This window comes from Balaenoptera acutorostrata, chromosome 12 (genome assembly GCF_949987535.1).
Source record: "Balaenoptera acutorostrata chromosome 12, mBalAcu1.1, whole genome shotgun sequence".
NCBI lineage: Eukaryota > Metazoa > Chordata > Mammalia > Artiodactyla > Balaenopteridae > Balaenoptera > Balaenoptera acutorostrata.
Genome location: NC_080075.1, coordinates 34,534,418 through 35,111,133, shown reverse-complemented (window position 1 = coordinate 35,111,133; position 576,716 = coordinate 34,534,418). Strand labels below are relative to the sequence as shown.

Below are 576,716 nucleotides of genomic sequence, written 5' to 3'. Positions count from 1 at the left end.
TTAGGAATGCAGTGTCTCAGGCCTCACAACAAACCTCCTGAGTCAGAATGTTCATTTTAGCATGAACTCTAATAATTCAAAATCATAGGATATTCTGAGAATAACTGCTCCAGGGTCTGCTTTAAGGCCTCTGTTCTTCCCACTCTACACACTGAAATAGGTATGTCATGAATATGTCAAACCTTGCTCTGAAAAAACGGGAAAGACTGTTTTGTTGGAATTTGGCCCCAGAGCCAGCCTATGAACCACCCAAGAAAATCAGTTTTAGAATCTTTGTATGAGTTTTTGCCTGCTATTATAACAAATTACCAGAAACCCAGTGGCTTAAAGCAACCCAGATTCATTCTCTGATAATACTGGAGGTCAGAACCCCCAAACTGGTCCTAATGGGCTAAAGTCAAGGTGTGGGCAGGGCTAGTTCGCTCTGAGGGCTCTTAGGGAGGACTTCTCTCCTTACCTTTTCCAGCTTCTAGAGGTCATCTGCATTCCTTGGTCCATGGCCCGTTTCTCACCTCATTCCGACCTCTGCTTCCATATTCACATAATCTCCCCCTGCCTCCTTGTTAAAAGGCCCCTTATGATTACACTGGGCCCACCTGGGTAGTTCAGGATCGTGTTCCCATCTCAAGATTCTTCTGTTAATCACATCTGCGAAGTCCTTCTACACATTCTCAGATTCTGGGGATTAGGATGTAGACATCTTTGGGATGGCCATTATTCAGCCTTCCACATCCTTGTCAGATATTGTTTTAGGGAAAGTTAGCATTATTATCATTACTATTTAACAATGCTTGCCATGTCCTGGTATTTTACATACATGAAACCTAATCCTCACAAGAATAGCCCACAGTAGCTATGATCATCTGGTCTTTGTAGATGATAAGCCTGGGCTTCAGACATCACAGTGACACAGAGCAGAGATTGGCACCCAGACCCTCCTGAGTCCAGGCCTACTGAGCACCCCTTGACACCCGGCTAATTAACTCAGCATGAGCGACGTCGGACAGTCCAGGGTTGTCCAGTTGCCTGTTATGCCCACTGATCTAAAGCCCATGCTTATTTTGAGAAGGAAATTTTACATGTTATTCAAAGACCAAAGTGATGCTTTTGGTGAAAACCCTGAGAGGCTTCCTGTGCGCTATCAGCTGAGTGATCAAGGCCCGTTTCTAGAAATCACACACCTAGACAGGAAAGGTCCCATGGTTAAAATTGCAGGAGTCAGACAGAAATGCTGTCCCTTGGCAGGAGGTGGCTTGTGAGATGCCACTCTAATGAGCTTCCACGGTAAAGTGTGGTTCAAACTTTTGTGGGAGCAGAGGAATGAACCTGGGACAGAACAGAGGTGGCAGACGTGGAGACATTTCAGGGTTTTTTTTGTTTGTTTGTTTAAGTAAAAAATAGCTCTTACACTTGCTCTGGAAGCTGTGCTATGGGCAGAGATCAAATTCCTCTCAATATGTGGCCATAATCACCTTGCTGTTGGGATCATCTAAAAGGGCAAGTTCAAGGACCACAGTCTGCTTTCAGGATTTCCCCACCTCCCAGATTCAAACGTCCTTTAGCAGAGGTGGGCGAAATCTATGTGACTCTAAAATGTGTAGGTTACCCCTGCTCTACACCAGATGTTCTGGAATATTTGAAGGTGATCCTACTAGGCTCTTCTCTGAGCAATATTATCTTTCAAACCTGAAATAAGCTTTTATAGAAATCCAGCTGTGCTCTCAGACCGAATGCAGAAACATTTTAAGACATCCCCAGGCTCCAAGGTCTTATTGTGGGTTAAAGTCTTCATTCTTTTTTCCTGCCCACGTGTCTGGAACCACACATGAAACTCCTTGGTGACAACTTTCTTACCAACTCTCCAAAAGAGTGATGTTTCAAAATGTGTCCAAGCTTTAATTTGCGCTGGCTACTTAATTTCATAAACAAAGCTTTTTTTGAAATAACATATAAAGTGTGTCGACTCCTTTTATAGAACTGGCCAAAACTCAGACATTTTACCAAACTCCTCTTTTTACCATCAGAACTAACAGGCAGAAATGAATTCCTATATATAAAATAACCAACAAGGACCTACTGTAGAGCATAGGGAACTATACTCAAAATCTTATAATAACCTATAAGGGAAGAGAATGTAATATATATATATATATATATATGCATAACTGAATCACTTTGCTGTACACCTGAAACTAACACAACTTTGTTAATCAACTGTATTTCAATAAAAAATTTAAAAAATAAATAAAATTAAAATTGAAAAAAAAAGAAATTAATTCCTTGCTTTATTTTGAATTTTATACTTTAAGGATTATATTGTATGTTTTTGGACTATTAAGGTTTGCAACAACTCATGGACAAAATATAGATCTCTGACCTGACCCTTAAACAAGTTACCTCTCCAGTCCATGCCTCAGTTTTCTTATCTGTAAAATGGGATGAGTCATCCAAGTTTGTGATGAAAAACACAAGGAGAAAATGAGTTTGACTGAAAGTCAATGTGTTCTCTTTGTCGATGTGTGGAGTTAAAGTGAAGTTACCCGCTCGCATTAACTCTTCCCTTCCCCCAGCGGGGTCTGTCTGTTCTGTGTGTAATTACTCAACGGGAACCGTGGGTTTCATATCACTGATGAAATCAGCTGCCCTTGTCACTTCCTGTTCTGGCAGCGCCCTGCTGAGCATCTCGTGATCTCAGGAGACTAGAAGCTGGCTGACGGAGCAGTCCAAGATGGGATTAACAGTACAGTTCCCGGATTGTTGGATTAGATTTCCTCTCAGTGGCAAAGCTCCAGGTACACAGGAGACTACACGCTTACCTTTCTGCAACTTGAATCCCTTTCTCTTGTCTCCGTGTAGGGATTAGAACTCTACCCCTCCCCACAGCACCACTTCCTTCCTCCAACGTGTTCAAGCTGATAAAACTGGGTGTGTCATTGTTTGCCCACGTGCTGGGCTGCTGGGTGGGCAAGGAGGGCTCTTGAAACTACACTCCTGGTTTGTGGTCCAGAATTAGTCACCACCCTCAGCATCTCAGCCCTGCACTGTTATGTGGACAGACAGCCCCCTTCCTCACTCTTGTCCACACCCCTCCCCAACTGGCCCAAGTTGGCTTTGCAGTCTCATAGGCCGTTTAAACAAGGCAGGTCCCTCCTGTTCCCCAAGTTAGAGCCGACACTGCACATGTTGTTTTGTTAACTATCAGCTTACTTTCTTATTACATCACATGAAATGGAGCTTTACGGACTCTTTAGGTCACATAATTTCACCAGTGGAAATTAAATTCTTCTCTAACCTTTATTAAGAACTACATGGCAGACACTACCTTGAATGTTTTTGATGTATGATCTCATCTGATGGTCTCATCAGCTCTATGAGATAAGTATAATTACCTTCATTTTGCATACGGGAGAAGTAAAGCTAGGAGAGGTTCGTTGACATGGTCACAGTCACACAGATAGACAGCTGAGCAAGGAGGATTCAAACCCAGGAGCCTGGCTCTAGGGCCCCTGCTCCCCATAGAGCTTCTCACTCCAGCTCAGGCTCCTGACCCCCCGACCTTTCCACAGTCCTGATGGGCTTATGAGCCCTCAAGGACAGCTTCATGAAGCCCTGAGCCAAGGATTCCGGGCAAACAGGAGCCAGTTGCACTAGGTGTGGATGTCCTCGGGCAGGTGATGAAGAGGTGCGTCATTTCCCCACTCTCCAAGCTGGGGGGAGTGAACTTGGCCTGGGTTCAGCTGGATGCATGTGGGCCTGTGCTGCAGCAGAGGGACACCACCTCCTCTTTGCTCTCTCTCCTTACGGGGCAAGTGTGACAGTGGCTGCGTTTGGCTCTTGAGCTGGCCATTTCCGTGCTCACTTAGCCCCATGGCTACAGATGGTGAGAAGGGTGGAATAGCTGGCAGATTCCATGATGCTGGGCCCACTGGAAGGCAGTGGTCATAAATGGAGCTCTATAGTCAGAGATTTCCAGCACACGATAAAGGAGGTCATTTATCATCCAACAGTGTGTGCCCATCCATTTGGGAGAGGTGGGCAAAAGTGAAGCCCCCTATTTGGGAGCAGGGAGCCTGGGAAATTCATCAGCTAGTTGTGGCCAGACCCCTGGGATTGAGGCCTGCTCACTTAGCTGACCAGCAGTGCATTTCTTTGAGAGATTCCTAGTTGGCCCTCCTGGTCCTTGGTGGCTGTTCCCTCACTGTGCTGGGTGTGAGCAGGGATCCCACAGGCCTCTGGGTTCTGTGGGCTCACTCTAGTGGTTGCTGTACCCAAAGGCTCGTTGGGGTTTTTCATTCCAAGTGTTTTGTTCGTGTTTGTTTTTCCAGAAGTGGACCTCCCATAGAGCATAACCCCGCACTCGCACTCGTAGCCCAGAAAAGGAGACCCTCAGTAGCGGCTGCCCTTCCTGCCCGTGGTCCCAACCTCCACAAGGGATGGCGCCAGTGCTTCGTCTGGTAGAGAGTGCTGATAGCGGGTAAATGCTGCTCAACTAGGCATGCAGAAGGGCTCGACGGGGTCCTCCAGGGTGGAAGATATCTCCCCCACCCCAAGGGTGCTAGCGGGTCAGGGGAGAGCAGTAATCAGGGTGACCATGATGTCTGTGGGCCACTAAAATCCCTGAGAGGGTAGGTCACGAACCCTAAGGAGGGTTGGTGGTCTGGCAGCCATGCGAGGTGGAATCCTCACCTGGTGGAACTGAGCCATGAGGCTGCCGCCTTCCATCCTTTGGCTTCTCCTCATGATCGTGAAAGACTAGGGGAAGGATGGGACCAAAGATTCTTCCCCAGGATGGAGCAGTTACTGTATGAATATACTGTCGGGCCTCTGGGGAAAGAGAACTGGGCTTTCTAAGGCCCGAGCCACCAGAATCTCTTGACGGAATCTCTGTGCAGTGGAGTAAGGCCAGTGACAGGCAGTAAAGGGTGAATGCAGAACTTTTTTTGGAAGAACAGGTATAGAGAGTGGACTATCAAGAGGGCAGACACACCTGGCACAGTCTTTTTTAATTTAAATTTTTAAATACAAGTTTTAAAGGTTACTTTCCATTTACAGTTAATTACAAAATATTGGCTCTATTCCCCATGTTGTGCAATACAGCCTTGAGCCTGTCTTACACCCGATGGTTTGCACCTCCCGCTCCCCCTACCCTTTTCTGCCCCTCCCCCCTCTCCCTACACCCAGCCCAGTCTTGAACCGGACTCACAGTGAATAAGTTTATATACCCATGTGGGGAACGGAGGAGACCCCAGATGCAAAGTTGTACAGCCCTGCCGAGACCACCGGTAGCACCCGACTCAGCCTGCCATGTAAGATCCCAGGCAGGATGGGTGCAACCCACAGGGCTCCACCCAGGAAAGAAGGGACAAAAGGTAGAGGAAGCCCAGAAAGGGAAAGTGGGTCAAATCTGCCATGATAACCCATCACCTAAAGCAGGATGGTTATTAGATGAGAAACGGAGGGTTTTCTAATTCTTAAACCATGGGGGGAAATACGGAAAGCTTGAAAGGGGAAGCCAGGCTCGGCAGAGTCTCCAGAGAATCTGGGCATGTGTGCGTGAGTTCTGTCTCTCTCTGCACGTGGCTTGGTTGGCCTACACAGGGCAGTGGGCTTGTGTTCAAGGCCAGGAGGACAAATCTGGGTTTCAGAGAGCCGGCAGGCGGCCACCTAGGTGCCAGCACTGTGGTCGCTGGTTAATAGCAAAGAAGGCTCATTGGAGCCAAAGCAAGGGAAGAGGGGTTGTCAGCCCACTGAAGGGCATTGTGGTGGGCTTACCCTCTCTGGGCTCCTTGTGCAGTCTGTCCAAGCCTGTAGACCTACTGTGGGGCCAGCTGTGAAACAGGAAGCCAGTGGGCTACCCCCGAGCCTGGATGGGCCATTTTTCAAAAAATGATTGGAATGGACTACATTCATTGAGAAACTTCTCATGGCAGTTTGTAATAGTTGGACAGGGTAAGAAGGGGCAGATAAAAACCTAGAGCAGGTATGAAAAGGAGAATGACCAATCAGAACACCGTCAAGGTCAAGGAGGAGGAAGGGCAAGGAGGGCCGCCTTCTTGCCCTAGGGCTCCCTCTAGGGATCAATGAATCCCTACCTCGCACTGGGTTCCGAGGACAAGGGGAAATAAAGGCACTGAATCTTGGCACCTTGACCATTTCCACCCATCTTTGGGCTCTGGTGTGAGCTGAGTGCTTGAGAAATGCTGGCACGGAGGGACTCCCTGGGGGGCAATCACGAGGCCCAGGCTCCTCTGACATGGGGAGACCCCTGGCCCCCTGAGAGTGGATGAGTGAGGGGTGGGAGAAGCTAGCCCTCCATCCCTTGCTCACGTGGCCTGCTTGACCACGTTAGCCTCCAAGTTGCTCTGACCTCCTGTTCTGGGGGTTGGTGCCTTAGCTGCAATAATATATATTATATTAATATATATTATATTATGGTATATATCATAGATACTGTATAGTATAGTATATATAGATATATAATATATATCATTATATATACTATTATAATAGTATAATAATATATCATATATATACTATATACTATATATACTAATATACTATATTATAGTATACTATATATTATAGTATATATATAGCTTTATATACTATACTATATATAAAAATTATATATAGCATAGTGTATATATAATTTTTTTTTGGCTATGTGATAGTTGGAAAACCTAAAAGTTAATAGACTATCAAACCGTGACCAGCCATCAGAATCAACATTAGAGCCTTAGCAGAGGTGAGATCAGTAATGAGCAGGGCATGTCCACCTCATGGCTCAGGCCTGGAGGAACAAGGCTCTGAGCCAAGATGCCGGTACCACATCCCTTGAACCAAACAGATTGTTCAGAGGGTAGAGTCTCTTCCTCTGCCAGTTGGGATTTTTTTTTTTTTCCCGTTTTACTCATATAGCCAAGGGAAAGGGAGTAAAACACTGAACTTGTGCCTTTTAAATACAACTCTGTTAAAGATGTAGACTATTAAAATCCATATGAAAAAGGTCTTTCTCTTGATGTCTCTAAATGCCACACTTCAGGACACACATTCTGTGAAATCAGTCATATCCCTGAAGGTGCGGCCTTTAACCCTGCACAGTTGAGTAGTAACTAAAAGTACAGTTGCTGGTCGACTGCACTCCCAATATGGGGCCCACATTCCAGCGCCAAAAGGAGCCAGGCAAGGAATATAAGCACATGAAACTAGCTCACTCGTGTCCACAAAGAAATGTGTTTTCTCCCAAACGTCTTGACCTTCCCAGACTACCTTTATTCTCCTCACTTTTGAATGAGACATGAGTACAAAGTGTCATACTTTTCTTCTCAAATCTATTCTAAGGAAAACAACAGTCCAAGTGTGACTATAAATGGCACCTGGCCCTGCCTCTCTGGAGGAGAAGGGTCTTGGCACAGCTGACCTGTCTGAAGAGGGTCAGCCTCTGCCGAGATTCTGCTGACCGTGATCTTGTGGACATGCTGATGCATGTGGCTGAATCGCTGGCTGTTTCAGAAACTCAGATTCCTTTAGGAATCTCTTGATTTTAAAATCATGGCAATGAAAAAAAATACTCTGTTAAAAACAAACAAACAAAAAACAAACAAACAAACAAAAAATACTCTGCGTGAACAAGATGGGAGGGTGTCACAAAAGTGGGTGCTCTGCACAGGGGAACTTTAGGGCAGTAAAACCATTCTGTATAATACCATGATGATGGATACATGTCATCAAACATTTATTAAACCTGTAGAATGCACAACACAAAGAGTGAATCCTAATGCGAACTATGGACTTTAGTTAATAAAAATGTATCAATATTGGCTCATCAATTCTATCAAAAGTACCACCCTAATGCAAGATGCTAATGTAACAGAGAAGAACAAACCTGACTCCACACTGGATCTGTTCCTTTAGCTCTAATCCTTGCGCTCTGTTGCCTGTGCTTTGTCATGCTGGCTCTGCACCTTTGGTAAAAGAATGTTGCCTATACCCTGAAATAATACATGATAACCCATTCTCAAGGCTCTGACCTTTCATTGTGTAACTCTTTTCCATTTATGTAGAGATAAAAAGTTGCAGAACAGAAAATAAAAATTGTCTTGTTGGAGTTTTACAGGATCATGGTGACCAGACCTACACGGACACAGGCAAGGACAAAGGATTCCAACACCAAGACATCTGCAACAACCAGCCACACCCCCTCCACTTTCAGTATAAAAGAAGCCAGAACTCTAACTCAAGTAAGATGGTTCTTTGGGACATGAGTCCACCATCTTCTCGGTCTGCTGGCTTTCCAAATAAAATCACTATTCCTTGCCCCACCAGCTCGTCCCTCAATTTCTTGGCCTGTTGTGCAGTGAGCCGTATGAGCTTGCACTTAGTAACACTAGTAGACGGGGAAAGGAGGAACTGTGTGGGTGCTGGAGGGTGGGGTGGTGGTATGTGGGAACTCTCTACTTCTCATTCAATTTTTCTGTAAACTTAAAACTGCTTAAAGAAAAAAGTGTGTGTTTTTTTTTTTTTTTTAAATATAGGTGCTCTACCTGAATTGTCAGGATAAAGTCATTAAGATGCAGTCGTTCAAGGCTTTTTTTAGAATGGCGTCCTGCAGGTTTTCTGAACCAATTCACCTGGTTCAAATTCCAGGCTTCCTGGAAAGCTCATGAGATGAGGGGGGTTGTTATAGACTACCGCTGGGGAAAGTAGGGTGGGGGCTGGAATAGGGGTTCAAATCCTCAGGGAGCTGGAGTGGGAAGGATTGGGAAGGATGGGGGATGGTGCTGATATTTGCAGGTGGGCAGTGTAAGCAATCAAAATACACGAGCCCTGGGCAGGTCCCACAGCAAGGAGATGCTCTCACATGGACAAGGTGAGATCATAACCCACAGGGGTTGTCGGGCCTACCAAGGTGGGGGGTGGAAGGGTCCAGCTAAGGGGAGCAGTAGTTTTAGCACAGACATTATTTAGAATTACCCTGTGTGGTGATAATAATAAAGGAAAGCTGAGGGCTTTCAGCTTTGTTATATTTTTTCAATTCTCTATGGACAAAGACCTCTGTTGCCTGCTTAGGGCAGGTGCCTCCCATTGCTCCCCTTTCCTCTGCCACCCCACACTCACTACTGAGAGAGAAAGACATTAGATTCAGGGACCTACCACCAAGGGCAGCGCCTTAACCTTTCACTGAACAACTCTTCAGGGGCTGTGGGAGACAGGTGGGAGGGAGGCCAACCCTCAGACACCTCTCTAGAGCCCACGATTTTGCTGTTGTCAGACAGTGAAATTAAAGCCTCTTTTGTTTCAACTCCGACACCAAGATGCTCAAGATTTCTCTTTGTTTCTATCCACCCCCGTCCACCGCAATGTACAATTAATTCTATTAAGAACAACAACAACAAAACCACTGGGCCAGCACTAGCAACAAAGCTCCTCTCTGTCCTCATAGGAGAAGCTTTTACTGATCAACAGGGCACTGTCCTATCACACAAGGACCTGGGTTCAGAGAAACCTCCCTGACATCGTCTCATGGGCAGAGACTTCCTGACAAAGGTGGGCACCCACAGCGTGTCTCTCCTCGAGTCTGTTCTTCACTCAGAGACACAAACTGTGGAGAATCCAGAAAACTGAACTCCCCTTCTCTGCTGTACATTTCTTTGACGCTCCTCAGTGAGGGAGCTAGGGTATCATCCTTCCATCCCTTCCCAGGCACTGCTATAAATCCCTGCAGAAAATAACAGCTACACTGTCCATGATGATGCAGATGATGGCGGCAACCACAACTTGGAGCATGCGATGGAGAAAGAGAGGGAGAGATCCAGCGGCAAAGGACTCTCTCCAGCAGACCCGATCACTACCGGTAAGATGCGACTATGTTTTCATACCCAGCATCACTTAAAAATTTGCCAGGCAGTGGGTAGGGGAAAGTGGTACTTCAGAATAACATAGGAAAAATACTGCCAAAAGTTTGGAATGATATTCAGCACAATGTGTATCAGCTTCCCCTTAAAGAAGGTTTTAAAGGAACCAAAACAAAACAGTAGAGTTAAAGCCAAAACTGAAGGCTTACGTTTTAGCTGAATGTGATCTTATAGAAATGCACGTTCCCTGTGCTACATCTGTGGACGTTTCAAGAAGCAGGACTTATGCTTTGGAAAACCAAACCAGCCAATAAGCATATGGAAAGACACTCAACATCACTGGCCATCAGGGAAATGCAAATCAAAACCACAATGAGATACCAGTCCATACCCACTAGGATGGCTCAAATAGAAAAGAGAGATGATAACAAGTTTTGGGGATAGTGTGGGGAAAAAATGGACCCCTCCTGTATCGCTGGTGAGAATATAAAGTGGTGCAGCCACTTTGAAAAACATTCTGGTGGTTCCTCAAGAGTTTAAACATGAGTCACCATATGATCCAGAAATTCCACTGCTAGGTACAAACCCAAGAGAAACAAAAGCATATGTCTACACAAAACCTTGAACATGAATGTTCACAGCAGCGTTATTCATAATACCCAAAAAGTAGAAATAAGCCAAGTGTCCAACATCTGATGAATAGATAAACAAAATGTGCTACATACATACAATGGAATATGGTTTGGCCATAAAAAGAAATAAAGTTTTGTTATATGCTACAAAATGGATGAACTTCAAAACATTACGCTATGTGAAAGAAGCAAGTCAGAAAAGACCACATATCATATGATTCCATTTATATGAATTGTCCAGAATGGGCAAATATATAGAGATAGAAAGTAGATTAGTGGTTGCCTGGGGTTGCGTGGGGGAAGTGGGAAGGGGCTGCTAAAGGGTACGGGGTTTCTTTGGGGGATGACAATAGTGTTGTAAAATTGTGTTGACAGTTGCACAACTCTATGAATATAGTAAAAAAATCATTGAATTTTACCCTTTAGATGAGTGAATTGTGTGGTACATAAATTATACCCCAATAAAGCCATTAAAAAAACAAAACCCATGAGATGAAGGACAAACATGAGAAACTGTCTCGAAATGCAGAGGACAGTAACAGAGGCGACAAAATGAAAGACAAAGAGGCTACAAGTGAAGAACTAGCAGGCAGCTAACCGGCGTTTCTGAAGGAGATCCTAGAGCGAGTGGGATGAAAGTCACAAATAGAGGTATAAGATAACCCTCCGTTTGCAAGGTCACTCAGACACATAGATACCTAGACATATCTGACCCCTACAAATGGACAGTAAGCACATTAAAAAGTAACTTGAGTTTCACTATTAATTAAAAAGTTGTTTGAATAACTGGCAATGATTTAAAAAAAAAAATGCCAACTTTTAGCGAGGCCATGAAGGAACTGGACCCTTCATATATCACTGATGTGAACATAAACTGGTAGAACCTTCTGTAAGACAGTTTGGAAACACACGTCAAGTCTTAACATTTTCATATCCTTTTTCACAGTATTTCCACCTCTAAGAATTCACCTGGGGGTGAGGGAAAAAGTGGAAGAATGGATTTCCCCAGATATTTAACTATAAGATGATTATAAAACTTTGTGCATCTCTCAAATGCTCAGTGGTACACGGATTTGTTGAATAAATTTGGCTCTCATTATATAATTAAAAACTATGAGGCCATTAATAATGATGTTTTAGGAAAATGCTTAAGGTTAGATAACTATTCATTTTTTTGTCAAGGCATGATAGCAGTTTATAAAACAACATGCATGGTAATTTTTGAATTAAAACAATATATATACAGATATGCGATATCTAATGTACAGCATGGTGACTGTAGCTAATAATACGGTATTAGGAAAGTTGCTGAGAGTAGATCGTAAGTATTGTGACCACACACACACACACACAAATAGTAACGATGTTAACTATATGAGGTAATGGGTGTGTAAATAATCTTAATCTTGGTAATCACACATCTGCATTGTATACGGATATCAAATTATCATGTTGTACACTTTCAATATATACAATTATATTTGCCAATTATTTCTCAGTAAAGTTAAAAAAAACATATATACATACACTACATCCAGAGAGGAGGCCGAGAATGAGAAAATTTTTCATTACATCTTAAATGGTAACGGTGATTTTTATTTTCTTTGTACATATTTAAAACTTGCATAGACTTCTATCATGGTAAAAATAACAATACAAGGAATGTATACGAAGTCCTCCAATGACTGTCACCTCAGAGTGGAGTCCTAGCCCTCAGCCAGTGCCTGAGGCCCTGGCCCAGTGGCCCTGCCCCCTCGGCCCATCGGTCTGTCTCCCCCTCCTCCAGCCTTACCCCATAGCCGTACACCATTCCTAGTTCTTCCCTAAGTGGGTTTGGTGTTGTAGCAGCTCTCTGCTGTTTCATCAGCCTGGAACACCTTCCTCCTTCTCCCTCACCATGCTTCCTGCCTGCCTGCTCTCTCCTGGGTCACCTTTCCTGGGAAGCCTTCCCTGGCCACCCAAGCAGAGCTCACATTTCCTGTTCCACCCTACCCTGTGCGTACACTATATTCTTTGTCTCCAATGGCACTGCCGTTATGTTTACACTCCGCTCTCCTGAGTCATTTGAGGATTAGGCCAGGTTCTTAATCATCCTGTTTACTCAGCATCCATCCAGCACAGTCCTGGATAAATGTTTATGGAGTGAATGAGGGGACGAATGGACGTGAGCTCTGGGCTCCCACAGCTGCAGGACATCTGCACTGAGTATCCCGTAGCTCTCTAAATGCAACCTCCCCTGGACTGACAGAGCCCACCATCTTCTCCTTGAGGTACCTTGACTCTCCCTCCTCATTAGTAACCCTCACTCTTTAAGTCCACTCTCCATCTCTGTGATTGGAGCCTCCATCTCTGCAGGGACTGGGGCCAGGACCGTGGGCAACTTTTTTCTCCCATAGAAACTCCCCGGGGCCATCAATCCTACCACCTGGATGGCTTTTGCCTTGTTTTCCCTTCTTTCCCTGAACACTGCCATTGACGTCTCCCCCGCTCTCACTCTCACCTGGATTCCTGCCACAGCCTCCGCATCCTTACCCTAATAAAAACTCCCCAGAAGCTTCTGTTTCCTCCAGTGTAAAGTCAAAACTCTTCCCAGGGATCCACCACGATCCAGCCCTGGTCTCCCTCTCCAGCTTTGTCTATCCTCCATCCCTCCCCTTTCATCCTTTTCAGGAGCAACCTGATGAGTTCTTTCCTATCTCTGTGCCTACTGCATGCTGTTTGTTTCATATGGAAAACTTCTGTAACACTTTTGCTTCCCTAACTCATTCATGAAGCCTTAATATAAAAGACACTTCCTTCAGAAAGCCTTCCCTCACAACCCCAAGTCCCAGTTAGGTCCCTTTAAGATAAAGTCCCATACTCCCCAAACTGCCCCCAACATACCCTTCTCATATAGTATTTAATTGTTGACTTAACTATTCTCTCTCAACAGACTGTAAGTTGAATGGGGGCAGAAACAAAGTCAGTTTGTTCATGAACATTCTACCAATGTCCAGTAAAAAAAATTAAGTCCTTAATTAATGGTTAGCATTCAGTAAGCAAATAGATGAATGAACGTTTGCTTTTCCTTTTGCTATGGCAGATGCTGATTCAAACTTTGGAACCAGACGAGACATCTAGTTCTTCATTTTCTGAAGGTCAGGAATTGGGGAGCAGCGCTGCAGAGACGCTGCCCGTCACCCCTTCCCAAGCAGCTGACTGCTCCAGGGCAGGTTTTTCGGAGGGAAGGCAGCTGTGCTGGGTCTTTCCAGGGGTGCTTTTCTTCTGGCTGCCTTTCCAAGTATTCATGAACAACTTCCCCATCAGTCACGAGATTTTCCCAAGACTTACAGAAACCTACCCTGAAGAGTAAGGAAAGTTCTCTCCAAGTTTCTAAATGCTACCTTCAAGATATTTTCAGACTTCTTGAGTTTAAGGTCCCAGGATTGAACCTTTGCATGATGTCAAGTTCCCTGTGGAGATGTTGCTGGGCTGGGACCCAGGATGGCTATGCACCCCTGTCTCCACTCCAAGTCAGGATAAGAAAGAGAAGTGCTGTTTGGGTCAGGCAGGCATAATGCCGAGCGGGCGCTCCGAAGTGTCCAACTGACTGAGTCAAGTTCAGAGGAATCCAGCACCCCTGGGGTGCTTGGAGGGTAGCTGAGACGTGTTGGCGTGATGGATTGGAGTATTGATCAGCAAACCTTTACTCCTTTTTCCCCCCACCCCCGGGTTGTGTGTACTTCCTGTTTCACTGACTTTGGACTTGGTCACGTGATGTGTATTGGTCACTGGAATATGAGCAGATATGATAAGAGCAGAGGCTTTAAATATGCGTATGTGGTTCTTCCCTCTTACACTCCTTTCATTCACAATGAGAAGAATATGCCTCAGGTCACCCCTGCTCCTTCAGCCTGGTCCCCCGGATATAAGTTTTGGACAGTTTAGTTTGAGGTGGTTATTTGTTATATAAGCAGAGATGTGTATGATTTGGGGTTCAGGGGGCAATCTGGGCTGAAAATCTACATTGGAGGGATCAACAGATGCATGGCATTTAAAGCCTTGAGACAGATGAGCTCACCAAGGTGTGGGTCTAGATGGAAAAGTAGTCCAGTGAATGGATCCTGGTTTCCTTCAATGGTAAGAGGTCAGGGAGATGAGACGGAATCAGCAAGGAAATGGAGATGAAGCAGAACGGCAGGCAGACAACCACACCCGTGAGGAGCCCTGGGAGACAAGCGGAGAGAGGGCTTGGGGTTGGAGAAAGTAATCAAATGTGTCAAAGTGAGATGACATGTGGAATTGACCAGTGGGTTCAGTGACAGGGGTGTGGTCCACGTCCTTGATCAGAATATATTCAGTGGAGTCATGGGAGCAAAAACATCAACCGAAAAGATTCAGGAGAGAATAGTAGGACAAGTGTTTGCAAGTATAGACGATTCTTATGAAAACTTGGCTCAGAAATGAAGGAGAGAAATGGGGCTGTAGCCAAAGGGGGAAATGACATAGAGAGAGATTTTTTAAACTATAGTATAAAAAAGAATACGTGTGAATGCTGGTGGGAATGATCCAAGAGAGAGAAGAAACTGATGAAGCAGTAAAGATGGAGGAGTGATGACACAGTGATAAACACAGTTTATCCTTCGGAACTGGGAGAAGATTGAGTGTGGAAGTGAGGGCGCTACAGTGATGGGAGCTTGCAGAAGCTCTCCTCCAGTTGCATCAACTTTCTCAATGGAACAGGAAGCCAGGCCATCGACAGAGTGAGCACGTGCAGGCAAAGAAGAAAGTGTAGCAGAGTCATCCAGGAGGGCTGAAGAATGAACGGACCAAGGATGTGTAGCTCATATTCTGGCCAGTAGTGACTCTTGTGAGCACGCTTACCTGCTATCTTATTAGTCCCATTACCTTATAGCCTTATTAGTCTTTATTATCTACTATCTTTAATAAGCCTCATGATAGCCCTCTGAAGTAGGTCCTATTATTTGCCTCATTTATAGAAGAGAATATTGAAGCACAGAGGAGTCAAGAAACTTATCCAAAGTCACACAGCAAGAAAGTGGTTGGGCCAGGATTTGAACACAGGCAGTCTGGCTCTGGGACCAAATACTTAATCACTAGGTTAGTCTGGCCCAGCTGAACATATGAAAGCCTGTCACGGAACTGAACTAAATGGAATAAGGGTTGAATTGATGTTTGTGGTGTAACCACTATGCGTCCAGCTCTGTACTAGATGCCTTCACCACTCTGTGCAGTCATGGTTATTATCAACCCATTTTACTGCTAAGGATACTGAGGCCCAGAGAGATTCAGTTGCTTGTTAAAAGCTGCAGAGCTAGGAAGTGGAGGAACTGAGTTGTGAACCCATATCAGTCTGATTCTCAAACCCACACCCTGTACACAAGGTCAAAGAACCATTATAACACTTAAGTGGGTCTACCCAGCTAAAGCTCACTTATTAGCTAAATACATCAGAACCCTCCTGACATCAGGCTGAGATCTCTTGGAACCTTTGTCCTGAGTAGGTGGAGAACTAACTATGTGGGCCTTATAGCAGGAAGAAGGTGACTAAAAGAAGGTGACCTAAACGAAGGTGATTTTGGGGGAATGTTCTTTGTCTTTTTTTTTTTTAACAGCTTATTGGAGTATAATTGCTTTACAATGGTGTGTTAGCTTCTACTTTATAACAAAGTGCATCAGTTATACATATACATATATTCCCATATCTCTTCCCTCTTGCGCCTCCCTCCCTCCCACCCTCCCTATCCCACCCCTCTAGGTGGTCACAAACCACCAAGCTGATCTCCCTGTGCTATGGTCTTTGTCTTACTGACCGTCTTTGTAAGCCCACTCTGTTCGATGAGAAGGGAGCCTTAGAGGTAGATGGCCAGAGTCTTAGAATTTTCTTTTCTTTTTCTTTTAATCAAACCTCTAGGCTTATAACCCAAGAGCACTCACTCTACTTATATAAGCATTTCCAAAAACCATTTTCTCAAGAAGGAGATTATAATGTATCATCTACACTGAACAACCACCCACTTCCTCAAATGCAAGGAAGCAGACAGTTAAAAAAAAAAAAAAAAAGCCAAGAGGCAGCCGTTGTTTATCACGACCTCGCCTCAGTGAGGCCTGAGATTCTTTCGAACAGGAGCTTTGCTTCCCATGACGCAGAGTGAAGTGTCAACTGGGATATTTCTGGTAATACTGAAAGCAGGAAAAGCAGGGTGCACACTTTACGAGGTACCAGCCTCCCGAGGGACCGTGGGCAGGTTTGGGTGACATCCCCGGTGACAGATGGATGGACCTTTCATCTGAGAAAGGAGAAGACATGCTGGCAGATCAACCTCAAACCCAAGATTGCTTGTGAAGCAATCGTAAAGGGGAAAACACACACACACAAGCTTGTGAGGCAAGAAGATCAAAAAGCCAAGAAGGGCGTGAATTGAGGCAGACTCCCTGCTTCAGCAGCTACTCACCCAAACCAGAAGCAAAATGTCCCTGAAGTTGCCAAGAAACTGGGATTTCAACCTGCGAGGGGAGGCTGGGAAAATAGGTATGGTCAACGTCTTTTTGCTGCCTTTGTGGTTCTCATACTTGAGTTCCCACCATTTGCATGTTGGTCTGCAGGGAGCATAGTCTACTTAAAAATGAATCTGTCGGCAGAGTTGGGTTTGGGGTAAAATTTGCATTCAAACTGATATGTTGGCTCAGAGTTCCCAAGTGCTGGGGAGGGGTTCTTTTTTGTTTGGAGGTGGCGGGAATGGAGCTCCTTGGTGTGTGGGATCTGGGGTACTTGGGATGGACTAAGGCTACAGATCTCACAAAACATGGTGAGTTTTTCTCTGTTTATCATGGAAGGATAATTTCCCTTCTGTTTGGACACTCATCCGTATTTTGAGTGGATTTTGGTAGGAGTCTTTGGAAATAGTTGATCTGTAAAAGAATGCAAGGTGTTCTGTTTTGTGAGCCCACTGGGTCCCCAGACCTTCTCTGTGGACTCGGGGCTAAGGTGGTGTTACTTGTAGCAAAAAGTAAATAGTGTGGACAAGACAGGAATATAGAGACCTTTGAAGGTATAACAAAGACACGTTTAATTAAAGGGACAGAATACATTTTAGATTAATTACCTTAGGGGACTCTGGTATGTTTTCTGAGATATTCTGGCCTTTAATTCATACCTCTTCTCATTAATGATATTGGTGATACATTGATTTTTAAAAAAAATTTTTATTGAAATATAGTTGATTTACACTGTTGTGTTGGTTTCAGGTGTACAGCAAAGTGATTCAATTGTACATGTATATAAACATATATATTCTTTTTTCACATCATCTTCCATTATAGGTTATGACAAGATATTGAGTATAGTTCCCTGTGTTATACAGTAGGTCCTTGTTGGTTATCTATTTTATATATAGTAGTGTGCATATTTTAATCTGAAACTCCTAATTTATTTCTTCCCTACCCTTTCCTCTTTGGTAACCATAAGTTTGTATTCATGTCTGTGAGTCTATTTCTGTTTTGTAAATAAGTTCATTCGTATCATTTTTTTTAAGATACCACATATAAGCAATATCATATGATATTTATCTTTTTCTGTGGCTTACTTCACTTAGTACGATAATCTCTAGGTCCATTCATGTGATACATTGATTTTAATCTGTTCTATAATTGTTATCATGAGTTTCTTTATATGGGTTCCTTCTACTATTAAATTGACCCCAGTAATTTAGAATAGAGCAGTTGGGCTGGAAATGATTCCCTGTGTTTTGCCCTTATGCTTGTATAGTGAGATAACTTCCTTGATAATAGACATAGATAAGTATTAAGGTGTTTCTAATGGCTTGGAAAAGTTTTGCTTGGGACAGGTTTAAACTTGGGCTTCTAACAGTGGTTAATGAGCTACTAAAGCAAGGGGTCCACTGCAAAGTCACGTATCTGAGTGTTAATGATATAGGTCTGAGAAAGAATTTGAAAGCAAATTGAGAGTAATCAGAGAAGCCATTTATCTTGGTAACCAGGGAGGATTAGTGGTCCCTAACCAAGCTGGGAATCATTGCAGGTCGGTTCAGAGAATGAGAGATTTTATATAATCAGAGGTTTTTCTCCTAACTACTGTTGATATCAATGTACTTGGCTAATGCTCATTCTATTGTATGTCATAAAAAATTTGTTTTTAGAAGTAAAACTTGTATGGTTCTGTTCCTTTTGAAAGTGTCTTGCTTCTATTTACGTGGGGTCATTCTACCCTCTCACCATCCATGTTTGAACAAGTCTTATTCTCCTTCTGTTTAAAAATGGAAGCTTGAGACAATTAATGGTTAAATGATTAATTGATTAAATGGTTAAATGATTTTTTTCAGGGATAGAGGACGTTACCACATTAGAGTGCAGGCCTGCATAATCTCAGACCTGGGATAAGGTTGGGTAGATTTCATGATTTCTACCAACGTTTCTTAAAACATGGTCCCATAGTTAGCCTGTGTTAGAAGTCACCACAAGTGCTCACTAAAAATGCAGATTCCTGGGCATCACCCTGACTTGTAAAATCAGAATCTCTGAAGGGAGACCCAAGCATCTGCAATTTAGTAAGCTCCCAGCCCTCCATCTCACCTGATCAAGAAGTCCGGCTGTGGTCTAGGTTAGTAGACTTGGACAATTACCATTCATCTAGCATAGAGCGTGGTGCTGGGTCCTAGTGGGCACACAACAAATATTTGTTGGCTGAATGAATGATTGAGTACAAGCAGATGATATTATTTAGTATTTTTTAATGAAAAAAATCATACTTACATAATGAAATACGGAGGAGCCCTTGTCATTATCCATGCCATTTACAAGTTTGTCACCCCAAGAGATTGGACTGCAGCCAGAATACTTTTTGTGAGTGTCACGTCGATGAGAGTTCAGATCACAGGCTGAGCCCTCTGAGGGAAGAGAGTCATTGACTCAGCCATGGGACCTCTGGTCCCTTCTCCAGCACCCTGTGTCCAGGTGTGACTGTAGGAACTGACTTAAGAATAACCAAAGAAGCTCACGTCTATTAAAAAATGTGTGGAGCTGGGAGTCATGACAGGGAGTCATGACCTGTGGTTTTTCCAGCCTGGGCTAGTCAGGAGTAGGTCTGGGTTTCTCAGTCTGGACACCACAGATATTTTGGGCTGCTTAGTTCTCAGTGATGGAGGCTATCCTGTGCATTATAGGATATTAGCAGCATCCTCAGCCTCTATCCACTAGATGACAGTAGCACTCCCCTACCACCATCAGTTGTGACAACCAAAAATACCTCCAGAAGTTACTGGATGTCTGGGGAGAGACATCTCTCCTAGTTGAAAACCACTGGCATAGATCATCACCAAGAGGGTGTGGTTGTCAGGTCACTTGGGACTGGAATCCACGTATTACCTCATGATTCATTGTCAAGGTCAACTTTCAAGAGGCTCTTAGTAAGATATAACTTCAGGGAATGGGCAGTGCCCTAGGAGGACACCAGGTTCAGCACTTACTTAGGGAAATAGCAAGACACTGATCCATGATGTGGCCCAGGAAGGGGCTCCAACGTCTTTTTGGTGAGTGACACTTCTAGTTCCCTCTGAGTCTTGTGAGTGCTGAGCCAGGGCTGGAATGAAAGTGGAAGTCTCCGAGAGCGGGTGGAGGACTCTCCTCTGTACTTCCATCTCAGAGAGTGGGGAGGGCCCCAGTGGATGGGAGGCTGACCAGAGACCACACCATGGGTCTGGAAGCGGTGGGAGAACGTGACCCAAGCTACCCTGCGTCTGACCTATTGGTCCTAGGAGGGAACAGGGGTTGGAGGCAAGGGAAATGCAGAGCCAACAGACTTGACTTGAGGTGGAGCCAAGAGCACATACTTCTTCCTTCGATCCTTTGTCATCTTCAATTTTCGTCCAATAGTTAAAATCATGATAGCCTTCCATTGCTTTCATGTAGTGTTACTCATATCTTTTACTCTTTCATTTATTTGTCTTTCTCACTGAACTGTAAGCCCTAGAGGGTGGGTTCTAGGATGCAGTGTCATTTCTTGCACACTGTCCAAGGGTACGGCACACCCATAGGGTGGCATGTAGGTGCTCTATTGAGAGGGTATTGACCATCCAGGGAAGGCCCTTCCTGCCCGGCTGCTGGGGAGTGCTTAGTTGGAAGATCTCTGGGTGAATTTCAGGACCACCCATGTTGTATCCAGTTGCAGGCATGTCTTACTTTTTTCTCAGCTCCCCTAAGCCAAATGAGGGGACAATGGGCCCTAGAGAGCATATGACTCTGAGATACATTAAAAAAGTGACTATGGAGGGACAGTTGTTTTCAACTTTTTTTTCCCCTCTGAAATTCAATGTTGAAAAAAAATTATCCAGAAACAAAAATTCCTTATTCTAATCTCCCAGGTAGTAAAGTGAAAAACAACAGTAGTGGAGGGCTTTTTTCCACTTGATAAATCATTATTTGTCTAATATGGGATCTAGTTTTGCTCTTTAGAAAATCAGAGTAAAGGGAATAAAAATAATTGTTACTTAAGACCCTGTAACTAGACCAATTTCCAACGTAGGTTATTATTCTTGTTAAAAGCTGTCAGATTTGAAAGTATAGTTTTAGATAAACAGATGCATAGATAGATACAGAGATCCACAGAGACAGAGAGAATTGAATATATAAATAAGTCCTATGAATCAAAAAATGGTTTAAAAAATGAAGAAACAACATGAATAGGCATTTTACAGGATAGGAATAATACTGCCAATAAATATATGGAAATATGGTTAATCACAGTAATTAGGAAATGTAAATTAAAAGCACAATGACATACCTAATTTCACCCACCAAAATTGCTAAAATGAAAAATTCTGACAATACCAAGTGTTGTCAAGGACACGGAGCAATAGGAACTCTCAGACACTAAGAATAAAACAATTTTGGAAAACAATTTAGCATTGCTCAGTGAAACTGATGATGTATAGACTCTACGAAACAGTCATTTCCCTCTGGAGACTGTCCCCTGGAGAAGCTACTGTGTGTATGAACAAGAAGAGATGTACAGAAGTTCCACAGTAGTATTTCTTGAAATAACATGGGGCAGGAAACAACCCAAGTGCCCATCAATAGCAGAATAGAAAAATAAATTGTAGTATCTTTATAAAATGTAATGCTACCCAAGAGCAAAAACTAATTAATTGTGGTCATATATTTCAATGCGTCTGAATAGCAAAAACTTAATTTTAGGCAGAAAAGGGAAGTCACAGAAGATCAGAATGGGGATTCATTTACAGGAAGCTTAAAAACTGTGTATGTATATGGCAAAACTATAAAGAAAAATGAGGAATTGACTAATATAAGGTTCTGGATGGTTGTTACTTCTGTAGGGAAAAGAAAGGGAAATGCATTTGGGAAGCTCCAAATGTACCTAACTAACGTTATTGGTAGTTACATGAGAAGTTATTTTATTATTGTATATAAAATGAACAAAGAAACGAACGCGTAAATAAACACTCAAAAATCTGGAAGGAGATATACAATTTGTTAATACAGTTGACCCTTGAACAATGCGGTGGGGGGGGGTTAGGGGCGAAGGACCCTCCTTCCCCATTCCGTGCAGCCAGAAATCTGAGTACTACCATCTCTGCCTCAGAAACAAAGGAATTGATAAGTGACTCACTCAAGGGGGCAAGATGTTGAAATAACAAAAGGATCTCCAATCGAACACAAACTTTTCGCTGCACTTAAAGATCTGTAAAATGAAAACACAGGAACTATATTTATCAAAAAAATTCACCTATAGTGGACCTGCTCAGTTCAAACCTGTGTTGTTCAAGGGTCAACTGGAGTAGCTAATTATGGGTGAAGGATTTATGGGTGAGGTATACCCACACATGTATGTATTATTACTTTATAAGTATTTTCCAGAGTTTCTATAGTGAACAAGTATTAACTACATTATTGAGAATACTCAAAGCTAAAACAAATTCCAGCGCTTGGCCAGGTGTGTTGGCACAAGGTCTGGCGGCACGTGCTCTTTGGCAGTCGGCAGCCAGGTGCAAAGCCCTCCTGCAGCTGCAGAGGTTGCAACCAGCCAGGACCTACACATGGTCATCGGCAGGATGCTCATTATAGGGGTGTTGGAAAGATGCTGGGACTGGTTAAGAAGACTAAGTTGGTGATGATAGTCCCATCACACACAAGACAGCTTGAAAGAAAAAATGCCTCTCCTGAGGCAGCTCTGTGGTTGTTTAATCGGATAGAGGAGAAGGGAGTGAGTAAAGAGCTAATGTGAAGCCTCAGCGTTGGCACAGCATCTGAGACAAAAGGGCACCCGTGGAGACTCAGGGAAATACCACAGGGAGAGCCAGGGTGAGGCGCAGGCCAATGGGACAGATTCCAGCCTGGGGGTGGTATGTAAGTTTTGCGGAGTCCCTAGAGGGGAACTGAGATATGGAAGTCTCAAGGAGAGAAAATAATTTACATTTCTTGTCTTATGCTTTACTCATCACCATTTTTCTCCTTGAAAGCTTCTTTTTGTTCTTCCTTTGAATACGTTCTAAAAAATCAAAATCACTTTACACACACACACAAAATGACACCCATAGGTCTGGCAAGCAAATCTAAAGGCAGTCCTGCTCTCTGCTCCTGCAAGGCTTACAGGCTAGTGCGGCATAGACAGAGAAACAATTACAGGACATCAAGACCAGTCCTATGATAACAGCCATGGGAGGCACAGGAGGGCTCCTAGGAATCGGCATGCTGGTCCCGCCACCTCTCTCCCCAACACTGCCATTCATTTTTATCTATATATCTATAGATAAAAGATATCTATAGATATATCTTTAAGATATAGATATGTATGTTCTTCAGTGAGTCCCAGACTTGCCATCCTTCTCAGACTGATTTTCCTGTACATGGTCCCTGTTCCTTTGGAGAAGAAAAAACTCTATTATTTTCTGTAGCCCCTCCTTGTGAAGGGATTACACCTGCCTGCTTGTTCTTGCCACAGGTGCTTCCCCAAGCAGACGCACGCACACTCTAGACCCCAGCCATGTCCTTTTCAGTTCCCTGCCCTTTCTCATCCGCCTGGAGCCCTCTCTACTCAGGGCTCCCTTACTACCACCCGATTCCTGCCCGTGCTTTAGCCCACACTTTGTCTCCTTTGAGGGATTGGCGTGCTTCCTCGTTTCTGTTAAGACAGCTGTGAAACTCATTGTATTTCTCTTTTTGTCTTGACTGCCGGGAAGCTCAGAGCTAAATTAAGGCTCTGTCACGTTTTAGTCACAGTGTAGACATCTTGTCCCCTGGGAGACCTTGAGTCTGCCTATCACTGGAAGGAGAGTGTAATAATCCTTTCCCAGGCCATTTAACCAGAGAGACTCACAGATCTAGAAACTGTGGACTTCCTTTGCGGTGAGCTCAGTGAAGGCTCCTGAACTTGAGAGATTTGAGTCAAATCTACCAACTGATTGATTGGCTTTTATTTTTTTAACTAATTAATTATTTATTTTTAAACGTCTTTATTGGAGTATAATTGCTTTACAATGGTGTGTTAGTTTCTGCTTTATAACAAAGTGAATCAGCTATACATATACATATGTCCCCATATCCCCTCCCTCTTGCGTCTCCCTCCCATCCTCCCTATCCCACCCCTCTAGGTGGTCACAAAGCACCGAGCTGATCTCCCTGTGCTATGTGGCTGCTTCCCACTAGCTATCTATTTTACATTTGGTAGTGTATATATGTCCATGCCACTCTCTCACTTCGTCCCAGCTTACCCTTCCCCCTCCCTGTGTCCTCAAGTCCATTCTCTAGTAGGTCTGCGTCTTTATTCCCGTCTGCTTGGTTTTTAAACAAAGAAATTTCTCCTTAATCAGTAATGTGCAACCCCAGCGCTCTAGGCCCTCTCTGGAGAGAATTAACTCGAATTGCCTGTAAAAAGTGGCACCGACAGAAGCTTGTCTAAGGGATGAATTGCCCATTGGCTTTTCTTGATAGGAGTGTAGGAGCGCAGGAATGTGTGTGTGGTACAGAATAGAGTGCGTGAGCTTGGGACCCCTTTGCTGATTTGCAGTAAATCCCAGTAAAACATTCACTTAATTATTAAACAGAATTAATAATATGTATGTTGAGAGGAAGAAAACATTTCATGCACATAACACGTTAGGTGTTTAGCAAACACCTGTTTCCTTTCTTTATAGATAATCTGATTTCTAACCTCAGGTCAAACTAGAAGCTGTACTTGGGCTACATTACCTTGGCATCCTCACAGATGGGCTCACTAAGCTGCACTTTACTGTCACACCATCAGTTTTAATCATCACCGCAAGTAACGATTTCATGAAATCTGCTCCTGATTATTTTGTAAAACTGAGAACAAGAAATGAACAATGCAGGCGACTCCTATGTGTAACCCTAGGTGAGAAAATTCACTGAGAATTCAGTGCTCGTACTTTGTCTCCTTTGAGGGACTGGCATGCTTCCTCCTTTCTGTTAAGACAATTGTGAAACCTATTGTTTTTCTTTTTTTGCCTTGTCTGCCAGGAAACTCAGAGCTAAACTGAAGCTCAATCACAACTTTCACCCATTCAATTAGCAGACTTATATTTTCCTTTGTCTTTGGTATAAATTTATGTGTTCATTGCAAATGAGTTTTCTATTTGAAGATGAAAAACCCATGAAGTCTTTTAAGGAGAGAGTGTAAGTATATGCAATCTATCAGTATACAACTCCCCAGGTAGCCTGTGAATAAATTTCATACTTATTAGTGGCAACTGGGCATTATAATTTTTCTAAAAACAGTGTTCAAAGAACATGGGTGCTGAGAATCAATTCTTTTAGTTCATAAATGAAAACACAATTCTATGACCACTCATATTTTTTTGCTAGTTATATATAATGATGGTGGCTTCAGTACACCGAGGCCAATCATTTTCATTTCATTCATTCATTCATGTAACATGTATTTGCTCACCTCTACATGACAGGTCCTTTTCAAGGAACATTCTCAATATTGTGCCCTGTGACAGCTGCTTCACTGCCTCCTTATGCTACTCACCCACCTCCAAAATGTGTACACACAGATGTTCCAGATGGGGCTAGTGATACTCTACTGCTGGAACCCTGGCCTATGGCTTCTGAACCATCTGTAGGCTTCCTTGTTGGTCTGAGAGTTTCAAAGTGAAAGAGGAAGTGGTACAGTATGAAGTTTCTGATGCTGATATAAAATATTTTTTAATATTTAAAAATGATTTTTATAAAGTTGACCAAAAAAATTTCTAACAAAGTCTGAACTAGGTACAGTGACACGAGCCAACTGTGCATGGGATGGTAGTTAGAAAGTTACCTTAAAGTAAATTCTACCGTCACTAGTTGCTAGTCATGTGACCTTGGTTCTCACTTTCTTTATCTGTAAAATGGGCATAATCAGAGTGCTAACCCATGTGGCTATTGTGACGATTAAAGGAGACGATCTTGGTAAAACCCTTAGCATAATAGCAGACATCGGCATGTGCTTCGTAAATATCACTTGTCATCATCACTGTGGCCAAGCGCATGACTACAACGTGGGTATGCTATCAACTCCTTCTAGCCAAGTCTTTGGTGAAAGCCCCAGCCAGCGGTGCTAGTTTAGTTTGTCTTGGTCCAGTTTAGTTCTTCTCTTTTTTCTTTAGACAAATGGTCTTTTCAGCACCTGCTGATCCTCTTTGCTGCCCAGTGTCAGCCCCCTGGCTCACCACAGCACTGCTGCTCTGGGGTTGCCTGGCATGTCTTGTTTCTGACTCCTTTACCTCCAGTCTTTGACTCTGCAGCCCTTCCTTAAGGCATACAAATTTCATCCACTATGTTTACACAGCTACATCACTTTTCATCGTCTGTCCTTTTCCTTTCCTCTTGCTTTTCTTTTTTTTTGTTTTGTTTTTGCCATTTCTTTCCTAAGTTGGTAAAGTACCTGAGTTGTGACTTTCCTATAAGGATAAGGAGGAGATTCTGGTAAGTGTCCTGCAGGATGCTTGCTGTAGAGAGGTCCCTGTCTCCGTGCTGTTGTGATAGGGGCCGTTCCTCATACTCCTCTTACTCTGGGTAGGAAAAGAGTGACTCTGGGTTGTGCACCACCTGGGTGACCCTCCTCCATTGCTGAGGAGCCGCTTCCGCCAGAGCTGCAGACGTCTCCCACTCTCACAAGCATCTCTGGCCATCGAAGTGAGGTTGCATGCTGTTTGTTTGGGCCTCACTGGGGTCAATGGTTAATGTCTGTGATGTCTTACGTGTGAGTTACAGCAGCAGCAGATTAGTTTTTCCAGTTCTGTAAGAATCCCGCATGTGGCCAACTATTCATTTCCAGGCCATTATTTTTAGATACAATTGTGAAGAAACAGCAGGACCTTCCAAATGAGACCTCTGTCTTCCTTGACCTCAGTTCCACTGTTGCAACCCAAGGGTTCTTGTGAGTGCATTCTCCCCCTCCTTGTTCTTCTGCATTTTCCTCTGGGCACTTGGTCGTTCAGAACCCAGAAACCCATTTTGCTGGTGGGTGAGGAATCTCCCTGGGCACACAACCCAGGGTTATGATGATCACAGGTACAGAGTAAGTTGGCACCCCCTGTCCATTCTCAGCCAGGGCCCTTTGTGCTCTGTCCCGAGACCAGCTTGGGCACCAGCCTTCTCCATCTGAGCTGTTCTGAGTTCCCCTGCTCAGCTAGGGTGACCAGCTGTCCCAATTCGCCTGGGACTCAGGGGGTTCCTGAGATATGAGATACTCAGTATGAAAACCAGAAAAGTCACCCTGGTCCCACGCTCTGTGTCTGAGAAAACAATGCATTTTGAGAAAAGAATGCCATCATTGTAAAAGTGCTCTGTATTATCTATTGACCTGAATTTCCGGTGAGGTCGCACAGTTTAGAGTAAAAACAAAATTATGGGGAATCTTCTTTAAACCTTGAATTGTTGTTCTTTTTTTTTTTTTTTCAGTACTCATGGCTAAAAATCCTTCCAGATTCTTCCTTCAGCCTGCCTGAATCTGCCATGCTAGCTTCCTCTCTCTGTTTTTATGAAATTTTAAGATTCTTGCTCGTACTTTCTCGGGAAGGATTGGGAGCCATAGCTGTCAGTCATATAGCAGGGAACTTCTTTCCAGAATCACACAAAAATCCCTGCCTTGTGGAGTCTCTATCTGGCCCCTAGGTTTGCTCTTCTATTTTCTGGATTCATTTCAACTTTACCTGTCCCTCCCCATCACCATGGCCACCACCCTTCTCCTCTTGGAAGCCTTCCTGAATTGCCCAAGTAGGATTAAACCCTCCTTCTTCTGTGACATTGTACCACTTTGATCATTTGCTCATTGCCCTTCTATTTTGATTGACACATATTTATCAGACACCTACAACATGCTGGGCACAGTACTAGGCTCAGGATGTAAGGAGATAAAAAAATATTAAGATCTTGGCTTCCCTGGCGGCGCAGTGGTTGAGAATCTGTCTGCTAATGCAGGGGACACGGGTTCGAGCCCTGGTCTGGGAAGATCCCACATGCCGCGGAGCAACTAGGCCCGTGAGCCACAACTACTGAGCCTGCGCATCTGGAGCCTGTGCTCCGCAACAAGAGAGGCCGCGATAGTGAGAGGCCCGCGCACCGCGATGAAGAGTGGCCCCCGCTCACCGCAACTAGAGAAAGCCCTCGCACAGAAACGAAGACCCAACACACCCAAAAATAAATTAATTAATTAATTAATTAAAAAAAAAAAATTAAGATCTTGACTTCAAGTAGCTCAATCCCATTGGAGAGACCCTCAAGGTTAGGGTTAAGCAGGGCTCTCTGTAAAGAGGATCAGAAAGTCATAAATGACGTAACTGAGACTGTGACATTTAAAATGCTGACGCAGGGTTTGTTCTGTAACTAAAGTTTCCTTGCCCACTTGAGCCATAGCCCCTAAATATCTATAAGGGGCAAGTTTTCACTCGTTATTTAAAACATACCCACACCCACACACACCCCCAAAAGCTTCCAACCCCAGATGGCTATTCTGACTAGGTGCCAGTAGAGGGCGCCCACAGACAACATAACTACATTTCTACCCGTAAACGTGGTCCATTTCCCTTGTTTCTCTCCAGAAAGCCCTGGATTTAACCAATCTCTGGTCATCACAAAGTTATCCCCATATCTCATCCTCTGTGGGCTGAGATGCCCAGCATTATAAAGAAAGCGACGGATGATTTAATCACCTTTTGTGTCTTTACAGATACAAAGTAGGGTTCCAGATAAAAAGTGTTTCTTGAAAGAAACTGCTCATAGCCCTAAGTAAGCCATGTCTTCCCTCATAACTGTACCATCTCTGAAGTCTCACTTGCAGGCACCCACTCCAGCAATTCTCTGCCCTCAGTGAGTTCCCATTCCATTGGTTCTACCACTTTTTCACCATCAATCCTCCATTATGTCCTCTTGACCATAGATTGCTAATTCTGGCATCGCAGAGCTGTGGAACAAACACCCTTAACTCCTCTGCCGCTAACCCTGTTTAAACCCAACAAGCCACTTTCTTGGCACCTGTACATGGGCACCTGAACATTGCTGGGGAAAGTGAGACCACTGAGCTGCCTGGATTTACTTAAAATTTGTGAACAATCATGTTAGGTGGATGTTCAACAGACCCAGATAAGCCTGCTATGCCTAGCTAGTAAATTTCCTTTCCTTTCCCCCAAAACATTTTTTTCTCTCCTCAAGGCCTTAACACCTACTCCCACTGTCACACTCACTTTTATATTTCTTAGAGAAAAGTATGTGCAACTGAATGAGTACCACCTCATTTTCCTACCTACAAGTGCTTCTGTCTACCCATGTCTTCACCTCCAAGACTGCCCTTAGATTTGGGCACGGGGCCACCGTTTGGAGGCCTGGACCTTACAGGGTCCTGCTCTGGTCGGGCTCTAGCTGCCGAGGTGTCTGCCCATCTGTAGCCTGGGCCCTGCTAGCTGTCTAGACCACTTGGGAATGTGAAATTCCCTGCAAGGATAGCCAGAGCTGTTTCCAGGGCCGGGCCGCCTGTCTTCCTGGGTCCTCCTAGTGGCTGTTCTGCAGAAGGTTGATGGCAGGGAGGCCCAGAACAGAGCTTGGATGTCTGGGCTGGCATGTTGACATGCATGTGTGTGAGGTCTCTCACTCTGCGAAATGGAGCGAGCGGGCAGTGGGAAGAGAAGAGGTGTGGGCTGTAGGATGAGGGGGCCTCCATCTGTATATTCTTGCCATACATTCTCCAGTGTTGGTGGTCACTTGTCTCTTGTCATTCTATAGTCAGCCAAATCAAGGACTGGTGCAGGCCACACTGCCAAGAAGGTCATCGTCAAAGTCACTGATTGTCGGGAACTTGGCCAAGGGTGCATCGATTGCTGTCCTTGTCTCACTCCAGTGCCCTGCGGTGTTTGACACAGTTGGCCATTTCCTCCTAGAGATAATCTCTGGGCTGGCTTGATACCATACTCTGGGCCTTCCTTACCCCATTAATCACTCTTTCTGAGCTTTCTTTGATGGAGTCTCCGTCTCCACCAGATTCTTAACTTTGAAGTGTCTGAGGCAGAACTGGCTCCATCATTTGCAGGGCCTGGTGAGGAGTGAAAATGTGGAGCTCCTAGTTCCAAATTATGAAGAATTGCAAGATGGCAGCCGCAGAGCATTGAACCAGGTGCAAGGGACCTGGGGCTCAGCACAACCGCACAGGTGGCGTGTCTATGAGGCCAGCTCTGGCCCCAGGGCTCAGTTCCCTTGTCCTCTTCTCTCATCCATCCTCACTTGCTGGGTAGTCTCATCCCTTCCCATGGCTTTAAATTCCATCTATCCTTTTGTACGTTCACCCTGGTCTGTCTGCTGGGCTCCAGACTGCTCACCACCTCCCCTTGGATCCCTCTTGGGCTTCTCTCTCCCAGTACGTCCAACACAGAATCCAGAATTCCCTCTCTTCGCATTCCTCCCCACCCAGTTTAGCTGACCTCAATAAAAGACTCTACCTTTCACCTGGTTGCTCAAGCTTCCACCCACGGTCATCTTCCATTCATGTTTTTCTCTACCACCCTGCATCTAATCCACCAGAAAAAACATTCGGATTCCTTAGCGATTTGTGTTTCTCATCTGATTATTTTCAATTATCTCTGATACTGTAAACATCATCATTTCTTGCTGAGTCTTCTGTAATTTTTTGCTAACTAGTCTTCCTGCCTCCACTTTTGCCCTGTAGAACAGGGGTCCCCAACCACCCCGGGCTGCGGACTGGTACCGGTCCGCAGCCTGTTAGGACCGGGGCCGCACAGCAGGAGGTGAGCTGTGGGCCAGCGTGCGAAGCTTCGTCTGCCTCTCCCCATCACTTCCCATCGCTCGCATTACCGCCTGAACCATTCTTCCCCCCATGGAAAAATTGTCTTCCACAAAACTGGTCCCTGGTGCCAAAAAGGTTGGGGACCACTGCTGTACAATATACGCTCTGCACCATGGCCAGACTTGATAGCGTTTAAAAGCACAAATCAACTTGTGGAATGTCTTCTTTAAAACCATCAGTATGAGATTCGAACTAATTATCCCTGCCTGTGGGGTCTAACTCCAACCCCTTCCCCCAGCCCACCTGCCTCTCCTCTTCTCCTCTCACACTGCCCTTCAGCCATGCCCACCTCCTAGTTCCTTAAACACTTGGAGCTCAAGGCCACCTCGGGCCTGTCTGCCACTCTCTCTCTGATCTACCCTTACCCAGATCTTACCCTGGTCTTTCCTCCACGCCATTCAGCTTCGGCTCAAATATTTTCTCTTTAAAGAGGTCTTTCCTGACCGTAATACCTAGTATAGCATCCCCCTACTGCAGTCTCTCTTTGTCCCATCACCTTATTCTATTTTCTTCATAACACTTTTGTACCGGAAATGATATTCATTTGTTTTCATGTCTATGGTCTCCACCCCCACTAGACTATAAGCTCCTGGAAGGCCAGGCTTTGTCTGTTTCCCTCACTTTTAGGCCATTGCTGCCAAGAACAGTGCCTGGCATACAAATAGGTGATCTCGGAGATTTTCGTGGGATAGCTGGGGACTGCCCTGTGGCCTGCTAACTTTCCTTCACCCCAGTGAAATCTGTAAGTTAAAATAAGACCAACACATGTTTTTCTGCTGCCCTTACTGGTGTGGAGCAATGGTTTGATCCAGAGAGACAATTCTGAATTTCTTTTGGAGAAGGAAGTAGAACTTTTGGTTTCTGAAGCTAATTTGGAAGTGCATGCAGGTGACTGAGCATTCAGCTATTCTCAAGAGAGGTTGGGACCTAAGTCATGGGGCTTAGGCTGCTGAATAGGGTGCCAAGGGACACTTCTTGCTCCTATAATCAAAGTCTTTTTTAAAAAATTGAAGTATAGTTGACGTATAATGTTACATAAGTTCTGTGATGTACAATAGAGCGAGTCACAAATTTTAAAGGTTATACTCCATTTATAGTTATTATAAAATATTAGCTATATTCCCCATGTTGTACACTATATCCTTGTAGCTTATTTTATACATAGTAGTTTGTACCTCTTCATCCCCAAAGTCTTCTTGATGATGGAGATTGAAGTGAGGCCAATGAATTAATCCTTCCACTTCAGACTCAGGGACTGGGGAGACAGGTTCAGCAGCCCCAATCCCTCTACCTCCCCTCTTTAACTGGATACTGGTTAGCGCTGGGGTTAGGGTTAGGGTATCCAGGGAGCTCCTAAGAGGCGCAAAGCAGCTTTTCTCAGGAAATGGAAACATTAAAGTTGTACATCAGTGTTGTCGTGTGGTCAGTTAGTCTGGGGGGGGGGTAGCTAAGATGAAGAGCGAGGGAGAGCAATGGAGAGGAGAAAGGAGGAAAGACAGAGGGTGGGAGAGGGACCCAGCAAAGGCAGACGGAGGGAGAAGGAGGAGGGGAGGGTGCAGCAGGTGAGGTGAGTGGAAGACAGGTCTTGCTGTAGGGGACGATGCTCTTCAAAGCCCCGCAGGTTGGCTTTCACCAACCACAGCCAAACTGAACTTATCAGCTACATATTCAGAAAGTTATCATGCTCTCAGGCAATTAGGGATAACAAAACCGGCTACGATTGTAACCCTGGACTATTTCTCTGAAACTTCCTTCTACCTTTCCTTTCTTTGGAGAGACTGAAAAACTCAAACCAAGATTTCTCAGACTCCCTTGGAGCCAGGATTCTAGAAATAGATGATGTTCTGCCGGGTCGATTCACTGGTATGCAATCTGGACCGTAGAAGTGAAGGGCAGGCATCTCCCTGTGTCTCCCTGATTACGGCTGGCAAACAAGATGGGAAGCCGTGAGGCTCCTGGACATCGCAGCTCCAGCGCCCGCTCTGTGGGGTCTTGGGCATGGCGGGCAGTGGCGGCAGCCTCTGCGGAGGGACCTTACTTGTGAAATTTCCCCAGAGGTGATCTGTCTCTGAGGGAATCAGGTCTGTTTTGCCGCCTGAAATCTGCTCCTTCAGCTCCTCCAAATATTCGATAAACGCTTAAATCCTTAATAGGCAATTCCTACTTCCCAAACTGAACTTGGATGGATACATTTTCATACGTCACCACTGCAGTTTGCACACCACCCTTATCACCTTCTACTCCCAGAATGGCACGTTCCACTGACTCCTCCACCAAATGCATCTCCACAGTCGCTGGTGTCATTGACTCCCCAGCAGCCAATCAGTGCCTGAGCAAACCAGAGCCCTCAGGGCAATCCTGCCATTCAAATATTTACAAGGAGTTCACCGACAAACAGGAAAATCTCCTACAATAACCCTAGCTAGCACCTCTGTGAGTCCTTCAAAGAGACAAAGTCATCACCCAGTGGCCTTTCATTTCTAGGTGTCTCTCTCCACACACCCCCTGTATTGTCCACTCCTCACGGCTCTATCAAGTGGCCAAGATCTTCTCAGGGCTGGTGCTTGGGTGTGCGACCTGGGCAACCGCGCAGGGTCCCCGCGCTTGGTTAAAGGCTCTGCTGTCGCCATCTTGAAGTTCTTAATTATTTTTGAACAAGGAGCCCCACATTTTTACCTTGTACTGGGGGCCACAAATTATAGAGTCAGCCTTGATGTTTTTCTATCTTGTGTCCCAACAATGGGGTGATTGTTGAGCCGGACCTTGACCTCTTGACCAGGACCTCTTCCTTCCCCAAGTAGAGCACATCAGTCCTACTAATTCTCTTACCTGTATCTCAGATCCACCCTCTTGTTTTATCTCCAGATTACTGCGAGCTTCCTAACCATTGTCCAGCCTCCAGTTCTCACGGTCCTTAACTTTTTCTCCCTGAGCTCCCCAGTGCCTGCACGTGTTGATAGTTTCATCTATCAGAGCCATCACTCCAGGGCTCAAGAGAATCACATGAAGACGGCATCAGGTTCTTGAGCTGAACCTTCCCTACCCCTCCTCTAAATCACTGGTTCTCAAACTTGGCTGCTAAATTCCAACTAGTAGAGACACTGATGTAAGTGGCAAGGGGTGCCGTCTTGGTATCTGGCAAAGTTTGGGTTCTGCTGCTGTGAGTGTGGCCAACATACAGGGCTAGCTGACACTTATTTCCCAAGCTCTAAGCATGAATTGCTTGTGGGGTATCCTAGAAGGACTTATTTTTGGAATAACACTGTAGACTCCAAAATTTAAAGACAAATTCTCTTTCCATGTTTTTCATCTCGTCACAGTGTCTCATTCCAGCCCCAAAGGGATTGAGGGATGTTCATCCCCATTCAGAGCCCAGAGACAGGGTAGTGCTTGTAATGGTCACTCGGTGAAGTGGGGATGTCGGCCTAATCCTACCCTGTCGCCTCACTCCCAACTCAAGTCTCACTGCCGGTCTGCCAGCGACTCTGGCCAGAAAGCACAGGGGGAGGAGAAAAAACTCAGGTGTGTAAAACAGGAACCCAGTATTAAGGGTGAAAAGAGAAGGTGGGGATACACAGCATACATGAATATGTCTAAGGAGCCATACAGACATTTGGCACATTCTAGAGGACAGTAAAGGGCTTATTATCCTCCAATTGGCATAGATTTTCTCTTCCTTCTCTCTTGCCTACCCCTGATCTTTTCCCTTTCTGTTCCAAATGGCTTCAGAGTGGCTTGTGATCATATATGTATTACCCAACAAACATGTTTGTCAGGCCTGTATCCAGTGTCCTTCCCTCTGTGTCCTGGACTGGCTTCAGTAAACCCACAACCCTCCCAAAATTGTATGAAAAATTATATGCGTACATGCAGATTCTCAAAGGGGTCTATACACAGGCTAAAACCACAGCTTTACGTTTCCAAGCAACAAACCACGCCCCCCCAGTAAGGAACCCTGTGATAATTAGACACAATGTGGTGGGCACATGGGTCCATCCTCTGTCCTGTCCAAGGGTATTTTCTGGGTGTCGTGTGTAGAGAGAGTGGAGGGAGAGAAAGCTGAGTAGAGGGAAAATGCCACATGATTCTCTAGTCTACAGCCTTTCCTGGCCCAGTGTTCCTGGACTGGGACAATACAAGGGTGACAACTAACTGGGAAATTCTTAGAATTGCTTCTTGTTGCTGACCTGCTGGTCCTGGCATTCTGGACCGCATTCTGGTTCTTGATGTGTAAGCTAAAGCTGACTGTGGCCACCAGAGGGCAGCACACTCAGCCGTGGCTGGGTCAGGCCTGTTGGTCCACCTGGACCTCTGGAGCTGCCTTGGGCAACTGAGCAGGTTCAACGCCGCCCTGCCGTTTCATTAGCTTCAAAATAACGTGACCCTGTGCTGTAGATGACTGATTTTGGCCTTCACTGACTGTGTTGGGGCAGGGATTTACTGTAGTTTCCGTTATCTCATTCGGTCCATATAAACTTCAGGGGGCAAAATTACCCTTCATATCCTGACAGCTCTAAGGGGGTAAAACTTGGGACTGACATAAGTAAGCAAAATTAAAGTTCATGGAATCAGCTATGCAAACTGGGGAACATAAGTTACGGTTCTATTTGTTTTGTAGTAGCGTAAAAACCGCAAACTGTTCTTCAAGATAAAAAGGGAAAAAAAAGGAGATTATGAATTCCATTTCAAGGAGAGACCTGCCATTTCTGCTTCCAAGAGACCTGAGGCCCACGGTCATTTATTTATTTATTTTTTTAGAAGAGAAAGTTTTCTTTTTTTAGCGGCTAGAATTGGAATTCTTTTTAAGGAAGCTATTCTTTTTTTTTTTTAATTTTTATTTATTTATTTATTTATTTTTGGCTGTGTTGGGTCTTCGTTTCTGTGCGAGGGCTTTCTCTAGTTGTGGCAAGCGGGGGCCACTCTTCATCGTGGTGCGCAGGCCTCTCACTATCGCGGCCTCTCTAGTTGCGGAGCACAGGCTCCAGACGCCCAGGCTCGGTAATTGTGGCTCACGGGCCCAGTTACTCTGCGGCATGTGGAATCTTCCCAGACCAGGGCTCGAACCCGTGTCCCCTGCATTGGCAGGCAGATTCTCAACCACTGCGCCACCAGGGAAGCCCTTGGTCATTTATTTAATAGTAGGCTTCTAGAGGGTAGGTGGCCTTATCGTCCCTTTACAGATACATTTAATAGCCTCTTTGGGGCTGTTTTCCAAGCTCCCCCTCTTGGCTTCCAACCTGTCTCCATGGGTGGCCACAGACTTGGCCTTTGCAAGCCTGCCCTTGGACAGAGCTGACTCAAGCTGCAACTAGCTTGTTTTCTCTCAGCCTGAGGTTCACCGAGAACAGGCATTTAGAACTGAGCCCTGCAAATCGTAGGACACTAAGAGGAAGGACCTTGAACTCTAAGAGCTCAAAACTTGCAAAATCTACCTTGATTTCTAATCATCCTGAGCCATGATCTTTTCCCCAAAGTTACCTTAGTTTTTTGAAAGAATATTTTCTTTTTTAAAAAATTATACACACATGCACATACATCATTATGTATATACATGTACGTGTGTGTCCATACTTATATCAGGGTTTCTCAACCTCAACACTATTGCCATTTTGGGCCAGACAACAGTTTGCTGTGGCAGCTGCCCTGTGCACAGTAGGGTATTTACCAGCAACCTTGGACTTCTCCACCTCATGGCAGTAGCAGCCCTCCTAGTTGTGAAAACCAAAATATCTCTAGACATTGCCAAATATCCCTTGGGGGTAAAAATATCCCCAGTTAAGAACGATTGGTTGATCTAATTATTGGTCCATGTATGTATGTATGTATGCATGTATGTATGTGTCGATCTATCGATCTAAGTTTCTATTATCTATCTGTATTAAACCAGCTTGATTCAGAGTCTGTTTTTTTGCAGCCAAAAAAAGAAAAAAAAGTCTGGTAAGACAATGATAAAACATGCATTATGTAGACTGCTCTAATATGAACACAGCAAGTTAGCAGCAGAACCAGGCCTGGATAATTAAGTCTCCTGAACACTACCCAGTGGGCTTTCTACTACTTTCCACCAAAGAACTCCTTTTCAGGGTATTTAACGCCACCAACTTGCCTATCGTTGTGCTCTCCCTTGTACTAAAACCCGGAAACACTGGAATTCAGAGACCGTGTTGATGGGAGGAAACACTCCTGGCCAGGTTCCCTTGCTAGTCTGGGACACCAAAATGAGTCATCCGGATGAGGATCATGGTCAGACTTTCTTCGCAGGAGCGTGGGCTTGTTGCTGGGGACGGCATGCCGTGAGGTAGGCCAGCCTTTGAAGGGGTACCATCCTCCCTCCCTGGGATCCTACTCCCTTACCATCTGGGGAGATTTAACTTAATATTTTGGTCTTCCCTACATTCCCATGTTTTTTTGAGACCACTCACCTAATCCAAGTCACTGTGGGATGGTAGAAGTCACTTTCTTTTTTTCCATTCAGAACTTATAACAGACAACCCAATCCAAAAATGGGCAGAAGACCTAAATAGACATTTCTCCAAAGAAGATATACAGATTGCCAACAAGCACATGAAAGAATGCTCAACATCACTAATTAGAGAAATGAAAATCAAAACTACACTGAGTTATCACCTCACACCAGTCAGAATGGCCCATCATCAAAAAATCTGCAAACAATAAATGCTGGAGAGGGTGTGGAGAAAAGGGAACCCTCTTGCACTGTTGGTGGGAATGTAAATTGATACAGCCACTATGGAGAACAGTATGGAGGTTCCTCCAAAAACTAAAAATAGAGCTACCATCTGACCCAGAAATCCCACTACTAGGCATATATCCTGAGAAAACCATAATTCAAAAAGAGTCATGTACCACAATGTTCATCGCAGCTCTATTTACAATAGCCAGGACATGGAAGCAACCTAAGTGTCCATCGACAGATGAATGGATAAAGAAGATGTGGCACATATATACAATGGAATATTACTCAGCCATAAAAAGAAACGAAATTGAGTTATTTGTAGTGAGGTGGATGGACCTAGAGTCTGTCATACAGAGTGAAGTAAGTCAGAAAGAGAAAAACAAATACCATATGCTAACACATATATATGGAATCTAAAAAAAAAAAAAAAAGTCATGAAGAACCTAGGGGCAAGATGGGAATAAAGATGCAGACCTACTAGAGAATGGACTTGAGGATATGGGGAGGGGGAAGGGTAAGCTGGGACAAAGTGAGAGAGTGGCATGGACATATATACACTACCAAACATAAAATAGATAGCTAGTGGGAAGCAGCCGCATAGCACAGGGAGATCAGCTTGGTGCTTTGTGACCACCTAGAGGGGTGGGACAGGGAGGGTGGGAGGGAGGGAGACGCAAGAGGGAAGAGATATGGGGACATATGTATATGTATAACTGATTCACTTTGTTATGAAGCAGAAACTAACACACCATTGTAAAGCAATTATACTCCAGTAAAGATGTTTAAAAAAAAAATTGTAAAAAAAAAAGAGTCATGTACCACAATGTTCATCGCAGCTCTATTTACAATAGCCAGGACATGCAAGCAACCTAAGTGTCCATCAACAGATGAATGGATAAAGAAGATGTGGCACATATATACAATGGAATATTACTCAGCCATAAAAAGAAATGAAATTGAGTTATTTGTAGTGAGGTCGATGGACCTAGAGTCTGTCATACAGAGTGAAGTAAGTCAGAAAGAGAAAAACAAATACCATGTGCTAACACATATATATGGAATCTAAAAAAAAAAAAAATGGTTCTGAAGAACCTAGGGGCAGGACAGGAATAAAGACGCAGATGTAGAGAATGGACTTGAGGATACGGGGAGGGGGAAGGGTAAGCTGGGATGAAGTGAGAGAGTGGCATGGACTTATATATACACTACCAAATGTAGAATAGATGGCTGGTGGGAAGCAGCCGCATAGCACAGGGAGATCAGCTCGGTGCTTTGTGACCACCTAGAGGGGCAGGATAGGGAGGGTGGGAGGGAGACGCAAGAGGGAGGAGATATGGGAATGTATGTATATATATAGCTGATTCACTTTGTTGTAGGGCAGAGGCTAGCACCCCATTGTAAAGCAATTATACTCCAATAAGGATGTTAAAAAAAAAAAAGAAACTCAGCATTTGATATTCAAAAAAAAAAAAGAACTTCTATTAGCTACGGAAACTTTTGAAGGTCAGGAGGAAGTGAGAATGTCAGGTGGTTCTGTGTAACAAACATGTAACAAATGAGAGCAGATGAAAAAATTGTTTTGAAATTGACATCTAGTAAAATGTATTTACTTTGGTCTGCAGTTGTATGAGTTTTGGCAAATGCCTAGAGTTATGTGATAACCACCACAATCGAGATACAGACAGGTCCAGCACCGTCTCTTTTTAGCCAACCCCTTTTGGCCAACCCTGGGCAAACCCTCATCTGTTCTCCATCTCTATAATTTTACTTTGTCCTAAATGTCGTATAAATGGAATTGTATAGGACGTAGCCTGTCTGCAGTCTGATTTCTTTTAGACAGCAGAATGCATTTGAGATACATCCATGTTCCTGCTTGTATCAATAGTTTTGTCCTTCTTATTGCTGAGTATTATTCTATTGTATGGATGTAGCCATCCATCAGTTGAAAGACACTGGGTTTGCTTCTGATTTTTGGAAGTTAGAATCAGGTGCTATAAATATGTGCTTACAGGTTTTGGTGTGAATATAATGTCTCATTTATCTTGGGAAAATTTTGAGTAGTGAGACTGCTGGGTCATATTGTAAGTGAATGCTTAACTTTGTAAGAAACTGTCACATTATTTCCCAAAGTAGCTGTACCATTTTGTATTCCCACCAGCCATGTTTGAAAGTTCCGGTTGCTTCTCATCCTTACCAGTCCTCAGTACTGTTAGTTTGTCTTTAAATTTTATTTCAGTCACTCTAATATGATTGTAAAGGTACCTCACTGTGGTTTTACTTCATGGTTTCCTGATAGTTGATGATGTTTGGCATCTTTTCATTTAGTGAAGTATCTGTTCAATAGTTTGCACATTTAAAAACTTGGTTTGTTTGTTTACTTATAGTTGAGGGTTTTTTTAAAAGTATTTGTTTATTTATTTATTTATGGCTGCATTGGGTCTTCATTTCTGTGTGAGGGCTTTCTCTAGTTGTGGCAAGTGGGGGCCACTCTTCATCGCGGTGTGCGGGCTTCTCACTATCGCGGCCCTCTCACTATCGCGGCCTCTCTTGTTGCGGAGCACAGGCTCCAGACGCGCAGGCTCAGTAATTGTGGCTCACGGGCCTAGTTGCTCCGCGGCACGTGGGATCTTCCCAGGCCAGGGCTCGAACCTGTCCCCTGCATTGGCAGGCAGATTCTCAACCACTGCGCCACCAGGGAAACCCTATAGTTGCGTTTTAAGAATTCTTTATATATTCTGGGTACAATTCCTTTGTCAGATATGTGGTTTGCAAATATTTTTTCCCAATCTGTGGCTTGCTTTTCATTCTCTCAGTGCCTTTCAAAGAGCAAAGGTTTTAATTTTGACAAAAACCAATACCAGTTTTTTCTCTTACAGATAGTGCTTTTGGTGTCAAGAGTAGTTTTTGATAATCCCAACCCAGGACACTCCATGGATATCAAATATGTTTTGTAAATTTTATAGACTCTCTGAGTCTCTTATTCAGCTCCTGCCTGCAATGGTTTGCAAACATTTTCTTTCATATTTCCTCTCCAGCACTGCCCACGTGAACACACCCACACACTTAAGCGTTACAAACACAGATTTCCTGTGTCACTCTGAACCCTCAGCCCTCCCTTTCCAGGCCTCCTCCCAAAGATCACAGAAGTCACATTTTCCAAAGTATTTTTTATCATGCAGGGGAAAGTGCTGGAGATTGGAATGGTCAGTGCTATTTTTATGGCCAAACACTCCAGAATGTCATTGTGAAGCCTCTTTCTCAAAATTATACAAGTAGAAATGGCATTATGGAAACTCATCCCCCAGTATACATCCATCCCTCAGATAACAAAACTCACACTGTATATCAATGGGATTTAACGTTCAAGTGAATTAATTAGCTATGTTTGTCTATTTGTATTTTGAAATATCTTTCCATATATTCAAAGGAACAGATGTTTTCTGGGGCTATTTTTGAGTCTGAGTACAGCTTCCTCCCACTTCTCTTAGGTTGGATTTGAAGTCCTCACATTTCACAGTTGATACAATTAAGGAAATCCCAGAAAAGTGAAGGAGAGAGGGGAAGGGTGGAGTTAAGGAGTTGATGGAGAAAAAAATATGATCCATTCTTGAGCACATGAATAAATCCTTTCTTCCATGTTTTAAATTCCACATTAAGATGTTTACTACTTCTTTCCTGATTGTACCCCATGCAAGTTCATTATAAAACATGTCAGTTATTGTATCTCCATTTAGTGCATACACTGAGTTGAGTGAAATGATTCCCTTTCAACAAAACCTCATGAAAACATAAGTGATTTTTCACCTTGAAAAGGTATTTTATGCTATAAGATTCACCAGACCAGAGGGACTTGGAACTGGGGGCAAATCCTGCCTGTCATGGTATCAATCACCAAGTCACCCATGCGTGGTTCCCTGTCTTCCGCTTCCTGTTTGTCCATCTGGCCTTCCTGCTTCTTCAGGTTCTGCACCTACGACTTCAAGGCTTAGTTTGTCTTTCAGTGGCCATCGGCTAAAAGCAAACAAATGGATAAAGGAAAAAGAAAGAAGAATGATGTTCTTCTAGATCTTCTGTGGGCAACAAGTGATGTGGTACAGAGGCTGGGAGGACTGTCAAGGGGTGGCCAGCCACAGAGAGAAGGATCAGGGCAAAGGTCTGTGTCTGCCTGTTGAAGAAGCCCGCACTTCAGACAGATGCTTTCAGAAGAAATCCTAACATTTTTCTGAGGACCTTGGGCGATAATAGGGAAAACCCCTAGAGCATTTTTTTTCAGACAGCTGATAAAGTTTGACAGCTTTGAAGAGGAAACAGAACTGCAGGATGTCAGCGGCAGAGTCCTTCTGCGAAGCCTCACTCAAGTACCGTGAAGTATAGCCTGAAATGGATAGAAATGCTGGTAAATAATAATATTTTATGAAAAAGTAAAATCTCAGTGATTTCCCACATCAGTAGCTCTAAGCAAGACCTTGACACTGATTTTTTTTTTCTATTGGGTTAAGTTTCATGGATTTTAGAATGATTTCTTCTGTGAATCCTCAAAAAAATTTTAAAGGAATTGTAAAATGTCACAGCAATGGAAATGTTCACACATTCCACAGCTCTCAATTATATGACACAGTAGAAGTGTCAGAAATTTTCTGCTGTATCACTTTGTGTTTCTTTGAAACTCTCACTTTCATCAATTTTCCTTACACAGCTAAACACCAAACACTTGGCCTTGCTCCTAAGAACTTTTTCTTGAAGTTTTCTTGAAGAGTTTTTCAGTTTTCAGTAGTTGAATTTTCAGCAACATAGAGCATTCTTTCAGCTACCTCTCTTTGGTTTGAGATAGACATTCCTTACCACCTAAGAAAGTATTCTATTCTTTTATAATTCTTTATTTTTTATTTATTTATTTTTGGCTGCATTGGGTCTTCATTTCTGTGTGAGGGCTTTCTCCAGTTGCGGCAAGCGGGGGCCACTCTTCATCGCGGTGCGCGGGCCTCTCACTATCGCGGCCTCTCTTGTTGCGGAGCACAGGCTCCAGACGCGCAGGCTCAGTAGTTGTGGCTCACGGGCCTAGTTGCTCCGCGGCATGTGGGATCCTCCCAGACGAGGGCTCGAACCCGTGTCCCCTGCTTTGGCAGGCAGATTCTCAACCACTGCGCCACCAGGGAAGCCCCCAAAGTATTCTATTCTTGATAATTAATTTTGTAATATCAATCGATATTGAAATTTATCAAATGTAAATTCACAATGTTTTGAAAACATATGGCTTTTCAATTCTTTTACCTATTGCTGTAATAAACCATTGAATAGTTTTCCTAACATTGAAATATCCACATTCTTGGAGTATTCTAGACACTTGGGCTACCTGAGTGGCAAAACAGGCAAATCTCTCACTTTGTGAAGTTTATGATCTATTTTAAATGGCCTTTATAAAATGAGTGAGGAATTGGTCCTTGTACAGCAATTACCACAGTTCAGTTTTAGAAGACTTTCATCTTTCCAGAAAGTTCCCTCCTGCCCATTTGCAGTCAATCTCTACTTTTAATCCTCAGCTCCAGGCAACCTCCCATCTGCTTTCTGTCTCTATAATGTTGACTTTTCTGGGTATTTCTTCCACGGATTTGCAATATGCTGTCTTTTGCATTCAGTGTCTTTCACTTAGCATAACGTTCTTGAGGGTTACCATCTTGTAACTTGTATCAGTACATCATTCCTTTTTATTTTGGGGCAGTGTTGCATTGCACAGCTATGCACTTTGTGTTCATCCATCCAGCAGCTGATGGACTCTAGATCGTTTCCAGTTTGACCATTATGAATAATGCGGCTGGAAACACTTGCATACAAGAAATCTGTGGACGTGCGCTTTCACTTCTCGCGAGGAGATTCCTAGAAGTGGAATTGCTGGGCGGCATGGGAAGCATACCTGTAACTTTTTAAGAAGCATTCAGTTTAGGGAGTGAGTCTCTATTCATAGAGAATTTCTTTTTTTTCTCCTTGGCGAAGCCCCAGGTTAGTTGGAAAAGTCCTCCTTGCTCTCACTGGTTCAATGGCCCAGGTTAGGAGCCAGCAAGACAGGCCCTCCCACCCCTTGGTTTTCTGGCGGGACTTTCAGCCCCTGGGGTAAGCTGGAGATAGCAGAGCATGCCCAGCCAGGGCTTTGTGCTCTGGGGGCCTCCCTCCGTTCCCCCCTCGAGCGCTGCTGGCCCCCTCTAGGAGGTGGTGCAGATTCTTTGGGGGACCATCCCACTCTCGTGGACAATTTCTCCTCCACAGACACTGAACTGTGGGTGGGTCGGCTCTTCCAGTTTAGTCCTGCCTAGCCTCCAGCTCACAGAAATCCTCCTCCCCACAAATAGCTCGCAGACAGCATCCTTCCTTACTTTTACTTTCATTTCACATTTCCCGTTGTTATCACTGAAGTCATTCTTTGGTCATTTTGATGGAAATTTGGAAATGGGGCTGTTACACCATGGGGTCAAACCGTCCAGAATTTCAGGGGCTCCTTCCTTCCTGGGCTCCCCCAGAGCAGCCCCTTGTGCTCCCTCAGGCCTTTCTGCTGACTCTTCTCTTTCCCCAAGTCCTGCCCTTTCTCAGCCCCAAAGAACTTGTTCTGGTTCTATGGTTTCTGTGATGTCTGGCCTGACCCACCAAACTATACTGATCTCCCTCCCTCGCTGAGCACATTCTCTCTTATGTTCTTTCCTCAATAATGAATCTGCTCTGCTCCCCTTTTCTCTAATTCTATACTCTGAGCGCATTATGGTATTAGTAGAAACTGCTCACATACAAAGAGTAGAAGAATTTGGGGTCTAGAAGGACGTTAGCAAGCATCCTGTTCAACCTCATTTTATATATGCAGAAACTAAGATCTGCAAAAATTATTCTTGTAAATGACAATAATAATAAGCAAACCTATACCTACTATATATTTCATAAAGGACATTTATATATTGTATCCTGCTGGCAAGTAATCCCATCAGGCAGGGAAAGGTGATTTGCCCAAGAGAGCATAGCTAGCTTCTGAAATGCTCTATTTGAAAACTTTTGGAATTCACTTTAGTTTAGATTATGAAAATTCTTCCTAACATTGGGACTGATTCCTCTCAGTCAGTTCTTTCTTGACTCATGTTAAGTTTTAAATTTTTTAATTTGGGAGACAGCCTGCAGATCATTGAAGAAAAAGCTGACGTAGAGATTTTACAAATAACTTTGGTTTCCTTTATGAAAAAATAACAGCATGAGAAGACATAAAAATTACCCATAATCCCACCTATCAGGAAAATAACCTATAACCCTACACCAGTCTGGTGTGAATCTTGCATTATGTTTTTCTGTGCTACACCACACATGTATTTATGACTTTCTTACACTATAGTATGTGTGTGTGTGTGTGTGTGTGTGTGTGTGTATTTTTAACAAAACGGAGTCATCCTGTGTAAATTGGAGTAAGCAGTTTTTAACCTAACTACATAAATTCAATGTTTTCCATGTCATTATAACTCAAGAAAGCATCAACTTTAATGGTACATAGTATTTTACTTTATGAGCATACCATACTTCATTCAACTGATTCCATGTTGTTGGACATTTACTTGTTTACATTTTTCAAACAATAATGCTGCAGTGAATATCTTTGTAAATGAATTTAAGATACATTCATTATTATCTCCTTAACTCAATTAGTAGAAAGCTTCTTGGTCAAAAAGGCATGGATGTATTTGCAAATGTTGGTATGTAAAGCCTGGTTTAACGTTGGAGAGATGCATCCAGAAAGATGATGGGGTCCGTAATATTTGGGAGCTAAGGTATCACCCCAGAATAAATCGATCACGCAGACTGTTTAATTGTCAATCCTTGAGTAATAGTTACAGTGGCTTTTGTCTTTGTACCTCCTACCCTGTATTATTACTGGGACTTCTCAGGGGATCTTCTTTAGCCTAATATCGAAATTCGCACTCTAACCAGGACGTGTCAAACCATCTCTGTTTGATTAAAATCACCAAGATTATGTATTTTGCCAAATTCATTTTTCTTAATCAATTACATAAACATAGCACTAGAGACCTGTGATCTTGATATGGAACTGGATTCTTGCCTGAGTTGGCAAATTAAGTTAGACATGTTGCACATAAAAAACAGGATTACAGCGCAAAGTATTGGCTGAAAGATGTTTGACAGGTCAATCAAAAAAATTTAGAGTTGAAATTTTTTTTTTAAATTTAGAGTTGGAAAAGCATTCAAGATGGTTTATTTCCAGCCTTTTATTTTACAAATGAAGAAATGAAGACTCAGAAAGGGCCTGAGAGTTACACAGCTGGTTTGTGTCTGAGCTGGAACTTGAACCTGGGTCTCCTGATGCCGTCAGATACGCCTTCCACTGCTCTAGGCTGCCTGCCTGCCTGCTTGCTACAGGGCTGGAGGGGGAACTATCATCCAGTGTTGGCCATCTACCAGGCCCCAGTAGCCTATGAACTAGCACTTCCTCCAACTTTTGTCATTGTAAACGCTGATAATCAGTCACTCTATTCTTTCCATTGATCTTGAACTAGGCCTCCGATGGCCCAGACGTTACTTCCGGTCAGAAGGAATTGTCTAGCAAGACGATGTCTCTTTGCCTTCCTTGCAACAGCTGTTTTTTTAAGCTCCTTCCATGACCCTGGGGAATTATATATATATGTGTGTGTGTGTGTGTGTGTGTGTACATGTACACAGACAGACCATCATCACCATTAGCAGTTTGAGTAAAAGCTGACTTTACAGGAAATATTATCCATAACTGGAAGCTTCAGGAGTCCCTCGGTTCTTCCCCTTCATTAACTGATAAAGTGACAGTGCAGGGGCAACGGAGGGGCTGGATCTGTCCGGGGCGGGGGAATGTGTACGTGTGTGGTGGAACATCTGTGTAACATCACTTCACTGTGCTCGGAGGAATAAGTAACAGGTCTGGAAATGGAGGCCTGGGAAAACCAGCAAGTTGAAGTTCAGGGCAATAGCTGATGTGTGAAAAAAAATGAAGCCTAAAAGAATTTATTGTTTAAGGCCTAGTAGAATCTTGAAAAAGATTTTTTTATTATACATACATTTCAAACACCAACATAGAGAATAAGTATAATGAACTGCCATGTATGTCTATTACTGAAATTCAAAATTATGAAGAATTTGTCACATCTGCTTTATTCCTTTGTTTCTCTTTTTGTCTTTTCTTTGCTGAGATATTTTAAAGCCAATCCCAGACACTGTGTAATTTTATTCCCCATGCTTAAGTATGCATCTTTGAAAATATGGACATTTTATTTCCTAATCACACCTATGAAACTAATTAATAATTTATGGGTGTCCTCTGTCCTCCATCCATAATCTAATGGCCTCCATTTTTAATAGAATCTTTTATCAGATTGTAGAAAAATGATACAGATGAACTTCTTTGCAAAGCAGAAATAGAGACATAGACGTAGAGAACAAACATATGGATATCAAGGGGGGGAGGGGGGTGGGATGAATTGAGAGATTGGGATTGACATATATACACTATTATGTATAAAATAGATAACTAATGAGAACCTACTGTATAGTACAGGGAACTCTACTTGGTGTTCTGTGGTGACCTAAAGGGGAAGGAAATCCAAAAAAGAGTGGAGATATATACATATATATATACATATATATGTATAGCTGATTCACTTTACTGTACAGCAGAAAGTAACGCAGCATGGTAAAGCAACTATACTCCAATAAAAATTAATAAAAAAAGAATCTTTTTATCAGATTGTAGAGTAAGAGAAACCTATTATGACTTGTACACCAGGCCCATTCCACTGCAACAATTGTTTATTGTTCACACTCTTATTAGAACTGTACGGTTAAAAATCACTATTCCCGAGGACCAGAGAGGGCCCTTAGGAACAGACTGGAGTGACATCTGTAGGCTGGTTAATAGCTTGTAGCTTCGTCAAGGCCCAGTGCTTGATTATTGGGGCCAGCCCTTGGGCAATGGCCTGGTTGGGTCACTGCTGTGAGTTACTGGAGACACAGAATTTAGCTGGGCTTATAAAATATAAATACTTCAAGCATTCTAATGCACTACATATTTATGAATGCTAGTGACTAAGCAGAACCCCTTACCTGGAGCAAATGACTGGCTTTGACAGCGGAAGGGTCAATAGTTCTTCTAGCTTACTGTGTTAATGATGCAAAGTCCTTCCTTCCATCCATATCTGGGAAGCCAGTTAACTTGGATACAGTTAAGGGGTCACAGTGTGGACCCCGGGGTGCGTGTGCCACCCGATTGCCAAATCTCCACCACACCGTGTGCTGAGGAAGAGGCAGTCCCGAGCAGTGTTTAGTCGGAAGCACTCACAATTCTGCACGCTTCTTGTTTTTATGTTTGGCTTCCTGTTATGCAAAGATAGGCCGAGGGGGCTGGTGAAGTGTTGCAATGGATGGAGACACAGGCCCACAAGAGACAACTGCTCTCCACATTCCCGAGACACGCAAGCTCCGGAATGAACGCCAGAAGGACGGCCCTGGAAAGGCAGCCTAGGCGGGAGGATTCACAGTGTAGAACTTGCAAGGCTGAAGAAGAAACAGAAAGCCAGCTCTCTCTCTCTTCTTCATATGCTACAGAGACCGCATTTTTGCTTCTTCCTGCAAAAGACGTAGCTATGTGTGCTAAGTCCCTTTGCAAAGCAGAGTTTGCTTTTTTACATTGAAAGGCTCACTTGTCAAACAATAAATTTCTATGAGCTATAGAACGTGGGAAAATTAAACCTGCTCAATTCCTGGGTCTGGAGACAGGTATCCAGGGAACAACTTCAGGTATTTCTTTGAATTAGGTTGTGCAAATGTGTCTCAGGGCAAGCGACCTGGGAAGGTCCGTGTGACTGAATTCTGGGTGCACAGAGAAAGCCCCTTGGCTGTCCTCATTCTCACGTCTCATTACCTTTTGGGAGGTTGGGGGTGGAGTAAAGTTTTTTAAGCCCAAGTTAAAAAAGAAACAGAATTTAAAAAAAAATCCAGGAGAGTAATCACAGGATAAATTTATCCTGAAGTCTAAATGCCAGTTTTTGAGAGTGGAAAGATTTTTAAAGTTCCCCACCCCCCTGAATGGTGGGTGTTTCAAAGTAGAGGTCTGTTTGCCTTTGACAAGGAGAAGAGAAAAGGGGTAAAGAAAGTGGGCCTGGAGGTTCTGAAGTTAAAAGACTTAATTTTCTTCTAGGAGGGCTGTCTTCCCACAGTCTGATAACTAGACAGGCTGAGGGTCTGCATGTGTGGTGGGGGGGAATGGGGTGTGTGTGGGTGAATGTGTGGGTGTGGGTGTGAGTGTGTGTGGGTGAGTGTGTGAGTGTGTGTGAGTATGTGTGCGTGTGAGTGTGGGTGGGTGAGTGTGTGCATGTGGGTGTGTGAGTGTGTGGGTGTGGGTGTGAGTGTGTGTGGGTGAGTGTGTGTGCATGTGAGTGTGTGCGTGTGAATGTGTGCATGTGGGTGGGTGTGAGTGGGTGAGTGTGTGTGGGTTAGTGTGTGTGAGTGTGTGAGTGTGTGAGTATGTGAGTGTGTGGGTTTGAGTGTGTGTGGGTGAGTGTGTGCATGTGGGTGTGAGTGTGTGGGTGAGTTGTGTGTGTGAGTGGGTGTGGGTGTGGGTGAGTGGGTGTGTGTGGGTGTGAGTGTGAGTGTGTGCATGTGGGTGTGAGTGTGTGGGTGAGTTGTGTGTGTGTGAGGGTGTGGGTGTGGGTGAGTGGGTGTGAGTGTGTGGGTGTGAGTGAGTGGGTGTGAGTGTGTGGGTGTGTGTGGGTGTGTGAGTGTGTGTGGGTGAGTGTGTATGGGTGAGTGTGTGGGTGTGGGTGTGAGTGGGTGTGGGGTGTACACAATGGTGTATGGACCCCTACTGACCATCTCCAGGGAGGCAGCCATGCGGGAACCTGCTGTTTCCCACGACTTCCAGGGCTGCCTCTTCAGCGAGGCTGGGGGGCCCTCTGTGAGCTGCCCTGTGGGCCGAGTGCTGGGCCCCCCTCGGGTTGGTTCCGTGCTCCTCCCTCCCACACCTCAGCCCCAGTGGGCTTTGGTCAGGATCCTTAAGTCTCTTCAAAGGAGCTTGTGCAGAGAGCCGGTAAGACGTGGCAGGACCCATAATATGTCCATTTTCCTGTCGGGGTGTCAGCACAGCCTCAGGGCTGGGCTGGAGGCTTCAGTGTTACTTCCCCATCACTCTTTCATCAAGGCCTGCCGAGCCTTGCAGAGCTTACGTTGGAAGGAAAAGGTAGCACAAAGTGGTTTATGCGTAACATTGCGGCAAAATGGGTGGAGGCCGAGGCTGGTGTCTCCGTGTTGGGAATAGTGGCCCGTCCCCTTTTCATCTCACCCTTACTGTCTAACCCTGTGAATTATTACACACGATTCTCAGTCTAGGCACCTCTCTTTACCACTAGAGTATGTGCCTCTCTGTGGGCTGTGTGGCCTAGGTATGGATATTGGGCTTTGAAATTAGATTTCTAGCCGTGTACCTGGGCAAATCACTTCAGTTCTGTGAGCTCCAGTTCCTGGTCTGTAAAATAGAGCTTACCATGAAGCGGTAGGGCGAGCATTCAACCAGACCGACTTGATCTTGATCGATAGTGTGTTTGCATGGTGGCTAGCGCAGGTAAGACCTCACTAAATACGTCACTGTTGGTGGGGATCATTAGTACAATCAGGGATTCTATCTTCCCTGGCCGCTCTGCTTGCATGGGCACAAGTGAACACATCTAGAACTCCCACAAATGGGTAGATCAGTCAACGTTTGTTGCAAATGTAAAATGCCTCAAGGTGACTCACATTTCTCTCTAAAATGTTTATTTTATTCACTCAAGAAACATTTATTGAGACCCTTCAATTGGCCAAATGCTCTTCTAGAAGGTGTGGTTTGATTGGTGAAAAAAATTTATAGAAATCCCTGCCCCTGGGAACCTATTTTCTGATACCTGAGCCTCTGTCTTTTCACATTTCACGGTTTGTGATTGATTATGAATCACCTTTTTTTATACAAGGAGAACACGACAGAGCTCTGGCCCATCAAGAACTAGGGCTGGGATGGAGGCAGCTATTGGCAACAGGGTGCAGTAGAATGCATTTTTGTGTGCCAGGGTGCACAGCAAAGATTTGAAGCCTCACAATCTCGAGTTCACTAATTTAGAGAGCTTCCTCTATTTTTTAAACTCTGCACATTACCTAGCACCATGCCCTGCACATAAGAAATGCCCAAGAAATTTTTCTGATTGGTTAATATAAAGGATATGAATTTCTTTGTTAAAGAGAATTTTATGAATTTTCTATTTGAACTTTATTCAACATTCACACACACACACACACACACACACACACACACGTACACTTTCTTCCTCTCTTTATTCCTTCCAATTAACTTTTCTAAGCCAGACACAGTGAGGGTCCTCAGGATACTAAAATGAATAAGACGTGGGCTTTGCCCTCAAGAACCTCTCCATAGCTCTAGCACCTTATAACCAGCAGACATGCAATAAAAGCACAAAGATATTTATTCCTCACTACTCAGCCATAAAAAAACCACAATAATGCCATTTGCAGCAACACGGATACAAACTAGAGATTATCATACTAAGTGAAGTAAGTGAAAAAGAGAAAGACAAACACCATATGATATCACTTATATGTGGAATCTAAAATAAGGCACAAATGAACGTATCTGCAAAACAGAAACAGACTCACAGACATAGAGAACACACTTGTGGTTGCCATGTGCGAGGTGGGGGAAGGAGAGGGATGGGCTGGGAGTTTGGGGTTAGTACAATAGCTGCAAATTATTACATTTAGAACGGATATACAACGAGGTCCTACTGTATAGCACAGGGAACTATATTCAATATCTTGTAGTAAACCTTAATGGAAAAGAATTGAAAAAGAATGTATATACGTGTAACTGAGTCACTTTGCTGTACAGCAGTAATTAACACAACATTGTAAATCAACTCTACGCCAATAAATAAATAAATAAATAAATAAATAAAGATATTTATTCCTGAGCCCATGGGGACTTCTGCCCACCTACGCAGCCAAATATCATTTTCTGAGAGAGAACACTGAGATCAGAAACTCAAACACTTCTTTGTAAAGGACCTCTTGCTTCTGAATGGTGCTTTATGTCCTTAAGGGTCCTCCTGCAGAACGTGGATGTCTGTGTAAGTGCATGGTCAAGAGCCTTGGCAGAAAGGGTGAGCAGGGCTGAAACCCAGCTGGTGCTCCTATCATGAAGCTGTTACCCTGGAGATCGGCTGCATCCATCCATCCAGGGGAATCATCTGCTCCCCCAGGACAGCTCCTGGCCCAGGGGTGTGAGATGGACCAAAACTGGCCCTGGATCTTTGCTTGGCACAAGATGACAGCCTCTCTCCTTTCACTCCCCTTCCCGGAAGCAACCCCTGCTCCATTGCTAAACTCTTGGGGATAGTGGATTTTCTTGCTGCGCTTCTTTTCTCCCACACTGATGCCTAATGCAAGCTCTCTGTAAAGTCCCAAGGAAAACAGTAACCTTCTCTTGAGTTAATGCTAGTCTCGTCTGGGCTCAGCCTTTTCTTTGATTTCTGAACATCTATTATGTTACTTTCCAGATCAGAGATTCTCACATCCTGGCTTTCACTTGCACCTCTTTTTCCCCCAATAACCTCTTTCTGAACCCACAGGCCTCACCTGTCAAAAGTAGAATTCTGGGGAAGTCAAAATCTCTCAGCCCACCCTCATAGTTCATCACACCCAGAACAGGACTTTCCTGCCTATTCCAACCCACCACGCTCTCTGCTTCCTTCCCAGCTTCTACGAATGAGTCTCTCAGGTCTCTGAATGTTTGTGGGGCAGGGCTGTGTCTGGTTGATCTTAGATCCCAGACCCAGTCACTGCTCCCGGCACACGCCAAGCGCTCAGCCAATGTGCATTGGACGAATGGATGGAGAAGGCCCCCTCACCTGAGCCACCCAAACCCCAAACCTCCCACCCGCCTCCTGTTCAGCCAGCTATGGAGCTCTGGTGGTCTGCCCCATCACTGCCTCTCCTACACTCTCCATTTCCCCGGCCGCCATCCTAATTCAGGCCTCCGGATTCACACCTGGAATTTTGTACACTGTCCAGCTAGTCTTCCCTTTTTCCTTTCCTCCTTCTCTCTCCCTCCTTTCCTCTCTTCCCTTTCATCTCTTCTTCCTTTTCTCTCATTTAACATAATATCCAGTCCATCCTACGGTAATACTGCTAACAATAATAGCTTCCATTTAATGCCCATGTTTTAAGAGGCAGACATTGGCTGGGGCCCGTCCACTTATCTTTGTTAATCCTTATAGACTGGCCACTCCACAAGCTACGTATTATTATCACAGTTTCACAGAGAAGGTAACTGGCCCTCAGAGACAGAACATGATTCACCCGAGGCTGCATATGTAGAAGCCTGTGCTCTCTGCTACCTCACCCTGCCCTCTCTTTGTCAGCGCTCTGTTAGATGTGGGGGATACAGGGTGAACAAGGCTAAGCATGAAAGCGAAGCCCCTGTCCTCTTAGAGTTCAAGTGGAGAGGGAAGACAGAGTAAGAAAAAGGACCAGGAGGGATGATAAGTGATTTGAAGGACATGTGTCCCCAGTTAAGAGGGAATAGAGCCCAGGGTGTGACTCAGTCTGGCTGGGCTGAGAAGGCTTCTCATGGGAGGTGTGGCAGGAAGTAAGTCTTGAAGAACGAACAAGAACATTTCAAGAACTGGGGGTGGGTGAGAATGGGTGGGGAGAAGAGCCCAGCAGAGGGAATGGAATACCGTCATGGACGGAGTGCAGAATGGGTATGGAGGAAGAGCAGGAGATGCAACAGGAGAATCACAAAGGACTCTGAACCCCATGGTAGGGAGTTTAGTCTTCATCTTTTAGGATGAAGATGTTGGAGGGTCATTGAAGGCTTCTAGGTCAAAGAGTAACATGATCAGATTTGTGTTTCAGAAGGACCATGTCACAAACAATGTCATCAGTGGATGAGAGATGAGATTGGTAGGAGGGAGACAGGACAGGGAACTATTGTGATAATCCAGGGAGAGGATAAATGGACCAAAAAAAAAAAAACAGGTAGCTGTAGAGAGGAGGGATCAGAGAGAAAGAGAGCTATTGATTGTGAGGACTGTAGGAATGGGTCAGCCTTCTGGTTTGGCTGGTTGACTGGGAAGAAGTCAGTCACAGCAAACCATAGAAAAGCAGGCTTGGGTGTGTTTGTTACACAAACCCGGGGAAAGGTAGGAGGTAGGGGGAGAAAGACGGTAAGTTCAACTAGCATCAGGTACTAGCAGGAGGTACCTGCGGGCAGTCGGGTAGATGAGTCTACAGCTCAGGAGAGGGTGTCTGGGGGTAAGCTATGTATATTCTACTCCCTTTTCAACTTTATTTAAACAAGGTTCCCAGATTAATGCACTGCTCAGATCAACATATTGAGAAAATACCTTCAGTAGTTTTCCAGCTTTGATTGAACTATTCCCATCTCACGTGTTCGGAGCCTCTAAAATAGAATCTAAACTCATGCAGAGTTGAGAGCAGATGGAAGAAATATCTCAGAAGGAGACCCTAGAAAATTTTGTGATTGATTATATGTGGGGGAGGGTGGGGTCAGAAGATGAGAAGATAAAGAGAGGAAGTGATAATGCCTCCCAAGCTGACTTCTCTGTTTATACTTCCTCGTTTAATTTTTTCTCGCTCCAACTTGGGGCAAAAAGCAGCTACCTTCTACTGCAGAAACAGCACCCCTGAGACTGTGGAACTTCTTTTATGTCTCTTCTATCTATGTCTCTTCTTGCCCTCCCTCACCTGCAGACTAAAATGCAGCCTATGCGGTTCAATTACTTAACTTGCCTCTATTTTATCACGAACCTCCCTTGCTTAGGTACATGAGATGGCTCCCTGTTAGCTCTCAGATCAAGGTTGAACTTCTCACTCTGCCACCAGAAGCTACTTTTCTGGACCCTCCAGTTTGATTTCTCTCTTTGATGAAATGCTACCCACACCTTTATGGCCCATTTTGTCTCATGCTTGGTCATGATACTATTCAGATTCCCGGAAGTGCCAACCAATAGACCTTTCTGTGATGATGGAAATATTCTCTTCCTGTGTTGTCCATTACTGTAGCCATGAGCCACATGGGCTACTGAGCACTTGAAATGCGGCTGGTGTGACCGAGGCACTGAATTTAATTTATTTTAATTCATTTCAATGTACGTAGCCAGTCATGGCAAGTGGCTACTGTACTGGGCAGTGCAGTGCTGGGGGCTTGTTCTTTCTTTATGTACTAGAGTACATAAGGTGGATTTCCCACCTCCCTAGAGCGTTCTGCAAACTCTTAGCAACTGCCTTCCAACTACCTGCCTTTCGCTGGTCTGCCCTCGGGCCCCCGCTCCAGCCCACAGCCTGGCTCAAACCTCCTTCCCCAAGGGCTGGGATCGTGCGCTCTGTATGTGATTACTGGCTCACAAGCAAAGCTTATCACGGTTATTATTTTCATTATGAGAAACAGCTCTAGAAATAGTAACAGATCTCTTTGTTTACTTTATCCGGGAACAAGTCACACCCACAGACAAGAGAGACTGTTCAAAGGAACGAACCAGGAAAGTCGTCAAAAACAAGTCCAACTCAGGGCCCACCAGGCTTTCTTCTCTGATATTTGAATCACCTCATGATAGGGCTGGCCAATGAGCCATACTGAGGGCCGAGGTGGGAGATGGCTCTGATATGGGACAGAAGGAGCCCCTGCTTCGTTACTGTCTCATCAGAACCCCTGCTGTCATCTCCCCAGTGTTCAGGCCTGATTCGAGCAGTGGCAGTTTGTTCTGAGCCATCTGTACTCATGGCCCAGTGCCCACAGTCATATCACGTATGGTGGATGTATGGGTGAATGGGATCATTTCTGAAATATAACAGATGGTTAGCCAAGGCCTTGATCCCATGCATACGGACAAAGTGGTCACCTACTTGTCACAAGGACATCAAGACCCCTCGTGGCCAACTATGAGAACATAACATTCTCATATCTACTCTTCCTTTGCCAGCCCATTCTGCAATGCACAGATGCTTCTAGGGGGAGGTTTTGAGTGTTGCATGTTTGTTTTTGCTATTATTGTTTCTGCCACTACAGAGCATAAAAAGTTTCCCAGAGCTATCCCGGCAGCTGAATTCTTCTGTGCTGAGTTCATTCTCTTCAGTCTACGGTATCTTTTTGGCCCCTGCTCCCCCTATCCTGCTTCTTCAATTCTTGTTGGAGCTCTTCAGTTTCTCCTATTTTCTAGAGCAGTCCGAACAGTTTCTGTGGGTCTCTGGGGGGTAGCCTGAGTCTGCGGGGACCTGAGTCTCCACAGCCACCACGTGGCACCCACCTGCTTTCCTCCTCTCCTGCGCTGGCTGCCTTTGGTGGTATCACCCTAGAAGCCTAGAAGCCCTCCCTCCCAAGTCTGAGACTGCTTCAGCTGGATGAGCACAGAAGTCACACTGGGCTGGGCAGAGGCTACCGAGGTGAGGAAAAATCCCCGCGCGTCTGCCAGAATCCCTCACTCTTCAGAAATTCTGTGTGCCAACCATTCTTTCCATCTTTGCCCTCTTTCTAGTACGCATGTGAGTCTTTCCATGTTACAGTTTCTGACCTAGAGAGACACAGCGCTGTGCACAGTTCTTCCACTTCCCTCCTCCCCACTGTATTCCTGCCCAAACCCTCCCCTGCTTCCTTCAGATCATTTAAACAGCCTTAGAGCAAGTGATCAGCCCCAGAGTGGCTGTTCTTTGAGTTACAGATGGAAGGCCTTGAAGATTGCAATGAACTGAAGATTAAGATCAAAGGTAAAATTCTTAACTGGCGTGCCGGGACACACGGATATAAAGCAAACCCTTTGCTAGCACATTGCTAAATGTTCATCAACATGTCAAGCTACTTTTTTTTTATTTATATTTATTTATATTTATTTATTTATTTATGGCTGTGTTGGGTCTTCGTTTCTGTGCAAGGGCTTTCTCTAGTTGCGGCAAGTGGGGGCCACTCTTCATCGCGGTGCGCGGGCCTCTCACTATCGCGGCCTCTCTTGTTGCGGAGCACAGGCTCCAGACGCGCAGGCTCAGTAGTTGTGGCTCACGGGCCCAGTTGCTCCGCGGCATGTGGGATCTTCCCAGACCAGGGCTCGAACCCGTGTCCCCTGCATTGGCAGGCAGACTCTCAACCACTGCGCCACCAGGGAAGCCCCAATGTCAAGTTACTTTTTACTGCAAGGGGGTATCAGGGTATCTGCACTCTTATGATATCTGTCTAATAGGAGGCTGAATCAAGTGTGTCTCGTGCCCTGGTGTACAGCATAGGATGATCTCTCCAGTCCCCGGTGGGAGGCGAGGGGTGACTGCAAGTTGGCACCTTGGGAATGAGGGTATGTGACAGGAACGCAGACCACCTGTGGGGTCGAGGGAGCCCAGAAAGGGCAGAGTCCACTTCAGACAGCAATCCAGGATGAGCTATGTAAATAGGGTGATAATTCTGGGTCCAGTTAGAATCAGTGGAAGAAAGACTCTGTAATGCTGCAAAAAATTCTGGTATTTGAAAGCAAGTCATGAATATAAATAAAAGACAAAAACTACAGGCCTAGAGGGAGATAGAAAGAAAGGAATCAAAAGCAATGAGAGAAGCTGTTGATTCAATGCATTGAAAATGGGAATAAAGGAAGAGGGAAAGCTTGACAATGCAGCAATATTTTGAAACGAAGGGGGAGGTTTAGGAGGTTCTCAAAGATGATCTGCATCTTCGCAGTAGGAAATAAAGTCATCTGTTGATAAAAATAATGAGTGACATTTGCTCACCTTGGACCAGGGACTGTGCAAAGTGGTTTATATATATTAACCTGTTTAATCTCCACAACAATTCCATAGAATAGGGGCTATGATGATCCTAGTTTCACAAGCAAGGAAACTGAGACTCAGAGAAGTTGCATAATGTATTCAGGGTCAAAGAGCCAAGAAAGGAAAAACTGATCTTTACCAGGTGAGATGAGATTGGATGAGAGTGGAGTTGGCTTCGTTCAGCTTCTTCGTGAATGCTCTGGAGACTGACAAAAGCTGGATAAAGGGATTATAAAATGGAGACTTCCTCCAGCAAGGAGGAGAATGCAAACACTGGAGACTGGCAAGTGTGGAGCGCACGGCACAAGGTCGAGGAGACACGGAGCTCCAATGCGGTTTTAAGGGAACTGTTGAACCAGCTGTGAAAGAAGGAAGGGGAGAAACAGAGGAAGGACATGTTGACCCCCAGGGGACCACAGGCTGGCTGATGGATCGCTGTGGAGAGGAGGGATGGAGAGAGTTATCCTGGGTGGGAGTTACCATGGAGACAAGCTGCAGACACCTGGATCTAATCTGATGACAGGCAGAGCTCTGGTGTGAAAACAAAAGCAAACTACACGATGCACTGGGTTGGGGGGGGGGGGTCTGGATTCAAATTCTGCGTCTGTGTCCTGGTGGCAGATTCATGTCCTTTTCAAATGCTTGTGTGCTGTCAGCCACATGGGAGGGACAACCCAACTGAAAACGTCGTAGGAAGGCAGCTACAGGGAGGCCCTTGGTCCAGCAGAGAAGGCTGTGAACGCTCTCTGTGGGCGGGGGACAGAGAGCTCTTGACGACGCTGGGCAGGAAGATTCAGCATGTGCCAGCATCCTGCACACTGGCTGTGTGGTCAGGGGTCGGGGGGCTTTGCGGGGCCGCTGGGGCAGGGCAGGACTGGGCACTGAGGTTGGGGAACACAGTGGCTCCTTCTGAGGAAGAAGCCGGGCAGCTTCTGGCTGTCTCTGCAGCTGTGTGGGACTCGCCCTGAACCCTGAGAGCAAGAGGCATTATTTTCTCCCCTCTCTTGTCAGATATTGACTCCCACGCAGGAAAAAGGAAGCACCTTTTGTCAGATGCTGTGGCCACTTCCTCTTCAGAAGGCTCCAGCCAATCTCTGGCTTTGCAGAACGAGGGCGCCGACTCCAGCTGCCGGACCTTGAGGGTGTAGGGCCCCAGGGCCGGCGCTGATGGGAGCTGGCCCCTGGGCTGGCTCGCTGGGTTCCGGGGCATCCTCTCTGCTGCAGATCTGGACCCCTGAGCCCGGCCTCGCTGGGGCCCGGCGCTTCCCGGCCCCTCCCTGCTCACAGCCCCTGTCAGCCCGCCTGTGTGTCCCTCTCCACAGCTCGGTCAAGGAGCGTGATGACCGGAGAGAAGATGGCGACCTTTCACCCCGCATCCGCCCCCAACCCACTGGAAAGACCCATCAAGATGGGCTGGCTGAAGAAGCAGAGGTCCATCGTGAAAAACTGGCAGCAGAGGTACTTCGTGCTGAGGGCACAGCAGCTCTATTACTACAAGGACGAGGAGGACGTGAAGCCACAGGTACCAGTCTGGCTGTTTGCCCCCTTCCCAGGACTGTCCCCTCCTGGGTGCAGGGGGTGGATGGAGCCCCGGAGATCACTACAGACTCGCAGGGGGGCTTCTTACTAGGATGAGACCCCTGTCCATTTGAAAGGACTTCTCTCTCTCCTTCTCACCCTTTGTGAGATACATAAACTGAGTTGCAGAGATGACAGGGTGATCCTCCTCCACGGAGCCCCGGGATGAGCGCTGGGGCTCTTCCTAAATGCAGCGCTGAGTCAGGGTTGGCACCGTGGTCTCGATGGGGATGTGGAGCGCAAGGGCTCCGGGAGAGTGGATTTGGGTTCAGGAAAATTGATTTGGGGCTTTCATTTATTTGTCTGTTCAATCAATATTTATTGAGCATCTACTGTGCGCCAGACACTGTTCCAGGGAGTTGAAATAACTCAGTGACTAAAACAGATAAGCACCCCTGACGTGTGGAACTTAGAAGATGGGGAGGGGGGAAGCAGAAAGATAAACGTAATCAATAAGAAAATTATGTGGTTTGTTAGAAAATGACTAGTTCTATGAGGAAAAAATAGAATGGGGCTAGGAGGATCAAGCATTTGGGGGAGGTGGTACAATTTCAAGAAGGGTGGCCAGAATGACTTCATGAGAAAGGGGACATTTGAACAAAGATTAAGGAGGAGAGGCAATCCGCCAGGCAGATCTCTGGGTAAAGAGCACTCCAGGCAGAGGGGACAGCCAGTGCAAAGGCCCTGAGGTAGAGCATGTCTGATGTGTGTGGGAAATCACAAGGAGGTCAGCGTGGGAGCAGCAGAGTTAGGGAATGAAAGGGTCAGAGGAGATGAGGTCAGAGAGCGGAGCGTTGGGGGTTGGGACGTAAATTGTAAAGGACATTGTAGTCCCCTGTAAGGACTTGAGTCTTTACACTGAGGGCGATGGCAGGCCTGGCAAGCTTCCTGGCAGAAAGGGGTCATTCTTGGGTTATGTTGTAAAAAGATGGTTCTGGTTACCATGCTCAAAAATAGATCCAAGGCTGAAGGGAGGAGGTATAAGGGTAATTTAGGTGAGAGGTTATAATGTTTAGAATCTCAGTGGGCTGGAAGAAAATGATCAGATCCCTGATATACTTGAAAATACAGCAAACAGGACTTCCAGATGGAGTGGATGGGGCTAGAGAGGGCTTTGATTGTAAATCTTGGGCCTGGGTCTTTTCTTCCTGCCTCATTGATTCCTCGTGGCTATCGTGGTGAATGAGAGAAAAAAGGGGATGCTATTAACAGCTGAGGGACCCCAGGTGTAAACTGTATGTCTCACGGCAACCAGGAGGACTGGACACCCTTTCTAGAGCTCACGCCTGTGGAGGTGGAAGAGTGGGCAAGGAACTTATTAGGGAGGACAGACTCTAAAACTTTCTGCAGCTAGAAAAAAAGCCCCAAGAAGGGTGAGGATATTGAAGGTGGATGGCCGGGTAAGCAAAGAAGTGAGAAGGTCATTTTGGAAGAGGACAGTTCTCTCTAAGGGCAGGCTTGAGGCTCTGTGACCCATCGGCAGTGCCCAGTTAATCAGGCCCTCCACTCAGAGGGCTGTGAGTGTCTGTCCCTGCAGAGGCTGGAGAGGGGCCTGAGACCCCACCACTGCCTGGGTTCTTGCCCAATGTCCTGTGCGTGGTAACCAGACTTTCTTCACTTTACGAACAGACCCTATCAGAGGCAAGCAATCACAAGCTAAGATGGGGTTCCTGGTACATTAATAGCCGAGGCAGGAAGTCTTCCCGTCTGCGGAGAGTGAGGGAGATGGCAATAATGTGTTAGCCTTCCCAAAGCAGCAGAAAGGGAAGTTCAGTGAGGCTTACTTCCGTGAGGTGTAGCTGGGGAGCTTGTGTTCTTTTCCTGGCTCTACTACCATCTGGCCATGTAATTATTTAATTTTTCTGGACCCCTCTTTTTTTCTTTTGTAAGATGAGACAACCATACCTGGCCTGCATCTGTCACAGGATTAAATGATATGAAGCACATGTAAAAAATTGTTTTGTAAAAACATAAACGGATGTCAAAGAGTAAAATAAATTATTGGAGGTCCTGGCTTTTCTCCCTTACTTTTGGAGGAGGAAACTCTGAGTCCTCTCAGGATTAAATTAGTCTGGGATAATTAGGTAAAGCTTCTTCTAGAATGACAAGTATGGTTTATTTTTTAGAAAACCTATTAATGTATCAGACCAATAAGTCAAGATCAAGAAGTCAAATGAGAAAAACCACACAACCCCTAAATAGATGGCTGAAAAGAGCATTTGATAAAATCCAAAACTCATTTCAGATATAAAAAGGTTTTTTAAAAAACGGAATAAAATGATAATTTCTCAGAATATTTTATTTTATATGGATATGAATATTTTGATTACAAAAGCTATATGGGTATATAGCTGGAAATTTGGAGGATACAGAAAATCACAAAGTAGAAAATAAGAATTATCCCATCAGTAAGAAATAACCACCTAAATCCTCAGTTCTTCCAGTTTTGTCTATGCATATACATTTAGAAACTCATCTAAATGCAAAATTAGTATAATAGTATTCTTTAATTAAAAATTAACAATATGTCGTGAATATTGTCCCATATTATTAAATATTAGTCTACAATGTAATTCTTAGTGGTGGCAAAATAACTTATTTTATGGACACTCTATAAGTTGTTTAACCAATTTCCTCCTGGAAATTAGTTGAGAATTTGGGCTGATTTTTCTATGTTATTATAACAAACAAGAATTAAGTGGATATCCTTGTAGACTTTTCATATATCCATCATTATTTTATTAAGACAAAGAAAAGTCTATTCAAAATAAAATACTTTTATTATGCTATCATTTAACATTGTTTTGGGATTCATAGACATTGCAAATATCTAGACGTGAAATGAAAGATATGAACTAAATTCTTGGGAAAAATTAAAGGTCTATTTCCACACTATGTTTCACACCATTCATAATTCTGGATGGGTTAAAGACTTACGTGTGAAAACGTGTTCGTAAAAATCCTAGAAGAAAGTGTAATTATCTGCATGATCTTTGGGAAGTAGGTGTTTCTTAAGCATAGCAACAAAGACAGCACAAGGAAAAGACTGATTTAATTGCATAAATAGAAATGTCTGTACCTTAAAAACCAAAATAATAAGGTGAAAAGGCAAAAATAAACAGGAAAAATTGTAAACAACTATTCTTCCTATTTAAAATAGTCTCAAATCTTATAAGAAACAGCAATAGGAAAATGAGCAAATGACGTAAATGGGCAATTTCCCAAAGAAATGTAATAGCCAAAAAGCATAGGTAAAAAAGTCCACTCAGTTATAATTAAAGACATGCAATGGAAGTTAATGAGATACCATTGTCCCCTTATCAAAATGGCAAAGATTTTCTAGAAATTCCAGTGTTAGTAAAGACTAGGGAACAGGAATTCTCATGCACAACTGGTGGAAATGAAAATCTGTACAACCTTTCTGGAGGGTAATATGCCTCTCAGAAATGCAAATTCTTTGACCCTGCATTTCTAATGTAGGGGTTTATAATAGTGATGTGGAAACAATGCCCAGTGGTAGGGGCTAAGTTATGTGAGGCAACTTTTATATATCTATCTGATAGAATATAATTCAGCTGTTGATGCCCTAAATTAATACTTATTGAAATTGAAAGATGCCCATAATATAATTGCTTCGAAAAAAGCAGTTAACAGCAGAGGATGATTTATATGCTAATCCTATTCTTGAGGGGAAAAAAACAATGAATCTGTGATTTATGGGAAAAGGCTTGGAAAGAAATACACAGAGGTGTTAACTGAGTTATCTCTGAGTACCGGAGTTACACATAACTTTTACTTTTCTTCTTTCTCTATGACTAAAATATAAATTAGTTGTAAATTTAAAAAGAACACACATACACTACGATTCCTAAAAAACTCAAAAAACAAAAATCACTCCAGTAATCTTAGAGTTATCAGATGAAAAATGCCCTCATGTATACTGTTGATGTGTACGTTTGGTGTAGCCTTTCTAGAAAGCAATTTGGCCAGATTTCTAAAAGCCAAAAAATATCATATCCAGAATGACCCAGTCATTCTGATTTTAAGAAGCTATCCAAAAGAAATAATAAGATATATGCAGTGCTATTTGTAATGAGAAACATTAGACCAAATGTCCAACAAAGGAGAATGATTAAGTAAATTATGGGGCCCTCTATGATGCACCCTTGTATATGCTCTTCCAGGGGACCCTGGGGTTCAGGAGAAGGCAGTCTGTGCAGTTTTTCCTCTGAGTTCTCAGAAAGGTCTGTCTAGCTCTAACAGTATAATGCCCTGTAAGTCCATGACCTAGCTTCCTATAACTCATTCCAAAAGTTTCTTTGTCAAGGAAGTTGTTTAAAACAGAATCTCAGTGAATTGCCCTCAAGCCTCTGCTACAATGATGGTTTTAGACAATCCTGGCTTAGCTGTTCCATTGCCTCATCTGCTTTCTCTGAAGTTAGAGCAGAGAGTTGTCTATCAGGGGCGAGCTGGGAAATGTTTAACCAACAACCCTGTGGTAGGGGAGTTGTTTTGGACACAGCATTTGCCAATTTCTGTTGTATAGATACTCCCACTGTGTCTGATTCAAGCTACCAGCATCCCTGAACACAGAGTTGAGAAGGGATGTACAGTAGCGTAGCGTTAGATAGTGTTTCTACCACACAGATAGATTTGATGTAAATGACCGTATGAACAGAAATAATAGTAAAATAGAGCAAATACTTAGGTAAATAGAAAATTTTTTTTCTTTTCTTTTATATTTATATGAGATGATGGATGATCACCAAACTTATTGTGGTGATCATTTCATGACGCTTGTGGGTCAAATCGTCGTGCTCTGCACCTTGAACTTGGACAGTATGGTATGTCAATTGTGTCTCAGGGTAATTGCAAGGAAAAAAAAGAAAGAGAGAATTAGAAAGTGATGAATTCTGAGTAGTACTACCTTTATTTTTAATATAAAATATTTCATTGTAAGTTTATATAATTTAACTTTTAATAATGGCTGTGAGTTATGGCGCCAGAATAAAACACTATGTAGTTTTTTCAGACAGGAGGGAGTACTGCCTGGTAGGAAGATAAAGGAAGTGTCATTTCAGGGGTACCTGCCTCTCCTAAGTTCGTCTCTAAACGGTTATTTGATAGTTTCATCCAAAAATAGTGAAAATAAAATACAAAGTATGTAAATACCATTTATTTAACAGTTACTAGGTGCCAGGCTCTGTGTTAAGTGTCCTGAATATACTATCCAGCAGCACAATCTCAGGGTCATTTTTTTTCTGAGGCCACTGATATTATTTAAAGATGGCAAGGAGCATGTAGGTGGTGGTTATTTTTAAGTAATAAAATTAGAGAAGTGTAGGCAGAATTTTTTTTCTTTTCTCTTGTCCTCCTTCCCCCGGCTCCCCTCCTTCCCCTCCTTCTCCTCTTCCCCTTTCTCTCCCCCCACCCCTTCTGCTTTCGCTTCTACTCTTTTTCTCACTCAGTCTTAGACATTTGCATTTATAGACCCCCAAGAAACATTTATTCTTTCAGGATTCTGAGCTGACCTGGGAGTTCCTTAAGACTCTTCCTTTATAGCTTTTCTGCTGCCAATCCTTTTCATCCACGATTTGTTCTAGAAACAAGACATCACTGTTTACTCAGCTCAGAATCAGACACACTACCTATGACAGCTAGTGAAATGTAAATTATGAGTAAGGAACTCTAGGACAATTAACTGTGCCCCCTCGTGCCATTACTTAAACTTTGAAAGTGTTGGTTTCCTCATCTGTAAAGTGGGAGTGGCCATCCTGCCATGTTTCTGATTTGGGGGGCTGTTCTGAGGTCTAAGGAGACGTTGCATGTGACAGTGCACTGTCAATGGTAAAGCAATGAGTGTACACGTGGTGGAAGTGACTTGGTTTTCTGATGACATATTCATGTGTAAGGTCACAAATTCCACCCTCACTCCCCCCCTCCCCCCCAATGGATCCATGATCCTCCTCCCCTTGCCTGTTCAAGGGACATTAAGCTGATGGGTCCAGCACTTCCACTGTGATGGTGAAAAGCACAGGGTCTGAACACACTTCTGAGATGAATTACCATTCTGCCACTTACTAGCTCTGTGACATTGGACAAATCACAGAACCATTCTGATCCCGAGTTTCCTCACTTGTAAATCTGTGTAGCAATACCTTGCCTGGAGAATTGCTTAAAGGACTAAGTGCATAACACACATTCAAGGTGCTCAGCAGAGGGACAGACACCTGGAGCGTGCTGCTCAGAAGTTCTTGCTGCTACTAAGTGCTGCATCGCCTCAATGAACCTGTGGTTCAGTCCTCAGTGCCCCCTTTGGAAGCCCGGCAGGTGGTATGGTCCCCCCCAATCTCAGCATGGCCTCCACAAAGATCAGGTGTCTGGTTTGGCAAGGAATTTTGGCTCTTGGAAAGTAGGAAGAGGCAAGTGTCGGTGACGGCACCCTCTCAGCTCATTCTCCAGTCAGAACCGTGTCCGTCTAGCCTCTTTAGACACCTTGCTTGATCTCACATAGCTGCCACTTAATCTGACCAAGGTCTGAGTAGCAGAAGTGCCCCATTAGAAGCTGGGATGCCAGCTTTCCATGCTCCTCTCTGCTATCCCATCATTATCCTATCTGTCCTCCAACTTAATTTTAGTTCATAGCTGGTAATGTTTTTGCTTACCTTAAAGGCCTCGCTTTCAATCTTTCAGGGTTGCATGTATCTACCAGGGAGTACAATCAAGGAGATCGCCACAAACCCAGAAGAAGCGGGGAAGTTTGTCTTTGAAGTCATTCCAGGTAGGTGACGAAATGTGGGATAGACGTGCATCACGTTCCCATGTTACTTCTGACCCCAGAAGTCAAGGCTACATTCAGGGAGTCTGTCAACCAGCTAGCCAACCAACCTAGTAAGAATGCATAATAGTTCTGTATATAGTTAATGATCCCATACTAGTTCATTAACGACATGTGAACTTAGTGGGTGTGCATCCGGTTGAGCTCTGTAAGCATCTCACGAGCACCTGCTTGGAACCAGGTATCCACTAGGCACTGGGATACTGATTGGAAAGTACATCATCCCTGCTCGCTAAAAGGAGCTCAACTTTGAAGGCGAGTGGGACAGTAAAATGAACAGTTAAATTATAAATTGAACCATGTGAAATCGCCACGTTTGTAGGTCAAAAACGGTCGACAGTCAACAGTCTCATGTGGTTCATTATGACCTATTAAGAAATGACAACTCTGACTTACTGAGCACTTACTGCATGTCAGGCGCTGTAATTTACCTATTGCACAAATTAGCCGCACACTGGAGGGTGTCTCTTTCTAATCAAGAGTTACCTTCCTCGAATGCATCTGGGGAAAGGGGAAGTTTGTCTCAGTTTGTCTCAAGAGGAGTTTGCTTGTGTCTGTGGAAGTCTGTCACACTGAGGCTCTCCTCCCTGTCTCTTGCTCCTTCACCAGCCCTCCCACCCCCGACAACCAGCAGGAACTACAGAGCCGCTGGTCCAGCTATGCACCCAGATTGCTGCTGCCATGCTGACACAGCAGGGGAGACCAACGTCCCCTGAGTGCCCCTTGCCTTAAATTTCTTCTTACCTCTCACGCAAGGCAGCTGTGTGCATAAGAAACTTGATGGCAAAGTCAGTGTAGCAGAGAGGATAGACGTGCCCCATCTGGAGCCAGCGTGCCCGGGGCTACATCCTGGCCCTGACACTTACTATGTGTGTAACTGTGATCAATTATTTAATTTAATAATTTAATTTGATTATTTAATTTCTCTTTGCCTCTGTTTCTTTACCTGGGAAATGGGGACAATGATGATGATAGTGAAGATTAAGTAAAGAAATATATATGCCACGCTTGGTGCAGTGCCAAGTGTTTGAAGTTTTGACAATAACTAGAGGAAATTGTAATGTAGAAACCAATCCCAAAACTGGCTCTGACTGTTTATAGAAAACAAAGAAAAACAGGTGTTTTTTTTTTTAAAGTTCAGCTCTTCCCAAGTGGGCCCCTCATGTACACTCCCTTGCTTTTTATCTAAGGGTCTATCCATTTTTCTTCCTCCTCAGAGGAAGAGCCTACTTTTCCAGTCTCTCCTTTCTGGGATAACCCCACCCTTTTCCCATGAGGTTTCTTCTATCCCTAGGATCCCTTTCCCAGCACAATTCAAGGGATGTGACCATTCATGATGACACATGTCCCAAAACCTGATTTTTCAATCTGGGGTGACCCTGCTGAGAGCTCCAACTGCAAATTTACTGTGGACTTTGCAGTAACTTGAAGATTGCTGTTACTGTAGGATGAAGATTTGTTCTCTCATTGTCACTCACACTTACAGCTGTCTCCTGGGCTGCTGGGGGAATTCTTGGACAGATTCACACATGTGTGTACGTGCACATGCACACACTCAACTCATAAGGACAAATAATTCTAAAGCAATAGTAAGGCAGGGAACCATTTTCCTAAAGACACCGTCATTCTCAAGGTTCCACCTAACCTAAAATGAGACAACCCTTTATGTTATGATGTAGAGAATTTTCAATTCCTCTTTTTGTCATCCTCTTGTGCAAGACAATTCTCAGGGGCCAGAGCTGGCATAAGAAATGGCCTTCCTAATCGGAGCCCCCTCTCTGTGATCACCAGTTTTAGCTGCACAAAGGCCATAGAGAAGAATTTGGTTGTTGTTATGCTGTTTTTCTTTATTTGGAGCAGGCAAAAATTTGAGGCAAGCTTCTCCCTCCCTAACTACCTCAAGCAGAATAATTATCTGTTCTCTCACCCAAAGGGAGTCATCAGGGATGGGGGGTTTATTCCTTCTGCAGGATATGTAGCATTTAATTCTCATACTGCCTTCTGAAATGTTACACCAAAATTATTGAGCATCTGCTACGAGCCGGGCACTATTGTAGGAACTGGGGATCCAGCAACGAACAAAACAGCCTGTATGCAGCTTACAGTCAATGGGGGGAGACTGAAAACAAACCAAATAAATGAGAACATTGTATAGTTTTATTATGGGAGAAGTACTATGGGAAGAAAGCAAAGAAAGAGAAAGTACTGGATGAGGTGGGGATGGCAACTGTTGATTTGTCATTTGAAATAGAGCGGGAAGAATAGACATCATTGAGAAGGTGACCTTTGAGCCAAGATCGAAGAAAGTGAAGGCATGAGCCAAGTGCACATCTGGAGGAAGAGCATTCCAGGAAGGGGAACAGCCAGTGCACAGTCTCTGAGCCTATTTCTTGTGTTCAGGAAACATCAAGGAGGCCAAGGTGTTTACAGTGGAGTGCTGAGAGGGGAGAAGAGTAGGTGATTTGGTCAGGGGTGGGCACAGGTTTTACAGGCACTGGTAGGCAACTGTAAAAGGTTTAGTTTTTGTGCTAGAAGGATGGAAAGCCATTGGGAGGCTTTGAGCAGAGAAGTAACATGATCTGACTTTTGTTTTAAAACTCTTTTGAGTTGAGACTAAAAAGGAGCAAAGACGGAGCAGGAACACCAGTGAGGAGTTTATTGTAATTATCCAAGTCAGAGATAGTAACAATGAAGGGGGTGAGAAACGATCAATTTCTGGACACATTTTGAAGGTAGAGAGGACTTCATTTGCTGATGGATTGGATGTAGGAAAGAGAAGTCAAGGTTGACTCTAAGGTTTTCACGCAAACAACAGGAAGGATGGCTTTCCTGAGATTGTGCATGTGACCAGTTTTGGGTGGAAGATCAGGGCTTTAGCTTTGGATGTATTAAGTAATTAATTCAATTTTAATGATAAGGAAACCAATGTTCAGGATAATTTAGCTACTGCTGTGATAGAGGTGATGATAGGATGTTAAGGGATTTAGAAAAGGGAGTCCCCACTCCATCTGGAGTGGGAGAAGGAGGTTTGAAGGAAGGGTCCTTAGAGAAGATAACATTTGCACTAGGTTTTAAAGGATGGATAGGAGTTCCTTAGGCAGGGGAAGAAAAGAAGAGAGGTTCCTTTCTGACAGGGGTAGCAGCCCAGTAGGTGACACAGGCTGAACACACTGTTTAAGCCAGAGAAAATATGTGCCTGAGGGCAGAGATGCTGTCCATGGGCTCTGTATTAATGTCAGGCAGTTTCCCTCAAAGACAGCTCTCCCTCGCACCCCAATGTGCCCAAACATTCATTTTTTTGAAGGGTAACAAAGAATTTTCAAATTCCCTTTGGTTCTTGTCTCTTGAATCTATCTTAATATTACCCAGCCTCACCTTCCTTATCCTTTGGGATGACTTACTTCTCAATCCATCTTGTCATCAGCTCTTCTAATCAGAAGGATCAGTCCATGGAAGCCCTGGTCATTGAGGAACATCTTGAGAGCTGGATATTTCTCAGTGGTGTTGCCATGATGGAACTAAAGGAATCTGTCAGGAATGAGAGAAAACTGAGAAGACATGTTCTTGATAACGTAATAGACTGGAGTGTAGGCATGGTGGAGAAGGATACCAGATAAGTTTTGGCCAAGGTCAAATTTGAAGCACTATGGGCTGGTGGAAACTATTGGGAGAAAGACCCATGGCCTTGCCTTGAGTTTGGTGATAACTTACTGGGTACCAATGGGCAAGACCCTTTGCATCTCTGGGCTTCAGTTCCATTATTTGTAGAGCGGAAATGATACTAGAGCCCTACTCTATTACTAAAGGATGTTGTGTTTCCTATGGGATTCTTTAGTTCTGCCCTGAGGGCTTTTTACTGCCCATCTTACTTCTGGAAACACCCAGTTTCATAATGTTCCTCAGTGGCCAGCACTTCCATGGGCTGACACTTCTGGCCAGAAGAGCTGATGACACAGTGATAAGACGGATTCAGAATCAGGTTGTCCCAAAGTGTAAAAGAAAGTGAGGCTGGGTAATATTAAGATAGGTTGAAGAGACTGAAAACAAAGGGACTTTGAAAGTATTTTGTTGCTGTGTAAGAAAATACAGGTTTGGGCCCAACTGGGCAGCTAGAACGGGCTCTTTTTTTTAAGCTTTTTAAAAGTTGAAGTATAGTTGATGTACAATATTATATAAATTACAGGTGTACAATATACTGATTCACAGTTTTTTAAGGTTATACCCCATTTATAGTTATTATAAAATACTGGGTATATTCCCATGTTGTACAATATATCCCTGTAGCTTATTTTATACCCAATAGTTTGTCCTTCCTAATCCCCTACCCCTGTATTGCCCCTCCCCCATCCCTCTCCCCACTGGTAACCACTAGTTTGTTCTCTATATCTGTGAGTTTGCTTCTTTTTTTGTTATATTCACTAGTTTGTTGGATATTTTAGATATCACATATAAGCAATATCATACAGTATTTGTTTTTCTCTGACTTATTTCACTTAGCATGATGCCTTCCAAGTTCATCCATGTTGCTGCAAATGGCAAAATTTTGTTCTTTTTTGTGGCTAAGTAATATTCCATCGCATATATATATACCACATCTTCTTTATCCATTCTTCTGTTAATGGACACTTAGGTTGCTTCCATATCTTGGGAACTGCAAATAATGCTATGAACATCGGGGTGCATGTATCTTTTCAAATTAGTGTTTTTGTTTTTTTCAGATAAATACCCAGGAGTGGAATTGCTGGGTCATATGGTAGCAAAACAGGCTCTTTTTGAAGGAAATGCCCTGATATTTTGAGAAGAATGGGTTGATGTCCCCTAAAGCAATGCGAGATTTCATAGTATCCTGTAATTGAAAGGGATTGCTGTTCTTTTCTTGTACTTTGTAAGACCTATGTTTGATGTGCCCCTTCTCTCTCTCCTCTCCTTCTCTCTCCCTATTTTTCTCTCTTTGTCACTTTCTCTTATTCTTTCTCTTGGTCTCCTCTCCCCACTCTGCCCCCTTGTCATTTCTTCCACCCTTTTTTTTTTTTTTTTAAATTTTATTTATTTATTTATTTATTTTTGGCTGTGCTGGATCTTCGGTTCGTGCGAGGGCTTTCTCTAGTTGCGGCAAGTGGGGGCCACTCTTCATCGCGGTGCGGGGACCGCTCTTCATCGCGGTGCGCGGGCCTTTCACTATCGCGGCCCCTCCCGTTGCGGGGCACAGGCTCCAGACGCGCAGGCTCAGCAGCTGTGGCTCACGGGCCCAGCTGCTCCGTGGCATGTGGGATCTTCCCAGACCAGGGCTCGAACCCGTGTCTCCCGCATTAGCAGGCAGATTCTCAACCACTGCGCCACCAGGGAAGCCCTCTTCCACCCTCTTGTCCATTTGATAACACCAACCCAGGACAGACTACAGATGTCTGTCTGTAATCTTGGGTTTAAGGTGAAAATGATAAAGAAAGTCCTAACAAACTTCATTTGTCCATCAGCTATGTACCGAGAGCCTACCATTTGCAATGTCTTCACGCAGGCAGGAGGGCAGTAATCCTGAACAGGAGGCACTGATTCATAAGAAAGGCATACGGTGCTCATTGCCCCTCCCTCCTGAGTTGCTGTTCCCTCCTCCAACCCCACAGCTTAGCTCAGGGTAGCCTAGGAAGGTATCCATGTTGGGCGTGATGGACTTAGGTTTCAGAATCGTATGGGCTGAGCCTGTCTCCTCTTGTACTGACACCGCCCCTTGAACTTCCTCTTAATTTTTGATAGGAAATGGCTTCTGTCCTCCATGGGGACAGATCTCAGCCCAAATCATCTCAGCTACAAACCACTGAGTTCAATGATTTGTGTATAGGATTAGAGCTCCAGTTAAAACAATAAAGGTGCGTAGATACTCAGTTCTGCTGAGGAAAAGTAGATGCTTTTGTGCTGTTTGACTGCTTGTTTAATTGGACCAAAGAAGCAATTCAGGCTCAGCTTCCCCTCGCTGCCCCTTGCCCTGGCCCCTGATCAATGTATGACCTTCATTAGTGTTACTTCTTCCTCCAGCCTCATGTGACCAGAGTCGCACGGGACAGGACTCCTATGTCCTCATGGCCAGCTCCCAGGCGGAAATGGAGGAGTGGGTTAAATTCCTTAGGAGAGTTGCTGGCACACCCTCTGGAGGTAAGGACTCCTGCAGGCTTTCCTGGACAGGTGTCTGTGACATCTCAAGGATGGGAAGGAGGTAGATTCAGACAAGAGCTTTCCTTGAACAGTGTTCAAAGAAGACCACCAGAGGACAACTCCGAGGCCATGCTCATTGCCAAGGCTCTAACTTCCCTCCCTGGGCGATCTCAAAGCCAACTCCAGATTAGCTGGAAGGACTGCAAGCCCTTTGTACTCATCGGCAAATGTGTGTGATGCCCTGAAGCAGTCCTTTCTCCTCTCTGGACACATTGCTCTCATCTGTAAAACGAATGGGTTGGACCAGCTGACCCCGGTTCCTGGCAGCACTAACCTTCAGTGGTACCAAGAGCCTGCCCAGTTATGGGGGTTTGGGAACCCAAGAAGGTTGATGGCAAGATCTATGCTGAAAGCATAAGTTAGGCTGATCAGCACAGGAAACTAAAGCTGCTGTCCAGAATTGGGGTGGTCACAAGGTGGAGAGGTTCCGGAATTGTGTCTGCAGTCTTACAGGTACACAGTGAAATCAGGGTTGAACACTTTTCTGAGTTACAAGTGTTTGAGTTTATAAGCTCAAGTGCAAGGTTACAAGCTCAAGTGTTTGAGCTCTCTGAGAACACCCGGTGTTGTGTCCACACTACAGGAGGGCCCTGCCTGTGAATAACCAATGTGAAAAAAATCTGAAATTAACCAACAGGTGAATCCAGTATGTGTTTTTTCCTTTCATAAAAATATGAAAGAACTGATGACACAATCTCAAGTGACCATTTTCCTTCAACTTTTTTAGGAACACACTCATTTGTGTCAACTCCAGGATAACAGTATAATTTATGATTATTTATCAGTTATGCTGCCTGTTATTTTGGAAATTATTCGGGGGGGGCTGTTATAGCTCAAATATTAAATATTTATTTGATTGCTCAATAGTTTCTCTCAAAAGTTATGAACATCTTAACAATTTTGTGGACATTGGAAAAAATATAGGAAAATAATCACTCCTAAAACGACCAGAGGTGTTTTTGTATTTTCCTTCCAGCTGGTGTTCATATATACATACTTGTTTCTCAGGATGACAAACACAGGATTTATGCAGTTCAACACCTTTTATTTTCTAGCTTAATTTTCCCAAAGGGTTGTACAATCTTAATGGATAAATTTTATCCAAATGATGTTAAGCAAGAAAGAGGTATTTACTGGGCAGGTGCAAGCTACTCCAAGAAACCAAGGGCAGGAACTTCCAGGAAGACTGAAGGGACTGGGGCTGAGAACTGATCAACATGAGCTTATCCTGCCAGTTTCCCTGGGTCCACACAGCTTCCCATTCCGCTTTTCTCTGCCTGCCTGTTTTTCTCTAGTTAACAGCCCTCTAGCGCTCACGCCTGTCCCAAATACTGCTGTGCCAGCCCCAGCTTTCCCATATTTATCCCTGGAGTACCAGCAGAGGCTGAGCTCAGCCTCTACTGCCGCCCCATTGCAAACTCCTGGCTCAGCTGCGGTCAGGATCTGGGGCAGGGAGGAAGTCCTGTGGCCAGTGACCTGCCCAGGAGGGGCTGCGAGAAAAGAAGTGACTTGGATGGGACAGCCTAATTTGAGTGCCTGCCTCAGACAAATAGCTGCAACCTATTACAAAAAAAGAGGAGCGTAGTTTCATTAACCATTTCCCAATTCCTAAACGCAGTATTTTTTATGGTGCTAATCAGGTTGAGATGAGGGGTTTATTTATTAAAGCTCTGTTATGTGCTGCTCAGCTTGGATGGTCTGACCTGTGACCTTCCTTATTGCCCTGGATTGTGAGATGGCTGACATTTTCTGTTTTCCCTGGTCCAGTGCTTTAGGCTGTCTGCAGTGGCAAGGGTAGCACATGTCGTCTAAATTATGCACCTGTTCTGAGTCAAAATGCTGTGGAGGCACTGTGCATACCAGCATCTATGCCCCGTGTGGCGCTCTGCTCAGCCATGTCAGGGCGAACCGCTGCAACGGTCATAACCCACATGGGGATTTCTCCCTCACCCCACTCAGAGGCCACCACCATCAGAAGCAAGTCAAGCGTAAGTCCTGTAGGCAGAGGAAAGTCCAAGGGAGGAGAGATAAGAGTCCAGCACTATTTACGTATTCAAAGAACAAGGTCTGAATTTGACGTGGCATCTCAGATTGAACCAAAATCAGACATCTCAGGATGAGAAGGCATTTTAAGACAGCAGAGTCCAGTCTGAGGTCTTGGGACAAGTCAGACATTTGCTCTTCCTGTTTGTAAGTCAGGAAACTTCAGTCCTGAGGAAGTAAATGATTTGTCCAAGGGGCCCAGCTGTCGAGGGGCAGGCCTGGGGCTCCTGCCTCCGGGGAGGCCCTCTTTCGCCTTGTAAAGTGCCTCTGATCTGGGTCTACTAGACCGGCAGGGCATGCCCCCTCGCACGCTGGAAAGTCACTGAGGTATGTTGCTGCTGTCTTTTTTCAGCTCTTCATGAAACTTTCTATGACTTTTCCCACCCAGAACCTACCCACTTCTCACCACTTCTGTTACTTGCCATCCTGGTTGAGGCGCCAGACTGCCTTGTTCGAATTGCAGCAGTGGTCTCCAAACTCTCTCCACGCTTCCAGGCTCGCCTTCCTGTAGTCTGTTTTCAACAGAGAGAAGAGTGAGCTTATTAAACCTGTCATCTCAAGACCTTCTCTGCTCATTACTGTCCAATAGCTTCCTTTCTCTCTCAGAGGAAAAGTCAGAAGCCTTATAATGACTCCATGCACAATCTGCCCCCACCCCCATGACCTCTCTGACCTTGTTTTCTAGAACCTTCTCCAGTGCTCATTTCACTCCAGCTTCACCAGCCTCCTTGCTCTTCCCCAAACACCCTAGGTACATTCCTGCCTCACGGCCCTTGCACTTGCTGCTTCCTCTGTCTGGAACCCTCCTTCCCCAGGGTGCTGCACGGCTTGGTCCCTTGCTTTCCTCAGGTCTTTGCTCAAACTTCACTTCAGTGAGCCTTCCCCTGATCGTCCCGTTTAACATCGAACCCCTTCCCCACCAAGTCATTCTCATGACAATTCTGCAGAGCTGAGGCTTCCTCCTGCCCTGACTCCTTTTCTGGCTCCCCTGATGGGAGAGAGGGTCCACATAGTCCCCATGGCATACCTAACTTCTTCCCCTCGGCTCCTTCTGCCTCTGAGCTGACTCTGAACACGCCTCTTACCTTGTCCGGTTTGATTCTGGGACCAATTCCAGTGGGTGTGTGTTGGGGAGAGGGGGAGGGTTCCCAACGTGTCTAAGCAATTCTTGGACACCAGCTAGGTGTTCTACAATTTAACTCAATTTTGATACTATCTACCTGGAAATAGCTTCAGATTTCACAGGTTAATGGCTCAGTCCTACAAGACTGCCCTCATATGCCTATGGCAAGTCCAGATTGTACCCTGTGCGTCTGACCAACCAGCTACAGATTGGAAGTTCCACAACCCCCGTCTTGGGTTCAAATAATTTGCTAGAGTGGCTCACAGAACACAGGAAACCAGTTTACTTACTAGATTACTGGCTTATTATAGTAGAACAAAGTTCTGGAACAGCCAGATAGAAGAGATGCATAGAGAAGGTATGGGGAACGGGCACGGAACTTGCATGCCCTCTCCCAGCGCCATTCTACCTGCACCTCCTTGTGTTCACCAACCCGGAAGCTCTCTGAACACATCCTTTTGGGCTTTTCTGGAGGCTTTAGTACATAGGCATGATTGATTAAATCATTGGCCATTGGTGATTGAACTCAATCGCCAGCCCCTCGCCCCTCCCTGGTGGGTGGGGCTGAAAGTTCCAAACTAATAATCACATTGGTTGGTTGGTTGGTTCCCCTGGCAACCAGCCCCCATCCTTAGCTGGGATCCAAAAATTACCTCTTTAACATAACGAAAGACACTTTATCGCTCTCATCGCAGGAAATTTGAAGAGTTTTAGGAACTCTGTGCCAGGAAATGGAAGGAAGACGAAAAAATATTTCTTATTATACATCACAATATTGCACATTGGAGAGCAGCTCTTTGGTGCTCCTTGGTGTTCCAGCCTTTTCCTTCCTAGACAGCCAATTTATCTCTCTCTCTCTCACTCCCTTTTTTTTTTCTTTCTTTCTTCTTCTTTTTTTTTTTTTTTTCCTACCTTTTCTTAAGGGCCCAGCTGGAAAGGTTAGATTAATTTTTTCCCAGAAGTTCTGGATGCAATTCTAAGTTGTCCCGAATTACGAAGGAGAAAGGGAAGGGAGGTGATCACACCTCAAATTCAGGTGACTTGTTCCCAGGCTCCCAGCTGCCCACTTTCTCCAAACCACCTCCCCCTTTTAGTAAGAGGGCTCTGCCTTCCCTGGATCTCAGCATTGAAACCTGATCTCCATCCCATCCCCAGGAGGCTGGCAGCCATATTGCAAATTGTTACTCAGTCGGGACCTGCTTTGCCTCCTTCCTGCGGAGGATGGCCTTTGAAGTTTTCCTTGGGCCATCACCGGGTGCAGAAGCACTGCACTCAATTATGCGTAGCTCTGCTCCACCCAACCAGGTTGAAAGACCCTGGGGCAGGTCTCATGGTTTAAGCGTCTTTGTGTGTTTGCCAGCACTAGGCATGGTTCATGTAAATATGGAATTGTTCTATGCCTCAGGTTCCTTTCCTCCCTCTCATTTCTTTAGGTCTCTGCAGCCTTCAGAGCAAGATTTCACAACCCACAGCCCAGCGTAGCCTGTGGGAGTGTGGTCTCTGTGATTCACTGTTACCTCATGTGTCCTGCTTCTTTCTCTCTGGCTAAATGGGACATTACGAGGCATGATTTTTATTTATTTTCATTAATTCCCTCACCTCCCTTCCCCTGAGATCCTAACACCAGACGGATACTTATTTATTCATTTACTCAACAAATATTTCTTGAGCATGTGTCACGTGCCAGGCGCGGCCCCAGCACTGGGAGTACAACAGTGAGAGAGAGAAGAAGAGAGAAAAAAAGAAAAGACAAAGTCTCTACTTTCAAGGAGCTCACAGTCTAGCAGGAGACACAGAAAGGAAACAAAAACCCCAAGGAAAACCATAAAATTACAACTGCGAAAAGTACCATGAAGAAAAAAACTCACGGTGCTATGTAAGGGGAAAAAAAAATGTCTTTATTAAGAAGTTCAGGGAAGGCGTCCCTGAACTAGTGATGATTAAGCTTCTATCTGAAAAACCAGTAGAGGCCAGCTAGGCAGAGAAGGGGGAAGAGGAGCAGTGTCCCAGTTAGAGGAATAGCATGTGCAAAGGTCCTGTGGCAGAAAGGAGAATGGGCTCTGGAGTGAGAGGAAGGCGAGGACAGTGGAGATAGCTATGTTAAAGATGTGGGTCTTCATCCTTAAGTGGCTTGGATAAGGGTGGGGGTGGTGGAGATGGAGAGAAGTAAACAGGCTTGCTTGTTTCTGTGGTAGCATTGCCAGGACATAGGAGTGAATTTGACATGGAAGGAGACTGTGGTGTCACAGATGAGTCCTCCTTTCCTAGGAGCACATGGAAGGGTGAACTTGGCTGGCAGCATCACACTGCCCAGGACACTTCCTGGCAGTCCTTCCCTGCCCCTGCCTATCCTGCCCATGAGGCTGAGAGTCCATTTCAAGTCTCCTGGGCATGTCTAGTTGGCCTGCTGCACTCTTTGCTGAATCTTCTCAATGGGAGGGGGGAAATCATCTCATTTTACCCGGCAACCCACCTCCAAGATCCTTCTCTCTGAATGCTCCACTGAGCCACATGCAACTCAGTCATTTCCAGGGAAGGGTAGGCTGGCTTCATCAGCGCTAAGTGAAATCCTGTGTTCCTGCCAGAGGCTTTGATATATGGAGCGACGTTGGTAAGGGCTGTGTGTGGGATTTTTTTTTTTTTTAACCCACCTTCCTGGTATTCCTTGAATGGCAGTTGACAATTTGCTGCTAAGTAAAAGGAGGCACTTATTTTTATTGCGGGGGCCTTGACAGCTTTATGTTCACTCTTTAAAAGCCAAGAGTCATGTGTGTAAAGGTGAGTGGGGAGGAGAAGTAGTGTGGGAAGGAGGAAGGGAGGGCCGGGGCAGGTGCCGACACATCCCATGGTTTCAGTGCCGGAATCTGAACCTGAAGCAGTATTGACAAGCATGTGTTGATCTGGAAGCAAGAGGGGACGGTTCTTGCAGCTTGGGGAGGAGGGAAGGTCTGAGCCTGGCCCAGCAGAAAGTACGATTCCTCGGCCCCCGCCATGCCTCATATTCCCAGGATGCCGCAGTGGGAACTGGGCTGTGGCTTTCCTGCCCTGGCACTGCTCTTTTGCTGGAATTTCAGGAAGAAAACCCCCAAGCTCCAAAAGAAAGGTATTTCTTTCCTATTTTGGGATTCAATTCTTCCATGAAAAGACACTTCACCCAGCTCCCCTTCCCTCTCCTGTCTGAGAGGGGCATCCTCCTGGGGCTGAGCTTCTGCGGATGGGGCCAGTGGGGAGAGGGAGGAGAAGGGCAGGGCGGGCTCTCGGTGACCTGGGCTGGACTGGAGGTGGGGTGGGAGGGGCTCTTGTCCTGAATCCAAGAGTGTTGGAGCGATGATGAAGTAGGAGCTAGGTTAGAAAGGAGGTGACAGCTAATTTTTGCGTAACGGAACCAACACAGTGTTCCGGGGTTTTCCAGCAAATCAGGGGAGAGGGCTTAAGAAGTAAAGAATGGAGGATGGCTTGTGAGCAGAAACTGCGCAGCTTACCCCTCTCTCTCTTCCCTTGAGCCTTGCTGCCGTCTGAAATTTCACCTAGACAATTTTATTCCACTGAGTTTAAACGAGAAAGATTAAAGTACCGATTTTAGAATCACAGGGCAAATATGACCTTGGACAGATTCCTAATCTGAGTCTCAGTTTTCTCATCTGTAAAATGGAACAATTGTAGGGTTCTTATGAGGACTAAATGAGAGCACACATGAAAGCTTTTAGGGTAGTCTGTCATACATTAGCTTAATTAATTAAATGTATTAATAATTAGATTACATATTATAATTAATTAAGAGTTGTACCTGTTTAGATGGAAATGCGTCTGTTAATGGTGACGGGTCCAAAGTGATGAGGAGTTCCGGGTGGATGAGTGGCCGGCAGAGGTTAAAAAGAGCAGTAGGGCACTAGTTCCCTAAAGGACTGAGTGCAAGCTAGGAGGGCATGGCACAGAAAGGGGAGCTGGGTTTCACCTCTTGGAATCCTTGGGGTGGGAAATGGTCGTTGAGTACCTGTCTACTGTCTTCCTCCTTCACTGGTCCCTTCCCTAGTTTCCCTGGATTTTTTGGTTCATCTATTCCCTTATATTTAGGCTCTTTCATGTCCACCCAGGATCAAAGGGTAGCAATCAGGATCCAGAAGTCAGCGGTAGGTAGAACTCACGATTGGGTCTTTGGAGTTCCAGGGATGTTTTGGATTCTGAATTCATCATATGCGATGTGAGATGAAAAGTGACCAACCCTGACCTAGACAAACTGAACAAACAAGGATGCCCTTTCTCTCATGTTAGAAGGGACCTGTGGGTCCTGATGTCTCTAGAGCAGGTCGTGGTCATTTCTTGGTAAGAATAACTTGGCCTGATTTCTAGGCTGGAGATGGAAAGTTTGGAGTCTATATCATACGGGTGATATTTAAAGCCGTGAGATTATGCAGTAGATGCAGATGCAGAAGGAAAGGCCTGAGACACTGCAACCTTTAGAGGACAGGGAGGAAGGAGGAATCATCCAAGGAGGCAGGGAATGAGAGGCCAAAGAAATAAATGGAGAACCAAAAGTCATGTGAGGAATTGTCTCAAGAAGGAGGGGTGATTTGCTGGGTCACATGTTGCTGATGGAGCAGTTCAGATAAAGACTAAGAATTTGACCCTGGATTTTAAAAATGTAGAGGCCATTGATTTCTTTGACAAGCCCAAGTTTGAGGAAATGCTGAGCAGAGTACGTTTAGGAGAGAAGGGACGGGCAACAGGAGGAATGGAAGACAGCAGGTAACAGCATTTTGAGAACTAGTCTGTCATATGGCAGGCTCTGTGCCAGGAGGTAAAAATAGATGGTGAGCCAGGCGGGCTGTCTGCCTCCGAGGAGCCCACAGTCCAGTGGAAGAGAGATGCTTAACGAAATCATCATAAAGGGACACGAGAAGTGATGAAGTATGCACACGGTGCGCCATGAGCACAGCAGAGGGAGTAACCAATTCTCTCTTAGAAGAAGGTGTTTGAGTTCAGGCTGCAGGAAAATCAGGTTTCCAGGTGGGGAGGAGGGAGGGCTTTCACTCCAGAGTTTTTAAGAGAAAGACTATTTTTCCTTCTTTCTATCATAATCTCCAGCTACCAAAGAAGCTGGTCCACAGCAGATGCTCAGTCTATATTTGCCAAATGATTTCATGAGTTCCAGTGGAAGGAATTTGCAAGAAAAAGAATTGCAAAAGAAACCATTACAATAATGTGGACAGTACGAGCAAGGATAGAGAAGAGAAACAGTTTAAAGGGGACTTAAAAGGTCCTGATCTGTTAAGAAGGAAGGAGGGTTGTTGCAGATACTTCTAATGCTCACCCTTTTTCTAACTGGATTAGTTGAGGGCGGGTACCTGGCGTTAATGGCTTTGTACTGTCAAGGCCTAGGAAAGTGCCTGCTGCTTGACTGCTTGATTGACTGAAGGCTAGTGTCTGTGCGGAAGTGTGTAGGAGAAGCAGTGATATGGAAGAGTTGGGGACGGGATGAGAGTGAGATTGGAGAAGACAGTGGGAGAACTGCCATCAGATGTTGGGCTTATAGGCACAGAAGAGGGACAGAAAGAAATGAGGGAGATAGAGATGATATATAGAGAGAGATTGGACCAGGTATGCGGATTTATGTGTCAGTTTATAGGTGATATCCAAATGCATGGAGTTGTATGAACTTTCCCAAGGATAACATCTAGAGTGAGGAGAAGTCTGAGTTGAAATGCTAGGAAATGACACACTGAAGGGGCAAGTGGAGGAAGGGCAAGTACAGGAGCCTGCAGAGGAGGCTGCAGAGAGATGAGACTAGAATGAGGGTGGACGGTTTCACAGCCACATAAGGAGAAAGTCTTGAGGAAGGAAGGAGAATCAATACCATCAGAGTCTTCAGAGAAGACCAGTAGAGTGTGGAATGAACATAGGTCAGATTTGGCCATTAGGAGGGCACAAGAAATCTTAGTGAGCAGATTGGATGGGAAGATGCAGCTTGTGAAACCAGGTTGAGATGGATTGAGAGTTTACATGAATAACAAGGGAAACAGTAGAGGCTATAAGGGTGGATGACTCTTTCCAGAAGTAGACATGTTTTTCTATGAGCATATTGGTGAAGAGAAGAAAGGCAGGTATTAGTTGATTGCATGAGAGCAGGGGTGGGAGATGATTCTTTAATAAATTGGTAAAGATTTAGACTCACATGCTTTTTCAATCTAAGATATAAAAGAGGATTGAAGACCTAGAAGAGGTGGAAAAGGATGGAACCCACAGTTCAAGAAATATCATCTTAGAGGAAAGCATAGGGTAATTTTCTTCCCCTGAGAGAGGACAGGCAGATGGACAGAGGAGGAAGGATAGGAGAGGCAGAGAGTGGAGATCTGGGGGTTCTCTCATGATGTCCTTCATTTAGGGAGATAAAGGAAGGAGGAGACAAGGTCACCTGCTGAGGCAGAGGGGAGGGGATTGCGTGGTGAAGATTTGGACCAAAGGTCTTATGGAGATCGGTATGCTCGGTACCTCTGTGGCCTGAGAAAGGCATGGAGGGGGTGGTAGAGATGCTGGACGGAAAAGGAATGTTGGAAAATGAGTGTCCCGGGGAGAATGACATTGAAAGGCCTGACTGTGGGCATGGGAGGAAGAGAAGATGAACATAGGACATGGATGAGAGACTCGGTTGAGGAGAAAAGCTGGTGAACTGACTGTGCAGAGGGCTGGAAGAAGGAACTTGATTCCAGATCGTCTGCCTTGGGACCTCAGAGATAGAGCTCATGTTTGACAGCTCTGATGTCCCCATGAACACCGTTCCATTGTGTTTGCAGTATCTTTCTCCATGGGGATCCAGTGGGCTCCTTGAGCCCAAGTTTCAACTGCTCTGAAACACATCTGCTTCTCCCTTTGAGGTGCCCTCCCTGGACCCCTCAAAGGGAATTTTACAAATGCCTCCTCGTCTATGTTTTGAGTCAGATCATTTTAATCATTTCCTTCCAGTTTGGTGAAAATATCTATCTAGCTCCTTTCACAGACAAACAGAAACCTAATGCTGTATAGTTCCTCACATCTTCTAATTGTTTCTCATTATTTTGCATGGAGTCCTTTCATTTTCATAACTTGGTAGTAAGCTAATTGAAAGCGAGAACCACATCTTACTGTCCCTCCTTTTCTGTATAACCCATTCCACGTGACCTGCTGTTAACACGTGCAGGGCACTCAATAGATGTTAGTGTGAAGCTGAATTCATTTACTGATGGGGTCCCTACTATTGTTTAAACTATAGAAATGCCCAAATTGTCATGAATCACGGAAAGCACTTGCTTAAAGATGACATAATTGATTAAGTAATTCAGCAAAGCTGGTTGACTATCTACCTTGGGCCAGGCCCCATGCTAAACACGATAATGCCAAGAGACCCCCTCTCCATATTCCCGGCCTCAGGAAGCGTACAGTCTTGCAGAGGGCACAGTACTTACAAATGATAATAGCACAGTGGAAAAGGGATTGGGATATTACAGAAGGGATACAGGTGTACAGAGTGGCAATGGAGCCCCTTGGGCTGGGTCAGGGAAGGCTTGGCAGAGGTGATGATATTGAGTTGGGCCAAGGAACACATAGAATCTTAGTAGACAGGGAAGGGAGAGATGAACAGACTGCCTCAGCAAGGGCATGAAGACTGGAGGGCACTGTGGGCTTTGAGATCATCAGGTTGAGGTGCCAGATCAGGCAGAAAGGAAGGTAGGAGCCAGTACAAATGCCAACCTGGTTTTCAAATTTTAGCCACAGGAATATTTAAGCAAACAGTCTCACTGAAATGCTGTAAGTAAAACAGACAACAGCCCAGCAGGTCGGGTTGGAGTAGGGAGGACAGAGGCCCACCTGCTCAGCTCCTCTGAAATGCTCTCACCTCTCAGCCTCTGAGGGGCCTCTGAGGAACCCCTGGAGCTTTGAGGGGTAATTTGAAAATCGTTGCTGTGGCAATTGGGGAAGAAGTGGGTGACTATTAAAAACAAGGACAAACGTGCTCAGGTAGACCAGTTGTTTAAGTAGCAGGAGGGTTTTGAACAATTACAGGAGAGGAGACCACAGCAGGGGGAGGTGAGAGAGGAGTCCAGCCTGGCCTAGGGCAGTGGGAAGTGGGGAGGACACGGTGGATTCCAGAGAGATTGCTGCAGCTCTTTACATGTGGCATCCGCATTAATTAGAGATTGGATAAAGGGGACCAACCAGAGAGAATCATGGGGAAAACCAAAGGCCTTTGGGAACAGTGTCCTAGCGACTGGAGTGGTCAGTGTAACAGAGCCCTAATTATGCCAGAGAGAAAGCCAGGCAGGACAGAGCTGAAACCATGACTGTCTTCTGAATCTCCAGGACACAAAGGGCATGGGGCCCTGGGGTCCCATGGGGCCCAGCCAACCAGTGTCCTGATTTATAAACTAACCTTGTTACACTGCTGGGGTGGGGAAATTATAGAGCCAAGTGCTGGCAGGGCTCGGTGGAGCTGGTCCACACATGCTGGAGGGAGGGTAGGGAAGGGAGGGAGGGAGGGAAGGGAGGGACGGGAAGGAAGGAGGGAGGGAGGGAGGGAATTACACTGAAGGCAGTGTAATTTGGAAAAATATTTTTGGAAAGCAATTTGCATACTGTAGTCACTAAAATGTTCCAACCACTTGAACTAGTAATTCTACATGTGGGGATTGGCCCTAAGGAAATAGTCCAAAAGAAGGAAAAGCCTATGTTCATCCATCCAAATGTTAATTAATCAATAAGCAATTAATTAGGAATTATACATTGCACTATGTACATTCCAGGAACTCTGCTAGGGGGGTGGCCATGTTCTCTGTGGCAATGCTCATAATAGTAGAGCCCGGTAAACAACGTAAATTATTTAAAATGCCGCAGTGGTTTAATACAGTATGAGACATCCGTATGATAGACTATTATGCTTTAATGCTACATGACACAAGCAGAATTCAAAATGGCCTGCTTGCTTCTCTTGAGTTTACTGCCTGGGCTTGAATTCTGATGGTACTGTGTCCTGGCACCTGACCTTGGCAAGTTCATTAGCACCTCTAAGGCTCAGTGTCTTTCATAGGAAGGCGGGCACAATGATACCAACATCTCATGGGATTCCTATCAAGATTAAATGAGAAAAGGTGTACAAATTTCCTAGCACAAAACAAGCACTCATTAAAAGTGAGTTGTTATTTTAAATATGATAAATGTGGACAAACAGAAAAAGACTGACAGACTGCTTCAAGTGGACAGCTCCCAATATATAGCCCCAGGAAATATTCTGTGTGATTTGTCTTCTGTGTTTTGTTTAGTATCATTGCAGAAAATCAAGAAATAGACAGAGCACTTTGACCTATCCGTTCCTCCAAGGGAAGTCAGAGTGATGGGCGAGCTCTGCTTTTTTCTCTTCCCAGCTGTGTTTGGCCAGCGCTTGGATGAGACCGTGGCCTATGAGCAGAAATTCGGCCCCCACCTGGTGCCCATCCTGGTGGAGAAGTGTGCCGAGTTCATCCTGGAGCACGGCCTGAACGAAGAGGGCATCTTCCGACTGCCTGGGCAGGACAACCTGGTGAAGCAGCTGAGAGATGCTTTTGACGCGGGGGAGCGGCCCTCCTTTGACAGGTATGCCCTCCTTGCCTCGCCTCGCCCGTGCCTGCTTGTCTGAAAGGACCTCTCTCTACCAGTTGAGCTATGGGACTCTCACAGATGCTTCCAAAAGCCCTGGTTTGCAACAGAAAGAACCTTTTGTTTTGCTCATAACTCAGAATTTGGGAGCCTGGAACACAGTTAGAGGAGCATTCTGACCATTTAGGCGAGAGATGATGTGAACTAGAGCTAGGGCCTTGCAGGGCAGTCAAGAGGTGTTTAGGATATGGTGGGAGGGGAAGGGTGGACCAAGGGAGAAAGATGGGACTTAGCTCAAGGCACGCACTTCGGAGCGGATGAGGGGTGGAGAATTGCTGAGCTGGCTGTGCCGACTCTGGGTGGTGGATAAGGCACCATGTCCATATCCAAGGGCTCCATGGTCTTCCTCAGCTTTCCAGAAATGGCCAGAGCCAGGACTTCTTGTTAACTTGGGAGACCACAGTTCTGTGCAACTCTGAACTTGGTTCTGAGCCCTTTGGGAGGGAGTGCATACCAACATCTTGGCGTTCTCCCAATCTCCTCTGTGGAGGTTGCCCAGTCCTGTTCGGGGCATTTCAGGTGCAACGACATTTCTTCCACCATCCCCCTCCCGCCCCTGCTGCTGCAGCCACCCTGCCAAGGTTTCCTTCTCTGCCCTGCTCAGAAGGTACAACCGCCACCCGACATTGTATACTTTCTTTCTGTTGTGCAATATTTGCCCCAGTTGCCTGCACGCGCTTGTCCTGCTGGCAAGAAAGAGCCACTGTTCTTTCCAAATCGGCAGCCCATAAACCAAGATTCAGTGAGACGGGCCTGAACTCTTCCAGTTTCCAAAGGCTGAAATCCCCCCAAGAGCTTATTTGTGATAGAGGACTCGGGCTGATCCTGGGAAAATCGTGAACAGCTAAGTGTGGTGCTTTGTGGACCGTCTCACCCTCTCTCTCCCTCACCTCCCACTCCAATCACCAACGATGCCCACCCTCCCTCGGAAACATCGCCGAGACCCGTCTGTTTCTCTCCATTCTCACAGCCACTGTCTTAGTTTGGATCACCATATGTCTGTCTTTGCTGCCCTTGGCATGCAATAGGTTAACTTACCAAGGTGCTGTATTTTATCAGGAAAGCAGCAGGTGAAGATGTTACTGGAACTAGAGCAGGTTATGGCCATCAAATTTAGAGAGCTTTCAGCAGGACCATAAGTCACATTTCATTATCAGGCACCGATTCGATCAAGTTCACTACCTTTATATTCACTTTTCTTTTTATGTTTTTAACTAGCTTTATGTTGATCAAAACATACAGATGGCTTGTTGCTAAGGCAATGAGAACAGTCAGCCAGGAGGACTAGAGGTGATTGTGGGGATTGCCAAACACCTGCCCAAGGCTTGAGCTTCTGCATCTGTAAAGTCAGCCTGGGTGGTAGACTTGGAGTCTTTGATTCTATGAAGTATTTGGGGCTGGAGGGAGGAGAGTTACCACACCTTGTCATGATAGCTCCACCTCCTAGAACTGAGGAAAATAGTTTACACATCCAGAAAGAGGAAGGGTGACCTGTGGCTCTTCGGAATCCTCCCAGGGATGACTCTTGGGTCCATGTGACCCATGTGGGTACTCACCTAGATCCTCTACATAGGTCATGTATGCAGTTCCACCAGAGATTCCCCCAAACTGCCTCACTAGAATGAAGAAAAACAAAGGCGCTCTTACTTGGTAGAGTCTACTGGATGTATCTGGCACTCATTAAACATATAAACATTATGGGATGGCTATCCATCTACTGGGATGGATACTGCCAATACACAATACACTTCCTATACCTATATTTCTGTGAGTAAAGGACAGACATGCCACATTAGAAGGTCAGTGCTACAAGGGAAGGGTAGGCAGACCACCTGAGAGGCCCTGGCTAATCTCTGATGGGTCAGGCGTTGAACTCAGAAGTTCATATAACATCATATAAGGATGTTCCATTAGGTTGGAGGAAAAGCAGACTCAGGAAAAGTCATGCTGGAAACTTAGATTATAAGCATGACATCTGATCTAGCTCTGTTACAATAGGGGCACAAACATTAAACCAAAAATTTAAAGACATAACTGTAGACTTTCCATTGTGTTAAATGCCAAAAAATGAAAAATAGATGGTATTAATGCCATTTTTCATCTATTTTTCATTTCATTTCATTTTTTCATCATTTTTCACTTCAACAGGGGGCTTTTGACATGGTCTGCTGGATGTAGAATGCCCCCCCCAAAAATGACACTTAAGCTGAGACAATAAACAAGCCTGAGGACTTAGCCAGACCAAGCAGCATTATCTTCCCCTGGCAAAATGAATTGGGAAGCTTTCTGTGGGTTGCAATATTCTATGATGATTTAGATGGCTAATGTGTTTTTTGATGATAATTTTGAGGTATCAATCCTATATGTGTGGTTACAACCCCTTTCTCTTTTCTAATGTTGGCTATTAGTTTCTCCTGATTGAACTATCTATAGAGCTTGTCTATTTATTTATTTATTTTATTTATGGCTGTGTTGGGTCTTCGTTTCTGTGCGAGAGCTTTCTCTAGTTGTGGCAAGCGGGGGCCACTCTTCATCGCGGTCCGCGGGCCTCTCACTATCGCGGCCCCTCCCGTTGCGGAGCACAGGCTCCAGACGCACAGGCTCAGTAATTGTGGCTCACGGGCCTAGTTGCTCCGCGGCATGTGGGATCTTCCCAGACCAGGGCTCGAACCCGTGTCCCCTGCATTGGCAGGCGGATTCTCAACCACTGCGCCACCAGGGAAGCCCCGAGTTTGTCTTTTTTTATTGCTGTTTCTCTTCAAAAGTTTCTGGTTCTTGATGTATCATCTATACTGTTTTTCTCATTTCAAATTCTTTGTTTTCCATATTTGTTCTGTGGGTATGTTTTGAGTGTTGGGGGCTGTGCCAGTGACGGACAGTGCATTGGAGAATGGAGTCGTGGAGCCAGGAGGCCAGATAGGGGCTGGCAGAATCCTGGCAAAAGACCATGGCCTTCTGGAACAGGACAGGGAGTGAGGCCTAGAGGGATTCCTGGGACATTTGCAGAGTAGGATTAGAGGATGTGGGGTGAGGAAGAGACTTCAATCAAACCTGAGACCCTGGACCCTGATTAAGCCCACTGGGTGGATTGCGATGCAGAGGATTTGGGACAAAGGAGATTTTAGGACTTAGGAGAATGCTGCTCGGGCAAAGTGTCAGCTGGCTGTTGTCCTGCCATTTTCTGGGGAACTTCTCCTGCATTTTGACGAGAGGGCTCTGCCAAGGTATTTTTAGGCAGTGACTCAGCAGGGAAGGCTTCTCCAGAATCCCCACCTTAAGTGAATGGTCCCCACCCCCGATTTCCTGAGGGCAGCAGTGGAGCAGAGGCAGGGCTCTGTGCCAGCTCAAGTTCTTCTTTGGAGGTGGAGTTCACAGGCTGCAAAGTGGGGAACCTTTCCAGAAGACAGTTCCAAACACTGGCTGTCAAAAACCCAAAAGAAAACATTTACATGAAACGTCAAGATAGAGAACTCCGCAGTGAAGCCTTGATGTTCTGGTTTCTGAGGCCTCAAATGCCTGCCTTCTTCTCCTGCCCAAATCCATCCCTCCCGGCCCTCCTCCAGGATGTGATCCCACCCAGCCCAGCCGCTTCTATGTCCCCATTGCTGAAGCCCAAGAGACACTCAGATCAGCTGGACCTCTTGCCCCATCACAGCTTTTCACAATACTACTGGGAGTGTCTCTTACAGATACCAGTTTTTCTTTTTCTTTCTTTCTTTTTTTTTTTTTATTGAAGTATAGTTGATTTACAAAGTTTCAGGTGTATAGCAAAGTGATTCATTCATATAAATATGTGTTTGTGTATGTATATATATATACATATGTATATATGTATTCCTTTTCAGATTCTTTTCCATTGTAGGCTATTACAAGATATTGACTATCGTTCCTTGTGCTATACAGTAGGTCTTTGTTGCTTAGCTATTTTATATATAGTATTGTGTATCTGTTAATCCCAAATTCCAATTTATCCCTCCACCCCCCCTTTCCCCTTTGGTAACCATGTTTGTTTTCTATGTCTGTGAGTCTAGTTCTGTTTTGTTAATAAGTTCATTTTTATCAATTTTTTTAAGATTCCACATATAAGTGATATTGTATGATATTTGTCTTTCTCTGTCTGACTTACTTCACTTAGTATGATAATCTCTAGGTCTATCCATGTTGCTGCAAATGGCATTATTTCACTCTTTTTTATGGCTGAGTAATATTCCACTGTGTATACATACCACATCTTCTTTATCCATTCATCTGTCAATGGACATTTAGGTTGTTTCCATGTCTTCGCTATTGTAAATAGTGCTGCTATGAACATTGGGGTGCATGACCACTTTTTCTTGATTTGAAACAAATATATTTCACTAATGAGTTTCAAGTATATGGTATACTCAGACTCATTTTCTCTCATAGAGCTGCGGAATAAACACAATAGCTCCATATACCAGGGATCAGCAGACTTTTCTTAAAGGGCCACATATGAAATATTTAGGCTTTGCAGGCCAGACAGTCTCTGCTGCAGCTACTCAACTCTGTTCTTATACCAGAATTCAGCCAAAGACAATACAAAAATGAATGAGCATGGCTATGTTCCTATAACACTTTATTTATGGATGCTGAAATTCAAATTTCACATGATTTTCACATGCCATGAAATATTCTCCTTTTGAGTTTTTTCCCCAACCATTTGAAAATGTTAGATCCATTCTTAGCTCACAGGCTGTACAAATAAAGGTGATGGGCCAGGTTTGGTTCCTGGGCCATGGTTCATCCAGTCTTGTCTCCATCCTCCAGGCTGAAAGATATGCTGCCTACCCCATGCTCTAATTCCTCATCAGTCTTCCTATCTTGTCTGAAGAGTTTCCTAGGGTTCCCCAATTCTGCGTTGGGTGTCCCTTTTCTACATTTCCATGCAGTCTCAAGTCCTGGACTTCCTTGTCATCTCACTAACCACACAGTATTGTAATGACTTGGTAACATTTGAGTCTTCATAGCTCTGTCACTCCATGAGGACAGGGATCCTGTGGGTCCCTCAGGTTCACTGCTGAAACCCCAGTGCCTGACATAGTGTCTTGCATCTAGTAAGTTCTCTCAACACATTGGTTGAATAAATGATTGTGTGAATATATGAATGAATCCCAGACCTATTTTAAGCTCTCTGATAAAGAGATCAATGGGTCATAGCTATAAGGTGTTACCACATGAAAAACTAGAGACTAAGTAGAGAATGCTCAATTGTACTAAGTGACTTGGAGAAAGAAGAAAGCAATGAAGACTAGAATAGTTTAACAGGCTTATTGGAAGAGTAGACCTTAAACTTATCTTTGAGGCAGTTAGGTAGAAGAGATAAAGGAAAAGGTGTTGGGGGTTATTATTCCAGAAGGGGGAGTTGCAAAAATATTTTGGTCAGATACATCTTTATCAGACTCTGCTTCTCTGCAAAATTTCTTTGTGGAAGCTGGGATCTTATTCAGTGGATCACCAAGGGGGAGGTGAGGAGAGTTCTGGAGGTTTGTTTTCAAAAAACATTGTTTGTTTTTTTCCAGAGATACAGATGTGCACACGGTAGCCTCCCTGTTGAAGCTCTACCTCCGAGACCTCCCAGAGCCAGTGGTTCCCTGGAGCCAGTATGAGGGGTTCCTGCTCTGTGGGCAGCTCATGAATGCAGATGAGGCAAAGGTTTGTATCTCAATAGAGTTAGTTGTCCTGCTTCAGAAGAAGGTGAAGGTTACTGAACACTATTCTGGTAGGCAAGCAACAGCGGGTCATGGGTGAACCCCATAACTTTTGGTGAGATACTTTGTCAAACTGGAACTCTCAGCAACAAAAGTCCAATGAAGCCAATCATGGTGACAGCCTTTATGGGATGTTGCACTCCAACAAAGTACTGGACTATCATTAAATACCCCCAAGTCACTCTAAAATTAGTAAGAGAGTGAGGATGCTTCTGAGAAGGGTTTCAAGCAATATGGCCTTGCTAAGACCCGCTGGGACAAAAAGACAGACTGACCCACCTGGAGGGCAGGTGAGAGGTCCAAATGTTCTAGATCTGCGATGACCATGCGTGTCATGCATGGGTATACAAGAAACACATGTGCCAGAGAGAGGAAGGACAAGAGCTTTTCTTGGTTCCTTTCAGCTGCAGCTGCCTGTAGGGTCTGCAGTCCCCATCTGCAGCATCATGCAGCTCTTCACCAGCAGGAATTTTGATCCTTGTGTAAATTGTTTCCTTAAAGCCCTTATAGTCAACATGTTAAACAAACTAACCAGCCAGCAAAAGAAAACCTGACTGACAACAAACTAGCCAACCAGCAAAAGAAAACCTGACTGACAACAATAAAACTATTATGGTTTTTAACCGAGATTTGCAAAACTAAATGGCCCATGAATGCATTTGTTACACAGCTAATAAAGGGGTCTAACTGCCCACTTTGGGGAGGTTAGTGTTTAGCACTACTATGTTAAAAGTTCTCCCTGGTGGCGCAGTGGTTGAGAATCTGCCTGCCAATGCAGGGGACACGGGTTCGAGCCGTGGTCTGGGAAGATCCCACATGCCGCGGAGCGACTAGGCCCGTGAGCCACAACTACTGAGCCTGCGCATCTGGAGCCTGTGCTCCACAACAAGAGAGGCTGCAATAATGAGAGGCCTGCACACCGCGATGAAGAGTGGCCCCCACTTGCCGCAACTAGAGAAAGCCCTCGCACAGAAGTGAAGACCCAACACAGCCATAAATAAATAAATAAATAAAAAAAATTAAAAAAAAAAAGTTCTCTCTGGCAAAGTGGTGCACAGAAAAACTTGCAATGAATTTTTTTGTTGTTGTTTTTTTTTTGTTTTGTTTTTTTTTTTGGCTGTGTTGGGTCCTCGCCTCTGTGCGAGGGCTTTTCTCTAGTTGCGGCAAGTGGGGGCCACTCCTCATCATGGCGCGCGGGCCCCTCACCGTCGCGGCCCCTCTCGTTACGGAGCACAGGCTCCAGACGCGCAGGCTCAGCAATTGTGGCCCACGGGCCCACCTGCTCCGCGGCACATGGGATCCTCCCGGACCAGGGCTCGAACCCGTGTCCCCCGCACTGGCAGGCAGACTCCCAACCACTGCACCACCAGGGAAGCCCCACTTGCAATGAATTTAACTTTGATTTTGCCATTTAGCAAATGATGCATCTTCTGTGAGACTCAGTTTATTTACTTAGCCCAAGAGAACTTTGTACAATGATGGAACTGTTACATAACTGCACGGTCCAATGTAGTAACCACTAGCTATATGTGGCCACTAGGCACTTGAAATGTGGCTAGCACAACTGAGGAACCAAGTTTCTAATTTTATGTTATTTTATTTTATTTTATTAATAGTCACATGTGTCAAGTTGCTGTTGTATTAGACAGCACAAACTTAGACACATTTCATAATAACAGGATCTTTTTGAGGACCATGGGATATGTGTCACAAGTGAGTGACATTTTAAAATTATTGATTCAAGGGGATGTTTAGTCTCTGCTCTACTTCTGAATTTATTATATAGTATGCTCCCAGAAAAAGTATATATATATATATAATACACACACACATATGTGTGTGTGTATGTATGTGTGTATATATATATATATATATACATATATATATATTATATATATATATATATATATATATATATGTATATATATATATATATATAAAATCATTGAAGAGCTAGTGCCCTAGCCCTGGAAGAAAGTACAGCTGTGAGAACTTCCATCCTGATTGAGAGGGAGGAGCCTCACAATTTAAGTAGATCCTGGTACAAGAAAAAAGGTGGTTTTATATTTTAGCATTAGGAAAGAAAGAGCACGATAAGGATGCAACTAACGCACTATAGCCTTTGTAGCTATTTTCCAACACAAAAATTAGGTTGCATGATCTGATTTTAGGATACTTTGTGTATGGTTTATGAATTTTGGGGGGGTTAAAAGAGGATACGGAAAGTCTTAATTTATACAGGCATATCAGCTCACCTTTGCAAAAGTAATACAATTTTATGGAATAAGGTTTAAAAGTTGGCTAAAAAGATGAATGTTTCAGGTGACATCTTGCCCCACAGCTTCAGGGAAAGGAAAGGAGGTCCATGGATGCAGTTCTGACAATCAGACTCCCACCCCTGAACTTCCTTGATTCTCCGAACTTGCTTCTCCCAACTTTTCTCGATCTCAACATATTGGAGAGTTTCTAATCCTGGTAACACAGATCTGGACAGGGTGAAGGATCACAGCCTCTCTCATGGGTGAACACGTGGCAGAGGCAGTCGCTGGGAGGCGTGAGTCTAAAGCAACCTTTGCAAAGAATTTACTTGACTAAACTGAAGAGGAGGGAATCAGTATGAAGCAGGCATTCTAGATCCAGCGGGGCTGCACCAAGTCACTGCATGCAGGCCGACAGGCTATAGGGTGCATTTTCTCCTGGAGGAGCTGCTCAGGTTTGAGGAGAGCCTGTGTGTCTCATGTGCACTGGTGCCCTTTTACAATCATGATGTTGTAGACGGTGACTGCAGACTCTATAGGCACTGTGAGAGAAAAGAACAAAGAAAATTCTCTGTCCTTCCTCTTCCTGGCACTTGCATTCCTTGTATGACTGTCTCTAACATTCAGTGTCATCATGAAGCTATAACCTTCGGGCCTCTCACCTCCCTTCCAGCTTGGTGAGCCTGTCCCTGGGTTCTAGCAGCTCCCAGCAAAACCATATCGCGTGAAACCTCAGTTCTCAGAAACATCCTCCTTCTCACAATACTTTTAGAGTGACTTGGGGGCCATTTGGTTCTGGTCGAATTCTTTATTGGAGAGTTACAGCTCAAGCATTTATGAAGCAAACAATTATTTTGAGTATGGTTATCAAATAGTTCTTGCCTTAGAGGAGCTCCGAGTCGGGGAGGAGGGCATAATTGCAGATGAATAAAAAAAAATACAAAGTACCAAAACCAGTGAACCTCTCCAGGCTATTCTTGCAACTTCCTGTGGATTTATAGTCATTTCAAAATTAGAAGTTTTATAAAAATAAAAATAAACAAATAGGACCTAATGAAACTTCAAAGCTTTTGCACAGCAAAGGAAACCATAAACGATGAAAAAACAACCCTCAGAATGGGAGAAAATATTTGCAAATGAAGCAACTGACAGAGGATTAATCTCCAAAATATACAAGCAGCTCATGCAGCTCAATATCAAAAAAACAAACAGCCCAATCCAAAAATGGGCAGAAGACCTAAATAGACATTTCTCCAAAGAAGATATACAGATTGCCAACAAACACATGCAAAGATGCTCAACATCACTAATCATTAGAGAAATGTAAATCAAAACTACAATGAGGTATCACTTCACACTGGTCAGAATGGCCATCATCAAAAAATCTACAAACAATAAATGCTGGAGAGGGTGTGGAGAAAAAGGAACCCTCTTGCACTGTTGGTGGGAATGTAAATTGATACAGCCACTATGGAGAACAGTATGGAGGTTCCTCCAAAAACTAAAAATAGAGCTACCAAACGACCCAGCAATCCCACTACTGGGCATATACCCTGAGAAAACCATAATTCAAAAAGGGTCATGTACCACAATGTTCATTGCAGCTCTATTTACAATAGCCAGGACATGGAAGCAACCTAAGTGTCCATTGACAGATGAATGGATAAAGAAGATGTGTCACATATATACAATGGAATATTACTCAGCCATAAAAAGAAATGAAATTGAGTTATTTGTAGTGAGGTAGATGGACCTAGAGACTGTCATACAGAGTGAAGTAAGTCAGAAAGAGAAAAACAAATACCGTATGCTAACACATATATATGGAATCTAAAAAAAAAAAAAAAAAAATTGGCTCTGAAGAACCTAGGGGCAGGACAGGAATAAAGACTCAGACATAGAGAATGGACTTGAGGACACAGGGAGGGGGAAGGGTAAGCTGCGACAAAGTGAGAGAGTGGCATGGACATATATACACTACCAAATGTAAAATAGATAGCTAGTGGGAAGCAGCCACATAGCACAGGGAGTTCAGCTCGGTGCTTGGCATAGGGAGGGTGGGAGGGAGACGCAAGAGGGAGGAGATATGGGGATATATGTATATGTATAGCTGATTCACTTTGTTGTAGGGCAGAGACTAGCACACCATTGTAAAGCAATTATACTCCGATAAAGATGTTAAAACACACACACACACACACACACACACACACAACTACGGGAACAGGAGTGACTGCCAAAGTGTTGCTTCTGCAGAGGTGCACCAATTATGCTCCAGGGTCCCATTGCTGGCAAGTGAGCAGGCTCTTTTACTGGCATTAAAAATCTCTTCCCAGGCTCAGCAGGAGTTGATGAAGCAGCTCTCCATCCTTCCTCGAGACAACTATAGCCTCCTGAGTTACATCTGCAGGTAAGAGGCACCTGGTATCAGTTCCATAATTTTCAGCCACACCAGAAAGAATCCCCCAGTTAGAGGAGGAAAGAGTATCTCTGTGAACTCAAGAGATTCTGTTCCAGACCTCTGGAAGGTCAACTCTATTCACATAGCACTGAGGTAGTTTCCTGTGTCCCCAAGACAATTGAAAGGATCCCGGAAAATCTAATCAGCATAAAAAGGAAACATGCTTCCTCCTTCAAGCCTGCCCCGGTGCTGCCCACAGTCCTGGGACAGGCATTAGAACTCAGAATTCTTATAATGTTTCTAGAATCATCTCCCATCTTCCTGTCTCTGGACCATAACTTAGCACCCCAGAGACATTCATTCCAGGCCACCTTTCTTAATTCCCTTTCTGAGGACGGACCTGCTATGTGCTGTCTCTGTGGCGACACATAGCATGTGGATTGACCCAGATCTGGCTGAGTTGGGAGCCTGGATCTCCATGTCAGACATAGCTGAAATTTATCTTTATTTTTTAAAATTTATTTATTTTATTTATTTATTTTTGGCTGCGTTAGGTCTTTGTTGCTGCACGCGGGTTTCTCTAGTTGCGGCACGCGGGCTTCTCATTCCTGTGGCTTCTCTTGTTGTGGAGCACAGGCTCTAGGCACACAGGCTTCAGTAGCTGTGGCTCGCGGGCTCTAGGCGCACAGGCTTCAGTAGTTGTGGTACATGGGCTTAGTTGCTCCGCGGCATGTGGTATCTTCCCGGACCAGGGCTCGAACCCGTGTGCCCTGCATTGGTAGGCAGATTCTTAACCACTGTGTCACCAGGGAAGCCCTAGTTTTATTTTTTTTTTTAATAATTTTTTGTAGTTTCCAGATGATAAAAGAGTTACACATGCTTGATTTGGAAACTAGAAGAATATAAAATACTGTAAATAGATGAACATTTCCCCAAATCCCCTCACCCAGAAAAAGTCACTATTAATATTTGAGTGTGTTTCCTTCTGAATGTTTTTGTCTCTGTGATAGATCATCACATGCATCAATATAAATATAGGGAAACAATTTTTATACCAAATTAGAAATATATTTTTTAATAATATATATATATATACTTGTATCCTGCTCCTTTTGGCTAAATGTTGTATTGTGAGCATTTTCCTATGTCACAAAGTAGGATTATACATGACTCCATAATATTCCATAATGTTTCCTCATTTGGACACCCCCCCCCCCCCCCGCCGCCACCACTTATTTGATAATTTCTCTGTATTTGGAATTTTATGTTGCTTCAGCTGATTCACTTAAAAATGGGTTTTAGAGACAGTATTTAGAAGTGTTTTTTTCTGATCTTTTCAGGTTTTTAAAATAGTGAATCTGAGAGCTTCATTCCTCAAAGATGTGGGATTACAGCAAAAATTCAGTGTTAGTTTTTGAGCACTTGCTGAGAATTTGAGATGCTTGGTGGTGTAACCTGAGGATGAGACCAAGGAGGCACCATGAATTCCCATTTCTGAAATCTTCCCACGATGAAGTTCTCTTCTCCGGATACTCAGCTGGGATAGGTGCTGAGAGCCTGGGAGAGAAGCCTGTAAAGTCAGGACCAGGGATAGTCAAACACCCATTTTAGTCCTTCTTGTCTCCTCTTAGCTCCCTGAACTGGACCCTGTCTCCTGCCAATGTGACTCCTCACCCACCCCTGGCCCCAGTGCCACCATCAGCAGCTGGGTTGCTTGTGTCTCTTCTTCCTTGATCTTGAATCTTTCAGGGGGAAGCTAAATTCTTGTAGTCAGAGCAGACTGGTCCCATTCCTGAGACCAGAAGGAAAGAGTTGAGACCCACCTCTGGGATCCTGTGGGTACCTGGAAGTGCTTCCTTGTGGCAACTTCCTATTTCCTACTCTGGGATTTCCTGGTCGCCCACAGGTTTCTCCATGAAATCCAGCTGAACTGTGGAGTTAACAAGATGAGTGTGGACAATCTGGCTACTGTGATTGGTGTGAATCTCATCAGGTCGAAGGTCGAAGACCCTGCTGTGATCATGAGAGGTACGCTGGTCCTGTGGTGAAGGTAGGGGCAGAGGAAGTAAAGACAGTGGCATCGCTACCAAATTGCTCTGCAATTTGCCAAGCATTTTCCGTTGATCATCTTGTCTGAATTGTAAAATAACCCTGTGAAAGGCAGGCAGGAATTATGTTCATTTTCCAGGTCACAGCAGAGCAGAGAGGTTAAAGATTTACCAATCATCACACAGTATGATAGGCTAGCACGAAAACAGTTAGTTAGTGTTTCTTAGTCACTTAGTACTTTTAAACATCCTTAGCCAGAGAGAGCAAACAAGTGTGATTTTATAAGGCAACTCCCAAAGAGGCTACTGTAAAGCTGCGCTGAAAAGACTTCTGAGGTAGTGTCTTGGTTCAGTGAACAAGAGTCCTGACACAGAGTACTGATGTCTGCCATGGTTTGGGGGAGGCAGTATGCCTGGTACGCATTCTCTATGTGTGCAATAAGAAATCAGATGTCATATTGAGGATCACATCAAGAGAGAAAGATGTCTTCATTTTCTTTCCTGTCGTATTGCCTATAAACTGATCAAAGACTGATCCAGAGGACTGTAGGCCAAAAATAACCCTCTTTCGCCCCACTGCCATATCCTTCTTCTATCCCATCCCATTCACCACAATCTCCTACCCCAAGCAATTAAGAAGGGTCCTGTGAGGAGAAAATGAGGTCCTTTGGGGCCATGTGGTTTTAGAGTCAAGTTCAGAGATATCTCATGGGTGGAGAACCTTGAGGACCACCTGCCCTCTGCCCCATGGTCCAGCACTACAAATCTCTTTCTTCTTTCTTTCAGGGACTCCTCAAATCCAAAGAGTGATGACCATGATGATCAGAGACCACGAAGTCCTCTTTCCCAAGTCCAAGGATGCACCCTTGTCACCCCCTGCCCCCAAAAATGACCCCAAGAAACCTCCAGTGGCGCGAAGCTCTGTGGGCTGGGATGCCACTGAGGACCCTCCAATTTCTAGGACAGACAGCGTCAGTAACATGGTAAGGTGCAGAGGGCCTTCCTCCTTCCATTCGACTCTTCCTTCAGTCCAGGTCATTCCATGTAAGAGCTGCTCTGGAGCGGCGATTTAGGGAGCCCTGGGTGATGCTGTGGCAGTGGGCACAGCTGATATAGACCCATTTGAATGAATCTTGAAAGCCTGGCCTCTTTCAAAATCTAGTTTCTGTTGGTATCCTGGAGGTGGGATTAGTGACGTGTGCCCATCCCCCAGTGACTAAGCAATGGGAGTCCTCACTAAAGCCCACTCTAAACCCTTTCAAACTCAGTCCAGGGAAGTTCGATGGGGAAATTACATACCACAGCGTTAATGTTCTAGTGAGAGTTGTTGAAAATTCCGGGTGAAAGTCCAGAGAGAACGGTTTCCTGCTAAGCCATGAAACGTGATTCCTTTCTCAGAGTATGTATGTGTTTGTGTAATATTTCTCATTCCCTGATAAGCTGTCTCAGCAATGTCAACCCCCTCATTTGTACTGAAGGGTTGGGGCTCACGTTCACAATGTCAAAAAACTCTGCAGACTCTGAAATTTAGACTCTTTAGGCCAATAATTTGCAAAGCTCAAATATTTTAACGTATTTATAGAGGCAAATATTTTTTAAAAGAATGTGTGAACTTTATATAGCAGCATAATTCTTTACGGGTGGTCAAGGAATGAATGTACAATTTCCAGTTCGCCAGGTAATGTCAGTTGCCTACTGTTAATCCCGAGGATGATTAAGAATGTATTGGAAAAAAGATGGTGGTAATTGTGATTTTTCTTGGGTGATGCCTGTCTGGACACAGTGCATTTACTAATACTCTAAAATCAAATTAATATTTAGAAATGTTTATTTCATATAATGAAATCATCCTAGACATCTTTGAGAGTAGCCATTGTTGTGCTCATTTGACAGGTTTCTGTATTTATTGTAACAGTATGGGCAGCAATGGACAGGCAGTGTGCTGGGAACCTTAAACAGATCACATCTGGAGTCCTCACCGTTACTCTGTAGGGCAGAATTTATCATCCACATTTTATAGCTGAGGCACTGAGTCTCAGGGAGGTTGACCAGCTGTCCCAAGATGACAGCAGTAGAATGGTCGAGAGTGGGACTTAGATCTAGTTTGCACCTCAGGGCCCAGGTCCTTCTGACTCCAGGTGGGGTTGCCAAGGCAGGTGATGAGCTAGAAGCGTCAGACAGACAGGTTGAGCCCTGATTTTCTCATTTTAGGGCTCAATCTTTTCCTTTTTAATTTAATCTAAAAATACATATGCATGACTCAAGAAAGTCAAAACAAAAGAAAGAGATATGTTTAGAACTCCTGCTCCCTCTGCTGTCTGCACCCACCTTATTCTTCCATGCCTTTATCAGTTTCTTTTTTATCCTTCCAGTGTTCCTTTTTGCAAATATAAGCAGATAGGAGTGTAAATTGTTATTTACCTCCCTTTTTACACAAAGCGTAACATGCTCACTCTCTCCCTCTCCACACACACACATGCTACTGTGTATCTTGAATTTTTCTGTTTAACAGATACCCTGGAGACCTTTTCATGTCAATACATAGGCAGTACCTCATACAACCTCAAGTTTCTGGCAGATGTGTGGTGTTACATTCTGTGCATGTACCGTGATCTACTCAGCCAACCTCCATAGATGAACAGGTTTCTTTTACTCCTTTGTACTACAAACAAGGATGCAATGAATAACCTTGGCCATGCTTCATTTTGTGCTCAGGCAAATATATTTCTGGGATAAATTCCTAGAAGTATGATTGCTGAGTCAGAGGGTAAATAGATTTGTAGTATGTAATTTTGATTAAAATTGTTAAACTGTGGTTGTGCCATTTTGCACTTCCACCAGCAATGCATGAAATAACCTATTTCCCTATAGTTTCGCCAGCAGAGTGTGTTGTCAGATTTTGGAGGATTGCCCATCTGTTAGATGAGAACTAATATTTCAGTAATTTAAATTTCAATTTGAGTTTTTCCTGTTACAAGAGTGTTCAAACATTTTTTTTTACGTGTAAGGGCCAGTTGCATTTTTCCTCCATGAACTCTTTGATCTTGCTCTTTGCCCATATTTATATTAGTCTTTTTCTTCTCAATTTTTGTGAACTTTATGCATTATGGAGAGTAGCCTGTTGTCTGTGATATACATTGCAAATATTTTTGTCAGTTTGTCATTCTTTGATTTAGCATGTGGTGGTTTCTTTGTTTTATTTTTAATTTTGGGGGTCATGGAAACACATGTGGATTGAGTTTATCAAATTATTCTTATATGGCTTCTGGATTTGGGTCATAGTTAGAAAAGCCCCCCCCCATTCTAAAGTTATAACAGAATCCTAGTTTAGGGTCCCTTACTACAAACAAACAATTGATTTTAGTCAGCAGTTTACCTCTAGAGCATGAGTTCCTTCAAGTATAATATCCTTTTGGAAAAATGCCACACAGATAATCAACTAATGTGACAAATTAAGAGATGGTCTTCTAATTGAGTTTCATAGGTGTGTGGCCAGGAGATACTTTCTTTCAAGTCTCTAATCCTTATCTTGGGAACGTGACACGTGTGGGAAAAACCCATGTAACATCCGTGACCACTTTTTTCTAGGCCAGCGACTCAGATGCAACCAGCCCCACTGGACAACAGCCAAGTGATGGGTGTCTAGAAGACAAAGCATCCAGGGAAAAGCCAGGAGATTGGAAGCTGCAGTCACGAAAAAGGACTCAGACGCTCCCTAACCGGAAATGCTTCTTGACATCAGCTTTGCAAGGTGCCAACAGCTGCAAAGTAGAGATCTTTAAAAATGAGTTCTGGTCATCTCCTTTGGAGGGGAAGGCAGGGGACGGGCACAAGAGAACGATGTCTCAAGGTGTGCCACAGTTTTTCGACTCCCAGCGGACTTCCACCTATGATAATGTCCCCACCCAGCCGGGGTCCCCTGGGGATGAAGCCGGTACACTATCATCCCAGGCCTGTGACTCCAAGAGAGATGCTCTTGCCAGCCTAAACTCTGAAACCGGGCCTGGGAAAAAGAACTCCGGAGAAGAGGAACTTGAATCTTTGCAGAGGATGGTCCAGGAGCTGCAAAAGGAAATAGAAATACAGAAGCAAATGTATGAGGAACAGATTGAAAAGTAAGTCACGTCCAGAGGGCCCTGGGCAGCCACTCGCCTTCCATCTTAAAAGCAATAGGGATTGTTCTCCTCTGCCAAAGAAGTGACATTATAAAACTTCAGTTACAGAAGATGCTATCTACAGCAGTTGGGCCTAATGAGGAACAGGGCAAAGGCATTGAGGAGATGACTAAATTAGTGAACACTCTAAGCTTTACCTTACATTCATGAAAAGTTAAATATGTAGCTTAAGTAGTTTAATCAACTGTTTCCAAACAGTGGTTGTTTAAGCATCAACATGTCTTAACGAATTAAGAGAAATTTTTAAACTTTTTATATTAATGTTATTCATCAACTCTGCAAACATTTATTGAGCATCTACTATGTGCCAGGCACCATCTCAGCTGTTAGAGAATAGCACTGAGCAAAACACACAAAAGCCCTTTTGCTTATAGAGCTTTCCTTCTAGTGGAGACAGACAGAGAATACAAAAAGGTAATTAAAACATATGCTATGTCAGATGGTGGAAAATGTTAGGGAGAGAAATAAAGCAGGGCAGGAGGTTGGGGAGCTCAGGAAGGGGGTTCCAGTGTTACATAGGGTGGTTGGGGAAGGCCTCACTGAGAAGGTGACACTCGAGCAAAGGCCTGAAGGAGGGGAGGGAACGAGGGAGGTCCATGTGGGAGGGGTTGGGGTGGGTGTGGGAGAGAGCAGGCCAGGCAGAGAGAACCAAAGTGCAGAGGCTATGGGAAGGGAGGGGTCTGGCGTGTTCATGCAGAGGAAGAGCAGTGGTTGGTGGCAGCAGGGGAGTGACTGATGGGAGAGGGCAGAGAATGCATAGGGCCTGGTCAGCCACCTGAAAGCCTAAGTGAGGCAGAGCTTCTGGGCACCCCTGACCTGACTGAGGCTTCAGTGGGTCAGGATCACTAACTCCCCACGATCTCAGACTGCAGGGGGTGAACGGAAGCGAGGCCGGTGACATGGCCATTGCCACCATTTCACACAAATCTCTAAGATGCTCGGACATGATTTGCTCACTTGAGTAGATAAACTACTTTCTTGAAATCTTTTTCACACCACTGATTTTTCCTGAGAAGAAACCTCAATCCAGATTTGCCTAAAGTCACACTAATCAAAAGTTAGTGAAATGTGAACCTAGCAGGGTTTTCGAACGACGGGTACTTTTCAGTCCATAGAGACTCAGGTACATGAAAGGAAGACTTTGGTGAGCCTGAACCTTTGTTCCCTGGAGAGGGCTGCCCATCTAGAACAACACATAACTTCTTGTCTAAGAAACTGAAATCAGCTGTTTGTAGACTCTGAGACTTGGGTGACATCTTGGCAGTGACCAAGGCAACCCCAGAGCAGACACTGAGCCCCAGTTTCTAGCACAGGGGTCATTGACAGGGTGGGGAAAAACTGGCTGCCATTGAGGTGGCCGCTCCTCCTGAAGGGAACAAAGTCTTCTGAATCCGCTGTCCCATTCCATCCTCGGGAGAGGAAGGAGAATTAACAGTCTACAGTGCCTGCTCTAAGCTTCATGCTTCAGACACGCCTTCTCATATAATCCCCTCAGTTATCCCGTGAAATAGGTAATACCCCTATTTTACAGAAGAAATGGGAGTTTAGGAAGTACAAAAAGGTTGCACAGCTAGTCATTGGTGGGGTTGGGATTTGAACTCGGGTCAGCCAACCTCCCAAACCCACTCAGATTCTACCTCTCCACTGGAGTCAGTGGTCAAGATCTAGCATGGTGTCTCTTTTGAGGTTTCCCCTCAAAACAAGAAGGATATGGAGGACTCAGAGAAGAAAACTAAATTTGTAATGGGTGGAATTCCAGAGGAATGAGACTAATTTGGCTTTAAGAAGAAACAGGCAGGGGTAAGCAAGGCTCTGAAGAGAGGCCGTTGCCTGCAAAATGGACCAAGGCCCTTGAAGATAGAAGCCAGAGATGGGCTCAAACAGGAGCTCAAGTCTCCGTATAAAAATGAGCAGGCCATTGGGTAGCAGGGAAGCAGCATCTCACAGAATGAAATTTTGAAGCCACTTTCCAATCATATTCTCCTCATAGGCCTGAAATTCCCTCCTTTGGCTCAAAAATGTCATATGTACTCTCATTCCCAAGGGTTAATTCAGCACAGCCTGGAGGGAGAGAGATGGGCACCTGAGACTAGACTAGGATTTTGGCCAGTAACGGTGAAAATGCTGCAAGTTCAGTAATCCAACAGATCCTTCACTTGGAGTGGGATTCAGAAGCAAGGGTGGGACTGGCACGACAGTTGCTCCCAAGGGGCAGCTCCCCCAAATTCTCCAAATCTTGGTCCCCAGGAGCCTTCATAAGAGAAGGCTCTGGTCCGTGCTCTGCAATGAAGCAGGATGAGAAAGCATGCGTGTGTACACAGGCGCCGGGAATCTGGAATCCGGATGGGTTTCAGCAGTCAGTCAACTTTTCCACTGAACAGGACAGATGCAAGGCGCTGTGGGGCTGTAAATATTAGAGGTGGTCTCTTCATTCAAAGACTTTATTGTGTGGTGGGAGATACAAAACACAAAACGACGTGAAAAACAACACAAGAGATGTCATGAGATGGATGACAAATGACAAAAAAGGGGACAGGCTCTGGGAATTCAGGTTTACTGGGAAGTCCTCCTGTCGGGGATGGGACATAACTAGGAGGTACAGGTTGGAGATGGGTCTTGGGATGTGGAAGGTAAAGTGGACAGAGGGGGTTGAGGGAAAGGCTGAAGGGAAGGTCTAGAGGTCACACCGCGTCCTTTCATTCTTTTCTTTCCTTCCTCGTAGCCTTGAGATGGAAAATTATGATGTGTGGGCTAAGGTGGTGAGGCTCAGTGAAGAACTGGAGAAAGAGAAGAAGAAGTCTGCAGCCTTGGAAATCAGCCTCCGCAACGTGGAGCGCTCCCGGGAGGACGTGGAGAGGAGGAACAAGGCCTTGGAAGAGGATGTCAAGGAATTTGTCAAATCGATGAAGGAGCCCAAGACCAATGCTTGAGAGTCCCAGGAGCACCACAGGGACAGCCTGCAGAGACCCAGCAATGCTCCCTTTCTCGCTGCTAGCTGATGACCAGGAAGCAACATTCCTCCCTAAGAAGGAGAGGACATTTTTGGGGGGAAAACATCACATTTCCCAGTAAATAAATCAGTGGAGTTTGCTGGAGGATAAGGGTGAGCTGGGACTTGTGTGGACATGTCTGAGCCCCGGGGCTGTATTCAAAGGGATTGCATTACTCCACCGTGGTCTCAGGCCGAGTGAAGCGGCACCTCCCGTGGCTGAATGGCTGTGTCCAATGGAGACTCTGATGCAGGTCACATCCCAGGACCCAGGCAACAGGCTGACCCCAACAGAGGCTGGACTGAGAAGTTGGTTCTTTGTTTCCTGTGTGGAACATTTCACCTAGTCAGACGGCCTCCGGGTGTCTCTGAGACACAGGGGCCAAAAATGATATTCAGCTTTTGATTTCTCAGCCGTGGTGGGCTGTGTTTTGAGGGGCTGCACCTACTGAAGCCAGGACCCCATTCTGCCACCGCCCCCCCTGTGATGCAGACTCTCCAGGGCTGCCAACTTGACATTAGTATTAGGCAAAGACAAAACAAGCAGTAAACTGGATTTATGAAAGCAAAAGCGATTAGAAAATTAGATTCAAATAAAAAAAAAAAAAGCAGGGCTATTGGTAATCCATACAACACCATGATGAGAGTAAAAGTCTCCCCTGCCTGGGGACAGATGCACCCCTCTCTGGGCACATGGCTTGATGAGCAGATCATGGGCCGCATTCCAATCCCACTTGCCTTTCAGAGGCCACGATTGCATAGGGCAGGCGCACTATGATGCAGCTTCCTTAGATGCTACTTGGGTGTTTAGATAGTAACAGTCGTGATAATAATATTTCTCCTGTTTCCCCAAAATGCAAGTGATTTTACTCTTTAAAGGGACTTGTGGCACTAGAGAAGAGCTGGGAGAGGGGCTTTCCCAGCTGACAGCTGACTTTTCCTTCTACATTAAGCCGCCCTGGCCAAGGCCCCTGGTGAGGCCCCAGGCCTTGATAGGTAGGATGGTGGAGTCTTTAGTGATTTTTGTCATTGTTCTAGTTAGGTGGTCTCCAAGCTCTTTTGACCATGTACCCCATCAATAGAAAATATTTGAACATACATTCCTCAATATAGGTATATTTATTTATTTATAAATTATACACACGTACTACTGTATTGCTATATCATAAAACATACACAGGACAAAAATTGAATAATGATGAGATAAAAACAAATATAAGTAGATATTCTCAAATGTGCTTTTAGCTCTGGAAACTCCTGGCCCAATTTCCCAGCAGGTATTACCTGTACTAATGTTACATAGTTCATCCCATTACTCCCATAATTTTCTTGAACTCTTGAAGCCACGTGGCTGAATTAGTGGTTTGGAATCTCCGGTTACCACAGTGAGAGTTTAGCCTTCCACAGCATCTGTGTCTCCTCCTTTATTCCTTTCTCACCCTTCATTTTCTCCCTTTTTCTCCTCCTCTCAGTGTTTTCTTCACTCTGGTTATTCCCCACTGCCTGTGGCCATGACATATTACTCACAGAGTGAAAGGGATGGACAGGGGGTCGGTGTTTCTCAGTCCTGCTACCCAGGCCCTGCTCTGCCCACCTCCAGCCCCCCAAGGACCAGACTGACAGAGGACAAGGATGGCACCTAGAGCTCCTCGTAGAGACTTGCTTACAGCAGATTGGGGGCGGGGAGACTGATTTGGAACATTATGAAGTAAAGCAATAAAATATTTGATTTCCTGGAGTTGATTTGTTTTTCAGTTACAGAGTAGCAAACATAGAAACACTTCCTGAACACCTAATGTCCACTGATGAGTGTCTATAGGTCTGCCAGACGTGTACCATGTTCTCCCATGGGTTCCTGGCACGGACCCTTTGAATGCTAATATAGACTTGAGTATGGAAGTAGCCGGCTTCACAGTTCCAAAGGGAACATTTGTTTCAAGGAGCAAAGAGGAAGCCCTGAAGCCTGTTTGCTTGTGGGTCCGCGTTATAGGACCTTGCCGGGTCTCAGGCTGGGTGGAAGGCCCATGTTTGAATCCCAAGCCCCTCCTGGTCAGGTGATAACTCTCATTCCACACTTTCTGCCAGAACTGCAAGATCACAGAGCGGCAGGTCCAGCATCAGAAGCCAGAACGTCAAGTCTTCTTCACAATCGAGAGGGGATCTGGCTTGCCTAAGCTGCTCCTGTGCCACCCTCCATATGAGGAGAACACAAGAAAGAGTCCCTCCAGGACCCCAGGCCCTCGTGAATCCAAGGAAGGGCCAGGGAAGAAGATCTGGGGTCTGAGGCCACACTGTCCTCAGTGCCCCAAAAGACCACCTATGCTATGCATGGCAACGTAGCTCCAGGCCTCACCTGGACCTGGGAGCCAGTTCCTGGAAGGCAGAACCACACTGACCTATGTCACAGGTGCTGTCTTGGACCCAGGAGCTCCCACTGTTACTTTCAAAGCCCTGCCATGGGCAGGATCTACTGAATCTGCCTTTTTCCAACCACCCACTCCTTCGCCTTCCCCTCTCTTCTACCGGCACAGGTGCTGAGAACTCCAAAAGGTCTGCAATATGCACGTTAAAACCCCTTACCCTCTTCCCACCAACATTTTGCATGTCCTCACAGCCTCGAGCATGGCACGTTAGGGCATTTTCTCCTAAGCGTGAGGCACATCTGATGGTTTTCCATACGTGTGTGCACTGGATAGGACACTTTGTATTAGGGGATTGGCTGGGATGAGTCCTGTCTACATCCGCTTGGACCACTCTAACGAAATCCCACAGACTCGGTGGTATCTATTTGTCACAGCTCTGGAGGCTGGAGTCTGAGATCAAGGTAGGTGAGGATCCTTTTCTGGGTGGCAGGCTTCTGGCTGTATCCACACATGGCAGAAGGGGGTAAGGGGCTCTGTGGGGCTATTCTGTAAGATATTAATCCCATTCGTGAGGGCTCTACCCTTATGACTTACCTCCCAAAGGTCACATCTCCTAATACCATCACCTTTTGGGGTTAGGATTTCTACATGTGAATTTTTCTGGGGGGTAGGGCGACAAACAGACCAGAGCAATTCTTTTCCAGTGGATCTTGGTCAGTCTGAGGCCTGGAGAGATGGAATGTGACGTCACTAGTACAGAGTCTGCTGCCGAGGATGCAAACGATAAAGGTTTTGTGGTTGTTGTTTTGACCAATTCTTTAAGTCCTGCTCAGAGGCCCATCCTCTCAGGAAGCATGGAGGAGTGGACTCCAAAGCAGCCCAAGGCTCTCGAGAAGGGGCGGAAAAGATGCAGCAGGGCACAGTAGCTGACGGCTGGGCTCCCAGCTTAAGACAGGAAGATGTGTGTGCACTGACGTCATGTAAACTTCCACATTCCACCCCTTCCTCTGCAGATACCATCAGGCTGTGTGCTGGCCCGGGAGCAGAGAGATCACTTAGAGGCTACTCCTGCCATGCATGTGGGCTGCCTTCACAAGAATGGCATGAAATCTTTCATCCTGCAGGAGAAGCCTGGGTGAAGGGAGGCCCCAAGGATGGAGATTCAGCTGTTGCTCTGGAGATTCAGCTGTTACTCAAGGCTGGCCTTTGGTCAGCAACAGAGAGCTGCCAAGTGACTTCAGACAAGGAGTGGGCAGAGAATACCAACAAGGATGTGCAATGCCAGCTTCTCTTTCCTCTGATGCCTGGAAACTATCTTAGGATCACAGAAGAACAGCCCTGGAAGGCACCCTTGAACTTGTCTAGTCTAACCTGTTCATTTAATGGATAATGAAACCGAGACTCAGAGACAAGTGAATTGCCAGTGTTTATGCAGCGATGAGGAAGAGGATTAAAGAAAGGCCTCCTCTGATCCACTGTTCAGGGATTCTTATGATTCTTGGCTTCTGTCCAAGAGTTCTCTCCCCCAGTTTCACAACCATGCTGTGAAACTCATTGAACATCAGTCGTTAAGTGCTTCCAGAATATAGAGCTGGGCTCAGCTCTCGGTCACAACCAAGACCCACCTCATATGATGCCAGTTTCCACTTCCTCTGCATTACCAGTGCTGTCCTGAGACAGTGGTTCTCAGACTTGGCCTCACAATAGAACCTCCTTAAGGATCTGATGCTCAGATCCCACCCCATATCAACTGAATCAGAATCTTAGGGGTGGGGCCTGGGAATTTTCTTTTCTTAAAAAAAACTTTCCAGTTAATTCTAATATGCAGACAGGATTGTTAAACATGGTTCTAAAACTGCTAAGTTTGGCTCAAGTCATGACTAATGATAATATTAAATCTACCTGCTCCTCCTTCTCATCTCCAATCAACACAACTGTTGACTGGAGGATACTCTCTGTCCTCCCTTCTTGTTAGTTTATCATGTGTTCACTCATTTAGGATAAGAGATGCCTACAAGATAGAAAATGGATTTAGGATATGAACCCATTTTTTAGATGGGGAAGACTGAGCCTGAAGATGTTACCAAAGAATTTCAGTATAACAGTAGTTTAGTCATTGAAGAAGTCCCAGGAGTTTGAGACTTCCTTAATACCTGGGGATACACTCAACTTATACTTTAAGGGTTGACATAGGCAAAGGAGATAAGCACTTCAGGGCTTGATTTAATGAGTTCTGAGAACAACTCTGATTAAAACCATCTCCCTTTCAGACTCATAGTAGATCGAGAAATCTCTACCAGGAGCCTTTGGGATATTAACCACAAATGTGACATTCCTGGGAGACATCCATGAAACTTGCATTAATCATTAGTACCATCTTTATACCACGTAGTTATCTGATTCCTAGCAGAGAGCTGTGTAATTAGAATGGGAGCCTGGTGGGGTAAGTTGTGTTGTGGGTGGAGAGGCGGATGAAGTGTGAGATGTCACCACGGAATAGTGCAGTGGGGGACGCTGGTCACCTGAGAGCACAGGGCATACAATCTGAGATGGGTGAAGAGGTAGGGACTTAAAAGGGGACAGGGGGACTCAGGTAGCAGGATGGAGAGCTCATTTGCCCTCAAGCAAAGCTGACAACTGGTCGAAGTTGGCACTTTGACCACCTTTTCTGCTCCCTTCTCCCCTTTACTGATTGGTGTCCTCCCAGCCTGCAAAGCTGTTCAGATACCATCCTGGATCCTTGATCAGTCTCATCATCAACATCATAACAGGAACTACCATTAATAAGGAACAAATACCAATTATTCTCTGTGCCAAGGATTTTGTACACGTCATCTCCTTTAAATCTGTTTTTTTTTTTTAAAGAGATTGGAGTTTATTTATTTATTTATTTATTTATTTATTTTTGGCTGTGTTGGGTCTTCGTTTCTGTGCGAGGGCTTTCTCTAGTTGCGGCAAGTGGGGGCCACTCTTCATCGTGGTGTGCGGGCCTCTCACTGTCGTGGTCTCTCTTGTTGCGGAGCACAGGCTCCAGATGCGCAGGCTCAGTAGTTGTGGCTCACGGGCCTAGTTGCTCTGGGGCATGTGGGATCTTCCCAGACCAGGGCTCGAACCTGTGTACCCTGTATTGGCAGGCAGATTCTCAACCACTGCACCACCAGGGAAGCCCTCCTTTAAATCTTAAATCGACTCTTGGACTAAATGCTACTCTACCAATTTTACAGATGACAAAATTGAGGTTTCAATGTAGCAGAGCTGGGAACTGACACAAGTCTGTCCAATTTGCCCAATGCTATGGCTTTCATGTAGAGGAGTACAACATAGAAAATGATCTCTTAAGTAATGATACATTAAAATAAAATTTCCAAGAATGTTCCAAATTTTTTAAGGAGAGAAGACAGGTGTGGGTCCAGGCAAAAAAATCACGAATTTTGCCTTTTCTGACTCAGCATCAATGTGGAGAAATATCTGTAGGCAGATGCCTCCCCACAACTCCGGATCTCACCCCACCTGCTTGCCCTGAGGATGGATGGAGGCCACACATCACCTGGTCTTTGCCTGGAATCAGTTCAGGGTCCCATGTCATCGACTCCACACTTAAAAGATCTCTTGGGAATAACTCTGGGACTGGGGTCTCCTGAGAGCCTCTGGTTCTACTGTGCTAAGGAGTCAGTCTCTCTACTCTGAACTTTCTCACTTATTCTCAACCTTCTTTTCCCTTTAGAAAACACTTTTCTCTTCCCACGAGCCTAGAAGGGCCCTCAGTGGGCATGCTGGATGCTTTTGAAGGATGTACTACCAATGAGATCGTTGGGAGAGAGAAAAACCTCCCTCTGTTCCACGTGGAGGCGGATGTGGTGGCAGGGGTGGGGACACAGGGTCACGTGTTCCCCATCCTTTCCTCATCTTAAGATGTGTCATAAGTTAAATATATGCTCTGCCCTGTGGAACCTTAGCCTAAAACAGACCATTCTGGCTGGAAGCTTGCAGTTTCTGAGCACAGGACACCAGACAGTCTTCAGTCTGTTTCACATAGTGTGTTTCCTAAATACTTCTGGTAGATCAGCGACAGAGGAAATGTTGCCCTATGAACTGCTCTAAAAATAAGGCCCATCTAATGATGCGTTTACCCATACTTGCCCTCTGCTTCTTGTTTTTTATGATTACTGCCTTTTGGCTAGGATGCAAAGCCCTTATTTCCCTTAGAAGCTGTCCTGGGGCTGCCACCAAACACGTTCCTCGGGAACCTGAACTTGATCACCAGGAAGCAGGTGGTCTGGATCAGATATAGTGTTTATTTTAGGACTGGATATTACCTTCAACGAAAAAACAACCCCAGTCAGAAAAAGCCAATACCGTGTTCTGCAACTGAGCTTAGTCACCTGTGGAAATGCTGGTCCTTAAACAAAACTAATACCCTCAGAATCCAGCTATCGCCTTCAAGATTCTCATGCAGGATTTCATGGTATTGGACCCAATTGTGTGCACATCGGTTGTTTGGCTTGCTCTTCGTAATACTTACTTAGTCATTGACAGGCATTATTGTGTGCCTTCCTTGCTCTTCTGAGAGTAGTGGAATCCATGCCCCAAAGAATTTGAGAATTACTGAAAAAATAAAATACATGAAAATCATATGGCATCTGGCATCTTCCACTCCTGATGGTTGATCTCTACACAATGATAATCTGGGTAGCTGTGTTGCCAATGACGTCTTTACTCAGTACAAGTAAATTGCACCTACGATACAGCAAAATATTACAATACTGATTCTTCCTCCTACAGTTTAGTGTTTTAGAAGAGCTACATTTGTATGGACATTTTTAAAAACATAACATACTTATTGAGTGCTTCTAGTCCCTAAGCATGGTAGACTCTGATTTACCTGCAATATTTCTGTTACATCTCACAGTAAACTATGAGGGAGGTGCTGGTATCATCTCCATTTTACAGATGAGGAAACAGGCTTCAAGAGGTTAAGTAATTTGCTTAGGCTCATAGTATCCTGCTAACTAATTTCAAGTGTGCAAATGTTGTTTTTTCATTTGCACCCCTGAAATTAATATGTCTAATGTGTGCTTTTCCAACACCACAAGCAGTTAATTCTGACACTCTCTACGGGGAGATGGCATCAGAACCCACAGGTTAAGGGCTCAGTCCTGCAAGACTGCTCCCCCACTCAACCCTTCAGGTACCAATTGTCACCTGTGCCTCTAACTGACCTGCTACAGATCAGAGGTTCCCACCATCCCCTCCTCAGTTGTGATTAATTTGCTAGAGTGGCTCACAAAATTCAGAGAAGCATTTTACTCACTAGATCATAGGTTTATTATAAAAGAATAGAACTTAGGAACAGCCAGATGGAAGAGATGCACAGGGCAAGGTACATGGGAAGGGGCGCAAAGCTTCCTTGATCTCCTGCACCTCCATGTGTTCATCAACCCGGAAGCTCTCCGAACCTCAACTTTTTCAGTTTTATGAAGGCCTCATTCCATAATCACAATTGGTTAAATCATTGGCCATTGGTGATTGAACTCATCTCCAGCCCCTCTCCCCTCCCCGGCTAAATGACGAGACCAAGGGTACGGACCACTGAATTGGCCCTAGTGATTGTTACCTATCTTCTTTACCTGGCGTTCCTATTTAAATTGTTATTTTAATTTTTCATCAAATGTGTAGTTCAATTCATATAATTTAAATGCATGTGTCAATTAAAAGTAATAATTATTATAATGGTAATAATCACCAACTTTTATCGGGTGCTGAATGCTGCCGGCCAGACTGTTCTAAGTGCTTCTTTTGTATTAACTGAGTTAATCCTAACAAAACCCCCAGAACTAGATAGCGCTATCCCCTTTTTATAGCAAAGGAACTTGCTTCTGCTTTTGCTCCTGCCTTTTACTGTGACTCTGCAAACTGTCTCGCATCCAGAGGAAAACATTTTTCTGACAGCTTCTGGGGTTGGAGATGGATTTGGGGACACATGAGGGCAATGCTAACGCTTCAAACAATCTCCAGTAATTGGGTGAATTGTTCATCTGACAAACTGACTTTTGGCAAATTAGTCTGCTTCACATGCTAATAGACAAGCTTGGCCAACTGGAAACAGAGATTTACTGGAAACCGCAGTAAAGCATAAGTGAAGTTCGCACCTGGTAGGAAAAGAGTTAGACAGAGGGTACAAGGAAAGGCAGGGGCCGCTTCCTGGACCACTGAACTGAAGATCAGGGCCGGGACAAGGTGGGATGAGGCAGTGGTTAGAGACCTTGCAGAGAGGATCAACAGGGGCAGAGAAAGCTTGCCATTTGGAACTCCAGGGGGGTGAGTGCCTCCTGTCTCCGGGTTGCCTGTGCAGTTGTACAGCTGAGGGGGGCAAATGCAGCTCCTTCGCTCTGTCGGCAGCCTGCACTCTGCCCTCCAAGCCTCCGTCCTGACTGCTAACCCCAAGGAAGGGGACCCTTTGCTCCACACAGAAGCACGTGCAGCTTGCTAAGCCCAGCACCTGCAGGGCTGCACCAGCCCACGATGGGCACGGTCTTCATCCGACACCAAGGTGCCACACAGGCTGCTGATGACTCTCCAACAGAGGTCTTGGTGGAGGAGAAATGGAAGCCTAGCTGTTGAGAATGAGGAAGTTCAGGCCTGCCAGGCTTGTTATAAGTAACTTGGTTAAAAACTCAGAGACAGAGGGGAAAAGAAGTTCCTTAGATCTCAAGAGATCTGCAAGGGGTCCATCTTAAGATAGCTCTTTATTAGTAATTGAAGGTACTATTATTACTTATAGCAGATGAACAGCACTCTTGTGGATTAAAAAAAAATCAGTATTAAAAAGATTTAGGAATGAAATAGAGTTGCCATATGATCCAACAAACCCACTCCTGGGCATATATCCAGACAAAACTATAATTTGAAAAGATACATGCACCCTAATATTCAGAGCAGCACTATTTATGATAGCCAAGACATGGGAACAACCTAAATGTCCATTGACAGATGAATGGATAAAGATGTGGTACATATATACAATGGAATACTACTCAGCCATAAAAAAGAGTGAAATAACGCCATTGACAGAAACATGGCTGGACCTAGAGATTATCATACTAAGTGAAGTAAGTCAGAAAGAGAAAGACAAATACCATGTGATATCACTTATATGTGGAATCTAAAATATGGTACAAATGAACCTATGTACGAAACAGAAACAGACTCACAGACAGAGAACAAACATGTGGTTGCCAAGGCGGGGGTGTAGAGGAGGAAAGGATTGGGAGTTTGGGATTAGCCGATGCAAACTATTATATATAGGATGGATAAACAACAAGGTCCTACTATATAGTACAGGGAACTCTATTCAATATCCTGTGATAAACCATAATGGAAAAGAATATGAAAAAGAATATATATGTACACAACATTGTAAATCAACTGCACTTTAATAAAATTAGAAAACAAAAAGTTTTAGGAATGGAGAGAACCAGTAGGCTGAGAATTTAGCAGCAGAGGCCCAGACTTCCATTCTAAAATAACTTCCTTTCTCTAGGGGGATGGGTGGTACTGGTTAAGTGTAAACAGGGTTATTACCTTGGGAGAATTGTATCTAGTTTGTAATTATTTAGTCTACTTCGAGGTGTCCACTCTGCCTCTTAAAGCTTTGCCTGCCAGCAGGACAAGCTCAACTGCCTGCCCTCGGTGTAGGGGGCACTTAGAGCATGGCCAGGCCAGCGCTACCATGTAGGACCTGCACCGCATCCCCTGCTTCACGCGTGTACACACCCGTGGTCCCCGTGCTACCCTGGGACCCGCCGTGTCAGCTGAACATGGTCCTCGGCCCAGCTCGGCTGTCTTCCTCTGGGGCCCAGGACCAATGCCACAACAAGGCTGCCACAGGAACGTGCAGTCCGCCGCTTTAAGGTGCCTCCTCCGTCCCTATCGTCATGCCATTCATTTGAGTAGCGGTGCAAGTGTCCCTCAGAGTGACCTGTGAGACATCACTTCCCTCACCCATAAACTGGGCCAGTGGGGCGATCTGTCTTACCCACCACACATGATGACCGAGTAGGATGGTGCCTGAGAAAGGACGATACAAATGTGAGCCACTGGTCTGAGGATTAGGGTTCTGCACTTCAAGATCCCCGGAACAGGAATTCTCCTGAAAGCAGGCTTTGCACCCCGTTTCCCTGTCAGCGCTCTGGCTCCCGAGCAGGAGCAGGGCACAGATTCTTCCCAGACCCTCTGACTGCCTGGGTTGAGGATGAGGGTCCTTGCCCAGACGGAGGGCACCTAGGCCTCCTGATGCAGCCCGAGAAAATGGGCTGTTCGCGCACATAAAGTCACTATGGGGAGTTTCACGTCCCTGACCCACGGGCAGGAATGTGCTTACACAGCTCCTGGAGACCCCAGGGATCTGGCTCCTCCCTTTTGCCTTCCAGGAACCGTGTTCGCATCAGAGCGCTTGGTGTGGAGGAAACGTCTGAAAGAGATACAGAAAGCAAAGCTTGTGCCTTCAGCCGAAGCCTGCTGCGCTAGGACAGAGGGGTGAAGAGACTCTGATGCACGTGGAAGCTTCCTGTTCACTCCTGCACACCACTAAGAAAGCAGTCTTTCTATTAAAAAAAAAAAACCCATTTCTTCCTCAGATTTTTTTTTTAAAGTATTTATCACATTGTTTCTTTTTTTTTTTTTAACATCTTTATTGGAGTATAATTGCTTTACAATGGTGTGTTAGTTTCTGCTTTATAACAAAGTGAATCAGTTATACATAAACATATGTTCCCATCTCTCTTCCCTCTTGCATCTCCCTCCCTATCCCACCCTCCTTCTCCCACCCCTCGAGGTGGTCACAAAGCACCGAGCTGATCTATGCGGCTGCTTCCCACTAGCTATCTATTTTATGTTCTTTTTTAAAGTATTTTTATTGGGGTATAGTTGATTTACAATGTTGTGTTCTCCCGCAAATGTTCTTTAATAGCCTTTTAAAAGGCATTGTTTCAAAACAGCTCAAGGTGGTGAACAATGAATCACATTACCATTTGTGTAAAGACTCCTGAATTTGAATCCCAGTTTAGTCAATTTAATAATATTATTTTGAATTCTGCATCACCATTAAAAATCATCAGAAAAACTCCCACCCTTGCTGTATTAGTTTTCTAGGGCTGCCATAAACAACAGGAATTTATTTTCTAATAGTTCTCGAGGCTAGAAGTCCAAGATCAATGTGTGGGCAGGGTTGGTTTCTTCTGAGGCCTCTCCCCTTGGCTTTCAATGACCGCTTTCTGCCTGTGTCTTCACGTGGTCTTTCCTCTGTGTGCATCTGTCCTAATCTCCTCTTCTCTTAAGGACATCGGTCATATTGGTCTAGAGCCTACCCTAATGGCCTCATTTTACCTTAATTACCTCCTTAATTACAAAAGTACAAAATCTCTCCAAATATAGTTGCATTCTGAGCTACTGGGGGCTAAGACTTCAGTATATAAATTTTGAAGGGGGACACAATTCAGCCCTAACACTTGGTCACATTTTTAGCATCGTCACTTACATCTCCAATGAAGAGGCATTCCCCACTTTTCAGAATTTCCTCTGCACATCAGTAAAAACTTTAATATCTTCACAACTAGAAACCAGGGGCTATTGTTTCATGTAGTTTTAAATTTTCTATCACAGGAGATGAATAAGATCAGAACTCTAAAATTTGGCTGACCCATGGATGCCATGAGAAGGGCATTGGGTGGGGGGGTCAGGAAACCTGGCTTTTACTTGTAATATAAGCATTTCTATTAGATTATTTATTAAATTAATAATAATATTAGGAAGGCGTGATGAGGCACTATTTAACTTGACCCAGGAACCCCAAATGCCCCAACCTGCACTCACCCAGCCATTACTGTGGTGGGTTTGTAGGGATACGCCAGACAATTGCGTGCTCCTTCTCACTATAAAGGTTTTGCCCCAAACTACAGTTTAATCCCTCAGTGATGTGGGCTGGACCTCGTGGCGGCACAGGGGCCCTTTGTACCCGGGCTAGAGGTGGGTTTGCAGCCTGTTCTCCAGGAGGACTTAGCGGTTTCCTCTGCCCCCAGATGCTGGGCCCCTGAATCTCCCCATCCTGACACTGGAAAAAGGCAGACCTAGAGAGAAGCTTCATCAAGAAAAGGAGGGGAGGAGAGTACTCTTCTTAATCCCTGTGGACAGCTTTTCTAAGCTCTCATTCCAGACACCCCAGGAGCCCTACCCATCTCCCAGCTGGCAGAAGGCAGGGATAACCTAATTGTTTGTGTGTGTATGTGTGTGTGTGTGTGTGTGTGTGTGTGTGTAAAATTCACATCTCTTGATTCTGAACAGTCCTCAGGAAAAAAAGTAGTAGGGGTCGGCGGAGGTGGTGGTAGGAATGAGATGACCTTACACTTGCCTCCTAGTAGCTGAGGTAGGTCTGTAGAAAACTGCTAGAATTTGGAGAAATGTCCCCATGAAGGTGAAGATGGCGTTTCTGAATGCCTCTCGGAGACCATAGGCCTAGCTGTTAAACCCACTGTGAATGAGGGAAGAAACCAATGGAAAGTTGAGAAGCCCTCAATGAAAAGTTGAGAAGCGTTGGTGGCCCACTCCTGCCACTAGTGGGAGCTCTAGGTTCATGCCGCCATCAACCCGGGGATAGGCTAGGATATGGGGTGAGGATATTTTGGTGGGGCCTTGGACTAGGGGATGAGAGGCTGAGGTCAAAACTCTCCCCTGCAGTGCTATCTTTTGAGAGTCTCATTATTCCACACAGTTAGTTTGGCAAGAGAGGCCACCTCTTCAGTTCCTTACCCATTGTGAGATCTAGAGACAAGGGTGAGGGCCCAGGAAACAAACACCCAGGAGGCCAGAGAGCCTGCGTCCAGGTTGTAAGCTTCAGTTTGGCTGGGAATTGGACAAAAGGCACTCATCTTAAAAACCCCAGACATTCACCCTGGAGCACTCTCTAAGATTTATAGCAAAAGCTTTGCTTTAGTGAAATAAAGTGGTCCCCTCTGAACATGGTGCCTGAGAACCAGGGGTAACAAGAAGATGCTGAGGTGGGCGTGGGCATCCTCATCCCCACCTGGATGCATCTCATTAAGACTAACATTATTGGGGGCTTCCCTGGTGGCGCAGTGGTTGAGAATCTGCCTGCTCAATGCAGGGGACACGGGTTCGAGCCCTGGTCTGGGAAGATCCCACATGCCGTGGAGCAGCTGGGCCCGTGAGCCACAATTACTGAGCCTGCGCGTCTGGAGCCTGTGCTCCGCAACGGGGGAGGCCGCGATAGTGAGAGGCCCGCGCACCGCGATGAAGAGTGGCCCCCGCTTGCCACAACTAGAGAAAGCCCTCGCACAGAAACGAAGACCCAACACAGCCAAAAATAAATAAATAAATAAATTAAAAAAAAAAAAAAAAAAGACTAACATTATTGTTTTTAATTCTGCAATTTGGGACATACCAGGTTTCTCCTCCTTCCAAGTCATTGTTTTAGGAAAGATGGTGCTGAGCACAATAGTAGCTTTGTGGCTGCCAAAGGAAACACCTGCTGAGAACCAAATGGGGATAGATTCTTCCCCCAGGCCTTAGAACAAGGTCCTGCTGGCAACACACTGGTTTTCCTTCGCTGTACTTATCACTGTTTGTAGTAGTACATTTCGGGTAAGATTATTTGATGAATGTTGATCTCATCTACTAACCTGTAGGCTCATGGGGCACAGACTGTGTCCATCTGGTTCATGCATGAGCCTCAGTGATCAGCAGATTTCCTGGTCCACAGCCTCTGCTCTTTTAAGACCTAGAATGGAATACCCAAGGGTGCTTCCAATAATTCCAAAAGGAGGTGTTTTAAAAGAGAATACACTTTGGCTCAAAGCTCTGAAGAACCACTACTTGTACAGAAGTATTTAGTCCTTGTCACCGGAGACACTGTCCCATCATAAAAGTCTTTTGTGTGGTTTCCACCTAAACATTTTGGTTTTTGTGTGTATCGTATTAATGATACTGGTTGGCATGAAATAAAAGTTTCCACAACAAAAAGTACAGGTAATTAGTTTTTGGAAAGATATGCAGTAAAGCAGCCCTGGATTGAATTTTAGGTTTTTTAACTATCATGTGCCAGACATTATTTATTCTAACTAATATTTTTGGAGCACCCAGTGAATGCCAGCCTCCGTGAAAGAGACAAGAAAACAGGATCCTTGCCATCACACAAGGGTCCTTCTAGAGCAGGAGGGAGAGAGATGCAAGAAAGCAAACAAAAGAACTGCAGATTGTGATTAATGCTATTAAAGAAATAAATAGGGTGCTCTGCTCGAGAAGAAACAGATTTTCAGAGATAGCCCTAAGAAGGACATTCCGGCAAAGGAAATGGCAGAGACACTGTTCCTGGCAGATATGTGCTTAAATTATTAAGAACACAGTCCTCGTGAGTAAACTTTTCCAGTCAACAGGAGACGTGTCGTAATAGGAGCATGTACATGTTGCTGTTGGGACACACAAAAAGAGAACACCCTACACCAGATTTTGGGGAGCTCCGTGGAGAAGATGCCACTTGAGCAGTAGACTTATAGCGAGCGGGTCGAGGGACATTCAGAGGAGGGGAGGGAAGGGTTCCAGGCAAAGAAGACAGCACATGCAAAGCAGAGCCATCACTTAATTCAGAAACCAGACTTGGCTGGGTGCTTTTACGTCCCAGAAGAGGCTAGAAAAGAGTGGATTGAAATCAAAGGTGGCAGGATTTTATATTAATTGTTCAAAGTTCACATCTCTGAAGAGAGTCATCAACAGTTGTTTGTCCTTAGTTCCAGCTCAGACTTTTAAAATTTTCTGCTGAGCACACTGGTGCAAAATCTGAAATGTAAGAACTTGATTTTTCTCTTCTGCTAATTTTCCTGGTGCCAGCCGTTTCTCATCTCTTTCTTTCTTTGATTCCATTGTCATCTCTATTCATTATGTTTTTATCACATGGCAGCTGGAGTAGTTATACAGTCAGAATAAGAATTTTGGAAATGAATTATTGCCTTTAAAATGTTCAGTCCATCAGTTGCACAGAGCTGTTGGGTTTTTATTATTTTATAGTAACCTGTGACTCCAAGCCCATGGGGGCCACTCTCTGCATTACTTCTTTTGTCCCTATATATTGATAGTCTTGAAGACAGTGCAAAGAGCTCAGAGCATTTTTTAAATTAATTTTTATTGGAGTGTAGTTGATTTGCAATGTTGTGTTAGTTTCTGCTGTACAGCAAAGTGAATCAGTTATACACATACATATATCCACTCTTTTTTAGATTCTATTCCCATATAGGTCATTACAGAGTATTAAGTAGAGTTCCCTGTGCTGTACAGCAGGTTCTTATGAGTTATCTATTGTATATATAGTAGTGTGTATAGGTCAATCGCAATATCCCAATTTATCCCTCCCCCGCTTTCTCCCTTGGTAACCATAAGTTTGTTTTTTACATCTGTGACTATTTCTGTTCTGTAAATAGGTTCATTTGTACCATTTTTTTAGATTCCACATGTAAGCAATATCATATGATATTTGTCTTTCTCTGACTTACTTCACTCAGTACATATATACAATGGAATATTACTCAGCCGTTAAAAAGAATGAGATAATGCCATTTGCAGTGATGTGCATGGACCTAGAGATTCTCACACTGAGTGAAGTCAGAGCATGTTTTATTAAAAAGAAATTCTTGGTTTTTTTACTTCTATCTTTCGAACTCCCCACGCCACCCCCAGCAGTAACTTCTCTTATCCAATCTTTTATGTTCCACCCTCATCAGAGTTGCAAAATCACTTTCTCTACTGGAGATGTGTTATTGATCTGTGTGTTTAACCTTAACTGCCCCCCGATTTCTCTCCTTGCCATCTCCTTAGTCAGTCTATCAGTCTAGCTCCTCTCGCTTCGTCCTCTCCTGATGCCTTTTCTTTATCTGGCTCTCTCTTTCTTTGCCCATCATCCAACTCTGCATCACAGAAGTCTCATAACCTGGCAGACACAGACACAGCCCAGAGAGCAGGCGCTGGAGTCCAGCTGTGTGGTGTGTGCAATGCCAGCCTCCCTCCCCACTTGACAGCCTCAGCTAAAGTCACTGACCATTCCCAAGTCTCAGTTTCTTCTTCTAATACTGGTTATAACCTCATTCAGTTAAGAGTGTTTGGCTGTAAATAAGAGGACACCCAACTAAGAGTGACCCAGGCAATGGAGACATGTAATAGTCTCTCCTCGTGAGAACTCTGGAGGCAAGTGGTACAGGTATGGGAGGGCACCTCCACAATGTCTTAGGAGCTCAGGCTCTCCCACGCTTCCCCCTCCCTTGTCATCCTCAGCCTTTTGGCTTATCTCATGCTGGTCACCTCCTGTTTCCAAAATGGCCACTTCAGCTCTGGGCTGCTTGATCACAACTGAAGTCAAGGAGCAGAAGACAAATGCCCTTCTCCCTCTGAGGCATTGTCCTTTGATCTGGAAAAAGAAGCCTCCCCAGAAGACTTGCCTTAACTTCCCATTGCTCAGAATGGAGTCACGTGGCCACTTATAGCTATAAAGGCAGCTGGGGAGATGCACATCTGGCCAAATGTGGCAGGACACTTGGTTTATTCAGATCAGTGTTGAGCCATGTCATGGTGTGAGCTAAATTGGGGTTCTCTTAGCAAAGAGGCAGGAATAAGCAAGGGATCAGTTGTTGTTTTTTTTTTTTAACATCTTTATTGGAGTATAATTGCTTTACAATGGTGTGTTAGTTTCTGCTTTATAACAAAGTGAATCAGCTATACATATACATATCTCCTCCCTCTTGCGTCTCCCTCCCACCCTCCTTATCCCACCCCTCTAGGTGGTCACAAAGCACCAAGCTGATCTCCCTGTGCTATGCGGCTGCTTCCCACTAGCTATCTATTTTACATTTGGTAGTGTATATATGTCCATGCCACTCTCTCACTTCGTCCCAGCTTACCCTTGCCCCTCCCTGTGCCCTCAAGTCCATTCTCTATGTCTGCGTCTTTATTACTGCCCTGCCCCTAGGTTCTTCAGAACCTTCTTTTTTTTTTTTAAGATTCCATATATATGTGTTAGTATACGGTATTTGTTTTTCTCGTTCTGACTTACTTCATTCTGTATGACAGACTCTAGGTCCATAAGGGGTCAGTTTTTACCTGCTACTTCATGATGCTGTCATGAGGATTAAATAAGGTGTCACTCTTGGAATGCTGCCTGACACTTAGTAAGAGCTTAGAAAATGTTAGCTATTATTTCTTATTTTGATCCCAATCATTTTTGGTCCTGTCTCATCACCCCCTGGCTGTAGCATCCCAGTGTCTTGTGAGTAGTCAGTTCATGCTCACTTTTAACTGTGTGTACCTGTGCGCTATGCGACACAGATGAAGAAATGAATGTTTACAGGCAGAGCTGCAGCGAGAGATGTGACCTACAGGAGGCACAAGGGGCTCAGAGCATGAAAAGAGAGTTAAGGTTTTGGAATATCTAACCAAGTGAAAGATGGAGATGGCTGGGGACACTTGGCAAGATTGTTGGCCAGTCTTGTGGTCAGAGACTCTGAGACTACAGAGAGGCTGCACCCATCTCCTGGCTGCGTGGTTTCCCCAGAGCAGCCCGAGAGCAGGAGTGGAGAAGGCAGAAAGTAATATGAATCCAGGCTTGGGGCTTTGCCTTGTGGATGAGCTGACCAGACAAGGAGACAAAGTGACTTGAGAATACAAGCCTGAGAGTGGGTAGACTGATGGACAGTAGATCCATGACACAGACATGGGAATGAAACTCAGAGAGGCTGAAAAATTAAGATGAAATGCATGGGGGACGTGTGTGTCAAGGGATCTGGGATCTTTTTAAGTCCAAGAACAGGTACAGTCAGTGATGATGAGGAAGCTAGTGGGGAGAGTGGGTACCTGGCTGAGTGTCTAGAGGGGGCAGCTCAAGCAGTGTCCCTTACAAAATGAGGACTGAATAAATCCATTCCTGCCTGCTTGTGCCACACACCAAAGGTTGACCTCATTTGGCATATGTGTTTCTATAAGATTGTTTACAAGTTTCCACTTTTCTATCAAGATTGATAAATTCCCATGTATTTCTATTACATTTTCACTAATGTGTTCCATATCCCAATGTACCACCAGCAGAGCAAAGACTGACAGCGCTGGCACCATTGCCTTCTCTTGGGTGATACTCGGGGATGAATCTCTAACTGGGACCTTGACCTGTGTCTCCAAAGGAGGACCCCACAGTCACTGCCCTACATTTGTCATGCTGACCCGAAAGCCTCAGGCACAGAAGTCACTTACCGAGAGAGAGGATGCATCAGGTAGGGGTCTCTACCCTAGGATCTTGGGTAGAGAGGCAGGTAGTCAGCCATGAACATAACAGCACCTGGTGGTGATTAGCAGACCAAGACCACCTTCCAGTTTCTCAGTATGGGTCTCCAGCCCTGGCCTTTTCACCAACTCCACGTTTATATTTCTCACTGCTGGACACATCCACGGGCAAGGGTGGGCATCTCACACTCAATGTTTTCAAACTGGAACTCTTGGTTTTCCCCTTCCTACCTCCTCCTCTCCTTCATCATTCTTAGTTAAGAGTGTCACCATTCAATATATATACAATGGAATACTACTCAGCCATAAAAAGAATGAAATAGTGCCATTTGCAGTAACATGGATAGACTAGAGATTATCATATGAAGTGAAGTAAATCAGAAAGAGAAAGACAAATACCATATGATATCACTTAGATGTGGAATCTAAAATATGATACAAATGAACTTATTTACAAAACAGAAACAGACTCACAGACATAGAAAACAAACTTATGGTTACCGAAGGGGAAGGAGGGTAGGGGAGGGATAAAATTGGGAGTTTCAGATTAGCAGATACAAACTATTCTATATAAAATAGATAAATAGTAAGGTATAGCACAGGGAACTATATTCAATATCCTGTAATAAACCATAATGGAAAAGAATATAAATATATGTATATATTGAGTTATATATATATATATATATATATATATATATATATATATATATAACTGAATCACTTTGCTGTACACCAGAAACTAAAACAACATTGTAAATCAACTATACTTCATTTTAAAAACATATAAAATTTTTAAAAAGTATCACATTCAACCTGTCATCCAAACTACAAAACACTGAATCATCTGGGTTCTCCACGCCCTGCACTCTCTTCCCATCACATCCAAGCTCAGTAATTCTATTTTTGAAAATATCCCTTAAATCCATCCTCTCCCCACCTCAAGCATTTATACTGCCTCAGACCAGGCCTTTTTATCAACTTCCCTGCTGGACCCTCTACCTCCAATATCTCTCAACTAGGAAATAGGGCTACCCTGGGAACAAGTGACCCTGGTGTAAAGGGATGGACAAATAGCCTAAGTCACAGTAAGTGGCCACTGAGTCTGAATAGTCAGTGACCTGCAACTGCTTCAGCTCCTGGAACTAGGGCAGCAGGAGACACTCTCTAGTATCGGGTATGAGGTGAGCTGCTGATATTCTGGCAGGCAAAGCACCACAGTTTCTGATTAGAGCAGGATAAGCCAGGCAATCACTACTATGATTAGCTCAAGAAATTCAATTCTGTTTTGATTAAACACTAGGACTACCACGTTCCAGGTCCTGGTCAAGGCATTAGGGCTATCAGGCAATGAGTGAGATCAACATGAGCCTTTTCTCATGAAGGAAACTTACAGCCTAGGTGGGAAGACATTCATTAATCAAGTGCGTTGAATGTTACAAAGGAGAAGGGCAGGGTCCAGTGGAGCATAAAACTGAAGAATTTAACCCAGTCTAGGGGTTGAGGGAAGCCTTCATTGGGAAAGTGATTAGAAAAGATAAGAAGAGATTATGCAGGTAGGTAGAAAAGGGAGAAATTGTGTCCCAGAGAAATGGACAAAGGAGGCAATTGCCTTATTCATCCAAATTCAAAATACATTGGACTTTGACAAGGTATAGAAAGGTTCTCACATGAGGCACATGGCCACAATATAGCTGCTTCTTTAGGACATCTAGTTTTAACACCACTATAGTTTTCTCAAATATTTCACTGACATATCTCTAAGCCACTGTAAGCTAAAATTTGTTATGAAATATCATGTCTTATTTTCAACATTCATTTATTCATTCGTTCAACAAATAGATTGATTATGCACTATAGCAGGCACTGTTCTGGGAGCTGGGGAACAGGTGATACATGTGATATGAACAGAGGTCCATGTGATATGGCATTTGTTTTTGAGTGTTGGCCTTAGTATAAAACTGAAGCTCTAGGAAAATACCCTAAGTTGTATCCCTTCCCTTTTGTGTACCTTGTACACATAGTCACACATACATCTCCAGGGGAGCACATGGACCTCAATTTTGAGAACCCTGGAGAGTAGTAGAAAGGACTGTTGTTTGGGAGTTTTTGACTCAGTCCTGCTATGAAAGCGACTTTTGATCCCAGAAGTTCATTGAGCCTCTCTGGCTTCCACTTCCATGTCAAAAAAAAGAGTTCAACTAGATGAAATCTGAAACCATTTCCAGCTCTGCAAACATATAAATTTATATACTATGGAGTTGGAAGAGCCCCTAAACTTATCTTGCCTGTCAGGTACTTCAATTGGTCATTAGTAGAATCTTGAGGAAAGAGAGGACAAGTGTCTCGGGCACTTAAGAACAGAAATGAGAAACGCAGAGCAAGAAGCTCCACTAGAGTGTTTATCCAGAGACACACAAGCATACAGAAGCTTTGCCACGAGGTCACCTTCCCCTTATATCTGCAATGCTGGGGGAATATACACATCTGTCCGAATTCTTCCCCCAGAGCTCCCTGAGTCAGCCAGAAGCCAAGTCACAGAAAGGTCCACAATAAACCTAAGACGTAGGTGCCTTTGCTTTCCTATCTCCCCTCGACCCTCATTTCTCTGGGGACATGAAAGTGAAAATTCTCTGCAGCCTAGGGGAAGGTTCTGCGAAGAGCAGAATGCACAAATGCAAATCACTCCCTTTTTCTTATTCTGGAGGAGAAGGAAGAAGATACAGCCTTCGTGTGAACAGCGGAATTTAGAAGAGGCAGCACTCCTCCAAAAGTCACCTCCTAACCTTTTCAAATGTTTACTGTGGAAAAGTCCTGGCAAGGGTGGTCTCTTTTTTTTCAATCTGGAATTTTCTTCTCAGTGGTCATTGCAAAGCTGAAAATCTTGGAAATTCCATTTTGGCTTGTTGCTGTGGGACTTTCATTGCCAATAGACACAGTTTCAGATGAGCCTCACTTAAAAATGTGTATTTCAACTCCCCACCCCCAAATTCTAGTGTGCCAGCTCCACTGGGCTTTGCCTTCGCTCAGAGTGGACCTCAGGTGGGCTCACTGAGAGCTATGTGCTGAAGCCATCCAGGGTTATAAGGTGGTGCTTCCCCCTATGACAACCTACCACCCATGTGCACACTTGAAAGTATGATAAAATCAGCTTTATGCTCAGCCTTATGGGAAAAGAATGGAAAAATGGAACAGGAAAAGATGAACAAACTTCAAAGGTGGCCCAAGGTTTCCAGTGGAGGGGACCGGGGGCTTCCTGCCTTTACTGAGTCACACAATTAGTTGACATTTATTGCTTCCTTACCCATTGGCACGCACTGTTCCAAATACTTTGTATGCATTAGCACATTTGATCCTCACACTATGTCTATAAGGTGAGGTGCTTTCATTCTTCTCACTTAGCAAATGAAAGAACGCAGGCACAGAGAGGTTGAGTAACAGGCAGGCTGGCTCCAGCACCAAGGCTTTTCGCCACTATGCCGTATTGGCTCTTGGGGAGCAGAAAGGAGGCAGGCCTGGCTGAGGGATGATTGCATGGCCATCTATAGGTCCGCAAAGCTTGGTAATCTAGGGAGAACTGAGCTCTTCCTTTCCATACCTCTGGCCAAAGCACTATCCACTATTAAGGACTTCAAGAATCCTTAGTTTGTAAAAGTGTGGCCAGGAGACTGTGAATTTTTCTCCTATTTCTATTTTCTCCTTCCTGCTGACCCTTCTCTTGCTCTTCTAATTTTGTTACCTTCCATGTCGCTAGACCAGAGTGGCCGCAAACATTTGTTCAAAGCAGGTATATTTACATATGTCCACAACACCTAAATAAATGTGTACACACACACACACACACACACACACACAACAAAATAGAAATTTAAAATACGTTAAATTATTTTAGATTATTTTCCCACTTGTTTAATAGAATTAGATTCAGAACTGAAAGAAAACTTACAGTTCATTTAGTCCAATAGGTCTCAGCTGGAGGCAATATCACCCTCCATAGGGTTCTTTTGAGGGTCTGGGTGTGTTACAATGATTGAAGTTGGGGTGCGGTGTTACTTGTATTTAGTCGGGGAGCCAGGGATTTTTTTTCTTTTTTTCATTGAAGTATAGTTGATTTACAATGTTGTGTTAGTTTCTGGTGTACATCAAAGTGATTCATGTATATATATATATATATATATATATATATATATATATATATATACATACACACACACACACAAATGTATATTCTTTTTCATATTCTTTTCCATTATGGTTCCCTGTGGCCAGGGATATTAAATGTCCTGTAGCATGAGGGACAGTCCTTCACAACAACACATTTTTCTGCCTTGAATGCCAGTGGCGTCCCACTGATAAACACTGATTTGAGTTCCAAACTTCCATTTTAACAGTTGAGACACTGAGCCATAAAAAGGTGAAGAAACTTTCTTCAGGTCACTTAGCTAGTTAGTAGCACAGCCTGAGGTAGAATCTGGATCTATATATTTTTAGGAAAGGGCTCTTTTTGCTACACAAGAGGGTCTGCAGAGGTCAAAGCTATTTTCATAATAATACTAAGACATGGTTTGCTTTTAATCACTCTCATTCATGGAGTTTTCCAGAGGCCACATGATATGTGTTGATATTGTACATGAAATGTGTCAACATTTAGAAGATCTGTGAACAAATATTTTCCAAATAACAAATGCATGATATTATAGAATCACTCTTGGCTCAAAGATCCATTAAAAGTGCAAGAAGACCAATGGATTTTAATGTAACTAAATACAAAGAGTTCATTGATATGATTTAAGATTTTACCTGCACTTAACATTTAAGAAACTATCATTGATTGAGTTTTAGTGTAGTATCAAAGAAGAATACCCACAGTTATCTGAACAAGCTATTAAAATGTCTCCCTTTTCAACAGCAAATTTGTAAGAGGTCACATTTCGGTCATCTACTTCAACCAAAATAACATACTGCAACAAATCGAATGGTAGGAGAATGCAGTTGTATTCTATTAAGCCAGACACTGAAAAATTTTTGCAAAATTGTAAAGCAATGCCAATTTTCTTATGACATTAATTTTGCTTTGGAAAACATATTTATTATTCACAAAAATATGGTCTTTATATTAACGTACAATGAGTTTGTTAATATTAAGCAGAATTGATAAATACATTTTTTAACTTAGTCTAAATATCTAATACAGTAAATATCAATAGCTATAACCTACATAAACACAAGCTCTTTGGGGTCTTCAATAATTTTTAAGGAAGTGAAGGAGCCCTAAGAAGAAAACATTTGAGAACTGCTGCCCGACATTATATCCATTTGACTCAATGTGATTCTCATTGCTAAGACCAGGACTCTTGTTTTAAAAATTATTTCTCAGATGATTCTAATGCACAAACTAGCTTGAGAACCATTAAGAACCACTGACACAGAACATCTCTTTACTGAAGAAAGTCTCATTCTAATGTTGAGCTGTAGAAACAGTGCCAGGATCAAGGGCAGGCTTCAACAGGCCCACTGGGGACAGGCCATTCGCTCTGCATCTACAGGTAGCAGAGGTAAACTTCCCAGAACTGGGAAGGGAGGTGATGCCAAGGAACCCCCTGACCCAACTCCTGGTCCAGCTGATCAAGAGAAGCAGCTGGGAGTCAAACAGAGAATGAGCCTCAAGAGGAACAGTTCCAGTTCCGGACATGATTGCTGGGTTCAGTGAGAAAAGTCGTGGTCCCACTCAGGAGGATTATGATTCTCCCAGTGTCCCAACTAACTTCAAGGCCAGAGAGGGCAAAGAAGTAGCTTATGGGCCAAATTAGGCTCACAGGTGTATTATCTGTACTTCCCAGAATGTAGACACTTTCTGGAATCAGATGGAAAAATTCAAAAAAAATAAAATTTCAGATTTCTAATTTATCTTAAAATTGGAAAATCTGGTACACCCAGACCTAAACTACTGCAGCAACAATTGTCTGGAACCCCACAGCTGCTGCTGCCAACAGTTGGAGGCTGAGCCCTCCAGTGGTCCTCAGTCTCCAGGCCTCCTCACCTGTGTATGTTACTTGCCTGGCCTCTGGGGTTGCCATCCCTGTTCTAGACAGCGCAAAGAGAATGGTGGGATCCCTCGATGGCTTAAGAAGAAGACAGGAAGTAGGGCTGTACCGGTACACAAGACAGCCATACAGCTCAGAGTGACATAACAAAATCTGAAATCTGGCAGTGGAACTCCAAGTTGGTCTGATTTACCTGGGCACAAGGGTTAGAGGCAAATAGTTTGACCCTTCTACTATTGATTTTAAGTTATTGTGCTAGTAACAGCACTAGTAGTAGATCTAAAGGGCTCATATTAGCTGTAGGTAGTTGATTAACTGCATCTTATTGGTGACTATCAGAGCTCGGAGTAACCAGTATTCTCCATTCAGCATCTTTTGACATCACTGTGTGATGATGAAGAGAGCAGTTATAATAAAGCCCTTAATATCCTCCTTGTGGAAATCTCTTGCTGTGTTGCTTAATTTTCATATTTAGTCTTTGTTTGTCAAGCCAGTTAAGAAAAGCTACTTCCTCAAGTGTCGGCTCTGGATCCAAAAACATTTACCAAAGATAAGCAGTTGTCATGGCAAAAAACAACAAACCCAAAGGTGATGGATCATGGGACTTGGTTACTGTACTTGCCATGTGAATCCACACTGCCTTCAACCTTTACTTAACTCCACATGTAGCTTTTCAACACATGTCCTGGGTTGTCTCAAAAGCACTTTGCTTCTCACTTTGCAACTCCTCAAGCCAGTGGCATCCAACCACATTACGTAAATCCTTACTTACTAAATAATATTGCTTGGCAGTATTTGTCAGAATCTGGCTTTTGAGCAACCACATTCATGAAAGTTTAGAAAATGCAGATTATAGTCTAGAAGCATCTGGAATGTTTTATTTGTTTGTTTGTTGCTCATTAAAACAAATCAGTATTGAGGCAAATCTTAAGAGGTAACTTTACTAAAAACATCTTGGTCACCTGAGGTTATGATATATCTAGGTCTTGTGATTAAGTCTTCCACTGACTGATTAGATGACTTTAGTTAAGTTACTTAATTTTTCTGCAACTCCTTTGTCCAAAGATCAAGAATTCCAAATAGAGCTTTAAAATCAAATAAACCAAAAGAACTGAAAGAGGCCTCTAACTTTAGCTTAAAAACATTACTTAGCTATCTTGAGTCACCAAGTTAAAAAGCCTATCATGATTTGACTTAATTTAAGAAAAAATTTTTCTGATTAAGGAAGGATTTGCCATGCCTACAGATATCCTTCAAAACTTGATTTTAGTGACTATTAATTCATTTTGAATGTATCTTCATTTACTTAAACGAGCTCTTATTGTTGGAATTGAGGGGAGGGGGACGAATGCTTGTCCTTCACCTCGTGTGTAGTCAGAGTTGCTTCAAATTGCACCCCTCTGAGATCCTGACAGATGTTTCCTATGTTTGCAGGGAGGCACCTGGATGACTCAAGTCTGAGCCCCATCCAGGAAATCTGAGCTCAAGAGTTAAGCTGGTGACCTGCTCTGGTGGAGGCGTGCAGAACAGTTACTGCCAAGTAGGGGGGTACTTGCTGTCTCAGGATTAGGCAGGGCCAAGAATGCATGGGTTTCCTGTGACCCCAGTGTGGGAAGAGCACAGAAAAAAGAGAATCACCTTTGAGATTTCTTAGATATTATCTATGGGGATTTTAAAAGATGGCTGAAGTTTCATCAACACACATCACTTTGGAAGATGGAGTCAAATCATGAGCTTGCTGGTCACAAATAGAATATGGCAGAAGTGACGCTGCCTGTCTTTCAAGGCTAGACATGCACCCTGGAAACCTTCTGCCACCGTAGAAGAACTCTGGTTACCCTGAGGTAGCCACGTGGAGAGACAGCATGGAGAGACAGAGAAAGAGACCCAAGGTGCCCCAGGCCAGATGCCACACACGTGAGCGAGGAAGCCTTGGAGATGACAAAGCCCCAGCCACCATCTGACCGCCTGAGATGCGAAGGAAGCCTCTCCCCCTGGAGCCTAATCAGCCCCCAGATTCATGAGCAAAATATATGATTGTTATTGTTCAAAGCATTGTTTGGGTACGGTTCCTTATACAGTGGTACATAATAGGAACACCATCCGATAAGATCGCCTAAAGACATGATGGGACATTAGCACAAAAGAGCCTGGGTGGACCCCTGGTTCCATGGGTTTGGAGGAGTCAGCAACCAGCCCTCAAGTCACAGGAACTGCAGAGTCAAAGGCAATTGCAAAATAGGAGGTTTTAAAAGAACTTGCAGGAGAAAACAAAGCTTTAAACTTTTTCTAGGTCCAGCGTGAAATTGGCTTATGTTAGTCCTAGCCAGGAAAAACTTTCCTATTCTCTTCACTTCTTCTCCTTCCTTTGACTGTTTCATTATGCTGGGCCAAATATTACTTTGCCAGCAAAACATTTTAATAATTTTGAGACAGGGAAACCACCTCTAAGCATGACACGCAGAACCAAGAAGCCACAAAGGAAAAGACTGACAGGTCCGACTAAGTAAAAATGTAAGACTTTGAACTGCAAAATACAATATTTTTGAAAAGTTGAAAGATAAGCAACAAACTGGAAAACCACTGGTAGCATAAAACAAAGGATTAATTGCACATAATATATAGATTCCAACAAATCAGCTAGAAGAATATGAACAATGAGTAAATGACAGGACAAGTCTATTGATGGAATAAAGAGGATTAATCAAGAAATATTTAAAAATATATTCAAACTCACCCATCATTAAAGAAATAAAATTAAATTTATTTAATTAAATTTATCATAATTAGCATCTGTATGAGTTTCCTAGGGATACCATAACAAAGTACCACAAACTGAGTGACTTGAAAGACAGAAATGGATAGCCTCACAGTTCCAGAAGCTAAAAGTTTAAGATCATGGTATCTGCAAAGTTGGTTCCTTCTGAGGATTGTGATGGAGAATTCATTCCATGCCTCTACCCTAGCTTCTGGTGGTTTTCTGACAATTTTTGGCATTCCTTGTCTTGGAGCTGCATCTTTAAGAGGTGTTCTCCCTGTGTGCCTGTCTGTGTCTGTGTCCAAATTTGCCCTTTCTATAAGGACACCAGTCATATTGGGTTAGGGACCACGCTAGTGACCTCATTTTAACCTGGCTACCTCTTTGAAGACCCTATTTTAAAATAAGGTCACACTCTGAGGCACTAGGGGTTAGAGCTTCAACATATATTTTGAGGGGGGACACATCTCAACCATCCCAACATCCATTAAGAAAAAAGCAATAGTATTGAATATTGGAAACTACAGAAACAGACCTCTTGCATACAGCTCATGGGGTATGATGTGGTATAACATTTTGGAGAGTACCTTAGTAGTATCTCTCAGAATGATATAGTCTAAATGTGCACATCCTTTTGCTCCAGCAATTTCACTTTTGTGAATATAACAAAATCCAAAATAGGCAAAATCAACATGAAAAATGGAAACTCTGAAGGTAAGATTTCCAGGGAAATGAGGAGGAGGGTGTGTTAGGGATTTGCTACTGTTTTTAGTATTAGGTATCACAGTCAAGTGGATTTCAACCTCAATCTCAAAGCTGTCCTTCAACAATGAACACTGCTAGGCTTGATTTGTGATCTTCTGAGGAATCCTTTAGGGAATCGATGGAAGAAGTACTTCATTTCCTCCAGCTCTCTCCCCTCAAGGAAATTTCTGAGCAATAACCAACAAAGACTGCCAAATTTAGCAAATAAAAACACAGGACACCCAATTAAATTTGGAGTAAGATAAACAACGAATACATTTTGAATATATCCATGTCCTATGCAATATTTGAGACATACTCAACAAATTTTTCATTGTGTATCTTAGACTCAAATTTAACTGGACATCCTATATTTTATCTAGCAACCCAATACCTGACCCCATACTGTACAAAGCAAGAGTGCCTGGCCCTTGGGAGTTAGGATGCGATAATGTGATTTTACTGTGCTGTGCTTTTGTAGAAGTTTTTTTTAAAAAGCAACAACAAAATCCCCAAAACGAAAAACAAAACCAAAAAACCTTAAAGAACAGAACATGTGACAGTGGCAGCAAAAGAGGTAACAGGAGCTGGTCTCATGTAAATACTATGTTAATTAAAACAGACGGATCTGGAGCATAAACAAAATAGCTGCAGGGGGCTGGTTTTTGTTCTCGCTGGGTTTCTTAATATAGTAACTCAGTTCCCATCCTGTTAGCACTCTTCCCTTATCAAACATTGAACTGGGGTATAAGGAAGTTTAAATTACCAGTGATTGGAGAGTCATTTTCTAAACACTTGAAACAGATGGTTTACTGCCTGAAAAGCATGCTTCTTTTCGGGGAATGGAGTGTTGAGCTTGGCTATTTCAGGAAAATGTTCGGCTGCAGCTCACGTACTGACATCACGTTTGCCACGCGGATGAACACTTTCCCCTCTGATCTGTTCCTTCTGTCGAGTTTACCCACTGGCGAAGGTCTTATTTTGAATGCTGCTTGCTTGTTTCTTGCAGATTACATTGGGCAAAAGCCTACTTACTCCTCCCATATGACGTCTCACAGTTTCAGAGAAACACCAATAACCATGATTTTTTTAAATGACTGTCATTTGAGAGTGTACAGTTGATAGAGTTCTGCTAGCTGAGCAGTAGTGAACTTAACAAAAAGAGAACGTCCTTTTGCCCTTTTTGGGGGGATCTAGGATCCAGTCCAGGATCATGTGTTGCCTATGGTTGTCATGTCTCTTTAGCCTTTTTTAATCTCTAACAGTTCCTCAGTTTTTCTTTGCCTTCCAGCGAGGATTTTAGAGAGTACAGTCTGGTTATTTTCTAGAATGTTCTCCAAACGGATTCCTCTGATATTTCCTCATAAATGGTCAGGTTACATCATACATTTTAGGCAAAAATACTAATGAGGGGTTAGAACTGGATTTTTCTAGCACCACTTCCATGCTGTGGGAGAAACCTGGCCTTGTGTCCTGTGAGTGAAAATTTTCTGCTGAATCCCGATTTGACGACAGCTCTTCACACTTCCCACCAAAGAATCTTAATTTGAACTGAGTGGCCCAAAGTTTGTATAAGAGTCTCAGAATCACATGTAAGAGTAAAAATGGGTTGGGGTGTCTGCGTGTTTCCAGGCTTTCTCCTTGGGATGATATGAGCTCCTTTGAATCTGTGTGAACGCTCTGAGGAAGGTTAAGAGAGGGCAGGAGCTGGTTCTTGTAAACTGACAGTTTGGGAGAGTGAGTTGGAGATAATCGCATAATCCATTTATAACCACCCAAGTTAACAAGCTCTCACCTTCTCCAAACAGGCCCCTTATTTACAAATAGTCACTTCTGCACAAAAGCGGGCTCTCATCATGTGACTGAAGCCACATGCAGTCCGTCTCATGGCATTATTTTCCCGTAACACCACAAAGATCAATTCACCTTAGGAGCACTGATAGAACCCGTAAATATTATTAAATGCATAATCTAAGATTTGAAAATGATTTTTTATCTTACTTTGTAGACAAACTAGCCCCCAAATTGCTTGCAGGCCTGTCTGCCCAACGCGATGCCAGACTCTATCAGTAGATGAGAAACTTCTAGAACCATGATGGCTGGTTCTGCGCTGCCATGCTCAAGTCAGACCACAGGTGGAGAACAGTCCAAGCTCCACACTGGGAGAGGCACTCAGAAATGGAACTATTTACAGAAGAGAATGAATGTGTTGCTAAAGAATTCAAAATCAAGTCATAAGAATGGCTTTTCGAAGGTTTTTTCAGTCCAGCCCTGGCCTAGGCCCCATCTCGGGTTCTCAGCCCCCTTTCCTCCAGGACTGGAACTGTTGTCCTGCCTTTATCACTCCTCCTGATACTGGGAACAAGGGTCGTGCTCCCTGCTGACGCACTTGCCAGATATAGCCCACCGGCCAGCACATTGGAGGATCCCCTCCAAAAGAGGTGCAGGTTGATTGTCTGAGGGAAGGATTTGGGGCCCACCTGGGAATGTCTCCCTGTCCTTCAAATCCCACATTCTGCCATAGATTCAACTTCCTTCCAGGACAGACAGCAGCGTCTGTTTGTCCCCCAGGCCTATTACCCCCTCAGGGCCCAAGTCTAGCCTAGGTGCAGGCCTTCCTTCTGTTTCCAGCTGGCCGAGGGAGCCCGCTGTTTCTGGCCATGTGTTCAAACACACACTATTACAGGAAAAGGGGGACAGTGGATGCAGAAGGACAGGAGAGCTGTCTGCAAGCCAGAGGGACTGTCATGAAGATGGATTAGATGTTCACAAGGGTTGGGAACAGGGAAGTTTTGAGGGACACCAGAAGGGTCTTCAGTTCCATATAAGGAAGAACTCTAGTGACTTTCTGCTTACCTTTGTCTCTCCTGCAGTAACTCGTGGGCATAATGAACTAACCTATTTGATGAAATGAGTACAAAGCAATCCCTCTAAAAATGTACTAGCTGCCCTTAAGAAGGTAGTGTGCTCCCTTCTCATCACTAATATTTGCGGAAAAGATGAAAAGTGCTTTGGTGGCTGCCAGAGGGAGTGGCCCTCAGATAACTTCAAAATTCCCTTCTAAGCTTGAGAGTCTGTAAAGTTTCGGTAATCAAGTTTCAGTGAACTTTAGCCTAGATATGTTTCCCAAAGTAATTTCTGTTTCATCTGTCTCATTCCAAACTCAAGAAATATTTCACAATTATTGACAAAGAGGAGCCAATTTCATTGTCTATGTATGTCTCTGGCATTGTTGGGTTTCACAGAAAGTTGTGTAAAATGGGAGAAGCATATCCTCACTCTCTGGTGAGACCACTTAGAAGCCAAAACTAACTCATCGATTCTTCAGGCCGTGCTCTATGAACATAGCAGGAAGCTCTACTCCATCTGGATAGACTGTGAAAACGAAACGTTAAAAAAAAGAAAAGAAAAGAAAAGAAAAGAAAAAAAAAGGGAGGCAGGGCATGCAGAAAAGATTTCATCTCAAGGAAAAATAAGCTGCACATAATTATTGTCAAAATAATTTTTCCATTTTATTTAACAAGATGATTCTGAATGTACACAGGTGGCTTATGAACACAGTGTAAAATATTTATTGCCATCTTCACTGTAGTCTAATAATTACTATGTAAATTTGGACAGGGTTTTACACGAAAACATGAACATGCTTCAGCTGGTTCGGTGTGACCGTGGGATTCGTGGATTTCCCATGTTTGTGGAGGCTCGTTAGGTGGGCACGAACACGTCGACATCCCCACGGCAATCAGGCCAGACACTCACAAAACAAGTGCTCATATGTGATAGGAACATGCGGATCATGACAAACGGGCATTCCTTGACAGGGTTGTTCAGATACATTTCCACACCCAGAAACACCCCTTTATGCTGCTCTGATACAACGTTATCTACTTTCCTTCCATCTAATGTGTGAAATCAAATGTCCTTGTTGGAGACAAGAAAATGCACAGAGTCACAGAAGCATTGCTTTTTTACCAGATCCGAAAAGGGCTAAGTACAACCCACGGTGACTCTGTGAAAAGATCCCAGGCCTTTGGATAGGACAGCATCCCCTCAATGTTCCAGACAAATTGCAAATGGCTTTGCTAAAACACTGCTGGGCTGTATGGTCTCTTGAACAGTCCAGTAAGAAGCCGTATGTAAAATTCCTTTCTATGAAAATATCTTTTACTTAGAGAATATAGATTCCAAAGAATACCAAAACATTTACTAACATTAATTTCTGGGAAAAGTATTTGCCATTCATTTCCAAAAAAATTATAGGCAGGGAAAGAATTTAGGTACCTTGAGACTGATTCTTTTGGGAAATCACTAAATTAACCTTTTATTTTACATTTATAGAGTAATGCTTCCAATTACAAATGGATTTGTCCAATTGGGTCTCTGAATTGGTGGGTCATTGAAGGTGATGGATACAGTCAGAGGGGAAGCACCAGTTTAGGGGCATGAAAAGCCCCCATTAAATACCGTCTCCATTCACTGAGCAGCAAACATAGTCCCTCACAGCCTGACATTTGCCTCTCACAGTAAAATGACAGTCAGCTTATTAGAATGATATTTATTGGTTAAATATTTTCTGGAACACCTACACTTCAGTTAAAACTGTCCTATTTAGAAATCAGTGAATATGCTAAGGGGCTCACAGCATGCCTACAAGATACAAATATACACAGTTACGGCAAGCTTCTGGCAAGGCTCCTCGAAGTAACAGGAAATGTTGATGCAAAAAGACAGAGGTGAGAATACAGGCCATACACTGTAGAGGAGCCATACTCAGGGGAAGGTACTATTTGAAAAGCACAGAAGACTCTTTTATCCAAGAGGGAATCACAAACATAAAAATAAAATATTTGGTATTCTACACTATATTACAAAAAATAAATATATCCATCAATAAATAGTAGGAAGCCTAGAAACTTTTACATGAATATTTTGGTTGTTGGCTGCCAAAGTCCCCCTGCTACCTTTCTCAAGAGTCATTTAGGTTTATCAACTTCAGCGATGATAATTCTGCCATAAAAGTGTAAAAAAAGACAGGTGTGGCATAGAGCAAAGGTCTGTGACCAGAGAAGACAGTAGTGAGTTCTACTTTCCTAAGGATCTGACACCTTCTTGGCTTCGTATTCGTGCAGTGAGGTAAAGGAATTGCGAGCATGCTTCAGGAGGCCTGAGGGGAGCTGGCAGGACCCCTCTCTTTATGGTCGGTGTGTTTTAATTTTTTGATGACAAGAAAGCAAAAAAAGAAAAAAAAAAAAGCAACTAGCAACATTTGAATAACCAATAGGTGGCTTTCTGCACTCTTTCCATAGGGTAGAAGAAAATCTTAGAAACGCGTGTTTACCTCTGGACTGTGGTAAAAGGAGAAACATCTGGCATATGCAGCCTGATTGCCAACAGCCTAGATTTTCACATGTCTTTAATGGAAGAGTGACTGTAAGGGCTCACAACAAAGCTTCCCTAGGAACCTGGGAGAGCCAGCAGAGGGCATGAGGAAAGCAGTCTGGCATGTCACATCTTTAGGGTTCTAATATCAGCGTGCTAATAACAGGAGGATACCAGAGTTGGCAGACGTGGCTCCCGAGAGCTTACTGTTACGTTTTTGGGTATTTTGCAAGCCAGTTGACATCACATTGGTAGCTTGAAGTAGGCCATGGAGGGGGTATTTGCGCCACTGAAACCCACAAATCAGAGCTATTCCCTCCCCACAACCCGCACCTCGCCGCTGCTGGGTATAAAGCATTCACCAGCATACCACTGTCTTATGTATTTTACATATAAAAGAAAATTCTGCTTGATTTTTATCTAGTTAGAACAATCCCATTCAACCAAGGTTTTACCGTTATGTCTATTACAGTGTCCTTTAGAAAGGATAAGAAGTACCGTAGAGTATATGAGTATACAGTACGTACCATGGATCCATGGATGTAAAGAATGCACCCCATCCCACGGAGGGTATTAAGCTTGGCTATATAAAGCCAGTTAGACACACACACGCAAGCACACCGTTTTCTATGGAGGGTATTCCATAAATGAATGATTCTGAGTTGCATGGCTATCTCAAATTGTCAATCACTGTATACCCACTGATGGCCAGAATACCACTCTTGCAGGGGCAATGGATTCTCCAGGATTCACCCTCTGGATACCAGTGGACAACAGATGTGCAGAGCTGAGGGCCAAATTGGGCAAAATGTCCTTCAAAATAGCTTCCCTGGCCTCTATTTTCTAGGGCAAGATGAGATTATAACCCCAGAGGTTTGTGAAAGCAAGCCTGATGGTTTTCCAGGGTAAAAAAAAAAAGAAGTGCAAGCCTTTTTAAAGAAGCATTCAGGGGGGTGAGGGGGGGACAATGTACTGGAAACCACATTCCCGATTCTAGGTTGGACCATCCACGTGGTCTGCCTGGAGGTGTCAGAACAGTCTGAGAACTGCTCTGCTGTGGTTCTCCCTGCACAACGCCTGTGGCCCTGCACGGGGGGCACTGGGACCAAGTCTCAGTGTCCTTCCAACTGGCCAACTAATGGGCAGATGCCCCAGACCATTGTCATCAGGAATATTTCCCAGTCCCTTAGTCCTGGCCAGTTCCCAAACAGAAAGACTGCAGACTGGGAAGGTTGGGAAGGCTACAGGGTTTCCATCATGGGGCAAACCTGATTTCCAAATTCCAGCTTAGCTTTCGAGTCATTTGGTTGTGTGTCTATTTCTTAATTCATTTATTTAAATGTATTCATTTCGACTCTGGTTCTCTTTTTCTTACACTTAAGTATTCTTCATGAACAAAACATTTTATATATTAGCAACTCAACTAAATAAAATATCAGGGGGAAATCTAGAAATTAGAGCACTAAATCCTTTTATCCCAAGAGCAAACGCTTTCAGGTGTCCTCTTCCGGCTCAAAGCAGGGGCAATGAAGGCCAAGGATGATAGGGGACGCATGAATGGGAGAAGGACACAAAGTGTTCAGGCAAAAAAGAGGGAGGGAAGGGAAAAGGCAGAAAACAGCAAGAGCAGAGGTTCAGAGGCAAAGGAGAAATATGAAGAATTGAAGAAAAATAGTAAGAGGAGTCCAACAAACAGATCCCTTCTGATTTTTCCTCCTCTTGGTCTTTGTTAATTTTATTTTGTCCAAGATATTTAACTCTCCAATTAGAACTGCTTATAATTTTACAAACACGTCCTAGGACAACATCTCTATCCTTTGCCCCTCCTCCCCTAAGAGCCCCTCCCACCTCTTGTACCCTCTGCAGCCATAAAGGCCAACACACATGGCCTTGCCTTCCTGTTGCCTTAGGAACAGATGAAGTCCCCTCTGCTTTCCTTTCTTGACCAGGCACTGCCCTCTAGAGCACACTGGTCCCCCGTGGGCTCATTCTTTGCTGTTGTCCCTTAAGGCCACTGCCCCTTGAAGCCACTTGGTTTGTGTATCAAATAACCCCTCCCCTCAAACATGCAGCCTTCTTTACCAGGCCCTGCTGCTCTGAGTAATAGCAGAAACTCAACTGACAAAAGCTACCCCTACATTTCCAGTAGTATTTCGGAAATGTAATACTTCCTAGGATGGTTAAATTCCTGGTGCAAATTATCCCGATGGAAATACTACTTAGAGAAGAGGTGACCAAGAACATCCCACTGCCTTTTAACATATACACATTTGATTGGGTTATGCACATGTGTGAGTAGAATCTGCCTCTATAGAACCAAAAGGATTTTATAAGTTTATCTATGTACACATATACATACACAAATATCTACCTCCCTCGACACTGTTTTTCTGCTTAGGGGTGTTGCTTTCGAATAGGCCTAAAGGGCAAGTAGTGTGGGCTTGCCACTTACTATTAGAGATGGCCTTGCCAGGAAATGGCAAGTCCAAAGAAACATAGATTGGAAGGGACTAGACTGTGGAGTAAATTATGCATTTCCTACAACAAACCGACCTGTCAAATTCCCTAAGGCAGCAAGCTTCTATGATCTGTACACCCTTATTAAATAATCTCATTAAATAGGAACACAAAATATACACATTTACAGTTATTAAATAAGCCACAGGACTCCTCTTCTATCTACAGCCACACTCAGAGACGGCCATGCCCTCATATTTAAACTTGTAGGTGACGACACCTTTGTCTAAATAGAGAATGGAGATGGGCTCCAGCTTGGTGGGCACACAGCAGGCTTTGGAAGCCTTCTGGGAATTCTTGAGGTGGACCAAGGCCTGGATAATCGCATGCTTCGTGGGGGTGAGATGCTCTGCCAGGGGGTAATTGCAAACACCACGGCATTCGTAGGCTTCGTATCCAGGCGGGGCGATGATCCAAGAGTCCCAGCCAATCTCCTTGAAGTCGATGTAGAGCGGGGTCCTCTTGCAGTAGTTTCCTTTTGCATTCCTTCTGATGCGGGCAGTGGAGTCATAGATGATGTTTGACCTCATCTGCAGCAAAGCCTCTTCCCCAGGTCCGCTGGAATAACCTTCCAATCCCAGGTTGTCCATCTCCGGAAGTTGCTCGTGGGCAATCATTTCATTCAGTTCCTCCTTCCGCTCCTTCTCACTGCTTTGGTCATCAGAAAACACGACAAGCAAAGGGACATGCTTATTCCGGGCACTGGTGTCTATTTCCAGTTGTCCCCTGCCAGCATCCTCCATTTCATGTTTGCTCTCAATGTGAACCTCCAGCTGGTGGGTGGATGAGCCTGACTTTTGCCAATGCCTGATGGCATCGGTGACATCAAAAGTCTCCCACTCACTGTTGGTTCCATAGATCTCCCCTGACACCAAAACCAGCATGCTTCTTTCACCCTCACCGTCCCCTTTGCTCTCTAGTACTTCGAAAATGGTAATTTTCCGGTCCACTCCTTCATATATCATGCGATCTCTTTGCACCAGGGTGTACAACCTGAGTTCAGCCATGATGACCTCTTCATGGTGAGGGATGGACACATTGAAGAGGAGAGGGTATTTTCGGAGCCCATTAAAACTGGCTGGTTGGGAAAACAGATCTGAAAAAAAAAAAAAAAGAAATCAGATTTGCAGTATGTTACAGAGAAAAACAGAGGCTTATTTATTCAATAAGGGTGCCTGTCCATTCAGGAGGCTTGATACAGAGAGAATGAGGGAAAATCAATGAAAACAAACACAGTGTTAGCATTCTCTAAGAGAGAATACTGAAAGGTCAAGGGTAGAACGCTAGACTGAGTTAAGCTGCCAAGACTAAAATGGAAAATGGCCGCCTCGTGAATGAGAGAAAACGCACCCAGCCTTGTTTGCGTAGCTTATCGGTCACAGAATTATAGACCTGGGAGGGACCTTGGAGATTGTCCAGGCAAACCCCCAATTTTTCTAACCAGTGAGGAGCTATCAAATGAGACACGTGTGGTGGTTGTTTTTTTCTTGAAGCTTTTCAGTGACAAGGATGTCATGGCTTTTCCTATTTGTACTTGTAATGGATGGAGACCCTCACATAGTCGGGGTCTTCCTGAAAAACATCCATGTAGACCAGGGGTTGGTAAACCTAGCCCACAGGCCAAATCAGGCCTGCCACCTGTTTTTGGAAATAAAGGGTTACTGGAAAACAGCTTCACCCATTCATTTCTGCATTGTGTTTGTGGCTATTGTTGCACTACAATGGCAGAATTAAATAGTCTCGACCAAGATCATACGGCCCACAAAACCTAAAATATTTACTATCTCTCTGGCCCTTTACAGGAAAAGTTTGCTGATCCCTGCTTTAGACAACAAAGTCTGACAAGGTCAACAAGATAGGCATAACACTAAGGGGGTCACAGCAGTTGAATTTGGGGTTTATGGTCCTCCGTAAGGTAGAATGAGGGGAAGCGAACCTTGGGGATAGATTGGTTGCCTTAATTTTGTACTCTTAGCACCTGTCATGGAAGTGCAGCACATAGGAATCACTCAGAATGTTTATGAAACAAAATTGTAAAGGTCCTGTAGTCTTAGAAGAACACCTCCAAATATTATTATGTTGACTCCCTATCTGAGAATTTTATAGGTGTCCAAATCTCCTCTACACATGTCCCAGGTAATCCCTGTCCACAAGGAATCCCTGAAGACATCTATCATAAATCAAAAAGTTCCATGACACCAAAGATGCTGAAGACCACCAATTGAGGGGGTCGCTATCATCTTTGGCAGCCTTTTCCCAATTGTATATCCAATTCATGATTTCAGTGAGGTCCTTGTGCCAGATTGTACTTTTAAATATTTTTCTTTAACTTGATATTATTGTTTTTATACTAACTTCCTCTTTTAGACTTGTCCTAAGCAACAGTATTCATGAAATGAGGGGTTCGATATGATAGTTATGTGGATTTTTTTCAATCCACTTTAATAAAAACATATACTGATTTCACATGATTCACAGCTTCCTCTGGGTACCACCTAAAATCATCTCATACACTGCCAGTGAGAATTACAGGTCAGTGGAATGAATTTAAACTCTCTAGCACGGCTCGCAAAGCTAGCTATAATTAGGTCTTAACCTCTTGATCCAGTCATAGCTCCCATTCATCCCCTACAGCATGGAACATTGCAATTTATCAATTAATATTTGTAGAAATGTTAAACAAATTCTATTTAAAGTAGACTGAGATCTTCAGTACTTGCCAAAACACTCCTTTGCTTTACTGTATACTGCACCTTTGGATAGGTTCTTCTGACCCTTGGAAAGCTCTACCCCCTCATCCCCATCTATCTAGCTGTGACCCCTCCCTATGGGGCCCTCCCTTCTTCACCTCCCTATCTGGGAGCCCACTCCTCTCTGGGTAACTTGAGTATTTACCCTCTATACCTCTCCTTTGACCTTGCCATTTACATCCTTGATTTTCAGTTGTCTTTATGAATGGATTTTTCCCAACTAGATTGTCATCCTACTGACACATACCACAGCTTAACCCCCCTTCTATGCCTCCAGTCTACCATGATGCTTTAAACAGAGGTAACACTTTAAAAATATTGATGAGTTCATGATTCTGGGCATCAGACCGAATTGATTTATGGGCATGACATATGTCCTTCATACATCAAGTAATATGGTAGTTGTCCCCCGCCCGTTATAGTAATGGAGAAAACTTGATTCCCCTTGGACTGGAAACATGAGAAGACCAAAAGTAGGGGAATAGACTGGTTGCTCCATCCATTAGAAAAATGCACAATAAAAGCTCACTGTAGTGGGAGGAAGGGTTTACCAAGGAGCACAAGGACATTTTTGGTGGTATGAATGTGTTCACTATCTTGATGGTGGTGATGGTTCCAATGGATGTTTACATATGTCAAACCCTGTCAAAGTATACACTTTAAATATGTGAAGTTTATTGTTTATGTCCATTATACTTCAATAAAGCTGATATAAAAATAAGTTCACTGTGCACGTGCAAATACAGTAATAATGGAGGTGTTACCTTTCAGGCAAGGGAGCTAGTGTTTGCTGAGCAAATTTCACATGCCAGGTGCTTTGCAAATTGTTTCATTTAGTTCTTACAATAACCCTATAATGTTGGTATTGGTATTCTGTTCATTTGATTCTGGAAGAAATCAAGCCTCAGTGCAGAGAACTGACCTCCCCAAGATGACAAGGAGAGGTCAAAGCAGTGGTAGGAAATAAAGTCATGCTTTTTCCACCTTGAAGCAGCACTTGTTTTCCCCTGTTAGTTAGATTTGGAGGAGGTTTTGTTTTGTTTTGTTTTGTTGGTCTTCGTCTCCTAGGGAGTTGCACTGAGCAAATGGTAGAGAATCAAAGAAAGACAATAACAGCCGACAGGGCGAGCCCAGTGCAGGATTCATGACCTTGGGCTGTGCATTTTCACCAGTGGATTGGCAGAGGTGGGGGCAGCTGGGTTGTCCACTGAGAGGTTTGCTCCTGCCCTCACTGATCTTCAGTAATAAGAAGCTCTGAAAACTCCATTTCCTCACCTGGACCATCCAAATCCTCCACAGAAGTGAGAACTGAAAAACTCCTATTTTCCCCAGGGATGCGAATATTTTCCCACCCACACCCTGAGCCAGCCACCCAGGGATCCGCACTCAGAAACATTAGGAAGGCTTCCCAGGGAAGGAGGATGTTTATTTTCAATTCAGACTGACCACAGAAAGAATCTGTAATTTCAGCTTGTCATTTCCATTATGTTACTAAATGTTACTAAGTCACATTTCCAATATGTTACTAAATATTTGAAATTTTGGCAGTCACCTAAATTTTAAAGGCAAATAGTATCTCCAGGACTGAGCAATACCTATTCAACATTTCCCTCAATGCCTGGAATTTAAGGAATTCATTAGTAACAACTGACATTTGTTTAATACTTCATAGTAATGTAGTACTTTCTTACTTGTAACCTCTTTGAAATTGCTCAATTGTGTTACGTAGGTATATTGTCCCCAGTTTACAGATGAGGAAATTCAGATTCAGAGAAATTAAGCTAATTATCCACATCTACTAAGTCAACCCTGTCTGAAAAATCCAAATCTTGAGCTAAATCTTGTCACTGCCTTTTTGCTTTCAAGAATATTTGGCCAACATCTAGCCAAACCCTCTTTTGTACCTGATTAATGACTATAAAAGCATAATTGGTAAATATGAAAGAATTAGTTATTTTGGACCCACAACTTTTACCACAGATATTAGAAAAAATTTTTCTTGATTACTTGTACCATATTAAATAAAGGATTAACTTGCTAAGTCATTAGATTTAGTACTGAATAAAGATCTGGGGGCAGAAAACACACTTTTCCCGCTGATATTTAAAGCTGGTACATTGCTCTTCATAAAGACACAGAATAAGCTGTATCATTAATTGGGCCATGCGCACTTCCTGGAAACTATAAACAGTGCTTCAAGGATATACACGTCACAACAAACAAAACAAAACTTTAGGAAGAATCTCTAAAATATGTTTCCGTCCTGTTTGAACATTTCTTAAATAAGGTCACAAAACTGAAACTCACCCAAAGTTTGAGTGAAACACAAATCACAACTTTCTGTATTTTACCTATTGTCATCATTTTCATTCTATGTAGAAGTTGACAAATTTTGTAGTCAATTAAAGGCTAAACGGAACTGAGCCCTATCTGGAAAATGACAGACAAAGGTATAGTGGTAGACCAACATTAGTATTTTTTATTACCTGCTGTCCAAATTGAAAATTTGCAAAGACCCAATTATAATGTCAAAATGGTAGACACTTTATGGCATTGGATTAAAAGATATTCTTTAATACCTTTTAATAATATTTGGAAAATGACCATAAAAACGGTATAGACCAAAATGTGCCTTGTTTTGGGGTATCTGTGTACACACACCCCTATATAGATGTTTTCACCTTTATCATTTCCACGCATTGTAAATTTACTCACCGCTTCTAAAAACTCGAATCCAAATTTGATCAGTAAAATCTCCACTTACCTTCATTCTTGAAACTCCTAATGATGTTGGCAGATGGTATGGAGGTCCTATCTGTTGCAAATTTGTTGTAGAGTTCCAACATGTACTCTGGTGGGTCAACCTTGGCTGCATCCTGCATCGGGATGTCCGACAGGTTCAATGTCTTGAGAAACTCTTTCTTCATGCTCTGTAGCAGTGTGTTAAAGTCGACACCATCTTGCTCTGAGAAGACATCATCAAAGAGGGGCATATCTTCTTCCAGAGGCGACTGCTCCAGGCTCATGATGGGGCTGCCAGAAACCGAGTGAGCCACCAGGCAGGAGAGAGCACACAGCTGCAGGGCCAGGGAACCCATGACTCTGCTCCGGCCCCCAGGCCAACCCAGGAAGGTTTAGCGCTCCTGAGCTCTAAGTGGCAGTTTTATCTTGCGGAGCGTAAATGTCTCGTGTCACTGGAGACAAGTTTGGAAACTTCCCCTCTCTCCCTCCCCCTACCACTCTTCCTCTCCCCCCCCCAAAATCAGGTTGCAGTAATTGGATAACAAAATCCCCCATAGGGGCCTAGCCTTTCTTATCTCCCTAGTGTAAACTTGTGCACCAGATTTTGTTTCTATCTTGCAATCCTTTTTTCTTTTAATGAGCATTTTGTAAACATTTCCACATTCTGACACTGGCTGAGAGATAGGACAATTTTCTCCTTGCAAAGGCTCTGCTTCTCCTCCTTTCAATTCACTTCCTTTTGGCAGGAACGCGTAATTTCTGCTTTTACGTGGTTCAGTTTCACACATGCATATAATAGACATTGAGTCAACACAATACATGTCAATGGTGATATGTATTAATGCGAGTGATGGGGCTTTCATCCTCACATAAACATTTCTGAAGAAAGACCAAATCTCCAACATTTCCAAGTTAAGCTAACAGATATAAATGAACTTATATAAATCTTTACAAGCTGACATTATTAGAAACAGGAAGGTATAAATTTCATGGGCAATAGCCTTTTTGGTACAGATTCGATCTGGCTAAAATGGCTTTTGAAAAATAGGGCAAGTGCTTCATTATCACAGCAACTAAAATTTATTAGGTGCTTTCCTACGAACAGGCATTGTACTAAGTGCTTTGCATATATCACCGAATGTGCTTCCTATAATAACCCTATTATTATCCCCATGGCATATATGGGTCAGTAAGATTCAATAAGTTGCCAGAGGTCACAAAGCTACAAAGTGATAGAGCCAGGATTTGAATCCAGGCAGTCTGACTCTTATGAAACAAGAAAACAATCAGACCTTTTAACCAGGGTTCCCCTAGTCTGGGGCACAGGCGGTTTAGCCAGATTAACTAAGCTCCAGCCCAGCCCGTCTCCAGGGAGTCCATGATCAGTCCAAGGCAGACGACAGTTTGCAGCTGGATGTGGAGCTGAGGACCTTCACCTGTGTGATGAGTTATTAAAACGACCCCAATCTCTGCCAAATCCATCTTTATGGTTAAATCAAATTGACCATCAAACGGTTCCAGTAAAAGCTTGGCAAACAAAGGTGAAAAATGCCAAATGCCTTGATCTGAAAAACAATGGTGGAAGTGATTGTGTGTCTGGTGTAGGGAAAGACAAATCAAGGTCATCTCACTTTTCAACCCTAATTAGTGGCCGTAGCAGCATGCTGTGGTCAGGGTGGTTCTGTGAACAACTCCAGGGGGTACTTTTCCCGCTGAGGCATTGGGACTGGGGTCTCTCCGACCTGTTCAGTGCACGCCCTGGCGCTGAGTTCAGAGGGCTGCGTCTATATATTTGGTGCACTGGAATATTCTCTTAGTTTCCGAGTTAAATTTTCCTACGTTTAACCTAATAGGATAACTACAATAGCTCCCCTTTCCATTTTTCCTCTAGGCTCCCTAAGGTTTATAGTCATCTTCTGATTCTTCCCCTCCTAAAATGCCAATTTTTACAGCAATTTTTTTGAACTACCAGAGAAAGAGCTGTATTTTAGGGGGGAAAAAAAATACCCTCCACAAAATCGTTAATTTGTTTAATAGATGTGGATTTGATTCAATGCTCTATTTCAGTGAAAGCTTCTACTCCCACATTAAACAGACAATCGTAGACTGAAAATAGATTACACCCTGAACAGGTCCACAAGGGAGTGAGTCTAAGGGCCATAACCCATCCTACAGGCTTTACCGGAGGTTCCCAACAGCATACCAGCAGGGTCCTTGTATCACGCCCTGCATCGAAGCAAGCACCCGTTTATCTTCATACACACACACAGATGTCAACGCACACTCCAAAACTCTGAATGGCAGGCATGTGCGTGTAACTGCCACAAGACAGCCGAGTAAGTGGTAGTACTTATAACCCGGGCGTGCTGGTTTCAGAGGTCGGAGGAGACACGGGCATCCCACCTTGCAGAGTTCTGGTTCTGTACATTCTCAGGGCTAGGATGTGCAACTGCGATTTCCCTGGCTTCCCTGTGCTCGGTGTTAGAGTAATGATGGGGTTAAATATTTGGACTAGTTTCCCCAACACAAATGTCTACCTTTCTGGTTGATTTAAAGATAGAATAGGAAAGTGTCTATAACCACATCTCAATGCCTCTGACTTCTTGAAATGAAACGCAAGGTCCTTATGTTCCTCACCTGTGCTGGACGAACAAGGTAGGAGATTGGACTTTAGCCATGAAGGAAGGGAACACAACTTCTTCCCTCTTCTAGGTCACAGGCAACTTACATTTTAGCTGCAGAATCTCTTTATTCCTAGGATTTTCTCTAGCTTTTCCTGATGACTCTCCTATGACTCTAAAAAGTCCAAGTATCTCCACATTCCTTCTTCATTTGATTTTTGTAGACATAATCTATTCTATTACTTTGCAGGTATGATAATAAAAATGTTTAGCAAGCTATATAACAGGTCCCAGCCAATTAAAGAGATACTAGCAGGATCCCAGGGGCCCCAAGCTTCACCTCTAAAGCTCTGGATCCTGGGGAGATTGGGCTGGAATGCTGGGGGAAGAGCTTGAGCAGCAGCTATTTACCAACCCGTATGGGATTATTCTGATATTTTAGCACGACATAGTACTGCTCTACTATATATAACAGGTGAATCTAAGTTCTGCCAAAAATTCCCCAGCCAGAGCTCCATAAGCTACACGCAGTTAGAATTTGCAAGCTCAACATGAGGATGATAGCTTGCTCTGATCATTTCCTTGCTTGCTACGAAATCTGCTGTCTGGCTGCCCTCTTTCTCCAGCCCTGATCTTGCCCACTGTTCCCAGACCTAGGAAACCATCCAGGGGTGCCTTTGTCCCTGGGATGGGTCTTTTCTCCTCTGATATGGTCTGCCCAGCGCCTTCTTCTAATATTAGACGTTGTCTTGACAGTGGCATTTCTCATTAACTCCTTAGGCCAGAGTCCACATTCTCAGTAGGAGAAGTGTTCCCTTGCTTCTGCTGACCCCTCAGCATCTAGGTTACAGCTTACCCAAGGCTTACCAGTGTGCCAAGTACTTCTCATGCCCTGACACACAGGGGCCAACTCCTCAACTCAACTTCTCCGAGGTAGGTGATTTCAGTAGACCCTTAGCTCCTTCCTTTAATAACCTTCCACGTGATCCCTTCATTCTCCAGTAAGGCCTAGAGTGTGAATCATCATCAATAATTGTTAACAATTTTAAAAAATTTAGGCCTTTGTAATAGTCCTTCATTCAACAATTTCTTGTGTGTACCTACTATGTGCCAGGTATGGTTCTAAAACAAAACCTGAAGAAAACAGACCCCTGACCTTGGGGAGTTTACTTTTCAGTTGGAGGGGGAGAGACAATAAGCAAATACACAAATAAAGCGAAGTGCCTGTTGGGTAGTGATCAGTACGGTGGGAAAAGCAAACCGAATCAAGGGGATAGGAAGTGCCAAGGGAGAAGGGGGTGGCTGTGTCTGTCAAGGCCTCGCTGGTGAAGGTGAAGGAGTCAGTCATGCAGGCCCATGAGGGCCACAGAGTAAGGGCCCTGCAGGCAGAGGGAACAGCCCATGCAAAGACTCTGAAGAAACAGCATACTTGGGAGGCTTAAGTATCAATGGGAAGGTCAAGGTGGTTATCGGAAGTCAAGCAAGGGGGAGCGCTACAGTACATGAGGCCCAAGAGGAAGTGGGCTGGACCAGCTGGAAGGTCATGGATCTTTTTTGTTCAATAGTCGTACTATACAAATACACAGTTTGCCTCTTGTTTTTATTTTTCACTGAACATTTCATCTTGAGGGTTTTTCACGTTGTCACATAGTCCATTTACAACCATTAATTATAATAACTGCCCATCTCCATTGGGTAGAATTCCCATAACCTTATAAGAGGATTTTTAAAGTAGTAAAGGAAAACTTACAATTCTATTGAAATGTAAAGACATTGGATATTTAGATTTCGAATACAACTGCCAACATATTCTAAGATTGAGAGCAGTTGTTCAGGGGCTTCCCTGGTGGCGCAGTGGTTGAGAATCTGTCTGCCAATGCAGGGGACACGGGTTCGAGCCCTGGTCTGGGAAGATCCCACATGCCGCGGAGCAACTGGGCTCGTGAGCCACAATTGCTGAGCCTGCGTGTCTGGAGCCTATGCTCCGCAACAAGAGAGGCCGCGATAATGAGAGGCCCGCGCACCACGATGAAGAGTGGCCCCCACTTGCCACAACTAGAGAAAGCCCTCACACAGAAACGAAGACCCAACACAGCCAAAAATAAATAAATAAATCCAAAAGTTTAAAAAAAAAAGAAAAGAGAGCAGTTGTTCAGATATTTGCTTACTTGGAATGCAGGTCCAAGAAAAATGCAGAGTGCTTAAACAACCTTTTTTCTCCATAGAATACCGCCAATCTCAGAAATACTTGGAGCCTGTCTGTGCCACATCGCCTCTTGCCTGGATTGTGGTAACAGGCTACCAGCTGCTTCTGCCCTCAACACCTAACAGTCTGTTCTCAACATGACAGCCAGATTCTGATATGATATCGGATCATCACTCCTTTCCTCACTCAGAGAAAAAGACGAAGTCATACAAAAGCCCTCATGACCCTCCATTGCCTCTTTGACATCATTGCCACTTGCTAACTCTACTCCAGCCCCTTGCGATTCCTTAAACACCCCAGGCATGCTCCCATCTTAGGGCCTTTGCCTTAGCTGTTCCCTCCACCTGAAACAACCTTTCCCCAATAATCCGCGTGGTCACTCTCCCATTCAAGACTTTGCTCAGAAGTAAACTCCTCCATGAAGTCCCACCCTGCCCACCTTGTTCAAAACGGCAGCTCATCAAACAATCCTGAACTTACGACCCTGCTCTAGTGGTTGCTTCTCACCTCCCAACATAAGATGCAATCTATTAATATAGTATGCTCACTGTTTTCAGTCTGTCTCTCTCTGCCATCCACTCCTCACTCCTAGCTAGAGTATGTATTCCAGAATGGCAGGAATCCTAGTTACATTCCATGATGTATCATAAGTGCCTAGAGCTTTACTTTCCCCACAGCAGTTAATACATAGTCACTCAAGAAAAAGAAGTAGCAAACATTCAAATATTTTCTTCCTGAGACTTCTTACAGTAATATCATAAAAACATAAATGCCATTTACAATAAATAACCATCATTAAAATATGCATGCATTTTCTTGAGACACACTCTATATGTATATATATAGATAGTTAGATAGATTGGTTTATTACTATTGTATACCATTCAATTAAATATTTGCGAAGAATTAGTTTATCATCCTTCTAAAATTTTATTATGCAATGTACCATACACATAGTGTTTATATAAAATATACCAAAATTTGAAGACAGTAATAAAACAGACACACCTGTGCACCCACCACCCAGTTTAAAAAGTACAAAAGACCGGGACCTTTAAAACCTCCATGTAACCCTTTCCAATTCACCTCTTTCTCCCCAACAGAGTAACTACCAGACTACATTTTTTTATTAATCAACCTGTTATACTTTTGTGATTTTACTACATATGAACAAATCCCTAAAAATATAGAGCTTAGTTTTGCCTATTTTAACTTACATATAAATTGAATCATGCTATATGTTTTCCTGTATGACTTGCTTTTTTGCACTTTTTAGCTGTAGTCCATTGATTTTCACTACTGCAGAGTTCCAAGTTTTACAAATATATAAAGATTTATTATACTGTTGATAGACACTTGGATTAGTTCTTGTTTTCCACATTATGTACAGTGCCACTATGAATAATCTTAATTGACAAATTGTTTTCCCAAAGGTTTCCCCAATTCTGTTCATCCCAGCAGGAGTACTTGTTCTACCACTTGTGTTGGTTGACTTTGGCTTGATGGCTCTCTCTTCTGTTGCTGTCCCCATTCATTCTCAGGATCTACAATAGAGCAAGAGATGGTCTCCTGGACAAAAGACATAGTTGAGGTGGGAAAGCAAGCACTGTTTTAAAATATTGTGTTGGTTCCCATAACTCGATAATAAACAATTCAACCCATGTAAAAGCATGGTACTCAGGAGCAGAAAAGCTTATTGAAGGACAAGAAAGGAGACATATAAATGTAGCACTAATCTAAGTTCATGAATAGGAAGACAATATAACAAAGATGTCAATAATCCCCAATCAATATATAGATTCAATAAAATCTCAATCACAATCCTAACAAGACATTTAATTGACTTGAAAAGATGATCCTAAAACTTGAATGCAGGAGTGAAGGGTTAAGAATAGCTAAGATACCCTTGGAGAATTAGATGGGAGACTTTTCTTACCAAATACCAAGACCTATTAAAAATCAGTAATAATCAAGACAGTGTTGTGTCGTTGCAGGAATAGATCAATAAAGCAGAAAAGAACCTGGGGAAAGCCTCATGCAAATATGAAAAATTGGTATATAATAGCTGGCTGGCATTGCAGATACAATAGGAAAAAGATGATTTGATAAATTGTGCCAGGATCGTTTATTGAAAATATTGACTCTCTACCTCGCTCTTTATGCAAAAATCAAATCCAGATAAAGTAAGAGCTTAATATGAAAGAATAATTTTGAACCTTTGTCTTGGTAATATAGAGGCTCTTGGGGAAACAAAAGTCTGGGAGGAGGGGTCCTTTCATCCCAAGAACTAGTGCCTCATATGCTATCTCCAACCGTAGAAGATAACAAGGAGATAAATGATTATCCTATCCCCTTTTGCTCAAAGAGAGAGAGAGAGAGACAGCCCACGGTTTTTGAAAAGTATATAAATTGATATTATCTATCAAATTCCAAAGTAGCTAAATAGTATTATTATTATTAGCTTTAGAAGAAAGCTTCACCAAGAGTTCCTTGGAACAGAGAATTACCCAATTACATTTTAAATTGAGTTTGTTACACTTATGCTCCTTTCAGAAACACAATTATTCATGGATTGAGACAAGCTTTATGTGTTACAGAAGACTACATTATCTGTATCTTAATTCATATTTCACAGTTCTTTAAAGCTAACAAAATCTCTTTTGGCATGTACTTCTTAAGGAGGCAATGCTAAAAAGGAAAATGCCCACTGACCTAGGATGTCCTGGGAGTGGCATAGACTGTCCATCATCATGCTCTTAGGATCACTCGAGGTGTCTGACAGCTGCGCTAAGCAACCGTACAGAGTGCAAAGACAAAGCAGCAAAGCCAGCCAGGGCGCTCTGCCACCACCCTGAGATAAGTCAAGCCCTTTAACACCAGAGGCTGCTAAGGTTTTATTCCACACTCTCAGCAAGATAAGCTGCCATTCACGCCTCACAAGACACTCAGATCTGGAAAGCAGCTCAGAGGAAAAACTAAGATACTCAAATAAGTGCAATTATTTCAATGAAGAGAATTAGTAGATTTCAAGTTTTTTTGACTCCCGCTCCATGAGGAGCCAAGAAGCATGTGCCTTCTGGGCTCTGCAAACATGTTAATGTGGACGGGGGCGTGGAATAACCTCAGAGCCCTGCGTGCCTCTCGGTATCAGCCGTTTTGCACTTATATCTGAGCCTCACTCCAAAAGGAAGCATTTGTTTCCCCATTTTACAGATGAAACTGAGGTTTTGAAAGGCTAAACGAATCACCCCGTGTTCATGCATTGGGGAAACTTGGATTCAAAATCACCCTCTTGCCACTACTCCCTCCGATTTGTCTAAACAGCTATCAGTCCATATACTTAGACTCTGAGAAGGTGGAGAAGGCATGAGAGGGCATACATCTTTTTACTTATGCTTTGCTTTATTTTTTTTATCACAAATACTGCATTTTTTATAGGTTTGCAGCAACCCTGCATGGAGCAAGTCTATCAGCACCATCTTTCCAGCGACATTTGGTCACTTCATGTCTCTGTGTCACATTTTGGTAATGCTCACAATATTTCGAACTTTTTCAGTTATTATATTTGTTATGGTGATGTTACTATTGCAAAAAGATTGTGACTCACTGAAGGCTCAGGTGATAGCATTTTTTTAGAAATAAAGTATTTTTAAATTAATGTATGTACATTGTTGTTTTAGACGTAATGCTGTTGCACACTTAATAGACTACAATATAAACATAACTTTTATATGCCTTGGGAGACCCCCCCCCCCAAAAAAAATGTGTGTGACTCGCTTTATTGTGATATTTGCTTTATTGCAGTGGTCTGGAACCAAACCTGCAGTGTCTCCAAGGTATGCCTGTATAAAACCTTGACTGTATGATTAGACACATAATTCAAGCCCAGAGTGGTGGGATATTCCGTACTAGTGGATTAGTCTGTACTCTGACTGTTCTGTGGTTTCCCTAAAAGCTGCATGAATCCTGCAATATTTTTAGATTTCCTAGGAGGGCTCCAATTTCAAATGTTCTGTCCAGGCAAAACATGGGTCTCCTTTCTTTTTTTTTCATTAAGAAAGTATGGTCACCTTATCTAAGAATTCAGTGTACATACATTTTGAAGGGGCAACACACATTTGCTCTTTGAGTGATCACGACCAAGACCTTCCCTAGGGAGCTGCAAGGTCAAGGCAAACCACTCATGATATTATTGAACTTGGAAAGTGACTATTACAAGATGACAAATACCTGGAGAAGGGACGAGGAATGTGGTTTTATCAGAAAGATTCATCTCAGCCAAATCAATCTACGAATGTCAGTGTCACAGTCTGAGACCGTATAACCACCTAGAATGTTACAGGATAACCCTTTGCTCCCCAGTGACAGGATCCACTGAGGCAAGTCCTATGACTGAGAATTGTTGACTCTCCAAGTTGGAAGGAGCACAAGAGGTGGCCTCAGACACTCTGCAGGAAGAGAGAAGGAAGGAGAAAAATAGCTGAGACCTGCCTTATCAGCAGGCAGACACTTTTCAGACTACTTTCACTTGACAAGTTCAGAAGGTTGCATGCCAGAATGGCTTCTTGGAGAAGGTCTTCCATATCAGAGCGATAGCCTAAGTGTCTTGTGACAGAACTGTTGCTGAGCATCATACATTTCTTTGTGAAATTAGAGTCTGCATGTGACCCATCTTCATTAAATGCCATGCATAGAACAAAGAGAAAAAGAAAACTGAAGCCATGAATAATCGTTAGGTAATGTTGGAAGAGCAGATCCATTTACAGAGTCAAACTTCCGCTTCCTAAACAGAAAGGGATGGTCACTTTTGCCTTAAAAGGCTTAGTTACCTCCCTAAGAAAGTCTCTTTTTCTTTTTTCCCTTCCATGGAAAAAGGTCAGGTTACAGAGTCAAGTTCCAATCTAATCATATGATGTCATAAGACAGAAATTTAGTTTAAGCAGTCCTTACAAAGTGATATGAATATATGACTGGAAGATGACAAAGGGAATTTTAGGTAAACACCTTCAATTAAGCTTGTTCTGTTGTAGAAGTCCAGGGGACCAAAACCATTTATATGGTCTTTCACATACCTTCCAAAATTATTATTAGTGAATTATCTGTCAAGGTGTTGTTTAGGACTCATTGATTAATTATCTCTGGGGATTTTGTGCAGTTAGGATTGAAAACAGCACCTAAAAGAAATTCTAGTGAAGGATAAGAGCAGAATTCTTTAAATAGCCAATCAAACAGCTAAATGGAGTTTGGGTAGCTGAAGAATAGAAACAGGTAGGACTTGGTTTAAGGAGATTGCTATAGTCACCTGATTCTACCACTCTCACCACATAACAATCATTGGCTTAGCTAAGGTGAAACACCCAAGTGAGCCCTGTAATAAAGCCAAATGACCAAATTTGTGATAAAAAGAATTCCAAAATATGCATCCCCCAGCTGTTATTCCAGGCAGAAGAATGGCCATTCCCTGTTACGTGGTTGACATACTTGTGAGTTGTATCAGCTTTCCTGAGATAAGGTTAGAATGCCTGTCTTCTCGGACAAGTTGAAGGCAGAGGCTGTATTCCATTCATTTATCCCCAGAACCTAGTATGAAGCTGGGCACATAGTACATGCTCAATAAATCAATAAACAAAGAAACACACTTTTGACATGAGGCCATCACATATTTATCTGCCTTGGGTTTTCTATAGTGCTGTAAAGAGAACTGAGCTTAAAGATATTCAAGGGAATCTACATTTAAATTAAGGATACTAATCTTCCTAAGTGTCCCAATCTTCCTCAAAACTGCTGCTGCATTGAATCCCTAAAGGCACTTACATCTCCTGCCTCTTGCCATCCACTTTCTATCCCATGCCACACCGGCCTACTCTCCCTCCTTGGTGTCTCCTTTGAAAATATTGAGATTCTTTTTTGATTATTTTTCTACGGATTAAGTTTTTTGGGAATACTGGCCAGGGCTTGACTCATGGGAATCCTTCATCCACGTGGCTGAGAGACAAGAAGAGTCTGGGCATCCTCCAAGCAGGAGAGCACACCCTTTCCAAGCCACCACTCTCTTTGGTAGGTTTTCAGGATCAAAGTGTCTGGACCCCTTCTTTTTCTTACTGTGTATCTATAGGGTTGCTTTTCTTCTCAAATGGATTGAAGTGTGGTCCCCAGGAAAAAAGACAAGGAGATTGCAGCTGCCCTTGGGCTCTAAGCTTAGAACCTATGTATAGCCAGAAAGGAGGTGTTCCTCTGTCTGGTCCAGTTCAGCTCATCTGGAGATTACATTAGGTTCGGGGCAAAATCCTCATAGAGATACAATGTTTTTGCCTAGAGCATCCCCCTGCTACATGAATGTTGGTCCCTTGAACTTGTGATATCAGGCAGCTCTCTAAGGAGTCAGGAATCTTGAGCCCCGGCCAGAGCCAACTTATCATGGCTCATAATAATTCATCATTCACCACCACCTCTAGAACAAATGTTTATCAAGCACCTACACTGTGTAATGCACAGTGGCACGAGGCTGGCAGCGCTCACAGACATAACAGTGACAATAAAAGGCTGCCATTTATTCAGGTCCTACTCTGTGCCAGGCACTGTGTCCCATGCTTTATGGTCATTATCTTATCTAAGTCTCCCCCAGACTCTATGACCTAGAGTCATAAAGAAATCGTCTCCATTTTACAGAAGAGGAGGCTGGTCGGAGAACCAGGAAGAGGGAGATCCAAGATTGACACCAGCTCTGTTCAGTTCCAAAGTCTAGTCATTCACTTCAACACTACTCTCCATCCCCAAGAGGGGCTGATCTGATGGACTGAGGGGGGTAGCAAAGAGAGCACAGCTGGGAGGAAGAGGATAAGCCATAGAAAGGGTCACATCTTTGCCTACAATGAAGGAAGAGAGGAAAAGATGGGCAGGGACACAGCCATCTGCCACACTGGAGGTGGTAGGAGAAGCTGAGGAACTTCATACTTAATATCCTCAATTTCCCCTGGGAAGTGAGAGGCAAAATCATCTGGTGAGTAAAATGAGTGCAAGGATGGGGCAGGGGTAGTTAAGATGATGACGATGACAGCAGCAAACATGGAGTTCACTATGTGATGACAATGCACTAATTTATTTACATGAGTGATCATTTTTAATTCTCGCAATTCCATGAGATAGGCACTATTTTGGATTCCAGGAAGCCAAGGCTTATAAAGTGAAACAGTAAGCCTATTGGGGGACATGGACTAAGTAATAGAACTGGAATTTTAATCCAGGAAGTCTGATTCCAGAGCCCAGACCACTGAGGGGAAAGTGAGAAGAACGCTCGGGATGCGTAAAAAGACGACTCCTCACACACTTTTCATTTAAAAGATAAACATTGGAAAATTAGTGATCTGATAGGTGGTTTGCGGGGAGAATTTTAGCTTAGCAAGTTAGAACAGAAAATGGAGCAGCAAGGTCAACATGCCAAGGAAGCATTCAGAGTTGCTAAAACTGGAGTTCAGGAGAGAAATTAGATGTAGAGTTTTTATAGTAATAACATATCATATATGTATGATATGTTACAGTCTCCAGAATTTTGACTGAGTGATACATTTCAACACACATATATATATATAGATCCCAACGTTCATGAATGTCAGTAAAACGTATCATTTCTGTCCATAAAATTCAGTTAAATATAACATAAATTTGAGGCAACCCCTATAGAATCTCAACCAGTCTATACAAGTAGGACTAGAGCCATTTCCATTTTTACTAAAGTCAACTCTACTTTGAATTTCAGTAATATGGAAGTAATACTGTAAACTTCAGGAGTAAAGTAACTTGGTCCGCAGAACCACAGGGATGATGGCAAATATTGTAGGCTGCCCTGAAACAGTACATAAGCTGAGTGTACAGGTGAAGGAAATAGATGAATGGTCTGTAGCACCAGAAGCAGTCACGTCTACAGCAAGACAAGGTCCTCCATGGAAACAGCCAGTGGGTTCAGCAGTGAGAAGAGGAGGAGGACAGTTGTGAAGGAGGCTGCCAAAGACCAGAGGGAGAGGGTCTTGGGGAAATAGGGGCTTTCCAGGGAGAAGATAAAGATTGGCTCCTGCTTTATTTCCTTTGCTACTTGCTATTCTTTACTTGGTACAGAGCCAACAAGAAGTTAATTTCTCCATGGAAAGAAGTTCTTTCACTGCTGAATTGTTGCTGATGCAGAGGCCAGGTTCCAGTGTCACTCACTCAAGTGTTTTATTAAATGAACAAATGTCTCCAGTAAGTTGGTAAAATTCTTTAAGAGGATCTTCAACATTTTTTTTTTACCAGTATCACCAAAGTTTCTCAGACACTTTCCATCCCTTCCTCCCCATGACCCTCTGTTGACTATTCCCCGTCACTCTCGGTCAAGCCCACAAACTCTTGCTCTGCACACACGTGGCACACTTGTTTTCATTCTCTGTGGCAGGAAACTTCTGCAGGGCCTTCATCCACGGGGCTCTCACCAAGCAGTCAACCTTTTGGCGTTCCCCTTTATAGCATCTTTAAGCTGCATTACCCCAGTAGCATAGTGGTATTCCCACTTCAGCTATGAATTGAATCTGTAGGTAAATTTCTATTCTTTCTATTCCTAGGAATAATTCTTTAAATTTTGAATATTTTATTTTCACCTTTGTGATTTGAAAATATAATTTAAAATGTATTGCCCAGAATCAAACGTAGTCTCGCCTAGGATTTCCTGCTGTTCAGAGTGTGACCCAGTGGTCAGAAAAACTTGATCTTTGCCCTGATTAGGCAATTTCCTTAAGCCCTCGTAAGGCTTAGCTCTAATAACCATTATGAATGTAGAGATCTGTTCATCTCCAGGCTTTGAAACCAGTTATTCTCCTTTTCAGATAAAATCTTGCTTTAAAATTTGCTATCTTCTCTGTCTTTTATCATGCCCTAAGCGGTGGTTCAAACCCTTTTGAAAACTACTTAGAAATTTTTTTTTAAATGATTAGATGAATACATAGTTAACTCATTTAATGGGAAGTTTTCATTCCTTGGATGACCCATTTCTTTTATGCGGACCAATACAGCCATTAGAATACTCCATACAAGAGAAAGTCAAACCCTGAACTCCAACGAAGTTTCCATTAGCTGTGTCTGCAAAAAGAAAATAAAGTTCATGGAAAACTGAGGTCTGCAAACCCAGGAGAAATAGGAGGAATCCTCCAGCTTGTCCTCTTATGGCCACGTGGGTGTGAATGAAGTAACCACAGTCAACAGAGGTAAAGGAAAGGGGAAAGGTCTGGGAAACCCACAGCCTTTGTAACAGAAGTTTCGGAATAATTTATTTACTGCCTCTTCTCTCCCTCCTTCCCACCCTCCCTTTCCTCCTTCTTTCTATCTTCCCTCCCTCCCTTCCTAAATATATGCTTTGAATGTTAATTTCAAACATTTGATGGTTTAAAGGTTAACCTTAGTTTGAAGGTTAACTTTTGTAATATATACATTTAAGGAAAGAAAACTTGACTAGTACAATACTCTCAATCCACTTCCATGTCATCAGATCCTCACCATAATCCTGTGGCAAAAGCAGGGCATACAACATCATCCTTTTTTTTATTAGTAGGGAAGCCAAAATGCCAAAAAGTGAAATGACTCTTCCTGGGTCCTTGTCAAAGACCTCTTACAGTCATCTTGAAAGTCAGGACTGAGGTCTAACAGTTAAACTAGGTCTAAGCTAAAGTGAACTGGGAAATAGGCAGGGTTTTTTTTTTAAAGAGTAAGAAATATGCTGGACAGCATCAGAACAATGAATTTAGTAGGTTGCTTAATGGTTTTAATAATTTCAGGCTCTTAATACAGATTTAAATATTCTACAGAATGTTTGCTGACAGTATTTTAAAAATTGGAATCAGTAATTCAGGCAAAACGAGGCACAACCATATCTAATCTCTCTCATATATAGGACAAGACATTTTCTCTATGTTAATCTAAAAATATTTCTAATGTCCCAAATATGTCCAAATATAAAGTAATCCCTCCCATTTTTCCCAATGAAAGATTAAGAAAAGAGATAGATTGGGGAGAGGAGGGGTACGTCTTGAATATATACCTTTTAAAGATGTAGAAGAAATAGTCAAATCTTATATTATTTCATTTAATAATATTGATATGTATATTTAGAATAGTGTTACATAAAATATGAATTTAAAATTGTTTCCATTTTCACATTTTTCAAAAGATTGCATTTAAATGCTTTACGTGAATCTTCAACATCAGTGTCATCACTTAGGCCATTTTTGAGTCATTTATCACATATTCTAGACCTCATCGTTTTCACTTTTAAGACGTCAGCAACATCAGCCTTTCACTAGAAACCTGATCCCAAACACAAACGTGCCTTTGGATAACGTTAGCTGTCAGTTTTTCAATTGTCCTGAGGTATGTATTCATAACCTATCCAAGGTAACCATGCGATTTATTGCTTTTTAAGCTGATCTTCAAATGGCTTTTATCCCCCTTGCAACACTGGGTGGTTGCAATTGGGAAGCATACATCCAGAAATAATTATGAAATACGGGTTAAATTTCTTTGCTTCTTTTTTATTTTATCAGTTCAGACAGACCTCAATAAATATCCAACTAAGGTTATTAGGTTGATGTTTTCTTCAAGCAGTACTTCATTGGTCGAGAGAAAGGAATTGAGACAGTAATTGTAGCATGAGACTTTGTAAGCCCTCAAATACAAGGTGGGCTCTTCTCTGAGGGAGATCTTTGGGGGAAATCTTGGTCTTTCACTTGGGTCTCTACAACAGCTGGTCTGCAGGGCTTGGTGCCGTGATTCTGGGAGAGAGTTTTTCCAATTGTCTCTTAACCATCCATTCTCTGACCTCCTTGGGGAATAGGGTTGCCTATATGCAACACTGGGAGGGCCAGGGAACTCTAGGTCAAGATGGGTCTCTATCAGTAGGATGCATTATCAACCTGCAAGTATGTTTGAGACATCTCTATACAAGGCCAGAAACAAGGTCTTGCGTCAATACATAAACATGGTTCTCTTCCTAGCTGCTTTTCTGGCAGAGTGAGAAGATTCCAGAGTAACCGTTTGAAATGTTACACATTCATTCGTCATCAGAATTTCAGTAGCTTTTTCAGCACAGTTGACATTTCGACCTCTGAATGGGGGCCATCTCAGAATGGACCATGTATGGGGAAAAACGTGGAAATGACAGCCATTCCAGAGAAGGCGGAAATGAGAAGCTCCAATTGGAAACTAATTTTAGTTATCCTGCATGCGCTCACCCCCGTCACGCTCCTCTGTATCTCTCTTCTCATTGAAGATTTTGCTCATGCGGCAGGCAGTGCCTGATAGCATTTATGGGCATCTTTGTGATGCTCTTCCCAGAATGCTTTGGAAGAACTTAGGATTGCCCTTTGGTACCAATGACTTATGAGAACGACTTGTATCATTCTATTGCCCCCAAACATTGATAGATGTCAGGACTCTAAAATAGCTGCAGAAGCAGTTGCCAGCACATACTTTGCAAACAAAAATTATAGAGTGGTGGATACCAATGACAGAACTTTGGGAAAGAGTATTCATCATAAGATGAAGTCAAGTGGTTCACACATTGGTGTTTTATCAGTTGGTGATTGTTGTTAGTAAACTCAGAGGTGTCTTACCAGGCAGATCGCCTCTGCCCAAAGACTGCCTGAATCACAGATGCAACAGAATTCTGAGTGGAATGTATTAGTCAGGACAGGACCCATTCAGAGTTCATACATCTCCTCTGATGTTTTGTATTGCTATTCAATTTTCATGAGTATGTATCTTATCCTTAACTAGTTTATGGTTGGATACTGGGTCTATTTGGAGTCCATAGGAAGAGAAAAACTCAATATGGAAATTAAATTTTTGTCCAACTGTTTGAAGATTCTTGGTAGTGGTCAGAGATTACTGACTGAAGGGGAATTGAGTGGAGCCTTCATTTTCCCAGAACCTCTGAAAACAAAATCAGGCAGAGATAGGGCTCAAGGGGAGATGTTACAGCATGAGGGGACATTATTCTGTATGCTTTAGAATATAAAAGAAAGATATGAAAATAATTTCATGCTTTGGCATTTTTATTAGCATTAATCATTCCCTTCTCTGACCTCTAATTTTATTAAACACCCACTGTATTCTAGACACTTGGATACCAACTTGTCCATAGCCATTTCTTTCTCTACAATTCCCTTAATGTTTTCTATAATACAATATTTAAGAACATAGTCTTTTGTGTTACACAAACTTTTCTGTGTGTCATACAGACCACTTATTGACCATATGAACTTGAGTTGATTACTGAATCTTTCTGAGATTCTGTTTTCTTGTCTATGAAATACTATATATAAAGTAAATAAGCTACAAGGATATACTATACAGCACAGGGAATATAGTTAATATTTTATAATAACTTTAAATGGAGTATAATCTATAAAAATATTGAATCACTTGTACACCTGAAACTAATACAATATTGTAAATCAACTATATTTCAATAAAAAAATAAAATTTAAATTTAAAAAAAGGAGATCAAAATACTACTTACCTCATAAGGTTGTTGTGAGACTCAATGAGATAAAGCCTATAAATTAAAGTCTACTACTGGTAAATGGTAAGCATTCATTATCATTATTTAGTGCAAGTTTTTCTTATTTTATTAGATTGAGCCATTTGCAATTGCCATTTTTGTATGTCAAAATGGTAGAATATTGGTGGCTTCATGTGATTCAACTTCGTGTATGTTGTGCTTCTGAATGGGCTTTATGTTGGTTGCTATCAGAGTTAAGGAGACTGATCTCCTTAATAGTGTACATAGGAAAGGATTATGGTGTCCAAAGGCTGGAGGTCCAGGCTTACAAATTTTAAGTTTATTTCAGTCAGATTACACTTCTTTGTATAACTGAGCATTTAACTCAGGGCTGTCTACATAGCAGATGATTAATAAATATTAGAGTAATTTATATACACAAAATAGCTGAACTTTAGGAAATAGGAAACTACTTTTTAAAAATCACCCTATATTCCTTAGTTATAACATTCCATTTCTGATACCTAAAACCAAGTTGACACATCATTTCAAAAACTCGAGTAGCAAATATGTATGACTTGAGTTGACCTGATTGAGTTTGTAAACTAGATCTATCATATAGAAACTATTTCACTTCAAACCAGTGATTCTTGATGAAAAACAAGGCTGTGCAAATCATAGCATGAAAATGGATGTTGTTAAGGGTGAAGGTTTCAGTCATATTTCTGTCTCTCTCCAAAAAATGAGAAGAGATCCCAGATAAGGAATAAAAGGAGCTAAAAATTGCAGAGCTCTTTCTCTCTCTTTCTCTCTCTCTCTCCAGCCCGGGATGAGAGCACCATGAGAAGTCAAAGGAAGCTTGGGATCTTCACACCTCAACCCATGCCCTAACCCATCCAATGCTGCCAGATCTAAAAACCATAGTTACAGATGCAACTTTGATCCCTAGTTTGGGTCCAGAGAAAACAGCTTTGTGATGGTTGTTTAGATGCATGATCATTTGAGGTATCTCAGGTGAGTTCTACTGAAAAGCCAACTTAAGACATATAAATGTAAATTTAAAATATAAATCCAGAGGATGTTTTAAAATCTACAGAGACAAAAAGTAGATTAGTGGTTGCAAGGGTATGGGTGCTGGGGTGGGTGGGACTCAAGGGTATTAGCTAAGGGATGCAAGGTTTCTTTTTGTGGTGTTGAAAAATTTCTAAAATTGACTGTGGTCATGTAGTTGCACAACTCTGTGAATGTACTAAAAGTCATTAAATTACACACTTTAATTGGGTGAGTTATATGGTATGTGAATTATACCTTGTTTAAGATCTTTAAAAGAACAAATGGGAAAAAAAAGAAAAAAGGAAGAAAAAATTTATTTCACAAATCTTTAATCCTACCATGAAGATATATAAACCCTGTAAGCATTTTGGTGTGTAAGTCTTTCAGTCTTTTTTCCATGCTATGAGAGCTTTGTAGTAACCTACCTTTTTAAACTTAATGATATAACTTGAATATCTTTTTGTTTCAATGTGCATTTATAAAATCTTTATTACATGGCTACATAATACTCCATTTATTTGCACAGACCTACATGTCCTTACCCAGTCTTTTATTATTAAATATTTAGATTGTTTCTTTCTTTCTTTTCTTTTCTTTTTTTTTTTTTTCTTTTTACTATTTAAATACTTCTTTGTACCTAAAAAAAGAAAATGAACAGGGAGAATCTTTGATAAAAGACTAGATGATCTATAAACTTGTCAGTGGTACAAGCAGAAAAATTGACTTTTTCCTTCCATTAAAATGCAGGCTTACATTGTATAAACACGTCTCTATAATACATAAACACCTACTGTGTGCTGGCATTGTGCTTTGTGCATCTAAAAATGACAACAACTATCTGTCCTTAAATCAGGACTGAATTACCACTTCATAGGCAATATTCCTAATTCCTTTTAGATAATAATTCAAGGTAATGGTATATCATACACCAGATAGTAGGTTGTTCTCTAAGACGTGTTTTGCTTTCAACAAGCTAAACCATAGAATCCAATAATGTTAGTGCCTGAAGATCATCTATTGAAGCCCTGCAACATTATATAGTAGATGTGAAATCTTAGGCCTAAAGATGTTAGATGACTTTTCCCAGGTGATTTAGTCTCTAATAGAACTGAGATTTGAACCCAATTCTCTGTGAGTCCAGAGTATTTCTGCCATTTCACATTGGCACCCACAGCCAATCCCCTCTCTACAATACCTTCCCTGCAATGCCCAGCTCTAAAAACCCTTTCCCCCATCGACTTGTGGTGTGAGAGAAGGAGCTTGATCTGAAACAAAATTCTCTTTTTCCACTGCTAATTATACTTAAGAATTGAGAGGATGCTATCTGCTAATGCAATTAACACTAAGATGTGAGTGGCAATAGGTTACTCCTCCAGGTAACATATGTGTTTTAAAAGAAGAGAAGTCACCAGTATCAATACGGCTGTCTTCCAGACTAAGGTGATAGACAATTTCCTTGTCTCCAAAAGGATAGTGTTCTTCATGAAGTTCATGAATAAGCACAAGGCACTGCAAACTTTAAGCTTATTTAAAACTCAGTTTTAGTGGGGGCCAGGCTGAAAGATTAAAAGGAAACAGACATGAAACGTTAAAAAGATAGATTTTATATTTCTTTAAAAAATTATGCCCAGGGAAGCAAGACCTAATTCTCTCTAAATTCTTCCCCATGACCTCATCCCCCACTTGCTGCCCACATGAGGATCACCCCCTTTCCATTATGGGAATCATCTGCCCTGACACGTCCTGGACGCTGCTTCTCCTTCCAGCCTTTCAGCACCAAATATTGGACACACATTCTTTAGAGGCTGCTGCTGCTGCTGCTGCCTCATGCGACCAGAAGCCACACGCCACAGTCTACCAAGAGTGATGGAACGGGTTATCACAGATCAAATTCCTGCGGCAGTCACTTCCTCTCCTTATCGGGGAATCGGGGCTTTTTATGAGGGACGGGGTGGATGTTAGCCCGTGCAGAGCACCAGCAGTCCTAACAAGCCTGACTTCTTGCAGTGCAGTCTGGGAGGGAGTTCTCAGCTGTGCTAAGAGAGGATGCTTTTAAAGAGGGAGACCAGACTGGCCAGCCTGGGGCCATCCGTCATGCACTCACTCACCCACAAAGGCCAACTGAACGCCTATAGTTGCCAGACCTGGCTGGGCACAGGGGAGATGATGAGTGAGGCTTGTCCTTGCCCTGGAGGAGGGTGCGTGGACAGTATGATAAATGTGCAGAGTGCCGTGGGGACCCTGCCCTGTCTGACTGTAAGAGGACTTAGGGATTATCAGGCTTTACTCACAAGAAGACCGACACTCAGCAGGCTCGGCACCTATCGCGTGGCCCTCCTTGAATGGGTTGTACTGCCCATTTTAGAACTCAGAGCTGGCTCCCTGCTCAGCACACTCCGTGCCCTGTCCACAGTCCCCTCCCCTGAGAATCTATAGGATAAATCATAAAGAGAGACGTTCATAGGGTCTTTATTCACACCTTGCTTCTGTCATTTCTGGGTTAGATCATCACGACTTGTTGAGGCTGTCTTTAAACACAGATTACCTACTCAGGAACACTTCTTGGCGTAAAACTTTCGGAATATCATTCCCAGATTTGTTCCCTTCAACTCTAAACCAGCTCAAATACTCACCATTAAGAACATTCACATAATACAGTGTTATAGTAGAAAAGCTCTCCTCTCCTTTATTTTGCCAAAAAAAGAATAAATAAATAAACAAATGTGTTGTTTCTAATCTTTTTCTTTCTCTTCCTAAACAATTTCTTCCCAAACTCATTAGGTGGGACCCAGCAAAGTAGGTGTCCATGCTGGAAGGATGGAGGGTGGGAATCATGGTGACTCAGAGCAGGGAGTCAAGGTCTGAGTGGGGTGCTTCCCACACAGGAAAGGGGTGCTGGTGGCTCTGGAGGAATCGGTCACTGCAGGATGATTGATCAAATAAGTAAATATATTAATGGTAACAGGAGTCAAATCCCTCACTGTCAAAGAAGGGAGTTACAAATATGGAAAGTGGGAAACTAAAATGAACCCCGTGGTGTTAAATTTAAATCAAGGTATTGGTGTTAACTATGATTGTCAATGAATATAGATCTAAATGATATATGATTGATAAACTGAAAAATTATCAATCTCTATAGATATAAAATGCAATACATATACATCTATTTCTAAACATGTATGACTATTTTAAAATATGTGTGTACGTACATATCCTCCCTCACTCTGACCACTGAGAAGGTAAGGGCAGAGAGACTGCGATACGAGTATCTCTGTGAGCACATCTTGAGCCCAGATCCTGGCTTCTGAACGTTACTCTCCAGTTAAAGGAACCAGAGCTCCTTTTAGAAATGGCTGATTCCAGGACTGGAGCAGGGAAATTACAAGATGAGCCTGGAACATCTGTTGTCCTCAAAAGACAGTAAGGAAGAACACAAGGAATGATAGGGGCACTCAAAAGGAAACAGAGGCCAGTGGAAAACCTTCCCTCTGGCCAAATGGAGGACAGTTTGAGCATCCAATAAATAATCATAGTCATGGATTACAGCCCATTGAATAAAATCGGAAACCTGCCATTTACAGATACAAATAAATAAATGAATCGATTGAATATTCAGTGAGAGATGGGATAGTTACATGGTTCCAGAGTATCTCTCAATAAAAACCTCATGAAGTATAAAGGGAAAAGGAGTGACTGACTACATGAAAAAGCTTGGCAGAAGCCACCTTAATCAAGGGATCAAAGTAAGCATCATCAGTAATCAGAACAAAACAAAGCCAAGCAACCCCCGTTGGGATGCGGTGAGAAGAATACAGCATCACTTCAGTGGTACACCTGCCACTGGTGTATAACCTGAATTTAACTATAAGGAAACATCAAATAAAAGTAAATTGAGGGACGCACTACAAAATAACTGGTCTGTAACCTTCAAATGTGTCAAGGTCATTAAAGTGAAGGAAAGACTGAGGAACTGTTCCAAACTGCAGGGAACTAAAGAGGCATAACAACTAAACGCAACTCGTGATTCTGAACTGAATCTTTTTTCTATACAGGACCTTAATAGGACAGTTGGCAAAACTTGATTGGGAGCTTAAAAATTAGTTGGTAACAATGTACCAATGTTCATTTCCTGATGTGTTGGTTGTATTGTGGTTACACAGGTAGAAGAATGCCCTGGTTTGCAGGAAATGCAAATAATTCATAGGTAATGGGCATCAGGGTGGCAATTTACACTCACATGGGTCAGGAAAATAAGGTTCTTTTCCCTCTACTTGCAACTTCTGTATAATTTTTTAATTGTGTCAAAATAAAAATAAATTGTAAATAAATAATGTGGAACTAGTGCTCACCTGTTGATGAAATGTAGAAAGTATTCTGCTCCACCCATTCTTCCTTATTTATACTGGCATGTGAACCCCTGGTTCCCACCCAATGAGACCATTAAAATGGGATATTAATTTGTTACTTTGAACAAGAAAAGCCCCTAAGCAGTGAGCATTGCAGCATTTCCTTTTTAGCAAAGGCATGAGAGGTGACATTCAGTTGATCAGCACACTGTTTAATTATTAAAATTAAATATCCCAATGCACGCTAACTAGCTCTGGTGCTCAGTTTTTGTCTCAATGCTGCAAATAAATTGGAATAGACCCCTTGGTCTGGGAACATGGGAACAGTGTGAAGCTGTAGCTGGCCCCCTGCCAATCTTTCTCTCTGTGGCAACTGACGTTGAAAATCTGCTGTGTGTGCATGCATGTGTGTGTGTATGTGCGCATATGCACACGAAGCATAGTGGTAAAAGAGGCCCAGAAACAGCAGGCATTTGATACTCCTCCCAGCTCCAACATTCTAACATTCTCAAATCCCTTTTGGAGGGATCCCTCCTGCACTATTGGTGGGAATGTAAATTGGGACAGCCTCTATGGAGAACAGTATGGAGGTTCCTTCAAAAACTAAAAATAGAATTACCATAAGATCCTGCAATCTCATTCCTGGACATATATCCAGAGAAAATCATAATTCAAAAAGATACATGCACCCCTATGTTCATAGCAGCACTATTTACAATAGCCAAGACGTGGAAATAACCTAAATGACGAATGGATAAAGAGGATGTGGTACATATATGCAGTGGAATATTACTCAGCCATAAAAAAGAATGAAATAATGCCATTTGCAGCAACATGGATGGACCTAGAGATTATCATACTAAGTGAAGTAAGTCAGACAAAGATAAATATTATATGATATCACTTCTATGTGGAATCTAAAAATTAGTACAAATGAACTTATTTATAAAACAGAAACAGACCCATAGACATAAAAAAAAAAAAAAAACTTATGGTTACCAAAGGGGAAAGCGGGGAAGGGATAAATTAGGAGTTTGGGATTAGCAGATACAAACACTGAGGTCCTACTGCATAGCACAGGGAACTATAATCAATATCTTGTAATAAACCATAATTGAAAAGAATATGAAAAAGAATGTGTATATATGTGTGTAACTGAGTCACTTTGCTATACACCAGAAACTAACACAACATTGTAACTCAACTATACTTCAACAACAAAACATAGTGGAACCATCGAATCTCTTTTTGGATGTGTAGGCTCTGAATTCCCTCCTGCAAGATACAGAATAGCCCTCAGACTGAATTTCTGAGTTTTACAATACTAACTTTTATAATACAACTGAACAGAATAGGTAATAGAGTCAATTATGGAATCAGATTTGGGGCAAGTTACAAAAATTATCTGAGCCTCAGTTCCATCATCTTTAAATTAATAGTAATAAGACTCACCTCGTATACCTGATGTGCGAATTAAATAAGATGATACATGGCGAGAGACCAGGATGGGGCTGGGCCCACAGGAAACCTTCAATGAACTGTCACTATTATGACTATTTAGTTTGAAAGGAGGCACAGAGACAGCAGCTGTGTGGCCTTCAACAAGTCCCACAACCTCTCTAGTTCTCATTTTTCAACATGAAACACATACTTAATGCTCCATTGAAAGCCATTGTCCCCTTCTGATGGAGCAGGCTAACCCACTAGCTTTAGGAGCCTGGGGTTGAGAATGCCATGGAGGTTCTATTTCTACCATCACTCCTGCTGCCCCCCAGTCTTACTTGGTTAGTTCTTCAGAGGGAAGCAAGGGTCAGAGCTGAGTGATGCAGAAGACAAGTGGATTTTTCCAAGGGAATGGACCTGGGTAAAGAGGTGTGGACCAGAGGTGCAGTCCAGGACCCCTTCAACCGTATACTGAGTCCCTGTTTGGGGTTATAGAAGCAAGTTTGCTGAGAAATGGCACGGGGAGTTGGATAAATGATGACTTCTGAGTTTTAATGAATCACAAGCAACAGCCCTCTGACCCTACCTGGGCAGCTTCTTCTCTCCTGCAGTCAGAGCGGTAACAGCTTCCTTACACCATCTTCGGCTTGCTGGGCTGTGCCCTCTCGTCTTTCTGGATGGTCGAAGATCCCCCAGGAACAGCTCTGGGGATGTCACTGATGTTATATGATAAGAGGCAGGAATGGAGTTGGGCCACATAGGTGCTGTGTATTGGAGTCTTAAGGAGCAGATATATAACACCATTATTTCCAGGTTCAGATATGGGAGTTAGACGCACTCACTAGGAGCAGATATATGGAGATCAAAATATCATCTTTATTACCAGTAAGAGGTGGGTTGGTTTTGATGTTTGCCCACAGACAGCTGCAGGCCGACACACAGGGCCTGTCCCTAGGGGTTTACCACACAGCTGCATGCAGAAGATGCCAAGTCTGCAGACAGACATATCCTGAAGGGAGCCTGGAAGGAGGGGGGGGCTACCTTTGCCAGCTCCCTCTCCCCCATCACCACTCAGATAAGGTACCTCTCCTCCCCTAGGAAGGAGGGAGGAGGAATAGGGCAAAGCTGGAAGCGTTTCTACTCTATTGTTTCCCTCCTGAAGAATGGAAGAAATGCCCTCCCCTCCATGGAAACATGAGGGTAGGGGGTTACTGCTCCCTAAACAACCCCCGAAGCTCAAAACTCCGACAACAAAGGTGTATTTCTTGCTAATCTTTTTCACTCTGGGACTCAGGAAGACAGAGGAGCCTCTACTTGGAATATCACTGTTGCTTGCTGCAGGAGGAAAGGGAATATGGTGTCACAGATGTTGGCTCCTAAAACTTCTGCCTGGAAGTGACAACTCCCACTTCCCTTCACATTCATTGATGAAAACAAGTCACATGGGCAAGTCTGATGTCCATAGGGCAGGGAGATAAAATGCTTTCCTCCCTCTCAGGGAGGGGCATACCATATTTGAAACAATAATACAGTCTCCTTTACCTCCTTCCAGTGAGAATAGGGGAGATCTGGCTGGGTGACCACAGTGAGATGAAACAAACAATTCTGCTCTGGTAAGGAAGGTGGAAATTTTCTATGGTGACAGGTAAATAGCTGTTGACCTACCAGGAAAGTATATCTGATATTTTATGAACTGCTGTACTTGGCAATTAGTCTGTAGGTCATGGGTGGTAGAGAGGTAATCGTGAAGGGCCTTGAACAGCACTTTCCAAAACCAGAACACTAACCAGGGAAAAAGGTTAGATATCAGGTAACTTGGGGATCCTGGGTGTGGAAGAAAGAGGCAGAGGAATAGCCCACTAACAAGATGGCATTATAGTTGGAGCTTGAGCAAGGAGGTAAGGCAGGCCTTCTCTTTATAAGGACAGGGACTTCCCTGGCGGTCCAGTGGTTAAGACTCCACGCTTCCACCGCAAGGTGCATGGGTTCGATCCCTGGTCGGGGAACTAAGATCCCACATGCCTTGCTGTGTGGCCAAAAAAAAAAAAAAAGGTTTTGAGGACGGGTACAGAAGAGTATTGAGTGTTGGGTGGCTAAGTTGGAAATGAGATACGATGTGAAGGAATCTCAGGGGCTTAGAGAGGGTCAAGGCTGGCAGCTGTTGTCCGGGGGGCTTGGTGTGGTCCTTGATCCTTGAGTAGGAACACGGGTGTAAGCGTACGGGCCACAGCCACCAAAAATCTCTATTGGCCACACACAGGGGTTTGAATGGGCAGCAGTGGCTGCACAGGGAGGTGACTTGACCCAAGAGAAACACTTGGATCAAGTGTTTCTTGGTCCTCCCCAACCTGCCCTAATAGTTCAAACTTCCTTGTCCTTCTCCAGGGGTCAGACCACTCCCCAATTCACTCAACAAATTATGCAGCGTCCCCTGTTGCCAGGCCACAGGGTCAACTGGAGCCCAAAAGAGAGGGGAAAGTGTCTTTTTCCAATTCTCCTTATTTTATTGCACTTACATAGGGATCTACCACCATCCACTTGGGGTGTAGGGTGGGATTAAGGAAGAATGGAGTGAAAATGTTTTGGCTTTTATGACTTCAAATAAAGTGTTTTTTTATTTTAAGGTTGTGGAATGCTTGCTTTAAAAATGTTTGCTGTCTAGTGAAATTTTTTTTAAAATCTAACACAATTTCTGATTCTGTTCACCGGATTGGCTAAGGTTTCCATCTTTTTCCTGCCCCTGTCCCGTGCTGGGCCCTTCGAGCTGATGTTTTCCTTTTAGAGGCACAGTTCCTGTAGAGCTGCTTTTTTAGATGGTGGGAATAAACACCTCCCCTCTCCATGCCCGTACTTGCAATAATGAATCCAGATTCTGTGAATTTAGAGGAAAAGAATTCACAAAACACAAAGAGGAGCTATAAGGCTTGCATGTGTGTGGTGGGTGAAGGAATCCTATCCTTCTCCCAGACCAGAGCACAGCTCGTGTGTGTGTGTGTGTGTGTGTGTGTGTGTGTGTGTGTGTGTGAACATCTGAACTACACTTGCACAGAACCCTTCTCTCAGGCCCCCCCTGCAGGCCTCCCTGAGTCACAGCCCCGCCTTTCCAAAGAGTTGCCCCAATTTGCATTATAAGGCAAAACTGAGGTTTCTGACTTCTCTTCTTAAAGCTGTAGGAAGTAGAAGCAGCAGGTGCTGAGAGGCGTGGCCCGGGGTCACATTTACACCGTGACTCAGGGAGTCTTCTTGGAAAACAGGTCCCAGAAGGTGCTCTTTTTCAGCAGCCTCTCGGTGATAAGCGGTGAGGGATTGCCCCGTGCTGCCCGGCGCTGCCTGATGCTTCTCCCAACATGACTGCCTGCTCTGCCCATTGCCTGGGGCCCACGGACTACATGCCCTTGGCCTTGGAGGCACCTCAAGAGGCTCCTTGTGGGCGACAGTAGAACCGAGAGAGGTGCCACGGGCGGGGCCGCAGCAGATGCGGGGAATGCTGTGAGGCAGGCAGAGCCCAGCGGGTCGGGGCAGGTGTGCAGGTCGGGAAGTTCCAGGAAGGGAGTAAGAGTCACAGCGGGAGGCACCCTGGCCTGGGTGTAGAATCAGGCGGCAGAGAGTCTGGGGCCGAAAAGAGTTGGCGCTCCAGGGAGGCAGATGTCCAGGGTCAGGGAGACCTGCGAGGCTGGGTTAGGACCAGGCCCTCAGGACCCTGGAGCTGGAAGAACTGGGGAGCTGAGCTCAGAGCCAAGTCAGCCGCTCAGGTACAAGACCACTATTGGGTCTGGATATAAAATAAAGCCCCAGTCCTGAGGCATAGGACAAGGGCTCAGTCACCAGATCCCTGAGTCACCAGAAGCAACTGGCTCAAGGCTGTCGGAATTAGCATGGCCTAGAGCACAAGGGATTCCAAAGTCTGGGCCATGGTTGAGTGTGACTGTGGTCCTGCTGACCCATGAGGCATGAACTGATCTCCAGGAAAACCACAAGGTCCCTGCCTGCCTATCTTTGAATAACCCCTCACCTGCTTCCTGTTGCATCTTCCCTCCCCGAGCCCTACCAGGTAATCAGATAGCGACAACCACCTGACCATGTCGCAGCTTCCCACGCCCTTGGCACCTTGTCCGTTGACCCACCCAAATGTTCTCGGAAGGTCCCGCCTGCTTTGGAAGCCCCACCAACTTCCCATTCAACCCCAGTCATCCCATCCTTGAAACAGTAACCTTCTTTGTCCCAGTTTCCCCATCTCTGACTGACAAAAGGTATTACCTTGGTGAAGGGGATGAGTTGGAGGGGAAACCTGGAGTCATGGGTACCATCAGAAGTGAGATGAAGATGATGATGTTGGGAGGAGAGAAAAGGCAGATGTGAGATATGTCACAAAGGAAAGATTCAGAGCTTTAGGGACCACCTAAATTAGGGAAAGGAGAGGGGGACACACAGAAGTGACACTAAGATTTTGAACGTAGGGATGACGGTCCTGCACACATTTTCCTGCTGTTGCTTTGAATTTTAGCTTTCACTAATTTTGTTTTCCTTTTGTCTAGTGTGGAGAAGTCTGAAATCTGCAAGAGGATGAAGTGGAAAGAGCACTGGGCTTGGCACGGAGGGTGTGGGCACTGCATCCTCCCAGACTGGCTGGATGTCTTCATGTTTCATTCTTTCATCTATAAAATGGGGAAAGATCACCTTCATCACCTATTCCAAGGGAAATAATGTAAATGAAATATTTGTAAACTATGCAAAATAAGTGTAAGGTGTTACATGCAGATAATTGCCAGCTCACTCTGCCACAAGCGTTCTCCTCTCTCAAGGGCTTCCTGGCTTCCCGGGTCTCTCATGAGGGGCCCGAGTTTCACCTTCTTTGCTCCTACCGCCACCCTGTGGCTGCTTTGCGAATTGCATGCTACAGTTCGGGATGCTAAGCAAGAAGGAAAAAAATGACAAGTTTACAAATAGAAAAGTATTTGTTAAGTCTTTCCAAGTTAGTTAATAAATTCAACGCATTGCCAATCAAAAGCTCCTAATAAGTTGATTCTAAATTCCTATGGAAGACTAAATGGGCAAGAATAGTCAAGACAAATTTGAAAAATAAGAGTAAAGAGGGGGAGAAAAATATGTTAGAAAGCTATAGTTATACAAACTGGGATATTGTCACAAGAGTAAGCAGATGGATCAGTGTAGCACAATGGAAAATCCAGAAGGATCTCTGCATATATGGGAATTTAGCACACAATAAATATACTATTTTAAATAAAAGGGGGAAGAATTCAATAAATGGGATTAGGACAACTGACAGCCCATTAAGACCTAAGTGACACTGTCATAAAACTTAATCCTAAACGAATTGTAGATCTAAACTCACAAAACGCAATTATATAGTATTAAAGGAAAGTATCTGGGGAGTAACAAAGACTTCAAAATATTTTAAAACCCACAAAACAAAACCATAGCCTAAGTGATTGATAAAATTGATTACATCAACATTCTAAAAATTCTGTTCATCAAAAGAGTGTAAACAAAGTTAAATAAGTGAAAGTATGAGAGAAGAATTTTGCAACAAATGAATATTATATAAAGAAAATCCTACAAATGAATTTTTAAATGACTCAAAACAGGAGCAAAGTATAAAAATTAGCAAATCAAAAGAAAAGCAAATGGTCAATAAGCTTATGAAAATATTCACTTAATAATCCAAGAAATGCAAAGTAAAACAATTATCATGTCATTTTCACCAATTCGACTGCAAAAATTGAAAACATTTAACTGTCAGAGAGAGTCTGGGAAAAGGACACTCATTTTCTGTTAGTGAATAGTGTAATTATTCAATAAACTATGCTATATCTATATTGTGCACAAATGGAAAAGGATGAGGGAGATCTTAGTGCATGACATCGTACAATCTCTGGATGTGTTGAATGAAAAATCACATTGAAATGAAATACATACAGTACAATACTATTAATGTGAACCATTAGAAACACTACAGATTTTCTATGGATGCCTGTGGGCATGTGTGTATGTGCGTGTAGGTATGCACAGGCAAAAGGTCCCATCAGATGTTCACCAAACAAAATATGGTAGTCACCTTTGGAGAGGAGATGGGAATTGAGGTGTTGGTCAAAAGGGACGCTAGCCTTAACTTTCATGTTTTAAAAGGATGCATTATTTGTGTAATTAAAGACTTATTTAAAGAAGAAACTGACTAACGTGATAGATGGTATTTTCCAAAGATGGCCACAATGATATGTCCAATCCCTCCTGCTCTTGGCAATGTGAACTTGCCAATCCCCACCTCCATCAACTTTCAAATATCAGAGCTGGCATCCAAAGCCAGATAATCTAGATGACATCCAAGCTAAGCCTATGACCACTCTCCAACACTGCTCTGACTAATTAACCCTTACAACAATCCTATAAGGTAATACTGCTAACATCCCCATTTTACAGAAGAGGAAGCTGAGGCTCATCCAGGAATTACAAATAGCAAGGAACTAGTTAAAAAAAGAAAGAAGAAAGAAAATCTTATGGAAAAATATTCAGTCATCTATAATCAAGGAGATAAAACTAAAACAAAAACAAGATTCGATGTCATACTTAAACCATTAAAACTTTTTAAAAAGAATAATGTTTATTGCCATAAAATTTGTATATGCATACATTATGGGTGAAAGTGCAAATAAACACAATACTTTGAAAAGCGTTTGGGCAGTGTGTATCATGAATCATAATGTGTTTCAAACACATAATGTGTTTCAATTTCAATCTACTTCTGGGAGTTTATCTTATAGAAATAATACAAAAGAATAAAAATGTTTTCACACCAAGACATTCATTGCAACATTATGCATATAATTAGAAAAAAAACCCTTTTGGATTTTGTATTTGTATATCCTCTGCTTCCCCCTGCTTTTTAAATGTCTTTAAATGATTAATTGAAATATATCATTATAAAAAAAGTAGAACACCACATTTATTTATGGAAATTATATTAATAAATTCCCATGGGAAAATACCAGAAGAAATTATGCGAGAATAATCATAACTTTGTGAGAGTGTTGGGGTGAACTTTATTTTCAAGATGCTCAGTAATGTTCTCATCCTGTTTAAAGATTTATTTTATTTACTTATTTTTTATTTTTTTGCAGTAGGACCTTGTTGTTTATCCATTCTATACGTAAAAGGTTACATCTGCTAACCCCAGACTCCCACTCCATCCCTCTCCCAACCCTCTCCCCACTGGCAACCACCAGTCTGTCCTCTATGTCCGTGTAGGACAAAACTGTTATGATGCTTGTCTGTCTGCCAATCTCTTTTCCTAAATCATAGTTTTTGCCTTAAAGAGGCTGGGCCAGGAAATCCCACCCTACAATCTGGCACAGGATGGGTTTCTTCCTGCCACTGGGTATGATGCCGGCAGGCAGTAAAGCATCAGGCCATCCAGAAGCTCGTGGGCCCCGCCCCTGTGCCCACGGAGGGGAGTCAGGCCTGGAATGTCCACGGTCCACAGTCCCAACCCTGCATGCCTGGCATTCTTCATCATCCAGGCCTGTCTGCTGGCAGCCGAGGTCCTTGACAGTTGCTTCATCTGCAGTGGGGTTTAAAGCCAATGTCTGCAACTGCATTATTCTGTTATCTAGATTGAGGATTAACACCTCTATTGATTTGATGGGGAAAATGGCTCCGAAATCCCCCTTGACAAGCTCTCTCTTTATCAAGAAACCACTCCGATCTCACCCACTTAGCAATTCACAGCAAGTGCCTATATGAACTGAAATTAGGCAGCTCCCAATCTGCCCGCTCTGTCCAACCCCAAGAGACAAGGTAGCAATAACTCAAGCCTGGCGCCTCACCCTCACCCCAAGGGCCTGGAATGAATCTGGAATGAAGCTCATAAAACCCAGACCGGCTTTCAGAACCCTTATTACCAGGAGGTAACACGCCTCCACATTCACTCATACTGGCCTCCAATCCGTTCTCCGCAGAGAGCTAGAAGAGTTTTTTTTTTAATTTTTATTTATTCATTTATTTATTTTTGGCTGCGTTGGGTCTTCGTTTCTGTGCGAGGGCTTTCTCTAGTTGCGGCAAGTGGGGGCCACTCTTCATTGCAGTGCGCGGGCCTCTCACTGTCGCGGCGTCTCTTGTTGCAGAGCACAGGCTCCAGACGCGCAGGCTCAGTAGTTGTGGCTCACGGGCCCAGTTGCTCCGCGGCATGTGGGATCTTCCCAGACCAGGGCTCGAACCCGTGTCCCCTGCATTGGCAGACAGATTCTCAACCACTGCGCCACCAGGGAAGCCCTAGAAGAGGTTTTTTAAAGACCCTCTGGTGGCTCCCATCACACAGATAATAGAAAACCACCCAGGCCCAGCCTCCATGGCCACCCAGCCTGCACCCACTACCTTTCCCGCCGAGCACTGGCGCTTTTCCCAGCCTCTGCTGGGGACACGCTCTTCTCCCTCCTCCAGAGTGACCCACGCATCCTGGTTGGCCTGGCACTTTGCTCTGGCACTCAAGAAACCTCTCAGTCCCCAGCAAACCCAAACCGTGCATCAGGCTGCTTCCCCACCCAACCCCACACGTCTAGCTGGCCACACCCAGGCTTCTGGAAGGTCTTAGCCCAAAAGTCACTTCTCAGAAAGGCCTGACCCTTCCCCAACTACTCCCCCGGCATCTGCATTGGGTCCTCATTGCTATTCTCTCTCGTGACACTCTTTTTGGTTGAGGGCACTTATGGAAATTATTTACTGCTTCATTCACCATCATTGATTGAGGACCTAGGTGCTATTGTTTTATGGGCTGGGGATACAGCAGTAAACAAAGCAGACAGGAGTCCCTAACTTCAGAGAGTTTACATCCTACAGGAAGAAACGGTATGATTTTTAGAGGCAAACTACATAGAGTGATCAGTGTGACAGAGAAAAAGAAAGCAAGAGGGGAAAGAGAATGTCAGGGGTGGCGTCCTCAGTCTTAGACAGGGCTCCCAGGGAGGTTACATCTTGATCACAAAAGATGAGGAAGTGTCTTTATTCCCATCCTGCCAGACCTACTAGAGAATGGACTTGAGGACACGGGGAGGGGGAAGGGTAAGCTGAGACGAAGTGAGAGAGTGGCATGGACATATATACACTACCAAACGTAGAATAGATAGCTAGTGGGAAGCAGCTGCATAGCACAGGGAGATCAGCTCGGTGCTTTGTGACCACCTAGAGGAGTGGGATAGGGAGGGTGGGAGGGAGGGAGATGCAAGAGGGAAGAGATACGGGGACATATGTATAACTGATTCACTTTGTTATACAGCAGAAACTAACACACCATTGTAAAGCAATTATACTCCAATAAAGACGATTAAAAAAAAAAAAAGATGAGGAAGCAAAACTCAGATTCCTGGGAGTAAATGTTCCAGACAGATGGAACAAAACATGCAAAGGCCCTGAGCAAAGAACAACGAAGAAGCCAGAGTAGCCGGAGCTGACAGGTGAGAGGAACAAGAGTTGCAAGTGAAGGCAGAGAGGTAACAGAGGTCTGACCCTGTGGGACCCAGTAGGTCCCTGTAACTCATGTGGCTTTTATACTGCATGAGATAGGAAGCTACAGCTGGGTTTGGTCTGCCTTGGGATTTAACCGGGGTGCTCCGACAAACGCTTGTTAGGAGGCTTTCAAAAGATTCCGGGGTGTGGATTAAATGAGGGTAGTAGTAGCAGAGTTGATGAGAAGTTATTTAATTCTGTACATATTTTGAAGGTACAGCTGAAAAGATTTTCTTCTCAGTTGGATATGGGTGGGAAGGAAAGAAGAGTCAAGATGACTCCAACAGCAGTGACCTTGGTGGAGAGAAGGATGGTGGTTCTGCTCACTGAGATGGAGACTGTGGGCAGCAGGTTGGCGGGGGTGGAGATCAGTTCTCAACGTGCTGACTTTCAGATGATTAGACATCCAGCAGAGGATTAGATGCATGAGTCTGGGGGTCGAGAGAGAGTTGGGCTGGACATACACCCTGGGGAATGTTTAGAGTCGAGACTGTATTTAAAGCCATAACACAGTGGGTGAAATCACTAAGTGAGCTAAGTGTAGACAGAAAAGAGGAAAGGTCCAAGGACTAAGGTCTAGGACCATCCACATTTCGAGGCTGGGGAAGTGAAAGGGAGAAGGCTGGTCAGAACGATGGAAACAAACAGGCAAACGTGTGTGTCCCGGAGGCTCACTGAGGCCCACAACGGTGTCAAATGCTGCTCTTTTGTCAAATAAGAGGAGGTCTGAGAAACGACCTTTGCATTTAGTGTTGTAACGGTCATTAGATTTGTTAGGGGCAGTTTCAGTAGTGTCTTTGGACTAAGCCTGATCTCCAGAACATCAGTGACAGCCATCCACTGGATGGATCTGTTGGGACCCAGGGCATCCATGCCAATGCCTTTATAGGTATGGCCAGCATCCGAGACAACAATGTTTTGAATGAATGGGATGGAATCTTGGACTTCGAGAACGTAAGATGTGGAACACGTTCATTACAAATGCCAAAGAAAGCCTTGCCTGCTCCAACATTTTGCCTTATGCTTTTCCAGAGAGAAGAGGACCCTGTCTACGTAGACCTTCTCTAGGTTTAGGATCTTGAGGGAATACATCTCTTTAGATAAGGGACCAGCTTTCTTGCATTTGCAGTGACTTCTTTTTGAGCCAGTGACCACAGTAGGAACTTCTGTGATCTCTAGGGATCCCACATCCCCTTGTGTTCCTCTCTTGTGTTGACTTCACAGGGCTCCTGAAGGCCTCTGAAATAAGAGAGCCATTTCAAGAACCCAGATTTCTTATAACTGGTATGTGCTATGGAGCTCTTTTGTCTTGATCTCAGATTTTAATAAGTTTATTTCAAAAGCAGGAGAATAATTTATTTTCACTTTTAGAAATATTGCTTCCACTTGCCCAGATGGTTGGGTATGGTGAGGTATGACCTGGCAGAAAGAGGCAGGATGGGGAAGGGACGCCTCCCTGATAGAAAAGATCTATAACCAGAGATATGGCTCAGCCTTTGTGCACCTCAGTTTCCTCATCTGCAAAGCAGAATCAACAGCTGCCTTTCCTACCTGAAAGGGCTCTGAGAGGATAAAATGAAAGAGAAGCCCACACTCCTTACTCTCTGGGTGGGTTTCTGCTGTCCAGCCTCTGCTGTTTGGAAGCTCCCCTCCTACTTCCACACTGGACATCTCAGGACAGACCCCGCAAACACAGGCTTTCTCTCTGCTCCTGCCTGGACCTCCCATGCTCTCCTTCCCAAACACCATCTCCCTCACTCTTCACCTGACCTGCTCCTGATTTCCTTGAGGACACGGCTCCCAAGTACTCCTCAAAGGGATGCAGTCCAGGGATTTCCAACTCTGTTTTAAGCCATAGAGACTTTTCTTCCAGCGAAAGATTTCACAAAATGCCACTCTATGGAATGGAAGTCAGAACTGCTCTGGTTGGAGGAGGGAGATGGGCTCAGTCAGACTCAGCTGGAGAACCTCGGCTTTACTGCAAAACTCAGAGAGGCTGAAGGTCAGGTCCACGGCCACGTCAGGAGTGGTCAGTGGCAGACCCAGAGCCAGGATCTGAGTCTAGAGGTCCAGACCGAGGCGCCTCCTCACCCTGTACACCCGGAGAGCAATCTATCTCACACACTGGCTTCACAAGCAGGCAGTATCTTGTCTCATCCTTTCATGGCATCCCCGCGGGAGAGGGTCTACTTCTCCTGCTTTACAGATGGGGAAGCTGAGGGTCATGGAGGCGGCTGAGGACCTTGAACAGGATCTTAAATTCAGCTTTGTTTCTGGGGCTGACGCCCTACCCCTCCAGTCTGTGAAGGGTATGCAGAGTGCCCCGGGGGATACCTTCTCGTGGTGCCTGCAGCAGTGACAGTGCCTCGGGCCCTCGGGGGCAGCAGGGCCCCGTGTGCGTGGCCAGTCCTGCCGCTGGCGCTTTGCTCTGGCGCCCAGGGCCGCGCTACGCCGGGATGCTCCAAGCCACAGTCTGAAGGACCAGCTACGTGCAGCACTGATGGCAAGTAGGAGGCCACTATACTGTGACTGAATGAATGACAGGGTTCTGTTGTGTTGCTTTAAGGCCCTTCTGGAGGCTAAGCTGTTTAGCAAGATGGCCTGTGTCCTAGCCAAGATGGATGAAGCTGTCCAACTTTGGACCATATTAGTAAGGCCCTGGACCACCAGGTAAGTGAAACCAGCTCACTGTGGTCCCCTCCTAGTTTGGTGTTTTCCAACCCTACATCCTGACCTCCTAGGATGGTGCTGTATACACAGGGGAATTCAGTTCATACTTGTACTTAATGCGCATGAAATTCTATCGCCGTGCAAAGGACTCCAAGTCCAGTCTGTGGCCCATTTAAATTACATCATATGAATGAAAATGGACCAATGAAAACTCCATACGATGACATAATTTTAGTTTATTCCAAAAGGGTATGAGCTACATGTTAGTGAATATAAGTAGTTGAATATAAATATTAGAGTGAACTAATAGAGTATTTTTATCCTCATGCCTTCTCTCCTCCCCTGCACACCCTTTACACACATACACACACATATTATCTTTAGTTTAAAATGAACCCAGACTGCTGAAACTCTCTCCCTCTCAGCCTCTTAAATGACAAGGGCTGTCAAATAAGTTAAAAAGCAGCAGGAGGTCCTTGGCAAATCATTGAAATCTGGCATCATTTGCTTAAATAACCCGCCCAGGACATTTGGGCAAAATGAATGTCCATTTCAGGTGGGTTGCTGAGTCTTGGGGGGAAAAAATGCACTTTGGGTCACATAAAAATAAAACAATTCGTCAATTTTTTAAAAGAGAGGTAGAAAGTGTTCCCCTCATCTGATGTATAACAAGCAAAAGCATGATATAAATGAAACACATAATTTTAGAGATGAGAAAAGCACTGGAGGCTGGGAGAGTTGAGAATTTAAGGGTGAAAGGAGTACAGACTTTCAAGGACACACAGGCTCACACACAGATTTTTTTTGGAGTAATGTCATCACCTTGTGGTCAGACAGGGTATTGTTGCTATAGACAAAACTCAAGGGCAAGTTCATGGCTATTTTTGTGCACTGGAATAGGTTTCTCGCTCTTCTTCCTTGCTGCACCACCTCTATCTGCTGTCTCACCGTTTTGAAAGGCCACCTCTTCCAAGTTTTACAGCAATATCCAACCACTCAAGGCCTGACCTACGCTGTTTTACCCAGCCGGGTCAAGAACTTAGCCCAGTGTGGAGTGCCCATCAAGGATGTGTGCCGACAGGTCCCCACTTACTTTGCCCAAGAGCAAAAAGAAGGTGTGTTAATAACTTAACTAGAAACTCAAGACCATGGTTGAGGCAAAGGGTGCCGTATGATTTTTAGGTGCTTAGCAAACTCTAATGACAGTTTTCAGGTCAATACCATTTCTTTGCTGCTGGGTATAAAAACTAATGAGCCCTGAAATGTATTTCCCCCTGGTGGCAGCGAAGATTTCCTGACTCCAGGGATCACTGAGAACAGGCAGCAGAGTTAACTTGGCTTTACCAGAAGGTTGAGGACAGTCATTTCACCATCGGGATTGGACAGCTGGTGATACTCTCACCTGACCCAAAGTTTCATCCTCCCCTCCCCTCCCCCTGCCCAAGCAGCACTGTGCCTGGCATCCTACATAGGAGGCCCACTGCTTTGGGGTTCTCAGTCCTCCTTTTTCTCTGGCTGTCCAGATGCTGGAAGGCAGGACCCTGATAGTTATGGACCACATGCTGGGAAAGGAACGGCTCAGGGGCTGGCATCCCTGCTGGGGATATGGTGGGAGATCAGTGGTGACAGGCTTGGAAATCTACCAGGTAAGACTGCAAAATCTGTCTGCTGCTCCAGAGAGAGTCAATAACCACTTCCCATTAAGCTGTTGCCTGTCACTTACATCTTAGCGTAAACTAACCCAAGGTACAAGGCTTCTTCATAACAGGAACTTCCAGCAGGAAAACACAGAGAACTTGAGGGGCTGGGGGGTTAACGAGGATGATTAAAGAGCGATAAAAGAAATAGGAAAAGGCATATGGAGGCAGTTAGTGCAGCACTGATGAGATCTTCCATTTTGTTCCCAAGTCTCTGGCTAGTAAAGTTGCGCTGAACATCACATCTGATTTAGGTGCAACTCACAATATATCCACTCTACTTAGGGGTCTTAGAGCGATTAAGTGGTCTTTTAAATAAAATGCTTCTCTTTCTTCTTAAAGGTACTGCACTGGCTACTGACCCCAATTCCTGTTTCGAAGTCCAAATTCTGTCCTTCCTGAGACTCTCCATGTGTGGGGAGTTCCCTGGGCTCTGAACCTCCAGGTCGGCCACGCGGATAACGGACCTGCCTGGATGGGGCCGCTGACCTGAACCCAGAGCTCAGGGACCCAGCCCACCTCTGCCGATGGGAAGCTGCTCATTTCAGACCCCCACCTTCTACGTTTTGACCCAAGATCCGGCTCTGTAATCTAAAAACTGGGTACACTTTCTCCCTCTGGGTTAGAACAATAAAGTTTCTTGCCTCCCTGGTCTAGCAGATGAGCCTTCCCTGCCTGCACTGTCCTCTCTCGAGTTACTGGGTTCCCACCCGTGTGCTGTCCACGCCATCACACACCAACATGGTGCAATGGAGGACGTGTCTCTCCTAGAATGTCTCATTTCCAAGGGCCTCTCTTTAGGGTGGCCCTTGAAGAACCCCTTCAGAATTTGGGCCGTAAGTAAATAAATAACAAAAAGACACTAGCCACAGCACAGACTTAAGCTTTCAGGTCTGAGGTCACATCTCTGTCGCCTGCAAATTGATGCTGAGATTCTATGGAGGCCTATTCACTCTGGCCCAGCCTGCACCATGAAAATCCCTGAGAGAGAGCCAAGCGTATGAACAAGGCCTCCCAGACCTCTCTTTGGAACTGGTCTAAACCCCTTCATGGGAACCCCCAGGCATTTCCCTCTGTTACAAATGAATAAGGGACCTGGCCTCTTTGCACTGGTCCTTTAACTGTCCATCCTTATAGCTGGGAAGGACAGAAAGTCAGCCTCGCCCACAGCACACAGAACATCCTTGGCCCCCTCACCTTAGACGCCAGGATAAACAAGGAAAGAGTACTGGAAATACAGATACAGATGTCCACCAAGGGTCATGCTGGAGTTTGGAGTAAATAGGACAGGACGGGGGTGGGGCGGGCTCAACAGCGCATGCGGGTGGCGTGGAAGGCCTCGGGGTGATCTCAGCACCGATTCGCCAAAGACAGAGCTGAGCGCAAGCTTTGCAGAGTCATGATGTGGTGTGGTTACCTACAGTCATGAATGGAAAAGTGACTGCATGGGAGAGGCCCAAGATAAACCTCTAACTGGGCTTAAATAAGGTATGGTTGGGCCGGCCAGGGGCTCTGAAACTATGGATTTGGTCACATGCAGCTTATCGAGGATAAGGCAGATGGAGATACCTGCACAGAGCATTCAGGGTAGAAGTATTAGTTGTGACAGGTCAAGGCTTGGTCAACCAAAGGCCCGGAGAGGACCACAAAGCAGGGTCCGGCCCCCAGGGCTTGGCCCAGTGAGTCCCGGAGTTAAGTCCCCATGGCTATCAGTCCATCCTTGACCGGTATCCGCCGTATCCCTGACATCTATCCTCCGGCAACTTCAGGACCAGTCCCTGTCTGGTCCCATGTGCCTGAGTCCCTGTTACAGTTGCCTGGACCCCTGCTCCCGAGTCCTCTGTGATGGCGTGTGAGCTGCTGTCTACTGACAGCTCTGATGCCCATCGAGCCTTCCCCTCCGGACTTCTGAGCTTCAGCTGCTCCTGAATTTCCCATCATCTCCGGGCTCCACCCGATCATTATAACATACCTGTTACTTCCAGGAGACTTTAGACACACCCCAACCCCAGGCACCCACCATGCTTATCTCCATCTGTTACCATCCCTACAGACACTCTGCCAGCTAGACTGCTTTCCTCCAGGAAAATCTTGGTTCAAGGACTGCTGCCCTCCTATGCATCATCACCCTTGGCTGTCGTTGACTCCGCTGTAATAGCTCTGTACCAGCTCTGAGAAACAATAAGTACAGCCTTCTAGACCTTACAGGGCTTGTCAAGGTAGATTTTGGTCCTTCAGGTTACAAGCTCAATCTTTATCTTATAAAGAATCTTCCGTGCATGCAGCAGGATTTAGATCCTTTAGGAGTTGGGATTGGAAGGAACACAATTCAAAAATGTTGAATTTACAAGACTGGGTGACTTGTAAACAACAAACATTTATTTCTTACAGTTTTGGAGGCTGGGAAGTCCAAGATCAAGGCACCAGCAAATTTGGTGTCTGGTGAGGGCCCACTTCCTTGTTCATAGACAGCTGTCTTCTCACGGTGTCCTAATAAGGTGGGAGGGACAAGGGAGCACTCTAGGGCCTCTTTTCTAAGGGACTAAGCCCATTACATTGGGGATTAGGTTTCAACATATGAATTTTAAGGAGACATAAACATTCTAGTCTACAGCACCACCCTACTGATGGCCATTGTTAACGTTTATCCTTAAGAGTTCACCTAATCCATCACTCAATGAAATTTACCATATTTGAATCTCAAACCAGTGCCCATCATCCTGACCCAAACATATTCCATGTGTATCAAGACCACGTGTCTTCTGTTTAAAATACAATCACACTGATATTCATAACAGACTGTTTCCTCCATCTGTGATTGAAGAACTCAAGCTTCTTGCTAAGTCCTTTGCAATAATCTTGGAGTGTCCCTGGAAGGGCCTAGGAAGTAGCTAAGAATTAGCTCACTCATCTTCTAAGAGGGGAAATCTTCTACTCTCTTTTCTTTCTTTTTTTTTTTTCTTTTTTCCTGTCTTGGCACAGCTGCTGTTATTGACCTCTGCCGACATCTCCAACGCTGCCTCTTAGGACTGGGCCGAGGGGACTGGGAACCCACAGCCTGCTGTGCTCACAGCTGAGCCATCTCTACCACCTGCCGCTCCTCCAATGACCATGCGCCCTGGGCAGATGCCTCCGTCTCAGCCTCAGGAGCCAGAGGAACTTGGGCCTCTGGACTCATCTCAAAATAGGGAACTGTGTCTCACCTGTCGCTTTGGTGTCGGTCGTTCACACTGCTGCAACGTTATGCCCTGTTTCCTTAGAGAAAGTGTAGTGAAAAACAGGCGTTTCTCTTCTGTGGCTTCTGTGGTTTCTACTCACAGTCTCCACCCACCACCCTGGGGCCTGGAACATGAGCCCGTTGGACACTGGACTGGGGCCAAATCTGAGCGCAAGACATCACAACGTGCTCGGCATTGCTCCTCCTGTCTAGGACTCGTTGGGTACGACCGTATGCCAGCTCCCTCTTCCCTGAGCTTTCAATCTCCCTTGGCTTTGTCCTTATCTTCCTGCAAACATGCGCTGGAAGGATCATCAGAGGTCCTTGGTCATGTCTGCAGCCCAGCTGGGAACTGCACAAAACCCTCCCTCCAAGAAATCCCTGAGATTCTTGCAAAAATTCCACCCTTGCCCAGGAGGCCCTTCTCAGAAAGGAGGCCCAAGACAGAGGTCAAATTCCCTGCCTCCCAGTTCAGAGAACGATGCTCCAATGACATGGTTCCTTGCAGGGGGACTCTTGCTCCCTTCACTAGCCCCACCCCTTCCATCCTAGATGGAGGCACCCCGAACTGTCCTCATCATGCCTGCCTCTCCGCAGCCTCGGGGAAGAGCCGACAGGCCCCGAGCCCCAGGGCTGCGCGTGTGGGTGGGCTGGCTCACCAGCCAAGGGTAGTGGCTGCCTGGTGCTCATTCTCTGGCTCCCTGCCCACTCCATGCTCTCAGCTTCCCCAGGGGTCAGGAGTGGGGCCCATTATCCTGCCAAGAATGTGCTGCTTCTCCTCTTCCTGCTGCTGCCTGGGGTAGAGAGACGGTCCCCGCAACTCAAGCTGTATCTGGGCAGTTATTCCTACGGAGCATCTTCATTGGCCTTGTCAGTTTTGGTGATGCTTTTCATCCAGGCAGTGTCCCCAGCGCTCCTCCTGGAGCTGACCTGCTGCTGATGGTGGACCCTCGTCCCTTCATAGCACTCGGCCCCTGGCCTGGCTCCAGGCAGCTGGGGCTGGAGCACGAGCCTTTCAACGCAGCTCTGGGTTTCCTACAGCAACGGCCAACTTGAGGTGTTTCCTAAGACTGCCACAGACTGGGTGGGCCTTCTTTGTATTCAGTTGTGTTTTACATTTTAAAAATATATAAATGTTTTTAGTGAGGTATAACATACAGTAAAGCGCACAGATTTTAAGTACAATGAATTTTTACATATATACACCCATATAGCCATCACCTAGATGGAGATGTAGAACATTCCCTACACCCTAGAGGGTTCCTTCATGCTACTCCCAGACATAGCTTTCCCCAACCCTCACCCCAAGGGAGTAGAAAGGGACATTGATGGAATCTGAGGAGCTCTTTGCAAAAATCAAGTACACCCTGGCAGGACCCATAGAGTGAAGGCCAGTTTCAGACTGTAAGGGGCTGGCGACTACCCCAGGATTCTCCCTATTATAGCAATCAGTCAGGGCAAACGGGAGAATAGCGAGGCTCCCAAAGGTAATTAACAAGAGGACAGGATGCTTGCCCATTGACCAGGCACCATGTACCTGAGGCCATGCTCTGATGGGTGAGACAAAGGTAACTTTTCAGAGGAAGGTTGAGAGGTGGGCTGCATCATTAGAGGTAGTGAGGTGTGTCACTTCACTAGGTCACATGCTACAGCATGAGCAGGAGGGACCCATGCCAGGGAACCCTTCACTAGTGGTTAAAAGGAAACAGGCTTACCACCTTACAGTGGGGTAGACCCCTAGACCCCCAAACACCAAGAAACCCTTGATTCAGTTCCTGTATGTGTCCTGAGCCCTTCACATCAGAGTTTCTGCAACCTCACACATGGTTCCTGAGGGAGCAACAGGGCATGGTGTCTGGACTAATAAAAGGAATAGCAGGCCAAGCAGAGATAGACAGTGGGCTCCAAGTACCATTTATTTCTCAGCCATTCTGTGAGTAGCACACAGCACTGCCTTTTTACAGCACAAGTGCAGCAATGTGGTGAGCCCAGAATTTCCAAAGGAGTTGTAGGGGTAAGAGAAGTAGAGGCAGTAGTGTTGGGGTGGACCCAGATCCTGGGATATGTGTGCCAGTTGGACTAACTCCACCTCTTTCAGGTGTATTTGTAAGGAATGCTTTTTTAGCTGCAAATAAAGAAAATACAGTCACAGTGACTTAAGCAGATAGGGATAGATCTGTATCATGTGAGTCCAGGGAAAGAAAATCCCAGCTGGTGCTGCACTAGAATGATGTAATCAGGCATTCTAGCTCTTTCTTTCTTTCCTGAACTTTCCTCTCCAGGATTGCTACCTGGTGGTCCCCAAATGGCAGACGCACCTCCTGGCATCGGCATCATGTCCACATTGAGAGGAGGACAATAGGAAAGGACAAAGGGCAGAGTTGCATGCTACCTGAGTCTGTCCCTCTTCTTCCTGGAAGCCCCATTTAGCAGACTTCCGCTTAGATCTCACTGACCAGAAGTGAAGGTTTATGACACCCATAGACCAATCATAGGCTAAGGAAACGGACATTACCTTCTTTTCTTAAGGGAAATAAGATTTAGCCCAGGCTTTCTTAACCTAAACGCTATTGGCGTTTGGGGTCAGAAAATTCTTTGCTGTGGTGATGGCCTGTGCATTGCAGAATGTTTAGCAGCATCCTTGACCTCTCTCTACCCACTACATTCCAGTAGCACCCCCTCCAGCTATGACAATGTCTCCAAACATTGTGAAATGTCTCCAGAGGAGAAAAGAAAAGACCATACTCCAATTGAAAAACCACTGATTTAGACCAAGCATTACTGAAGACTTGGAACTAAAGTAAGGAATATATCCCTAAAAATAAGGATATTTTTAACAGCTACTTAAACAAACCGAGGTTCTGCTGGAAGGAAACAGGTGGATAGGGAATGGAAATTAAGTAGTCAGTGGATTTTTTTGCTATAGAAAATTACGAAATTCTGATCAACAATAGATGAGGAGGAGGAGTGGTCAAGATGGTAGAGTAGGAAGACCCTGTGCTCACCTCCTCCCACCGGCATCCCCCAAATTAAAACTATTTACAGAGCAACTATTGATGAGAATGACCTGACCACTAGTAGAAAAGATCTTCTACTAAAGATGTAAAGAAGGGACCACAACAAGATGGGTAGGAAGGACAGATGAGGTAGAGTCAAGACCCACACCCCAGGTAGGTGACCCACAAACAGGAGGATAATCACAATTGCAGAACAAGTGGTCCAAACCCCACATCGGGCTCCCCAGCCCAGAGGTCCTGCACTGGGAAGATGAGACCCCAGAATACCCAGCTTTGAAGGCCAATGGGGCTTGCATTTGGGAAAGCCTGAGGGCTGTAGGAAACAGACTCCTTTCTTAAAGGGTGCACACAAAATATCACACACTCCAAAACCCAGTAATTTGAAAGAAGCCTAGGTCAGATGCACTTGCTGACCTTGGAGAAATTCTTGGAGAGGCAGGAGGCAACTGGGACTCACCCTGTGGACATAGGTGCTGCCAATAGCCATTTCTGGGAGCTTGTTCTCCCACAGGGACACTGGAGCTGGCAAACACCAGTTTCAAGTCCTCCTTCTAGCCTGTTAATGCTGGGATCAGGCCTCACTCACTAGCAGTCCAAGACTCCACAGTCCATGCAACCAGCCATGTGGAGACAGAGCCCCATCAACCAGAGGTCTAGCACAAGCCAAAGGCACCCCCACTAGCAGGCCAGCAATAGCCCTGGAGCCCCCAGGCAACCACTGTCAGTCATGCTAGGGCCCAACTTCATCCACCAATAGCTGTCAACCTCTGCACTAGGCAGGGCCTGGCATCCAACCAGTATGAGGGCAGGACCCACCTACCAGTGTGCCCACGGTAGTCAACCCCATCACAAGAGAGGGGCCCACACAGCCCATATAGAGGACACCTCTAGAGCATATAGCTCTGGTCACCAGAAGGGAATGCACTGCGGGCCCCATAGGATGTCTCCTACATATCACTTCACCAATATAGGGAAACATAACCAACCAACCTAATACATGGAAGTAAAAATAGAGAATCAAACAAGATGAGGTGACAAAGGAATATGTTCCAAATGAAGAAATGAGATAAAACCCCAGCCAAAGAACTAAGCAAAGTGGAGATAAGCAGTTCTACCTGATAAAGAGTATGAGGTAATGATCATAAAGATGCTCAATGAATAAACAACCTAACCTACCATCTAAAGGAATTAGAAGAAGAAGAACAAACAAAACCCAAAGTCAGCAGAAGGAAGGAAATAATAATGATCAGAAAGGAAATAAAATAGAGACCAAAAAAAACCAATAGAAAACATCAATGAAAACAAGTGCCGGTTTTTAAAATAAGATTTAAAAAAAATGATAAACCTTTAGCCAGGCTCATCAATGAAAAAAGAGAGAGGACCCAGATAAACAAAATAAAAAATGAAAAAGGAGAAACAACAAGCAATATCAAAAAATCGTAAGAGAATACTATGAACAATTATATACCAACAAATTGGACAACCTAGAAGAAATGGACAAATTTCTAGAAACATACCACCTTCCAAGACTGAATCAGGAAGAAATAGCCAATCTGAACAGACAAATCACCAGTAGTGAAATTGAATTTGTAATTTAAAAAACTCCCAGGAAACAAAAGTCCAGGGATGGACAGCTTCACAGAACAGCCTCTTGTTCTACAAAACATAAAAAGAAGAACTAATACCTAGCCTTTTTAAACTATTACAAAAATTTGAAGAGGATGGAACATTCCTAAATTCATTCTACAAGGCTACCATTTGCATTTTGATGTATTTCCTCCCAGGGTCTACATATTTTTTAATTGAAATATAATTGACCTACAACACTGTTAGTTCCAGGTGCACAAAATAGTGGTTTGATATTTCTATACATTACAAAATGATCACCATGATAAGTCTAGCTACCATCTGTCACCATACAAAGATATTACATTATAATTGACTATATTCCCCATACTATACTCTTATTTTGTAACTGAGGTTTGTACCTCTTAATCTTCCTCAATTATTTCACTCATCCCCCTTACCCCTCTCCCCTCTGGCAGCCTTTTTGTTCTCTGTATATATGAGTCTGTTCTGTTTTGTTATGTTTGTTCATTGGTTCTGTTTTTTGATTCCACATATAAGTGAAATTATATATATTTGCCTTTCTCTGTATGAACTATTTCACTTAAGATAATACTCTCTAGGTCCATCCATGTTGTTGCAAATAGCAAGATTCATTCTTTTTCTAAGACTGAGTAATATCCCACTTGTGTGTCATTTACTGTGAGGAACAAAACTTCATAGGAAATAAGAACCCCATCTACAAGCCTCACCAAGATTTCTGCAAAAACACCTTTGGCACACTCATATTCTGGATCATGCCTGCTCTCTTGGGCCAGCTTTATTAGAGAGATAGGCTCCTCTAGCATCCTTGATGCTTTGTTGTGGTTAGAAAATTTGATATCCAAATCAAAAAATATAGAGTGGATAAATGAATAAAGAACAAGATCCAACTATGCTGTCTAAAAGAGACTCACTTTAGATTTAAGGACACACATAGGCTGAAAGTGAAGGTATGGGAAAAGATATTCAATGTAAATGAGAACCAAAAGAGAGCAGGAGTAGCTATACTTATATCAGACAAAATAGACTTTAAGTCAAAAACTGTCACAAGAGACAAAAAAGGTTGTGATATAATGACAAAAAGCTCAATTTACCAAGAAGATATAACAATTATATATATATGTGCACTCAATGTCAGAGCACCTAAACATAAAAAGCAAATATGAATTGATCTAAAGGGAGAAGTAGACAGCAATATAATAATACTAGGGGGCTGCAATACCCCACTTATAATAATGGGTAGATCATTCAGACAGAATATCAATAAGGAAACAGCAGGCTTGAACTACACTATAGACCAAATGAACCTAACAGACATATACAGAACATTCCATCCACCAGCTGCAGAGTACACATTCTCCTCAAGTGCACAGGGAACAGGATTCTATTCTATTCTATTCTCCAGGATAGATCATATGTTAGTCCACAAAACAAGTCTTAACAAATTTAAGAAGACTGAAATCATTCCAGGTATCTTTTCCAACCAAATGGAATAAAACTAGAAAGCAATAACAAAAGGAAAATACAAAAACTCACAAGTACATGGAAATTAAACCACACACTCTTAACCATTGGGTCAAAGAGAAGTCAAAAGAGAAATTAGAAAATACCTTGAGGCAAACAAAAATGAAAACAGAATTAGTATCTTCCCTCCCCAACCCTTAAGAAAGGGCTTCTTTCTGGAGAAGGTTTAATGGAGCCCCAGCTTCCTTTTAGCTTACACTTGGACTCACTCCTCTTAGGCATGTGCCTGGCCTATTCCACCTGCTTCTCCTAGTAGGTATTCAGCATGACACCAGAACTGAGCAGGGTCAACTGATTTAAGGAAAGCAGAGTTAGGAAAAAGCAGAACTCAAAGTTCTGCTTTGAGTTCTGCTTTTAAAATGGTAATAACATTATAAAAACTAATAAGGATAACACAGTTCTAAGCAGTAAATTCCAAAGGAAGTTGCCAATCACAACCCTTCTCCTACCCCACTCCCACCAGCCCCAGTCAGAGGAGTAAGAACGTGTACCCACATGATTCAATGAGGCTCCTTTCCAGAGATTTTTTAATTAAAGCTAATTTGAAATTAGAACTAAGAGTTCCTTTCCTTTCTGATGATGACACAAGGAAGATGGGGACCTTGGGGTTCAGAGTGATGTTGGTTTTACCACCATGGAGAAAGCCAGTGTCAGATCCTGAGGCAGACATGTAGAGAGAAAGAGAGTTTAGACTGGAAAAAGATAGTCTGGCCACCTTCAAGCATCTAGTTCTAACTACCCAACCAAGACCAGAATATCCCTATCCTTCTACAGTGAGATGAGGCAATAAATTGCAGCCACCCCCGCCAGAATTTAGCTCAGTTATTTTAACTTCCTTTACTATTGTAGTTTTGCCAGGATACCTAGCCCAGTACTAATGGTTATTAAGGAGTAGATGTATAGTGTTAGGAATAGGAGCAGTTGATGAAGACAGAAATTCTTGTTAAAGTAGTTCCTCTTTGCTCTGAACTTGCACTCGCTGACTACTCCATATGATAACCAACCATACGATCTGGGAATTTGCCCACATTATGCAATTTATTTGAAATATTAAAAATTGTTTTCCTTCTGTATATTGACTTGGCATTCCCAGTTAGGGCCTCACTCCCGTAAAGATTTTCAGTAACGTGCATCTTTCTCTGGGTGACGTGTGTTCCTCTCTCTCTCTCTCTCCTCACTCTGGGATGAAATATATCATGATAGTGTTGATTAAGTTTGAGTCTACTGCTTTGATGAGCTAAAAGGTATGTGAATGGCTCTCAGAGCTGGGTGCTTTGTCAGAGAGCACAGTTTTCTTCACCTGAGCAGTCAAGTTGTCTGATAAGGGTATAAATCCATCCCCCTCACTAGGTGAAGGTCAATGCCACCTGAGCCCCTGCTCTACCTAGTCTGCCCAGTGTGTTGGTTGGACAGATGTGCAGCTAGTCTAAGTGTCAAATGCAAAACTGAAGACTTGTACACAGCTGACCAGCCTGTATGTGACTCACCTATATTACCTGGGAATCTTCACACCATGCACTTTACTTGAAATCCTGGCAATTTCTTTCTTTCTATATATTGACATAAACATTGTTTGGCTTCCCTTTGCTGCTTACAAGAAAAGAAAACACCCAGATATCTATAAATATAGTATTTATGTTTTACTACTGGATCTCACAATTAGTTGGGACGTTGACAAAGAATTTAATTTGGCCGTTGAGTGGAAACGTGTATTTCTATGAAAAGTTGAAACCAGTGGGCTGATGCCTTAAATGTGAAGGTCTGAACAGATAGAAATTCCCAAGATGCCCAGGAGCCCAGCCTTTGCACAGTCTCCAGCACCAGTATCATCTGAAAAGGGGAAAGATTTTTAAAGAAAGAGAATTAAGAAATTACTAGAATTCAGCAAACCAATGCCCTTTTGTAAATGTCTTGACTAGGGGGTGTACATGTAATTTCATGTTATCCAAGATTTTAGCTATACTTGTATTGCAAAGAATAATAATATATTAGCTTAAATATACTGACAATTCCTGGAAGTGCTCTCTGGCTCAACTCGATTAATGCTATGACATTCTGCGTTAATGGCATGCCTGCATGCCTTTACTTATAAGTACTAATGACCTTATGAAAAGTAAAAATATCTTAATTTTTTCTGGGCAATAGGAAGGTAATAAATGCTAATTCTTTTCTTCTTTACCGTCCACTACTCTGGGGAATTTCTCTTGTTACCTTTGCCATCTGTGATCCAGCTTTTCTTTCACTCTGTCACTCTGCCATATTTAGCAATTTTGTGTAAAAATACCAGTAATGACTGCAGTGACATATGTTACCTGCATGAATCAGAGTTTTTATTCCCTGTCAGCCCACTGTGCCTGCTCTTTCTTGGACCAATTTTATCTCAGATCCTGAGACTATTTTTAAACTTTTTTGAGAAATAATTGACAAGTATAGCTGTATATATTTAAAGTGTACAACGTGATAATTTGCTATACATATACACTGTAAAAGCTCAAGATAGCACATCCATCACCTTGTGTAGTTAACATATGTAACTCTTTTGTGTGTGTGTGTGTGGTAAGAATGCTTAATATCTACTCTCAGCAACTTTCAATTATGCAATACCATATTATTAACTAGAGTTACCATGCTGTACTTTAGAGAATCCAATAGTTTTTCCTTTGTCCCCAGGAATCTTTTTTATTCCATCCTCTGTCTTAAGTCACTAACTTCTCCATCAGACTATGTGTTCTTTGGAGGCAGAGTTTTTTCATTTCTGTGTCTCCCTAACATTTAGCACTATTTCCACACATGGTAGATATTTAATTCCCAAAGTAAACCAAACTGAGTCATGTTTCATGTTTATTTGTATTTCACACAGCACCTGGCAGAGTGGCTGACATATTGGAGCTGTCAGAAAATATCTGGTGAAGGAATGATTTATTGGTACTCACGTGTCTTTTCAGCCACTTCCCCTTTGTACAAGGGGATATGTTCGCAGAGCTGCCTGATGGGTGATCCAAACAGGAACCAATTCACATCTGTGATCAGAGACTGCAGTGGGTTATACTTGACCCAGATGTATTTGTCGGAGAACATGTTGTTCAAAGCCTAGATCAGTAGGACAGAATGGAATAGGATGAAATAAATTGACATAATCTGGTGTACCTTATTCTAAATTGTGACTTTTTCTCTTTTGAATTATTAAACAGGAGATGGTCAGGAATCTCAAGATATCATCTCTTTTTGACCACTTGGTCTGTAGAGAAACCTCATTATTACCAATGTTATTTTGCAGCTGGTGACAATGAAACTCACAGAGGGTGAATCCTGTGGCCGATGAAAAGACACAAAAGGAGAAATAAACCTCAGATTCCTAGCCTCACACAGTGTTTGTTTATTCTCACTATACTGTATTTCTTTGCACCATTGTGTCATTGGATATCATCACTCATTTATTCTGCCAATCACTATTTCTTAAAGCCTTGCTCTGAGAAAAGAATGTTCAGTCCTTTCTACAAAGACGCTGGAATTTATTGTAAGTTTTTGTATTGGGGGCTGTATGGTGGAACTCAAGCTAAGAGATTTATTCCTGCTCTAAAATCAATAAATGTGAAGATGCTTTAAAGTGGAGGGTACCATATCCACAATAAGGTATGATATTATGATCTTCTCTCTTACCCTCTTCATTTCTCTATGGGCACCAGTATTCCCTGGCTCAAGAACAGGGAATACTTAGGATTACCCTAGACTTACCTGCCTCTCAAAGATGTACCGTTTGAGTTGGTCCAGAGCAGGGATGGCCTTATGGTTCATCTTCAGGATGTAGCAGGCTCTTCGGGAGAGCACCCTGGAGGCGATGTAGCCCTGAAGCAGCAAGAGCACAGTTACTGCCCCTCCCAGTTCCCTGGGTCCTGAGCTTGGTGAGGATGGGCCTTGCAGAAAGCCTTGAGCATACGTAGTGATATTTTCAAGCTGCAGTCAATTCTATCCATTTGACTTCTTTTACATAGTCGTTTTACTTTTTCACTTGTCATTTCTATCTCTGAATTTGTGTAAACCCATGATGTGTGCCCCACTTTTCATGTTTTGGGTCTACAGTTTGGGGTTTGAAAGCTTGAGAAGAAGCCGCTCTCTGTCTCTTTCTATTGATTTTGTTCTGCTTTTTTCTCAAGCAGAGGAATACCGTATTTTTGGAGCAAATACGGTATTCTTTAGAACTGTGCTTTCCAATATGTTAGTTACCAGCCACATGTGGCCATTTAAATTTAAATTCTAATTAAATAAAATTTAAAATGTACTTCCTCCGTCACACATTTCAAGCGCTCAGTAGCCACAAGTGGCTAGTAACCTCCCTGATGGAAAATGCAGATATAGAGCATTTCTACCATTGCAGAAAGTTCTACTGGACAAGGATGCTTTAGAAGCTCTCCTCAACATACCCACACCCCCCTCACCCACCACACATACATTTTCAATGATTCTCCCCTCCCCTCCTTTACCATCTTCTCTCTATCTTTTCTCCACCTCAGACCCAAGCTGGCTGGATAAGGATGGGTTGGAGGAAGTTGGGATTGGAAGAACAATGGAGGGTGAGGTCCTTGGAGCCAAAAGGAACCTTCTGGAATCTTCTTACAGAGTGGAATTTTCTGTACATAGTTCCAAATAATTATACAGCCTATAAGAGTGCAAATATTATAAATCTTTCTAGTTCCTATTTTTCAGTTCTCACAAATTGCCAGTCCCTAAAATCCAAAAATTGACTGAGGCCGAACCTGATGATAGTGGAAAATGTTTTAACCAAATTCTCACCTATTCTCATGCTATTTTTTTTTAAAGATACTTTTGTGATTTCCCTGACATCTGCTTAAAAAGAATTTCAGCACAACTTCCTTGTAAACCATATCTTTCAAAGACTCTATGCTTTCAAATGTGTCATGGAACTCCCAATACCAGTGGGGCAGAGGCAGTGAGGAGGTTTCTATAAGAAAAGGAGAAGAAAGTCATGTTCAAATGTCCAGTGCAACGGACTGCAGGCTACTTATATCCACAGTGCATAGCTCTCTCCATAGGTGAAAGCAGGTTCAACACCCAGTTGGAACAAATGGAAAACAAACAAATGAATAAATGAATCAAGGACAGAATAAGTTTCCTGAGATTTATTGTTAATACCAGTAACTGAAACTTGGGAATAGTTTAATGTTTTTAGTTAACATATTTTCATTCTTCCAGAAGCAGTATGATTTACTGCATATACATAGTCAAATGTGTAGAGTTGTTCTGGATTTCTGCTACTTTGTGACTGCTTGCTTCATTATTGTTCTTTGTCTGCATATTTTTTTGTATTAGAAGCCCTACTTCATTCATTCAGGCACTTGACAAATATTTTTGAGAGCCTGTGTGCCATGCCTGGCCTTGGGTTTTCGGCACTCTTGCAGGCACTTTCTGAGCCTGTAGTTAGCCAATATGATTGTGCTTTCTACCTGAAGAGGTCAAGCAAATTTGTATGCTTCCTGTCTCATCACATTTTTTAATTAGAAATGGTTTTGTTTGGTTGGTTTTTAATCAATTGCTTGATTATTTAAAGGGAAAAGCAGAAGTAAGGAAATTGTGAAAGAATTGCAAGGATAGATACTGGAATTCAAATGCACAATAAATGGCTGCCCCTCCACCCTTGAGAAGTCCATCCTTGAAGAATATAAAATATTGCTGCTTACATGTTTATAGTCAAAAATCGTGGTAGAAGAGCATGATCCTGCATGGATGTTAATCATGGCGGTATTTTTTTCATTGTCAAATGTCATTGTCTCCTGAATAGGGCCACCATTGTCAGTTGGGCTGATGATGTTATAAACCTAGATTGACAAAAGACATAATGGTTTTTTCGTAAACTATGTGCATTTGAAAGGCAACCCTCCCTGCAAAGTAAAGCCTTCTATTGCTTCAAACAAGAGACTGAACCTTGAAACATCTCCACTGGCATCCCAGACCAAAAGCCCATGCTAAAATTAGAAGACGAAGGTCTTCCTCATAGTTCACTGTATTATATATGGGCAAAGCAATGGCATTACATGAAAAATGAGATTAACCACATTTTAAAGCAATGGGGTATGTTTTTTAAGGTATTGTGATTGGAAAGAAATAATCAACCTCATTGTTTCTGTTATTCATTATTTCTGGAATTTCATCCCACATAGGACATGTGGACTCTCTACTGTCCTTCAGATTATCTCATATCTTCTTTTTCCTCTCCCAATACCTCTAAGATATAAAGTCTATAGTGAATCAACTCACCTCATATCCATGAGATTGTGTCCCAAAGATAGCCAGTGTCACCAGAAATACCACCTGAAAAACCGACCAGTCACATCTATTCACAATAGGGCTGTCACTTAGGGTGGGAACATGAGGTGACATTGGACAAGGTAAGCACAAATATCACAGAAAACATATACTTAAGACACTGGTGGGAGGTCATGGATGGTCAACAGTCCACTTCCAAAATGTGAAACACACATTCATTCATTTGACAGGCATTTGTTGGGTTCATGCTATTTTTCAGACACAGGTTCTACCTTTGTTACCAAATTCCCAACCCTTCCTAACAACACAACCTTCTAGAAAGCGTAGTTCTTATGCCAGAAAAAAAAAAAAAAAAAAAAAAACTTGGGGGAGGTAAGCAGTGAGGAAGGGCTCATTTTACTAAGGGGAGGACCCTAGTGGTATTCACACTGGCTTTAGTATACAGGAGTCAAGTTTTGTTTTTTGGTTAAAAAAATTACTTAATTCCTTGAGATTGAGAGAGTAAGACAGATTTAAGTGGATTCATGGGTGATAGAGACACAATAGATTCCTAAAGGGAAACTATGAAAATCCGGTGCTTGGAGGCATGATTAACTTTTGAGACTGACATCAAGGAAAACCTCCACATTCTTCTTAGTGATACCATAAGACAAGTGTTAGGCCAGCAGACCGTGAGACTGACATGGAGGCACTGCTGACATTTTGCTGCAGTTATATGAGAGACTCATCCAACATGCTGATCCCGGTTTTGTGTTCTCTCTTCTGGACATCACAGTGCACTGCACTGTCATTGAAATTGCTGATGAAGGGGAAGGCAGATATTTTTAGGACCTGTCAGTGGGATTTTCCTAGTTCCTTTTCCATCTCACCAATAACATTTTTCTCCTGGTGACCGTGGGTAGAATGTCTAACATGGACCTATATGCAGCTGTCCAACCTGCCTACTTGCATAGGGACAACCTGGACTCCTGGACAACCTGGACAACCTCTGACACTCCTATGTATTCTGTTTAATGGATCTAATACAGAGGTCTGAATAGGTGGGTGAAGGGCCAGCCACCTTAGTGGTATGATTAGAGAGAGCTCAGGAAGTGTCCCCTGCCCCCAAGTAACCACTCACCCAACACCATGATTAATATACCACAGTTCCAGGTTTGTGTTTTAGGGTTAGGTATCCTCTTAGAAAATCAAGATACCTTGGGAGAGGCAACTCTTTAAGCTGACAGTCTTTAACACCTTATGGGAGGTATTATTTTGCTTTCTCCTTCAATAGCTCAATGAGAATAAGGGATAGAGACTGGGGGAAGGAGTTCCATTCTGGATCAGAGCATAGTCAACTAACCATCCATGGAGTACTGCCATGTGGAGCTATGGGAGAATGGGATCAGGGCTGGGATCAGCTGGAGTGGTCATGGCAGGATTACTTTGCCATGATTGCTCTGGTAAGTGGGGCCTAAGATGGGGAAATTTCAAGGCTAAATCCCACATTTACTGACCTGGGGAAATCACATTCCTCTGTGCCTCTGTCTCCTCACCTGTGGAATGGGGCAATACTACTCAGCTCATAGAATTGTTTAAGTGAATGGATGAAATGATTCATGCAAATGTTTAGCATAGGGCCTAGTATGCACTTAGGAAATGACAGCTGCCATTATTATTATTATGGATATTATTATTTTTAAATCACTACTTCTCCTTTAGATAGTAAATACAGTTGTCCTAAAATGCCTACATTCCCTCTAAAGTTCATAATAAGGAATTATTACTAAAATATTACAAATTAAACTTCCCTAGATATTTCCAATTTTTTTCTTTGTAATTTTTTAGTAAACATCTCAAGAAACAACAATGGACAAATAAATATGGACAAATTAATATTCAACATTATTCCTGCCAAAGACAGCATTAATTCAATCACAGAAGTTTAGAAGCATGCAGTGTTTGTCTAAGACCACTGAAAGCCAGGGCATATTGGATATGAACATTCTCTGCAAGCAGCCACCATAAGGGTATAAAGAAATGTAAACAAATACTCACAAGGATTTTCATTTTGCCTGAAAGGCAGAAGCTGCTGGAGCAAGTGAGGCTGCCCATGCAACTTCTACCCTTTATATTGGCTTTAAGGTGTGGAAATCTCTTTCCAGAACGATCACTTTGGAAAAAGCCATGTCCATATCATTGACACACCCCAGCAAACTCCTTTATCGGGATTGAGACCCAACCACATAACCTGATATCAGCAAAGTTCATTATTCACTAGTAAAAATTTGCCACCTGGTTACTCTGTAAATATTCCCTCTTATCTGCTCTATGTTGCATTTGAGATTTCAATGTCCACCCTTTAAAAATATTACAAGACGCTTGTTCTACACAAACATTTTCTCTTCATTTATATCTAATATTCCTAAATCTCCCCTGAAGGTAAAGTCCACCCTTAAGACCTAAGCTGGGCCCTCACTCAATGCCTTTTCATCCCTGCCTTGTTTGTTGAATTCTTCCACCCAAGGGATGGATATGGGACTAGAGGCAAGGACAGTGACTGGGGTCCTGATTTGAGGCTTTATGACTTTATTTCTCCTCCCATTTACAGTTGGTGCCAATTTCCAGAAATCCATGAGGAGCAAGGCTCAGAGATCTCTCTACCCAATTACCGTCATTAACTGAATTTATCATTAAACCTTGCCCAAAACTCCATCAAAACTGTGACATATAATTCTCGTTACCTTGAGATGCACTGAGAAATCCTCAGATTAAAAAATAGAGAGAATACAGTTTAATTCGAGTAATTTTTATAATGCCACATCAGAAATGGCTAGCTAGCATTAAGGTGGAATCATGAACTCAGAGGTGGGGAAATACAAAAACAAATAGTACCTGTAAATGGCAGAATTGTTCAATATTGAAAATTACTACAGTAAGCAAAGCAATAGCATAAATGATGCTCTTGTTCTACAGCTGGAATGACGTCCAGCAGCTTTTTAAAAATAGGGCTTTTAGGGCTTCCCTGGTGGCGCAGTGGTTGAGAGTCTGCCTGCCAATGCAGGGAACACGGGTTCGAGCCCTGGTCTAGGAAGATCCCACATACCGCGGAGCAACTAGGCCCGTGAGCCACAACTACTGAGCCTGCGCGTCTGGAGCCTGTGCTCCGCAACAAGAGAGGCCGCGATAGTGAGAGGCCCGAGCACTGCGATGAAGAATGGCCCCCACTTGTCGCAACTGGAGAAAGCCCTCACACAGAAACGAAGACCCAACACAGTCATAAATAAATAAATAAATAAATAAAATATTTTTTAAAATAGGGCTTTTAGAAACTTATGGTGACCAAAGGGGAAACGTGGCGGGGAGGGATAAATTAGGAATTTGGGATTAACACATACACAGCTACTGTGTATAATATAGATAAACAACAAGGACCTACTGTATAGCTCAGGGAATGCTGCTCAATATTCTGTAATAACCTGTATGGGAAAAGAATCCGAGAAAGAATGAATATATGTATATGTATAACTGAATCACTTTGCTGTATGCCTGAAACTAACACCACATTGTAAATCAAGTATAGTCTAATATAAAATAAAAATTAAATTAAAAAAACAAACAAAAGGCAAGTTGGAAAATATTCATATGAATCCAATTTTCATGGCAAAAAATTTTGCTCTGTGGATAAGCATATATCAAAAGGGAAATATGTATTGCTTGGGAGAATGTAAAATTGATAAAAGAAAGCAATTTGCAATATTTATAAGCTCTAAAAATGACCATTACCTGAGGAAATATTTCTACCATTAGAATCAATCATAAAAAATTAATCAGAGGTGCAGTAAGTGACTTAGTGTATATGGCATTTATTTTTAAAAGATGTATATCAATTAACTGGAAACAAGTTCCCAGTGATATGCTTATGTTTACATTATGGCACATAAACATATTACTATGTTCCATTATGTATGTGATGCTTTAAAGCTCATTGTATGACATAGGAAATGCTTAAAATATGGTATGTTAAACAGTAGTACAAAGAACTTGTAACAGAATATAGAAAGAGTAACATGTAACACGTTTACCTATAACACCAATGCTGTAAAAATATTGAATATGTATTTATGTCTCTGTTTAATATATATGTGTATATATGTTTGGTTCAGGGTTTTTAATATAAAAGTAGTCAATGGGGGCTTCCCTGGTGGCACAGTGGTTAAGAATCCACCTGCCAATGCAGAGGACACGGGTTCGAGCCCTGGTCCAGGAAGATCTCACATGCCGCAGAGCAACTAAGCCCGTGTGCCACAACAACTGAGCCCGCATGCCACAACTACTGAGCCCGTGTGCCACAACTACTGAAGCCCACGTGCCTAGAGCCCTTGCTCCGCAACAAAGAGAAGCCACCTCAATGAGAAGCCCGTTCCCTGCAACGAAGAGTAGGCCCTGCTCACCGCAACTGAAGAAAGCCCGGGCACAGCAATGAAGACCCAACACAGCCAAAAGTAAATAAAAAATTAATTAATTAATCAATTTAAAAAAATAGGGCTTTTAAAAAGCAGACATTTGGGCAATTTTGGGGTTACCTACTTCATTGGAATTCCCCTACCCTGGCTATTCAGCTGGGGTGATTGTAAAACGTGCTGTCTTATTAAATCTTTCTAAGATAGCAACAGCAAGAAGGATTACAGTTTTGTAGTACATCTGCAAATTTTCTCCCATATCTGGCTCCAAAGTCCCCCCAGAATCACACTTATAGATATTAGGACAGACAGAGGTGTTACACTCTACCTTCTACTTTGTCTCCTGTCCCCAGGAGTTCTGAGTCTATAGATCTAATAATGACAATAGTTAGCCTTTATGGAGCACTTAATATGTTCTAGCACTGTCTAAGCACTTTGCATATATTAATTCATTTGATCCTCATAACAACCCTATGTGTTACTTTCTAACCATGTTTCATTTTACAGGTAGGAAAACTAAGGTCCAGAGAAATTAAGTAACTTTTCAATGGTACACAACTTTTAAGGGCAGGAGTCAGGATTTGACCGCAATCTGACATCAGAGTCCACACTGGGAACTACAAGTACCATCTGTCCTCTCTTATTAGTTGCTAAGTGTAACTTCTTGCCTTGCTGAGACGGAGGCATTAGCAAGGAGCCTTCTGGTCCCAGAAAGCTTCTTGACCAAAAGATAGACTTGAAAATAGGCCTACCCACAACTCAAGGGTGAAACTTTTAAACTAGATGAATAAAACACTGTGCTTGTAAAAGTTGTTATAAATGAAATTCAAGAGTAAGCTGCCCAGCTCCCCACTGAGGGTGTGAAATCGCTGACATGGAAGGGCCTCCTGCTGGCCTTACCCACACCTTGGACACTCTGATTCAGTGAGTCTGAGAAGGGGGCACAGCCATGTGGACTTTTAAACTTTCATGGGTGATTCTAACTGAAAGAGCTGTTTCAAGTCCTGTCCAAACCCCTCTTGAGGAAACTAAGACTCAAACACGTTAAGAAACTTGGCCAAGGTCATTTTAGATACAGTTAGTGGCAAAGATAAGACTTTTTCTTGCTATTCTATTGTTCATACTAAATAGTAAATCCACTCCCAAATACTGATTTTGTTAGTTGCCTTTCTTTACGTAAGTTTGAACCCATTTTAACTATTACCATTTTTTTTTAATTTGTTTATTATTTATTTATGGCTGTGTTGGGTCTTTGTTTCTGTGCGAGGGCTTTCTCTAGTTGCGGCAAGCGGGGGCCACTCTTCATCGCGGTGCGCGGGCCTCTCACTATCGCGGCCTCTCTTGCTGCGGAGCACAGGCTCCAGACGCGCAGGCTTAGTAGTTGTGGCTCAAGGGCCCAGTTGCTCCGCGGCATGTGGGATCTTCCCAGACCAGGGCTCGAACCCGTGTCCCCTGCATTAGCAGGCAGATTCTCAACCACTGAGCCAACAGGGAAGCCCTAACTATTACCTTTTTATTATGAGACCTACATCCCCTATTTTTGCAATCTTTCTTTCTCTCTCTTTCTTATCTCTCTCTCTCTCTCACACACACACACGCGTGCACACATGTGCACACAATTTACTTCTGCAACTAGTTTTTTAATTCGTCAGGCATTTCCATTTAGATATACTATAATATATGAGACTCAATACATCTAAAATAAAAGTTGTTATATTCTTTCCCCCAAGACAGTCTTTTTTTCTGGACATTGTTATTTCTGCTAACAATTTCCTCCAGGAGTTTAGGCTCACCTTGAAGTCATCCTTCCTTCTTCTGCCATTTTCCTTTGTAATGCTTCACCCATTTGTGTCTTTCTTTCCAATCCATGAGCTCAAACTCCATTTCTCGTCCTCACCACCACACACTGTCCTTGTCACAATGACTTTAATTAGTCAGAATGGTTACACTAGCTGCTGTAATAAGCAACAGCTAAATCTCAGTGATTTGACAACATAAACTTTTATTTTTCATTCTCATAAAGTCCAATACAGATGACTTCATGGTGGGTGGCTCTCCTCCAAGTGATGACTTTTGTGGCTTCCATCTTCTTCTTTATGTAGCTTCTCCATTTTCAATATGTAGTTTCGTGGTTATCCTGGCATCAACAAGCTGGCAGTTGAGAGTTTAGACCAAAAGCATGAAGAAAAAACATCTGCTCTTAGCTTCTTCAGAATGCAAATGACCACATCCATGCATTATCCATTGGTGAGAACCAATCATATGACCCTATCTAGACGTGAGGGAAATGAAACTTAGCTCTGTGCCAAAAAGAGGAAGCCAGGCTTTGGGCATAAAAAAGACCAAAATTGTCTTCGTGTTTCCAGGCTTTTCATTGCTCCATCCTCAAAACCAATTAATTCAAGACCTAAAAGCACCATTTTGCCTAAATTGCTCTTGTGTTCAAAGAATTTTTAAAATTCTCCATCAACTGTAGGATGAAATTGAAGACTCTTAGCTTGGCATTTAACTCACTATTATAGTCTTCTCCCAAACTAACTTCCCCAAGTGGTATGAGTGGGAACTATTCTAAGTGAAGGAGAAAAGATGTGTTTATAGAAGTAGAGAGATGTTCACGTACTCAATTGCCACAAAAGACACTCAAACCATTCAACTATACTTTCCTGTCCTTTCCCTCCATATCTTAGATTCCCTGCCTTTCACCATGTTATTTTCCTTTCATATTACCTTTATCCATTTTGTCTTTCTTCCTTTCTCCTTCTTTCATTTAGTTCTCTTCTTCCTTCTACTCTTAATGACAGCCTACCTTGTGAAAATCACCATAAACATATTCTGAAATGGATAGAAGAGTAAACCAGACCCAATGAGTATCTGTTCTCAGTTTGCTATTATAAACATAAATAACTATTAAAATATAGTAGATGTTATACACAATACTCTATATAAAATAGATAACCAATAAGGACTTACTGTATAGTACAGGGAACTATACTGAATATTTTGTAATAACCTATATGGGAAAAGAATCTGAAAAAGAATATATATATGTGTGTGTATATTATATATACACATATGAAACACTTTGTTGTACACCTGAAACTAACACAACATTGTAAATCAACTATACTTCAATTAAAAATAATAATTAAAAAAATATAGTAGATGTTAAGTATCAGAAGGGAGGCACAAGTAATTTGCAGTGACATGGATGGACCTAGAGATTGTCATACTGAGTGAAGTAAGTCAGACAGAAAAAGACAAATATCATATGATATCACTTATATGTGGAATCTAAAAAAAGGGTACAAATGAACCTATTTACAAAACAGAAATTGAGTCACAGATGTAGAAAACAAACTTATGGTTACTAAGGGGTGAAGGAGGGGAGGGTTAAATTGGGAGATTGGGATTGACATATAAACACTACTACATATAAAATAGATAAGTAATAAGAACCTACTGTATAGCACAGGGAACACTATTCAATACTCTGTAATGACCTATATAGGAATAGAATCTAAAAATGAGTGGATATATGTATATGTATAACTGACTCACTTTGCTGTACACTTGAAACTAACACAACATTGTAAATCAACTATACTCCAATTTAAAAATTTAATTAAATAAGAAACAAAAAAAATAAAAGAGAGGCACAAGTAGAATGATGTAATAATTCAAAATACAAATTGCTTTGGCCATCTCTATCAACAACAAGCAAAAACACATTTATATTCTCCATTGTTTCTACATTATATAATCACCTAAAGTCATTCCTTTAATGACCCTAAATTCACATACTGAGGCCATAACACATCCCTGCCCCTGCTCCCCCACTCGCTTCCACTTTGATATGGTGCAGTCAGCCTATGAATTCATTTCTATGTCATTTTTTGCCATACCCAAGAAAGCGCTCAAAACTGATGTTAGAAAGGAAAAAAAATTCCAAATCTAAATGTCCCTGCGATGAGGATATAGCTATTTGGGCAAGATAATACAGATCCTATGTAAGAAAGATTAATTCCAAAGTAATTTTTTAAATACATACAAACAATGTACATGATGTAAAAGGAAGAAAAAAGTAGAAGAAAATACAATAAACTTTGATCCGATTTTGACAATGCAAAAGAAAAAGGTTTTCTAAGCCTAAAATATTAGAATAAATCACAAGAGAAAAGATACATAAACCTAGCTGTATAAAATGTAAAAGGTAATTAATTGGTTCTTTTAAAGCAAAATTGTACACTTGAAACTAATATGTTATATGTCAATTATATCTCAATAAAATTTTTAAAAAGGAATTTATTCATCCTAATAAAGGTCAAGTATAAAAAAATTTCACCTAACATCATACTTGAAAAGTCATGAAAGAAAATTAATATATTGTACTTCAATAAAGTTTAAAATTTCTGCTCTTCCAAAGATACTATTAAGAATATGAAAAGGAAAGCTGCAGACTGAGAGAAAATATTGCAAAATACATATCTGATAAAGAATCTATCTATACTATATATAGAACTTTCAAATTTAATAATAAAACATACATTTCAATTTTTTAAATGGGCAAAAAATATGGCAAGATGGTTCACCAAAGAAAATATACAGATGGCAAATACATACAAAAAAACAATGCTCAGCATCATTGGTAATTAGGGAAATGCAAATTAAAACCATTATACTTCTATTAGAATGGCAAAACCACCACCACCACAACAACAAGAAAACAAAATTAAAAAGTCCAAGTGTTGTCAAAGATGTGGGATAAATGGAATAATCATACATTGTTGGCAGGTGTGCAAGATGCTACAACCACTTTGGAAAACAATTTGGCAATTTCTCGTAAAATTAAATATAGTCATCGTATAACCCAGAAATCCCACTCCTGGGTATTTACCCAAGAGAAGTGAAAATATATGTATACATTAGAACCTGAACATAAGTATTTATAGTAGCTTTATTTGTAATCACCAAAAACAAGAAATAACCCAATTGCCTTTCAGCTGGTGACTGGAGAGGTAAAATGTGGTACATTTATATAATGAAATACTACTTAGCAAAAAAAAAAAAGGACCAACCACTGACACACAACTCAGATGAATCTCAAATGCATTATACTGAGTGAAAGCAGCCAGAATCAAAAGACTACCTACTGTATGATTCAATTTATATGGCATTTTGGAAAGATAGATCTAAAAGGACAGAAAACAGATGAGAGTTTTGCAGGGGCTGGGAATGAGGGGTAAGGTCACCTATAAAGGGCACAAGGAACATTTTGGGGGGTAATGGCAATGTTCTACATCGATTGTGCTGGTGGTTTCATGACTGCATGCATTTGTCAAAACTCACAGAAATAAGGAAAAACATTCTATATATTTATAAATTATATTTCAATAAATCTGATTAGGAAAATAATATTCATTAAGTGTAAAAAATAAGCAACATTTAAAACAAATCGAAAACTGAGGGAAATATTTTCCACATATATGAGGGACAAATTATAATATTCTCAACTTATGAAAAGTTTTACAAATCCACAGGGAATAAAGGGAATAAAATGAATACATGTAACATGTCTTTAATGGACAAAGATATGATTAGAGGGAACAACATAATAGGAGATGGTTATGAGGTAACCATATCTGACACATCTTGCCTGGATGTGAATTGTCTAGGTTTTCCAGTTACTCACTGTGTATTCTTTGGCAAATTATTTAAACTCTCTGTGCCTTAATATCTTCATCTGTAAAGAAAGGGTAATAAAATGGCTCCTCACAGGGTTACTGTGAAGATTAAATGAGGGTACACATAGAAAGCACTTAGAAGAGTAGCTGATACAGTAGGTGCTCAATAAATGTTATCTAATATTATGGTCACTATTTATTATTTATAAGGCACATTCAATCTTGTTAGTTATTAAGAAATTGCAAACCAATTATTTAATAAGAAACCATTTATTTCTTTTAGTGAGCATAAGGTGAAAAAAGGTCCATCTTCTGCACAAAACCTCCATAACTACTCCAGCTTAAAGAGCTCACACTCCTCTGAATGTTTTGTCTCTACTGCTCATTTGGAGAAGCTGCAAAGCATAAAAGAAACGGCACAGGCTCCTGGATTACATGAAAACATTATTCCATTTTTTAACTACCATGTGACCATGGGCAAGTTGAAAAGCCTCTCAGTAAGAAAATGGCCATCAGAGAGGAAGTGACCTCTCACCAAATTATGGATCTGTTGGACTTCCCAGCCACTAGAACTATGAGAAATAAATATGTATTGTTTATAAACCACTAAGTCTGTGTCATTTTGTTATAGCATCCTGAATGCCTAAGACAATCAGAGAAGGAATAAATGAAGGTAAAATAAAATCTTTTTTTTCTTATTCTTAATTGATTTAATAGATAACTATTCAAATATAATGATAAACTATTGATTTTTGGGTGGTAATGATGTGTCAGTGTAGGTTCATCAACTGTTAACAAATGTACATTCTGGTGTTGATTTGATGAGGGAGGCTATGCATGTGAGGGCAAGGAATGTAGGATATCTGTACCTTCCACTCAATTTTGATGCTAACTTAAAACTTCTCTTAAAAAAAAACTGTCAAAAAAACAAGGCAAAAAAGAAGGAAAGAAAAAATAAACAAATGTAACAAATACAAAATAGTTAAACACGTTAAATATTAATCCAACTATATCAATAGTTACTTTAAGTATGAATGATCTAAATATACCAAATAAAAAAGAGATTGTCAGAGTGGATCAGAAAAACAAGACCCAACTATAGGTTATATTCAAGAAACTCACTTTAAATACACAGACACAGATTATATATAAAAGTGGGTTAAAGTAAAGGGGTAAAGAAAGTTAACTATCTAACACTCATTTTTAAAAGTTAGAGTACCTATATTAATTTTAGATAAAGCAGACTTCAGAACAAAAAAAAAATTATGAGGGATAAAGAGGGGCATAACATCATGATAAAGCAGTCAGTTATTTGGGAATATATAACAATACTTAACACCCATGCACCTAACAGGAGCATCAAAATACATGAGGTTAAAAACATACAACTACAATTAGAAATAGAGAAACATTATTCTAGCTGGAAACTTTGAGTAATTGGTAGATCAAACTGGCATAAAATCAGTAAGCATCCTGGTGCTGAACTGAACAACAGCATCAGTCGACTTGATCTAATTGGCACATAGAATACTTCTTTCAGCAACAGCAAAATACACATTCTTCTCAAGGTCATATGGAACATTCAACAAGGTAGACCACATTCTGGGCCATAAAACACGCCTTGACAGTTTAAAAGAATAGGTATCATACAAAGTATGTTCTCAGACCACAATGAAATTAAGTTAGAAATCAATAGCAGAAAGACAACTGGAAAATCCCAATGCACTTGAAGACAAAATAACACTTCTGCATAATGCATGGATCAAAGAAGTCTCAAAAGAAATTAAAAGGAAATAACCTAAAAAGTAACAGTGATTATTTCTGCAGGGTAAAATATGTGTCAATATTTTCTTTAATAATTTCCATGTTTTCTACAATCTCCTATAATTTACTTTTATGATCAGGAAAAAAGGTTTTTATTATTTCTTAAATGAAATATTGAAAAGGTAGAATTTATAGGCTCTGCTGACCGATTGTGGAGGAGGAAGGGGGTGAGAAATCAGAGTTGAGGATAGCTGAGGATATCTTGATTGACTGGCTGTTAGAAATGCCACTAAACTAAACAGAAGTTATAGAAAAACAGTGTGACTGGGGACTCATGAAAATAGTTTGGTTTGGAGTCTATGTGATTTTGAAACATGATTATCAAATACATCTAATACAGGGGTACCCAACCCCCAGGCCACGAACCGGTACCAGTCTGCGGCCTATTAGGAACCAGGACACAGAGCAGGAGGTGAGCGGCGGGTGAGCGAGTGAAGTTTCATCTGTATTTACAGCCACTCCCCATTGCTTGCATTACCACCTGAGCTCCGCCTCCTGTCAGATCAGCGGCAGCATTAGATTCCCATAGGGGCATGAACCCTAATGTGAACTGCGCATGCAAAGGATCTAGGTTGCGCACTCCTTATGAGAATCTAATGCCTGATGATCTGAGGTGGAGCTGAGTCAGTGATGGTTGTGCTGGGGAGCGGCTGCAAATACAGATTATCATTAGCAGTGAGGTTTGACTGCACAGAGACCATAATAAATCAATTGCTTGCAGACTCATATCAAAACCCTATCAGTGGGGCTTCCCTGGTGGCGCAGTGGTTGAGAGTCTGCCTGCTAATGCAGGGGGCACGGGTTCGAGCCCTGGTCTGGGAAGATCCCACATGCCGCGGAGCGGCTGGGCCCGTGAGCCACAGTTGCTGAGCCTGCGCGTCTGGAGCCTGTGCCCCGCAACGGGAGGGGCCGCGATGGAGAAAGGCCCGCGCACCGCGATGAAGAGCGGTCCCCGCACCGCGATGAAGAGTGGCCCCCGCTTGCCGCAACTGGAGAAAGCCCTCGCACGAACCGAAGACCCAATACAGACAAAAATAAATAAATTAAAAAAAAAAAAAAAAAAAAACCCTATCAGTGAGTGGCAGCTGAAAACAAGCTCGGGGCTCCCACTGATTCTGCATTATGGTGAATTGTATAATTATTTCATTATATATTACAATGTAATAATAATAGAAATAAAGTGCACAATAAATGTAATGTGCTTGAATCAACCCAAAACCATCCTCCCCCACCCCACCCCCTGGTCCGTGGAAAAATTGTCTTCCGCGAAACCAGTCCCTGGTGCCAAAATGGTTGAGGACCGCTAATCTAATATATACAGTTGTAAACTAAAGTCTGAAGCTTGGTAAGGTTTGATCTGTTTTTCCATCATGTAGGGGTGGCTCAAGTGTTCAGAATAGAGGAGGTCTTCCAGCAAGAATGAGACAGGTAATGAGAGAAGAGGATCAAGCATAGAATCCAACAGCAACCCTGAAGGGACAGATGGAAGAAGAGAGGCAAGCAATTGTTCAGGTGGTAGAAGGAGCAGTTGAAGTAGAAATGGGTGAAAGGGGTGTCACAGAAATTAAGCGAGGAGAGAATTTCAAGAAAAGAAGAGACTATCATCGTCAAAAAGTAAAGAGAAGTCAAATCATGAGTACTGAAAAGATACCAGCATATCAGAGATTTCAGGGTTAGGCTCCTTGCCTGGTTCACTTTGAATCCAAGCACTACCAGTTACCCTTCAGACCTGAAGCCAAATTTCAACGGGTTGAGCTAGGACTGGGAGGTGAGGATGTGGACTTGGGAAAATGACATGATCCTTTTAAGAGATGTAAAGGGAAGGGAAGTTATAAGGTCTCTGTTTATGAGGAAGGTAGAGTTAAGGGAAGGTTTTCATGTTTATTTTTGGCTTGTTTTTTTAGTACTGGGGAGATTTGCCCATACAAACCAAAAAAGAAGTAGCAAACCAACAGGAAGATATTAAAGGTTGAGAAAAAGGACAGCTATCTGATAGAAGATGGTGGGCATAGAGGAGGTGGAGATATTGTTCTTGGAAACTGTTAAGGGCACATTTCTCCAAAATGAGAGAGAATGAAGAATGGGTGAAGATAGTGATCAGTAGATGAAGGAATGCCAGTTCAAGAAGAGTGACACCAGGCCTTCCCTGGTGGTGCAGTGGTTAAGAATCTGCCTACCAATGCAGGGGGCATGGGTTCGAGCCCTGGTCTGGGAAGATCCCACCCAGCACAGCCAAGAATAAATAAATAAATAAATTTATAAAAGTAAAAAAATGAAGCTTGATTTTTGTTGATTTTTACCGTTTATGTTCCTGGTACAGTAGGCAGGGTAGGAGTGATGTCGAGGACTTGAATAAGTTGGCAAACATTTTGAACATTTGCTGAAAGGGAGAGAGAAGAAGCTTGCTAGAGATAAGGAAAGCTGAATTCCACTGAGACTATTACAGGCCCAAGGAGAATTATTTTTTAGTTTAAATTCTTTTCTTTTTTTTACCTCCCATCCAAGAAGAGAGAGGAAATTGTTTGGCTTTTTCTAGATTTGAGGAAAGTGACCAAAATTAGGAGAATCGTTTTTGTACGTGAATTTAAGTTGAAATCATCCTTGATTGAGCCCTAATCATATGGCAAGAACCATGCTAGACACAAGGAATATGAGTTCTGTCGCAGCAGACTAATAGCCTAATAGATATCCAAGACCCAAGACGTCCATCCCACATCATCTACACACACATTCAATCTATTTTAGGGTGAAACATGAAATTCTACACAATAAATAGTATCTACATTTCTAAAATATGCATACCTGTTTAAATAACTCCCTGAATATGTGCCTTCGTGAAGAGATCAAATCAAATTTAAAGGTATGTCAAAAAAAATGAGTGATTGCTTTTTTAGAGAAACACCCATGGTCACCAACTAAAATATTATTTTACTGGGAGGAGCTCAAGGATATTGGAACATATCGGTGTGGGAAAGAGTAAAGAGCGTTCACACATGTAGGGAAGTGTGAGATTGACATACCTGAGCTCAGAGGCCAGGGAGGAAGAGAAGTGTTCTGTGGCTATTGGTGAAGATTAAATCCCTAGAATAGCTTGAGCTTAGTGTGTAGCAAGTTGTCGGTTCTTGATAAGTGGAATAATTCTGACTCAACTTTTCTTTATCTAATTGTGATTAAATGGGATATTTCATAACCATAAAGGTGAATCTGAGAGTACTAAGAACATTATAAGGTGGTCCTCACAGCCACTGAACGCCCCCTTACAGTTCATACCGCCTGGCCCCGCTGCTCCCCTAGGCTGACGTTTCATCCCTAGGTGTCTATACAGCCTGTCCCACAGGTCTCAACCAAAGGTCCATTTTCTGCATGAAACCTCCATAACTACTCCAGTTGAAAGAGCTCACACTCCTCTGAATGTTTTGTCTCTACTGCTCATTTGGAGAAGCTTCAAGTCATGAAAGAAAGAGTGCAGGCTCCTGGATTACATGAAAACATTATTCCATTCTTAACTGTCACGTGACCTTGGACAAGTTGGAAAGCCTCCCAGAACCTTCCTCTTACCTTACTTTGATATATCCATGTTATGTGCATGTCTTGTCTCCTATCAGAGACAGCTACTTAATCTGTGAAGTGCAAAATGAAAATATGGGACCCTTTGTTCAAAAAACAGAAAAAAACTTTTTCCTTTCTTCCATAGTTTCTCTCTTTCTCTCAACCTACGATGGTGTTTTTGATTTGCTATTTAATATCACACTCCCTTGGTCATGGGGATACTTGCAAGATAATTGTAAATCCTCAAAGGCACACAGAGCCCCCCTCCTGTGACTCAGCATGCAGGTGTATGTGTCTGACCTTGATCCTTCCTGCATCTGCACCAAGACCCCCACAGTGGAGGTAGAGGAGTGGGTTGTGGAGAGCACACCCAAGGAGGTGGGGAGAAGCAGGAGGTGGGACCACACATGAGCCACAACTCCAAGCCCCCAGGGCATGCTGCATTGTCCCATTGGACTTTACTTACAAAACACAAATTCAGAAATATAACTAATAAGAATTTCAAGTTGGCAACTTTAAAGTCTTAAGTATGGGGCTGTCTTCTGAGTATGAGTCCTGGGTAACTATGTCGGTCACATGTCCAAAGAGCCAGCCCTGCCCTCAGACAGATTTCAGGATCTTGGAGTATTAGTCCTTGTTGTTTTATATCTTTGAATCTTCTGTAGCACTTGTGCTTACTACATTAGCTGGAACGTGGTTAATTTCTGTTAACTGATTACTTTTCAATATGAGAAAATGAATAAAGAATTGTAGGCCTGAACAGCAAATGAAAATATTTCCCTGGCCTGGATGAGGGGAGTTGGTTCCTTATTTAAACACAGCGGGACCTCTGAAGAAAAAATACATTCCAGAATAAGTCCGAATGGATATGTTTTATTAGGCATTTCCAGGAATTGGAGACTGCAGATGTGGGTAGGAAGAGTATATAATTGAATAAACATGGAACTCAAAATTCCCTGAAGTACCTCTGAGGATCCAACATTTTCCTCTGAGGATGTGTTCTTCCAGACGTGAACAGATTACACACCTGTGTATATTTTCTATCTAGGATGCAGAAAAGCAAACCAGTTCAGATCAGTCACTCTGCAGAAAGCTCAATGATTCACAAAACCATGTTTCATTGTTCAGTCTTAGGGCAAGTCCTTTACTTTGGTCTCTTCTGCCAGGGAAGCCATGGGGATAGTTCAATGTGGGGACTATGGGGTCCTCACAAGACCTGGGCTCCAGGTGTGGCCTTCACAGCTGTAGCACTTTGGTCCTCACTGCTTAGAATCTGATTTTCATCTTCCAGTGTTCAGTTCAGTCCTTTCCAGGCCTGATTGCTATGGCTGAAGGACCACAGCATCAGCATGAGCTTTCACACCACTTTCTCTAAATTGCTTCAATATGAACAATGAACAAGGAATGTGTTATTAGTTCTGAATTAGCTCTAAGATAATTATACAGTAACATGTTACTCTCACTTTGTGATTTCTATTCCTCATGTGGGCATATTTTCTCCAATTCCTTTTCAGAATGAAAGTACTTCACCAGGTTCGATTATTCTTCATAGTGATGAAAAATGAAGTTCTTAGTCAACATTCTCTTTATCTCTATTTTCATGTATTTTATAGAAATGATGTCATCACTCAGCAGACATTCTTTTAGCAAGATGTTTCCAAACTCTGTTTACAACACTCTAACACTCAAGGTTAACAACCGATCAGAGGTATAATATATCTCTGGTTGCCTCTGAGGGGATCCAGAAGGTTTGGCAGATGCAATTGGACAGACATACAAGCAGCAACAGAAAGGCAGGGTTATATATATTTTGGAAGGCAATGGTCCTGAAGGAAATAACAAAAAGAGAAGGCTTTGTGATGCCATAAGAAAGAGCTTCTTCCACGTTGCTGTAATTTGAAAAGAATTTCTCTCTTATACAGAAAAACAACTATGTAATAAGCATGGATTTTCTGGAATTAGAAGCTTTCTAGCAATAATTATTAAACTGTTATTCTATGTGTTCTTATTGCTATTTTTTCAGATGTGTCATTCCTGGCCACAAATACATATGGAAGATATGATAGGAGTTCCCCACTGCCACAAGCTCTGAGAGCTGTAGCCACAGGGACAGTAACTAGAGTCTTAGCTGCAGACTAGTAAACTGAGACCATGGGACAGGGCAGAAGTTCTCCTCCCCGACTCCCCACCACCAGGTGACAAAGTGTGTTCAGATCTCACAGTGAACCACCTGACTTGGGACCATCACAAACTGGTGCTCAGCAAGACAGCAGAGGCAGAGAGACTGAGACAGAATCTCTGCATGAAGGGGTTTCCATACTCCAGCAAAGAAATTATAGAGTGAAATGAAGCAACTGACAAAGGATTAATCTCCAAAATTTACAAGCAGCTCGTGCAGCTCAGTATCAAAAAACAAACAACCCAATCCAAAAAGGGGCAGAAGACCTAAATGACATTTCTCCAAAGAAGACATACAGATTGCCAACAAACACATGAAAGAATGCTCAACACCACTAATCATTAGAGAAATGCAAATCAAAACTACAATGAGGTATCACCTCATACCAGTCAGAATGGCCATCATCAAAAAATCTACAAACAATAAATGCTGGAGAGGGTGTGGAGAAAAAGGAACCCTCTTGCACTGCTGGTGGGAATGTAAATTGATACAGCCACTATGGAGAACAGTATGGAGGTTCCTTAAAAAACTAAAAATAGAACTACCATACAACTCAGCAATCCCACTACGGGGCATATACTCTGAGAAAACCATAATTCAAAAGGAGTCATGTACCACAATGTTCATTGCAGCACTATTTACAATAGCCAGGACATGGAAGCAGCCTAAGTGTCCATTGACAGATGAATGGATAAAGAAGATATGCCACATATATACAATGGAATATTACTCAGCCATAAAAAGAAATGAAATTGAGTTATTTGTAGTGAGGTGGATGGACCTAGAGTCTGTCATACAGAGTGAAGTAAGTCAGAAAGAGAAAAACAAATGCCATATGCTAACATATATATATGGAATCTAAAAAACAACAAAAAAAATGGTTCTGAAGAACCTAGGGGCAGGACAGGAATAAAGATGCAGACGTAGAGAATGGACTTGAGGACACGGGGTGGGGGAAGGGTAAGCTGGGACAAAGTGAGAGAGTGGCATTGACATATATACACTACCAAATGTAAAATAGATAGCTAGTGGGAAGCAGCCGCATAGCACAGGGAGATCAGCTCGGTGCTTTGTGACCACCTAGAGGGGTGGGATAGGGAGGGTGGGAAGGAGACATAAGAGGGAGGAGATATGGGGATATATGTATACGTATAGCTGATTCACTTTGTTATACAGCAGAAACTAACACAACATTGTAAAGCAATTATATGCCAATAAAGATGTTAAAAAAATATTTAATTGACCCCCCCAAAAAGAGAAAAAGACACATGCACCCCAATGTTCATTGCAGCACTGTTTACAATAGCCAGGTCATGGAAGCAATCTAAATGCCCATCGACAGATAAATGCATAAAGAAGATGTGGTACATGTATACAATGGAGTATTACTCAGCCATAAAAAGGAATGAAATTGGGTCATTTTTAGAGATGTGGATGGATCTAGAGACTGTCATACAGAGTGAAGTAAGTCAGAAAGAGAAAAACAAATATTGTATGTTAATACATATATGTGGAATCTTAGAAAAATGTTACAGATGAACAGGTTTGCAAGGCAGAAGTTGAGACACAGATGTAGAGAACAAACGTATGGACATCAAGGCAGTAAAGTGGTGGCGGGGTGGGGTGGAGGTGGGATGAACTGGGAGATTGGGGTTGACATATATACCCTAATATGTATAAAACAGGTAACTAATAGGAACCTGCTGTATAAAAGTTAAATAAATAAAATAAAATTTAAAAAAAAATTTTTTTAAGAAATTATAGCATGAAGTCACGTGAGTTAAAGGCCAGCCAAGGACTAAATATCAGAAAATGGGGCGAGAATTAAAGGGAAGACCAAATTCCTAAGGGCTTCCTAGATGCTGACTGTGAGGGCAGCCCATCAACACATCTACACCAGGGAAGGAATCTTGAATGGGGATGTTTAATGATGGAAAAGTGCCCTGTAAGTAAACATTCCCTTCCACTCAGAGAAAAAGAAGGGAAATAGAAGTCTGATTTATGTGGGACAGCTCTAAAAGGCCCTCCAGATCTGTGGTCTGAGTGTATCGTACTCAGATTGCATCCTGTTTGATCCACACAAAGAGAGCTCTCACCCATACAGGGTGTGGGGTGAGGTGAGGTCCTGGGTGTGTGCACTGTGAGATAAAATAGGGCCTGGTTCTTGGCATGGCCTGGCTTCGAAATCTGTGGGCAGAGCAGGCTTTATTTACTCAGGGGCTGATTTGCCCCACACTAACCCTGGGCACTGGGACCACCACCTCCTGGGACTGACTCCCTTGGTGCATCACCATAGCCAATGTAGGGCAGCACCTCTCCAGCTGGCTCAAAAATTAGAAGTGAATAAATATTTTGCATTTTTTACCTTCTGGCTTGAGCATCTACTTTATGCAATTCTAGTTTTAAAATGGGCCTATGGAGCATCATATATGCGCCAGTATATTCTAGGTTCTATGGAGGTGACAAAAACACAGCGACATGTCCTGTCTTTCTCTCAAGGGAGGACAGGAAATGTATAAAACATAGCTATCAGGGTGGGAGAGAGCAAGAGACTTGCTTATGCTTCCTTAAGACTTTTGACCTTGGATGAGACTAGGGTTGAGGTCAAGGTTGACACCGCCATACAAACATATACACATTTTCATACATACCATACAAAGTACAGAGGAAGAGGTTCTTCTGATTTTTGAAGCCATTGAAATAGCAATATTGTATAAAGGAGGAATTTTTTTCAAATCCAAGATTTATCCTCAGAGGCAGCACAGTTGTTTTCTCCCTAAGGAAGTTGCCCCCCAGGAATGTTAATAGGTGTTAGGAAAAATAAATCAATAAAAGAAAAAAGAAAAATCAGGTTCCATGGTCAGTTAAGTTTGGAAGAATCTGGATGAAACAACATGATATAGATTTCTTCTCAACAGATTCCTGGGCACATTTGATATGTGAATGTGAGTTGTCTATCTCTAAGAGGGAGATTATTGAACCCTGAACTCTATCTATCTATCTATCTATCTATCTATCTATCTATCTATCTATCTATTTACTTGTCATGGAGCATCTTCCAGACCAGCATTCCATAGGCCCACTGGAAAATATGTCAACCTCAACTCCTTGGTAAGATATGACACACAAAGAGTATCCTAGGCACTGCACCATGGACCAAAGTGACTACCCATGGCTGCGTGTAAAGGCACCACACTGTCCACTCTGACTTTGAAGTGATGTGACAATTCCTAAAGCAGATGAAAGCCTCTTCACAAAGCCCAGAGATAAACCCACACACATATGGTCACCTTATCTTCAATAAAGGAGAAAAGACAGCCTCTTCAATAAGTGGTGCTGGGAAAACTGAACAGCTACATGTAAAAGAATGAAATTAGAACACCCCCTAACACCATATACAAAAATAAACTCAAAATGGATTAAAGACCTAAATGTAAGGCCAGAGGAAAACATAGGCAGAACATTCTATGACATAAATCACAGCAAGATCCTTTTTGACCCACCTCCTAGAGAAATGGAAATAAAAACAAAAATAAACAAATGGGACTTAAAGAAACTTAAAAGCTTTTGCACAGCAAAGGAAACCATAAACAAGACGAAAAGACAACCCTCAGAGCAGGAGAAAATATTTGCAAACGAAGCAACTGACAAAGGATTAATCTCCAAAATATACAAGCAGCTCATGCAGCTCAATATCAAAAAAACAAACAACCCAATCCAAAAAGGGGCAGAAGACCTAAATAGCCATTTCTCCAAAGAAGACAAACAGATTGCCAACAAACACATGAAAGGATGCTCAACATCACTAATCATTAGAGAAATGCAAATCAAAACTACGATGAGGTATCACCTCACACCAGTCAGAATGGCCATCATCAAAAAATCTACAAACAACAAATGCTGGAGAGGGTGTGGAGAAAAGGGAACCCTCTTGCACTGCTGGTGGGAATGTAAATTGATAATAGCCACTATGGAGAACAGTATGGAGGTTCCTTAAAAAACTAAAAATAGAATTACCATATGACCCAGCAGTCCCACTACTGGGCATATACCCTGCGAAAACCATAATTCAAAAAGAGTCATGTACCACAATGTTCATTGCAGCTCTATTTACAATAGCCAGGACATGGAAGCCACCTAAGTGTCCATCGACAGATGAATGGATAAAGAAGATGTGGCACATATATACAATGGAATATTACTCAGCCATAAAAAGAAACAAAATTGAGTTATTTGTAGTGAGGTGGATGGACCTAGAGTCTGTCATACAGAGTGAAGTAAGTCAGAAAGAGAAAAACAAAAACCGTATGCTAACACATATATATGGAATCTAAAAAAAACGGTTCTGAAGAACCTAGGGGCAGGACAGGAATAAAGATGCAGATGTAGAGAGTGGACTTGAGGACACGGGGAGGGGGAAGGGTAAGCTGGGACAAAGTGAGAGAGTGGCATGGACATATATACACTACCAAATGTAAAATAGATAGCTAGTGGGAAGCAGCCGCATAGCACAGGGAGATCAGCTCGGTGCTTTGTGACCACTTAGAAGGGTGGGATAAGGAAGGGAGGTTGGGAGGGAGGCTCAAGAGGGAGGGGATATGGGGATATATGTATATGTATAGCTGATTCACTTTGTTATACAGCAGAAACTAACACAACACTGTAAAGCAATTATACTCCAATAAAGATGTTAAAAAAAAAAAAAAAAGGAAACCTCTTCACAGATGGCTGCCCTCCATCCCAGGCTTAGTGATCTTTTGCAGCTAAAGAGTAAGTTTGGAAGAGATTAGTGGACACATTAAAAACATAAACAAAATCTTACCACAGCTACACTAATCCACTCATACCAACATTCTGAAAGAGATGTGGTAGTTAATCAAGCTTTACAACCATGTCACTCAGTCCTGTGATTCCACTCCATGCATATACGGACAATCATGGTCTCAGGAAGGTTTCCAAAGGGGAAATTTATAGATCAGTGATTCATGAGATATAGTTTTTCTCTTCAGCAGTTTGATTTACTAGCTTCCATTTGTAAGAGAGAGCAGGAAAAAAAAATTGAAACTTTAATTCACCTCCAAGATTGTTTTGAGCATTTACTTGTTTGCCCAAGTGACAAGATCTACTCTCTGTTTCCAATGAAAACATTTTTAAAAATTATTTTAACATCATTTCTGAAAATTAAATTATCTAGAAACAAATAAGAGGACAGGGATTCCTTTTATAGCTCCAGGAAAAAAAAGAAAAATGTTTCCTCCTTGGATATGGAGAAGACATGATGGAAGCAGTGGTATGTGAGTTGGGCCTTGCAAAATAAATAGCAATTACCAATTAGAGAAAGGCAAGGGGTTGGCACTCCAGGGTGAAGGAACAACATGTGCGAAGGCATAGAGGCATGAACCATCCTGAATATTCCCACCAGAGTGGAACTGTGTTGTAGCTGGAATATAGGTTTATAGAGCGACAGATACAACTGGGGAGACTTTGGAAACCTTATTTTAAAGGACCCTCTGTGCCATTCCAGTGAGCTTGAAGTTTATCTTGTAGGCTGCCAGTGAAAGTTGCTAAGCATGGTAGAGTCAGTTTATTTATATATGTATTTTTAACAGACAACCTTAGGGAAAATGTGGGGGAAATGCACTGGAATATGAGAGACTGATGACCAGAATGATCAATTACACAACTGCTGTAAAAGTCCAGGTGAATGAAGTTGTGGGCAAAGCCAGAGTTGAGAGTCAATTCTGACTGAGACGAAATGACAAGGTTTAGTAACTAACTGGATGGTTAGAAAAAAGACCAAAGAGAGCCCCAGATTTTCTGACTAGATGTATGGGCCTATCATCCAAAGAGCTCAGGATTGCAGAGAAGGGTATAGGTTCTGTGGGAGTAGCTAACAGAACATGTTTAGCCTAAGCAAAAGCAACACAGTGGCTTGGTTAAAGGTACGAACAGGAAACCATTCCACATTCTTACAGGAGCTGCTATCTGCAAGGCCCAGTTTCTTGCCTTGTTTGATTTTAGGGATGATTCTTTTCCTGAATCTGAGTAATATCAATATATAAAATACCCACACCCACAGCTTCAGTTGGACCAGAAGTTATCATAAATCATACTGAGTTTGTTTTGATATCTTCAACTTCAACAAACGGTGAGTCAGATCAACTCCATGTCAAAATACCTTGCTAACCAGACGGATATTCCAAAAGGCTTCCTGGTACACCAGAACGTAGCACAGATATGGAAAATGGAGAAAGATAAGTCTTGGACCCTACCTGTTCACACCTAGCTTGAGTAAAGCTGGTCAAGTACAAATATGAGGAGACTTTTTTTCTGAGTCCCTGCCTGCCTTCTCCCCGACTTCATTGCTTTGGTGAAGTCAAGATGAAGTTCACAGTGAGTAGATTTTTCCTTTTGAATTTATTCCCTTATAACTGGAGACTGTTAATATTCTGAGCTAAGGGGGTCTGCTTCTTATGACAACATCACTGTAATGCAAAATTTTGTAAAAATAATAATAATAACAATCTCCTTTCTTTTCATGGAATCATGGCATTTATAAGCATCTCTATAGAGAAGGATAGTTATACTGGGATTGGTCAGCTGCCTGAGCATCTTATACTATGCTATCTTTAAAAAAATTACTTTCCAGATCTCCTGATTCAGGTCTGGGCACAGAGCAAGCAGTCTCTAACCCTAGAAAATGTCTGACGTTTCATACCTTCTTGAATTCCCTTTTTGACCAAAACTTCTGAGTATGTTCAGGCAAGATAAAAAGCTTATTATCAAAACAAATTGGTGAGAGACTTACTGTCACATTCTCCCCTGTGAAACGGATCTCTAAGTAAGGAAGTTTTACCTTGGACCCTGTCTGTAGCCATTTAGTTATGAAAACACTTGAAGCATGAAGCTAGTGCGATATCTCACTTGTGGTTGCATGTAAAAGGCTGAAGAGTGTAGCAAATGGACCACAAAATTCTGCCAAAGTAACTGGTGGTGCTGTGTGTCTCATAACAGGATGCAAAAGGGCTAGAGTCAGGTGAATATTTTCATGTTTTGACATACTAAACATCAAAATATATTACAGCAGACTCTGTTTCATAATGGAGTTGCAAGTGTGAAATAATTTTCTAGAAATAAGCTCTATTTTTATGTTTTGGCTTTTTGGCCACGAGACATGTGGGATCTTAGCTCCCCAACCAGGGATCAAACCCTCACCCCCTGCATTGGAAGGCGAAGTCTTAACCACTGGACCACCAGGGAAGTCCCTAGAAATAAGTTCTACTAATAGGAAGGTTAAAAAAAAAAAACAAAAGAGCTCCAGACACAGGTCAGATCTGGTTTCTCTTCTGGTTCTGCCTTGAACAAAAGGTACACATTTGGCCAAGTCACTCAACTTCTGAAGTTCAGTTTCCTCATCTGTGAAAGGATTATGTTGTACTAATTGATCTCTAAAGTTTCTTCCACCTCTGAATTTTTTTAACCTCCTTCTTAAATTATCAGGGGAAACATCAAACCAATTTTTTAAATTACCTTGAATTACTAGTGCAGTTCTCAAACCATTTTGTTCCAGGCAAAGGAAATGAAGATAGGCACCCAGAATCATGCACCCTGCATAAAGCTCTGTGTTCTGAGAACAAGCGTTGTGTACTCAATGACACATGACTGCATCAGGTGTCCTGGGACAGTGATTGACTTCCCTTCTGCTAAGCACAGTTCACAGCCAGACACCCCATCCTTGGCTTCTCATCATTCATATCCAACCTGCTTACTAATCCATTACTTTAAAACAATTTTTAAATAAAAAGACTACTGCTATTAGGGGGTCTAGGAAGAGAAGAAACATTCAGGTCAATAAATAGGAAAATTAAATTAAATCATTTCCAGATGTGGTTCTCAGAACTTAAAACCATTTTCATACCATATATGCTATTCATTTTCAACTTTATTTTTCAATATACTGACACTTCATCAGTATTTCATAAGACCTATGTTAAAAATTCTAAAACAATCAACATAATTACTTATAATTCACCTACAATTCAACATTATCATTAAAACTTTCTATGGTTAAAAAAATAGAAGACCAAAGAAGAAGAAAAGACAGACCACTCAACAGAGTGGTAAAGTTAGTAAGTATTTTTATAAGCTTAGATAAAGAAAAAAGACGAGGCCATCGTTTTGCCATTTAACAGTAGACCAATGTTATTTGTGATTTCAGATTGTCTTTGCTGGACTTGTTGGCATCTTTCTGACTCCTGCCCTTGCTAACTATGTAAGTCTCATTTTTCAAAGTGTGTTACCAAAATGCATTTGCAAAGAAATGTGGTATTAAATCAATGTCCATTTCTTGTAAATTTCAGAATATCAATGTCAATGACAACAACAGTGGTGGAAGTGGGCAGCAGTCAGTGAGTGTCAACAATGAACATAACGTGGCCAATGTTGACAATAACAACGGATGGGACTCGTGGAATTCCGTCTGGGACTATGCATCTGTAGGTAGCCCACATGCAATTTCTGTTCTTTGCAAAATGGCATTTCTTTTTTAACGACAACAAAAATTGCCTGCTAACCATAAAAAATTTAAAATGATGTAAATTCTAACTGCACATAAGCACAGAGTTATAAGTAAAAATGCCTATTTTGCTCACCCAGTTTCACCCCCTAGATATAATTGCTGTTAATAAGTTTCTCACAGTAAGTTAAAATTCATGCCAGTGTGAATAGTAATTAGGATCCACTATGCTGTGAGGCTATAAGACAAATATGACATCTTTTGCCTTACCTGAAGAAACCCTCAATAAAGACAAAAAGACCTTCATAATATTACTGTTGCCAAAGCACAATCTATCTCACTCTATTGTCCATTTCCTTCTAAAAAGACAGAAATTGACATTTCATCTGTAACTCAAAAAAACCAAAGGAAATGTAAATGACAATATTAATTAGTAAGAGAGTAAAAACAAAAAAACAAAAAACAAAACAAAAAAACAGTTGTTTCTAGTTAGAACACCCAGCTCTGCAATTACCAGCTCTATATTTAACAAACTTTGTACTTTAGAAAAGCCAGCTCCTTATAGTTTCAGTTTTATCATCTGGTCAAATAGAAAACAAATTCCTGTCTTACCTGCCTCCTTGAAATGTTGTGAAGATCAAAGGAGATTAAAATATGATAGTATTTAACATTTTATTTCAGCAGAACAGACACATGTTGAGGGACTCTTCCCAGGCTAGAACCTGAAGCAAGTTCAACACTCAGTCTCTCCCTCAAAGAGTTTGTGGTCTCTCCTTACAAATGTTAGCAATAAATATGACTGCAAAACAGGTTCAGATCCAGCACTTTTATCCCAGTTCATCGTGATCTCAGAGTTCCATTTCCCTCTGCTGGTGAAACTAATTTCTGATGAGAAAAGAACCTTGGAGAACATAACTCCTTACCATCTACCATCTTCTTTAATAGGGCTTTGCTGTAACCAGGCTCTTTAACAAGAAGTCATGCATTGTGCACAAAATGAACAAGGCAGTCATGCCCTCTCTTCAAGCCCTTGATACATTGGTCAAGGAAAAGAAGGTAAAAATAAAAGTCTTTTTATTTTTACTTGGGGAAGTCTTATGATTTCCAATAAATAATGAGAAGGTCACAGTTGTTCCCTCTTGACCACAGTATGCTGTTCCGTGGAGCAAAAAAGGGAAAGAGGAATTGGTAATTGCCTGAGGAGAGAGAGCTGCCACCACACTCAAATGCTGTGGCTCACACCTGCCTCCACAGAAGCCAATCAAAACACCTCACCTTTACTGTTAGGGGAGCAAAGCTCTGCTCACACCAGTGGGAGCCCTCAGTACTTCAAGGACTTTTTTCTGCAAGAGTTGGTTAGGGTTATTTGATGTAGCAAATAAAAATAGAGGATACCCAGTTAAGTTTGAATTTCAAATAAACAATGGATAATTTTTAGCATAAATATGTCCTATGCAATATTTGGGACATACTTATACTTACAAATGATCTGTTATTTATCTGAAATTAAAATTTAACTGGGTGTCCTGTATTTTATCTGGCAACCCTAATTAGGGTAGGTGGGGAGAGGGGATCTATCATTCTTTAAAATGTCAGCCTGAGTTTATATCCCTATAACTGATAAGTGGGTAACTTTCACTGACAGTGCAGAGAAACTGCATTCTCAGAAACTGATTATCATATAAATCAATCCAAAAAATATAAGATGATCAAATGAGGTTCAACCTTCAGAATAAATTTACCCTCAGACTTCTGTTTATATGAAAAGCTGGGGTTTCAAACCAGCTAAATCCCTTGGGACACTACAAAATTCTGAGATATACAGGGCTGGAATTGGTCCTTCTTCATTCTGATTATGGAAAAGTTATAGCCAAGCAATAGCCCTTTGTTGACCTTGAACCCAACCCCCAACCCAACAAACCACTGGGCTTAGCACTCCTTCTCTCTCCTCCTTTCCACCTGTCTTGTGCACACTCAGCTTCAGGGTAAAGGACTAGGGGAACCACCTTCCAAGAGCCTGATATACACAGTCAACCCTGACAAAGTCGACAACCTGGACCAGTTTGGAAAATCCATCGTTGCCATGTGTAAGGGGATTCCAACATACATGGCTGAAGAGATTCAAGGTGAGTAGCCTCTCTACTGTGCACTCCAAGTTAATGCTGGTGGGATTGTCTGACTATTTTCCGGGGATGTCCACAGAGGACACCAATTACTCGGGAGATGGTAATCAAGGTTAACACTTCTGTAGCGCTTGCTTTGTGCCACGCGCTATTCTACGTGCTTTAAGTGTGTTAACTCATTTGCTCCTGACCGCAATCTTATGTGATAGGTTTTATTGTTATTCTCACTTTCTGATGAGGAAACAGACACAGAGAGAGGTCACAAACCCCTTGCCTGGGTCGATCCTAAGCATTTTGGCTCTGGATTCTGTGCTTTTAACCACCCTGAAATATTTCCTTTCAAGGGTGAATCTAGAGTAAACTCAAGACGTATTCAAAGAAATGCATGAATCACTAAATGAAAGGAGAACGCCAATAGACTCTATTGGCTTTTTATAGGTCAAACAATCACTAATTCTGGGCCTGCAAAGAATAATTTACATAAAAACAAAGAGTTCACATGGGAACCTAACATAACAGCAACTTTCCTGATCTCTGAATTGATTGATTTAATCTTGATAGCTAGCTAGCTAAATCTTGAAATTACTGCACAGCTAGTTTGAAAACTGTGTGACATTCCTTGCCTCTATCCCCTAAAAAAACAGGTCCTTGAAAAGGCATTGATATTGTTTTCTTCTTTTCTTTTTATCAGAGGCAAGCCTGATTTTATACACAGGAAAATGCTTCAGTATTGATGTACTCTGGATTCTGAACATTTCCTTCTGTGGAGCAAGAGTGGAGAACTAAAAAAAAAAAAAAGTTGCTGTGGGTTTAGCCATCAGAATATTCTATACAGAAAAATATGGGTTCTAATGGTTTTTAATCATGTCATTCTGAAATGTTTTCTCCTAGTCCTGTCTGGTTTCTTTAAGTGTCAATAAACCTATTTAGCACTGAGTTCAATTTATACTAAAATTCTTTATGATTTCTATTTGGAATGCACAGGATCAAAAACTGCAATGGAGTGGCAGCAAGTTTTCGAAGTGCATTAGACCCAGCCATTAGCCTATACTCAGGATGTGTCCCTTATAAAGAACCCCTTTAGCTGCTTCAGATACTACTAACCACAGCTCTGGGAATAGTTCCAAGACCATCCAACTACCATGAAGACAGCTCTATAATTGATGTGCACAGTAACGTTTTAAATCAGCGAGGGCAGAAATCCACCCAAAGTAGCTTGGCCAGAAAAGAGGAGGAGGTGCATACAAGGATATTGGAATATCTAAAATACTCTTAGGGCAAGAAAAGCAGTTGGTATCAAAAAGACTGAAAACAGGAACTATATTGGTACCAAGACTCAAGTCTCCTTCTCTCTCCCTGAAGCCACATATTAGCTCTTCTCTGCTCGTCTTAAATTCAGCTTCCCTCTTCTTTCCGTCTTGATGATGTTTTCTGTACTCATGGCAGAAGATGGCCAAACCAAAATGTGAGCCTCATCTCCCATGTTTATGTGTCTTTCCAGCTCACGAGGTCAAGTCGAATACTTTTGAATCCAAATTCCAATTTTTCTTCACCCTGTGGGTTCAAGAGCCCACAACCTCTACTCTTTGATGGCCAGGGGAGTGAAGTCACATGGTACATGTACAGCATTGGGGTCTCCACTGAAGGAGAATGATCTCAGAGAAAACAGATGTGCCTCATGTTGTGTATTCCAATATGAAACTACAGTTCATTTTTAAAAATTACTCCCATATATATTTTTTAAAATCCTGGATAGCATAAAAGAATAGATATCTAATCCATTCCCATGTCTTCATATAAGATATCCCTAAATAACACTAACAAACAAAACTAAAGGCATTGAGTGCCACCATTTGGAAAAATGCCAATATTTACTAGTCCTTATTGGGAAAAATTATCATTTTCTTTATCCTGAGGCAATTCCACTGCTGTTCATAAGAAGTGTACTACCAGCACAGTAGAACTTCCCAAATATCCTGAAGCCATGAGATGTGGAAACCTGTCAAAAACCCATCAAAGATCAAGATCTTAGATATTGCCCTCTTATGAGTGAGAAAGAAAGAAAACCATGGCTCACCAACTGGATACAATGTCATGTAGCTGACTTCTGGGAATCAGTGAATCCCATGTTTCTTAGAAGAATTCTCTCATCACTATTTCAGGATAAGAAATTAAATTCACAAAAGACCCCGAATAGTCAAAGCAATCTTGAGAAAGAAGAACTGAGCTGGAGGAATCAGGCGCCCAGACTTCAGACTATACTACAAAGTTACAGTAATCAAGACAGTATGGTACTGGCACAAAAACTGAAATATAGATCAATGGAACAGGATAAAAAGCTCAGAGATAAACCCATGCACATATGGTGACCTTATTTTTGATAAAAGAGGCAAGAATATATGATGGAGAAAAGACAGCCTCTTCAGTAAGTGGTGCTGGGAAAACTGGACAGCTACATGTAAAAGAATGAAATTAGAACACTCCCTAACACCATACACAAAAATAAACTCAAAATGGATTAAAGACCTAAATGTAAGGTGAGACACTATCAAACTCTTAGAGGAAAACATAGGCAGAACATTCTATGACATAAATCACAGCAAGATCCTTTTTGGCCCACCTCCTAGAGAAGTGGAAATAAAAACAAAAATAAACAAATGGGACCTAATGAAACTTAAAAGCTTTTGCACAGCAAAGGAAACCATAACCAAGACAAAAAGACAACCCTCAGAATGGGAGAAAATATTTACAAATGAAGCAACTGACAAAGGATTAATCTCCAAAATATACAAGCAGCTCATGCAGCTCAATATAAAAAAAAAAAAACAACCCAATCCAAAAAGGGGCAGAAGACCTAAATAGACATTTCTCCAAAGAATATATACAGATTGACAACAAACACATGAAAGGATGCTCCACATCACTAATCATTAGAGAAATGCAAATCAAAACTACAATGAGGTATCACCTCACACCAGTCAGAATGGCCATCATCAAAAAATTCAAACAATAAATGCTGGAGAGAGCGTGGAGAAAAGGGAACCCTCTTGCACTGTTGGTGGGAATGTAAATTGATACAGCCACTATGGAGAACAGTATGGAGGTTCCTTAAAAAACTAAAAATAGAACTACCATACGACCCAGCAGTCCCACTACTGGGCATATACCCTGAGAAAACCATAACTCAAAAAGAGTCATGTACCACAATGTTCATTGCAGCTCTATTTACAATAGCCAGGACATGGAAGCAACCTAAGTGTCCATCGACAGATGAATGGATAAAGAAGATGTGGCACATATATACAATGGAATATTACTCAGCCATAAAAAGAAATGAAATTGAGTTATTTGTAGTGAGGTGGATGGACCTAGATTCTGTCATACAGAGTGAAGTAAGTGAGAAAAAGAAAAACAAATGCTGTATGCTAACACATATATATGGAATCTAAAAAAAAAAAAAAAAAGGTTCTGAAGAACCTAGGGGCAGGACAAGAATAAAGTTGCAGAAGAAGAGAATGGACTTGAGGACGTGGGGAGGGGGAAGGGTAAGCTGGGACGCAGTGAGAGAGTGGCATGGACATATATACACTACCAAATGTAAAATAGATAGCCAGTGGGAAGCAACCACATAGCACAGGGAGATGAGCTCGGTGCTTTGTGACCACCTAGACGGGTGAGATAGGGAGGGTGGGAGGGAGATGCAAGAGGGAGGAGATATGGGGATGTATGTATATGTATAGCTGATTCACTTTGTTATAAAGCAGAAACTAACACACCATTGTAAAGCAATTACATTCCAATAAAGATGTTAAAAATAGATAAAAATTTTGAAAAATTAAAAAATAAAAGAAATTAAATTCACTAGGAAGATATAAAAATTCTAGATTATATACACCTATCAAAATATATGAAAGAAAAACTGTAAGAATTTCAGGAGAATTTAACAATCTCACTATAGTATTAAAGATTTTAGCACATATTTCTCAATAACTTACAGATGAAACAGTTAAGGAGAAAAAAATCAATGCAATTAACAAGCTTATTTTGATGAAGATATACAGAACACTACAGAATACATATTCTTCTTAAGCATGTATGGGACAGGTACAAATATTGATCACATGCTGAGGCATAAATCAGATCTCAAAAACATTCAAATGATTTGTATCAAAAAGAACACATTTTTCTGACCTCTATTTAATTAAAATAGTATAATTATTCCCCTCCGAATAAAACAAGATGGTCTCATTTGTTCTGAAATTAGGCAGCATACTTCTAAATAACACATGAGCCAAAGAAAAATTCATGATGAATAGTAGAATGTATTTAGAACAGTGCAATAATGAAAGTGCTGCGTATCAAAACCTTGTGAGCAGCAGCTATAACAACTTGTTTTAAATGTTCATTTTACAAAAGAAGAAAAGCTAAAAATTGAGTCAAGCATTCAACTTTAAAAATAAGGGAAAAGCATACAATATCAAAATAAGTAGAAGGAAAGAAATAATATGGATAGTATCAGAAGTAAATACCATAGAAAACAAGTATACACTAGTAAAGCTCAACAAAGCCAAAAACTGGTCCTTTGGAAAGGCATAAAATTGACAAACTTTAGGTAAAACTGGCCAGAAATAAGAGAAATTACAAGCAATACTAGTAATAAAAATGATACTAAGCTAGGGGACTTCCCTGGTGGTGCAGTGGTTAAGAATCTGCCTGCCAATGCAGGGGACATGAGTTTGAGCCCTGCTGTGGGAAGATCCCACATGCCGCAGAGCAACTAAGCCCATGAGCCACAACTACTGAAGCCCACGTGCCTAGAGTCCATGCTCTGCAACAAGAGAAGCCACTGCAATGAGAAGCCCACACACCACAACGAAGAGTAGCCCCCGCTCGCTGCAACGAGAGAAAGCCCGTGCACAGCAACAAAGACCCAACGTAGCCAGAAAAAAAAAAAAAAAAAGATACTAAGCTACAAATGCCACAAATATTAAGATGTCAGTAAAATGATATTGTGAACAACTTTATATAGATAAATTTGAAAGCTTGGGTAAGTTGAGTATCTAAAAACCTAACCTACCAAAGCTCACTCAAGAAGAAATATAAAACCTGAATAATTATAACCAGTAAAGGAATTAGTTAAAATGTTGAAAAACTTCACACAAGAAAATTCCAGGTCAAGTTGGTTTCTATGTTGAGGTTTTACAAACATTGAAAATATAGGTTATTCTAATCTTATAAAACTATTCAAATGTATGGGGGCAGGGGGAGAAGTTCTCTCCAATTCATTTCATGAGAATACTATTTGCTTGATTCCAAAACCTGGCAGATATGAGAAAGGAAAAGTACAGGGCAATCTCTGTCATAAAAACAGATGCAAAACATCTCAACAAAATGATAGCAGACCTACTGAGCAAAGTGTAGAAAAGATAATACAGCGTGACTATGTGGGATTTTTCCCAGCAATGCCAGTTGGTTTGATATTAGGAAATCAATAATGTAGTTTGCCACATTAAAAGATCAAAAGACAACAAACTTATGATGTATCTCAATAGTAGCAAAATTACCTAATAGAGTTGAATATTCATTCACAATAAACAAGCAATTCTTAGGAAATTTGGAATTAAAAGAAATTTCATTAAATAGACTAAGACCACCTAAAACTTCATTAAACAGACTATAAGCATCATGTAAAACAGTGAAAGCATTTCCATTAAAACAAGAAACAAAACAAGATGCCTCCCATCACAACTTCTAGAAATGTTGTGCTGAAAGTAAGTAAAGTAAGAAAAAGAAATATTAAATATAAAGATTAGAAGGAAAGAAAAGAAGAAAAAACTATCATTATGCCCAGATGCCATGGTTTTCTGTGTAAAAAATACAAATTTATAGATAAGTTATGGGAGTCAGAGCATTTAGAAAAGTTTCTGAATGTAAAAATAACCATCAAATATGAATTGCATTTCAATATGTCAGCAGCAAACATACAGAAACTTTATTTTTTAAAAATAACATGCATAATAGCAGCAAGAGATATGACATACCTAGGAAAAATTGTTTAATTTATTTAAGAATATTTCTTAAGTATCTGCTACATGCATAGCACTATTGCACACACTTGAAATTCATCAGCAAATAAAAATGAAAAGATCCTTGCTTCATACAGCTAAAATATGAGCTACAGGAGGCAAAAATAAATGACAAATACATTTAGCAAACAGACAAATACGTAAATAAATAGGATATTTGGTAGGATAGTATTGTGTACTATTAATTAATAGGATATAAAATGAGAAATGCTAAGGGAAAACTGCAGAGCAGGGTAAGAGGCATCAAGAATGCCAGGAGAGAAGAAGCAGTTTGTAATTTTTAATAAGGATTTAGGATAGGCATTGTTGAGAAGATGACGTGAACAAAGACTGAAGGAGATAGTCAGCCATGCCAATATTTCTGGGAGGAAAGCATTATGGGCAAAGGAAAATTGCCAGTGCTAAGGCCTAAGGCAGAAGAGTGCCTGGCATATTAAAAGTACGGCAAGGACGCCAGTGTGGCTGAAGCAGAACAAGCAAAATGGGAAATAGAAGGAGATGAAGGCAAAGAGGTAATGGGGAACCAGATCATGAAGAGCCTTGCAGGCCAGTGTCAGAATTTTATAAAATAGAGAGACGTGGGGCTTCCCTGGTGGCGCAGTGGTTGAGAATCTGCCTGCCAATGCAGGGGACACGGGTTCGAGCCCTGGTCTGGGAGGATCCCACATGCTGCGGAGAGGCTGGGCGCGTGAGCCACAATTGCTGAGCCTGCGCGTCTGGAGCCTGTGCTCCGCAGCAAGAGAGGCCGCGATGGTGAGAGGCCCGCGCACCACGGTGAAGAGTGGCCCCCGCTTGCCACAACTACAGGAAGCCCTCGCACAGAAACGAAGACCCAACACAGTTAAAAATAAATAAATAAATAAATAAATTTAAAAAAAAATAGAGAGACGTTGCAGGAGTTTGAGGCAAGATAGGATACAATCTTACTAAGTAATAAATTAAACAAAAGATCTGCTAGACTTCTATGGAAACTTTATTGAGACACATTAAGGTAGACTGAATAAATGCAGATAAACCATGGTCATAAATTAGGAATTCAGTATTATAAGAATGTCAGCTCTCCCTCAATCTATAGATTCAGTGCAATTCAAAACAAATTCCCAATAGGTCATGTGTATGCATGTGTGTGTGATACATGACAAGCTTAATTTAGCATGTAATGTACATCGAAGATCAAAGGGCCAGTTGTGAGACAATTCTCCAAGGGTCCTTGATGTTTCTATACATTTTGTAAGTAGAGGCACGGACAGCCCTTTTTTCTCAACTATTTTTGCAAGGATGTTTGTATAGCAAACAGCCTGGGAAGGTAAAGATAGTGTCTCTCTTTAGAGCAAAAAGCAGGCATGCTCACTGCCTACCATAAAAGATCCTAGTTCCCTAAGCTCAGAGTCCTCTCTGTAATGCAACCCACTGTGTGTGCAAGCATCTATCTAGGTCCATATGCATCACCCCTATGGGACTTGTGGGCAAGGGGCACTGACACATACATCTCATGCTCATACCACTTGCTGTTCCATGACTAATAAAGTCCCCTGCCTCTTACTCAGGAGTTTCATGTCTAATATCATCATCCATGAAACCATGGTGGGCTAACTTTTTAGATTTCAAGTAGAGTAAAATCTTAAACGCTTCTTGAAAGGGCCAGGAAAACCAAGTAATTGATGAAGAACAACAAAATGAAAGAGCTTGATCTATCAAAATTATTATAAAGACATAGTAATCAAGACAATGTGATATAAGTACTGGGATATGCAAATACATCAATGCAACAAAATAGAAAGCCCACAAATCCACAGATCTACAGACAACTGAAATAACATGTAGGTTGCATTCCAGGTTTGTGGGGAAAAGGTGAGGTTTTTAAATAAGTGGTGTTAAAACAATTAGATAGCCATATGGCATAAAAAGAAATAGGAAAATGAAACCAGGACCCTACTTCACACTATATTAAAAAAATAAATTTCAAGTATATTAAAAAGCCTGAATATGAAAGGCAAAATAAAAAGCCTTAGAAGACTTTAGAATATAGAATAACTTCATGACTACTGAGTGAGGAAAGTATTTGCTACACTCTGAAGAAAAAAAGCCCTAGCCATAAAGTAAAATACGGAAATTTTCTCTACATTAAAAATAAGTGTCTGCTTATCCAAAGACACCAAAAATAGAGTGAGAAGGCAAGCCACAAATTAACAGAGATATTTGCAACACATAAACTGGATAAAGGATTAGTATAAAATTATATAAAGAACTCCTACGTATCAAAAAGAAAAAGATAAATAACTAATAGAAAGATGGACATGAATAGGTTTCTAATAGAAGAGGAATTAGAATGGCAAATCTAGATACAGATATCTTAACTTCCTTCATAAGAAGGAAAATGCAAACTTAACCATAATGAGAGACATTTCATGCCCATCTATTGGCAAGTGGAAAAGTCTAATATGAGGGGTTGCAGGGGACATAGAGTAAGAAGAACATAGCCAGGGCAAGAATGAACTGATACAACTGCTGTGGAAAACAATTCAGCCTTGTCTAACAAGCTGACGAAGTAACTATCCTATGACCCAACAATTCCACTCTTAGGTATATATCCTAGAGAAATTCTTGCTCATGGGAACCCAGAAACAGGCACAAGAATGTTCATAGTCGCAGCATTTGGAACACCAAAAAAAACTAGGAACAATCCAAATGTTTGCCAATAATAGAAGAGATAAATAAATCTGGATATGTTTATTTAGCAGCATACTAAACATCACAAAAATAAAAATTAATCACAGCCAAACACAACAACATGAATGGCTCCAAAAAATAATGGTGAGTCCAAAAAGCAAGTTGCAGAGGAAACTATATCATATTTATATAAAGTTCAGAAGCAGGCAAAACTAAACAACACATATTTTAGAAATACATGCAAATGTGGTAAAACCATGAGTAAAAGCAAAGGAATGATAACACAAAACTTGGTATAACTGTACAGCCCTGAGAGGGAGAGAGGGCTCCTGGAGGGGCAAATGGATGACTTCCAAGGTATTGATAACACTCTCGCTCTCTTTCCAACTAGATTGAGGGGTGGAGAGTCCATGGGTGTGTGTTGTATCATTATTCTTTACACTTTACATGTATTTAAAAACAGTCTTTTGCCCTTGCTCAATGCTTAATTACAGTTCTTTAAAGTTAAAAGCACAATAAGTGAGATAATGTTACTAAGACAGTAAGAGGGTAGAGCTATGTGGATGGAAAGAAACTGCTCTTTCATTCCAACATAAGGCAGAGACCTCTCATTTCTTGCTCAGCTCTGAGGCTGGTGATTCCAAACATTCAGCCTTTGACCCAAGTCCCCAGAAGAGTGGTGTAAGTGAAAATGACTGCATTCAGCACCAGAATGCCAAGAGGTCTGCAGAGAGAAGCCGCAGTTCCTGGGCTGTGCCAGTGCCAAGCCCTGCTCTCCACAAGACTCTAAATCACTGCTTGGAAGCCGGCTGTGCAGCTTCCCATGGGCAGTTTTATTTGGCCTTGTGGATAACCTGAGTAACTCACAACCAACCATGGCTCGCCCTAGCACCTCGGTCCATCGGAGTCAGGAGGAAGTACAGACAGCACAAAGAGCTGGCTTGCAGGGTCACCCAAAGTTCTAGTGACTTCATAACCCCAAGAGGCACCAGAGAGGAACAGACAATATCCTGTTACAAGCCTGACTCTTAGAGGGAAACTTTAACAAGAAATATTTTAGATAAGCTCTTGCCCATTCTTACATCTTTTTGGTGTCCTCCCAGTTGCTCTTCTGACATAACTCTAACTCTAAACCAAATCTTCAGTGGTTGAATCCTTCCAGAACATCCACTAATAAATTTTAAACTGAAGTCAATTTTTCCAAGGTATTTTCATATTGATAGATACCTATATCTCTTAACTGAGTTTTACACTTCCCAAACATTCAAAAGTTAGAAATAAGCAATCAAGAATATTGGGAAGTACAACTAAATTCAAGTGAAAGAGAAAGTATTCCAAACTTTACATTTAAATCACTCCTCATCAGATATTCTGATTAGGCTGGATCTGTCTTAACCACGCTCTTTCCTAGTATTATCTTGATCCGCAGGATTCAAATCAGAAAACAAAAGTCATAGCTCAGTTCCCTTAACTAAGATCATCATCAATAGCACATCCCATTTGCAACTCTGTATTTATGCTATTTTTTTAATTGATTGAATATTTATTTATTTATTTACTTGTTTAACACATCTCATTAAGCACCTCCTATGTAACAGAGTTTTCCAGGCACTGGAGAAAAAGCAAGCAAAAAAGCAATGAAATCACCTCTGTTCATGAAGTTTACATTCCAGTGGTGGAAAAAAAAAAAAAACAATAAAATAATAAATAAATAAATACACAATATGAATAATGATGGTAACTGTTAAGGAAGGAACAAAATAACATGAGGGAAGAAGGAGAACCACCAGTGGAAGGCTGAGGTTGGGAAGGGGTTGCTACTTTATATTAGACAGGCAAGTGTGTAATAAAGAATATGGCTGGCATCTCTCCCAGATTCCTGGGAGGTAGTCTCTAAATCCTTGTAATTTCCCAGGTGAGAGAAATGTCTTTGTTATTCACAGTGGCCCCTTACACCACACCTGGTAGTTTATGCTAATGAGATGACTCTAGGTGGGAGCCCATCATGCCAGAAAGCCCAACCATGTTATTAGAAGGTTGGGGCTTTGAGCTGCACATCAGCCTGACCTCAGGGGAGGGAAGAAGGCTGGAGATTGGGTCACATGGCCAATGATTCCATCAATAGTGCTTACCTAATGAAGCCCCAATAAAAACTAGGACACCAAAGTTTGGGTGAGCTTCCCTGGTTGGCAGCACTCCATATCAGTTTGTCAGGAGGGTGACGACCCTGACTCTACAGAGAGAGGACAAAGGAAGCTTCATGATTGGGACCCTCCCAGACTTTGTCCTATGCATCTCTCTGTGACTGGTCCTGATTTGTATACCATTACTATAATAAAACTGAGTTCTGAGTCATTTTAGTGAATTATTGAACCTGAGAGGGTAGTGAGAACCCCTGAATTTGTAGCCAGCTGGTCAGAGGTGAGGGTGACCTGGACACTCGGGACCTTGTAGCTGGTTTCTGAAGTGAAGGCAGTTTTGCGGAGATAATAATGTTTACAAATTTGATCATGTTGCTTCCTTTACTACAATATCTATTTTTTCTCTCTCTTTTTCTTTCTTCCTTCCTTCCTTCCTTCTTTCCTTCCTTCCTTCCTTTCTCTCTCCCCCCCCCCACTCCCTCCCTTCCTTTCTTCCTTCCTTCTTTTGCCTAATTGTATTGATTACAACATTTAGAGTAATGTAAAACATAAAGGTGATAGCAAACATACTCAATTTATACCTCCGTTTTATTCACCATTAAACAGCATGCCAACAATCAGTGTGTCAAAGATATAGTGGAGTATTTATTTTTGTCTAATTTATCTAGTATTTGTTGGATTGCCTTAACTTAGAAAAAGAGAAAGAAATTAATAATCTTTAAACTGTTCATATTTAGAAACTATTATTTTAAATGAAGTAGGAATATAAAACCTTGGTCAGATAAGAAAATGCTTCTATGATTTCAGCATTATTATAAGGTCTGTTTTACAATATAAAATAAAACATTGAACTTAATCAGAAATGGGCTTCAGCATCTAATGAATTGTTCTTACCTAATTGGAGTGTCCTGATTTATAGCTAAGATGCAAATAATGGCTCCCTGGTCATATCTGAAAGTAAGACACTCAAAACCCATCTGCCAAGATCAGCAAAATTCCAGTCTGTCTCCACAGGGCTTTTGCCCTGCTGCATCTCCACAATCCCAGGAGCGTACTAACATCTAAAGAACCCTCCTGGTTACTCTTGCTTCTGCATGGAACTGGAACCCAGACATGTCTCAGTGAGCCTGGAAGACTCCTCAGTAGCTACCAGAACTTGCTGAGTTACAGCTGTCACTGCCCCAAACAGGAGGTCTGGTTCTAATGCTAAAACCTAGATGCTTGAAAGAGGTTCCCGTCCTAAAAGTTGTAATTGTCTGACATAGGGCTAAGGCTGAACCTCCTGCTTTAAAAAGGGCTCCTGGTACAGACTCCTGCCAAAGTTGCAATGGTTCATCCAGGTGACTTTTGTAACCAAGTGTGTATCATCTTAACAGTGGACTCTGCTCCAAACCGAAGAAGAAGTTCTAGAATTTGCCTATCAATTCTCTTTTACAATATATCAATTTATTTAATATCATTTATTCATTCTTACTCTCCTTAAGTTTATTTTGTTATTCTTGAGTTTATTGAGTTCATTACTTAATTTATCTTTATCATTCTTTTCATTGTTAAATAATACATTTACTAATTTCTTAATTTCTTCCTGTGTATAACTGAGTCGACTTCATTCTTTCATTTTTTACATGTATTATTGACATTACTATTATTTAGTTAAATAGCCAATAATTTCATATTTTCATTTCTTCCATGACAAAAATATTGTAGGACAGTATTTTGAATTTCTCAGTGTTTTGATGTTATTTGTTCTTTTATTATTAATTTATAATTTTATTCCATTTTGGTTAATAAATGTGGCCTGTGAAATTTCTACTAACTGGAATTTATAGAGTTTTTTTTAAGCCTAGGTTATGATCAATTTTTTAAAAACATCTCAGGGATATTTTTTAAAAATGTGTGTCAGCTCCAAGATTTAAAGCAGAGGTGGTCCAGTGGGTAAGACTTCGTGCTCCCAATGCAGGGGTCCCGGGTTCGATCCCTGGTCAGGGAACTAGATCCCGCATGCATACTGCAACTAAGGGTCTGCATGCCATAACTAAGAAGTCCGCATGCCACAACGAAGATCCCACGTGCCAAAATAAATAAATAAATAATGAATAAATAAATAATTTTTTAAAAAAATAAATAAAGTTACAGAGGTAGAACTTAATTCCTTCCCCTTGACTGTGCATTGATTCAGTGACTTACTTCTAATAAATAAAGTGTGGAACGGGAAAAGTAGTAAGTTTACAGTGGAGAAACTTGACAGACACAACTTTGTGATCAGGGTGAACATCACCAATACTAAGTCATGTTGATATCATGTACCCTCTGATATGATGTGCCTTTCATTTCTCTGGTAATCCTTCCCCAAAATCTGTAACCCCAGTATAATCATGAGAAAACATCAGATAAACCCACACTAATGAGCATTTTACAAAACATCTGACAGTACTCTTCAAAAATGTCAAGGTCCTTGTATTAGTTTCTCAGAACCGCTATAACAAATTGTCACACCCCTAGTACCTTAAAATAGCAGATATTTATTCTCTCATAATTTTGAGGCCAAAAGTCTGAAATTAAAGTGTCAGCAGAGTTGTGCTCCTTCCAAAAGCTGTGGGAAGAATCTTTCTTTGCTTCTTCCAGCTTCTGGTGGCTCCTGGTGTTCCTTGTCTTGTGGCAGCCTAGCTCCAATCTCTTCCCCATCTTCATATGGCTTTCTTCCTTACATGTCTCAAATCTTTCTCTCCTTTCTCTTATCAGGACACCAATCATTGGATTTAGGGTCCACCCTAAATCCAGGATGATCTTATCCCGAGATTATTAACTTAAATCTGCAAAGACCTTATTTCCAACTTAGGTCACATTCACAGGTACCAGGGGTTAGGGCTTGGACAGATCTTTCTGGAAGACCCAATCCAACCTACTACCAGGAGACTGAGAAACTGTTACAGATGGAGGAGACTAAGGAGATGACTAGATGCCATGTGGTGTCCTGGATTGGATCCTGGAGTGAAAAAGGGAACATTAATGAAAAACACTGGTAAAGTCCAAATAAAATCTGTAGGTTAGTTAATAATACTGTGACAATGTTAGTTTCTTAACATTGTCTTAACATTAATTTCACAGCTTTAATCATTGTGCCATGGTTATGTAAGATACGCATTCTTACTAGAGGAAGCTAGGTGAAGGGTGTATAGGAACTCTCTGTACTATCATTACAACTCCTTTTTAAATCTAAAATTATTTCAAAATTAAAAAGTTTTTTAAGTGACCATATCGTACTATTTTATTAAAAGATAAAGACTCAGAGTTTGTTTAAAAATCCAGATTAGACAAGACAAAACTATTGATAAAACAAAGAATGCTGATATGTGAGAAATAAAGAAATTGGCAAGGATGTGTAGGTACCTTTAAAATAAATAATAAAATAGGGTGGTGATATTATTACCCAAAAGTACAATTTATGGCAAAATCAGTAAATAAAATAATAGTAAGACATTTGTGATGATAAAACATGTAATCTGCATGGAAGACCTAATAGTCATGAACTTTATATACCAAATTACATAATCCAAAGTATATAAAACCAAAAAAAGGAAAAAAAAAACCTGTTGGAATTGCTAAAAGAAAGTAGCAAAGCTACAAAAGGGGGAGAAAGACCTTACCATACCCATCAGTTTTTTTTTGTTTTTTTTTGTTTTTTTTGTTTTTTTAATTTATTTATTTATGGCTGTGTTGAGTCTTCGTTTCTGTGCGAGGGCTTTCTCTAGTTGTGGCAAGCGGGGGCCACTCTTCATCGCAGTGCGTGGGCCTCTCACTATCGCGGCCTCTCTTGTTGCGGACCACAGGCTCCAGACGCGCAGGCTCAGTAATTATGGCTCACGGGCCCAGTTGCTCCGCGGCATGTGGCATCTTCCCAGACCAGGGCTCGAACCCGTGTCCCTTGCATTGGCAGGCAGACTCTCAACCACTGCCCCACCAGGGAAGCCCCACCCATCAGTTTTTGACAGACCAAATACACAAAAATAGAATATGAAAAAGTTCAATATTTAGATGTTTGCACCTACATGTAGAATCATGACATGAAAACTCATGTTAAGTATCTGCTATCAACGGTTTAAATATCATAAACTGCGTTGCGCTGGTGAAATTGTTTTGTTAAAAAGGCAAACAATTCCTGATAGAGTTCTAAACAAAGAAAGTATTGTCTTCCCTCAATTTGCATGCATTCCTGAAAATTTTGGCGCCAACTAAAAATAAGTACAAAGTAAATATCATTATACGTAAAGCAAGTTAGTATCTAAACTTAGAAAACTGTAAAGAATCACAGAGGACACGTGACAAGACCTCATGGCACATGCTGTAAAGTCAGCTGAACAAGATTAGCAGAGCAACCCTCCAAATGACTTCAGTGTGGGCCCCATACACACAATTAATTTTGACAGCTAATATTCTCCTACAGTTTTCTTCAAATCTTTTACTTTGCTTGTTATGTGTTACCTGTGAAGAGTAAGGAGAGAGCCCCAAAACAGAGGCTTAGAATTTTTTAGATGTCCCAGCTGGGCACAAGGTTTTAGTGCAGAGTTAGCTGGGTCTTCTACTTAATAGGATTCTCTAGTTAGGGGACCACTGAGGCAATTGACACCCATTTTCTTATCATGCTTTACTTGGTTGGAACGAGTGTAGAAGCCCATCACACTCTGTATGCCCTTTACTCTTGAAATCCCTGAAGCTGCTGGCAGTCAGGTTTTGCCCATGGAAACTGCCCTCCACTCCACCCTCTGCCATTCCGAATGTGGCAGTATTTGCATCTCCAACCAGAGGTGGCCTCAGTACTGGGAATGTCCACAGTGTCAGATGCTTTCTTTCCCGGGCTTTGGTGGTGCTGCTGAAGTTAGCCTGGGCACTGGTCCCTTCCCTGCCTGGAATGGCAGTTCTCATTTCAAATCTGTTGTTGAATTGTCTTTCCCAGGCCATCTGAGTGAAATGGAAACTAGGGTTTTGGCAGCAGTCAGTTGCTCTGGGTCCGAGTCATTTGTACATTGGAGATTTGAGTGCATCTAAGGGCCCCTCAACCCCCCTTCACTTCCAGCCCTTCGTGGGGGCTTTGCCCTTTGTCCCATTAATGAGCTGTCCCCACAATGTTTTCTTTCCCTTTCTTGAATCATGAGCTGCTTGACACTTCCCTCAGTCTGGTCCTTTATCACAGTGTAGGTAACAAAAACTTGTCAGTTTCTGGCCTTTCAATGACATCCTTCCATCTTTTCTACTGCTAAAACAAATTTTTACTCTATTTTGTGTTATTAGTTCAGTTCAAAAGGAATATGGAAGAGACGGGAGTTAATATATAGACTTTAAATGCCACCTTGGACCAGGGGCTGGAGAGGAAGCTGAGTTAATATCAGACCCAACCAGGACCTTGTCAAGGGGCTTTGAGGGTCTAGCAAGTGGCCGAAGGGACTAGTACCTGTGACAGGGCTGTGGTGACTGGAGCTGAGGGATAGGAGAGACAATTGTTAAGCTGCTGATGTCTCTGTAGGTCTTGCCTGGCTTCAGGGGACAGTGGCCATACTAGCATTGACCTGGACAGACTGCAGCCAGATAATGAGAGAGGCAGCCCTCACATGTATTTTTTTACAAATGCAAAAATAAGAAAATTGAAAATCATCTTTCCGGGTTGATATGTATTAACAATATGCATTAACAACTTTTATTCCAGAAATATGTGGATTTGCTCATCTATCACCTATTTGATGAAGGTGTGTGTTTCTCCATCCAGCCTCTTATTTGGCCCCTTGGTGTGAGGTAGTTAGGGCAGGCAGCGTGATGCCCATGTGGAAACTGAGCCTTAGCAAGGTGAAGGATTCAATCAGAACCACATAGCTAGTAAATGCTGGAGGACCAGGACTGGGTCTCCAGTTTGGATCTGAGTCCAGTTTTTTCTCTTGCACATTTATTCACATAATATCATTCACTGAAAAAGCAAGCATGGGATATGGAAGAGAGAGCTTTAATCTGCGTAAATATCAAAAGTTCAGTCTTAGATGAATGCCAAGTCCTCTGTTTGTTCTCATTGTGAAGAGTATCAAATGGTAGAGCTTTAGGGTACAGAGTCCCGGTTCCCTTCATACAAACACGCGCGCGCACACACACACACACACACACACACACACACACACGCGTGGTACAGAGTTCATCTCTCTAAGACCAACATCCTCCCAGGGCCTTTTGAGCCCCTTAGGAAACCACACAAGGCAGTCAAATCAACTATGCTGTTTTTCATGCTTGAGCTCTGTAGATGGGCCCTCCCTCCACGGTTGTTCATCTCTTCAGTGGAAATTGTTCAGTAAACAGTGAAACTAGGCACAGCAACGCCCCACTCCCAACTCACACACACCCCAAGATCAAAATTCTCAGCAATCTCTAAGAACTTGCTGGGGAAGCAATACAGGGAGGAGCCTTCCCACTTAGATCCTTAGAAACCAGCCTCCTCCAACTCCCTACCTCATGCCCATCAAGGCAGTGCAGGAACTTGGTCACACTTGTCTTAACCCATCTCCTATAATAACAGTGTAGCAAATGGTGTGGGGTGCTGGGTTGAGCAGAGCTCAATTCAAAAACTGGTCCTTAAGTAAGTTAATTAACTTCTCAGGGACCCAAGAAAAAAAAACATGGGGTTAATAATGCCTACTGTAATAGTCAACTATTGCAAACAACCACAGAATGTCAGTAGGATTCAATAATAAGCGTTTCTTTTTCACCCATCTGTGTTCAGCTAGCTAAGGTGTCCTAGGTTGGGCTTGGCTGAACATCTCTGCTTCAAGTTATTAATCCAGCTAGCTCTGATCTGTTCCACGTGTCTCATTCTGGACACCTGGTGAAAGAGGCAGCACCACCCTGGGAGAAACGTTTCTCATGGTAAGGGCAGAAGTGCCACAGGGCATGGCCAACCAACCATATAAGCACATTGCAAACCCCTGTTTGCATCACAGCTCCTGTCATCCCGTGGACCAAAGTAAGTCATGTGGCCAAGCTAAAAATCAAGAAGGTACAGGAAAGGAATCTCCTTTTATACTTCCCATGTGAGAGGCTTTAAAAAGTGACATGGCAAAGAGCATGGACCAAGGGAACAGTGAAGAATTGGAGCTGAGAAAATCAATCTGCCACCTCCTTCATAGGATTGTTGAAAAGATTAAATGTAATAATGCATGCAGAGGTGTTGGTGGAGAGTGTTGATGCATTTAATAACTATTTGTTTCACTTTATCACATATATTCCAGGCCCACCACTGTCATGCCGTAGCTGAAATCTACCCAGGCTGTGATAGATTCCTGAAATATGGCCTCCATCAGCTCCTTACCTCACTGTATAAGCATGCTTTCCCTGGCCACTGTATAAGCATGCTTTCCCTGGCATCAAAAAGTACAGTCTAATTCTCTTCCTTCAGATCTAAGTTGGCCTTAGTGACTTCCCTTGACCAACAGAGAGAGGCAGAAGTGACACTGTTAGACTGCCGAGGATCAGACATAAGAGGGTCCCTTGGAATGCTCATTCTTAGACCACTCCTTTTGGGAACTGAGTCACTAAGTTATAAGAAGGCCAAGTCACATGAGGAGGACACACATGTATGTTTCGGTTAAAAACTCCACCTGAGCTCCCAGATGACAGCCAGCACCAACCACCAGCCATGTGAGCAGACCATCTTGGATTGACCCTTTGGATGACTGCAGCCCCTAACTGATATCTTGCTGCAACCATATGAGAGACCCCACATGAGAGGTGCCCAGCTGAGCCCCAGTCGACCCACAGAACCATGAGTAATAACAATAAGTTATCGTTTTAAGTCATTACATTTTGGGGTGATTTATTTTGTAGCAGTAGACCACCAGAATGCAAACCAGTGCTTCCATCTCCACCGGCCACTGAAACCAGGCAGGACCCTGGTGGACAGAGAATCTGCCACTCTACAAACTCCCCTCTCACCCTCGGACTCATCACATCTCATGGTGTTGGTCCTGCTTCCCCTTCCCAGTACTGTCAAAGCCCTTTGACAAAGGTTTTAGCATCTTCTCAGCTCCCTCTCCAGCCAGGTGAGGAGGGAGTCCACAGTGTGGCAGCAACTTGAGGAGAAGTGGACCCACTGAGTTAAGATCTCCTGGGGCTGAGAGGGGATGGCTCTCCGAGTTCCAAAGGCACATACATGTCCCCACCTCTCCTCCTTTAGGAAGAGTCAGGCTCAGATGGACTGTATTGACCCTTAGTCTTTCCACTAGTAGACAATCTTTGTCTTTGACCCCGAACATACTTAATGACACCTTCAAGAGGCTCGCTGAGAATCTGATTTCCCAGAATCCTGCACTGACCTCTCCTATTTCACAAGGTCCAAGGAACGCAGGCCAATAGGCAGGCTTAACGTAGCTGGACAGAGTGTCTGACAGCACTGACAAGACCCTGGTGGCATGACAAGACCCTTCAGAGCATGGCAGGTGTCCATAGGAATCCATAAACATTTTTGGATGCAATCGCAACACTTCAGTTTAAGTGGTTCTTCCTTGTTTGCTTGCTTTGCCCATCTGCTCTGCAGAAGTAATTTTACAGTAAAGAAAGCAGCAACCCTGCATTTGAATTCTAGCATCCTCGGCCCTTATGTAATTCAGAGGAAGAAGCCTTATCATCCACTCACCAAAACATGATACAGTCGTTTCAGTGACCTAATACATTTAGAAAGATTGCAAACTGATGAACAAAAAGGCATGCCCTGGCAGTAGAACAAAGAAATGTCAAAGTTAAGTACTTTGTTATGCCAAACACTATGTTATGAATGGAATCCAGAAAACGTAGTTCCCAAGCACTCTAGCAGTGGAAGACAGTTGCACAAAAAGGGTTATCGTGTTTACACTTAATCTTTCAAAACTTCTTCAACTCCTCATCTTCCCACTTACACACTTGTCAACATCCTTCCCACTGTCTCGAAGGGTCACATGGTGGGAAGCCCAAAGGCAAATAAGTACAGGCCGGTATCTCAGCTCCACTGAGTACAGGTACACAGATGATTAAAGAAAATTATTTGACCTCCTCGAGCCTCAGGTTTTCATTCATGAAATGAGGATTATGATATCGAAATCACAGTTGTTGTATTCAATGAAATGCAGCATCCGTGACCCCCTAGTATTATTCCCGCTGTATAGTATGTTCCTTTCCTTGGCCAGTGCTGACCTTTCCCTCTATGCTCTGAATCCCTGCTTCCAGCCTCCTCACACCAGCACCATCCCCTCTCTCCTTCCTTCCTTCTGCTCCTCCCCCCACCCTGCCCCCATCTTTGATCTTTCGCATTGTTGGTCTCTATAGTTCCTCGGTCCCTTCCCCATCACGGATACCGACTTAAACATCTCCCAACTTAAAAAAAAATCACATACATAAGCAAACACAAATACCTCTTCCAACCTTGTCCATTTCTTTCCTATTTCCAACTCCCTCATCCCAAATATTGCCTTCTTTACAGCTCCTGTTTTACACAAGCTGTATCTATTGTTCTCCTTCAATGTATTCTGTTTATTTCTAACACTATTTTATTTGTAAAAGTTACTTCTGAGTCCTTACCCACACGAATATCTTTAATAGTTGCCATCATAACCTCCATATATTCTACATTTTTCATGTCATAATGCACCATGAACATGTTGCATTACATGTACATGTTTGCATTACATCATATTTTACAGTCTTCCTGTGCTTTACTTTTAATGGCCATATAATGTACCATTTTATGAATGACCCAAAATTTTAAAAATCATTCTCCTAATGTTAGGCATTATTTCATATTTTAACTATAACTGTGTGTATGTTTGTATGTGTGTGTATATAGAAACCATATATGTACATAGTTATACAGTATCATGTATACATATGATATGTGTGTATCATGTATATGATTTTTCGTGTTGCCTTCAAAGTTTATAAATTACTCTGTGCTCTGCTTACTTTTCAACTTTTTCTATTTTTTTAACTTTATTTTATAAATATCCCCATGTATTTTTATCTAGTCCATGTGATTGTCACTTTTAAAGACAACATGGCATTCCATTGTGCTAATAACCCAATAGAATGAAACAAACTTAGCAGAATCTTTAGCCACTATGGAGAACAGTATGGAGATTACTTTAAAAATTAAAAGTAGAACTACCATACGACCCAGCAATCCCACTACTGGGCATATACCCTGAGAAAACCATAATTCAAAAAGAGTCATGTACCACAATGTTCATTGCAGCTCTATTTACAATAGCCAGGACATGGAAGCCACCTAAGTGTCCATCGACAGGTGAATGGATAAAGAAGATGTGGCACATATATACAATGGAATATTACTCAGCCATAAAAAGAAACGAAATTGAGTTATTTGTAGTGAGGTGGATGGACCTAGAGTCTGTCATACAGAGTGAAGTAAGTCAGAAAGACAAAAACAAATACCGTATGCTAACACATATATATGGAATCTAAAAAACAACAAAAAAAATGGTCATGAAGAACCTAGGGGCAAGACAGGAATAAAGACGCAGACCTACTAGAGAATGGACTTGAGGATACGGGGAGGGGGAAGGGTAAGATGGGACAAAGTGAGAGAGTGGCATGGACATATATACACTACCAAATGTAAAATAGATAGCTAGTGGGAAGCAGCTGCATAGCACAGGGAGATCAGCTTGGTGCTTTGTGACCACCTAGAGGGGTGGGATAGGGAGGGTAGGAGGGAGGGAGATGCAAGAGGGAAGAGATATGGGGATATATGTATATGTATAACTGATTCACTTTGTTATAAAGCAGAAAATAACACACCATTGTAAAGCAGTTATACTCCAATAAAGATGTTTAAAAAAAAAGAATACATGTACAATAAGCTTGTTTATTAGGATTTGAACCACAATAAATTTTCAGACTTATGTTTAAAAAAAAAATCTTTAGCAAAATCTGAAGCCTCCCATATTTTTAAATTTAAATTTTTACTCAAAATAATAAAGTCACATAGTTTAAAAGTCAAATTGTCTTAAAGTCTTATAATAAAATGTTCCCATTTCCTGCCCCACCATTCTCCACAGCTCTCAGTCCCCATTCCCTTTCAACCATTTTAGGTAATTTTTCTGACATTTGCACATGGCCATATTTCTAAATGATATACACAGGCTGATATATTTTAATTCATTAACCTCAGACATTATCCACTGACTTTCTATTTTATAGGGGAGATTTAGCTCTCCTGTGTCAATCACATCATAGTAGCTATCAATTTCTCTTTTCTTCATCAGCAGTATTCTTTTAGGAGACAGTCATTCTCCTTCTATCTGGACTGGCTGCCCTCTAGGCCATCTGCATACCTGTCATTGTTACCAAACCTAACTTGTGTCCACTCACCCACATGCCTTAAAGCCAATCTACTGACACTTGGTTGTGGTGAAGGAAACTGCAGCATTTATTGCAGGACACCAAGCAAGGAGTATGGGCAGCTAATGCTCAAAAGGCCCAAATGCCCCATTGAATTTCTGGGCAAGGTTTCAAAAGACAGGGTGAGGAAAAGTATTGTGGGGTGCATGATCAGTTCATGGACATTCTTCCGATTGGTTGGTGGTGTGGTAATTGGGAATCAACATCATCAACCTTCTAGTTCCAACCAGTCTGGGGTCTATGTGCTTGTGATCAGCATGCACATAACTTCTTCCACCTGGTGGGGGTTTCAGTATCTGCAAAGCAGTGCAAAGGATATGGCTTAGAATATTATCTATAGCACTTGAAGAGGAACTAAAAGCCCTTGAATTTGTTTAATGGCTAAACTATTATTATTTTGTATTGCTTGACTTTGTTTCTACATTTTCCTTTGTTTCTACATTTTCTCACTTCTCTGATTAAATTTAGTCTTTGGAACTCAGCAAAGGCCTAGGAGGCTAAAGTTTTTCTAAAAACAAGAGGCAGGTGGAGGACATGGTGGGGGGGTGGTCTGTCCTGGGAAGGCCCCATAGGGTCCTGCTCGGTTATATCCTCTGGGACATCCCATTGCTGTCATCCTAAGAATTCTCTTTGCCTTCATGCTGAGCTGATGCCTTAGTTAGGGCTTTCCAGAGAAACTGAATCTATACAATGTATAGAAGGAGAGGCCAAGGGAGAGAGATTTATTTTAGGGAATTGGCTTATGCAATAGAGGTGCTTGACAAATCTGAAATCTGTAGAGCAGGCCAACAGGCTGGAGACCTAGAAAAGAGTTGATGTTGCAGTATTGAGTCTCAAGATATTCTGGAGGAAGCATGCCTTCTTCTGAGGACCTCAATCTTTTCTTTTAATACTTTCAACTGATTAAATGAGGCTTACCCACGTTATGAAAGTTCATCTGCTTTGCTCAAAGTCTACTGATCTAAATGTTAATCATATCTTTAAAAATACCTTCACAGAAACATCTATACTGGTGTTTGACCAAAAAACTAACCACCATAGTCTAGCCAAGGTGACACATAAAATTAACCATCACAGTTGGTGTCCCTTTTGCTTTGGTATTATGTCTTTCTTTTTTGGCTTACTCCTTCATTTTGGTGGAACTCCTCCAGTACCATCTTGAGAAATATGCATGACAGATAAATTTCTTGAGATCATGAATGTCTGAATATGTCCCTTCTATCCTGACATTTCATTGACAGTTTGGCTGTGTACAGAATTCTGGGTTTTCCTTCAGAAGTTCAGAGGCTCCATTATCTACTGGATTCAAATTTTGCTGTTGAGGAGTCCAAGGCCATTCTGATAACTGTTAATCTATATGTGACCTGGTTTTTCTTTCTAGAGTCCTATGAAACTCCTCTCTGTTCCAAATTTTCTGATGTTTAATAATGAGTTTGGGGTAGGTCTATTTTTAGCCCTTGTTTTGGAGACTCAGAGGGTCCTTTCAAACTAGAAACATATGTCCTTCATTCTAGGAAATGTTCTTTGTGATGATTTCTTCCGTTTATTTTCTCTGCTCTCACATTCTGTAATTCTGTTATTCAGATGGTAGACCTCCTGTACTTGTCCACTATTTAGCATATGTTTTCTACTCATCTTTTTCTGCTTATGGTCTTTTTTACTCCACTTCCTGAAAAAAAAAAAGTCTTCATACTTATTTTCCATTTATTCTGTTGAGCTTTTTCATTTTTACTTTTGTGTTTTAATTTCTGAGTTCTTTTTTTTCTCTCTGAATGTTCCTTTTTTTCTAGCACCATTTTTATTAAGCTCTTTTCATAAAGGTCAACAAAGAACTAGTTACTTAATCTAATGAAGAGTATTTAGTTCTTGTCTCCTTACCCTCTCATCATACTCATGACTATTCCCTCCTAGAAATGTCTTTTCATTTTGGTTCCTCTTTCTTTGTCAAACTCTGTAAAAATCATGATGACCCATTCTTAACCCTCATCATTACTACTCTCTTCACTTAGCCCAGAGTGGTATGTAAGCACACTCATAGCTTCAGCTTCTAAACTCGTGACTTCAAAAGCTCTTCATCCCAGTTATCATTCCTGAATGTAAAATTTGCATAAATTTCTCTTCTGCATTCTAATTTTCCAGTTAAATATGAAGCAGTATCAATTAAGAGTAAAGAAGGGTATATTGGAAATTTTGAAGAAAATATATAAACAGACATCTGAGAGAGGAATAAAGTAATCCAACTAAAAATACATGGTAGGATCACCCATACATATCTGAACTACAGCAGTAATAAAGACTAGAAAGTGTACTTCATGTTGTTTTAATTTTATGTCAGGAGAACATGATTAATGGGGAACTACCCATATGTGGAAAAAGCATTCCAAAAATGTTACTATATATGCATAGAGTTTGCTGGATTTGAATGTTTTTCTTTCCTATTTTTGTCTTTCCCACAGTCCCTGAATTGACTGCATGATTAAGAAGTATGTTTTAAGCTGATCCCATTACTTACTAAGTTTGTGATAAACTCCCTCCACATTCCAGTTTTATGGTTTCTGTTTTTTGACACAAGATTCTAAAAGCCTTCTTGTCTATCACCTGAGGGTTTCCCTCTACCTTTGAGCAAATCTGATTTCTAGAGGACAGTGTTCTGGGCCTGGGTCTTTATTTCTTCCCTGTTGGCTGTTAGAGTTACAGTTCCATTGGGTTTTTTCTTCATTTCAACCTAAGATGAAAATTTCCCTATGCTGTTGGGGTCCTTAGTCTTCTTTATGTGTTTATTGATTGACTCCACTATTTTTTTGATTAAATTCACACTTTAATGCCTAAATTTATAGCTATGATTAAGATTTCATGGAAAGTCAGTCCTCAACCTTCAAGGAGAAATATGCTGGAGAGGAAAACAAAACCTGGTAGTACCATCCACGCCTTGAGCTCTACCTATTCTCAGAGAAGTCTGCTCTAGTTTCAGGAATCAATGCCTATTCCAGGGGACATAGAGGCCTTCTCACTATTAGTGACATATGATTTCCCCACTGTTACTTTGGCTACAGTAAGAGCAAATGCTTTTTGAATTTCCAGAATAAGCCTGCTTCTTAGACATCCATCTTGGACACATATTCACTTGAGCTTGAAAACCTATGCCAGAAAGCTGCTCCAGCTCTGACTTCTGCCCAAGCAGTTCCCTAAGGAGTCAATGATTGGAGGCAAACTCATCAGGTAAATGCATACCTCATTATTAGCTACAGCTCTGCTCCCAAGCCCTTCTGTGCTCTAGTGATCCATGACAAGGATCCTGGCAATTCCATTCTCTCAGACTGGAGACAGCTTAAGTAGTCCAGATCTTGGTCTCTTCGCCATGGGCTTCTTCATCATCACTTTTGGGTCTTCTTAGGGAAGTGGTATCTCATTACTAGTAGAAAGAGACATTTGTCATGTCTTAACTCATTCACATCCTAGAACAAGTCATCCCAAAGGGTTGTGGTCCAATAATGTATCACTGAGTATTCCATTATGTCAGGCCTACTTCTCCTTGGAATTGTCATGGTGGAGTGGAAAAGACAAGTTGAGTTTCCTCTAGAAGGTAGGTTAACCACACTGTTGGACCTATTTACGCATTTGTGTCTCCAAACTAAATTCTGCAAGGTCCATGTTGTATTCATCCTTCTATCATCAGTGCAAGCACAGGGCCTGCCTTATAGCAGATATCCAAAAACTATTTTTGAAGGAATGAGTGAGTTACTAAGAAGAAATAATAAAGGTTGTTTTCTATGGATTATTAGATCTTAAAAAAAACAGTATCAGAAAGAAACATCACTGACTATAACCATTTACTCAGACGTTTCTTTAGAGTTTAACTCTCTAGCATTCTTGGCTAGCAGAAACAGCATTGGTGTCAATAGATTATTCATAGCCCCAAAGCATGTTTTCCATTTGTTTTCTGTATGCTCCCTAGGAAACCATCAACTCCCAGTAGATCTTGGATGCGCTAGAATCTTTATCTTTGCATTTTTCAAAATTGATAATGTGAATGCCCATGGAACAGAAACAGCTTTGTTTCACTGGTGGTAGAAAAATCAAACACTCTGAAAGTGGTTCTTCTAAATTTATTCTTCCCATCTCTAGAAGAAATTCACATGCAATTTCCCAGAATCTCCCAATAACAAGAAAAGTCAAAATCTACTATCTGCTTCTTGAGGGCCACATATGACATTATCTCACTGAAACCACACAACACCCCAAGGCGATAAGTAATATTAACCCTATTTTGCAGATGGGAAGCTGTACTATGGGTAGGTCATTTAACTAGCGCAGTCACCCTGTTAGTAATGGCAGAGTTGTGCTTTGCCCCAGATAGTCTGTGGTGCAATTACACTATTAATTAGTGTGTGTCCTGCCTAGTGCTCAGTTTAATGGCATTACCATTAATTCTACCTATTTCAATAGATCTCATTAAAGAAGAAACAGGTATAGGGCATAGACGGAAAAGAAATTGGTCACTGTAAGGCTGTATTAAACTATGTGTGTCCCTGAAACCCCTACATCCATTTCTGATATTTTACAGATATATGTATCTTGTAAAAGTGCCGTTGGTTATTCCAGAGTGGTTAATGTCTTTGCCCCCACCTTCACAGTTCCCCTTCCACACAGCTTCACCCACACACATGTGCACATGAACTTTGAGAACAATTGCTCTTTTTGGCTTGGGACTTGGATAGTGGTCATTAGCAAAAAGTGTTGAAGGAGTTATGGGCTTGACAGGTCTAAGTAGATTTCTTGTGGCATCTTCAGGTGTAAACTGGTCCGGGGTCTCTGAGTAAGACCTTGGTCTTAAATATCCTTAAATATGTCAAGGCTGAGCAGAACTGGGTAGAAAAAGGCTGAATTGGTCTTGTATTTACCTTTGTGATGACCTTGAGTTGTCTGATAAATCTTACATTAGGCATTTGTAAACTTTGGTCTTGTTAGTACCCTAGACTCCTGTACTGGTCCATTTCATTCCTCTCTTGGGTTCTGGGTTGGATTGGCCTGGTCTCTGCTCTAGATGAAATAAATGTTTTGTTTGCAAGACTCTGAGTCTTGTGAGGATCTGGGATGGATTCTTCTTTTTATTTTTACAGTATGTTGGTATGAATTATGGATTATTCTCTTGGCTGAGTCCTTGTAGGAATGTGCCCTCATAAGGCTTGCTATATTTGGCTTTGAGATTTGGCTAGACTCTGGCTGGATTAGGCTAAAGGGGATTGGTGATCAAACTTCAGGCTGGGCTTGGGTCTGGTTTAGGATAAACTGGGATGGTCTGTGGGCTTAGCTGAGCTGGGTTGTGAACTATATTACTCAGGATCTATCTCTGGGCTGACACTGACAGAAGTATGAAATTGGTCCATTTTTTTGCACGGCTCTGGATTGATCAGAGCTGGGTTAGGACTGTGTTGAATAAGTTCTATCTCTGCATTTGGGTGGCTGTAAATAGGGCTTTGGGATGGGTTTGGGACTGCCATAAATTGAATCAAGGGATACATTGAAGTGAACTGATTTTCAATCTAGACTGTGATGGGCTTTGGGTAAGGTTATCAGTGGGATGCTGGGTTTAACAAGGCTTTGACTGTTTCTGAGCTGAGGTTGTTGATGACTTGTCTTATGGAATGCCATCAAGGTATTTCGTTATAGACTATGGTTCTGCCACTGGACTTGAAGTTATTACTGGTGCCTTTTCTTTTCTCACAACCAAAAGCCATCATTCAGCTGATTTAGATTCTTTAGAAATGTTGTTACCCTGAACAGTAAATTGCTTCTGGGAATGCTCTCTTGACTTTTTGCAGATGGTGGTCCTATGGAGGACAAGCATGAAGGAAATCTCATAACAGTTAAAAGAGACTAATTTTTACTGAAGGATGTTTTGCCTTTGAAGGCTATGGGGTGTCAACAAAGCCCAAGGACCAGTGGGACCCCCAAGACCTCGGCAAACATTGAACCTATTTGATTGACACAAAATTTTGGTGGAGAGTGTCAGATCTGTCTATATTGTGGACAAATTTTGCTAAAGAAAAAATTTGCCAAATTTTCTTGAGTAGTCTCTGTTATCTGGAACATCTTCCAAAACCTTTGCCAAGAAACTAGACAAATGGTCCTTTGGTGCCCAATGGGATTCTTAGAAGATTAGATGGTAATGTGATCAGGACAGCAAACTTTGTTTTTGAGAGCTTGACAAAAGGGGCTCAGTCAAATGTGTTGGAGAGTGGGAGACAAATAAGGGAGAGTGAGTCACTGGAGGCTGGTAGACAGGAAGGTCATATTTAACAATTTCTGTCTCAAAGAACGAAGACTGGCAAATTCAGTAGAACAGTGATTAGAGTTCAGGGCTAAAGCCTTAAGATGGTCAGTGTAGTAAGGCAAACTCTCCAATCTTTTGGAAGGCAGCGAACTTAAAATTCTTGGTATTCTTAAATATCTTAGGATCCTTCTTTGTGTCATAAAACATGCGAACATTCACAGGTTAACCCCCTATCCCTCTCTCTTCTTGAAATAGAAGTTTCCCCTTCCTAGCAACCCGGTGCAGTCTAATGTCCCATGCACTACTCCACTGGCATGCTCCTTGGTGACAAGGTGACACGTGTCAAGTCAGTGGGGTTTTCTCAGGGCTTATGCTCTCGACTTCCACAGAATGTGGCACTGTTGATGCTTCTTCATTCAAGAAGCTCTTCTCTGCTTGACTTCCAGATTATCACTCAGACACATCCACGTGCATGGTTAATTTGCCCTTGTGTTTCTTCAACCCCAGAAATGTCTATCCATAGCCCAGGCATCATTTATACTGTTCTTCCACTGACTTGAGTTTGAGAGGCAGAGGAATTCCTTCCAAACCCCATATGGCTTTCTCTATGGAACTTGGGAAGGCCAGTCAATCTACTCCAGAAAACAGGAGTCCTTGGAAGAGATTAGAATCCCGGACAACCTCAGTCCAATCAGAGCCTTGAGCATTCCCTTGAGATGATGATAACATTTGCATAAAGGAATATTGATACTTGAACATCTCTGAACTGTGAAATTAATCTGGGACATGCTAACAGGAGCCCATTGGATACTCTTCCCAAGTTCTCCTCCAACCTCAAGTGACTGATCCACCTCTCCATTTCCCTACATGCACTAATTATAAGTCTGTTACATCCTCACAACCAAAGGAAAATATTGCCAATTTGAAGAACCTGAACATGTCTCCTCTTGTGGACCTGCTGAGCCACCATAGTGGTATCATACTAGGCACTTCATTTACCCTGTTATAGACTCTGGACACCTTTGTTCTACTTCAACATTCTCTGAGAATAATCATATCTCCATAGCTCAATATCAAGTTCACTTCATGGGCATATTTGGAGGACATCTCTCCATAGTGAGTGAGGCTGGCACAAAACCCTCTAATTGGAAGGTGCACCTGGAATGGATTTCTCTGGGCTAGAGAGAGAGAGAGAAGAGTAGAGTCACTTATAAGATCTAGAAATGGTCAACATGTATTAACATACCTGTATCTAGACTATTGAAAGAAAGGCAGAGTCAACTTGGGCATTCAAACATCTGAATCCCTCTAACTACCTTTCTGTCTTCTAAAGCATCATCTTTGTCCCAGAGGAGAAGCTTCCACTCTCTCCCCTTTTCCATAACTTTGTTTCATACTGAATTTCCTTCCTCCCTGAGAATTCCCTCACCTATCTTTAATAATGGTGTCTCTAACTTTGAAGAGTTCTATCAGGACTCTTCTGATCCCCTGCCAGACTAACTTTCTAAACTATAAACATCTAAATACATTACCCTGTCAACCAAACTCTAAAGGACCAAAGAGGTCCCTAGAGCATGAGGATGAGAGAAGACATTCCTAATCTTCCCCCAAATCCCTTTCCAGTTCAAGCCCTTTCCTATTCTTTGCCAATCCTGTCACCCACAAATGTTCTCTCCATTATGTTTTTCTTTTTCTTTCCGTTTTTATTTTTTAAGATTTTTTTGATGTGGACCATTTTTAAAGTCTTTATTGATTTTGTTACAATATTGCCTCTGTTTTATGTTTTGTTTTTTTGGCCACGAGGCATATGGGACCTTAGCTCCCTGACCAGGGATCAAACCCGCACCCCCAGCACTGCAAGGCGAAGTCCCAACCACTGGACAGCCAAGGAAGTCCCTTCGTTATGTTTTTCTAACTTGTATTCCTTTCCTCTCCTAATCAGTTTCCCCTGGTTTTTCTGCTTTCATCTACCCACTTAATTTCTATAGATTTTCCTCACCTTCATTCTCATTATTGAGCTGCAATAAGACCACGATGGGTTTTCAATCCTTTGGGGAGGGAAAAGGTATGAGAAAAGAAGACTTGGACAAGTTAGAGTATTTTAATCTCCCCCAAATTATTTTTTTCTGAGAGTAGTTATTAGTAGGTATTTTTTAAAAAGAACAGTTTCCTGGTCAAGTAAGCCTGGGAAATACAGTTAGACATTTTTCTCGCCTAAAGACAGCCTGAAAATTTTACCATGGTAATGGGCATTTATTAGTTGTCTATTATTGCATAACAAGCTGCCCTCAAAATTAGAGGCTTAAAACACAAATACACATTCAGTCTCTCATAATTTCTGTGGGACAGGAATCTGGGACTGGCTTGGCTGAGTGGTTCTGGCTTGGAGTTTCTCATATGGTTGCAGTCAAGATGTTGACCAGGACTGCTGTCATCTGAAGGCTTGACTGGGGCTGGAGGATCCACCTCCAAGAAGGGCCACTCACATCGCGGGCAGATTGATGCTGGCTGTCAGCAGGGGATCTCAGTTTCTTACTATATGGAGTCCTCCATAGGGCTCCTTGAGCAACCTCATGACATGGCATTGGGCTCCCCAGAGAAAGTGGTCCAAGAGAGCAAGGAGGAAACTACAATATCTTTCTTTTATTTATTGAAATATAGTTGATTTAGAATGTTGTCATTGTTTTAGGTTTAGAGCAAAGTGATTCATATCTATCTATCTATTATTTCTCAGATTCTTTCCCATTGTAGCTTATTACAAGATATTGAATATAGTTCCCTGTGCTATAATAGGACCTTGTTGTTTACCTGTTTTGTATATAGTAGTGTGTATATGTTAATCACAAACTCCTAATTTATCCCCCCCCCAAAACACACTTTCCCCTTTGGTACCCATAATTTTGTTTTCTATGTCTGTGAGTCTGTTTCTGTTTTGTAAATAAGTTAACTTGTATTTTTTTAGATTCCACATATGATATTTGTCTTTCTCTGACTTACCTCACTTAGTATGATAATCTCTAAGTCTATCCATGTTGCTGCAAATGACATTATTTCATTCTTTTTTATGGCTCAGTGATATTCCATTGTACTCATCTTCTTTATCCATTCATCTGTCAATGGACTTTGAGGTTGCTTCCATGTCTTGGCTATTGTAAATAGTGCTGTTATGAACATTGGGGTCATACGGCTCAATATCAGAAAAACAAACAACCCAATCAAAAAATAGGCAGAAGACCTAAGTAGACATTTCTCCAAAGAAGACGTACAGCTGGCCAACAGGCACATGAAAAAAATGCTCAACATCGCTAACTATTAAAGAAATGCAAATCAAAACTACCATGAGGTATCACCTCACACTGGTCAGAATGGCCATGATTTAAAAAGCTTACAAATAATAAATGCTGGAGAGGGTGTGGAGAAAAGGGAACCCTCCTACACTGTTGGTGGGAATGTAAATTGGTGTAGCCACTATGGAGAACAGTATGGAAGTTCCTTAAAAAACTAAAAATAAAGTTACCATATGATCCAGCAATCCCACTCCTGAGCATACATCTGGAGAAAATTCTAATTCAAAAAGATAAATGCCAATATCTTTTATGACCTAGTCTCAGAAGTCACACACCATCATTTCTGCAGTATCTTATTAATTACATACAGATCAGTGTCATTCAGTGTGGGAGGGGAGGTGTGAATACCGGGAGATGAGGAATATTAGGGATCATTTGGGAGGCAAGCTAGTGCAATGCATTATGAATCTCCAAAATTTAGAGACTCTCAAGCAGAGGGGAGGATGAGTGTCTGGAGAAATAATCCTGAAAAATGGAGTAAGAGTGTGTATTGAGGATTCCCAGAATGGAAGACGTATGAAGCTAAAACTGAGTTCTGGCTGGGAACGGGGGCTCAGAGCCCACTCTAAAGAGGATCCCTCACTGCAGAAATGCTCGCACAGGGCTTCCCTGCCAGTCCCAAACTTCTTGGAAGGTTCACCCTCTTGTAAGCTGTTTACTTCCTCTGTCCTAAATCAAAGATTGGGTGAAAAAAGTCAAAGTTCACAGGCTGAAAAGAACTTATCACAGAATCTCTAAAATCTGGAGATGAAGACAATCTAGCATACTCAGCTGTTCCAGGCAGGAACAGCTTTCTGTGTGGGACTGTTTTTGCTTTCAGCCACATGACCCCATCCCAACAGTCTCTTTTATGATCTGCGCTAAGTGTATAGTAAGGTCACTTGGATGATTCAGATCACAAAGGCCCGTTCTTCTCTGCTCATTTGCCCAGTGTCTTGTTTGCAAAGGTCAGAGCCTGGGGTCGGAGCCATAGTGCTTGGAGTAAGTTCTCATCAAACGTTTACAGTGACTTTATTAGCGGACGTAGGATAGGAAAGGAAAAGGCAAGGATAAAAAGGCTAGCGAGTGAGAAAGAAGTAGAAATGGGCAAGAGGTAATGCAGAATGAAAGGGAAGATGCGTGAGAAAAAGGAAGGAATAAGAAAACGTGCACACCCACGCTCCCTTGAACGCGGAAGAGTGCTTTGCCGTCCTTGGCCACAAGGTGGCACCCTTTGAACTTTCTTCCCGCATCAAAATAAGAAAGGGGGGTGGGTAGAGAGGAGGGAGAAAAGGCAAAGCACTCCCCCAATCAAGAACAATTTGAAAACCCACCCCATAATATTTAAAATCTGGGACAAAGAACCAGCAGCACGGAACTGCTTCAATTGCAAAACCTCAGCGCTGCCTCCGGAGCGGCCTGCCGGCCCGAGTCAAAAACAGCCCCTTTAAAAAAGCGGACTACAGCGTTGGGATTCTTGAAACCTGAAACCTAGAAACAGAATCTTAGCGGAAACCAGAAGGAAAACCTTGAACTCCTCCAGACAATTGCTTCCGGGGAGTTTCGGGAGAGCGAGGGGGAATAAAAGGCCCGAGAGGAGAGCCCCTCGGATGGCGCGCCCTTGAGGGTCCTGGCGAGTTCGAGGAGCGTGGGAAGGAGAGGACCCTACCCTCTCCCTGGGCTGCAGGTCATGGCCACCGTGGAGCAGAAAGCCCTGGGCATTGGCTTCAAGTGTCTCTCTTTGGCCACTTTTGTGCTCATCTGCGCCGGGCAAGGGGGACGCAGGGAGGAAGGGGGTCCAGCCTGCTACGGGGGATTTGACCTGTACTTCATTTTGGACAAGTAAGTGCCCTGAGTTTTCCACCCTAGTTTAAGCTGGTGATGCTTTCTCCCCGGGCTAGGCTCCTTGGCAGTGTGGCTTTGGGACAGGCACGCATCTCCGGGGACCAAGAGGGGCCGTGGGAGGCGGCGGTGGCCCCAGCGCTGCGCCTTTGTGGACGGGGCGCGCCTCCCCCTCCCTCGCAGCTGCCCGAGCCGGCGGGGCAGGCGTCGCTGCTTGTTCTCGGGACAAATTCTTCTCTGCCTTGCTTTCCCTTGACCGAGGCGCGTGAGTCTGAGGATGGGAGTGTAAGGATGCTGTTGACCTACTACGTTTCCGTGAACCCTTTCCATTTGCTTTAGGAACCTTGGTGAGAAAAGCTTGCTTACGAGAGGCAGAACTTTCAGGCACGTGTAAAGTTAAGAGGCGTGGGCTTTTAAAAGTCAATCGTCTCTTGTTTAAAAACTCTGTCCTACGTATTGCTTTACCTTTGTTCCTAATGATAGAATGTAGGCTGACTGGGAAGTTAGTGAAAATATAAGGCGTATTTCTCCACCTCGGCACCACCGAGTTTGAGGCTGGGGAATTCTTTGTCGTGGGGACGTCCTGTGCCTTGTAGGGTGTTGAGCCTCTACCCACTAGATGCCGGTACTACCCCCCTCCAGAATCTCTCCTGCACCCCTGCCCCCCAACCCGCGCTGCCTCCACCGTCTCTCCACGGTGACAAGCAAAAATGTCTCTAGACGTTGCCAAAAGTCCCCTGCGGGTATATTCCTCCTCCCTCTCGGCTTGAGAAACCCTGATGTAGGCGAATTCAAGTTCTTGGTGATTTGACTGGTGGGCTACCAGGGAGGTGCAGGAGCCCTGGTTTCCGTGCGAAAACGGATGAGGCTTCAGGACCGTTCAAGGGAGAGCTGAACTCTGACCAATCCCCCTTAGATTTGCCAAGCCACAGTCATTCAAGGAAGTTTCATGCTATCTACTAAAAAGCAGCTTTAACAATAAAAAAGCCCCTCAGAGGAGATCCGTGCTAACGCTGGTGTGCTCCCCACTGCCAGGACGGGCGCTTGCTGTTACAGTGGTGGGGAGATTAATTTCACAGACTGGAAAGTATTTGCGAGTTGGAAAAAGAGTCCTGCAAAATAAGCTGGCCAGCTAGACACCAAATGTGCTTTGCAGTTGCCCCTGGAGTTTGATTTTTTCCGTAAAGGCTGTTTTGAACTCCAGATTCTTTGGATGAAAAGGGAGATCTCTTTCTTGGAGATTTATGAGAAGGTGGATACCGAAAATATACTTCAATGCTAAGAAATGGAATGTCTTTTGTTACTTCTAGCGGCTGGGAGCACCAGCTCACAGATTCAGAGACTGTGTCTGAAAACAGTCAGTGATGCCTATCATTGTTCTTTAAAAAAAAAAAAAAGAAAAAAAAAAAAAAAGCCAGTTCAGAAGAACATACAGGCAGATTTGAAAAAATGGACAGAATCATCATGTCTCTGAATGGAATAACTCCACACTGCAGAGATATCAACTCTTTCCAAATTAATTTATAATATGAATTAAACTTTAAAATCCAAATTCTGAAAAAAATTATTTTGGTGGTGAGAAGAATTTAGCAAAATGATTCTAGGTTTATCTTAGAGGAAAAAAAAAACAGGTAATAAGAGCTAAAACATTTTGGGAAAAGAATAATGAAGAAATACTTATACCTCCAAATATTAAAGTGTATTGTGAGGCAAATTAATTAAAAAACAGGATGGTAAAGGCCAAAGAATAGGTCTACATAATAGAAAATCTAGAAATAGATCCAAGGACATGTTCTTCCATTCAGTGCAAGTTCAAATCAGTGGAGAATGAATTCATTATTTTTAAAAATGGTTCTTCAACAAATGGTTGGTAACATGGGAGAAGAAAAAGGTTAGATTTATACTTTACCCCACACACAAAAATAAATTCCAAGAGGTTTGAAAATGTAAATGTTAAACATTTCATTTTAAAATTGCAGTGTTGAAAGTATTAGAAGAAAATGTAGATGAGTATTACTGTAATCTTAGATTTAGAGCTTTAAAAACAGAGTAGAAATAATAAAGAAAACTACAAAAAGATTTAAATATATTAAAATCTTACATGTCTATAAATGAAAAATGCCATAAATAAAAGATAACAAGTTACAAAAACTTTTGCAACATAAATTCACCTCTGTAGAGTAACCTTAATATATAATAAGCAGTTTTAAAAAGATCATCCCAATAGAAAACAGGCTTACTATATAAATAATTCACAAAAAACATATGAAAGTCAATAAACAAAAAGTTCAACTTCCCTAGTAATCAAATAAATGGAAAAATCAAACAAGATGTAATTTTTATTAAGTTGGCAGAGATTTTTAAAGAATTATAATATTCAGTATAGTCCAGCTTGTGGGAGGGAGGGCCATTGTCTTATCTTACTAATGAAAATATAAATTTGTTTGGTCTTTCTAGACTTGTGCTGTCCAGTAGAACTTTCTGTGATGATGGAATGTTCTCTATCTGTGCTTTCCAATATGGTAGCCACTAGTCCTATGTGGCTGTTGACACCTGAATTGTTCCTAGTGGGACTGAAGAAATGAACTTTCTATTTTATTTAAGTTTAATTAATTTAAATTTAAATAGCCACATGTGGCTACTGTATTGGATAGCACAGACAAGAAGATAATTTAGCAACATGTATCAAAGGAAAAATCCCAGGTAGTCAGAAAGAAGTGCCTATATGTATGTTCATGGCAGTGCTGTTATGATAATAAAGCTGAAAATTACGTAAATGTCTAACAACAGAGGATTTAATAAGACATGATACATGCATGATATTGAGTACGCATGTTATGCATGCTTGTAAGATATTTGTAGGAGAAATACTTAATGCCCATAATATCCTCTTAGGTGAAAATACAGTTACCAAACATTATACACTGTGATTCTACCTTTCTAAAAATATAAACACACACATGTATATGTCTCTATTTACCCAATATGTAATAGTATTTGTCTGTAGAAAGTAGGATTTTTAAATTCTTTTTTTACACTTTTCTGAATCTTCACATTTTTCTGCAATGAACATATATTACTTTTATATTCAACCAAAATAAGTTATCCTGAGTTTTTAAAAACTCACTTCAAGTGTGAGGAGGTTCTCTAACCAGCCTGCCGAGCTCCAAGCCCCTCACGATTATAGAGGATACTGCCTCTTTCATGTTAAATCCTGGAGTACATTTCTAAATGCACCATGGGATCCTTGGCAGTATGTTGGGGACCCAACAATGTTCCAGGAAAAAAATGGTGGGGAGACCTTTACAAGTACCTACCTTTACATGGAGGTGGACTTCTCTGACTTCCTTTGGTTGTCCTATCGCTTGAAGAGAGGGATATTTTTGTGCTGAATGAGAAACTTGCTAGAGCTTGGTATGATAAGCATGTGCACCTCCAGCTTGCGATCTCGGTTCAGGCTAATTTATGGGATTGTGGAGCCCAGAGCTGGAGGATGGACCAAAAGGTAGTGACAGCAAACAGTCCCCTGGCTGGTCCCTAAAGACATGGTCTTCCGTCCTAGAAAGAACCTCCCCAAACAGTGCTGTCCAGCACCCAACTGCCGCAGCAGCGTGCAAAGGGAAAGAATTCTGATGCATTTTTTCCTTGGGCTTCTAAGATCCTTTGGCTGTCAACACACTGTCTACAGGCTGAAACCAACGGCTCACAAGGCACTGAATTCACCATTCTTCTCCCAACCCCTCAACTCCCTTTTTTCCCAGCGAATGGTTCTCTTCTTTTCTGTGACATTAAATCTCAGCTTATTTCAGCTTTAAGCAGGATGCATCTCTGGCCTGGAAGAAACCCAGATTATACATTTAATGGAACGTCATGTTTTCTCAACCAGAAGCAAAGACTTCATAATGATAACCTAGACTACCACAGTAACACAATAGGGCATTATTAGTGGCTTTGGCGACAGGGCTGGCGGACTGGGCTTCACAAGGCTTTATATGATGGAATTTCATGTTCATTCGAGCATGCTTTTCTGGTTACAGTCAGGAAAAGTAGACTGCTGGGAATTCAATCAGGGATTTGAAAAGTCAGATTTAGAAGGGCTCTGTCCAGAGGAAAACAGTCAAGGAGCAGCTGGCCTTCTTAAGTCTTGCAGGGGGTCCTCTAAGATTAATGCACCCGGTTGACCAACCCCCAGACATGAATGTACCTTTCCCCTCTTGCAAGGCTCTTCTGTTATTACACTAGATATTTATGTATCACACATTGGTCTATTTTATGGAGAGCTATTAGTCACCTAAATGGAAAAAGTGGATTCTCCATCGTGAGTCTGGGGAAGTGCTGGCTGTATTCATGTGTGCCCTACAGACTTCAAAAATAGAATGGTGGGATGGGGCAGGAGTGGAGGAGATGGTGGGCTGGAGGATGGCAGGAAGCCCTGAATAGTTGATTTCTAAGACTTCCCAAAGCCACAGCCTGTCACCCAGTAAATCCTTACATCTGCAGAGGCCCTCTACAGGCTCACCGTGTGTTCCTTCCCCATTAGACCCCCCCAGCTCCTTCCTCCATGACTTCCTTTTTGTTCAACACCAATTTTCTCTTTCTCTTTTCCCCATACAAGGGGACCCTGTCTTGCCATTCACCCAGATCCACCCCAGCATCCACAGTTGGATGGTCCCACGTGGTGATGATCTGTAGGACCATTCCTATGTGTTATACTCCAGGGACATGGTCATTAAACAGATTTTTATAACGTTAGACTGGGAACCTCACCTCCTTCTGGGTTCCCAACTATTAACTTTCAAAAGAAATCTTTAGAGTCGAAACTAAAGTCTCCCAGCACTTACGCCATCTCACAAATGCCCCAAAGACAACCTTGCTCGGTCGCTAGGGCAAGTGCTACTGTCTCTAATTTACAGATGAGAAAACTGTTCAATCTTTGTCAACCCACCGGATTAAGTGACCTGCGGAAGGACCTAGGATTAGATAATGACAGAGCTGGGACGATGTCTGCTCCTGACTCTCAGCCCAGCTCTTTCCACTCATCACTGCCCTGGGCAAATGGGTCATAATGAGAAGCACATGGCAATACGCCTGGGTAGATTCCAGGAATTAAAAACCCCTGCATCAGAGTTTCAGGAAATGATGGTATATAAGGCAGTTAAGGTTACTTAATTGAGGAGCTACTGCTCTGCTGTTAAATCAGCTGTAGTTGATTGAAAGTATCAGGGAGTCCAACCCTATGCAGCCCACAGAGATGCTTCAGAGGTCTGGGGCTTAACTGATGGATAGGACTCTAAGGACATCTGATTATAATGCACTCAAAGATCCAAGGAATTAATAATTTGTTCAAATTGAGTCTGATGGAAAAGGGAAATTCATCTCTGTAGATGTGTTAAAACACAAAGACGTAGCTTTTTTCAGAAATGCTTTGGAAGAAGTCTTCCAGTAACAAAAATGCAAACTTGACTCTCAGTAAGGAAAACAGAGTCCATTAGAAGGTACCTTGAAAATGCTACAATAATAATTCTAAGAGGCATCAGGGAAAAAAAGTTTTTCAGGAGCCAGGAATGTCTTTTTTTTATTTTTGTATTGAGATGAATTCTGTGGCTGGTTTTCAGTGTTCCTCCGATTAAGTTCCAGATTTGGAGAGAACTTATCAGGTCAGGTAATAGTTAGTAGAACTACCTGCAAATTGGAAGGTTTGGCTTATGGTTCAAAATAAAAATAAATAAGGCAAAGCTCTTTATTTTGTTTTGTGTTTCTGTCTGAGTCAGCCAAGTAATTGCTTCTAGTTTCCTTAGCTGTGGAGACCTGATAAAACTCAGTGTCAAGCTGAGAATAGAATCCTGGAGTGCTGGAGGAAGGCACCTGTCCTAAAATAACCTGCAACTATCTTCAATGCTGAAGGACTCCCAGTGGTCCAGGAACAAACTCTGCCATCCCTTAGTGAGACTTGGCTGTCACATAAATGCAAATAGGATTTGCTTTATGCTAATTTAGAACGTGTGTCTAATTTTGTTGTGTGGCCAAGAGCCTAGATTTCACCTCTCCCAGTGATTATTGGGCAACAAAAGACAAAGTGGGTACTTGGATATTTCCTAACATGTTTCCCAGACATGCCAGGTTTGGACTGAAAATAGTAATTAGATTTCTTCCATTTGGAAGAGCTGAGTCTTTCATTCATTTGGCGTAAATATGTTCTCAATTCCAGTCACAAGTGTGTGCTCCATTAAAAGCATAGATGAGAATGCCTTTTGAAAACAATGTCCTATTCTGGACGCTGTAAGGAATGGAAGAGAAGCAGGAAGCAGTCCCAGACTATTTGCTTTTTATGTAGAAGGACATTAGAAGGACTCCAGGCAGTCAAAGCTAAAGGCTCCAGTGAGGATTTGGGACAGGGGGGCAGGTAAAGTCAATTTTAGATCAATAAGGAGAAGAAATAATAAGGTTTTCTGAGCCCTTGCCATGCACTGTGTAAGCACTTTGCCTGTATGATCCCATTTAATTATCTCCTTCGCAACCACGTAAGGCCAGCACAGTCATGATCACTGTTGGACACATGAGGAAACAGGTTTAACAAGGTTAGCCAATGTCAGTGTAAGTGGTGAACTCAGCTTCAAACCCAGGCCTCTCTGACTCATGATCTATGCACAAAGATGAAAAGAATCTAAACATGCAAGAGAACATTGAATCAATCAGGGTAGGTTAGGTTATGCCGTGGTAACAAACAATCCCCCAACTGTCAGTGACACAAAACAACAAAGGTATAAACCTTTGTAATCTCCGCCTCTGCTCCACGTCTGGTGAGGGTCAACAGGGGCTCTGCTCAGGGTAGTTATCTGAGGGCTACGCTGGTGGAGATTTCTTAACACCAGCTTCCACCATCACGGCTGCAAAGGAAGGAAATGCTGGAGAGTCTCCAGCTGGAGCACTGCCAATAAATTAATAGCTTGTTCAGATTGGACCTAATGGAAAAGGGAAATTCAACTCTGTAGATGTGTGAAATGACATACATCCTTCCACTCACAACCCATCAGTCAGAACTGGTCACGTGGCTTCACACTATAAAGAGTGAAAAAACATCATCCTGGGACTTCCCTGGTGGCACAGTGGTAAAGAATCCGCCTGCCAATGCAGGGGACACCGGTTCAATCCCTGGTCCAGGAATATCCCACATGCCGCAGAGCAACTAAATCCATGTGCCACAACTAAAGAGCCTGCGCTCTAGAGCCCACGAGCCACAACTACTGAAGTCTGCCTGCCTAGAGCCCGTGCTCCACAACAAGAGAAGCCAGCGCGATGAGAAGCCCGTGCACCGCACGGAAGAGTAGCCCCTGCTCACCGCAACTAGAGAAAGCCCGCACGCAGCGAAGAGCCGACACAGCCAAAAATAAATAAATTAATTAAAAAAAAAAAAAGTCATCCTCCTGTGTATCTAAAAGGAGAGGAAAGCCAGATATGGGTGGACATTAAAAGCCTCTGCTACAAACCTTTAATTACACACTGCTTTTGCCTGAGTAAGCAAGAAAGGAGTAGTCCCTGGGAGAGGATAAAGAGGTAAGACATCCGGTACAGAGTCAGTGTTGAGCCGCGTTTTAGATGGATTCATCAACCTGGAATTACGATCAGACATGACAGCTCAAATCCACCCATGAGGCAGCGATGACCCCTTGCTTTTTTCCTCCCTTTCCCATTGCTCCCATTTTTTAGATGAAACATTCAGTGCCGTGGGCAGGGGATTAAATTAGATTAAATGGAAAGCAGAAATGAAGATGAGACGTGCTTCCTTGATAGCTAAGTATTACACAAATATATCTGAAAGCTAAGAATCCCTTTGTCCATAGTGTGTGGACTGTGAGGGAATTTGAAAGACTGTGAGGGGAGAGCAGCCCCCGGAGCACAGCGGCAGCCAGGCCGAGAGGATGCTTTTCATTGCAGAGGCTAATTCAGACCTTGAATCAAGAGTATCTGGGTTCCAGCCAAATGTGTTTCTCAGTAGGGGTGTCAATTGCCATTTTCAGTGGGACAGTTTTTCACCGTGAGGGACTGTAGGATGCTTAGCATTTCTGATCCTTCCTTTGTAAATGCTACTAGTCTTCCTAGTTGTTGTGATACCCAAGAAATAAATGCCTCTACATTTATCTCTAAATGCCTTCCTGTGAGATGGTACCACCCTGGTTGAGAACCCCTGACTGAAAGAAAGCAGAGTAGATCAAGGCATGCCAGTGAAGCCAATTCCAAGCATGGTAGGACTACATCTGAGCAGGAAGAGCATTTGTCTGGAGGAAGAATGAGGGAGTCTTCAGTTATAAGAGGACCAGTGAGAATTGCTGACCTTGGAAATGAATGTGCTAAACCAGTGGTTCTCAACCAGGGGCCAGATCAGAACCTCAGGGGCCTGGGGCAGGCGTGTATATTTTGGAAAAGCTTCCCAGGTGATTGTGATGTGCGTCTTGTCCCTCCCACAATAAATCATGAAAGTGAACAGGAAGACAAGAAAAGCTGTCCCATAATGCTGGCCTTGTTCCTCTATCATGAGGATGTAGCTGAGGCAGTAGATGCCTGAGAACTGGATGCCAAGCAGAGTTCTTATTTTAGATGGCTGTAGGGGAAGCCCAACATGATATGGAGAAGGAAGAGCCAAGGTCACAGATAGGCCATGCTTTGCCCTCCATTGTTGGCAGGTCCTGCCGTGTGTGCAAACACATGGAGGCCATGGTGTTTGCTAGGACAGTCCTTTGTTCCCTTTCTTTCAAGACTCCTGGCATGAAATGTGACCCAGTGCCCCATGGGAATGAACTGAGCTCAAGCACAGGGGTTAAGAGAGCTGACTTTGGAATCAGGCATCTCTGGCTTCAGATACCAGCTCAACCTTTCACCAAGCTGTACAACCTTAAGCAAATTATTTAGCCTTTCTGAACCTCAGTCTTCTCATTAATAAAACAGGCATTAAAATTTCTGCCTTGCAGAAGTGTCCTACAGATTAAATAATATTAGATTAAAACCTTTAATGAAGCATTTGGTATTTGAGTGCCCAAGATGATGATGATGATGGTGGTTGTGGTGGTGACAGTAGTGGTGGTGGTGATGGTAGTGGTGATGGTGATGGTGGTGATGGTGGTGATATTGATGGTGGTGGTGATGGTGGTATTGATGGTGGCGGTGATGGTGGCGGTGATGACTATGATGGTAGTGCTGATGGTGATGGTGGTGGTATTGATGGTGTGATGGTAATGGTGATGGTGGTGGTGATGGTGGTGATGATGACTATGATGGTAGTGCTGATGGTGATGGTGGTGGTATTGATGGTGTGGTGGTGGTGGTGGTGGTAATGGTGGTAATTACCCCTAGGGAAAAAGGATGTGGTCCTCTAACAAAAGACACCTCCTTAGATTATAAGCAGGACTGCCTGGCTAGGGTAAGGAATACATCAATTCAATTCAGTATTTATCAAACTTTGCTAAATTTATCTTATTACAAAATGCCTATGACATGTCCCTGGCTCTCAAGGATTTCACAGTCAAGTAGAAGAAGCAAAGGGCTAGGAAAACAGACTTGGTGAAATAATGAATTTTGGTTGAGATAAGAGAGGCTTAGGAGACTCCCTAGGGAAGGTAATTTTGGATCCAGACCTTGAATGTTGAGCAGGATTTTGACAGGTGACAAAGTAAAAAAAAAAAAAAATGATGACAAAGGGGCAATACAAGAAAGCAAAGTGACACATACTCTTTGTGATATAAACATGACAGAGAGAGTGACAGGAAAAGAATCTGGAAAGAGTGGGTTTTTTCATATCAGCAGTAGGTTATGGGATTATGTCAGAGAATTGGGGAAAAAAGAACAAAAGAAATTGAGTACCTTTGTAGGGTGGAGCATCAGGACTTGATGAGCCGTTAGCTGTGAGTGAATGGGAGAGGAAAGAGTTGTGAGGGGAAGGAGTAGGTTTCAGAAGGAAAAAGAGTTTGGTGTGGACGAATAGAGTCTGAACATGTGCGACATTTGGGTGAAGGTGTTGAGTAGGCAGTTGGATTTATACCCTGGGAACTGAAAATAAAGACTTGAGTGTTGTTAGCCCAAGGGTGGTAGGTGAAAATATGGAGGGATAATAAATAATATGGAGATAATATCAAGATAACATCAGGATTTAAAAATGTCAAGAAGAGGTGGAGTTTAATGAAGAAAATGGCCAGGGTCCAATCTAGAGGAATTGCCAACAGGAATGTCTGGGCCAAAGAAGAAACTCCACTAACCAGAGCTGAGAGAAGTTACCCGAACAGTCGGAGGAGAAACAGGAAAGAACTCTTACCACTGAGGCAAGGAGAGAGAGAATTTCAGTGGAGGGTTGACCAACTAGATGTTTTTCCCCTAAAATCCATCTCTATTCCTAGTCTTGGTGAACAACATCACCATAAATCCAACCACTTAAGTCAAAGATCTGAGAGTCTTTCTCATACTCTAAGGCCTGACAATATCTGCTCCCACATCTCTGCCATTACCTTAGTTCAAGCCATTTCCCACCCAGTTCTCTGAAATGTTCTCTACATTGGTCTCTTTACCTTCTTTTTTTTTTTTTTACCTTTCCCCCTACCCTATACTCTTGACACTGGTACCAAATTGATCTTTTAGAACACAGATTTAATCTTGACATCATCTCCCCCAACCCTTCAACCTCTAAACACTTCCAAAATTCTTTCAGTATAAAATGTAAACTCCTTAGCGAGGTATCCAAGAGGCTTATTGCTCCGGCCACTATGTGTTTCCCTTAGCTTCATCTCCTACCACACCCCAGACCCTTGCAATGTCCAGCAAAACTGTGCTGTGCAGTTCCCTGAACTAACCCATGCTCTTTCTTGCCTTTAGCTGTAATGCCCTTTATCACCATTTCCATCTTTATATAGGTGATGCCCTCTTATCCTTTGAGATGATGACTGGCACTTGGTCCCCTCCCCTCACTAGTTGTGGGCTCCCTGTGGTACAGAAAATTAAGAACAGTCATCTCTTTAAATCTCATCTTTATTCAAAATCCGTTCCTTGTTCAGGATCCCTCAACCCCATAACAACTCATAGCACATGATAAGCAGCAGAGAGGTCCATTATCAAAAGATGGAGAAGAAAACCCTTAGTGTGTGTCCTCTGAAGTCTCATTCAGGGGCCTTATCTTCTTTTCCTCAAACCCTGCTGCTCAACCATATACAGCTCATTCCTGTAGGAACCACCTAGAACAGGGCCTTCCCAATACCTTTTGGCAAAAGATTATGTTCAGAATTATAGTCATCATTCCTTACATAAAAGATAATGCAAATACCAGGTTTATGGAAATTATATAACAAAGAAGAGAAAAATGAATTATCCTAACTGTAACTATACACCAGTCACAATAATAAGCAATATAAGGTAAAAGGAAATACAAGATACCATTGGACAGCCATAATCTAACCGTAAATAAATGGATGGCCAGTACATTCCTGAACTGTGCTTGTCCCAATATAATTATTTTTTTTAAGATTTATTTTTTATTTATTTATTTTATTTTTGGCTACATCGGGTCTTAGTTGCAGCACACGGGATCTTTGTTGAGGCATGCGAGATCTTTCGTTGTGGCGCGTAGGCTTCTCTATAGTTGTGGCGTGCGGGTTTTCTCTTCTCTAGTTGTGGCGCGCAGGCTCCAGGGCGCATGGTCTCCGTAGTTTGCGGCATGTGGACTCTCTAGTTATGGCCCACGAGCTCTGTAGTTGTGGTGCACAGGCTTAGTTGCTCCATGGCATGTGGGATCTTAGTTCCCTGACCAGGGATCGAACCCAGTCCCCTGCATTAGAAGGCGTATTCTTTACCACTGGACCACAAGGGAAGTCTCCCAATGTAATTATTAGTGGCTTCCTAGTTTACTCTTGAAAGTGTTTCAGTTTGGATTTTAAATTATGTGGTCATCCTGATTATTGACCGTCATAAAAGACACTTTCAAAGGAACAAGAGGAGAGGGTTGAAGGCCAAATGGGTGACTCCCCTTGTACACCTTATCCCATTAAATTGGGCAACCAGTTAGGGACTCCTGATTCCATTCAGGTACCCCGATTTTAAGCTGTCCCTGGCATCCCCACTCCCAAATTCCCATAACAACTTGTGGAACTTCTCCAGTACTTGTCCCTAACTAAACATTTAACGCTATGAATTGGAATTGTGTCTTTCCTGACCCATCCACGGGGAGGCAGTGTTGCTCATGTGTTAAGAGCACAGGTTTCAACACCAGGAAAGAGACGTAGGAGAGTAGTGTTTGGACTAAGAGCGTAGACTCTAGGGTTAGAATTTGAATTCCAACCCTACCACTTAACTAGCTGTGTGTCCTTAAGCAAGTCACTTAATCTCTTTGTGAACTCAGTTTCCTCACCTGTGACAAGGGAGCTAATAGTATTATCACATAGGGTTGTTGTGCTCAGAGCTGAGTCCTATGCACACATAAGAAGTGTTCATTAAGTGCTAGCTATGATTATTAAATGGCAATGAATGTCAAGTGCTCAGCACAATGCCTGCTGCTTAGTAAGTACTCAATACATGTCGTGGTGTAATTACTAATCTTTATAGGTCCTAAAGGACCTACCAGGCATTAAAAACCATTTTGCTGAATCAATACATATTCTCTGTTGTATTTATGCATACTACAAATACACCCAGCAAGAAAGAACTGAGAAAGGTCCTATGCTTTAGCAGAAATAAAGGCACTGGTGACTTTTGGAAGTGCTGTTTCAGGGCACCATAAATGCAGAAATCAAGATTTAATGAGCTGCAGGGCTTACTCTGAGATGAGAAAGGAAAGAAAGTTTGTCGATGACTTCTGAGAAAGAAGCTGGACATGGACAGTTAGCTTCTCACTGCCTCTACCACCATCATCTAAAACTGCCCCATCCCCCAAAAGAGAAAGTCTTAAGGAGGCATCTGGGGGAAGCCTGCATCAGGTCCAACCACTGAGGACAGCAACGCTGACATGAAATACACTTGTAAGAAATTCCAGTAGAAACAAAGCAGATGGGTTGAGTTTGAAGGAGGTCAGCCGGGGTCTACTTTCAACTCTGTTGCCAAGTTAAAAAAACATGTGGAAGAAGATTATGGAGGAACCCCAAGAACAATCCCAAATCTGGAAGTGAGTTTGAAGTAAAGAGTGCGACATAAGGGGGATGAGAGGCATCTCCGTAGAGCCCTGCTGCCCTTGTACATCGGCATCACGCAGAGGCAGCTGCGCTGGACAGTCAAAGGGGAAACCAAGCCACTAAAGAGAGAGTGCGTGAACACCAGGCATCTTCGTGACAGTGATTCTGTCCAGTATTGCTGAATCCTCCCTGTAGATCTGGGCTTCCAGGGAAATGGCAGAGTTCTGTCTTTGATTATGTGGATGCAGCAGGGATCAGGAATGAGCACAGTGTGAACTTGGAGTAGACACCAGGCCAAAAAACCCGACATATGGCAAGCTGGAATTGGTGTAACCGTGTCCAAAACAAACCCACAAACCTTGCAAGGATTAGGTTCCTTCGTGAGAAGTGATGAGTTATTCCATTCCCTGCTCTCCCTTAATTGATGGAACAATAACATAAGCTTACTTTAGCCATTAAGACCAACTCCCTTCCCCCAGATTAAGTTCTTAGAGAAGTTTATAAGTGCGAAGACAATGCCATATATACATATATATATATATATATATGTAGTATTGGGGAAGCAAATAGGAGACCCAGTTACACCTTCCCATATTGAAAGATGAAAATAGGGCCTACAAGATTTTACCAACTGAAAATAAGTGGTGAAAACAAAATTCCTGAGGTGGAAGAACATGTTTATGGAAAGAATTTTCAACAGCAAAAGAGGTCAGTTTTAGTACCATATGTGTTATGATTTCAGTGAAGTTAAATAATAAATTTGTGAAACAGGTGATAAAATATGAAAAGAGAAGAAAAGGGATCTAGAACAGTTAAAGAAATATAAAGTAATATGGAAAAATGTAAAGTTATAAAGTCAACTCAGAAGCAGTAAAGGGCAGAACTGACAATGAAGAAAATAAAGGATGAAGGCATGTTTGAGAAATCCTCATACTTTGAATAGGAAATGAGTTATACAGAAGTGATGAGAGAGAAGATGATACATAATGAATGACAAAAATAGATATCCAATATATCAGATAATTTGGGTTGCTAAAAAATAGTCCAGAAGAAACATTCAAAGCTTTGGTAGCAGAGAACTTTCCTGATTAAAAAACAAAAACCTGAAAATGCAGATTGAATAGGCTTATCAAGTAATAATCAAAATTAATTAAAAGAGATGAATACTTAAACATTTCCTGGTGAAAATTTTTAATTTCAAACACAAAAGAATTTTATGAATGGGAGAAGATACAGGTTACCTACAAAGGTTCTGCAACATTAAATGGTGGAGAACTTTGATGGATAAAGTTATGATCTAAAATGTTACACCTGTCAAGATGTCACTTACATGTGAAGAAAATAGAAAGATGTTTTCAAATACATATGGATTCTTCTAAAAAAGGGAGTAGGGATAATTTTCTCCAAGAAATTACCCAAAGAGTGAATCAAGGCTTTAAAAAAACTTTAAAATATAATAGTGATTATATAAAAGAAGTTGCAATGACCATCAAAGCCATTTAAACAAATATATGTCTCATTAGTATTTTCAGTAAATTTTGAGATATTACATCAACAAATAAGAGCAGTCTGTCATGAGAAAGGAACAGCTGAAAATAAGAAACTTTTGGAGAGAATATATGCTGTTTCTGAGTATTCAAGTTCATTGGAAACAATGACCACCACATTGAATATTGCAAAAGTAAATTCAGCTCATCAGAAGACAGTTTAAGAAACTTTTTCCAGAACTCAAGCAGAAAGAATACAGAGATTAAAATTATGAGACAAGAGATAAGTAATACAAAGGCTAGGAGCATATATACATATATGTATATAGGCTTGGAACATATATATAAATATAAATTCTAGGAAAAGAGAACATAAGAGATGCAATAATAAAAGTCCATTTTCCTGAGCTGAAGAAAGAGTGAAATCTTCAGATCTAGAGGACTTACCAAATGCTCAGCCTCATTAATATGTTTAAAGGATCCAAATGTACACAATCTTAAATAAAAATTTAAAATATAAGAGTACACAGAAATGTCTACATTCTTCCAAAAAGGAAAATAAGAGGCATCTCATCTCCCACAAAATAAAAAACCAAAACTCAGGGTGGCATTAGACTTTTTTTTTTTAGTCTACAACATTAAATGCTCAAAAAACCTCAATAAAGTCTTGAGTGAAATGTGATATTTAAATTCCATTACTAGGTTTCCTAAGACATATAAAAATTCAAAATATATACCACCCACATACCCTTATTGAAAAATATCACTTGAAAATATTGACATCAAAATGGACAATGTATTGGAAATAAAGGATATGAAAAAGACAGGGTGTACCAGAAACAGAAGTTATGGTCCCAGAAAAGTTAATAAATCACAGTACTGTTATCAATGAGGTTATACAGCAAAATATAAAACTTAAAGAATGGATTCTCAAAAGAGAAAGTGAAAGTAAATTTTTTATGCAGGATAGAAAAAAATTTCTCATATTACATTCACATATATCTCCCCAAAACTGTCGTTTACTTTTATCGAACTCCCAAACTCCTCCTCTTCATCCCAAGCCTACCTACTGTGTAGTAGGAGGGCTGGAAATACTTAAATTTTGAACCAAAGTGATAATAAAAGCCCAGTGTGGTGATTTTTAAAAATTCCTTTAGGTGAAATGTTCAGTGTTTGCGATTTTGCCCCTCCTCCCAACCTCCTCAGTAGAATCTAGACACTCAAGAGGGACTGATTTGCCCTTGGGGGTAGGTCCTTTGGTTTTGGACCAAGTTGGTTTCATGGCAAGTCCTATCACATCTTCAAGGAAAAGAAAATTTCAATAAAGTTTAACTCTCCAGGAAATAGAAAAGATGAAGTTTCCCAATTTATTTTAGGAAGCTAGCATATATCTGATATCAATATCTACCAAAGATAACACATATAAAACTCCTGACCGGGGCTTCCCTGGTGGTGCAGTGGTTGAGAGTCTGCCTGCCGGTGCAGGGGACGCGGGTTCGAGCCCTGGTCTGGGAAGATCCCACATGCCGCGGAGCAACTGGGCCCGTGAGCCACAACTGCTGAGCCTGCGCGTCTGGAGCCTGTTCTCCGCAACAGGAGAGGCCGCGATAGTGAGAGGCCCGCGCACCGCGATGAGGAGTGGCCCCCACTTGCCGCGACTGGAGAAAGCCCTCGCACAGAGACTAGGACCCAACACAGCTATAAATAAATAAATAAATAAATAAATTAAACAAACCCAAAGTTTAAAAAAAAACAAAAAACAAAAAAAACTCCTGACCAAATTTGAATGAAAACTTTAAATCTGAAATCAAATATCATTAAAACATAACTAAAAGTACAGTAAAAGAGTAAAAACTTATTCTAGGAATGCAAGAGTGCTTTTATATTTAGGAAATGTATTAAAATAACACATTTATTTTGAATGCTGAAGATGAAAACCAAATTATTTTCTCAGTAGAATCTGAAAAGACATCTCTCTGAATACTTGTGTTCAAAGGATATAGAGGATATGAAAAATAATTAATGGGATTGAATTAATAAATATATTTTGAACCCTATGTCCCACAGAGAATAAACTTTCATTTCAAATACCCATGAAATATTTATTAGGTAGCAAAGAATGCCTCCATATATATCCCAAGGCATAACTTTTCCAGTCCACATTCTCAGCAATAAATAACAGGAAATGAATAGTGAAAGTACACTAAAGCTTCAGCTGCCAGGAAAAGAAATATAGATTTTTATATTATCTTGTCATGAGGAAGACTGAAAGAAAGTGACTGTCTAGGACAGAGGTTAGCAAACTATGGCCTGCAGCCTGTTTTTCTAAATAAAATTGTGTTGTCATTTAGTTCATGTTCTGCCAATGGCTGCTTCTGTGCTACAACAGCAGAGTTGAGTGGTGGCCACAGAGACCATATGGCCCACAGAGCCTAAAATATTTACCATCTGGCCCTGTACAGAAAAAGTATGCTGACCCCTGGTCTAAGAAAACATTTGCACCCCAATAGAAAATGGGCAAAGGATACCGATGCCAGGGTCAGCTTCGTGGGCATGGGACCTGTGTGGTCACCCAGGGACACGCACTTAGAAAGGTCCTGCCCTTAGTTTAATGCTCTGCTGTTGCCATCTTGAAATTCTTAATAATTTTTGAACAAGAGGCCCTGTGTTTTCATTTTGGATCCTACACATTATGTGGCTGGTCCTAACTGATCCACCATGTTTTAAAACAAAGAAAGACAAATAAATTGTAAATATGAAAAACATCTGTGGCCTATTATTAAATACATTCAAATAAAAGCTATAATGAAAACTCATCTTCATTTATAAAACTTACAGATATTTGAGAAAGAGCTAATCCTGAGTGTGGGTGAGAAAACGAGCACTTCATACCTTGCTCCCGGGAGTTTAATAATCATGACAGCAGGGAGTGAGTTACAGTGGCCACCGTCTCAGGGTAGAAAAAAACTTACGCTCACTATACTCGAGTATAGAGAAAATAACCTGAAGCTGCTTTGCTTATCTTCAAAAGACCCTCCTGCTGGGTGCAGGTGTAGTGAGGAGAGGAGGCACCTTTCTTCCAAACGGGAAATCCTAGCCCAGTGCAAGAATTTAAACACTCAGTAAATGTAAATCTTTTCAGTCTTGCCCTGCCCCCACCTCTCTCACTCCTATGGCTCTGTGTTTGAGGGGGGCTTATCGTGTCCTTGTGGCCTGCACGTGAAGAGGGGCTCTGAGTCTTCTGGCAGCTGCAGTACCATCCCTTGTCTTGTCATGGTCACCTGGTGTTCATCCACTGATTGCACTGGTGGCCCTCCTTTATCACATCTTAGTGTGCGTTTCAATTATGGGAAATACCTCTTGGACAGCTAACCAGTTTTCTGTTCTCGTAACAACAGCAACAGTTTTGTGTTGAATTTGCACCAAATGTACCAATACTTGATATGAGAAAATGTCTTTAGGCTTTTCCTGGTGCGTGTGCGCGCACGCGCATGCGCGTTAGAGAAGGCAAATTGGTGGAGGTGAAAGGAGTACGTGTTTTGCTCTGATATCTTTTTGATCATTCACAAGAAAAATACAGTTTACATCTTAACACAGTGTATGTGCATTACTTACACATAGTTGACTAAACGTTTCACGTAGCATGACTTTCTGCTACGGTATGCAATATATCTGATGTTTCTATTCTATTTCATTTTTATTAACTGTTGGCAACATCCCACCAAACTGATTTCCCAAATCACTAATAGGTTGCATTCCACAGCTTGAAAGTCATTGTTGTTGTAGCCATCAGTGAGATGGACTAAAGGGGAAATTCCTCACACATCAGTACGGCGGGGCTAGGGTCTCCAGACGCAGACAGGAGCAGAGTGGCTAGGTAGCCCATCTACTCAAAGTACAGTGCTCAGTGGCTTGGTTTGGGTCTGCACTGGTATCTGATGAAATTGGAGTGGAGGCAAGGGTCGAGGTCAAGCTTTCTGAGCAGGAGGGAGGCTTGGCCATGACCCCAGTCAATCATAGGAGGACAAGGGCTGAAGGTCTGGGCTGGGTTTTGGGGTCCAGCCAGTTAGGGTGTAGGGGAGTCTAGGAGGCAGGAGAGGAGGGCCAAGGAAGAAGTGGGGGAGTGGGATGGAGGTGAGATGGGGGGATACAGATGAACATGGGGCCAGAACTAATTGCTGGTCCTGCTTAGTTGCGCCTGAGGCTGCCATACCTTCCCAGGATTAGCTGGGGACCTGGGTGGGGTCACTGAGGAGATGAATGACTTCAGCCGGGTGGGGCTAAGGAAAAGCAGGACCTGACAGTTTTATCGTTTCCACCCTTACCGCGATTCTGCTCTTCCAGAATTAAAAGATTCCTGGGTGATGGCTCCAACTGCGAGCTCTTTTTTCCCCTTTTGTTTTACCCTAACCCATGTGCAAAGGGTGAGGGGGGACAATTTTAACTCAATTTGGCCCACTTGCTTCTTTCTGACTGGTTGTATCTGTGGTTAATGGAAAGAGCATGTGTTTTCTAAGGAGCTTAACCACAGGGAGGTTTGGAAACTCACATAAACACAAAAGAATGTGTTTCAGAAACAACTCAAAATGAGACTCAGTGTTCTTATTTTGCTCTTACTCTTTGCATATCAAACCCTTGGAAATAACTGAGCAATAATCTGAGGGCCATGCGAGGTTTCACGCAAAACCCCTCACTGGGAACACACAGTGAATGCACTGTCACAAAATGTATTGACTTCTTATCATGTTCCAGACACTGGAGAGGGCGTAGAAAAACAAAAATAGCTAAGGAGCTCTGGAGCTGCCCCCAGCAGTTACCTTCTCATGGGACTGGTGGCTTTGCCTCCTGATGGTCTGGGGAGCCCTTCTCAAAGCCAAGTCAGGAGGTGGTGTGTAGTGGACCCGAGTGTATTGAGTGAATCTTTAAGCACAGAACTCTGTAGGGCTGTAATGAAGCAGAATTCCTGGGAGGCTACTTGAATACCAAATTTTGCTGAGATTTATACTTGTGGAACCAAGGCATGAAATCCCAAGAAGAGCCTGAATCCTCCACACCATCTTGATACCCAGTTGGCCCATGGAAATCTTCAGGGGCTAGAATTGCATTTGAGTTAGGATTTAATTGAGTCAAATAGCTGGGACATTTCACATCCACTGACTTCTAAAACATGTATATTTCAACTCTTTGACAATAGTTAGTCAGCAATTGTGTGTTAAAAGCAATTTAAAAAAATAAAAATAAGACAAAACAATCCACAGCAGAGTTCAATGGAATCTTTCCCAGTAATACTTATATTTGGGCTAGGAAGGAGTTTTTATTTCCACCCTGGGGCTTCGGTAACAATGGCTGGGTGAGCCATTACTAAAGAGAACATTGGGGCTTCATAGCTGGGATTTTAAGATCAGTAATTCTTAAACAGGTTGGCATGATAAATGAGATATTTTACACATTATAAGGTGGAGATCAGCTGCCACTTCCCCAACCAACACCCTACTTCTCCTGGCTATGACCAGGAGTCCACTTAGGTCCTCAGGGTTGAAAAGAAGCCAAGGTCTGAACATGGACACACCATCCTGGGTTGATTATTCTGGGAGTAGCTACTAGATCAGATTCCAAACCAGAAAATCAGTTTACAAGGCAAAGTGTGGGTAAGACACGCACGTTTTAACAGAAAGTCCAAACAAAATTAAAGACCCAGCATATCTATCCCCATGAGAGAAGGGCAGGAGTCTGGTTCAAGTCTTAGTGGGTAGTTTCCAGATCCCCCATGGATGAAGTAGTTAAGAGTTCAGAGTTAGGAGTCCATCTGTGGTCAATGGGTGGCAGTGAGGCAGGGGAGAGGACTATGGTACCAGTCAGGCAAGCCCCTTGCTCCTGGGGACGTCCAACATGCTCACCTCCGTGCTAAAACCAGAAGCAGCTGCCACGGGACTCTTTCCTTCTCTAAGAGGTGATTTGATCTTGGGGTAGGACAGAACGTGCATGTGTGGGTTAAGAAGCTCAGTCATGAAGGCTAGAAGGATTCCAAGGTGCAGCTCTACATAACCCCATATTCCTCTGCCACTTTCGTAGCTGAGGCCCCTTGGGGTCCCATGGTAACCCAAGAGAAGACAAAACCAGTTTTGTTCCCAGAATCTTAGAAGGTTATGTTTACCCTCAGTGCTTGAGGGAATAGGCTATGTACATCTCAAGTGTGTCACAAAGAGTGTATATTTTGGTCCAGGCTTATATAATTGTGTCAAGAATGGTCATGTGTAAATATGAAACAACAAACCTCAACAGTAACAGGACAATTATTAGTAGAGCTGGGATGGGAGAAGCAAACCTGTCAATATCTCCTTCCCTCTCATTTTATCTTAAGGGCCTCATTTTATTTTCTTCCTGAGAAAATAGAGCACCCGTCAATTGGCAAGAAAGTGTTCCAGATAGCTTTAGACTTTTTTTCTTAACACTTCAGGATATTTCTTGGATCTTTCCCTATATCTAGCATCAAGAAATCAGATGAATACCAATATTGTCTGAATTTTACATGTCAGTCAGACAGAAGAATAGTGAAAATGAAATGCTTTAAGCCAAAAGAAAATGTAAATGAACATTGGGTGACCCTTTTTAATAAGTAAAGGAACGCCAATGATTTGTGGCCAATCCTTGAAAACAAAGAAAGAAACTCAAAAAGGATTTACTCGAAACCCCTGCTCCTTTAGCAGACAGCCAAAAACAGACCCCCCAATTCTCGTTCAAGTCCCTGTTTCACCTCTACTTTGCCTCCCCTCCCAGTTTAATTCCCTCACTACAGGACTTCTCTACCGATGAGAAAACCAAACATGGAATAGAGGAGCTGCGGAGATTCCTCTCTAATCAGAGGTGTCTTACCCTACCCCTCAGGAACCAAAATTTCAGATAGTACTTGTTTGGGTGATATGGACCAAAACACAGCGTTGTATTTCAGAAGTGGGCACAGACAATCAGTGTTCAAGGAAATCTCTTGATTCCAGTGGAAAGGAGTTGTAGAATTCTAACTGGACCAGCAGTCACATAGTGCCTCTTCTGAAGCACATATACAGCATTGGGCCAGATCTACCAGAGCCCTCACTAGGATCCACAGGACCAGAGCATCTACCCCATAGCTGAAGAAGAGGAGCCAGGACCAGTCTTTGAGATTTGAAATATACAATGGAAGCTTGTCCAGGAGGATGGCTGGGATTCTAATAAAAGGCTTTCCAAAGCTTTAAAAGCGCAGGGCTGGGATATGCTGTTCTGGTGAGCTTTGGGGAGACCCCCAGCTCGCATTAAGCTCAGACATCTACTGTTGATGATTAGGTAGGCCCATTCATCAAGGAGCTGTGCTCTCGAATCCTTGATCCACTTGGGAAGGCTCCTCAGGTTCACATAGGATCACAGGAATTGGCTGGAGCCGTCTGAGTCTCAGGCCCACAGTGTTCATCCAAATGAGACCGGAAGAGGTGCTGTCCAGCTGGCAAAAGATCAGGAGGCTTCAATGAGCAATAGAGACTTCTCCCCACGCTCTTCTTCCTTCCATCCAACAAACAGGTAGATGCTGGAGAGGCAAATATCCTTAAGACCCTCACAAGGGGAGCTGGAAAAAAAAGTGATTGCAACCCGGTATCAGAGGATGGTGACTGAGAGATGTACACGGTGCCCTGAGAGCCTGGGGCAGGAGCAATAAGCCCCATCTGTGTTGGTCAAAGGCAACAGGCAGAGACCAAGTTGCATCTTACAGAATGAGTAGGAGTTTGCCAGTGTGGACATTGCGTGTCCCAAGCAGATGGAATGCATAAAGGCTGAGAAACTGGAATAGAAAAGTTTATTGGAAAAGGTTTGTTTTTGATAAAAGAGCCCCTGCCCCCTTCTCTCCCTGATCCCTTTCCCCATCTCCCCAACTCCTCACCCCTCTACCCTGTGGGCTTTATGCTGCTGCCCCCTGAAACTGCTTGCTCTTCCCCAAACAATTGTTTAAAAAAGCATTTCTATATTTATCAGAAGAGTTGAATGTTTTTTCAAATGCTGACTTACCATCCTTCAGGGGATTGCCTGTTCTGATCCTTTGTCTATTTTTCTATTGTTTGCCTTGTTAATATTTACTTGTACCAACTATTTATATATCTTAGACAGTAATCTTTTGCCTTTTTTATTTGTTGCAGACATCTTCTCTCACTCCCTTTCTTTTTTTTTTTTTTAATTTTTGTTTTATTTGGCTGTGTTGGGTCTTAGTTGCGGCATGCAGGATCTTTCACTGTGGCTGCACGGGCTTCTCTCTAGTGGCAGTGCACTAGAGAAGCTCAGTTGCCCCGTGGCATGCGGGATGTTAGTTCCCCCATGAGGGATCAAACCCGCATCCCCTGTACTGGAAGGTGGATTCTTAACCACTGGGCCACCAGGGAAGTCCCTCTCATTCTCTTCTTATCTTTGTTTATGGTATCTTTTGTCATCCAGAATTTTAGACCCTTCAGATAGTTAAAATTATTCTTTTCTTAAAAAACAATTCCTACTTTTTGTATCTGGTTGAAGAAACCCTTCACTAACATGATGACGTAAAAATCTCCTTCTATAATTCACGCAATGGATTGAAAGTTGTGTTTTTCCCATTAGGTTTTAATACATCCAGGGTGCCATTTGGTATGAGATAGTGATCTGATTGGTTGTTTCCAACTATGTCACAGCATCACTTATGGAAGGGTTCATTCTCCCTCCCCAGTTTGAATCACTGCTTTCACTGTATAGAGAGACCTCACATACATCGAAGTGTGGGCTCTCCATTTTACTCCATTCCTTCTACTGTTCTATATCATGCCCATAGGGCCACTATATGTGATAGGGCAAACTTTCCAACTTTGTTTTTTTTCATTATTGCCTTGATTACTTTTAGAACTGTAATCTTCATTTCATTTTTGGAGTCAGTTTTTGAGTTTAACAAAACTTCCTTTCAGAATTTTTCCTAGAATTGAAGTTATAGATTAACTTGAGGAACATGAGATATCCTTATGATACGGAATCTTTCAGTGCATGACCGTAACATATTGTATCACTTCTGCTCAGATCAGCCAGACATATCATTTCTGGATATGGGGCAGAAGAAAATAAATTTTCCTCATAGAGATGGAATACACTCAACCAGAATGAGAATTCCTAAAGATATTGTACCATGAAAAGGAAGGCCTAAAATCTACTTTGCCCAAATTCATCTTAAATATCTATAAAATAGTCTGAAACAAAGATAAAATAATAATAACTCTCTAGAAGTTAAAATAAAGATAAATGAGTGCATGAAAACTAAAAGTAATCTGAAAACAGTGGAAAATGTTTGCAGTACAAAATGTCAGAGTCAAAGGAGCAAACTCTAACCTCAAGAATTATTAGAATGACAGGCAGAAATGCAAGGCTCAGCTGAAACAGATCCTTAAGTGAAAGGAAAGAACATCAAACCTACAGAAGAGTGGGTTAGAATAGAAAAACTTACTATGAAGTCAATGCAACAGATTGAAGTACGAGCACTTTGAAAAATACTTAAAGCTGAACTGAAGCAGTAGTAAGTCGTATCAGTGAAACAGAAGTCAACCTCGGGAAATAAAGAAGCCCCCTTCCAAATCTAAAATGCTATGATCCCATCTGTCTTAGAGAAAGTTTCTCTCTTTTTTCAGTAAAGTTTCCCCCTTTTTATTAAAGAAAGGCTGTATCATTTTTCTTCTTTTATTTATTAGTATGACTATTTATATTAGATATCCTTAAATGTTGAACTATCAATACATTCCTGAAATAAATACCAATTAATTAATTAGTATTCTTTTGGATTCCTGCTGGATTCATTTTGCTAATATTTTATTTACAGATTTTTGAATCTGTATTTACCAATGAATTTGGACTCTTCATTTCTGAGGAGGGGGATTTGTTTATCTTTGTCTATTTGGGCATCTAGTTTGTGCTAATTTCATTTAAATGAATTGGAATCATTTTTCTTCTCTCATCAGAGCAATACTTTAAAGAGCACAAAAATAACTGTTTCTTAAAGATTTGAAACTAACCTGTGAATCTGGTTGGGCCCAGGGTTTTTTGTTTTGTTTTGTTTTGTTTTTAGTGTGTGAGTGTGTGGAATGGGGTGGGAAGGAGTAGGAGGTGGAGTGAAGGGAGTTCTTTACCAAAATTTCTCAGAATTCTAACATTAAGTCTAAGCATCCTTTTAAATAATTTACAAAGTTATGGAAATTTCAGATAATGAGCCCAGTTAGAGGATAGGTCAAAAGTTAAATGATAGACTATATGACACAAGGTAAAGACAAATGAACACCTGATTAAGTCACATCTGTTTTATTTTCCTAGATCAGGAAGTGTGCTGCACCACTGGAATGAAATCTATTACTTCGTGGAACAGTTGGCTCATAAATTCATCAGGTGAGAAACATAATGAGTAGTTCTCTGTCATGAGTAAAACCAGCCTGTTTGCTATTCTACTAATTACTAACCACTTTGGGGATGCTTTTTGACAAAGGTAGACTCTCAGATCTTATAACAGAGACTTGACTTTGTTTTCATCTTTGCCACATGTTAGAATAAATTTTGGCTTCGTGTTTTCAAGAGGACCCTGATTTGTTTATAAGACCAACATTTAAATTTTCCCCCTCTCTTGTCAAATAATATCCTTCTAGAAGGATCGTTAGCATTTTCTTTCACAGTGCATCACGCTGGGGCAATTGGCTCATTCTGGCTGGACCCGTGTGTAGAGGCTGTAGGGTGTAAGGTAACCAACTCATCCCAGTTTGCCCAGGACTTTCTTGGTTTTAGCACTGAAAGTTTCACATCTTGGGAACTCTCCTCAGTCCTGGGCAAACTGCCATGGTTGGCCAGCCTAGCTATATGCCTTATCAGGTAGAATCCTCTGAGCATTCTTGACACCACTTTCCAAGGAAGGACAATGCAGTTTTGAACATTGTCACTATACACATTGCAGGGGCCTTGGAGGTCCTACTTTCCAGTAAGTATAGACACCCACTAGTAAAAGAAAGGAGGTCATTTCACCCTCCTTGCGTGCAACCTCCAAAGGACAACACAACTGTGATAGCATTAACGGATCTGCTTGAAGCCAGTTGTCAAGGTCTTTGGTGAAATTGTTCTGATCATTGTAAATTTGAAAGCAGCTCCAACCCTGCTTGATGACCTCTGTAGAGTCTTCCAGCTGATGTGAGTAACCATATACTTCCTCTTTGAATATGTTATTATTATTTTTTTTAATCTCAGAGACCAGGGTAATGACAAATGTGTTCCCTGCAAATTCACTTACTGGTCTCAACATGTACCCACTTGCTTGATTGGAGGGAGAGGGTTAAGAGGTGTCCTCTCTGTTACGCCAAAAATTGGAAACTACAGCAGGAAGCATCTACACCCAGATGAAGGGAGAAAACAGAGGCTGGGAGGAGACAGGCAGGAAAAGTAGAGGAAAAGAAGAGAAGCAAATACATGGATGGTATTAAAAGCAAAGTTAAGAGAATTGTACAAGCTTAGAATTGAAAGGAACAACTTCCCAAGCTATCTTCCGAGGCATTCACTAACCCCCAACTTGAATAGCTCTGGTGAGAAACTGCTGCCTTTTGAGGCAAACAACCCAATAGTTGGATAATTCCAGTTTCCATAAGAGTCTTTTTTGTCATTGACCCATAATGTCCTTTCCTACACTCTCATCCATCTGGAGTGATATAAAACAAATCTGCCTCCAGACACTTGAGAGTATCTGCTATGTCTCTCTTTCCTCTAATGGTTTTCTGGTCCCTCTAAAGCAGAGGAGTCTCCTGGAAAAGGCTTTGAAGTTAGGCAGATGTGGATTTGCATCCAAGCTCCATTGGGCAACCATAGCAATTTACTTACCTTGGTTGAACCCTAGTTTGCATGTGAAAATTATACGAGAAAACATGTGCAAAGCAACTAGCCCAACACCTGGCTAAGTGTGCAAAGCAACTAGCCCAGCACCTGGCTAAGAGTGAGCAGGTGACACTTCTCTTCCCCAATTCCCTCAGAAACTCCAGACACTTTGCTATTTTAGATTCAAAGATGTTAGAGGTAGGAGTTGGGGGAACTAAGAGAGCACTTAATCCAGTCCTCTTCGTTTTATAGACAAAGAAACTGAGGACCAGAGTATTTGACATGGCTTAATCTAGACCACGAGGCACTTTCCTTTAATTGTCTCCTCTGGCCCTCTTTGGCTATGGACCCTCCTCAAAGTGTGGCACCAAGACACTACTGCCACGCAAACTCCAAGAGGAGGGTCTGTCTTTTGTTGCCTGCTTCAGCCCCAGGGCCTATAGTAGTGCCTGACACACGATACCTGCTCAATCAGTAATATAACTTTTCACCATTTTCTTGAAGCCCCCAACCTGAACCTCACACCCATCACTCTCAGCAAAGAACTTCACCTCCTATTTCACCAAGAGCCCAGAGAACAGCAAGCAAGGGATTACCTCCTATTCCAATCCTCCTCTTAAAAGATGGATGCATGTCCTTCCCATCGTCTCTGAGATTCAAGTATCCCTCCTATTAAAAGCCTGTCCTTCCATTTTAGTCCATTTTATCCCATTGTCTCCAATATCCCCCAGGTCTTTGTTTCTCTCTTGTATTTTTCTCTACCTTTCCTCTGGCTCCATTTCCACTATCAATAGACATAACCTCATCTGAAAAAAAACAATGAATTTCCTGATCATGTCTTCCTATAGATGCTACCTTAAGTCTTTACCAGTTTCTCACTCAAATATCTTTAAAGACTCACCATCTCCATATCCTTACTTCTCATTCATTCCTTAACCCACTCCCATCTGGCCTTCATCCCCACCCTCGACCTGCTTGCTCTCACCAAATTCCCTAAGTGATGCCCTAGAGGACAAATCCATTGACAGCCATGCAGTCCTTGTTCTGCTGGATAGAGGAGCTTCGTTGGATTCAGATTTATCTCTCCTTAAAATTCTCTCCTCTGCTGGCTTCTGGCTCTCCTTTCATCCCCTGCCCAGAGCCAGGCCTTTAAATGTTGGTGTTGGTTCTGGTTTGGCTCCCTTCCCTTCTCCCTGCTGATACTCTGAACAATTTTACTCACATCAGTATGCTGAGAACTCCCAAATTATGTCTCCAGCCCAGATTCATATACCAATTACCCCTTGGAGAGCTACATTTCCTGCATTTCAAATTCATTCTTTCCAGAGCTTAACTCTATATAAGGGAGGCAGTATAACATAGTGGTTAAGAGCCCAAGTTCTAGAATCAGAATGCTTGGTTTTAAGCCCTAGGTCTACCACTCTCCCACTGTGTGACTTTGGGAAAATTATTTTATCTTTCAGGGTCTCAATTTCCTTTCGTGGAAAATAGGAATAATAATAGTAATGATCTCATAAAGTTGTTACAAGTTTAATGAAATAATACAGGCAAATCACTTACAGTAGTGCTTGGCACATAGTAAGTCCTTGATAAGGTTGGCCATTATTATATTATCATGATAATTATGATTTTTATTATCATTTCTGATGTGGTGTCCTCCTGGCCCAGCACTAGTGAGGTAGTAAAAGGCAGCATGGTGTCATGGACAGAGAACCCAGGTCTTTTTCAAAAGGCCAATTTCAACTCACCAGGTGTTGCTTGGGCTCCTACCAAGTATTACACACCATGCTAAAGGGTTTCCGAAGATGCATCAGACATACGGTAATGGATGTAGACTTTATCTTGGATGCATTAGGAGCCATTGGAGGTTTGATAGCAGATGAGTGACAAGATCTGATTTATATTTTAGAAAAAGTATCCTGGAAGCAGTGTAAGGAATGAATTGGAGCAAGGAATGATGATAGGCAAGGTCACCAGCTAGGAAACAATGACTGTTGTCAGGAAAAGGGGGAAGGTTTGGGGAGACATTTTAGGAAGTGGGAAATATAAGATTTGGGGCCAGGTCAGGTATGGGAGGTTACTGCATCATGAAGAAATAGGTTGATGCTATGAAAGGTGAACCATCTGGCTACTTAGAGAGAGCCCCAAAGGATGGCATTCCAGTGGTGAATCCACTGTAGTCTGACAGTCTATCTTGCAGACCAAAAAAGACGTTTGTCCTCAGCTGAGAGTTGATCTATCTCTCAGAGTGTGGATTTCACATTGGCAAAGCTTCCAAGTACCGCCATATAAAAACCATGCCGATGTATTCATTAATCATGAGAAGTTTAACTACCAAATAGAATAGGTAGTCTTGTGGCCCATCAGCACATGCTTTCCTTATAGGGTAACCTCCTTGGGAAGCCAAATAGAAATTAAAGGTTGATGGTGATTCTACTTTCAGAGTAAAATGAACTGTATAATCTTAATGGCTAATGGCATCAAGCTGCCATTGCCTGAGACACCCTGTTCAGTAGAGGATACACCAGACTACAGTGGACAACACTGAGAGAGATTAGGAGTCCACTACAGTGGACTACACTATCAAATGTTGTCCGTTGGGATCCTGATTTGTATAAACAGCATGCAAACAAGACTTCTAGGGGCACACTTCAGACAGAGCAGAGGAAAGTGTTGAATCTTAGCTTTCTTACTTGTGACCCACACTCACTGAGTGGTGGTCAAATCAGAAGCAGCCTCCAGGAGGACAAAGTGGGTCTTCTCTTTGGTCCACAGCTTCAAGTCAGCTGCTGGCTGACTACTTGCAACACCAGCTGTGAAGGTGCCCTTTGGGTTGAAGGTTGGCAGCTCTGGCAACCGTAATATAAAGAGAAGAAGAGGGGGGAAGCCTGGAAGGGAATGGCATTCCATAGTCTCTCTTTCTGCCCTAATAGAATTGCTTTTCCTTTCCAGTCCACAGCTAAGAATGTCCTTTATTGTCTTCTCTACTCAAGGAACAACCCTGATGAAGCTAACAGAAGACAGGTAAGGGTGCTCCCCATCCCTATCATTACAAAACCCATCTTTTCATGAGTAGTTCTGATATTTGTGCCCCACTGCCAGCTTTGACCTGGCAGTGATTTTAATTGAATAGTTCTCTCTTTTGACTTATGCCTTGAACTTTGCGCATTGACCCATCTGTTAATTTACTCTGCGATGACTTTGATAGAATTTCCTTATGTCAGTGAAATTTTATAAATGACTAAATCACATTAAGGTAAATCTTACCTTTCATTGGTGACTCAGTCCACTAACTTGGAGCAAAATGTTAGCAAACCAAATTCTTGAGGGAATATATTTTCTTTTATTTAAATTAGATTTTACTTTGTGGATTAAGTGTTCAGAGATATAATAAGTGTGCTATGAGAGAAGTAAGAACTTGAACTATTATCATCCATAATGACTAAGGCAGCGAATAGAAAGGGAGGGTTTATGGCACTACAAAATTTAAAAAAATTTGAATCAGGTATGGGAAAATGTTGTTGACAGAAAAGGATTAGTTAGACCTAGCTTAACAAAAACATCAATTGGGGTTTTACCACTTGCAGATGAAAATTAACAGTAACAGAGACACGTCATTTATTCACAGCTAGGATGGTACATTGGAGATGACACTTTTCCTGAGTTAATGATGCTTTGTCCACTTTTTAAAAAGTGGTATGGTCCACATGAGAGAGGCCCCAGGGTGGGGCACACGTGGGACTATTGGCTGACTTATGTGGACATGTTGGGGAAAGGAAGGGAAGAATGGCAAGTACAGGGAGGGCAGGAAGACTTTATTCTGTGCGATTCTTCTAGAAATGAGAATAGGACTAACAGGATGGAGTAAGGTTTTCTGGAACTGGCACTCACACAGCACGTCTGAGCTAGTCCCCATTTTTCTCCATGTCTTTGTTCCCCATCTGTAACAAAAAGAGCACTCTGAACCGTATGGAAGTTTTCAAATCCTGTTACTCCTTCAGCAGTATCTATTATATGCACGCATGCCATTTGAGATGCACTGAAACCCCATTTTAAAAACAAGGGTTTCTTATTCCTTATTAACAGAAGGAGAAACTGAGGCCTTGTCATGTTTCTAAGGATACCAAGCAGAATCCACTCGAGATGCAGGCTGCACATTCTTTCCACTCCACCTGCTGTTAAACAGAGACTCATGAAGCCCAAGAAGCCTGTGTGACTTCCCTTCAGTATTGGCCAAGGAATTTTTTTTAAGATTCTCTATACACACATTTATTTGCTACTGAAAATTGAAACAGAACATCAAAAATTTTTTTTTACAATTCAACACGCTGTTCTAACAATGGTCTGGCCAAGACACCCAACGTTTTCTTTACATTCCTTCCACACAAGTTAATTTGTTTCAAATTCTTGATATTGGGTTTCTTCTTACAGTGGACTTCAGGCTCATAAAACAGGCAATACCTGAGACCTATTAGCGCTTCTTTGTGTCAAATCAAAGTGGAACTAAAGTATATTCAAGTCATTCAAATGCAAGCTACATAGATTGCTTGTAAGTTACCTGTATTAAGGTAGAAAAGAGATGCAAGAAAAAAGACATCACAGAACTTATAACACAGGTTATCAAAATATTGGTACACAATCTTTTCCAAGCTGCTTCATAATGATCCTAAAATTACGAGCAAGAAAAATTTGTACAAGAATAAGGTTTATGGCCCATCCGACTGTGTGTCATAATTTCTGTAATATTTATTGTCGTAATTTTCTCATAATTATCCTCATAAGGATCTCTATGAAACAGGCAATAACGACAGCTATATCTAAATCTTTTCACTATTGATTGAGTCTCAACGTCCTTCTACCATGGTTCAATTTGAGAGTCAGACAGAGGAAGTCTGACTATTTTTAATATATTGAATCATCCTTTCCATCCTTTCTCTCCGAGCAGTTAACAATGTCCTCACCCCTCTCCTATAGGGTCAAGGATTTTAAGAAGCTCTGAGACAATGTCTCTAGCCTATGGACTACATGCAAGACTCCTAATCTCTCTCAGTCTTTATATATGATAATATCTCAGTCATAATTTGCAGAGATGTCTTTTCTTCGGAGAAAACTCCTCTCTCACCCATTTTTCACATCCTCCTACAACCCAAGGCTGCCTAGTGCTGCTTCTTGCTGATTCCACTCGCTCTGCGCCTAAGAGTTTGGCAAGAGACCAAGTTCACACATCCCCTGTGGATATTTTGTGTGCTACTGCTCGCAGCCTCTGGGAAGTTGGAGAGGTGGAGGGAAGTCACAGATTTATAAACACTAGTAGAACGTCGAGTCTTTCAGACCCATTTTGGTTATGCTAGTTCAAATTAGTCATCTGAATCCTACTTTGAATCTAGTTTTTTGTACCTTAACTTCACTGCTCCTAGTATCCCATGCCAAGGAGAAGACTGGGATTGGAATCTCTACTTTGCTGGAAGCAGCATTTAATAATTAAGGGATGAATATGCATCAAATAACAGCCAGAAATACCTTGCTAAAGGCTGAATGGTTTGGGATTAGCAGATGCAAACTATGATATATAGAATGGATAAACAACAAGGTCCTACTGTATAGCACAGGGAACTATGTTCAATATCCTGTGATAAACCATAATGGAAAAGAATGTGTATATGTGTGTGTGTGTGTGTGTGTGTGTGTGTGTGTGTAAGGCTGAATGAGTTTCATTTGGTGACTGCTTGGCCTAATCTGTGGGTCAGCTGGCAAAGCATGACCATGGTTCACTGACCCATCCCCAACCTTGTCAGCCTGTGGAAAGACGCAGGCAAGCCAGCTCTCTCTAAAATAGTTTCTCATGAGATTGGTGTAAAGAATTAGACTTTCAGAACTTCCAACCTGCTACTGTTTCTGAAATATATGACTTTCAGTGGTTTAGTTGGTCACAGGAATTTTTATATTTTTTTCTATGTCTCATTTGATCTTCCTAATATCCCTATAAGACAGTAAAAGATACAATATTTTACCTATGTAGTAACTGAGGACACTTACAGAATTTTTAAAATCTTGTTCAAAAACAAGACATGAATTAGCAGAGACTCTCATTTCAACAAGAGCAAAAGATTTGGGGTATATCAAAAGTACATTTGCATTCAGTTCTCTGGATCAGATCCACACAGGGGAAACCATGGGAAGGTTGAAGAAACAGAATGGAAAATAATTATGTTGTGTTGAGATGTAGTAGAGGAATTACAATTAGACTAATGATACCTCTGCCATTTGTGTCTTTTATCTGCTAAGCACTTTACATAGCATTTATTTATTCCGATATAACCATTATTACTTCAATTTCTAATGTGGTCTTTGTGGTCATTTGATTTATTGTTTCATATGTAAAGTGTCATTTTTCACTAACTGCTGTCAAGATTTTTTTCTCTATCTTTAGTTCTCAGCAGTTTGATTATGATGTGTCTGGCACACTTTTTGGTTTTTTTTTCTGCTTGTTTTTTGAGTTTATCCTCTTTTGGCTTTCCTCAGCTTCTTGAATCTAGAAATTTATGTCTTTCACCAAATTGTGTGGATCTGTGGCCGTTACTTTTCAAATAATTTTTTCTGCCCTGATCATTTTCCCCTCTCCTTCTGAGACCCCAGTGACACACATGTTAGACCTTTTGATGTTATTCCACATGCCCCTGAAGTTCTGTTCAATTTTTTTTTTTTGCAATTTTCTTTCTGTTCTTTATACCAGATCGTTTCTATTGTTCTGTCTTCATGTTAACTGACTCTTTTCCTCTGTCATCTCCATTCTGCTGTTTAGCTCATCTACTGAATTTCTTATTACAGATATTGTGTTTTTCAGTCCTAAAATATCTACTTGGTTCTTTTTAAATTTTTTATTTCTCTTCTGAGAACTTCTATCTTTCCATTTAATTCAAGTGTGTTACCTTTACCTCATGGATTATAGTTATTATAACTCCTATTATATAATAACTTCAGTTATTATAACTGATAATTCCAATAGCTCAGGATTGGCATCTTAATTGTCTGCTCTCCTGAGAATGGTTCACATTTTCTAGGTGGTTTGTATGTCAAGCAATTTTAGATTATATTCTAAAAGTTTTTAATATCATGTTGTTGAGACTCTGAGTCGTATTCAAATCCTATAGAGAATATTGATTTGTTTGTTTGTTTTTTAAGTATAGATACAAACTTCAGTGCCAATATGAGTAAAGTTAGCAATATTTTCTTCATTCATTCTTTTTTTTTTTTTTAATTTATTTTATTTATTTTTTTATGGCTGTGTTGGGTCTTCGTTTCTGTGCGAGGGCTTTCTCTAGTTGCGGCAAGTGGGGGCCACTCTTCATCGCGGTGTGCGGGCCTCTCATTACCACGGCCTCTCTTGTTGCAGAGCACAGGCTCCAGACCCGCAGGCTCAGTAACTGTGGCTCACGGGCCTAGTTGCTCCACGGCATGTGGGATCTTCCCAGACCAGGGCTCGAACCCATATCCCCTGCATTGGCAGGCAGATTCTCAACCACTGCACCACCAGGGAAGCCCCTGTTTGTTTGTTTGCTTTAGTAGGCAATCAACCTGACTAGGTTCAGATCACAGGTTCTATCTTGTCTTCTGTGGTTTTGATTTTGGTTCAGTTTTCAAAGTCTTTGCTAAGCTGCTTTGGGTGTCTCCTGCACGTATGCAGTTCAGAGATGAGCCTGGGAGTTATACAGCTTCATACACAGAAGTAGGGGGATCCCCTTCACGAGCTCTCTCCTCTCCAGGATTCCCCACACACTGATTTTCTCAATGAGGCCCCTGCCCTCCAAGTCTTCTAGCAAGAAAAATGGGGTTTCTCTTGGAGTCTTGGTCACCACATTGCTGCGTGCAGTTCTGTACTGAGGCCACCCCTGGGGCAAAGCCAGGAGTCATAAGAGAGAAATAGAAATGGGATTTCCTCCACATTCTTTGAACCACAGGGGCCGCTTTTCCCAAGGGCCAGAAATATGGTGGCTTTCTTAGCTTTTAGGCGACATCCCAGGCTACTGCCATGTGACTGAGGCCCACCCTCAGATTAAAGCCGTGAGGGAAATGAAGAAAAAAAATTTGGAATTCATCCTTGTATGGGTTATTTCTCCAGGTTTTAACTCTCCAATCCACCTGCATTTTTTGCTTTTCAGAGTTTTATTGTGTTTGCTTTTTTCATTTTGTCCAGACTTTTTATTATAATCCACAGAAGAGATAGCCTATAGCAAGCCTGCTATTACTTCAGTTCTACAGATAAGGACACTGAGATTCAGAGAGCTTAGATAACTTGCTAAGATCAAAGAATGAAAATGGCAGAACTGGTATTCTGATTCTGGATTCTGGATTCAGTCCAACTCATGGGCTTTGCATCATATCATGTTGCTCTTTCAAGATTTCTTAGCTTCAACAATTTGCAAAACGATTGACAAATTGTAACAAGTATTTTAGGTTTCCTCATTAGCATAATAAAGGATTAATGTTAATTTAAGTACTAATAGAATAAATTATTTTAGTGTTAACTACTGCACATGATTCCCTAAAAACTTCTTGGATAGTCTTTTTCCTGATCTTAATCGAAATACTTCCAATGTTTCATCATCTGGAAATGAGATCATGTCAAGGAAGTCCAACTCTTCCTTCAAAAGAAAACAGGAATAGATATTCAGTTTAATTAAATGCATTTCTGGTATCTATTGAAGTCATATTTTTCCTTTGACCTACTAATACAGAGAAATGCATTACAAAAGATATTTTAATATTGGGCCATATGCATATCTGGTTACACTTGGTTGTGATATATTATTATTTTGATATAGAACTGAATTCTGTTTTCTGTATTTTATTCAGAAATTTAACATCAGTATTCATAATTGTGATTGAGCTGCTATTGTCCTTTTTTGACTACCTTTACTTACAGTATTTTTTATAATTTTTTTCTTACATTTAGTTTATTACTTCTAGAATTAATCCGATGTAAGGTATGAAGCCAAGATCCATCTTTTTTCTCCAAATGTTTAGGCAGTTTTTCCAACACCATTTACTGGATAATCCTTTACTACCAATTTGAAAAGTTAAACTTTTTCATATACTTGTGTCCTTTGCTGGGTTTTCTATTCTGATGCACTGCATTTCTGTCTGTTCTTATGCTACTACCACATTATTTTAATTAGTTTTAACATCTGGAAGACAAGTCCTTCCTCACTTCTAATCCTGTGTGAAAATCTCCTGGTCTTTAGTGGGTATTTTTCCCTACCACATGCATTTTAAATAATTCTTTTAATGTTCCAAAATATTCCTGGGGTTTTCACTTGAATTGTATGAAAATTACAGAATAACCTTAACAAAATGGCATTACATTGTTACTATATTGATTCTCTTATTTAAGGATATATCACTTCCCTTTTACATCCCCCAATGAGGTTTTGATATTTTCTTCAGCTCAGTCTCATACAGTGTTCACTAAGTTTATTCCTAGACATTTTAAAGTTGTGCTTCCATTGTGAATGAATTTTTTTTCTGTTGTATTTTCTAAACTGTTGTTCACTATAAAGCAATTAACCTATAATTTGGGATCCATGGGCTTTTATTGAACTCCATAAAATTATTTTTAAAAATTTGCAAACCAGGGAGATTGTAATTTGCAACAGAACAGGCCTATGTCCCCCGAACAGTTAAGACATACTGGCTTGGAGGAAATTATTGCTTTGTAGATTTATTTCTTATCCCATCATTTTAATGAAACATTATATTAATTCTAATATTTTTCTAGTTAATTTTGGAGTGGTTTTCTAGTAAGATGGTTATATTATTTATAATCAATGATAACTTCTGTCCTCTTTTCTAATATTTATATCTTTTATACCTTCTCAGGTATCTTGGGTTGCTTGTTTTTTTGATATTGAGTTGTATGAGCTGTTGGTATATTTTGCATATTAACCCCTTGTCAGTAGCATCGTTTGCAAATATTTTCTTCCATTCCTTAGTTTTTCTTTTCAGTTTGTTGATGGTTTCCTTTGGTGTGCAAAAACTTTTAAGTTTGATTAGGTCCCATTTGTTTATTTTTGGTTTTATTTAATCTACCTTGGGAGACTGATCATAGAAAACATTGGTACGATTTATGTCTGAGAATGTTTTGCCTATGTTCTCTTCTAGGAGTTTAATGGTGTTATGTTAATTAGGTCTTTAAACCATTTTGAGTTTATTTTTGTATATGGTGTGTCTTCTTGGGTATCTTATTACATTGGCTAAAATTTTCAAACTTTAATGGACTTGTGTTTCACAATTATGTACTTTATTGGATATTGACTTCATAGAATTTTTTATCTACTATATTAAGGAATGATTCTTCAACTGCAAGTTTATTAAAACATTTTTATCTGAAATGTTAGTTTCATTAAATGCCCTTTTGTCATAAAAAGATAATTATATCTTTCTTTTATTTCCTTTGCCCTGCCTATGTGAAAATTTCAAATCAAAAAATTTCCTGATGTGAAACTAACCTTAAATTCCTGAAATAAATTTTATTCATCATGGTTTGCTCTTTTATTATATTTCTGGATTTGATTTCATATAAACCTAAATATATCACTTATTAATATTTAATATTAAGAATATTCAAGAGTTTCACTTTATACTATCTTTGTCAGGCTTGCAATAAGGATTGCACAAATTTAGAAAAATGAATTGGCAATCTTTTCATGTGCTATGGAATATCTAAAGTAATATAGAAAGTGTAAGTTTGTTCAAGGTTTAATACATATCAGAGGAAAGCCAACTAAGCCTAAACCATTATTAAAGAAGTTATTTGACAATTATCTCAAAATCTTGTATGACTATTGTTATAATCGTATTTTCTACCTTGAGAAGTGGTAGAAATTACCAGTGTGTTGATATTTTAATTTTATAACATACCTTTTTAATTTTCAAAATCTCTTCTGTGTCTGTGGTTATATCCCTTTTCCAACATTCATGTAAAGTATTTTTGTCTCTTATTGCCCCATTCAAATTACTCAATGGGTTCTCTCTTAGATTTATTCATCAGTTTTCTTTCGTATAATTGTTTTGTTTTATGATATATTACTTTATTCTTTTACTATTATTATTCCTTCCTTTGGCTTATCTTTTATTTCATCTCTTTTTATGAATTGAAATTCATTATATTTTATTATTTCTCATTTAATAAAGAAGCTATTATGAATATAAATTATACTCTAAATTTCATCCTTATTGAATCTCATATGCTCCAATATGTACTGTTCTCATTATTGTTAATTTCTAAATAGTTTATATTTATAATTTATAAATTTATAATTTATTATATTTATAGTTTTAGATTTGATATTAAATTATTTATAAAATATTTCACAATTTCCACATGATTTTTGTCTTTTTATATTTTTCTCAATGTCTAGAGTCATTGCATTTTTTCAGAAAATATGGTTTATATAATTTCTACTTTTTAAATTTATTAATTTTTGTTGGTGGCCTAATATAGGAATAAATTTTACTTATCATTCATGGATGTTAGAAAATATGTATACATTGATGAATAAAAAGTTTTATATAAGAATATTTTGATTAAATTTATTAAATATTTTATATGTTATATTTTTGTTTACTTGATCTGTGAAGACAGAGATATTTTCAAACTTTCCACTACAACTGTTTGGATTTTCAGTACATTGCCTTATCATTTATACTGTATTATTTAGCTCACATGTGTTTTTATTATGGAATATATTTCTAATCAATGTAAAGTAAACTTTATCATCTTTAATGCTTTTTAAGTCCTTTGTCCAAAAATATTATAAACTTAAAATTTTTTTGTATTTTCTTACTATATCTTTGCCCACCCATTTAGCTTTTACCCTTGCTTGATATTTTAATATTCCACCATTGATTTGAAAAGTATAATTTGAAAGAGTATAATTTAATTCTTATTCTAGTAACAGTTCCCAATGGATGCTTGTCTTTATAATGGCAAGAATTAAATAATATCTATTTTTCTCCTTGCTCAATTTATTAAGAAATATTTGCACTATGTTTCATAATTGTATACACATACACACACATATACATATTTCCTTTCCAGTATTTGAAGTTTTTTTTTAATTTAGTTTTAAAATTTCTCAGTTAGCTGAGTCTTTTTTCAGGTAAAATTTTTCTGAGGGGTATGTGAATATTAAGCTTTCTAAGTCCCAACTTATTTGAGAATTGTTGTTATTCACCTTCAGGTAAATATTTTAATTGAACTTTAATTATAAAGTTCTTATATCCTGACTATCTTTTCCCCTAAATTTACTAGAGACAGTGATAAAATGTCAACTTGCATGTATTCTGTTCTATATCGCATATAGAAAAAGGAGCGATTCCAATTTAGTACATTTCTCCTTTATTTTCCCGTCTTGAATGCTTGTAAAAAAAGTTTTTCTTCGTCTTTGGAATTAAAAAAAAAAGTCAAGAGAGTATATTTGGCGCAAGGCCATCCGTTAATTTTGTATAATACTTTGTGTAGGACTTGAGCCATTCCATCTGACAAGTTAATAAACTTCTTTGGCTTAGGATTTTTTTTTTCTATTATTTCTTTTATTATTACTTTTCTTCTGTCTGTTCATTGGGTTCTTGAATCTACCCAAAATCTCTTTTATACTCTATTATAAGTACAATTTTTAAGTGTCTACCATTTTTCTTTGAGTTCTTGGAGAATGTTTCATTCTGGTTCAGTCATTCACCAATTTAAGTTGTTTTGTTTTTGTCTTTGCAGCATTCACCTTACTGTTCACTGTTTCCATTGCATTTTTTTTTAATTGTGGTAAAATATACATACCATAAAGCTTAACACTTTTACCATTTTTAAGCATACAATGTGGTGGCAGTAAGTTGTGCAACCATCACCACTATCCATCTCCAGGACTTTTCCATCATCCCAAACTGAAACTCTCCCCTGTCCCTGGCAACCTCTATTCTACCATCTATCTCTATCAATTTGCCTGTTCTAGGTACTTCATATAAGTGGAATCATATAATTTTTGTCCCTTTGTCTGGCTTATTTCACTTAACATGTCTTCAAGGTCCATCCATGTTGTAGCATGTATCAGAATTTCATTCATTTTTAAGGCCAGAATAATATTCCATTGTATGTATATACCGCATTTTGCTTATCCATTTATCTGTCAATGTATGGTTGAGTTGTTTCCATCTTTTGGCTGTTGTGAATAATGCTGCCATGAACATTAGCGTGTAACTATCTGTTCAAGTCCCTGGTTTCAATTCTTTGGGGCATACACTAGAAGTGGAACTGATGGATTATATAGTAATTCTGTGTTTAATTTTTTGAGGAACCATCATACAGTTTTCCACAGTGGCTGCACCATTTTACAGTCCTACCAACAATGCATAGGGATTCCAATTTCTCCACATCCTTATTGATACTTATGATTTTCTGTTTTTTTTTTAAATTGAGGTAACATTGGTTTATAACATTATATAAGTTTCATGTGTACAACATATATTTCTACTTCTGTGTACACTACAGCATGCTCACCACTAAAAATTTAGTTTCTATTTATTACCATAGTTGACCCTCTACCCATTTCACACTGCCCCCCAACACCTTCCCCTCTGATAACTACTCTGTTCTTTGTATCTACGTGTTTGTTTTTGTTTGGTTTGGTGTATTCACTTATTTTGGTTTTCTGTTTGGCTTTCAGATTCCACATATGAGTGAAATCATACAGTATTTGTCTTTCCTCATCTGACTTATGTCACTTAACGTAATACCCTCAAGGTCCATCCATGTTGTTGCAAATGGCAGGATTTCATCTGTTTATGGCTGAGTAGTATTCCATTGTGTGTGTGTGTCCATTCACCCATTGACAGGCACTTAGGTTGTTTCCATTTATTGGCTATTATAAATAATGCTATGATGAATATAGGGGTGCATATGTCTTTTCTAATTAGTGTTTTCATATTCTTCAGATAAATACCCAGAAGTCAAATAGCTGGATCATATGGTAGTTCTATTCTTAATTTTTTGAGGAAACTTCATACTGTTTTTCATTAGTGGCTGCACCGATTTACAGTCCCATCAACAGTGTATGAGGGTTCCCTTTTCTCTGCCTCCTTTCCAACACTTTTTATCTCTCACCTTTTTGATAATAGCCATTCTAACAGGCATGAGGTAATATTTCATTATGGTTTTCATTTGCAGTTCCCTGACAATTAGTGATGTTGAACATCTCTTTATGTGCCTGTTAGCTATCTGTATGTCTTCTTTGGAAAAATGTCTCTTCAGGTCCTCTGCCCATTTTGAAATTGGGTTGTTTGTTTTTTTTGTTGTTGAGTTGTATGAGTTCTTTATATATTTTGGATAATAACCCCTTATCAGATATGAAGCTTTTTAGTTTGATGTCGTCCCATTTGTCGATTTTTGTTTCTGTTTCCTTTGCCTGCAGATACATGCTCAGAAAGATGTTGCTAAGACCAATGGCAAAGAGCATACTGCCTGTGTTTTCTTCTAGGAGTTTTATGGTTTCAGGTCTTACATTCAAGTTTTTAATCCATTTAATCTGTTGGGTTTTTTTTTTCCTTTATAACAGCCATCCCAATGGGTATGATATAGTATCTCACTATAGTTTTAATTTGTATTTCCCTAATGATTAGTGATGTTGAGCATCTTTTCATGTGCTTATTGGCACATTTGTATATCTTCTTTGGAGAAATGTCTATTCAAGACCTTTGTCCATTTTTTAGTTGGGTTTTTTTAATTGTTATTAAGTTCTAAGAATTCTTTACATATTCTGGATATTAATCCCTTATTAAATATATGATTTACAAATATTTTCTCCCATTCTGTGGGTTACCTTTTCACTCTGTTGATAGTGTCTTTTAATGCACAAAATTGTTGAATTTTGATGAATCCAATTTATCTATTTTTTTTCTTCTGTTGCCTTGCACTTTTGGCTTTATATTTCAAGAAATCATTGTCAAATCCAATGTCATAAAACTTTTCCCCTTTGTTTTTTCTAAGAGTTTTATAGTTTTAGCTCTGACATTTAGGTCCTTGATCCATCTTGAATTAATTTTTGTTTATGGTTTGAAATAAGGGTCTAATTTCATTATATTGAAAATGGATATCCAATTTTCCCAGCACCATTTGTTGAAAACACTGTTTTTGTCCCCATTAAATGGTTGGCACCCTTGTTGAAAATCACTTGACCATATATGCAAAGTTTTATTTCTGGGCCCTCTATTCTATTCCTTTGGTCTATACATCTGTCCTTATGCTACTACCTTACTGTTTTGATTACTGTGGCTTTGTAGCAAGTTTTGAAATCAGAAAGTGTGAATCTCCCAACTTTTGTTCTTTTTCAAGATTGTTTTGGCTATTTAGATTCCCTTGAGATTCCATATGAATTTTAGAATAAGTTTTTCTGTTTCTGTCATTGGAATTTTGACAGAGATTGCATTGAATCTGTAGATCATTTTGGGAAGTACTGTCATCTTAACAATATTAAGTCTTCTGATCCATGAACATAGGCTGTCTTTCCATTTATTTATGCTTTCATTAATTTCTTTCATCAATGTTTTATAGTTTTTAGTGCCATTGCATTTTTTAACTGATAAATAATATCTTTCAACCCAATGAATATTTTTCTGATCCTGAATTTTTCCTTGTGTTTGTGGGAGGCATACCCTGTTATTGTGTTAGAGATGATATATCTTTATCATGAATATGAATTAGAATTGTTTTATGTGTTCTCCTGTTTCTTATATGAGTTTGCTTCAAAGGGGAAATTTTCTCAACTTTCTTAAATTGGTCCTTTCTTTCCATCTTATGAGAATTTTCCTTAATAGAGTGACTCAAAAGAGGAACAACTAGGTTTTTCAGGACTGGGATTTGGGATGAGTTCTGTCAGAGGTCATGTAAATTTTTGTTGAAAAGGTGAAGATCACAGGAAAAGAAGATGGGAAAAATTATATGTAGTGTAATTTTTTCTTGAAAAAGGTAGAGACCTAGTAGTGTATCCAAGGTAAGGAGGAAGCTTATGCCAAAAGAAAATGGTGAGTTGTAGATGTTAGATCACTGTGTTAAGAACCTATCCTGCCACCACCCACAGGCTTTTCTCCTCAGGTCACAGAATTCCAGGCTGGTAGGTCCTTCTCTCATCCTGATCTCAGCAGCTCTACATCTTGCAGGAACTCTTCCAAGTGTCTGGCATATGTATGGCACCCTTACCAATTTTCTGGCAATGAAAACCATTTGCCCCTGTCATACTTGTTTAGCTGTTTCTACAGCATTTTTGAAAGAAAAGGGGAGGTTAAAAAGTGTAGACCCAGATCACTACTTTTAACTGGAAGTTTCACCTTTTTTCTAAACTTTGCAAGATGAAAAAAACAAAGAATAACAAAACAACTATGGGTCAAAGAATTAATATGTCTTATCCAACCCACTGGCCTCACTTCACTGCTAAGAAAATCATTCTCAGAGAGATTGAATTATTTGCCTAAATTCATATAAGTAATCAATGAGAGTAGAATTTTTTTTAACTCACAAAATTAAAATTTTTAAATCCAGTGATTTTTTTTCTACTACATTACACAGCTTACTCAATTCACTGTATTTGTATGCATGCTGCTGTCTTTTGTTTCTTACCTGTGGAATAATTAAATGGTAGCAACCACTATATATATGTGCAAATGCATAAATACATACGCATTTGTGTATATATATATATATAATGTATACTCTTTTATTAATAGTTTATTATGTACCAATAACCTAGAATACTTTTCTCAACTATAAGAAGAGAAAATGATAATACCTACCTTGTAAGGTTGTTATGGGAATTATATTATTTATTATGTTTTATGTAGATGGGGATACTGAGTCAGAGAAGGCTCAAAGCCTCCTTGCCATAAAAGTGAAGGAACCTGGATTTGAGCCTGGGAACCATGGCCCCAATGTCCACACTCCTAATCACTGTGCTATAGGGTTTCCCACAATTTTACTACTATATACACTTTTAAATTAAAAACAAACCTAAGCATACACAACTCACCACCCCAAACCCTCTAACTTCTTCCAGAAAGCAATTCCCTGAAAGCACGTGCCCTCTGTACATTTTATCTTTGTGGCCTTTTAATGACGTCAGCTTGGAAATACTCCTCGCAAAAAGGTACAGAGGTAGGATCAGTATTTTGCAGATGGGGTTAAGAGGTTAAGCATCTTGCTTACTGGTTTTAAGGAGTTGAAGTAAAAGCCAAGAATGCTTGACTCAAACTGCTGAGTGGAAACCAAGAGACCACACTTCTCTATCCCTCTCAGTCAGCCTTTGGTTTGGTTTGAAGAGTGTGGTTTTGCCATCAGTATCACAGGGGAAAATGACATATTTTGAACACATCACTTGATTCCTGGAGAAGAATGAATACAGGCTGTCATTACCAAGAGACATAGTTCTAAAAGCTTTTTCTAAATTTAAAAATAACAAGAGAGAAAAAGAGTCTTCAGATACTTTGTGCTTGAAAGCCTCTGGATTCATCCCATTTTAAAGTACTATTCATTCAGGTACAAGAAGATTTGATGGCAAAATTAGGAGAAACGGAGGGGAGCATTTATTTATTCTCTTGTCCTGTTGATGGAGAGAGAATATCATGGGGTCTGAGTCCATGAGAAAGGTCCTTACCTCTCTGTGTCTCTGTTTCTTCATCTGTAAAATAAATAATAATGATCAGCCCTACCTCGTAGAACTGTTGGAAGGATTAGCAATGCCAGGCACATAGTAAATGGTGTTGTTACGCTTGTGGTTGTTAGGGTCTTAACAAAGAGCTGAGGAATCACCCTCACTCCTCCTGGACACACCCCACTCAAATCATCACAGCATAGCCAAGAATAATTCAAAGAGTGAGTCCCCAGCTCTCCGTGCCTCACACCCTTCTCTGAAGTTTTTAACCGTTGGCCAGTCTATCCCTGTATAGAGGAGCATGGGTAGAAAACACTGCTGTAGCATGAAGTCAGGTAAAAAGTTATTGTTTCCTTTGCCTAATGGTTCTAGCAAGACTTCCTCCAGACAGGAGCACACAGGCAATGTCTCTAGAGGAAGTTTGTCTAAGGGCTTCTCATACTGCATTTCAATGATGGTAAAAAGAACCCACCTTGAAGCAATTCAGCGGGTCTGGGAACAGACTGAGATGTGTGAGAGTAGAGTGGTCCAGTGTTTCTCACACTCTCCCTCTGGAGGACCCCTGTTAGTAGAAGAAAGTACCCTGGGGCATAGCCCTGGGGTCCTAGGGTAGAGTTTGAAGTGGCTCATCAAAAGCAAGAAATTTCTTCAACATCCTTTCATCTTAAAAATGATGATCTTATTTACAAAGCAGAAATAGAGACACAGACATAGAGAACAAAGGTAAGGATACCAAGGGGGAAAAAGGGGGGTGGGATGAATTGGGAGATTGGGATTGACATATATACACTATTGGTACTATGTATAAAATAGATAACTAATGAGAACCTACTGTATAGCACAGGGAACTCTACTCAGTGCTCTGTAGTGACCTAAATGGGAAGGAAATCCAAAAAAGAGGGGATATATGTATACGTATAGCTGATTCACTTTGCTGTACAGTAGAAACTAACACTGTAAAGCAATTATACTCCAATAAAATTTTTTTTAAAAAAATTACTGAGTAATACAAAAAAAATGCATGTGCATTTGTATTCTATTCTATAATACACCAATGCTTGATTTTATATGAAAATCATGTGGAGTCCTTTCTCAAATTTTGGAGTACAATTTATGCCCCAGGGAAAAAACATTATATATATACATATACACACACACATCTTCTGTGTCTTTGTGTCCAGTACATTGTCCTATACCAAGTTTGGATGCCACAGATGTAGTAGAGACAACACAGACTTTGTACCTGGACCAGCCTGGGTTCTAATCTGGGCTCCACCAGCATGTGCATGTTCTTCACTTCTATGAATCTGTTTTTTCAAATGTATAATGAAGATGATAAACATCATATGGTGTTGTTGAGAAGCTTCAAGAACTAATACGTGGAAAGAGCCTAGCAGAAACCCTGGCACAGCATAGATACTCAGGAAATGTTACTTCCCTTCCTCACCTACTATGCTTCATGTGGCACATACATATATAAAGGATAAAATCTGACAGAGCAGCATCCAGAAACATTCTTGTCTGGATGAAGCCAGCAAGGCAAACTTCAGAAATAGTGGAGTCAAATGATGGTAGGGTTCTCATATTCAAAGCTAGATAGCCACAACCAACAAATTTTCTGTGGCCTAACCAAAAAAAACACCACTATTGGTCAATATCAGGCCTGTCCATCACCTCCTAGCCTCTTGGCCTCCAGCGTGGGGACTTGAGCCTTAGATTTAGTGCTGCCTTTGATAAGCTCGAAATGGCTCCTCATGGACTGCAGTTCAGCCTTTGCTACTCACTCTCAACTATTTTTGAAATTATTAAATATTCTAAGTATAACAAAAGCATACCAAAAAAAGGATAGTAAACACTCATTATCCACCACCAAGCTTATGAAATAAAATGTTACAGGTATTGACCCCCCCTCCCTTTCTCTTTCCTTACCAGAGGTATTACTGTCCTGAATGTGGGATTTATCATTTTAATGACTGTTGTATATTTTTACATACCCATGAATAATATATTGTTTCATATTCAACTTTATAATAAATTATCATATTGCATGTATTTTTCTTGAACTTACTTTTTACACTTAACATGATTTTTTGAAACTTTCTCTATGTAGATACATGTAGCTACACTTGGTTCATTGTAACTAATGTATACTTTCTGTTGCATTGCATTTTATTGTGATAATGTACCACCATGTACTAATCTATTCTCTTATTAATGGACAGTTAGTTTCTAACTTTTTGCTGTTACAAACAAAGTTGCAATGAACATTCTTGTACCTGTCTCCGAGACAGGTGGGAAGCAAGATTTCTCTTCTATAGCGATATATAACTAGGGATTGAATTGCTAGGTCTTTGGTATGTGAATATGTAACTTAACCAGGCATGATTTAATTGTTCTCCAAAGGGGCTGCACCAATTTACAACCCAATTAGCGATTTATAAGAGTTTTCATTTACCCAAATCCTACCAACATCTTGTATGATACCCCAACTTTCCTCAAATAGGTGCACACACATTTGACTTGTGGGTTGGATTATCTGGTGTGGACCTAGTGTACTCCTACCTACCCCCACCGCCAGCCCAATATTGCTCCAAAGTGTGATAAGGAAGTCCTATCTTTGGAGAGAAATGTAGCCTTTTCCAGCCTGCCCAAAATAGCAGACTCTTGTCTATCATCTACCCTAGGGCTGTCTGCTTCAGCTTCCATCTGAGAAGGTGACCCTGGACTCATTCTCTGTTGCACAGGATTGGTAGAGTGCCACTCTATCCTATGCCCTTCCAAACACTCCTTGTGGTCAGCAGTACTAAGCTCAAGTATATCAACCTGACCATTTTAGATGCCACCAGCACCAGGTGAGACCTAGTCCCTAGTGAACTAAGAGGAGCATGGACCTAAAAGTTCTCATGGGATAAAGATATATATTTGCACAACCCTGACTATGGAGCCTACTTTCTTTCCACCGTTCCCATCTCCTACAAAGTATGACTCAACTTGGGGAAAGTGTTAGTGATGGGAAAGGTCTTACAGGGATTTGTTTCAAAAGAAGTGGTACCATAGGAAACTGCATGGTGAAAACCACTGCACAAATGAGTAACCAACCAAAATAGAGTTGTGTACAGAGGAGTTTGTTTGGACAAATTCATCACATTGCCCTGTGATTAATCCATTGTTCCTGTCCTTTATGCCAGCTTAGGACAGCTTGGGAATTTGGAAATTCCTTGATGGGCTCCTCTTCGTGAACTTTGGTTACTGGTCTGCACTTGACCCTGTGTCACATTGTGGACTACTGCTGTCTGCCAAATGTGGCTTCTCCAGTTCCCAGCAGATTCCCAGGTTCTGTTTCTGTTTCAACCATTGGTCCCCACATAAAATCAGATGCAGGACTCTGAGCTGGAAGGAAGCTGGTAGATCTTATAGTTCCACACCTTCACTTTACATTTGAGAAATCAAAGGTTTACATGTGTCGGACGTGGCAGAACTATGATTCAATCCCAAGTCTATCTTCCTCCAAAATCCACACTCTTGTGAATGGCACTGAAGCCATGGGAAGAATGAGATTGCCTTGTAAGACAGTGTAGGTGTAAGAATAAGGGGATCTGGGTTCTGGGGCACTCCAATCTTTAGAGTTCTAGAAGAGAAGGAAAAGCCTACACAGAAATATGAGAAAGAACAACTGATGAGGGAGATGGAGAGAGGATGCTGTGATAGGAGTCAAGAGAAGAAAGCATTTTAAATTGAGAGGGAGATTAACTGTGTCTGAAGCTGTAAGAGGGTGAGTAAGAGGAAACCAGAGAAGTAACCATTGGATTGGGAATGTGGAGATCATTGGGGACCTTCACAAAGCCCGTTTCAGCAGAACTGTTGAGACAAAAGTCACTGCAAAATAGGTTAAAAAGTGAGGGCTTTCAATTTTCAATTGAGGAATAATGACATTTTTAGCCCTTTTGCTTGCAAAAAGCACCCAAAATCAGGAGAAGGTAAAACAAAACCACAAATTTGAGGAAATTAAGAAATATTAAACCATAAGAACACCATAGATGAGGACAGAAAGAATACAGGGAGTGGCAAGTGATGTAAGCAGTCAGATGTAATCCTGAAGAAGAGATACTGAAGAGGAACTAGCCTTGTAGCCTTGCAGAATCTTGGAAAGCTCAAAACCTGGAACTGTCAGATATTGCAGAAGGCAAGGAAGGGTTACAGGGTGACGACTGGACAATGTTTAAAAGTTTATCTAAGGATCTTTTCAACCTTCAGAACTACTCACCTCCACTACAATTTGAAAATTACCCCTTTTCCAGCTCCACCAGAAAAGAGAAGTATATTCTCTGGCAAAATTAAACAAGAATGGTTTCCTGGACGGACACCAGGCATGGGAGATTATGGAGATGTGCATAACAAATGTTGCTACTTCCAACCCTCCCCCTTGTCAATTCCAGAACTAACACAAAGGAAAGAGTTTGAAAACTAATTCTCTGTAGAAATAAGTATTTCAGAGGGGGAAAAATGCTCATACATTGATATTTGAGGGTCCTCAATGAAAAAATCCTGTTGACAAAAACTGATCATCCACCAACTGGCATACCCCACCATGCACACAGAGCTTCCAACAAGTCTTAGTCTCACTCATCCGCTATGAACAGATGTATAGTCAAAGATCACTTCACATTTGAAATCTTTACCAGGAAAAATTAGGAAGTGAGTACTCTTTCAAGAAGTTGTGTTTTGAAGAGAAATGCATTGAATTGGTCAATAGCTAGAGGGAGATGTAGGGTCACAAAAGATTTATTTTATTAAGATGAAAGATACTAGAGTATATTTATATGCTGATAATCATCTCCAGTATTTTTCTTCCTGACTTGAAACAAATGTGTAGTCACAAATATTTAGAAAAAAGCCTTTGCAGTATGTCTGCTTCTAGTTAGGATGTAGAGGCATATGAAAAACCTTCATTTCCATGGTCAACCAGAAAAGTCCAGACAAAATAAAATTCATATGTTCTTCTGGGGCTAGCAGACACACAGGAAGCACTGATGAACTGAATTAGAGAGAAACAAGCCCTATAGAGCTGAGCAGAGATCTACAGAAACTTCCATACTTGGAGGTGGATACCTGATCTGGCTAGAGAAATTGGAAATGTAGGCCAGCCATGGACAGAGACTTTTCAGGCATGAGGAAAAGTCAACTGAGCCTTAGACAACAATGTGTGCCAGAGGGATGGATTATCTGAAAGATCCCCAATGAAAAAAGAAATTTCTTAGCCTAATAATTCTCCCCTCTCACCCACACCTCTGCATTTTTCCAAGAAAGTAGCAGTGGAGGACTTGCTGAAAAGCAGAGAGAAATCACTTAATCCCACGGATACTTGTGGTACTTGGATTCTGGAGTCCTAAGGTCAAGCGAAATTATCTGAAGCTGTGTCTAACTCCCTCCCACCTCAAATACAGGAAAGATCACAAAGGCAGGGCAGGGCAGAAGGCTGGGACTTCAGCCAATAACACTCTAGGGAATACACTGTAATTAAAGCTGTGCTCCAACCCAAAATCAACCTAACTCAAGGGAGCATCTAAATATTCAGCCTCCCACCCCAGCTTACAAAGATAAAAGGCTTACACTCTGCAATGAGTCAACAAAACAAATCAATATGATACCTAAGTTTCCATTGCTTTTTAAAAAATATACAATGTGTAAAATACAAACTAAAAGATTGTGAGACATGGGAAGAAGTAGGAAAATGTAATCCATAATCAAGAAAAAAACACAGTAATGGAAGCAAACCACAAATGACTCAATTATTGGAATTAGTAGACAGGGATTTTTAAACAACTATTATAAACATATAAAGAATTTACAGGAAAAGGTGAATATAATGGAGGAAAACATGGGCTATCCAGAAAAAAAAAAAGAAAACTGAGTGAAAACTGTGGACTGAAAATTTTTTCTGCAGACAATGGATTAATGAACTTAAAAACACATTAATAGAAATTATTTAAACTGAAAGAGAGAAAGGGAAAAGATGGGGGTGGTGTTGAACCAGATCCTATTATTTGTGGGGTAATATCAAGTGATCTAATATATGTATAATTAGAATACCAAACATGATGTTCCACACACGGATTCAAGAAGCTGAAAGAACCCCAAACAGGACAAATACCAAAAAAATAATAATAATAACCTAAGTACATCACAGCTGAATTCTTGAAAACCAGAATAAAGAAGGAATCTTAAAAGCACTCCAAGGGGGAGGGAAAAGACATATTACAGAGAAACAACAATGAAAATCACTTACTTTTCACCGGGAAAAAAAACACATGCAATCTGGAAGACAAAGGATCAATCTCTTTAAAGAGATAAAAGGGAAGAAAAGTCGATTTAGAACTCTGTATCCAATGAAAATATCCTTAAAATTGAAGGTGAAATTAAGACATTTCTAGAAAGAAAAAAAAAAACTAAGAGAGTCATCACCAGCAAATCTGCACTACAAAATAAATAAATAAATGCTAAAAGAATTTTTAAGCACAGAAAAAATGATACCAGGTGTAAACTAAAGCTACCTAAAAAGGGAGAGTACCAGAAATGGTAACTATTTTCTTAATTTCATAAAAAGACAATTATTTAAGACAGAAACAATTAACACTGTATTTTGGGGTGAATTACATATACAGAAGTAGAATATATGACAACGATAGCACAAAGGATGAGAGGGAATTACATGGAAGTATAATATTAAAGGGTTTTTCCATTATATGAGAAGTAGCATAATATTAACTTTTGATAGCCTGTCATAAAATAAGGATAAATATCCATACAGCAACTGCTAAAATGAAATGAAAGGGAGGATATTACTATAGACCCTACAGATATTAAAAGAGAATAAAGGAATATTAAGAACAAAGTAATAGAAATAAATTCAACAATTATAATGGAAATTAATAAATACCTGCGCATGTTACTGTATATAAATTATACCTCACTTTAAAAAAATATAGCAAAGAATCTTTGGTTCAACATGCATCCTGATGTCATTAATCCTATTGGCCTATTCTTTGGTAAAAATTGCAAAGAGGACATATTTCTATACATTATAAACAAATGATCAGAGTTGGTTGTGGGACTTCAAGACTCTAAAGTAACAGCAAAAATGTCTTTAATTAATCTTTGCTATTCTGTTCTGTTTACTTCGTGTTTCTTTGTAGTCAACCCTGGAGCCCTGAGACATCTGGAAATATTGTGAGTGTAGCATTAGTGGTTAATAGTGATGTGTGTTGACTGTATAGTTGAGGCTCCGAAGCCAAAAACTCCAGGACATTTGAGAAAAGTCGATTCCACAGAAGCTGTTGTACTAGGAGGCAAGTGGACAATGCAGGGCTGATGCTGGGTTTTGGGGGGTAGTGGAGGTTGTTTTTATAGACTGAAAATGTGGTAGATATTGCCTAACCCCAAGGAGGATTTTGCAGTAGAAGCATCACTGGGATACTTGGGGTAAAAAGTTGCTGAAGTGCTTCTTGACATGCTTATGTGCATTTATCCTTTAATGTTTTCATCAGCAAATATTAAAATGTCACAATACAACTGGAATCCCAGAAAGTAATCTTCAATAAGTTTACAAAAATTCCCAGGGCAAGAGAAAGCCCTACAGACACTGTAACTGATTCTCCCCACTCCCTACCCACACAAACCAGCGTAGTGCTGGTTGCATGTTGTGTGCTCAATAAACAGTTGTGGAAATGAATGAATGGATGGATGGATGCATCCAAACTGGAGTCATTCATTCAACAACACATCACTCTATGTCCATCATTAAGTGTCACAGGGGTTGCAAAAGGAGCACAAGACATATGGCCTGAAAACCCTTAACTTCTAAGTAGGAACACTGGCAGAAATACGAAACCACCAAGGAAAAGAGGCGACTCTTTAAGAGCAGCCTGTTTTCATAGGACTCCCAGACTCTCTCATTTCCCAGGAAGATAATATTTCATTTGGTAGTAACCAAGTCTTCAGAGAGGAGAGCTTCATATCGCCCCCTTTAAAAGATCTTTCTCCCAATTTTCTTTCATTTCTAAGAGAGCATCAAAAAAATAGACTCTTTATTAATAGTCCTATTGTCCCAGAATTAAAATGGACCCACAATTTCCATGAAACCATCTGTGTTGTTTGCTTAGATGTAGGAACGTAGAGAAGGGGCATGGAGTAGGGAGGTGGGGCCGTAAGTCCTCTGACCTTTTACCAAGGAGGGTGGTATAAGGGTAGTGTGACCACTGCCTGGGACTAGTGAGCTCATCATATCTTGCCAGACACAGAGTATCAAGGATAAGGACAGTTTCCAAAACAGCCTTTGCTTGTTCTGGTACCAAAAAATAGAAAGCTCAAGAAAATACTTGTAAAGGAAAGGAAATAGGCTTAGAGAAAACACCCCAGTTCCCAGACTTTTTTTGGCAGGGAAAAAATACAGAGAAGCCAGGGAACCTTTTCCACAGCCCCACTGTGCCTTTTTTTAGTCCTCTTTTTAAAGTTTTAGTCTTAACACAATATTCCAATTTTAGTGTTACCAAAATGTCCTAAACCTCACTAGTCAATGACCTAGTCAAAGATAAGGGACTTCCCTGGTGGTCCAGTGGTTAAGAATCCACCTTCCAATGCAGGGGATGTGGGTTCAATCCCTGGTCGAGGAACTAAGATCCCACATTCCGCAGGGCAACTAAGCCCGTGCGCCCTAGAGCCCACGGGCCACAATGAAGATCCCGCGTGCCGCAACTAAGACCCAAGGTAGGCAAATAACTAAATAAATAGATTTTTTAAATGACCAAAGATAAGACCACATTTACTTTTTTTGTTCACATTTACTTTTGATGCCCAATCTCCACCCCCCTAATTGTCAGAAATTAGCCCCCCAACCCCATAATGCCCCTCAGCTGTACCGAAGGGTTTCAGGGTGCCACCTCTGTGTGCTCAGGAATAAACCTCAGTTTTCCTGTCCCAGCCTCACTCTCATATCCCAGCCTCACCCTCATGCCACCTTGTTTGCTGTTATCCTCATGAAACTGCCAACCTGCAGGGCAAAGTTGCCCTCTGCCAGGTGACTGCTAATGCCACCCTCCCCCTCCCTTTGGTGGCCTCAGGTGGGGACTCCGCTGTCATCTTTAACCCTCCTTCTAATGCATAGATGTTTGCTCTTTCTCATTACCAAACGATAGAGTTGAAATTAAACTATGGCTTTCAATGGAATTTATTAAAATTGGGGGGAGGGGGCTTCCCTGGTGGCGCAGTGGTTGGGAGTCTGCCTGCTGATGCAGGGGACACGGGTTCGAGCCCTGGTCTGGGAAGATCCCACATGCCGCGGAGCAGCTGGGCCCGTGAGCCACAATTGCTGAGCCTGCGCGTCTGGAGCCTGTGCCCCGCGACGGGAGGGGCCGCGGTGGGGAAGGGCCCGCGCACCGCGATGAAGAGCGGTCCCCGCACCGCGATGAAGAGTGGCCCCCGCTTGCCGCAACTGGAGAAAGCCCTCGCACGAACCGAAGACCCAACACAGCCAAAAATAAATAAATAAATAAATAAATAAATAAATAAGAAAATCCTTTAAAAAAAAAAAAAAAATTGGGGGGAGGGCGTATGTAAAGAGGTACAACACAGAGAATGGTCTATAACCACATGGGCCCGGACCTGCCCTACAGTCGATCACTACCAGGTCAGCTCCTGCCTGGCCACCGTCCACATGGCCAATGAAGCTTATTTCCTCCTCCCACCTCTTCAGCAAATATTTGTTGAATGTCTGTAATGTTCCAGGTACTATAGCAGACACAGAAGATATAGTGGAGATCAAAACAGACATGGCCCAGCCCTGATGGAGTTTAAAGTCTAGAACTGAAACAAATGAACAAACTAAACTAAGGTGAACAGATAATCACATAATCAAATGTTATTACTTATAAAATGTCCTAAGTGCTATAAAGCAACAATTGTGGGATGCCATGTGAAGTCTAATTGAGGGAGCTAATTTGAATTGGGGAAGTCAAATGAGGCTACTTTGAGCAATTGATATTTGGGTTGGGATTGAAGGCTGGGTAAGAATTAGCCCAGTGAAGAGCTGGGCAAAGACCTTCCCCAGCCCCCGGGCAGCAGTGACTGCAGGTGTGAAGGATCTGCTGGAGAAAGGAGCTTAGGAAGACCAGTGGGACTCAGGTGAAGGGAGTGGGAGCAGATCAGTGCAAGATGAGGCTGTCAGGGAGGCAGAGGATCCATCCCATGAAGGCCCTTGAAGGTCATGGTGAGGATTTGAGGTTTTATCCCAAGTGTAATCAATGGCTGGGAAGGGTTTTGAGCAGGGGAGTGAATGCCATGTTTTGATCCATATTTTAAGAACACTCTGGCAACCATGTGGAGATTGAATGCAGGATGGGTGAGAAGGCAGTCAAAAGACAGCCAGTGACTTTCCCAATGGTCTAAGTAAGAAACGACGGTCGCTCAGACCATGAGGTTGGCAGAAGAGATGAAGAAGTGTCAGTTTCAAGGTATGTTTAGAGCACGACCGATGGAATCTAATGTTAGATTACGTAAGGGAGCAGGAGAGAGGAGAGTCAAGGTAGAGGTGGGGGGGTCAAAGAAGGCTTCTGGTTTCTGATTTGGGCAGCTGGGCACATGGTCTGATATCTGGGCACTGATAAGACAAGCAGACAATAATCAGTACATTTCCTAAAGTCTGAGTTATTTGGCCTTAAATATTCCACCTAAAAAGCATCAGCAGCCTGGGCCAGGGACAGGCTCAGGCTAAACCCTTTTCAGTTTGTCTTTTAAAACCTCCAGCCTGGCAATCAAGTCTCACCCATGACCACCCCCATTACATCAGTTTTAACAAAAGGTTAATTCTGCATTGGACTTCCTCTTTAAGCAATTACCAGAATAGGCCAGTAATAAATTTTATCCATTCATTCATTCATTTATTCAAGAGAGAAACAGTTTAATATAATGACTGAGAGTAGGGCATCTGGGTTGAAATCCCGCCTCTGCCACTTAGTAGTGGAGGGGCTTTGGGCAACTTCCTTAGCCTCTCTCTCTGTGACTCAACTGAGTCACAGAGTCCTCATCTGTGAAATAGAGATAATATTAGTATCTACCTCAAAGAGCTATCATAAGGCATAAGTAAATTAATTACATGTGTTTTTCAAACAGAGCTTGACACAGTGTAAGTACTCAGGTGGTGTGAAAAATTGCCATTGCTCTCCATTAATTCAAGTTTTACTGAAAACTGCCCACTGTCTTATGCTGCTTGGCAAAGGAGAAAGCCGGGCAGATTTTTTTTGAATCAGGTAGATTTGACCTCAAACCTCTGCCCTCCTACTTAACTAACCTCTCTGAACCCAAGTTTTCTTATCTATAATATGAGGGCAATAATACCCACCTTGAGTGGTTATTGTGAGGATGAAATCAGAAATCTTTGTGCAGGGCCTTGTATATAGTGGATGCTCAGTGAACACGAGGTTCTTTCCCTGCTCAAAAGAAGTTTCCCCACTTTATTTTTTTTTTAATTTTGTAATAGATCTTTATTGGAGTATAATTGCTTCACAATACTGCATTAGTTTCTGTTGTACAACGAAGTGAACCAGCCATATGCGTACATATATCCACATATCCCCTCCCTCTTGAGCCTCCCTTCCACCCTCCCTATCCCACCTCTCTAGGTCACTGCAAAGCACCGAGCTGATCTCCCTGTGCTATGCGGCTGCTTCCCACTAGCTAACTGTTTTACACTCGGTAGTGTATATGTGTCGATGCTACTCTCACTTCGCCCCAGCTTCCCCCTCCCACCCCGCTGTGTCTGGTCTTTGTTGCGGCATGCAGGATCTTCGTTGAGGCATGTGGAATTCTCTCTAGTTGTGTGGCGTGCGGGTTTTCTCTCTCTAGTTGTGGCACGTGGGCTCCAGAGTGTGTGGCCTCTGTAGTTTGCAGCACGTGGACTCTCTAGTTGAGGTGCGTGAGCTCAGTAGTTGTGGCGCAATGGATTAGTTGCCTTGCGGCATGTGGGATCTTAGTTCCCCGACCAGGGATCGAACCTGCGTCCCCTGCATTGGAAGGCAGATTCTTTTACCGCTGGACCACCAGGGAAGTCCCTGGGGTGTTGCACCTTTTATTGACTTTCTATTGCCAGGCAAGTTCACAACTCTGTAGGCCTAGAAGATAACATGTAGAAAATTGGTAGTAGTCCCCACTTAATTTAAATTGTGCATCTCCACCCTCTGCCCCTAAAGAAACCCCAGAGTGAGGAGGGTAATTTCAAACCCTTTATGGGCTTATTCAGGAATGAAGTTCATATTCTTTTTCAGAAACTACACTTTCTTGCCCTTTTCAGCACAGTATGAAGCTATTTAATTGACGGGAACATGAACGTGGACATCTTACATCTCTGAGGGAATGGTCCACAAAGATTCTAATTGGTCCCCAAACCTTCACGTTTCCCACTGCTATCGGACCCTTTCCCAATACCATAACCCACTTCCTCTTCCTGCCCCACTACCACCTTGAGCAATCAAAGTAAGAAAACATGGGCACCAGCCCACAGAAAACACTCTTGGTCGTCCTAGAAAGCATAGATTGCCTGGGTCTTTATTTTCAAAGCTGACTACATGGTTTTCTCTGGCACAACTCTTCTGGTGGCAGCTTGCTCCAGACGCCTGCCCCTCCTGCCTGCGGTCCTTGTGGTGGCCTTGCCCTGGGTTCTTAGTACCCCCCTTTTTCTGGCTCACATGAGCCCTTTGCATCTTGATATAAAGTTGCCTAAGAAGACAAGTCTTAAGACTCGTTTCCAACGTAGAATGAAAACTTGGTCCTGTTCAGGGAATGGAAATTTTTCACCTGCACATGGAGATTCCTGAAGTGTCCTTTCCCTCAATCCTTGAAATCTCACTTATTCTACACTGTGGCCGACCCTAAATGGATAATTTACTAGAAAGACTTTCCTGCTGATAGGGTTTTGGGGGACTGTTTGGGCAATATAGACTATCCACGAAGATAAGAAGACTAAAGCATGTGACTATCAACAGCCAAATAAAAAATGCTCTAATAAGACTAACCGGGTGTCTTTGGATTTCAGGGAACAGATCCGTCAAGGCCTAGAAGAACTCCAGAAGGTTCTGCCAGGAGGAGACACTTACATGCATGAAGGATTTGAAAGGGTAATTTTAAAAGAGTTTTAAACTCCAAAAAAAGATTGTGATGTGGAAACATCAACACGGGGATGGCTGATGAGACGAGACAGACATATTAAAGGAACTGAGTAACACCCCATGGCAAGAGTGAAAACAATTTTCCCATAAGTGTGTACACGATAACTCCATCCAAAAGAGCCGAATAAATGAAATTCCTTCTTCCTTCCCTGACACTGATGAAGGGTCTCTTAGCTAATGCTTGGCCGGCACTCATGAATCATGCCACACACAAGTCCTCTCTATTCCCAAGGTAATCTTTTCTATATATTTCTTCAGAGGTTGAGACAGAATTGCAATGACTTCAGTCTTAAGCAAAACAAGTCCCAGTCTATGAGAGGAAAGATATTGATCCAGGGTAACTTCAGATGAACATGATCCATTGATATTTGAGTGAAAACTGGGTGAATTACATAAAGAATCAAGACTGACCCAAGACTGTGGATCCAACACCAGATCCACTGCCCACTATGGCATTTGTAGTAGCAAACAGTGGCTATATGTCTAATGGCTCTTTCATATGTTTTTCAGGCCAGTGAGCAGATTTATTATGAAAACAGTCAAGGTAAGACTATATTCCTAATTACCATTATGAATTATTTAACTTTTTTTCTGTGTTTCCTTCTGAAAAAGTGCCTCAGTAATTTCATGTTTGAAATGACACAGGATATTGCCTCTAATCCTTAAACACACACTCCGTCACAGAGGAGGAATGCATAGAAAGATGGCACGAATGAGGTCAAATTCTACTGTCCTGATGATTCCAAAAAAAAAAAAAAAGTTATGTAAAAGTAATTAAGATCTCATTATGGACTACAGTCTGTAATGCTCATGAACAGTTTTGCATGTTGAATTCATTAAGTTAATAAATACTTGGAAGGGTTAGTGAAGTCTTGGATTTTTATGTCAAATTTAATTTTCTTGTCCTTCTCTGAGCTCCAAGCCTCTTCATTGCTGTGACTGGATACGATTTTAGATTAAGATACCAGTTTGGCTTAAACTTCCCTTCATTTAAGTGGAAAAAAAGGAATAAAATGTACTTAATAGCATGCTTAGCACAGAGAAATAATATTTATTATTATTATAATTTTAGTTATTATTACTATTACTACCCTGTCTTTCATGGGTAGCATTTCTTTATCTGAAGCAAATCTCTTAAAAGAGGTTCAGCATTAGAGCGGGGATTTTCCTCCCAGGCCTGTAGAGGTGTCCACATCCTCTTTCACTCTAAACTGCAACAAATAGGTCAGACCCAATATCAACAGCAACACTTGTTATTATAAAGCCACCGTCATCGATGTTACTGGAAGTTTCAAAATCGCTGAAAGAATTCTAATAGGTTTTGCCAACTGCAAAACCAATACTTTCAGTAATACTTCCAGTCAGCTTATAAATCATGATGACTGCTACTCTTTGCCAAACTCTTCAAGGGATGTTGCATATGTGGTCAAGGACAGCATGTGAGAAGGACCCCCGAAAGGCCCAGGTGGTCGAGTTTGCCCTCGGGCCTTGGCGAGAGTCATGTGGACTGTTGCTAGGAAATAGTCATGTTTGATTCACTGTAGCTACTCCCAGCTATCAGTCCAGCGACCATTTCACCAGGTTTGGCCTTTTTTTTTTTAAGAAAGACTTGGAAACCCAGAAACAAAACATATTCCCCCTTAGAGTCTGTCCCACATTCTTCTTCGTGCCAGAGCTACTTCCGGTCCCCAAAGGAAAGTTGTTGATTCTCACAATACTGACCTTGGGTGGTGGAGCTGCGAAGAGACAGACGCCCAGGGCTGAGAGGGGGTTTCCCTTGGTGCAGCGGGATGAACTGAGTGGGTCTGTGTTGTTTGAGCAGGATACAGGACAGCCAGCGTCATCATCGCTCTGACCGATGGGGAACTGCATGAGGACCTCTTCTTCTATTCAGAGAGGGAGGTAAGCGAAGGCCCGGCCTCTGTCTGACATGGAAACGGCGCTTCTTCCTTCTGAAATGGGTTGCAGTCTTTCCACTTGGGCAAAATGTTAAGTGTTCTTTGTAAAGTCCCTGGATAAAATAGTGTCCCATACGTGAAAGATAATAACAATAACTCATTTTTAAAGTGAATCTTCATGTCTCACACCTGGTAGGTATTTTTCCCTTTTCCACAGATTTGCATATTACTCTGTGTTTTAAGGGACGAGATATATCTGCCATGCCTTTCTCGAAAGCAGTGTTGAAATACCATATGTAACTTTTCAACAAATCCATTGGTACTATTTTTCCTTCATTTCTACTAAAACCAGGAGGGAAAAGAATTACTTGAAATATGTGAAAGCCAATTTTGTCAAAATGTAGTAATCACTGAAATTCTTCCTCTAAGAACCAAAGCTGAACATTAATTGGGGAAAAGTAAATTGTAATCTCTCCTTCAGTATTTCTTTTTTCCTTTTCTTTATGCCCTTACAAAGCACTCCTTAAAGCAAGTGAAGGAATCCTCTCTAAATGAAGCTTTCAGTTTATAAAGAGATTCAGAAAAAGAGGTTTATCTAAGAGTTGAAAAGTGATATTTATATTTAGGAAATTCTTTCCTTTCAAATTTCACATTTGAGCTATATGTATATGTGGCCCCAGGAAACCAGTTCACCATAGGAATGTACTGAAGCCTCATTAGTGACAAAGGCTCATTCAGGCCAAGTTAGAAAGAAACACAATAAGGAAAGAGACAGGCAGTGATGGAGGGAGATGCCAGCCTCTGGAGGAGGAATCAATCAGAGAATTACACTTATCTCAAGGTCTTGACTACTATTTAATTTAAGTTCAGCTCTGCAAGCAAGAAATTGATATGCATTCATTCATTCATTCATTCATTCAGTGCTAACTGAGAGCTTGGCCTGTACGGGCACTTCGCTAGACACTAGAAACACACTGGTGAGTAAGACACAGTTGCTGCCTTTATGGGCTTTACTGTGTAATACTGTTCAGCTTTTTGAAGCCTCTGTTGGGAAAGGGCATGAGGAAATTAAGTAGATAAACGCATTACTGACCCCCTACCCTAACTTGTACAAAATTTACAAGGGGGAAACCCACAAGTAAATATGACAGAGGCTCCCTGAGCATCCAGGAAATAATATATTTCTATACTCTACAGTTGAAACTGACTGTATAATGGGAATGCAAAATGGCTTATTTGGATGCTAAATAACCGTCAACTAAAGTAAAAACCCTAATAAGGAAATAACTGAATATAAAATAAATGATAGGTGTCAGGTTTAAAGTAGAGGTTAGTAGAAAAGAATTTTAGGTATGGCGCACACAAACTTGGAAAAATATTTGCAGTGCCAATGCCAATAGGACGAAGGTGTCTGAAAAAGAAAGATAAAGCTCAAGATATATAAAGAAAATGAGCTTTTCCTTTTTTGATAATTCTATATAAAGCCCAACTAGAGGAGAAAAGCCATAGAAGTCGTTGCAGAGAAGGCTGGGGCTAGACTGTACCTAAAAGTTTATTTTATCCTGAAAGCAGCAAGAAATATTTCTAACATGAAGGAAAAAAGATGTACGTTTCTGTCCCTGCTAAAATTCAGTGTTAGTCACAAGTGGGTTTGAGTACTAAGAGAGGGGGAAAAGGGACGCGATTCAAATCAATATGCATATATTGAGCACCTGCTATATGTTTACTATCAATGATTTATTAAGTTTCTACTGTATATACCAAGGATTTCCAATTTTTATTTTCTCTTCTGAAACAAAGAACCTGGAAGAGCCTGTAATAAATCAGATATTAAAATCAAGCCAAAATCTGGATATTATTCATTAGGTTGCCCTCTCAATACTTACTTGTAGATAAAGTCGTGGGTTCACCCACTCAAATATGGACCTTAAATCCCATACCATTGACCCAGTGTCTTCTTTGGGAATAAAAAAGGCCATATTCACGAAGGTGCTGACATTGATGAGTATCTGCATTGTTCTACGCCTCATGTGAGGAGCTCTGCATTTATTTTCTCATTTAATCTCCAAAGTACTTTACAGAGAAAAGCCAAGTGTCAAACCCAGGTATGCTGGATTCCAAAGATCACATCCTTTCCGATAGAGCACGCTGCCATTACAAAGGAAGAACATATGTCAATAAAAATCCATCAGAGGAATAGAAAAGATAATCATTTCCCCAAAATATTTAATATGACTTATCTTAGCCTACAATATCCTTTTCCTCCCCTCGTCATTCGAAGCTTCTCATCAAGACTCTACTTCTGTGGATCTTCCTCAACACTTCCCATTAGACTAATCACTCCCCTCACATCCACCATGTTGCATTAGAATGTGATGTTCACTGGAGAATTGGCTCTTTGGGGACAGGGATTGCCCTCTCCCTTGTGGTACCTGGCATATAGTAGGTGCTCAATAAATACCTGATCACTGCAGTTAAGCTGGGTGATCCAAAAGGAGTACATTTGCCACTGCTTCTCTCTCTAAATGTCTTTTCTTTCATTGGCCCAGGCTAACAGATCCCGAGATCTCGGTGCAATCGTTTACTGTGTGGGTGTGAAGGATTTCAATGAAACACAGGTATGAGCATGGATTTCCTCAGGTTTGGGAGCCTACTCAGCTTGTGAATGATAGAAAACATGCCGTCACTGCAAAGGGTGCATCAGCAGCATAAATACCCATTAGATGGATGATTTTTCCAGAAATGCTAAGCAGGGAGGGAATTATTGGATGGGTGAGGGATGTGAACCTATTTGCTAATGTGCTTGAGGGTCTTCAATGCAGACCATCCAGGCAGCATCTTTTTTGGCTGACTTTCTTAGTACATGTTAAATTGCCAGGAGGTCAAAATAGATCGAAATTAACTTGGAAAACTTGGATTTTTTTGTAATTTAATTTGATAAATCTGATTTTCTTATTTAAATGGCAAACATCCCTTTTTTCCTCATTAAAGGTGCAATGCATTTCAATACCCGCCAAAATGGAAATAATTGGCCAGTGGGCAAAAAATGTATGTCCAAGTGTTCACAATAAGCAAATTGTAAAAATGTGTTAGCAACCTAAATAGCTGTTCTTCAATGTACTTCATAGTTTCTTTTTGTTCTAATAACATTGACAAAGTTCAGGATATGTTGTTAAATGAATAAAATAGGGTTACAAAACAGTATGGGAATAGTATGTCTACTTTTTAAAATAAAATGTGTATATTTGTATAGGAAAAGTCTGAAAAACTATATCAAATTAACAGTAATAGAAAGATGATGGATGGATGGATGGACAGACAGATGAATTATTAATAACTTTTTTCTTTTTATTTTAACACTCCTGGTTTTTTGAAATTTCCCAATGATTGTGTATTACTTTTACAATCAGTAAAAATCCTGGTGCTGACTGACTGTGGCAATCACAGCACTAGACAGAGTTTGGGAGTAGAAAATCTCCGCAGATCAGTTTCTCCTTTCTCCAGTCCTCTGCTCCCAAAAGCAGGAGCAACCAAACCAATTGCAAGGCTCCTTTCCTCAATGAGCAGTTTAGGTGAAAGATAAGGGTCCCCATTCATTGGGCTCTCCCAACACCAAAGCTTGAATTTATTTTTAAAGTTGCTTTGAAAGGAAACTTGAGTCTGTTTGATTCGAATATAGTTGCCAACAGAAATGTGGTTGAATGGGAGAAAAATAAGCCAATGGCCTGCCCCCAAATCCATAAATACATCAACCCAGGCCAAATGTTCATCTAGCTGGGCAATCTTTCCGCTGGTCCCAAGGAGACAAGTATTAAAACAAATGTAAAAGCTGGAACCGACCCTCCGGACCCGCTCCAGAGAGTCCCCTGGTAATCTCATTATGACTGAGGGCTTCTCAGTGAGGTCCCTGAGCCCAGGCAAGCCCTCAAGTTCATATGGGTTTTAAAAGGAGACGGAGGCCCCTGGACCCAGTGGCTTTCCTCAGTTCTCCACGTCCAAGCCTGACACATCTCCGTGTGTGTTTGTGTTTGCTGTGTCCTCAGCTGGCCCGGATCGCCGACAGTAAGGATCATGTGTTTCCAGTAAATGATGGCTTCCAGGCCCTGCAAGGCGTCATCCACTCAGTGAGTAGAGCGCTTCCTCTGAGAATGGATACCCGGGCGCTTTCTGCCCCCTGACCTGCTGTAGATACCCCAATTCCATCTCAACTAAGGCTGGTGTTCTTCTACATTTCTTTGTATATCTTTATATCTGTCGTGTTCCACGTCTCCATCCTGCCATTCACACGTGTTTCTTTTCTCATTCTCCTGTGCCAATTCTTTACCCTACAATGGAAAATTAAAAATGGAAAGGAAACTTGCTCTGGCAGCGAGCCAAACTTCAGGCAGTTCTCATACTGGAAGGACTGCAGCCGATGCTGTGCACTTGACCGACCTCAGCTTTCCCAACCGTGACTGCTTTCTGAACATTGCAGGCTCAGCCTGTATCACTTGGCCATCAGAGGCACTTTCGACCAGTGGTTTTCTATCTTGGCTGCCCATTGATGATTATCTGAACAGGATTTTTAAGATCTTCCCAGGTGATTTTAATGGAACCACTGCTTTAGATCTATAATCCCCAAATATGAAGGTTTCTTTTTTTTATATTAAATTTTTATTCATTTAATGAATGGAACTTACCTGGAGTCACAACATAGATGCTTTTTTTTTTCTTTTTTTCTTTTTTTTGTGGCTCATTTGTTTTTTGGGTTTTTGGTGTTTTTCTTTTAATAGTTGATTTGCAATGTTGTGTTAGTTTCAGGTGTACAGCAAAGTGATTCAGTTACACACATACATGCACACACACACACACACATATATTCTTTTTCAGATTCTCAGATTCTTTTCCCTTGTAGGTTATTTTAAGGTATTGAGTATAGTTCCCTGTGCTATACAGTAGGTCCTTGTTGGTTATCTATTTTATATATAGTAGTATGTATATGTTAATCCCAAACTCCTAATTTATACCTCCCCCTGCTTTCCCCTTTGGTAATCAGAAGTTTGTTTTCTATGTCTGTGGGTCTATTTCTGTTTTGTAAATAAGTTCATTTATATCATTTTTTTAGATTCCACATTTAAGCGGTATCATATGATATTTGTCTTTGTCTGGCTTACGTCGCTTAGTATGATCATCTCTAGGTCCATCCATGTTGCTGCAGATGGCATGTTTTCATTCTTTTTCATGGCTGAGTGATATTTCACCCTCATTGTAAAATATGAGGGTTTCAATGTTCCCCAGAGTTTGCACCGGCACCAGCCCTCTTTTTCATCCCATCCTGGTTTTTTATCATCCCTTTCCTATCAGTGAACAGGACCTGGATTCCTGGGCCTCTCTTTTCTACCATCCATCCCCAGGCTAGGCCCTTGGTCCAGCTGGAATATTGGAGGATGCTAGTCTTTGAAGCCTCAGCCAGAAGGCCTGTGTGTGTGCTGCTCCTGTAATAAAGTCCAGGGTTGCTGAAGCCTCCATCTTTAGATTTGGGGACCAGGCAGACAGACAGTGGTTTCTCCAGTTGGAGCTTCAGACTTGGGGTCCAGGATGCAGATTCAGAGCTCAGAGGACCACTGTCCTCTTAAGATGTCAATGGGGTCTTGATCCAGGGTTACCCATCAGGAGCTTGGGATCTGCCCAACTCCCACAGACTAACCTAGGAAACCCCCAACCTGGATGCGCCTCAGACTCCCTCTCTCTCCCTCCAAGGTTTGCTTAGAACCCCAGCAGAGTGGAAAGCAGAGTGAGAAGTAGGAACTTTGGAGCTGGGCAGCCCAGAGTTGAAAGGCTGCCCCAACAGCTTACCATTTATAGATCCTTAGATGAGGTATTTCGCTTAGTTCCATATTTGTATAAGGGATTAGTGATAAGACACATGCCGTAGGCTTGTTTGAGGATTACAAGAGATAACACTAGTGAAAATACCTACTATTTTTCCAGGCACATAATCAGTACTCAGGACATATGAATTATTTCCTCTTCCATGTCCCTTCACCATCATATGAGAAACCTTAGTGTCAACTTCCTCCTCACCCTCTAGATTTTCTTGAATATGCATAAAAGTCACCTGGGGAATCTTGTTTGCAGTACCCATTCCCAGGCCCTATCCCCAGGAGCTTCTATCACAGTCAGTATGTGATGGAGCCTATGAAACTGCATCTTTTAAATCTGCACGTTTTAATCAGTGCCCCAGGTGTTGTACTTTCACAATCTTGATATATGTGACCTTACATTTTCAGAACTGTGAAAAATAATTCCACCCCAAGTTGGGAGTTCCTATCCTAAATATGTCCATATGACAGTCGTCTTCTTTAAGATGTGTTTGCGAGGAACAGAAACACACTTAAACCACCTTAACCAGAAAGTGAAAATTATTGAAAGGATAGAGAAGTTATCAGTGCCAATTATGGATCCCCAGGTAAGGGACGCCTACTGTAAATAACTTCTGGGGTCAGTGTGGCATACTTGACAGTATAAGTGACAAGAGGTGTAATAACCAGGTAAAACAACACCCAAATAGTGATTTAGATAGACAGTTAACAGCAGGATTTGGGCCTGATCATGAATCCTGTGGCAGCTCAGAGATCTACTGTTCTGGACTGGAGCCTTCATGAGAAACTGGGGTAGACCTGAATTCCTAAAAGACCAAGGATGGGTGGTGGGTAGCACCAGAGAAGAGATGGCATGACCTCAGCCCAAAGACCGGAAAAGAGCAAGCATATTTTTAAGACAATAATAATGCGTATCTGTCTGGTGGGAGAGTTTGGATAAAGGAGTCAGGAGTAATGGGAAATAAGCCGAGACATTGGGTTAGAAGCCGATTGATGAGAGCCTTGAAGGGATTTTGACTCCAACTTAGTGTAATCACTGAAACATTTTGAACGTCTAACAAGTAATATTTAAGAAGAGAATCTGATGGCAGTGTCCCTATATATAGAAAGGAGACTGGGGAGGCCCAGAGGCAGGAACCCAGGCATGAGGCTACTGCAGAAGTCCTTTCTTCAGATGGCTGGGTTTAAACAGGGACAACTCTTACCTGTTCAAAGGTTCTTATGAGCCATGTGCCACATCATTCAACAGTTGGTTCCTACCCAAATAATTTGAGTGTTTTTATCTGCATAAATTGCTGTTGTCCTTGAGTATTTCAACCTTAGCAACTCACCCAAGCTCAACATGAGCCCAGATGTTTGTAAAACTCTCCCTAACCCTCAATGGAAATCACCCCAAAGATGTTTAAGAAATTTTAGTGAAACAGTCTTCCAAAAGGGGGAAAAAATAATTTGAGACTCCAAACTTTCAGCCGAATGATAACATTCTTGTGAGCTTTTATCTGGGAGTTATGCTAGTGGTTTCCGTCCTTCCAATACTTGAAACCCATGTTTATCGCAGTTGTTAATTCATTTGCCTGGACAGAAAAACAGGGACAAGCACAGCACAACTCGTCTTTCTCGACTCAGACAGAAATAATTATGGCCTGAAAGTTGGTTAACTAATTTTAAGAAGTGGGTTCATTTTTCCTTCTGGATACTGAAAAGAAAGCTCTTGTTTCCTCCCCCCTCCCCCCCCCCCACCCCCCGCCATCTAAAGCATCTATTCCAGCTTTTTCCCATGGACGTTGTTTTGTGGCTGGTTATTTTCTCATAATAAAGTAGGACTGGGTTTAATTATCCAAAATAGGAGTGCAGAGCAGCTTTCAAAAGCTCAAATAGTTCATGAAGTTTTAGACCCATGGTGACCTTTTTTTATTGAGGTGTAGTTGATCTGCAATATTAGTTTCAGCTGTACAGCATAATGATTCAATATTTTTATAGATTATACTCCATTTAAGGTTATAAATTATTTGCTATATTTCCTGTGCTGTACAATATATCCTTGTAGCTTATTTATTTTATACATGGTAGTTGTACCTCTTAATAGTGACCTTATTTTTAAATCCCCAATCAAGATGCAGGGGCTAATATTTATTCATTCCTCTAATACTCATTGAAAACCTTTTATGGTAGCCTCTGGCCATTTGGTTATAAGTAAGCAGGTAGACACCCTATCCTCGTGGAGCTTATAGTCTGGTGGGAGGGACACATAAAAACAAGTCAATAAATAAATATGTATAATTATGTGATACCATGTGACATGGTATATAAGAAGTAACATATGACTGAGATTAAGAGTAAAGTGGTTGGTAAAGAACTCAGGCTCCTGTGCAGAGATAAGCTGAAGGTGAAACAGAGTTGTTCATCGAAAGAGCATGGATAGAACATTCTTGTCAGAGCCAGAACCCTAAGATGGTATATAACAGAATGAAAGAAGAGTAGGGCTTGGATGGAAAATGACAGAAGATGAAGGAAGCAGCAAGCAATGGCTAAATCATGCGGAGCCTTGAAAACTATGCTATTTTACTGTAAGGTCAGTGGGCAACCATAGCCAGATACAAAGTCTGACAATGGAACAATCATGCTTGCAATCAAGACTCTCAGGGAATCTAGAGATCATGGTGCTTTATCCAGCTCCCCTTTGGATAATGAATAAATAAACACTCAGGACAAGTAGTCATGAGGCCTGTGAAGAAGAAGAAAAATTACTATGATTTACTGAGCATCTTCTTTCTACCAGCTCCTCTGTTAAGCACTTCCACAACCACTCTCTGAAGAGAGACTTATTATCCCCATTTTACAGGTGAGGAAACTGAGGTGCAAGCAGTTAGATAAACTGCCCCAAGTCTGCCCACTCATAATGGTGGAGGAGGGAAGTCTGGGTCCAGAGAGCCTGCTGTTTCCACAATACTGGGCTGTGAATGTCTGGGGAAGTGGAAAATCACCACTGGATTATCAGAAGCTGATTATTCAAGGCATGGATACATCAAGTCTCCGGATTCTCTGCTTCCTCAATCTGATTCCTGTGTTTTGGTCTTTTTACTGTTCCTCAATCCTCTCTACTTTAAGGAGGAAGTACTTATGTTTCAGATTTGCATAACATGTTATTTTTCAAAGTGCCCTCACTTGTTTTCCATTTTAATCTCCCATCAGTGGGACATAGGAAAAAGGCAGAAAGAAATCAATGCCTGTAGATAACTTATTTGGGGGGCCAAACATTGTTCCTTTTTCCCATTTAATATTATCCTGTTTAAAAATCACAACAGCCCTAGGAGGGAAATATTCCCGTTTTACAGATGAAGAAACCGAGGCTCAGATACCCTGCACAAGAGCACACAGTTCTAATGGGGAGATCAGGGTTGGAACCCAGTTCCATGACTCCAGAGCCCAGGCTTTCTCCCACCTCTATTTCCTTAGGAAGGTAAAAATAAGAAAAGTCATCATTTAGTGAATCCTTAGGTGCTAGACCCTGTGAAAATCACTTTACATAGTCATCTCATCAAATTCTCACCACCACCATTTAATGTAGATATTATTACTCCTTCTAGAGAAGCAGATACTCTAAGGACAGAGAGATTAGCTAACTTGTCCAAGACTACACAGCAGTGGGCAGTGATCCAGAATAGACTCAGCTCTGTCTCTAAGGTCCATGACAAGGTGACCATAGTGCTCTAGTGAATGATGTGGGTAGGCCAGGAAGCAGCTCCATTTCAGAGAAGGGGACCCTGAAGACCAAAAACGTGAAATGACTTGACACAGTGCACACAGTTATAGCAAAGGCAAGACCAGAACCCAGGTGGGTTCTCTGATCTGAGTGCACCATGGGTGGGCAGGAGAGCTCTTTGCCATTTACTATTAGGTGGAGAGTGCCTCTGAAAAATCTCAATTTCTGCTCAATGGATGAAATTCCATCATCATCATGAGAAGCTGGCAACTTGACACAGGCTGAAAGGAACGTCTTCCCTTCCACACTTGCTCAGGACTCTACCTCGGAGGACAGAATTCCTTCTTGTTTTTGCAGAATTCGGTTGATAGAATAAGACAAAATTTGGATGGTTGGAAGATTGGAGCCCTTTAAGCCAGTAAAACTGTAAAGGAAGAAACTATTCCTTTGCCTTTTCTTATTGTGGCTTCCTCGGGGAATTTCCACTGACCACAACTGGTGAATGTAGCGCCAGCCCTCAAGTGAAAATATGAAGCAAAGGTCCAGCGAGGCTCCTGGGTCTTTGTTTGCCTTTTCAAAAGTGCTGCAGGCAGTGAAATGGGAACCAACATGAAAGCTGGGTTTGGATAACACTGAAATGGGTCTGCAGCTTTGAATCCCAACACTTGGCCTGGTTACCATGATGCCAACTCCTCCTTCCAGCTGTCCCCACTTCTTGTGCAATCAAGGGCGGTACCTGGAACCAGGCACAGTGTCTCTGAGAAGGAGAACCCAGCCGCTGGCACCAAGCCATCTCCATCTAGGAGCATTTCCCTAGAATAAATATTTAAGCCTGAGTAAGGCTTCCTATTAATGCGAGGGTGAGTCAGCGCCTAGAGCTTTCTACATGTTTGATCAACAATAAACAAGTATTGGGCAAATGTGACTATATTTGCAAGGATTTCTTGCAAGTTTTGGCACAAACATCCTGTTATCAAGGAAGCTTTAAGATTACCGAAACTGAGGAATGAATCTGTTCCGTGGTGTATATATATTTATTTTATTTATGAAAACCATGTCCTGTGCTGGTTTCTCCCTTCCACTCGTGGGAAGGTGAAAGAAATGGAGACCCTGATCCAGCCCCGGTGAAGCTTTGACAAAAGGCAAAGCCCATCTTCCTTGCTTCCCTCCCGTCTACTCTTCCAAGACCCCCACGAGGAGCTCCTAAGGGTTTTCCTCAAATCAAAATCTGCATCACATGCCTGTAGTCCTGGAAAGTACCTGACTTTACTGAACCAACTCTCTTTCCAGGGCTAGCAGAGGGGAAGGCCCGTTTCAGCAACAGCCCTTCTCTTAATCAGCCTTACTTGTGGTTGGAAGAAACCACCCTTATTTGTGATCGGAAGAAACCACACTCTCCTCCTTTGCCCCATCTGAATGCTGTCTCGAGTTCTGTCTCAACTTCAAGGCTATGCTCCTGTCCTCTCTTCTCTGAAGAGCCTGCCCTGGTCTCTCCTATACCTTGAACTCTCCCTGCCTTGAACTCCAGTGGCGCTAATTGTTGGCATCACTTGCTTGGCACGTGCCTTTCCTCCTGGTCAGATGCTGAATTGTGCAGTCACAGAGACCGCCCTCTTTGTCGTATTCCCCGTGGTGTCCAGTGCATTTATATGCCGGGCTGTGCATATGTGTTCATTGTAAAGCAGGGCAGAGGACTGCAGAGTGTTCGTGACCTGCACTGCACCACAAGTGGGCAGTTTTGCGGCTCTGTTTCTTGTAAAAGCCCATTAGTCCTTCCCCCACCCTCTTTTCCAGGACCGTATCTATAAAAGATGGCATTTTGTGCCCCATTCACATTAGCAGGCCTGGAAGCATAAATAGAATCAATTGTAGTTTCTGTAGTGAGCAGAAAATCTTTTTAAAAAATCATTTGCCTCAGCAGTCTTTAATTAGACTCAGACTTTGCAGACATTCAGGCCAGGCATTTCAACTAAGCTACTTTTTCTATTTGGCTTATGAAAGAGTCCAAATGTAGTTTTAAAAATCCCATTGCTTGAATAGGCTACAAAGATTGCAGAGGAGCATGTTCAGTTAATCCTCAGGTCACCCCACACCCCTCCAGCTCCTTCTCCTATATCTAGGAATCTGTTGAGAATCATTGTAAAAGCAATAGCAGAATTTAGAACAAAACCCAATGAAACGCTGCAGGGTTTAGCTCCCAAGGAGGGCCACTGACTTTGCCAGTATTCAGCAGATCAGCAAGCTCTTCTTACTAAATAAACCACGTCTTGGAATTCACAGTTATCTGAGCTTTCCTTCTGAAAACAGGAGAGGAAAGTGGTTTCACGGAATAAAAATGAATTTCCTCGGTTTCAGAACCTTGTTTGTCCTGTGCTTCTTCACACCAGACTCTCGTTGAGTGTGAAACTAACTGAGAGAAGAGTAGCATTTATTTAAGTGAGCTGGGTGCCCCCCTCCAGACAAAAATTCTTGCATGTTTTGAGGATGAGCTTTATTATCTAAAATTCAGTAACCTCTTAAGAATGTCTTTCTTGCATGTTGGAATATTTATTTGGTATAATGTATGACTGTAACATAAAATCAGATATGAATCCCAGAAAGATGTGTGTGTGATAGTAAATTTTTATTTTAAATTCAGATTCTGTAGAACTGGATATGAATCTAGGGTAATGTCCATAGTTAATAATAGATATGTCTATTGATTTTAAGTGCGGAGTGCATTTTACTTAGGAAAGGTGACTATCTTTTTTTTTTTCAAAATTTTATTAGAGATCAAATAGTTTCAAAATTCATGGGGGCAACATTGGCAGTCCTGAAGGCATGAATGAGCCAGTTTTGTGTCCCAAGCTCCCTGGCCTTTTCTAAAAGCAAGCCTCCAGGCTTACCCAATGTGCATTCTGCCATCAGCTATATTAGTGTAGCTGGGACCCAGCGCCCCACCGCCCAAACATATACCTTTACATTTTTCCCAAATAAAGGAGTCAAGGCCTTTTACGCAGCAGGCCCATCTAGACCTTAGACATGGGAACATGATACACCTACAACATTATTGTTTAAAAACATAAGCCATTTAAAAAGATGGAGGTGTTGAAGTAGGCCTCCTGGGAAGGCAGTCCCCAAAGACTTAATAAGAAGAGGGAGATGTTACAAGAGGCTGAACATAGCCTTGTATTCAAAAGACGATAAAAGATTAATTTAAAAGATTTAAAATTTAATTTAATTTAAAAGACCGGAAAAGATTAATGTAATAAAAGATTATATATACAGGGAAAAAAAATGACTGATACATAATATGCTAAAATGTCAGTTAATGAAGCCATGCAGGACGTGTGCCATTTATTTACTCAGTAAGTATTTATTTAGTGCCTACTATGTGCTAGATTAGGCCTTGCAGATACAGTGGTGGGTAAAAACAAATCTCCTTGCCTTTGTAGAGGTTACAGTCTGAGGAAGATAGACAATGACCAAACAGTCAAAAAGATAAATATATAATTATAAACCACAGTAAGTCCTCTGAAAGATGGCAATCTATACTAAAATGTGAATTAATACAGAAATATTTCATTGGTAGACTTAGGTCACAAAATCCATACTGGATTTGGAGGGTGACTGGGAGGGTGAGGTTAAGGAAAACTCCTAGGTTTTCGTCTTAGAGAACTAGAGAGATGTAATTGGGCAATAGATAGTTAACTACCTGTGGGCCAGCCTACTTCAAGCTCCAGAAATCTTTGAAGCAGAATGTACCCTTCACAACAAGTAAGACACTAAGAAACATGCTGTCTAGATATATGGAAGGAAAAGGTCCCTATACCATGAATGGATAAAGGAAACTGGTCTTGTATTAACACACAAAAAATCTTCCAGCAGGAAATGGCCAAGGAAATAAAGATTGATACTTTATTAGGGAAGGAGGCAGAGCAGTTAGGGGGGAAAAAATTAGGTATGCTTATGGTAAGGGAGGGATTCATAACAACTCTATGCAAATATTCACAATCTTTAAGGATTCTTGAGAAATCTCTGCATGAACTCTGAACTTTATGAAAAAGGACTTTAGATTTTTAGAATCAAAAAATACATATATAAAGTTTTATATACAACCTGGACTGGTTCACAATGGATTTCACTTTTTTTTAAAATAAATTTATTGATTGATTGATTTTTGGCTGCGTCAGGTCTTCGTTGCTGCACGCGGGCTTTCTCTAGTTGTGGCGAGCTGGGGCTACTCTTTGTTGTGGTGCGCAGGCTTCTCATTCCGGTGGCTTCTCTTGTTGTGGAGCACGGGCTGTAGGTGCGCTGGCTTCAGTAGTTGTGGCACACAGGCTCAGTAGCTGTGGCTCGCAGGCTCTAGAGCGCAGACTCAGTAGTTGCAGTGCACGGGCTTAGTTGCTCCGTGGCATGTGGGATCTTCCTGGACCAGGGTTTGAACCGGCGTCCCCTGCACTGGCAGGCGGATTCTTATCCACTGTGCCACCAAGGAAGTCCGATTTCACTTTAAGTCTATTAAACAGCCCTTATTACATGGCAAAGTTCTTTTACATCTGCTGCCTCTTTTACTCCCCCAACACTCTCATGAGGTGTGCAGGAGTGTCACTACCAGTAACAACCCATGTACTTATAGAGTTCTTTGCAGATTTCAAACATGCTTACCCATATATCTTCTTTTTGAAATCTGCCCAGAAGGTAGCAGGAAAATATTATTAGCCATCTTTCAGGCATTTTCAGCAAATAGGATTTAGCAAGAGGCCAGTGGTGGGTGATGGGATAGAAGCAGATATGAGCTAACTATCTTTGCCCGAGAGTAATAGCAGTAGTAGCAGTAATAACAGTGGTTAACAGTCACAGCTGCCATTGTTTGAGAACCGAATATGTGTCAGACATCCTACTAAGTGCTTTACTACTAAGGTTGTTCTGAGCACATTTCTTGGTGCCTTGTTTTCATGAAGGGCACTTGTTGGCTGATGGCCCAAGGTTGTTAAATACTATTTATTGACCAATCACATCTGTCTAGTTCTGTCTATAAAACAAAAACCTTGTCAGTTTTCCTTAATCTCACTCTTTTCCTCACTCTCTAATCCAATACGAATTTTACCACCTAAGTTCTATTGATTTTACAAACTAAATATCTCTGCATTCATGTCTATTACTCATTTTACCACCAGACAGCCCTTTGAGGTGTTTTTCTTGTTCTCATTTTACAGAAAAAGAAACTGAGATTCAGAAGTTTAATAACTTATCCAAATCCTCATGGCCAGTAAGTGGTAGGGCTCGTATTTGGACATAAATCTATTTAAAGCCCAAATCTATTTTTTCTGTCTCTAGAGCCCAGGTTCTTAAGATTAAAACTACCATTATTTGAGGACTTCCAGACCCTGTGCTATAGACTCTGCCTATATTATCTCATTTAATCTTCCCAACTGAACAACCTCATGCAGTCGGTGCTGTTCTTATCCCACTATTACAGATGAGGAAACAGAGACTCAGAGAGGTTATGGAACTTGCCCACAGTTCCTCACAGTGCTCATGAGTGAGTTGACTCAAGCAATTCGACTCCAATTTAGTTTAATACTAAACTATTAGTATGTTAAACTGTTTCCCAAAATTGGGGTTCAGACTAGTTAAAGGACTTGTCAAGGACCACAGGTCAGGTAAGTACAGGACCAGGGGCAAGACCAGGACCCAACTCCTCACATTGGATCATGCTTGAGGCATGTGGTAGTCTTAGCCAGTCTCCATCAGAGGTCAGTTAGACTGTCACCTCTGACGTCGCCCCAACCCCGTGTGAATTCTTTCCACTCGGTCTAGTGATTTCCCTTCATCCATCTCCCAGTGCTGTGTCTCTACCTCCTCCATGGCTACCACTGCCCAGGTCGGGGAGGGATCCTCTGCCTCCCCACCCCCACGCAGCCTTCAGTCCCTAGGCTGATCTGCTGTCTGCTGAAGTTCGGACAGACTGATTACTGTACAGTCTGGGCTGCTAATAACCAAAGGAACCCCCCAAATCCACCCCATGCCATTGTGACTTCCTACCATTTGAAACCAGACATTTCTAACTCATAGAAGCCACAGTCCCAGACAAGTCCTGCCCATCCCCCTCACTGATAAATTTTACTCCATTGGCTGCAATGCATCCCTTCCAGATGTTTTAAGTTAAGATTGGGAAAGCTGTGTTTTTACTGGATTAAATCACAGCCCTTGGCTGAAATTTTTTGGCCCTTTATACACTCCCTAGATTTATCAGCTAATTGCAGACACTTTGAGAGAATAATACAGCATGTGTTTATTATGACAAAACCTGTAAGTGTGTTTTTGTGGTCAAAGATTCACGGGTGTTTCCTTTACTCACCCCTGGTTAAGTGTTAGGGTTGGTTCAAAACTGTTGCTTCACGGGCTTCCCTGGTGGTGCAGTGGTTAAGAATCCGCCTGCCAGTGCAGGGGACATGGGTTCAAGCCCTGGCCCGGGAGGACCCCACATGCCGCGGAGCAACTGGGCCCGTGTGCCACAACTACTGAAGCCCGCGCGCCTAGAGCCCGTGCTCCGCAACAAGAGAAGCCACCGCAATGAGAAGCCCGTGCACCGCAACAAACAGTAGCCCCCGCTCACCGCAACTAGAGAAAACCCGTGCGCAGCAACGAAGACCCAATGCAGCCAAAAATAAATCAATCAATAAAATAAATTAAAAAAATAAAAAGAGTGGTGACCTCCCAAAAAAACAACACTGCAAGGGCTGAGTCACTTTAAAAAAAAAAAAAAAAAAAACGTTGCTTCAAAGTCAGGAACTTAACATGGGTGAAGATTTCATTTATGTGTTTTGATGGAGTTTGGGGAATGGGGACAGGATAGATGCGATAGCTCAATTTTCATTCTTGGACTGTTGAAATCTTTAGTTGTAGATGATAAAATGATTTATAAAAGGAGACAGAGGAATTTTATTTAAAACATAAGAAAAGCTTTGTGCTGTTCTAATGTCGCTATTTAATAAAGTTCTCCATATGGGTTAATTCTGGGTCTCCCAATGTGGCCTATTGAGAGATTTATGCCTGAAGACGTGTTGAAGGGCGTGCCTGCCTCTCTGAGTTATGGCAACCGGTAGCTAAGGTGGCCCTTCAGCCAGGAAGAGGCCAATGGCAGCAAACTGGGGGGAGAGGGGAGGGGACTGTCATCACAGCTCAGATAAGGCAGTTGTTATCTGGGGTATGAGTCACTGGCAAGGATCTGGATGAGGATCTTGGCAAGCCCCAGTCCTAGGATGTTGCTGCATCTAAAAGACCGGATTGACCACTGGAAAGGCAGGATGGAAAAGCCAGAAGTGAAACTTGGATGCCCAGGATACATCCTTGGGGTCCCTGATCCAAGTCAGAATGTCAGTGAAGGGCTCAGAGGTGATACCAGGTCCTTGGGGACCAGGAAGAACTGAGGCTGCACCTATGTTTGAGGTGGACGGAGACTGGGTAAGCCAGAGGGAGAAGAAATAAGGCAAACGCTGACAAAAAGGAACAAATTGCTTTGACTGTGGAATGAGGTAGAAGCTGAAAACAAAAAGAGGATTCAAAATATGAAAATGCCTTTAAACTGTAAAAGAGTCAGAAAGAATGTCAGGAAAAAAATGTCAGCTGGAAATCTGGATTTTAGAATTGTCAAGAAAAAGAAATACAGTTGGCCCTCTGTATCCATGGGTTCCACATCTGCAGATTCAACCAACTGGGGATCAAAAATATTGGGGAAAAAATCCAGAAAGTTACAAAAAGCAGAGCTTGAATTTGCTGCGTGCTGGCAAATATTTACATTAGCATTTCCATTGTATTATGTATTATAAGCAATCTGGAGATCATTTAAAGTATATGGAAGAATGTGTGTAGGTTATATGCAAATACTCCGCCATTTTATATAAGGGACTTGAGCATCCTCTGATTTTGCTATCCACGGGGGTCCTGGACCAATCCTCCTGCAGATAGGTAGAACTGTGCTGCTTCTTATTACTCTCAGGTATAGAGAATTACCTAAAACACATGGTTGCGAGGGAGTCTGAATGCATTTGAATGAATACATTTGAATGTTTTGTCATCTGTACATCAGAGAACAATTTTCTCAAGCATGTTGTTCACTTCCTTTCACAATGCTTCTCTATGAGGACGCCCAGATTTCTCTCTGGAATGGGTAAATATTATCTCTTCTGAGAAACTGGTTTGTTTTCATTCTTCAGATTGAGAATTTCATAAATATTGTCTGCCCTTCTCATTTGCTACTAGAAAGCTTAGAACTAAATTCACGAGCCACTCCTAGCAAGGAAATAAGCTCTTAATAATACATAATAAAAAAATGTATTTTTTCTATGCTATTCTCACTCCTTACTTCATCTTCCCCTTATTTTCCCTTTAATCCATTTCCTCCCCTTTTGAATTTACTGTATCTTTTACTTGATTCTATCTTGTGGTGTATGTATCACTTAAGCTGGAACAAAGCAGCATATATAAATAAATACATCCATGCAAGTAAATGGGTGTTTCCCAATGCTAAAAGATGCTTTTTTCTTTTATGGACTTTACGTTTTACTTCACTCTTAATTCCTTTAACAAATGCCCCTTTCATAAATAGAGAGATAGTTTCCTTCAGCCCTCTGAACCATCTCAATTTCCAAATTAAGTAAAGCCCAAATAAAGATACTGCCTTTGCTTGGTAAATTAACTCAGTGTCCTATACTTGTTTAAAATGCTTGGTCGAAATTTTAGAATCATTATGCAATAAGAGACGGCATTCATAAATGGTGGAGAAAAGCTTGAACCCTACCAGTCAGGTACCCTGCTTTTGCCAGAAGAAGCCTTCATTATTAATTCCCTGTGCGGTCGTGGGGTCCTCCAGACTCTCCACTCAACCCTACAAGACTCACTTGGGGGGAAGACTACATTTCCATGTAAGTAAGGTCCTCCTAAAGAGCGAGGCACAGCAAGCAGCCTTCAAAGCCCTCCCTCTCCTGCAACATTTCCACTTCTCTAACTAAAAGGGAACTCTGAGTAATCTGAACATGCATCTCCTCTAGAGGGCTGGCCATCTCCATCCTACTTCTCCAGCTTTATCTATTATCACTCGTTTTTCTACTGTTCAAGCTCCTTTGTTCCAGCTAAAGAGGTCTATGTATTTCTAGTTTCTCATCTTTGCAAATGCCACTCCCTGCTTGGACCTTAACCTTCCCCTAACTTACTCCTCCCCACTTGACTGAGTCCTACCCTCAGCACCCACCTCTTCCAGGAAGCCCTTCCCCATGTAGCAGCCCTCAGTGATTTCCCCCATGAACTCTGTAGCTCCTACCGTCTGCCCCTTCACCCTGGCACCTACCACATAGGCTGGGCCATTGTTATTTTTCTTTTCAAGTGTAGGTCCCATTTCCTCAACTAGATGTTAAACCTCTCTATAACTAGGACTGGTGTATCATAGACTCAATAAATATCTGCCCAAAGAATAAATGAATGAATAATTCCTATGGATTTTGGGATACCCGGAAGCATCTAGCACAGTTCTGGCTCATTAAATGCTTAACATTAATGATACTAGTAAAAATGTTATCCTCCACTTACCCACCCACTACAACATAATGTCCTTGAGCCTTCCTATCTTGGTAGCTAAAAGCAAACCCCACTTTTCTGTTTTAACAAAATAAGCTGTGCTTTGACTTTTTGATTTCCTCTCCTCCTAGATTTTGAAGAAGTCCTGCATCGAAATTCTAGCAGCTGAACCATCCACCATATGTGCAGGAGGTAAATTGAAATTAAATGCTAATCGCTGTCACACAAATAATGAGATTTTGAATTCAAGTCACGTGTTTACTTCATCAGTAGAGAAGAAGGGAGGTGGGGCAGGAAAGGGCAGGGGGGAAAAGAGGAGTAGAAACTGCTAAATAAATTTTCTTCTAGGGGAAAAAAGGGATTAAGGAATCAACGTGCCAGTTGTTTGAAAGTTTGGAAAAGCCTATCTAAATTCTCGCCTTTCATGGGAACTAATTTGGGAGTATTACAGAAATACTGGATTCCCACACATCACCATCAATACCCCTCTCTGGATAAAAGTGGAATCTAAGCCTACATCCTCATGGCAGCCATCACAGTGATCATAGGTCACCTCTGAACTGTTGATATTTTTAATTATTTAATCAGCGCTGAACCTCTCTCTGTAATTAATATGTTGATCGTAATTAACTGCTTAATCTACAATTCCTCACAAAATGTTGATAGGCCACTCCAATTATCCCAGTAAAAGGCCATTATAATTTCATCATTAATACAGCAAGCCTCTACTTATACAAAGAGTCAGCCTTCTCTGAGTCACAGTATTTCCTCTAACTGATCAAAATCATGTTCTTACTGTTGTTTTGTATTATAATGGACTGCCTAAAATGTCAACCATTCTGGCTCTCTTTGTATAATTCCTGACAGGTTTCCCATCACTCTTATTTAAAAAGTACTGTTAGGCACCTACTGAATGCCAGGCACTGTGGTAAGTGCTGGAGATACAAAAAGAATAAACTTTCTCTCCATGAGTTCCTGTGCTCCAGGACCTGGAGTATTTCACCGTTGAGAGTTCACTGTTAACATCGCCTTTCTAGTCTCCTAAAATACCAAGTGCCAATTATTAATTTATCATAGAAAACATATCATGCAACCCCATAAGTAGTGAGGAAGAACTTTCAAGCTTTTTCAAACACTGTACAGTTTTATTCTTTATGGCATATTTTATTGGTATAAATGAGGTAATTCCTTGAGGATTCCATTCCAGTTTCTTGGCTATATTTTAGAATAGTTGAAACACTTTTCAAGGAGTTAGATGTAGTGAATAGTATGTGCCAACAACAAAACACTAAGTATATATGTAAACATTTAAAGTTGTTAGCAGTACTTGGAGACTGACTATTCAGAGACGTGTAAATTTCCTGAAGAAAAGCAATCAGCAAAGATTATCAATTGACCTTTAAATACACTGCTACCTGGTAACACAGATGGCAGGAACAAATGTGGTTGCCACAAAGACAGGTCCAGGAGAACATTCTTAAGAAAAGGAATTGAAAAATCTTACCTTTGCAAATTTACAAAAGCATATGACCACATGAACCCAGTGCCAGGAGGCTTAACTAGGGTTCATTAGCGTCAAGGTAAATCTGTCTCCACAATTTTTATAATTCCTTTACTTTAAAACAATTAGAAAACAGGGGAGTTCCTTAATTGTGCAATTATCTCATTCATAAAAAAAAAAACCCAGACTTGCAGTTTAGCAATCCTACTGGATGTTTTGCAACCTTGTATTGAATCAGAACATCTAAAGACAACGAATACAACTTCTGTTAATTCACTAGCATAATCAGTTCCCCTCTTGTAGGGTTCTTGGGAACAGAGAAGGAATCTTATTTCTCTCCACTTCCCATTGCCTAACAGAGTACGTGGTACTTAATAGGTGGTCAATAAATGTTGACCGAATGTCTTGATTCATACATTCCTTAAACAAACAATGCACCGATTTTTGCTCATTTGACCCTTATTAACTACTTTCACCTAATCTCAAGAAGTTATCAGACCTTTGAACTATTTTAAATGAAGCAGAATTAGAAATAGCCAAAGACAGAACAAGGCCCCAAAAACCCACCAAATCTCAATCACTCGGATTGAGTATCTTCTTAAATAATTCTTGAATAATCTTGAATCAAAGATTAGTAAACCAAAATCTCCTTTACTTACCACTGAGGTGTTCAAGACAATAAAAAGACCACATATATAAACGTAATGAATACGGCACAGAAATACCAGGGTCCACAAGATCTGATCCTAGCAAATTCATAGTTTTCAGTATGTCTCTTATTAAATAGAAAAGAAAAATAATTAAAAGATATTTTTAAAGCTAAGGAAAATACAAGAAAAAAGATTAAAAAGCGTTAATAAATTTAAACAAATTAAAACAATTCCACTGATTAATTATCCCAGGAGCTGTTTCTTTGGTAGAACCAATAAAATAGACAAATCTCTGGTAAATCCAATCCAAGGAATCTTTCTTTAAATATTTTTTAAATCTCTGGCTTATGTGCAATATCCCATATTTTATGGACAAACAATAATTTCCTGTATCGGAGTAAACTATCCAATTCTATTTATTTTATTTCTTTTTCTTAATTGACATGTAGTTGATTTACAATGTTGTGTTAATTTCTGCTATACAGAAAAATGATTCAGTTATAACTACATATATACATTCTTTTTTATATTCTTTTCCATTATGATTTATCACACAATATTGAATATAGTTTCCTGTGCTATACAGTAGGACCTTGTTCTATATCCATTCTATATATACTAGTCTGCATCTGCTAACCCCAAACTCCCTCTCCATCCCTTCCATTTCCTTTATTTCCTATAAAAACATTAATACAAGACACAGTGATGGGACCTAGCCTAGGTTTTGAAAAAGCAAGCTCCCACCTCTCTTGAATTAGAATCATTAGGATTAAAACATGTTGATTAGAGAATAAGTTTACTAAGAAGAAAATAAAACTTTCACAAGATATCCTTACACCAAAAGTTCTTCCAAGGATTCCCTTAAAGGTCTGTCACCGATCATTCTCTGGAGTGAGCATGGCTTTCATGAAGCATTGGAGGCCATTTCATTGTCCAGGGCTGTGAACTCCCGTCAAGTAGACCTAAGCATACCCCCTCTGTGATTTTCATTAGGCCACTGCAAGGAGCTGGGGCCAGCGATTTATGTGAAAGTGCTTTAAAAAGCATAAACTGTTACAACAAAGCAAGGTGACATTATTATCAGCAGTATCATTTTAATAAGGATTGAAGGTCAATATGAGAATCATGATGTTGATAATATCACACCTAGACGAGAAAAACATGCCTGTATGTTTACTGAAAGAAAATTGGGGAAAGAAAATTGAAAGAAAGAAAATTGGGGAAACCTTGAAAGAAAGAAAGAAAATTGGGGAAACCTTGGTAGACTTCAGAGTATCTGCAAAATGATTCATTAAACTCAATACGTACTGGAGGAGAAAGTGAACAAGGAAATATTGTTCATACTTGTAACGTATAATGTTGAGACTAAGCCCTAGACAGATCTGTGAAGAAGGTAGAACTTGCTTTCATCAAAAACCTTTCCTCTCTGCTTCCTCCCCTCACTCTCTGAATTACTTCCCTTCCCTGGCCCCCATCGCAGCCCCTGCTGTGGAGCCCCACCCTGGCCTGTCCACTCAAGACACGCTATACTGACAATTGCATTCTCCCAAGACAGGGATCTCAGCTGGCTCTCACCAACAACTCAGCAACAGCCATGGTTCTGACAGCAAACTGAGCTCTGAGAGAGGCAGTGAGATAATGCACTGGGTGGACGGTAAAACTGAGATCCAACACAGATCTTTCTGTGTTGGGCTGCAAATGATAGGGTGAAATTTAATGGGACAAATATAAAATGCTGAACTTGCAAATCGTCAGTTTCACGTCCAAGCAGGTTTAGAGAAACCTGACTTAGTAACAGTTCATGCAAAGAAAAAGAAAAAGCAAGGAGAAGCATAGTTATCTTGAGAGCCAACAAGAATGCCTCTGACAAAAAAAAAAAAGCTGATGCAATCTTAGAGTGCATCAATAGCCATCCAGTGTCCAAGGCAAGAGAGCTAATACCATGCTCCACTATTCCAAGTTCAGACCATGGTTCCAAGTCCCATATTTTAAAAATGGCATTGACAAAGGCATGTTCCTAGTAGAAGTGGTGATGGAACTAGAAACCATATTAATAATTCATTCAGGATGTGAGGGCAGCCCAGCTGCAACATCTGTCACCCCATTGATAGCCAGGGTTGATTCAGATGATCTGGCTGGCTAGGCAGGTGTCCCCTTCCTCCCTCCCATGTATATCCCTCCTGAAGCTGCATGCTCAGTGGAAGAGGATGACCTTCCCCAGTAGGGTCCATTCTTCAGTCAAGGATGTTCAAGTAGCTGTGCTCCCCTGCTACAACCTCCGAACGAGCTCTCAAGGTCCATTTACAGGAGAACACAGGATAGTCAAGCTTCCAAGACTCCAGTCACTGATTCTTTCCTCCCTTGCTTCCTTCTTTCCTTCCTTCTTTCCTTCCTTCTTTCCTTCCTTCTTTCCTTCCTTCCTTCCTTCCTTCCTTCCTTCCTTCCTTCCTTCTTCCCTCCCTTCCTTCTTTCTTTCCATCACTTCTTAGTGTCTACTATGTACCAAGCAATATGAAAAGATTTGAGTATCAAAATGCATGCTTGGTCCCAACCCCCCATGAAGCTCACAGTCTGCCCTAGGAGATAGTCATATGTTCAGACAAATTACGAAACCACGCATGAAGCACTATAGCAGAGATCTGCTCAAAGAGATGCTAATGAGGTGCTTGTGGGATGAGGAAGGACTAGAGTGACCACAGAGATTTAGACAAAGAATTGAGACACTCACAAGGATATCTGGAGAATTCCCATGCAGAAAGGAATTATTAGGCTTACCATAAATAGCTTCAGGAGACCACCATGGAGAGATTGGGGAGGAATTCAAGGAGGCAGGTTTTGGCTTAACACATGCAACTTTTACAACTAAAGTTTTCCAACAATGGAGTAGATGCTCTCAACTTTCCACCCCCAGAATTATGTGAGCAACTGCAGAATGGCCATCTGTAACCACATGCTATACAGAGAAACCCTTTTTGGGTCTCCTTTATAACTTTAAGTTTCTAAAGACTTAATTCAACTTCAACTAAGATATTAATGGCTGATTATTTGTTTAATGGCTAAAGAAAAAAGTATACTTGGAACTATTTTGCATTTTAACAGGAAATCTTAATGCGAAGAGGAGGTAAGCATCTGCCCTATCAAAAAGAATTTCAATCAATGTCATGAGTAAAACTATTTGGAGAGAGAGCCATCCCAAAACTCCTCCACTGCCAGAGGTTATAAGCTGGCAGCCAACAAGCCCTGTCTGGTCTGCACATATGTTCTTCTTGATTCACACTGCAATTAAAAAAAAAAAAAAACTTAAATTTATTGCTAACATTTAAAAGTCTGATTTCACCTAAAAATTCAGATTTTCGCCTTGTATTGAAAAATCAGATCTAGCAACATTGGGCCTGTATTTATTGCAAGATAATGATTGTTACAGACTGAATAACTTCCCTTTAAAAGAAGCATGTACTCTTTCCAGTTCACCATACTCTCTACCACTCCGCATTATCCCAATACCCAGGTCAAGCATGTGATTGCCATTTAGCATGGTGCTTATGTCACTGTATTTACCGTTCCTGTTCTAAAACATGTAGGAAGTCACCTGCTGTGTGGAGAGCCTTTATAGCACCTTTGACATTACCTGCATTTAAATAATTCTGCTTCCCTTCTAATATAGACTCTTTTTTAAAGTTCCTAATTAAATGTTTTTGCAGATTAGCTTCTGTGTAATTAGGAGAACTGATCCATTGTTAGATTGGCCCTGCCTCATTCAGCTCCTCTTTAGGAAATGCATCGTTTTGTCTAAGCACAGTTTTCCTCTGGTCCCACAATGTTGGCCTCAGACTTGAATAGCTCACAGTGTTTTATGTAAGCAAATACTCCCGGAAGGAACTAATTGGAATTAAGTGTGCAACCTGCCAACTGCTCTACATTTAAAGTTCTTTTCCTCCAGAAATGGAAGGAGATTATCATTATCATTAGCACCTTACACTGCCATTTCAGAAGCAATTCCTACTCTGTTGTTTCCCATTGTTCATAATAAAACTGGGTAAGTGGGCACAAAGGAAGGTACTAATTGGAATTAAGTGTGCAACCTGCCAACTGCTCTACATTTAAAGTTCTTTTCCTCCAGAAATGGAAGGAGATTATCATTATCATTAGCACCTTACATTGCCATTTCAGAAGCAATTCCTACTCTGTTGTTTCCCATTGTTCATAATAAAACTGGGTAAGTGGGCACAAAGGAAGGTACTTTTAGGTGGCATGTTTACCATTTGGAAATTAGATGCTTAAACCAGACACATTTAAGCAACATCAAAAAGTGGTTTCATTTCTTTCACTTTTCACTGTTTTTCAAAGAGCTCATGTTGGCCCATAAGCACCTCTTCTGAATCAATTGTTTAATCCTCTCCTTGGTCTTCATTTTCATTTAAAGATATTTCTATTTGAAGGAGGGACTTTCATACATTGTTGGTGGAAATGCAAAATGGTACAATAACTTTGGAAAACAGTTCTGACAGTCTGTCAAAACATTAAATATACACTAACCACATGACCTAGCTGTTCTACTCCTAGGTGTTTACCCAAGGGAAAAAAAAAATCTATGTCCTGACACAGACTTGTACATAAATGTTTATAACTGCTCTATTTTTAAGAGCCAAAAACTGTGAACAACTCAAATGTTCATCAACACATGAATGGATAAAACTGTGGTTTTCATACAATGAATAATAGTCAGCAATAAAAAGAAATAGACTATGTATAAACCTCAAAATAATTATGGATGAATCTTAAAATAATTATGCTCAGTAAAAAAAGCCAGACCAAAAAAAAAGTACTTACTATATGATTCCATTTGCATAAAATTCTAGAGAATGCAAACTAATCTACAACAACAGAGAGCAGATCAGTGGTTGCATGGTGTGGGGCAGGGCAGGAGGAAGAGATTACCAAGGGACACCTGGAAACTTCTGAGGGTGGTGGATGTGTTCACCATCTTGATTGTGGTATCGCCCCATGATTGTATACCTATGTCAAAACTTATCAAATTATACACTTTACATACAACTTACTGTATGTCAGTTATACCTCACTAAAATTCTTATAAGTAAATAGCTATAAAATAAAAACCTTAGAGTAATTTAGGCATCAGAAAGCACTTAATACACATCCAGCTCTATATTATATTTTAGATGTTACATGTTACAATAGCATTTAATAGGAGAGCAAATTGAAGCTAACTCTCAAGATGGAAATATCACTAACAATAATTTTGCACAGAAGTCTTAGGTGACCAGAGCAAATAGTGAATATACAGATGTCTCATTTTCACATACAGTGGTTGATAGGTGATCTTTATTGAGGTCATCGCAAAACTATGTGTTCACATTTCCAAAAAAAAAATAAACAGCAAAAAAAGGGAACAGAATAAGTTTATCAAACTATTCATTGACCTTAATTTTTTTCTTTTTTAAAATTGAGCTATAATTCACATATCCTAAAATTCACCCTTTCAAAGAGTACAATTCAGTAATGTCTAATATACTCACAAAGTTGTACAACCATAGCCACTGTGTAATTCCAGAATATGTTGATTATCGTGGAAAGAAACCCTGTACCCATTAAACAGTCACTCCCCATTCCTTCCTCTCCCCAGCCCTGGCCAGTCAATTTTCTGTCTCTCTGGATTTGCTAATCTGCACTATTCACATGGAAATGAAATGGAATAAAATCATACAATAGATGGACTTTCATGTCTGGTTTCTTTCGTTTGGCATAATGTTTTCAAGATTCATCCATGTCATAGCATGTGCCAGAACTTGTTACTTCTTATGGGTAAATAATATTCCATTGTATGAATACCATATTCATCATCTGGTGGATACTTGGGTTGTTTCCACTTTTTTGGCTATTGTGAATGATGCTATTGTGAAATATATGTACAAGTTTTTGTGTAGACATAACGTTTTCGATTCTCTTGAGTATAGGATGAGTTTTCTGGGTCATGTGGTAATTCTGTGTTTAACTTTCTGAGGAACTGCCAAACTACTTTACAAAACAGCTGCACCAATTTACATTCCCACCAGCGATGTACGAGGCTTCTCATTTCTTCATCAACACTTGTTATTATCCACCTCTTTTATTACAGTCGTTCTAGTGAGTGTGGAGTAGTTTTGATTTGCATTTTCCTAATAACCAATGACACTGAGCATCTTTTCATTCAATGACCTGATTAAGCCTCAGAAAACAAACAGGATTAGATCTGACTGGTACCCGAATAACTGACCACCTCTCCTCCCCTTTCTCCCTTTCTATACCTAGATGTCATTTATTTTGTTCATTAAACGAGCTTATACTGAGGCTGACTCAGCCCTGGGTGAGGCACAGCCAAAGATTCTAAAGAAATAGATATGATGGCCTCTCCCATCAGGAAGCTTAAATTATAATTGAGGATAGAGTGACCAAAGAATCGTAATAAACATATACCTTAAAGATGACTTAAACAATATGTATCTTAAAAGATTAGGTAAAAGATCATTTCCAAGTAGAAATTCCTCCCTAATGCCCTCCGGTCCCTAGGCACTCCTTGTAGGAGCTGTAAACCAACATGCACGCTGCCTAAAAACACTTAGATGTGCATATGGTGAGAGACAGGTTCAGGGCTTTGTGAACAAACTGAATTAAATCAATATGTCCTGGTTCTCGCTTGCTGACAGATTCACTTGACAGGGTTTTGTTACATACCTTCTACGTGTGAGGGGCTGACATTCCAGTCGGGCTGCTGGGGCAGATACTCAGGGTCTTCTGGAGGCCACATGTACATCCTCACCTAGAAACTGGTGGGAGCTCGCCTCTGCTCTGGTGTGCCTCCCAGGGCATCCTTTCCTCCACCTGCTCCCCGCGCCTCGGGGGTTAGATTGTTTGGTCTCCACCATGGCTGCTCCTGGGTTTCTGCTGTCTTCCTCCCTAACACCCTGAGGGCTGGCCAGGCAACCATGAGGGCATCCTCTTTCACTGAGGACTCAGCAGCAGAACTGGTTATGCTAGGACACAGTGTTAGAGAAGAAAGCTGGCACATGGCCTGCGTTTCCAGAACCTTCTCTCCTTCCACTGATCTTTGAGGAAACAAGAGAAGTAGGCAGAGCAGTGAGGCGGAAAACATTTGCAATCAGCAAAAGCATCCAATGGCAGACTTCTGGATGTCTAGCGTTCAGACTAAAAACAGAAATGGGTATCTATAGGCTAAATTGAGTAAACAAGATACAATAAGATTCTTCCACGATGGTTGACACGTAATAGAATGCTTGTTGAACCAATTGTGTCATCAGTCACATGCCAGGCAGGCATCTAAAGAAAACTATTTAGTCCATCCTTCTAAACTTAGCAATCGTACATATGCATCAACTTGCATATCTAAATCCTTAATACTCATAGGACTATGGTCCTGAAAAACCATAGTTAAGTTTTGAACCTTAATATAGTTCAAAACTACGGCAGTGAATGCTGGGTACAAGTCCCAGTTTTGCTGCTTACCAGTTACAGATTACATGATCTTGGGCAAGTCATTTACAACGTCAAAAATCTCAGTTTCCTTACAGGGAAGGTCGTTGATACCTCTAAACAGCATTCTGTTCTAACTTGTTTCTCTTTGTGGCGCACTTAGTGCCTCCGGCTTCTTTTACTTCGGTTTTGGTTTCCTGCTTCCTAGCTGGGCCAGCTCCATTTTTCTGCAAAATGGGCAAACCTGTCTAAAGTAAAAATAAAATAAGCTTTTAAAAAAATCACAATGTCAATCTCTAAATGAGTCATATGTCACAAGACATCTTAGCATAATGGTAAGGAGCATGGTGTCTGAGTCCTAAGGCGTTTGATATTTGACAGGCCTGGATTCCAGTTCTGATTCTGACAGCTACCAGCCATGTGATCTTGGACAAGTTACTTAACCTCACTACGCTTGGTTTTCTCATTTGTGCCTCCCTGTGGTGAGGTTTAAGTGACATCAGACATATACAACGCTTAGCACAGGGCCTGGCACACAAAGAGGGAGCAAATGATATCAGTTATTATTCTCTTGGCAAACATGATCTCTAAATTAGTTTCCCCAGAATGCAGGTGACATAGATTCATGATGTTTATTAAAGTGTGGAAGAGTCCCATATGCTAGTCCTTTAATTCCATTCATCCTCCGGTGAAAATCTCCATCTGGATAGCAATTGACACTTCCAGATCCACTTTCACAAATACTGCGTTTTAACCTCTAACTTTTAGTCTTTTTCTTTTTTATACACCACACAGCATTATCCCAAACCCCAATCTTTACACTCAAAAAGATGACAAAAATCAAAGAAAATAGAGTATTGGCTATTAGTTACCATCAAACTTAAGCAAATATTCCTAAACATTTAATGAATTAATTAGCTGGTTTTTTCCCTTAGTAAGACTAGTATAGAGGATCATTATTTTTGCTTTATAAATATTTTATTAACGTGTTAATTCAACATGAATTATGCCAACATGAAATTAGCATGCAGGGCTAGAGACCCGCAGAGATATATTATCTCTTCTACTTTGAGAGAAGAGAGTACTAAGTGCGCTAAGGGCCAATGTCAGTTCAAACGGGAAATGCTTGCTGACCGGCCACCCCTAAGCAAGACTGCGATCCCCTGCTGAGTACAATTATTCCTACATAACACTAGGTGCTCCTACTGTGTGCCCTGCAGAGACAGGAGAGCTGAAGCTGCATCAAACAATTCCTAAACGTAAAGGAATGTTTTCTAGTTGTGGAAGAAAAGACAAAAGAACACCATCAGACAATACATAATCACATGCTACACTATTCAGGACAGACTGTGAATGCCCGCAGGTAGTGGTTTTCAAAAACGCTAGGCACCTGGATTTCTAAATAAATCCTTTCCTCTGCATCCAATATGTAAAAGAGACACAAGAGGATTGAAGAAGTGGAGAGTCCCTCCCCCGTGGCCTTCTGGTGGCAGAGATCACAGGTTTTAAAACTGCCAGGACTTGAGAGATGGGTAAGGTTTGCAGGACACAGGTGGGGGGGAAGGCATTCCAGCTAGGAGGAAGAGTAAAGGCAAAGGCAAGGTGGAAATTCAAAGTAAGAAGTTCTGTGCCATCCTGATGAACAACTAGTGAGAAGGTAGTGAATAGGTGGTAAAAGGCTCCCACACGGATGCTTCTGTTTCCCAGCTTGAACTGATTATTTAATATTTTAAGCCTGGTGAAATAGCAGACTCCCTAAACCAGGGCAGATGGGAAACTTAAGGTTAACGGTGTGCAGTCAATGAAGGTGTCGTGTCATTATTCTTTGTTTCAGAATCATTTCAAGTAGTTGTCAGAGGTAACGGCTTCCGTCACGCCCGCAACGTGGACAGGGTCCTCTGCAGCTTCAAGATCAACGAGTCAGTGACGCTCAGTAAGTTCTCGTGGAGTTTGGGGGTTTCTACCACCTGCTTTGGGGAAGGGACACCCCAGCCCCATCTTCTAGCAAGGCTACACACGGGAAACTACAGAGAAGGGTCTTCCCTGCTAGAAAGGCCACCAGCAAGGGCATAGCTAGCCGCTGCGGCGCCCCTGCTTCCATCAGGAGAGGCACTTGTTTTGCAGTCCACCAGCATTTGTACCAAGTTCAAAACTGTCAGCTGTCAGTGCAGGCCCTGGCTGCTTAGGGCTTACAAAGCTTGATGTTCCTTAACAAGGTATTCAGGACTCTCAAGCACAAGAGGGAAAAAGAAATGGTCTAAATTTATTAATTCTGAGTAAACTAAAAGCCAAACTGTTCGACTTGCATGTGTAGATTCTGGAAGTTTGTTCAATCTGGATGATTCTTGCTTTGGAGTCGCCAAAAAACTCTCGTCAGGGTGAATACCTGACCTGAAATACAGGCATATGGAAGTAAAACTAAGCGCATTTCATGGGAAAAAAATGAATTGTCATAACATTGGCACTTTCACAAGACATTTGTAGCAGGCAAGTTCTTAATTTAAAGACGTGTGTGATTCAGATTGCTGTCCAGGAAAGATGGGGGAGACAGATTATGGAAAGACACATGGCCAGGAGCCCTGGTTATTATTTACATCTGGCATTCATCACACAGATAATTATTGGTTCAGTATCTGCAGCGATAAACAGTAATAACATACTGTATTTTCTGTAGTGCTATGACATTTTAAATGCCACACATCTTTTTGCCACAACTGCCATGGGAGGTAGAAAGAGCAAAGAGGAAGGAAAGGATACTCAAGCTTATTGACTAACCATTCACGCTAGTTTGGTCCTCCTGATGGCGTTACGGAGTAGGTACTATACTGTTTTTCAAAAGGAAGAATTGAAGGGTATGCCTTTTCCCCTCTATAGCATCTTGAAACCCACTTCAATATTTAAACAGAGGTATGCAATGGCATCTTTACAAACATCTGGAATTCCTGAATTTGGAATAATTCCAAAGATTTGAAACAGTCAGTTATTTTTTCTTGATACTTGGAAATGCCCTCACGTATCCAAAAAGTACATGCTATTTGAAAACATCTTGAAGTATCCCCAAGAAGTCACAGTGTGAAAGTTGGACGTGCACCCTCTAGAGTCCTTCCTTTTTTCCCCTTTAATTTGTGATGTCATTCAAGTCCGCCTTCCCTCTCTCCTTAACCAGAATCTTAAATCTAAGCTCAGAAATTCCTGAGGGTTAAACTCAGAAGACATCAACACCTTCCAAAGAAGGCTTCCCAGACGAGCAAGCCTTTGGACCCAACCCCTCTCTGAACATGAATGGACATGGGGTGTAGCATTGCCATTGCTTGAAAGGTTACGCAGAGATGCTATATTAAGATAACAAAAAAATGCAAATTTACTATGGATTCGTAGAATGACATATTGAATGCATATTTTCCAGCTTCTCCATGAAATTGTATTTCTTGGGAAACTAGCTTCTCTTCCTTTCCTAATACAAACTTGCAAACACCCGCACAGGCTCTCCACCTGATTCATAATCAAAAAGGAATAAAGACCTTTGGTGTAGGGATTTAGCTTAAACCACAAACCTAATTGCACCTCCAACACAAGTGCTGACAGTTTGGAGAAAAGAAAGGCAGTGACTCAACCACATTATATGCTGCAAGTAACACTCCTGAACTCAAACAGTTATTAAAAATATTCTAGCTAAGGGGAAAATATTGGAATTTGAAAAAATATTGTCATTCATTTATTAATTCATCTGTTCTTTTACATTCAGTAAATAATATGAACAAGAAACTGTGGAGGACAGAAAAGATAAATAAATTTTAAAATGCAACATATTCAATTCTACATTTTTCTACCAACCTTATGAATGTAAGTATCTCATTGAGTTGTCCCCATAAAATAAAATAAATTTAGATTCTTTCACTTTTCCCATTCTCCTTTCCCACTTCTACATCCAAGTTTTAAATTATCTGTTTTAATTTTTATAGTATATATTTCCTCTTTCAAGATTTTTTCCTAAATACTGCATTACATTTTATAACAAAAAAAGAGAATAGAAGTGCCCTTATCAACCATAAAAAGACTAATTGCAGGCTGGATAATGAAGCTATGGCTGTTATGATATAAGCCTTGGAGTCTTCAACAAATAAAGTATTATTTGTAGCAGATTATATAAAGAAAAATTTAAATAAAAAAATAACAAATTGAAAAGACTATGAACACCCTTTAACATTATTGCACTAAGACACAAATAAAACACCAATATATTAATACCAAAATGTTGAAGTTGTTTAAATATATTCTTAGATGATAAATATAACCGGAAAATAAAAAGCATAGGCTAATACCTATGTCTCTCCTGCTTTCCTTGCCTTTGCTTAAAAAGAAAGTAAACAAATCAACCACTTTTAGGAATCTAAAACAATTTCTGGACTTGTTTCTTGTCAATATAATAGATCCAAAATTCTGCATAAAATATGATTTTAAAAATTGTGACATGTGGCCTTGCTCAAGGGAATGAGGAGGAAACCCCCAGGCACAGGAGACAAAAAGGGAATGCAAAATCTAAGCAGGAAGCAAAGCTCTGGGGACTCTGGGCCTGAGGGGTCTTCAGGCTGTGATCTTGCTACTGATGTAGATACAGGGCACCAGCAAGACAAGCAGGCAAAAGCAGAGCCCCCTGTAGAAATCAGGCTCCAACGGCCGTACCAGACATTGAATGCGGACAGGGAAAGCTGCTCGTGATTCAAGGAAGCAGGCAGGGGAATAAAGGTAAGATGTTTTACCAGCTGCATAATACAGAAGCACCAAGTCAGGAAACTAACTCCAAAATATGTCCGTGGCCATCCAGATCCCTGTGGCCCTGGCAGAGACAGTATACATCCAGTCCAACCTACACCACTCCTGAAGCCATAGCCCCATCTGAAGATGGGCTCGCAGCACCATATGATAAATCATATGATAATAGATGAAAGAAAATGGAGAACAAGCAAGAAGACTAAAGAGCAATTTGAAAGAGGATGTAAAATAAACACATTTAAAGTGTCTAAAAACAAGAAAACAAGTCAAATAAACAGTCTACACCTTACGCCTAAAGGGACTAGAAAAATAAGAACAAACAAAACCCAAAGTTACTAGACGGAAAAATAAATAAAGATCAGAGTGTAAATAAAACAGAATTAAAAAACAGTAGAAAAGATCAATGAAACTAAGAGCTGGTTCTTTGAAAAGATTGACAAAATTGATAACCCTTTAGCCAAACTCATCAAGAAAGAAAGAGAGAGGATCCAAATAAATAAAATCAGAAATGAAAGAGAAGTTACAACCAACACCAGAGAAATACAAAGGATCATAAGAGATTACCATTGGGTTGACCAAAAAGTGTCTTTGGTTTTCTAAGAAAAAATAAAAGACACATTTTTCATTTTCATCAAGAATTTTATTGAACAACTTTATTCACCATTTTGTTCCACTACCTTCTGCCATTTTTCAGGCAACTTCATAACTCCATCTTCCCAAAACTTTTTATCATTTTTTTAAATTTTAAATTAATTTAATTTTTTCTGTGAGATATCTTTTTTTTTAAATATCTTTATTGAAGTATAATTGCTTCACAATGGTGTGTTAGTTTCTGCTTTATAACAAAGTGAATCAGCTACACATATACACACGTTCCCATATCTTTTTAAGCAAAGAACTGGTCCAGTTGCCTTTTACAGTCTTCCAGGGAATTGAAATTTTTTCCATTAAGAGAATTTTTTAAAGACCGAAATAAATGGAAATCCAAAGGTACAATGTCTGGTGAATACGGCAGATGAATCAGAACTTTCCAGCCAACCTGTAACAGTTTTTGCCTGGTCATCAAAGAAATATGCAGTCTTACGTTATCCTGATGGAAGATTGTGTGTTTTCTTTTGACTAATTCTGGACACTTTTCATTGAGTGCCGCTTTCAGTTGGTCTAATTGAGAGCAGTACTTGCTGGAATTAATTGTTTGGTTTTCTGGAAGGAGCTCATAATAGAGGACTCCTTTCCAATGCCACCATATACACAACATCACCTTTTTTAGATGAATACCAGCCTTTGGTGTGGTTGGTGGTGGCTTATTTCACTTGCCCCATGATCTCTTCCATTCCACATTGTTGTACAGTATCCACTTTTCATCACCCATCACAATTTGTTTTAAAAATGGAACGTTTTCATTACGTTTCAATAGAGAATCGCATGTGGAAATATGGTTAAGAAGGTTCTTTTCCACTTAACTTACATGGAACACAAACATCAAAGTGATTAACATAAATAACCAAGCTGATGCAAATGATTTTCAACACTTGATTTGGATATTTTGAGTATGTCGGCTATCTCCCGCATAATATAACGTTGATTGTTCTCAATTATTGTTTCAATTTGATCGCTATCAACTTCAACTGGTCTACCCGACTGTGGAGCATCGTCCAGTGAGAAATCCCCAGCATGAGACTTCGCAAACCACTTTTGACACGTTCGATCAGTCACAGCACCTTCTCCATATACTGCACAAATCTTTTTGTGTGTTTCAGTTGTGTTTTTACCTTTCTTGAAATAATAAAGCATAATATGCCAAAAATGTTGCTTTTTTTCTTCCATCTTCAATATTCGAATGGCTACACAAAAATTCACTGATTCTGATCGTCTTTTTCTAAATGCACGCTGATATGACTGCTGTCACATACAATCTAACAAAACTGTTTCGAATGAAGTTAAAGACAACTAAGTGCTACTAGAGACATCTTACAGAAATAATCAAACAAACCTTTTGACCCACCCAATACAAACAATTATATGACAATAAAATGGACAACCTAGAAGAAATGGATAAATTCCTAGAAATGTGCAATCTCCCAAGACTGAATCAGGAAGAAATAGAAAATATGAACAGGCTAATAATGACCAGTAATGAAATTCAATCGTTACTTTAAAAAACTTTCAACAAATGAAAGTCTAGGACCAGACAATTTCACAGGGAAATTCTACCAAACTTCAAAGAAGAGTTAACATCCATCCTTCTCAAACTGTTCAAAAAAAAAAAAAAAAAATGAAGAGGAATTCTCCTGAACTCATTCTACAAAGCCAACATCACTCTAATAACAAAACCAGACAAAGATACCACAAAAAATAATTACAGGTCAATATCACTGATCAACATAAATGCAAAAATCCTCAACAAAAGATTAGCAAACTGAATTGAACAATACGTTAAAAGGATCATACACCATGATCAAGTACAATTTATCCCAGGAACACAAGGATGGTTCTGTATCCACAAATCAATCAACATAATACACCACATTAACAAACTGAAGAATAAAAACCATATGATCATTTCAATAGATTCAGAAAAAGCTTTTGACAAAATCCAACATCCTTTTATGGTAAAAACTCTCCAGAAAATGGGCATAGAGAGAACATACCTCAACATAATAAAGGCCATGTATGACAAGCCCATAGGCAACATCATAATCAATGGTGAAAAGCTGAAAGCATTTCCTGTAAGATCAGGAACAAGGCAAGGATCCCACTCTTGCCACTTTTATTCAACATGGAATTGGAAGTCCTAGCCACAACACTCAGAAAATAAAAAGAAATAAAAGGAATCCAAATTGGAAAGGAAGAAGTAAAACTGTCACTGTTTGCACATGATATGGATCTATACATAGAAAATTCTAGAGATACTGCCAAAAACCATTTGAACTGAAATGAGTTCAGTAAGCTGGTAGAATACAAAAGTAATATACAGAAATATGTTGCATTTCTAAATACTAATTATGAACTATCAGAAAGAGAAATAAAGAAAACAATCACATTTACAATTGTATCAAAAAGAATAAAATACCTAGGAATAAATCTGATCAAAGAGAAAAAAGATTTGTATTCTGAAAACTATAAGAGATTGATGAAATAAATTCAAGATGACAAAATAAATGGAAAGATATTTGGTGCTCATGGATTGGAAGAATCAATATTGTTAAAATGACTATACTAACCAAGGCAATCTACAGATTCAGTGCAATCCCCATCAAAACGCCAATGGCATTTATCACAGAACTAGAACAAATAACTCTAAAATTTGTATGGAAACCCAAAAGACCCCAAATAACCAAAGCAATCTTGAGAAAGAAGAACAAAGCTAGAGTTGTCACACTCCTTGATTTCAAGCTAAACTACAAAGTTACTGTAATCAAAGCACTATGGTACTGGTATGAAAACAAACACATAGATCAATGGAACAGAATAGAGAGCCTAGAAATAAACCCATGCTTATATGGTCAATTAATCTACAACAAAGCAAGCAAGAATATACAATGAGAAAAGACAGCCTCTTCAATAAGTGGTATTTGGAAAACTGTACTTCTGTGTGCAATAGAATCAACGTGGACTACTTTCTTATACTATATGCAAAAGTAAACTCAAAAATGGATTAAAGACTTTAAGGTCTGAAACCATAAAACTAGAAGGAAACATAGGCAGTACTCACTTTGACATCTGTCTTAGCAATATTTTTTTGGTTCTGTCTCATCACACAAGGGAAACAAAAGCAAAAATAAACAAATACACCAACCTAAAAGCTCTTACACAGCAAAGGAAACTATCAGCAAAAGGAAAGGCCACCTATTGAATGGGAGAAGACATTTGTAAACTATATATCTGATAAGGGATTAATATTCAAAATATACAAAGAACTCATACAACTCAACATCAAAAACAATAAAGAGCCCAATTAAAAAACGGGCAGAGAATCTAAATAGACATATTTCCAAAGAAGACATACAAATGGCCAACAGGCACATGAAAAGATGCTGAACATCACTTATCATCAGAGAAATGCAAATCGAAACCACAAGGAGTTACTACCTCACACCTGTCAGAATGGCTATCATCAAAAGATAAAGTGCTGGCAAGGATGTGGAGAAAAGGGAACCCTTGGGCTTCCCTGGTGGCGCAGTGGTTGAGAGTCTGCCTGCCAATGCAGGGGACACGGGTTCGAGCCCTGGTCTGGGAAGATCCCACATGCCGCAGAGCGACTAGGCCCGTGAGCCACAATTACTGAGCCTGCGCGTCTGGAGCCTGTGCTCCACAACAAGAGAGGCCGCGATGGTGAGAGGCCCGCGCACCGCGATGAAGAGTGGCCCCCGCTCTCCGCAACTAGAGAAAGCCCTCGCACAGAAACGAAGACCCAACACAGCCATAAATAAATTAAAAAAAAAAAAAAAAAAAAAGGGAACCCTTGTGCAATGTTGGTGGGAATGTAAATTGGTGCAGCCACTGTGGAAGACAGTATGGACATTCCTCAAAAACTTAAAAATAGAACTGCTATATGATCTAGCAATTTCACTTCTGAATATTTACCTGAAGAAAACAAAAACATTAATTTGAAAAGATATATGCACGCCAATGTTCATTGTGGCATTATTTATAATAGCCAAGATGTAGAAGCAACAAACAACCAAAACAAAATGAAAACTGATTTCTAGATGCAGAGAAAAGAATGGGTGGTTGCCAGAGAGGAGGGAGGTTGGGGGGGGGGTTGAAATAAGTGAAGGGAGTTAAGAAATACAAACCTCCAGTTATAAAATAAATAAGCCACAGGGATTTAATATACAACAGAAGGAGTATGATTAATAATATTGTAATGACTTTGTGTGGGGACAAACGGATACTAGATTTATCACGGTGCTCATTTCATAGTGTATGAAAATGTCAAATTACTGTGTAGTACACCTGAAACATAATATTGTACATCAACTAATTTCAATTTAAAAATGAAATAAAGTGTGTGAAGAAATCAAACAGACCAAAGGGGAAGAACATTCAACAAAGGCACATTTGCAGAGAACCTAGTGTAAATTTTAGAGCTGAAGAAGTTTATTCACTGAAATACAACTTAATGGATAGACTAAGCAGTGTGATTAGACACAGATGAAGATGAAATGCATGAACTGGAAGAGAGATATGAGAAAATCGTACCCCTCAACTAAAGCACCAGACCCAGATTTTTTTCATCTAAGTTTTACCAGACTTTAAGGGACAGATGACTCATATCTGATACATACTCTTCCAGAGAAAAGAAATAGAGAAAAAGGGTTTTAGTTCATTTTATGAAAATTATATAATCTTGATTTTTAAAAAAACTGGACAAGACACTAGTAGTAGAAAATATTTGAAATCAATTTCTTTGATGACAAACATAAATAAAATATTGGTAAACAAAATCCAGCAATGTATTTAAAAAGGACCAGGATAAGTAAGATAATTTTAAAGAATGAGGGGGAATTTGCCTCTCACATAGCAAAATTTTTTGATGCCAAGAAGACATTAAAGTTCATTACCCATTCCAAATTTTTAAAATATATACTTTTAGAAAACTAGGAGTAAGTTAAGACTTCTTTAACGTAATAAAAAAATACATATAGATATTTAAATTCAAAACTCAACATCATTTTATGGTAAATCACTAAATAGAGATATTAACTTTACAGTTAGGAAGAAAAAAGCAGGACAACTCGTTTCACCATTATTATTTAACATTAATCTGGAAGTTCTAGAAGCACTGTCCAATAGAACTTTCTGTGATAATGAAAATGTTCTAAAATGTAGCCAATATGGTAGCCACAAGCCACATGTGGCTTACTGGGGACTTGAAGAGTGACTAGTGCAGTTGAGGAACTGAATTTTTAAATTCATTTAATTTTAATTAACTTGAATGTCAATAGCCACCTATGGATAGTGAATACTGTATTAGACAATGCTATAGGTATTACAATAATGCAAGAAACCTAATGAGAGATATAAGTACAGGAAACGGGAGCCAAACATTATTACTTTAAAATGATGGTTGTGTCGTCCTGCAAAACTAAAGGAGAATCAACAGACTACTACACTAATAAGAAGGTTATTAAACTGGATGATTTCAAAATAAATACCTCCCTTATAATAATCAATAGCTTTGCCAGAATCTAGCAAAGACCAAACATCACAGGAAAAATACAGCAGCAACATATAAAATCTGGTAAGAACTAATTTAACCAAATTTGTAGAGACATATAGGAAGAAAATTACACAACTCTGTGAGGGAAATGAAGAAAATGTAAGTCAGTACAGAGGCAGTGTAGACTCATGGCATAGAACGTACACTGGAACCACCCATGAAAAGAACCCTGTTTCTGTCTTAAAGCTTTGTGACCATGGCAAGATACAGTATTTAACATCTCCAAGCCTCAATTTCTCTATCTGTAAAATGAGTATGGCAATAATAGCACCTCTGTGGTGGACTGTTATGATGTTTCAGTGTGAGAATTAGGGCTCAGCACAGGGCCAAGCATGCAGTAAGCAGTCGATCAATGTTGGCTGCTAATATTAATTTATTATTATCATTATCACTGTTATTCAATGGAGCGGCAATTGAGGATTGCGAAGATACCAGTTGTCTTCAAATTAATATTTACTTTTACTACCATCCCAATGAAAAGTCCAATGGGACTTTTGAAGTTAACAAAATAATTCTAAAGTGTATATATGGAAGAATAAACATTTAAGAATAGCCAAGAAAAATGTGGAAACTTGCCCTAGCCGATTTTAAGATGTATAAAAAAGCTGCAGTAATTTAAACAGTGTATGACTGGTACCACAAAAGGCAAACCAAACATTAGAACAGGAAAAACGAGGTCCATAAAGAGAGCCAAGCACTTCTGTGAATTTAGTATAAAATAAAATGACCTTTCTTATCGGTGGGAAAAGAGTGGATTATTCAAAAATGGTATTGAGACAACTGGCTAACCTCTTGGAAAAATGATTCAGTTCAATTTTTATCTCACACCTTACATCTAAGCAAATTCCAGATGAAAAGCTTAAACGTGAACGTGAAACTATAGAAGTTTTAGAAGGAAACAAAAATAAATATTTACATAATTTTCCAGTGGGGAAAGACTTTTTAAGCATAACTCTGAAAGGAGATACCATGAAGGAAAATTTGAATGGTTTGAGTACATATTTTTTAATTCTTTAAACCTCCCCCCCCTCCAAAAAATCTAAAGGGAAACAGAAAACATGCTAAATTATTTGTAAGACATAGAACAAACAAAGGGTCAATAACTTTAATACGTAGACAGCTCTTAAAATCAGTAGGAAAGGTGAGCACATCGATGGGTAAAAGATATGAAAAGGAAATTTACAAGAAAAATAATGGCAAATAAGCATGTGGAAAATGCTCACTGTAATCAAGGAAACACAAATTAAAATAATCTATCAAACTGGCAAAGATTAACAAAAAATACAATTCCCAGTATTGGCAAAGATACAGAGTAAGAAGTGTTTTCATTCGTCATTGGTGAGAGAGACCATTGACTCGTTGGGGGTTTTTTTTGTTTTTTTTGTTTTTTGTTTTTCTTTTTGGCTGCGTGGTTCCCCAACCAGGGATTGAACCCAAACCGCCCCACCCCTCCACCAGCAGTGAAAGCCTGAAATCCTAACCACTAGACCACCAGGGAACTCCCCAGGAAGGCCATTCTTAAAATGAATCAACTGCTTTTATACATTTTTTGACCCAGAATTTCAATTTCAACTTCATCAAAAGGAAATGATTGAGAATGTTAACAAAGACTCAGCTACAAGATGTTCATCATAATATTGCTTATAATGGCAAAAAGAAAAAAGGAGACAGAGAGGAGGGAGGGAGGAGTGAGGAAGGAATGAATTTGGGATGGAAGCAAGAAAGGAAGGGAGGGAGGGAGAGGAAGGAAAGAAAGTAAACAAATGGAAACATTTAAATGGTAACAAATGTTTCATGATAGTTAATTTGTTATATAAATTATACTTTACCCTTAAATAATTAATACTGGGGCAAAGATGAATAATTTCTTATGTGGGAAAGATGTTAACGATACTGCTTCATATGTTAAAAATAAGTTACAAAACAGTGCCTTGATGCTATTCCTGTTTTAGACACATACATTTATATGCAGAAAGAGAGAGAAACGTGAAAGACACACAACCAAATGTTAACAGTAGTTACCTCTGAATGAGACCACTCTTAGTTTTTACTTTCTTCTTTCTGTTCATCTAAGTTTTCTAAGTTCTCTATGATCATATGTCCCTTCCGTCGTAAGAAAAAAAAACAAACAAACCACGACCATTATTTAAATTTTAACTTTAAAATTCTTGTTAATTATTTAGGCCAAGCACACATCTTAAGTTTAGCATTTGGTTGGTTCTCCAGTCACCAGGCTGAACTCACTCCTGGCCAAGAAAATATCTTGGAAATCTTCACACAAACTTTATTTATTCTGGATGCACTTTTTCCTACTCCAGTATTCGGTGTATCGTGCCAAGAAAAGATCCACTTTCAATTGGAAATCCACTTGTAGAGAGATTAGAATGCTAAAAAGGAGACGCTGGGGTAGGAGCTGACAAATGATCCATTTTAACGAACAGTAAATAAAAAATGAATGTTTTTACTAATACAATAATGAAAAACATGCTAGACTATGCTGGTGTTGCGTGGAGAATTATGATGTATGACTATAAACAAAGGAAACTGATTTTTAACAAACTTACTAAAATTCCATTGAAAGGCCATGTGACAAATCAGTTTCCTGGTTTTATAGGCACATTTCTTTTTTGATGCAAAATTTTGTTTCTCAGCTTGATCTTCAGTCTTACTCACAAGGCATGGCTCTGGTTTACTTTTGGTTCACTCTCAAAGCATGAAATGTTGCCCCCTTTGAAGATATTTTTTCAAACTGAACATTAGTCATGAAAGCAGCTCTAACAGTTCCAAAGAGGGGCTCACTTCCCAAGGGGATGAGAGACAATGCTCACTCGAATGTAGGATTTCCATTGTGTTTGTTTTTAAAAATCTGTCCAGTTATTCAGAAACTATACTTTATCTTAGAAAACATCTGGTCCTCGGGGGCTGTGGGCCCCTTAAGGAGATCATTGAAGTGCACCTATGGTGGCAGATGGGGAGGAGGGCAGAGGGAAGGAGAACACAAACTTCCCAAACAAAAACCTATTGTTTCCTTTCTCACTGGTTAGAGTGTTGCATTTATGGGTCAAAAAGGTACTTAGTACCATTTGGATGCATTCGTAGGGGTTTGATGTCATATGAAGATGATAGAATGTCACTTTGTGCAACTCAGAATGAAGAGATCTAAAGGAGCATCTCGTCTCATGATTCTTAATCAGAATCCCCCAGGAGCTTCATCCAAGTGATAGCAACCACTGATTGCTGAGCACCTACCCCGTTCTGTTCCTGAACTAGTTCATTTCATCCTCACAGCAGTCCAGTGAGGGAGGAGTTATTTGTATCCCCATTTTGCTGACAAGGGAACTGAAACTCAGAGATGAAGTGCCCAAGGTCACCCAGATGGCCAGAGGTAGAAGCAGTTTGGACCCCAGACAGTCTACTCCAGAGGCTTTTGCCCGCTTCTCTACATTGCTTCCTAAACACAGATCCCCACGGGTCCCCGGGTCCCCTGATCCCGAAGGCTCACATCACTCTGATGTGTGCCTGCTTTGGAGGCCCTGATTTTCACTGCTCCCCCTCATAGTATAGACAGGAAACCTCAGCTCAGAGAGATTTAGCTATTTGCCCAAGGCCACAGAGCATGTTAGAGAGTCAAGACTTAAACTCTGGTTCAAGAAAAAAAGCCCTGGACCAGGGAACAAAGAGCCCAGGCTTTAGAAAGTCAGTATATGCAGCTGACTGTGTGATCACAGGGAAGCCACCTCTTCTGGTTCCCCAAATGGTCCTTCTTTCTTAAACTTCACAGGCTTTTCATGTATCTGCCCATGTTTCCCTTTTGCCCCTGCTTTCAGAGGGAGTTTGGGTTTCACCCAGTTGCTTCTGAAGTAGCTCCTGCCAAGACTGTGTTAGTTCATGTTTCTATCTTTCAGATCCAGACAAAAATATAGATAAGTGGAAATTTACTGCAGTTTTGCTTGGTCAGATAAAAACCCCAGTAATCTGGGATGGGGTGGGGATAAAAGAGAAGTTGCCACCAAAAGTAACTAACTGGTAAAGATTTTCATTCAGGGGCAAAAGAGCTTCTTCCAAGGGCAAGTTGACACAGTCCAAAGTTAACTGCAGCAGTGCCTGGTAGACAGTCAAACTTGACTTTGCCCCTGTTCTACCAAGTGTGCAATTGCTTCCAAATGAAAATTGTAAACTGCCGGTGGACTCTGGCACACAGTGGTCTTCTCTGAAGCATTGTTGGAGGAGAGATTTGCTTCTGAACTTCCCTGAAACTGCTGTTTTCCCAGCCGTGTTGTCCTGATAGAGGAAGTTGGCACCCCCTCTATTCTGCACCAGATGACTAGACTTTTGTGATCATGCCTTTCCTCATGCCGTACTGCTCCTTTGTCACTTCAGTAGGATGGTGGAAGAAAAAATGGTTAACACAGAGATGGGCCAGACTCATGGGAACCCCAGGCAGGCTAATAACCTATGCCCCCTTCAAACTGGCATTCTTTAAATATTTGCTCAACATTCATTTAGAGGAAAAGTTGGGTGTTGCTGAGGGAAAGGAAGGGAGTGCTACTGATATATTTCTTCTCCATGCAATTTAGCTCTGTCTCCTAATCTACATACCACAGCAACTTAGTGGCGTCCACTGTTACTCAAGTGTGTGCCTGGGGTCTCCTTCCCACCGCTTCTCTAAGTTTCTGTATAGGTTTGAGTTCTTTAAGAACAGTCAGCATTTGCCATAGTTCATGGCCATGATCCTGTGGAAGGCTTTAGCCATTTTAATAGACTTGCCGCTCAATCCCAATTCCAAAGGTAAACCCTTCCAAACCCAATTGTGCACAGCTGAAAGACTTCGTATGTCAGGAGACACATACCTTGTGCACGAATCCTGAATTGTCTTCAACCAAGTGAAAACAAAGCTTTAAAAAATATATTTCTTCTCAGCAAATTACAGCTGTCTCAAGGGCACCACTTTTCTGACCTCAAGCTCACAAATTTTGTAGAAGTTGATGCTTTGCTTAGAAGATAATTTGTAAGTTTTATAAATGTCAACAGTCAAGAATTTTTTGGTCTAGATTTATTGAGAGGAGGAAATATTTTGCAAGAGCCCCGAGCCCCATTATCTTCATTCGGTTTTCTTGCAATACCTAAATCTATTAACTATTAACTTTGGATAGAGAAGATGCCAAATACCACAACATTATGCGTAGTATGATTCCAATCATGTGAAAACTAATATGCATAGAAAACATTCTGAAATAGCATTAACAATGTTTATCACTGGAAGTTAGGATTACCAAGGATTTTCATTCTTTTTATTCTTTTTTTCAATTTTATTTATTTTTGGCTGCGTTGGGTCTTTGTTGCTGTGTGCGGGCTTTCTCTAGTTGCGGCGAGCGGGGGCTACTCTTTGTTGCGGTGCTCAGGCTTCTCACTGCAGTAGCTTCTCTTGTTGCAGAGCACGGGCTCTAGGCTCATGGGCTTCAGTAGTTGTGGCATGTGGGCTCAGTAGTTGTGGTGCACGGGCTTAGTTGCTCCGCAGCATGTGGGATCTTCCTGGACCAGGGCTCGAACCCGTGTCCCCTGCATTGGCAGGCGGATTCTTAACTACTGCGCCACCAAGGATATACGTCTCTGTATTTCTCAGACTTCTCACACTCACTGTGTATTACTTTTATAATTACTGAAAACAGCAGTAAATATGAGCAGAAAGCAGTTTATATCCTGAGAAGTCAAACTAGCTGTGCTGAAGACCAGTTCTAAAAGCTGGTGGGTCCAGAGCCACAGAGGTCAAGACTTGTGCGGGACTGGGGAATGTGTAAGCCCCCAAAAGACAATCCAGAGACCAGCAGGGCTGCTGGCTCCCATCCCTGCTCTCCTCTGGGAGTGCACTCATGGTCCCTCACCTTTTACTTCTGGGGCCATGATGTAATCTTGATCCTCATGTACACAATGTTCAAGTTAACCGACTTATCTTTTTCTAAGACTCACTCAGCTTTTTGTCCTATACTGGTATTTGTAGGTGAGGTGCTCTGACTCTGCAGCCTTCCTACCCACGTCAGCTCAGAGCCTCAACAGTAATCTAAGTCCCACTTCTGGAGTGCCCCCATTTCCATTGTAAAGCTCCACCCAGCAGAGTGGCTCAGGGGCCACCTACCACTAGGCAAACCTGGACCCATCAAAGCCTGCATGGAAGAATTTGCTAAGAAGCACTCTCTTCCTTACTCCAGCCAGGTGTCTTCCAGTGGCCCTCAAGTTGTTACTTCCTCTCCCTCCTCTGCTCATAATCTTTTAACACCTCTGAACTTTTCTGGACATTCTACCAGAATTCTTGGGGGTGGGCTGTGAACCACCCAGTACTATCTACAGAACTCTCTACAGTGGGCCAAAGAAAGGTATAAAGCCATGGTAGACATTATACCAGGATTTCTAACCTTGGCGCTATCGACATTTTGGACCAGACCATTTTTTGTTGAAGGGGAGACAGATGCCTTGTGCGTTGTAGGATACTTACCATCATCCCTGATCTCTACTCACTAGATGCCGATAGCCCTCCTCCCCCAGTTTGACAACCAAAACTGTCTCAAACATTGCCTTTTATCCCCTGAAGGACAAAACTGCCCCCATTTGAGGATCACTGCATGACATACACGCCCAGAGATCCTATTAGGATAGATGACTCTCTTCTTGTCACACCTACACCATGTAGCCCTGACACAACCCAGTAGACAAGTTCTGCAAGACCTACTCAGTTTATACACACCTTCACATCTCGTGTTTTACAGGTGCCTCAGGCAATGAGCCCAGAAGTACCCCCACTTTAGCAGTAATAGTTGACGTTTGTCAAGCGCTTATTAAGTGTTGAGCATTTAATCATATCATCCCATTAAATGAGCTGAGTATGAAGTGAGTATTATTCCATCTTATAGGTGAGAACTCCGGGTTATGGAGAGGGTTACATAGCTAGTAGGTAGCAAGCTGTGATGGGACTCCAGGGCCCAGGCTCTTAATGTACTCATGGTTTCTACTCTAATCTGCCCCAGAGAACATGAAGGGAAACTAAAAGGCTATCCTGGACACCTACACACACAGGAGCTGGGGAAATAATCATGTATAGCCCAGGGAACTTATCTGGAGCCTGTTGACCAAGCTCATCACCTGATCTCATAGCAACTAGCCAGTGAGGGCTTCCAAGGAAACCTTGCAACAACTCCAGGCTAGCGAATGGGTAGATATGTGTGGGTCGTGTCTGAGGAAAACGACGGTGGCCAACTTGGTTCCGCCATATTAAAGGCACCCCTCTGGCTTCAGCTGGGCCTGAGAGGACATTACGGCAGACGTGTACGTTCTGAGGATTTTTCCCAACTTGGCCTCACCCACCTGTGCTTCACTACCGGCTCTTCCCATTCTGTGCTGACTCTCGTTTCTCATTGCTCTGACCTCAGAACCACTGTTCAGCCTTTCCAAGTAGAAGCCACCCTCTCCACTTTCAAAATCTCTGCTTTGTCCCCTTACGTAGAGTTTAAGGTCTTCTAGCAAAAGAATCCATAGGCTTGTGATCTCAGCCATCTATGAAAACCTTCCAGCCTAGGGGAAGGTTTGTACACATAGTACATGCCTAATAAATGGTATGTACACATAGTACATGCCTAATAAATGTTAGCTTCTTTCTATTCTAAGCCATGGGATCCCACTTAGCTTTGCAGTACGACCCCCATGTTTGTGAATTTTCATTGCAGGAGTCCCAGTAGAGCAATCGACCACCTCCTTTCTGGCTAGGACCCCAGAAAGCTCAAGCCAAGTTGAATTTCATCAACTTGGGGTCCTGCTGAGTACCATTTTATTTCAGGTTTCTGCACAGTATTTTAAAAGTTGAACTTTTTAAAAAGCTGGTTACTGTTCAAGTCGGTGAAAAGGTAGAAACATTCAGTCTAACTCTAGCTTGTCTGTTCTGTCTTAATTCAGAGACACATTCCCCAACCAGCTGATAATTTGGTGCTGAACAGTTATACTTGGCTCAGGGATGCCACAAAAATCTCCTTAGACCCAGGGGAGATGGGGAGGAAGAGCAGGGTGAGCTCATTCAGTCCCTAACCTCCACTATTTTGTCACAGTAGGAATGTAAACTCTTCTTTGGAGCTTACATCAGCTTTGGGAGGGTTTCAACAAGCTCCCTTAGATAAGACTAAGGGTTATTTTTCTTGTCCTTTTGGCCAGAAATAAATATTTATATCAAGAAAGGATTGCCAAGACTTGGACAGGATTTCAGTTATTTAATCAGCCCTGTGAAAGGATCCACTGTGATTGGTGTTTGAATTAGCTAATAAATTTTAATCCTGGTTTTATCCCAAATCCATTAGACAGTTATGAACTGCAGGGAAGAATTCTGGAAATTTCTTCACCAGTCTGAAAAGAATTACATTGATCCAAGATCAAAACCTGGGAATGTACACATTTGAATGTATGGTTCTGGAACATGGGTTCATTACAGTAGGTCAGGGTCTCTCAGAAGACAGCAGAACCTTATCACAGAGCTTCTCAACCCTGGTTGCCTCTCGTGGAAGACAAACCTCCTACTGCTATCCAACCTCAACCGTGGAGAATCTTGATCATTTGCCTCCGAAGCTGCCAGACTCAGTTCCTGGTATACTTCAGGCTACATCATAAAACTAGCTGTGAGATTATGACAATATAAAATGGCTAACTAGTTTAAATTATATCTGTTAAAAAAAAAAAAACTAGCTGGGTTGACCATGGGCAAGTCATTTCAACAAAACCTGGGTTCGATTTCCAGCTCTTTTATTAGTGTGCAACACTAACTCAATTAACCAACTTCTCTGAGCCTCAGTTTCCCAAATTGTAAATCAATAATAATAATAATAATGTCAGATGAGACCATGGGTATATAGTGTTACACAAAATCAGTATAGAATAAATATAGATACATATAGATGTATGTGTAGATATAGATGTATGTGTGTGTACGTGTAGATATAATATGCCTGTGTGTATGTACATATGTACACACACACACACACATTCACTAAAACATTTCATTTTCCCAGGAATTCCTAATGAGGTCACACTCCTTCTTGGATGGGACTCAAACCCAGCCAAAACTCAGACTGGGATTTGAACTCACAATCCCTGACTTAGGAGGGGACTTGAACCCACTGTCTTTTAATTGAAACTGCTCACCTGGTGTCAGGACTTACTGAAGCTGAGGTTCTTTTGTCTCGACACAGAAAGAATTCAGTGTGACGCAAAGTGGCAGGCAAAGAGTGAGTTTATTAGCACTGGGGGCTTGTGAGAGACACAGGTGGGCAGGCAAGGGAGTGCAGCCCTGAGAACAAAGAGGGCTACATTTTTATAATCAAAGAAAAAATGGGGAGGGGAGAAGACCACCTTCTTCCTTATTTACATCATTAGTACCTCCTTACTCTATATGGTTTAACCAGAACTGTTATGGAGCTATTTAAATCATATGTATATTAGCAAAAGGGTGGTGACATATACTAAAATATGGTAATTCATCTCAGGTTTCCGTATAATGTCCCCTTTCACCTAGTTTCTTTCCCCTTTCAGCCTTTCTTGGCCACATGCAAAAATGCTACTCTTCAAAGACCATTAATTGCCTGACTTCGTGTAACAGGATTCAGACTCCATATCTATTGTCTTGTGTTTTAACTTTCAGGGTTTGTGGCTTGAGTGTGGCTGGCACTTGAATGTGCCTGGTCTTCCTTCAAGATAGTGTAGATTGTTGCTAGGTTACTGGATTCTTTTCTTGAGTGGTCAGTAGCTTACAACAGTCTCCCAGACTCCCTTAAAATTCCCTTTCTATCTTCAATCCCCTAGTGGGATTTCTAACTAGCTATTTAATTATTCTGTTCTATCCCTATCACTAATGCCTAAAAAGATGTTTGACAGAACAGTATATTCAAGCAATTAGACATTTTGAAATTTTTAATTTTCAGTTCCTCTGATTTTAAACCACACATTCATTGTCTATTTCAAAGGCTTGGATACCCGTGTAATAACGCGGAGTAACGTTTACTAAATGTTTATTGAGTGCCGAGTAACATACTTCCATGCACTTTTTCTCACTCCCCACACAACTCCGCACAATGATGTCATCATGTTTACAGCCGAGGAACTTGTCCCCAGTCACACACTAGTAGGAGGACCTGGGATATGAACCTGCATCTGGTTGACTGTGGAGTCTACCGGGCCCTGTGCCCCTTGTACTCATCCTCAGGGATGCTCAGATCCCAAGCCTGGGTGTCTGGTGTTTCGGTGTAAGGACACTCATTGATCCCCAGATCCTGATTTAAATCAAGCTCTGTTCGATTATCAGACTCTTGTAAGACAGATGCTTTGGATTCACCTATGTCGTAGGTATACACTGAATTCGGAACTACCTTTGGCAAAAGGCAAGGAAATTTAGATTTATAGATCATCTAAAAATTCCCTGAAGGTCTAGTTTCGAACTCCCGCCCCTCCCTAATTTCCTCGCAGCTCCCGGCGTCCGTTTTCCTCGCCCACCCAGTGCTAACGAGCAGTGTGATGGCCACCGGTGGACAGAGGACTAAGACCCTCCGGAGGACGATGGCGCCATAAATGTCACCACACCACTGGCTTTGGCAGAGGTGGCCATGAGGTTGGCATGGCCCCCGAGCCAAATGTGGCCCGGCCAAGGAGGAAGGCTTTGGGCCCTGCTTCCCAAGTGGACGTTCCAGGAAAGAGACAGATGGTCAAAGTTATGGAAACCAAATGGCCCTCCTTTGTTTAGAGAGAAAGAGGGGAAAAAAAGTCACTCATTTTTGTGGTAAAGTGGAACCAGGCTCCAAACCAAACAATCCCTCTCAGACCCGAAAAATGCCAGCTCCCCAGAGCAGGCCCACAGCCCGGGAGGCTGATGAACTGATGGGAGGCGGTGTCGGGCTGGTGCTACGGCCTCGGCCGCGTCTCCTCCGTCCTCCCAGCTACGGTCTCGTCTGCTTTGCTCCAGAAATAGCTGGTCTCCCGGGCAGGAAAGGAAAACGAAAGCAGGGGGGAAGTGAGAAGCGGTCCACCTGACCTAGGCTGACCAGAGCCAACCTTGGGCTCTCCCTCCCTTTCCTGTTGCGATGTTGGGAGGAGAGGATCTGCTCAGAGAGAGCCCGGGAGGGAGGCTGGGCCCCGGTGTGTGGCCGCGGTGCGCCCCCTTCAGCTCCCCCCGCAGAATGCAGTCAGGAGTCACGAGGCCTCCTGTGGCCGCGCCGTGGCCGGCCTGTGACTCTGTGGGCAGGCTCTGTGGGCAGGGATCTGCACTCCCAAGTATTACTAGAGCATTTGCAGCACCAAGAGAAAGTAAATATAGGTTGTCATCAGCCACGCCTGTCCCGAGTTTGGTTTATCCTCTAATACGAGCCTTTCCTGGAACAGGGAGGCGCTGGGTGAGAATACTGGGGAATCCAATTCTAGTCCTGGCTTTGCCTCCGACTCGCTGTGCAATCAGGGGTTACTGTGGCCCCTCTGAGCCTCCATTTTGCATCTGGAAAATGAGCCCAGGGAGCCCTGCCTTGCCTTGGTTCGTAAGGTTGTAGTGAGAGGAGATCAAGCGTGCCTCTCATCAAGAGGTGGCGGCCAGACTGCCCGGGTGCTGATTCCAAGCTCCCCTGTGTAACGCTGGGCAAGTGTCTCCACCTATGTCTGTTAAATGAAGGGAATAACATCCTTCCCTGATAGCACTGCTAGAAGGTTACACTAGATCACGTGATGTGTTTGATGTACTTAGCACCGACACACATGCCCCAGCTAGTCTCACTGTCGTTATTGCCATCATAGATGGGAAAACATCTTGAAGATAATAATGCTCGGTTCAGGCGCTGTGTGATCCGCTACTGTCCTCATAAGCTTCATAACTGTACTCAACATACCCTCACTGTTCTGGCAACTTTCCATAACCTGCCAGTGCTTGTTCTAAATATGAGGGGAACCTCCAGTAGCTTCCTGTTACATTTAGGAAAAGTCCCAAAAGCCCCACCATGACCTACAAGACCTTGGTCATCTGGTCCTGCTGCCTTTTCTAGCCTCATTTTGAGCCACTGTCTCACTGAAATTCAACAGCCTTGTCAACCTTCTGTTAGCTCCTGGAAGACCTGGGCTCCTTCCTGCTCCAGGATCTGTGCAGCTCCAGCGCTCTCCCACCGCATCTCCTCTCCACCCAGCCTCAGATCTCAGCTCACAGAGCCTTTCCTCAGGGAAATGTTTCCTGACTTCCCAGATGAGAGTAAGGCCCCTGCTTTTCCTTCTTTGTGCTCATCACAATTTATTTAAATAGTCATTTGTGTAATAACAGCATTTTTTTCTGCTTTGTTGTGCTTTCCTCATGAATTCTCTTCCTCAAGAACTCCTATTCACCCGTCAAAACCCAACGTTCATGTTATTTCCTATGCGAAGCCCTCTCTCATTTTCTCTGTTCACCTCACTCAAACAGGGTTACTCATTCTTATTAGAATTCTAAATGAAGTTTTGATGTAGTAGGTGGCATTTGCCTGGAGGGCCTAAGAGTGCCTGCATTTTGTTCTGCTAATTACCCCTTCTCCTTAGGCTACACACCCAAGGAATAACAGGAAATAAGTGCCACTTATTATTAGCTAAGTTCAATGTCTGATGTCCCCAGGGCACAAGGCTTACCCACATTCCCTAAATCCAATAGATAACTAAAACAGTGACCATTAAAAAAAAAAAAAGTGCAGTGCTTCGTTTGTCGTGTTCACTTCCAGGCCTGGCACAATGCCTGGCACATGGTAGACATTCAAGAGAATATGTTTTTTAATAAAAATGAATATGTTTAAATAAGCAACAAGGATATGTTGTACAGCACAGGGAAATATAGCCACTATTTTGTAATAACTTTAAATGGAGTATAATCTATAAAAATATTGAATCACTATGTTACACACCTGAAATTAATATAATATGGTAAATCCACTCTCCTTCAATTAAAAAAAAAGTCTTGTACTAAAGACTAAGATTTAAAAAATGCAATATTTTTACTTCTTCAAAACAAACTGAATGTGTTTAATAACTATCTCCCCTGCAATGTCATGAAGAGCAGACACTGTGTTTCTCTTCTCAAAGCCTGTGTCTCTAGCTCATAGTAGGCCTTGAATAAATATTTGTTGAGTGAATGAGTGAAGGACCTGAAATAACCTCCCTAACTTTTCCACCACTTGAAGTTCTCCCTAGACATCAGGGGAGACTGTAATTGGCCATCCTCTTCATCCTCCTTCCATGGAGACCCAGTGCTTAGAACTCAGATGTGTCCTCCAACTCCCATCCCATGTGGCTCTGGTCCTTAAATCCAGGCATGGAGGGTACGAGGCTTCCTAATCTCCACTCAAGCAAGTGTTTAGTGCCAGCCACATTCAAATGTCATTAGAGACATCAGTTTCATATCAAGTGCCAACAACAGTATGGCATCCTTCCATTACATATGGAAAGGCTTCCTTTCTGTCTTCTAGGTATTTGTATTCACAGCTTGATTAAAGGAGCCCATATTATTTATCTTCATATCACCTACAGGTCCTACCACAATCTTTTGAACAGAGCATGCACCCAGTAAATGTTGAGTCATGAAGGAATGACTACCATATGCTGAGTATAGTAACTTCTCAGCCCTGCTTCTGGCCCCAGAATCTGGGACACAGTGAAGTTTTTAAGGAGTTCAAGATTAAAACTGCTTAAGCTTTTCCCCGGACATCCATTAGGATAAGAAAAAGAACTCCCCCACCTCCAGATTCCCCCCATTCTAATCCATCTTTCACAGCTACATTTGCTAAAACTTCCAAAATCGTCACTTCAAGTTTTTCTCCAAAAACCTCCAAAGTTCTTTTCATAGCCAATAATAGGCCTAGGTCCAAATCCCTCAGTCTTAACTCGAAGAACTTGGAGCACACATTTTCCTATACTGATCTTTTCAAATCCTCCTTACGTCCTACCCTGGGGCATCCCTTTTGTTTGCTCTGTCTTTGCTGATGCCATTCCTCCCACCAGGAATGCTTCTTCCCCATCTCTCCACTGAAGCGCAGCTCATGTTTTGTATTCCCTGTGACCTCATCGTGTCACCCACCTAAAGGAAGTTACTCTGTCTTCTGAAGCCGAACCATATTTTGGCTTAGCTACTTGTTGTATCTGTCAGCAAACTTTTTTTTAATTGAGATATAATTGACGTATAACATTATATTAGTCTCAGGTGTACAACATAATGATTCAATATTTGTATAGATGGCGAAATGATCACCACAATAAATCTAGTTAACATCCATCAACACACATAGTTATAATTTTTTTCATATGATAAGAACTTTTAAGATTTACTCTTAGAAACTTCCAAATCATGCTGTACATTACATCCTCATGACTTATTTATTTTATACCTGGAAGTTTGTACCTTTTGACCATCTCACCCATTTCACGCACCCCACCCCCGGCCCCTGCCTCTGGCAGCTACCAATCTGTTCTCTGTATCTATGAGTTGTGTTTTTTTTTTCTTTTTTAGAGTCCACATATAAGTGAGATTATATGGTATTTGTCTTTCACTGTCTGACTTATTTTACTTAGCATAATACCATCAAGGTCTATCCAAGTTGTCACAAATGGCAAGATTTCCACTTTTTATGGCTAAATAGTATTCCATTCTACATATATATGCCCTATTTTCTTTACCCATTCATCTGTAGATGGACACTAAGGTTGCTTCCCTGTCTTGGCGATTGTAAACAATGCTGAGTCAGCAAACTTTTCCCATGAATATGGCTTCTCTCTCAAACTAGACTTAGACCTGAAGCTCCCCGAGTATCAGTCGAATACCTTCTCATTTCCCCTCAGGGATGCCTGGTCTATGGTAAGAACTCACCCTCTATTTGCTCACTGCTTGACTCCACTGGACATACAGGATCAGAGACTAGTGGTATTCAGGCAGAAGACCTTGAGTTCACTCTAGCAGATTTTACAGCTCAAGATGAGTTTATATTTCAAAACATTACTGCTTTTCTAGTGTCTCCCAGGACTTGGTTGATGGTCTGTAGGAAGCACTGAATATGAAATTATAAACTTGCCTCACTCCTCTTAATCCAGTGACTTCCTTTTTACAGATGAGAAGCCCTTCACTGTGGAAGATACTTATTTGCTGTGTCCAGCGCCTATCTTAAAGGAAGTTGGCATGTAAGTTTCCACCAGCAGCTAAACCCCACAGCCAGGGAGGAGAAAGGAGGTAGAGGGGACAAAAGGAGGAGAAAGAGTCTCTCTTCATTGTCATCATGGAGCCTTTCTCTAGACTCATCCACATAATGATAATGTCACCGATGCTTTGCAGTGAGCCAGACACCAGGGTAAACGTTTCACAAAGGGTCCCTCCCTTTATCCTCCCAAGAGCCCCATGAACCAGACACACACCATCCCAGTTTTACAGATGTGAAATCTGTAGCTGAGAGAATTTAAGTAGCTTGCCTGAAGGTCAGACAGCAGTAAGTGGAAGAGTATGGGTTCAAAACCAGGTCTGTCTGGCTTAATCACAGCTACATTTCTAGAAAGCTCTCATGCTTCCCAAAGCACTCTCATATCATAACCTCACCCTGTCATCGTAATTGCCCTTCTAGATGATGATATCCTTTCTTAGAGATAAAGAAACTCAGAAAGGAAGCTCAAAAAGGATAAGTGGGTCCACGACCGGTTCAAGACCCCACGTTCAGACCCCTCTGAGGCCACGTTCAGTGTTCCTTCCTCAGCGTCTCTCCAGAGCACCATGTATTCGGCCAGGCGGCCCGAGGTTCCCTGAACTAATTTATGGAGAAAATCTTGCGATGGGGCAGTTATAGTAAATGCTGGTGAGATGAGATCAAAATATTCAAGAGGAGGGAGAGAATTAACACCCTGAGCAAGAAAAGAAATATGCGGGGAAACAGAGAGGCAATGTTTGTTAAAGAACACAAACTAGCCTCTCTGTAAACACATCTATAATAGGCTGAAGATAGAATGGAGGTTTTAAGGAAAAATGCTAAACTTGCTCATCTGAATTCTGCTTTCAATCATTTGTTCAAATTACAAAGCTTCCAACCCTGGTTGCCTAACGTCAGCCTGTGATACCACGGATTCCACAAACTAGCCCCATGTCCATGCTGCAGAATGCAAGCTTGTGCTTCAGTGAGCATCTTATAGATGGGAGGAAATAGAAGGCAAATTCGTTCATTTACTGCTGTACCTCTGTGAGTTGGCTGGGTAGCAACAAAACCACGGCCATCAGAATCTGATCACTGAGAGTCCAGATAACAATCAAGTTTCTAGCTTGACCAGTTTATCCCCCACTGATTTGAACCATTTTTTAAGACTACTTCTTCGTACTGTAATGTGACAAGTAAATTAAATGGGAGCAGGCTCTGCCCATTCAATGCAATTCTCCACAATGTAAGAAGGGCTGGATACGCTGCTTTGATACACCAGCCAGGTGTATCCCGACATCTCTCTAGAATGTTAGAGGTGGATGGGCCCTGGAGACCATCCTCCACATTTTACAAATGAGACAGCTCAGGCCCCCAGAGGAAGAGACTACAGTCCCAAGGGTAGTTCAGAGCAGAGTCCTCGAGGGACCTGTGTGTCCGGCTCTCGGCCCCTTGCTCCTTGCCCACATGCTGAGTATCCTTGGTTCTCGTGTCATTGCAGGAAAGCCGCACTTCAGGTCAGCATGAACGACGGCCTCTCCTTCATCTCCAGTTCTGTCATCATCACCACCACACACTGTGTAAGTCATCACCTTTCCCTTTATTGAGAACTTCATTGGCATTACCATCTCCCTGGCAAGTTTTTTTTTTACCAGTTCTGCCTTCTGTTCACTGAGCTTTGACTCTGGCACTGCTAGGCCAGCCGTGGGCTGCCTCGGGGGCTGTACACGTATCAGGAGTGTATCAGGAATGCCTGTGCTTCCCCGGGTTCCCCATTTCTGTTACTGAGGGTGAGACCTGGACACACTTTCACAACCAGATGGCAAGGTGGGACCAGGGTCTGTGCAGTATTGAGCGGGGATGCCTGGATGGACTGGGTCTGGGAGAAAATTCATAGAAAAAAATTGGACGGTATATATAGGAAACACATCTTAGGGAGTTTTTCCTCCAAAAGGAAGCAGGAAAATGGGGCAATAACTGAAGGGAGAAGTGGAGTATAAAGAGAGGCTTTTATTTAGAATGGAAGAAATTGCAGCTTGTTGATATGATTGTGGAAATAATCCAGGAGAAAATGGAAAATTCATGAAATAGGAAAGAAACAGGGAGGGGCCCTATGACATAGAGGTTGTGAGGCAGAGTGTGGACTGTATCCTCTTCCAGCTCCTCAGAGGCCCCGTCTCTGGATCCTTCGTGGCACGTAGCATTCATCTCTGACTACACATAAGATCACCTGGAGAGCTTTTAAAAAATATGGTTGCCCTGACCTCATGCCAGACCAGTTGAAACAAAGTCTCTGGAGTGGGCCCCAGCTTTGGTGAATTCATGGCCCCCTTGGGAGGGTCTTTTGTGCAGCTATGGCTGGGAACCCTTCAGCCCGTGTAGTGGCTCCCACAGTCAGTGATTTGGAGCCCAGCCCATCAGAGGGCAGTCGGGGCTTGGTTAGCTCATATACAGATCTCAACCCCTAATATGAACATTTCTGAAAGAATCTTTCTCTGAATATTCAGTTTCTATAACCAAATGCACTTTTCCCATGAGCTCACTCTAGAGACAAATGTGTTTTGGCCTGATGGTCAGCTTAGGCAGATCCCTTGGTCACTTCCTGGCTGGCCTTTGGAGGGCATGTCGTTAGAACCCCTCAGTGACTGGGGTTTGTGTCCTTAACACCATCCAGGTGGATGAGAGAGAACAGGCAGGCCCTGGAGCCAGACAAGGGAAAAATGAGTTGTCTCACAAAGGAGCAGGAGGCCAGGCCTCACAATGGACAGCACACCTTCCCAGCTCCCCTGCCTTCCCCTACACACACACACACACACACACACACACACACACTTTCCATCCTATGTTAGGAACCAACCAGTTTTCTTGAAAGCAGGGTAAGCCAGTGCAATGGGTACAGACAATGGAAAAGTTTTACTGGACCAACGTAAGAGACTAGGGTTGTCACAGAGACATGTCACCACTGAGAAATGTCTGTGTCTCAGGCATGCCTCAGTGGAATGTCAAATCTGGAGACCAAATATGAAAACTGGATTCAAGACCAGTGAAATTTCTCCAAGCATGCCCTGCCTGATTCTTTTCGAAATTGACCCTTTTGGAAACTGCCAACCTGCAGGAAATGATTAAAATACCCCAAATCTAATAACTCCATTCCAGATTCCTCCCTGCTTTTGAATGATCCAACAGTTTGGGCCTGTATTTCTCATTATATCTGACCAGACCAGAGAAACAGCTATGCCCCGAGGCCGCGAGGGCAGGGAGGTGGGAAGGGGAAATATCTTGGGGCCAAGACTGTGGTGTGACCGAAGCAGGACTACAAATTTAAGTTCTGGACCTCTAAGCCAAGAAGAAAGGGTGTCCTCACTAATGTACCCCAAAAGGAAAAGAACTCCTGGTAAAGTCCCTCTTGTGTCTTCCCAGCTCACTCCAACCTGCACTTACGTCTCCCATCTCCTTCATCTGAGTGCAAGTCACTAAGTGTTCTGTTCGACTGACCCTTGACTGGCACCACCTCATAACGTCTTCTGCGTTATTGCCCTGTCGCTTGAGAATGCTGCGTGTCTACGACAAAATTATAAGCACCCTAAGATTTGAGATCCAGGTCCATTCACTCATTTATTCAACAAGTATTCACTGATTACACACAATGTGCCGGATAGGCACTGCCCTGGGTGCTCGGGATACATCAGGACACAACAGACAAAAATCTCTTATCTCGCAGGGATGCGGGGAGAGAAGGCAGACAGTGAACAATGGACGTAACAAATGAATCGCACACTATGTTAAGAAATAATATAGGCTGTAGGAAAAATAGAGCAGAGTAAGAGGTACTGCTTGAGTGAGTGAGTTCAAATTTTAAATAGAGATACATTGAGAAGGTGGCATTTGAATAGAGACTTTGAAGTTAACTGTGAGTCACCTGGGGAAAGAACACGCCAAACGCTGAGCCCCAGTGCTCAGAGCACACAAACCAGGGTCGCCTGGTGTGTACAAGGAAGAAAGTGGTCGGTCACTGGAAGAGAGCGAGTGAGGCAAGCAGTAGGCGGTGAGGTTATGGGGATGGAGAGTGGAGGGTCTTGTGAGAACTTCAGCTTTTGCAGAGGCACAACGCAATCTGACTTACACTTGAAAGATCACTCGGCTGCTGGAACAGCCCATGGAAAGACAAGGATGGAAGGACCATGACTAGTTGGGAGGGTTATGGCAATATTTCAGGCAAAAGTGATGATGGTGGCTTGACTCAGAAGGGAGCAGTGGCAATGAGAGAAGAGGTCAGAGTCAGATGTGTCTTAAAGGCAAAGCTAACCTATTTCCCAAGTATTAGACATAGGGCTTGAGAGGAGAGGAATCAAGAATGGCCCCAAGGTGCAGCCACTATGGAAAATAGTATGGAGATGCTGTAAAGAACTAAAAATAGAGTCGCCATATGATCCAGCAATCCCACTCCTGGGTATATACCTGGAGAAAACCATACTTCGAAAAGATATATGCAACCCAATGTTCATAGCAGAACTATTTACAATAGTCAAGACATGGAAGCAACCTAAACCTAAATGTCCATCGAGAGATGAATGGATAAAGAAGATGTGAGATATATATATATATATATATATATATATATATATATATACACAATGCAATATTACTCATCTGTAAAAAGAACGAAGTAATACCATTTGCAGCAACATGGACAGACCTAGAGATTATCATACTAAGTGAAGGAAGTCAGAAAGAAAAAGACAAATACCATATGATATCACTTATATGTGGAATCTAAAATATGGTACAAATGAATTTACTTACAAAACAGAAACAGACTCACAGACATAGAAAACAAATTTATGGTTACCAAAGGGGAAAGGGGGTGGGAGGGGTAAATTAGGAGTTTGGGATTAGCAGGTACAAACTACTGTATATAAAATAGATAAATAACAAGGTCCTACTGTATAGCATAGGGAACTAAATTCAATATCCTATAATAAATCATAATGGAAAAGCATATGAAAAAGAAGATATATATATATATATATATATATATATATATATATATATATATGATACTGAATCACTGTGCTGTACACCAGAAACTAATACAACATTGTAAATCAACTATACTTTAATAAAAAATTTAAAAAAAATAATGACCCCAAGGGCTTTGGCCTAAGTAATTGAAAGGATGGAGTTGCCCTCAGTTGACAGGAAGAAGACTGAAAGGGGAGAAGATTTGAGGCAGAGGGGGAATTGGAAGATCAGTTTTGCTGTCGACCAGTTATGCGAACTTGACCGAGTTATTTAGCTCCTAGGTGCCTCAATTTCCTAATCTGTAAAGTTAGAAAAATAATAATTTACATCTCTTAACAGTATTGTGAGTATTAAATGAAATGATTATGTAAAGTGCTTGGCGGAAGGCCTGGCCAGTAGTAAGTGCTCAATAAATGTTAATTGGTATTATAGTGGAAGCTTAGTCAAAATTACTGACCTAATTGGAGATTCTTCCCAGAGAGTCGGCTCCCGCCTTCAGAGTCCCTTATAACAAAAGGACTTTTCTGACACAAGATATATTCCTATGAGTACGTGTTTGTCACTCGACCAAGCCCAGGTGATTGAAAGGGGGCAGACAAGCCAAAATCATCCAGAGAAGAGGACCTATATTCAAATATTCAATCCCAGTCCCCAACAGGTCCTACACAGAAGCTCAAATTAAAAAGACTAAAGCCACCACTGGGCAAAATAGAGATGCAGGTGGGGTGTGTGGTAATCCAGAATATGAAGTAAGGTCTTGGACTTGCCTTTGTTTCTTGGGCAGCTGGTTTGGAGGACAAGGTTTTTAGATCAAAAACTATCCCCTGGGCCTGAGTAAAGGGTTAGACTTGTCAGTACCAGTCTCAGCCTGCCCAGTCCATCACCTGGAACCAAAAATAATTTTAAAATATGTAGTTAAGCCTCTTTTTTTCTTGCTTTATTTGGTGCCCATTTGGACAACCATGTCACAAGTTTTCAAGACCTGCAATGAATAACTGTTGCCTCTGCCAGGAGCAGAAATTCCATGAAGTTTTACAGGAAAGAGATTTTTCCATCCAAGAGCTAAAAGATTCCTATACTAATGGTAAACTTTGTTGAGCTCCATGACTATAGAAAATGGTCAAACATCCAAAGCCCTCTCTTCCCGGCATATTAAACACATCCCACCTCTAGAGTCTTCACTGGCCTCCTTTTTCTTCTCCAACTCTGGCAGTAGGTTGAGAAAGTCACTAATATGGTGCTGCTCTAAGGGAAATAGAAAAAAGAAGTTTGTCCTTTTGAGAACAAAGCAAGTAAATGTAGGACCTTAAGGAACTTTTCATGAAAGGTTGTCTTCTTCTGGATAAGTACCTTAAAATTCTATAATTTCCCACCCAAGGTGTACAAAAATCAGAGAATCATTCAACAAGTATTTCTCAAACCCCTCCTGTGTCTCCAGTGTTCCATTTACATTTTACAAGTCGCCGTCCCTAAGGAGCTTAAAATCCAGCTTGGGAAATAAGTCCAACAAGCACATGAAAGAGTATGTAGCAAAGACCAAGATTGCGGAAGCCAGGTGTATAAATGCTATAGGATTTCAGAGAGGAGAAGGGGTGAATCCAGGAAGAGTCACAAGGGCTTCGTGGAGGCGATAAAACCCAACTGGTGATTTGAAAAAATGATAACAGGTAAGAAGTGGGAAGGGGCCCTCCCCTAAAGAGAAACCAACCTGAGCAAGGTCTAGATATGGCTATGACCCTAGTTTGTTCATGGTCCTTCCCAGGAACCATGATTGTTTTCTTACTTTCCTCTCATTTTGTATCAATTTCTGGTGCCTTCTAATTGAGGGCCATTTCTCAGGTTGGCAACTACTCTCCTAGGATGTACACTCCACACCCTTGATCACCTGGTGTGTAGCAGTGAGGCCCAGCTGATGCTCCTCCCTATTAACTGTGATATGATTCGATTTGTGTTGGTTTCCAGGCTGGAGAATCACAATCTTTAAAGAAAGAAAAGAGACCTGAAGTTAGACGTTGAATCTAAAATCAACACTAACTCAGTGGAGAGTCTCTCTTTCCTCCTGATTTATATGCATACCAGCCTGACTACAAACAGTAACAAGGTTGAGAAAATTTGAGAGGACCCATGGCAAGTCCTATTCAGAGAAATTCTTTTTGAATGAAAATAAAAATGCAACAAACTCAGTCCTAAGGCATCAAAACAAGAACAACTGCTCTGTGATTGCAGTATAATGGAAGAAGTAAGAATATAGGATGTTGAGTCAAAAATCCTAATTTCAAATCCTAGCCCTTCCACTTTCTTGAATGATCTCGGGCAAGTTAACCTGAGCCTGTCTCAGAGTCTGTCCTGCACGGCTGTTGTAAAGATTAAAAAGGGCCTTGAGGTACATGGTAGCCTGTCAAAGAATGACAACTGTGTATTAGTTTACTGACGTTCTCTTTCCTTGCCAAGTAAAAATCTAATGGACTGTCTCACTAAAAGGTTTGCTGTTCATTATAAACAGGCTATTTTTCCCTGATTAAGAAGTATGCTTCCTTCTGAGTCCATGATAAGCCTGTATTTTATAAATAGGCTGGGAAAAACTTTGAAGAGTTGCCTGCATGATAGTGAGGGAAAACAACACCAGTAAATTAGATGTGGTGATAAGTCAAACTGGGTTAGGCTGCAGTTTCTTCACTATTTTTTTTGTATAGTTGATTTATAATATTGTGTTAGTTCAAGCGTACAGCAAAGTGATGCACTTTTAGATATATATATTCTTTTTCAGATTCTTTTCCATTATAGGTTATTACAAGATATTGAATATAGTTCCCTGTGCTCTACAGTAAGTCCTTGTTGCTATACAGTAAATCCTTGTCTATTTTATAAACAGAGGTATCTGTTAATCCTCACAATTTTTGAAAAAAAAAAAAAACTTTTCTCAGTAAATGGATCTAGGAGTAACATAAGGAGAATATTTAGACTATTTAGAAGAATGAATCAAAACAAGTACTTACTAAAGTTAATGCATTATTACCACATAGAAAATTTCTATTATTATTTAAAATATTCTATCACGGCCAGCATGTTTGGACTTATTTTGTCAAAGGAGGTACCTTTTCATGCAGATGAGATCTGCAACCTCAGAAAGGATTTTTCTGACAGACTGGATCCTCCAGTGTCCCCTGAAATAGCCATGACTCACTGGGGTTTTGGAGTATGGTTTGACTTCTGTGAGGATTAACATGGTACCAACTTGTTTCCAATGGCGTTTTAAGCCACTTTATCCTTCAGATTTCATGAATTGAGACTGTTCTTTTCCCAAACTAGTGGCATTTTTCTGTTGAGAAAGAGAGAGAAAACACCTGTGTGTGTGTGTATGTGTGTGTATGTGTGTGTATGTGTGTGTGCATGTGTGTATGTGTGTGTATGTGTGTATGTGTGTGTGTGTATGTGTATGTGTGTGTGTATGTGTGGGGGGGGGAGAGAGGGAGAGAGGGCGCTATCTCCACAATGCACAGGACGCCCCCCTCCACCCCCGCCACTACAAAGAACTATCCAATATGTCAATAGTGCCAAGGCTGAGAAACCCTACAGAATCAGAATTTCATAGGGAAGAGCCCACAATTCTGCATTTTAGTAAACTTGCCAGGTAAATCTTAAACACACAAGACTCTTATCATTATACTTACCTGGCATTAATTGTCCTCCAAAGTCTAAAACATAAAGTCATTAAAACCTATTTAAGAAAAATCATTCACTCTCTAATCCCATTCATTTAAGAATCCCAAGATTTTAAAGTCAGAACCCTCTCTTTTATGTTTCTTCTTTTGGACCCTATCTTCTGGTATAAAAATAGGAATTTGCCTGAAAGAATGATTTTAGCCAAAAATGACCAGTCTGGGGACCACTTTGTGTTGCCAAAGACTGCAAAACTTTCTCTCCAAATGCCCCTCTCCCATATTCCAGGTTGTCTCTGGGTTTCCTCCTCTCAAACTAAGGCCTGCCGGACCAGACTTGCTCCTCTTTGTTTCAGGAAGACAGAGCCCAGCTAACATCAGTATTGTCTGTAACACGTCATGCCTCCCAGTGTCTCGCGAGAAAGTGGGCCTCCAGCTGCCACACAGAGATAGGTTATACATTTGGAAACAACTGGAGACTTAGAGAAAAGAAAGCACAGATGTTGGAAAGAGCCATTGTCTCACAGAAAACAAATTTATGGTTACCAAAGGGGAAAGAGAGGTGGGGGAGGGACAAATTAGGAGGTTGGGATTAACATGTACACATTACTGTATATAAAATAGATAACCAACAAGGACCTACTGTAGCACAGGGAACTAAACTCAAGATGTTGTAATGACCTATAAGGGAAAAGACTCTGAAAAGGAATGTATATATATACATATATATATATATAACTGAATCACTGTGCTGTACACCTAAAACTTCCACAAAATTGTAAGTCAACTATACTTCAATTTAAAATTATTTTAATTAAAAAAATTAAAATATTTTTTTTAATTTAAAAAGTTTTTAAAAATAAAAAAAAGAGCCATTCTCTCTCATGCACAGTGTAGCCCATACACTCCTAGAGGAAAAACAGACTGTCTCATTCACTATTGCAACCCAGCACCTGGCATAATGCCTGCACATAGTCATTACTCAGTAGATAGCTGGTGATTGAATGAGTGAATGAATGGACTCAATCAAGGGTCACACTGAGCCCATGATTGTACCTGCTGGTAGGAGAGGAAGGGAGCTAGAATGAGGTAGGATTAGAATAGGGGGGCCTCCCTGGTGGCGCAGTGGTTGAGAGTCTGCCTGCCAATGCAGGGGACACGGGTTCGAGCCCTGGTCTGGGAGGATCCCACATGCCACGGAGCGACTAGGCCCGTGAGCCACAGTTGCTGAGCCTGCGCGTCTGGAGCCTGCGCTCCGCAACAAGAGAGGCCGCGATAGTGAGAGGCCCGCGCACCGCGATGAAGAGTGGCCCCCGCTTGCCACAACTAGAGAAAGCCCTCGCACAGAAACGAAGACCCAATACAGCCATAAATAAATAAATAAAATTAAAAAAAAAAAAAAAAAAAAAAAAGAATAGGGGCACCCAGCTGGTTGGAGGGTAGGCCTCCAAAGAGGATGACCACCAATCCAATATGCATATCCAAGGAGCATGGGGAGCTTGAGCATGAATTAAGAGGACCAAATCTGCCAGATGAGAGACCACAACCAGTGAACCAGGCAGGGCAAAAGTCATAGGCCTCTTTAGAGCAGCGCTAACTCCACAAGAGCAGACCTGGAGAAGGGGGTCTAGAAATAGCCCACTCAACTGGATCAAGATTCAGGACAGGCGCTGGCCCCTGAGAGTCTACAGCACAAGGCTGGAAGGCAAGCAGAACCATAGAGACTGATATGGAATCTAAGTAACTACATTTGCTAAAAGTCCAAGGAACACAAAGATATAATACATGAGAAACAGACAAGTACTCCAAGGATTTGCAATTTAACGTGATAAGTTCTTTAATCGAGAAACGAACAACGCCTAGTGATACCAGGAAGCGGAGTGTCTGGGGAATCAAAGAAGGATTCACAAGAGAGATAATAACTGAACTGGGCCAGGAAGAAAGAGTAGGGATTTACTCAGGGTATGGTCTGGGTATGGTCTGGGTAAAGGCGTGTTTGGGGCCAGTGGGGCTGTGATTGATTGGGGTCGGGTATTAGGAGAGAAAGTAGAGACAAAACAATTGGGACCAGTTGGAAAGCCTTCCTTAGCTGCTATATTTTGGAGTTGCTTTAATATTTAATTTAAGTATAATACAGGATGCAGTTCTGATGTTGAATTCCAGTATCTCCTCATTCAGGAAATAAACATCTTTCATCTTCAAAAAAAGAACATAGATAACTAGAGAAAAGCTGTGACATGGGGAACAGTGGCATGCCCTGAGTTCACCCTGGAATACCAGAAACTTAGGCTATGGTAGCTCAAATAATCTGGATGCCGCCAGCCAAGGCTGAGGTTGCACAGACAGCCTTGATCATGGCTAGCTCAGAAGGGAATGTGCTAGAGCCCACAGATGAATGCTACAGTGGCTGTAGCTAAGAGGCTTCACACAGAGGGCAGGGACCACCTCCCAACACTGTCTACAGAGTTCTGTTCTAGGCGACTTCCTAGAGGTCCATTTTGTAAGGCAGTTCAATTCTGTTACTAATTGCTTTGAAGTAACTTAGGAAAATGCAAATCCAGCCTAGGTTTATAGTCATATAAGTATCTAGGTAAACAGACAGTTGGCATGACTGCCCTTGCCAAAATTTCTTGAATTTCACCAGCCTAGTAGGGAATGAATCCAGTAGCTTGTGCTGAGTGGCAATCTTGCCTTCCAACATAATAAAAAATTATTGCTCACTCTTCAGAGAAAGTAAAAATCAGAGAAGACTTTTTTCTTCTATTTCTTTTCCAAGGTAAACAAAATAGTCCATCAATCAAAATAGGTAGCTATCTTTGGAGTAGCTAATTCATACCAGCAACTATAAGCATGTGGGCCTCTTCATTAAGGAAAGAAGCGTAGAGAAGCAGTTGCTGGTGGTAAACGGGGCCAAAGATCAAGACTAACGTGTATTGAAATAGTACTGTGGGCAAAGTAATAGGGACTCAAAAATAACAGCCTTGCTTGCCCTCCAGAAGCCTACAACGTAGTTACCGAGGCAGAATACATACTCCAAGAGGTAAATATATATATTTGGGGGTGCAAAAGGCAAATATCACAGGGCATCCAGAAATTCTTCGTCTATTCCAAAGACTTGTGAGCCTCCACCCAGGCCTGTGCATAAGTAAATTGACACAAGCACTACACACTTTGGGGAGAGTCCACTTAATGGGCTTAGTGGGTTACTTCTCAGTTACGCTAAGAAGGCATTCACCTCTTCCTGCAAAAGGGAGCTGGACAGATCATTTTAGAAATTCAAGGATAACATGTAGGCAGCTCATTATTTACTCAGCCCAAAAACTCTGTCCCTTAAGACAAAAACTCTGTCTTTTCCCCAACAAGACCCTCCCCAAACTGTTTCTCAATTACAGGAAACAACCCTTGGAGAAGACAAGTCCCTTCCAAACAACCACTGGAGAAGGGCAGGACCAGGGCCCGCACCCTGACATTCCCTATAGATTTCTTCACCCTAACATCATCCCACTTCCTGTCCAACTCACTCCCACACCCATCTCTCTCCTTCCTCATTCAACCACCGTCTCTTCACAGAGGGTGAAGAATTCTTATCCCGGAAGAATAAGGGGAGACTGGATTGGAGGCGAAATAGGAGACTGACCTTGCAGAGAGTTTGAATGACAGAAAATGGAGCCTGGGCTATGGGAAGTCATTCAAAGGAAGCACAATATTTTTCGAAAACATTGGGATCAGATCAATGTGGCAAAAATCCCAACCCTTAAGTAGCTGGCAGAGGTCCTAGTACACAGTAGATACCCAATTTTAGTTTCCTTGCGCTGATGTTATAGGCTCTCTAAGAATCAGTGCAGTGACACGGTTCCCAAAGAGACTCTGACTTCTGGTTGAATTAACAGAAATATGGTATCTGAGACTAAGGAAGTGATGGAACCTTTCAACTTGGTGAAGGTAAAATCTCCTTTCAAGTATTATATTAAATAGTAAGGACACTTCAAAGGAAAACCTTGAAAACCTGAATATGTGAAAAAAGATGACCAAATATGGTAGATCAGATAGAATAATAGAATTGAGACTCTTTAGCCTGAAGACATGAAGAAAGACTTGATGGCCATTTTTATTTGAAGGGCTATCCTGAGGTGCATCTGCTTTTATTACACAATAAAATACAACATCTACACAGATCTAAATAAAAATAAATAATAAATAATATAAAGTAATAAATATACAATAAAAATAAAATAATAATAATAAATATGAAAATACAATATCTATGCAGAGCTAAGGAGTAGAATAGGCTGTTAGACAGTTTGTGTTTCAGTTTTTTAAAAGGTCCTTCTAATTGGATGCTACAAACAGGTGGAAATGAGCTCCCTGTTGTATTCAAGTTGTACTCAAGTCCAGGCAACTAGACAAGTTGGCAGAATTACATAAAGGCCATTCATGCATCAGATAGGCAATTGGACTGGAAAAGCTTTCAGACTCCTTCCAATGCTGAGAGTCTGAAACTCTAGAACTAAAAGTAAGCTAGTGAAAGAGTAAGGAAAACATTAACAGTCCTATACAGTGTAACAAATGAGTTTGGCTTTTATATTTTGAAAATAAATATGAGAGCCTCTTGTTGGTGACACTGGAGACTGCAGTTCAAACTAGCCAACACCCCCCTAATACAAATGAGATTATATTTCAGACTAAAGTGAACTTAAAGCTCCTCCCAAGAACAATTTGTGTTCAAATAACCTCAAACACACCCTCTCATTTACAGGCAATTGATACACTAGTCACAAATCATTCTCATCTATTTATTAGGTAGTCTCAGTAGAGCCATACATAATTCAAGGTCTTTTTTTATGATATCCTAGTATTTTTTTATTATTATTAACAAGATGACCTGTGGTTTCTTGTACGGTCATTAGAAAGGAGGGCAAAAGACCACAGGAATATCAGAATGCCAAACTCAGATGTCATGCTGTTTATGAACTGAAATAAAAATAGTTTGGCAGCACCTCTATTTTGATAACGCTTGTATGCATAAAAACCTTTTCAAATATGTTTTGGAGGATTGAGCTGATTTGTTTTTCTTGGATATTTGAGGAATTGGCTTTCAATACTTTTATCTCAAAGCATTTTAAAGGATATTTGCCCTAAGTTTGAAATTTCCTTGTTTTGAGAGTAAATGAGGGGATAAAAAGGATTTTTCTGAATCTGTGCTTCAGGAAACTCTGAGATAAGCACGTAATAAGATGGTAATATTTATTTTTAGAAATAAAAGTTAAACCCAAATACTAATCCATAACCAAGATAAATATAAAGGACCAAACTCAGCAGTTAAAAAACACAAGCTTGATAGACTGGATGCTCAGATATCAAACAATCAAGCTTCTTTAAATATAAAATAAGAATTCCCAGTCTCTGAATAAGAACCTGAGAGAAAATACATGCCCTCAGTATACGAGCTTTAGTGAAATGACCAGTATGTGCATTTATGCCTGCTCTTGGGTCATTGGGGCTATTCCAAAGGGTTGAGTCTTTGGGGTTGAGCATTCTGGATTCACAAATCCAGTCGTGCGAGGTACAATTGCAGGAAGACGTGCACAGTTTAAAGAGGGTCCAAAAGTGTGTGCGTGTGGAGAGAAAGAGAAAAGGGTGGAGGTGCTGGGGCAGGAAGAGAGGGAGGACAGATTAATAATTTGGGAATGGTGGTGCAGTGGTTGAGAATCCGCCTGCCAATGCAGGGGACACGGGTTTGAGCCCTGGTCTGGGAAGATCCCACATGCTGCAGAGCGACTAGGCCCGTGAGCCACAATTGCTGAGCCTGCGCGTCTGGAGCCTGTGCTCCGCAACAAGAGAGGCCGCGATAGTGAGAGGCCCGCGCACCGCGATGAAGAGTGGCCCCCGCTCACCACTACTAGAGAAGGCCCTCACACAGAAACGAAGACCCAACACAGCCATAAATAAATAAATTAATTTAATTTAATTTAATTTAAAAAAAATAATAATAATAATTTGGGAAATACGACCAACTCGCAGAGAAAGCCTGAGAGCATCTTCAGTCTGCCAACCCTAAAATAATGCCAGCTCTTTAAATGATCCAAATTTGGCAAAAATCAGTGAACTAGGCTATCACAGAACTGGAGGAGACAGCAACCAAACCCAGGCCACATTGTCCTGGTTGGGAGACTACAGTCAACAGTGCACCAAATCACAAGCTCTCTCCGGGTCCTTACACATATCTTCTGATCACGATATTATTGGGGATGTGATTTACATTGTTTGCACTCCCAAAGAGCAGAAAAACTCTTTCCTCTGCTCCCTACAGAATGACAAGGTCCCACCAGGGTATGTGAGCGCCATTCCTTTTGCAAAGCAGCCAATTTCTCACCTGTTCATTAGGGCAGCAAGGAGATTCGAAGGTCAGTGATTTAATTTACAGCTCCCCAAAATAAGAGTCTGTGCCACAAGCAATACGTAACTAGCGTTCCTTTGTTGTAACTGTGGTTGCTAGAGCAGATGTTAGTTTAGCCAGTGCCCAAAGCAGTGGGCTTAATATTTTGTTTCATTTATTTAAAAAATTAAAAAGCACTTGAATAATTGGCAACTAAAATATTCCTGGGTTTCTTTTACGTACCATCCAGCATCGGGAAAACTGCTTCATTTGCAGGCCAAGGAAGCATGAAAGGTACAGCTAAGGCAATTTTATTTTATCTGCATTGTCCAAATTCATGGACTTAGAAGAGGTAGCTTAAAAGCTCAAGGCTTTAAAGATTGTATGTAAAAGGTGCAGACTCACCGAAATAAATATCTGCCAAAGGCTGTTCATGATAGAGTCCAATCTGGCAACCTCGGTTGACCTTTAGCTGCCGGCCTTAAAATTCATGAATGCAAATTTTAGATCCCTAACAGATTAAAATATTTGATGATGAGCCAGTATTTGTATTCCATAATTCCTCGCTCTAAATAAAGGTATGTTCATCCTTACTCTGTGCCTTTGATCAAATTTCACTTTTCTCCTGGAATGCCCTCTCCTCTCCACCTACCCAAATTTCACCATGGCTACAAGGCCTGCCAAGTGCTGCCTGGACCTGCCCCAGGTTGCCTCACTGATCTTGGCAAGCCTCCTGAATTCCCTCTGCTCTAAGCTCAAGCACTGTGGTTTATAACATCATTTAGAGATTAACTGCACATAATGCGTGCTGCTCTTTGAGCAAACTCTGTGAATCAGTCCTGACTTTCTAACTGGACGGTGATAACATCTTCCAGGATTGTAGGCTGACTTTGTTCATCTTTCTGTGTCTCCTACTGATGATCATGTGTCAGAAACTCAGTAGAAAATGATTTTTTGGTTTCCTGATACCCTATTATGCAGGTTAGAGACATTGTTTTAAGGACTAGATCATCACGGTCACCAGTAGTAAGCGTCTATCTCTGGACAGTGCCACCCAATCATAAACATGGCTTCCACCTTTCCAAGTTCATAATCTAAAGCAACAGCTAACAGTATAGAGATGGTATGCCTGCTTACAGATAATAGATAATAATGATGCTAACATATGAAGTATGATCAATAAGACCAATTGAGCATATGCATTAAATAAATAGTTACATTAAAGGCAAGTAGACAAGTCCCTGTAGCTAACGGAACAAAAAACGAAAAAGAGAAATTAGTCTTTCGCTTCCAATGTCATAGTATTTGAACATTACTGAGTAACTTTCTCTGTAATCCTATTTCAACAGCCCACTCACAGGAACTAAGGCATTCTGAGTACTTATGAGTTACATCTTGTCTGCATTATTCTCTAAAAACTGGTTTTGATTAACAAGCTCTATGCATTTTATGGAAAGGAAAGTGCTGAATGAATCCAAGACCTACTTATTATCACCCTCACCATTGCGAGTGACTTGAAATGTCTCTACTGGGTCAGGGTGACAAGAGGATGCTGGAAAATCTTGATACAGAGTGTCCTGCCATGATAAGGACCTCAAAGCTTGAGTGTGTAGGAGTGTGGCGTCAGTCTTCCCCTTCACTGTGTACTAATGATGGCTTATCTAAGTCCTTCTGGTATTATTTTTATAAGGCAAAAAGTAATAAGATGTATAGCAAACTAGAATTGACACATCCAAATTATTACTGCTCCTTCAAAATATTTACCTTGGAAAGCTGTATACTTAAGAACGCTGTCAAAATTTCAGCTATCTTCTGCACTCCTGCTGTGAAATTGCCATGACTTTGAAGGCACAGTATTTGAATATCCTCAGTCGGGGAATTAGGGAAACATCATCATCATTTGATATCAAAACAACTCCAAAAGTTGTGGGAACCAGGTCTGGTGAATGGTGGGTTATCAAGCTGGGAACCTCACTGATAAAAAACAAAGCATGACTTAGAAGATATCAGATTTACTTTCTGTGGCCTATAAATTGGTTTCAGAAACACTTCCAAGGGAGGTGTTTCAGAATTCCTTTGAGCACTGGTTGAATCATTGGAGAGTCTCCAGCATCCAAAGCCACCAGTTTGGAGGGAATTAGATTCATTTGGGTGTGGGAGTGCTACTATATTCACTACATGTACAGCTTCATTACATTATAGCCCTGTTTTTGAAAAAGACTTCCACAAGGGCTTAGGTAATTCTCACCTAATATGTTTTCTATACTGCCTACTTCTTGGGTTAAGGAATCCAGTATCCTCAGTGCCTATCACTTTTATTGCCATTTCTAGCCCAGATTACCTCTCAGGTAGCAAGAATAAATCATCATATTTGATTATGTTTTACCATCATTAATGTTTGATCAACTTTAATGGAAGCTATTAAATTTACCATTGGAAAACTCACTTGGATTTCCCTTTCCTTGACATTGCGATGGCAACCTGAGGGCCTGTGGTTTCCCAAATATGTAACCTGGGACCACCTACCAACACCATAGCTCAGTCACAGTTGCAAGAGGTTGTTCACAGGAATCAAATTTATTTACCTGAGCCAAGTCTGGACACATCACCAAGAACATGGCTTGGGCATAGAAGAAAGGGAAGAATGGAAAGGAAAGTCACAGTTATTGAAGGAGGCCTGGGCCAGGATCTTTACGTACCTTATCCTACGTAACAGCAGATCAATCTTGGGAAGTAGGAGTTATCTCGATTTCATATATGTTGAGAAAAGGAAGTTTAAGAGAGAGGTTGGGTAAGTTGCCTAAAGTCCACATATCAATTAGTGGAAGAATTAGGACTTAAATTTAAATTTTACTGAGTCCAGATATTGAGTTATTTGTAGTGAGGTGGATGGACCTAGAGTCTGTCATACAGAGTGAAGTAAGTCAGAAAGAGAAAAACAAATACCGTATGCTAACACATATATATGGAACCTAAAAAAAAAGGTTCTGAAGAACCTAGGGGCAGGACGAGAATAAAGACACAGACCTACTAGAGAATGGACTCGAGGACATGGGGAGGGGGAAGGGTAAGCTGGGACGAAGTGAGAGTGGCATGGACATATATACACTACCAAATGTAAAATAGATAGCTAGTGGGAAGCAGCCGCATAGCACAGGAAGATCAGCTCGGTGCTTTGTGATCACCTAGAGGGGTGGGATAGGGAGGGTGGGAGGGAGACGCAAGAGGGAGGAGATATGGGGATATATGTATATGTATGGCTGATTCACTTTGTTATACAGCAGAAACTAACACACCATTGTAAAGCAATTATACTCCAATAAAGATGTTAAAAAACAAAAACAAAATTTTACTGAGTCCAAAGCCCAAGCTCTTTGCAGCGAGGCTGGTGAGCTATTTCCAGTGACGGGACCATGGAGGGGGTGGTGAGCAGCCTGGGGCAACATTGGCGCCTGTGCCATTTCTGCCCCCCACAAGCTGTGGAAGGCATTAATCTGCCAAACTGTCATTTCCCTCAGTCTAATAAATACTTGAGGGACAAGTCCTTTTATGTTTGAAACATTGTATTACATCTCAAAGTCACAAAGATGAGTAAAGTCAAATATATGTCCTCCAGGGGCTTATAGTTCAGTGCGAGACACATAATGATATAATATCTATAATATACAGGAGAGGCTAAGATAGAGATATAAGATAAAATGAGAGCCCAAACTCAGAGCTCAGTGGTAGCATTTGCTTGTCTGTGTTCCCCATGCAACTACAAGGTGTATGATTAGAGAGACCATGTCCATCTTTACGCCATTGCTTTTAGAGGGCCTGGCACATAGTAGGTGTTCAATAAACATGTAAGGTATAAATGCACCGGGTGGTGCCTGAGCTAAGACTTGAAAGATGAAAAACATTTGCCCAAGCAATGAAAGGAAGAAAGGGTGTTTCAGGGAGAAGAACATGAGATAGCAGTGAGGTGTATACAGGGAACTTACACGTGGTTGAGTTTCGTCAAAGCACAAAGTGTAAGGAAGGAGGTGGTGAGAGAGGAGGTTGGAGAAAAGAGAGGCTTAGTTGTGAAGGGCCTTGAGCTAAGGACTCTTGGACTGAGGGATCCATAAATGGATTCTGGAGATTTGATGGACCCCCTCCTCCAAAATTATAATCAAAATTAGTGAGCTTGTGTATAAGCGTGAATGTGTACTTTTCTGAGGAAGGGATGTATCACTTTCATCACATTCTCCAGTATTAAGAACTCTGGACAATGAAGAGATGTTGAAGAGTTCATGGGTGGGCAGAGCTGTCATAATAACATTTTAGGTCGATGACTCTAGACGCAGTGGTAGAGGATGGAATTTGGCTAACAAGGATGGTGGTGGAGGAACCAGTGAAGTGATAACTACAACTGGCCAGAAAAAAAAAATTCTAAACCTAATCAAGTATTGGAGAAGGAGTAGGCAAGGGCAGATTCAAGAAGTCCTTAGGTGGTCAAAGGAGCAGATGTGCTGATAGGATGGTGTGACCCTCAGGTAGGGGAGAGAGGGAGAAAAAGAAAACTGAGATGGACTTCCAGATCTCCCACTTGGATTGATAGGTCGTACCATTGAATGAGGGGAAGAGAACGAACAGTTTCGAAGGGGAAAACAGTGAGTTCAGTTGGAACTGTTGAGTTTGCCGTGTCAGTAGGACCTACCAGACAGTGTAATGACCCTGACTATGACCCTGAAGCATAAGGAGAGATCTAGGCTAGAGATAAAGAGTTGAGTCATCAATATCTAGATGAGAGTTTAAACTGTGAAAGGAAAGGAGACAGCCCATGTTTAGAAAGTTTTAGAAAGAGTTTTAGAAAGACAGCAAGGGACCAAGAATGCATCCATGGGTCTTACAACATGGTTAGCATATTGAATGCCACCGAATTGTATACTACAAATGGTTAAAATGGCAAATGTTATGTGTATATATATTTTACCATAATTTTTTAAAGGGAAAGAAAAGTAGACCCTCAGGCACAATAAAAAGTATATACCTTTCTTTAAAAAATGGATCCATGTGGCATACTGACATTTAAGGGACTGCATACAAGGAAAAGCCCATGAGGAGGTGGGCAAGGAATAATCAGAGAGAGGAGGAAGGAGGCTGAGGAGAACACTGCCACAGATGCCAGGGCAATAGAATTCCAAGAAAATGCAGGGTGGGATGGGCGGAGAAGTTAGATAATGGCTAAAGTTACTTCCAGAAATAACAGTCAGAATATATAAGCTCTGGGAGAGAGAGAGAGAATTTTGGTCTCTGGGCTTGCCCATCCAGAACTTCTCAGCAGCAATAAAATGACTTAAATTTCATCTTTCGAAATAAAACTTGCCTGTACTCTGCCAGTTTTGTCTGGGCAGGAAACAGAGCTCATACCAGCTGCTGAGGATGGTTCGAAATTCCACTTCAGAGCACTGGAATGTGACACCTCCCAAGTGGCAGCCTCTGCCCAGGGAGGGAGCAAAGCTGCCTGGAGTGGAGGGTGAGGGGTGCAGCAGGGGGTCCAGAGCCCTCCAGCCTCCCTCGGAGGAACTGACACTCCTCTGCCTGCTCACAGGTTCTCCCATCTGAGCAGGAAAAGTCAGCATGTCCCTGGTCCCTTAATCTCTGTCTGCACATCTCCCTCTCACCCAGATGGCCTCTTGGGTATTTAGAACAAGCAAGTGGCCATGAGATCACAAGGTCATGGACCAGAACTGCCCCTAGTGGAAGGGCCTCTTTCCCTTGAGTGCTTTTCGACAGTGCCTCAAAGGCAGTCTCACTCAATACCCGAGAAAGAGGGACAGGGCCATGGATGGAGGCAGGAGAGGAAAAGGGACCACTGGGTAGCCTCACGTCATAGCAAAGCCTCCTCGTCGCGTCCTGGAGTGCCCTGTGGTATCATCATTTACCAACTGAAACCAGGGAAACAACCTTGCCAGCTTTTAAAAATATCTAATGGATCATCAGCTGTTTTCCTGTCATATTTTTGACAGAGTTTGGCTAATAGCCCTTCAATGTGGCAGAGTAAACCTGCTAATTCATTCTTCAGGTTAAATGTTTAAAAGAGAGCCTCATCTAACCATATGAAAGAATCTGAGTATCTTCAGTAACTCAGTGGTGGCGCTCAGAATCCACAAAACCTAGCCTAGATCCTAGAACTGCAGCAAACCCACCACCCATCAGGGAGGGCTCTGCTTAGCCCTTTGTTAGCAATTCCTGTACACTGTTTTCAAAATGTAATTGTTACAATTACCAGGGTCCATCCTGGGGGAAGTTAAGATAAGAGATATTGGAGGGATCACTGTCCTGGGGGCAATAAAACATGTGAACAAATAGAAATGAGACCCTCAAACCATATATGGAAACCTCAGTATTGCCTTTGTCGTTGCGGACTGGAGACTAAGGCTGAGTGTGGCAGCAAATGGGCTGGAAACTGAAGCCCAGGATGAAATAGCTTTGCCAGCCTCGTCGCGGGCATGGGGCCTGTCCGGGGAAGACGCACAGCCAGGGGCAGAGTTACGGGAATGCTGTGCTCTGGCCTTGTTTACTGAATGAGTAAAGGGGAAGAAAGGCCTGGAGTTTTACACACAGCGCCCTCAACGTGGAAGGATACACAGGAGTGGGGGAGGATGCTCTCCCTCCTTAACTTGGTTAAGATGGTTTTCCAGGCAGAACTGAAGACACTTCATTGGTTACATAATAACCCCATATGCCTGAGCGACAAGGAAGAATCCCAGTTCAAACCCAGCTTGGAGATGGGGGATTCCACCAAGTTTCTTTAACTTGAGCTTCCCCCAGTTTCCCATCATTCCTCTCAGTTTGACCCTCCTCCCTTTACCCTGGCCAGCAAGCAGCTAAGGCCTATACAGAAGTCTCTGAAGCCAAGGGGAACAACAGGCAGGGGCCCACTGGGGGCTTTCCCCCCCTTATGGGGATAGTTTTTTTTTTTTCCTTTTCTTTCTGTTTTTTTTTTTTCTTTTTTTTTAAATTTTTTTATTTATCTATTTATGGCTGTGTTGGGTCTTTCGTTTCTGTGCGAGGGCCTTCTCTAGTTGTGGCAAGCGGGGGCCAATCCTCATCGTGGTGCGCAGTCCTCTCACTGTCGCAGCCTCTCTCGTTGCAGAGCACAGGCTCCAGACACGCAGGCTCAGTAGTTGTGGCTCACGGGCCCAGTTGCCCCGCGGCATGTGGGACCTTCCCAGACCAGGGCTCGAACCCGTGTCCCCTGCATTGGCAGGCAGATTCTCAACCACTGCGCCACCAGGGAAGCCCCTCTTTCTGTTTTTTTAAAGATAAAATGTTCAGATCCAAAAAAAAAAAAAAAAACCACCGTAAAAAAACCAAGACAGGAAGGAACAGCGATGCCTGATTCTCTGTTGCCCAGAGGCCTCCCTCTCTCCTGTCACACAAGATCCCTCACCCGCCTGCCGTGCGTCAGAAATCCAAAATTACTAGAAACCTAACCATGTGAGAGATGCTTTCATTATTCGCGTTTCCAAATCTATACTCTTGAAAACAATGCCTCCTCATCTTAAAAGATCCCCTCATTTGGTGAGCCGGGGACAAAGGCATTTTAAAAAGCCATGATGCAGGGATTTGCCTTGCAAGCCAGGCAGCCTTCAGGGAAATTGATCCTAACAAGGAATGACCAGAGGAAGGAGCGGCCCAAGCATCCTGCCCTCGTGTTTAATATTCTGTGTCTGCATGTTCCACCCCAGGCCTCTGTGAGCATCTTACACCTCAGCATTCATAGGAAAAAAGTCAGTCTCTCATGCAGCTGCCTTATGTTTAGTCTTTCAAGTATAGATATTTCGTAAGCGAATTTTTTATAAATCTGACATTAGAGTGTAATGATGAAGTAGAAGGGGGGCAAGGTTCTAAAATCAGACTGTGAAGGTTCAATTCCCAGTTTTGCAACATTAAAATTGAGGACATATAAATATGTCCATAAGTGGTACAGGAAGGGTCTGAATAAGTTACATACCTTCGCTGAGTCTCCTTGTTCCTTACCTTCAAAAAGGGGATAACAGTTCCTGCAACAAGACTGCTTTAACAAGTCTCGTTTAATTAAATGAGCTCATGCATAGGTAGCACTTTGCATAGTGCCAGGAATGTAGATAGCACACAATAACAGTCGCTATCGTTAGTAAAATTAGTACAAAGACATCCGTGAAAATGCAAGAGTTTCAGAAGGAGTGACCCTGTAAAATGTCATCCTAAAAGACTGGGAGGAACTGCAGGAGCCTTCCACCTGGGCCTTCGACCTCGTCTTCCCCTCCTCAGGTCCATACTCTATGCATTGAAAGCATTTACTTCCCAAGAAACAAGTTCGAACACAGTGCCCCCAGATTGAAGCCACTCAGGCTCAAGATAGAAGCCATGCCCCTCAGCTTGGGCTCCAACAGTGGGGACCCTGCCTCCTTCACCCCTACACCATGCACTTTGTGTTTGCTTTCTGTGCAGGAATGCCAAGCTCTCCTTCGCCCTGAGGGCAAGGATCCAGTGTCACCTCCTCTGTGATGTGCTAGTTCCAGACACTTAGTTCTTAGTGCTTGCTGAGGGCAGTAACCTGCTGGTTGAACTTGTAGGCTGTGGAACCAAATGGCCCAACTTTGTTAAAAATGTAGTTTATTGAAATATAGTTGATTTACAATGTTAATTTCTGCTCTACAGCAAAGTGATTCAGTTATACACATATATACATTCTTTTTCATATTCTTCTCCATTATGGTTTATCACAGGATATTGACTATAGTTCCCTGTGCTATATAGTAGGACCTTATTGTTTATCCATTCTCTATATAATAGTTTGCATCTGCTAATCCTAAACTCGCAATCCATCCCTCCCTCCCCCTTGGCAACCACAAGTCTGTTCTCTGTCTGTGAGTCTGTTTCTGTTTCGTAGATAAGGTTCATTTGTGTCATGTTTTAGATTCCACATGTAAGTAATATCATATGGTATTTGTCTTTCTCCGTCTGACTTACTTTGCTTAGTATGATAATCTCTAGGTCCATCTATGTTGCTGCAAATGTCATTATTTCATTCTTTATTATGGCTGAGTAATATCCCATTGCATATATGTGCCACATCTTCTTTATCCATTCATCTGTCAGTGGACATTTAGGTCGCTTCCATGTCTTACCAAATGGCCCAGCTTTAAATTCTGGTTTCTCCCTGTGACCTTGGGCAAGCTGCTTCTTCTGTCCTTACCTCAGTATTTTTATCTGTAAGATAGGAAAAATACAATATTATTGAATTCATAAGGTTGTTAATATTAAGTGAACTAACATATGGAAAGCATGTTAGTACATATTTAGAAAGGACAGTCCCTGGCACATAGTAAGTGTTCAATAAATATAAGCTATACTGATAACAAGTATTATTATCATCACTATCATTATTACTATTGCACCAGAATGTAAGCTTTAAGACTCGAGAGGCTGTTTGCTTTTTTCATTGCCTGGCACATAAAAGGTGCTGCATGAAACTCACAGATATAGAGAACAAACTAGTGGTTACCAGTGGCGGGCGGGAGGTTGTTGCGGGGGGGGCAACAGAGGGGTAGGGGGAGCGGGAGGTGCAAACTGTTGGGTGTAAGATAGACTCAAGGATGTACTGTACACCACGGGGAATAGAGCTCATATTTTGTTATAACTGCAAATGGAAAGTAACCTTTAAAATTGTATTAAAATTTTTTTAATTTTTTAAATAAAATTAAAACTATCCAAAAATAAATTAGTTAATTAAAGGTGCTGGGTGTACAGCTGTTGAATAACACACAGGCCCCTGAGTGTGGGTAACGGTTGATACGTATCCCTCAGCAGACCATGAGCACCTTGGTTCTATCTAATCCATCCTTACCGCTGAGGTCTGCTCCGTGGGCACTGGACGGACCCTCAGTAAACGTTTGCTGAAGGAATCCATGAATGAGCCTCCTCCAAGGTTGCATGCACATGTTACCCACTTGTAGAACATTAGCTTCATGTCTAAGTTTGTCAAAAATTCATGCCCTTTGTCTGACGGTGACTCTTTTGCACTGGGTGTTTGTATGTAACGGTGCTGGAAGATCTTGAAAACCAGGCAGTGCATTGGGGGGCTTTACTGGGGGCTGCATCCAGAGCAAGGGTCAGTCCCTCCAAGAGCTCCTGCCCCACTGCGTTTCCACTCCCCCAGTGTCCCCACTGCACCTTGCCCGTGCTGAGCCCCACGCTGTCCTCCTTTGCTACGGAAGGGAGGACGGGGAAGAGGCAGACCAAGCCTGGTCAGAGATAGGCCGGATGAAGCTTTGTCTGAATTCAGGAAATCTCCTTCCAGAGCTGAAGCTTCCTCTCTCCCCTTGTGGTCCCGGTCCTCCACCCCCCCCCCCCCACCACTTCACAGGACAACTGCTTCTTTTTTCCAGAAGGAATTAAAATAATTTTCCCCACAATATATCAGCCTTTCTGCTTCAGTTCCTCTCTCTAGAGTGAAAATAAAATCAGGAGAGGAGAGATTGCATATAATGGGAATAAATGCAGTCTGTAGTCTTTACTAAATTATAACTTAATACTGAAAGACCACTGTTTTATAAGCCTTGCAGTAACCAAACCACTTATTATTCCGACTGCAAACAGATTTATGGTCTGAAATGGCCACCATGTTTGCTGGCCATGAGGAAACAATGGGAGGATGAGTTACAGCTCAGCATCTGACATGATAGCTTCCATCCCACTTGTCCGGCCATGTCTGCTTACATCTTATAGCTCATTTTCTCCTCACATCAATGCAATGAGGCAGGTGAGGTTCAGTATCTCCATTTTGTGGGCATGGAACGTAGAGACTGAAAGATCAAGAGGGGTGTCCTTGACTAACAGTAAGTTTGGAGAACACACGGGATTTCTTTGTCTCTTCAAGGAGAACATCACTCTCTGCCGTAGCTCATGCATAAACGTTGTGGGTCCGGGAGCATCCTCTGGTTGCTGTGCCCTCTCCCCACCCACTGCCCAGCCCTGCGTCTGCACCTGTGAGGTGCAGCTCCCTCGGGGACAATCTGGCATTCCCAAGCCTTGGCTTGGTGGGAGCCGAGTGTTTAGTTCCCTGGCTTTTGGGTCAAAGACATTCCAGGGAGTAAAAGCTGCCTTTAAACAGCTTCCAGTAGCCCCCACTGGGCACTCGGAGTAGGGGTGAGTCACACCCCAGCTCTGCCATTAACCTGCTGTGTAGCCTCGGACAGGCCATCCAACCTCCCCCTCTATAAATGGTTGGGGAGAGGGCAGCTTTGAAAGTCTGATCATGCTGTGGACAGTCTCCCATGAAGACACATGCTCTGAAGATCATGAGTGTTGTTTCGGGAGGGTCACACCTTCCATCCACTTGAGCCCATCTGTGTACACCATAGGTCCACTGATCCTGGGTGAGAACCCCAGGGCCACGTGAGCCCTGATACCATAGGGAGGAGCCCCAAGTGCAGATTTTTAAAATACAACTTCAATAGTTTATTTTCTCATTGTGCAATGTTAAAAAAAGAAAAAGAAAAGCAAAGACAGATTTTTTTTTAATTACCATAAATCCACTACCAGCAAAATCACCATTAATATTTGAGTAAATATCCCTCAGTCTCTCTCTCACTCTTGGCAAACATAAGTCCACTCATTATATCAGGGCTGTTCTCTCAGGTCATTTAAATATTATTTGTAAACATAATGTCTACAGAGTAATTGGTGGTTCTACAATGTATTATTAACTATTCCTTAATTGTTAAACATTTAGGTTGCTTTCCTTTATCATCGTCATCATCATCATCTGCGCAAACATATCTGATTTGGAGGGAGGGGGAGCTAAAAGTGGAATTGCCAGCTTTATTCAGACGGGGTACCTATGACAATTAATACCTGGGACAACTTGCCCCTCGCCCCCAGCTCCAAAGGTTGTACCCACTTACACTCCCAGTAGCTGGGAAGAAGGGGCGGTGGAGGGGACTTAAATCTGCTCCCTTGAACCAGCAGCCCCAGAATACTGACACCGAGGGAGTGGGATCTCTGTTGATGAAAGTTAGTAATCATGTCAGGCCACGGCAACTGTCTGTTTTGGGGACTGGCCTAGGCATGTTTGGAAGTGGGCATGATTTGCCTTGGGTGCCCGCCTCATTGGGTCCGACAGCAGCGTTGACTCAGTCACCGCACCCCTCCCCTCCCAGGGTCAGCGGAAGCTGCCTCACTCTCTACTCCCTGGAATCCCTCTACCCTTTATCACATCCCATCCGTGGGCTCTAGACTTTGCCTCGTGAATCTCTTACACGCACCTATGAGAAACAGGCTCAGGGGAGCAGGCTGAGTTCTGACAATTGTCCCAAGTCCAGCCCAAGGGGTGGCGGGAACAGCAGATCCAGGGAGTAGGAGGCTGTCACCGGGCACAGGGTGATGGTCCGGAGGCAGATGGGCAGTGGTGGGCCATCTCAGTGCCCAGCTGCACAGGCAGACATCTTCTCTGTCCCCTGCACGATTGGTCCTTCAAGATGCTGTTCAAAGAGAAGACCGGGGCCTCCCTGAAAAGACAAACCCACTTCTCATGAGAATTGACTACATAGAGTGTGTTGCCCAGGACGTTGGGCAGCGTTTCAACCATTTACTTGGCAAACGGTGCTCTTCTCTGGGCCTTAAATCTGCATAGTGGGGATGGGAGTGCGGGGAGGGGGAGACCACAGGTATTGCCTTGCCCCCCAAGCTCACATGCTGGTTGCACACACAGCCGGCCCCACTGCTGACCGCCCTCTCTCTCGGCCCCGCAGTCCGATGGCTCCATACTGGCGATCGCCCTGCTGATCCTGTTCCTGCTTCTGGCCCTGGCTCTCCTCTGGTGGTTCTGGCCCCTCTGCTGCACCGTGGTAAGTGCCCCAAGCTTCTCCCCCAGCCTCAGACCTCAGGCTGCTCAAAGCAAAGAATGACACAGGTTCACAGGACCATGAGTAGGTAGAGGGCTACAAGAAGCTGTGTAAATAAGTAACAGTAAGTCTAGCATCTTTTGTACGATTTTTACAAAATTGGCAAAAAACTAACATGATCAATAAAATCATGAGTCATTAGGAGTCAGTATGCGTTTGCCAATGGACACACCATTTTGGGCGGAGCAGCTGGAGGGGCTGCTCTGGGTGCAGTGCCTAGGAAAGATCAGCAGAATACTGTAAATGATGAGCGTTACTTGACATGTAATAAATACACATGCATGTGTGTGTGTGTGGCACATGGGCACGTGTGCACACACACGCACACACACTTGTTGAGCTGCACCAGCTGATACTCTTCCAAAGCCACCTTGGTCTTAGCAACTAGTCAGCCCATCTGAGAAAGTGCCTCAGGCCTCTTCATTTTTAACAATAAAGAGTGGCACCTACCTTTATTTTATTCTTTTAGCTACCATTTATAGGACGCACCTATATGTGCCCAGCACAAGATCAGTAAGGACCTCCTCCCCATCATCGTCACCTGGAACCACCACGTAGCTCTGGCCAGCACCTCCCCCAAATAGCCCAGGGCCTGGAATAACCCGCCATCACCTGCCGTGCCCAAATGATATGTGCTTGTCTATCAGTTTCTATTCCCTGGCCCCCAGACCAGGAAAAGACCAAACAAAGTAATATCCAAATGAAAAAAAACATTAGCTCTTGCAAGTCTAGTTCTAGCACATGCCCTGACTTCATGCACAATCAGAGCATGCGCTGTAAAGCCAGGTGCGTTTGCAGTGAGCGCTGCTCCACTGCCACAGCTTCTTCCATTCCCTGCATCTCAGTTCTTCCACGGCAGGCCCAGCAGAGGAAAATAGGTGGTGAGCATCTCCAGGCTAGAGCTTGTCTTCACTTTATCTCTGGAAATCCAGCATTTAGCATACAGTGCAAGGCGACTCAAATCTGTGTGTAGGACAGAAACCGAAGCCTCATAGAACGCTAGACTTGAACAAAAGGGGGAAATGGTTTCAAACAACACTTTAAATAGATGATAAATGGATGAATGCAAAACTTAGGATGTGGATCCATGTGTCAAGGATTCTGGAAAGAAAGGCTTTTTCACCAACAGAAGCCTCTGGTTTTGAGGGGAAAAGATGACTTGTAGCAGACAAGAATGTGTGGGTGGGAGGGACCCTGGTGGGAGGGACAGGTGCAAGTCTCAGGTCAATTAGTGTAATCCAGGCTGGAGTGATTTCACCAAGATTTTAAGCAGTCTTAAGCACAGCAGCCCCAGAGTTAAATGTTTAAATACTTAAGGCTGCAGAACCATTTTATTTTTAAGGTTAAAAAAAAAAAACTGAGGCAGCCAGACTGCTTTCTATGGTGATTCAAAAGCAAGCATATCTTCAAGTCTGGAATTCTCGGGGGAAGAAAACTTTAAGAGGGCTCTTAAAGAAGAGGGTGGCTGGGAGTGTTGGTGGTGGCAGCCTGACGTGAACACTGGGGCTTCTGTTGTAGTAGGCATCACTCTTTGTTCACTTAGTCCCTTTGATTATTAAAAACAGTTACCTCTGGGTGGGGACAGCTAGGAACAATACAACAGCCAAGCAGTACTCTACCATTTACTGGCTGTGTGATCCTGGGCAAGTTACTTAACCTCTCTGTGCCCCGGTTTCCTCATTTATATGATGAGGACAATGAAAGCTCTGACCTCATAGGTAGATGGTGAAAATTAAAGGATTATCTATATAGGAATATCTATATATCTGCTTAAGATTGTTCCTTGTATTATTATTAATAATAATTACTATTATTAATATTTTAAAATATTTACTATAATAGGAATATATAACTGTACTGTATGGCATTCAATTTATATTAGTGAGAAGTGTCTCTTTCTTCCAGTTTTATTGAGATAGAATTGACAGATAGCATTTTATAAGTTTATGGCATACAACTTAATGATTTGGTACATGTATATATTGCAAAAAGTTTACCATAATAAGTTAACATCCATCACCCCACATAGTTACACATTTTTCCTTGTGATAAGAACTTTTAAGATTACTTTCTTAGCAACTGTCAAATGTACAATACAGTATTCTAAACTATAGTCATCCTGTTGTACATTATATCCCCCAAGCTTTATCTTGTAACTGGAAGTTGTACATTTTGACTACCTTCACTCACTTCCTCCACCCCCAACCCTGTACCCCAGCCCCCACCTCTGGCAACCACAAATCTGATCTGTTTCTATGAATTTGGTTCTTTTAGATTCCACATGTAAATGAAATCATACAGTATTTGTCTTTCTCTGCCAGACTTATTTCACTTAGCATAATGCCCTCAAGGTCCATCCATGCTGTTGCAAATGGAAGGATTTCCTTCTTTTTTATGGCTGAATACTATTCCATCATATATGTATACCACATCTTCTTTACCCATTCGTCCTTCAATGTACACTTAAGTTGCTTACATGTCTTGGCTATTGTAAATAATGTTGCATTGAACATGAGGGTGCCAGTATCTCTTCAGGATAGTGATTTTGTTTCCTTCAGATATATACCCAAAATTGGAATTGCTGGGTCATATGGTAGCTCTATTTCTAATTTTTTGAGGAGCCTCCATACTGTTTTCCATAGTGGCTGCACCAATTTACATTCCCATGAACAGTGTACAAGGATTCCCACTAACACTTGTTATCTCTTGTCTTCTTGATGATAGCAATCTTAACAGGCATGAAGTGATATCTTATCGTGGTTTTAATTTCCAGGAAAATGTCTCTTATTTAATGTCTTTCATTATTGGAAGCAGGATCACACAAGGTCAGATTGCTTTGCAATATTCAGAATATTTTTCAGCGAATCTATCTGGTTAAGCCTATGTTACTTTGGAAGACAGCAAAAATGTCTTAATGTGGCCTGATTTTGTAAGTCCTGAGGAATTTCTTTACAAGGGAAGATCTTAGAGATTGATTTTCCTGTTTATGAAGTCTTTAAAAACTGCCCTTCCACATATTTCTGAAAGCTGTCTGGGGCTCTGAAGCTTAGTGTGCCCCCCCAAATTTCTCGTTGATCGCTGGCTTCCTTTATGAGTGATGGTGTTCTGAGGGGGACAGGGTAAATTCACATGTCTTCTAAAGGGAGTATACAGGAAGGAGGGCAAACAGCATGTTCCCGCACCCCAGGATGCAGTATGCAGCAAGTTTCTCTCCCCCGCGTGACAGCACACCCTCACCACAGTCTGGGACTAGCAGAGGGCATCCTTGTAAATGATGGTCCTGAAACCTTCCTCTGTCATGCTCCCTGCCCTGTCTTGAGTGTGGGAAATGCCCCATGACCTGGTACCAAAGCCATATCTCCAGGATGGGAAATAGCCAGAGAGCCGAAAGGGTCTGTAACATGAGAAGCCCATGAGGTTTGCCTTCCTCCTGCTTCTGCACAGTTCCTTCCAGGAATAATATTCAAAATCTTTATCAATTTGCAAGGCTTGCATCCCAATTGAGCCAAACATTAACCCTTTAGTGGCTGGATATGGGGTGGGATGGGGGATGGTCCATGAAGTCCCAGAGGGTGGCAGGGGTACAAGGGCAGGCACTCAGGTCACTATTTACTAATCATAAAGAGCATTTTAACATGTAACGACCAGTATGGCCAGATCAGGCATAATAGACACTACCAGGCCAGCCCTCTGCAGCCCTCGGCATCCTCTTGCTTCCTGCTGGTCCTGGAAGAAGAAATCTGAAGGCTGAGAGTGACTGGTGCTACCCATTGCATTTTGCCTTTCTGAAAGGACCCCATTCCCAACTGGCTCTTATCTCCCGCCTAGATGGAACCTGGGTTAACTTATTGCCCACATAACAGAGAATAATCTATCAGTAATGACTGGTGGAGAGAGAATGGCCAGGTCTTGGATCGAAACTTTTCAGTGTTTCCCAACGTGGCCCTCGGTATCCCCAGGTAAATCTTTGCCTTCTAAGCTTCCTACCTTTATTTACTGGCACAAAAAAACATTCACATTGGAAGAGAGAGAGTCATTGGCCTATGTACCCTGTGCTTATTTGCATTTTCAAAAAGGGAATTCAGGGGCCAATATTTTACAAAAAAATAAATGAATAAATAAAACCCTGCCTCAGTTCCACAAGGGGCATTGCCAGAACGCTTTAAGTCATGCTATGGCCACTCCATCCACTTATAAGTTTGGTCCAATATTATTGAAATCTTTAAATTGAACTTTAAAAAAAGGAAGGCTAGGAAATCTGCATGAGAAGAGGATCATGGGAAAAAAGAGTTGAAATGTACTGGATGAGTAAACGTATGAACATATGGAGGAAAAAAGTCCACAATGAATCAGTGGTATTAGAGGTAAATATTATCTAATACAGATCTAGAAAATGCAGGTAACCCTGAGAGTCTACCATCATCCCAGCCAAGAGGCAGCACCCTGAAAGCCTGCAGTCTAACTAGGTTGGTAGCTTTATGTACACAGGCAAAGGCCATCACATCCTGCCTAAATTTCAGCAGGTCACCAGACACTGATAGATTCTGATTAACAATGGGGACTGGCTCCTCCAAATCAAAAATCTGGGGGATAGGATAAATGCCTGCCTGGTATCTTAAGCTACGGACCCCATGTTGACCCTCTCATGAACACCCTCGATTACCTAACGCCCAGCCCACTTGCCCTGCCCCATCCTTATACTGAGACAGAACAATTGAAAGTCTTCTCCTCTCCTGCTCCCAAGATGATGGTCCCTTCAGAAGAGAATTGCCCAAGCCTGCTGATGGGGCCACTGCCCATTTATGAGGGCTTCTCATTGCTTAGCAAACTCTCACCTCATCCTTATGGAGCTCCAGATTCCACCCCCACGGTGTCTCTCCCAGGCTGTTCCCGTTCTCCCGGAGATGACTGTCCTATCTCTGGCTCTTTCACTCTCAACAGACAACCTACTCTTCTGTCTCAGTGAGAGGTGGAAGCTGTCCTATGAGAAACCTTCCACTTCAGGTAGCACTTTCATGCATCCTGCTCCAACATCCCTCCCCTCCCCGGACGCAGCCTGGCCCCTCTGCCTCTCTTGCCACTCATGTCCTTCATTTTGTTCTCTCTCATTCACCTCTGCCTGTGGTATCTTCATCCTTTCCTCTCTGCTGTCTTCCTCCCTGCTGCCTACTGGCCTCTTTCAACCTTTACAAATGTCTCATACCTTATTCCTCCTTCAAGCCGCCCTCTTCCTTCTCCCTCCCTTTCATCTGCCAACTTCTCTGCAGAGCAGACTGTCCACGATTCCTTCCATTCACTCTTCGGCCCACTGCACCCTGGCCTCCATCAGCATCGTTGCTCTAGTCCGTACCTTGCAAGTCTGAACTCCCCAGCCAGGGATCTCTGCTCATTTCGCATTCTACTTTAGCTCTTTCAGCAATGGGCACTCTCTTCTTTCAACTCTCTCCTCTGCTGGCTGCTGCCGACTCTTCTAAATCTGTCTTCAGTTTTCCCCTGTCTCCTTCTGCTGCCGCTCGTCTCTTGTTCTCCAGGATTGTCTTCAACCTTCTCTACACATTGTCCCTGGGCAATATCACTAATGCTCATGACTTCAGCTACAATGGATATGCTGATGGCTACTTAATGTGTCCACCCATTGCTGGCCTCGGCTTCAGAAGACCAGGCCCGTAGTATCGGTACCCAATGGACATCTCAATTGTAGGTATCTCTCCCCATCGTGTCCCAGCTAAATTCATCATGTTGTCCCCAGAACTGCTCTTCATTGATGGATATGTCACCATCCTCTGAGCTGCCCAAACTCTAGACTGAAGAGTGATTGCCAAGGTCTCCTCTGTCTCTCCTTGTCTTCTCTCACTTCACAGTTGTCTGTAGAACATCCTCTTCTCTCACACCCCATCTCATCTGATACATCCATCTGCACCCTCTACCCCAGTATAAGCATAATACCTGGCACTCAGTAGTTGCTTAATAAATAGTTGTGGAATGAATGAATGAATGTCATTGCCTTAGTCTGAGGTTCTGCATCTCCCACCTGAAATACTGCAATAACTTTCTAACTTCTCTTTTAGCCCTTCTCACTGTCACTAGGTTTTTTCCTTAAAAAAGAAAAATAATCAGGTCATGGTCCCACTCACTTCCAAGCCCCAAATCCTCTTGACTGTTCAAGATCTCTAAAGTAGACTTCAAATTCCTTGACATGGCGTATGTAGACCCTTCTCAACCTGGCCACACCCCACTTCTCCACCTCACCTCCCACCTCCTCCTCCCTGTGCCTGGACCCCCCTTGGCACCCTGTGCGGACTCCTTCATGGCACTGACCATGGTGTTGTAACTGATTGTTTGCTTGTCAATCTTCCCCTGTAGACATATGCTATTGGAAGCCAGGGCTGTAGTTCCCCAGAGCATAACCATGCCTGGCTCAAGACTGTTACTCAGTATATCTCAAAGCTCATTGAGGACTTAAATGGAAGGAGGGCCATCTCCAGGCACACTCTATTCTTTGGGGTTCTTGAACATACCACGTAGCTACTAATGATCTCTTTGCTTATATTGTTTCCGCTTGCTGAAATATTTTCGTCTTCTTTATCTACTCTGTCAACAATTCCTCTTTCTTCAAAGCCCGGTTCACTGATCACTCCATCTCAGTAGCTTTCCTTTTTCCCACCTGGGGAGAATTAGCGCCAACCTCCCTTGGTTTTCATAGCACTTTTTTCACACATCTATTAGCGAATTTTCTCATTCTGTCACAAGTGTTCATTCATATATATGTTCCTGTCACTATACAATGAACTCCTCCAGGGGTCGGAGAAACTTGTCACAGAAAATCATCCCACAAAGGAGTACAGTGCCTAGTATGTAATTCATATGTTTTCCAAACTAAACTAAAGGGGGGAAGGGGAATGGATACGAAAGGAACCCACAAACCGGTGGAACTGTAGGGCGTGGTAGTTTCATGGGTGTTTGTATTATTATTATCAGGTTTCATAAGTTACATGTATGTTACACACATTGTTTTATATGTATCAAATATTACATAACAAAAGACACTTTTATCAGCTTCTTAAATAAAATCCTTGAAATCTGCCCATTTTATTAGGAGGTTAATTGTATATCAGGAAACCCAAGTCAAAAGATCTTGCCATATTTTGCCAGATGAAAAAGTTTCTGGAGGTTCGTTGCACAACGAGGTGAATATACTTAACATTACTGAACTGTACACTTAAAAATGGTTAAGATTAGGTTATATGTTTTTTACCACAACTAGAGAGAAAATAAAAAGAGATCCTGCTGTAGAGTTGGAATTCTTCTGCAGCCCAGCTAATTAAACTACACTATTAAGGTGAAATCAAATCATTATATTTCTGTTCAAATAATGGCAAATATTTTTATTCAGTTTGTTGGGAGAGGATCATGTGCATGCTTTGAGAATTTCTCCCTAGAGAAACAAAATGCGGTTCCCTTTTGTTTTGGTTTGTTTGTAACGGCCTTGTAGGTATCTTATGAACAGTTTTTAAAGAATTATGTAAAGGATCATGTTTAACTCACTTTATTGAATTTCCAGGGTAGTTCAATGAATGACAAATTGCAAGGGACAAAAGCTAATCAGGAACTTGACGTGCCTTAAATTGAAATAAAAATAAATTCTTCAAATAATGCCCTCCACACCTTTAAGCATAGCATTTAATTTTCAGGGCCAGACAACCAAACCTAACGTCACCAAAGGGATTCACTGAAGCTTATTTAATAGAAACCTGACAAGTACAAGCAGCTCCATAGCCAGGCATCATGGGCCTAGACTCATCGTGCTTTCTGGATCCCTTTCCAGCCTCCACCCATTCCCATCTGGACACACCTCTCTCTGCAGCTGACAAGGTCGCTTCCCACTAGCATGCAGAGCCCTGCCATGGCCTGTCCTCACCTCAGAGCTCTGCACCACACGCCAGTCTGTTCTCATCTCCACCTTGCCCTCGTGGCTTCCCTCATCCCTGCTGGGCTGGCCCTGCGACTTGCCTGGAAACCCACCCGCCACCATCCTCACGCCCCTAGGTGAGCTGGAAAGAGGCGAGCTGTCATTAAAGACAATGGGGGTCCAATACGAGATCTGCCTCCATCAAAGGCAAATCTTTTAACCTTCATTTCCTCACGTGAAAAATTAGAAAATTGGAACCATGTTAGCGCTAAGGTAGCTTCCTTATATTCTTGCCTCCTATAAGTGAATCTACTCCTCTCCTTCAACATTTCCTGGCCTATGGTCCTCAAACCTGGTGGGTTACACATCAAAATATGATGCAAGTAATCAGGGGCAGCATTTCGAGACGTTGTCCACCTAAACTTCTTTTGACCCTGGAACCCTCCCATGACCCCTACCCATTAACATACTGACATCTAGAAGGGCACTAGTCCTTCCCAAACACCTATTGACATCCTGACGTCTGGACGGACACTAACATTCTGCCAAAGACCGTTTGGGAAACATAAGCCCAGAGAATGCTGAATTGGCTGAAAGTCAGATTCCTGGGTCCCTTGGTGTGACCTCTTTACCACCCTCCTCGAAGGCTGTGTCAATGCCAACAAGCTCAAACACACTGTGAACATCAACCCACACCCTTGTTCCTTGTGTGTCCTGCTCAGATCCCACAGGCACTGCCAGTGGCTGGAATCGCCTTGCCCATAACCCAGGCAGACCAGGTGCTCCTCTAAGCCTCAGGGAATCCGAATTCATGAATTTTTTTTAACTGTCTCAGTGTTTTGCAGTGACTGGCGCATCATCTAGTGAAGAATATGCATAACTGCTCTTTGAAATTACCATGTACATCATTTAGGCCTTATCAACTAATGTTAAAATTCTTGCCACTACTCTCTCTTGAGTTATGTATGAATTTGGCCTTTTAAATAATTCCAGTCTTAAGGGAGATAAGATGAGAGGCCAAAAATTATTTGGAATTTGAGTTCCAAATGTAAAACACAAAAACTTGAGCTCATTTCTTTGAAAATTTCTTGTACTACATTCTAGATCAACACCCTTGGCACTAGACTTTACTAAACTTTTACAGTGTAAAATTACTGGATTCAAGCAGTACTTGGCCAGCTCTAATCAACTGTGAGGTTTCTATTACATTTATACTGTTTGTATAGTAAGATTCATTTATCTGTCATCAGCTAGTATTTCATGCTTCCTGGACATTTTCCACATTGCATTACCTAGTTTCCCTTGGTGTCTTGATTTTAATTAAAAGGATATTTATTATAAGGTTGAGGAATCATAATGGAAACCTAAATTGTAAAAGCATGAGAGCAAGCATCCCCTTCCATCCATGAGATTAAAGCCTTTTGTTAGGTGGCTTTTCAGATCTCATTGGCATTTCTTCTTTACACAGCTTTCTTCTGATGGCTTCTCCTCACACAGAACCTATGAGGCCAGGGAGGTAGCAAAGGAGTTGGAATTAAGATATCAGCCCAGAAGTCCCAGGATATGCAATGTTTTAGATCAAAGGCTCCAAATAACTTTAGGCATCTAAGTACAACATTTATTTGTGTTACTCCTCTGAGCATGCAAGAGGTAATCATTTGTGAAAAATCAATTACTCCTGGCTGGTGATACACTGGACTTCCTAGCAAAATAAAAATAAAAAATTTCCTGGAAAAAAAATGTAATAAAAGTTGTTTTAAATGCATAGCCAGGCTCACAAGAAAATAGACATTTCCAGGGACAAAATCAAAAAGGTTCTGGAAATCAGACTGTTAGCTGACCCTAAAGCAGTGCTGATTTTCCGATCTCAGTAACCTAGATATTTGGTTTCAGAGCCTTACATAGGTCCATAAAAGTTTGGGAGTCAGAACTGAGTCTTCTGCTTACAGCTGAGACCTTGAGTAAAAGGATGGGCTATGAGTTGTGTGTGTGTGTGTGTGTGTGTCCCTAAGAATTCAGAACGACAACCTCTCGGTTTTAGAGTTCAAATGTATATTACTTGGGGTTCTGTAAATTACAAACTAAGAGAAAAGGATCACAGTTTGGAAATGTTTAGGAATCTGCAAAAGGAAACTCTGGCAGGTTGATCCCTTAGCTCAGTCCTCATAAGATTCCCATAGGTAAATGCAAACTTCACATGAGTTCACAATCAAAAATTACCAAAAACCCAAGGAATATTGTTACTCAGACTCCTTGGGGTTTTACTATGCATGGAAAGCACAGAAGACCAGAAATCAGTTGAGGAAGTCAGGCCCTGTCATTGGTCTTTCCTTTGCTCTCTACAAAGTTAACACTAATGAGTAGCAGATACATCAAAAGTTCTCTAAATACCATTATTTCTCCCATAACATGAAGGGTATTCCTAAAAATGTCACTTCATATGGAATTTTAGCCCCATGAAAATAACAGGACTGGGGGGGAAATAGGTTCAGAATAGAACATTCAAAACTGTGCAATGTTATAAAATAATACACTTTTAAAAATTAATAAGAAACTGAAAATTTCCACCATTTTAAGTATCTTCAATTCTTGAAGTAATGCTACAGTATAAATAGCACTGTCTCAATTTTTAAAAAATAAACACATGAAGTTTTGTGATGAGTTTGAGTATGATGTAGCCCCATGCCTTTGAATTAATGGGACAGAAGGAAGGACATTCTTAGGATGAAGTGTCACAACAACAGAGGTGGATGACTGTGACTCATTGTCTTCTTATTCCTTCTGTGCTGGCTTAAAATAGAAATCCAGTTTTTGTTGTCTTGCCAGGGTCCTCTTTTCATAACAACAACAACAAAAAAGCTGTTTGTGTGGTTCCAAATAAGACCAAATGCCACAAAAGTGTTATTCTGCTGCTCTCAGCATTATAGCTTTTTCTTCAATCCATGGCACATGCTTCTAATCCCCTTTAAAGCAAATGATGAGCCCCATGCCTTCCATTCTCCTTTCTTTGGGTTCCTCAGTGTGGTCTCCAATGAAGCTCAATGTGGGTTCCTTTACTCCCTTTGCTCTCAGGGTGTCCCATGAATCTCATCTCTTCATGAGCATCTCAGACACAAGCTTAAGGCTTTCCTCCTTCCCTGAATCCTTGGATTCTTATAACCAGGACATACACTCGTGTTGAGGATGCTTTAAATGCTTTCATGAAGAAAGGTACACATGCTCACAAGTGCGATATATTGATTTAATTGCACTGCACAAGGGTAAACAGAAGAAAGCAGATGAGGTGTGTGTGAGTTTTGTGTGTTTCTTCCACGTCACTACTGACAGCTGAGCAGCATCTTCACATTCACCTGATAGTATTCAGTGACACCCAATATAATCAGCCAGCTGACACTTTTAAATGGTTAATGTTATATTATGTGAACTTTACCATAACCAAAAAAATCTGAAACATATACAGGCATACTTCAGGGATATTGCAGGTTCCATTCCAGACCACCACAGTAAAGCAAGTCACATGAATTTTTTGGGTTTCCCAGTGCATATTAAAGTTACATAGTCTATTGACTATGCAATAGCACTATGCCTAAAAATAATTTACATACCTTAATTTTAAAAATACTTTATTGCTAAAATATGCTAATCATCTGCACCTTCAGTGAGTCATAATCCTTTTTTATGAATTTTTGAATTTTATTTTATTTATTTTTTTATACAGCAGGTTCTTATTAGTCATCAATTTTATACACATCAGTGTGTACATGTCAATGCCAATCACCCAATTCATCACACTACCACCACCACCACCCTGATGCTTTCCCTCCTTGGTGTCCATACGTTTGTTCTCTACATCTGTGTCTCAATTTTTGCCCTGCAAACCGGTTCATCGTAACCATTTTTCTCGGTTCCACATATATGCATTAATATACGCTATTTGTTTTTCTCTTTCTGACTTACTTCACTCTGTATGACAGTCTCTAGATCCATCCACGTCTCAACAAATGACCCAATTTCGTTCATTTTTATGGCTGAGTAATATTCCATTGTATATATGTACCACATCTTCTTTATCCATTCGTCTGTCGATGGGCACTTAAGTTGCTTCCATGACCTGGCTATTGTAAATAGTGCTGCAATGAACACTGGGGTGCATGTGTCTTTTTGAATTATGGTTTTCTCTGGGTATATGCCCAGTAGGGAGATTGCTGGATCACATGGTAATTCTATGTTTAGTTTTTTAAGGAACCTCCATACTCTTCTCCATAGTGGCTGTATCAATGTACATTCCCACCAACAGTGCAAGAGGGTTCCCTTTTCTCCACACCCTCTCCAGCATTTCTTGTTTGTAGATTTTCTGATGATGCCCATTCTAACTGGTGTGAGGTGATACCTCATTGTAGTTTTGATTTGCATTTCTCTAATAATTAGTGATGTTGAGCAGCTTTTCATGTGCTTCTTGGCCATCTATATGTCTTCTTTGGAGAAATGTCTATTTAGGTCTTCTGCCCATTTTGGGATTGGCTTGTTTGTTTCTTTAATATTGAGCTGCATGAGCTGTTTCTATATTTTGGAGATTAATCCTTGTCTGTTGATTCATTTGCAAATATTTTCTCCCATTCTGAGGGTTGTCTTTTCATCTTGTTTATGGTTTCCTTTGCTGTGCAAAAGCTTTGAAGTTTCATTAGGTCCCATTTGTTTATTTTTGTTTCTATTTCCATTACTCTAGGAGGTAGATCAAAAAACATCTTGCTCTGATTTATGTGAAAGAGTGTTCTTCCTATGTTTTACTCTAAGAGTTTTACAGTGTCCGGTCTTACATTTAGGTCTCTAATCCATTTTGAGTTTATTTTTGTGTATGGTGTTAGGGAGTGTTCTAATTTCATTCTTTTACATGTAGCTGTCGAGTTTTCCCAGCACCACTTATTGAAGAGACTGTCTTTTCTCCATTGTATATCCTTGCCTCCTTTGTCATAGACTAGTTGACCACAGGTGTGTGGGTTTATCTCTGGGCTTTCTATCTTGTTCCATTGACCTATGTTTCTCTTTTTGTGCCAGTATCATATTGTCTTGATTACTGTAGCTTTGTAGTATAGTCTGATGTCACACAGTCTGATTCCTCCAGCTCCGTTTCTTTCCCTCAAGACTGCTTTGGCTATTCAGGGTCTTTTGTGTCTCCATACAAATTTTAAGATTTTTTGTTCTAGTTCTATAAAATATGCCATTGGTAATTTGATAGGGATTGCATTGAATCTGTAGATTGCTTTGGGTAGTATAGTCATTTTCACAATATTGATTCTTCCAATCCAAGAACATGGTATATCTCTCCATCTGTTTGTATCATCTTTAATTTCTTTCATCAGTGTCTTATAGTTTTCTGCATACAGGTCTTTTGTCTTCCTAGGTAGGTTTATTCCTAGATATTTTATTCTTTTTGTTGCAATGGTAAATGGGAGTGTTTCCTTAATTTCTCTTTCAGATTTTTCATCATTAGTGTATAGGAATGCAAGAGATTTCTGTGCATTAATTTTGTATCCTGCAACTTTACCAAATTCATTGATTAGCTCTAGCAGTTTTCTGGTGGCATCTTTAGGATTCTCTATGTATAGTATCATGTCATCTGCAAAGAGTGACAGTTTTACTTCTTCTTTTCCGATTTGTATTCCTTTTATTTCTTTTTCTTCTGATTGCCATGGCTAGGACTTCCAAACCTATGTTGAATAATAGTGGTGAGAGTGGACATCCTTCTCTTGTTCCTGATCTTAGAAAAAACGCTTTCAGTTTTTAACCATTGAGAAGGATGTTTGCTGTGGGTTTGTCATATATGGCCTTCATTATGTTGAGGTAGGTTCCCTCTATGCCCACTTTCTGGAGAGCTTTTATCATAAATGGATGTTGAATTTTGTGAAAAGCTTTTTCTGCATCTATTGAGATGATCATATGGTTTTTCTTCTTCAATTTGTTAATATGGTGTATCACATGGATTGATTTGCATATATTGAAGAATCCTTGCATCCCTGGGATAAATATCACTTGATCATGATGTATATGATCCTTTTAATGTGTTGCTGTATCCTGTTTGCTAGTATTTTGTTGAGGATTTTTGCATCTATATTGATCAGTGATATTGGTCTGTAATTTTCTTTTTTGGTAGTATCTTTGTCTGGTTTTGGTAGCAGGGTGATGGTGGTCTCATAGAATGAGTTTGGGAGTGTTCCTTCCTCTGCAAATTTTTGGAAGAGTTTGAGAAGGATGAGTGTTAGCTTTTCTCTAAATGTTTGATAGAATTCACCTGTGAAGCAATCCGGTCCTGGACTTTTGTATGTCAGAAGATTTTTAATCACAGTTTCAATTTCATTACTTGTGATTGGTCTGTTCATATTTTCTGTGTCTTCCTGGTTCAGTCTTGGAATATTATACCTTTCTAAGAATTTGTCCATTTCCTCCAGGTTGTCCATTTTATTGGCATAGAGTTGCTTGTAGTAGTCTCTTAGGATGCTTTGTATTTCTGCGGTATCTGTTGTAACTTCTCCTTTTTCATTTCTAATTTTATTGATTTGAGTCCTCTGCCTCTTTTTCTTGATGAGTCTGGCTAATGGTTTATCAATTTTGTTTATCTTCTCAAAGAACTAGCTTTTAGTTTTATTGATCTTTGCTATTGTTTTCTTTGTTTCTATTTCATTTATTTCTGCTCTGATCTTTATGATTTCTTTCCTTCTGCTAACTTTGGGTTTTGTTTATTCTTCTTTCTCTAGTTCCTTTAGGTGTAAGGTTAGATTGTTTACTTGAGATTTTTCTTATTTCTTGAGGTAGGCTTGTATAGCTATAAACTTCCCTCTTAGAACTGCTTTTGCTGCATCCCATAGGTTTTGGATCATCGTGTTTTCATTGTCATTTGTCTCTAGGTATTTTCTGATTTCCTCTTTGATTTCTTCAGTGATCTCTTGGTTATTTAGTAACGTATTGTTTAGCCTCCATGTGTTTGTGTTTTTTACGTTTTTTTCCCTGTAATTCATTTCTAATCTCATAGTGTTGTGGTCAGAAAAGATCCTTGATATGATTTCAATTTTCTTAAATTTACTGAGGCTTGATTTGTGACCCAAGATGTGATCTATCCTGGAGAATGTTCCATGCGCACTTGAGAAGAAAGTGTAATCTGCTGTTTTTTGGATGGAATGTCCTATAAATATCAATTAAATCTATCTGGTCTATTGTGTCATTTAAAGCTTCTGTTTCCTTATTTATTTAGTCATAATCTTTTTACAATAGTAACATCAAAGATCACTGATTGCAGATCACCATAGCAAACATAATAATAATGAAAAATTTTGAAATATTGAGAGAAGTACCTAAATGTGACACAGAGACATGCAGTGAGCAAATGCTGTTGGAAAAATGGCACCAAAAGACTTCCTCAACACAGGGTTGCCACAAAGGTTCAATTTGTAAAAAACAAAATATCTTCAATGCACAATAAAGCAAAGTCTGCCTGTATATTACCTTCTCCTGTACTTCATGAAAAATCATACTTTGAGCTAATACGATTTCACAGTTTATTGATTTTATTGCTCAGTTTCCTTACCACATATGAGTAAATTCACATATTACATACCTGTATTGTAACAAAAGAAACTGTACATGTTGTTTTCAAATTTTCAGGAAGCCTTCTTGGAAATTTAATTTGGGACACAAAGCTGATTCTTGAACCACAAGGCAAGGGAATTTACTTGGAGGCTGGGGTTAGGGGATAGAATGGGATATAGATGGTGTCAATAAAGTACCATAATTAACCATGAGTCCAACCCATAACTCTAATGAGATCCTCATGGTGCATACATGTGTCACAATCCAGTCATGGCAGTTGGAACTGTTAGCATGTTAATTACTAAAGAAACATTTATATGGAGGGTTGAGAAATCAGATTTGCATCTTGTATCACTAAAGTGCTTATTTGACAGGCAAAGAAGTTTAGAATCATCAGAAATGCTTTCTTTACCTTTTCCTTTATAATGCACTCATTCGTTCCAGAAATAGTGACTAAGCAACAAGCACGATGTGTCAGGAGATAAAAACTGAACCAAGTATGCCCATGTGTTCTAGAAGCTTAGAGTCCAGTTCTTCTTGCAGAAGAAAGAGATGCAAAGTCAGTTCATTGCCAATGGTGCAGTGAAAGATAAGAACTGTGTCCCTAACTCCCAGGCAATCATCTGGCTGGGACTGCTTCAGGGCTGGATCCAAGAATGCAGGCCATGCCAGCTCTGCACACAGATGAGCACAAATGCTCATCAGAGGAAGCAAGAGAGTTTCGTCCAGAGATAGTACTCTGTCTTCCGCTAGGTGGGACACATAAGAAATGAAGACCCCATAGTCCCTGACAATACACCAGAGACACTATAACTTTTAGACTGAAACATTTTCAAAGCTGGTGTTTCTAATCAGCCATAGGCAACTCTCAACAGAACAGTCATAGGAATGTCTGACTTGAAGCAAAACATACCCCCATATATCTAATTGAGGTGTAGCATTGTTAAAAACAGGCTAATTCATAGTTCTCAAAGTGTGGTCCAGGGACCAGCAGTATAAGCATCATTTGGGAACTTGTTAGAAATGCAAAGATCCCACTCCAGACCTACTGATAATAAACTCAGGGATGCAGCCCAGAAGTCTGTGTTTTAAGAAGCCTTGCAAGCTACTCTGGTACTCAATAATGTTTAGAGCTATTGAGCTAATTCAAACTAGAGGACAAATGCTTAATTTTGTTAATAGAGTAGTTATCTTAAGCCATTCTCATGGACTTTGTCTGGACAACAGAATTGGCTATGTGTCATGGAAGTGTCTCCTTTGCAATAAGAGAACCACACCTTCGGTATAAAGGAGGTTGCAGGAGATGCTCCTCATCCAGCTCAAGCAAAAAGGACACTGAGACATTGAAGACAATCTAAGAAGAAAGGGGACCCAAAAAGAAGTCCTCTTCTCATGCCATAAGATGAGCATCTGTCTAACATGAGCTCATACAGCTTAGCCTACAGCCAACCGCTGTCAGAGTGAAGAGACAGGAAAGATAAGCAGGAGAAACGGAATGTTATGATAGTGGAGCCATAGCAGGGGCCCATGGGGGAATAGCCAAGCCTGGCATCCCCCTGCTCCTCGTGCAGCACACTGACCAGACTCACTCTATTAAATGGAATGAGCCAGTGTGGCTACCCCGCGAGGAGGAAGAGGGGCCGGTGTCAAAAACCGAGTAGATTGCATTCTGCATTCCATTACACAGGACTATAGCAGTAGAGATGCAAAGGCAACAAAGTGCAAGGATCCAACATAAATTAGGAGCAAATCTTGAACACTTCTTGAGGGGAAAAAAACAAGCAAAATAAACTCACCAGGTGCTTTATTTCACCTTAACATTTTATAAAATAAATTTTAAGAGAGAGTGTTACAGAGACCTAAACAGTTGAACTTGACTCATAAAACACAGTAAAGTTCCCAGGTGTCAAAAAGGACCTGGGCATATGTGATCTTTCTACTGTAATCATCCCATGCTAACTATATCTCCACATTTTCTATCATTTCATTTCCAACAGCCAAACTAAGAGGTGTACCTAAAAACTTGAATTTGTTTCGACTCAATGAGAAGTTGCCAGTAAGATTTCAATTTAATAAGATTCCACGTGGTCTTTTCAAGCTTTCTTTCCTTTTCCCGTACAACAGATTTTGTCAAATCTGGCCACCTCTACATCTACCTAAACAAACATGGACTAAATTAGAGTTAAAGTCACTGATAAGGGAGAAGAGGCACATCTCCCAATTCGCAACAGAGTTTCAAGAACTTCTCAGGTAGCAAAGACCCACTAATAGAATTCAGAAGTTCTCTATCCCATCTCATTTTTCTTATGCGCTTTTACTTCACCAGTCCAACCATTAATGCAAAAGGGACTCTAGGGCAGCTATCCCAAGAAGGCATCTGGTCACTTTCTACTCATCCCAAATATCCAACCTGAAGATGATAGTAAGTAGATATGTGATGTTGGCCTCTGGAGGAGAAATATGAAAAAATGTCCCCAGAGTTATCCCTGGTACTGCCATTCAATTCTGCCATGTTATGCTTACAAATATGTTTGTTGAGGGATTTTCCTCTTAAACATTTCATTAAGGGTCTCTTCAACCTTATCCATCTTCTGTTTGTCCCTCCTAATGAGGAAGGAGCTGACAAGTCCACCCACAACCAAGAGGAAGCTCCCAGAACCTTCTAAGACTGGAAGTAGCTCAAATCAAGCGTAAACTTTGTAGTGTTCAGTTTCTTCTAGCTTGCATTCTTGTTGGCAATAAAGACCATCTAACCATACTAGTTGGAAGCCAAGAATTATGCAATTAACCTTTAATTACATTTAAAAATGCTACAGAAAACACTGGGTTATGTGAGACCCCATAAAGGGGACCCTTGCTTGTTCTGTGAGGTCCTGGGCGACTACCCAGGGGAGGTGATCTAGCCGATGAATAGGTGTTAACTGGGGTACATGCAGGTGTGCAGACAAAGCAGAGGGGATAGCAAGCAATTAGGCAGAAGACGCTACAAGTGTGAAACAGTAGGGTGTGTGGAAGGGACAGGAAGGTGACAGGAGGCTGAAGTGCAGAAAGTGAAGGGGAGAGAGGTGGAGAGGGGTGAAGTGGAGAGGTGGGGGGCCACATCTGCACGTCATGCAGGTCTTTTGGGGGCTGAGGCAATTTGCATTTTCTCCTGTGAGGCTACAGTGGTACTGTAGGCTCAAGACCAATGCAAGCTGTTGCCCAATTGCTCCTCCAGGCTACCTGGGCTCGGGCCCTGGCGGGGTGGGGGGGAAGGGGGGGGGGAATGGGGAGGGCTGACTGTCCCTGTGCTCAGAGCACTCCATTGGGTGGCCCAGGCACTGGTCTTGGCATGAGAGCTTGGCTCACTCACAGACAGCCCATCCAGCCTGCCCGGATCGCACTTTGAGATGCTCGCGTGCCATTCCCTGGGCAAGCTGCACCTGCCCCCAGGAGAAGACTGGGAAGGAGGGGGCAGGGACTGGGGGCAATAGGAAGACTTCTTCCTCATTCCTGCTGGATAGAGCCAGACACCCATCCGATAAGGCCAGATTGGAAGTGCCTAAATTTCGTCTACCTGAACATGGTGGCATTTTTCCAGAAGCTCAGGTGCCCAGTTTACAAGTATGTCAGCCTGGCATCTAGATTATGAATTAGTCCGCCTTTGATTAATACTTAATAAATCATGTGTTTTGCTTTGTCTTTTGAGTTCCCCTTGGGACATTGTTGGATGTAGAATTCGATAAATACCCAATAAGACATGTTGACCATCAACCCACAGACAGGTTGGTCTGAGTGGTGGGCTGCTTAGCTGATGTCAGCGCTTCCTGGCTGATGTCATGTGCTTACACGTATGTGGTGAAGCATACTCCTGCTGACCCCCTGAAGACCCTGGCCACTGTCAGGCCCTCTGGCCACCGTCTGAGTGCCAGCCTCCTGTCTCACCCTTTTTCTGAAGCTCTGGCTTCTAGGCTGCACCATCTGGAAACCACCATACATAGTATATACTAAATTTTCATTTGATATATGAGGGAGGGGAGATTAAGTGAAACCTTTGTGAAAGATTTAATAAAAGCAAGAGACAATGACTACAAGAAAGGAAAAGGGGAATAATAATAGTATGCACCATCTATTGAGCGCCCCCTCTGTTCCAGATGTTTTGCAAACATTATTGCTCATCGTGACTCAGTGCCTGCAAGGTTAGTCTTTTTGCTCCCATTTAACAGATGAAGGCAGTGGAGCTCAAAGAGGTTCAGGGACTTGTCAGATCCTCACAGTCAAAAAAAGGCAGGTCTGGGGTTCACGTTTGACAACTACACAGTGCTTCCATGCAGCGAGGGGGGAAGCTGGTTGCACTGTGAAGACAAAACCCCAGCTGCTCTGCACCAAACCTCTGTACACCCAGGGTACTTAGCAAATACACTGCCCACAGCACTCTTGTCAACATCTGTCTGTGTTCCCAAGTATCCTGCTCTCCTCTCGCTCCCCCTCCTTAATCCCGCCCTGAGAGAAGAGATGCATTCCAGATTGCTGTCCCCAGCTCCTCACCCCTCCCTCCAGTCTCCAGGCATTTCCTGTTTGAAAATCATCACTGCCTCTGGGATGATGGGAAATCAGCATTGGGCAGTAATGACCTTCCTCAGAGATTTTTTTTTAAGGAATTTGGAGCCAGTGTTGAGTGGGTGAGCAAAATCATGGCTTCATGCTTTCCAAAGACCTTCAGCAGGTTTCCCACGATGGCCAGGAAGTGGAGGCAGATGAAATGAGAGTTTGAAATGATAGCCTTGGGGCTTCCCTGGCAGTCCAGGGGTTAAGACTCTGCACTTCCAGTGCAGGGGGTGCGAGTTCGATCCCTGGCCGGGGAACTGAGACCCCACCTGCCGCGCGGTACAGCCAGAAAATAAAATAAATAAATACATCGAAATGATAGCCTCTGCCTCTTAATTAATTGAGTACCATCCTTTTAGGTGACTGGGGGCTCAGTCCCCTGGCTGATGTCAGTAGAGCCTCAAGTCAGTAGCCTGTCTCAACGTACAGAGATGACATTACAGATAGTGATAGCATGGGTGACAGCAGGGGGGATCAGAGCCCAAATGAGGTCCCAGAATAATCATCAAATCAAAGGTGATATGTACTTAGTAGGGGGGAGAAGTGAGGAAGAGCTGCCTAGTAGGCAGTGTGCCCTGAAGCCGGGAGAGCTCTCCAACTACTTTAAGGAACTGGTCCCATGGACAGTGCCCGAGCATCCATCCATAAAGTGGTCCAAGCCAGCCCTGACGCTAAGACCTCAAAAGATATTCAATGACTTTTGTACTTACCAGAATTCTCTAAGGAAAAAGACTGCAGGTAGGGGACCCAACATTCTGATAATAAGCTTGGGGTGTAAGAGGAGGGAGACATGGTGGAGTCAGAGTGGATAATGGCCAAATTGCCTTGTAAAATCAAATTAACTGCAAGGGTACAAGAGCTTTCCTTTCATGAATGGGGTGTGCAAGTTGGAGACAAAAGTGAGGACAGGCTACTTACCGCCACCCTTCTTTTCTCCTTCCCATCCTTCTCCATATGTCACCCATCCTCTCATTGGTTAGAAGGGGCTCACAATTGCTTGCCTTCCCAGAGTGACCACATGTCTCTCTTTAACCCTGATGATGGGATATTTGCGGAGTCCAGTCTTAGAATATTGTTATGTAAATCTTTGTGCCTCTTAAATTTCAGGGCCCTGAAAGGAATCCCCGATTACCCCTTGTTTGTTGCCCTTTGTTGGGAATCCATCAGCCTGACCGTCACATCCTCCCATGGGTACCACCTGGGACCAGTGACAGTTAATGGAATTGCCAACAGTTTGAGTGTGGCCCATACCTGACTTATCTCTGTAGCACTATCTTAACTTCTGTGCTGGACCATTCTTTGTTAAATGTGCAGCTGTTTGGGCGGGTGGGTGAATGATTTGATGCAGGAATGACTTAGATGAATAAATGAGTGAATAAATTTGCAGGATAGCTCCCTCGGGTAAAAGATGAAACTTTTACCCATGGAACGTTTTTTTCTCTATACAAAACTACAGCAGACACAACTGAGTGTGGAACTCTCTGCCTGGGTCATGCTCTAACTAACTGAGCTATTCTGCCCAGAAAGACACCTGCCTTGCTTGGGCCCGTTCCTATGGTAATTATGGCCCCACCACCAGGCACCTCTTGAGAGCAGGGCTCTTGGAAAGCAGGTGGCTGGAGATTTCTACTGACTTGTTCTTTTTTTTTCTTTTCAGATTATCAAGGAGGTCCCTCCACCCCCTGCTGAGGAAAGTGAGGTGAGTGACCAGGTAGACAGGATGGTGGAGTGGGGCAGAGAGCTGACTGGGCAGCCCGAGACTCAGGCCTCTGCAAAGCAGAGCTAAGTCAAGCCCAGAACCCCACTGAGTACAAAGCAGCAAAGAGGGAGGTAGGTCTTTGGCTGTTTCCTAACCAAGGATGAACAGGAACTGAACTGAACTGGCAGCCAGAGGCAGAATGGTTTTTGGAAGGTTTTCTCCTTGCAAGAAAAATTGGAAATGCAAACATAAATAGTTTTATCCGTACAATTATTTGGAGCCCCAAGGTACTGATTTTTCCTGTAAAACAGACACTTGATGGATCTCTTCTCCCTGCAGAGACTTATGCTTTATATGTGTAGATCGGAGCGAATTTGCCACATCGTCCAAACAATCAGTGGTTCTAGGAACAGATGGTGCTGAAGTTTGCCAGGAAGTTAAGAAAATACAGTGGAGGGGGATATGCTAGCATTCCAGCCTTGCATAGGATATTAGACCCTCATCATTTAAAGGAAGAAAAATGTCTTCAATTCCACCATAAATTGTCCAATAAGCAGGTCTGGTGCATGTGTGGCCTGGAGGCGTTAAAGGCTAATGGTGAGACAGAGCATCCCTGGGCAGCAGTGCCTGCCCAGTGCTTTTCCTGATCCTCCGATTACTCCTGGGTTAGCTGGCCTCCCCCATTGCAACACTAACCAATTTAGAAGCCAGAGTACAGGTCTGCAAACTTAGTGGGATCAGAAGATATATTGGTGAGGTTTCGAGTTCATCGTCCTTAATCCGTAAGGTCTGTTGTTGCAAAGCGAGCACCACCCCCTCACCATTCGTCTTCCCAATGCCTTTGTCAAGTTTCCTACATACAGAAAAAAAAAAAAAGATTACATTTAAAATTCCATGTGGCTCTTATATCCTGAACTATAAGCTTGTAAGCTAAGGGATTTAATAGCTGCAATCAATTAAAGCGCATCTTGTTGGAATGCGAACATTCTGCCCAGAAATCAGAGGAGGAAATTACATTTCTGTGCATAGAGGAGGGAGGGAAAAAAAACTCTCCTGACATCCACAAAAGCCTTTTCTTAATCCTTCAAGAGAAAGCACCGTGGCTAGTTCCCTGGGTTCCAGTTTGGCTGTGGTTCTGTTGTGTGCAGCTGTGTCTTATACTCCCAGAGAAAAATAGGGCAAGAAGCTCTCGCTGAGGTTGCTCTGTTTGCCCTGAGGTGAAGAATGTTCCCTTCACTCATTATGTTCAATTAGCGGAGTTACTGCCCTTTTCTGCTGCTGGCTTTGCATTTGCCTTTGGAAGGTGATACGGCAGCCACTGTGGCCAAAATACACCGGGAGACTTAGGTCCAAGACTGTGGGGTATGGTTGACCCCAGGCCCCAGCATCTAGCCTAGGACTCCACACACAAAACAAGCTCAATAAGTATTTGTAGAATGAAGTCTGATAGCCAACGATACAATTTTGGAGGGAAAAAAAAAAAAAAAAAAAAGCTCAAGCCAGTAAACCACCAAGAAAGAATAGCTAAAAGCAAGAGAAAAGAAGTAGTTGAATGTTTCCAGTTTCATCCACTATTCTTATGGAAGTCATACTTTCACCTCAAGAAGGCAGACCTGATTTCTGAAACAGAATGACAACCTGGGGACCCTTGAGACCTGAAAGGTTCTGTTAGACCTATAGGAGTTTCCGGGCTGGCCGGGGCGGGCTGCAGGCTGTGCTGATTACCTGGGCATGCATGCTGGCCCTGATTGTTCCTTGGCCCTGTGAATTAAGCAGGCTTAATCTCCTTCCTAATGTGTTTTGGCAGAAAAAAATAAAAAATAAAGAAATCCCACAGAAACGATGACATAACTCAGCCCATAAAAGTATTTTATACAAGGCCCTAAAAATCATAGTCTGGATCTAGACAACCTTCTCCACTCCGGCTCCCTGTGTTCGAGTCCCACCAGCCTTTCAAGCACAGCTCCTATGCTGTAATTCCTTCCACCAGAGCTAATTTCTACCTTCTCCACATTCCCAGGGTATTTATTTATTAAGCGTTTCCTTCTGCATCAAAGTTTAAGACCATTAGCTATACTTGAAGGTCAGGATCTATATCTAATTAATCTTTGACTTATTCCCCAAAGAGCTTAATACAGTATCTAACATTCAATAATTAGCTAAATGAGGTTAAATAGTCTCTGCCATGTATATGAACAAGCATCAATTATCCAAACTTTCATCAGCTCTGTAAGCATCATATCCTAAGGGAGGTAAGTCTACTAAAAAATGAATAAACTTAGACAATGGACACAACTTTATAATGAGCTCTCAGTGATCCTCTTTATTAGGGAATATCAAAATGCATAATATAAAAAGGCATGACTTTTTGAGATTTCGTGCAACCGACAGTAATGTTTCTGTATATAAAGACAGGACAAAGAAAAATTACTTGAAATTTCAAGCTCTCCACAAAAACAAGGAAGCTCAATTTTCACAACCAAGAAGGGCATCTCCTGGGTTAAGGGTCTTCTCTAATTGGCAATAGAGTGAGGATTCCTCACTAAGTGTCTACTTATTCCAAACAATTGGCAGTTTATGGGAGAATCAATAACGCAGTACTTCATCTGCTGATTTAGTTCTCAATGTCCTCACCTTCCATGGATTTTCTGACTGTTTGAGAGGGAGAGGGATGGGTACTGAAGGAAATGACACTGGGTGGGTATCCAATTAACAATAAGTAACTAGCTTTGAATGATGAATTTATTTCCAGGTTTATTTTCATGCTCACTGACCTAACAATTTCTCTGTGACAAGAATGTTTTAGATGGGAAAACTGAGCTATAGAAAAATTAAACAACTTGTCTAGGAGCAGACAAATTGAACTCTTTAATAGCATCAGGCCTGTTACCTCTCACAGCTGTGTCTGCACAGACAGCCAGACTAACTGCCCACTCTGGAGAGGTGAAGGACCAAGCTTCTGCCAGGCATCCTTTTTCCAGTGGACATCTGACACACACTGATACCTACATGCACACTTGCACACACACACACATGTCTGCTCCAATCAGAGGTCCTGGAACAAACCCAGCATTCAGTCTTCTATATTCAGTAGTTTAAAATGGAACATTGCTTTAAAAAATAAACACACAATTCTTTATTGAAGAACACAAGACAGTCACTGTGTTAATCACTGTGTGTGTGTGAACAGATATGATGGTACCAAAACATATAGTTAAGTCAGTTGGAATTTTTTGGTATTTACAAACAGAAGTGTTGATGAATTTTTCTGACTCACCAATTCACTCCTAGGAATTCATCTCCAAGGCTGACATTGAAGGTGACCTCTCTGGCTTATCCCCAAAGATTTCAGATGAGACAGTACAGCCAGATCTACTTGAGGTCTGCCCTCCCCTCCAGAGCCTCTTGGGCTTGGGAGTTTCTGTAGCCTTAATCCTTTGTTTCAGGTCGTCACCCTCACAAAACTTACCCCTCTGTAAATGTAAACGATCTTGTTGACAGCTGCATTCTCTCTGTTTTTCTCAAAATAGAACACTGTGCAGTGGGGCACAACTACAGTTGCTTGAGCGAGTGAAGGAAGGAATGGACAAATACAGGGCCCTTGTTTGGGGCTACATAGGGTTTATCCTAAGGGTTTAAGATGCGTTACAGTTCAGTGACCTTTTTAATGAATTCAAAGGCTGATTTAAAACTATTTCCTTGGGCTCCATTCCGTTTCAGTTATGTTCTCCTTTCCATAGATAGTTCCCACTGGTACCCATAGTGAATTGGAGATTGAGAGCCTATTTGGGTCAAACTAGCCATCTGTCTCTTCTGCCAAATGGATGTCGGAGAAGCAGGAATGTTAAAGAACTTGTAGACTGAGTCTCAGAGGGCCACCGTATGCACAGCTCCAGGGGGCGCTATTCACATCATGGCCTGTAAGGAGGAGTGAGGCATCCCCAGGATCAGTGATCTCACCCCTTCTCCTTGCTGGTTTGCTTAATAACTAACTAATTGTTAAATATCTGTTGAGTGAGTGAAGGTCAATACAAGGAACCATGGCAAATACAAGAAGGGAGCATTGAATTCTCTGGGGAATCAGGGAGTTCTTCACAGACTAGGTTAAATTCGAGCAATATCTTAAAAGACAGGTAGAAGAAGTGGGAGAAGTTTGTCCTGAGCATATGGAGCTGTGAATGTTGAAGCATGGGGCTATACAAAAGCCTGGCATGATTAGAAAGATGGAAAGTTTCAGTGTGTGACGGCAGCACAGGACTAATCCAGTTATGGGCTAACCAAATGTGTGCATCAGACTTCATATTTTACAGCTTTTTTTCTTCCTAGAGCAGGTCTGTCTGAGGACAAGCGGGTCAGAATGGGCCTCACTGTCTGAATCATGTGCTGCCACTTGTGTTACCCAAACATCAGACAACTGGATATCTGGGGCCACCACATCCTTTAAAATTTAAACACAACTTCCCCTGATGGGAAACCAGCATCCCTCCCTAATCTCTGAGGTTTCTCCAGGCAACACTGACTCCATTTCTGGCTTCTTCTGTGTTATCTCCTCTCAGAAGGAGACAGATACCATCTAACAAACCAGCTCCCTCCATCCCCCAAAGGCACCACTGGCACAAAGCCATCTGCATAGGGAGTTTTACTGAAGGTTTAAAAGTATGAGTGGGTTACAACACAGTGCAGCCAATTAATAACTTCCGACAGACTGTTAAAAAGCCCCTTCATTCCACTCCTGGAAGGTTCTCCTGGCCGTCTCGGGGGGTGGGGGTGGGGGCAGGGCAGGGGCTGGCAGTTTTCTGGAGCTCAGTTCCACTCTTCTGTTCATCTTCTGCTGACCGCCCACAAACCCCTGATTCCTACGGCTTTGCTAACACAAAGCAATTCAGCTCATCCAGTCTGTCCTCCCTTTATCATACTGGTGGTTTTTCCCCTCCCTGCGACATCCTTAAAGGGCAGTTTGAGGGGGACTTCCCCCAAAGCCCTTATACTTGATTAGATGTAGAAATTCACCTCAGGTGCTGCCAATTCTGTTAGTGGAATTGCTGGGGACTATGATTTTACTCCATCAATTTTTGGCCAAATGAAAAAAACACATCAAAGATTCCCTTCTCTTCTGAAGATTGCAAAACCCTCCCGTCTCTAGAATGTGTAAACAGAGCCATGGTAACTGCAGGGAAATTCTGACTCTCCCTTTGGTCAAACCCTGGGCCTCTGTGTTGTCTTTTGCTGTTGTTGTTTGAGTTTGGCAGGCAAGCTCGGGTCAGGGGATAAAAGGCAGGCTTGGTGTATCAGGAACGCGTGGATCGGGCTGCAGTCTCGGCATTTCCCGTCTGGGATGTGGGCCCTGCACATGCGCAGAAGGCCGGTCCAGCCTGGGTACCCAGGCACCGCGGAGAAATAGAGCCCCCGGGGCGGGAAGAGATGAGCGGGAGGGCGCTCCGCGTGCAAATATCGCGGGAATCCCGGACAAGGCATCAGCAAGCCAGATCGGAACTTCTCTTCATTTTTCTGGATCTGACTATCCTGTGCAATGAAAAGGCTCAATTAGATGGTCTGTAACGTTTGTGCTCCTGCCATTTAAGAAATTAGGAGACTCATAAGACCTTTTCAGCTCCCTAATGAATAAGAGCAGCTTCATTCTTGGAGTTTCTTACATTCTTGGTGCTACGTTCAGTTTAGGGTGACTTAATTTCAGTTAAGTCCTTTGAACAAGGCACTAGACCAGGCATGCCCAGGCTTTTTGAAGCCATGTTTCATGTATGACACACAGACACACTCTGGTGGTAAAGTTTAACCATATAAAGTTCCTGGCTGACATCACCATCAGAAGCTTTCTGAAATTACATCATAAGGTAAAGTACTGTGAACTATAGTATTTTCTTGCTTGGATCTTTTTTTTTTTTTTTTGCTTTTGCTTGTTTTTATTTATTATTTTGCCATGTTTTGTAGTCAGAAGTCTTCAAAATTAGCAGCTACAAGGGTTGAGAAGTAGAAAACTAGCATTTATTTGAAAGCATCAAATGGTTGGAAAAGCAAAACACAAAAGGACAAAACCTTGAATTTTGTCAACACTGAGAAACAGTCAAACGAGAGTGTGGCTGCCTGGGCTCAAATCCAGCTCCACCACATTCACGCTGGGTGACTCAGTCACTTAATCTCTCTATTCCTTCTCTGTAAAATGGGTATAATAGCACCAACTACCTCAGTGGCTATTTGTGAGCTAACTGGTTTATTTTATTTTATTTTTCATCTCCGGAAACCAAATTTTATTAGAAATACGAAAATGGGATAAAACCCTTGAGACAATTTCTTGTCTGTTGGGCCTTTTCTTCCCAGGTCCCTTAATTATCAGATCTCTATTGTAAGGGATCCAAATGCATCTTAAGAGCTTTGTCTTACCCATTAAATTTATCTGACAACATGTAGGTTTGAAAGATTAAAGATGAGCTAACTGGTTTAATATTGATACATGTCAAGAGCCCAGAAGAGTGACCGGCACATACACAGTAAAGGGTACATAAATCCAGCTGTGGTTATCGTGAATTCAATACTTGCAAATATTGAGCACCTACTGTACACCAGGCTCTGTGCAAGATTTAAAATATAAGGGTCAACAGAATCCACTGTGCCTTCAGGGCACACAGTCCCACGTCCAAGAAGGACGTATACGTTGAAGAGAGAGAGGGACACAGAGAGAGACTGACCCATTCTGCTCACCTGCCAGAATGTTGCAAGTCCTCTGGTCAGCGGTGATCTCTGTCATTTAGATGTATTCATGTTTTTTTTGAATTTTTAAAAAGAAGCCTGCCTATTGCAAGCACAGCAGGTCACCCTGGGAGTCTTAATGTGTTACGTGTAACTGTTTTGCTTTGTCACCTCTGGCTCTGATCTCTCTTCTGCCGACCCGTGCTTTATACCCTGCCCCATGCATGGGATGCCCTTTTCCATACAGTGACGGCCCCAAATGCCTCCGCAAATGCCTCCAACACAAGTCTGTAGGAGGCCCGCTTGTTCTGAGCTCATCCTGCTGCTTTGCTGACCCCATTTTTAGCTTCCTTTCCCTACCCAGGAGGGAAATTACGCCACCACCTTGTAGCCCATCCAGGACCGTAGATGGTGAGTTTTTCTCCCCACAACAGGAATAATCACAGTGCCAAGATGAGGAACAGTTTTGCTGATTATCCTTCCCTTTTCCATCCATAAACTTACAAGCTCCTTCATCTTGAAAAATATTATCAGTGCGAACTTCCTGTCTCTGAGCTAAGTTGCAGACACTGAGTTCACTGCTTTATTTGAATCATCTCATTTAGTTTATTTGTACATTCAGCAGATAATTCTTGGGCATCTACCACGTACTAGATGCTGTTCTAAAAGCTGAGAAGAGAATAGTAAATACAACAAATAACCAGAAGTTTCCTTGGAACTTACATCCCAGTGTGCAGAGACAGACAATAAATAAATAGCAAGCCATGATAAGAGCTAAAAATAAAAATAAAACAGATTGATAGGACGAAGAGACTGGGGCTGCTTGAGAAGGATGTCCAGGGAAGGCCTCTCTGTGGAGTGATAAGAAGGAACCAACCATGAAAAGACCAGGGGAAAAGCCATTCCTGGACAAGGGAATGCGCACAGTCCCCGAGACAGGAATGCACGCAGAATATTTGAGGGCCAGAGAGAAGGGGAGCGTGGTAAGGAAGAAGGCTGGAGAGGTGAGCAAAGGCCAGAGCTCGCAGGGCAGAGTCGGGGTTTGGAATTTATTCTGCTGCTTTGTGGAGCATGGATCATAGGTAAGAGGGCAGCAGGAAGGTCAGTTAGGAGACCACCTCAGTATCCAGGAGAAAGCTTATGGGGCCTTGAGACCAGGGTGGTGGAGGTGGTGATGGAGGTACAGTTGGAGAAGTCACAAATTTGGAATCTTTTAGAAGTAGGGTCAACAGAGCTCGCTGGCAAATTGAGATGGGGTGGGGGAGGGGCAGTGAGGGAGAGAGAATTCAAGAGTGAATCCTAGGCAGGGGGGAAGACTATGGGGGGAGCAGGTCTGAGGTGGGGAAATCAGGACTTCTTTTTTTTTTTTCTTTTTAATATTATCCTTGTATTTTTCACTTTCTTTAATATATCAAGTACATGAACGCTTTTCCACAATATTTTGTCTGGTTCCATTTCAGGAAGGTAACAGATTCATTAAATAGCACAGCTAAAATTAGTGAAAGAAAGGAAAATGTAATTTGAAGAAACATTATACATATATATACCAATGTAAACTCAGGATCCAATATGTTTATAAATTCAGATCAAATTTCAAAAACTATTAAAAATCTCAGAAAAGAGGCTCTTTGTAAAACAGATGAATTATGTCTATAAGAACAACTATTTTTTGTGTTTTTATCTTGTAGTATGAAGCCAAATAAATTGGGTTTTTTTCTTTTTTTTTAACATCTTTAGTGGAGTATAATTGCTTTACAATGGTGTGTTAGTTTCTGCTGTATACAAAGTGAATCAACTCTACGTGTATATATATATCCCCATATCTCCTCCCTCTTGCGTCTCCCTCCCACCTTCCCTATCCCACCCCTCTAGGTGGTCACAAAGCACAGAGCTGATCTCCCTGTGCTCTGTGGCTGCTTCCCACTAGCCATCTGTTTCACATTTAGTAGTGTGTATATGTCCATGCTACTCTCTCACTTTGTCCCAGCTTCCCCTCCCCCCTCCCCGTGTCCTCAAGTCCATTGTCTATGGCTGTGATGCGGTATTGTTGAGATGTTGATTAGTCCCCCAGGAGGAGATGTCCGTGTCAACGGAGTTCAGAGGAGTCAGGGATGAAGATGTAAATCGACAAGTCATTAACATGTAGACGGGATTAGATGAGATACCCTATAAAGGAGTAGAGATGCAGAAGAGCACGGGTCCCAAAAATACACCACAATCTAACCACGTAGTGCTGCTCTGTATTCCCTCTTTACAGGTAAGAAAGATAAGCTTAGGTAGGTTAAGTGATTTCCCAAGGCCCCAGGAAGCGGTAGCACCGGGATTTAACCCAGGCAGTCTACCCCTATCTGCTTTGCGATTGTGGACACATACATACAGCAGTGGTGCTTTGCTTCCTTCATGTGTCACAATCTCTCTGCAGGAAGAAGATGATGATGGTCTGCCTAAGAAAAAGTGGCCTACGGTAGATGCCTCTTATTATGGTGGGCGAGGCGTTGGAGGCATTAAAAGGATGGAGGTAAGAGGACAGCTTCACGTACTCATATCTATGTGCTGACTACTCAGGGACGGAAAACCAAAGCAAACTGGTGAAAACTCACACTTGAGGTCTAATGAGGATGTGATCTGTGAGGCATCAGATGGAGAGATGGCAGGTACAGCCTTTCACCTGTGCACTCCTGTATCTTGCCCACTGTGAGTCAGAGCAGTTCACTCATTGGCTCAACCCCACCCGCAGTGGTTTCTTCTCTCACTGGAATAAAATCCAGTGTTCTTGCCTGGGCCCACAATGCCTTTGCATGTACTGTCCCCACAGCCTGGACAGTTCCTCCCCCAAATATCCCCGCCCCTCGCTGCCTTTCTCTGCTCCTTTAGCCATCCCCCTTTCCCTTTTTCCACACCACCGCTCTTCCCTGACCCTCAAAACCCAAAGGAAATGAGGACTGGGTAGCACATCATACAGTTATTTGTGATTCTTGTTCTCCAGAGCCATCACATTTTATTTTGTCATTTTGGGTTTTTTTTTGTTGTTGTTATTTATTTTAGGTTCGTTGGGGAGAAAAGGGCTCCACAGAAGAAGGTGCTAAGTTGGAGAAGGCAAAGAATGCAAGAGTCAAGATGCCAGAGCAGGAGTATGAATTCCCAGAACCCCGAAATCTCAACAACAACATGCGCAGGCCCTCGTCCCCCCGGAAGTGGTATTCTCCGATCAAGGTGTGCCTCTTTCTACTCAAAAACCCACCCTCACTCCTCCTAAAACACTTACATAGTAAGAATCAGAATCTTTGGGGATGATAAAATATCAAACCAAAATCCAGCTTATCACAAAGAAACTAATTTCTAAAATCATGGACTTGAAACTGTAAGTGTGTACTTTCTCAATTTCCACAATATCAAGGTGAGAGCTGGGCTTTTTTAATGGAAGTATAGTTGATTTACAATGTTGTATTAGTTTCAGCTGTACAGCACAGTGATTCAGTTTCATGTATATATATTCTTTTTCAGATTCTTTTCCATTATAGGTTGTTACAAAATATTGAGTATAGTTCCCTGTGCTATACAGTAGGTCCTTGTTGGTTATCTATTTTATATATAGTAGTTTGTATCTGTTAATCTAAAACTCTTAATTTATCCCTCCCTGCCTCCCTTCCCTTTTGGTAACCATAAGTTTGTTTTCTATGTCTGTAAGTCTGTTTCTGTTTTATAAATAAGCTCATTTGTATAATTTTTTTAGATTCAACATATAAGTGATAGCATATGGTATTTCTCTTTCTCTGTCTGACTTACTTCACTTAGTATGACAATCTCTAGGTTCATCCATGTTGCTGCAAATGGTATTATTTCATTCTTTTTTACAGCTGAGTAATATTGCATTGTATATATATACCACATCTTCTTTATCCATTTATCTGTTGATAGGCATTTAGGTTGCGTCCATGTCTTGGCTATTGTAAATAGTGCTGGTGTGAACATTGGGGTGCATGTTATGTTTTTGTCTTTTCTGTATATACGCCCAGGAATGGGAGCTGGGCTTTTTAAAATCACCACGGCAAAGTGGTGGAATGAGAGTGGACTAGGAGAAAGTGACTTGGGCAGTAACCCCAGAGGATCATTATAAATTACAGTAACATCTGGTAACTTCATTGGTAGGAAATTCCATAGTCTAACAACAATGGCAGGATTCTCCTTAATGCCTAATCTCTGTTCCTCTTGCCATAACATAAGCCCATCTCCCTTTATTCAAGCCACGCGATGGTGTATCAGGACATGCTAGTGGACTGTGTTGGCCATAGATCTGATACTCACTCTTCCTGGCTGTGAGCAAAATGCCTTATTTCTCCAGCATCTCTCTTCCCCCCACAGCACCAGAGCTTAACTAAAACCCTCTTTGACTTATTGGGAAATTTAAGTCATAGGAGGCAGTTAATGCTTCCTAAAGTCCTCTTTTCTCTTCCTCTTAGGTGCAGGTATCTTTGAATTCATGTGATTCATCCAACACCCTTGCTCTTTGGTCTTGCCCATAAGCATCTACACTAAGCCAGTAGTCAGAGAGCACTAGGAAATCGTTGCTAAAAAGACTGACATAATCTGTCCCCATTGCCTCGTTTCCTGCCATGGAAAACTGAGATGGTAGAGTCCTTGCTCTGCCCAGGTCTGGAACCCAAGGCTCCATCTCAGGTCTACGGCCTTCAGTTCTGTGCTGCAGACAGAACTATGCCAAGTCCAAGGACTCAGCGAAAGATTCAATATAAGAACCAGCTCTCATCACCACCCCATACACACACACACACACACACACACACACACACACACAGCTTTACCCTTCTGCCAGTGACAACAAAAATAACACTCATCATTTGCTGAGATATTTGCTAATTTTAGAGCAGACTTTCTGCCATGAAATCAAAAGAAATAACCATTTTTAACAGTGGAGGGAAACTTTCTTAGTAGTTGTCTCTGCCCCTCAGAGCTACCTCACGCTCAGACTAATCTCAGTGCATTTCCATTTTAGTTTGACGTGTTTAACATGGTGAGATTCTTTAGATAAGCCACCCCTCCCCCCAGGGCAGTGGGTTGAACTCTGGAAAAATGTAGGCGAAATGTGGCTTGCTTGACTAACAGCTGTTTGCTTCTAATTATTTTCTAATGTGAAACATGCAGTGGCGTGCATACATGTGCAGACAGGAAGGAGCCAAGTAGAATCTCGGAGACGAAGACGAAAGGGGATTTTCTATTATGTTGTTTTCAGGAATCTGTACCTCGTGACTGATACAACATATTTGGTAAGAGCCAGGTTTTCATCTCTGTAATCTTGGACGTTGAGATAACGTTCATTCTATTTGAAGAATTCAATTTCTGCTTGAGAGCATGTTATTCATCTGTTAACTAGTGGTTTAGGACTGAGCTTTAGGAAATAAATGAGGATATGGACAGCTAGATTTAGAAATCTCAAAACACTCCCAACACGCACTTGGAATTAGAGCCAGTTCAATTGAGTATTTGTTGTGCACCTACTCTGTGCCAGGTACTGCTGGCTATTGAGTATATAGAGGGTCTCAAACTTGGCTGAGAATCAGAATCACCTGGGAGAGCTTTAAAAATACAAATTCCCAGGCCTGATGTCTCAAACCTAATGATTCAGTCTCACGATAAGCTTTCAAAGGCTCTCTGGCTTTCACAACCTGCCCACTTTTTCTCATCAGGTGAAACTCCTTTTTTCCCCAGCGCCTCCCTTTTCAAATTTCTCATCCAAACTCCCTAAGTGAGACCCCTCTGTTGCCCTTGTCCCAGTTGTTGCTCCCTCCACAGCCCCTGCTCTTCAGCCTTGGTCGTTGTGTGTGTGTCTGTGTGTGTCTGTGTGTGTATGTGTGTGTGTGTCTGTGTTATGTGTGTGTGTGTATGTGTGTGTGTGCGTGTGTGTATGTGTGTGTGTTTGTGTGTATGTGTGTGTGTTTGTGTGTGTGTGTGTGTCTGTGTGTTTGTGTGTGTCTGTGTGTCTGTGTGTGTGTCTATGTGTGTGTGTGTGTTTGTATGTGTGTGTATGGGTATGTGTGTATGGGTGTGTGTATGTGTGTATGGGTGTGTGTCTGTGTGTGTATGTGTGTGTGTATGGGTGTGTGTGTGTGTGCTGGTTCTCAAAGTGTGGTGCCTGTACCAGCAGCATCAGCATCCCCCAGGAACTCGTTAGAAATGAACATTCTCAGGCCCCAACCCAGATCTACCGGATAGGCAACTTTGGGGGTTGGGCCCAGTGACCTGGGTTGTAGCAAGCCCAGTTAATCAGTTGTCACCCAAGGTTCCAGCCAGCCTTCCAGAGGAGGCTCCCTGAGGGCGGGAACTGTGGTGCATGGCAAAGCGGCCACAATCATGCCTCGGAGATTTGTCGGGAGTCTCAGCCAGGAGACCATGTTAGGTTTCACATGGGTCTATTGTTCCCACAAACACAGCTGCTGGATTAATGTTAAGTGGTTGGAAAACTGAGTGTCAAGGAATCACCAGAAAAACCAGATGGAAAAAACCTGTGATGATGGTGGGCTTGCTAAGCGTCAGTAGGACTCCCTTGTTAGGACAAGGAAAAGTGTGAATGCTCCTCCTGCTGCTGGGGCAGCTCACACCAAGGCTTACTTAGCACACTCGTTGTACCATAGCTCTTTTGTGTAACTGCTCCTGTTTATGAGTCTTCCCTCCACCAGATTTGACCCCCCAGAGGCACCAATTATGCTTAACTCATCTTTGAATCACCCATAAACATCAATGTACCTGGCACGGAGTAGGGATTCCACCATCTCTTGTTAAAGAGACACGTGGGACGTAATTATGAAACAACTCCCAGAGCATCAAGCCAGATAGACTTTCTCCTGTGACCCACACAAATCACTTAGGCACTCTCGATCCAAAGAAGGTGTCATTCTTCTTGCCATCTCTTTGAGGAAAGGAGAGCAAAAGAGGTCATCTTACGTGTATCTGGGCAGGTGGGCGAGGAAAGAGCGAGAACAAGGAAGTTTGAGAGTAGAAGCACGGAAAGGAATTCAAAAGTCATAATGTACACTGTTTGTCCAGAAAAAGAACGGACTTGCTACCAGAACTTCAGCCTTCACGCTGTTTAACCCAATGCATGGTCCACGATGAGCCGCATTCTAGCCACAATGTCTGTACACATTCACTAGGCCTTGGGCAAAACATTCAGCCTCATGCTGTGCCGTAAACTCTGCTTCCCTTTCCTGAACCCTCTCACCGGATTTGTCACGGTCCTGGCAGGAAACGGAAGGCACCCTCAAGAGGGTTGAAATCACACAGATCGGGGAAGGGTTAAGAGAGCGGGGGCTACTCTTTGTTGCATAGCAACGGTGAGGCACCCAGGGACTAGCAACAGTGAGAGCTGTTACATCCCTAGGCCTGAAGAGCAAGGAGGCGAGAGGGTGTCAGTGGAATCAGTGAGAGCTGCAGCTCCCGAGAAGAGGCCACCCAGTGGGAGCTGTGACCGCAGAGAGGGTCAGCTATCTAAATCTGCCCTGTTCCGTGTTTTTATATGGCCCACAAGTTAAGAATGGCTTTTTGTATTTTTAAATGATTATATCAGCACCTACATAATAGCCTGGAGTTTGCCTCTTGACTTACAAAGCCTAAGATATTTACCCTTTGGCCCTGTACAGAAAACGTTTGCAGACCCCGGCCCTATAAGAATGCAGCCACCCACTCCTCCATGCGTGTTACACGTGTTGAGTCATTTAATCCTCACAACAACCCTGTGAGGTATTATCTCCATTTTACAGATGAAGAAACTGAAGCATAGAGAGGGGTCAGTCACTTGCCCAAGGACACACAAATGGCAGCTCGAATTCAAGTCAGGCAATCTGACCTCAGTCTAGGGATTTCCCTGGCAGTCCAGTGGTTAGGACTCCATGCTTCCACTGCAGGGGGCGCGGGTTCGACCCCTGGTCAGAGAACTAAGATCCTGCAAGTGGCAGGGCATGGCCAATCAATCAATCAATCAATCAATAAGAATGCAGCCACCAATGAAGGCAGGGCTCAGGGAGGGAGCAGGAGGAACTAGCACCGACCTGCCCCTCATCTTGCCCTCTTACCTCCTTCTTTTTTAAATTGAAGTTTAGCTGATTTACAGTGTTGTGTCAGTTTCTGCTGTACAGCAAAGTGATTCTATTATGCATATATATATTCTTTTTCAGATTCTTTTCCCTTATAGGTTATTACAGAATATTGAGTATAGTTCCCTGTGCTGTACAGTAGATCCTTGTTGGTTATCTATTTTATATATAATACTGTGTATCTGTTAATCCCAAACTACTAATTTATCCCTGCCCCCCTCCACCTTTCCCCTTTGGTAACCATAAGTTCGTTGTCTATGTTTGTGGGTCTATTTCTGTTTTGTAAATAAGTTCATCTGTATCATTTTTTTTTAGATTCCACATATAAGCGATATCATATGATATTTGTCTTTCTCTGGCTGACTTCACTTAGTATGATAATCTCTAGGTCCATCCATGTTGCTGCAAATGGCATTATTTCATTCTTTTTCATGGCTGAGGAAGATTCCATGGTATATATGTACCACATCTTTATCCATTCATCTGTCGACTCTCGTCTCCCTCTGATGCCACCTGTTGGCCAAACCAAAGGGAAGCTAGATGATGCCATCTGTAGAAGTCGGGCTTCCAAGGCATGGAGCAAGGAAGGCAGAGAAACACAGAGAGTGGATAGGGGCAGGCAGCTCATGAAGGGTAACCTGCCCCACTATAAACAGGTAGAACACCTCCACCCAGCGCAAAACTTTCAGGAGGTACTGGGAAGAGTCCTGGTTCCCCAGTGAAGGTGGTCAGAATCACATACACCTTTAAACGGGTTGCATTTGACTCGCTCTTTCGTGCATTTCAGGAAACAGATTTGAGGAGCAGAGAAGCAGGGAAGCACATTTCCTAAGCACATCCCGCAGGAACTCACTGGGAGAAAGAGTCCGCAGTGGGCTGCTCCCCACCGTCGCCCAGGCTAATTTAAGGCACTGACCACACTGACCACACTTCACCCTTTCCTCATTCCAGGCACATGATCAAGAAATTTTCCGATATTTGGCCTGAATTTTTCTTTGCTCAGTTTTCACCCCCTGGCTTTACAGCAATCCCGTGCTTCTCGTTAAATTGGGACTGACCGTTTCAGGCGAGTTAAGTAATGCCCAGATGTATGACCACCAGAAAGATTAAAACCAGGACTGTTTTCAGGTTTGCTGGAAGGCTTGCAGCCTTCAGAGAAATGATTTTTCTCCTTTTCCAGTAGCTCCTCCATGTGACTGGCAGTGACAGAAATGACAGCTGAAGGACAAAAGCCAGAACCTGGCTGGCCCGGCAGACCGGCCTGTGCTGCTTGCAGTACCGGGGAGTGGGTGGCCTTCTGTTCATTTTCTTTCAGGTGGACCTGTCATCCCCGGCCTTAAGCACCTCAGCCTTGTAATCAAGGCAGCATTCAGTGGTGAAACGGTACTGAATGAAGCTGTATGTAGCCTAGTAAGACACACCGAAGCCTTAAATGCTGTCAGATGTGCTGTTGATATTCAACAGACTTTTTTTGTCCCTCCCCGGCTACTTTTTAGAATGGTTCCGAACATGTTTTAAACAAAGACCAAAAGAAAAAAGAGAAAAAAAAATTAACCATGTGTGATTGTGTGTGTGTGTGTAAGGAAAGTTTCCAACTTATGCATTAATTTATTTCATTTAAAGGGAAGCATGGGTCACAATCTTTACCATATATTTTAAGGTGTAAAAAAATTCGTGTTAGTCTCTAACAGCCCTCTAAGTTGAACTACCCTCAACATTCTCAACCTCTGACTAACTTCCAAATAGCTGAGGCAGACAAACGAGAAGAGAAGACACAGCTGCTGCCTGGCCCTCCATTCCCCCCCCCCCCAAAAAAAAGAAAGAAAGAAGAAACCCAGCCACAAAGCCCATGCACCAAGATGCTTTGAGTGTCAGGCCTCACAAACCTCCCTGGCACAGTCTTCTTGTTTAGGAAGAAACAAAAGCGAGCATTGACATAGAACTCCCAGTTTGCCAGCCTTTGTGGAATGAAAGGTATTGATTGTCTGAGACTGAGGTAGAGTTTGGGAGCCTGGAATTGGTACATTTCTCATGTTATAGTCAAAGTGTGTCAATTTCATATGAAAGAAAGGTATATGTAAATGTCAGCTAATGCACTGTGGTGGAGGGTTCCCAGGATGGTGGGAAATCTTTGAGCTTCATAGAAGCATTTCTCTTCGGGAGTGAGGACCAGTGTCTTGGCATGCACCTTGAAGAGAGACGCATGCATTTGGGACACTCAGATCTGAGAGAAATAGTGTAGTCAACTCAAAGGCTCCCCCCAGGAGGAGTGGGTAAAGCCCAGGGACTGCTTGGAAGAATCCCCTGAGGCTCTTGTGGCCCTAAAGGGATGTTATTAATAAGCCCAGTAGCCACTGTCTTGAAATGACAGGCTTTTGCCTCCTCTCAGAAAATTAAACATAGGGCCCTTTGTTGTGCACTTCTGTTTGACCTTTGAGAGTTATGTTTATCCTCTTCTTGGTTATAAACACTCTTATTCTAAAGCTTACTTCAGCTCTTCTTGCATAAGAAGCTACCTGGCATAGGAGTAGAAAGAGGTATAGGATGGGTAGATTACCCAGATCATTTTCTGTGCCACACAGAATGGGGACTTCGGGTTCATTTGTGGGACCTTCCAAACTCAGAACACTGAGGGTACAACCAGAACTATCTGGTCTCACCTTGGCCAGGACAACTCATGATAGCAGCTCACCTGCCTGAAGGGCTAACCTGGGTGAAGCATGTACCACAAGTCAGGCGCAGTCCCAAGGGCCTTTCCTGCACTCACTCCTTCATTTCTCACCACCACCCTCAAAATTAGAAACTGCTACTACTCCTCCTGTTTTACAGATGGCAAAATCAAGGCACAGAGAGGTTAGGTAACTTGCCTAAATTCACACTGCTAATAAGATGTCTCTTGGTTTATTTTCTTAACAGCAAAGCATCCATTCCAGCTAGCCATGAAATCTGTTATTAATCGAGTAGTAGAAAGGACTGGGAGCCTGGAGGTAAAAGACCAATCAGGAAACGATTCTCAGGATGAGTGACAGATGATGAGGGCCTCGGCCAAGGCAGTAGCCGTGGAGACAGTGGGACAGGGCTGGACAGGAAGAGGTGACGGGGGGGCTGTGACAGAGAGAACATTCGAGAGACATGGTCGAAGTTGGATATGAAGGGGTGGCAGAAGGAGAGGAGGTGAGAATGATTCTCTGGTGTCCGCCTTGCCCGTCTGGATGTCAGTGGTGCCACGGACCAAGGCAGGGAATGAAAAAGGAGGAGCAGATTGGGGAAAAATTGTTCAGTATGTGATGTCTGGTTTTTTTATACCTGTGATACGTTTACATTACAACTAAGATTCGGTGGGTATTTGGATCTGGAGCTCAAGAGAGGACTAAGCTGAAGATAGAATGTGTGAGCCATGGGCAGACAGGTGGAAGTTTGACCCATGGGACCAGGTGAGAGTAGTCAAAGTGAGCATTCAGCCTGGGGGTGAGACTAGAAGAGGGGGGCAGCAAGGGGACGCCACCACATCGTGTGTAAGCAGAGGGGAGGGGCAGAAGAGGCTGAAAAGGATCATGAGAGAGAAAGGAAGGAGCAGGCAGAGAGGGAGAGGCCCAGAGCATCTGATCGCTCTAAAGAATCAAGTAAAATGAGGGCACAGGTGGCCAAGGCATTTGGTAGCCGGGATGCTGTGGGCAGCCTTAGTGAAGCGGCTTTGGTGGAGTGTTGGGTTCATCAAACACTGTCACAGACGCCAGAGGGAAAGGGGGGGAATGGAGTTGGAGGACGGGTAGATCCATGCTTGAAAAGTTCAAATTATTGGATTCTTACACTCCGCGTTACATTCATTTCCATCTTTCTACAGAGACTCCCAATTTTTCATTTTAATGACTTTACCCCATCGTTGATAAGGCTGAATGAATACTTTCTATGAGACAAGTATCTTACTTCAATATCTAATTGTAAGCCTTTTAACAAATCTATAGGGTAGACAGTATTATTATCTCTTTTTTTAAAGATGAGAAAGGTAAGGCTTAAGGACGTGAAACAGCTTGTCCGAGGCTGCAGCAGAGCTGGTGAGGGGAAGCCCCAGAATACAAACAGTCTGAATCCAGTCATTTTGTGCTTAAATAGCACTCTATGATCTGTTGCCTCAAAGAAACACAACGCTTTCTCCTGGTGTTACACATCTAGGTGGTTTCTGCCCCTTTGCCCTGCATGGAGCTTTAGATTTCTGCTGAGTTAATTAATACACTTCCTCAACAGCTACTTTTTCTTTCAGCCCCATCTCATTGCTCCTCATTTGTCAAGGAGTTGAGTGATCAGTCCTCAGAACACTGAGGGTGGGATGATTTACAAAGCCAAATACCCGGAGTCCCCCCAAAAAAGGGAAAGAAAACGAAAAAGAGACATTCTTCCAGGAAATCCACCTGGTTATATCCTGAAATATAAATGCTTATCCCAAAGAACCTTAAAGGAAAACATTTAACTGATGCTTGAAATGGTTTAATTCAGAAAACCATGCTGAACCCAGCAGCGGTCCTTCCAGCATTCTAAAGTCATTTCAAAATATTTTTAGAGGTTTTTGTAAATACTTGGCCAAGAGAGATGAGAAACATTACACTTAGCAAGACAAAGTTGAATCCACAAGAACTCGAGCAACAGAGTTGATAAAGGTTCAAGAGCACATTCTTTGTATCTAAATAAAACCCACCAGAAAATAATTTCAAAACACCAAGTCTTCGAGGTGGCATTCTTAAATGGATGCTGCCACTACAAAAGCTTTGTGGCAAGGAACTTGAAGTTTCTAGACTCTCCCAGCCTTTCAGCATTATCCTTCACCCAGCCTTTCAGCATTATCCTTCAAAGACCTCTTCCAGATCGGTGTTTTCAAACATGCCCGACTGAGACCCCAACAGGAAATACATGTTGACCCATTATATGCTTATGTGTGCACAAGTGTGCATTCACTTCACACACTCATACACACACCCATGCATACTTATCCTCACCATTTGCCTTTAACTCAAATATTTTCCTTCCTATTTTATTTTATTTGTTAAAAATTCTGGTCCTAATACACAAAATTTTTTCATGAGGGCTTGAAGAGTCGCAATCCACAGCTTAGAAACCCTGTTCTAAAGGATCTGCACAGGCAAGAACCTGCAATTGGTGTAACAGAAAGTATACGAGCTTTGCGCAGGGAACTATATTCAATATCCTGTGATAAACCATAATGGAAAAGAACATTTTTTAAAAAGAATGTATATATATGTATAACTGAATCACTTTGCTGTACAGTAGAAATTAACACAATATTGTAAATCAACTACACTTCAATTTTAAAAATAATCAATGCAATTAAAAAAAATATTTTAAGAAAGAAAGTATATGAGCTTTGGAATTAGACAGACATGGAGTGGGGTCCAATCACACCTCTCCAGTTTACACACTGTGTGCCTTTGGGCAAGTTAGTTGATCTCTCTGATTCCCTCTCTGTAACCCTTTGGAATTGCTGGGAGAATGAAATGAGCAGACACATAGAAAAGCACCTAGCCCAGCACTTAGTAACACTGAATGCATGCATTCGTCCAACAAATATTCACTGAGCACCAGAAGCTGTCCTAAGGGCTGGGCATACAGCAGTTAACAAAACCAATAGCACCTCTGTTTTCATGGAGTTCACATTCCAGATGGCAGAGACAGACACTAAGCAAATAAACATAGACTATGTCAGGGAGTGATAAGGGCTGTATTGGTTTCGTATTGTTGCTATAACAAATTACCACTAACTTAGTGGCCTAGGTCACACTGGGCTAAAACCAAGGTGAGGCCAGGGCTTCATTCCTGCTGGAGGCCCTAGGAGAGACTCCATCTCCATGTCTTTTCCAGATTCCAGAAGCTGCCCACACTCATTGGCTTATGGCCCCCTCTCCTCCCCAAAGCCAACAACAGTGGGTTGAATCCTTCTCACATGGGATCACATTCACTCTGCTTCTGTTGCCTCATCTCCTTTTCTGACTCTGACCCTCCTACCTCCCTCTGTTAAAGACCCATGTGGTTAGATTGGGTCCACCCGATGATCCAGAATCATGTCCCCACCTCCAGATTCTTAACTTAGTCACATCTGCAGAGTCCTTTTTGCAATGAAAGGGAACATATTCACAGGTTCTAGAGAGTAGGATGTCATCTTTGGAGGTGGAGGGGAGCAGATTGTCCTGGTCACCACAAGAGTGATGAAGGGAAATAAGACAAAATAAAGGTGACTTCTGCCTATTGATGGAGTCACCAACCAGGGTTAATAATAAGAGCAAAGCTGGGACTTCCCTGGTGGCACAGTTGTTAAGAATCCACCTGCCAGTGCAGGGGACACGGGTTTGAGCCCTGGTCCAGGAAGATCCCACATGCCGCGGAGCAACTAAGCCCGTGCACCGCAACTACTGAGCCTACATGCCACAACTACTGAAGCCTGCACCCCTAGAGCCCGTGCTCTGCAACAAGAGAAGCCACCGCAATGAGAAGCCCGTGCACCACAGTGAAGAGTAGCCCCCGTTCTTGGCAACTAGAGAAAGCCCGCACACAGCAACGAAGACCCAACGCAGCCAAAAAATTAAAAAATAGTAATAAGAAGAGCAAAGCTAAATAAATGTCTTTTTTTTTCTATTAGTGTTTGCAGTGGCAGAAGCCAGCCTCTGCTCAGCATGTCTAGGGAACTAGAACGTGAGACTGCCTTTGCCACATGCTGTGAAAACTTTAGCACTCATAGGCTCCCTCCTTCCAGATTCAACCAATCACCTACAACTCCAAAGGGGGTTGTGATTTGTGGTGATCCGTGATCTTTGGTCATTTGTCCGTCGAGCCTGGGATTCCAGAGCCCATCATAGGGACAGCCATGGATCTGTGCCCCAGGGGCCTTTCATTGGTCTCACCCTGTCCATGCTTCTATTTAGTCACTTTCCTGCCTGAATCTGTCCTCACTGTTTCATTTGTAAACTCTGGACACTAAGTGGGAAGAAAAAACTTTAGTGCAAGTTGAAAAGATTGACTTGCGGTGTGAGGAGTTGCCCGGGAATATGATGAGGGCAAAAGCTGAGAGCCTGAATGAATCCTCCGTGTCTGCAAACCTGAGGCTGCACTAAAGTCGCAGATGTCTCCTGCCCGAGCATCAGGGTCCTCTGGGATGTGTCTCTCCTCCTCCTACATTCCTGAGGCCCACATTTTGAACTTAGGGACTAGAGAGTCACATCCTATGGCAACTGCATTGCTGGTGAAGTGTGGTTCACATGACTTAAGAAGCGTGGAAGTTTCTGCCTGTCTGTGCTGGCCCCTGGTCTGGTTTCAGATGTAATCTTGGTGCATTTGTTTTATTTCAGGGAAAACTTGATGCCCTGTGGGTCCTACTAAGGAAAGGCTACGATCGTGTGTCCGTGATGCGTCCACAGCCAGGAGACACGGTAGGATTCATTAACGGTGTCGCACACACGCGTTCTTTTTGCACTCTCTCCCTCTCTCTGACTATGGAGCTAGAATAACTCCAGATGTAGGAATCCAGCTATGATTTCATGTTGTGACAAATCAGACACTAATTTTCAAAACTTGGGTTTTTACAAGACCTTGAGTTTCGACTTGCTTTTTTGAAAAGGATTTTGACAGAAATAGCTTAGCTTTAATGTCCTAGGACTTGAGCTTCTGAGTTTACAGGTACAGTGTGTGAATAAAGCAGGACTGGCTCTTCCTCAGGTAGCTCCAGGGGAGGGGCCTGCTGTTCCTCAGCCACAGTGGCCAGTGGTGACAAGCAGGACGCCAGGGCCACAGGATGGAGCGAGGGAGTAGGGGCCACAGAAAACTCCCCCATCTTCCAGCAGGCATTGGGCCCAACTGGTCCAGGATCACAGGAGGACCTTCCACCCTGGTGAGGGTTTGCCCTGAAACTGTCAGGGCCAAGCTCAGATGTCTCAACTAGAAGGAGATAGAAAGGGAGGAGGCATCAGAGGCCTTAGAAACCATCTAGCCCAAGTCCTCATTTTGTAAGTGAGGAAACAGAGGACAAGACAAGCTGAATATTGTGTTCTGTTCGGATAGTAACAACGCTGGAAACAACCTCAGTTCTGCTGTAATCACACCATTGCTGTGTCTTCTGGGAAGAGTTAGTCTCTCTTTCATAAAATCTACAGAGCAAAGCTGGGGACCAAATTCTCCCTCAACTACCCGCGACCTGCATCTTGCATCCGCTGCTCTGGGAATCAAGCACATGAACCCAAAAGCAAAATCAAGGTGTCTAATTTGGGGCTCCTTTCAAACCAGGTAGAGCTGGGTTTGAATCTTGCTTCCTTCCTGCCTGGAAAACTCCAGGCAAGTCACGTGATCTCTCTGAATTTCATCTTTATAAAGTAGTTGGTAATGACTACTTCACAGTTTGGCTGGTTGGAGAAGGTAATGTTTGTAAAGCCTGTGGCCTAACGTTTGAACACTTAGTAATGCTTAGTCAGGGCATATATTATTAGGATTATTTACTTTGTGATTTTCTACTGTCTGTGAAGGGTTGATGCAAAAATTCAAACTATATTGCAATTGATGTGTGTCAGATATACCCACATCTTTACCCTGCCCACTCTGCAACACAGCACAACTAATACAACACGAGAGCAGAGCCAGTTAGGCAGGCCCCCCTTCCTTTGCACCTGGTGACAGGTGACAATGGGTGGCTTGTGGCTGAGGGGATTTGGTCTAAAGTTTCATAGCCTGTGCAGGCTGCTGCCAATTAGCTATTCCTGCTCCAGTTTGTGGCAAGGACAACAGGCAAGAATGACATTAAAAAAAAAACCCAGGCCATATAAACGCTGGGCCAGCTTGGCCCTCATGACACGTGGAATTTGTATTTTGTCTGTGGATGTCAACAAGAACACATTTTGCCATAGCAGATTTGAAAGTACAAACTCTACAGCTAACACAAATGAGCCTAGGCCATCAGCTTTGTACTCAGGGTGGTATTTGGCCTTATAAGTTATGCATATGGTTTCTGTGGAAAATTAAGAATTTTTTTTAGCCTGCATGAGACTCATCTAAGAGATTTAAAAAAAAAAAAATAGGATCCCCAAATTCGGGTTCAGCAGTACTGTTTTTTGTGATAGAACATGCTAGTCCAGTGAACAAGCCCGTTCTTCTCAGAGCAACTGAAAAACATCACTCAAATTTGTTAACATTCCATTCTCCGCTGACCAGTTTGGCAGAAACAAATTTCTAAACTGGGTCAAGCAGAGAAGGGAGTGTAGGAAAGAGGAAGGATAGAGAGAAATATTATGGTATATAAGATAGAAGAACCAAAACTGTTTGAGGGCAAAAGGCTGATGGGATAAATCCAACAACAATGAAATGAAAATGGATGGAATTTCTTCTAGTGAGTCACACCTAGATTGAATCTATTATTTACTAATTCTGAAGGAAAGTTTGTATTTCACATTTGAAGATGTTTTGTGTGCTTTTGAGAAATACGATTCCTCCTTGAATTTTCATTTCCCAATCACACCACATAATAGGTGCGAAGGACAGGTGGGCTGAGAATTAGGATACATTTGACTGTATTCTCAGCGGTGTTGCAAGTTATGATTGTTCAGCCTACTTTTAAATGGGCTTTCTGTATAGAAATCCTGCTAACATGTTTAAGACACATGCAAGAATAGTTGCAGAGAACTGTGTCCTTGTAGTCATGGTGACGGCCACAGACATCTAGGCGTACACATGGAGTTACACAAGAAAGGTCACAGATTAGGTAGGAACAGAAATACACAGCTTCCGCATGGCAACTCAGGAAAGAATTCCAGGAGTAGAGAAGACTATACTGTAGCTTATTATTACATGCTTACTCTGTATTATTTTGCATAATCTTAGGAGACTCGCTACAGACCTGACTTCCTTGCATGGGGATAAGTCTGTAAGAATTCCTCAGCACTGATTTATGGGGCTGACCACATTTTCCATAAACTCAAAATGACTGCATCCAGGCATGTGCTCGTGAACACGAGTCACAGGTTCTGAATTTTCCCTTTAAAACAAAAACAAAAACAAACATCACCTAATTACATTCTCATTCTGATTTGTTTCAAACATATGTTGACCTCCCAGGAACCTGGCAATTCTTCCTTCTCTGTTCCTGTCTGCTCCATCCTTCCCCCAATGAACCCGCCCTAGCCCTACAGAGGCAGACACGGGCTCACCGGTAGAGCCTCTGAGGCTGCTGGAAAAGCTGAGAGCTTCCAGCCTCCACTGCAGAGCAAAGGGCTCCAGGAGGCCTGAGCCCAGAGCCACATCCTTCCCTGGGATTGGTGCCCAGCTCCTGGGAGCTGTCCAAGCCCAGGGTCAGGGGAAACATGAATGGGATGACAGCAGGAGACATGAATGCTTTCTGTCCACCACCACCCATCTTCCTTTTTCTGCCTGGGGTGGGCTCACAGTCCTATTGTTTGTTGGAGCCCACCAAGAGATCCTGAGCAAACATAAAAGAGAAAGTACCAGAAGAAGCCACTTAAAAAGCAAACCAGCAACACATCCAATCCTAAAATTTAAAGAGTTCACTAAGCATATGGTATCCTTTGCTTAAACCATCCCCCGGGTTCCAGTATATAGCCACTGTTGTGCTCTTTCTAAAACACGGATCTCAGTGTAACATCCCAAGGCTTCAGACTGGCAAAGACTAGGAAGGAGACCCAAATCCTTAGCTTGATTTAGAAAGGCTTCCCTTATCATTTCATCTGCTATTCCCTCCAGGTTCCCCCATCACTCCAAATAGGTTTCCAGCCACCTAGAATTGCTCACCATTCCCTGAACGTGCCAGAATATTTTGTGTCTCTGTGCCTTTGCATATTCTAGTTTCTCTGCTTGGAATGTCTTTCCCATCATCTCTACCGAGTGAACTGTCACCTTGGTAAGATTGTTCATTGTCCGTGCAGTATCCCTGTAAACACAAAAAGGTGCTGTCCAGACCCGGGCTTTAAAGGGGGCATTGCCAAAGCAGGGCATATTCACAGAGACTTACCAAGAAAGTCTGGAAATTAGAACCTGTATCCCATGAGCTTTTTCCAGGATGCTCCCCAAGGCTTCCTACACACCAGGGCCACTCTGACTTTAGAAAGTTTGCTCACCATTCAAGGGGAAATGGCGGAAGGAATTAGGAATGTTCAGTCTGAGGAAGGAGATTTAAAGGACCCTGAGAGCTTTTTCACTTGGTCATTTCTTGGTCATCACATTATGCACCCCTTTTATAAACTATTTTTAATCACTTAACCATGTTTGAGGAATAATCTTTCTATGCCATTCATATCGTTATATAATATCATTTTAATGGCTGTGTCATATTCCTTTGTCAATCTGTGACATAATATTTCGGCCTATCCTCTCTTTTTGGATATTTATTCCCAAGTGTTTATTTTTATAAATGAAGCTGTAATCAATATGCTTGTTGCCAAATCATTGTGCACATTCATGAATGTTTCCTTAGGTTTAGGCATGCAGCTATCTGCTGGATTGACCAACATGAGAAATGTTAAAGCTTTGATAACGAGGCCAGATTGGCCTCATTCTTCGTTATTGCCTGAAACACTGTGTGAATTAACCCTAAAGTCAGCATCAATGAAAAACCCATCTCCCATTAACATTATTAAACTTAGCTATTTGATAGGTGCTAATTTAATCTGCATTTTCTGTTATTGAAGTGAAACTTTTTTTTCAAATATTTATTTTCCCTTTTGTCAATTGCCTATATATGCCCTCAGCCCATTTTTCTACTGTATATTTTAGCATTGATTTTTTTTTTTTTTTTTTTTTTGGTTGCTCCGGGTCTTAGTCGCGGCATGCGAACTCTTAGTTGCAGCATGCATGTGGGATCTAGTTCCCTGACCAGGGATTGAACCCGCGTCCCCTGCATTGGAAGGCAGACTCTTAACCACTGCACCACCAGGGAAGTCCCTAGCATTGATTTTTATATGGCCATTTGCTTAACTCATCTTCGTTCATTCATTAGTCAAATGCTTTGAGGACCCAGTTTATGTCAGACCCTGTGCTATACATTAAGTATATGATGCTCACGTCATGAAACTTAAAGTCTAACATTATATATATATATATATATATATATAAAATATACATATACATATGCAAAGTTTTTCTAGCTTGTCATATACTTTTTAAGTTTTTAAAAATATATTGAAGTTACCTATAATTTTATAGTTAAATCTATGAATCTTTATAATTTCTGCCTTTGGTGTCAAACTTACAACAGTCTTCTCTACTCCAGGATGACATAAATTTTCACAAAAATTTTCTACTACTTCTATTCCCTCAGTCTTACTTTTGGGTGGTAATGTGAGTTGGCACCTTTTCTGTATCTTCCTGTGTATTTTTATTGTAAATTTGGGAGAAGTGCCCTCAGGAGCTATCAGACATATATTAAACCAGAAGCCCTTGAACATTATCTTAAAGCCTTTGAAGTACAGAACATGACTTGGATTTACTCTGGGTCATCCCAGAAGATAGAACTAGAGCCACACGTAGAAGTTACAGTGAAGCATATTTCATCTAAAGAATTGAAGGACGAATTTCAACAACAAATGGGCTTCCCCAGGGATGACTGGGCTTGCTCCATGTTACCAAACAGGGATAAAATCAGTTAAACCACTGGGCCAGGATATAGTAGAGGATTCCTGCAGCAGATCACTGGTTCTCCAACTTGAGCACAGAATCACCCAGAAGTTTTGTTAAAACCCAGGTAGCTGGACCTCACCCTCACAGTTTCTGACTTAGCAGGTCTGGGGCGGGGCCTGGGAACTAGCATTTCTAACAAGCTCCCAGGTGATGCTGATGCTGCTGGTCTGGGGAAACCAGTGAGATAAATGGAACGAGATGTCCATCAAAATCCCTCTAACCCTGACTGCTTGGGATTCGAAGTCAACATTTCTGTGCTTATTTGGCCACCGACCACTACTTTCCTATGTTTCTCCACAGAACACCTATTGACATGATTGGTGACTACTCTAGCTGAAGCCTAAATATTAAGTCCCAACCAATTGTAGAGAAATCTTGCCAGCTACAGACAGTTTTGTTCCTAGATTACTAATTTCAAACCCAGAAATGTAAGGGAGCTTCAGAGATCAGAGTTCACGGAATCCGGTGATTGTCAACGTGCATGTTGTGATCACCTGGGGAACTTTAAAGCCCTGATGCCAGGGTCCCACCCCAGAGGTTCTATTTAATTTGTCTGTGATGTAGTCTGGATACTGGGATTCTAAAAGCTCCCAAGGTCATTCTAATGTGCAACTGGAGTTGAGAATCAGTGATCTGGTCCAATTCCCTATTTCTCATCCCAGGCATCTTTTCTTTCCTTCCTGGAACAATTTGAAGGCAACTCTCCACATCCCTTCAAAAACTCTATGCCTGTGTCTCATAGGCATAAGGGAAATGGATGATTACAATCTTTATGTGCTCACAGCCGTCCCTTTCTTCTCTGGAAGATGGTAAACATAGATCCTGCCTGCTACAATATTGTTACTGCTTGGGTAAAGAGGATGGAAAAGAGAAAATATAACTCTGCCTCATATGTCTTTTCTGGATGGAATTCAGTCAAAATATCAACCCGACTAAACCCTCCCCAGCTTTAATGCCCCACCCCCTTCATGTGCTCTGGGAGGAACCACTGGGGTTGGATGCCTTCTTTGTTTTCAGCTCCTTGGTTTCTCCCAAATCTGGCATTGGGGGGCTGGTACATTCCATGACTATCAGCAAGAACAAAATACTAAGGCACACTCTGAGCTTGTTTTGCAAGGCTGGGCCTCATGGCAATCAGAAGAGACCCAGGAAGCACACACGTAGATGTACATAAACAACGTTTGAAACTCATCTGAAGCACAGCCCTGGAGGTTGTGAAATCCCCTACCCGAACTCCAGCCCCAGGGCTGCCGTCTGCACAGCTGTTTCCAATAAGGGAGCTGAGCCGGTCACATGGGTCCCTGTGGCTTCCTACTGCCGCAGAGGCGAGAATGATCCGGGCAGGTTATCTCCAAGGGGAGAGAGCAGCCTTATCCTACTCCTTCGAAAGCAGATGAGCCTCCTGAAACATAAGCAGACTCAGAGAAAGTGTCTACACTCTGTTTCTCTCTCTTTTCTCCCTTCTCCACATTCCCTGCATTACCTCTTCCTTCTTCCTTCTTTGCCTTGGCTGCCTTCCCTCAAACATCCTTTCATCAAATTTCATCTACTGTGCCCCCGCTAAGAACCCATCGCTGGGCTGGGCACCCGGGATGCCAACTAGAATAGGACTTAATTCTGGCTTCCTGGAGTTCAGTGTATGAGTTGAAAGAGGAGAGAGCATCAAGCATTGTATTGATTGCAGATGGTTATAGAAGCACAAATCCATTCACAAGAACAAATCCATTTTACAGAGCAGAAACTGAGACTCAGGGGAGGTTCTTAACTTTCCCAAGGACACACAGTTGGGAAGGGACAGATCTAGGGCTTAATTCAGGACAATCAGATTTGAAGTCCACACTCAGAATTCCTTAAATCCTTCATGCATTCAACAGATACTTGCTGAACACTTTCTATGAGACGAGCACTGAGTTTGTGCTGGCTGTTCATCGATTAGTAAGCTGTGTCCCTTCCCTTGAGAAGCAGGGACAAACTGTTAAGGCCCCAAACACCACCCTGTGTGAAAGGCTCTGTGGTGAATGTGAGAGGTGGGGGGAGTATGCCCAGGAAGGGCATTTCACCAGCCTTGGTGTCAAAACTGACTTCTAGAAGTGGCATTTAGGCTGAGACCAGAGGAGAGTAGTGGAGGGAGGCTCTTCTGTGAGAGGGAAGCTTGAGCAAGGATCTGGAGGTGGCCCATGGCTCCTTCGGGGGACATGAGGAGCGGGGCTTGGTGGAGGCAGTGCGAGGCAGCCAGCGGAGGAGGGGGGAGAGGGGAAAGCATGGATGCTGGTCGTGGAGCCCACTCTGGGGACAGTGGAGAATCACCGCCAAGTGTTTTAGGCAGAGTTGTGGTCAGGTTGTGTGTTAGAAAAGTCATGCTGGCTGCAGCGTGGAGATGGTGGCATCCTGACCAGAGGCAGTGGCAGGAGGAGGAAAGAGTCTGGATTCAGGAGAGGTTGTAGAAACAGAATGACTGGATTTGGTAACTGGCTGGCGTAGAGGATGAGAGAGGGGGCTGTCAAGGAGGACCTCCACGTTTTGATCTGAGCCGGCTGTGACATCGTTCACCAGGATGGGGGCACAGGAAGAGCTTTGGGAGGGAAGATGAGGACTTAGCTTTTTAACTTATCGAGTTTGAGGTACCACGGAGCATCTAGAGCACAAACTTTCAGGAGCTGCTCACTCTCGGAGTCATATATATACAGGGTGGGCACCTGCAGTACATAGATGCCCACTTGTGTCACCCAATCTGTGCAGGAGGCAGTTTTGCTCTAGTGAGAGTTCTGAGCTGGAGACAAAGATTTGGGCATCATCAGCATGGCGGTTGAGACCAGTGTGAATAGATGCAGAGCCTAGGGAGGGTATGGAGAGAGAGAAGGGAAATAGGTTAAGTGCTGAACCCCCAGGGTCACATCCTTTGAGTCGAGGTGGGGAAAGAAAAAGGAGAAGAAGAAGGAAACTAAGAAGGACCAGCCAGAGAAAGAGCAGGCGTGACAGGAGAGTCTGGGGTCATGGAAGCCAAGGGAAGATAGTACATCACGGAGGAGGGTGGGGTCAACGGGGTCAAGTATGGGAAATTTAGATGCAAGCTGACAAGTCCTCTAATTAGATTAGCAGTAACAAGGTCCTCGTGGCCTTGGTGACCTGGGTTCAGTGCAATGATGGGGGCAGGAGTGAAGCTTAGTGGAAAATGGGAAGGGAGAGCCAAAGTGGTAGCTGGAGGAGAGCTAGAGTTGAAAGAAGCTCTTTGGTTAGGATGAAGGCCTTGAGAATGATTAAGTGCTCATGACAGAAGCCCAGGAGGGGAAGAGGCTGAAGAGCTCATTGATGGAGGGCAGGAGCCCCTAGGAGGACTTAGATGACCTACAGCCTAGGAAATGCCACTCTTCCTTAGTAATCTGGGGGGCAAAGCCCAAGATGGGCTCTCAGGTATGGGTGAGAGGGCAGGAAGCTGAGGCATCCATTCAATGGCCTCTGTCTTCCCTGTGATAGGCTAGCTGAGTGGGACAGGTGAAGGTAAAGTGAGGAGAGGAAACCAGCCCCACCTTTGGAATCCCACCCCTCCCATGCATCAGCACTTTCTTCAGTTCCAGGGTGGGTGTCTCCACTTCATGCAAGAAACATGGTAATTTGGGATGCAATGTTACATGCAATTCACTTCAAAACTCCACCCCCAAGAGAACCCACTGTTTGTCCCTTGACTATATCGCTGGATGTTTTATTCCTTGGTGGCAGAATGGAAATAATGATCTTCTCTACCCATGACACCTAAAGAGCAGTGCTAACTGCTTTGGGAAATTTTGTTTTGTTTTTGTTTTGTTTTGTTTTGTTAATGGAGGCCTCCCACTTCTCCAATAAGTTAATACCCTAATATCTAACAAGTACCAATAAACTAGTTTTATACCAGGTTATAACTGGCTACTTAAGAGTGGGAATTGTTTGCTGGGCACACAGGCACCTAGATGTGCAGGCCATGCCCTGTGACAGAGGTCCACCCTGAACACCACTGGGCAGGTCAACCTCCCTGGGACAGGCATGCATCCTACCTCAGAAAGGGGTGCCTTTTCCTGATTCACACAAAGGCACCGTGTGAGCTAGTGATGACCCCCATCATTTGAAAATAGAAAGCAATTCATTTCCTCCCAAGGATTGCTTTAGATACCTCTGAAAATATTGCCCCATCCAATGGGTTGCCCCAATTTTGCCTTTCCTCGTAACATCCTTTCACCATTTCTTGTACTCACTAAAAAAGCATTTACATAGTTAATAGAGTCTTTACCCTGTATTATTATTCTTTATTCACTTGTAATCATACATGTATATAACTTAGTGGCTAATTCTTTCATTTAATGTTATCCCTATAAGCATAAGGGGGAAACAATTTTTCAAATTACTAGGCAATTAAAATCATTAAAGCCACTGTTTTATCTGTGCTAAGACATTCTTTCTTGAATACTGGCAATTTTAAAGCACATGGGTGTCTGTGTAAAGACGTGAACATCCCTATTTGAACTGCTTGTTGGTGAAACAACAGATCCAACTGCATACATAGCAGCACATTCTAAGACACCCCCCAACAACATGGTGAAAATTGATGACTTGGGCAAGTCCCAGCATCCAGAATACACACGGTCGGTTGGTTGACATTCTGTGGAAAGTTCACCTGATCCTGCAGCTCTTACCAGTTATTTCCCTGTCACAGAAAAACCTTTTGCCTTTGAGACTCCTCACATCAGTTTTCCTCTGAATTTTCTTCACAGCATCTCTAGTAAACTCCTCTGTTCTGACAACACTGATCGGCAAAAATAAAATGAGCAGAGCAAACCCAAGAGCAGGAAATGTTTACTCAACTTATTAAGTATGCTCCTTATCAGCAAATACTGCTGACGTGCTGGGAAGGGCTCCATGGAAAAGGCAGACAAGCACAAGACCTCAAAGAACAGACGGCTAGTTGAGGAGATAGAAGAGATGGCGGTCAAGGTAGTTCCCGGGGTAGACCGAGAGAGAGCTGAAGGGAATGAGAGCCACAGAGGAAGGGCAATCACTGGCAGCCTGAGAGGATGGGATACCTTCTCCAGGACTGGTAGGACTTGAATTGGGCTTTGGAGGGAAGTCGGGACTTAGTCAACAGACAGGATGTAGAAACGTCAAGGTAGCAGGTTTCCAGGACCAGCTTGCAGCCCATAAAGGCCAACCTGCGGAGTGAAAGGAGACATCTCAGGACGGAGTGCAAGGGATGAGTGTACCTCATAAGGCTGGAGGGGGAACAAGGATGAGATTTTACCACTCTGATGATCAGACTAAAAAATTTAGACTATAGCCATTTTGAGCTAATCTTCATCTGGGATAAATATTAGAGTGCCAAATTCAAGGTATTTTTTTTTAATTTATTTATTTTATTTATTTATTTTTGGCTGTGTTGGGTCTTTGTTGCTGTGCACGGGCTTTCTCTAGTTGCGGTGAGCGGGGGCTACTCTTCTTTGTGGTGCACGGGCTTCTCATTGCGGTGGCTTCTCTTGTTGCAGAGCACGGGCTCAGGCACCCGGGCTTCCGGAGTTGTGGCACGTGGGCTCAGTAGTTGTGGCTCACAGTCTCTAGAGCACAGGCTCAGTAGTTGTGGCACACGGGCTTAGTTGCTCCACAGCATGTGGGATCTTCCCGGACCAGGGATCGAACCCGTGTCCCCTGCATTGGCAGACCGATTCTTAACCACTGCGCCACCAGGGAAGCCCCTAGAGTGCCAAATTATATTGTATTTTAAGACATTTAATCTCACACAGATTTTCTCAGAAGTTTTGCAAAGGTCTGGTTTGACTAGATATTAATGGAGTTTTTAATTGTTTTTAATGTATATAGAAAAATTGGCCATAGGCGTCTTTGTCTTGCAGAATAGCCAGGTTCTACCAAGCTCAAGAACTCTATGGATGTAATGTGTTGGTAAATCGTTAATGGGCTATGGTAACGGTCCAAGCATGGATCAGGAGGTTTGAATGTAAATGGTGACATCAGGAATAAAAAGACATAGATGAAGGTGGCACTCTCTGAAACTGGTTGCAGCATGACATAGAGAAAGAGAGGGATCATTTTCACCTTGAGAGACCCAAGTTAAATTCCCAGTGCTGCCCGGTGACCTCCATTACATTAATCAGCCTCACTGAGCTTCAGTTTCCTCATGCGTCAAAGTGATCCAGTAATCCCTAATTTTGTAGGTGTTGTCAGAATGAAATAAAATGACAAGGGTAAATAATTCAAACAGACAGGAGTTCATTTTCTTCCCTTCTTTCCCCTGAAAACTGCAATTGATTTCAGAGAAGTTTAGTTAGATCCCAACATGTGTGGAAAACTTCTTCTCAGAACTCATCTCTCGTATTTAAATCAGCAATGACCAAAAGAATCAAGTTATTGTATTAAAATCTATATGTGAAGGTCAGTTCATTCTTGCACAATAGATAATAAGCTTTATATTGAGTCTTTTCTTAGTCACTCTGCTCTTTAATTCAATTCACAGAACCGCTGGAAAAGTAAACATTTCTATCTAAACGTAAGGAAAAAAAGGTTTGCATAGAATATATTGGTTTATACTTTGAGTAAACAGGGATCTTCAAAATGTCTATTGGTGCCTGACACCAGGCTGTAAGTCCCCAACAGATCTGGAGAGAAAGTCCCATTTGCTAGGCACTGACTTCTGTCCTTACGTAAACTTTTGTGCGAATAGATCATTTAAGATAAAGGGGAAAAAAGCAAATCATAGGAAATGCTCCTAGAGAGTGTGGTTTATTTTGTCAGAGCCCCTTCCCTGGATGTTTGAATTCTCAGTAGTATTTATTCAGTTCTCACCCTTGGAAATCTCTCCTTCACTGTCTCATTGGAGAGGAACATGAGGACTTAGAATTCTTGGCTTACTTGCCTGAATTTACAACAGAAAACGTTCAAGACATCCTCTGTCCACAGCAGAAACCAAACTGTACCCAAAACCTGAAAAGTTAACTTTTTTCAGAGAAGTTAAACCCAAAATTGATGCTGCAAAATATACCATCTTGAGTTTTTTTGGGTTTTTTTTTTGCACTGCTTCCTGCTCCCAGGAGGAGGTCTCATTAAATAAATAGATGTGAAGGCAACTGATGTGGTTGAAGTCTCTCCCTCCTCTTCCAATCCCCCATAATCTAACCCTCTTTTTCCACACCCATACACACTTCCATATGCATCATCACCACCATTTTATAGCTTAGCTGATGACTCTCACCTTTGAATAGCCTCGTCTCCCAAACAGCTGCAGCAACAGAAGGTCAAGATCTGGTATCAAGTTGCAAAGAGCAAACAGAGGAGAATTAAATACTAGGGGCGGAACAAGGCAGGGCTGGGTAATAAAGACACCCCTCTTGAGATTCTCTGATCTCATTTTTTTCCTTCCAAACAGAGTCAGGATTGAGGGAGGTGGGGCTTGGTTCTAGGGTCAAAATTTCACCCAAGTGTGTAACACTGTAGGAAGTTTTCTACTTTGTTCCAATGTGATGTTTATATCTAGCCACTTGGCTGCCATGGGCCTGCTCCTCCAGCTGAGGGCATTGGAAAAGATCATCTCTAGGGAATCTACAGCTCTCCAATAGACCCCAATTGAGATTGATTCTAACCCAGGCTGGTGGGGAGTTCTGTTCTGGCCCGAAATTGTTGGGTTGAGTCTTAGATGGCAGAATCTGACTTAGGAGATTGCCTTCCAGAATTCACAGTGTGGAGGAGAGCCAGCCTGCTGTAGACATCCACACGCACACTCGTCTTCTCCTGCCATCCCCATGACCACCCCACCTCAACCTGACCCTCAGTCTCAGGAACGGATTGGGGATTCCTCATGATCCCAGTCCTTTCATGTTCAAGGTGAGGAAATTGAGGTCCAGAAAGGTGATGGAGAGACCTCTAAACACTCCCAAGTACATTTTCTCAGTTGCTCCCCATCACTACCTTACTTATGTCCTATTTTCATATTAGGAAGATTAATGCTCTCATAAGGAGACCCTTGCTCCATTCAGGGTCACAAAGGGAATTAGTGGAAGTGGCAAGACCAGAACCCACCAGCCCTACACTGCCTGGCTCTCCTTGAGTCCTCACCCCAGGCCAGGAGAAGAGGGTGGGGGTCACGACTGGGCTTGATCTCTTAAAGAAAAGGTAAACCAGGCCGAATTTTGGAAGGTAGAGCTGGTCCCCACCACCCAATCTCCTTCTTTCTTGTCCTCCTACCTTCTCCCACCTCCCAACACTGTTCCATTTTTATACCCTGCCCAAGATGACGTACCTGCCGATTGCCCTCCCACAGTGACCTGCCCTCCCATGCAGTGTGCTGTGTTCCCAAGTTACCTCATATTTTCTCTCCCTGATTCCACCTCTGCCTACCTCCCCCTTTACCACCAACACTGTGTCTAAGACGGAGTACACCCACGCGTTCGACAAATAGGTCTTGAGCTCCTACCCTACCTCAGGTACCACGCTAGGCAACAGGGACTTAGCATGAATGAAGCAAAGCCCCTGCCTTTGTAGGGTGTACATCAGAGTAGTCAGAAAAGCACTAAACTAGAACTTAATGTAATAAGTGATATGGAAGTATGGGGAGCATTTGAGGTTCCATGAGAACATAGAGCAAGGAGATTTAACCCAGACTAGGGGACCAGGGAAGACTTTGAAAAGAAGAGACCATTGGGCTGAGACCTAAAGGATGAGCGTTCCTGGCGAAGTGAGGCAAAGGCCTTTTGGTTGGAAGGAACAGCATGTGTGAAGGCCCAGATGAGAGGAGCTGCAAGAGGAGGCCTAGGCTGACAATGGAGTGGGGGAGAGGAAAGCAGTCATACCCCACCTCCCAACTCTGCCTTCTCCACCCTTTTGTCTGCTCACATCTTTCAGGTACCCAGCCCTCAGCCTTCCGAGACTCTCCCCTGATTCTTGCTCATTGTCTGGCCCCTCCCTCCTCCTGTGCTCCCAGCTACTGCCACAAAATTTCACACCATTTTAATTTAAAGCCAGTACCGATGTTTCACTCCCTGAGTAAGCCATAAATGATTTGTGGAAAGGGACTATGGCTCCTTTTTTTTTTTTTCTTTTTACTTTCCCTCACAGCACTGAGGACATGGCTCAATTTATTTTCTTGTGCTAGGGATTATGACTTTTTCTGTAGCCCCCAGGTGTTCACAGCTGTTTGTAAACTTTTATCATGTTCCCTTCATAGGCAACCACATTTCAGTAGTGGGCAAAGATGTCTCAAAAAAAAAACCCTGCCTTTAATAAAGAGAGAGGGTTCACACTGTCTTCTAGGGGCATCTTCAGACAAACTTTAAGGGTTATTCGAACAAACTTTCATTATAATTGCAATTCATAATTTTTGGTATTGCCATTTATTAATAACTTTGACTTTTCCTTTTAATTGTTTGAAATAGAAAGTTTGAGAGACAAACAACTCTCTGACTTTACTAGTCTCACTTTATAAGTTCATTCTTGTGACACTTGTTTCATGTTTTAGTGTTTTTCCATTTTTTCTTTTGGCTAAGACCATCGAGGACAGAGTTATGTTCAGAATCCACAGTGACGGCAGAGTTAGCTCTGGGGACATTCACTCCACTAGCTTTCATCACCTTTGTGCATTCCTGCATCCCCCCAACATCTGGATTGGGTCACCCCATTAAACAGCGTGGCCCTGGCCGCTGACACCCAGGCACTGGCCTCAATCCCTGGCGTACCTACTTGCCAAGCCCTCTGCAACTCTGACTTGAATACAAGCTCTAAATGGGAGAAAATCTTGTGTAAGCTTTTCCATATTCTCTACTGCTCACTCAAGGTGATGTGTAATGGGAAACTCTTAAATGTCACAGAGTCTGGAAAATTGGACATCACAACAGACATCCATGTCCCTTAGTGGGATAATTAATAAAAGTGGGCCCACTGGAAAGTCCACTGTGGAATCATCCCTGTTGTTATACAAGACAGTGTTCCCCTCCTTTCTCTTTCTAGCAAGGGAAGTAGTTCTGACCAAGCAGGGTTGGGTTTCTTAGGCATGGAGGCAGAGAGAAATGGAAGGAGAGTGAGTATTTTCCCACTGGTGGTGGGAACGGACTTACCAGAATTTGTGCAGCCATGGCCTCGATGCCCCACCGTGTCTACAGGCCCAGGGGATGCCATGTGGTCCTCCAGAGATGGCTGAGGTAACCACAGAACTGAGGCCACCTTCTGTGCTTGTAAACAGTTAGCACCCCTCCAAACCAGGAATAAGCAACAAGAACTCCCCACAGCCCATGGTCCCCATTGCACCCCCTTAAGCTACACTAGCTTGTTCTGCACTAGATCCTCTGCTGGTGGCCCAAAGTTGAAAATGTGTTTGCTAATGATTCCAAACAGAAGCTCCTAGCAAAAACTAGGCCTTACAAGTAATTAGCATCACACACACCAACAACCCACATGACTGCATCCCATACCAGGCCACTAATAAGCAACATGGATGGAGGCTTCCAAAAGACTTAACCTGCCTGCGTGAAAACTCCAGTTTCACCCAGCAATGTTGCTGTGCTCTCAAATTACTGTAAACGCTAATGCTGAAACGATTGTTTGGATCCTCAGAGTGTCCTCCACAGCCAGGCTTTGATGCCTGTCCTTTGTAAAACTCACTGATCTATGTCCAAAAAGTCCAAGACTCTATAATTGATTTATGAGTCAAAGGAGAACAATGATTTTTGGGTAACTTTACTCCATAATAATTTTCTTGCGCCCTTAAGCTCATTCCACTGATGTGTTTAGTTCTAACCCATTTCCAAGTTTCATATTTTTTAAAGGCAACAGTTTGATTATTGAAATTCTCTAGCTTTGCAAACCATGGACCAAACTGTCCCACCTTGAAGAAACACAGCTTCTCATAAATCTTCCCCTGAAACACAGGGTGAGAGGAAAGGGACATGATTTGATTTTAAATGAGTAAGCTTCCTAATTATCACTTCCAGAGGACAGGTAGATAGACAGACAGACAGACAGACAGGCACAGTTTCAAATAGTTTTACATATCTTAAAGAGTCTATGGAGATCAGAAGGTAAATGAATTTCCATGACAGGAATTTATGGGGTTGGCCAAAAAGTTCGTTCGGGTTTTCTGTAGCATCTTAGGGAAAAACCCAAACGAACTTTTTGGCTAACCCAATAATTTAAAGTCTTAAAATAAATTTTATTTTAGGCTCTTCACTGGCCAGTGGAAGAGTCAACTAGGACTTTTCTACAGCTGTGGAATAACAGTAGGTAACTTAGTGGGATTACAAATGGAGTCATGCTTTACAAAATTATTTGTGACCTCCCCTTTCAGACCCACCAGTAGCAAGAGATCTTGAACACCTCAAAAGTAAAGTCTAGGGCTGCACTATCCCATAAGGAAGCCCCTAGCCACACATGGCTATTGAGCACTTGAAATGTAACTAGTCAGAAATGCCACATCCTGTACGTGTGAAAGGATTCTCAAAGATGTAGCATGAGAAACAGAATGTGAAATAACTCTTTAGTCGTTTTTATATTGATCACATGTTGAAATGATAACATTCTGGGTCTATTGGGTTCAATAAGATAATATTATTAAAATTGATCTCACCCGTTTCTCTACTTTTTACAAATGTGGCTAATAGAAAGCTGAAGATCACCCATGTGGTTTGTGTGTCATTTCTGTTAGCTGTGCTGGCCTAGAGGACTAGCCTGGAAGGCACTTGTGAGACGAGGGACAGCGTGATTTCATACAGGCCCTGACTCTTCCAACCGTTTCTATTTTATAGACACGAGGAGGATTTCAGAGTTATGGGTCACTGTCTGCCTTTCCTGGTTTTCTGTTAGATCAGCTGTGACTTTTTGCCTTTCTGGGCCTGTTCCTGTCCCAGACTTCTTGTTCATAGCCAAAAGTCTTACGTGCTCCAAACCAGCATGAAGGGTTTTGTTTTTAAGCTTCCCTCCACTATCTTCACAGGGAAGAAAGGGCCTGTTGCATTTAAAACTTTGTTCTAAATATTTGTACATTTATTGGATTATCTGCTTTACTTTATCTTTGACAGATTCCTAGAAAGCAAATGTTATCCCCATTTTACCAAAAAGGAAACTGACTTGACTTGGGAAATAATAACTAGCATCTCCCAGGAGCCTCATAATGTGTAATAGTTTTGAATGCATTTCCTCTGATAACCCTTTGATGTAGGTGTTCTCATTCCCATTTTACAGAGGAGGAAATTCGCTGCACAGAGGACTCAAGAGCTTAGGCTGATACATGGGAAAGCTAGCATTTATTCATTCATCACATTTCTTTGTCGGGCTAAGCCCCAGTGAACCATGAGGCCACGGTCCCTCCATGGAGTCTACACTGTAGGGTTCACAGCACCCAAGTGTTAAGTGCTACACCAAGAATTAAAGTAGGGTTGTGGGACAGAAAGAGAATAGATACCTACCTGCGTGGTCAGAAAAGCCCTCTCTTTGGAGAGGTGGGCACTGGAGAGGTGACATTGAAGGTGAGGTCTGAATGACAAGCAGGAACTGGCCGTGTCAAGATCAGGGGAGGAACAACCATGCAAAGCCTGCACGGCTGGAGAGAGTGTGGCTTGTTGGAGGACGTTAGAGGCCAGCGCCAGTCAAGTGCCATGGGAGACGGGAGGGCAGGGGCCAAGGCAGGCAGGGCTTGTAAACCAGGGATTGGATGTTACTCTGTGTGTAACAGGAAGGCTGCTTGGAGTGGAGGGTTAGCAGAGGAGGGGCGTGATGTAATTCACATTCTACCAAGACTGCGCTTGATGCGAGGGGGAGAATGGATTGTAGGGGGTCCAGAGTGGAAACCACGAGACCAGTGAAGAGCTGGTTGCAGCAGCCCTGGGGGAGAGGCAGTGGTGGTGACCTGCAAAAGGATGGAGAGGGGGCTTCCCTGGTGGCGCAGTGGTTGAGAATCCGCCTGCCAATGCAGGGGACACGGGTTCGAGCCCTGGTCTGGGAAGATCCCACATGCCACGGAGCAGCTGGGCCCGTGAGCCACAATTACTGAGCCTGCGCGTCTGGAGCCTGTGCCCCGTGACGGGAGGGGCCGCGATAGAGAAAGGCCCGCGCACCGCGATGAAGAGCGGTCCCCGCACCGCGATGAAGAGTGGCCCCCGCTTGCCGCAACTGGAGAAAGCCCTCGCACGAACCGAAGACCCAACACAGCCAAAAATAAATAAATAAATAAATAAATAAATAAGAAAATCCTTTAAAAAAAAAAAAAAAAAAAAGGATGGAGAGGGAATGGCCGAGGAGTGGATGGATTCTGAAACCCAGGAGTGACCTCTCAATAATGCCCAGAAAGCAGAATGAAACTCCATCGGGGTGCCATTGTTTGTCACCCTTTAGTTTTGCTTTGTTGATTCATGGTCATGCCTAGCTGTTACCTTCTTGACTGTTCATGGTGACCTTTAGAATCACGTGGAGATGAACACTGAGACCTTGCTGTAGACCAGAATCGCTTCAATAGAAATAAAAGTGAAGTGATTCTGTTCTATCTCATTTTGGGGCTGGCAGGAAGAGGAGTCGTTTGCACATTCATTTGCCCTGCTGCCATGTGGAGGCTGAAAAAGCAGAATGCATTGCCATATATGCCAATCATCAGCCAATGTCCCATGCACGCTCGGGCACAGCATGGGTTAGGCACTCCTGAGTAGGGGACTGAGGGGATGGGGAAGAAACCAGGTGGTGTGTCAGAAAGTGATTGTTCACGGCTGACAGTAAAAAGAAGAAGAGAGAGATCATGGGTGGAGGGGGTAAGCCAGAGGCCAGGCTTGGTCTGAAAACACTGCAGAGAGGAGGTATGACTTCAGCTTTTCCTTCGAGGATGCTCAGGCTTTGGCTAAACAAAAAAAACGAGGAGACCAACAGGGTCGCCAGTCAGCAAGTTTACACGTGCGTGCATATGTATGTGCAACCCCTTCTCCGGCCAGCGAAAACATTTTCTTGGCGTGCACGTTGAGCCTTCATTAATGCTTTCAGTGCTAAGGAATGAGAACTCTCCCTCCCTCACCTACCAGCCAACAAGTCTTCTCCCAGGAAAACAGAGGGGAATCAACCGCAGCGGCAGGTGTTTGGCACGTCTGCATACACCCCTCACCCCCCTCGCTGATGTGAGGGAGTTCTGATTCCTTGACAGCAATGAACTACACCCCCTCTGAAACCTTCACTGGCTCCCGCTGCCTGCACACAGATGTGTTTTGTGGACGCTTATTCCCCAGCTGCTCATAGGTGTCAAATAAGTTTGGGAAATGCTGCACTTACCAATGTGAAAAAGGTTTATTTTTTTTTTATCCACAAGACTTCAAAGATGCTTTCATGAGCCAATGGCACTGGGAGTCTCCAAAGGGGAGGGATATATCATGCAGCATTTCCCAAACTTGAAAATGACTGCTCTGTTGGTTTGTTTTTTTTTTAAGAACAGTGGAATCCAATTCTGGGAATTCTTAAGAGTTAGACCAGAGTACTCAATTTTTTTTTTAATTTATTTATTTATTTATTCATTTTTGGCTGTGTTGGGTCTTCGTTTCTGTGCGAGGGCTTTCTCTAGTTGTGGCAAGCGCGGGCCACTCTTCATCGCGGTGCGTGGGCCTCTCACTATCACGGCCTCTCTTGTTGCGGAGCACAGGCTCCAGACGCGCAGGCTCAGTAATTGTGGCTCACGGGCCCAGTTGCTCCATGGCATGTGGGATCCTCCCAGACCAGGGCTCGAACCCGTGTCCCCTACATTGGCAGGCAGATTCTCAACCACTGCGCCACCAGGGAAGCCCGACTGCTCTGTTTTTATACAGCATCACTAGCGCCTGGGGAAGGCACTTTGGGAAACACTGGGCTAAGCGGCAGCGCTAACAGCATAGGCCCACACAGCCAGTCAGACTCTGCCTGCCTCTCCACGAGTCCTGCGCAAAGCAGCGTGCCCTTTGAGACATTGTTTCAGCCAACAGGCCTTATGTATTCCAGCATCAGGACCTCCACTCACACCACGCCGCAGCCCAAATTATCCTGGCCTTTCCTGTCCTCTCACTGTAACTGAACACAAGTCATATCTCCTCTAGAAAGCTTTGCCAGTCCCTCTCAGGACTCGGAGATGCCGTCTGCCCCTGAGCCATCATCACATTCCTTCGTGTCCCACTCATTCAGCATTTCATAGCTGGTTTCTTCCCCCTTTCCATCTCTAGCACCTTACATGGGATAGGTGCTCAACAAGAGGAGAAGCAGGAAGACGGTTGAGAAGGACAAGGAAAGAGGCCAGGGAGGAGGAGGCCAGGGAAGCGGAGGTGGAAGGAGAGGAGAGAAGAGCACGGAGGTGACAGAGGGAAAGAGGATCCTCCAAGATTTCAGACATAGTAATTTTGCTGAGTGCGGGGGGCAGGGATGCAAAGCCAGGGAAGGCACCTCGTCTCCTTTGCAGAAAAGAAGATCCATTAGGTTCTCCTTCTGTGACCACCAACCCCCAGGGAGGGGGGCCTGTCCCCAGGCCCACGTTGCTGAAGGCCAGTCCCCAACTGCAGGGCACCAGCTCTAACTGGAGGTGCTATACCTGAGAATGGCCCCAACTGTGACCCCTTAACCTAACTGATGTCTTAATAATAATTAATATGATAATTAGATATATAATTACACTATTAAAACAGCATATGTATCCCTTTCTTTGTTGTGTTTTGTAAACAACATCATACCGTATACAATTAGTACTAAATATTAAACAAAATAAATAACCTACAAAGTACAAATTAACCCTAAAGCTGTTGCCCTAAGAGTCCTTTCCCTAAAGCTGGTGCCTTCCTTTTACACAGGAGGGGCCTGAAACCCACAGAGCAGCTTGAGCCTTGAATTTGGGCTTAAACCTTGAGTTTGTAGCCTTGGGCACTCACTTCCTGGACCGCTTTAAGCTCTGCCTCCCTGGCCAGGGAGTCTGTGATCTCTTTCTCAGCCAAATGGCCAGCTGCCTGAGGTGGAGACGCAAGCAACATCCCCACGTCTGCTTTGTGCTTCTAACTCACACAGAAACGGCCGCCCCTTTTAACAAACCTGTTTTTCTGACGGGATCAGACCTTCCTTTATTTTCTTTTCTATACACTGAAAAAAATCACAAACAAAATGGGGTATGTTACAAACGAGGTGAAACAGACATCTTCCAAAAGTGCCCATCCTTGGTGAGATGTCAGTCCATTCCATCACCTTAGTTCCCTTCTGCAAAGGCCAGGGGCCCTGCCAGAGTCGCACCGTGGAAAAGCTCATGCTACGGAAGCACACGGCTCGGTGGGTTTGCCAGACCCCGTCGCTAACACTCTGTTAAATGCCCAGATGTATTTCCTTCATGCTCGTGCATACATTCCATTTCGGAGTGTCAGGACAACACCTCAGTCCGTCTCCCCAAAGTGGTTCGTGGAAAGAGCCTGAATGCCAGGAGGCCTGGGTTCCAGTCAGCGTTTCCTCTGACTTTTACAATTCGCGAGCAGATGACCATGCCCCAGGTGCCAGCAGCCACAGGACACAGCGGGGACACTGGACCCCAAGCGCCGAGCGTAACAGGCTGACGCAGGCTGCAGGAGAGAGGTCAGTCCAGCTTCTCCGGTCCCTCCACCAGCCCCGAAGGATGCACAGTCAGCGAGGCTGAGCCAGGGCAGGACTGAGGCCAGAGCCGGAGCTGTCCACACTAGGTCACAGGCAGCTGTCAGAGAAGAAGAGCTGGAAGTGTGTAAGGAACTGAGCATGTGTAAGAGCGCAATCCAGGAGAGTGTTTCTAGGGCCTGCGAGGAGGAAGAAGAGAAAATGATGCAGGACACCCCAGCCTCAGGGAGACCAAGCCACTCCCTGGCCTGCAGGCTGGGCTAATTCCTCGTTACCAGCCCCTACAAAACTGGGTTTCTCTCCTTCTGAGCTCTGGTACCTGGTACGTGGCGCAAGATGACTTGCGCATGATCAAAATATAACTTTGGTTTGTATTTCCCTCCACCCGTTGTACACTTTATTCACTGAGAGATTTTCCTCCTGCCACCAGATACGAACTTGGCAGGACCACAACTCCTCAGCCCACTCTCAGGTTGTAGGCAGATCTGCAATCAGAAACTCACTCTAAATTCAGCAGTCAGAAAGTCCAATCTAAGAGATTAATTAAGACCTCCAACCTGATCCCGTGTTCTGTCTTCCCCCCGCCCTGCCCTGAACTGGAATCCCCATGGAGGAAGGGTACGGGTGTCTCTCCTCTGTTTCTCCACTTTGCTCTTCTCCTTCTCAGCCCCACCCCAGCTTGTCAGCCAATTTCTTACACCGTCTGGTCGAGGACAGGTGAGCAGAGATAGGAGAAAGAATAGATTTTCCTTGAACTTGGACCATTAAGCTGGGCCCAGCACGGGCTAAATGCTGACTCTTGTTTTCCCCTGGGGTGTCTGGAGCTCCTTCTGGATCCCCTCCTGCAGTTTCTGTGAGCTGGGTGATGTCTCTTTATTCCCCGTGTTTGCTTGTTGTTGCTTCCAGAACCTCTGGATGGAGCATTCATCTCCAGCTTCTTGCTGCCCAAGTCCCTCTGTCCGCTAGATGGCTTTAGACAGGATCCAAGCTGGCTCCACACTGGATCCCTTCTGCACGGCCACATCTGCTCCACAGGAGATACTCACACAACACGGGGCCTGGCCAACCCTATGGCAGCCGTCTCTATCCCACTGCCACGGGCGGCTTCCAGAACTCTGTGCTCACCATCTTCAGGGAACTCGCTTCCAAGCTCTCTGTCTCCTCACTCACCTCACTAGGCTTGAGGGGAAGCCCTCCGCCCTCGCTATACCTCTAGCCCAGGTGGGCGGGCCACTGGAGAGTCACAGCACAGCAACAGTACCCCTAGAAACCCTTCTCCCTTCCCCAACCCCTTTGCAGATCTTTCATCCAGCTGAGGGCTCCAAGCATCATGGAGCCGGCTTACAGATGTTGCCTTGGAAACCTGCATTGGTGGTCAGACACCTCCTCAGAATCTCCTGCATCTTGGAGCGTAGACAAAACTCCCGTTTTAACATTCCTCACACACGTATCTTAGACTTTAATCATGTACTTATTTAAATATAAGCCCCAGAGGGCATGAACTTCATCTGGTTTATTCACTGCTGTATGCCAGCGTATAACAGGTGCTCAGGGAAGAATTGTTGAATTAGTGAATTAATTTTTAAGTAAAGTCACAGTCTCTCCCCAGACTCTAAACTTTATGAGCGTAGAGACTGAGATTATGTTTACTCAATATTTACCTCTCGTGTCTAGTAGAGTGCTAGCCCATAGTAGGTGTTTTAAAAATAGTTTTGAATGAACTAATGAACCCGGGCAAATGGCCACATTTCTCTAGGTAGACTTCATGGAGTCTCCACTGGCCCCAAATCACTCTCCCTCCCTTCCTCAAATTCTTCACTTGGCCACACTGCTTAAAACCCTACCAATCAGAGGGCTTCTCTCTCAGTTTGGGTCTTTAACAGTGCAAATATCTGCACTGGGGAAATGGATGTTGCCAGTCATTTATACTTAAGAATGCAGTTTGATACAGGAAGACTAGTTGCGGGGCTGAGAGGGTGTCAGGAAGGAGGGCTCACAAGAAAGAAAATGGCAGGCCTCAAGGTGGGGACACTTTTAGTGACTTGCCAAGGAGACTGAGCCTACCAGGAGGTGAAAGGAAAATGGGAAACAAAGCCAATGTGTTTTAGAGCTTGCCTTTAGCACTCCCTCCTGCCACACAGTTTTTAAGAACCACTTCATTTTTAGAGCTAGAAGGAATCTTCAATACCATGAGAGTCTGTGGTTTTCGAACATTTTTGAGCCAAAAGGAGAAGGCCTTCTTTAAATGCAATCTTACCGTAAGCCCAATATGAAAAACAGGTAAGTGGAGATGATCTGCTTCTAGGTGGGCAGTGAGCCAGAAAACCAAATGTGCGCACACACACACAATTTTCCCACAGTAGTCTCCACACCTCCCCCTCAGAATTCCTAAGCGCTGTGAAACAGTGCATCCAAACATGGCAAGAGACCCACAGTTGTCCTCTGTCAACACCATGTCTGTGAGGCTGGGCTCCAGAGGTCAAAGAAAATGGACCTGACTTTTCCCTCCCTCCATCGAGGATCAGACCTCCACTTCCCAAACTCCTCATCTATTCTGTAAATGTTTGCTAAATCAAAGAAAGAGCCCTTTCATGGGGTCACTAAAGACTTCCCCTGAGTTTAATACGACCAACAAATATTTACTAAGTGCTGGCTACACCCTTGACCCTGTGTATGGCACTCAGAACAAATGGCCATTGTCATTGCTACGTTCATCAGCACTCTTGGGATGCTGTTTGTTCAACCTTCTCCGAACCATCTAAATTGCCACTAAACATCCAGCCCACATCTGTCCATCTTTTCTCTAAATGTGCTGTGAGACACGCTGTGAAATGATTTGCTGAAATGCAGATAAACTATATCTGTCAGCCCCCGTCTATGATTCTGGTGAGACTTGCAAAAAAAATGAGGTTTGGCCCCGATTCACTCTTTGCAAACCTTGGCTCAAACGGACGACCACTGCTTCCTGTCCTTGGAACTTACAAACCATCTGTGTAATGACCTGTTCTAGCTTCCTGCCAAGCACTGACGTCCATCTCACCAGTCAGCAGTTCCCACCAAAAGTGCTTAGGGCCTCAGGGCCTCCCATCCCTGCTGCTGGCCCAAGTCCAGGTCACAGAGATGGCTCCTTCATCCTCTTGCTTGTTACAGGAGTACAACGGGAAGCGGGGAGAGTTCAAATTAGTGCAATTATTTCTGTATAAGCAATACCAATCCGGGGCTCAGAATTGCTTAGCTGACAGCAGAAGAACAAAGACTTTACAGAGAAGCATGGCTAGGTTTGCCACCCAGCTCTACCACATACTGCCTGGGTTTGGTTAACTACCCTCTCTGAACCTGCCAAATGAGCTCGTGGAAGGTTGTGAGGATTAAACGCAATATGGTCTACGAAGTGCATAGGACGGTGGCTGGCACACATCATGACTGTCACTATGAGAAAATGTTCTTGTTGATCAACTCCTGGAGGTCAGGGGTGGGACAGGGCAAGGAACAGGCCCAGAAGGGAGGGTCTGTATGTGAGGGGCATATTCACAGGTACACAATTCACTTATTTTTCTAGGCATCAGGAGGTATGCAGAAAAGACAGTCTTCCCTATAAACTTTGGATTCTCATAGAGAAAAAAATCATGAAAAAAATGTCTGTCCCCTTTCAGTCACGTGGTTTGTGAATTTGCTGTCCTCAGGTCAGGCTGAGATCCCAGAGTACTGGCCCCCAGCTGGTTCTGGAGCTCCTTTTCAGAAGACCCACAGATTCTCATGGGCAAGTTCTTCAGCGTGGCTCCTACCCCCCCCCCCCCCAGATTGCTCAGTACAAGGGATTCAGTCTCCCTGAGCACTCTTAAGAAGACCCAGAGGAACCGAGAGAGAGAGAGACCCCTCCAAAGAAGTGTCCATCCAGGAGGCAAACGTTTTCACAATCCATGCTCCCAGCCCTCATAGGAAAATTGCAGGAAAGTCACCCCACGCCTTTGTTGATTAAAATTAAACAGGCAGGATTCAGCTACAGTGGATTGCAGAAGTCCTGGGTCAGTTTCTAAAGCAAATTTATTTTTTAAATACTTGAGCTAAAGGCAATAGTAATAAATGACAGCTGGGAATTTGAAGTTTTATTTTCAGTTCTGAAAAAAATTAGGGAGTTGGGTATCCTTGTGTATTTTCATATTAAGGATAAATAAATAGGGAGATTCCATTGTGTTTGTCAGTCTAAAAAGCAATCAATTCAATATGCCGTTGTCACAGATTCAGACCCCTTAGATAAAGCCCTCCTCACTGGAGGATATGAAAGTGGCAAGGGTAGGTTAAGAGCAGAAAGCTGCTGGGAAGGTCCCCGGAAAGGGAGATGGTACCTGCCAGCCTGCTCCCTCACAAAGCACCTACTTCAGCCTGGGGCTCTGCTAAGAGGGGTAGCACTTCCAGCCTTGACTTTGACCAGCTTTCAGCAGGAGTCAGAGATCATAGCCGGAACAAAACCACAACAGCCAGGAACCCAGCATAGTAGGTGAAACCCAGCCGAGGACATCTGGCCTCTGTAACTTACAGCATTAATAAAAGGCTAACAGAAAACCAAAGGCCTATTAAATATCCCTGCCCCACCTAGATCAGCACTTAATTGGGGTGGAGGGCCCTCAAGGGAGAAGGAATATAAGTGGTCCCAAAGGCAGGAGAGACCTTGGTCTGAAAAGCTCAGGTCCAATTAAAACAAGCCAGGAGCCTTTATTGCTGCCCTATATGGACATCAGGAAACTCGTTTTTAGTTCTGCTAATGGTTACAATGTAGAGATTATTATGTTTTTTATTTCATGGACTTAATCAATGTTTAAAAGAATTAAATGAGACCAAAGATCACAACTTCCTCATCCATCACAGATGGACCACTTTCCCCAGAGCCAGCCTCTTCTTCAGAAGTCCCCAGTTTCCTTATCAGGGTTCTGGTAGTCCTACTATTATATTGGTGGCTTTGTCAGAGCAGTTCATAAGCAGAATGGGCTGTAGGCCCCTGCTGTGATTAGAAAACTTCTCAGTGTAAATGTATCTCCCCAACCTACCTACAGAAAGTCTCCAAAAGGAGAAAGGTTAATCTCTTTGCTTTAGGGACCTTGAATCTAGTTAATATCCCAGCGTCCACCAACATGAGGAACACATGCACACGTGCACACACACACACACGCATGCACACACACGTCACTGATGAAAATGGCTAAGAGTAGATCCTGTTCTTTATTTATTCACCATTTTTTATCACTTATAACTGGGTCTTTTACCATGAGCCAAGCACTGTGCTCTGTTCTTACCTAACTCATCAACTTCATGTATCACAAACTTTTAGTGTATGTTGAAATGGTAGATGCCCTTGGTAATTGTGATTCAGTAGATCCAAGGGTTTGGCATCTGTGTGTTTAACAAAAAGCCCAACTGATGCTTGTGACTGAGTAGCTCTCCTGGGAGGTCTCCCAGTTTGTCCCCAGCCTCCTGACTGAGGTGCCCCCAATTTCCCGGCAGGTAGGATCTCATCACCGCAGAGCAGACTGGAGCAGGCTGGTCACCTGAGGGAGGGGCACTGACCTCCCACTGTGGCCTGAGAATCCATTCGCTTTCCCTGGGCAGTCACACAACTGTCTCAATTTGACCAGACGGCCTGAAACCCCCAGATCCTCTTCACCCCAGCTGTGACTGAGCCAGGGGTCTCCCACGCCAGGATCAATTTTCTTAAGCGCTAGACCTGGCTTTTAATCCTGAATACCTAAATTATTTAATTTAGCCTATTGTTACAGCTTGTCCAGTCCCTTTAGCATCCTGGCTCCATTCTGCCATGCATCCGTCACAGCCAAGAGTCATGAGTACACATGGCAGAAAATGCCCGTGTACCCTGTTGTCCATTAGGAGCTGCCCAGACCAGCAGCTCTGTACTTGGCCACAGCCTCCTCCACCACCAGAAAGTTCCCCTCTCTTGTGAGGTTGAGCTCTTCCAGAATCAGCTCTATCCTTCCTGCGTATTTTTTTGAGCAAGCTTCTTAGCTGTTGAAAACCAAAGAAGTCCACGATAAGAAAATTTTTATTGGAGAGAAACTCTCTCTGCTGAGGACAGTACCTTTCTCCGTTTATGAAATTCCCAGTTAGAGCCATGATTTAAAGAAATGAGAGGCTAACTTGAAGTCTATTTTGGTTAATATTCATGTTGGTGGTGGTTTCACCTATTGAAAACGCAAAAACATTTAACAGAAATACCCACATCGGGAGCCCAGACAGTCCCACGTAGGGAGTCCAAGAAACCTTGGATCTGAGCCCTAACCTTCCCCTTTGTGGCTCAGTTTTTCCAGCCTATAAGGGAGCAATGATTCCTGCTGCTTCCTCTTCACCCAGAGCCACTGAAGGGGTCCTCAAGATAAGACCATGCTGGACTTTGAGTTTCTGGGGCAAAAATTAAATAGTTACAGTTGTATCATCATCCTCTGAAATTAGGATTCCTCACCCACCAAATGTTCCCACTGCTGCCTGGAATGATAAGAAATGCTTAAATTTGGGTAAAGAGACAATTAACTGAGAGTTTTCCCATCTGTTGAGGAGCAACAAGTCATTGCTTTGAAACCTCTGAGTCTGAGACACGAGGAAAGTCACAGCTTGTATCTCCAACATAAAAGGCCTCCTTGTACTTATATAGTACTTTATAGTACTTTATATAGAATTATAAATTATAACAATTGCTCTGAAAGCAGGTGTGTAGTTCTTTATTTCTTTAAAACAACTTTTCAAAACATGTCTTCTGTGTCTTAGCTTCAGTCGAATGTGCTTCTTAGAATGGATTTCCGTAGCAAGTAGTTGACTGTCCTCTGGTGGATTGTAAAGGCAGGGTCCATCATCTTCTCCCTGAGTGGAAATTGTTGGGGGCTGATCCTAGCTAACTATGAAACTAAAGGATGGAGCATTTGACCCCTGGAGATCCCGATACTCCAATGATTCCTCTCCCTTGTATCACATTTGTTTCGAGACTCTTAAAGGGATCATCATTACCTCAGATACAAAGGGTGATTTTATGTGGTATGTCCTGAGAATACGGCTCATATGAACCATCATAATAAAATGAAGGTGCATTAAATAAAACATCATGTACAGAACAGAGAAGATGGATGGAGTGCCACAGAAAAGACTTAAGCAATATTCAAGTATACACTAAGTGGAAACATATGGGAAGGCAGTTTTTTGGGGGTTTTTTTAGTGTTTTTTTTTTTAAGTAGTGTGGGGCTTTTAAATGACACTATACATTTATAACAGCTGCCTGTTGACCAGGAGTTATAGAGACCCTCCAATTACAGAGGACCAGAACTCGGTGGCCACTGTTCCCCAGAATAGTCATGTCCATTGAAACCAGTTTAAAGACACCTTTCAAAAAGTATCTCTACAACTTTATGCACCTAAAATACAGTAAAATCTCATATGAGATATCAGAGTTCGGGCGGTTTGTTAGCCCTTATACTCAAATGAAAGATTATTTCTTTTAAATTCTCCAGGTAAAGCCCCATCTTGTCCCTATATCATAATTTAACTTTTAATATATGAGTGAGAGTGAAAAGGGGACCTAAAAATAAAGTAAAAGGCATTCAGTGCGGTCTTAGTTCAAATCATGGGACAGATCATCAAAAAGAGATTGTCAGTGAGTCGATTAAATTTTGCTTGGATTGAGTTTTCCCCTTTAGGAGAAAAAAAAAAAAGAAGATCTCTGGTTCCTGTTGCATCACCCAAAAAAGGGGATCCATTGAAATGTGAAAATAGTGAAATGTGGAAATAAACATATAGTTCCCAAATATTAACAGTGGTCATGGTCATGTGCCTGAGGTTTTCTTTTATCTTTTTTCCATAAAGTTTTTAACGCCCTTAATTACTTTTATTTAATAAAAGAAGTGATAATTTAAGAAAAGGCAGAATGCTGCAGATACATGCTGGAAGGGGTGATTATAGAACTGGGTCTGTGATGTCTGAGCTAGACTTCCTGGTGGGTAGAAAAACGTTCCAGCCCATTGCGTCAAAGGCCCCAATGCAATTACATTGCATTCAGCACCACCTTCACTTCCATGGCCCAGGTCTCCCAAGACACTCATTCGCAAGGTCACATCATTCAAAATCCTTTTCTGGTCTTCTTGTCATTCTTTTTGTCCAAGGCTTTTGGACTCAGAGCTTTGGTATGAAATTGAATCTTCATTTAGTTCAGAATTTTTTCTTTACCCAGTGACAGAGTATGATGAGGTAATGTTTTCTGGCAAGCTGACCCAAGATTTGAATCCTTAAAAGTGAAAAACATTGAGAGCTTAAAAAGCCAGTGTCAAATATTCTTTCAGTATTCTTGAGTAGACAGTGCTGTTTTCCTAGTGTTAATTTCAGAGTGACAGAACTGTCATTATCCCTACCTGTCCCCACTGCAAAATTATAAATATATCAGTTATTCTCTGTAACAGTAGTAATGAACTCTAGTAATGAAAAAAAAAAAAAAAGACACAAGAAAACTGTCTTTTCCCCCAGAGACATTTAGTAGGCTACTGTCTATCGGTCAGAACAAAAGCAGGCCAGAAATGGAGTGGGGAATGACCCCAGAATCACTGGATGGTGAGAAAGGAGGTGAGGAGTGAAATGGTATTGAAGGCACTTGTCTAGTTTCCAAGGTGAAGGAGGTGGAGGAGGCATCCTTGTGTAGGTTTCCTTAAACTAGAGCAGAACAGCACCATTGTCCCAGCCCTGGCATATCAAGAAGATAAACTTTTTAAAGGATTCTTCTCATTCACAAAAACGGATGTGTCCTGAAGTGGTGGGACTCTGACATTTGTAATCCATAAACCACTTTTGCATGGCCCAGAACCTTCTCTGAAGTTTTATTTTGCATTGATTACAGTTTTATAATCACTTTCTGGAACTGCTCCTTTTTGCACTCTTTGATGCACTTTCAGATATAAGGAGAAGTGGCATCTTTTCATTTATCTAAAGAAGGCATACATTTGGGATTTGCCTTCAGAAAGAGCCCCTTCCCTCTCCCCATGTTCCATACTTTGGGGGTCGCTGTGGTTCTTAGAGAAGCAAGGAAATGACTCTCTTCCAGCCCAGAGCAGCTCTGACCTGGCATCAGGTCACCTCTATGCAGAAGGCCCCCTGAGGCCTTTGCTGGTGAGACAATGATCCACAGCTTGAGATCACTTCAGGGGTACATGGATAGGGAGGAAAGTTGTATAGACAAGAATGACTCAGTGACCAACAGCTTGGACACTGACAGATCAGAGGAAGGGCCATGCCTTGCTCAGCCAGCTCCTCCTTGTAGATAAGATTAGAAGCAACTTCCTCTGTCAATCTCACCCAAATACTGGCTGTGACTGTTCAGCTGGCATCTCCCTTTCTAAATCCCCTACAGTTTCCCTTCCCTTCCTACTGGTTTCTCTTTTTGGTTTGGTAAGTTTTCCCTCCTACTAATTTACCAACCTGGAGAGATGAGGGTTCTGAATTTTCTTACTTCATTCTTAGTTCATTCTTACAATGGAACTATGAAGAAGTGCTCTCGTTGGAAGGATAGTCCTCTACTTGAGCAGAGTAACTCAGTACTCTCTCCTTCAGCTCCAATAAGGCTGATCCAAACTGGGAGGTCATCAGTGAAACTTAGTTCAAACAAGGGCCAACGCTTCAAGAATCATCATCATCATCATCACCATCATGACCAAAATGACCAAAAATATTTTAGTTTTTTAGGAGGCCTTTGCCTAAAATGAAATAATTTTTATTATTTTCATTGTGTGTTGGATTCGTTAAATCAGAGTGATCAAACAGAATATTAAAAGAGTGTCTGAGGGGCTTCCCTGGTGGCACAGTGGTTAAGAATCTGCCTGCCAATGCAGGGGACACGGGTTCGAGCCCTGGTCCGGAAAGATTCCACATGCCGCGGAGCAACTAAGCCCATTCACCACAACTACTGAGCCTGCGCTCTAGAGCCTGCGAGCCACAGCTACTGAGCCCGCGAGCCACAGCTACTGAAACCCACGCACCTAGAGCCCATACTCTGCAGCAAGAGAAGCCACCGCAATAAGAAGGTCGCACACCGCAACAAAGAGTAGCCCCTGCTCACCGCAACTAGAGAAAGCCTGTGCACAGCAATGAAGACCCAATGCAGCCATAAATAAATAAATAAAAAGAGTGTCTGAAAATCAGGCAAGACTAGGGAAACAGATATGAATTACCTAAAGGAGAAAATGGCTAAAAATTACAGTATTACAGATTATTTGTTTAATTTCAAATGTAGATGTATACCAAATATATTCCAAATTTCAGTTGAGCGTTGCGTTACTGAAGGTAAACGGAAACCACTCCTCCACCCTTCCCCTTTGAGTTTTTTTTTTTAACATCTTTATTGAAGTTTAATTGCCTTACAATAGTGTGTTAGCTTCTGCTTTATAACAAAGTGAATCAGTTATACATATACAATATGTTCCCATTTCTCTCCCCTCTTGCATCTCCCTCCCTCCCACCCTCCCCATCCCACCCCTCTAGGTGGTCACAAAGCACCGAGCTGATCTCCCTGTGCTGTGCGGCTGCTTCCCACTAGTTATCTATTTTACATTTGGTAGTGTATATATGTCCATGACACTCTCTTACCCTGTCACATCTCACCCCACCCCCTCCCCATATCCTCAAGTCCATTCTCTAGTAGGTCTGTGTCTTTATTCCTGTCTTGCCACTAGGTTCTTCATGGCCTTTTTTTTTTTTTCCTTTAGATTCCGTATATATGTGTTAGCATACTGTATTTGTTTTTCTCTTTCTGACTTACTTCACTCTGTATGACAGACTCTAACTCCATCCACCTCATTACAAATACCTCCATTTCATTTCTTTTTATGGCTGAGTAATATTCCATTGTATATATGTGCCACATCTTCTTCATCCATTCATCTGTCGATGGACATTTAGGTTGCTTCCATGTCCTGGCTATTGTAAATAGAGCTGCAATGAACATTTTGGTACATGACTCTTTTTGACCTATGGTTTTCTCAGGGTATATGCCCAGTAGTGGGATTGCTGGGTCATATGGTAGTTCTATTTGTAGTTTTTTAAGGAACCTCCATACTGTTCTCCATAGTGGCTGTATCAATTTACATTCCCACCAACAGTGCAAGAGTGTTCCCTTTCCTCCACACCCTCTCCAGCATTTATTGTTTCTAGATTTTTTGATGATGGCCATTCTGACCGGTGTGAGATGATATCTCATTGTAGTTTTGATTTGCATTTCTCTAATGATTAATGATGTTGAGCATTCTTTCATGTGTCTGTAGGCCATCTGTATATCTTCTTTGGAGAAATGTCTATTTAGATCTGCCCATTTTTGGATTGGGTTGTTCGTTTTTTTGTTATTGAGCTGCATGAGCTGCTTGTAAATCTTGGAGATTAATCCTTTGTCAGTTGCTTCATTTGCAAATATTTTCTCCCATTCTGAGGGTTGTCTTTTGGTCTTGTTTATGGTTTCCTTTGCTGTGCAAAAGCTTTTCAGTTTCATTAGGTCCCATTTGTTTATTTGTGTTCTTATTTCCATTTCTCTGGGAGCTGGGTCAAAAAGAATCTTGCTGTGATGTATCCCCTTTGAGTTTTAAACTCTGATGCATAAGCTATGTTCTGAGCTCCACCTGGTCCTGCCAACAGTGAGGTTGAATGCTGTCTAACTATATGGCCAGGGCCCCTGCCTCTAAGGTAGTAGTTTCTAAGGTAATAAAAAACCATCTACTGTGTCAATAGCCTTTGAAAGGTGACCTGTATCAATACAGATTCCAGGTTATCTCTGGCCTGAGCCAGTCTAAAAAACAAATAGGATCTCCTTTTTCAAGGAGTATGAACTTTTGGAATTTTCCTTTCATTCCTATAGAAGATATTGCCCTTTCGGTCAGGTCATGTATGGTAATTATATCCAAAGCTCAAAGAAGTCGTGTCTACATGATTGACGACCTCCTTGACAGCAGTAGGTTGAAATCACTGTTGTTCTTTATGGACTGAAGATTGTGTCGACACACTTTGAAAATGGACTTAAGGTGATCTAGATAGTAATCGGCCTCTGATGTAGGCTACAGCTCCTCATAGAACCGTTCTGTTCATGAGAAGAACTCTGTCCTTTTGCTGCTCTTCACTTTTCGCTCAACCACCTTTTTTCCTCCGTGTTCCTCTCCCTTGCCCCCAAATCCCTACCTAGGCCAGTAAATGCCCTACTTCAAAGTTTCAGAAAATGGGCTTGCATTCCATTCCCTCTGCAGAGTGTCTCAGTGCCCCACCCTGAGCGCAGGCTTATCTTATTCACAAGAACATAAAGGATTATGAGACGTCCTGGCACCATCCTGCCTAATACTCCTCAGACCCATGCATCTCTTTTTATTTTTTAGTTTATTTTATTGAAGTATAGTTGATTTGCAATGTTGTGTTAATTTCTACTGTACAGCAAAGTGATGCAGTTATACATATGATACGTTCTTTTTCATATTCTTTTCCATTATGGTTTATCACAGGGTATCGAACATATCAATAGTTCCCTGTGCTATACAGTAGGACCTTGTTGTTTATCCAGTCTATATATAATAGTTTGCATCTGCTAATCCCAAACTCCCAATCCATCCCTCCCAGCACCCCCTCCTTGGCAACCACAAGTCTGTTCTCTATGTCTGTGAGTCTGTTTCTGTTTGGTAGATAAGTTCATTTGTGTTACATTTTACATTCCACATATAAGTACTATTATATGGTATTTGTCTTTCTCTTTCTGACTTACTTCACTTAGTATGATCATCTTGAGGTCCATCCATGTTGCTGCAAATAGCATTATTTCATTCTTTTTTATGGCTGAGTAGTATCCCATTGTATACATGTACCACATGTATACATGTATACTTTTTTATCCATTCATCTGTCGATGGACATTGAGGTTGCTTCCATGTCTTGGCTATTGTGAATAGTGCTGCTATAACACTGAGGTGCATGTATCTTTTCAAATTAGTTTTCTCTGGATATGGACCCATGCATCTCTTGGTTCAGATCCTGCTCTTCCTTCCCACAGCACATAAATCTGACAGCTTTTAAAAAAATCATTTTCCTCTTAAAATGACACAGGGGACAGAGGAGTTCAACTCCACTCCCATTTATGAAAGTATTCCTAAAGTATTCAAAACTTTGTGACGACTCTACACTATACCGTGTGACTAACGTATGAACAGAAAGCTCCTTGGAGATTAAACCAGTCTCTCCCGGGCAATTTGCACAAATTTAGGGAGGGAAGCCCTAGGTTAAAAGATGCATGGACCTATCTATGGTGCCACCTTTCCTCTTTTTTCTGTGATTCTCCCAGCCGAGGTCAGTGCCCCTCACATCCCTTCTCCTTAGTGCTCTGTACACTTTTATCCTTTTGCCTCCCTGATTCCCATCAAAATTTAACCTTCCCATGTCCCTTTCTCCAAATTTAACAATCCTGAGTGCTCTTTTCCCTGGCCTCAAAAAGGGTAGGTAAGTATGCTGAGTTACTGGGTGCCAATACCTAGGGAATTTCTCTCCTGGATTCTCCTGCCTCCATTTTTTTTTTTTTTTTAAGTGGGATGAATATCAGGAGTCCCACTTTTTTTTTTTTAATTAATTAATTTATTTATGGCTGTGTTGGGTCTTCGTTTCTGTGCGAGGGCTTTCTCTAGTTGTGGCAAGCGGAGGCCACTCTTCATCGCGGTGCGCGGGCCTCTCACTATCGCGGTCTCTCTTGTTGTGGAGCACAGGCTCCAGACGCGCAGGCTCAGTAATTGTGGCTCACGGGTCTAGTTGCTCCGCGGCATGTGGGATCTTCCCAGACCAGGGCTCGAACCCGTGTCCCCTGCATTAGCAGGCAGATTCTCAACCACTGTGCCACCAGGGAAGCCCCTCCTGCCTCCATTTTAAGAGGGGTCTCTGTGAGGTGCTCCCTGCCATTTACTGTGTGTGTGGCCCTGGAGAAGGGCCTTAGCCTTCAAGAGCATCCGTCTCTTTATCTTTGAAATGGGAATAGTAATACCTACTTTACAAGGTCGTGGTGAGGTTTTAGGATAAGTAGGCTTGGATAAACCATGGCTATTATAACAGTGACCGCCCTGTGCCCATTGGATGGACTTTTAAGCTTGTTCACAGGATACGAATAGGACTGTAACATTCATAGGGCTTAACGTGGTCCTTGACAAATGTTTCACCATGTTCCTAGGAAGCAGCGTCTGCTTCTTCGCCCCTTTATTTTACAGATACTTTGGCAGCCCTTCTGTGGGCCAGGCCCTGGGTGATGGAGGAAACAGTGCTCAGCAGAGAGCTTTCAGTATAGTAACAAAGAGAGGGACAAATACACAATGGCAAAGGTGAAAGAGGAAAAGGGCAGAACATGAAAGAGATTACCAGGTGGGCATAATTGAGACTGGAGGTGGGCAGGAAAACCTCTCTGAAAAAGGGACTAAGCAAAACATGAGGTGTGAACAGAATTTAGCCAAGCAAGGTTTGGGGGAAGCGTGTTCCAGGCAGAACACATGCAAAGGCCATGAAGTAGAAATGGCCATGAAGTAGTGACGACCATGGAGTTGAAAGGAAACTGCAGGACCGGCAGGTGGGGAGAAAGGGGAGCAGGAGGTGAGACCGATCATTCAGAGCCTTGTCGGCCACATCAGTACTTTTTGTTATTGAAGTACAGTTGATTTACAACGTTGTGTTAGTTTCAGGGGTACAGCACAGTGATTCAGTTACGTATGTTTGTGCATGTGTGTGTGTATGTGTGTATTCTTTTTCAGATTCTTTTCCCTTATAGGTTATTACAAAATATTGAGTATAGTTCCCTGTGCTATACAGTAAGACCTTATTATTTATCTATTTTATATATAGGAGTGTGTATATGTTAATCCCAAATTCTTAATTTATCCCTCCCCCTTTCCCCTTTGGTAACCATAAGTTTCTTTCCTATGTCTGTGGGTCTATTTCTGTTTTGTAAATAAGTTCATTTGTATCTCTCTTTTCTTTGATTCCACATTTAAGCAATATCATATGATATTCTTCCTTCTCTGTCTGACTTACTTCACTTAATATGATAATCTCTAGGTCCATCCATGTTGCTGCAAATGGCATTATTTCATTCTTTTTATGGCTGAGTAACATTCCATTGTGTAAATATGCCACATCTTCTTTATTCGTTCATCTGTCAATGGACACTTGGGCTGCTGCCATGTCTTGGCTGTTGTAAATAGTGCTGCTATGAACATTGGGGTACATGTTATCTTTTCAAATTATACTTTCTCTGGATATGTGCCCAGGAATGGGATTACAGGATCATATGGTAACTCTATTTTTAACACATTGGTATTTTGGATCTCAGCAGTGAGGTGGATTGGAAAGAGGAGCAAGCGAGGTCTCAGAGAGACTAGTTAGGAGGCAGGAGATGATGGACTGGACTACCTGGGGGAAGAGGATCTTTGCCTTTTGCTCATGTCCTGGGTGGACCAGAGTCCCTTGGAAAACTTGCCTTCCTCACAAAAGGTAAAGAACCTCTTGGAGGTAAAGAACTTGGTGTTGTGTATAAAGGTGGTGCCTTGGAAGCCTTTGCATCCATACCTCCTACTGAGCCAGGAGGTGAAGGCTGTCCCTGAGTTGTTCTGTTTCCTGTGGTCCAGGCAGCTTCCTGGCCCTAAGCTCTCAGTCCTTCTGAATCAGGTGAGCAGGAAGAGGACTTTTTCCACATAGCAGCTAACATTCCCAAACAGCCCTTGCCAAACCAGCAAATAGAGTTCCTTATACAGGATAGCCTTACTCAGTTGGATTTAAATTAAGGTAGGGGAAGAGGGAGCACAAAGAAAACTGACAAAAAGCCCAACTTGTCAGTGTCTCAGTGGCCTTCTTATTGCTGGCAGGTACATGTAATCACCTGCTCCCAAGCATTCTCTGCCCCCTGTTGAGTGGGCCCTGGTGAAAGGCTGATCACTTGGGGAGGACATGGAGAGCAGGTCATGCAGCCAAGGGAGACAAAGGCCAAGCTAGTTTCAAAGGTCCCATCAACCCATAGGAATGGGGGAGCCTGGGGTCAGAAGAGTGTACGAGAAGTAAGAAATGCAGAAAGCCAGTTGCAGCAACATAACCTGGGAGGAGGCCAAGAAGGATTCCAGAGTCAGAGGTCCACGCAGGCACCTGGATGACCTTTTGCTGTCCCGGTAAGGGCTTGTGCAACTGGGAGGGACCGTTTAAATTGACAGAAATAAAGCAGGTGATGCCACTGCTGGTCTCTCCAAGTGGAGGTCTCTACTGAGTCCACTTACACTGAACAAATAAAATGCACTGGTCATTAGCAACATCCTTTATTTATAATTAAGGTGCTGAAATCTGCAAAAGCTCTTCTATATTTCATATCCTGCCTCTTTCCAAAGGATTTAAGATATAATTTTTTTTCCTCTTTATGATTCATGCTATACTCTCACTAAATATCAGCCTAACAAGCCATTTCTTCCCAGATCCTACAGAACGTAAGCTCAGACCAGCCTGGGAAGAATTATCACAAATATTTAATTAATGAGCCAGAATTAGTGAGGTGTTTCATACACCATGGAGATGAGGCATTTTGATACTGGGTCATGATCCCATTTCAGATCCAACTTTATGTGGTCTTGTAATTAGGAAGAGTATTGGGGCCCAGTGGAGGCCTGAAACCAATTTTGAGGTTGGATAACTTAAATTAATACTTTTTACTCCTAAATGAATCCCAGATTTTGAGTGCTATAAATTTTTCATTTCTATGTCTGGCTGATCGCAAACATCAGCCATGACCTTTCAGGGCACTCTGGCAGGATCCTAGCAGCCCTCACCTGAAAAGCAGACGAGTCCAGGAGAATGTCAGAGGCCCCTCGGAGTCAGCTGGGCAAGGATCAGCTTGTGTAAATTTGGAGCGGGTAGCCAACTGCACGGTCAAAATTTAAGAGTCATCCCGAAGCCCAGCGTGCTCCAGCAGGTCACCATGATGGCCTGCCACAGCACCTCAAATGCCCAGTATTGGGGCCACCCCTTTAGAGTAAAACTCTGTCTCAGGAGTTTTCCTATAGGAGTTACATTATTAAGGTTAGAGGTTCAGCTGATCTAGCAAATCCCAAAACAATACAGGATAGAACTCTTTTTCTCACATGTAACCTTCTGAGGATAAGCTGTCCAAAGTCAATATGGTGGCTTCATGCTGTCAGGGGACCAGGCTTCTTCTGTCTTGTGTCTCCACTATCCCAAGAGTGTAGCTTTCATCTGCATAGTCCTAAAAAAGAAAGGAGGAGGGTACACCCCTTCCTTTTAAGGCACAACCTAGAATTTGTACACATCATTTCTCACATCCAACTGTTCAGAGTATAGGTTACTTGGCCACACCTGGACACAAAGGAAGCCACACCCACCTGCGAATTCCTGCATCACACTAGGTCAGCATCACTTACCACCTCTTGAACCAACTTATGCAAGGGAGGCTGGGAAACATAATCTTTACTATATTGTCCTGTGCCCAGTGAAATGCCAGGGTTCACCTGCTGGAGGAAGAAAGTGAAAATGGATATGGGAGACAATTAACCATTTCTATTTACAGTGTGTACCTGTAGACATGGAAAGAAAGTGCCTATTAAGGAATAAACCTTCATAGTGGACCCAGCGCATGGATCACACTAGAGACATGTCACATACAAAGCATAGAGGACTGAAAGGCAAAGGCACTCAGGACAAGCAAGTTTTGATTAGAAGGAAGAGTGGGGATATATGGAACCCTTCTCTAGGAAGAGCAGCTAGAGGGCACCGAAATTCTGAGGAAGTTAAAAACAGAGACATAGAAAGCTGGAAGAGAATGGTGGGAGCGGGGAGGTATCAGGACCCAAAGCAGATTCTCAAATGTGTAATATTACTGGTGGCCAATTCTTTAAGTAGCCATGCTTCTTGAATCCTTCTGCCCTAGATTCATTCCCATCTAAAAGCACATGTTGCTCAAAAGAAAGAGTTCAGGATTAAACAGAGCTGGAGTTATAGCTGTGCTCCATCATTAACTTGCAGAGAGACCCTGGACAAATTACTTCGCCTTTCTGAGCCCACTTATACATTTTTGAATCATGGTAATAATATTAACCAACAAGGTAGTTAAGGTAATAATATTAACCAACAAGGTAGTCCTGCTTCTAATTTGTGCAATTAGGTGCACAAAATGAGATGATGTATATAAAACAATTAGTACCAAGCCTGGCTCGGTGAATGGTAGATTCAATTAGCATGAAACTTTTCACCTTATAACAAGCAACTGGTCCCTCAAATAAGGAGCTTAGCCATTATGACAGGGTCATGGGATAGAAAAACGGTGCATGTGTGAGATGCTGAGAACCTAAACGACACATACCCATGTCTCACTGGCAACAATATAGCAATCACAAAAGCAAAATATTCTTTATTTTTTAATTAATATTCTCTCCACTTGGGGAAAACACTTTGATAGCTACAGGCATGGGAAAAGAATGTGCCCTAAAGATGGGATTCCTCACATTGTGCAAAAGAAGAAAACAAACCTTCATCCATGAGCTTCTATCTGTGGAGCAGGATGAGGCCGGAGCTATGCACCAGATGAATAAGTAATTTCATAATTTTACATTTCACATCCAAGCTAAATAATACTCTTGGCTAAGCAATCTCAGTTTATCTTCTGGCACCATTGTTTTAAGGCAAATACCTCAACATAAATAAAATAATAATAGTAAGACTATATTAATGATAGTTCTAAGTACTCAGAGTCATTTAACTGGGATTATGGACAAGGACAGGGAAAATATACTCAAGATTGTTAACTGGAAGAGACAGAAAGGGAGAGAAGGAAGGCTGTGAGTAAAATTAGTTCATCCTGGGTCACACTTTCACTCACTCAGCATGACCATGCCACATTGTTTTTCTAAATCTTAGAAAAGTGCATGAAAGCAACATTATTACTGAGTACCATCCAAAATGTCATCCAGGCTTTTTGGAGAAATAATTGCTGCACTGCTTAGCAGGACCCATGGAGAGTACATTGAACTGGATGCGACCAATGAAGAGAGGATGGTCAATACCAATGGCTGGCTTTTAGAAAGGAAAATCTAAGAAACAATATTTAGGGCATGTTACACCAGGTCAGACCATTCAGCACCATTTGCTTCCTCTTGAATCAACAAATGTTTTCAATTAATTCCATCTCTGAAGTGTATGACCCATGGAATCTCTGCATATATCTTCATCTTACTACCCTGAACACTCTGAATTTTGAGTCCCTTTGGCCACCTGATCACTTTTCCTGAATCTCCTTTCTCCAATCCTATTCTTCTTTTTTTTTTTTTTTAAGATTTGTCAGTTAGAACTAGACCAGTACAGACATAATATGCCAAGGTTTTATATAATGATGAGACATAAATACAGTTCCTTATGTCACCATGTATGCTTTTGTCTTTGTTGACTGCAATGGTATATTGACCTTCCTCAGGAGCCATTAGAGAGAGTCCTTCTCTACTTGGACTTACTAATTCATTCATTTGCATGGCAAGTAATTCATTGTAACTTTGGACATAGGTTAGACATGGGCACTTAGCAACCTTTCATGGAACCTTGGGACAGAGTTTATTCATCCGCATTTGGGTGGCAAGACTACTTTATCTTACTGTGTTTCCTCTCTGTCAGGGTACTTATTAAAATATTTTTTAAAGACGTTCAGGTTGGAATGATAATTGGAGCATATATGTTCCACTTCACTGCAGAAGCAGGGGAGACCTTTCAACCTTGAGCTACCCACTGGCAGCATGGGAGTAGGTGATAGGATGTCTCAGGCCCAGCTCATATAAGTAAGCTTGCACAAGTGTGTAAACAGGCAAAATCCCTTCAATATTGCAACATCATTCCCAGGCTTCTCCCAGTTCAGCCTTTTCTCATCACCATAACAGCCTACATTTCATAATGAATAATGCAGAGTAATATCAAGAGAACAAAAAGGGAAATTTGTGATGGTTTCCTTTGGGGTCATATCTTTCTCTCATCCAGTGAGCTTATCTTTCTCCTGGGGACCCTTGGATTCTAGCCATGTGAAGTCCTAGCCAATCAGGCAATAGGCAATGTGTAGAGCACAGATCGGTATCCTTACTAACCTTTGAAGAGTGCCAAGTTCAGAGTCCAAAAAAAAGAGAAACCCACAACAACTCCTGTGCTCAGCTCCACAAACCAGGAATGGCCCTACTAGGCAAGGAGATGAGTTATTTCAGTATTGTTCTGTAACAAACCACTCTAAACATAGTGGTTTACAGTGGAATATTTCACGGAACTACAACAAATAATTCTAAAATTTGTATGGAACCATGAAAGACCCCAAATAGCCAAAATAATCTTAAAAAAGAAGAATAAAGCTGGAAGCATCACATTCTCTGATTTCAAGCTGTACTACAAAGCTGTCATAATCAAAAGAGATTGTATTGGCACAAAAACAGACACATAGATCAATGGAACAGAATTGAGAGCCCAAAAATAAACCCACACATATATGGACAATTAATCTATGACAAAGGAGCAAAAAACATGAAATGAAGAATGGACAGTCTCTTCAACAAATGGTGTTGGGAAAACTGGACAGCCACATGCAAAAGAACGAAACTAGACCACTATTTTACGTTATACACAAAAATTAACTCGAAATGGATTAAAGACTTGAACATAAGACCTGAAATTATAAAATTCCTGGAAGAAAACATAAAGAGTAACCTCACTGACATCAGTGTTAGCAATGTTTTTGTGGATTTGATTCCAAAGGCAAGGAAAACAAAAGCAAAAATAAATAGGACTACATCAAACTAAAAAGCTTCTGTACCATGAAGGAAACCATCATCAAAACGAAAAGGCAACCTACTGAATGGGAGAATATATTTGCAAATCATATATCCAATAAGGGGTTAATATCCAAAATATATAAAGACTCATACAACTCAACAACAACCAAAAAAAACAAACAACCCGATTTTTAAAATGGGCATAGGATCTGAATAGACATTTTTCCAAAGAAGACATACAGATGGCCAACAGGCACATCACTAGTTATCGGAGAAATGCAAATCAAAACCACAATGAGATATAACTTCACACCTGTTAGAATGGCCATTGTGGAAAAGACAAGAAATAACAAATGTTGGAGAGGGTGTGGAGAAAAGGGAACCCTCATGCACTGGTGGTGGGAATGTCAATTGGTGCAGCCACTATGGAAAACAGTATGGAGATTCCTCAAAAAATTAAAACTAGAACTACCATATGACCCAGCTATTCCACTTCTGGACACTAATTCAGAAAGATATATGTACCCTTATGTTCATTGCAGCATTTTTTCCCATAGCCAAGGTATGGAAAAAGCCTAAGTGTCTATCAATGGATAGATGGATAAAGAAGATGTGGTGTGTGTATATCTACTCAGCCATAAAAAAGAATGAAATCCTGACATTTGCAACAATGTGGCTGGACCTTGAGGGTATTATGCTTAGCTAATAAGTCAGACAGAGGAAGACAGCTACTGTATGTTATCACTCATATATGGAATCTAAAAAACAAAAAACAAACTCATAGATACAGAGAACAGATTAGTGGTTACCAGAGGGGAAAGAGGTTGGTGGTGGACAAAATGGGTGAAGGGGATCAACTGTATGCTGATGGATGGTAACTAGACTTGTGGTGGTGATCACTCTGTAGTGTAAACAGATGTTGAACTATAATGCTGTATTCCTGAAACTTGTATAATAAGATAAGTAAGTAAATACATCATACTGGCTTAAAACAATACTTTGCTATTTCTCTCACAGTTCTGTGGGTTGACCTGACTCGCCTGTATAATTCTCACTTGGGGTCTGGTCTCTCATGCAGTCAGATGGTGGCTAGGACTGGAGTCATCGGGGGTGTATTGGGCTAGACATCCAAGAGGGCTTCTTCACTCACCTATCTGTCCTCAGTGCTCTCCACATGGTCTCTCTTTACAATAGAGTAGCCTGGAACTCTTACACCGAGTCTCAGGGCACCAAAAACAAGAAACAGAAATTTCCAGGCCTTTTAACGTCAGTCTCAAAGCTAGTACAACATCACTTCCATCATATTTCATTATTCAAAACTATCACAAGCCAGATTCAAGGGAGTGGAGAAATAGACTCTTCCTCACCAAAGGGAGGGGCCCATACTCACAGGAAGGAAGGAATTGATGGCAGCCATTCCTGCAGACAAGCTACCACCAAACAGGGAGAGAGAATTCTTTGGAACAGAAGATGTTCTCTCTGCCCAGACTGCTCTGAGAGAGGCCCCCTCCCCTGCTGCTCTTGGGTGGCCCAATGACTAAAGCAGCAAAGTAAAATTTGAGCAAATACAATTGTTTAAAATTGGGGTATAGAGGAATTAATAAACCCACACCACTCCTAGACTTCAACAGATCAAGCTGATGGAAAATAAATAAAAGATACAGAGGCTTTAACTAATCTAAAAAAAATAGATTTTTGGATATTTATTTAACAGTGCACCCATCAAATAGAAAATTCACTTTATTTTTTAAATTTGTAAAAAATTACTATTACTTAGGCAACAAAGAAAACCAGAAAAAGGAGAAAAAAGTATAATTTTTACAGGCCATGTTTTCCCACCACCTTACCACAAAAAATAACAAACAAAGAAACAAACCATGCCTGGAAGTTAGCAATAAGGGATTAAACATTTGTTTAAAGCCCTTAGAAGTTTTAAAACACTCTCATAAATTACTGTTGAGTCTAAGAGGAAAGCAAAACTACAATTACTGGGTTTCTAGAAAATAATTATGATTAGAGCACCAAAATAAAAATTTATGGGAATTGGAAAAAAAATCATAGCCTTAATTTTTTTTGTTATTAAAATGAAAACAATGAGCTAAGCATTCAGTTAAACTTAGAAAAGAATATGAAACAAATCTACAAAAACAGAACTAAGGAATCTATGAACATAAGAACAAATTAATGAAAACCAAGCAAAAAGAGTAGAGCTGAGAAATAAGTCTTAAAAAAGAATTTCTTTGGAAGTACCAATATCATTGACAAATCTTTGAAAGTCAAAAAATGTCAGGACATGTAAATATGTATATTATTGATAATGACAAAAGAGGTATTTATCATCACAAATAAAGATATTTGTTCAATTGTAAGAATTTCCTGTGTACAAAGTACAGGGCTATGCAAAGGATTAAAAAATCTTATGAAATGAATGATTTTCTAAGAAAGGGTAAATTATGGAAATGGACTGAAGTACAAAGCCTGAAGAGGTCAATATCTGTGGCAAAAACTTTTAAAGGCATCAAAGAACTGCACTCAAGAAAACCAGCATGTCCAGAAAGATTTTGAGAGAATTTTCTCATGCTTTTAGTGAACTAATAGCTCTTTTCTTTTATTAATTTTTATTGGAATATGGTTGCTTTACAATGTTGTGTTAGCCTACACTGCACAACAAAATGAATCAGCCATAGACAAACAGATATCCCCTCCCTTTTGGGCTTCCCTCCCATTTACATTACCACAGTGCATTAGGTAGAGTTCCCTGTGCTATACAGTATGTTCCCATCAGTTGTCTATTTTATACATAGTATCAATAATATATATGTGTCAATCTGAACTAATAACTCTTAAGCTATTTCACAAATAAAGAACATGTGCAAAAGATGAAAATCTTCCCAATTCCTTTTGTGAAAGTTAGCATTTCCTTGATGACAAAAAGAGCAACAAAAGAAAAGTGGCCCATCTCACATATGAAATTGGGTGCAAAGATCCTAAATCAAAGATTAACAATTGATTCTAGAACTTTTCAGAAGTTATTTTAGAAATGTGAGGATAGTTAGAAATTAAATAGACTCAACGCCCAATAAGGAATTTAATAACTGCATTTGGTATTTCCATGTCACAGAAGATTATGCAACCATTGAAAATCATATTGAAAATGGTAAGGGAGGGACTTCCCTGGTGGTCCAGGGGTTAAAAACCCTCCTCCCAGTGCAGGGGATATAGGTTCGATCCCTGGTGGGGGAACTAAGATCCCACGTGCCGTGGGGCAACTAAGCCCGCTTGCTGCAACTACTGAGCCCGCACGCTCTGGAGCCCGTGCACCACTACTAGGGAGAAGCCCGTGCGCCGCAACGAAGAGCCTGCTTGCCGCAATGAAAGATCACGCGTGCCACAGCTAAGACCTGATGCAGCCAAATAAATAAATAAACTGCTGGAAAACATAAAATCTATTAAAAAAAATACAAAATGCCAGGGGAGAAATGGTCACAGCATTTTATTAAAAAACTTTGATACAGGATGATTCCATTTTTGTACATATATGGGCCACTCTGTGTGTGTGTGTTGCGGGGTGGAGGTGGGCGGGGATGTGATCTGAAAGAACGAGCACAAAATGTTAACTCTCTGAGTGTAATCATTGAAATTCTTCCCTCCTCCTCTTCTCCCTCCTTCCTTTGTGCATTTTCCAAATTTTCCACAAAGAAAATGTAGAACTTTGTAATCAGATTAAAAAGGGGGAATTTTGCTCTCAAATAAGTCTTATCTCAATAGTAGTTCTCAGCAAACCCTGTGTTTACAAGTGTCCCACTAAAGATGTGCCATTTTTGCTTCTACCCTTTCATTTTTCTAGTTTCCTCTTGTTACCAAATATTTCCTTCATGCTTTCATCTTACCCTCAATTTTGGCATCCAAAGAAGCTATTATGGAGAGCAGGCCAGCGTGTGTGTCAGCAAAATGAATCAAATAACTAAAGGAATTGACCTTGGATCCTTTTCCATGAAGAGCACATAAAAGGCAGGCTATTATATGAGATTTATAGACAGGGCAAGTGTGTGGTGGAGAAAAGGGGAGCCGAGAAGGATTCTGGCGTCACCACTCACAACACACCCTTCTCTTTGCCCTCAGTTCTGGCTTTGGGAAAGAGGAAGAAGGCAAGACAGCTGTCTCTGTGCCACTTTGTCCCTGTCCTAGACTTGGGCCTATGAATGAATGCTGTTAAATGAATAGCCAGAGTATGGTGTCTTCATTTCAAGTGATGGACCAAAGCTGAAGTGTGTGGTTCAAAAAAAGAAAACAGCATGGAATGGCAGAAAGAAATACCAAGGGAGCAGGGCCGATCTGTCCTGAGGAACTTGGATATTTTCCTGTAGAAGGTGGGGAGGGGAGACATTGAAGAATTTAAGCAGGAAGACAACATTGAGTGTGTGTCTATGTCTCTGCATATATATATGTAAATTTTTATATATACAGGCATATATACATCTTATATATACTTCTATGTATGCATGTTCATGCAAACGTGTATATCTATGTGCACACATTTTATTTATGTATGTGTGTACATATATACATTTTATATGGAAACCAAAATATCACTGGAAAAGAGAAAGGCTGAAAGCAGGAAGACTGGTATACTTAGAAGTTGCAGAGGATGAGCAACAGCGAGGGTGTGGAAGAATGAATGGAGAGGAAAGATCTTTAAGGGAAAGAATCAGAACCCTGCTTCCCCCTGATTGTGGCAGAAGATGGCCACCCCCCAGTTTCCACTTACATCCCCTCTATTCAAGGGATCAACCCTAACTGACTGACCACCTGCAAACTCAGTCATAATTCCAAACTCCCAGAAGAGAGAATCTGACCAGTCTACCTCAGAATAGGCGTCCACCCCCTGGTCCGGTCAACTATAGCCAAGGCCAGTGTCACAGAACACAAATACGGTTGCTAAAATCCATCTGTGGGATGTTTGACTGCTGTCCCACTCCACCTCTGGACTATATTCCTCCTGAAGGCCAGGAATGTGTTTGGTTACTCCGCGCTGTCTGTGGCACTTTATAAGGTGTCCAGGACATAGTTGGCACTCAAAACCCATTTGTCAAAAGGATGAACGCACAAATGACTTAACAAATGAAGAGAAGAATCAAACAGAAGAAACAGCATGATGGAGTCATCCTATCCAGCCCTCCATCCGTTCATTGTTCATGTGTATCATTTATCACCAGAGCACCTACTTCAGCAGAATTACGTCAGTTGCTTCAACACGTCAATGAGCTTTTGTGGTCTAGCTTGAGAACCAACCCCCATTTACAAGAGTGATGTAAGTTAGAAATGATGCTCCTAATTCTAAACAACTGACATAAAACAAACTGTGGAAACCGAATCCATTTAACATGAGAAATACCTCCAAACAAGACAATCAAGGGGAGAACTAGGCCAGAGAGTAAAGGTATTTGTTGGAAGAAACTTGGCAGACCTGTTCTTCTTTTTCCATCTGACGATTTTCATATTCTTCCTGTGAAATCCAATTTCCTTAAGTGACCTCTGTTCATAGGAAACTATTTGGTTTAATCTGTGGAAGCCATGGCATATTTTTAACCACCTCTGAAGGCCAGCTCCCTCTCCATTGAGTGTGCCTGATACCCAAACAGATGTTTTATAACACTCAGCACACATGAGCTCACCACTGGCGAGTCTTTTGCACGCAATCAGCCCTCAGCTCTTCTCACATTTCCCCTATCATCCTACAAACCCAAATTCAGAACTCACAGGCAAGCTTGAATCCTTACCATGGTAACAAAAGAGCAGAACATGGAGAATCCAATTTTGAATTTTCACCTTATTAATGTTTTGTAAATCTGATGGCCAGCTGGAAAATATGCAATACAAAGAGTTAGCCAAACTAAGTAGTATATAAAATGATGTGCAGGGCTTCCCTGGTGGTGCAGTGGTTAAGAATCCGCCTGCCAATACAAGGGACATGGGTTTGAGCCCTGGTCCAGGAAGATCCCACATGCCACAGAGCAACTAAGCCCGTGTGCCGCAACTACCGAGCCTGCGCTCTAGAGCCCACGAGCCACAACTACTGAAGCCTGCACACCTAGAGCCCGTGCTCCACAACAAGAGAAGCCACCACAATGAGAAGCCCACGCACCACAACGAAGAGGAGCCCCCGCTCACTGCAACTAGAGAAAGCCCACGCGCAGCAACAAAGACCCAACACAGCCAAAAATAAATAAATTTGTTTAAAAAAAAAAAAAAAGATGTGCAAACTGGCTGCCCCCAAAGAATTCAGATTAAAGTATCCAAGTTAAAGGGTTCCAAAGCAATTTGAATTCTGTTAGAATTTTTAAATATTGGGGCTGAAGGGTCCTTGGTCTAGCTAGCACAACAATTTTGTTTCAGATGAAGATGAAGAAGCTGAGACCCACAGAGAGAAAGAGACTTAGGGTTTCACACACTAGAGGCAGAACTCGAGGTAAAAGTCTGCTTCCTGGCCCAGACCCACAGGGCAGACAGACCACAGTCCCACACCCCCAGTTTCCTGACTGTTCTCCTTGGATCATCAGTGTCTGCAGTTCAAAGCTGGGAAGAAGCCAGAACCTGGTCAATAAGATCTTTCATCCTGACTACACCATGATCGTTTCAAAGTGTGTCCTCTCCAGTTTAGATAGAGTTTTGTTGAAGAACAACTTCCTTTGATAAATCAATAAAAAGTAACCCAAAACGGTATTTTTGAAGGTAACATGTCAACACTTCAAGTGTGGAAATCAAGGGGAGCACACAGGATTCTCGCCACCCCTGCCCTTAGAGTCTAGGGAATGGTCCAAAGAGACCATCAGGGGATGACTGAGGAGATGTAAACACACAGCCGTGAGTTCAGGAACCTTTGATCCTCTGAGAACCTAAACCTGCAGGGAAAGTCTGAGCTTCCTACGAAGGCTTGTTCCACCTCAGAGACCCTCAAAGGTGTGAGCAGTATTCTTTGAGTGCCAACTTAAACTCGAACCTACTGCTGCTATGAAGATCTCAAAAGGAGAAGACCCAGATGGTGCCTCAGAAATAATGCCCCAGCCATTGGGGAACAAGGTTTATATTGAGAAGACTACCAAGTGGCAGAGTATAGTCTTCATTAAACAGATATTTGTGGAGAGCTTAGGTTGGGCTAGGGTGGACATCCCGCAACAAAGAACAAGAATTTAATTGAAAAATGTAAGCAAGGACCAGATCACAGATAGCATTTGCTATCGGAGGGAGACATTTGCATTTTATTTTAAAGATCATTGGGAGCCATTGAAAGATGTTGACCTGGGGAGTGAACTGACCAGACTTACGTTCTGGAAAGATCTCTCGATCTCTTGATCTGATCTCTTTTTTTTTTTTTTTTTTTAATTTATTTATTTTTGGCTGTGTTGGGTCTTCGGTTCGTGCGAGGGCTTTCTCTGGTTACGGCAAGTGGGGGCCACTCTTCATCGCGGTGCGGGGACCGCTCTTCATCGCGGTGCGCGGGCCTTTCACTATCGCAGCCCCTCCCGTTGCGGGGCACAGGCTCCAGACGCGCAGGCTCAGCAGCTGTGGCTCACGGGCCCAGCTGCTCCGTGGCATGTGGGATCTTCCCAGACCAGGGCTCGAACCCGTGTCCCCTGCCTTAGCAGGCAGATTCTCAACCACTGCGCCACCAGGGAAGCCCGATCTGATCTCTTGATCAGATCTGTGTTAAGAGCTGATGGATTGTGGCCAAGAGCCACACTGTGTCTTACCATCCACAAGTGCTTCACGGCATTATTTGCACTTTTAGCCTGTGTTCAGGATAATACAGTAAAAAGGGGGGGGAGGAGAGCCTAAAGCAAGCAGAGCTAGGTTTTAATCCCGTTTCTACAGTTTACCAGCTGTGTGGTCTTGGGCACGTTATTTAAATAGGTCTGAGCCCTCAATCTCCTTTCTGTACAATGAAAATAATAATACTTAGCTCATGGGGTTTTGATAATAAAGTGGATGATGTGCCTGGACATTTCTAATAATCCTCCCAACACCATCAGATTCAACCAAATCAAAATGGCATTTTTCAGCCCAGGAGGAACGTCACCTAGCATCCTGCTAAGCCTCCACTTAGCAAGAGATATTGTTGCATTTTCTTCTTAAAATTTAATCAGGACATTTTGTTGCTAATGTGTGAAAATAATTGGCATATATACTTTGTAAATGAGCAGTGAGGTAAACTGAGGTCAAAGCCGAATATTGGATCTGAACCAAGCCACCCAAAAACAATACTGCAAAGAATTAAACTGGTTACAAGGACCAGCGTAGGAACTAAGTGCTCTAATTGTCCTAGCAAACTCTTAACCAAACACTGGTGCAGATTTGTTGGCATGTGTGACACTGAGAACATCTGGCCTTTCAATTATCCTCTCGCAAGCAAAAAATGATGTCGCGTAAACTGATCTTAAAGCCAGCTACATGGTCTAAGTGTTACAGTGTTTGTGTTGGCTCCTTTGGCTCCCAGTTTTAAGAACTTAATTTGTAGCCACACCCCTCCCTGAAGTCCTAATTGCGTCTTGCTGTAACTGACCCCAGGGATTTGTTTATGCAGTGTCCGCATCTTCTTTTAAGTATGTGTAAATGCATCACTAGTCAACTGTGTGTCCTGTAAGAAGTTACAGGAGTGACGCAGCAACGGGAGGACAGAAGAAGGTGTGGAAGAGAGCCGGCTCTGGGAGCTGCTCTGGTCATGTGTCCAATGCTACAGTTTTTTCCCTGGATACCAGTTTTATTCTAGAAGCCAGATGAGGAGTGTAGAGGTTCTAGAAGGTTCCAGCTCTCCTAGAAGGCACTGAACTAGCGAGTCTGAGCATGTTTCCCCACCCAGACTCAACTTCACTTACCAAACACAATGTGCCAGGCACTGTTCCAAGCCCTTCAAGAAAACTAAGTTAATCATCTTGACTGTGAATGGCAGGTGGTGTATTCTCCCCAGCCTACATCTCACAGTGGAGTGTGACTCAGGGGGGCGTGGCAGAGGCTGTGAGCTTGCCCCCGCCCCTCTGGCTCTGGGCTGCTATGCTGGGCTCGAATGTGCTGGATCTGTAATGAACCACAGCCTGTGCTCTGCAGCAGGTGCCCATGGGGCACCCCTGGGGTGTTACTGACTACGGGAAAGGGCGCTCTCTGCCTCTCTCCCACCCCGCCCCACCCCTGTCCTTCAGCTACTGTGGCCAAGAGGCTGTGATGGCAGCTGGGGAGGGGCTGACCGAGGAAGGTCTTTCTCCATCTCACTCCCATCGCCCCCCCCAACCCCCACCCCTGCCCACTTTTACTCCATCTTTAGCTGACAGATGTGAGAGATCATCTTTTGTTCCGTGGATCCTTTCAAATCTTTCTGAAGACATTTAGGAATCCTATTCTGGTTTATGCACAGAAGAAGCCTGGCAGCTCCTGATTTTGTCTCCAGTAAAAACATTAGAGTTATAATTGTGTGAAATAATTAAACGGGCCTCTGAGATAATTCACCTGCTCTCTTGCCCCAGCTCACCATCACTGATCCCTAAAGGGAGGGAGAGAACAGTGGGATGACCAGCCCTAAAGGAAATCTGAAGCCACGTGGGGACTTGACTCCAGGCACCAGCAGCTCCTTCCCCAGGATCGGAATTTTCCTTCATCTTTAAAGGAAATGGGCCTCTTGGTCTGACTGGGCATAACTAGGAATGAAGGGCAGAACATGTAGTACAGTAAATCCCAACTCTGAGTTGTCTGTTACAGGAACTTATCACAGATGGTAATCGTTAGGACATTCACATCTTGAAAGAAAGAGCTTTATCCAGGATCATAAATAAACTGTAACCGAGGCTTAGATTTATAAAGCTGTAAAAGAGGGCTGCTTGGACAAACGGGAATTCACAGTACTGGGTCACAAAATTGACTTAACCTGTGAAAGTCTGACCATGATCTGGGAGTTCTGGGCAATGCAATGAGAAGATGGTAGCTGATTTCTGCGGTTAGTGGACCCCAATCGAAACCTATAAAGGTAGGTCATGGTTTAATCTCATGAAATGCAAGCTCAGAGAAAATGGGGTGCTGACATCTAAATATGGCATTGTAGTTCCTAAACCAACAGTGGAGCACAAAACAAGGCCACTGCCTTCCAGAAGTTTCTCACCTAGTCAGGGAGCCAAGGCATTTACAGATACAGCAGTTATCGTATGCAGGTTTCGGTGTGTGGCGTAGACTGTAGCTAGGAAACTCAGGGAGGGAAGCAAGAGATGAGTGGAAGCAGGACTCTTCAGGGAAAGATGTGTGGAGGAAAAGGGACTTGACTCAGGGCTGGAAGGATGGATGGGGTGTACACGTGTGAGGAAGGCTTTGCTCGGGGCCACGCCAGCTCCCACAAACATTCACCGTGCCCCTGCTGTGACGCTCCCCAAGCCAAGTCTCAAATCACACACACACTTGTATTTCCCTCTTGTCCTTCAGGTAACTGAAGGGCCCCTCAGGCCCTTCCTCAATAGGCCTGGAAAGGGAAACTGTGGCCCCTCTGGACACATCCCATCCAGTTTGGCCACCACAGGATGGGCGTCCATCCTGAAGAATGAAGCCAGGAAAAATGCTGTACTCCCTCCTCGGCCCCAGTATAATGCTTGTATCGGGTTGAAATGAACAGGAGAGGAGAAAGGGACAGGGCAGCCTCAGAGGGGGTGGCCCCGATTCTGTCAGCATCCAGGACACACAGTAGAGAGAAGAAGAAGATGCCCCCATAGGCATGGGAAGTTTGGAAAAAGGCCAGGACCCCACAAGGCTGGCCGGTACCCTGCCCAGGCAAGAAGGGGAGGGTCGAATGGGAAAGGTGAGGGGGGTCCACACACCAGAAGGAGAACATCGTGACAGGGAGAGCCCCTGTGCCCCCGTCCCTTGCAGAGCCCAGTGTTGGGTGAAAGGCTCCCAAGTGCCTGTTGAGACTAGAGGTATCTGTTGGGGGGCAGGGCTGGGGGGGCCTGTGATTCTGGAGAGCAAAGAGGAGGTGCCCCAGGGGAGAGAGGGCTACCTAGGGCTGGCTTCATATTCTGGAATTCGAAGAGGCTACTGTAGGGGTTCCAGGTGTCTACTCTGCATTATCTAGTCAGGTACCCGGGAAGGGTGGGGAAAAAGCTGGATTCAGGGTAGGTGCCTGCTTTGCAAAAAAAGGTCCCCAGATTGTATTTCTTAAGAACCTAAGGGCACCTGGGCAGGTGCAGCAGCAGCTGGAAGAAGAGGGATTCCCCAGGGAAAACGAAAGCAGGATAAACTGTTCATGTCAGAGTTCTGGGGAAGGCAGGGGCTTGGAGCGGGAGGCTGTATCTACTGGTGACAACAGCCCCACCTCTTCCTAGTAGTGATTTAACCTTTCTGAGCCTCAACGTCCTCATCTATGAAATGGAACAACTGGTAATAATACCTGCCTGGCAAGGCTGTTGAGGAGATTAAATTCAATGACCTCTGTACTCACCTTGACCCTGTGCGTCCAGTTAAGGTCAGTCCCCTTCTCTTCCACCTCCTTGAGAGAGAGAGACTCGGCGAAAAATGAAATTGAACAAATAATTTTGCAACACAGTAAGCCCAGAAGGAGGGAACGAGGAGATTATTTGTTGTCAGGTTCTGTTGTAATGCTCTACTGAGCGCACGGACATAAACATGGCGTCTGCTTTCCACATATTTCTTTCAGGCTGCCCCCCTCCTGCACACTGCCACCTGCCCTGTTGTAAGCCCCCAGCAAGCATCAGCTCATGTTTCCTTCTCTCTGATTCTCTTCCAGGGGCGCTGTATCAACTTCACCAGAGTCAAGAACAATCCGCCTGCCAAGTACCCCCTCAACAATGCCTACCACACCACCTCACCGCCTCCTGCCCCCATCTACACCCCGCCACCCCCTGCTCCCCATTGCCCTCCCCCACCCCCCAGTGCCCCCACCCCTCCAATTCCATCCCCACCTTCCATCCTACCCCCTCCCCCTCAGGCTCCCCCTCCCAACAGGGCACCACCCCCCTCCCGACCACCTCCTAGGCCCTCTGTCTAGAACCCACAGTTCATGCTCTGGGTTCTCTCAGAAACTTTGGGGAGGAGGCTCCTCTGTGCTGTTAGAACAAGTCTTTCCAGTTAAAGGGGGCTTCCACTTTGGAAATGAGTGGTGATAAAGCCCACTGAGGTTCACACACTTTAAAAATTGGTTTGTGACACCAGTACACCGACAATTGTGATCAGAGGAAAGAAATCGAAATTTTGAATTGCCTGAAAACAAACAATGAGGCAACTACAATCACAATTATAGCCAGCCAGCCATCACCTCTAGAAGGTTCCAGAGACACTGAAACTGCTGAGATGCTCTAAATGGGATTGTGTCTCATGGAGATCAATAAGAAAATCGTTTCTCTGAGGGTGAAATGCAGAGTCAGATAAGAAATAACATTGCTGGGTTGCTAAATGCTGCCTTCCCTCTTTCACTCCACCTCCATCACTTGATCCTGGACCCTTGGCCTAGGGACCAAGGAATCCTCACCTCTATGTGCCACCCAGGAAGGTCGAGACCCTTTGCCTACATCTTTGGGGAAAGATTGGGGTCCACATCGTGGCAAGAAACTCAACATCATACAGGTATCCAAAAGCATGTTCTGGGATTTGCAGAGGAGTGAAAAGATATGCCTTATTTTCCTTCCAAATTCTCCCAGTTTCCAAGTGAGGAAGAGGGCGGTTGTTTACTGAAGGAAAAGGTATGTTACCATGTTGCTGTGTAAGTGAAATCAGGTGTGTGCACTGACAGGCGAGTACTGATGGGAGCATCAGACAGTTTCTAAAACCCACAGGCCATCAGCAGCTGGAGGTGGCTGGCTTTGGCCCAACATGGCCCCTAAATCAACAGACAACGGCATCGTCAAAGAGCAACTTGTTAATGCCTCGTGTTAAAAAATCAAGATTTGGCTTCGATTTAAATCACTTGAGATACGAAGAAGTGATTGATCCTATTTTCCAGAGACAAACATTAGTTGATCTTCCCAAAATGGCATCACTAGCACCTACCACACAATTTCACTGATTTTGTTTTTCTTTCTCGGTGAAGTTGTGCACCAGAGACTTCTAGATAGAGCTGAGAGACAATAGTCCTGACATACTAAGGAATTTATCCCAAAAAAAGCATGTGTTTGTGGATACAAATATATTTCTCCTTGGCTTTTCAACATACTCACAAATATTATCAGCTGCCTGAAATTCCCACCATGCCTGGGAACCACTCCACTCCTCCAAGTCTTTCTGAATCTGCTATCACCAGTAAGCTCTATAATCACTTTCTAAACATTAGGCTTCATCACCCAAGGGTGAAAACAGAGGCCACTGTTTAGGGCCTCCTGCACCAGCCTGTTCAAAATTACCTCCCCCTCCAACTTTCCACGGGTCTTAAAATTCCACTCCCAAAACCCTTAAATCTTTTCAGGAATGAAGCAGAATATAAGGTAAATGCAAACTTAGTGCTTTGGGCTGTGGTCTCCGAAGATCCTTCAAAAACCCATCAAGCCAGGCTCATTCTTTCATCTTACTTAGAACAGAGACATAGGACCTAGCATGCATTCCATACACACCAATGCTTGTAGCCATGGCAGACATTGCTAATCAATCACAGCACCATCTTCCATGGAGCCCAATGATTTCTACACAATCCTCAAATCATAATTCCAAAGAGCCACCACTAATCAGTCAAAATTGAGACATAAATGATCCCTAATTGCCATCTCAACTTTAGAAAGCAAAAGCAAACAAGGATTGTATGGGGGAATGGGGAAACCCTTGGGCATAAAAGGTACAGTCAGGGGAGAATAGATCTAGGCAGAGTGCCCTAGTCGGGGTCCACAGGCACTAAATCTGCATTGCCAACACCAAACTGACACTTCCCCAAGCATACCTCAGACCTGCCCTTCTCCCAGCCTGCCGCTGCCAGAGACTCTCCCAGCTTCCTCATAGAGCTAAAATCAGAGATAGTTTCCAGGGCTTATGAAAGCAACCTCCCTCCCTTGCCCCCCAACCTGGCCCATATTGTCTATTTTTAGAACATTAGGTTTCTTCTTGAGTATAGTCCTCCATGAAGCAGGTGTCAGAATTTCTTGGCCACCTGCAGTGACAATGCTGGACTCCAGAGAACCATTCCATAAGCGAATGGGTTCCCCAGGCTCACAGCGTAGAGGCGTTGAGCCCCTGGCCACTGTTTTGACTGCTGGCGGTACAAAACAGTCCACCCCACACCACTGCTGCATGGCTCACTGCGGCCATCAGGAAGTTCAAACCAAGATGTTGACATTGTTGTGCATCAAGATGGCAGGCATCAGGTGAGAATGCAACATTCAGGATCCCAACTGCACATCAGTCAGAAGCCCTGTGCAGTTTCCAAGATGTTGTTTTGGTGAACTTTTAGATGAAATAGGGAACTGCAAATATATGATGACTTTGAAGAGGATTAGCAGGGTTTGTCCTTAAAAGGGACTCTTCATGTCAACCCCAGTCATTTAGAATTACAGTGGAGAAGGAGAAACCTCTATACTGTATGAACAAAGTAATATTTTAATAGTAGGCTATTACAGGCAGCAAAATTCTTTAACTGGTTTATAAAATCTATCCAAACTTGTGTCAGTCCCTGTAAAAGGTAGCAGACATATGATTGTGATTAGGAAACTGCACAAAATTATTTTTTCAACCCTCATGTTATTGTCCTCCTGAAGTTTTTTTAATTAAAGCCAACTTTTTGTTGTATATATTCATATTCCATGTGTTAGATGGAAGCATTTCCTATCCAGTGTGAATAAAAGGAACAGTTGTAGTAAATTATTATAAGGCCAATGATATTTCATGGCAGGTTATTCTACCAAGCTGTGCTTGTTGGTTTTTCCCATGACTGTATTGCTTTTATAAATGTACAAATAGTTACTTAAATGACGAGACCCTTGTTTGCACAGCATTAATAAAACCTTGAGTGGTTACCTCTGTTGACGACCAGCTCACAAACAGCTTCTGTCCTGGAGCTTGGCCCATACTCCAGTAAGACACAAGGTCTCTCTTTTACCAAGGTCAAGAACAGAGCTAGTGGACATATTAATTAATAGTCTTGGATATCTGGCCATGGATAACCTCATTATAAATATCACTAGAATGGGCAGAGATAATCTGGAAGTCTCATATATACTAAAGTCCAAACACTGTGTCAGATGAGGGAAATCCATCCAAGAACTAGAAAAACGTAATGATGAGATAATGAGCAACAATTTCAGCCCAGTGCCAACTCAATAAAAAACAATTAATGCTGTGTAAAAGTGGGTTGAATTAGTTTGCAAACTATATAAAGATATATGCCATAAAAAGCCTATTAATGCACACCAGATGGGAATGGGATGTTCTAGTCAATTGTGTTTTCTAGTTATCTGAACTCTACTATATTATCATACTTGGATAAGCAATTTAAAAGAATTAGAATATGATTTTTTAAATACACTTAACATTAAACTCTTCTAATTCTTTCTTCTATCTGTGATAATTCCTAAGACAGTATGGATCTTCAGTGCCTCTGAGTCAGTGTTATAAAAATCAGTTATTGCTGTACCTGCTATAGGAGACTGGGCTAAATGTGTACAATGACAAACCCTGGAAGTTGCTTTTTTAAAAAAAATAATAAATTCTTAAAATTAACTCTTTTCCTAGTTGTGTCTTTGTTATGAAAGTGAGGTGTAGGTTGTTCAAGTGCTTAACATCCTGATCATAAAAATGGCTATCACTCTGCAGATTAAATTATATTCCTCAAATTATTTTGTGCCCTCCAATAAACTCTTCACTGTCTTGATTACTCTCATTTCTTCTTTAGCTGTCCAACATTCAACATACTCTTTATTTTTAGCAACAGTTTTAGATTTTAAAAAGTAACCCATGCTGGGCTTCCCTGGTGGTGCAGTGGTTAAGAATCCGCCTGCCAATGCAGTGGGCATGGGTTCGAGCCCTGGTCCGGGACGATCCCACATGCTGTGGAGCAGCTAAGCCCACACACCACAACTACTGAGCCTACGCTCTAGAGCCCGCGCCACAACTACTGAACCCGTGTGCCACAACTACTGAAGCCCGCATGCCTAGAGCCCATGCTCCACAACAAAGAGAAGCCACTGCAGTGAGAAGTCTGTGCACCACAATGAAGAGTAGCCCCCACTCACCGCAACTAGAGAAAGCCTGCATGCAGCAACGAAGACCCAACACAGCCCAAAATAAATAAATTAAATTAATTAATTTAAAAAAAATTTTTTTTAACTTTTAATTACAAAAAAAAGTAACCCATGCTAAATGAAACAATGAAGTAAAAGTAGAGATATAGAGGCACACAGGAAAAAAAATAAATGTAGTGTATCAGTCAGGATTGTGTTTGGCTGCCTGTAACAGAAATGTGGCTATGATTGATTTGACTCACAGAACAAGGGCTCTAGAGGTTTGCTATCTGCTTAAGAAACCAGACAGTGTCATAGACAGTGCTGCAATAAATACCCTCCTATCTATATATACTTCAAAATGTTTTTGTTATTTCTGCACCTTATTCTCCTTAGCGGTTTCCATTCAGCTCCTCCTCCTCATATTTTTTGTAGGTAAAAGAGTACTAGTTCCTGAATCTGTTTCTTTAAAGAGTACTAGTTCCTGAATCTGTTTCTTTACAAGTCCTCATTAAGCCTTGAGTTCATCTTAATTGGAATAAAACCATCTGAAGACAGAAAATCACGCCACAATTTCTTTCCAAGATTTCATTAGTATTCTATTTAAATAGCATTTTGGGCACATGCAAGTTTTTAAATTACATTCTTCATTAAATCATTTTGAGAAAACTGGCTTGAAATTTGGAAGGAAAAAGAGAAGTTGGAGCCCTACCTCACTCCTTCCACCAAAATAAATTCCAGCTGTATTTAATTTAAGTGTAACAAATAAAACCAAGAAAGTACTAGAAGTAGTACTTTCTGTATGGTATAAAGAATTTTTAAATCTTATATATTGTTTGACTTGCCAAACAAATTTCTTATAAAATCATTTCAATGATTGAGCACTGAATGCTGAGTAGTGCTCCAATGCATTATGTTGAATAAACAAAGAAACCAACAGGAATAAGATCATTGATCAAGTGCTGACTGTGAACTGGAGTGGGAGATCCAAAATTATTCATCACTAAATCCAATTTTCTATCTTCAGATAAATATGTGTTTCCCTGAAGTCTCACTTAGGTATAGAACAATCAATATAACACTTTGTCCATTTAATACATTGTAAACAATGTTACTTACAATTATCAAACATTTTGTATTAGGCCATAGAGTTGGCATATGCAAAACAGATGAAGTTATTCTGTTTACAGAATACAATTGTACAATTGTGTTGTACCCTATGAGAAAGCCCATGCACAGCAACGAAGACCCAATGCAGCCAAAAATTAATTAATTAATTAATTAATTTTTTTAAAAAGTACACGAAACATTGGCACTAAGAGTACAGGAAACATTTCATTTTCTTCTGAAAGAGAAGTCATAAGACAGGAGACCTATCAGCCACTCATCACTGACACTTCCAAGCACTTTGGAGTTGCTGCCAAGATAGTGGAGTAGGAAGACCCTGAGTTCACCTTCTCCCATTGGGCACACCAAAATTACAACTATTTACTGAGCAACTATCAATGAGAATAACCTGAACACTAGCAGAAAAGATTTTCTGCAACTAAAGATATAAAGAAGGAACCACAGTGGCATTGGTAGTGGGAGCAAAGATGCAGTCTGGTCAAGACCCACACCCCTGGGTAAGTGACCCACAAAAGGGAGGATAATTACAATTGCAGAAGTTCTCCCAAAAGGAATGAGGATTCCAAGCCCCAGGGGTCCTGCACCAGGAAGACAAGCCCCCAGAATGTCTGGCTTTGAAGACCAGTGGGACTTGCTTAAGGGAGAGCCAGAGACTCTGCTCTTAAGGGGCACATGCAAAATCACACATGCTCTGAGACCCAGTGCAGGGTCAGTAATTTGAAAGGACCCTGGGTCAGACTCACTGATCTTGGAGAGGCTCCCAGAGAGGCAAGAGCCAAAAGGAACACCCCCTGAGGACATAGATGCTGGCAGCTGTCATTTCTGATAGCTCATTTTACCACATGACCCTGGTGCTGCCAAGCACCATTTTGGAGTCTTCCTCTAGCCCATTGGTACCAAGGGCTTACCCACTCACCAGCTGGTCAGCAACAGTCCCAGGACCCCCCAGGCTGAGAGACCAGTAATATAGGAACTAAGCCCTGCCCAGAAGCAGGCCAGGCACAAGCCCCAGATACCCTTGTCCATGCAGCCAGCCACACCAAGATTTAGCCCCACAAACCAGTAGGTTGGCAGCCCCTGCATGAGTCAGGTTCCAGCAACAAACCATGCCAGGGATCAGCTCCATCTACCAGCTGCCTGCAGTAGTGGGTCCCATCATAACAGAAGGGCCCAGCAGTCTACATAGGGTCACCCTTAAAGCATATAGCTCTGGTGACCAGAGAGGAGTATGCTGCCAGGCCCCATAGGACATCTGTTAAATAAGGTCACTTCTCCAAGATCAGGAAGCATAAGCAACATACCTAATACATAGCAATAGAGAATTAGGCAAAATGAAGGAACAGATGAATATATTCCAAATTAAGGAACAAGATAAAACCCCAAAAGAAGAACATAGTGAACTGTAGATAAACAATCTACCTCAGAAAGAGTTCAAGGTAACAATCATAAAGATGTTTAATGAACTTGGGAGAAAAATGGATGAACACAGTGAGAAGTTTAACAAAGAGTTAGAAAATATAAAGAAGAACCAAACAGAGCCGAAGAATACAATAACTGAAGTAAAAATACACTAGAAGGAATCAACAGTAGACTAGCTGATACAGAGGAATACATTAGCAAACTGGAAGACAGACTAGTGGAAATCACCAAAGCTGAACAGAAAAAAGAATTTTAAAACATGAGTATAGTATAAAAGACCTCTGGGATAACATTAAGCATAGTAACAGTCACATTACAGGGGTACCAGAAGGAAAAGAGAGAGAAAAAAGGGCAGATAACTTATTTGAATAAATGATAGCTGAAAACGTCCTTAATCTGGGAAAGGGAACATTCATATCCAGCAAGCACAGAATATCCCCAAAAAGATGAATCCAAAGAGATCCACACCAAGACACGTTGTAATTAAAATGGCAAAAATTAAAGATAAAGAGAAAATCATAAAAGCAACAAGGGAAAAGCAACAAGGTATGTACAGGGGAACTCCCATAAGGCTATCAGCTGACTTTTCAGCAGAAACCCTGTAGTCCAGAAGGGAGTGGCATGATATATTTAAAGAGATGAAAGGGAAAAGCCTACAACCAAGAATCCTCTACATGGCAAGGCTGTCATTCAGATCTGAAGGAGAGATAAATAGTTTTACAGACAAGCAAAAGCTAACCGAGTTTAGCACCACTAAACCAACTTTACAAATATGTTAAAGGATGATTGCTTTGGTAGCACATATACTAAAATTTGAATGATACAGAGAAGATTATCATGGCCCCTGAGAAAGGATGACATGCAAAATCATCAAGCGTTCCATATTTATATGAGATCAAAAACACAAAATATGGGGGAAAGGAGTAAAAAAATGTAGATCTTTTAGAATGTGTTTGATCTTAAATGACTACCATTTAAAACAAGTAGATATAGTTATAGGTTAACATATATGAACCCCATCATAGCCACAAATCAAAAACCTACAATAGATTCACAAAAACTAGAGAGAAAGGAACAGAAGCATACCACTAAAAGTCATCAACAATGTTGTAAATCAACTATACTCCAATAAAAATTTTAAAAAATAAAAATAAATAAAATAAAAAGGAAAGTCATCAAAACACAAGGGAAGAAACTAAAAGAAGAAGTACAAAACAATCAGAAAACAAGTAAGAAAATGGCAATATGTATGTACCTATCAATAAACACCTTAAATGTCAATAGACTAAATGCTCCAATCAAAAGATTTAGTGTGGCTGACTGGATTAAAAACAAGATCCATATATATGCTGCTTACAGGGATTCATTTCAGAGCTAAAGACACACAGACTGAAAGCAAGAACGTGGGGGAAAAAAAGATATTTCATGCAAATGGAAATGACAAGAAAGTGGAGGTAGCAGTACTCATATCAGACAAAATAAACTTTAAAACAAAGTCTATAACAAAAGGGAAAGAAGGTCATTACATAATGATAAAGGGATCAGTACAAGAAGAGAGTATGACACTAGTAAACATATATGTACCTAATACAAGAGCACATAAATATATAGAGCAAATATTAACAGACATACAGGGAGAAATTGCCAACACTACAATAATAGTAGGGAACTTTAACACCCACTTATATCAATGGACAGATCAACCAGATAGAAAGTCAATAAGGAAACAATGGTCTCAAATAACACATTGGACCAGTTGGATTTAATAGATATATACAGGACATTCCATTCAAAAACAGTACAATACACATTCATCTCAAGTGCACATGGAATGATCTCCAGGATAGGTCACATGCTAGGCCACAAAACAAGTCTCAACAAATTGAAGAGGATAGAAATTATATCAAGCATTTTTTCCAGCCAGAACAGTATGAAACTAGAAATCAATTACAGAAAAGAAAATGGGAAAAAAACAAACACAAGGAGACTAGACAACGTGCTACTAAAAAACAAAGAGATTGATGAAGAAACCAAAAGGAAATCATAAAACCTCTAAACAAGTGAAAATGGAAACACAAGACTCCAAAATCTATGGGATGTACCAAAAGCAGTTCTAAAGGGGAAGTTTATAGAGATACAGTCTACCTCAAGAAACAAGAGAAATCTCAAATAAACAACCTACCTATCATCTAAACGAATTTTTTTTAAAAAAAGGAACAAAGTCCAAAGTCAGCAGAAGGAAGGAAACAATAAAGATCAGACAGAAAATAAATAAAATTGAGATTAAAAAATAGTAGAAATCATGAAACCAAGAGCTGTTTTTTGAAAAGATTAATAAAATTGATAAACCTTTAGCTAGGCTCACAAAGAAGAAAAGAGAAGCACCCAAATATACAAAATAAGAAATGAAAGAGGAGAAATAACTACAAAAAAATCATAAGAGAATACTACAAACAGTTATACGCCAACAAATTGGACAACCTAGAAGAAATGGACAAATTTCTAGAAACATACAACTTCACAAGACTGAATCAAAAAGAAACAAACAGGGACTTCCCAGGTGGTCCAGTGGTAAACAATCTGCCTTACAATGCAGGGGACGCTGGTTCGATCCCTAGTCAGGGAACTAAGATCCCACATGCCATGGGACAACTAAGCCCATGCACCACAACTACTGAGCTCACAGCACCTCAACTAGAGCTCAAAACCACAGAGCCCACAAGCTCTGGAACCCATGAACCACAACTACAGAGCCCACATGCCCTGGAGCCTGCGTGCCACAACTAGAGAAGAGAAAACCTGCACACCACAACTAGACAGAAGCCCGCATACCACAACAAAGACCCCACGTGCTGCAATGAAAGATCCCGCATGCCTTAACTAAGATCCCGCATGCTGCAACTAAGACCCGATGCAGCCAAACATAAATAATAAATAAATCTTTTAAAAGAAGAAGAAGAAACAAACAATTGGAACAGATCAATCACTAGTAAAATTGAATTTGCGAAAAAAATAAAAATAAAAAACTCCCAACAAACAAATGTCCAGAACCGGATAGCTTCACAGGGAAATTTAACCAAACGTAAAGAAGAAGGAACATTTCCAAATTCATTCTACAAGGCTCCATTACTCAGGCACCAAAACCAGAAAAAGACACCACAGAAAAAGAAAATTACAGGCCAATGAAGAACATAGATGCAAAATTTTTCAACAAAATATTAGCAAATCAAATTCAACAATACATTAAAATGATCATACACCATGATCAAGTGGGCTTTATCCTAGGGATGCAAGGATGGTACAATATCTACAAATCAACCAACATGATACACCTCATTAACAAACCGGAGAATAAAAATTATATGATTCCTTTTGAGCCCTGAACCAAGATAGCAGAGTAGAAGTACGTGCTCTCACTCCCTCTTGCAAGAACACCAGAATCACAACTAGCTGCTGGACAATCATTGACAGGAAGACACTGGAACTCAACAAAAAAGATACCCCACATCCAAAGACAAAGGAGAAGCCACAATGACACAGTAGGAAGGGAAAAATCACAGTAAAATCAAATCCCATAACTGCTGGGTGGGTGACTCACAGACTGGAGAACGCTTATACCACAGAAGTCCACCCACTGGAGTGAAGGTTCTGAACCCCATGTCAGGCTTCCCAACCTGGGGGTCCGGCAATGGGAGGAGGAATTCCTAGAGAATCAGACTTTGAAGGCTAGTGGGATTTGATTACAGGACTTCGACAGGACTAGGGGAAACAGAGACTCCACTCTTGGAAGGCGCACACAAAGTAGTGTGTGCATGAAGACCCCGGGGAAGGAGCAGTGACCCCAGAGGAGACTGAACCAGACCTACCTGCTAGTGTTGGAGGGTCTCCTACAGAGGCAGGGGGTGACTGTGGCTCACCATGGGGACAAGGAAACTGGCAGCAGAAGTTCTGGGAAGTATTCCTTGGCGTGAGCCCTCCCAGAGTCCACCATTAGCCCCACCAAAAGCCCAGGTAGGCTCCAGTGTTGGATCGCCTCAGGCCAAACAACCAACAGGGAGGGAACCCAGCCCTACCCATCAGCAGTCAAGCGGATTAAAGTTTTACTGAGCTCTGCCAACCAGAGCAACAACCAGCTCTACCCACCACCAGTCCCTCCCAGCAGGAAACTTGCACAAGCCTCTTAGATAGCCTCACCCACCAGAGGGCAGACAGCAGAAGCAAGAAGGACTACAATCATCCAGCCTGTGGAACAAAAACCACATTCACAGAAAGATAGACAAGATGAAAAGGCAGAGGGCTATGTACCAGATGAAGGAACAAGATAAAACCCCAGAAAAACAACTAAATGAAGTGGAGATAGGCAGTCTTCCAGAAAAAGAATTCAGAATAATGATAGTGAAGGTGATCCAGGACCTCGAAAAAACAATGGAGGTAAAGATCGAGAAGATGCAAGAAACGTTTAACAAATATCTAGAAAAATTAAAGAACAAACAAAGATGAACAATACAATAACTGAAATGAAAACTACACTAGAAGGAATCAATAGCAGAATAACTGAGGCAGAAGAACGGATAAGTGACCTGGAAGACAGAATGGTGGAATTCACTGCTGCGGAACAGACTAAAGAAAAAAGAATGAAAAGAAATGAAGACAACCTAAGAGACCTCTGGGACAACATTAAACGCAACAACATTCGCATTATAGGGGTCCCAGCAGGAGAAGAGAGAGAGAAAGGACCAGAGAAAATATTTGAAGAGATTATAGTCAAAAACTTCCCTAACGTGGGAAAGGAAATAGCCACCAACTCAAGGAAGCACAGAGAGTCCCATACAGGATAAACCCAAGGAGGAACACGCCAAGACACATAGTAATCAAACTGGCAAAAATTAAAGACAAAGAAAAATTATTGAAAGCAGCAAGGGAAAAATGACAAATAACATACAAGGGAATTCCCATAAGGTTAACAGCTGATTTCTCAGCAGAAACTCTACAAGCCAGAAGGGAGTGGCATGATATACTTAAAGTGATGAAAAGGAAGAACCTACAACCAAGATTACTCTACCCGGCAAGAATCTCATTCAGATTCGGAAAAATCAAAAGCTTTACAGACAAGCAAAAGCTAAGAGAATTCAGCACCACCAAACCAGCTCTACAACAAATGCTAAAGGAACTTCTCTAAGTGGGAAACACAAGAGAAGAAAAGGACCTACAAAAACAAACCCAAAACAATTAAGAAAATGTTCATAGGAACGTACATATCGATAATTACCTTAAACGTGAATGGATTCAATGCTCCAACCAAAAGGCACAGGCTTGCTGAATGGATACAAAAACAAGACCCATATATATGCTGTCTACAAAAGACCCACTTCAGACCTAGGGACACATACAAACTGAAAGTGAGGGGATGGAAAAAGATATTCCATGCAAATGGAAATGAAAAGAAAGCTGGAGTAGCAATACTCATATCAGATACAATAGACTTTAAAATAATGTTACAAGAGACAAGGAAGGACACTACATAATGATCATGAGATCAATCCAAGAAGAAGATATAACAATTAAAAATATATATGCACCCAACATAGGAGCACCACAATACATAAGGCAACTACTAACAGCTATAAAAGAGGAAATCCACAGTAACACAATAATAGTGGGGGACTTTAACACCTCACTTACACCAATGGACAGATCATCCAAAACGAAAATAAATAAGGAAACAGAAGCTTTAAATGACACAATAGACCAGATAGATTTAATTGATATTAATAGGACATTCCACCTCAAAACAGCAGATTACACTTTCTTCTCAAGTGCACACGGAACATCCTCCAGGATAGATCACATCTTGGGTCACAAATCAAGCCTCAGTAAATTTAAGAAAATTGAAATCATATCAAGCATCTTTTTTACCACAACGCTATGAGATTAGAAATGAATTACAGGGGAAAAAACGTAAAAAAACACAAACACATGGAGGCTAAACAATACGTTACTAAATAACCAAGAGATCACTGAAGAAATCAAAGAGGAAATCAAAAAATACCTAGAGACAAATGACAATGAAAACACGACGATCCAAAACCTATGGGATGCAGGGCTTCCCTGGTGGTGCAGTGGTTAAGAATCTGCCTGCCAATGCAGGGGACACGGGTTCAGGTCCTGTTCTGGGAGGATCACACATGCTGCGGAGCAACTAAGCCCGTGAGCCACAACTACTGAGCCTGTGCTTCTGGAGCCTGTGCTCCACAATGGGAGAGGCCGCGACAGTGAGGCCCGTGCACCGCGATGAAGAGTGGCCCCTGCTTGCCACAGCTGGAGAAAGCCCTCACACAGAAATGAAGACCCAACACAGCCAAAAATAAATAAATTACTTAATTTAAAAAAAAAAAAAACTATGGGATGCAGCAAAAGCAGTTCTAAGAGGGAAGTTTATAGCTATACAAGCCTACCTCAAAAAACAAGAAAAATCTCAAATAAACTATCTAACCTTACACGTAAAGGAACTAGAGAAAGAAGAATTAAAAAAAACCCAAAGTTAGCAGAAGGAAAGAAATCATAAAGATCAGAGCAGAAATAAATGAAATAGAAACAAAGAAAACAGTAGCAAAGATCAATAAAACTAAAAGCTGGTTCTTTGAGAAGATAAATAAAATTGATAAACCATTAGCCAGACTCATCAAGAAAAAGAGGGAGAGGACTCAAATCAATAAAATTAGAAATGAAAAAGGAGAAGTTACAACAGTTACTGCAGAAATACAAAACATCCTAAGAGACTACTACAAGCAACTCTATGCCAATAAAATGGACAACCTGGAAGAAATGGACAAATTCTTAGAAAAGCATAACCTTCCAAGACTGAACCAGAAAGAAACAGAAAATATGAACAGACCAATCACAAGTAATGAAATTGAAACTGTGATTAAAAATCTTCCAACAAACAAAAGTCCAGGACCAGATGGCTTCACAGGTGAATTCTATCAAACATTTAGAGAAGCGCTAACACCCATCCTTCTCAAACTCTTCCAAAAATTTGCGGAGAAAAGAACACTCCCAAACTCATTCTATGAAGCCACCATCACCCTGCTACCAAAGCCAGACAAAGATACTACAAAAAAAGAAAATTACAGACCAATATCACTGATGAATATAGATGCAAAAATCCTCAACAAAATACTAGCAAACAGGATCCAACAACACATCAAAAGGATCATACACCATGATCAAGCAGGATTTATCCCAGGGATGCAAGGATTCTTCAACATACACAAATCAATGAATGTGATACACCACATTAACAAATAAAAGAATAAAACCATATGATCATCTCAATAGATGCAGAAAAAGCTTTTCACAAAATTCAACACCCATTTATGATAAAAGCTCTCCAGAAAGTGGGCATAGAGGGAACCTACCTCAACATAATAAAGGCCATATATGACAAACCCACAGCAAACATCATTCTCAATGGTGGAAAACTGAAAGCATTTCCTCTAAGATCAGGAACAAGACAAGGATGTGCACTCTCACCACTATTATTCAACATAGTTTTGGAAGTCATAGCCACGGCAATCAGAGAAGAAAAAGAAATAAAAGGAATACAAATTGGAAAAGAAGAAGTAAAACTGTCACTGTTTGCAGATCATATGATATTATACATAGAGAATCCTAAAGATGCCACCAGAAAACTATTAGAGCTAATCAATGAATTTGGTAAAGTTGCAGGATACAAAATTAATGCACAGAAATCTCTGGCATTCCTATACACTAATGATGAAAAATCTGAAAGAGAAATTATGGAAACACTCCCATTTACCATTGCAACAAAAAGAATAAAATACCTAGGAATAAACCTATCTAGGGAGACAAAAGACCTGTATGCAGAAAACTATAAGACACTGATGAAAGAAATTAAAGATAGTACCAACAGATGGAGAGATATACCATGTTCTTGGATTGTATCAATATTGTGAAAATGACTATACTACCCAAAGCAATCTACAGATTCAATGCAATCCCTATCAAATTACCAATGGCATTTTTTACGGAACTAGAACAAAAAATCTTAAAATTCGTATGGAAACACAAAAGACTCCAAATAGCCAAAGCAGTCTTGAGGGAAAGAAACAGAGCTGGAGGAATCAGACTGTCTGACTTCAGACTATACTACAAAGCTACAGTAATCAAGACAATATGGTACTGGCACAAAAACAGAAACATAGATCAATGGAACAAGATAGAAAGCCCAGAGATAAACCCACGCACCTATGGTCTACTAATCTATGAGAAAGGAGGCAAGGATATAAAATGGAGAAAAGACAGTCTCTTCAATAAGTGGTGCTGGGAAAACTGGACAGCTACATGTAAAAGAATGAAATTCGAACACTCCCTAACACCATACACAAAAATAAACTCAAAATGGATTAGAGACCTAAATGTAGGACCAGACACTATAAAACTCTTAGAGGAAAACATAGGAAGAACACTCTTTGACATAAATCACAGCAAGATCTTTTTTGATCCACCTCCTAGAGTAATGGAAATAAAAACAAAAATAAACAAATGGGACCTAATGAAACTTCAAAGCTTTTGCACAGCAAAGGAAACCATAAACAAGACGAAAAGACAACCCTTAGAATGGGAGAAAATATTTGCAAACGAATCAACGGACAAAGGATTAATCTCCAAAATATAGAAACAGCTCATGCAGCTCATTATTAAAGAAACAAACAAGCCAATCCAAAAATGGGCAGAAGACCTAAATAGACATTTCTCCAAAGAAGACATATAGATGGCCAAGAAGCACATGAAAAGCTGCTCAACATCACTAATTATTAGAGAAATGCAAATCAAAACTACAATGAGGCATCACCTCACACCAGTTAGAATGGGCATCATCAGAAAATCTACAAACAACAAATGCTGGAGAGGGTGTGGAGAAAAGGGACCCCTCTTGCACTGTTGGTGGGAATGTACATTGATACAGCCACTATGGAGAACAGTATGGAGGTTCCTTAAAAAGCTAAACATAGAATTACCATGTGATCCAGCAATCCCACTACTGGGCATACACCCAGAGAAAACCATAATTCAAAAAGACACATGCACCCCAGTGTTCATTGCAGCACTATCTACAATAGCCAGGTCATGGAAGCAACCTAAGTGCCCATCGACAGATGAATGGATAAAGAAGTTGTGGTACGTATATACAATGGAATATTACTCAGCCATAAAAAGGAATGAAATTGGGTCATTTGTTGAGACCTGGATGGATCTAGAGACTGTCATACAGAATGAAGTAAGTCAGAAAGAGAAAAACAGATATCGTATATTAACGCATATATGTGGAACTTAGAAAAATGGTACAGATGAACCCATTTGCAGGGCAGAAATTGAGACACAGACGTAGAGAACAAACGTATGGACACCAAGGGGGGAAAGCGGCGGGGGTTGCAGGTGGTGGTGTGATGAATTGGGAGGTTGGGTTTGACATGTATACACTGATGTGTATAAAATTAATGACTAATAAGAACCTGCTGTATAAAAAAATAAATAAAATAAAATTCAAAAAGAAAAAAAGAAATTGTCTACAGCTAAGAACATAGGCCTGTTAAGGATGCTTGCATCTATTGAATATATTAATGAGTTATTGGCCTGTAGTTTTCATTTTTTTGTAATCTTTTTATCTGTTTATGCCTTCGGTAAAATTCTGTTTTCATGAAAAAAAGAAATCATATGATTCCCTTCAATAGATGCAGAAAAAGGTTTTGACAAAATTCAACATTCATTTATGAGAAAAACTCTCAACAGTGTGAGTATAGAGGGGACATACCTCTTCATAATAAATGCCATATATGACAAACCTACAGCCAACATCATATTAAATGTTGAAAAGCTGAAAGCATTTTCCTCTAAGACCAGGAACAAGACAAGGATGTCCACTCTCACCAGTTTTATTTGACCCAGTACTGGAAGTTCTAGCCACAGCGATCAGGAAAGGGAAACAAAACCAAAAATAAACAGATAAAAAGCTTTTGCACAGTGAAGGAAACTATCAACAAAATGAAAAGGCAGCCAACTGAATGGGAGAAGATATTTGCAAATGATATATCTGCTAAGGGATTAACAACAAAAATATGTAAAGAGCTCACAACTCAACATCAAAATAACAAACAACTAGATTAAAATAAGGCATGGGACCTGAATAGACATTTTTCCAAAACATACAGATGGCCAAGGAATATATGCAAAGATACTCGGCATCACTAGTCATCAGGGAAATGCAAATCAAAACCACAATGAGATATCACCTCACATCTGTCAAAATGGTTATTATCAGAAAGATAGGGACTTCCCTGGTGGTGCAGTGGTTAAGAATCTGCCTGCCAATGCAGGGGACACGGGTTCGAGTCTTGGTCCGGGACGATCCCACATGCCACAACTACTGAAGCCTACATGCCTAGAGCCCGTGCTCCACAACAAGAGAAGCCACTGCAATGAGAAGCCGGCGCACCACAACAAAGAGTAGCCCCCACTCACTGCAACTAGAGAAAGCCCGTGCACAGCAATGAAGACGCAAGGCAGCCAAAAAAAAAAAAAGGACAATGGGGAATTCCCTGGTGGTCCAGTGGTTAGGACCTGGCGCTTTCACTGCTGGGGGCCCAGGTTTGATCCGTGGTTGGGGAACGAAGATCCCACAAGCTGTGTGGCACAGCCAAAAAAAACAACAAATAACAAATGTTGGAGAGGGTGTGGAGTAAAGGGAACCCTCTTGCACTGTTGGTGGGAATGTAAATCGGTGCAGCCACTATGGAAAACAGTATAGAGAGTCCTCAAAAAATTAAAAATAGAACTAGCATACAATCCAGCAATTCCACTAATTAGAAAAGATGTATGCACCCCTATGTTCCTTGCAGCAATATTTACAATAGCTAATATGGAAGCAACCTAAGTGTCCATTGATAGATGAGTGGATAAATGTGATATGTATATACAGTGGAATATAACTTAGCAATAAAAAAGAATGGAATATTACCATTTGTGACAACGTGAATGGACCTAGAGGTATCATGCTTAGTAAAATCAGTCAGACGGAGAAAGACAAATACCACAATTTCACATATATGTGGAATCTGAGAAACAAAACAAATGAACTAACATAACAAAACAGAAACAGACTTATAGATACAGAAAACAAACAGGTGGCTGCCATAGGTGGGAGGTGTGGGGAGATGTGAGGGAGATTAAGAGGTGCAAACTTCCAGTTACAAAAAAAATTAAGTCATGAGGATGAAATATACAGCATGGGGAATATAGTCAATAGTATTGTAATAACTTTGTATGGTGACAGATCATCACTCAACCTGTGATCACTTCGTAATGTTAAAAAATATCAAATCACTATTCTGTGCATCTGGAACTAACTGTATTGTAGGTCAATTATACTTTAATTTAAAATAATAATCATAATTATTAGTTGTGGAAAAATAAATAAATAGATAAATAAAATACAAGCACTTTGACATTCTCCTCCCTCTGAGCCCCACCCCAAACGTTACAGGATACAGAGCACATTTCTTTTTGCTTAGTTTTACTCTTAAAATTATTTACAGGACTCCTGTTGTAAAAGACCTGCTTGAAATTGATGATAATATGCATTTACACCCAAGCTCTTTTGGAGATAAATATTCCATATGAATGCAAAGAGTAATTCGTAGATAAAGGTGATGCAGAAGCATGCGCATTTATCTGAAATTGAAGGACCAAGCTTCTCCCCAGCTGGGGTGGATTTCAAGTGAATGGGAAGCAGCCTCTGTCTCTGCAGAGGTGGCCTGGGGATTCAAAAGGCAGGCTCCGAAGGGTGAGAAAGAAGACAATGAGAGATCCTCAGACAGGAGCATGAGAGGAGCAATTCCAGACAAGAGGGGCAAAAAGGAAGAGGTGTCAAACCAGGCTACAAATTCTCTGATAATCCAACACCTGGAATTAAGTACGGTGCGAATAAACTAGGGCCTGGTGGGGTTGGCTCAGCTATGTGGTCCTGTTGGCTAAAGACATCAAGCATGATAACATGGTCATTAGGATGTAGCAAATGACCAAGGGACTATTTAACTTCTGGTGGCAATAACTGTACTGTTGGGCGTGCCTTCACTGAGAACAGTACTGACGATTGATGGGGTTGAGCTTAGGGAAAGTCCAGACAGACCCTGTTCAGTTCCTCTCATTCCAAATGGTGGCAAAGATGATGGACCTCAAGCCTTGGGTGAGTAAACCAGCCTTAAGAGGAGTAATGTGGCTCCCAGCCATCTCTCCAGGAAGAGAAATTTTCTTTCCTGCTTCAAATAGGCATGTAAGTATTTGGTACAAATACTCCTTTCTAACCCCACATCTGGCTGCCTTCTCCACTCTGTGCAGAATTGGATGTAATGAGCACCTCCTGGTGCTAATATGGACACATTGTCAGTGTCTGGGCAACATGTGTTCAGTTTCCATGGTTTTGCATTGTGTGTTTCCATGAGGCTGAACAGACTTTCAGACTCATTCACATTTGTATCTGCTCTGACAATGTAATCCCTGCTATGAGGAATAGACCTGCAGTGAGCTTCAGAAGAATTTCACATCTTACCTTTGTCAGATATTTCCATTTGCCCCATCAAAGCTACCAAAACAAATGCTCACTCCCAACAACCCCTGGCCACTACACATATTACTGGCTGAGACGACTGGTTCTCTTACCACTTTGATGTTTAGATCAGCATTTTTATAGGTTTTTCAATATATGCTTTTAGGAGATTCTTAATATATTATTATCTTTATTTAATCTTGAACCATTAGTAAAAACAAAGAGATCCCATTCAGCACTATGTCCTGGACATAGTTTTGTTGCTTCTAATTAATAGTAACTGGTAACTGATTTAAAAAAAATTTTTTTTTAATTTCCTTAGCAAGTTAGGAATAGAAAAGAAGAAAAACTTCCTTAATCTGTTAACAGGTATCCACCAAAAAAACTACACAGACATTATACTTAATGTTGAAGTATTAGAGGTATTTCCTTTAAAATAAAAAACAAGAAGGGGTTCTAACCATCACCATTATTGTCCTAGCCAGTGCAATAACACGAACAAAAATTTTAAAGTAATTATAAAAATCAGGAAGAAAATAATTGTCATTATTTGCAGACAATGTATTGGACTGCCTAAAAATTCCATAAGAATCAACTTTAAGATTTCTAGAACTAATAAAGGAGGCCAGTGAGCTAGCCAGGGACATGACCAACACAGTCAATGATCATGACCAGTTAGAAAGCTGTCCATTCACAATAGAAAAAATATAAATTACATATTTATATTTTTAAAGTATGTATAAATTATACATGAATATGTATATATATAATAACTAGAAATAAAGCTAACCAAAAAAATGTGCAGAACCTATAGGAAGACAACTATAAAACTTCATGAACTACATTTCTAAATGGGAAAACTTAATACTAAAAAGATGTCAGATCTCCACTACATAGAAAAAGAGATTCCAGATGGATTTTTTTCTAAGAGAATGCAAGAGAATTGTTCTTGTTTCTAATTAATGGTAACTGTCCATTTGGTAGTATTGTCCATGAATGGAAGGTTCTTCTTATCTTGCCAGACAGGTCTCAACCCTCAGAGAAAAGCAAGAAAAGAGAGAAGAATGGAAGGCAGGACAGAGTTATCTTCTCTATAGTCAAGGCAAGAATAAGCAGAGAAAAGTAAAAGTGTCCTCTCACCCCCTACACGCTGATACTAAAGTAGACTATACGATAGTGCAGCCCCTCCAGTAATAACTTATGCATATGGTGCCTGTCTCATAGTAGTCAATCAGTGTTAGCTGAGTGAATAAACGTACAAGTGAAGAATCTCAACATGTCCAATGTTTAAGCAAATCAACAATAGAAACGGAAGCTGTATCGGAGACAATGCTTCTTTTTAATTTATTTTATTTATTTATTTGTTTGGTTGATTTTGGCTGCGTTGAGTCTTCGTTGTTGCGTGTGGGCTTTTCTCTAGTTGAGGCGAGCAGGGGCTACTCTTCATCGTGGTGTGCAGGCTTCTCATTGCAGTGGCTTCTCTTGTTGCAGAGCACAGGCTCTAGGCACACGGGCTTCAGTAGCTGTGGTGCCCGGGCTCAGCAGTTGCGGTTCGCAGGCTCTAGAGCACAGTGTCAGTAGTTATGGCACTCAGGCTTAGTTGCTCCATGGCTTGTGGGATCTTCCCAGACCAGGGCTCAAACCCATGTCCCCTGCATTGGCAGGCAGATTCTTAACCACTGTGCCGCCAGGGAAGTCCCTGGCAGGCGGATTCTTAACCACTGTGCCACCAGGGAAGTCCCTCTGAGACAATGTTTACTTTCAAGAATCAGCAGTGATAGGGACTTCCCTGCTGGCGCAGTGGTTAAGAATCTGCCTGCCAATGCAGGGGACATGGGTTCGAGCCCTGGTCCGGGAAGATCCCACATGCCGCGGAGCAACTAAACCCGTGTGCCACAACTACTGAGCCTGCACTCTAGAGCCTGCGAGCCACAACTACCAAGCCCACGTGCTGCAACTATTGAAGCCTGAGTGCCTAGAGCCCGTGCTCCGCAACAAGAGAAGCCACCGCAGTGAGTAGCCTGCGCACCGCAACAAAGAGTAGCCCCCACTCGCCTCACCTAGAGAAAAGCCCGTCTGCAGCAACGAAGAACCAATGCAGCCAAAAATAAATAAATAAAATAAATAAATTTATAGAAAAAAAAATCAGCAGTGATAAAGAAGTTCTTATTTCCCCATTGCCTTTGAGCAAATATTCAAAGTGCGGACTCTCACTGAGTGGTATTGACTAAATTCCTATGAAAATTCATTAACTTCATCAACAGACTGAATTACTTTTCAATGCATACACAATCTTCCACATTCTATGTCAGCTGAGGTCAAGTCCTTTTTGCAGTTGGCCTGGGAAGAAAAATAAGAGTAGATGCCAGGAATTTAGGGTATGTGTCAAAAGGGAAAAAAGGCGCCAGCACTGGCAGTCACCAGAAGAATCAGCTCCAGTTTGCCTTGTTTGTTTATCAAATGTCCCGTCACAGGACCAGATTCCCTGCCATTCTATGAATGCACATAACAAGACTCAACAGTTGTGTCATGGTTCATTGAGGAAACAGCAAGAATTCCAGAATCAAGAGTCAAGCTGTTGTGATACCCATTAATGCATTAGTAAACAAAGAAGCTGTTTATCTGTAGATTTGTGTTCTGATATTTCACAACTGCCTGAGCAGGCTTTGTTCAGTCCATGATAAGTAGATCTCACCCTGGCTTGCTGAGCTTGCCATCTGTTAAATTCAGTCTCAAATACTGCTAAAGTTGTTGCCTCTAGTAGATTACAAAAACTAACATTCACTTTCTTCTTTTTCTTTCTTTTTCTTTTAATGAGCAGATAGTGCAGAGAGCTCCCATATATCCCCTCTTCCCTGAACAGTTTTCCCTGCATTAGTGTAGTACATTTGTGACAAATTGATAAATCAATAGTAAGGTCCACAGTTCATATTAGAGTTCATTCTTGGTATCATACAGTTCTATAGATTTTGACAAATGCACATGTATCCATCATGTATCATACAGTATCATGCAGAATAGTTCCACCTCCCTAAAAATCCCCTGAGCTTCACTTCTTCATCCCTCCTCCTCTCTCCCCTTGAACACTGGAAGCCTCTGATATTTTTACTGTCTCCATAGTCTTGCCTTTTCCAAAATACCATGTAGGTGGAATCATACAGCGCGTAGCCTCTTCAGATTGGCTTCTTTCACCTAGTAATATGCATTTAAGATTCCATGTTTTTGCATTGCTTGATAGCTCATTTCTTTCTTTTTTTAAATAAATTTATTTATTTTGTTGTTTTATTTTGTTTTATTTTTTGGCTACGTTGGGTCTTTGTTGCTGCGCGCGGGCTTTTCTCTGGTTGCCACGAGCAGGGGCTAATCTTCGTTGCGGTGCGCTGGCTTCTCATTGCGGTGGCTTCTCTTGTTGCAGAGCATGGGCTCTAGGCGCACAGGCTTCAGTAGTTTTGGCTCGCAGGCTCTAGAGTGCAGGCTCACTAGTTGTGTCGCATGAGCTTAGTTGCTCCGTGGCATGTGGGATCTTCCAGGACCAGGGCTCAAACCCGTGTCCCCTGCATTGGCAGGCAGATTCTTAACCACTGCGCCACCAGGGAAGCCCAGCTCATTTCTTTTTATTGCTGAATAATATTCTATTGTTTGGATGTACTACAGCATGTTTATCCATTCAAGTGACACTGATGTTCACTTCTGACTGATTTGAACAGCTCATAGAGAGGAATCAGTGGGATGGTTTTATGTTTTCCCTAAGATACTCTAAGGTTTTTTATGTGTGTTTATAAGCTAGGGGCTGGGGAGAGGGGGAATGAAAGTCACCCATTATTCCAAGACAAAACCTCTTAAACAGTTTAGTTTATTTCCTTCCAGTCATTTTTTTATATATTCACATTTTAAAATGTTGAAGTCACATTATAAATACAATTTTTATCTTGTGTTTCTCACTTACCATTATGAAATTTTGTTGTGGATAGTATGGTTCTCTGACAAGATCCCCTCCCCAAGGCTGACAAATGACATACGACCCCCAGCTGCTGGGAATATCAGCTGCTCACAGCTATGTCCTTCAGTAGGACTTGTTCTTGGCCTTGGCCAAGGTTATGCTCCCTCCCTGGGTGAGCCCATGGCCAATGACTGGCTGATGCATAAATACAGAGACCCTCTTGTCTCAAATTGGGAAAACTCAGAAGAACCATGTAAGCTCCAGAGATCCCTGTAGAGTCAGGTGAGACCTCAGTTACAACTACACTGCGAATGAGCTTCTCCCTCTATCCAATCCTTCCTTCTTTACTTTTAATCTGAGAACACTCCCTATATAGCTCATCAACTCTGTTTCAAGGGATCTAAGACAGTTGTCACCAGAAATGGTCTTAGGAAGCAGACTCTAACATTGGATTCTGTAGCTGGATATCTCACAGCAATCCCTTAGGCAATGAGCACCCCTTCACTGGTGGTAGACGGAGCATGGAGAGCCCTTGGTGTGCTGTGGTGATGCAATTATTAAAACTTTCACAAATGGTAAAACTGGGATGGGATACTGGTAGAGGAGGATCTTGATAGGGACAGAGTAAAGGGACAAAGTAGGTGATTAAATAGTTAATCCCACTAAGGGATCATAAGTTAAAAAAAAAAAAAAAGTATGGGAGACCCCTGTAAGTTAACGATCACTCAAGAAAGCAGGTTTGGGCTTCCGTGGTGGCGCAGTGGTTGAGAATCTGTCTGCCAATGCAGGGGACACGGGTTCGAGCCCTGGTCTGGGAAGATCCCACATGCGATGGAGCAACTAGGCCCGTGAGCCACAACTACTGAGCCTGCGCGTCTGGAGCCTGTGCTCCGCAACAAGAGAGGCCGCGATAGTGAGAGGCCCGCGCACCGCGATGAAGAGTGGCCCCCACTTGCCGCAACTAGAGAAAGCCCTCGCACAGAAACGAAGACCCAACACAGCCATAAATAAATTAATTAATTAATTTAAAAAAAAGAGAGAAAGAAAGAAAGCAGGTTTGCTTAACCACAAAACCAAACAGGCTTGCCTAGCAACAAAATCATGCAACAGAAGCATGAGACATGCCCCAAAACAATAAAACAATGGTGGAATGAGACCCACATCCTGCCCAGTGAGGTCAGTAGGTTAATGATGCCTAGGACATGCTACTCTGCTCACACTACAAACAAAAATATAAGGAGACATTATACTGAAACCTGAGGTGATTTACCATATTTTAGTACATGTTACTGCCTTTTTGCTCATTTCCATTGCCCCATGACAGTCACAGCTTGTCCATGTAGGGACAAGAAAACTCCCCTGCCCAACATGGTGGAGGAGCTGATGATGGAAGCTTCACGTCTACTCAAGAATGATGAAGGAGGTGGTCTTCTCCCCCTCCCTAGTCTTCCTTTGATTCCAAAACTGTAGCCCACTAAGCTCTCAGGGCAGCACCGTCTTGCCTGCCCACTTGTAAGCCTCACAAGCATTCTATTCTAATAAAACACTTCTTATCTATCACTTTGCCTCTCACTGAATTCTTTCTGCACAGAGACATAGAGAACCAGAGCTTCTCAGAGCCCCCAGAAATGCATTTCTGTGGGTTCATTCTGGTCATGTAAGGCCTTTGCTGAGAAATTCACTGATAGCCTTGTAGGGGGTTCCCTTGTAAGTTACAACCTTCTTTTCTCTTGCTGTTTTCAAGATTCCCTCTTTGCTTTGATTTTGACAGCTTTATTATAATGGGTCTTAGAGAATATATCTTTACATTGAGTTTGTTTGGGGACCTATTCACTTCATGAACTTGGATGTCCAAATCTCTCCCCAGATTTAGAAAGTTCTCAGCCATTTTGTCTTTAAATAAGCTTTCCACCCCCTTCTCCCTCTCTTCTCCTTCTGAGACTCCCATAATTTGCAGATCATTTCTTTTGATGATGGCCCAAAAATCATGCAGGTTTTCTTCACTCTTTTTTAATTTAAAAAAATTTTTCCCCTCTGGATAATTCCATAGTTATTATCTTTTAATTCACAGATTTTTTTCTCTTTAATTCATTCTGCTGTTGATGCTCTCTATTGCATTTTTTATTTCATTCATTGTATTTTTGTTCTTTTTAATGATTTCTGTGTCTTTGTTAAACTTCTCATTTTGTTTGTGCATTGTTTTCCTGATTTTGTTAAATTGTCTTTCTGTGTTTTCTTGTAGCTCATTGAGCTTCTTTAAAACAGCTCTTTTGACATCTTTATTGGGTAGATCTCCAGGTCTTGGGTTCAGTCACTGGAAGAATTATTGTGATCTTTTGGTGATATCAAATTTCCTTGCTATTCATGTTCCTTGAAGGCTTGCATTGCTCTCTTTGCGTTTGAAGTTGCTGTCACCTCCTCTGGTCTTCACTAACTGACTTCAGGAAAGAATTACCTTCCTTCAGCCCTGCTAGGGATGCTGAGGTTTCCTCAGCTGGCTATGGATATTCCTGCTCTACCCTTATTGCTCCCTCTTGTGGCAGGATTCTTAAGCTTGTATGCCTACCCTCAATCTTGCAATACACCAGGCTGAGTGCTGACAGCCTCCCTTTTGCTCTCAGGGCAGTACTAAATCTCAATTTTGTGGTCTCTCCCTGGCCGGGCAGTATGGTCCAGCTTTCTGTGTGTTCTCACTAGCCATCTACCAAGGCTTGCTCATGCCACCATCACAAGTATGCACAGGGAGCTGACCACAGGATGGGGAAGTGAGTGAGGCACCCAGAGCACTGGGGGTGCAACAGGTCAGCTGGGGTATCTGTAGGTGAGGCATCCCCAGGGGCTCATTGGTGGGCTTCCTAATGGAGTCCCACAGTTAATAGGATGCAGTTAGCAGGATCCATGTCCCTTCAAGGCCCTCCAAGTCCTAGCTGCCTCCCTCCCAGCTGCTCCCCCACTACCCCCACCTCCAGTCATTCAACTCACGACTGAGTACTCTGGATGGGTCAAAAGAGAAATGGACCTCTTTGGCAGCATCCCACATAGCTGGGGAGGCTGGGTGGTCACTCACTCTCTCACTTCCCACATGGGAGAAATTACAGTCTGAGGAGGGTTCTCACCAAGGTCTGTACACCTATTATCTGATTCATGGATGAACAAGACTCCCCTGGACCTCTTGACATATGGTGCTGGATCCCACATCTCCCACAAAGGTACTTTTTCCACAGATAGGTGCTAAATTGTTGTTGAGGGGGGTAATACAAATGAGGGACATCTTGTTTGGCCGTCTTGTTGACATCACTCGATAAATTTAATTTATCTAAACTTAGTCTACACACACTCCTATTTTAAACAATACAAAAACTTAGACTGTTTTAAATCTAATCATCCCTTCCAAACATATTTTATTTTTGTTCAATATTTTAATTCTACTTGTTTTGTGATTTTTATACATCATTAGACATTAACTATTGTTTAACTCAATCATTGTTTGTTTAGATATCCATATATTTAATGATTTATTTCATTCCTTCTTGCAGTGGACTGCCCATCAAATATTTTTGTGTACCCTAAGTGCATCTTTAGAATTTCCTTTAGTGTAAAATCTCTTCATTACAAAGGCTCTGATTTTTTCATTTGACCAAACAATATTTTTATTTTTCCCTCTTTCTCTCTTGATAGTTTCACTATGTATGCAATTCTAGGTTGACAGTTACTGTCTCTCAGAATACTGAAGATATTATTCCATTGTCTTCCAGATACCATTTTGGAGACATCCACTGTGAGTTCTGTAGTTCCTTTGTGTTAGTCTGCCTTTACATTTTGGCTATTTTTAAGACCTCTCCATAGTCTTTGGTATTCTTCAGTTCCACTACTATCTGTCTAAGGAAAATTTTGCTTATATTGCTGTAAATTCATTGAGCTCCTTAAGTCTGAAGTGTGCACATATGTTTCATCAATTCTGAAAATTTTTCAGTCATTATCTCTTCAAAATTTGTCTCTCTTTCATTCTCTCTGTCTTTCCTCCTAGAAGTCCAATTAGACATAAGTTAGACCTCCTCACCCTGTCCTTCATGCCTTTTAATCTGTCTTTCATTTTTCTACTGCTTTGTCTCTCTGTTATACATTCTGGATAATTTCTTCAGACCTATTTTCCTGTTCATGTTTTTATCACCTATATCTAATTTTCTCTTTAAATTTAAACCATCATTTGAGTTTTTTATTTCAATTATTATATTTGTTTTTCATAAAAATTCTATTTGATTGTTTTTCAAGTATGCCTGTTTATCTTTCATAATAACTTGTATCTTATATTTTTAATCACCACTTTTCTTTCTCTAAATATATTAAACATGCTTAAGTTACATTTTGTACTTGATAATTCCCATACCTAAAAACTATGTTGGCCTTATTCTGTGGTCTGTTGTTCCTGCTGGCTTTTCCTCAGAGTGCCTTGTCTCCTTAAATGCTTTTTGACGTTGTCTCTGAGCCCACATTCCTCCGAACTTTATTCATGGAAAACTTTGAGGTTTTTGTTTTGATTGCATTTCTCCAAAGAGGATTTAGTTTTGCTTCTTCCAAATTTCTGGAATCATTACCAATCCAGAACATTTTAAAATAAATTTTGACCTAAAAGTGTTTAGAACCATGCAGGTAGTGTAAATTTGGGTTACAAACTTGAATGAGTGCCAGTTTATGGTTAGGAAGTCTCAAGAGAAAATTTTCTCCCTTAACCCAACACTGACAAGCAAGCTTCCTTGCTATTTCTATCTGTAAGGCAACGTACGTTTCTAGTTCATTCATACACTCTGTTGTCTTTTAGTGTCACAGCTCCTTCTTTTGGCTTTTGCCTCCTGTTCACACTACAGCATGTGATCATCAAAATGAAAGCTGGTCTTCATTAAAAAAATGACTGATTCCAAGGTTGGTACACACAAAAAATGAGACTGGAACATTTTGTTATATCAGAAAGTAATAAATTGCTCCAAAAAAGATGGGAAGATATATAAAAAAAATAAATTAAATTAAATAAAACAAAGGAACCAGAATGAAGGGATTCCCACAGCTCACATCTGGGAAAGTTTGGCCTCATAATAAATGGTGATAGTGATAGAATAAAATTCATGTAAAGAAATAAGAATCCATGAGTTTATACTGAAATAGATCGCTATATGATAAAGATAGAGAGATAGAGGATAGGTAGATAGATAGATAGATAGATAGATAGATAGATAATAGATAGATAGATGATAGATAGATACAGACAAAAAATAAAAAACCTTCCTTACAATAGAATGTTGACAAATAAATGCCAACCAGAAACAATGATGTAATTAGCTAATCACTTGGCAACCACAATAGTAACAATTATTTCAAATAAGAATGAAAAGTAGATACTGAAACTAATGGGCAGAAGTATGACAAGAAACAGGATATTTAGGTAGCCTCAAAATATTTCACCAGAGACACATTAATTACAAAAGGAAAAAGAGCAACTTTATAATGGAGAAACCTGGCAGATAGCACCTTCAGCAAGGAATCACAAATGAAAAATGGATATCATGTGCTTCTGTATGTGATGCATTGAGAAGGACACATCATTTCTGTAACTTTCTTGCCAAATATGTATAAGCTAAATCCAATCATGAGGAAACATCAAACAAATACAAATTGAGGGAAATTTTACAAAATAACTGACCTACGCTCTTCAGAAATATCAAGACCATGGAAAGATAAACACTGTAGAACTGTTCCTGATTAAAGGAGACTAACAAGACAAAAAAAGCAAACACAGCCTGTGATCCTGGGTTGGATGTTGGATCAGAAGATTTTTGTTGTTATTGTTGTAAAAGACATTATTGGGATAACTAGAAAAATTTGAATGAGATCTATAGAACAGATAGTAATATTGTATTCATGTTAATTTTATGACTTTGATAATTGTACTGTTGTTATGTAAGAGAATGTTCCTGTTTGTAAGGGAAATAGAGGGGAAAAGATAGAAAAAGAAGGAGAAGAAGAAGAGGAAGAAGGAGAAAATGAGGAAGAATAGACAGACTGATATAGATGTTGATGTAGACATAAAGAGGGGGAAGGAAGAATAAAGCAAAGGTGGTAAAATATTAACCACATGAACAAATGGGAATCTGGGTGAAGAATATACTACAAGACTCTTTATGCCACTGTACTATTTGGAACATTTTTGTAGGTCTAAAATTATTTCAAAATAAAAAGTTTTAAAGAAATGAAAGCTGATTCAGACCAAGCTCAGATCCAGGACTGTAATCAGGGCCTGGGTAGGTCCAGATCCCCACTCTTGCCCATCTCTCAGAGGGAGGCTGTGCTGGAGCAGAGGGCGGCTGAGAACAACCAGCGCTGAAAGGACTCAGATCAACAGAGCTTGGAAATGATGTGGACTGAGTGAGCCCTGAGGCCAGAGACAATGACAGTGCAAGCAAACTCATCAACTCCAACAAGAATCACAAGAATATGCTGACTACAAACAACAGATCAGCGGAAGCTCTTGGAGAAACAATACTCTGTACAATAGTTTACAAGCTAACCAGTTTCTTATATTAACTTCAGATTTGGGGAAAGAAAGAGCAAATAAATCCATTGCAATTTAATGTGAACTCACTTGATTTATTAAGACTTGCTGAAACTCTCCCAACACATTTTTTTTTTTTACCGCACAGCATGTGGGATTTTAGTTCCCCAACCAGGGATGGAATCCATGCCCCCTGCAGTGGAAGCGCGGAGTCTTCACCACTGGACCACCAGGGAAGTCCCTCTCTCACCATATATTGGTCTAAATTCTCTAGAACAGTGCTGTCTAGTGCAGTAGTCACCAGGTCTGTGAGGCTATTCTTATTTAAATTATTTAAAAAAAAATAAAATTTTAAAATTCAGTTCCTTAGTCACATCAGCCACATTTCAAGTACTCAATAGCCACACGTGGTTAGTGGCTCATAGCTACTATACTGCACAGTATAGATATTGAACACTTCCATCACTACAGAGAATTCTGGACATTCTGTAAATTTGCAGAAAACACTGTACATTACTATTCCAGAAGCAGAAGAGCTCATCATTGATGAAGACAGCTGTGATTTTTTATTTCATTGTCTTTGACTCATGGTAAATAGGCAAAACATGGGAAATACTTTCAATAAAGCCCAAACAGTCCACTTCCTGTTGAATTCAATACCAGGAGAGTTCTTTTTGCCAAAGAGGAGAGACTCATCAAGAAGAAATAGGAGTAATAAAGAACCCTGAGACTGTTGCAAACATTGTCGAGAAGATTCTGATATTTCTATGTCCTCTGACTTTTTGGTTGACCCACATTTCTCCCCATCCTCCACCCCACCTCTGCACTATGGAAAATATTGTACATGTTTCATTCACTATAGAGAATGGTTTGGCAAGAAAGCCTTGACCAAGACAAATTTCCAACAATAAAGTATTATCCAAGGAAGTAAGGAAATTGACCTAAACATCCAAATTAGGAGCTAAGGAGTTATAGCTCTGAGTTATTAAGACTGGAAGGGAATTGTGAGATACTAAACTTTCATAGCCTATGATCACTTCATGTCAGAGCTGACAAAGCCTGATTGCTCATTGCAAGCTGAAGTGAACATGTCTACAATCTCCATTGGATATCTTCAATACACTCAAATGGAATCCAAAAATAAAAAAGAAATGCAGAGTTTAATACCACGTATGCAACACTTGAACGCATGCAAAATAATACCAGAGATTGTTTTTAATACAATATATGCAATAAAACATAAACATTTGCATGGTAATAATAAATGCCAACTTCAAATAGTGGTTAGCTTTAAAGAGATAGGGAGGGGAAAACATCAGGAAGGGAGACGGAGAGCTTCAACTAGATATATTAGTATTTTCTTTAAAAAATCTGGTGCAAGAATGGCTCAACGTTAGGGTCCTATAGAACCATCAGTGGGTACAGAAGGTATCAGATATGCTATATTTGGAATGTTTCTGTTTGTTTGAAATGTTTCGTAACAAAAGAAAAGTTCAATAAAATAAATTCTACTTCTCTCACTTCATATTTGTGTGATCTCCAGCTTCGTTTTTTTCTAATTGCAAACAAGATCGATATAATACCTACTGGATGGGCTGTTGTGAGAAGCTCAGGAGACACTCAGAAACCAATCAAGACACCTGCATGGAGTCTGGAAGGAGGCCCCAGGAGTGGCCGGGGACCAGGATGTGTGGTGGTCCAGACCAGCCCATCAAACATGTGGCATGCAGTCGTCACACTCTACTCAAAGAATAGAGATGGTCCATTTTCCTTTGGACCGGAGCAGATTGGAGGAATGAAGCTGGGTCCTGACGTTCCAGTGAAAACAGAAAGGTTTGGATATGTAAGGCTCTCTGCTTACTCTGGCTGGCCAAGCTTGCTGTTTCCACATCTGTCCTCAGGTCAGGGGAAGTCAAATATGTGGATGTAAATGTACACAGTGGTTCCTGCACATCAGCACTTCAGGAACCCAGATCCAACCCAGCAGATCTACAGGGCTGACCACCACCTGCAGGCACCTGAGCAGACTAGAGACTGAAAGCAGCTGAGAGAAGAGAAGCCACTTTGTTTTTATTTTTATTTTTTCTTGAAGTATAGTTGATTTAAACTGCTGTGTTTGGGACTTCCCTGGTGGCGCAGTGGTTAAGAATCCGCCTGCCAATGCAGGGGACACGGGTTCGAGCCCTGGTCCAGGAAAAGCCCGCGAGCCGTGGAGCAACTAAGCCCGTGCGCCACAGGTACTGAGCCCGCGTGCCACAACTACTGAAGCCCGCGTGCCTAGAGCCCGTGCTCCGCAACAAGAGAAGACACCGCAATGAGAAGCCCGAGCACTGCAAGGAAGAGTAGCCCCCACTCGCCACAACTAGAGAAAGCCTGCATGCAGCAGCGAAGACCCGTTGCAGCCAAAAATAAATTAATTAATTAAAAATAAAATACAAATAAAATGTTGTGTTAGTTTCTGGTGTACAGAAAAGTGATTCAAATATATATTGATATATACATTCTTTTACACATTCTTTTCTGTTATGCTTTATTACAGGATATCAGAGATAGTTCCCTGTGCTATACAGTAGGACATTCTTGTTTATTTATCTTATATATAGTAATTCTCATGTGCTAATCCCAAACTCCTGATTTATCCCTCCTCCCCCCCTTTCCCCTTTGGTAACCATAAGTTTGTTTTCAATGTTTGTGAGTCTGTTTCTGTTTTGTAAATAAATTCATTTGTAACATATTTGAGATCCCACATATGAGCAATATCATATGACAGTTGTCTTTCTCTGTCTGACTTACTTCACTTAATATCATCATGTCTAGGTCTATCCATGTTGCTGCAAACAGCATTATTTCATTCCTTTTGTTGGCTGAGTTGTATTCCATCGCATATATGCACCACATGACAAGCCACTTTGGAATGGCTCCTGCCCCTCCCTTACCCACCCTCTATGGTGCCCTCGGCCACTCAACTCATGGTCAAGCATACTCTCTCCTCCCCAATGCTTCTGAATGCTCTCCTCCCTGCCGCCCCTTTCTTCTCTTCCTCCTGGAGTCCTCATTTCTGGGAAAACTCTTTTCTGCATCATGGCTTCACCCCTGGCCTCCTCATCCTGCCTTTCAGAGACCTGCTGTCCCCTGAGGCCACCTCCCTTCAGCCCTCAGCCCCACACACCACAGGGTCCAGTGGCAGTGCTGCAATATTCCTAACTTCTCCCACACCCCTCCACCTCTTCTCAAGGATGTCATCAGCCAACTTTCCAGGCATGGTCCTCATAAATTCTGATGCTTCCCAGGACTTTGACCCTGGTTCTCTTCATACCACATACTCTCTTCATATCCACCCCCATGATTTCATTTTCCTTATGAGCCAGTGACTCCCAGCTCTGTACCCCCTGCACAGATGTCTCCCCCACGTTCCAGACTCATCTTTCCAAACACTGCTGGACTTGGCTACCTGGATATCGTACAGTCACCTCAATTGCACCATGTTCAACACAGACTCATTCTCTGCCTCTCTGCTCTCTGAAGCATGCTCATCATATACTCCTGGATACAACAAACAAACCACCAGGACCCAGCCACCCAATCTTGACCCCGTCTTCTCCTAACTCCCATGTCTTGTCAGTGACCAAGTTCTGTCGATTCTGCCTCTGAAATAACTTTCATAATTGCCTCTTCCATTGCAGCCCTATTTCCCTTCTAAACTCAGGAGCCCTCATCCATTGCCTGATACATGGTGCAATCATCCCCTAACTTGCTCTCTGAGCTCCCTGACTCTGGCCTAACAGCCTTCCAAACGATAGCTCCAGAGTTATGTCTCTAAAACACAACACTGATCACATCACTCTCCTACCTTAAAGTGTGTCTGAAGGAACAAACCCAAACTCCTTAATAAAGTCCTTGATCATCTAACCCCTGAACAAAAAGAATAAGCTCTAGGGCCAGACTGGTAGGGATCAAATGCCAGCTCCCCCACTTATTAACTGGGGGACCTTAAGGTCATGTGAGTCCATGCCTCAGTTTTCTCATCTGTAAATGTGCATAGTAATTGTACATATAGGACGTGTCAGCTGTCATTGTTAACTCTCTAGTCTCACTTCTCATTCCTCCACAAGTACCTATGTTCCTCCCAGTTACATAGAATTATTACTGGAATTATTATTATTCAGGAATGTTTCCAGAAAACACCAAGCTCTGTCATGACTCCATGCTTAAATACGTGCTCATTTCTCTGTCTGGAATGCCTTCCTCTCCCTTGCCAATCTGGAGAACTCTTGTAGAAGCTTAAATATCACTTCCTCTGTGAAACCTTCCATAATTTCACCTTCCTCTAGTCTTTTTTTAAAAATAAATTTATCTTATTTATTTATTTGTTTGTTTGTTAGTTTGTTTTTGGCTGCATTGGGTCTTCATTGCTGCGTGTGGGCTTTCTCTAGTTGCAGCCAGCAGGGGCTACTCTTCTTTGCGGTCCGTGGGCTTCTCATTGTTGTGGCTTCTCTGTTGCGGAGCATGGGCTCTAGGCGTGCGGGTTTCAGTAGTTGTGGCTCGCAGGCTCTAGAGGACAGGCTTTGTAGTTGTGGCCCATGGGCTTAGTTGCTCCGCGGCACGTGGGATCTTCCCGGACCAGGACTCGATCCCATATCCCCTGCATTAGCAGGCAGATTCTTAACCACTGCATCACCAGGGAAGTCCCCACCTTCCTCTATTCTGATACATCACCTGTTACATATCTCTATCATAGCACTCGCCATAAAATCTTATTCTTTTGTCTTTATTCAAACCCCACCCCAAATACCTGACAGGAAGGGACTATGGCTACTTCATATTTGTTTCTCCAGCACTTAACACAAAACCATGTATCGGGTAGATGCTTATGAATTGCATGAATGACTTAAGAGTGAAGGACCTGGGCCTCAGACAGATGAATTGTTTAGCCGACTCTTCTCAGTGTTTCTCCAGTCTTCCACATAATAACAAACCACAGCTATTTATAGAAGGGATAAAGTGGCATAAAAATGCATTGAACTATGTACCTGGAACCCTATTCTATTCTATTTTTTTTAAATTTGTATTTATTTATTTATTTATGGCTGTGTTGGGTCTTCGTTTCTGTGCGAGGGCTTTCTCTAGTTGCGGCAAGCGGGGGCCACTCTTCATCGCGGTGCGCGGGACTCTCACTATCGCGGCCTCTCTTGTTGCGGAGCACAGGCTCCAGACGCGCAGGCTCAGTAATTGTGGCTCACGGGCCCAGCCGCTCCACGGCATGTGGGATCCTCCCAGACCAGGGCTCGAACCCATGTCCCCTGCATTGGCAGGCAGACTCTCAACCACTGCGCCACCAGGGGAGCCCTATTGCCTCATTCTTAAATACACCCAAACAACTAAAAATTTACTAGGCTTTTGAGGGAAGCTTACAATGTGACAGAGAAAGACCAACAAAAACAATAAGAAATGGGTAATTCAGAGACAGAGCAGATTGCTAATTACTATCCTCAGAGAGATTTGAGACAAAACCACATAAAATAATAGTGAGATACAGTAATATGAATAAAAGGAATAATCCAAAAGAAATTTTAAAATTATCAGAATGATTGGAAAATAAACTTAGGAGAATCTCCTAGCAAAGAGAATAAAAAGAAAGGAAAATATTAAATAAAAGAAAGAAGATGAGAGACATATAGGGAACTTCCCTGGTGGTCCAGTGGTTAAGACTCCATGCTCCCAGTGTAGGGAGCCCAGGTTTGATCCCTGGTCAGGGAACTAGATCCCGCATGCCACAACTAAAAAGATCCCACATGCCACAACAATGATCCCTCATGCCGGCAATTAAGACCTGGTGCAGCCAAATAAATAAATAAATAATTTTTTTTAAAAAAGAGAGACATATAGAATTAATCCATCTGACTTGTAGAAGTCCCAGAAAAAAGAGAGAGATAAAATGAGAGAAAGAAGCACAGGTTCAAGACTGCCAAGGATAAAGAAAAATATCCTAGAAGCTTCTAGAAAGGGAAAATAAAATGTCTACAGGGGAAACAGAACCAAACTGGCCTCAGACATTGCATCAGAAATATTGAATTCTAGAAAACACTGGAACAGACAGAGCCTTCAAATTTCTGAGAAAAGTTTCGTTTCAACAGAGAATTGTACGCCCTGTTAAACTATCAATCAAGTGTAAAATTAAGACAAAGATGATATTCTTTTCAAGAAAAGTACTTGGGGATGTACTCCAGCAAATAAGAGAGTAAAACAAGAAAGAGGAAGACACAGGACACTGGAAACAACAAATTCAACCCAGGAGGTTAAGGTTCCAGGATAAAACCTGTTCAGCACAATGAGAGAGAAATTAGTCCAGACTAAAGCAAGACAACAGAGGCCACCAGAAAATAAAAATCAAGGAAAAGGATGTATTCTATATATACTCTATTCTTAGTTAGAAACTTAAGCTTGTAATTGAGGCAGACAATGGAAGAGAAAAGAAAGGCAGTTAAAAATTCCAGGAAAATATAAAAACTGAACAAAAAATGAAATGTAATCAAAATGCTCTAGTTGAATATACAATGAAAATATTTACATATTCATAATCTTTAAAATTGTTTTTATTAATTTATAACTTTTGAATCAACATATAGGCAAAACATGAAAATTAATTTTAGTTATAGTTATTAATGTATTGATCTTAAAAACACAAAGGAAAAGTTACAGATGACAAGCTGAGAAGTATAAATGAATAAGAGATATAAATGAAAAAGAAGAGAAGTAAATATATATACACATACGTGTATATGTATATATATATAGTTTAAAAATGCTGTGTATGGTTGGTAGAACAAGAACTAAAGAGGTGACCAAAGTATTTAAAGTTATACAGATAGTTAATGGAGGAACTAAAAATAATGCTATAACTATAGTGGGAGAGTTGTAACTAAGTTCAGTCTTCATCTATTATAGCAAGAAGCCATTAGATAATGTCTAAATTTAATAAATCAAGAAGGGCTAACAAGAAAAAATGCTCAACATTGCTAATTATTAGAGAAATGCAAATCAAAACTACAATGAGGTATCACCTCACACCAGTCAGAACGGCCATCATTTAAAAGTCTACAAATAATAAATGCTGGAAAGGGTGTGGAGAAAAGGGAACCCTCCTACACTGTTAATGGGAATGTAAATTGGTGCAGCCACTGAGGAGAACAGTATGGAGGTTCCTTAAAAAACTAAATATAGAGTTGCCATATGATTCAGCAATTCTGCTCCTGGATAGGCATATCTACAGAAAACTCTAATTCAAAAATATACATGCACCCCAATGTTCATAGCAGCACTATTTACAATAGCCCAGACATGGAAGCAACCTAAATGTTCATCAACAAATGAATGGATAAAAAAGATGTGGCAAAGATATATAATGGAATATTATTCAGCCATAAAAAAGAATGAAATAATACCATTCGCAGCAACATGGATGGCTCATACTAAGTGAAGTAAGCCAGACAGAGAAAGACAAGTACTGTTTCATATGATATCCCTTATATGTAAAATCTAAAAAAAAAAAAAAATGATACAAATGAACTTATGTACAAAACACAGAGAAAACAAATACGCATAGAAAACAAACTTATGGTTACCAAAAGCGAAGGGGTGGGGAGGGATAAATTAGGAGTTTGGGATTAACATATACACACTCCTATATATAAAATAGATAACCAACAAGGACCTACTGTATAGCACAGGGAACTATACTCAATCTTTTATAATAACTTATAAGGGAGAAGAATCTGAAAAAGAACACACACACACACACACATAAAACTGAATCACTGTGCTGTACACCTGAAACTAACACAACATTGTAAATCAACTGTCATTTCTCAAGGAGGTTGAGAAATTAAGAATCAGTTGAACCCTCGGATGCTCTCTTTCATGCCACACAACTGGGCAGCTGCCGATGGAAATTTTGTCATCATACTAATGAAAACACAGAACACTGAGCTAACGAGAATATTGACAACAGTATACCAGAAGGAGAGGGGATGGGAAGTGTGCATTTGGTATGGTGGGAGCTGGGGCAAGTGATATGAAAGAAAATTAAAGCTTTGTCTTTTTTTAAATGGGAGTCAATAGTGAATGCCTAAAACTGAATAGTCAAAAATAGTGCAAGCAAACTAGCTAGAGATAGGGTGAGAAATCTCACCCTAATTGAAAGCGGTTGCCCCTGGGAAGTGAGGCAGGAGTGGTTTCAGCAAGTTTTTCTTGGAAATGTTTCTTATCCTCCCCTTTCTACAACGACTTTGTTGAGATATAATTTACGTTATATTCTTCCATGTAAATTGTGTGATTCAATGGGTTTAATATATTTACAGAGTTGTGCAACCATCGCCACAATCTAATTTTAGATCACTAAAATCATCATCCCCAACAGAAACTTGTTCTGCTGTTTTAATAACAAGCCTTGTAGAACTATTTCACTCGTTAAACCATGATTAATAAAATAAAATAAAAACTAAATTTAAAAAAGAAAGAAAGCAATGATTAAGCATGGTCGGGAGCAGGACGGGGAGTTGGGGGGCGATGGCCCGAGAGATGGGAATTTTGTCGGCTTTTCTGTAATGTTGTCTGCTTTTTTATCATAACCATATAAATGTATTGTTTTTATTTTATCGCTTTCTTTAAACGTGATAGCAATTCCTTAAGCAAGAACTTAATGGAAAGTGAGGGATTGAATTTGAGGCAACGTTTGTAAAAGTCCTTCAGAAGCCCTTTACAGTGAATATTGCCCTTCTGGCATCACAGCCGTCTGGAGCAAGAAGGGAGACACCCAGTGAGTGACACCTGTGGGAGCGATGGCCGGGCACTGGGACGTGGGCCTGTCCCTGGGCACGGGGCCTGGGAGAGGAGGCCTTTGGGGAGCAGGAGGTCCTCGGAGGCCACACGTGCATCCACCATCAGAGACCCAGGCCAGGGCTTGCAACGCAGAAGGGTGAGTGCTGATGACCCGGGAGAAAAGAGAAACGTGACATCTGTCTTTCCAGCCACAATCTTTTCTCCTTTTAAAGTTTCGCATTTTCCTTCGCTTTTCAAAAATAAATGACCCCAAGTTGGACTGACTTTTTTTTAAATGCCAAGGAATAGCACTAGTCACATAAGCGTTGTTCTCACCTCTGCGTTAAGCTCTGTTTCTCATCTGGTTGCCAAGAGAAGTGGCCATTACTCTGCCAGCAAACTGTCCCTGGGAAGAAAGGAATGGAAAATGTGAGGAAATTTCCTTCCAACATCCCAGAGAATCCTCACCTCAGCGTAACCGGGGAGGATTAGCTGCACAATGAGCCACACTGGGAAAAAAAGGAAAATGAAATCCTAATTCTCAGTGCCTGCTGGATAAGGACACTGTCGTGGGACCTGGATGGAGAGATGGGACTAGCCACCCTGGAAACTATGGGAAATTTGAAGACTTGGTCTCACGGCAAGAGGTGGTAAACTTTCTCAACCTCCAAAGGTGACCAAGCCTGCCCCATCGTGACCATCTCTCACTTGTCCCTAAGGACAAACCCCACTGCCCCTTGTTCCCAGGCTGTCAGGGGGTAGCCTTTGTGAACCCACTGGGGCAATGACACTTATGCTCCAGCAAAGCTTATCTCATTGATTTTTTTACCCAGGACTCCTGGGTGAGAGACTTGTTATAATATGGGATGTAAGACAGATAAGTATTAATTGGGAGGAAAGGAAAACAGCCAATAGAATACCTTACTAGGAAGGCAGCCTTGGTAAGGAGATGTGGGACCCGGCTTTGGGCAATACTAAGTGGAACAAATAGCATGAAGGAAAATGGAGCAAAAGTGATACAATGCAATAAATAAGTGCTAGGAAAAATAAAACTAAACTGATGCAATGATGTAGAGCTTATTTCTCTTTTATTTCATTTTAATCATGGATGGCCATTTTATCTTAAATATGTTACTTGAAAGTAAGAAAATGTATATGCAATGCAATATGCAACTGAAGTACTGAACACAATTTTGAGAACATTTTTGTACATAATTATATTCAGGTGAGCCTCTTCTTCTAAATGGAGCCTTGAAAAAATGAATGTCTCTCTCTGTCCTCTAGGTGATGAAGACACGCAGTGCAGAAATTTGGGGATCAGCCATGTCTGTATTGAAAACCTGTTTCTGCCATCCATTGGCTATGTGACCTTAGGAAAGTCACTCCTCCTCTCTGAGCATCAGTTTCCCCATCTGACTCATGGTAATAGTAACAAGAGCTAATACTTTATCTTTTTTTAACATCTTTATTGGAGTATAATTGCTTTACAATGGTGTGTTAGTTTCTGCTTTATAACAAATTGAATCAGTTATACATTTACATATGTCCCCATATCTCTTCCCTCTTGCATCTCCCTCTCTCCCACCCTCCCTAGCCCACCCCTCTAGGTGGTCACAAAACACCAAGCTGATCTTCCTGTGCTATGCGGCTGCTTCCCACTAGCTATCTATTTTACGTTTGGTAGTGTATATATGTCCATGCCACTCTCTCACTCTGTCCCACCTTACCCTTCCCCCTCCCCGTATCCTCAAGTCCATTCTCTAGTAGGTCTGCATCTTTATTCCCATCTTGCCACTAGGCTCTTCATGACCAATTTTTTTTTTTTTAGATTCCATATATATGCGTTAGCATACGGTATTTGTTTTTCTCTTTCTGACTTACTTCACTCTGTATGACAGACTCTAGGTCCATCCACCCCACTACAAATAACCCAGTTTCATTTCTTCTTCGATCTCCCTGTGCTATGCTGCTGCTTCCCACTAGCTAACTATTTTACATTCAGTAGTGTATATATGTCGATGCTACTCTCACTTTGCCCCAGCTTCTCCCTCCCCGCTGTGTCCTCAAGTCCATTCTCAATGTCTACGTCTTTATTCCTTCCCTGCCAGTAGGTTCATCAGTAATATTCCATTGTATATATGTGCCACATCTTCTTTATCCATTCATCTGTTGATGGACACTTAGGTTGCTTCCATGTCCTGGCTATTGTAAATAGAGCTGCAGTGAACATTTTGGTACATGACTCTTTTTGAATTACGGTTTTCTCAGGGTATATGCCCAGTAGTGGGATTGCTGGGTCGTATGGTAGTTCTATTTTAGTTTTTTAAGGAACCTCCATACTGTTCTCCATAGTGGCTGTATCAATTTACATTCCCACCAACAGTGCAAGAGGGTTCCCTTTTCTCTGCTAACACTTTATTGATCATTTTCTATGTACCAGTGTTTACACTCTCTACATTTGTCAGCCCTTTTTATCTTCATGACAAACTTTCATGTATATTGTTATGAGTTGAATTGTGTCCTCCCAAAATTCATATGTTAGAGTCCTACCTCCCTCCCCCCGCATCTCAGAATGTGACCTTATTTGGAGGGGTCATTATAGATGTACTTAGTTAAAATGAGGTCATACTGGAGTAGAATGGACCCCTAATCCAATGTAGCTGATGTCCTTATTTTAAAAAAAGGAAATTTGGACACCAACACGCACACAGAAAGAATACTATACTGCCACAAGCCAAAGAAATAGCAGAAGCTAGGAGAGAGGCCTGGAACAGATCCTTCCGCAGTGCCTTCAGAGGGAGCATGGCCCTGCTAACACCTTAATCTCAGACTTCCAGCCTACAGAACTCTGAGACAAAAATTTCTAGTTAAGCCACTCCACTTGTGGCACTTTGTTACAGCAGCCCTAAAAAATCTAACTAATATACTATTATATTTCTGCTTTACAGATGAAAAAACCAAAATGCAAGAACTGAAAGTCACACAGTAAGTAGCTGAGCTGGGATTCGAACCCAATCAAAACCTTTACCTTGGGGCTTCCCTGGTGGCGCAGTGGTTGAGAATCTGCCTGCCAATGCAGGGGACACGGGTTTGAGCCCTTGTCTGGGAAGATCCCACATGCTGCGGAGCAACTGGGCCCGTGAGCCACAACTACTGAGCCTGCGCGTCTGGAGCCTGTGCTCCGCAACAAGAGAGGCCGCGACAGTGAGAGGCCCGCGCACCGCGATGAAGAGTGGACCCCGCTCGCCGCAACTAGAGAAAGCCCTCACACAGAAACGAAGACCCAACACAGTCAAAAAATTAATTAATTAATTAATTTTTTTAAAAAAAACCTTTACCTTAACTCCTACATTATCACAGTAGTTGCATTTAACTTCAGAGAATTGTCATAAGGACCAAGTGACAGAATTCATGTAAAACATTTAGCTCTGTGACTAACACATATTAAGTGCTTAATAAATTTAGCTATCATCGTTTATTACAATCACTCTAAGTCCAGGATTATACATTTAATACTTGTCACATTCTCCACTTTAGACATCATTATCCCCATATTATAGATAAAAAAAACTAAGACTCAGAATGAGTGACTTGACTGGGATTTTAAAACCAGTCTATCTTGCTCCAAAACCCATACTAAACCGTCTGTATTGTCTAATTATCAATCTCTATCTAACTCTATTCCAGAGAAGAATTTCAACAAGGCTTTTTGCTGGAAAAATTCTAACCAAGCTCACTGACTAGATTATGGTAATTCTTTTGGATAATTAAGATGAGACAGGTCAAGATGACACCACCCCTAAGATGAGATGGGTCTGGCAGACCTGGAAGCTGCTTGAGTCTCTGCAGTTATAAGTCATAGTTTACAGGGATGAGCAGAGAACCAGGGCACAGAGGACGCTACCAGAAGATATAAACTAAAACCTATTATGTCACTAAAAATAAACTGCTACAATTAAGAGAGAAATCCTTCCATTACAAGGCTTGATGAAAAAATTCTTAAATAAGACCCAAAAGGCACAAACAATAAAGGAGAAGATTCATAAATTTGACTCACTTAGAATTTTAAAAATTATTTTAAGCAGAGTAAACAGTAACAAAGAGAAAAACTTGGGCAATTGCATTTACAATGAATATAACCGGCAAAGAAGTGGTCTCCAGAAAACATTTTTAAAACTTGGACAAATCAATAAAAACAAGATAAACTGTACATCAGGAAAAACTGGGACCAGACTTTGAGGTCCCTGCCAGAACTGTAAGATACAAGACGGTTTGCATTTCACATTCTGTTACCCATGAAATATGGGGAGTATGCCTACCCTTCAACCCAGCCACAGAAGCTCCTAAGTGTGCTCCAGGAAACATGAACCAGAATGTTCTCTGCAGTATTATTTGGAATAGTAAAAAATGAAAGCAACCTAGATGGATAAATAAATGGTGGCATATTCATAAAAATGAACTAGAGCTAGTAGTATCTATCTGGATAAATCTCAGAACACATAATATTGAGTGAAAAAAGAAGTTGTAGAAGGATACATGTGGCATTATCCCATCTCTATAAAGTTTATAAACATGCAAAGTAATGCAATGTATTATTTAAAGCTAAAAGTGTATGTAATAAATCTATGCAGGGGCATGATAAACCCCAACCTCAGAACTAGAAAGAGAGGTGGGTAATGGGATGCAGAGGAAGGCACAGTTTCAAATGCACTTTTTTTATATCTTAAGCTAAATGATGCATACATGGGTATTGGTAAATTATTCTCTAAGCTTTTAGTAAGTCTGATATATTTCACTATTTAAAAATAATGGGAAAACTTTTCTAGTAAGAATCCTAAGGGAGTAGTATCAGCAGGATGGCCAAAAAAGAAGTCCCTTGCTTGTATCCCACCCCACAACAACAATTTGGCATCCATCCAGATAAAAGTGTCTTTGTGGGAGATGTGGGATCCATCACCATATGCCAAGGGACCTGAGAGGAGTCTCATCCACCCATGTGTCAGGTAGTAGACATACAGACCTCAGTCCTGACTGTGGATCCTACAGTGGTGTGTAAACCAGCTCTAGCCCCTATCAGCTGTGGTCCAAGAACCCCTGGAGAACACTGTCTTAGACAATCACCCACAGGGGAGAGAGACCTTGTGGGAGTCCAGGCATCCAGCAGAGAAATTCTAGCACAGTGTTGGAGCAAAATATATATATAAATCTGGACACATTGGAGAGATCAGTCAGTAAAGAATGGAGGCAGTGACTGCTATTTCAAATGTGAAGGTAGCAACACAAGACTTTAAAAAACACAAAAACTCAAGGAAACATGACACCTCCAGAGGATCACAATAATCTTTCAGTAACTGACACCAAAGGCATGGAGATCTGTGATCTACCCAGTAAAGATTTCAAAATAGCTGTTTTAAGCTATCAGAAGATTTCTCAGCAGAAACATTCCAGGCCAGGAGAATAGGATGATATATTCAGAGTGCTGAATGAAAAAAAAAACAAACAAACAAACTTTCAACCAAGAAACATTCACCAGGATCAATTATATGATAGGTCACAAAATGAGCCTTAGCAAATTTAAGAAGATTGAAATCATTCCAAGTATGGTATGCAGACAAGAAAACCCTGACCACACACTATGAAACTAGAAATCAATAACAGGAGAAAAACTGGAAAATACACACACACAAAAAAATGTGGAAATTAAACAACACACTCCTGAACAACCAATGGATCAAAGAAGAAATCAAAAGAAAAACCAAAAAAGATCTTGTATCAAATGGAAACACAACACAGCAAAACCTAGGAGATGTAGCAGAAGTAGCTCTAGGAGGGAGTTTATAGCAATTAACACCTACATCAAGAAAAAAGAAAGATCTCATATAAACAATCTAACTTTACATTTCAAGGAACTAGGAAAAGAACAAACTAAGCCCAAAGTTAACAGAAAGAAGGAAATAAAGATCAGAGCAGAAATAAATGAAACAGAGACCAGAAAAATAATAGAAAAGATCATCAGAAATAAGAGTTGGTTTTTTGAGAAGATAAACAAAATTGACTATCCTTTAGCTAGTCTAACTAAGAAGAAAAGAAAGAAGACTCAAGTAAATAAAATCAGAAATGAAAGAGGACAAATTACAGCTGATACCACAGAAATACAAAGGATCATAAGAAACTACCATAGGGACTTCTCTGGTGGTGCAGTGCTTAAGAATTCGCCTGCCAGTGCAGGAGACATGGGTTCGAGCCCTGGTCCAATAAGATCACACATGCCACAGAGCAACTAAGCCCATGCACCACGGCTAGTGAACCTGCGTGCCACAACTACTGAAGCCCACATGCCTAGAGCCTGTGCTCCACGGCAAGAGAAGCCCCCACAATGAGAAGCCCGCACACTGCAACAAAGAGCAGCCCCTGCTCGCTGCAACTAGAGAAAAGCCAACACCCAGCAACGAAGACCCAATGCAGCCATAAATTAATTAATTAATTAATTATTTTTTTTAAAAAAAACTACCATAAATAATTATATGCCAACAAATTGGATAACCTAGAAGAGATGGATAAATTCCTAGAAACAGACAATCTACCAAGACTGAATCATGAAGAAATAGGAAATCTGAACAGACCAACAATGACTAAGGAGATTGAATCAGTAATCAAAAAATCTCCCAACAAAGAAAAGCCCAGGACCAGATGGTTTCCTTGTGAATTCTACTAAACATTTAAAGAAAAATTAATGAAAATTATTCTCCAACTCTTCCCAAAAACTGAAAAGGAGGGAACAGTTCCAAACTCATTTTGCAAAGTCAGCATTACCCTGAAACCAAAGTCAGACAAGGGCACTATAAGAAAACTATAGGCTATTAGCCCTGATGCATATAGATGCAAAAATTCTTAACAAAATACTAGGAAACTGAATCCAACAGCACATTAAAAGGATTAAACACCATGATTAAGTGGGATTTATCCCTGGGATGCAAGGATGGTTAGACATATGCATATCAATAAATGTGATACATCACATTAAAAGAATGAAGGATAAAAAGCATATGATCATCTCAATACATGCAGAAAAAACATTTGTCAAAATATAACATACTTTCACAATAAAAACTCTCAACAAACTGGGTATAAAAGGAACATATCTCAACATAATAAAGGCCATAAATGACAAGCCCACAGCCTACATCATACTCAACAGTGAAAAGTTGAAAGCTTTCCTCTAAGATCAAGAACAAGACAAGGGTGCCCCCTTTCACCACTTGTATTCAACACAGAACTGGAAATCCTAGGCAGGAAAGTTAATCAAGAAAAAAAGCCATCCAAATAAGAAAGGAAGAAGTAAAATTGTCTGTGCAGATGACATGATATTATATAGAGAAAATCATAAAGTTGCCACCAAAAAACTGTTAGAACTAATCAATGAATTCAGTAAAGTTGTAGGATACAAAATGAACATATAAAGTCAATTGCACTTCTATACACTAACAATGAAATATCTGAAAAAGAAATAAAGAAAACAATCTTATTCACAATAACATCAACAACAATAAAACACTGAGGAATAAATTTAACAAAGGAGGTGAAAGATCTGTAGAATGAAAATTATACGACTTTGATGAAAGAAATTTAAAAAAACACAAATACCTGGAAAGATATCCTATTTTCATGGATCAGAAGAATTAATATTGTTAAAATGTCCATACTACCCAAAGCCACTTATAGATTCAGTGCAATCTTTATCAAAATTCCAATGGCAATTTTCACAGAAATAGAAAAAAAAAATCCTGAAACTCATAAGAAACCACAAGGACTCTGAACAGCAAAAGCAATCTTGAGAAAGAAAAACAAAGCTGGAGCCATCACACTTCCTGATTTTAAACCATATTACAAAGCTATAGTAATCAAAACAGTATGGCACTGACATTAAAAATAGACACATAGACCAATAGAACAGAATTGAGACCCCAGAATTAAACCCTTGTCTACAAGGTCAATTAATATTTGGCAAGGGAGTCAACAAAACTCAACGGGGAAAGGATAGTTTCTTCAATGAATGGTACTGGGAAAACTGAATAATCACATGCAGAAAAATGAAATTGGACCCCTATCTTATACAACTCACAGAAATTAACTCAAAATGAATTAAAGGCTTAAATATAAGACCTGAAACCATAAAACTTCTAGAAGAAAACATGGGGAAAACTCCTTGACCTTGGTTTTAAAAACAATTTTTTGGATACGACATCAAAAGCACAAGCAACAAAGGCAAAAATAAATAAGTGGAACTATATCAAACTAAAAAGCTTCTGCACAGCAAATGAAACAATCAACAAAATGAAAAAACAACCTACAGAATGGAAGAAAATACTTGCAAATCATCTATCTGATAAGGAGTTCATATCCAAAATATATAAGGAACTCATACAACTCATAGCAAACAAACAACCTGGTTTAAAAATGGGCAAAGGAACTGAATAGACATTTTCCCAAAGAACACATACAGATAGTCAACAGGTACATACATGAAAATATGCTCAACATGGCTAATCACCAGGGAAATGCAAGTCAAAACCACAATAAGATATCACCTCCCTCCTGTTAGGATGGCTATTATCAAAAAGAGACCACATGTGTTGGTGAGGATGTGGAGTAAAGGGAAACTCTGTGCACTGTTGGTGGGAATGTAAACTGATACAGCCATTATGGAAATGAAGGAGTATGAAGGTTCCTCAAAAAATTAAAAATAGAACTACCATATGATCCAGCAATCCCACTTCTGGGCATATATCCAAAGGAAATGAAATCAGCATTTCAAAGAGATATCGGCACTCCCATGTTCATTACAGCATTATTCACAATAACAAGATATGGAAACAACCTGAGGGTCCATCTACAAACAAATAGATAAAGAAGATGTGGTACATATATATATGGAATATTATTTTAAAAAGAAGGAAATCCCACCACTTGCAACAACATAGATGGACCTTGACAGATTATGCTAGGTAGAATGAGTCAGACAGAGAAAGACATATCCTGTATGATATCACTTTATGAGGAATCTTAAAAAAACTGAACTCATAGGAACAGAGAGTAGAATGGTAGTGCTGGGGTGGGAGGGTGGGGGCAATGGGGAAATGTCAGTGAAAGGGTACAAACCTCCAGTTATAAGATGAGTAAGTTCTGGGGATCTAATGTACAGCATGGTGACTATAGTTAACAATACTGCATTGTATACTTGAAAGTTTCTGAGAGTAGATCATCATGTTCTGACCACAGAAAAAGAAATGATAATTATGTTAAGTAATGGAGATGTTAATTAACTCTATGGTGGTAATCACGCACCACATTTTACACCTTAAACTTACACAATGTGGTAGGCCAATTGTATCTCAATAAAGCTGGGGGAAAAAAGAATTCCAAGGCCAGAGACCCAATGGGATCCTGGGGAAAGAATGTTAAGTAAATAGCTAGCGGTAACTTCCTATAGCTGGGCTGCCCTGCCCAGTGCAGGTTGCTGAAGAGCGTGATGAAAATGGCCTGTGATCTAATGGAGAAGAATAAAATTGGTGACAATACCAGCCCAGAGTGAAGGGACAGCAGTGAGGCCACGTCAACACATGGCGGTTGGCTGTCCAGACTACTGGCCCTGAGGCCCAGAACCTCCTGAGATTTTGGCCACAGAGACGTGAACACACCTTGTCCCTTTGCTGCAAGCCTCTTGCAGCCATATGAGTCCTTCTTCCCTCCCCACACACATGCCCATACCTTTTATTGTTGGTTAAATTTTAAGGTTTTTTTTAATTGTGAAACATTTCAAACATATGGAAAATTACAGATAATACTGTAATGGACACCCATGCTTATCCTAGACTTAACAGATATTAACACTGTTTGCATTTTTGTTTCAGTTGTATTTTGTAAACTATCAACATAGATGGAGTGAAATCTTCACACTCTGACCTCATGTCTTCTTCCCTCCCACTCCAGAGGAAACCACTCTTCTAACATGGTATTTATCACTCCCACACATCCTATGGGATCTGTAAACATATAATATTGTTTTTGCTGTATGTAAAACAGAGGCTTTACACTTTTCTACCACATTCAGTGTAAAAAATGCATTTACATTTTGACCCCATAAATACGCACATGCACACATGTGTATGTATACATATATACCCATGTGTGTGCGTGTGAACATAAGCTGAATCCAAACTTTCATGAAAATACTTACTGTTTCATTACTATCAGCACATGCTGATATTTTCTTTCTATTATAATTTTATTTTGTCATGTTGGCAGTGATTCATTAATCTGATTTCACAACTTACAGATGGGTCATAACAAACAGTTTGAAAAACATTAGTGTTACCAGACTTTCTGTTTTTGTCAATCTGGTCGTGTGAAATGATTTATTATTTTATTTTGCATTTCCCTCATTACTAACAAAGCAAGCTTCTCCTTACTTTATCCTCACCCACTCAATTGTCTATTCTATAAATTACCAATTTTATTGCCTGGATCCTTATCATTAGCTTTCAAGACTTTTTGTATATATATTCTGCACACTAGTTCTTTATTAGCTATATATGTTGCAAACATCTTCTCATTTTCATGTAGTTACATTTATCAAACTTTCCTCTTTAACTTTTTTTCCTATTTTGTCTTATTTTAAAACATTTTCCGTACCCTAAAGTTATGAAAATATTGCTCTATATTTTCTTCTTAAAATCTTAAAGTTTTACATTCTACATTTATATTTTAATCCTGCTAGAAGTGTGTGTGTATGTGGTGAGGTAGGAATCCTATTTTATCTTTTTCCATAGTTTATTGTCCAAGACCAATTTATTAAATAGTCTGCTCTATCCCTGCTGCCTTGTAATGCTACGTTTGTCATAAGTCGAATTCCCAATGTACGTAAGTCCATTTCTACACTCTCTATTCTGTTTCACTGGTAGATTTCTCTATCCTATGCCTATATCACACTGTTTAAGCTATATGCTATAGTTTTGTATAAATTTTTGAAATCTGGAAGGGCAAATCTCTCATCATCATTACAATTACGATGATTATTTAAGATTTTTTGAATACTTTTGGCATTCCCTCTTTTGTTTGAATATTTAGACCTATTTTGTCAAGTTCTGTAAAAAAATTCTTGGGAATTTTTATTGGAATCAAACAGACTTTAATTTGGACAAAAATTGACATCTTTTATGATATCAAGTCTTTCTATCCATGGTATTTTGTCTCCAACTACTTAGGTCTTATTTTATATTTTCAATAAATTGTTTTGATTTTTTTTCCATGATGCTCTTGCACTCTTTTATTATATCTGTTTCTAAGAGTTCATAGTTTTTTATTACTGTTGTTATTGTAAATAGTATTTTTCATTAAATTTTCTAAATTTTTTTACTAATGATTTTGTACATTGATCATTTCCAGTAACATTTCTAAACTCTCATTATTCAAATATTTTGCCTATAGATTCTCATAGATGGTCCATGTTGGCCATCATACAATCTCAAATCATGGCAGTTTTCTTTTTTCCTGTCCAACCTTTATCTTCTTTTTTCTACAGCCATGTCACTTGCAACCCAAATCCAGGTACTAACAAGAGAGTGGACTCGACTGTCTCTGTAGCAACACTGGGATAGAGCATGTGCAGGAAGAAGCAAAGCTAACACTGATTCATTAGATTGATGGTGGTTGACCACCAGGCATGTCCAGCGCCCAAGTTCTCTACCACATATGCTTGAATTGTACAATTATACGATTTTTTTTAAACTTCCTTTGCCCATCTCATGACTCCACTCAGATTCCCTATTCATTCTCTTCCACTGTGTGATCATACGGGGCTGCTCACAGGAACTTTACTGGCCCAGTATTTCCATTTCTTTCCATTATCATACTGTAATAGAAAGATTATTTTGGTGTCGTGGGCAACCAAGTTTAGTGTCTGCATTCTTCTCCTGATGATAAACCTAATGCTGACTGGTACAGTTTACAAGAGTGTATAAACCATGCTAAGCTTCAGTGGGTTGAAATACACAAGGACAAAATGAGGGCCTCCCATTTTCTCTTTCCAAGATATGGCTTTTGGAGGCTTTTTTTGTACTTTGGGTTTTGTGGGGGAAACGGAGGAGATGTTGTTGGTTTTTGTTATTTTGTTTGTTGGTTGGGTGGTTGGTTGGTTGGCTGGTGGCAACCTATTTTCCTCAGTTTAAGTCTACTTATTTTTAAATCTGAACATGAACACAAATATATTGTATTATCAGTATTACTCCCACTCTTTTTCATAATGGTTATTCTTTCACTGTGGCTTCTATTTTTTCTTTTTATCTCTTTAATCATGTAAACATCCCTATATTTATGGTCTCTTTCAGACTGCTTTTCTATGATCTCAAGGTGGGGATTGCTGACACTTCTGCTTGCTGCATCTGCAAATTCTTGTTCATGGTGGATCTTTCCATAAGGTATTTTGTAAATTTTTGCTGAAAGATCATCTTTAACTAGTTTTCAATGGAAAACTCCTATGACCAGAGTGACTTTTCAACTGCGTCTGCATGTGTCCTAACAGTAACATAACCAGGACCACTCTTTACATGCATTTTTTAATCTAGGATGTCCCCCATTCATAGACAGTGTACATTATCTCCAGAACCTCTCAAAGTGGAAGCTTGGGATTTCACTTTTTCACAAAAGGCTTTAATTTTTTTCACCCAGAATCCAGGCAGAAGCAAACTTTCTTGGCATCTTCCTTAATCAACGACTGGATTTTTTTTCCTAGTACTCCTTTCTTGGAGAGTTCAGCCCTGCAAGCCCCCCACCTTTTTCTTCCTTGTTTAGGCCTCTGGCTGGCACTGGCCCAAGGCCCTCACTCTCATCTCTGCATGGGCCCTACCCCAGTCTAATAAGAGCACAGACAGATACACCCACACCCCTCGCTAGCTAGGGCGCCACTCACCACTTCCGGCTGTGTTTCTCCATTACCTCTTCAGTTCCAGCAACTGGACTAATTTGGTTTTCATTTTATCCCGCATTTATTTGTGCTTGTAATAGGAAAGGTTCCACATTAGTCCACTCCTCCCAGGTCTCCTTTTCCTTTACAGAGGCCCTCGAAAGCAACCAGGACTTAAAAAAAAACAGGACTTCTGGCTCTTATAGGAGTCTGTGTGTTCAAGGTCAATCTTACCTGCAGAAAGTATCTCCAGCATTTGGCCAGAATCTTTCTGAGAAGAAGTGATTGGGCTTGTCTGATTACTGACTGGACAATTTCTGCTTAACAACCACCTTTCTGTTCTTGAGCTGGAATGAAATCAGAATGCTTATTCCCTGCCGATTTCAGAAGGTGAGATCATCCTGACAGAGTCTTGGGGAGACATGAAGTCAGGAATCTTTTACTAAAGAAAAACATGTGGCAGTGAGACTTGATGAAGGATCGTCTCCTTGAGAAACAGACCCAGTGGGGTCCCTTTGTTGTTATTGTTGTTGTTGCTTGGGGAAGGAGGCTTCCCGGGTTTTTGTTTTTATTTTTTAAAGAAAAATAGCGGGACTTCCCTGGTGGCACAGTGGTTAAGAATCCGCCTGCCAGTGCAGGGGACATGGGTTGGAGCCCTGGTCCAGGAAGATCCCACATGCCGTGGAGCAACTAAGCCCCTGCGCCACAACTACTGAGCCCGCGTGCCCACGTGCCTAGAGCCCGTGCTCCACAACAAGAGAAGCCACCGCAATGACAAGCCCACGCACTGCAACGAAGAGTAGCCCCCACTCGCCGCAACTAGAGAAAGCCCACGTGCAGCAACGAAGACCCAACACAGCCAAAAATAAAGTTAATAAATTAATAAATTAATTTTTTTTTAAAGAAAAATAACAATAAGTCAGGGAACCTGGCCATTTATGGAGGGAACACATACCTTCATGGGTCAGCAGGCTGAAGGGTCACAGCTGAGCACTGACAGTGTTCAGAATTGTCTCTTTCAAACAAGATTGGTGTGGGCAGTCGAGGGGGAAGGTCGGCAAGTATCTCATGGAAAACAGAGCCCAGATTTTCAAGCCCATGACAGAGACAAACCCTTTACAAACATTCCAAGTGATGGCTTTCTTCTACCTAGACGTACATGTTTAAAGCCCACTGAGCACCACGCCTATGCAGCCAGGCTTGAGAATAATCAACTCAATGCTAAGTAGGTAGAAATCTCCCTAACAGAATATCTGGCCTTTAGACTTACTGACATCTTCTTTCTGTGGTATTTCCTCTACTCCTGTTCTTCAAAGCTTAGTGCCCTTCTTAGAGTCAGAACTGGCTCCAAGGAAGAGTTTGAGTAATGCGTCAGCCACAGCTTAGTGTGAATTTAACCCAATGTCTTTTCCATCCAGGGATGTTGTCTCTTGAAAATTGTAATCTCAGTGAGATACAGATTTGCCTGAAATGATATGGAGCCGAGTGAGGATTCCAACAAGATGCTCCAACTCCAAATCCCAAGATCTTTCCAAACCTCACCACTGTGCCTTAGGAAAGGCTGGAACCTCTTCTCTGGGCTTTGAGGCTTTCTCTGCCTAAGGCACAGTAACTCTGGGCAGGCATTGGTAAAGAACATGCCCAGGTTCTATTTTTACCACCTCAGCCTCTGAATAGATGTCTCCACCAGTCAGATCTGCCTGCTGGGGTCATAAAAATAATCATAATGATGAGAAATCTCACTCTTTTTCTCCACCTCATGGTGAAGTATCTTTGGGGAGCAATTAGTTAATTCCCTGTTATCCCTTAGGGAGCTTTCATCGTCCCAGAAAAGTAACCAAAGGAATTTTCCTGAAACAATTTCATTCACATCAATCCAAAGCCCAATGCACAAAACTCTTTCGAGGGTGTTAATCTCATTAAGAGCTTCTTATATTTGTGCCATGTGGCCCCCTTGTCCTGGCCAGAGCTACCTGAAACACCAGTGGAGACCCGACCCAGAAGAAACCAACCCATTAGTTGGGCTGAGCCAATCAGATTCTCTCTTTCTAAAGGGGGTAAGAGAGAGGTAGGCACTGGATCTGTAACTCCAGACCAGGCAGGATTTGTGCCATGGTGAGCTGAGCCAAATGCAAGATGTAGACGGACGCCCACAGAGCTGAGAAGGGGGTGGTGCACCCTCATCCTGAGATCAGCCAGAGCCAGCAAGCAAACCTGATGAGGACTCATGTGCTTCATGGTGCACCCAGACACCGTGCTGGATCAGAGGAGGGAGGGGGGAGAAATCCTGAAAGACAAGTAATTACCCCACAAAGGCAAGAGACCCCACAATTACAGTGCATTTAGTGTTGAATGCTGCAGCAGAAGCCATTGTGAGGGGAGAGAGAATGGACCAGTGCACAAAGCGTGGCCCACGTGGTGAGAGAGATTAGGGACCACAGAATGTAGAGAAGGCCTCCTGGCTGCTACCCTTCCTTTCATTGTTCTCCAGATGTTTCTGGTTTCCCTCCTTACAGCAGCTTTTTCTAAACTTCTCTCCCCACCCCCCGCCCCTTCATTTTCAGGTAGAGATCAACCTCCTCTGTCAGGAAAAAGATCAAAGCCTCCAAGGGGAGGTGTGTCAATGCCCCCTCACTCCTCCACAAACTCCCCGTTTCATCATCCACCCATCCCTTCTTCCTTATCCGTTACAAAGGAAACATGTCACCTCATTTATGAAGCTGAGTCTTCCATGTCCTGTTGATCCTGAGGCCTCAGACCGCTGCGATCCCTCCATCCATCATTCATTCGCTCTTTTGCATCTTCAATCTCCCCTTGTCTGATGGCACCTGCCTATCTGCCTATAAATGTGCTTCAGGTTCTCCAACCCTAAAATCACCTTCCTCAACCCCAGCCTTTCCTCCAACTACTGCCCTGCTTCCCTCACTCTCTTCAAAGCCAAGCTTCTCAAAGGAGTCCCCTACATACAAACAAGTTCGGTTCCGAGAGCCCTTTCATTAAGTCCAATGAAGTTAGCCTAGGTACCCAACGAACACCGTAATAGGTTTATAATACTTTTCACACAAACAATACATAAAAAACAAACACACAAAAAAATAAAGAAAACGTTTTTAATCTTACAGTACAGTACCTTGAAAAGTACAGTAGTACAGTACAACAGCTGGCATACAGGGGCTGGCATCGAGTGAAGAGGCAAGAAGAGTTACTGATTGGAGGAGGGAGAGGAGGGGAGAGATGGTAGAGCTGAGGGATCATCAGCAATAGGAGATGGAGGGCAAGCTGCAATTTCACTCACGCCTGACGTGATGGCACAGGTTCCGGTTCCTTGCTGGATTCAGTTCTATCTACTCCCTTGAATAAACGATCCAGTGATGTCTGGGTAGTAGCTCTTTTCTTCTTGTCGTAGATGACACGGTAGCACTGAATTGCATTCTGAACGGCTGCTGCAACCTTCGTGTACTGTTCTATGTTCGGATCCTGTGCCTCAAAACTAACAGTGCCTAACAGTGCAATAATAGTGCTTCCTCAAATAAAGAAAATCCCCTTGCCATTTCCTGCATCGTAAATCTCTTTGGGTCTTCAGTTACTTCTTCTTCCCCCACTTTTGTTTCCATCATTATCGCTTGGCACTTCTTAGCAGTACCAGCTACATCACCGCTGCTTTTACGCTTGCTTCCGAACAGCCTGGGCTTGAAATAAAGACACTGTACTACTGTACTCTATACTGTACTGTACAGTAAAGTACCCAAAAGCACAACCACTTGTAGAGGATGCACGCACGTGACGATGTACGCCAGACTTGTGAACTAACTCACGTGACTGGACATGCGAAGGCACGTTGGCATCTTTGAAAGTTCGCAACTTGAAGGTTCGTAGGTAGGGGACTTACTGTAGTCTATACTTCATCCAGTTTCATTCCATCCTGAACTCACCCTCCCCAGCATCTTTGGGAAATGGCTCTGGGGAAACAAGGAGAGCTCTCAACTGTGAAATGTTATGTCCTGGCCCCAGTCTTCCTCATAGAACATCCAGCACTGTCGCCCACCCCTTGGCTATTGGTCGTGGTCCAAACGGAATGCAAATGGCACAGACAAGCTCAGGGGCTTTTGCCAAACCACCCTACACCTCTGTAAATTCACAAGGAACGGTGCAGAATGCTGGGGCCGGTAACAGAAGAGCTACCAGAACCAGTGGGAGCTATGGGACCGCGGGCCTGTGGTGGAGGGTAAGGGCGAGGGGCACACACACTGCTGACCCGCCTCCTCCCTCACCCCCCCCCGCCAGTGCTCCCCATTGGTTGAACCCAACCAGAGTCCAGAAGGCAACAGAGCTGTTGCCTCAGGGTGACCGTCTCCTCCCAGGAGACGAATGGGAGTGGGGGCCTGGGGGGACAGAAGGACCCAACTCTGCCCCTCCTCCTCGTGACTGTCTTCTCACCAGGTTTCTGTCACCCAACCCTGCTGGTTGTTCTCCTAACATTTTGACCACACTTGTCAGTGGCATCACTGGTCTCCCTTCTTCTCTTCTTAAATGTCTTGTCCTAGACCCTATGCCCGATTACTTTCTCTCTTCCCAAACTCTGTCTCTCCCTCCTTTAGCAACTTTGTTTCCCCCAAGGTGTCCACGGCAACCCCCAAGATGGTGATGATCTGAGTCTTCAACTCTGACCTCTCACTGACCTCTTGCTGACTTTCATTGAGCTCTGACCCCCACTAGTCATCACCACACAATTTCCCCCAGGAAGAATCTGTGCCTGAAACACAACACATCCAAAGCAAGACTGATTCTCTTCTCCCTCAGGCTCCTGGCCATGCTCCCCTCTTCATTAACCACAGGTACCCCTGACTCTGTTTCCTTTTCAGTCGTGCTCCTCAAAGGGTGGTCCAAATCCTGCCGTGTGGCCATATGGACATCCCTGGGAGCACATGACAAACACAGAATGTCAGGCCCCACCCAGACCCACTGAATCAGAATCTGTGTTTTAACAAGATCCCCAGGTGGCCCACATACACAGTAAAATTTGGAAGTGCTGGTTTACAGCATAGATCACAACCATTCTTCTTTCCAGTGAACATTGTATTAACATGTATCAGACTTAGAGGCTTGATATTAAAACAGAAGGAAGGAAACTCTGCAGCAAACGGCAACCCTGTAGACCTCCCCCTACCTCCCATTCGCTGCTTTGGACTTTTTCTTAGAGGAAGTTGCCTTAAGGAGGATGATATGCATATATATTTCTTATTGTTTTAAGAAATCTTTACTGATCCCCTCAGTCTTTCTTGCCTGTATCCTTGGAGGGCTCTGAAAATCACTCATATCATCTTTATGTGAAAAAAAAAAAGGATGAGGAGAGAATTTGGGTATTCAAAATGAGAATCCCACCAGTCTGGAAAAGTCCCAGCTGATGTTTGCCACGGACTCCATGTAGAATCCATGACACGCAGGTCAATCTCATCAGGATTTTTCTCTCTCTGAGCCTGTTTCTTCATCTATAAAATGGGGAGATAACAGTAACTCCTTTATAATATTTCTTTAAGGATTAAAAGTGGCAAAATATGTGAAATATGCCCTCCAAATGGAGGGTTCAATATTCATTGAATGAAGAAAGGACATCATTTAACGTATGGGAGTCAGTTTGCTCAAATGGAAAATGAAGACTATAATACCAAGTTCATCAAATGTGGGCTCCCCAGCTCTCTCTATCATACCTCCCTCAGTCCCCACACACCTGCACAAACATGCATCTCTACATGCATGTACACACCCACATCCGCATGCATGCACCTATGCAGGCACATACACGCATGCACATGTGTACTCACACACACTCGCATACACATAACCACCAGCAGGAACTCTGGCCACTTTCCCCGATGTCTCCTCTGTGGTCGCCTGCTCTCCAGATTCCCTCACGGGAACGGGGACCACTACAGAGCCTCCGCCTGCCTATCCACTGCTATCCCGGCCCCTCCAGCCCTCCCTCCTCACCGGGCACAGCGATCATTATAAAATCTAAGGCTGATTGCTTCACTCCTGCTCGAAACCCTCATACTATAGGCAGGCCAAACTCACCACGCATCCCGCAACACACTGTGAAGTTCCGGCCCGCTGGCCCGTCTCACACATTATGCGTCCTCTACCGAAAATCGTCTTCCCCAAGTTAACTGGTTCCTGTTTGTCAAAACTCAGCTTAAGCATGGTCTCCTCTCACTTTCCCCGATGCCTCCTGCCAGAGACAGCCCCTCCTCCAGGTTCTCAGCACCCAGGCGGATGCAAACCTCTGATGTCCCCTTTGCTTCCCCTTAGGCTGCAAGGGCTCCTCCAGGGCAAGGACCTGCCGTATCTGACCTTGCATTTTCACTGTCCACCACCCCAAAGCGTGGAGCACAGCGGGTGCCCAGTAGACGCTGGTTATAAGTGCTGGTTGAAGAAGGTGAGGAATACCATCCCCCAGCCCAGCCCAGCCCCCAGACTCATCTGCAGGCACAGGATCCCCAGTGCTCATAGGAGACACGAGGGTCCACCAGAAAGACCACACCGCCTCCTGTTTTGAGGGGCAAATCAAGGCACCAGGACACGTTCAGCCTTGTCCTCTGAGTTTGAGCTGCAGAGCTGCGGAGAGAATCCACAGCATGAGCCGTGCCGGAGGCCCATCCCTCTGTCGGCTCCAACCCCGGCCAGGATCCTGGTCAGCGCCTGAGCTGCGCTGGCGAAGGGAGACTGTTGAACAATGACCAAAGCTCCTCCCTGTGGTTCCCACACACAGTTTCCTTGGGCTTCCTTCAAAGCAGAAAAACAACTGTTCTTTCCAAAAGACGGGAATGCTGGGGAGGAGAGGGTTTCTTGCCCAGAAGTAAAGATCCAGATACCCTTTCCCTAGCTGGAGAGATTTCTCAAGACTGGGCATCACCACACAGGCAGCATACCCGGCCGCCCAAGGGGAGTAGGTCTGACCGAGATGCCCTGAGTGCAAAGGACAAGGTCATACGTGTGAAATGAGCAGAGCGGGGATTGCGTGACAGCAGGTTCCGCCCACACCGCCACTGCAGTCCTCTCCATCCCCTTCCAGGCTCCATCCGTGCAAATGCCATAGACACCAACATAAAATTTCCGTTTATTGAGGGAAGTCTTGCCATGCATGGACAGGCACTGTTCAAGAAGCTTGGGGAGGCTCAAAATAGAAGATCTGACCAGGCTTCTGACTTCAAGTATCAACGAGCTCTACCCTGGGCTGGGTACCACGGTGGGTGTGAAAGAATTGGACAACAGTTCTTGCCCTGGAGAAGAAGCTTACATCTCGTTGGAGCCAGGATATAAAGCCCACATGCAGGAAATAAAGAACCCCATGGGGCAGGATGTTACCAGAAGCTCAACTGGGTGGCACAGACATTAGCTGCTCTAAAACTTAAGTGAAGAAAGAGAAAGAGCTGTGTGGACAGAAATCCTAGGGAAGGTTCATGAAAGGGCACCTGGCAGGATGGATAGGCGAGGGAGGGAGGGCATTTCAGATGGGGAACAGCACATGCAAAGGCACAGAATATGATTCGTCGTCCTGGTGCCTCTGTAGCAAAGACATGGATTTCTGCTCGTTATGTTGGTTATGGCTTATTTTGACTGCTGGTTCACTTTGAAATCAGCCCTGATTTCAGTCTGGATGGGTTAAGTCATCCTCCTTGCCCAGCCGTGTAAACAAACCACAGAGCAAAGCCAAACCACAGAGAGCTAGTCAGACAAGGAGAGGAGAAGCAGCCTTGAGAACCAGCGCTCTCTCCTTCTTAAAGACCAGGGAGGAAGCCTGGTCCTTCCACCACCCTGTCTGCAATCTCATCATCTGTGCTTAAAAACACTGAAATCAACCCGAGTGGAAAAGATAGGTGCAAAGGCATGGAGAGCTGCTCAGAGATTTGTCAGCTTATTTATCCACCTCCTAGCCTTTGATTGATTCAACTGATGATCGATGTTCCCTGCAAGATAACATATGCTCGGAGGAAAGAGAACTCTGTAATGGGCAGCTTCCAAAATGTCTCCCAATGACCCCCTGCTCCCCACCGCTCCTGTAGCCCCCTCCCCTTGAATGTGGGCTGGACCTAGTGACAGACTCCTAATTAGGAGAATAGAGTCAAAAGGGATGGCCTGTCACTTCCAAATTAGATCTGAGACTGTGACTTCCGTCTAGCTCACTCTTTCTGTCTCTCTGGCTTGTCTAGCTTGCTCACCCTGATGAATCAGCTACCATGTTGTGAGCTGCACCCCCCAGAGAGGCCCATATGGCCAGGAACTGAGGGTGGCCTCTGGGCAACAGCCATCAACCAGCTGAATCCTGCTAACAACACTGACTTGGGAGAGGATCCTGCCGTGGGGGTTGGGGGCGAAGCCTAGAATGACTGTGGCCCTGGCTGAAACCCTGATGGCTGCTCAGGAGACGGAGGACCCAGCCAAGCCATTCCTAAGCCACAGAAACTGGGAGATAATAAATATTGTTTTGAGTCCTTAAGTTTGGGGTTATTTGTTACCCAGCAATAGATAACAAATACACTCTCCAGTCAGACTTCTAGGAGTAAAAACAAGATCATATCTGTACCTGAGCTGACACCCATGCCGGATACAGCCAGAAATGTCCCCCGAATATAAATGTGCCCCCATTGTCACTCTTAATTACCATTTCTCCCAAATGGTTTTCAGATCATTCAACTTGAGAATTACTTTAATGTGTGTGTGTAGAAATGCTGGGCGAAGCAGAAGTCCTTAACATTATGCCGGACTCTCTCATATGTCGACAGACACTGCAAGTCCCCTTGGAGAAAATCTTTCTTCTCACAGGAGTCAGTGGGCCTCCCGTTTGCAAAGTAGTCCCCGCAGCTTTAGGCTGGGGTCACAGTCAACATATTTAACAGCAGGTCTGGGCATAAGAGCCGAGCAGGACAGAAGCTGGCTGATCCATCATGTCCCAAGTCAGCCCCAGCCCCGTGGAAAGGGTGTGCCAGAACTCTGGGAGGCTTGACAAGGTGTTCGCCTCTCTGACAACCCGTGATAGGCGGCATTCTGGAAAAAGGCAGCTCTGTGTGCCAAAGGAGAGCCTAGACACTTGTCCCAAACCTGGCAGCATGGACTGGATGATCTTCTCTGAAGATCCTATCGCGAAAAGACACCAAGAACTCCAAGGAGGAACTCGCCAGCAGGAAAAGAGGAAGGAGTTGCTTGTTTGTTGGAGGGGAGGTAACCTGGGTTGGCCCCAAGGAGCCAAGCGTGACCGAGGAGGTTGGTTCCCATGGGCCTGTGGCTGAGGCTGGAACCTCTCCAGACCCTCCTGCCCTGGCGCCATGTGAAGCTTTGTGGACCAGTAGCTGAGCTAGCGAATGTGATTTCAAAGGGCAGAGAGCCCCAGGTGGGACTTCATGAGTTCAGGTCTGAGCATAAAATGTTGGAGGTGAGGTATCCAAATGAAAATGTCTAGCGCCTAAATAAACGGGACTTTTCAAAGGAGCTCAAAACTGAAGATAAGGATTTTTTTTTTGTGGTAAGATATACATAACATAAAATTTACCATTTTAACCATTTTTAAGTGGATGGTCAATAGCATTAAGTATACATTCACCACATTATTGTCTAACCACCCCCATCATCCATCTCCAGGATTCTTTTCATCTTGCAAAACTGAAATGCTGTACCTATTAAGCAATAACTCCCCCCTCTTCCCTCCCCACCCCCCAGGCCCTGGTAACCTCAATTCTCCTTTCTGTTTGTATGAATTTGCCTATTCTGAGATCCTCATGTAAATGGAATCATAACAATATTTGCCCTTTCGTGTCTGGCTTATTTCACTTAGCATAATGTCTTCAAGGTTTATTCATGTTGTAGCATGATCAGAACTTCATTCCTTTTTAAGATATACTACCATGCCATTGCACATAGATACCACATTTTTTTAATCCATTCATCTGTCATCTGTCAATGGACATTTGGGTTACTTCCACCTTTCTGGCTATTGTGAATAATGGTGCTATGGACGTGGGTGTACAAATATCTATCTGAGTGCCTGTTTTCAATTCCTTTGGGTGTACACCTAGATGGAATTGCTGGATCATATGGTAATACTATATTTAATTTTTTTAAGAACTGCCATACTGTTTTCCACAAGATAGGCACCATTTTGCATTCCTACCAGCAATGCACAAGGCTTCCAATTTCTTCACATCCTCACCAACACTTGCTTTCCGTTGTTTGTTTGTTTTTCATGGTAACCATTCTAATGTGTGTGAGGTAGTATCTCGTTGTGGTTTAGATTTGCATTTCCCTGATCATTAGTGATGTTTAGCATTGTTCCATGTGCTTATTGGCCATTTGTACAGAAGATATAGTTTTCTGAATTGTCAGCAGATACGCGCTAAAGCCATGGGTGGCACCCGCTGCTCCTTTCCCATCCAGTATCCATCTTCTCTTTCATTCTTAATACTCCCAGCTTTGTTCACACCTGCATTGTGTACAGCTAGATCACTCACTTCCCATGACACTCTCCCAGCTACAAGAGGCCGTGGGATCCGGTTCTGGAATTGGAGTGCTACGGGGACTCCCGAGATAGCTTTCATGAAATGTGACAGACTTAGCATCCTCCTTTTGCCTTTTGCCCTATTCCCTCCTCCTTCCTCCTGCCTGGAATGTAGATGTGCTGCCAGAAGATGTGGCAGCCATCTTGCACCATAGGGAAAAGAGCCACACACTAAGGCTGGCAAAGCAGATCTACAAAAGGAGCACAGACAGCCCTGGACTGACAGCCTGCCCCCAAACTCCCTGTTACATGAGAAAGATAAGCCTCTTGCTTATATCGGCCACCATTTGTTGGGTTTCTGTTACATGCAGCCAGGCGCAATCTTAACTGACTTATCATAGGAGTAGATCTGCTCAGGTGAGTGTATAGAGAAAAGAATAAAAGAGAGTAGTGTCCTGGGAAATGCTGAGAGGTAACAGAAGGCAGCAGGGGAATCATTCAGAGCAGGGACTAACTAAGAGTGACTAACTGAATGTAGAAAACATGAGGTTATGGTATCAAATGAATGAAGGAAAGAGAGCATTCAAGACTGAAGGTCAACATGTTAGAAGCTGAAGAAACATCCAGTAAGAAAAGCACTGGAAAGCATGGATTCAACAAAAATGAGTCTTAGAGACCTGTTGGGGAGAGTCATATTGCCTGGGTTGAGGAGTGATAGGAATCAGGAGGAGAAGGAGAGTGTGAGGAAGGGAGAGGAGATGGGGTGCTAACAAGGAGAGCACAGCATGTGCAGCCCAAGGAGGTATTTTTAAGATGAGAAGCACTGGAAAGGCTGACAGTTGGAACCAGAAGAGAGGCAGAGACTGACAATTTGGAAGGGAGGGCATAATGCTGTCTCCTTTTGGCCAGTAGTAGAATCCTCCAGCTGTTAACTGGGCACTGGGTCACCCAGCACTGTGTATATTTCCCTGCCTCCCCTCCTCCCATAGGTTTGGTCGTCTGAGTAATTTGAGCCAGTGCTATATCAGCAAAAGTTAGGTGTTAAATTTCTGGGTTATTTCCTTAAAGATGCTTGCTGTGGACACACTCTCTCCTTTCCTGATGGCTAGGAAATTGCAGCAGCTGCTTTGGACCTGGAGAAGGATGTCACTTACAGAGGTTGGCCGATCAGCTCACTGGCCTGGGTTCCCAGATGACCTTGGAGAGTGGAGCCCTCTATCTGCCCTAACTGCCCACCTACCTTTGGAACAGGATGTGAGGAGTGAAAACTCTTCCATCTTATTTAAACCACTGTATTCAGGACTCTTTCTTATAGCAGCCTAGCTTATCTAATACCGATGGGAGCCAGAACAGTGGTGCTGAAAAGCCATCAGTCTACAAGTTCATAAGGCCATGTAAAAATAAAGTTTGGTTTATACATTTAAATGCACTCAGTTTAATGGTTGCCTTTTATTTTGAGATTACATCCTTCCTAAATTTTGTTATATTCAAATGTCCTTCCTCTTAAGCAGATCAAAGGTTGCATGGGGCCCATATTCAGAGGGGATTGACTGCAAAGGAGCATAAGAAACTTTTTAGGATGAGGAAGCCATTCCATATATGGATTATGGAAGTGAGTTTACAATTGTTTAGAATTATCAAAATTCCTCAAATTTTGAATGGATGGACTTTATTGTATGTAAATAACACTGTAATAAAAATTAAAAATGATCCTTGTTTTTTTTTTTAAGGGACAATGTAGCTTTTAATGAATTAACAATTTTGGTTGGGGTGACCTTGCAGAATAAAACCACCTTCCAGTAATTAAAATTTAGACCAACTAGTCAAATGCTTTATCACCTATTGTAAAATGATCCTTCTTTTATAAAAACAATGGGAGTAAAAATTGGTTGTCATTTTTCAAGACTTACTTTGTAAACTAAGAAGGTGGAAACCTTACGTGGATCCCCAAATTTTTTCAAATTTTTCAAAGCTAAGAAATTGACGAGTCTGAGAGCCACTGTAGTCCTTATCTACAGCTGTGTAATAAATTACCCCCAAATTTAGCAAAGTAATAAACATTTATTATTTCACAGCTCCTGCGAGTTGGGGATCTAGCCAGGTTTAGCTGGGTCCTCTGGCTTAGGGTCTCTCACGAGGTTGCAGTCAAGGTGTCGGCCAGGACTACGGTCTCACCCGAAGGCTGGACTGAGGGAGGCCTCACTTCCAGGCTCACTCAGTGGTTCTCGGCAGGATTCAGCTCCTCACAGGCCGCTGGACTGAGGACGGCAGTCCCTTGTTGGCTGTTGTCCCAAGGCCCCCCTCAGTTCCTTGCTTCATGGGCCTTTTCACGGGCCAGCTCCCGACATGGCAGCCGGCTTCCAGAAGAGCGAGCAAGTGAAGGAGCAGGAGAGGGCAAGAAAGACGGAACCAGAGCTTTTAGAGGCTGCTTTCCACGGCCACCCATCTGAACACAGGCGAGCTGGTTCGGCGGCAGCTAGCCTTCTCCAGGGTGATGGGAGAAAAGGAGAAGCTGGGAGCCACCACGCCTACCTGTGGAATGTTGATGGAAGCCAGGGGGTAGGGGACTGCTGGATCTATTTTCTCCTCAAATTAGGGCAGCTGCCAAGAAGGGGGGCAGGTGGTCGAGTAGGAGGTTTGAGGGGAATTGAGAACTTTGAAATAGCGGGTGTGGGCAACAGGGTCCAGACGGAATGCAGAAACCCTGTGGTGCTCTAGCTAGGACCTGCTCTGGGAAAGCTGTGCTCCAAGGCTCCAGGAAGTTTCTGTCCATAACGAGGAGTCAGCACTTAACCCACTCCCCCAGGCAGATTTGCCTTTTTCTGAGAAAACTACCTTGAGTCCAGCAAAGTCCACACACACCATCCCCGAGGGGGCTTGTCCAGCCACCTGGAAGCTGAATGTAGATGTTCTGGACAGACAGGAGCTTCACCTGGTGCTGAGGGGAGCCAGAGGGACTGGACTTCGACATCCTCCATGTGGGATCCCCACCGAGTGCGCTGCTGCTCGGCGAGGCCCATCCTGCAGGGCAGGAAGGCAGGGCTACCCTGACAGGTGGGACCGGATGCACAGCCCTGCTGTCAAATGTCCTAGGAAAGGCAGATCCCAACACAGGAAATGAAAGGATCTCAGCCTCAGGCTGTGGTGAACAGGCATTTCCTCTTCTCTCTGGGCCTGGGGACAAAGTAAAGTCTGTCCCAAAGGTGAATTCCAGTCCCCACCCTCTCTCCCACTGGAAGGCCAGGCTGTAGGGAGGGTGTATACGGCCCTCTCTTTGGAGGAGAGATGATGACGATAGAACTCTGCTCCCCGAGGATGGGCTGGTGGCCCTAAGAACCACCGCGTCTGAAAGGTAGATACCAGGACACTCTGTATCTCACTGCCCTCTGCTTGTACAAGCCTCCAGTACAGTCTATTAAATATGTCAGCCTGATCACAGCCGCATTGCAGGGCATTGACAAAAAAGTTTACCCACATCTTTGCATGGAATAGCGGAAAGAAGAGCAGTGTCCCTTGTCCCAGGCCTGGGCAGCCACGTGCTGACATGATGCGGGAGCAGAGCAGGACCACATATAAGTTCTTGTAAGACAGCATGCTGAGAGAGGCTTGGGAGAGGTGAGGGAGGAGGTTGATTGAAATGTGAGTTTCTACTAGCAGATAACTGCTGAGAGTCACGCATACTGGTCAAACCATGACAAGCCAGTCTGGCATTTGGGGGGTTCAAGGCTGAATCATGGTCCACCCATTTGTATCTGCACTTCAGTGTGGGTGGCACTCCCGGCCCCATGCCCTAGCCCAGGTCCTTTCAGATCTGCTCTCAGCCAGACCTCTGAGGACCCAGTGCCGCCAAGCCAACCGTGAAGATTAGCTGGCGAGCTGGCCACCTGAGAGGCTGATGTCTGCCCTCCTCCCCACCAGGGCCATCCCTCATGGAGCAAGAAGCAGGCCTTATAGAGACCCAGAGTCCCAAAGCCACCTCAACACCCAGGAATTCAGAATTGTTTTGAATAACCAGATCCAACTTCCAAATCAAGGCAAAAGTCCCACTTATCTTGGACCCTCATTTTAGCTACTGCCAGAGACAAAGGTGCCTTGGTCACACCCAGCCTGAGACCCTGAGGCACACAGCATGCTTACCTTGAGGACACTGACATTCTTTTCTGGTCCCCACTGTGCTGTGGACTGAGAAATATCCCAGCCTTGCCGCCCTCAGCTGTATTATACCCTGTGCCAAAGGGGTAGCAGCCAAAAAAGAAAAAAAGAGAACACATTTTAAGGAGTAGGATATTTAAAGATAGATTTACTTTCTTGATTTCTACACCTGAATTTTAAAATCGCGGAAGGTTGCAATTTGCCATCAAATGTCAGACAGGCAAATGTCTGGCTGGGGAGGTGGCTGTGTCAGCCTCCTGAATTCTCTGCTCAAAACCAGCCCCGCGGGGATTTTAAATGGTGGGCACGGGATGGATGGGCTTTAGCCACCAAAAAGCAGGAGTGGTAGAGGCTTTGCATAACTGTAGGAGGGCTTTTTTGTATGTAAATCCAGCATCTAATTAACACACCCACCTAGGGTGGTCATCCATCAGCCAGGAATCCCACTTCTCCGCAGCCCCTCTTTCCACAAGAAGCAAGGGCTCCAGGCCCAGCTCTCCCAGGCAACAGCCATTTCCTGGATCCAGTTAAGGAGGCAGAAAGAAACTACAGTACAGAAATCTAAAGGACAGAAGGAAACAGTTTTCAGCCTAGGGGCCCTGCCCTGCAGACACCAGCTCCTTTACTCATGCCTTGACCCTGGGTGGGACGCAGGATGGGCCCGCCTTGCAGGTGAATATTTATCTCTGTATTTAGAGGACTCTTGGGAATTTTCTGAGCAAGTAGGGGACAAGCGATTTGTTCCAAAGCAATGCCGCGCTTGCCCTGTCACTGTGACATATTGTGGCCCCAAAGAAAGACTGTTTGGTCCCTGCGATCACAGCTCCGTTGGGGTCTCCAAGCGCCACCTGGTGGTCACTGGGCGCCCCCGCAGCTTCTGTCACCCGATCACCATTCCGTTATCCCAGCCACACCCGGGGTGCGGGAGACAAAAGGCTGAAGGCCCTCTGCCATCGGCCTTCCAAAGGCAGGCCTGGGTCGACTGCAGCATCTGCCGCTGGGCCCGGTGCGTCTGGGGCTCCGGGCACAGGTAGAGGTGGTGGCCAGGTGGGAGGAGCTGCGGGGAGACCTCTGCCCTTCCCCTCCGGAACTTAGATTCCAGAACGGCGGGTGCCTTCAGGGCCTAGAAAAGTGCCTGATGCACAGTGGCTGCTCACCGAGCATTTCTGGAAGGGGGAGGAGGGGAGGCCGTGGTGGGTGAGAGCAGGGAGCGGGGTGCCCCCGGAGTCTGCCGCAGCAGTGGCTGCCCAGGGTGGGCAAATGGCCTCTCCTGGTGACTACATTTCTCTTCTTCCTCCGACTCCCCGCGGGATTTTGCCCATTTAGATCGAGACAGACTGAGGAGGCACTGCCCCTTTGTGGCCTCTGCCGGTCACAGCAGCTCCGAGATTTTCACCTTCTGTAACAATTTCTCCGCTCTGTGCATTTGAGTAACCCTCTGCTTCCTCCCGGTCCCGTCGACCTGGGGGTGGGTACAAGAGGGTTACAATAACGGCACAAAATGGCATTTTTCTGGTTCGGCCCCGCTTTCGGAATCGTGAGTACTGTGGATCCCCACCCCCCCCCACCCCAAGTTCCAAGCAATTAATTCAACAAATCCCTGGGAGCCTGGGCCACTTTGTTACATTCACTATTTTCTCTTGTTAAGGTGACCCTTTCTCCACCCATTGATCTCCCACTCTTCCCAACACTCTCAGCGCCAGTATAGGCCCTGCCAGAGGCCACCTTACTCAAAGTTGTCCTTTCCCTCTGACCATCAACAGCTGTCTTCAGAACAAGTTGGTGCTGTCTTCAGCTGCTCTCTTTCCTTAGGGACCTTGTGCAAATAGTCCCGTCACTATTATAACACTGCCCTCCCCCAAGGTTCTCAAATTAGACTCTCAAAACTAAAACCCCTGGTGTATTTGCACAGTGCCTTTTTTTTTTTTTTTTTTTGTCATTTTAAACCAACAGTTCCCTTAGATTATCGTTTTTCACAGAGAAAGTGTTAAGTAGTTATAAAAGAAAAAAGCAGAGAATGAGGACATATGGATCCCAGCCCTGGTGGTCACCAACCAGCTCTGTGAACCTGGGGTTCTCTTTGTGCTTCATGGTTCCCCCGTTAAAATAACAAGTAGTGAGTACAGAAGCCTGGAAGGGTAGGAGGTGTGGTGTCCATAGAGGAGAGGGGAACAGGGCATCCGGAGGAGAAGAAACTTGAGAAGGAGACAGTGGAGCCAAGGGTGAGAGAGTGAGCGTTACGGTGTGTCATCCAAGCCCCACCCACTCCAGGAACTGAGCCCTGTGGTGCCTCAATGGTCTGCACCTTTGGGGTGACCAGGCGTGGCCCAAGAAGAGGGCACCACAGGTGTGGCAGACATCCAACCCAGACCTGGCAGAAGACCCTATGAGTGGACTTTCCCAAACACCTGAACAAAACTTCTGAGGACTTTCAGAAATGCCTGTGTTGCCGCTGTGGAGAACAGTATGGAGGTTCCTTAAAAAACTAAAAATAGAGCTACCATATGACCCTGCAATCCCACTCCTGGGCATATATCCAGAGAAAAACATGGTCCGAAGGGATACATGCACCCCAATGTTCACTGCAGCACTGTTTACAATAGCCAAGACATGGACGTGACCTAAATGTCCATCAACAGAGGAATGGATAAAGAAGATGTGGTACATGTATACAGTGGAATATTACTCAGCCATTAAAAAGAATGAAATAATGCCATTTGCAGCAGCATGGATGGTCCTAGTGATTGTCATACTGAGTGAAGTATGTCAGACAGAGAAAGAGAAATAGCATATGATATCCCTCATATGCGGAATCTGAAAAGAAATGATACAAATGAACTTATTTACAAAATAGAAACAGACTCACAGACTTAGAGAATGAACTTATGGTTACCAGGGGGAAGCATGGGGTGAAAGGACAGTTGGGGAGTTTGGGATCAACATGTACACACCGCTGTATTTAAAATGGATAACCAACAAGGACCTACTGTATAGCATAGGGAACTCTGCTCAATGTTATGTGGCAGCCTGGATGGGCGGGGAGTTTGAGGAAGAATGGATACACGTATATGTATGGCTGAGTCCCTTTGCTGTGCACCTGAAACTATCACAAATTGTTAATCGGCTATACTCCAATATAAAATAAAAAGTTAAAAAAAAAAAGAAATGCCTGTGTCATTTGGGGGTAGCAGGGGACACCAAGGTCCTGTAGTTGTGAGGGGCACTGAAGTTGGTGTAATGAAGCTAGTGCATGGACCCTAGGTTGGCTGGTCCTGGGGATACCCAGGGGACATAATCAGGGTTCATCTGGATCACTGGAATCCTGGTGCCACGCATACGTACATCACGCACTTTGGTACCCTTGGAATCGAACCAGTTTATTTACTAGGGTACCCCTGGAAGGGGCATCAGCCCAGAAGTCTGGTGCTCACAGCTGGCTTTGGAGACCCCAGAGGGCCATGATGAGGCAACAACTGAAGAGACCCCCATAGGCTACTCTGGACAGGTCTGGAGATGTGTCCAGATGTTCAGGAGGGGGAGAAATGCAAACAGCTTTACCTGAGCTTTTGGACATTGCTGATCACTTCATGATCCTGGGGAAAGGATGCTGGAAAGCACTCTTTAAGTTCCTTATCTCATTCCTTAAGTTTTTAGAAGGACTGGGGAATTCCCTGGCGGTCCAGTGGTTAGGACTCCACGCTCTCACTGCCAAGGGCCCAGGTTCAATCCCTGGTTGGGGAATGAAAATCCCACAAGCCACGAGGCACAGCCAAAAAAAAAAAAAAAAAAAAAGTTTCGACAAGGACTGAGTCCACCTAGAGGAAACAATGTCAGATGTGCCAGAACCTGGGACCCTCTGAAGATACGGGCATGTAAGCTGGATCCAGTGATTCCTGAGGCCAGATCTACCCCTGCCTTTCCAGTTACATGAACCAATAAATCCCCTTTTGTGCTTCAGTTCAAGAGAGTAGGTTTTTTTTCCTTACTAATAACCAAATGAGTCCTCTCACAATACAGGAGCTTGTTAAGGCTTCACAAATAATTGTATGTGGGCTACCATCTGGGGCAATGGCAATATGAAGCGTGGTCAGTTGGGAGACCTGCAGTGCTCTTAAGAGAGACGGAGAAGTTAGGGAGGCGGAGTAAGTGTTTTGTCAGGCACGTGAACTGAATTAAAATGGCAGCAGAGGCTGGTCCAATAGACTTTAGATCTGTATAAAAGCCTGTATTACATTGTCATATTGCAGGTTAAACTCTCTTCCAATTATTAGACACCTATCACCCTTGCACTTCAAGATATCAGTACTTAACACTTAATTTTAAAGTGGTACAGGATGCCTGAAAACAGCCTCGCGAAATAATAAAATTCTGCTCAAGTCCAGATGGCTTGAACTAGCTACACACAAAGAGAAGAGGCCCCTGTGGATTGAGGATTATTAAATACGAAGTATGTTTGTCAGGAAAATCCTTTGTTTATATAAATAGTAGAAGTACCACCATGGTAACCCTGCTTGGTTTGCAGCCCATAAAAGCCTCCCAGCCAAATTCCCGCCTCCTTTTTCACTGCTAGTCTACATTTTTTAAAAACATCTCCAGCCAAAATTCCATGATCTGCCTGCTTGGTTTCCAGGCTCAGAAAATATCATTTAAAAAGTGGAGGGCAACCAGTTGAAACCACGGCCAAAGCTTCTAAATGAAAGCTCATTTCTGTCTCTTTCTCTCTCTCTCTCTCTCTCTCTCTCTCTCTCTCTCTCTCTTTCTCTCTCTCTCTCTTTCTCTCTCTCTCTCTTTCTCTCTCTCTCTCTCACACACACACACAAAGACACATTTTGTTTGCCAACTACAGTATGCTTTTCCTTTTTTAATGTAACCCAAGTTTCCTTGGGCCCCACAAGCCTGCAGGGCCAATGAAATAATATTAACATATGGGCAGCTGTAACCCACCTTCGCTCTGGGTTTTTCTCCCACCTGTTCACAGAGCATCTTAGGGGGTGTAATTAGACGTGCCCTTGAACAAATCCACTGTGAGACAGATGTAGTGCAGCCTATCCCTCGGTGGTGTCCACAGGGTCCCCATCACCTCTGCACTCTCCCTGGAAGTCAGGGCACCCTCTGGTATGTGGTGAAGCTGCAGAGAAGCCCTCATGTCCCTTGGTTTCTGTTCAGTTAATAAGCATCAAACCAGGCTGCTGTACACACTGTCTAATTGTCTTATTGACATTTGTAGCAGAAGATGCCCCTGCCATCCAAAGAACCCAGCCACATATCCAAAGGCCAGTCCAAGTGGTGGCACCTGGCCCGTCTCAGTGTACCTTCCCCTCCAGCGGCTGAGGTCAAAGGGTTATTTAGTCTAATCCGCAGGAGGCTGCTCAGGCTCTCACCCAAATAGGCATCTGGGGGGCCCCGCCCACCCGTTCAGACATGTCCAAATATGTCTGATCCACTTACACCCAAGTGAGGATCTCTGGTCCCTCCAACAAGAGAGACCTTTAGAGAATGCAGCCGTCACAGTCACCCTCTGTCTGCTCACCCGAGGCTGATGGTCCGGGCCCAACCACTGGGGGAAAGGATTGCTCTACTCCAGGAGAAAAGTTAATTGACATCAGATTATTTTCCAGTAGCATTTCCCACCTCTTACCATTTGCCACATTGGATTCCACATTCCAATTTTCAAAAGGACAGGGGCATTGATAGTAGAAAAGAAAAGTGAAATTAACTGGAATCAAGGACTTTATTATCTTCAAGTGTATAAAGCATGAGATTTATGATTGAGAATCGTTTGGCTTTTACCTGAAATGTTCTCCTTGAGATACCAGGAAACCAGACCTGCAGAGATACAGTGAGGTTAGAATACATAGAGTTAAGTTTATTTATTAACTTTGGTCAAATTTTGGATTTCCCTTTTTTTAAAAAAAACCTGGCTTGCTATAGTCGTGCTTACTTTTTAAAGTTCTTAATTTAATAGAGAATAAGTAACACCGTCTCTCTCTCTCTATTACCTACTTCCCATTCACATTTCTGGTAAGTTTCCCCTTCCATATGCTACATATATTACATATGTTACATACATTACAGGATTAAAAGTCCCTTTATAGACATTTTCTCAGGTAATAAGTGTTTAAGGGCTTCATGACCCCGATTCACTATCTTTTTTCAATCTCAACTCAGGCTTCAATTCACACATTTCCAACTCAGCCCAGGGTATGCGGGAGCCCAAAACGACTTTTAGAGAAGGACAAATTGGCTTATCTTAGTGTGTTTCCGTCTAAGCATCACACCAAGAAAATAATGCCTCTGCTTAGCTCTGCACCAACTGGGGAGCAAGAAAAGAGAAGCAAAATAAGTTTTTGCATAAATGAGGCCTTTTACATCATTACTTTCTTCAAAGTGTTGTAAATATTTGAACAGCTATATTAATAATTTGATATCAATTCCAATGGGGGGAATGGTTCCCCACACCACCAAGCAATTAATTCAATTCTGACACTATCTACCTGGAGATAGCATCAGATTCCACAGGATAAGGGCTCATTCGCACAAGACTGCCCTCCACTTTAGATGCCAATCACAAACCCAGGTTGTTACCTGTGCTTCTGGCTAGCTATAAATCAGAGCTTCCCATGACCCCCCTGCCTTGGGTTCAATTCATTTGGTAGAGCGGCTCACAGAACTCAGGAAACCTGGTTACTCACCAGATTATTGGTTTATTACAAAGGATATTAAATAATATGAATCAACAGCCAGATAGAAGAGATGCATGAGGCAACATATGGGGAAGGGGCATGGGACTTCCATGCTCTCCCAGCACCTCCATGTGTTCACCAACCCGGAAGCTCTAAACACCGTCCTTCTGGAGTTTTCTGGAAGCTTCCTCACATAAGCACGGTTGATTAAATCATTGGCCATTGTTGACTGGTTCAACCTGCAGCCCTTCTCCGCTCCCTGGAAATCAGGGGATGGGACTAAAAGTTCTAACCCTCTAATCTCGTGGTTGGTTCCCCTGGCAACGAGCCCCCATCCTTAGGTGACCTAGGAGCTTTCCAAAAGTCACCTCATTAACACAATAAGAGCATCTTATGATGCTCATCACTCAGGAAATTCCAAGGGTTTTAGGAGCTCTGTGCCAGAAACTAGACAAAGACCAAATACACATTTATTATAAATCACAATATACAAGGTACTTTTTCTCTTATTATTTCACTCAGAATCAGATCTGCAGGAGCACACAGTGCTCCCTCCCATACCATGGTCTAAAGAATAGACTTAAGTAGGTTGGCCCATGAATATAAAGAGGTAAATGGTTACTGAACATTTCAATGAATGTTTTCCTCCAGGGAGACAGAGAGCCATGGCTCACACACACACTCTTGCCTGAGGCTGTACAGTGGACCCAATGAAGCTATGAGATCTAAAGGTGATGTTTCTCGAAGTGTGGCTCTTGGCCACCTGTACCCAGATTATCTTTGGTGATTGTTACAAATGCAGATTCCTGGGCTGCAACTCCACTTACTGAATCACAGTCTCTGCTGTTGACCTGAGAATCTGCACTTTTTAATAGGCTTCTCAGGCACACTAAAATTTGAGAGCTACTTCCCCAAGGCCTAATAGGAGACATGTCTCTAAGGGAGACATGGTAGTCTCTCTTTGTAAAATTTTATTGGGAAACAATGATGATCAGATACCAATCGGGTCCTTTAGGAGTTAGTGTTGTGCACATTTAAGCCCCAAATTCACATCACTTGATGGCAAAAATCTC

General features: G+C 42.3%; 6 protein-coding genes, 1 non-coding gene and 1 pseudogene across 9 annotated transcripts; 5 read left to right on the top strand and 3 right to left on the bottom strand.

Annotated features, from left to right (window-relative positions):
* Window positions 1-16,675: 16,675 nt before the first annotated feature.
* Window positions 16,676-105,604, top strand: ARHGAP25 (Rho GTPase activating protein 25). 2 transcript variants are annotated; one of them, XM_007189770.3, is made up of 11 exons: window positions 16,676-17,018; window positions 58,704-58,903; window positions 65,653-65,740; window positions 71,828-71,944; window positions 84,563-84,770; window positions 90,374-90,506; window positions 95,157-95,230; window positions 97,128-97,249; window positions 98,056-98,252; window positions 100,858-101,384; window positions 104,167-105,604. In XM_007189770.3, the coding sequence occupies exons 1-11, from the start codon at window positions 16,958-16,960 to the stop codon at window positions 104,372-104,374; spliced, it is 1,935 nt and encodes a 644-aa protein (XP_007189832.1). In that variant the 5' UTR covers window positions 16,676-16,957; the 3' UTR covers window positions 104,375-105,604. The 2 variants fall into 2 exon arrangements, with proteins under 2 accessions (XP_007189832.1, XP_007189833.1); XM_007189771.2 differs by lacking the exon at window positions 71,828-71,944.
* Window positions 105,605-140,345: 34,741 nt separating this feature from the next.
* On the bottom strand, window positions 140,346-146,414 carry BMP10 (bone morphogenetic protein 10). The gene is made up of 2 exons (XM_007189772.1): window positions 146,079-146,414; window positions 140,346-141,660 (listed from the first exon to the last, which is right to left on the bottom strand). The coding sequence occupies exons 1-2, from the start codon at window positions 146,410-146,412 to the stop codon at window positions 140,723-140,725; spliced, it is 1,272 nt and encodes a 423-aa protein (XP_007189834.1). The 5' UTR covers window positions 146,413-146,414; the 3' UTR covers window positions 140,346-140,722.
* A 33,621-nt stretch (window positions 146,415-180,035) lies between these two features.
* Window positions 180,036-184,565, top strand: LOC103021018 (gastrokine-3-like). The gene is given in 6 exon segments (XM_028168413.2): window positions 180,036-180,101; window positions 180,581-180,715; window positions 182,328-182,388; window positions 182,391-182,435; window positions 183,406-183,546; window positions 184,471-184,565. Coding segments are annotated over 6 exon segments (543 nt in total).
* A 10,676-nt stretch (window positions 184,566-195,241) lies between these two features.
* Window positions 195,242-201,825, bottom strand: GKN2 (gastrokine 2). Its single transcript, XM_007189773.2, has 6 exons — window positions 201,814-201,825; window positions 199,768-199,821; window positions 199,191-199,328; window positions 197,230-197,340; window positions 196,428-196,584; window positions 195,242-195,324 (listed from the first exon to the last, which is right to left on the bottom strand). The coding sequence occupies exons 1-6, from the start codon at window positions 201,823-201,825 to the stop codon at window positions 195,242-195,244; spliced, it is 555 nt and encodes a 184-aa protein (XP_007189835.1).
* Window positions 201,826-223,799: 21,974 nt separating this feature from the next.
* Window positions 223,800-228,875, top strand: GKN1 (gastrokine 1). Its single transcript, XM_007189775.2, has 6 exons — window positions 223,800-223,844; window positions 225,670-225,723; window positions 225,812-225,946; window positions 226,912-227,022; window positions 227,945-228,092; window positions 228,781-228,875. Exons 1-6 carry the CDS (start codon window positions 223,833-223,835, stop codon window positions 228,873-228,875), a joined length of 555 nt encoding a protein of 184 aa, XP_007189837.1. The 5' UTR covers window positions 223,800-223,832.
* Window positions 228,876-261,342: 32,467 nt separating this feature from the next.
* Window positions 261,343-506,406, top strand: ANTXR1 (ANTXR cell adhesion molecule 1). Of its 2 annotated transcripts, XM_057558000.1 has the most exons (18): window positions 261,343-261,849; window positions 286,811-286,882; window positions 291,296-291,367; window positions 319,112-319,193; window positions 319,755-319,788; window positions 321,067-321,146; window positions 323,692-323,760; window positions 325,186-325,266; window positions 340,396-340,456; window positions 351,738-351,836; window positions 376,019-376,088; window positions 377,583-377,661; window positions 403,906-404,001; window positions 425,793-425,834; window positions 434,962-435,057; window positions 435,585-435,752; window positions 447,997-448,077; window positions 502,481-506,406. In XM_057558000.1, exons 1-18 carry the CDS (start codon window positions 261,698-261,700, stop codon window positions 502,739-502,741), a joined length of 1,695 nt encoding a protein of 564 aa, XP_057413983.1. In that variant the 5' UTR covers window positions 261,343-261,697; the 3' UTR covers window positions 502,742-506,406. The 2 variants fall into 2 exon arrangements, with proteins under 2 accessions (XP_057413983.1, XP_057413984.1); XM_057558001.1 differs by lacking the exons at window positions 403,906-404,001; window positions 425,793-425,834; window positions 434,962-435,057; ... (1 more) ...; window positions 447,997-448,077; window positions 502,481-506,406 and adding an exon at window positions 379,502-380,625.
* Window positions 506,407-510,221: 3,815 nt separating this feature from the next.
* LOC114238801 (U6 spliceosomal RNA) lies at window positions 510,222-510,324 on the top strand. Its single transcript, XR_003624079.1, has one exon. It is a non-coding gene; the product is annotated as a U6 spliceosomal RNA (small nuclear RNA).
* An 11,217-nt stretch (window positions 510,325-521,541) lies between these two features.
* Window positions 521,542-562,919, bottom strand: LOC102997271 (Golgi reassembly-stacking protein 2-like; annotated as a pseudogene).
* Window positions 562,920-576,716: the final 13,797 nt, after the last annotated feature.

What these genes read in the sequence shown, in the direction of transcription:
- ARHGAP25 (XM_007189770.3), top strand. Translation starts at nt 16,958, where the DNA reads ATGTCCCTGAAGTTGCCAAGAAACTGGGATTTCAACCTGCGAGGGGAG. An exon ending in AGGAGGACGTGAAGCCACAG is followed by an intron (nt 58,904 to 65,652) that starts GTACCAGTCTGG and finishes TCAATCTTTCAG; the next exon opens with GGTTGCATGTATCTACCAGG. An exon ending in GAGCGGCCCTCCTTTGACAG is followed by an intron (nt 84,771 to 90,373) that starts GTATGCCCTCCT and finishes GTTTTTTTCCAG; the next exon opens with AGATACAGATGTGCACACGG.
- BMP10 (XM_007189772.1), bottom strand. Translation starts at nt 146,412, where the DNA reads ATGGGTTCCCTGGCCCTGCAGCTGTGTGCTCTCTCCTGCCTGGTGGCT. An exon ending in TAGGAGTTTCAAGAATGAAG is followed by an intron (nt 141,661 to 146,078) that starts GTAAGTGGAGAT and finishes TTTTTTTTTCAG; the next exon opens with ATCTGTTTTCCCAACCAGCC.
- GKN2 (XM_007189773.2), bottom strand. An exon ending in CACAATCTCATGGATATGAG is followed by an intron (nt 199,329 to 199,767) that starts GTGAGTTGATTC and finishes TTGTCAATCTAG; the next exon opens with GTTTATAACATCATCAGCCC. An exon ending in CGATTTTTGACTATAAACAT is followed by an intron (nt 197,341 to 199,190) that starts GTAAGCAGCAAT and finishes TTGCTGCTTCAG; the next exon opens with GGCTACATCGCCTCCAGGGT.
- GKN1 (XM_007189775.2), top strand. An exon ending in CATTGGTCAAGGAAAAGAAG is followed by an intron (nt 227,023 to 227,944) that starts GTAAAAATAAAA and finishes GTGCACACTCAG; the next exon opens with CTTCAGGGTAAAGGACTAGG. An exon ending in CATGGCTGAAGAGATTCAAG is followed by an intron (nt 228,093 to 228,780) that starts GTGAGTAGCCTC and finishes TCTTTTTATCAG; the next exon opens with AGGCAAGCCTGATTTTATAC.
- ANTXR1 (XM_057558000.1), top strand. Translation starts at nt 261,698, where the DNA reads ATGGCCACCGTGGAGCAGAAAGCCCTGGGCATTGGCTTCAAGTGTCTC. An exon ending in TGCATGAAGGATTTGAAAGG is followed by an intron (nt 319,194 to 319,754) that starts GTAATTTTAAAA and finishes TATGTTTTTCAG; the next exon opens with GCCAGTGAGCAGATTTATTA. An exon ending in TTATTATGAAAACAGTCAAG is followed by an intron (nt 319,789 to 321,066) that starts GTAAGACTATAT and finishes TTGTTTGAGCAG; the next exon opens with GATACAGGACAGCCAGCGTC.